The sequence below is a fragment of the Myxine glutinosa genome, chromosome 11 (assembly GCF_964187855.1).
Source record: "Myxine glutinosa chromosome 11, kmMyxGlut1.1, whole genome shotgun sequence".
In the NCBI taxonomy this organism is placed as follows: Eukaryota; Metazoa; Chordata; class Myxini; order Myxiniformes; family Myxinidae; genus Myxine; species Myxine glutinosa.
The window spans coordinates 22,124,003-22,564,002 of record NC_136271.1 but is presented as its reverse complement, the minus strand read 5'-3'; the positions used below and the strand labels follow the sequence as shown (position 1 = coordinate 22,564,002).

General features: G+C 45.5%; 3 protein-coding genes and 1 pseudogene across 3 annotated transcripts in view; 2 read left to right on the top strand and 2 right to left on the bottom strand.

Moving 5' to 3' along the window:
• USE1 (unconventional SNARE in the ER 1) overlaps positions 1 to 1,904 on the top strand; it is a 30,664-nt gene extending 28,760 nt beyond the window's left edge. Inside the window, exon 8 of the mRNA XM_068130313.2 lies at positions 1 to 1,904. This exon is cut by the window's left edge and continues 223 nt beyond it. The gene's annotated coding sequence lies outside the window, so the exon portion shown is untranslated.
• A 40,666-nt stretch (positions 1,905 to 42,570) lies between these two features.
• Positions 42,571 to 274,537, bottom strand: LOC137436096 (potassium/sodium hyperpolarization-activated cyclic nucleotide-gated channel 2-like). The gene is made up of 8 exons (XM_068129812.2): positions 273,819 to 274,537; positions 167,865 to 168,288; positions 113,794 to 113,955; positions 98,319 to 98,537; positions 95,686 to 95,832; positions 87,637 to 87,877; positions 72,602 to 72,766; positions 42,571 to 43,433 (listed from the first exon to the last, which is right to left on the bottom strand). The coding sequence occupies exons 1-8, from the start codon at positions 274,292 to 274,294 to the stop codon at positions 42,571 to 42,573; spliced, it is 2,697 nt and encodes an 898-aa protein (XP_067985913.1). The 5' UTR covers positions 274,295 to 274,537.
• LOC137437143 (U2 spliceosomal RNA) lies at positions 158,089 to 158,261 on the top strand (annotated as a pseudogene).
• An 86,079-nt stretch (positions 274,538 to 360,616) lies between the features above and the next one.
• Positions 360,617 to 440,000, bottom strand: part of LOC137436481 (neuroplastin) — a 105,283-nt gene continuing 25,899 nt past the window's right edge. Inside the window, exons 3-7 of the mRNA XM_068130311.2 lie at positions 408,421 to 408,503; positions 405,563 to 405,708; positions 385,042 to 385,306; positions 366,749 to 366,811; positions 360,617 to 360,785 (exon numbers count right to left, since the gene is read on the bottom strand). Of these exons, the coding sequence (XP_067986412.1) occupies positions 360,781 to 360,785; positions 366,749 to 366,811; positions 385,042 to 385,306; positions 405,563 to 405,708; positions 408,421 to 408,503 (562 nt within the window). The 3' untranslated portion in view covers positions 360,617 to 360,780. The remainder of the gene's footprint in view (positions 360,786 to 366,748; positions 366,812 to 385,041; positions 385,307 to 405,562; positions 405,709 to 408,420; positions 408,504 to 440,000) is intronic.

Genomic DNA, 440,000 nt, shown 5'->3' with positions numbered 1-440,000 from the left:
CTTCGTTCTTTATAAATGAACACCGAGGAATGTACCTTGGTCAAATAAGCTACATTCATAGGAGGATAAGGAAAATATTGTTCGGTTGTGGTGGGAAGGAGAGGGGAAGGAGAGGGGAAGTGAGGCGTGGTGAAGCTTTAAAAGCTTCATGTGTTTGAGAGATTTGAACTGCTACCTTATAAAACTGCTGCTGCCTGTCATTTGATGCTGTGTAGTATTTAAGTGTGGGGTGTATGCTAAATATGTCATTCCAGCCAACTAGGCCACAGAACTAGCTATCAGTTGAAACTTTTTTTAAATCACAATTATTACCTTATTCTATTTTTTGCTGAAAATATCATTTTCCTCAGTTATCGACCAAGATGGCATCACTTCGCACTCACCTGTCACATATGTAAAATGCATCAAACACTTCTCAATACCTTTATCTCTTGTTTTGTGGAAGTTTATTCATTTATACGAAGGCAAGGAATCATACAAACAACACAACAGGCATTTAAGGCCATTTTCTATGCAAGAGCGGGGGTTAGCCTTGCGGTCCCCATGACAATCTTCTCCAAATCATTTTGCCCTATTTTCTGCATCTCCCCTTGTTAACCCCCTTGCCCGCATTTCTTCTTCGACCATCTTTAGCCAAGTCTTTCTCGGTCTTCCCCGTCCTCTACTTCCTTCTACATTCATTTCCATCACTCTTCTCAACCAGTCACTTTCATCCTTCCTCAACACATGACCAAACCATCTCAACCTGTTCCTCTTCACAGCATCAATCACAGGCTCTATTCCCATCATCCTTCGCATTTCATCATTTGTCTTCCTCTCTCTCAACGATACGCTGCACATCCACTGAACCATTCGCATTTCCACCCTTTCCAACCTTCGTTGCTGCTCTACGTTCATTACCCATGTCTTGCTCCCATAAATCATAACACTTCTCACACATGCAGCATACACCTTTCCCTTCAGCTTCAACGACACTCCCCTCCTCATCAGCATGCCACTCACTTCCCGAAACTTCTTCCATGCACATCTCACTCGAGCAACCGTTGCCGAGTCTGATCCACCTTCTCCATTCAGCATGTCTCCTAGGTAACAAAATGTTTTCACACCTTCCAGCTTCACGCCATCTCCAAGATCCAACTCAACATTTCCTCCATCTGGAGCTCCCTCTGTGCACACCTTACACTTGAATGTAGCTGCCACACTGGTTAATGACCTTCTCAAACCACTACATTTTTGATGAACCCACTCAGCGCACATTGTAGAATGGAATTCACTCCGACACCCTTCCTGCACACAGCACATGGCCACTTCCCAGTTCTTTCCACCTCAACACATGCTTGCCTCTAGTCACACTCACCACACTGTCTACAAACTCCTCAGAAAACAGGACACCAACACCATTCACGCCTTCTGGGCACTCTTGCCACACAAACTTGTATTTCTGTCCCTGCCTACCCTTCACCATTCTGACACCACTTCCTTTCCATCTCGTCTCCTGCACACAACATATGTCCACTCTTCTTCTGACCAATACTTCCACCACTTCTCCTGATCTCCCTGTCATTGTCCCTACATTCCATGTCCCAAACCTCAGAAACTGATCTCCATGCCGGGCATCAGACGTTTCGTCGTCATAAATGGAGTGATTTCCACCCTTGCTTCGATCGGGTTCCCCACCTTGAGTTTTGACGAGAGGGAGTGGGGTCCCCCACGGGGTACTTCGGGCTGTACCCTGCCCATATGTAGTTGTAATTGTCATGGTTCTATTTTTGAAGCAGTTTTTATGGCCGGATGCCCTTCCTGACACCAACCATTTTCGTCGCCTCTTACAACACGCAGGGATACGGTGTACCTATTCTAAACCGGGGAACACACCGGGGTACACACTTAACATGACAATGTGCAAAAAAAATAATAACATAAGTGTCTGCATACTGTAGCGGATCTCTAACGTCGGCCTTCCCCTTACCAAGGGGGGAGTAATCCCCTTGTCCTTTTTACTAGCTGACGCGATCCGGAGCTATCACGTTCCTTCCGGTCTGTGTTAAATAGGGTTGTTGGTCGAATTTAGTCCTATTACCTAAGTACTAACACCGACCGTGAAGCAAGGAGATAACCCCACCCGAACCACGGCGTTAGTGGACACGCCGAGCGAAGCGAGCCGCGATCCGGGCCGTTAGCAGGAACTAACCCGATTGGAGCAGTTATAATCGTGCCACGCTTACCCAATTGAAGAAAAGACTGATACGGTCGAATTGAGAGGAAACCAGGAAGAACAAGGAATTTATTAACCCTTTGTGTAATTAGAAGAGGAAAAAAAAGAAGAAAGAATGTACAGGGAAGAGGAAGAAGCAGATACACAGGGCAGCCTTAATCACAGTCTTAACTTATTCCCTGGACACGGGCCCGTTCACTCTCCGGGTCACTCACACGGGGTTTGAAGATGGTCGGGTTGAGGGTCCAAGGGTCCACAGCTCGTCTGGTCCCCGACTCGTACCGTGCAGATGGTGGAGTACGGCAGGCAGCTCTCCCCGTGGCGTAGGCGCGATGCGGACAATTATATCTCAGGGGATAGGTTAGCTGGCGATCAGACGGCGTACGTAATATGTGTACCGGCGCCTTTACACGTGCTCCCGGTATTGTTACGATCGATGCGCCACTTCCCCAATTAGCCCAGCAGATATGTGAAAAAATTGTGCTTTTGGTGATACAAGCATGAAATTTTGAACACTGATAGAGCATACTACTAGGAAGATTTTTGGATATAGGGGCATTCAAATATTTTCCTAGGGACAAAATGGCGGCCATTTTAAAAATGGCCGTTTACGGATAATAAGATACACAGTACCGATGTCTATAAAACTAGATTTACTTATTGCTCAAGCACACCTATGATGTTTTTTTCACGTAAACAGGTTGTAAGATCATAATTAAATGTCAACAAACTCACATAACATTTATTTGGTCCTTATTCTTTACAAAAATAATTACTTTTTGAGCTATTTTGAGCAAACTCCAGAAACACAATGGAAATGAAGTGAAAATGCCACATTAACGCTGTGGAAGTGACTTTCACTATAAAACAGTCTACAAAACAGTCTTCCACATGTTTGTGTATATGTAACAGGTGTGTTATTCCTCCTGTATACTATCGTGTGCACTCCCCTGCACAGTGACACAGAGCTGAGCACTGGAGTGCGGCCTTAACACACTTGCACTGTTTCCTGCAACCCTTCTTGCATCCACATCTAATCAATTGTCGGCATGCCTCAGTTGCCTCTGTGAGGGTTGTCCAATATATCCCCCAGCCGTTATTACTCTGTTTCCAACCCCATTCACTTGGCGATGGGAGCTCAGGTGCGCAAATCATCATCTGGCCCCAACAAAAGCCGGCTTGGTAGGCAGCTCTCTTGATGTGTTGTCTGAGGGCTTCTTGCGTTGGTGGGATAGCCTCTATTGATCTACCAGTCTGGGTGAAGAGATGCTTGCGGGCATCGTTAACATGTTCCTGGCTGCTTGTTCGATCGTAGAGCAGAACAACAAAACGCTCCAGTGGATCCATGTTGTCATTTGCAGTTGAAATGGTTGGTGTGGCAGCCAGTGCGCAGAAAGCTGAGGTGACCTCATCATAGGCTTTCCATGTTTCCCATGCTGTTTTCTTCCCCCTTCCGCCGAAGCAGGACACGGTGTCACACCCAGTGAAGGCGTGGAAGAATGGCAACCCTCGGCACTTGTTTGGTCCCAGTGCCACAGCCATCTCGTGAGCTGCCAAGTGCCTGAAATTCTTCCCTGTGCCAAAAGCAACCCAGAGTTCATCGATGTCAAGATATCCAGTTGCTGCCACTGCAAGGATCAAAACATCTGTGTCCACTGTGCGGATTGACACCTTGGTATAGCCCTGTCTGACTGCATCTTGGACATGGAGTAGTATCCTTGTATCTGCCTCCTCGTGACTACACGGGGAAAGACCAGTAACATCTCGTGGCTGTGTACAAAAAACTTCTTTGTGGTTTGTGGTGACGATTTGCTTGTCAGTCTCAATGTTTGCTATCCTCGTTGCTAGAAAGTCAAACAACTCCACCTTGTTCTCGTCTATGCGAAGGAAGGCCTGCCAGTTTCGAGGGATGGAACTAGATGGCTCAACTCGTTTCCTGGTGCCTTTACCCCTCCTCTTCCTGGTGTCGGCTTTCAAACTGTCTGGGAAATATTCATCCCAGATAATATCAACCCTGCTCTTATTTTGTATCTGAGATGTGATGTATGGCAAGAATACTAGTGATGCATACTCAGAGAAGGTCTTCGCATTACGAGGTGCCAGCATGTTCAGGATGGCTGCTCCATCCAGGATCATGACTTCAACAGGGGGGCTTACATCATCATTTTCCCGTGAGGTGATCAGATCTTCTAAGCACCCAACCAGACCAGACTTGGTTCCAAGCCGGATTTTGCCCATTTGTGACAATGCAGGGGGACAAGCTTGGTTTTCATGTGCAAAGAATTCATCAAGATCTCCATTCCGTGTCTGGGATGCAATAAACAGCCTGGAGAACAGAACGCAGTCATTCTTCAGAGATACCACCTTCAACTCTGTTCTTGACTTCTCTCTGACTGGGGGTCGGCTGAAGAGAGGGAGATTGTTTCTTTTTATTGGGTCAGTGATAGGCGTTGTCTGATGTACAAGCCTCTCGTTCACATATGTGTCATACTGTTCTTTTCCCAGCTTCTCGATCTGGTAAAGGGTGTTGATGACTGCTGGGTCTGCCAGGTCTCTGCTGTCTAGCACCAAGAGATCTTTGCTGTCGTCACAGAATGGGTTCCCCATCTCTCCTATGACACGGGTGAGTGCTCTCACATCTCGAGCAAAGGCTACCTGCGTGTGCTTTGTCTGTTCATGGTGTTTTAGTTCAGTTTTCCTAATTCTTTTTTCTGTTGTGGCCTCGAACTTATAGATCAGTTTGGCCATCTCTGGACCAGACACCATCCATCGGCGCAAAGCTGCAGCATTCTCCGTAAGACCTACAGCCCCTCCATCACCTTTCACCAATGCATTATTTTGCTCGTGTGCCTGGTCTAAGGCTATGGCAGAGAATGCACGTGTAGTCTTCTTCATGGTGAAGTTTCCTGCCAGAAACTGTGCGTATACAGTTGGATGCTTTGTTGCAAGTGTCACCATGTCGCGCAAGTGAACTGGGATCCACCTGGCATAGTTTGTATGTCCCAAGGCGAAGAACCATGGTACAAGCTTGGTCAGAGCATCAGTGTACAGTTGGAAGTTTCCTTCACGGACGGATCTCACATAGATCAGGACTGCCAGTTCTAGCTGCATAATTAGGAACCAGAACTGAAACTGTGGACTTGCATTGGCTTGTTCACCGCACCAGTCATCTAGTGGTATCGTATCCTGTCCCTCATCTAGTCCACTGGTGTACTGGCTGTAGGCTTCCTTCAGGAGAAGATAGAGAGTACTGGCTGTGACTTGGTGTGCTCGTCGTGTGCGTGTCACATGGGTCACTTTCAGGAAGGAATCAGCAGTACCACTTGTAGCAACCCCTGCAAGCATCAGAACGCCTGTCCACCCACTGCTATCCAGAAGGTCACCGAGGGTTTTCCATGCTGCCATCTCAATATGGAGTCCACCAAAGACCATGACGAAGTGATCTTCTCCGTGTGTTTCTGGCCATCTCCATTGGATCTGTTTGGCAAGTGTGTACAGTGGCTGATCAAGTGTGATTACAGGGATCTGACCTGGATTCAGAATATCGATTGCTTTCTTGATGACATCCATGGAGTGACGAATCATTGCCACAGATTTTGCCTGGTCATAGAAGAGAGGCAGCAATGAAGTTAAGGCCACACTACACTCTGGTTCTTCTGGAATAGACTGCTTGCTGGCATGGTATCCAGCCCATGATACTGTCTCGTCTCCCTTAAGTGGTGTGTCAGATAGCACTGTCTTCTCCATCTGCTCCAGCCACCTGTCAAAATGCAAGATAATGAACACAATTAAGAACAAACAAGTCCACACAAGTTAACAAGTCTTGGTTATTTAGGTACACATATAACTGTCCACAGTTCAAACACAATAATCAGTTACCTGTACTCAATCTGCATTGCTTCAGGGATGAGTTGGCAGTTGCTTTTGTTGGGACCCGCTAGCTTGGGTACAGGTGGGTCACATTTACCCAGAACAACAGGAGGTACGATGGTGTATGACTGTGGCAGGTGTGCATCTGTTGTTGATGTGTCATCTGGGTTTACCCGTTGAACTCCACGGCTATCGCTATTTGGGTGCTGGAAAAGTGAAATGCCAGTGCCATGGAAGGAGTCGTGGGCACTTGTTGAACTGGGGTTATGATCAATGTTATCCACTGCCCCAGTTGTGAAGAGGTCACTTTTTAGCTCAGGGGGGCAAACTGTACCCTCATTTTGGAAGAAACGGCAGATTCTGTTCCCCAAGTCCGTGGAGATGCTAAGCACCCTGTCATAGGAGATCGAGAGACCCAGGTTGAACATAGTATCAACCAGGTCTCTTTTTCGAGTCTTTGTGTGGATAAGGGTGCCCAGGTACACAGGCAGGGGAGTCTCCCGATTGTGACTGTGCCTCGTGGACGTGGTAGTACTGCTACTCTCTCTGCGGCGTGAGTAACTGTTGAACATAAGGAGTTGTGAGATTGTGAGAGTAGGTGTTGATACCGACGAGTGGCTTGACTGCTCTTGGATGTTAGGACCATTCAAGATCATAGAAACTAGTGATACAAGCGAATTAGGTACCGAATGTTCTTGGCAGTGGGCTTCAAATGAACCACTAAATGTTGAGTTCATTTTCAACATGTCTCTACGAACTATATTTGCGGCTCTAGCAAGACAAACTCCATCACTGTCAGTGTCGTGATCACATGCCTTCTGAAGGGCTGAGCCAACATCCTGGTTGAAAGCAAGCAGAATATCTCGACCGGACATGTGCTCCTCTAGGTCTGGAAAATATGTCATGATTCGATCTTTGAGTTTGGTGGAGTGGACACGCCTGGTCAAGACTGTTCCAAGCTGTTCCAGCCTGGTGGTGTATAGTCTTGCTAGGTCTACCAGCTTGAACACTGGTGTCACAAGAGCATCTGTGCGGGCATCATCGATGTAGGACACTAGCTCTCCAAGTGCTATACCGTGATTGATATCATCTTGTTCATTCAGTGTTGTGCTTGTGGCCCTTGCTTTGTTATAAAGTGACACCAGACACTTCACGTGGTACTGTGCATCTTGTGCTATAAGGTCACCTGCACTCAGTTTAGCAAGAAGTGCCTGATCTCCTAGTTTCAGGGCAGCTGTCCTGACATGTTTATCGAGGTCGAAGGTGGAAGCTTTTCGCAGAGAATTAGTACCCGCTGGTTTGTCACAAAAGAAACACTTTTCAGGCTGTGGCTGTGTGTGGTCTACATGTACTCTGTGACGGGTGTACTTTCTTGAGACACTTGCGGTTTCTTCACTAGACGTTTCTCTTTTTTGTGCCCGATGCAGTTCAGTTTTGTTGTATTTCAGTCTGCATGAATCATGCCACTTAGCCTTGTGGCTCTGGAAGGTTGACTGGATACCTTCACCATCGTCCAGGCGGGACAGTTCTAGAGATTTTGGCAGGCAGCCCATCTGGCTGAAGGTGAGGAGATAATCTGCAAGAGTTTGGTATCCGGACCCTGTGGTTCGCTTGGAATCAGCTGGACAGGCAAGGGCCTCATCGGTGACCTCCTGACATAACACACACTTCTCCCAATCTGTCAGATAAGGCATGTTTGTTCCAGATGTACTAGGGCTTTGGGGGTCTAATAGCTTGAAATTTTTGTTGGCCATTGTCAATTAAGCATTATCCACCACCACCATCCAATCAATATACAAATTGGGAACCAAATCTAGGTAGCTACTACAGTCAATGAGCGAAGGTGCAGTGCAGTCGAGTTATCATCTGAAAAAGAAATACATACATTATTATCATAAATATAGTAATTCGCTTTCATAACTTTTCACTAGCCTTGCATTGTTCCTTATAGTCACCTAGTCTATGATAGGAAAGTTCATAAAGCTACATCAAAGTTGTTCATATAAAGGTATTGAACCAAAATTACACCCAGGAGAAATCAGATAGTCATGCAAAGTTAAATAATTAAACCGCTAGACCAGTCCTGTCTATTGCAATGGTAAACCATTTGTTCTGCCCCTTATAGGCCACCGTAGATTCCAATTTTGAACCCAGTATGAAGGTATTGCATAGCATGTACATGACAATTTATAATATGCTCATTACATTGTGTTTCAATAGCAGCACAAATGACAAGTCTGAAATAATAGGTAAATATGTCCTTCTTAGCCGCCATTTTGTAAAATGGCCGCCATTTTGGGCCAAGGAGAAATCTGGAATGCCCCTACATCCAAATTTCACTGTAAGGGTATGCCCTAACTGTGTGCCAAGTTTCATGCTTGTATCATCAAAGGCACAATTCTACCACAATTCTTCACATATCTGCCGGACTAAATGTCCTTCTGCACGCTGCAGTCTTTTGCCATGCGTGCCGCGCGCCCGCCCTCTGTAAAGCTTGTTGCCACAGCGCGTTTCTCCCTCTCGTGACTACTCAACTCCGATCAGGTCAAGACTCGAGCGCCTGTCTCATAGCTTTGATCACGCCCTCTCTCTCCTCATAACTGAGGTGGGGGCCTCGCGCAAGGGGTTATATTGCCACGCCCAGCGAACCCTCTCGAATCTCTAGCCACACCCTGTCAGGCGATCTCACTCGAGCCCTGGTTGGCTGGTGAGGGCTTACCGGCTCCGCCTTGATGGCTGCTTGACGTGGCCGCACCTCCACCCTTGCGCTCCGCCCCCTTTTCGGGCCTTACCTCGTGGCCTTTGGGCTGGTTTGAGCGGAAGCCCAACGAGGTCGCGACGGCTGCTGGCAACCTAAAGGGCGAGGGCGAAGTACAGACTGGCTAGCGCTTAATGGCGTCGATGGAAGGGAAGCTGTAAAATGGACGAATGGGGCCTACTCTTATTTGTTTTACACAACGCAGATGCAACTATTGGGAATGGCCTAAACACATACTATGAAATAACTAACGTCCTAAGGTGACCTACGTGTTGCTGTTGCTTGTGGCCTATCTATGGGGTGCACCCTTTAACCTTTAATGATGTTACCTGTGCTGGGTTCTCAAAATCGCAACAATACATTAATGTCGCAATTTGCACGCGTTAACAAAACAATGTGCGCACAAATGAGCATTTAGCGTTGTGTGCATGAATACAGGTGACCAAGACTACTCGTCGCGCTGTCCACAGCAGACGATTCGCCGTCGGACAGGACCTGAGATGTTGCTGTGTGGTCTCCAGTCGCCTCTGGGACAACTTTTGGAGAATCCTTGTTTTTCAACTTGTCTTGAGTCATGAAGTCGTCTAGGAATCAAAGTATTTCTGCTCCCCATTACGTATCGTATGTCGTAGGTTGACGAAGTATTCGTCCTCATCCCCATAATCGTCTTCAAGAGCATCACCTAGTTTGGGTTGTTTCATGGAAACCATTGCTTGTGACTTTGGGTGAACACTTGAGCGTTTCTGTGATGAGAAAATAGGAGCTTTATCGATATCATCTTCCATATGGTCATCCTCGATATCAGACATGGCCTCCAGACAATATTGCCCAGAAATGTAAATCGGACCAGAGCCAGCCTTGAGCTTTGAAGTCACTGGTGGTTTCACATTGAGGCCCAATAATGCTACCGATAGCTGAACGGAGGGTTTCAACGTGGTGATCGTAGCAACGACGTTTCTGCCTTGGCTGTCAAGGGATTGAACTTCAACAGAGTGCATCTCGTCAGAAGCATCTCCACCAAGACATACCGAATGGAGCACCAGCATGTGATCAGCGCCATCGACCTTCACTTCGAGCATAAACTCCTTTTTAGTCGACTTCAGCTCACAGCCGAAAAGAAAAGACTGCATCTTGCTCGTCTCTGCCATCATTGATCTCGTCTTTGTTTTGCGAGAGGAACGTAAGATCGACTGACTAACTGAGTAACTGATGAAGATTTCAAACACAACATGGAATCCAGAACAAACCGACGAGATTATGGCAAGGAATCATGAACTATTTAATTTGATTTTTACATTGGATAGCTCACAGCTGTGCCTGTTTTTAACAAGTGGTATCACTTAAGTATACAAGGAGTTAAAAAAAAAAAAACATTTTTGAGAAAATGTAAAAGGATGTATGGATGGTATGCCAGGAAGTATGTAAGCATGGTGGTCGTAATGGTCATAATAAATGATCTTTCTTTGAATAATGGTTGTTCCCTGTCCATACCTGCATTTTCTTGCAATGATAGAGTATGTTGATTGTGGGGGTCTGATCAGTGAAATATTAAACATTTTACACACACACACACACACACACACACACACACACACACACACACACACACACACACACACACACACTAACCAAATCGAGAGTTGTGTATGGTGTCGTTTGCAGGCACAAACCTTATTCAACGAAAGATGTAGGGATGGTTTCACATAATTTATTGTGACCATCCCTACCTTGTTTACATACTTTCTGGTGAACAATCCCAACATTCCTGTGCATTAAAGAAGGTGTTTTAAATTACTGGAGGGATATGATTTTTTTTTTGACAAAGTCAAGGCTCATGGAAGAGCTGGAACACTGAACGGATGAGGACACAACAGTACAAATGGAACAGGAGAAAGAGAAACACCAACAGCAGGGTTGAAAGACAAAATAGAGGGAGATTTGGATAAATAAGCAATGGGGGGTGGGAGAATTGGGGTGGGAAAGATGAATACAGAAGGAAACTCTCAGAAAGGAAGAACTGGAAACTTGGAATGAAGTAGTCGGAGTTAAAGGGTGGTGGAAAACATCATGGTTTTGGTTTGGGGATGATCTGAGATGGTGGTGCACAGCTGTTCTGAAGACCTGGAGAGAAGAATGAGGTTGAAGAAAACGTGGAAGTTGATTCCACAGGCAGAAAATTATTTTCTGCAGTTAAAAAGAAAAAGTATTTACATTTTTACTCGTCGACTTTATTTAATGTCTGTCGCACTTTAATGACGACAAGTCGTCAACAAACTGCATGGATGCGTGTGTGCTTGCAAGCTTTACGGATGGAAGAAGTTTCCTGCAATCTGCGCACGCTCCACAACACCTGGAATAATTATCGTATTTATATTGTTACAGACGCGGTTTTAGATGTTAGTTTACCGAGCGGTTTGGTATTACCGCGTCCGCACAGTTACTCCCCGATTAGAACCCTATCCCGCCCGATTCCACTCGAACGTTGGCCAAATCGCGCTATGCTAAATCAATGAAGGAAAGGACACAACGGCTGGGATTAATGCAACGACACAAGGGGTGCAGTTCTCAAGACCTCCGGAGGAGGATATAATTGGTGATGCAGAAACGGGTAGATTACACGGTAAGAGGTAAAGCACAGAAAAGATGGGCACTTAGACACAGTCTTATCTTATCCCTGACAGACCACAGACAAACGGGACAAGACTGACTTACACAGGGATTGATGGCGGGGAAGGACAGGCAGTCGATAGCACAAGGTGCACCTTGGCTCTGGGACAGGATACAGCTCGGTCCAGTCCAGAGATGCGGGGAGGTATCGCAGCGCTCGGTTGGTGGCGTCTCTCTTCCTTTAAGTCCAGCGCGCATCTGACGTCACCTCCCTCTCTCTGCGCATGCTCAGCGGGGAGTGACACGCCCTCGGCTCCTTGGCTCCGCCCCAGATGGAATCGGTCCGCCGCTTCCATTGGGTGCGGGGGGTTACCGGGCTCCGCCCTTGACGAGGAGCTGACAGCGAGCCCCTGCGTGGTAACCCCGTCGGAGCACATGTTCAATGGCGGCTAACCAAGCCGGAGTGAGGACGCACACTCCCCGCGCCGCCGCCGCTGTTGTTGTTGTTGTTGTTGTTTCATGAGGAAGAGCTGCGGGGAGGTATTGGGAGGTCCTAAACTTTCTAACGGTGCCATACAATCACATTCTGGTGCAACGAAGAGTCAGAATTAATGGAAACGAGTCCTTAACTGACATCGACTAAGAATAACTAGCAAGATGTCCTACAGTTGTCTACGTGAGATGCGGTGAACCTGGATGCGACATTTAATGGGGGAAATAGGGGAAGATCGGGTCTACAGAGTGTTGTTTACAGAAAATGGGACTAGGGAATGGGGGATTGGGGATAGTTGGGAAGTATTGGGGAAATAGGGGAATATTTACAAGCGGATATGGATGGATCCAAATCCCATATCCGCAACATTGCACCCTTCTCTACCTCGGGGCGTCCCGACCCGATAAATTTTTACCTACGTTAGTGTGGCACTCAGATGTAGTTCCCTCTACTATTAACTCAACCCTGAGTGCGACAGTTTTACAGATGTTCACAAATGAGTAAATATGTCCCCCTGCGACGTTGCACCCTTCTCCTCACAGAAACACACCCACAGGATAACCGAATTGCGAAAAGAATCCTCAAACTAAACATACAGCCGGTAGGGAGCATCATTTATACAAGACTACACTGATATTTACACTACGATACAGGACCTGTTTTTGGAGGAACACATGCAGATGTTATGCATAGAGAGAGCACGCATGCCAGCATCGATACACCAACCCACGAGTGCTCTGTGGCCCTACGGCCTTTAATAATGTGCAGAGCACCCCATCCAAGCACCAAAAGCACCACCCCATCATGTACAGTCAGCACCATCCGGTGCACCAATAAAGTGTTCAATAATCACCGGTGGTGTCGCAGCCGGCCGATGTTCTGCCCTGGTCTTGCCTTGGAGCCCACTTGGTGTTCTGGCTTACTTCAAAAATAAAGAAAGGCGCCAACCGCGTCCATTTCTAAATTGTGGCCGTCAGGGGGGCCAACTATAAGTGGTTCACCTGTATGGCATAGGTGCCACGTTGACCCATAGGTCCATCAACGGGTGGTGCTTGCCCGCAAAAGAACTGCGGTCCATGGTGGGCGGCCACAAAAATTGCGGTCCATATGGTGTATCGATCCAGGCAGCAAGCAGCGAAAGTGCAGGCCCACAACTGCAGAGCCAGCACCTCTCTCTCCTCTCTCTCTGCCCCAAAGCCAGATCCTCGGAGGTGGGAGACAAAAGAAAAGACAAGTGAGTAAGGTGGTAAGGGCGCAAAAGTGCACGCAATATTAGGTAATGCACACTAGGGGCACATGGGAACCAGGTGAGACAGGTACGTTCCTACCGTACGCCCCCCCCCCCCCCCCACCAGGTAACCTACATTGCCCCTCCCTTACCCCTTACTGTATCCACAAAACACAACACTACCCATAAACATCTACTTTACAAATCAACAACCGTCCCTACTGTCTTCCCCGTTCCTCCCATAAACCAAATTCGTCTTCTCTCCCTCCTAACCAATCAAATTTGCCATTTCCAACTCTCATCAAAATTTGCCATCTCCAACTCAACATCAAAATTTGCCATCACCAATTCATCATCAGTCCCTCCTAAGGAGGGAGAGATGGAATCACCCCAATGTCTCATCCACGTCGTGATGCGTCTCACAAATCCAACAGCAATTCTCATTTCCTGCAACACAGAACAAAGAGAACACAGGTGTGGAGTCATCATCACCACAGGTAAGTGGCTGCGTATGGTGCGACAGGTTCGTCAATCCTAACTATTTCCTAAATGACTTTAACAACTTTACATTACCCGGGGTCTTTCCCTGCCAATCCATTGGCCAACTTACACTATGGGTTCTAAAAACCAATTCCCATTGACCAAACTGTGGTGCTTCTCAATTTGGGGTCTCACTCCCCCGATTCATCTCCCGGTGCCCTCGCACAATTTCTGGGCTGTGACGTGTAGCTCTCCCAGCAGGTCTACCCACCTGCACACCTCCACCACTGTAGTTGCCACCCGAGCTTACCTGCTCCTCACCCTAACCTAACTAACTGGGGAAGGCCCTCTCGCACTCTCACCCCCTCAGTGCCCTCTCTGGCACGGGCTGCCCGATCCACACCCGGGATCCTCAGGCACCCACTGACACTAACGGCTCCCAGAGCCCACCTGCGGCCTCACCTGGCCGACATCCTCACAGTGGTGGAGTGCCCAAACCAACTACACACACTAACAGGCTACACGCCCAGCCATTTCCACAACACTAATGCACCCATCCACAATACCATTCTGCAACCGCACCACAAATGCCAATATCCAACCACAATTTACCTATACCCTCTACCTAACACTTACACTACCCGCCCCGGGTACTCGTGAAAGGGGTCCACTCTTCCCCCATCCACACCTTCGCACCATGCACACCACTCCGTACCACTTACTCCATGTATTCCACACACCTGTACTTGCACACCTGTGCTCTCACACCTGGTGCCACCTGCACCCTTCTCTCCCCAAAGCGCATTCGCGCTGATCCACAACACTCACTGCTCCACACACCTGTCCAGTTCTCACACAGCATCATCTCATCTACCTACTCCCCTCTGAAACTTGCGCTTCCCAGTCGTCCCTTTAAACTATTGCGCTCCCACGTCATTATCATCCACACTAAACTACCTGCGTCCCCACTACAGGTATCAGTCACTAACTAAACTTAACGTCACCTAATGTCAATCTCTTCTAGATCCCTACAATATAACCTAACCCACCCGGGCTAGTTTTCACTGCCATACACCCCATAATCTAGTGCGCATTTGCCCCACGTTTGTGAGGGATGACAGAGTTGCCATCTCACCACATCGGGCATCTCCCACTACCAATTTTGCACATCAAATTTCAACAAATCAAAAATTTGCCAATCACTACCCATCATCTGCCAATCATTACTGCCAATCCTTTGCCAATCATCAAATTTTGTTTTTCTAATTTCGGGGCCAAAACACTATCCTCGTCATTACAGTCTACTTACTAATGCCTCTCGGTGCGCCAATTTACTTCCAAAGCTCGGCTTCGTACAGCCAAGCCATGAATGCGGGTTGTTTGGTGCCAGCGGCTGGATACGTCCCGCATTCGGTGCAGGGACGGGGGCTTACCCGGCCCGAGACCCCACGCACCACCTTGGCGTGGAGCCATCCAATGTCCCGATCTCGACCTGCCGGCACGTCTCAATAGAAAGTGGTCGCCATTACGACCCTTCCTATCGGGCTGCCCGCTCCGCCTAGTGGAGCACGGACGCGGCCGTTCAAAGCGAGGCCCAGCGTGGATCGCGTACGGCGGTTCTTTCGAAACCGCCGTGGTTCGGATCCCTGCTGGTCCTCGCGGCACGCGAAGCTGCCCGACGCGCACCGAGGGCCCGATTCGGCTATAAGTCGTTCTAACCTCTAACCCGGTTACCGTCGATGCCTCACCTGCATGCTTATACGCATACGCTACCCCTTTCTTGCTCATACATGCAGCCGTTTCCATGCTCCTCGTCGTACCTTTTCTTACACACCTCGGTACACTCATTCCGCTCACCGACTTGGTCACACACCTGACCACCGAACACCTTGGCACACATTCGTCGCTCGCACACCTCACCAACACACCTCTTCGCGCCCCTTCCTCGGTCACCTCCTCTGTGACAACCACAGGTGTGCTCTCACCCGCACACCCAACCACGTGCCTCACGACCAACTCAAGTGTGCATTCCCACACACGCTCTACCATTCCAGGTGTGCATCCTCGCTCACCTGTCACAACCAACTCACGCTCCGTGCCACTCTCACTACTCTCACCTCCACTCTTGACAACGCACTCACCCTTACACCCGACAGCGCACTCTTTCCTCATGCACCTGTCCGTTACACACCTTTCTCGCGCACACTCTTGCGCACACTCTCCCGTCACACCCTCTGTAACACTCACCACAGGCGTGCATTCTTCCTTGCCTTTGACAGCGCACTCTTTCCCCATGCACCTGTCCGTCACACACCTTTCTCGTGCACACTCTTGCGCACACTCTCCCGTCACACCCTCTGTAACACTTACCACACCGCGCTTCCATGTGCTCCCTCGCACACGCGCTACGACCGACTCACTCTCGACAGCACCCTCACTCCTTGGCACGCACTTTTTCCTCACACACCCCAGAGTCGGACTTTCTCGCACACCTCCTTTTTCGCACACCAGACCTGTCGCACACTTCACCAACGGCCTCTCACGAACACCCGGGTCCATCTCGACCCCCAAGCTTCTTAAATCACCTGGCGCATCATACGCACGACCATATTGGTCACCACTTACACCGGGTCCTCTTTCTCTTCGCTTCTCCTCCATCACCTGCGAATCCCTCAACCGGTTAATGAGCACATCATCACGATCCGAACACAGACTTTGGACCAATTCTTTTACTTCCTCCTTTATCTCTTTCTTATCCTCTCTCCGTCGCTTCTTAATTTCGCTCACCCCTTCTTCCACTTCTTCTAATTTCTGCTTCACCTCTTTTATGTCCCGGTACGTCTCCTCAAGCTCGTCCTCTAAGGCTACCTTGACCGTTTCCATGTGCGTCCTCACCTGCCGGTCCTTCGTCTCCATTACCTCTGTCACCTCGTCCAACCTCGTTGTCAGTCCCTCACGTACCATCTGACATTCCCTCTTCGTCGCTATCAAGTCGTCTTTTAGTTCTTTCTGTGTCGCTTTTAACCCTCCTAATACCGCAGTGTTCCTTTGAACCTGCTCCGTTAGTCCTTTTTGTCCCTCCGTCAGCTGTTCCACCTCCTGCGTCAGGTCCTCTATGCCCCCTTGTAACTTTACAGTCCCCTTTCTCACCTCCTTCTCCATGTGCTCCTTACAGTGCCTCACCTCCTCGCGCACTCCTCCGACCTCCTCACTCACACCTCTTCTGATCTCTTCTCCCATCACTTGCATCTCCTGCCCAGATGCCACCCTCATCTGCTCCATTTCCTCCCTGTGAGCATCCAATTTAGTTTCTACCCCCATTCTGACCCCCTCTATTTGCTGCCCCATTTGTTTAACTTCCTTTTCCGCTTGGTCCCTCATGTCCCTCAATTTGCCTTCCATACTGTTTTCTAACCCCTCTAACCCCTCCTGTATTTCCCCTAATCTATTGTCTAATCCCTCTATTCTACTCCCTAACCCTCCGATCTGGGCCCCCATTTGGCCCTCCAATCGCTCACCCTGAGCATCCATCCGGTTCCCCATTACCCCCATTTGGCCCTCCAATCGCTCACCCTGAGCTTCTATACTGTTTTTCAAACCTCCAATTTGGTCTCCCATTTGTCCCATAAGGGCCCTCATTTGCAGGAAAAAAAGGTTCGAATCCACCAACGGCGCTGCTACGGTCGCGGGCGCGGTCGCCGTGGCCATGTGCGAGGCGCCATTTTGCGCGCCTGCCACCCTCACTGCTTCGCTCTCCTCATGTCCCTCAATTTGGTCCTGGATCGACCCTGCCTCACTCTCCTCTACCGGAACCCAGCCGTCTTGATCCGCCATAGCGCGACTTTCAAAATTCGGGTTTTTATTTTTGTAAAACAAAATCAAATTTCGCCGTTAATAATTTCGAGCGCGTGAAGCGCGCTTCGGGTCCGATCTCACTCCTCGACACCAATTGTTACTTAATAACACAATTGGTGTTCCAAAATTTGGGCCTAACAAATTTAGTCCCAGGTCCGAATCCAACTCCTGACAACCAATTGTTACAGACGCGGTTTTAGATGTTAGTTTACCGAGCGGTTTGGTATTACCGCGTCCGCACAGTTACTCCCCGATTAGAACCCTATCCCGCCCGATTCCACTCGAACGTTGGCCAAATCACGCTATGCTAAATCAATGAAGGAAAGGACACAACGGCTGGGATTAATGCAACGACACAAGGGGTGCAGTTCTCAAGACCTCCGGAGGAGGATATAATTGGTGATGCAGAAACGGGTAGATTACACGGTAAGAGGTAAAGCACAGAAAAGATGGGCACTTAGACACAGTCTTATCTTATCCCCGACAGACCACAGACAAACGGGACAAGACTGACTTACACAGGGATTGATGGCGGGGAAGGACAGGCAGTCGATAGCACAAGGTGCACCTTGGCTCCGGGACAGGATACAGCTCGGTCCAGTCCAGAGATGCGGGGAGGTATCGCAGCGCTCGGTTGGTGGCGTCTCTCTTCCTTTAAGTCCAGCGCGCATCTGACGTCACCTCCCTCTCTCTGCGCATGCTCAGCGGGGAGTGACACGCCCTCGGCTCCTTGGCTCCGCCCCAGATGGAATCGGTCCGCCGCTTCCATTGGGTGCGGGGGGTTACCGGGCTCCGCCCTTGACGAGGAGCTGACAGCGAGCCCCTGCGTGGTAACCCCGTCGGAGCACATGTTCAATGGCGGCTAACCAAGCCGGAGTGAGGACGCACACTCCCCGCGCCGCCGCCGCTGTTGTTGTTGTTGTTGTTTCATGAGGAAGAGCTGCGGGGAGGTATTGGGAGGTCCTAAACTTTCTAACGGTGCCATACAATCACATTCTGGTGCAACGAAGAGTCAGAATTAATGGAAACGAGTCCTTAACTGACATCGACTAAGAATAACTAGCAAGATGTCCTATAGTTGTCTACGTGAGATGCGGTGAACCTGGATGCGACATTTAATGGGGGAAATAGGGGAAGATCGGGTCTACAGAGTGTTGTTTACAGAAAATGGGACTAGGGAATGGGGGATTGGGGATAGTTGGGAAGTATTGGGGAAATAGGGGAATATTTACAAGCGGATATGGATGGATCCAAATCCCATATCCGCAACAATATGATTACTTTGGCGTCAGGAAGGGCATCCGGCCATAAAAACATCGCCTCAAACAGGGAACCATGATTGTCATGGGGCCCACAAGGCTAGCCCCCGCTCTAGCAGGGAAAATGGCCTTAAAATGCCTGTTGTTGTTGTTTTTGTTGAAAGGTCTGTAGATTTAATGATCGAAAGGTCTAGACGTCATCACGGTGCAATAATACATAATTCAAAAGTTAATAGAAGTACAATACTTGGATTCAAACAGTACGTAATTAATGGACATACTCACATGTGTCGAACGGGGCTTCACCTCGGTTTCGGATACATAGACGATAGGGCTGTGATCGGAGTTCGCTAATGGTTCCCGGTATGGCCAACTCGTAAAATTATCCTGTTGGTAGCACTTGAAATTCTGCCTCAATTAAAACAAACGTTTTTTTTTTCTTTTTCTTTTTCAAAAAAAGTGAGGCACCATGGATAGATACTAAGACTAAACACTTAATGCCTCCCTCTGAGAACCATAAAGAACCATAATAACTGGTAATCCCCGTCCCCTCTGAGAACACGGCCTGTATGCAACATTTTGGTTGAGATTGGCCGAGCAGTGTTCTTCTGTTTTTCTTCCTTTGATTTTTCAGACGTACACACATTACTCCTACCAGCTATCCTCTGAGGTCTGAATATTATGTCTGTCCAGCAAAAGTGATATTGAAGATTATGATGAAGTGGATGATGTTGATTAAAGAAGTCATATGTTGAGGATGTTGAGGTAGCGGCCATAGATGCGGGAGCCGCAGCTGCGCCCACAATGCTTCCAGTCAAATGATGTAGTTGACGCCGGATCTGTTGCCTGCACTATTCTTCGTCATGCTGCATTGTCTCACCTTCAAACTTCTTAACTCTCTGTGAACACATTGTCCTCCATCCATTATGATCAGCAGTGGTTTCTTCCCAGATGGTTACACTCATTCCACACTTCTTCATGTTGGTCTTCAAAACATCTTTAAACTATTTCCGTTGTCCACCAGCTTTTCTCTGCTTCAGTATTTGGGAGTACTGGACACATTTTGGAACTCTTTTGAGTCTGACATACAGCACAGATGGCCGGTCCATCGCAGCTGGGCTTTTGTTACCAATGACTTAACTCGACCGCTACTGTTCACCAAGGAGAAAGTGTTGATGGACACGTTCAAGTGACTTTTATATGCTTTCGGTAGTTAACGCAGGTGTCACAACCGTACAAGAGAGTTGGAATTATTATGGCTTTGTGAACTTGTATTTTGGTTGTCAATGTCAAGTCTATTATTGAAAGTGTGGGATTTCTAACAACCGTAATCTGCTTAGGCGGATTTTATACGAGCCTGGATTTCTTTACCGATGTTTGCATTTCTTGAGAGAATACCACCGAAGGTATGGAAAATGCTCAACTGACTCTAATGTTGCACCGTTTATTGTAATGGTTGGAGTGGGGGTGGCGATGGGGTTTGGATCTGGTTGGAAAAGCACCATAGTCTTCCTTCGCAACATTTACATTGAGACCAAAACAGTGATAAGTATCAGTAAAATTTGATTTAAAAAAAAACTGCATTTCTTCAGCAGATGGGGCAAAAATGGCAGTTGTTTGTGCGCCACAGATTGAATAATTCGCTATCTATTTAATGTCTTATTTCTATACTGATATGATTCCGAGGTGACTCGTAAAAAAACAAAAAAAACTATCCATTAAAATGAAAAACTTGGTTGTTGTTAAAACGCATCCCTGCCTTACGCTGGTCTTGATGGAAAAGGTTTCGGATTGCTTTCCACAATGGATGTATTAAGTTTTCCTCCGTATTCTCTTGCACATCTTTGAGGATGGATATATATTTTGAAGGGCAACCAAAACGTTGAAGTATCCTCCGTAAGACATGTCGGTTAATGGCATTGAAAGCTTTCGTCAAATCAATAAAAATGGTTTACAAATCTTCGTGGGTGTTCTCTGTTTTTCTGTTGTATTTGTCGGGGAATCAAAATGAAATCGCTTGTTCCATGATTTCGCCGGAAACTACACAGATTCCAGTAGGAATTCTTCCGCCAATGGGATGTCTATTGGCGAAAATTTGAGAAAGTAAGTTTACTGCTATCGACAGGAATGATACACCACGATAATGTTATACCACAGGGTCGCCCAGATAGCTCAGATGGGAGAGCACCGGTGTGGTTTACCAGAGAACCTGGGTTTGATTCCCGGTCCGGGTATGTAATTTTCCCACATGTATCAATTTAATCCTGTTCATCAATGTAATTGCTTCACTACACCCCCAGTGGTGTTTCTAATAGAGGACATGGATTTGTTCCACCCCCCCCCCCCCCCCCATTGGAGCAAGACCCTCCCGTGTTCAGGCCTTGGTGCTCCCATGATTGGCAGCGAGTGCCCCTGCAGCATTGACGGAAAGAGTGGCAATTATATGTGTGGGGAAAATTACATCCTCAATCAGGGTTACCCAGATAGCTCAGATGGCAGAGCACTGGTGTGGTTTTCCAGAGGACCTGGGTTCGATTCCTGGTCTGGGCATGTGATTTTCCTACATATACCAATTTAATTATTTAATCCTGTTCAACAACAACAACAACAGGCATTTTAAGGCCATTTTCCCTGCAAGACCGGGGGTTAGCCTTGCGGTCCCCATGACAATCTTCTCCATTTTGCCCTATTTTCTGCATCTCCCCTTGTTAACCCCCTTGCCCACATTTCTTCTTCCACCATCTTTAGCCAAGTCTTTCTCGGTCTTCCCCGTCCTCTACTTCCTTCTACATTCATTTCCATCACTCTTCTCAACCAGTCACTTTCATCCTTCCTCAACACATGACCAAACCATCTCAACCTGTTCCTCTTCACAGCATCAATCACAGGCTCGATTCCCATCATCTTTCGCATTTCATCATTTGTCTTCCTCTCTCTCAACGATACTCCGCACATACACCGAACCATTCACATTTCCACCCTTTCCAACCTTCGTTGCTGCTCTACGTTCATTGCCCATGTCTCGCTCCCATAAATCATAACACTTCTCACACATGCAGCATACACCTTTCCCTTCAGCTTCAACGACACTCCCCTCCTCGTCAGCACGCCACTCAGTTCCCGAAACTTCTTCCATGCACATCTCACTCTAGCAACCGTTGCCGAGTCTGATCCACCTTCTCCATTCAGCATGTCTCCGAGGTAGCAAAATGTTTTCACACCTTCCAGCTTCATGCCGTCTCCAAATTCCAAATCAACATTTCCTCCATCTGCAGCTCCCTCTGTGCACACCTTACACTTGAATGTAGCTGCCACACTGGTTAATGACCCTCTCAAACAACTACATTTTTGATGAACCCACTCAGCGCACATTGTACATTGAATGGAGTTCACTCCGACACCCTTCCCGCACATAGCACACGGCCACTTCCCAGTTCTTTCCACCTCACCACATGCTTTACCACTTGCCATCACCTTCGTTTTTCCGATATTCACCTTCAGACCTTTTGTCTCCATACATTCCTTCCACTTGTTCATCTTCTCCTTCAATCCATCCATACTTTCTGCAATCAACACCAGATCATCTGCATACAACTCCCATGGCAAACCCTCCTTTACGTTCCAAGCCAGCATCTCCTGTTCATTAATCTAATAATTTTTTTTAATTTGATTTATCTCCTTTCTTCTTGGAGATTATGATCATTTTTCAACTCATGTGAAACAGTCTTGTTCCAATGTGTTTCCAAAACAGTTTGTACAATGAATTGATGAGAAAACAGATATCCTTCGCATTTATAGACATCATGAGGAACTCCATTGGATCTGGGTAATTTTTTTTTTTGGAATTGTTGAATTGCCTTTAGCACCTCAACAAAGCTTGGTGTATCAACCTCTAATTTTGTAGCTTTTTTTTTTTTGGGGGGGATACAAGATCGAGGCTCGTGTAAGAGCTTGTGAGAGCTTAGTTAATCACAAAAAAACAAACTGACACATAAAACATATAATAAAGGGAGCGGGAGACAATATGGGGAGAGAGGAGAGGGAAGCACACAAGTACAACAGCAGAGAACAGGGACATCGGGAGATCTGTGGGAGGGAGAGGGCTTGGGGGGAGGAGGAATGGGAAGGGGGTGGAGGATGGGAGAGGTATAAAACATGGACACTGCTAGGTCTTCCAGGAAAGAAGTTGGTACTTCAAAAAAGTGGATCTGGGGTGAATTAACGGGGGTAGAAAAGATCAAGGTTTTGGATGGGGGAAGATAAGATATGGTGGTGAACAGCTGTTTTAACGACTTGGACGGAGGAGTTGGATTGAAGAGAGAGAGTGAGGGAGTTTGTTCCAGAGGCGGGAGAAAAGAGGAATGAAAGAGTGAAGGTGAGCAGAGAGTCTTGATTTTGGCAGTTTCACCAGAAGAGGGTTGCTGGCAGATCTTGTGCGACCTGCAGGAATAATTGCGAGACAGAGCTGGGGGAGCTAGGCCGGAGAGGAGTCGGTAGAAGACAGAAAGACCACCAACCTGCCTGCAGTGAGTGAGTGAAAGGCCCTCGGAGTCGGCTTCATCGACGGAGATTCCAATGATTCTGAACGCTTTGGTTTCAACAGCGTGAAGACGAGCTAGGTGTGAGGCAGGTGCACCAGCCCAGAGGGGAGAGCAGTATTCCATTGAGCTGCGGATGAAAACCTTGTAAGTGGTGAGAAGCTCAGGTGTGCCGAGGAAGGGCTTCGCACGACGGAGGATGCCCAGTCGGCGACTGGCTTTGGAGGCCAGCTTGGAAATGAGGTTTTCCCAGGAAAGATCATAGCAGAGAGTGAGACACAAAAGCTTGAGTGACAGAACTTCTTGGAGAGGATTGTTGAGAAAGTATATGGGGGGGTTGTCCAGTCGGTTTTTTTGGAGAGACATCGTAAGAGTGTGAGATTTGTCAGGATTGAAAGACATGTTCCACTTGTTTGACCAGTCTGTGATTTTGTCCAGGTCTGCAGAGAGTGAGGAGGCTGCAGACTGCCGATCTGAGGGATGAGGAATGGAGCGGCATAGAGTGGAGTCATCAGCAACGACATCGAGAGGATTTTCCAGAGAGTCGGAGAGATCATTAATGAAGACCAGAAAAAGCACAGGCCCCAGAACACTACCTTGGGGAACTCCAGCCTGAACAGGAAGGGGAGATGAGAGAAATCCATTCAGGGCCACACGTTGCCTACGACTAGTGAGGAAGTCCACAAGCTATGTGTGGAGATTTCCATGGATACCATAGGAGGAGGGTTTGTTGAGCAGAGTGGGGTGCCAGACCGTGTCGAAGGCACGTGATATGTCAAGGGAGACAGCTCTGATTTGCTGTTTGGCATTGAAGAGCTCCATCCATTGTTGAGACGGCAGAAGTAGCATATCCAGAGTAGAATGACCTGGTCTGAATCCAAATTGATGATCCGAGATCAAGCCATTGGAGAAGTGGAAGGATTCGATGTCAGATGCGATGATTGATTCCATGACCTTGCTGATAATTGGGAGCAGGCTGATTGGTCTGTAGTTGCTAGGATCTGTTTTTGCACCTTTTTTGTGTAAAGCGGTGATGTTTGCTGATTTCCAAGCAGATGGCAGATGACCTTGAGCAAAAGAGAGGGTGAAGAGAACAGAGAGAGGGTGTGATAGAGCGGCAGAGCAGGATTTTAGGACCCGCGGGCTGATGCCATCTGGTCCAGTTGCAGAATCAGATCGTGGTGTTTGTGTAAGATTGATTCAGAAAACACCATATTGTAGTGTTTCTGCAATTACTTTGTCATTGAGGAGCTCAGTGAAATGATCTTCCCTTCTATTGAGGATACTGTCTTGGTCTGTTGGAAGGAACCTTCCGTCAGTTGATCGAACTAGGATTAGCATGTTAGAAGTTGCTCAATCGATAGCTTTTATGGCATTGAAGAAATGAAACATGTCATGACCTTCTGCATACTGTTAAATCTCTCCGGCTTTCTTGGTGCACGATTTGTTACCTCCGCCACCAAAGGTGGATGGAGGTTATGTGTTTACCCCTGTCTGTCCGTTTGTCTGTTTGTTACTTGCAAAATCGAAGATTTTTCAACTATATTGGTCGGTTGCATTTGTTATTCTGTCTTTGGCTCTGTCTGTCTGTTTGTCACCAACCTGCAGGTCACAATTCTTAACCGATCGCCATGAAGCTTCACTAAGTTGTAGAGGTCGTCACAATTAAGAAGCCTGTTGATTTTGAGGTCAAAGGGCATCTGGAGGTCAAATTTCTAAAATCGCCATTTTTAATCCGATTGACTTGAAAATTGAACAGCATTTGCACAGTGCCTCATTGAATTGGGAAACCAACTATTTTTGAGGTCGAAAGATCAACGGTCAACTCAAGGTCAAACTTCCAAAATCAACAATTTTCATCTGAAAAATCATAAATTTTCATGCGATTGACTTGAGAATAAAACAGTATTTGCATCGTGCCTCATTCAATTGGGAAACCAACTATTTTTTGGTCAAAGGTTAACTCAAGGTCAAACTTCCCAAATTGTCGATTTTCATATGAAAAATCATAAATTTTCATCCGATTGACTTGTATATAGACAGCATTTGCATAGTGCCTCATTCAATTGGGGAACCAACTATTTTTTTGGTCAAAAGGTCAAAGGTCCTTTTGTCACCTTTCATCGTCACCTTTCAAAATCGTCACCTTTCATCCTATTGATCCGAGCTTTGATCAAGATCGTCCATTTTGATCTTGATGAAATGGACAATTTGCTGGATCAATTGGAGCCTTTTTTTCAGGGGGAGGGGGGATTTTGCAGGTATCGTTCTCTCCATAACGTCTTCTTGTTTGTTTGTTGGTGAACAGAATATCTCAAAAAGTTGTGGACGGATTCGGACAAAGTTTGGCAGAGATGTAGCGTATATGACAAGGACGAAATGATCAGATTTTGGTGAAGATCCGGATTCGGATCCGGCTAGTAGAATTTTTAAGTGATTTTTCACCACTGGGAGATAGTGCCCAAAACGATACATTGCAGGATATCTCAAAAAGTTGTGGACGGATTTGGACGACACTTGGTGTCCCGGTTGGGTGTCTGACAAGGACAAATTGATCCGATTTTGGTGAAGATCTGAATTTGGATTCGGATATGAGAATTATTTAATTTATTCAGTGATTCTTCACCATTGGGAGATGGGGCCAAAAACGATACATAGTGGGATATCTGAAAAAGTTATGGATGGATTTGGACGACACTTGGACAGGTTGTGTGCGTGACAAGGAAGAATCGATTCAATTTTGGTGAAGATCCGGATCCAGGTAGTAGAATTTTTTGAGTGATTCTTCAAGGTTTTGGCCAACCAGGCGGAGGTATATTCTCTACTGAATGCCGTTCGAGTTCTTAATGTCACAAAGTTGTTGTTGGATGTCCGAACGAATATCATAGTGTACTCTTCTTTTGGACTCGGAACTAATATTGTTTTGCCAGTCTGTGAATGCACCTCGTTTGTGGTCTGTTAGCTGCTTGATCGATTGATTCATGAAACCAATCGATTCTTCACAAGCCTCCAATATCGTGTTTTTTTTTGACACACGCCATTCTTCTTGCATCGATCTCGCTCTATTTGGGATCGTGCAAAGTTTGTCTCCAGTAGCAACTCTTAGAAGTAAAATATTTTCTTAAAAAATATATAAGTAATATAAAATCTCTCAAAGGTTTACATTACTTATTTTGTTTTTTGATGCCTTTTGTTTTCGTCGTTTAGTTGCAATCTGCATCTGGTATTTGGATTCATCCAATCGTCATCAGTGCCTCGCATGGCCCTGGCTATCTTGATGATTAGGAAGTCGATGAAATCCCAATGTTTTGTACGAGGGTGCTTTCAGGATGTGTTGTACTTATTACCAACACATTATTTAGACAAAATAATAAGTCCATGTTCCGCACATTTAATGAGAAGAAGCAAATCATTTTCATGTGATTTTTCCTCCTCTTTCTTTGCCAATTATAAATCTGCTCTGCATTTTCCAACCCTTGCATTGGAATCACTCAAAATAGTGGGAACATTTGTGGGAACTGAACTAAGAGATGCCTCGAAGGTTTTATTGACCTCATCTGGGGAATAAGCGCTAACGAGGAAAGCATAATGCGAATTTCTTAAGGGAAGATGTGAACTCATCAGTATTTTGCTGATGCCAACAGGAAGTTCACTTAATTTGCTTAACAAAGTTCCATATTGCAAAACTTCCTGCAAGTTAACCTTTTGCAAACGAAAGGATATCCTTGTCTGTACTCAGTAAAGTGGCCGGAGTCAGAATCTTGTTTCGCTTAAGACTGCGATGTCTGCCATACCTCATTACGTCTCTAGCTGCAGGTGCAGTTCTTCTCCGATCTCAAGGTGTTATTGGCCATCAGTGTACGTACATTCCACACATAAAAACAATTCGATTTTCCCGATTTCTTGGTTTTTTCGACCGCTTGGAAGGCGACCATATTGAGACCGGTTCCCCAATCGGGTTAAGCAAGGCAAACTATTTTCAGGGGTCCCTCTCCCCCATCCAATATGATTTTTCAGGGGGAAATTGTGGGTGGGATCAGGCCAGTTATCCAAACAATGGGTGGAAAGGAGTGTTACACACGGATGTACGAACAAGCGTATTATATAGACTAGCAAGCGTATTATATATACGAGCAACGGTACCCACCCTACGGGCGGGGCTTCAATTGGGAGGCCCAAATGAAAAGGCAAAATATCAGAAATTGAAGGCTTTTTTATTTAAAACGATTTATATGAACATCCGTTAAATCATATCACACGCAAATCATCAAAATCTAAACAGTATTTGTAGAATTTCAATAAAAGCCACCTCACTGTTCATATCGGTAAATATTATTCCATCGTGTTTGGAAAAAATGGAAAAACAATATAGCCTATTTTACTCCAGGGGGTCCCAGGATTACCCACCCAAAATTTCGTTGCGATCGGTTCAGCCGTTTCTGCGGTAACTGGGAACAGACAGACAGACAGACAGACATTTGGTGAATTGTAGTAAGATTACTTGTGATTAGATGTACTCTAGTCGAGGAAAATTTCCAGGAACCATGACAAGATTCTGGGGAACTCGGTTTGACACTTGTTTTGATATCGCATCTATTAGTAAAACAAAGTGGGCCGTGGGCAACCTCGTGAAAATGGGGGGACCCCGCCTCAGAGGTTCACATCCAAAATGGTGCATTTTGGTCCCAGGTCCAATTTCCCTTTAATATTTAATTTTTCAATTATGGTCATGTTATACCTTTTTGAAAAGGAAATTTAGTGCTGATTCACATTTTAATAGGAAATATGGTTTACCTTATTTCAGGCTAAGGAATTATTTTCGGTTTGAAGTGGATTATTTATCAATGATGTCTTCTCTTGTCATTGCATTTACATCTGCTAAGTGAAGAAAGGACAATGATTGCTGCACTGCACTGTGCATTCTGTGCCACAAACATGTGATGAAGGTGAGAGAAACTTTAACCAAATGCAAGGAGCATGAAAGTCAGATCATTCGACCTGTATACTGTAGAAGGAACCTGATGTACCACACAGCGCCACCACACTTAAACCGCATCTTTCTGTCACCACATTAACACTCCAGTACCCAACCTCCCCAGACTTAACTTTAACCCCACCCCTCCATCCCCGCTTATATTATTTGGCCCGACACAATCCCACCTGATTGTGTGAGGATCCGAACAATATGAACAAACTGCCACAAGTTCTCACAAGGCGTCGTTCCTATACTTCAGACTGGATCTTTCATTCTATCATTCTTTCTTCTTCTTTGCGGAGTGAATGGAGGTTGTGTGTGTGTGTGTGTGTGTGTGTGTGTGTGTGTGTGTGTGTGTGTGTGTGTGTGTGTGTGTGTGTGTGTGTGTGTGTGTGTGTGTGTGTGTGTGTGTGTGTGTGTGTGTGTGTGTGTGTGTGTGTGTGTGTGTGTGTGTGTGTGTGTGTGTGTGTGTGTGTGTGTGTGTAAAAAAGACTGCATACGAATACGTGCTAGGATAAGTCTGCTCTTTTTCCTTTGCTTTTTGCTGTAAATACATGCCCTTTTGCCTTTGATTTTGCTTGGTGAATACAACATACAACAACAACAACAGGCATTTTAAGGCCATTTCCCCTGCTAGAGTGGGGGTTAGCCTTGTGGGCCCCATGACAATCTTCTCCATTTTGCCCTATTTTCTGCATCTCCCCTTGTTATAACCCCCTTGCCCACATTTCTTCTTCCACCATCTTTAGCCAAGTCTTTCTCGGTCTTCCCCGTCCTCTACTTCCTTCTAGATTCATTTCCATCAATCTTCTCACCCAGTCACTTTCATCCTTCCTCAACACATGACCAAACCATCTCAACCTGTTCCTCTTCACAGCATCCATCATAGGCTCTATTCCCATCATCTTTCACAATTCAAAAGATGAATAAAGGCTTTTAAAGAATGTGCTTTATACCATTGCTTTGTAAATAAATAATAGTTGTGCATTTCATCTGCTTCGTTCTCATCCTTTCTTCCATTGATCTGACGATGTGTACGTAGTGGATAGATGGGAGTTCTGCCCCACTGTTTCATGCGGTGGTGGTTAGCCAACATTCACTCACGGTTTGCTCGGCCGCAGTAATAATAGTTGGAAGAGGGGTGAATGCTGAGGGCGTGGACCTCAACTGAGGTCATAAGATTACCAACGGGTAGCGTGACATAAGAGGTGAGAGGATCCTGTTAAATCTAATTTTCCCAACCAGAGCCCACAATTACTTAATGACCCATCGGGCTGCGGAGTTATCCGTGGCCCGATGGCCTCACGGTTGGTCGTGGTGATGGATCCGAGTACGCACCTCAAGGGCCCGGAGTGTGGACCGATACCATAACATTTGGTTCTCAGGATTGGGATCTTTCAAACCCACAGACACCATAACATTTGGCATCAGAAGTGGGATTGAACCTGAGGTGTGATTAAGGAGCCTCAAAATTGTAATTGAGTGCAGATTAGGGCAGAACGTTTATGTAAAATAAATTGTGCAGCCATTCAATTCAAAAAATTCTCAAATTCATTCATTCAAAATTTTTTCTAAATTTTCAAAAAGAAATTTCAAATTCAAAATAATTTTCAAATAAATTAAATAATAATAATAAAATTAATAATTAATTAATTATTTAATTTAATTTAATAATATTAATTTCAAAAAAATATATATCTAATTCATTCAAAAAATTGTGCAGTGTAAAGTCTCAGGATTGGGATCTTTCAAACCCACAGACACCGTAACATTTGGCATCAGGAGTGGGATTGAACCTGAGGTGTGATTAAGGAGCCTCAAAATTGTAATTGAGCGCAGGTTAGGGCGGAACGTTTATGTAAAAAAAAAAAAAAAGGCGAGCAGGTTACCCAGGTTGGTTTAATTCATGAGGAAACTTATTATAACCACCTTTAGAGGCCATTTTTCCCCGCAAAGCGGGGGTTGGCCTTTTTCGGGAACCGTGGTTGTTGTTTTTCGGTCCCCTTTTTTGAAGCAATGTTTTACGGCCGGATGCCCTTCCTGACGCCAACCCTTTTTGCCGCCTTTAACGACAAACAGGGAATTACCAGTGAGCTGGTACTCAATTAGCCGACCTCGGAAGGATGACAGGCTGAGTCAACCCCCCTGGCGTTAATTCAGCGATCGACCGGGATTCGAACCCAGGATCCTAGATGACAGGCTGAGTCAACCCCCCCTGGCGTTAATTCAGCGATCGACCGGGATTCGAACCCAGGATCCTAGGAATCCTAAGCCGGCACCCTAGCCGCTAGCCCAACACCAGGGCTTATTCAATAAGGAAACTTATTATGCAAACTACATTTTGGGAGAAGGGGCCACAATGGAAACACCCACAGATCTTGAGGATCCCCACCCCCTCCTTCCTTTATGGAAAGGTATGCCACAAGACAGAGGTTTGGCAACGCTAACGCAGTCGCCATGAACCTCTTAATAAACCAGATTGTGGCACAGATGCAGTTAGACCTGGATGCGATGGGCAACAAAATGGACACAGGACAGGAAGCGATGGGAAAAAAGATGGACAAGGGTTGGGCAGAGGCTAAGACTGGCACCAGGGTGATAGGCTGGCTGCGATGTTTGGTGTGAGGTGGCATTGAGGATCGAGGCTGCACGTGAGCAGGTGAATCGAGTAAGGGGTGTGTGGATTATGTCTGAAAAGAGATGGAGGCGGGTGAAGCCAGAATGACGGAGTTTAATGGACTTTCAGTGCCTTCAGAAAGTATTCACACCCATTGACTTTTTCATATTTTGTCGTGTTGCAGCCTGAATTTAAAATGGATTAGAAATTGAGATTTATTTGTCACTGATCTACACATAATACCCCATAATGTCAAAGTGGAATTTTATAATAGAAGTTTTTTGCAAAGTAAATAAAAATGAAAAGCTTAAATATCTTGAGTCAAAAAGTATTCAATTCCTTTGCTATGACACTCCAAATTGAGCTCAGGTGCTGCATCCAATTACCTTTAATCATCCTTGAGACGTCTCTACAACTTGATTAGAGTACACCTGTCACTAATTCAATAGAATGGACATGATATAGAATAAACTAAATATATACTGTTCCAGCAGGAGTACCTGGGGGGGGGAAGGGAAGGGGAGGAGAGGGAGAGTGAGGGGTGAGGAAGGGAGTGGGGGGAGTGGAAGGGGGTTCGTCACCTTTTCGTTGAATATATGCTGGTGAATGTGCCGTTCATCACGTTTCTGAGTTAAGTGTGATGCCGATCAGGAAGAAGAAGAAGCCTTACTACCAACTTCGTACACTTCTGGAATTGTTTGATTTTTTTTTGTGTTCAAATGTCTGGTGATTGTTTGTATTTATTTATGCGAATGTGTGCTTGTATATAACTGTCATTCATACTAAAATACGCCATTTGTGCCTGTCTGTCTGATGATTTTTTGATGCCAATACATTCTGTCGTTACTTATCCAATCTCAACCAAACTTGACAGGATGACGAAGGGTTACACAATGAAGGTTATAGCGCATTCATTTGACCCCCTCATCAAGGGGGCTTTCTCCCCCCGAGCGACTTTGCCCGCCATTGCCGTCAATGGGGTTGCACGTTGAGGTGTATATAAATGTTAAATTAGCTTTCTCGTGGTGTTTTTCCAAAGAAGCTTTTAATAACAAAATTAATGAAAAACACATATTACTATAATTCACCAAATGTCCGTCTGTCCGTCCGTTCGAAGGTACCGAAAAAACGGCTGAACCGATCGCAACGATATTTTGGGTGGGTAATCCTGGGACCCCTGGAGTAAAATAGGCTATATTGTTTTTCCAATTTCAACTTTGGTCTCCAGCATTTTCAGGTTTGGACTTCCGCATAACGTTATTTTCCCGGGTACCGCACAAACGGCTGCACCGATCGCAACCTGACGAATGAAAACACACAGTTAAAAATAATGACCTCAGACAAAGACCTTTTATAAGGACATGGGTTGAATCCCTGCTTGAGAGAATGCCAACCCCCTCCCCGCCATCACGGTCGTCTCTCCAACTCACAATCCCACGAGATATGCGGAAAGGACGACCCAAAAAACAATTATCTTTTTGATTCGCATATAAACATCATGAAAAGTAAATAATGACCTCGGCCAAAGTTCAAACGATGTGGGTTTAATCTCTACATGAGAGAATTCCACATAGCTATTTGGGTGGTGTATAAGCTAACAGATCGCTGTCTCCATCGATCTTGCCAAGGCCGTAACACCTATCGGCTCAAAATCCTTTTAACTGTTGACTTGGTAGTTATTACAATGAAGGAAACATTAACAATGTTGTTAAAAGTTTATTTTTTATATTAATGCTATTTAATTTGTGATTTGTAGTTATGCCGTTTGGAATGAAAAAAGAGATATCGAATTCAAGTGAATGACAATGTCATGACGGTTTCTACTTTTGCGGATCGCCATATGCAGATTCGCCACGGTCCCACAATCGATGTTTCTATACGTGAACGTACCCGTTTGTTTGCGTACGGGTACGTTTTTCATGGAAGTCCTTCACGAACTTGCTGTCCATGTCTGATGTGCAACTGAAGGTGCTACAGGAATGTGGAATTTATTGGTTTCATGCTTTAGCATTCGCCGTATCTGCATTGTATATTTGCTTCTGGCCTCCCACCCGTGCGTAGCACGGGTACCTCACTAGTATTGTTTATGTTATTACAAAACAATATTAATACTAATAATGTCCCACTTCCCCCAAGGTGTTTTTCCTGCAGTGATAATGTATATAAATAGCTTATCTTACTATAGTTCATGAAATGTCCATCCGTCCGTTCGAAGGTACCACAAAAACGGCTCAACCGATCGCAACGATACTTTGGGTGGGTATTCCTGGGACCCCTGGGAGTAAAATAGGCTATATTGTTTTTCCAAGTTTTCCAATTTTCCCAAACACGATGGAATAATATTTACCGATATGAACAGTGATGTGGCTTTAGTTGAAATTCTACAAATACTGTTTATTTTACGTACCAGGAGAGAGTAGATCGACTCCTGACGAACTCTTCCTATATAAATGTGCGGCTCTGAAGTAACATGGCAGCGTGTGCAAAGCGACTGAGAAACAGGTGTAGCGGCGCTTCCGTGTTACAGATTCGGCGCGCACTCTTCACACATAAACATGCGACTGAGAAAGACGTGCAGCGGCCGCTTCCGTTTTGCAGAATTTAATCTTTTTTCAAAATGGGCGCCATGTACTGTTTAGATTTTGATGATTTGCGTGTGATATGATTCAACGGATGTTTATATGAATCGTTTAAAATAAAAAAAGCCTACAATTTCTGATGTTTTGCGTTTTCATTTGGGCTTCCCAATTGAAGCCCTGCCCATAGGGCGGGTACCGTTGCTGGTAGTTATAATGGCGTTTCCGTGGGAGCGGCGGCTTCTACAGGAAGTAAAAATATTATAAACCACAAACACATATGCTTAGCTTTTTAAACAGTTACTAATGCTCTTTATAATACGAAGTGAAGAAATTTGGAGGAATCCCGACATCCGTGAAGTAAGATTTACTTACAGAACTGAGTGAAGATCTACTGTACTCTATATACCCCACAAGGGGTGGGTTAATAACATGACCCTTTCTGCCGCTACCGTGGCATTTTTCGTAGCGAACTTTTGAAACTTGCTACTGCTGTTTCATACGACATTGAAAGGGAGAAGCTCGGGTTGTGTTCATTTACCAAGCAGCTAGCTAGCGCTTGCCAAGCCAGCCGTTCCTTAACGGTTTTGAATTGAGTGCTTGCTTAAATGCTTAAACCACTTGGCGATCTCTTCACAAGAAACTTGGTAAATGAACACACACCCAATGTTCTTGAGAGCCGATCATAGATCGACTGTAATCTATGTACCCCAAAGAGGAATGACCCTGCCCCTCCCGGAGTCTGCGGGTGTACTCGTTAATAAAAAAAGGCTTAGGCACGATGAGTGATTTATTTATTTATAAATAAATAAAAAACGAACCTTTTTTTTTTCAAAAAGTTTTTTTTTTTTTTTTGGCCTAAAACACACTGATGTGTTTTACTGATGAACCTCTGAAAGTTTGACGAAGATCCGTTCAGTCAACTCTGAGAAAAATGGCAACACACAGACACACACAGACAGACCAACAGCTCTCTTATTTAGTAGATAAGGTTCCACAGTTGACAGTTCATGTCAGAGCAGAAACTCCACCATGAAGTCCAAGGAACTGTCCGTAGAACTCCAAGATAGAATTGTGAGGAGGTATACATCTGGGGAAGGGTATAAAATAATTTCTATTGTTGAAAGTTCCCAAGAGCACAGAGAGCTCGATCATTAGGAAATGGAAAGAATATGGAACTACCCAGACTTCCCATAGCTAAGTAAGCTGGCCTTCCAACCAAACTGAGCAATCGGGTAAGAAGGACCTCGTTTAGGGAGGTCACCAAGAACCCAATGACCACTCAGAACCAGAGTTCCTTGGCTGAGATGGGAGAACCTGCCAGAAGGGCAACAGTCTCTGCAGCACTTCACAAATCTAGGCTTTATGGGGGAGTGGCCAGACGGTAGCCACTCCTGAGAAAAATGCACATGGCAGCACACCTGGAGTTTGGAGAAAAGATACGAGAAAGACAGAGTATGAGGCAAAAGATTCTGTGGTTTGAGGAGATGAAAGTTGAAGTCTTTGGCATTAAAGAACTATAGTATCCCATCATGTCGGTGCGAAAAAAGAAAACTCGTGACGTGACACATTCATCAGTTTTATTCATAAAGTGCTTCGATTACAAATCCAGTAATTGTCTTTTTAAAATGTTATGATACATTTAGCACAAATGCTTAAAAAGCGAATGCCAGAGAAGCAAGAAATTTTGGTTACATGAAAAGCTTGGAGGTTAAACTTTTACCGTTTGCAAAATGACAAACTCAGACATGTCTCGTTCCAACTTGTGCAAGACACGAATGGCAATGTGTGGATTACAGGAATATGGAATTTGTGATTTGGGAATTCGTGTTCATTCGAAATGACAACTCGTGGTGTGACGTCACATAGTGCGCACTCCATTAGTAACGTTTGTGTCGCTGGATCGTTGGGCATGCGCATTGGAGAATGAGTTTACAAGTTCAAAATGAAGTTAAATACATAAGGAATGAATCATGAATGCTGCAATCGCAGAACCGCCTTTGCTGCTGAGATATTGACAGTCAGGTTCCATATGGTGGGAATTTAAGGTTTGTTCCGATTTTGTGGAGATTTGTAACCATTTACATTTTTGAAAAGTTTAAGAGATTCTGAATCCGAAAACCAACGTTTCCATTTGATTTGAAACGATTTATGCCTCCAACCCCGAAGGTCGCCGGAGCCATTTTGTTTTCGGCTTGTCTGTCCGTCCGTCCGTCCGTCCGTCCGGGCTAAACCTCGTTTTTCTCAGCAACCATATGTCCGATTGAGACAAAACTTCCAGGGTAGGACTTCCAGGACACTCATGTGGAATGTTTTTATAATAATCGTGACGTCATAGGTCACGTGGCATGGCAGCCATCTTGGATTAAACAAATAATTTTAAAAATATTTATCGGAAACCACCAAATGGAAAAATTTGAAACTCGGCACATTGTCAAGTACTCCCAATGGGGAACAAAAGCATAATAATGATGACATCGTTGCTGAAGTTGTATACCAGCCAAAAATGTTTTCATCGAATTCCTTATCCTAAAAATCTGAAATTGCATGCACATGATCTATGACCCATTCGTATTAAAATATTAAATTTATGACATCATAGGTCACATGGTTTGGCAGCCATATTGGATTGAACCTATAACCCTTACAAAAACATCTCCCAAACCACCAAAGCAATCGACTCGAAATTTTACGTGTCATCGACTGGGCACGGCGATTAAAAGTTGATCATGACAACGTTATTGGTCACATGGTGTGGCAGCCATATTGGATTGAAGGAAAATATTAAATAATTATATTTCAGAAACCGCTTACCCTATCGATGCGAAACTTTTAAAATGTCATCTTACCCCATTGCTGCATATAGTTTAAAAATTATATCGTTGTAGGTCACATGGTTTGGCAGCCATCTTGGATAGAAAAATGAACCTTGTCTGATCAACACGAAACTTCACAAACGTGATCCCCTACCCATACATTTGCAGTGTACATGTTTGATGTTATATGCCATGTGGTTTGGCAGCCATATTAGCTTGAAAGCCGGTATTAAAAAACCTCCTTCTCTGAAACCAATTCACCTATCGATGTGAAACCTGTCATTTCTGGTGAAAATGTGATACATGAGAACAGCTGAAGGGATTTAAATCAAACTTGTTTATTTTTAGGACAGTGAACATCGACCCGCTGTCACGGGCAGGGACTGCACGGAGACATGTTGGCGACGCAGTCGAATTGCCCTAATTAAAATTTTAAAAAATCAAATCAAATGGAAACTGATTTTCAGTCAGAGACTCTCAAGCTTTTCAAAAATTAAAATGGTTACAAATTTCCACAAAAAACAAAATTGCATGTGGAACCTGACTGTGAGCTGAAAGGCCAGTTTATTGTTACTTGGGATAAGTAATTCCTTGGACTGGAATGAAACATTAAAGATACATTTTTTAACCATTTAACTGAATGATCTGAAGTCTCATCTTTTTGCCCAAGATGATGTTGGGAACCGCATCCCTGATTTTATTTTTTCTGACGTGTATAACTTAAGGGCATACTATTATGTTGGTAACAAGCACGTAAAGTAAGGCATAAGAGGAAATATATGGAACTACTAATTTATTTATTTATTTATTTACTTATTTACAGTCCAGCATTCCCTTTTCCCTAATCCAATGGAGATTTTGACTCGAAGATGGTGTTTCCATCCATTAGAATAATGTGCGTAAGCAGGAAGATTCGTTTTCCTCGCGGAAAGTGTCCTCGTACTGTTATTGAACCCTTACAACAGGAAAGTGAAATTTGCAACAAAACCAAACTAAGCTTCACACACATTAGCACAATGTACATTGGAAGAGTAATGACTTCCAGGATCCGAGGATTGCTTTCATTCCCTATCCCAGAATAAGTTATGGGTACAAGGGGAGCATAGCGAGTTTGGCTTCACTTTAATAGTGCAATTACCTTGGGATAGACATCTATATTAGAGGATCATGGTATATATGAACTATCTAAGTGCTTTTAGAAATGCATGTAATTACCTCTTTGATCACATCACTATCGGTTCCTTATTTTTTATATATAATATCGGTTACAAAATATTACAGTCAAGGATTAACAGCTTAATGTATAAAACGATAATTTTATTGCATACAGTTAATTTCGAGGTGCATTAAAGTTTATTGATAAAGACCGAAAAGTCACTTTACTCATTTGAAGATCACCATGATTGACAATTGTGCGTAACATCCATGAGCAAATTGAAACGATGATTTCATCAACTTTTTCATTAATTAAATACAACGCACTGTAAATAGCCTTTGATAATTTTGCACCAATTCGTTGCTGCCATTTTATCGAAGCTGGAGTGTGATTTTTGTTTTCGAACCGACTCAAGTGCAACTGCACCTCCAGTAGGTTGCAGTCACATGACTGCATCAAAGCATCAATCCCACGCTGCACAAATACAAATTTGTATACAATACATTTGTATACATTTTTGTATACAAATTTGTATACATTTTTGTATACAAATTTGTATACAATACAATACAAATTTGTATACAAATACAAATACAAATTATCAATTGTGTACAAACCACCTACTTATCATTCATTGTGCGTTGTGGGATGAACGTACCCGGTCGGCTGCAGGTGTACATGCAGAGTACACCTGAAAACGGTACATACGAAGTTTGCCGGCATGTGAAGCTGATTTGCATAGCAAGAAAGTCGTGTGAAAGTCACATGTGCTACCCTGTATGGAAACCCCACAATGCATTGCATTGTGGGACTAGGACTGGGGGAACATAATACGGTAAAACGAGAAACATAAACTTGGGTTGGGCCTGTTGGTGTTCCCATCTGATTCCTGGATCATGATATTTTTGAATCCAGATTCCAATCCCATTGGTATTTCTCAATTGTCTACCAATGTCCTTGTTATTCACAATAAAATACATTTGTCAACTGTCTCTGTCCTGCATGTGGTATTGTAGAAGCTCCTCCATAAGCTTTAGATATAATAAATAAAATATTCCATTTGTTTTTGAACCAAAAAAAATAGCATGTAACAACCTGTTCCAGTACTTCCAGTCCAAAAGAGAGTAATTTGAGAAAACCTTTTTTTTTAAATTCAACTTAAAATTCTCTTTCACTGCCAGAGTTTGCAAAATATTTAATTAAAGCGAAAAGTGTGCAGTAAGTCGAAGTAATCTATAGATTGGGGTTGAGATCAGGATTTTAGGGTTAGAATTGTACGGTGAAGGCGAGGGTTGTAGAATAGGAGTTGGGATTTTATGGTCATGGTTGGAGTGCAAGACTTGATTATAGAGAATTATAATAAGGGTTAAGATTACAAAGAGTAAGGCTTGTAGTTGGGCGCACGGGGTAAAGTTTGGGTTGGGGTTGTTACCCAGCTAACACAACACCGTTGGGCCAACGTTGGAACAACGTCGAAAACTATAGCCGAGCCAACATCGCCCCGACGAAGTTAAGTCCCAGGTGACTATATCATTCGAGTCGATTGTACACTCGTGCCTTTCCCCCGACATATTGTGCTCATGCGAGACCAATTGTGCCCAGCTGGCGATAAAACAAAAATTCCTGGTTCGTATCCTGATTCCTCACATTCCCTGTCCCACTATGACTACATGTGACAAGCTGAGATACTTGTCATATCAGAGATAAATACAGTATCCCAAATCGTTTTTCTTTAACCCGGGATTGTTTCTCACTTATACCGTCTGCTGCACACATGTCATTCTCTTTCATGTTCTTCTTCAGTCATCACTTTATAGTGGCTTCATATAATAAGATTAAAAAGAACTTCATACAAACACACTAAAAACACACATAGCTTATTGAAATTCTCAACTTTTCATCGGAATTCCTAAAATGTAGATTTTCAATAAATAAAAAAAATGGCTCCAACTCAATGTGTTTAGTCCAGCAAAGGACACGATAGGCAAGAAACATCAAATCTTAGAATCTGGGTTTACAAAACCTTAAACAAGACTATTTTTCACAAGTAAAACTACTCGATACTGTCTTTCCACACTAGTGAAGGAAATAAAATAAAGATTTAATTGTATTATTATTGTTATTATTAGCTTGATTTATGCAGTGCGACGGATTTCAAAGCGGAGCCAGGTGAACCGCTTTAGCCGGCTCTTGCATGCGATGAAGAATCGACAGGGGGAAATGTCGAAGTATTGCATGCAAAATTGTTTTTAAACTTTTTTTTTTTAACTTTTCATGTACGAATTGAGCCGCGGCATTTTTTGAAGCATCCGGCTTGACCTCCAATAGTACTGTATGTACTGTATGCACAGGTCTCAGCATGAAGTATCTTACAACTGTCAAGGTGGTTCATCAAGTACACCTTGTTCAGCTTTGCGTAGTAGCTTTCATCATAAGGCATGCATTCCCGACAGTGTAGACAGCTGTACATGTGATTATCTTGATACCATTAGATAACCATACTGTGTACAGACACATCATGTTATTGAGTTGTTATTGAAAGAGCAAACCATTGCAGATAGTGAAGGCGCCAAGTGGCCAAAAGTACCTTTTCACCTTTCTTGACTTGTACGACATGATGCTCTTATGTGTCTTTCAGCCTGACTTTAAAGTAAAAAAAAAAAAAAAATGGAAGACATTAACGGGGAAAATATTACTAAAGTGTGGAAATGTGTACTACCAGGGTATGGCATGTAACAAGGAACATGTTCCAAGCCACTCATTGGTTTCTGGCTTCAGCAATGGTTGTTGAGTTAAGTAAACTCCGAGAAAAAAAAAATCACGAACAAATCCCCCAATTCACAAGAATAGTGCCTAAGTTGTGTCTCTTAACTATAGACTAGTCTTTCTCATCGTAAGCAAAGTATCAATAATAATCGTAACGGACCTCACAATTGATCTTTTCTTGAACTCTGATTAGTGACCGACCATCAATTTGAACTTTGCTCAGATCATTCCACCTTGAATATGCAGCTTCTTGTGTCGGCAATGTAAGGATGCCCTCAAACTCCAAACACATCCAAGGCAATCTCACTGGACATCTTGGGTGCATTTGTTTCTGTTTGGCACCCAACTCATTTTTACACACTTGATTGATGGTACCTAGACTTCCCTCCTGGACTGGCTGTTGGATTCCTGTGCTCGTAAGCAGTCGCTTCGCACATGATACTCTCCCATGCGGGATCTCTTGAGGTGGTGTTCTGGGCCAAATTTTGCTATTGGTATACTTTGATGACTTGCCTCAGGCACTGGAGAATCCATTGTATCATTTTGCAGATGACAACCACTCTGTGCAAGATAGATCCGCACCCCTTCGCTTGGCATGCTGCGGCAACATCGTTTTCTGCCGACCAGGAGTAAATAAGCAACTGGTCTTTTCGTGTTTAAAAAAGGGCCATATTTTCACTTTGTCCTTCCATAAGGACCCCCAGATTATTTCTGTCAGCCTCTAAGACAGGTACAGTCTCGAGCTCCTGGGCCTCACAATCAGTTGTGATGCGTCTTTGGGAGATCATATCTACAAGGTGGCCTCCAACTGCCACATGGATATTCCAAGCAGGATTAAATCCTTCCTGTGCCGTCCTCAGCTTTTAATCGTGTACAACTCTTTCATCCAGCATATCATGGAATATGGCTTTCCACTGTAGACTGGTGCTACTGCTTACCACCTGGACCCCTTTGAGGCTGTGGAAACTAAGGCCGTCCATGTGATTGGAACATCATCAGGAAGCTATTCCATCATGGTCTGCTTCTTGCTCACTATAGGCAGTAAAGATAGCCTTGCACTTGCTGTTGTTTTTCAACCTGTTCTCTTCTGTTCTTGCCCCTTCTGTCCTTTCACCTCTCAACCCAGTCCTTGCCCATCCAGGTTGTATGCATTCTGCTGGAAACCCTTTCCTTGTTGCCCTCCCATGTTAAAAGTTGATGCTCACCTCAATTGTTTTGTAACTTTCTCGCCTGTGGAATTGGCTTCCTGGGGCCATTGTGGCACGTTTGTCCCTACAGGATTGGGAATCTGTTGCCCAGCACCACCACCTATTGGTGTCTTCCATTTCCAATACTGTGCTTTTCTACACACATTGAGACCCGGTTCTCTCCCTTCTCTTGCAATTTCCTCTCTTTGTACTGTGGTGCATGTGTTTGTCATCGCCCCACTGTTTTTCCCTTTGCCCCATTTTCTTTCGATCCATCGCCTGCTGCCATTGCTCTTCAGCGACCCTTGCTTGTACATAGCATAAAAAACTGGTTATTTGGACATTGTTTAACTAAAATGTAAGTGCTGAAATTTGCCTCAACTGCCATAATTAATTTCATTTTTCTATTGATTGGTCAGTCTAAATGTAATGTAAATGTCTGTGACAATGTTGGGTTGGAGGGCTGGATGGCCGAGAGGTCTACCCATGGCCTAAACACTGACCTCAACTGTCTACCCTGGGTTTGAATCCAGGCCCAGCTATAAACTGTCATCCCAGTGTTTCATAGACAGGGTGATTCATCAATGTGTCTGCCGTCCCTCAGATAGACGTTAAGTGGGCGTCCCATCTGCCGGTATTAGTTGGTGGACATTTATGATACCACGGTGTCCTCTGTGAAGAGTAGACGAGTTATCGCCGGTACCTTGAACAAATTCCAAATTCCTGCCCTAACCTACAAGGGGCACCGCTTCAGCAGCAAGGCCACACTCGCAGCAATGATGCAAATCTGCAGCCACAGGCTGCACCAGCTGCACATTCAATGAATGGATGTTAACAGATATTTTTTATAGGTGTGGTGCTACATGTGAGCATAGATGAGAAAGTTCAACTGTGTTTTGATGTCATACTTAATTCACTTTCCATGGAACTAGTTGGCTGGCATTAGGACGCAGGGCTTTGTCCACATCTGCTGCAGATGATGTGACCATCATTGAAGGGTGGTTGGATGAGTTTGTATAATGAGAGACGTCCACTTGCAAGTTTCACACTTGTTTGCAGTTTCTGTAAAATGTCCATCCCAGACAAAATGTGAATAAATGAGCCAATAAAGGTAATTTGCTGGAAAGCTATAATTATGGAATGTTTCACCGAGGTAAAGCCCTGCTAGCAAGGTTCAGAGATTTGATGGCAGTCGTGCCTGAGTTGCTTCACTGTTTTCGGGAGGTGTTGGCCCACTGGGTTCACGCTGTAACAAACTAAATTCCCGAGAAAGACCTGGAGGTCGTTGCGCAGGTGGGATATTGTTGGAAGATGTCTGCCGAGAGGGAAGACTTGAGCATTCGGCACCACTTGTGCCAATGACGTGACCCGCTGTACCCTCAAAAACACCGGACTCGCAAGCCGAGCGCGGTGGACTGCGGATTGAGGGTGGGCTGGGTGTTGCTCCATGTGGAAGGGAAGGTTGAGAAGCTGAGAGCAGGCGTGCGTTTCGGGAAAGCCCTGTACTGTGGGTTGGAGCAAGTGGCGGTGGAGGTGGAGGTGGAATTGCGGGAACCCGGAATGGTGGCACGTGCTCCGAGAGGGGTGGGCTGCCGCGGCGTGGTGGCATTCGCAAAGACAGACGTGATGGTGAGGTCCCTCGACCGTGCACCCCAACCGGAGGACTCTGTGGTGAGGGGCTGGCTACAGGTGGGGAGCGAGCGACACCAAATGGGCGACGCCCGACTTGTGGAGACCACGTAGCAGTTGGTGTCATGGCGGAGGTGGGTGGGAGAGGCTTGTTCTCGTGTGTTAGTGCAATCGTCACAGACATGGCTGCCGATGTCTGTATTAAGGAATTTACGGCAGCCCGGCCTTCCGCATCTGTGACCGGTGGCAGACTGAACGCAGCATTCCGATGGAGGGCTTCTGCATCCTGATGAGTCATCTCACGGTCATAACGCACAATCTTCTCAATAATATCTTCCTCGCTAGTGTTAAACAGGCCTTGGTTGAGGTCTTCACGCATGCGATGAAGCAGGATCGAGTTCTTCTTTCCTGCTCACTCACACAAAGGTAAATATTATGGAATGTTGCAATCCTTGTTCAACATTGATCATTCTTATATTATACAACAAAAAAATCACAGTTAAAAAAATAATCCAAAGAGAGGAGAACAAATGATGAATTGCGAAGGATGATGGGAATAGAGCCTGTGATGGATGCTGTGAAGAGAAACAGGTTGAGATGGTTTGGTCATGTGTTGAGAAAGGATGAAAGTGACTGGTTGAGAAGAGTGATGGAAATGAATGTAGAAGGAAGTAGAAGACGGGAAACACCGAGAAAGACTTGGCTAAAGATGGTCGAAGAAGACATGTTCAAACCTGTCTCACTCTTCCAAATCCTGGTGGCGTCTGATTTCGTCTGGTCAAATCTGTTTCTGATGTTTGTTCCCCCTCCATCCCCTCCCTTACCTCAAACAGCTACACAGTTGACTCCGCACGTGAAAAAGCTGAATGCCTCAACCCTGTGTTTGCCTCAAAATCTTATGTCCCAAACCAGTCTCTCTCTGTACCCATCTTACCCAGTCGTACCCAGCTATCTCCTGGACTGTGTCCTCTCCTGACAAGGTGGAGAAGTTTCTGTCAACCCTCGACTCTGATTCTGCAACTGGACCAGACGGCATCAGCCCAAGGGTCATAAAATCCTGCTCTGCCGCTCTTTCACACCCTCTCTCTGTTCTCTTCACCCTCTCTTTTGCTCAAGCTCATCTGCCATCAGCTTGGAAATCAGCAAACATTACCGCTTTACACAAAAAGATGCAAAAACAGATCCTTGCATCTACAGACCAATCAGCCTGCTCCCAATTATCAGCAAAGTCATGGAATCCATCATTGCATCGGATATCAAATCCTTCCTCTTCTCCAATGGCTTGATCTCTGATCATCAACTTGGATTCAGACCAGGTCACTCGACTCTGGACATGCTGCTTCTGCTGTCTGAACAATGTATGGAGGTCCTCAATGTCAAATATCAAATAAGAGCTGTCTCCCTTGACATTTCACGTGCCTTCGATACGGTCTGGCAGCCCGCTCTGCTCACCAAACTCTCCTCCTATGGTATCCATGGAAATCTCCATGCATGGCTTGTGGACTTCCTCTCTGGTCGTAGTCAACGTGTGGCCCTGAATGGATTTCTCTCATCTCCCCTTCCTGTTCAGGCTGGAGTTCCCCAAGGCAGTGTTCTGGGCCCTGTGCTTTTTCTGGTCTTCATCAATGATCTCTCCGACTCTGGAAAATTCTCTCTATCTCTCTGCTGATGACTCTACTCTCTGCCGCTCCATTCTTCATCCCTCAGATCGGCAGTCTGCAGCCTTCTCACTCTCTGCAGACCTGGACAAAATCACAGACTGGTCAAACAAGTGGAACATGTCTTTCAAACCTGACAAATCTCACACTCTTACTATGTCTCTCCGAAAAGATCATCTGGAAAACCCTCCCATCTACTTTCTCAACTATCCTCTCCAAGAAGTTCTGTCACTCAAGCTCTTGGGTCTCACAATCTGCCATGATCTTTCCTGAGAAAACCACATTTCCAAGCTGGCCTCCAAAGCTAGTCGCCGACTGGGCAACCTCCGTCGTGTGAAGTCCTTCCTTGGCACACCTGAGCTCCCCACCACATACAAGGCTTTCATCCACAGCTCAATGGAATACTGCTCTCCCCTCTGGGCTGGTGCTCCTGCCTCACACCTAGCTCGGCTTCGCGCTGTTGAAACCAAAGCTTTTAGAATCAATGGAATCTCCCGCGATTAAGCTGACTCTGAGGGCCTTTCACTCACTCACCACAGGCATGTTGGTGGTCTTTCTGTCTTCTACCGACTCCTCTCTGGCCTAGCCTCCCCAGCCCTGTGTGTGCTCTGTCCCCCAAATGCTCCTACAGGTTGCACAAGATCTGCCAGCAACCCTCTTCTGATGAAACTGCCAAAATCAAGACTCTCTGCTCACCTTCACTATTTCATTCCTCTTTTCTCCCGCCTCTGGAACAAACTCCCTCACTCTCTTCAATCCCACTCCTCCCTCCAGGTCTTTAAAACAGCTGCTCACCACCATCTCTTATCTTCCTCCATCGAAAACCTTAATCTTTTCTACCTCCATTAATTCACCCCAGATGCACTTTTCTGAAATACCGACTTCTTTCCTGGAAGTCCCAGTGTCAATGTGTTTTTTTTTTTTTACCACTCCCCCCCCCCCCTCTTCCCCTGCCTCCTCCCCCCCCAAGCCCTCTCCCTCCCACAGATCTCCCGATGTCCCTGCTCTCAAATGTTGTACTTGTGTGCTTCCCTCTCTCTCCCACATCTTCTTTCCCGCTCCTTTTATTTTGTCGTATGTGTCCCTTTGTTTTTTTGTCATTAATGTTATCTCTTCCACGAGCCTCGATCTTGTATACAAAAAAAGAAAAAAGGGCAAGGTGTTGACAAGGAGAGATGTAGAAAATAGGGCAAAATTGAGAATATTGTCATGGGGCCGGCAAGGCTAACCCCCGCTCAAGCAGGGAAATTGGCCTTAAAATGCCTGTTGTTGTTTGTTGGTTGTTGCAATCCTTGTGAACAATTACGAGTATTTGGATGTCTACTTTCATAACTAACACTGGTCAACAGCCAAATTGGTTCTGACTTATTTTCTACTGTTTCTAAGTAATTTGGTACCCACGAATCCGAATCTGACCTTAAAATTTCGCTATCACGTAACCTTGACGTAGTAAATCATAAGTGTGGAAAAAATCTTTAGAGCATGCGAATTTCTTGATTAAGTCTCAATAAGTCTATTTATTGTCACAAAAAATAATATGAACTTAAAGTTTTTATTTACATCACATAAAAAAATGTAAATCTCCAAAAATAATATGAACTTTATAAAATATCACAAAAATAATATGAACTGTATAAAATATCACAAAAATAATATGAACTTTATAAAATATCACAAAAATAATATGAACTTTATAAAATATCACAAAAATAATATGAACTTTATAAAATATCACAAAAATAATATGAACTTTAAGTTTTTATTTACATCACATAAAAAAATGTAAATCTCCAAAAATAATATGAACTTTATAAAATATCACAAAAAATAATATGAACTTTAAGTTTTTATTTACATCACATAAAAAAATGTAAATCTCCAAAAATAATATGAACTTTATAAAATATCACAAAAATAATATGAACTGTATAAAATATCACAAAAATAATATGAACTTTATAAAATATCACAAAAATAATATGAACTTTATAAAATATCACAAAAATAATATGAACTTTAAGTTTTTATTTACATCACATAAAAAAATGTAAATCTCCAAAAATAATATGAACTTTATAAAATATCACAAAAATTAATATGAACTTTAAGTTTTTATTTACATCACATAAAAAAATGTAAATCTCCAAAAATAATATGAACTTTATAAAATTAATATGAACTTTAAGTTTTTATTTACATCACATAAAAAAATGTAAATCTCCAAAAATAATATGAACTTTATAAAATATCACAAAAATAATATGAACTTTAACTTTTTATTTACATCACATAAAAAAATGTAAATCTCCAAAAATAATATGAACTTTATAAAATATCACAAAAAATAATATGAACTTTAAGTTTTTATTTACATCACATTAAAAGTGCTTCTGAACTTTACTTTTGCATTTGTAGGAGCAATCACTTTCACGCTGTAAAGTCCAACAGTAGTCGCCCATCATGTTTGGATTGAATCGGCCTTGATATCGAGTCTCCATGATGGCAATTTCCTGGTGTAACCTTTCTCCATGTTCATCACTGACATCGCCAAGATTTTGTGGAAAGAAGTCCAGATGAGAATGGAAGAAATGTATCTTGAGTGACATCCGAGCACCGAGCGCCTGGTAAATCTTCAACATCTTGTCCGCAAGCTCTTCATAATTTGGTGCTCGAAAAATTTCAAGGTAATTGTTAGCAAGAGCCACAAAGCTATCCCAAGCAACGCTTTCCAGCTCAGACAGTCTCGTTACAAAGTCCTGATTAGTGAGTACAAGACGAATTTCGGCTGTGGCTGGTATTCTTATGGTATACTGGTTCTCAAAAATTGGATGTGCTTGTGAAAATTGGATATCATAATCGAAATCTACAGGTTCATGTTGGTTAGAATCACCTCAAAATATACTAGAACCATACAACTTTTAAAATTTTGTTGACCAGTGTTATAATCAACTGGTAAAAATAATCCAAAGCATTGAAAAATCTCAACTACAAAGTAACATCTGAACTTAGAATAAAATACAAATCCGACAATGTATAATCGAACTAACAACCTTAATTGAATGATGTAAGGACACTGTTGTAAGTGTTGTAGTGTACATTGAACTGGAAATTTTAATCACACATTTAAGTCATGTGCCTATACAATGAAGGTAATTAATGGTTCTCTATGTTAAAGAGATGGTGCTGCCAATTAAAATGCAAATTGTAAATCTATTGCTCGTTTCCGTTGTTATGATTTGGGGTTTCTTCTTCTTCTTCTTCCTCTTTCATATGCGGCACAAGGCTCCAGGGGAGCACCATTGGCTGAGAGTGCGGCTGTTCTGCTGATGCAACACCCCCTGTTACGGCAGGAATCTGGAATTTGTTCAGGGTGTCTGTGATTGCTCGTCTACTCTTAGTGAAGGACAGTGGGGACACAGTGGGATCTTTGACGTCCTCCAAACAGTGACGACTCCATCTACCTGTCTCTCTCTCTCTCTCTCTCACAGACGATATGGACCAAGTTTCAACAACTCACCCCAACTCTCTCCATCATATGTGGCGATTTCAATTGTCACCTTACAAATTGGCTAGGTGTTGGTACCTCTCTCACTAACCATGGCACTTCAGCAAAGGACTTCTGTGACTCATTGGGACTGATACCATCTGTAAACTTTCCAAACAAGATTTCTCCACTCCTTCCTTCTGGACTTTTTTTTTTTTTTTTTTTTGTTTTGTTTTGTTTTGTATACAAGATCGAGGCTGTTTCTGGAATATAAATTCTATATAAATATAAATATATTTATATAGAATTATATAAATAAATATAATAAATATATAAATATAAATATAAATATAAATAAATATAAATATAAATATAAAAATAAAATAAATATAAATATAAATATAAATTTATATTCTGGAATATAAATCCTTCCTTCTGGACTTGATGACTAACTTCCCCGCCAATGTCTATCTGCTTCAATTGATTCATCCGATCATGTGCTTGTGGAGGTCGACATCTCTCTGACTATTCTCAGGAGACCTGCCTCAACGCCGATGAGTCCAGCAGTTCACTCAGGCAAACTAGCAGGGACTGCAAACAGTCTTCGCACTTCGGAACTGGTCTCCGATATCTACCGCCCCTGATATTAACTCAGTTTGGGAATATTCTTCCGCAGAAACCTGCTCTCCCTTATACACAGATTAATCGCAGATCATCTTCAGTTATCATACCCATCGTCCTGCCCATGGTACACTGAATCCTGTGGTTCGGCAGTTCACTTCAAACACTTTGCCTTCTCTTCCTGTGATTCCGTTAATTCATTAATCATCAAGTATCCACTGGGGAAACAAGCTGAATGGTACAAATCAGTTGCATGTTGAACGCGGTAGTCAACATCAACTGTGGTCTTAGAGATATCGAGTGATTCCACATTCCGAGACCACATCTTCGGTTAAATACACCTTAACACGTGTGAAAAAACGATTGATTTTGATGGGAGGGAGAGGGTTTAGGGGGCAGTTGTGCCGCCCTCCTCCCCGCACCCTGGATCTGCTCTTGGTCTCTCTAGTCTAGACATATCTTTAACTTTCTATACAGTCTGGCATCATGCCTTTCTCTCCAAATTCTCTGCCTATGGCATCCAAAGCTAATTCCACACATGGCTTACTAACTTCCTCCGCTCTCATAGCCAACGTATGGATCCCAACAGAATCCTTTCATCTCCTCTCCCCATTCCAGGCAGGAGAGCCCCAATGCAGTATTCTAGGCCTCATCCTATTCCTAATCTTAATCGACAATCATTCTTACTCTCTGTAAAATCTTCTTATCTCTTTGCTGATGACTCCACCCTCTGCCATGACATCCCTCATCATTCAGATGGGAAGGCTGCAGCCTCTTCCATCTCTTCAGACCTTAACAAAATCACAAGCTTGGCAAACACTTGGAATATGTCTTTCAATCCTGAGAAATCCCACACACTTGCTCTCTCTCTCCCCGAAAGGCATACGACATTCAAAGATGGCCTCCAACGCCAGTCACCAACTGGGCATCCTACGTCGTTCAAAGTCCTTCCTTGGCACACCTGTAGTATCCACCTACAAGGCTTTCCTCTGCAACTTGATGGAATACTGCTCTCCCTTGGGGCTGGCAAGCCTGCCTCACACCTTGCTCTGCTTAATGCCATGGAAACCAAGGCCTTCAATGTCATTGGAACATCCTGTGATGAAGCTGAGTCTTTGCCCAATCCCCCCCCCCCCCCTCACCTTCCCCCTTCCCCTTCCCGAATATGTGTGGGTGCAAGTGGTCCACAGCAACCCTCTTCCAGTGAAACTCAAAAAATCCAGGATCACTGCTCACTTCCCCTCATTTGTTGAACAGTTTACGTTTTGTATCGCAACGATAGGCTGGATCTGGGCCGAGTCAGATCTTAACAAAGGTCTAATTGGCTTGTTCTTGTCACCTACACAACTCATCTACCAACTTTTGTCATAACTCTTCCGCAACTTTTTGAGATCTCGTGCGATGTATCGTTTTTGGCCCCATCTTTTAATGGTGAAGAATTATTTTTTTAAATTCTCGGATTCGGATCTTCACCAAAATCTAATCATTTTGGCCTTATCACACACCCAGTATATCCACCAAGTTCCATCCAAATCCGTTCATAACTTTTTGCGATATCCTACCATATATCGTTTTTGGCCGTATCTCTCAATGGTGAAGCTCTAACATCCAGTTCTAAAAAATTCTCCAATTCGGATCCGGATCCGGATCTTCACCAAAATCTAATCATTTTGTCCTCGTCACACATCCAACCTCTCCATCAAATTTCGTCCCAATCTGTCCACAACTCTTAGTCAGGTTCACTATGTTTTTTCGTTCAGAATCATGGTAGATTAGCAAACCTATACATTTTTGGAAACGTTATTACATGGAAAATCTGAAAATCAATGTTTACATTTACCAATTCCGACCAATTCGATTCGACCAATTCGACCAATCGACCAATTCCATTCGACCAATTCGACCATTCGACCAATCGCTTCGATCGACCATTCGACCAATTCGATCGATTCGATTCGATTCGATTCATCGAATTCGATTCGATCGACCATTCGACCAATTCGATTTGCCAATCAATTTGACCGACCTTTGCTTGTGTGGAACGGACTGTGAAAACGATGCGGACTATATTGTCGGATACGACACACAGGACAGTGATGACGAACTCTAAATGGCATATTCTGTAATCGTGTATGTTTGATGCCATTGACTGCCTGTGTAGATTTTGTCATTGACTGCCTGTGTAGATGTGAAGTTATACTGACTGCATGTGTATATATGATTTTGCTGACTGCCTGTGTATGTTTGGTGATATGAATTATTGTGACACATTTTGATGTTATTAACTGCCTGTACAAAATGATAACATGTATTTGATTATGCAACTTATCGCGAATATAAAGACAGTATTTTGCAATTCAAAACCTTTGATTCGTGTCTTACCATTCCCCATGGCACTAATTTGATACTTTCATTGGATTCCTTGTCCCTGAAAATATAGGTTTAGTATATATTTTAAAGTTTTTAGGGTAATTAGAGGCAGAAATAGAACAAAACATGTATTTCACAGTGGCCATTTTGAAAATCCAAAATGGCCGCCATACAGGTATCTCTCCAAATGTAAACATTGATTTTTAGTTTCCTAATGCTATAACCTTTCCAAAAATGTATAGGTTTGCTAATCTACCATGATTTTGAAGGAAATAAAATTTATTGACATAGTGAACCTGACTATCTTTGAGATATCCTGTTCACAGACAAACAGACAGCCAGACATGAAAACAACCTCCATCCACCTTCAGTGGCGGCGGTCAATATAATAGCATTTCTGCTCATCATATAATAACACAAGTAACATCAAAATAGAACACAAATATGTTTATAAACAAATATATTTAAACAAAAATTATGTGAAATAACATGTTTATGTTATATAGTTTATGTTATGTTTATTATTTTTATTATGTTTATTATTTTTATTATGTTTATTATTTTTATGTGTTTATTATGTTTATGTGTATTATGTTTATGTGTTTATTATATTTATGCATTTATTATGTTTATGTGTTTATTATGTTTATGTGTTTATTATGTTTATTATGTTTATGTGTTTATTATGTTTATGTGTTTATGTGTTTATTATGTTTATGTGTTTATTATGTTTATGTGTTTATTATGTTTATTATGTTTATGTATTTATTATGTTTATGTGTTTATGTGTTTATGTGTTTATTATGTTTATGTGTTTATTATGTTAAGTGTTTATTATGTTTATTATGTTTATGTGTTTATTATGTTTATGTGTTTATTATGTTTATGTGTTTATTATGTTTATGTGTTTATGATGTTTATGTGTTTATTATGTTTATGTGTTTATTATGTTTATGTGTTTATTATGTTTATGTGTTTATTATGTTTATGTGTTTATTATGTTTATTATGTTTATTATGTTTGTGTTTATTATGTTTATTATGTTTATTATGTTTATGTGTTTATTATGTTTATTATGTTTATGTGTTTTTGTTTATGTATTTATTATGTTTATGTGTTTATGTGTTTATGTGTTTATTATGTTTATGTGTTTATTATGTTAAGTGTTTATTATGTTTATTATGTTTATGTGTTTATTATGTTTATGTGTTTATTATGTTTATGTGTTTATTATGTTTATGTGTTTATGATGTTTATGTGTTTATTATGTTTATGTGTTTATTATGTTTATGTGTTTATTATGTTTATGTGTTTATTATGTTTATGTGTTTATTATGTTTATTATGTTTATTATGTTTGTGTTTATTATGTTTATTATGTTTATTATGTTTATGTGTTTATTATGTTTATTATGTTTATGTGTTTTTGTTTATGTGTTTATTATGTTTATGTGTTTATTATGTTTATGTGTTTATTATGTTTATGTGTTTATTATGTTTATTATGTTTATGTGTTTATTATGTTTATGTGTTTATTATGTTTATGTGTTTATTATGTTTATTATGTTTATGTGTTTATTATGTTTATGTGTTTATTATGTTTATGTGTTTATTATGTTTATTATGTTTATGTGTTTATTATGTTTATGTGTTTATTATGTTTATGTGTTTATTATGTTTATGTGTTTATGATGTTTATGTGTTTATTATGTTTATGTGTTTATTATGTTTATGTGTTTATTATGTTTATTATGTTTGTGTTTATTATGTTTATTATGTTTATTATGTTTATGTGTTTATTATGTTTATTATGTTTATGTGTTTTTGTTTATGTGTTTATTATGTTTATGTGTTTATTATGTTTATATGTTTATTATGTTTATTATGTTTATGTGTTTATTATGTTTATTATGTTTATGTGTTTATTATGTTTATGTGTTTATTATGTTTATGTGTTTATTATGTTTATTATGTTTATTATGTTTATGTGTTTATTATGTTTATGTGTTTATTATGTTTATGTGTTTATATATTATGTTTATGTGTTTATTATGTTTATGTGTTTATTATGTTTATGTGTTTATTATGTTTATGTGTTTATTATGTTTATGTGTTTATAATGTTTATGTGTTTATTATGTTTATTATGTTTATTATGTTTATGTGTTTATTATGTTTATAATAATAATAATAATAATGCATTTATTTTATATAGCGCTTTTCAGGAAGCCCAAAGACGCTTTGACAGAGTGCAAAACATAATGCATAGCAAAACATAAAAACAATTGCAAAAAAGAAGAATCAATAGGTAAATATTCAAAGCACAAAGGAGGGAGAAGGAGAGGAGATAGTCAGGGGTTAGATGCTGTGGGTTAAATGTTGAATGCAGTGTTGAACAGGTGGGTCTTGAGTGATGTTTTGAATGTGGTGAGTGAGGAGGAGTCTCTGATGGTGTGAGGTAGCGAGTTCCAGAGGGTGGGAGCAGCGATGGAGAAGGCCCTGTCCCCCCAGGATCTAAATTTGGTCCGGATGGGGGGAGTCAGGAGGTTGGTACCAGCAGAGTGGAGGTTGCGGGTGGGAGTGTGTCTGGAGAGGAGGTCAGCCAGGTAGGATGGGGCCAGACTATGGAGGGCTTTGTAGGTCAAGAGGAGGATTTTGTACTGGATTCTCTGGGAGATGGGGAGCCAGTGAAGCTTGTAAAGGACGGGGGTGATGTGGTCACGGGTCCGGGAATGGGTGAGTAGACGGGCAGCGGAGTTCTGAATGTATTGGAGTTTATTGGTGATTGTTGAGGGTGAACCATAAAGGAGGCTATTGCAGTCGTCCAGACGGGAAGTGATGAAGGCGTGGATGAGGGTTTCTGCAGCCACGGAGGAGAGGGATGGACGGAGACGGGCGATGTTTTTCAGGTGAAAGAAGGCTGTCTTTGTGATCTGTTTAGTGTATTTGTCGAAGGAGAGGGTTTGGTCAAAGATGATGCCAAGATTCCGGATGTGAGGGGAGGTGGATACTGGGAAACCGTCGATGTTGAGGGCAAAGTTATGGGTGGACTTGGTGAGCGTTTTTGGGCCAATGATGATTATTTCAGATTTATCACAGTTAAGTTTGAGGAAGTTGATTTGAAGCCAGGATTTTATTTCAGTGATGCAGTTTGTCAGGATAGAGTGGGTGGCGGTGGAGATGAACTTGGTGGAGATGAAAAGCTGGATGTCATCGGCGAAGCAGTGGAATTGGAGACCATGACGGCGGATTAAGTGACCGAGGGGGACAGGTAAAGGATGAAGAGGAGGGAGCCAAGAACTGAACCTTGGGGGACACCTTGGGGGAGGGGAGCAGTGGGGGATTTGCAGTTATTGATGGAGATGAACTGACGTCTGTCAGAGAGGTATGATTTAATCCAAGAGAGGGCAGTGCCGGTAATGTTAAAGGTGGTTTCAAGTCGGGTGAGGAGGATGGTGTGATCGATGGTGTCAAAGGCGGCGCTGAGGTCGAGGAGGATGAGAATGTTGAGGTTGCCAGCGTCAGAGGAGAGGAGAAGGTCGTTGGTGATTTTGAGGAGAGCAGTTTCAGTACTGTGGTAGGAGCGGAATCCGGATTGGAATGTTTCATACAGGTTATTGGCAGAGAGGTGATGTTTGAGTTGAGTGGCTACAGCGCGTTCCAAAACCTTTGACAGAAAGGGTAGGTTGGAGATGGGTCTGAAGTTATTTAGGGTGTCAGGGTTTAGTCCAGGTTTTTTCAAAATGGGGGTAACAGCAGCAATTTTGAGGGATGGTGGGACGATGCCTGTAGACAGGGAGGAGTTTATTGTTGCAATGATAAGTGGAGAGAGAGCAGGAAGGGAGGCCTTGACAAAGCTGGAGGGGATGGGGTCAAGAGTGCAGGTGGCAGTTTTCATTCCGATGAGGAGTTCAGAGAGGTCAGTAGGGGAGACTGGGGAAAATTGAGACAGGGGATGGCAGGATAAGGGGGGGCAGGTGGTTTGAGGGGGAGCAGGTGCGGCGGTGGTCAAGCTGTTGTAGATGTTTTCAATTTTGCGTTGGAAGAATGAAAGGAAGGAGATGCAGTTGTCTATTGTGAATGACTGGGTGATGGTGTTCAGGGGGCTGAGGAGTTTGTTTATTGTAGAGAAGAGTGCTTTTGGGTTTCCGGAGCCAGAGTGGATAATTTGAGAGTAGTAGGCGGAGCGGGCGCGGGAGAGGGCATCTTTATAGTGTTGTATGTGGTCCTTGTAGGCCTGGGTGTGAACTGTGAGACCTGTTTTATTGCGGAGTCTTTCAAGTTGGCGAGCACGAGTTTTCATCAGGTGGAGTTCAGGGGTAAACCAGGGAGCAGAATGGGTGAAAGAAACTGTTTTGGTTTTTATAGGTGCAAGTTGGTCAAGGCAGGAGGAGAGAGTGTGGTTGTAGTAGTCAGTGAGGTCAGAAGGGGTGTGGAGGTCAACGAAGGGAGAAGTGGACATTTTTTCAGAGAGGGTCGATGAGAATGAGGTAGGTGAAAGAGCGTTTAGCTTACGGAAGTTGATAGTGCGATAATGCCTTGGTGCTGGGGTGGGGATGTTGATGGTCAGAGTGATGGCTAGGTGGTCAGAGAGAGTGAGGTCGGAGCCAGAGAGATGGTGCAAAATTAGTCCAGTAGAGCAGACAAGGTCCAAAATGTGACCACGGTTATGGGTAGGAAAGTTGACATGTTGAGTGAGGTTAAAGCAGGTGAGTAAATCAGTGAAGTCAGTGGTTAGCGTGGAGTCAGTGGAGTCCATGTGGATATTGAAATCACCAAGGAGGAGGATTGAGGGGGAGAGGGAACATAGCTGGGTCAGAAAGTAGGAGAAGTCAGACAGGAATGATGGGTGTGGTTTGGGAGGGCGGTAGACAACAGCCATGACTGACTGTGTGTGACCAGAGAGTTTAAAAGCCAGGTGTTCAAATGATGGAGCAGATGAGATGGAGATGAGGTTGGTCTTGATGTCTTGTTGGTGAATAACGGCAATTCCACCACCTCGGCCCTCCGAGCGTGGTTTATTGATGTAAGAATATCCATTGGGTGTGGTGAGGTTGAGCGTGTAGTAGTAGGGCGGGCCATACTTTTTTTTTTTTGGAAATCAATCGAGAGGGGTGTTCATATTACGTATTTTGGTGTGTAGAACACAAATCTGAGATTTTTTAAAATTCTGATAACCCTAACCTACATCAATTTGCAGTTGATTATTATTAAATTTTTGATTATATTGCTATTCTTCTGGAAAAAAGAGAAGTTTTTTATTTTGAAGTTCGGGCTTTTATTTTGGTAACTTCCTGTTGGGACGGCAGTTGTAGCCATCTTGTTGCTGAAAGCTCGATGTTGAGGAGGTTGGCAATCCTTATCCGTCCGTCTTCTCTTCTCTTCTTATGGCATTGCCAGTAAGTACGTTTTTGATAAGGAACCTGAGGAACAAATAGATAATAATTTTAGTTGTAAATTACCTTGTTTTATATTATATTTGTTAATTGATTTGTGTACTTACCTATTGCCAGCCTGAGTTACATGTGAAGGAAAATAGTGACCTGTGAAGTGAATATTTTGATGGTTTTCTGTAATACCTGTGTAATACCTTAATATCTGTCTGTAGTGGATACTTACCTGTGTATTATTGTTTTTATTTCAGTGTGAACTACTAAAAATGGCTCAAGTCAGAACAAGGATGAAATCAAGTTCTCATTTAAGTAATCTTGTTGGCACTGGGCAGGAGCTGTTGGTGTCTGAACTGCCAACTGTGAGGGATATCCTGAGGTATGGCATCTACTTGAGGGAGCAAAGTGAAGATGACAGGAGGAACTACCCAGTGGACCAGCTCGTGTCTGACATCTACCCTGGTCTGATTTGTCAGTGGAGCAAAGCTAATGCTCTTTTCAAGCCTCCTGTTATCAATGAAAAGGTGACCATCATGTCCAAGCACAAGGAGGTCTGGAATCAGGCAGTGAAGTTTTCTCTTGGGAAGGGCAAACTTGATGCCAAAGAGAGGTTCATTGTCAAGTTAGACAAGTTATTTGATATTTTGACTTGCAAGTGTCAGATTACCAGTTGTGAGGGGGAAGGCTGTGAGGCCGGTGAGGGCTGTGTGATCCAAGCCCACATTAACTGTTCCTGCAGCAGAGAGAAAATGATTCCTGTGAAAGATCTTGCCTACATTAAGGGACAGCAAGAGAAGGTTGGAAGTAAAGGACCCCACCAAATGGGGAGCCCTGATCTGCCAGAGCACAAGAGACAGGTGAGGACATTGGAAAGGCAGGAAAATTAAAAAAATGCAGAGAAAAGGAGAAGGAGCAAGGAGGAAAATGCTGCAGCAGCAGAGAAGGCAGCCAGGAAGGATGTTGAGAGATTTTTGTCAGATGGTGATGAGGATCTGGAATTGGAGAGAAGTGGTGCTGAAGATGAGTTTGTCACTGAAGTTGAGCTCTTCCCTGAAACTGACACTGAGCCTGCAGCTTCAGCAAAGGTCCAGAAAAACTATGATGAGATTCCAAACATTGCCCTTGCTAGTGTAAGGTATGGCATAGGGCTGAGGCCAACTGCAGCGATAGCAACTGCAGCTCTGATTGATGCAGGAATCATCACAGAAGACAATACAAGTAAAGTGATTGATAAGAACAAGGTCAATAGAGCACAGGAGAAGTTGATGACAGAGCTGGGGGAAGAGTTTGATGAGAAGTGCAGGGAGTAGGGGGGGGATCTCCTGCATCCTCTTTGATGGGTGGATTGACCTGACCAATGTGATGATGGAAGCTGAGGGCAATGACCAATCTTTTCCTGCAAAGATCAAGCAAGAACACTATACTGTTGTTAGTGAGCCTGGTAGCTACTATCTGTTCCACTTTACCCCAGAGAAAGCAACTAAAGAGGAGTCACATGCAGAGCAGATTGCTAAGGTCCTGTTTGCCTGGCTGAAAGAGAGGGGTTTTGATAAGACCTTGTGGGCCATTGGAGGAGACTCAACAAATGTCAACACTGGTGTGAAAGCTGGAGTAATGCGGAAGCTGGAGCTGCACCTGGGGAGAAAGCTGGTCTGGTTCGTGTGCAACCTGCACACTGGTGAACTTCCCCTGCGCCATCTCATTGTTCACCTTGATGGCCCTACTCTGTCAGACAACACATTTTCCGGGCCAATAGGAAAGCTCCTTGGTTCTGCTACAGACTTGGATATCAATCCAAACTTCACCCGGATCTTTGTTGGCCCTCCACTGATGAAGCTGTCTGACAAGGCCATTGAAGATCTCTCAACTGATCAACACTATGGCTATAAAATTGTCTGTGCAATCAGGGATGGAGTGCTTCCTGCAAGGCTGGCTCTAGTGGAGATTGGACCAGTAAACCACAGCCGCTGGCTCACCACAGTGAACAGACTTCTCAGGCTCTGGGTGTCAAAGCATGGACTGACAGGAAAGAACCAGAAGAATCTGCAATTCATTGTGGAATTCATCATTGGAGTGTATTATCCATGTTGGTTCAACGTGAAAGTCAAGCACTCCTGGATCGAAGGGCCTAGGCACATCTTGTTTCAGCTGGACTGCCTCAAGTCCCAGAGGAAGGAGGTGCTGGACCTTGTGATGCCGACTGTGAGAAGATCTGCTTGGTATGCCCACAGTGAAGCCATCCTCCAAACACTGCTGTGCTCTGAGGATCAGAAGGAGAGGACTGAGGGGGTGGAGAGAATCCTGGCCATCAGGGGAGAGGGGGACCCAGACACTCAGCTGGGGGACTCCTCTGTCAGGACCAGAAAGACACCTGACATCAACTGTGATGCTTCAGCATTGGTAACTTGATCAGCTGGTCAGAAGGTGTGTCAGAGCCACCTCTCACCTGCTCCCTAAGCACCTCGGAGGTGAAGAACTTCATCAACACCCCCATGGAGGTGCTCAACTGGCTTTGCCACACACAAAGCATTGAGAGGGTTGTTAAAATGGTGACTGGGGCTTCTGCTAAGTACTTCTCACAGGAAAAGAGGGATGGAGGCATCAGGGCTCAGGAGACCAGCAGGAGGCTGATGTCCAAGAATGAGTCAAAGCAGGACTTGTGCAACCTGGTAAAGTTCAAGAAGTAAGGAGATTGATCTTTGTAATTGTAACCAGTGATATACATACAGTTCACCTGTTAATAAATATGTACATTTGATTTGGCTGTGTCAATATGAATGATTTCCCTTATATCTTTTAATATCTTATAAAGGGGTTCGAAAGGGTAAAATTGGCAATTTAGAAATACAAATTGATGTAGGTTAGAGTTATCCTATCCAAAAAATAAACTCATATTTGAATTCCCCATAAAAAAAGACATAATATAGACACCCCTGATGTTAGGATTTCCTTCAGATTGATTTTGGCACCTGAGTATGACCCGCCCTAGTGTAGTAGTCCAGTGGTTGTTGCCAGGTCTCAGTGAGACAGAGAAAGTCCAGTTTATTTTCCAGGATGTAGTCGTTCAGGATGAGGCATTTGTTGTTGAGGGACCGGGTATTGAACAGGGTGAGCTTGATGTTGTTTTGTACGGCGGGTATGAATCCAGGTGATTTGGCCAGGGTTCGCAGACAGGAGGTGCGATTTTGTGCGTTGTTGTGACCAGGTGTGTTGGGACGATGAGTGGGAGTGCGCTGAGCCGACCAGAGGATGGGGATGGAGTGACCTGATTGTAAATAAACAAACTTACGACCGGAGCCACGGTGAATGTACCTGGGTCGACGCAGGAGTCCATTCGATTTGATTGCAGAGATGCATGATGGGGTGGAGCGGGTTTTAAGCAGGAGAAGCCTTGCGGCAGAGTACCGCAGAGCCATGCCAGCAGGAGCGAAGGGACGAGCACGAGGCCAAGGGTGAGGAGGCGAAACAATCGTCACAACCCACGGGAGTGGGCCCGAGGAAACAGCGAAGGAGCCGAGCAGGTGAAGCCAGGAGCAGAGCCGGGACCATGCAGAGGGCAGACAGGAGCGAAGAGACGAGCACGAGGCCAAGGTTGAGGAGGCAAAGCGGCAAATGCAGCGGCAAACGACCGCCGCCGCTAATCAAGATCACGGTGGCAAACCGCCACCACCGCCGCTGCAAACAATGGGCACAACCCACGAGAGTGAGCCCGAGGAAACAGCGAAGGAGCCGAGCAGGTGAAGCCAGGAGCAGCAGAGCAGAGCCGGGACCGTGCAGAGGGCAGACTCAATGGCCAAAAATCCGCCACGACCACCAGGAAAGCAAGATACGGACAATGGTCCAGTCAGAGAAGCGGCGAGCAAGTGACGCCAGCGTCCTCTCACGACCGGACCGGAAACGGAAAAGATGTGTTTATGTGTTTATTATGTTTATGTGTTTATTATGTTTATGTGTTTATTATGTTTATTATGTTTATGTGTTTATTATGTTTATGTGTTTATTATGTTTATGTGTTTATTATGTTTATTATGTTTATATGTTTATTATGTTTATTATGTTCTCTTGGATATCTCTTGGATATCTCGCTCAGAGCGATCACGTGATGACGCTATGACGCTATGAACGATATGACGCTATGAATGCTATGACGCTATGACGCTAATATGAACCCTGGTGTTGGGCTAGCGGCTGGGGTGCCGGCTTAAGATCCCAGGATCCTGGGTTCGAATCCTGGTCGATCGCTGAATTAACGCCAGGGGGGTTGACTCAGCCTGTCATCCTTCCGAGGTCGGCTAATTGAGTACCAGTTCACTGGTAATTCCCTGTTTGTCGTTAAAGGCGGCAAAAAGGGTTGGCGGGGTTGGCGTCAGGAAGGGCATCTGGCCGTAAAACATTGCTTCAAAAAGGGGACCAAAAACCAACAACAACCACGGTTCCCGAAAAAGGCCAACCCCCGCTTTGCGGAGAAAAATGGCCTCTAAAGGTGGTTATATGTTTATTATGTTTATGTGTTTATTATGTTTATGTGTTTATTATGTTTATGTGTTTGTGTTTATGTGTTTATTATGTTTATGTGTTTGCGTGTTTATTATGTTTATATGTTTATGTGTTTATTATGTTTATGTGTTTATTATGTTTATGTGTTTATTATGTTTATTATGTTTATGTGTTTATTATGTTTATGTGTTTATTATGTTTATGTGTTTATTATGTTTATTATGTTTATGTGTTTATTATGTTTATGTGTTTATTATGTTTATGTGTTTATTATGTTTATGTGTTTATTATGTTTATTATGTTTATTATGTTTATGGGTTTATGTGTTTATTATGTTTATGTGTTTATTATGTTTATGTGTTTATTATGTTTATGTGTTTATTATGTTTATGTGTTTATTATGTTTATGTGTTTATTATGTTTATTATGTTTATGTGTTTATTATGTTTATGTGTTTATTATGTTTATGTGTTTATTATGTTTATGTGTTTATTATGTTTATGTGTTTATTATGTTTGTGTGTTTATGTGTTTATTATGTTAATGTGTTTATTATGTTTATGTGTTTATTATGTTAACATTATGTTTATGTTTATGTTATGTTATAATAACATTAGTGTTTATGAATTATGTCAAATATGTTAAATTATGTTTAAACACATATGTGTAATATGTTTCACACAATATCATCATATAATAACTTGTAATTATAATAACAAGGAACTTGGATGCAGGAGAAGGCCATCTGGTTAATCAAACCTGCATATTTATATTCAATCTCATGCTGGTATTTATGTTTTGTGTAAGTTGTACAATAATGTTTTGACACGCAAGTTATGCATTTATATATTTGTAAGTATTTTTGTTTCCTTTCTTCAATAATCCTTTCTTGGTGAGAGTAACAAAACTACAAAGAGCTAAACATCCTCCCAACAATATGCAGAGGAAATTTTACTCAAATGGCGTCAGTACTGTCTCGGACAAGGGATAAAAAAAAAAAAATGTCTGTCGCAATTTTGTCAGGGATTCGGTCAAAGCTTCCCATTAAAAGGAAACCAAACAATTTCATATCCCTCCAGTATAACAAAGTGCGTGCTGACCTTTAAATGGATCGTACCTGTAAACAATGATCAAGTGATGTGCAGGTGGCTACCAATAAATTTCTCATATAATGCTTTTCAAGCAGAAGGTAAAATCTTAAAGCTTCTCCTATCCAATAAAATATCAATCATCCCATTATTCCCCACTGAAAACACTGGACTTGAGCACCATAGATCACATTCCCAGATATGTGCACTGATAACATAAACATGGGAAAGTTTTGTTACATTCCATTCGCTTAAATATGGTGCACCTCCGCATGTGCTGTTGCACCCAGTGAGTAAGTCAGCCAAAATTAAACGCATTAATTCGAGGGTGCACCATTTGTAAATCCATCATGTGGAAAACTTGTGTATGGATTTGATAGGAAACGTCCATTCAAGGTAATGAACAGACTATGGGAAGTGACCTTGAGCATTATTTTATGGTCAATGCACAGGTGCTGCACTTCTAGATTTATACCAACACTGGTATAAAGGCCCGTCAAAAATGACGGTTTGGAACAGTTTATTCGACGGTGCAGCCTCGGCCAAGTGTCAGGTGTGCATATATCTTTTTATTACTTGCAAAATCGAAGATTTTTCAAGTATATTGGTCGGTTGCGTTTGTGGTTCTGTCTGTCTGTCTGTTTGTTTGTTTGTCACCGGCCTACAGGTCACAATTCTAAACCGATCGTCACGAAACTTCACCAAGCTGTATAAGTCGTCCCAATTAGAAGCCTATTGTTTTTGGGGTTAAAAGGTCAAAAGGTCAACATAGGCCAAAGGTCACCAACTTTGCCGAATTTCTAAAATCCTCAATTTTCATCCGATTGACTTGAGATTTGAAGAGGACTTGCATATCTGGTCAATGAATTCAACCACCAAGTATATTTGAGGTTAACATCGGCCAAAAGGTCAACATAGGCCAAATTTCTAAAATCCTCAATTTTCATCCGATTGACTTGAGATTTGAAGAGGACTTGCATATCTGGTCACTGAATTCAACCACCAAGTATATTTGAGGTTAACATAGGCCAAAAGGTCAACATAGTCCAAATTTCTAAAATCCTCAATTTTCATCCGATTGACTTGAAATTTGAAGAGGACTTGCATATCTGGTCACTGAATTCAACCACCAAGTATTTTTGAGGTCAATATCGGCCAAAAGGTCAACATAGGCCAAATTTCTAAAATCCTCAATTTTCATCCGATTGACTTGAAATTTGAAGAGGACTCGCATATCTGGTCACTGAATTCAACCACCAAGTATCGTTGAGGTCAACATCGGCCAAAAGGTCAACATAGGCCAAATTTCTAAAATCCTCAATTTTCATCCGATTGACTTGAAATTTGAAGAGAACTTGCAAAGCTGGTCACTGAATTCAACCACCAAGTATTTTTGAGGTCAACATAGGCCAAAAGGTCAACATAGGCCAAATTTCTAAAATCCTCAATTTTCATCCAATTGACTTGAAATTTGAAGATGACTTGCATATCTGGTCACTGAATTCAACCACAAATTATATTTTAGGTGAACATAGGCCAAAAGGTCAACATAGGCCAAATTTCTAAAATCACCAATTTTCATTTGATTGACTTGAAATTCTAAGAGGATTTATATATATGGTCACTGAATTCAACCACCAACTATTTTTGAGGTCAACATCGGCCAAGTTTTTAAAATCCTCAATTTTCATCCGATTGACTTGAAAATTGAATAGCATTTGCGCATTGAGTCACTAAATAGGGAAACTAACTATTTTTGAGGTCAAAAGGTCAAAGGTCAACTCAAGGTCAACCTTATAAAATCATCATTTTTCATCTGAAAAATCGTCACTTTTCTTCCTGTTGACCCGAGCTTTGATCAAGATTGTCAATTTGAATCTTGATGGAATGGACAATTTGCTGTATCAATGAATTTTTTTTCTTGGGGGTGGGGGGCGGATTTTGCAAGTATCGTGCTCCGCATGACGTCTTCTTGTTTATTTATTAGACATCCTACTGATGTAAATGAACACTCGTTTTATTCTGCACGCGTTGCTCATCACGTGCAGGGAATTTCACCTCCCCGCGCCTTGTATTTATTGTTATTTAAAAAAAAAAAGCTTCTGTACACCGCCCTTGAGGCTCGGATTGCAAGCCACCGTCTACAATTCCAATAGAAGAGTCATAATTACTCTTTTATGGAAAATGTTTTCGAGTTTGTTTCATCCTGAAAAATATACCGTAGTGAACCACATTCATGTTAAAAGATTGGCCTTTAAACCCCGACTCAAATTGTGCTTATGAAGGGGACAGACATCAGTACAACACACAAACTGACATTGTGTTTTAAATGGTAGATAATATTTCCAGAAGCATTGTAATGGGAACATTCTCCCCCAAAAGGTGACCCAAGACGTATCAGGGATAAACCCTGCAGAATTCCCGAGCAAGGAGGAGAAATCACATGCCTTGCTAGGTCCGAGCATGTAAGTAGACATTATTTAATTTGGTCCATGCACCACACGTTATTCCCAATCATTAATTTAACCATGCTGGAGGTATGGTCACGTCAAAAAACCACAGTAATGTGGGTAAAAAAATTGTATAGTTATAAAAGGGGAAGGGGATGCAATAAATAACAAATCAAAACGCAAAAGATGACAAACCAGATGGTACCTGTCACTTAATCCAAACGCACACACAACTCGACTCCTAATTTTAAACTAAACTTAGCACATGCATGGGCTCACTCACATAGGCACACAAGACAAACAGGGATGGTGTGTCATTGGTTATCTCCATATGCGGGTTTCAGAAAGTGTAACGGAGCCCTCCCAGATCTCGATGTATCCACCATCGTTTATGCGTCTATGTATGTATATATCTGAAGGAGCTGTGGCTCCCACGTCGATCGAAAGAATGGACGCGACAAAAAGCTTGAATTCATCTGAGCTGCTTTATTAGAATCAAACACTCAGGCACTCTGGGAAAAACGTTTTACGGTCGGCAATATATATCTATTCCGCCAGGGGGTTTGCCCAGGCCTGGCGCCAGGGGGCGTGGCCCCGCGGGCCGGCTGCGGCCTGGCAAGCCGAGGGCGAGCCTGCCCGGGCGTCCCGACCGAGGCCTGGCAAGTCGAGCGCGGGCCTGCCCGGGCGTCCTGGACGAGCCCGGCCTGGTGATCGCTCCGCGTCCTTGATAGGTGCAAGGCGATTGTGTAACCCCAGCGGCAGCCGCTACACACGTCCCCCCAGAATCGACTTGCACCGACAGGGTCAACTTGAGGGGGGTCCTGATGACCCGGCCGAAGCGACCCCTGGTGGGTCGTGGGAGGGGGTCCGGTGAGGTGGTGGGCGGTCGAGTGGGGGGCACCGTGGACGGGGGGCGGCCTCGCCGCGGCGGGAGGGCCACCCGTGGTGGGTGGTCGACGTCCACGTGCGCCGGCTTGAGGCGGTCCACTGCAATCCGGTCCGACCTGCCGCCGATGTCGATGACGAACGACTTGTCGTCCCGTCGCAGCACCCGGAAGGGCCCGTCGTACGGCGGCTGGAGTGGCCGCCGATGTGCGTCGTGACGCACAAAAACATACTCCGTGGTGCGGAGTGCTGGGGGGACGTAGGACTGGGGGTCACCGTGGTGGGATGTCGGCACGGGGGCAAACCGTCGGGCGGCCTCCTGGAGGTCCGAGCGCTGGCGAGCTGCGGACCAGGGGCTGGTAGCGTCGGGCACGAATTCGCCCGGGACGCGTAGCACCTGGCCATAGACCAGCTCGGCGGTGGATGCCTGGAGGTCCTCCTTGGGGGCCGTGCGAAGGCCCAAAAGGACCCACGGCAGCCGGTCGGCCCAACCGCCGTCTTGAAGGCCGGCCATGAGCGCGGCCTTCATGGAGCGGTGGAATCGCTCGCACAACCCGTTTGCTTGGGGGTGGTAGGCCGTAGTACGGTGGAGCTTGACCCCCAGGTTGCGGGCGACCGCGCCCCACAGCTCGGAGGTGAACTGTGGTCCGCGGTCTGACGAGATGTCCGCCGGTGCGCCGAAGCGGGCGACCCAGGTGGCGATGAAGGCCTGCGCCACGTCGGCGGTGGTGGTGGAGACGAGGGGAACGGCCTCCGGCCACCTGGTGGTCCTGTCCACCATGGTGAGCAGGTGTGTGAACCCTCGTGATGGGGGAAGGGGGCCCACCAGATCCACGTTGACGTGGTCGAAACGTCGTTCGGGCACGGTGAAAGGTGCCAGCGGGGCCTGGGTGTGTCGGTGGACCTTGGCCCGTTGGCAGGCGGTGCAGGCGCTGGTCCAATCGCGGACGTCCCGACGAAGGCCGTGCCAGACGAAACGCGCCGACACCAGCTTCTGGGAAGCTTTCCGGCCCGGGTGGGAAAGGCCGTGGAGGGAGGCGAAGATGCGGCGTTGCCAGGTGACGGGCACGATGGGGCGAGGCCGGCCTTGGGAGACGTCGCAGAGCAGGACAGTGTCCGCGCAGGGGATGTCGGCCAGGCGGAGGCCCGTGTCCGCCGCCCGGAGGGCTTGCACCGTGGTGTCGGTGGTTTGGTCCGCCGCCATGAGCGCAAAATCCACGCCCAGGTGGACCGCGTTCGCGCTGGCCCGGGAAAGACAGTCGGCCACGGCGTTGTTTTTGCCGGCGACGTGCCGGATGTCCGTGGTAAACTCCGACACGGCGGAGAGGTGGCGCTGTTGGCGGGCCGACCATGGCTCCGTGACCTTGGCCATGGCGTAAACCAACGGCTTGTGGTCGACGAACGCCGTGAAAGGTCGGCCCTCCAGGAGGTGGCGGAAATGGCGGACGGCCAGGTGTAGACCGAGGAGCTCCCGGTCAAACGTGCTGTATTTGAGCTCGTTCGGCCGGAGCTGCCGGCTGAAAAAAGCGAGTGGCTGCCAAACCCCGTTCACCCATTGCTCATGTACGGCGCCCACCGCGTAGTCGGAGGCATCCGTGGTGAGGGCGATGGGAGCGTTGAGCACCGGGTGAGCGAGCAGTGTTGCGTCGGCGAGGGCCCGCTTTGAGCTTTGGAAGGCCGCATCCATTGCTGCGGACCAGGCGATGTCGTGCTTGGCCGGCTTGCCCCGGAGGGCTTCGTAGAGGGGCCGCATGAGTTGAGCAGCGCGGGGCACGAAGCGGTGATAAAAATTCACCATTCCCAGGAATTCCTGCAGGGCCTTTATGGTGCGGGGACGCGGGAAAGTGGTGATGGCCTCGACCTTGGTTGGCAGCGGCACAGCCCCGTTCTTGGTGATGTGGTGGCCCAAAAAATCAACGGCCGTCGTGCCGAAGTGGCATTTGGCCGGGTTGACGATGAGGCCGTGCTCGCTGAGGCGCCCGAACAGTGTTCGGAGGTGGAGGAGGTGCTCGGCCCGGGACGTGCTGGCGACGAGGATGTCGTCCAGGTAAACGAAAAGGAACGGCAGGTCACGCAGCACGCCGTCCATCAAGCGCTGGAACGCCTGAGCCGCGTTCTTGAGACCAAACGGCATCCGCAAGAACTCGAATAAGCCGAACGGCGTGATGACTGCCGTTTTAGGGACGTCGGCCGCCCTGACAGGTACCTGGTGATATCCCCGTATGAGATCAATTTTTGAAAAAATGACCCGTCCCGCCAGACGGGCGGAGAAGTCTTGGATATGCGGGATCGGGTACCTGTCGGGTGTTGTAGCGTCATTAAGACGGCGGTAGTCGCCACACGGGCGCCATCCACCCCCCGGCTTTGGCACGATGTGCAGTGGCGAGGCCCACGCGCTATCGGAGCGCCGCACGATGCCGAGGTGCTCCAACGCGTCGAATTCGGCCTTCGCAACGGCAAGCTTGGCTGGGTCGAGGCGGCGGGCCCTGGCGTAGACCGGCGGGCCCGTGGTTGGTATGTGGTGCTCGATCCCATGCCGTACTGCGACGGCCGAAAACGTCGGCCGCGTGAGGGCCGGGAACTCCGCGAGCAGGCGAGCAAACTCGTTCGCCGCCGGGACGGTGCATGCCAGCTCGGTCGGCGCGGAGCTGCTCAATGTGCATACCAGGGAGCTGAAGGTTTCAGCGTTGATTAAACGACGCCGTTGGACGTCCACCAGCAGTCCGTGTGCGCAGAGGAAGTCGGCGCCGAGCAGAGCCATGGGCACGTTGGCGGTTACAAACGTCCAAGCGAAGCGTTGGCCGCCGAAGCAGAGGGTGACGTTGCGCGGGCCGAAGGTGCGGATAGTCGATCCGTTGGCCGCAACCAAGGAGGGGCCGCAAACCGCGGATTGCCTGTCCTGGTCAGAGGCGGGCATGACGCTCACTTGGGCGCCGGTGTCGCACAGGAAGCGCCGTCCGGACGCTTTATCCGTGATGAACAGTAAGTTGCCCGTGTGACTGTGGCCGGCGTTCATGGCAGGTAATGAACGCCGGCCTGGCCGTTTCCCGACCCGCCGAAGGTGCACGGGGGTCGGCATGTCCGGGCCTTCTGTCCGAACCTGGCATGATAGGAACACCACGCTTGGTCGGGTGGAGGCTTCGGACGTCGTGCTGAACGTGGTCGGCTCGGTATAGCGGCCGCCAATTGCGTCGGCAGTTCGGCCGTCGAACGCGCCGGGTGCTCGGGCGCCATGGATGGTGCATCAGGCGGCGGCGGGTCCCATGTCGCCGCTGCGATGCGCTGTCCCGCGGCGGAGATTTTGTCGGCTTCTCTGGCAAGGGCCCGGGGATCTGTGATCGTCGTGCTTGCCAGGGCGAGGCGTACCGGGTTAGGCAGCTGACGGAGGAACAGCTCCCGGAACAGGAATGCCGGAGAGTGCTCGCCGAGCAGCGAAAGCATGTAGTCCATTCGCTCGGAAGGGCGCGTGTCGCCGAGCTCCGGCAAATCGAGCAGGCGCCGTGCGCGTTCCGCCGCTGGGAGGGCGAAAGCATCGAGGAGAAGCTTCTTAATCGCGCCGTATTTGTCCGCGGCTGGCGGTCTCTCGAGGAGGCTCAGGGCGCGGGCTGCGGTGGCTGAACCGAGCGCAGCGACCACGTGGTGGAAGCGGGTGTCGTCCGCCGTGATGCCTCGCAGGGCGAACAGGGACTCCGCTTGTGCGAACCAAACCGCCGCGTGAGCCTCCCAGAAGGTAGGCAGTTTAAGGGCGACTGCCGTGTCCATGTCGATAGGTCACCAATGAAGGAGCTGTGGCTCCCACGTCGATCGAAAGAATGGACGCGACAAAAAGCTTGAATTCATCTGAGCTGCTTTATTAGAATCAAACACTCAGGCACTCTGGGAAAAACGTTTTACGGTCGGCAATATATATCTATTCCGCCAGGGGGTTTGCCCAGGCCTGGCGCCAGGGGGCGTGGCCCCGCGGGCCGGCTGCGGCCTGGCAAGCCGAGGGCGAGCCTGCCCGGGCGTCCCGACCGAGGCCTGGCAAGTCGAGCGCGGGCCTGCCCGGGCGTCCTGGACGAGCCCGGCCTGGTGATCGCTCCGCGTCCTTGATAGGTGCAAGGCGATTGTGTAACCCCAGCGGCAGCCGCTACATATCCACGTTATATATCCACGATGTATCCACGTTATGCGTCTATGTGTGTATATATGTATATATGTATATATGTATATATGTATATATGTGTGTGTGTGTGTGTGTGTGTGTGTGTGTGTGTGTGTGTGTGTGTGTGTGTGTGTGTGTGTGTGTGTGTGTGTGTGTGTGTGTGTAAGTTGCTGTTGTTGGCCGCTATCTCCATACGTGGGTGGGTTTCAGGATGGAATGGAGACCTACTAGGTCTCAAAGTATCCACCTCTGTGTGTGTGTGTCAGGTGTGTGTCCATCCATTGTTGGGAGAGTTGAAGCAGCATGTCCAAGGTCGAATAACATGGTCTGAATCCGAATTGATGGTGTGAGATCAGGCCATTGGAGAAAAGGAACGATTTGATGTCAACTGCGATGATGGATTCCAAGACATTGCTGATTATTGCAAGTATGCTAATAGATCTGTCGTTACGAGATGTACCAGTAACCTATACACCATCTAGTGAGGCTGTGCATTGGTAAATGCCCTCTGTTGTTACAGAAGATAAGTCAATAAAGTAATTGGCAAGGACCTGTGCCAGAAATCATTTTCAGTGCATTGCAAGAAATCGATGCACAAACATTTTATCGTAGAACTTGGTGGTCCTTCCAACTGTTTGTCCTTGTGTCTTTCCAGCCTTTACACAGTGATTAAATATTAGAGGCATTACACTTACTCCTCGGCCTCCTAATTTCAACCCTAAATAACGTAGTCATTGAACCGGAACGAAAAGGGATGTCCAGATCGCTTCTGCTTCGGGTTTCGAGAGCAGTAAAACTTTTTGATCACACTACTAATGCGCAATCATTATTAACATGGTTTCCACGAGTTTGTTCACTGTGAACCGACAATTATGTGGATAAGTGGTTTGAAAGCAAGATTCATGGATGAGATCACCTTTTATTATCGGACACTCGTGATCCTATTGGAAAGCTCAGAATGAATGAACTTCAGGATTGTTGTCAGGAAGGATCGCTGGATGGAATCAATGGATCTTCGGTCGATCAAAGCATGCTGACCCACTTCAGGCCGCCTTTTTTGCTCTGACGACCACGGGTTAGACACTGAAAAGTCACTTTCTGCATTGTTAGGGTTAGGGTTAGAGACTGAAAAGTCACCTTCTACATTGTTAGGGTTAGGGTTAGAGACTGCAAAGTCACTTTCTACATTGTTAGGGTTCGGGTTAGAGACTGAAATGTCACCTTCTGCATTGCCATGGTGGTTAGCATAGCTCGATCGACGTCTTGTTGATTTCATCCATTGAGCTCTACCTGCCTGCCAATGCAGATCCAACTAGTCTTCATTATTAAGACTTATTTCCATCCTCACTATCATTAACTTGATATAAAGGTATCTTGTAGTGAAGACAATTGCCCATTGGAGCCTTTTATGTGCCACATTAATGGCATTTGTAGCCAATTTTCCACCCTAGGGAACCTTATAGAGACTTATCGCTCAATAGAAACAGTAATGGGCCATATCGTTATTACCGGAGCCGGGTGCGGAGTGATGCGGGTGGTGTTATCCTCTCAACTTGTAAAAGTTTGTCTGTGTGTGCTAAATAAACCCAGAAACTGTCCAACATACAGACACGTCTAATACCCCAACGGAAGTGTGTTAGACCTGGTAATGTCATGGTGACAATATTTGTTTTCCTGGAGAGAGGGGGCAGCGGAGGGGTTATGGCCACCCAGTCTCCATTAAGAGGGAGGGTGGCTTTTAAAAAGTTTAAGCCATTTTCAGGATTTTATCAAACCATCACTCAACAATGCATTCGCATTGTACGCCGTCTCATATGAAAGGTATTTATAGGGGGCACATTTTTGCAAAATAAATCCTGGAGGGGAGGAGAGGATAACCCCTATTTTTGTCCCTTAAATATTAGCCCCTTAAATATTAAAATTGTCCCTTAAATACAAATATTTTTGTCCCTTAAATATTAAAAAATATCCCTTAAATACAAATATTTTTGTCCCTTAAATATTAAAAATATCCCTTAAATACAAATATTTTTGTCGCTTAAATATTAAAATTTGTTCTTAAATACAAATATTTTTGTGCAATAAATATTTTAAATGTCCCTTAAATACAAATATTTTTGTCCCTTAAATATTAAAAATGTCCCTTAAATACAAATATTTTTGTCCCTTAAATATTAAAAATGACCCTTAAATACAAATATTTTTGTCCCTTCAATATTAAAAATGTCCCTTAAATACAAATATTTCTGTCCCTTAAATATTAAAAATGTCCCTTAAATACAAATATTTTTGTCCCTTAAATATAAAAAATGTCCCTTAAATACAAATATTTTTGTCCCTTAAATATAAAAAATGTCCCTTAAATACAAATATTTTTGTCCCTTAAATATTAAAAATGTCCCTTAAATACAAATATTTTTGTCCCTTAAATATTAAAATTGTCCCTTAAATACAAATATTTTTGTCCCTTAAATATTAAAATTTTCCCTTAAATACAAATATTTTTGTGCCTTAAATATTAAAAATGTCCCTTTAATATTAAAAATTTCCCTTAAATACAAATATTTTTGTCCCTTAAATATTAAAAATGCCCCATTTTTGTCCCTATTTTTTTTAAGGAGACACTTATTTTGTCCCTTCCATTAAAGCATCTTAAGGTCTAGAAATGTGATCTGATAAAGGAAATTATGGGGGGTGCAGGGGAGGTAGGGAGTGCACCCTCTCTCCAGGGGTGGGGGGTTCGGAGTGGCACTTCATACTGCATCAGTGCATCAGTCTATTACTAGCATATCAAATCATGCTACATCATAAAATCGAACAAACTGATTATAAAAGGGAAAGAAACATGAATGGAAGGGGAAGGGAAGGAGGGGCAAATAAATAAGGAATCACAAAAAGGAAATAATGGGGAGACTGATGAACAGAGAAGAATGATGAGGGGATAGAATAGAAAATGAGAGGAAAAGAGGGGAAGAAAGAGAGTCACTTTTACCAATGCGGTCGAGCCGATCAACAGCAACGGTTTCGAAAGCACGGCGCATCATCGGGTACTCTTCCAGTACTTCGTTGAAGTTCTCCACAGACAGAGAGTACAGGCGGCAGTACGTGTCCGACCGCACGCTGGCTGTACGTCGTCCTCGCGTCAGCAAGCAGATCTCTGAAAGTAATCATGGTACATGTACAGCCTGCATGGACAAATACATGTGGCAAAAATATACATCGCATGCATATGTGGCAATCTCTGTGTACATATACATAGGTACGCATCGCATAGCTGCCACTGCCAAAACATGCAAAAATAATTAAAAAACGGATCGGATCATAATGATAAAACTTCTTGCTTACAGGAAACAGTCACAAGCATGTATGTAGTCCCACTTTGTAGTCAAGATGTCACATCTGTGCGACGTCACGTCACATCTAAACATCACACCTGACCAGAATACATCTGAGGGACGTCACATCGGAGCAACACTCTCGCTCTGCGGTGAAAACATCACATTCGAAAATGTGTTCTGCGACAAATTTATTGGATGGATGTGCCTCGTTTTATCACAGGAGAGAAGCACAAGCAGACAACGCCACCATTTTACTCGTCCACCTCCACAAAACCTGAGTTGTTAGGGTTAGGGTTAGTGAATGGGGATACATACATCAAGATGTAGGCATGGACGTGGTTGTATCAGCAAGTTTGCATCTGCAAGTTTGTTCGGTTTGTTTGAAACAATTGTTGTTTCAATTCGGAGTACAATGGAGGCCGAAATAATTCTCGAGATCTCTCTCATTCCTCGCAAACACCTTCTCCCACAGCATTTTCCCAACACCTCCCTCTATCCTCCCCACCCAGATCCCCCGACCAACTTCGATCTTCACTGCAATGTACTTACTCCCTGACTTGATTCCACCCAAACTACAAAGGAGATGAATAATAATCGTTGACTGGTCTGCATGGTGTATTTGCAGGCCCCCCGAGTACAGGTCGCCACAAAATCTTGACGAATAATTATTTGTATGAAAGAAACCTGTTTATCATCAGGCATGAGGGTGAGCAGGAGCTTCTTAAAGAACATTTCTAAAAAATCTTTCAAAAATCGTTTTCCAAGAGCATTTCACATTGAGTATCTCAAAGAAGAATACTACAAAGAAACGTGGTGAAATAAAAAAAATAAAAAACAGACATGTTACAAAATCATTCTTCAGAACATGTGTGATCTAGATGATCAACATCCTTTTACAACACTAGATCGAGATGTTTCTTTACTCTTTCCTGAACCCGACACAATCAATAAGGAAGCCTTCCGAGGTGTAAACAGCGGACAGTGCTTTCTCCACTGCATTAATCTCGCCATTATTAAAAACTTAAGGGTGGGAAATGTTTTTTAGAAATTACTCACATAATCATCAATTCAGTTCATAGTTGAGAATGAAGACATGGAATCGGAGTGCAGAGTGCGAGTGAGAAATGTAGATAAATATAACGTTCAAATGCAGACAAAATGTACAGCATTGTTGTGGTCCTCGGAGAACCTTAGATTGAGCGTACATTTTCAGAGCTGTGTTTGAAGAGCAGGTCTAATCGATTTTCAACGTCAAGCTTTTCCTCGAGGGGCAGACTTTGTTGGTGAAAGTGGTTGAAGTGAATCAAATCAATGGAATGTATTGTTACAGCTGTCAGGCCAGGCCAGTTACTTGGTCCAAATCCAGACAAATCACTGGTAAAGTGGCCCTGCCGGTACACACTGGTTCGGGCGCTCCAAGCAGGTTCATGGGCCTGTTTTCCATGCCACCATACTTCATTGAAACGTTTGAGCCGGTTAAGTTGCGTGCTGGTTCTTCTGTCATGAACGGCACCAAATGGTGGCATGAGCTGTTGTTGCGGTGCCTGATACGGCGTGCTTTTTGTGAGAGGAGCTAATCACCCCCAAATGGAATATGGCCTTTAAAAGGACAATTAATTACTAATGCAGCATGAGATCAGGGCAACTCAAATCACTCGAAGATGGTGACTTCATGTGCGTATTTATTAAATTAATGGCGAAAGAGAACGTGGGACACGTGAGCATTTATTTACTACATATACTCCCTGGCTATCATACATTTGGTAGATCCTTAAAAAGATAAACCGTTAAGGCTGAGACCCACCATACAAAGAAGGACGAAGGAGATTTGATGAGACCCAGAACAAATACCCTTGTGACCCAGATGTAGGTTGAATGACCGTTGTATAGTTGGACAGGGAATCATAGTGCCTCTGCGCAGCAGATCAGCTATGCAGTTCTCCTGAATATTGTCCGACCGACAGTGGGAACAACCTAGCCTGGACCGTGACAGGCATGAGCTCTCCTGGCTGGAACTGTCCTTTTCGCGTGAATTAATTCAGACTTCTTGATTCGGACATGATTAATTAATTTGGACGTGATTCGTGAATTAATTCCCTCAAATTGGCAATCTGCAGCCTCCTCACTCTCTGCAGACCTGAACAAAAACCTTGATATTTTCTACCCCCGTTAATTCACCCCAGATCCACTTTTCTGAAATACCGACATCTTTCCTGGAAGTCCTAGCTGTCTACATGTGGTTTTTTTTGTTTTACCTCTCCCACCCCCAGCCCCCTTCCCTCGCCTTCTCCCACCAAGCCCTCTCCCTCCCACAGATCTCCCGATGTCCTTGCTCTCAAATGTTGGACTTGTGTGCTTCCCCCTCTCTCTCCATCTTGTCTCCCGCTCGCTTTATTTTGTCTTATGTGTCCGTTTGTTTTTTTGTTATTAATGTTAGGTCTTACACGAGCCTCGATCTTGTATACAAAGAAAAAATAATAATAATAATAATTGGCACTTCTTGAATCGTCTTTCACACCGAGGTCCAAGGTGCCACTTTGTCCGCCCCGGGTTGTCCCCACCTTTATCCCCTCTGGCTCTGCTCCACCCCATGGCATTGCTGTTTTGTCCCCCCATGCTGATTGCCAATTCTACCATCAATCAAGGCACACCTCACCCTTAAACTTCATGCAAGCTATGCAAAGATGGCTGGTGAATGCCCCTTTTGCACCAAAACATGCCTTCGAGCCAAAACTTGTGGCCACGGCCTGGTAATTTCCCAAAAGGGACAAAAAAAAGACAGATTTTAAAGGAGTAAAACATTTAAAAAAAGGTTCCGGAGGGAAGCAGTTTTAGTCATGAACATGCAGGCAAGGGAGATGGCTACTTTCTATACAAATAACGACGCATTTCCTACTACGGTCATTTTACCACACACTAAGCGAACCATGCACTATGGAAATAGCTATTGCTATGCGATGCAATGTTAACCATTAGAAGGTATTGCCACAACAATATGTATGTATACAGTCATGTGAAAAAGTAAGTACACCCCATGTAAAATTTTGACCTTTTCAACATATTTCAACATACAGCTATTTGATCTTCATTTCAACAATATTGATAGATAAAGGTGACATAATACAACAAATATCATGAAACACTTACATTTTGTAGTCCATTGTATAATTTAAATAAACATAAATGCAAATTTCACATGTTGGAAAAGTAAGTACACCCCTACATTTATCACTACTTCAAATACCTAAAATTAGAATCAGGTGCACCAGCTCAGGTGCAAATGATTAGAACATCATTGTAGAGGATCTTGGAGGAACCTGTCTTATTTAAACCTCAGACATTTAGTTTGGTTTGCTCTTTGTTGTTGATGTGTGCGGTGTCACTATGCCGAGATCAAAAGAGCTCTCTGAGGCCTTCAGAAAGAAGGTTATAGATGCCTACGAGTCTGGGAAGGAATTTAAAAAGATCTCCAAACAATTTGAAATCAATCATTCGACTGTCTGGAAGATCATCGGCAAGTGGAGAAGATTCCAAACAACTGCCAACTTGCTCAGGCCAGGCCGCCCCAGCAAGTTCAGCCCGAGAGCAGACCGCAAGATGCTGAAAGAAGTCTCTAAGAACCCCAGAATGTCACCACGGGACCTACAGGTAGCTCTTGCCACTGTTGATGTCAAAGTGCACGAGTCTACCATTAGAAAGAGGCTGCACAAATTTGATCTACATGGGAGGTGTGCCAGGAGGAAACCTTTGCCGTTCAGAAAGAACATCAGGGCAAAACTAAAGTTTGCCAATGAACACCGAGGCAAAGACCAGCACTTCTGGAACAATGTGTTCTGGACAGATGAGTGAAAGGTAGAGTTATTTGGCCACAGTACCAGAAGACATGTTTGGCGAAAACCAAAGACAGCATTTGACCACGAGAACCTGATACCAACTGTAAAGCATGGTGGTGGAAATATTATGGTTTGGGGCAGCTTTGCTGCATCAGGGCCTGGGCAGCTCACCATCATAGAATCAACTATGAATTCTTTATTGTACCAGAGGGTGCTTGAGGATAATGCGAGGCCATCTGTCAGAAAGTTGAAGCTCAGCCGAAGGTGGACCTTGCAACATGACAATGACCCGAAACATACCAGTAAATCCACCAAGGAATGGCCGAAAAGAAAGAAATGGAGGGTTCTGGAATGGCCAAGTCAAAGCCCGGATCTAAATCCCATCGAGATGTTGTGGGGGGATTTGAAACGAGCTGTGCATGCAAGAAACCCCTCAAACATCGCACAGCTGAAAGAATTCTGCATGGAGGAGTGGGCAAAAATTTCTCCCAGTCGATGTCAGAGACTGACAGACAGTTATAAGAAATGCCGACTTGAGGTTGTTTCTGCCAAAGGGGGCAATACCACCTATTAGAGCCAAGGGTGTACTTACTTTTTCCACATGCGAAATTTGCATTTATGTTTATTTAAATTATACAATGGACTACAATATGTAAATGTTTCATGATATTTGTTATATTATATCACCTTTATCTATCAATATTGTTGAAATGAAGATCAAATAGCTGTATGTTGAAATATGTTGAAAAAGTCAAAACTTTACATGGGGTGTACTTACTTTTTCACGTGACTGTAGGTAATCAATAAATGGGAATTATATTGCAATCAACACTTTCCAGTTTGTATAATCAAATTCACCTCTAAGCTAGTTTAGGTTTGAATCCGGCCCAGCTATAAACATTATCCTCGAATTTCACAGGCAGGGTGATTCATCAATGTGTGTTCTGTCCCTTGGATGGACGTTAAGCTGGACGTCCAACCTGCTGGCATTAGTTGGTGGACGTTAAATATCCCATGGTGTTTTTGCAAAGATTATGTGGCGTTAAGCATATACATTGCATCTTTTAGAGAGAGCTTGGGAATGGGTCATGCCTAACATTCAGGAATGACCCACTCCCAAGCTCCCTCTAAAATATGCTAGCTGGGGGCCAAACTTCTGTTCGACTTCCAGTCCAACATGCGTCCAATAAAAATTAACAAATCCTCAAGATCAAACACTCGACTACATGTCGACCCCGCGAAAGATGCCTCTGCAAAAGTGGAGGGATGACCAATAATTAATCAATCGTTTCAGGAAATGGAAATCGTTTCAGGAATTCAGAATCATTGGAATCTCCTGTGATGAAGCTAACTCCGAGGGTCTTTCACCCACTCACCGAAGGCAGGTTGGTGGTCTTTCTGTCTTCTACCGACTCCTCTCTGGCCTTGCTCCCCCAGCTCTCTCAGTTCTCTGTCCCCCAAATATTCCTACTGGTCCACAAGATCTGCCAGCAACCCTCTTATGGTGAAATTGCCAAAATCAAGACTCTCTGCTCACCTTCACTCCTTCATTCCCCTTTTCTCCCGCCTCTGGAACAAACTCGCACACTCCCTTCAATCCCACTCCTCCCTCCAGGTGTTTAAAACAGCTGTTCACCACCATCTCTTATCTTCCCCCATCCAAAACCTTGATCTTTTCTACCCCTGTTAATTCACCCCAGAACCACTTTTCTGAAATAACGACTTCTTTCCTGGAAGTCCGAGCAGTGTCCATGTGTTTTTTTTACATCTCCCATCACCCCCCCCCTCCCCCTTTCCCATGCCTCCTCCCCCCAAGCCCTCTCCCTCCCACAGATCTCCCGATGTCCCTGCTCTCCATCTTGTCTCCCACTCCCTTTATCATGTTTTATGTGTCAGTTTGTCTTTTTGTGATCAATGTTAGCTCTTACACGAGCCTCGATCTTGTATACAAATAAAAAGGCATCTCACGGAGCTTTTCATGTCTCGCCTATGATCCGAAATTGAACATTAATTATTTTTAACAAAGTAACATCAATTACATTCGATATTTAAGGGATACACAATGAAACGAAAGTTTGCTTGAGCAACGACAGCTGAATGGATAAAATTATGGGACACTTTCACATGTGTTTGCGATAAAAAGCAATACCCAGAGCCCTGACGTCGCTTCGCAACGGAACAATAATGAGACATCTCTGGTCATAATCCCTGGAGAGGAAATGCATCAAAACAATGTATTCCAGGGGGAAGCAGGATAATCGACGAGAAATTGTACATTATGAAGATTTTTTTTGTTTTGTTACTCCAATCTTCTTTGATATGTAGCACAAGGCTGCGAGTAGGAATCATTGCTGAGAGCGTGGGCTGTGCTGCCCATGCAGTGCCCCCATATGGGTTAGGGCAAGAATTTTGTAATTTGTTCAGGGTGAACTATGTATATGGCTGTTATGTTACACAATTCAGCATTAACAGGATTAGTGACGTGATGACGTCGACAACTGATTGGCATAGTGATGACGTCGTCAGCTGATGGGCATCGTCCAGGATTCGTGAGCCTCGGGGTGAAAAGAAGGTTCAACGTTTGCAGTTCTGTTTTTTTTTTCAAAAAGTTTATTCTAATTCATATTTCAATGAAGCAAACGAGGAAGTTCCAATGCTTCAGAATGGAATTTTTTTTTTTGTATACTGAATCGAGGCTCGTGAAAGAGCTAACATTTATTTCACAAACAAATCAACCAGACAAACAAAATATATAACAAGAGGGAGCGGAAGACAAGATGGGGAGAGAAGGGGAAGCACACAAACACAACATTTGAGAGCAGGGAGATGTGTGGGAGGGAGAGGGCTTGGGGGGAGGAGGCGTGGGAAGGGCGGGGGGGAGGGGAGGTGGGAGAAGTATAAAACACAAGGACACCAAGGACTTCCAGGACAGAAGTTGGTATTTCAAAAAAGTAGATTTGGGGTGAAATTAGCGGGGGTAGAAAAGATCAAGGTTTTGGATGGGGGAAGATAAGAGATGGTGGTGAACAGCTGTTTTAAAGGCCTGGAGGGTGGAGTGGGATTGAAGAGAGTGAGGGAGTTTGTTCCAGAGGCGGGAGAAAAGAGGAATGAAGGAGTGAAGGTGAGCAGAGAGTCTCGATTTTGGCAGTTTAACCATAAGAGGGTTGCAGGCAGATCTTGTGCGACCTGTAGGAATATTTGGGGGACAGAGCCCAGAGAGAGCTGGGGGGGCAAGGCCAGAGAGGAGTCGGTAGAAGACGAAAAGACCACCAACCTGCCTGCGGCCCTTGGAGTTAGCTTCATCGCGGGAGATTCCAATGATTCTGAACATTGAATGTAACATAACAGCCATTTACATAGTTCACCCTGAACAAATTACAAAATTCTTGCCCTAACCCATATGTGGGCACTGCATGGGCAGCACAGCCCACGCTCTCAGCAATGATTCCCACTAGCATTTATTTATGGATTCAAAATAATTACTCCCACCGCATTCACTCGTGTCCGTGTGTGTGTGTGTTCGTGTGTTTGTGAACAAGATATCTGGAAAAGTTCTGAACGGATTTAGATGAATGTTGGTGGGATGATTGCCCTTGGGATAAGGAAGAATATATTCGTTTTTGGTGAAGCTCAGGATATTATTCCGGATCCAGGAATTTATTTTGGGAATTTTTTTGGGAAATATTTTTTCTGTTTTACTGCATTAAAGCTTTTATTCTTATTCTTAAATGATGTTTTTCTCCTCTAATTCCGAGATATATCAAAATAAATTCTCTGACAGTTAGGGCCTACTTTCTTTTTCATTTATTGTTTTGGGGAGAGGGGATGTTAAACAAAACGTATTATTCCAACTAAACTCACGGCGGGAGTATGCGCTCTACTGAGTGGCGTTCTAGTTGTTCATGGGATAGCTCGTCGACACTTCACGAAGGACACCATACTAGTAAAAGGCCTGGTGTTGGCTTAGCAGTTCAGGTGCCGGCTTGGGATCCCAGGATTCCTGGGTTTGAATCCCAGTCGATCGCTGAATTAACACCAGGGGGGTTGACGCAGCCTGTCACCCTTCAGAGGTCCGTAAATTGAGTACCAGTTCACTGGTAATTCCTTGTTTGTCGCAAGAGGCGACTAACAGGGTTGGCGGCAGGAAGAGCATCCGGCCATAAAACATTGCTTCAAAAAGGGGACCAGGATGCCCAAAAAAGGCAAAAAGGGGACCACGGTGCCCAAAAAAGGCCAACCTCCGCTCTGCGGGGAAAAATGGCTTCTAAAGGTGGTTCAACTAATACTAGTAGACCGGAGGCCAAGTTTACCGTCCATCCGAGGGACAGCACACACATTGATTAACCACCCTACCTGTGAAGCACCGGGATGGCTGATTATACCTGGACCAAGGTTCAAACCCAGGTGAGACAGCTTAGAGGTGAGTGTGCATGCCTCTAGGACAATAGGACATCCTCCCAGCACTTACTCCAATAAGGAGGAGGAAGACTGTGACCATGGAGCTTCAGACCCTAAGTTTCGCCATTTTCCCGCAATTCAAAGAGATGATGACACAAGCAGAATATAGTGTGTAGAATATGGCAAATGCGTGTAGGACCAAAATGACTCGTGATAGCAATTGCCGTTGTTCAAACGACACAATCAGGAAACAGTGTAGTAACATCTTAAATGTTTGTTATGACATCCTAATGCAGTGTGTGTCTTCCGTTTCTTAAATACCTGTGTACCTGAAGACAGTATCTGTTTGTCTTTCTCAAGACAATTTGATTGAACATAATTTAACAAAACACAAAACGTGGGCCACACCGATCACCGATACAAAGGCAAAGCGTATTTGATACGTGTGAGCAAAAATAAATTGGAAAAGCTGATGCTCGTCAGTTATGCCTTTAAAATGAGGTTCCTTTGAAAAGAAATCCACTTTCAAAAAAAAAAATCGACTTCCTAAATGTGTTTTTAAACGGATTTAAACACATTTCGAGTTTAAAGTGGGGGAAATATCGATTTGGATGCAATGAACACAACACGACTGCTGGATTCACGTTTTCGTTCCTTCCACTACATTTGATACTTTTTAATGAGCGGAAGTTGTGAAAAACATAAATTGGCATAAGACATTTCTATTCATTAACTTTCAAAATAACTTTCTTGTTTTGGACATATGTCTGTCTTTATCTGTATACTTATTGATTGCAGTAGAGACTACAATAACACTAGGTAAAGCGCATACCTCTGCCAGGCTGAACAGTTTACACTTTGTATCCCATTGATCGACACCATCTGGATTCGGACCCTGAACCAAAACCTATTCGGCTTGTTCTTGTCACCGAACCAACTCGTCCACTAAGTTTAGTCATAACTCGTCCATAAATTTTTAAGATATTGTGCTATATATCGTTTTGGCCATATGTCTCAATGGTGAAGATTCACTTATAAATTCTCAGATCTGGATCTAGATCTTCACCAAAATCGAACCAATTCTTCCTTGTCACAAATCCAACCAGTCCACCAGGTTTTGTCTGAATCCATCCACAACATTTTTGAGATATCCTGCTAGGTATCGTTTTTGGCCCGCTCTCCCAATGGTGAAGGAGCACTTAAATATTATAGTAAATGTATCCAAATCTGGATCTTCACCATAATGTAATCATTTTGTCCTCCTCACATACCGAACCTCTCCACCAAATCAGTGGCAGAGGTAACAACAAACAACAGCAACAACAAGAACGAGCATTAGACTTCCAAAGCATTAACACCTTAAGTTGGAAGAAGGATCTATCAGAGATTTTCAAATTTAACATTTTGCAAACCAGCAAAGCTACAAACCAATAAAAAGCTGTTTTTATTATCTAAATAGGCATTAGCCTCGATTGCTATGGGCACCATCTTGGTTCTCAAGGAAGTATTCACAGCATACAGTCGTGGCCAAAAACTATTGGCACCCTTGCATTCTTTTCAAATAACTCACAATTTCCACGAAAAATAAGTAGAAATTGAAAAAGGTATTTGATCTCCACAATTCTTTTTTTCACTGTTAATATTACAGAACGTTTGGTTTTGATTCAGAACTTAATATATCCTTTTAAATCAGAAATAAAAAGAAATGGCATTGACAAAATTATTGACACCCGAGACTTAATATTTGGTAGCACAGACTTTGGACAAAATAACTGTAGTCAGGCGTTTCCTATAGCCATGAATGAGCTTCCTACACCTCTCTACTGGCAGTTTGGCCCACTCTTATTGTGCAAACTGCTCCAGTTCTCCCAGATTTAAAGGGTGCCTTCTCCAAACTGCTGTTTTCAGATCTCCCTCCAGGTGTTCAATGGGATTTAGATCTGGACTCATTGCTGGCCACTTCAGAACAGTCCAGTGTTTTGTCTTGAACCATTCCTGGGTGCTTTTTGAAGGGTGTGGTCATTGTCCTGCTGCAAGACCCATGACCTTCGATGGAGACCCAGCTTTCTGACACTGGGTTGAACATTGCGCTCCAAAGTTCCTTGGCAATCTCCTCATTTCATGATGCCATGCACACATTCAAGGCACCCAGTGCCAGAGGCAGCACAGCAACCCCAAAACATCACTGAACCTCCTCCATGTTTGACTGTTGGGAAGGTGTTATTTTCTTTGAAGGCTTTATTTTGTTTTCTGTAAACATAGAGATGATGTGCTTTACCAAAAAGCTCTAATTTGGTCTCATCTCTCCACAGGACATTCTCACAGAACGATTTTTGCTTGTTCAGGTGTGTTTTGGCAAACTCCAGTCGGGCTTTCTTCTGTCTCTCTCTCAGCAGTGGGGTCCTCCTGGGTCTCCTACCATTGGACCCCCTTTAATTGAGTGGGCGACAGATGGTGCGAGTTGAAACTGTCGTACTTTGTCTGAAGGTCAGCTTGAATGTGTTTGACAGTTGATCGAGGTGCTTTCTCCACCATTCGAACAATCCTTCGCTACAACCGTCAACCAAGTTTTCTCTTGCGGCCTACGTCCAACGTCCAGGGAGGTTGGCTACAGCGCCATGGGCCTTAAACTTCCTGATAACATTGCATACGGTGGACAGAGGAACATCAAGGTTTGTGGAGATGAACTTGTAGCCTTGAGATTGTCCATGCTTGACTACATTCTTGTGTCTGACCTCCTTAGACAATTCTCTGGTTTTCTTTCTTTTCTCCATGCTCATTGTGGTACACACAGTGACACAAAACAGCAGAATGACTCCTTTTATCAATTCAAAATGGATGAATGAGTGATTTGTATATTGCAGGCACATGCAACTCATCACAGGTGAGTTTAGTTCCAAAGTAAAGGAGAATCACCTGCTTGAAATCTAATTATTTCTCACAAATTCTGAGAGGTGCCAATAATATTGTCCAGGCCATTTTAGGATTTCTGTGTGAAATAAGCTAAGATTTTGTAATTTTTTCAGCTTTTTTGTTTTGTTCCACTGCAAACCAAAGAAATACATCTGTGGATACTGTTACATATTTATGTGAATGTATGTGGATTACCATTCAGGTCTTTGCTTATCCGTGTGTAGTATATTAAGGGTTGTTGTGATTGGAGGGTGAGGAGCCCTTCTGAACAAGTGGCCGGAAACGGAAGTGACCGGAAACGGAAGAGGAAAAGACACGAGGAAAAAAGGACGAGGATTCTTCTTCCTCGCCCCGCACCGACGAAAGGTGGGATTGATTGAGCCGTGTGGACAAGCGGCGTTCCCGAGCCTGTCTGGCGAGAGGAGTTACCGGGACGGATATCTGCCCGGTGGACGGCAAACTGTCGTGTGGCCGTGCACCGACCCAGCGTTTGGCGCCGTGCGCGACACCGTCTAAAAAAGACGCGTACGGGTCGCCCGTTGGGGCCTAACACGCCTGGCAAGCGGCGTGGGGCTTTTGGCTTGCTTTCCCGTCCCCGCGTCGCGTGGCCGCGAGGGGCTGTAGCCGGGGTGCCGGGTACGATACCTGCCCGGTGGAAACACGTCCACCCGGGGTTCGTTCAACCGCCCGAGTGCGGCGACGCCGACTATCATCTTGGTCAGGAGGGGCCCAGAGACATTGTGCGGGACCGAGACCAAAAGGGTGTCGTGAGTACTCACCGGGACACACGTATATAAGATGGCCATCTTACTCATAGGGAATTGATTGTGGCGGGGGAATTGTTGATGGTAGTGTATTGTTGATTGCTCGGGGAAAATCTCCGTGGTTGTGTCATTGAAATATTGTTGATGGTTGTGTATTGTTGATTGCTCGGGGAAAATCTCCGTGGTGGTGTCATTGAAATTGTATGGTATTATTACCATTGAAAAATATCCTTGAACGTCAGTTGTCTCTTGGGTGAAATTCATATGGATTGCGTGGCGAAAGCGCATATATAATACAGCTTTCTGGCGAAGTTCCTCTCACGGTCCGGGGGTCACTGAGACCAGGTATTCACCGAGGGGACCACGTAACAATACCAAAATATATATTTAATTTCAACAATTTTCTGGAAGAAATTGTGCATTATTTGAAAAAAGTGCAAGGGTGCCAATATTTTTGGCCATGACTGTATGGTCATATGTTTATCATTATAGCCTATAATATATATTATATATATATATATATATATGTGTATATATATATATATATATATATATATATATATATATATATATATATATATATATATATATATGTTCTGTACCACCCAGTTTTTTCGGTCAAGATGATAAACAATCAGTTTGATTAGCCTATGCCAACTAATACCAGCTATTTTATTTTACCGAGACACAGTGCCTTCAGAAAGTATTCACACCCTTGACTTTTTCACATTTTGTTGTGTTACAGACTGAATTCAAAATGGATTAAATTGAGATTTTCTTTTGTCCCTGATCTACACACAATACCCCATAATGTCAAAGTGGAATGATTTTTTAAGAATTTTTTGAAGTTGAAGTCTTGAGGCAATAAGTAGTCAACCCCTTTGCTATGACACTGCAAATCGACCTCAGGTGCATCCAATTTTCTTTGATCATCCTTGAGACATCTCTACAACTTGATTCGAGTCTACCTGTGGCCATTTCAATTGATTGGACATGATTTAGAAAGAAACGCACCTTTATATGCAAGTTCCCACAATTGACAGTGCATGTCAGAGTAGAACATCTACCATGAAGTCCAACTAACTGTTCATATAACTCCAAGATAGAATAGTGAGGAGGTATAGATCGGAGGAAGGGTATAAAACAATTTCTAGAGTGTTGAAAGTTTCCAAGAGCACAGTGAGCTTCATCATTATGAAATGGAAAGAATATGGAACTATCCAGACTCTTCCTAGAGCTGGCTGTCCAACCACACCGAGCATCCAGGCAAGAAGGACCTTGTTTAAGGAAGTGACCAAGAACCCAATGACCACTCTGAAAGAACTACGGAGTTTCTTGGCTGACATGAGAGAACCTGTCTGAAGGACAACAGTCTCTGCAGCACTTCACAAATCTAAGCTTTATAGGCAAGAGGCCAGACGGAAGCCACTCCTGAGAAAAAGGCCCATGACAGCACACCTGGAGTTTGCAAAAAGGCACATGAAAGACTGAGTGCATGAGGCAAAATATTCTGTGGTCTGATGAGACAAAAATTGAACTCTTTGGCCTGAATGCCAAGCGCTATGTCTGGCAGAAACAGAGCACAGCTCATCACCCATCTAACACCATCCCTACCATGAAGCATTTTGGTGGCAGCATCATGCTATGGGGACACTTTTCAGTGGCAGGGACTTGGAGACTTGTAAGGGTAGAGGGAAAATTTGTGGAGCCAAATATCCTTGAGGAGAATCTGCTTCGAAGTGCAAAAGACCTTTAATTGAGGCGAAGGTTTATGTTCCAACAGGACAATGAACCCAAACATACAACCAAAGCAACACTGGAATGGCTTCAAAACAATAATGTGAAAGTCCTTGAGTGGCCCAGCCAAAGCCCAGACCTGAATCCCATTGAGAATCTGTGGAAAGACTTGAAGATTGTTGTTCACAGATGCTCCCCATCCAACTTGACAGAGCTTGAGCAAATCTGCAAGGAAGAATGGGGGAAACTCCCCAAATCCGGATGAGCAAAGCTGATACAGACATACCCAAGAAGACTCAAAGCTGTAATTACTGCCAAAGGCGCTAGGCGCTTCTACGAAGTATTAACTCAGGGGGCTGAATACTCATGTAAATTAGATATTTCTGTTACAATTTGTTTGTAAAAATTTCTAAAAACATGTTTTCACTTTGTCATTGGGGTGCATTTTGTGTAAATCGTTGACAAAAAAATAATCAATTTAGCCCATTTTAAATTCAGGCCGTAACACAACAAAATGTGAAAAAAGTCAAGTGGTATGAATTCCTTTGGAAGGCACTTGACTTGTTTCCACACTTGAAGTGCCCTGATCTATTGAATAAGGGTCTGAAATTTCGTATCGATCGGTTCACCGGTTCTGAAGAAGACCTTTGAAAAGTGTTTCCATCCAAGATGGCCACCAAGACAATGGACCAATCAGCTTTGTTGGATTTTCAAAAAATGTGGGGATAATAACTTTTATTATTATTTCATATGCAGCCTGTGGCTGCTGGTTGCATCATTTCTAGGGAGCTGGCTGTGCTGCTGATGGAGTGCCCACTGTTTCCAGTAGGCTGGTACTCATTTTGCCGAAGTATGACGGGCTGACTCAACCCACCTGGATTTAACGGAACAACAGAGGCTCAAACTCGAGATCTCAAGATCTTAAGTCAGCCACTGTTAAACCAACACCAATCTTTGGGGAAAATAATATTCTGGAAAAGATGATAAGTGGAAAAAATATATATATATTTGCACTATTATGCACACGTTGCGCATGTACCATACCTCCAAAGTAAGAGCCATCCGAGAGCTGTGTCGCTTTTGAACTTTTGGTGATGATGCTTACGACTCCATGTTGGATGAAATACATCTTCTTTCCAACAGTGCCTTCCCGCACAACGTAGTCGCCTGGCTGGTATACCTCAAACTGCAGCTTTGTCAACATGGAAGTGACGAAGTTGGGGTCAGCATTGGCAAAGAGTGGCATGGAGGCGACCAGCTTGCGACAGTTGTAGTTCACAATCTCCTGTTGTTCAAAATATTGGTCAGCTTTCAACATTGTGTGACATGCTTTTGTAAACAACAGTTAAGACATGTAGGACACAACTGCTAAAAGCATTATGTTAGCCCGTTCTAATTAGCCCGTTCCCTGCACAGCAGCAGAAGATGGGGTTTTGCAATCACTTCTGTGTGTGTGTCTGTCTGGGTCGTAACCATTTTTTACCATTTGAGTTTTGTCATCAAATTTTCACCAAAGCCTTATTATGATAATATGGAGAAGACAAATTAATAATTTTATCAAAAGGTCAATGGTCAGCGTCACATTAAATCGTCAATTTTCATCTGATTGATCTGAAATTTTAAGAATTTTCATATTAGATCATTAAATTGATTCATCAATCAAAAGCTACAAGCCAATTGTTTTTTAAGATAAAAAGGTCAAAGGTCAATGTTGCGTCAAATCACTAATTTTCACCCGATTGACCTGAAATTTAAAGAATTTGCATATCAGGTCACTGGATTGGTTCACTAATGAAAAGGTAGTGATCGATTGTTTTTTTGAGATCAAAAGGTCAAGGTTGCGTACGATCGCGAATTTTCACCCAATTGACCTGAAATTTAAAGAATTTGCATATCGGGTCACTGGATTGGTTCATTAATGAAAAGGTAGCCATCGATTGTTTTTTTGAGATCAAAAGGTCAAGGTTGCGTAAGATCGCGAATTTTCACCCAATTGACCTGAAATTTAAAGAATTTGCATATACAGTCACTGAATTTGTTCACTAATCAAAAGGTAGGAGTCGATTGGTTTTTTTTTAGATCAAAAGGTCAAAGGCATAAAAGAATCGACTTTCATTTTGTATTTTTTAAAACTGTTTTCGTTATTTTGAGCATACTGAAGAAGAAAGGAGTGTGAATACAAACAGACGTGGACGGGCGTTGCATTTTCAGATGCTTTCTAGTTTGTATTGTGAATTCACCCACTTGCCGACACGTCGTTTTTATCCATGTGTCAAGGTGTTCCCAATCAATGTCAACTGAGCCGTTCATTTTGTCTGAGAATGCTTTCGCGAAACGTTAAACAGTAAACACAGTGTATTATTCCAGCCACTGAACCATGTTTATTGAAGTGTTTATTTTACATTTTTCTTTGATAGCAGGGACCGAGTGAGGAGGATAAACATGGAACATGTGAGGGAGAGTGAGGGAAGGTCTGAAGCCCACAATTTAACTTAGTCCATTTACATCTTTATTAAAGACCGAGTGACACATTTTCATGTAGTCCCAAACAAGACTATACATATTTAATGAACCACACACTTAAAATACCGTGTCATTATAAAGAAAAGCAATAGGAATGTTATGATTCAGTGCAACACAATAGAGAAGAAGCAAAGTACAGGAAAGGAACAGAATGTAATTTAATGTTAAACATGTGAGTAAATAGCTAGTTATATGAAGCTGGTTGTGAATGGAAGGAAGAAGGCCAAAAAAGAAGGCCCCAAACTCATTATGGGCGATAAGTTTGGTTGCAATCATTCGAACTATTACAAAGATCCCCCATACCTGCTCCCCCCAAACCTGCACCCCCATAATTGCCACCTCGTCTATCCCTATGGCACTAGCAGTGAGGCCCCCATTATTTCTGCCAGGTTTGGTGGCCCTAAAATGCTCCGTTCACAGGATATGCAAGATATAAGGGAATGGGTCTTTGGAATAAAGATTTGGAATTTCAGACAACTTTCACTAAAATAAAACAAGATGAAACTATTCAATTGCAATATCAAAGCAGTGTCGTTATACGGCGGCGCAGAAACATGGAAAATGAGCATGAATACTGTGTTGGAAGTTGCAATAAAAACCTTTCAGAGTTGGCAAGTGAGCAGACATTGATAACATCCCATATAAAGCATGGTGGCTTTCTCCCCCACCACTCATCGTTACCTGCATTCCCTGGTTGTCCGTCTCCTTCAACTTTCTCCCTTTGTCCTGCTGTTGGCATTTCCCATTGTCCTGCTCATGCTGTTCCCTTTTCTATGTTTTGTCCTGATCTGTTCTGTGTCCTAGCTCTTCCACGAGCCGAGACCTTGTATAAAAATAAATAATCGCCATATGACCTTGACGTTCAGAATTTTAAATTGGATAGAGTGTGAATAAATAAAATGTGCCCCCATCTACAATCTATCCATAAAACTCGCATCATGAAAATCGGAGGAAAATTATTCAAGTTATGATCAAAGAGGTGTTTTTTGTTAATTTGGACACAATCCAAAAAAACGTACTGTAGTTCAAAGACACAAATGAAATATCAGATGCACAACTTCAATATAGATCCACTATTATGATGGACAAGAACATTTTGGAAGGCCATTCGGTATTTGAGATTCTGCATTGGCTAAATTGAGAGATTACAAAAAACGTGGTCTTTTTTCACACCGCCATTTGACCTTAACCACGTTATTTTTTCAGACCATCATTGGACCTTGACCTTAAACTCGGAGAGGTATGATGTGAGTTAAGTGTAAATGTGGCTTGCTCTAGCAAGGGCAAATTCGTTCTGACCAGCAGACCTTAGTCGAGTTATGATGAAAATGTTGAAATGTTTTTTATTGGGTAATGACCTTAAATTAGGTCAAGTTTAAAAACACATACTTTCTATTCACATTATTGATGCAAAATTTCATTCCGAAAGAATCCGAGATACAGAGATCTGGATCTGGATCCGAGATACAGCTTGGACATTGACAGAAAAAAGGGATAAAAACCTAAACTGTAGCTTAGTACTCCTCAGGGTGTAAGACCTATCTATACCTTTAACTTGGAGTATGATGTAAATTAAGTGTAAATGCGACTTACTCTGGGCTATCTAGAGAGGGCAATTTAATTCTTATCAGACAAAACGTCGTCAAGTTATGGTGAAAATGTCTATAAGTGGGTCATGACCTTAAACTTATGTCAAGGTCAAAAAAAATTATGTCACCCCCCACATTCTTTCTATTCCCATTATTGATAAAAAAATTCATTCTGAAAGTCCCATCCAGATCTGAGATACAACTCGGAAATATGGAGTGTTGAGAGTGCAGGAAGAAAAAAAAACGAAAAAAGTTTTGTTTCTTTCTAAATGGTGGTTTAGTACTCCCTGCAGTCTAATAAACTCTGAGGTATCATTAAACATAGGGGCATTACCCCTGACGCTCACCTGGTAGAATAAACAGTATACTACACTGCCGAAAAGTATTTTAAACCAATTTCAATGGTTGCTAGAAGACAGCACAGCATGTGGAATCACACAAACATAATCAAAAGACTTTAAACAAACAAAGAAGAAAATACATATTTTGGGGGGCAACCCATACTCCCTCCCCCAACCCCGTATACTTCCTCAGACACCAATTTTTCTAATGCCATGAACAAACATTGGTACATCATGGGTGATGAAGGTTGTGGTCAAGTTTCATCGAAATTACATGTGTAGTTTCTGAGAAGAAAGCAAATACCTATTTTGGGGGGCAATTCCCCCCCACCCCCTAGACCCATAAAGGGGCAGATTTTTTTGAATGCCGTGAACAAACTTTGGTCCATCATGGGTGATGAAGGTTGTGGTCAAGTTTCATCGAAATCGTGTCTGTAGTTTCTGAGAAAAAAGCAATTATATATTTTGGGGGGTCAAACCTGGACCCACTTTGACTCCCTGTAGATCCCCTTAGACGTAGATTTTCTTAGTGCCGTGAACAAACTTCGGTACATCATGGGTGATGAAGGTTGTGATCAAGTTTCATCGCAATTGTATGTGTAGTTTCTGAGAAAAAAGCAAATTCCTATTTTGGGGGGTCAAACCTGGATCCACTTTGACCCCTGGTAAAACCCCATAGGCCCTGATTTTTTTTATGCTGTGAAAAAACTTTAGTCACAACACAACAAATATCAACACAACATTTGTGCCAAGTTTGGTCACAATCCCTTCAGCGGTTTCGGATAAGAGGTTGCAAGTGTTTCGGACGGACGGACTGACGGACGGACAACGCGCCATCGCATAAGCTCCCCGGAACTTTGTTCCAGGTGAGCTAAAAATTAGGGGTATTAATTTTATAAACAAACCCGATTACAGGTATAAGCCTCTCACACTATGCGAAGGGGGGTGGTTTAATTACAAAGGGGAAAAATAGAAGGAGATTTAGACAAAGGAGGGAGACCTAACCCAGCCACCTCTTTAAATTCGGATTTGGACAAGATTTCCCAGTGGGGTAAATGTAATCAAGTTAAGTTTAATGTTTCTAAAACTCAATTTCTTCCCATCTCTCTCTAAAACTCCTTTCAACTCTCCAATCTCCTTTGAAAGCTCCACAATTACACCATGTGTTTCAATAAACCTACTAGGTTTTACCCTCACATCAAAGTTATCCTGGAATCAACACATTACACAAATAGTTAAGTCTGCCTCAAAGAAACTAGGAGTCCTGTTCAGATGTCGAAGATTCTTCTCCTCTCAACAGTTGCTTCAACTATATAAAGGATTGATTCGTCCTTGTATGGAGTACTGCTCTCACATCTGGAGAGGTGATAGCTCCACATACTTACTGGACAAAATTGAATCCAAAGCAATCCGACTTATCAACTCTCCCAATCAAATTATGCCATAAAGTTGGTTCTCTTTCTCTTTTCTACAGATATTACTTCGGTTTCTGCTCCCAATAACTTGCTGCTTGCGTACCTCCGCCATTAGTGAGAGCACAAAATACTCGACGGACCACTACATCGCATGATCATTGTGTGTCCATTGGCAACTCAAAGGTGGGCCATAGTGGTGTTTGTTTCTTCCCCTCCACTGTCAAACTCTGGAACTCCTTACCTTCTCATGTATTTCCAAACACTTTCGACCTTCCCCTTTTCAAAAAGCAGATTTTTTACTTCCTTAAAAACTCTTAGACTATTCTCTCTTTCTTCACTTTTCTATCAATGCAGCTCTATATTTAAGGCCAGGCCTCGATGAGGACTATATAGTCTATGACTGGAGACTTAAACATAAATAAATAAATAAATAAATAATGGATGCAGGGAAGAATGAGCAGTAGGGGAGAGTGCATGGGGTAAACAAGATGGAGACAGAAGCAAACTCTCAAGAAGGAAAAACTGGAAAATTGGAAAGGATGGGCTTGAGAGGGGAGGATGGGGTAAGGGTTAACTATGGTTACCATACGCCAATTTTTTCTCGGACATGTCCTCCTTTTCAGTTCTTAAATCTCCGTCTTGCCGTGTTTTTAAAATACCTGAAAATGTCCGGGTTTTAGAATATTTTTTCTTTTTCAAAGGGATAGGTTTTAAGATTTTGGATACTTTTTATTTAAATGGTTAAACCATTTTTGTACATTCTCTTATGGTGATAAAATCTGTGTAAAGATTACATTGATAATCTGTGCAAAGATGAAATACAATATTTCTTTTTTTTAAACCATGAAACTGTTTTTCCAGACAGAGTGGAATGTCAGGATTCCTTTTTCCTAAAATGCTTATCTTTATGGCTTATGCTGAAATGTAAACCAGATGCTTCACTGCGCCTGCTTGTCTGAATCCCTGACCTCTTGTTTGAACTCTCATCGCTCAGTCGGACGCCCCAAAGCACAGAATAATTTATTTTGTCTCCCCAAATACAAGACAAGATGCAAACCAAATTGGGCAAAAAAACTTGCTTGATATGTTGTATGGAGTCCCGTTTGAGTACGCCAGCATAGTACTGTTAAACTGTGTTGTAATCCTTATTATATTTGAGTGAGGCTTCTCCATTGAATTAAATCTTTGACATTGTTCTTGAGGTGTGGACATTCTATTTAGTGTACACCCCTCCATGACATGGTGAACAGCTTTCTTGAGGATCTGGAGGGAAGAATGAGATTGAAGAGAATGTAGAAGTCGGTTCCATAGGCGGGAAAAAGATGAAAGAATGAGGAATAAATCTAAAGCGTGCGAGACACAGACAGAGTTTGGGAGTTTTAGCAGTGAGTTGTTGGGCGCAATTTCTGCCCAACCGTTTATGATGAGATAGCGTGATGCACAGAGAGACAAACAGACAGACAGATGGAGCCGATTACAATATTCCCCATTTTTTGAAAAAGCATGGGGATAATGATATGCCTTCTTCTTGACGATAAAAAAACAATTGTATTGAAGGATTGGTGAAAAAATTATAAAATTATAAACAAAAAATAAAACAAGTACACCGCCCCCATGCCAAATAAATAACATCCTCTTGTACGCGGCACTGCTGGGACGCCTTAGGCGCCTGGCCATACCACCGTGCAGCACATAGAGATGGTATTGGGAGGGAGAGGTGTACAATAATTGATTGATTAATTTGCGTAAATCAATATATAATAATCGTAAAATATTTATTCATCAATTGGCTAATAAAATACCTCAACCACCAGTGTTTCATCTGAAGCGGTACCTTTTTGAAAAGTAATTAAATAAGTCATTAATAAAAAATAAAAAAGATTTTATGAATCAATAATTAATTAATTAATTAATCAATAAATCAACAATATCCTTTCTAGCCGCATAACTTGGTCGCCGTCGTGTCCGAATATCAGCTACCTAGCTCAAAAGGTGCCTGAGATATTGTCCAGATGAGAAAGAAAATAAATAAGTGATTAATAATGAAAATAAATAAATAATAATGGTAAAATAATTAAATTAGTAATCAATTGGCTAATATAATATCTAAACCACCACTGTTTCTGTAACTTGAATTTTTTTATGAAGTCATTAATTGAGTAATTGAATAATTACTCAATTAACGGATTAATCAATAAATCAAAAATAGCCTTTACAGTCAAATCACTTGGTCATTGTCCTGTCCAAATATCAGCTTCCTAACTCAAAAGGTGCCTGAGATAATGCCCAGAAGAGAAAGGAAATAAATAAGTACTTACAACAACACAACAACAACAACATGCATTTTAAGGCCATTTTCCTTGCTAGAGCGGGGGTTAGCCTTGAGGGCCCCATGACAATCTTCTCCATTTTGCCCTATTTTCTGCATCTCTCCTTGTTAACCCCCTTGCCCGCATTTCTTCTTCCACCACCTTTAGCCAAGTCTTTCTCGGTCTTCCCCGTCCTCTACTTCCTTCCCCGTCCTCTACATCCCCGTCCTACTACTTCCATTCAATTAATCGATAATAATTAAGTAACTATTTAATTAATTGATTAATCACAAAATAAGAAATGAAGTTGTTGCCAAAGCATTGCTCACTATTGTACCAAATTTCAGCTTCCTAGCTCAAAGGATGGCTGAGATATCGCCCGGACAAACAAACAAACAAGAAAACAAGAAAGAAAGAAAGCAAGAAACCAGAGTGAAAACCGAGTACTCCCTTTCAGCGTGCGTCATCGCCGGGCCCCCTTCGGCGCCTGGCAATGACGTCATGCAGCGCCTGGAAATGGAATACGAAAGGCGTCGTGTACAATTAAGACCATTTTTATAGAAGGCAAATTACTCTGTTAGCAGCAATATTTTGAGAACACGAAAATCCTTTGGTGTTGTCATCGTTTTAATATCTATGCTTAATTTCAAAACTAAAATTCATATCAAATGGTCTTTAAGAAAATCAGTTTCAATCTGATAATCCTTGAGCATATGGTTTGATTTTAAATGAGAATATGTAGTCCACCGTGAGACGTTAACCCTTTATCTGGTTGGCGTTTACACATCCGATTCCATCACAAGTTTTCTGTTTGAGTCGTGCGATATAAACTTGGCCTGCATTAAGAATAAAAGACAAATGGTTGGTTATAAAGGGGTACACTACACAGCAGGAGTTGCACAGCAAAGGTACTCACATGGCGTAGTGGTTCATTCAGCTCCCCAAGAATGCTGTCCTCATCAAACATTTTCCCCTGGTAGCGGTGCTCATAATATTCATGAATGCGTTGACGTACTCCAGCAGGTAGTTTGTGGAACGACATGTACTGTTCCACTTGCTTGTACTGTGGAAAGAAATGAGCCATGAGGCATAGCAAAAATATCCTTATCCTCGACAACTCCTGAACCTATATTTTTAAAATTTCTCATGCATTTCTCGAAATGTTTTCATTAAACTTAGTGCGAAAAGAGCATAGACATCAATCTAAAGCGTGTGAAACACAGACAGGGAGAAATGCAGTTCTTGATGCAAATAGCAAATCCACTGTTATGATGCTCTAAAAAAACATTAATTATTTTTTTTGATTTAGCTTCTTCTTCTTCTTCTTCTTCTTTCGTATGCAGCACAAGGCTGCACATGCAGTGCTCCCTGTAGGTTAGGGCAAGAATGTGTAATTTCTTACTGGTTCCGGAAATTACTCGCCCACTCTTCATGAAGGACACCATGGAATCTTTAACGTCCACCAACTAATGGCATCCGTTGGTGTGCCTGATATAACTGGAGGGACGGCACACTCACTGATGAATCACCCTGCATGTGAAACACCGGGATGACAGTTTATAGCCGGGTCGGGATTCGAACCCAGGCTAAACACGTTAGAGGCAAGTGCGCATACACCTAAGCCATCCTGCAAGCTCTGTCCTTGCTCTAATGATGTTGTTCAGCAGTCAGGCTGGCTCTGGACTGTTTGCTTTATATTTCTATCAACCAATTTTTGTTTTGCTGACAAGGAGGACATTAGGTTTACAAATGCCAGCTGTGTTACATTGGTTTTGATATAGATTCCCCCTGCCGTCTCCCTCCACCAACCCCCTCAATAAGCTGTGCGATATGAAATATGGAGTGCTAGCTCTCCTCTGGTCTTTTATCATCCGTATGTTTTCATGTATTAACCCGCTGTTTGTCTTCTTCCATATATCCCATTTGGCTGCTCACCAAATTTTCTTTTGACACCTTCCGCGTTCTCTTACAACTCCGCTCCTTCCCTCGAACTTTCATGATAACAACTCACCACCCGCCCATGATAAATCTGACACCAATTATTACAACTGAAAAACACTGCAGCTACAAATGGCTGCCTGTTCAACATGAGGTGAACTGTTCATTCCCTTCCATCCCTGACGGATTGTGACTTATGCAGTTTATTTTTCACAAGCTCTTCCATTATTTTCATCAGCTGAAAATAAACAAGCTCTTGTTATAATTTAAAAAATCTTTCAAAAGTTTTTCACATGTATCGTTAAGTGATGAGAATTCCATTGTTAAATGTAAATATGCATTGTGCAACATTCATAGTAAATTATGACGTCATGATTATGTAGAAAATCTAGCACAAATATTGTCACAATCAACATAATAATAATCATCATCAAAGACACTCCTGAGAAAAGGCACAAGACAACACGCCTGGAGATTGCAGAAAGGTACGTGAAAGACTGTGAGAGCACGAGGCAAAATATTCTGTGGTCTGACGAGATGAAAATTGAACTATTTGGCCTGAATTCAAAGCGCTACGTATAATGGAAACCAAGCACAGCTCATCACCCATCTAAGACCATCCCCACCGTGAAGCATGATGGTGGCAGCATCATGCTATGGGGATGCTTTTCACTGGCAAGGACTGAGGACTTCTAAGGATAGATGGAACAACGAATAGAGGCAAATACAGGCAAATCCTTGAGGAGAACCTGCTTCAGAGTGCAAAAACATTAGACTGGAGTGAAGATTTACATTCCAACAGGATAATAACCCCAACCATCCAGCCAAAGAAACACTGGAATGGCTTCAGAACAAGAATGTGAACGTCCTTGAGTGGCCCAGCCCAATCCCAGACTTGAATCCCATTGAGAATCTGTGGAAATACTTGAAGATTGCTGTTCACAGACGCTCCCCATCCAACTTGACAGAGCTTGAGAAAATGTGCAAGGAAGAATGGGAGAAACTTCCCAAATCCAGATGTACAAAGCTGATAAAGACATACACAAGAAGACTCGAAGCTGTAATCACTGCCAAAGGTGCTGCTATGAGGTACTGACTCCGGGGATTGAATACTTTTGTAAATTAGAAAATTTTGCATTTCATTTTTAATTATTATGTAAAAAAATTCCAAAGACAAAATTCCACTTTGACATTATGGGCTATTATGTGTAGATCAGTGGGGAAAAAAAATTAAATCCATTTTTAATTCAGGATGTAACACAACAAAATGTGAAAAAAGTCAAGGGATGTGAATACTTTCTGAAGACACTGTATGGACACTTTGGGTACACATTTGCCTTCACATATTAAGTATTAAATTCAACCTAAGTCTGGTTCGACTTACTGAGCTAATCCAGCAGATCAGATAGATACCTGACCATCACTAACCTGAGGATGGCAAGGATATGAAAGCAACGTTATTGTTGAAGTTGTCTTCCACACCCTTCACTGGGTAGCTGCCTAATACCATCATGGATGAAAGTGGAAGGCTACACTGGAAAAAGCAAGAAAATTGCTATTTCAACATGCATCAAATAGATCACGTATCATATATAAAAACGAGACACTGACCTTTTCCTGATACTGCCTGCGTGAAGAGTCGAGTGACTGTATGAGCGCAGTGGCATGGCCGATAAACATGGCATAGCACGTAGCCCCCACGATCATGCTCAGCATGGTAAGCCACACATCTGTCATGGCAAGGGGAGCCTGATGCCCGTAACCAATGCACAGCATGTGGCTCATGGCCATGAACAATGCGTAAGAGTACTGTGTCTCCCACGTCTGGTTCTTCGGATGGGAAGAGAAGGTAGGAAGAACATGAGGGGGAAAAAAAATCACTTTTACACAAAGAAAATCAAATAGAGATGAACATTCTTCACTAATCCAATCTCCCGGCTAATCACCTTGCACAAATATGAATGACTGTTTATGCTATCTTCCGATATGCTATTTATCTTTCTTGGGAAAACCACATTTCCAAGCTGGTCTCCAAAGCCAGTCGCCGACTGGGCATCCTCCGTCGTGCGAAGTCCTTCCTTGGCACACCTGAGCTCCTCACCACAAACGAGGCTTTCATCCGCAGCTCAATGGAATACTGCTCTCCCCTCTGGGCTGGTGCTCCTGCCTCACACCTAGCTCAGCTTCACGCTGTAGAAACCAAAGCTTTCAGAATCATTGGAATCTCCTGCGATGAAGCTATCTCCGAGGGCCTTTCACTCACTCACCGCAGGCAGGTTGGTGGTCTTTCTGTCTTCTACCGACTCCTCTCCGGCCTTGCTCCCCCAGCTCTCTCTGTGCTCTGTTCCCCAAATATTTCTACAGGTCGCACAAGATCTGCCTGCAACCCTCTTATGGTTAAACTGCCAAAATCTAATCTCTCTGCTCACCTTCACTCTTTCATTCCTCTTTTCTCCCGCCTCTGGAACAAACTCCCCCACTCCCTTCAATCCCACTCCTCCCTCCAGGTCTTTAAAACAGCTGTTCACCACCATCTCTTATCTTCCCCCATCCAAAACCTTGATCTTTTCTACCCCCACTAATTCACCCCAGATACACTTTTTTTTAAAATTCTAACTTCTTTCCTGGAAGTCCTTGCAGTGTCCCTATGTTTTATACCTCTCCCACCTCCCCCCAAGCCCTCTCCCTCCCACATTTCTCTCGATGTCCCTGCTCTCAAATGATGTGTTTGTGTCCTTCCCTTTCTCTCCCCATCTTGTCTACCGCTCCCCGTATTTTGTGTTTTATGTGTCGGTTTGACTTTTTGTGTGATTAATGTTAGCTCTTTCACGAACCTCGATTTTGTATACAAGAAAGAAAAAAAAACATCAAAAAGTCAGTTTTCCACTAAGTTAGTTTCCAAAAAAAAGAAAAAAGGAAAAAAAAAAGGTTTTCCCATGGTGTATTCGCTCAATTATCCATCTCTTTCTAACTCTTTTTTTTCTTCCAAGTTTACCATATTACACATCCTGCTGACCCCTGCTCCCTTTGGATTGCTAAAAATTATTTAGTTTTCCAAGTATTGGACTGACTCAATAATGAAACCTTTATCCATCTCATCATGCGAGTGCATATAATTCGATTTTGTTAACTTTCATTTCAGTCTTCTCGGCATATTGTTGAATTGCTGCTATTTATGAAATCCAATAACTTATCCCATAAAAATCCATAATGTGCATCTTAATTACCTCCGCCACCAAAGGTGGATGGAGGTTTTGTATTCACCCCTGTTTGATTGTCTGTCTGTTTGTGACCAGGATATCTCAAAAAGTTGTGGACACGTTCAGACGAAATTTGGTGGCGAGGTTGGGTTTGCGATGAGGACGAAATTATTAGATTTTGGTGAAGATCTGGGTTTGGATCCAGATGCTAGAATTTTATTTTAAGTGATTCTTCACCATTGAGAGATAGAGCCAAAAACGATATACAGCACGATGTTTCAAAAAGTTGTGGACGGATTATGACAAAAAATGGTGGATGATTTGGGTAGGTGACAATAACAAGCCGATTAGATTTTGGTTAAGGTGCGGATGCAGATCCAACCTATCAGTAGGATTTTTTAAAACGTAAACTGTTCAGGATGGCGGTGATATGCGCTCTACCATGTGCCATTTTAGTTTGAACTGAAAAGCCTAGAGAACATGTCCCATATTACACTTTATCATTATGATGGGTGAGGAGTATGGGGGCAGTCGTCTTTTTTTATTTTTTATTTTTTTGTATACAAGATCGAGACTCATGCAAGAGCTAACATTAATGACAAAAAAAAACAAAAACGGACACATAAGACGAAATAAATGGAGCAGGAGACAAGATGGGGAGAGAGGGGGAAGCACACAAGTACAACATTTGAGAGCAGGGACATCGGGAGATCTGTGGGAGGGAGAGGGCTTGGGGGAGGTGGGAGAGGTATAAAACAGATGGACACAGCTAGGACTTCCAGGAAAGAAGTTGGTATTTCAGAAAAGTGGATCTGGGGTGAATTAACGTGGGTAGAAAAGATCAAGGTTTTGGGTGGGGGAAGATAAGAGATGGTGGTGAACAGCTGTTTTAAAGACCTGCAGGGAGGAGTGCGATTGAAGAGAGTGAGGGAGTTTGTTCCAGAGGTGGGACAAAAGAGGATTGAAATAGTGAAGGTGAGCAGAGAGCCTAGATTTTGGCAATTTCACCAGAAGAGGGTTGCCGGCAGATCTTGTGCGACCTGTAGGAATATTTGGGGGACAGAGCACAGACAGAGAAGGGGAAGCAAGGCCGGAGAGGAGTCGCTAGAAGACAGAAAGACCACCAACCTGCCTGCGGTGAGTGAGTGAATGATTATTATTCCTTCCTTTCCTCCCTCGTTAAAGTTCGAGAAAGCTCACAAATTTATAGCAAATTGTGTCTCGCCAAGTTTCCAATTCTCACTTCCAATCGATGTTGTATTTAGGCTTCAATCCAATTGAAACAAATACTTTCATTTTTTTTAAACACTGTTCATCCAGAAAACAAATAAGCTTGACCCAGATGCAGTATCTTACAGAATGTGCTTGTCATGACGTCACAGTTCCATTGTTCAATAACTGTTATCAAATACCCACAACTTACATCTAGTCATTCACAACTACACTGCAAACTCTGTGCCTTGCATATGGCATGAAAAATATAGACTTGTTACTTGGCATTAGGAAGCGCATTGAGGAGTGATACATTAATTGTTAACTCAGCAACACAGTAAGCGAGGTGTAAGCAATTAAGGGAAGCACAGACACATGGCAAATGACTCTGCTAATGTGCCATGCACTGTAGAGAACCCTGCCTCAGCAATTGTTTTTTTCGGCAGACATAAACAAAAATTCAAATCTCAGCTGTATTAGCCTAATATCACAAAATTAAACGTCTTATCAGAAGCAACTTTGGTTAATGATGGAGAACATTGCTTCTTGGCCTAAATGAGGACAGCAGAATGTCACATGAACATTGGCCTGGACTGAGGGCCTGCCTTTTCACAGGCCTCTGAGAGAAGTCATCATGCAAGATGAGAACAAGGGGGTAGGGGGAGGGCGAGCGGCGAAAGAGGTGTGTGTGTGTATGTGTGTGTGTGCGTGTGTGCACACTATGGGGACGACAGGCTAGTGTAGTAGGTCCAGGCAGGACAGCCTGGACAGCGCTGCTGATTGATGACCTGAATGCCCCAAACTAATCAAGACGGTACTGGCGCTGCCAGGTGGGTAGTGGTTCAAAAGCGAGGTTTAGCTCGGTAGTTTGAATGTGGGATCATTGGAGGGGAGAGGAGTCAAGGTGATGGAGATGATGCAGAGAAGGAGCTTGGAAGTGTTGTGTGTGCAGGAGACCAAATGGAAAGGAAGTTGGTTAGGAGGGTACAAGCTGTTGCAGGCGGGTGCGGATGGAAGAAGTCATGGCGTTGGCATAAAATTATCGAAGAGATTAGCAAGCAGGTGGTCAGAGTGGAAAGATGGGAGGGATGGATAGTTATGGCATGGGTGATGATACAGAGGCAAATGGTGTGTGTTATGTTGGTACATGGGCCACAAATGGCAAGGACGGGAGCGGAGAAGCAGGAACTCAGGGATGCACTGGAGAGGATGATGGAAGTGCTTGAGCTAGAGGTGATGCTGTGCATTGCGGGGGACTTCAATGCACACATGGGAGTAGCGGGGCCAGGTGAAGAGGAATGTGTTGGTAAATGTGGTTGGTGAACGAGGAATAGAGATGGTTGAGAGCTAGTGGCGAGGAATCGGATGGCCATCGCTGGTTCATTCTTTCAAAAGTGGGAAACCCACAAGATTATCAATAGGAGTGGACAGCACAGAACTGGATTTGGTGGTGATAAGGAACGGACAGTTGTGGAGGGTTAAGGATTGTAAGGCAGTGTTGCAAGAGCATGTTACCACCCAGCACAAGCCTGTGGTGTTTGTGGTATGGATCAAAAAAAGGAGGGAAGTTAAGAACAGGGGTCAGAAGATTATTAGGTGGGAGAAGTGTAAGGGCAACGGCGTCATAGAGTACAATTAGAAGATGAGGGCCAGGTATGAGAACCTTAGCGAAGAAGCAGATGGTTTGGAGGAAGCTGGAAGAAGTATTGAGAGGTATTTAGGGGAATTGCAGAAGTGTTGCATGGAAGGATGTCAGGAAAGGGGGCATCGTAAAGTCATAGAAACCAGGTATGGTGGACAGAGGAAGTAGCGAAGGCAGTTGGTGAAAATAAGGTTTGGAAGAGGATAGAGAAGATCAAGGAGGCAGCCAGATGCGGGATTGTTGCACCTGTATGGGCAAATGACGAAAGCATCAAGGAGAGCTGTGGATAAGGCGAGGAATGGTATGGAAGATGAGGTGTACAACAAGTTGGAAGAGGATGGTGAGAAGAAGATTTATAAATTGGCTCATGACAGGGATGAAGATAGTCAGGACATGAGGAGGGGGGGGGGGGGGCGGCGGTGATTAAGGATGGTGGCGAGAGGATGGTGACAGAGAGGGTTGCAGTATTGAAGGTGTGGGAAGAATATTCCGCAGAGCTATTGAACCAGGGAAGGGGCAGCGGAGAGCTGGAGCTGTTATGTTATGTTGAGAGAATTGTGGAGTTCGTGAAGATCAGGAGGAGGCGGTGCGGATGGCATTGAAGACAATGAAGAAGGGAAGAGCATCAGGCATTAATGAGGTGTGTACAGAGATGATAATTACAGTGGGAGAAATCGGAGTCAACTGGACAAAGAGATTGTTGAATGTATGTATGAGAGAGGGTTCGGTTCTGCAAGATTGGAGGACAGGGTTAATTGTGCCGATATGGAAGAGGAAGGGCGATGTTCAAGATCCGGGGAAGTACAGGCGCATTACATTCCTAAGTCATGTTATGAAGGTGCTGGAGAGGATTCTGGACGGGAGGATAAGGAAGAGTGTAGAGATTGAGATCAGAGAAGAGCAGCAGTGGTTTACAGAGGGTAGAGGGACAACGGATGGGTTGTTCACCTTGAGACAGCTGGTGGAGAAGAGGTTGTTGGTGTAAGATGATATGGCATTGGAATTTGTGAATACTGAAGGCCTACGACACTGTCCCGAGAGAGATGGTGATGGTGACACTGCGATGGATGGAAGTGCCGGAAGAAGAAGTTAGATCGGTCGAATGGGTGTACAAGGGAACGAATAAAAGAGTTGTGGCTGATCCTGGAATGTCGGAGAAGTTCAGCTTGAACATTAGTTTGAGGCAGGGAAGCTCTCTCAGCCCACTCATGTTTATCATCGTGAGGGAGCTGGTAAACAGGAAGATGAACATGTGGGGTTGTATGGGGAGGATGTTGTAAGCGGACGATCTGGCTGTTATGGTGGAGAGTAGGTGGGAGATGCAAGAAATACTTGAGGAGTGGAATGGAAGGAGGCATTTGGGAAGCATGGGCTGAAGATGAGCATGGAGAAGATGGAGGTGATGTGGGAAATATGAATATCAGGTTAGAGGGAAAGGAGATCAGACACGCAAATGGGTTTGAGTATCTGGTGGGAACAGTGACCGGGGATGGTGTAAAGTATCTCGACAAACTGCGATCAATTGTCGTACGCGTTTATTCACTCTGCCGATCAAGGCCCGATTCACAGCAGCGCCATCCGAGAGTCTCGCGTAGGGATACAACCCGGTCCCGGTGTAGGGATACAACGGTGAATATTTGCACTGCATACATGACATCCTCCCCTTTAAGTCCAAAATTACCACGAGCAATACGTGCTAGATTTCCAGAATTGACATTTCAAAAGCAACATTTCCAAAACATGTGAAAATATGTGTGCAAACGGTTATGAGAATAATGAAAATACGTGAAAATATAACATGTGTCAACGTGAAAATAGAACATGTGTCACCGTGAAAAAAAACATCTTCAAAGATTCAACCGGTCGGGTGCTTTTCTCTCACGCATTGAGCATCGCGGTGTACCAGTGGATACAGAGTCCGAGGTGATTCCTTTGGGTCGCGGTGTACCAGTGGATACAGAGTCCGAGGTGATTCCTTTGGGTCGCGGTGTACCAGTGGATACAGAGTCCGAGGTGATTCCTTTGGTCTCCACGAAGGGTGGAGCGTTTGCAGAGGTTTTCGGGGCATCCGAGCCGGCTGGAGCGGCCACGACGATCTCCGGCAGTGGCGGGTCGAACTGTTGTCCTGACTGTGACGATGCTACAGGCTCCATCGACTCACAATGACGGTAGGTTATGTGGTCCTGAGGTCGACGAATTTCGCGGCCGTCCTGCAGGCGAATCACACAGGACAGTGGACCTGGCTTCTCGATGATGTCCCCCGGTAGCCACGTCGCACCTGCACCAAAATTTCGGGCAAACACTGGATCTCCAATGTTGATACATCGACTGTTGGACGTCTTATCGTGCGTGCACCAACTTTTGATTAAGCTGGCTCTGATAAACATTTGATGATATGTCTGGTTTGAGATTGTCAAGTGTCGATCTCAAGTGTCGTTTCATCAATAACTCAGACGGAGCTGCACCGGTTGTTGATTGTGCCGTGCTACGGTATTTGAACAGGAGACGAGACAGCTTTGTTTCCAGGGTTCCCTCCTGAAGTTTCTGCAATCCGGATTTGATGATTCCTACGGATCGTTCGGCCAAGCCATTTGAAGCCTGGTGATGTGGGCTGACAAACTTATGTTTGATGCCGTTCCGACGTGTGAACTTGGCAAACTCGGTACTGGAAAAACACGAACCGTTATCACTCACGATCATCCTGGGCAGACCATGAGTGGCGAAACAGCGTCTGAGTCTTTCGATGACAATGGCTGACGTAGTACCACGCGTCACATAGGCATCGATCCATTTTGTGTGCGCGTCCGTAATTATTAGAATCATGCTGCCGTTAATAGACCCGGCATAATCGAGATGTAGGCGATGCCACGGTTCGCTGGGCCATTCCCAGGGATGCAGTGGCGCTTTCGCAGGTGTATTCCGGGTGCTCTGGCAGGGGTAACAATGTCGAACATGATGTTCGATATCAGCATCAAGATTCGGCCACCACACATAGTTTCTGGCGAGTGACTTCATCTTCACAATCCCGGGGTGACAGTCATGGATTTCATCCATGACCCTGGAACGCAGATTTTTCGGGATCACGACACGACATCCCCAGAGTAGGCAACCATTTTCCACGCTGAGTTCGTTTTTACGTGCTTTAAAAGCCGCAAAATCTGGGTCACCCTCAGGTAGCAAATGCCATCCAAGCTGTACAGCCTGGACAGTTCTGGACAGAACGGGGTCTCGTCGAGTATGAGTGCGGATCTGGCCGGAATCGACAGCACAATCTTCCAGATGATCCATCAGTGCGATAATGGATCCTGGTGTAGGCGAATCATCAACGGATTCTGGAAGGGGTAACCGACTCATGGCATCTGCATTTGCGATAGATGAACCGGGCTTATAACATATGGTGTAGTCATAAGCAGCGAGAAACAGGGACCAGCGGATGATCCTGGGCGGTAGTGTGTCAGATGTCGCCTTAGTTGGACCAAACAGACTGATCAGCGGCTTGTGATCAGTGCGAATCGTGAAATGATGTCCAAGAAGGTACAGGCGAAATTTGCCGACGCCGAAAACGATTCCCAATCCTTCCTTGTCAAGTTGGGAATAGTTTTTCTCTGCCGGGGCAACGTTCTGGATGCAAATGCAACCGGTCTTTTCGTACCGTCAGGCATCACGTGTGATAATACACTCCCCACTCCATACCGACAGGCATCGCATGTCAGCACAAGATCCTTCTCTGGATCAAAATGAACGAGAACATTGGACGATTTGAGCAGATCCTTAGAGGTCTGGAATGCTGATTGTTCAGTAAACCCCCAGCTCCAGGAGACTCCTTTCCTCAAAAGCCGATAAAGGGGGCCCAAAACGTCGGTCACATTCGGGATGTAACGACCATAGAACTGAAGCAAACCGAGGTATGACTTCAATTCGGTCACGTCTCGTGGAGCAGGAGCATCCTTGATAGCTCGGACTTTCTCATCTGTCGGGTGTAGACCCTCGGCATCAATCGTATGACCCAGGTACGTGACTGATGGCACCATAAACTTGCACTTGTCTCAACGCAAACGTAGGCCGGAGTCCGAAATCTTCTTCAGAACTCTCTCCAGGTTCTGTAGATGTTCCGCATCCGTACGACCAGTAACCAGAATATCATCCTGGTAACAAACGACGATGCGTTCGGCGGCAAACAAACTGTCCATGACACGCTGATAAATTCCAGGTGCAGATTTCACTCCAAAACTAAGTCGGTGGTACCTGTACAATCCACGATGCGTGTTGATGGTAAGATACTGTTTCGAATTCTCGTCCAAGCAGAGCTGTAGATAGGCGGATTTGAGATCGAGTTTCGTAAAAGTCTTGCCTCCCGTGAGACGAGCATAGAGGTCTTCGATCCTCGGGATTGGATATTTATCCAATGAAGAACACCTGTTCACGGTCATTTTATAATCTCCACATATGTGGATGGACTGGTCCGATTTTATGACCGGAACGATGGGCGCCGCCCATTCGGCATACTGGATTTGCTCGATGATCCCCAGATTTTCAAGATGATCCAGTTCCTTGTCAATCCGCTCACGCAGGGCGAAAGGGACTGGGCGAGCCCTGCAAAATATAGGATTGGCATCCCGGTCAACCCTGAGTTTAGCCGTATGTCCTTTCAAGGTTCCAAGCTCATCCTTGAAGACATCCGGGTACGTATCCAGCACATTTTTGAGTGTGCATGCTGCGGTAGGAGAAATGTTGGCTGCCCGGAGTTGATGAATGCTTTCCCACTTCAGTCGAATTATGCTCAACCAGTTCCTGCCGAGTAAGGAAGGGCCCTTTCCAGGAATGACGATCAGGGGTAGGTGAAACTCATGGTTATCGTAGCCCACCGTGACATCACATGTACCGCAGGGAACAATCTTCTCACCTGTATAGGTGGAGAGTCCATAGGTAGTAGGTTTGAGATGGGGTCGGTCAGCATCACTCCACAGGTTTGTGAAAACAGCATGGCTGATGAGCGAGACGGCCGCACCAGTGTCGACCTCCATTTGCAATGGTCGATTGTTGACGACAACATTGGCAAGAAGAGGGTCCCGCCTATGGTGAGAATCAATATGAAGCAGGTCATACGATTCTGAGTTGTCGGAAACAGAGCTCACCTGGTCAAGCTCGGGTTCCTCCGAACCGATAAACTGATGAATCTTGTCAGCAGCTTTTCCTTTTCCCGATTTGCGAGTGATGCAAGCTGGAGCAATATGGCCAGTTTTCGAACAGAAATGGCAGGTGGCATCTTTGAACCGACACGTCTCCGGAGGGTGCTTTCCGTTGCACCGAAAACAGTTGTTGTGGGTTTGAGACTGCACTGGCTTCTGACGAGGAGCCTTGTTCCAACGTTTTGGCTGAACATGATCCAACCGATTCACAGCAGGGCTGGTACCAGACGAGCGAGTGGCACCGATGATGCTTGTAGCGTTGCGTTCAGCACTTTCCATGGAAATGGCGGTGTCTCTGGCATTTTGGAACGTCAGTCTTCTCTCAGCAAGCAGGCGTCTACGAGTGCGGTCATCGGACATGCCAACCACCAGCAAATCACGAAGCATGTCATCGATCGTGTCCCCAAACTCACACAGATGTGACAGTTTTTTGAGGTGTGCAATGAAGTCTGCGATCGACTGACCTTGCTGCTGTCTGCACATGTAAAAATTAAACCGACACAGGATGACTGAAGGAGATGGGTTGCAATGTTCCTTCAAAGCGGCCTTGAGCTCTGCATACGTGAGCTCCTGGATTGTCCGAGGCCGAATCAGGTTTTTAACAAGTGTGAACGTCTCACCTCCGCAAACGGACAGGAAGACGGCCTTCATCCGGCCTTCGGTCGCGATGCCGTTCGCCTCGAAGTAGAAAGACAACCGCTCAGAATACGTGTCAAAATCCCCCTCATGAGGGTCGAATTCATCGATATGGCCGAAAGAAGTCATGGTCTTGATGTTTATCCTCGTCGCCATGTAAAGTATCTCGACAAACTGCGATCAATTGTCGTACGCGTTTATTCACTCTGCCGATCAAGGCCCGATTCACAGCAGCGCCATCCGAGAGTCTCGCGTAGGGATACAACCCGGTCCCGGTGTAGGGATACAACGGTGAATATTTGCACTGCATACATGACAGATGGTAAGTTGGAGGCAAAGGTGCGGAGGAGGAAAAAGGTGGGTGTGAATGAGTGGAGGAGGGTGGAGGGTATAATGGCAGACAGAAAGATTTCAAGGACATTGAAAGGGAAGGTTGTGATGTCTTCTGTAATACTGGCCTACCTTTATGGTCTGGAGACGGTCGCACTGACAGCGAGAAAACAACAGAGGCTGCAGGTTTGTGAGAAAAATTGGGTCAGGCAGATTGCGAGAGTGAAGAGGGTGGAGAGAAGGAGGATGGGTGAACTGAGGTAGAAGATTGGTGTGCAGATGAGCTTGACGGGGAGATTGGTGTAATGGTGGCGGAGATGGGCTGGACACTTGGTGCGGATGGGGGAAGAGAGAATGGCAAAGAGAGCAGATAGGTTGAGAGAGCAAGGTAGGAGGAAAAGAGGTGGACCTCAGTTGAGATGTGAGGATTGTGTGATGAGGGATATCAGTAAGGTGGGGGTGGTTGGAGAGTGGAGAGAGTTGGTGGAGGACAGAGGGGAGTGGAGGAGTATCATGGTCAAGTCAGGGCAGAAGCTTGATGCCATTGGACTTCAACCCTTATAAAGGGAAGAGAAGGGGAAGAAGAATGTCTATCTTAAGCACAATAATATTATTTAAATGTAAATTAATGACTTTCCTAAGAATCTCCAAATTAAATAGTATGGCACCTCCGGCAAGTTTCAGGTTGCGGGTGGAAATCAGCTCGAGAAGTAGCCGAGCTAGCAGGAATTCGGTCCGAAAGAGTGACTGCAAAAGTGTTGAGAGAGGCGATACGAATAGGGGTACGGCTGAGAGTATGCTGGTCCCACGAGCTCGAACCATTGCACGATGAGTGGGTTTTTCCTGGGTTACTGGTGCACTTCAAGTTGGAAGACTTACCCCTGGTTAGCATGGGGTTAAGCCCCTTTCAAGAGACTAGCAGTAAAGAGCTATACAAGTCATGTGTCAAGTTACTGCTGGGGGTTACGCCGCTAAATGGAGTAATCCGGTGGAAGAGACTGTTGCCTGTGGGACCCCCCTCTGAACCTGTATGGAACTCCATGTATAGCAAGCTCATAAGTAAAAGATCTGGTGATCTCCAATGGAGACTGATCCACTGGATAGTCCCCTCCAATAAGTTAATCAACCATTTCTCTCCTACATCCACACGTTGCCCATTCTGCATATGTACGGAGGATGTGTTCCACGCCTTCATTAATTGTGTAGATTGGTTCCTTTGTTTCGGTGGTTTAATCTTGTGGCACACAGAATGAAGGTTGTTTTCTCGTTGCGTTCTTTTATTTTCGGCTTTAATGCCAAGTCAAGCAAGGAAAATATGTTAATGAGGTTTCTTGTCGCAACAGCCAAGCTGGCAATATATCTCTCAAGAAGGGAGAAATTGAACGGTAAACCTGCCGGGGAATGCAATGTAATGTTGTTTTTCAATGCCCTCGTGTCAGCAAGACTTAAACTAGAGTTTTGTTTCTATAAGGATGCAAACAATCTTGATGAATTCACCAATACTTGGTGTCATGAAGGGTTGTGTGAGGTTCGTGAGAACCAACTGGTAATATTTTTGTAGGTTGTATAAAGTTAATGTTTTATTTTGGCAAATTGTGTGCCGTGATACTTCTGTAACCTTTTCGTTTCATTGCTTTTTCATGTATTTATGATTGGTGTAAAGATATAAATACATTTTTTTGTATTATTTTGATAATAAAAGGACTTCAAAAGTCAAAAAGTCTTTCTCTTTCTCTTTCTCTTTCTCTTCTCTCTCTCTCTCTCTCTCTCTCTCTCTCTCTCTCTCTCTCTCTCTCTCTCTCTCTCTCTCTCTCTCTCTCTCTCTCTCTCTCTCTCTCTCTGTGAGGGTGGGTGTACACAATCCTAGATGTGGGGGATCTCTGGGTCGCTCCTTCGAGATCGATCGGCTGTCTCCATGCTGCGAGCTTGTTCGAAATAACTGTTTGGGGCTATACAAAAACAACAACAACAACAACAACAACCCCTATTGATCCCTCAGCCAATGACGCTGCCACGAAGCCTTGTGCTGCATACAAACAAAGAATTCTCTTGCTTATTGTGTCCAACTGTTACCCTGCTGTCCAATTGTCAATTCACACTCTCTGTCACCTCACTCATCCATGAGCCTCAATATTGCAAGTATAATTGCAAAAGGTGTGAAGGGAAAGATTCATCACAGAAAATATCACAATCAATATCCTAAAGTTTGTTTAGTTTTTCTTTAAGCAAAAGGCGACTACCACATATGACGTATTACCAAATAATATAAGCAAAAGCAGGTGGTGTTGTCGAACCTGCCAATAAACACATTCAGTAAAGCCAGGAAGTAAAGCCCTGTAATACAGTATTGGATTAAAAATAATCCTTGGGTGCATCCACAGTTATCCTCATGAGTGAATGGCTGTTGGACTGGATTTTGGAAATTGGAGAGAGTGCTGGAAACAATCATCTATTCTAAACGAAAGACTCCCTGGGGTCTTTAGCATGCACCAGCTGTTAGTATATGAATCCCCAGAGCATAACATACATACGATGATTCAGTGCAACAACCAATGATGCAATTCCACTGCCTGCGGAGCACAAATACGATAGTTCATAGTCGGTCAACAAGCTTGGTGTTGGCTTAGCGGTTAGGGTGCCGGCTTGGGATCCTAGGATCCTGGGTTTGAATCCCGGTCAATCGTTGAATTAACACCAGGGGGGTTGACTCAGCCTGTCATCCTTCAGAGGTCCGCAAATTGAGTACCAGTTCACTGGTAATTCCCTGTGTGTCGCAAGAGGCGACTAACAGGGTTGGCGGCAGGAAGGGCATCCGGACCATAAAACATTGCTTCAAACAAGCGTTACACCTAGGTCCCCCGTCGTTGAAGTGATGCGAGTTGACAAAGTGGAAGACGCAAGGCGGCCATCTTGGATTTTGATGTGGTGACCCAATTTTCAATAGCGTTATTCCTTATGCGTCGATACACCCACACACCAGATTATAGCCGGCGAAGCCGGTGTTGTTAATAAACGCGTACGTATTATGTCGAAAACCAGATTATGCCTTGGCTTGAGAATTCCGAAGCTCAATGGAGGCCGCCATCTTGCGGATGCGGAAGTATGCATAACAAATTGAAAAACGTTCAATAGGAGTTTCTTTCACCCGTCTTTGTTTGATTCACAATCTTATGCACCTCCAATTTATTATTAAAATATTTTAAGACCAACCTCGGCCCGCACGGGCCTGGTTATCTTCAACGAAAAGCATCACCAAACACCGGAACCAATGAGATTCGAGCATTTGAAAAAATATTTCTAAAACCAAATCACGCAATGGAGGCCGCCATCGACCGGATGCGGAAGTTTGTATAAAACAATTGCGAAAAAGTTCAATAGGAGTTTGTTTCACCCGTCTTTCTTTGATTCACAATCTAATGCACCTCTAATTTGTAATTAAAATACTTTAAGACCAACCTCGGCCCGCACGGGCCTGGTTATCTTCAACGAAAAGTCACCAAACACCGGAACCAATGAGATTCGAGCATTTGAAAAGTTTTTTTAAAAAGCTTATTATGCGTTTCGGACGCTGAAAACGGCGTCAAATATTCTAAAATTGACGAAGAATTATTTTTTAGAAATCTCGCAGCTGTAGGGGATAGTTTTTCACGGCCAGAAATACGGTATAAGCGGTTTACATAAAGAAAGAAAGCTCGGTTTGATTAACGACAGTCACTCATTGCCGTTGCAACGGCGCTATCGTCTGATCTGTCGGCACTGATCTTACTGCAAGCTAACTTCTTCTGGTGGAGGAAGCCGCAGTGCCCGGAGAGAACCAGTCCTGACAGCGACTGAAGTTAGAAGACGACACACATACTGTGAAAACGTATGTTAAGCCCAGTTAAAATTTCTTAAAATAGGCCTTAAGCTAGCACATCGTATAGTTACTTCCTTAAGCTTCTTGTGACATTTATTGTATGTAGGTATTGGGGAGGACTGTCTGCTCTTGTCTTTTACCAAGTCTTACCAGGTACGGTACCTACACCGACCTACTATCAACTACTTAACCTACTGATGCCATCGTGATGGGTAAAATAGTGGCAAGAGGCTTTGGCTTCGCCGGCTCATTGCGGTTTTGCAGTCGGGTACTAGTAGAAGTTAGTCGTTCGTTTATTTTTCAAGATATTTCGCTCACAAGGTTCAGACATATATATGGTGGCGGCCATCTTGGATTTTGACGTGGCGACCCAATTTTCAATAGCGTTCTTCCTTATGCCGAGATACACCCACCCACCAGATTAGAAGTTGGTACTTCGCTTATTTTTCAAGATGTTCCGCTCACAAGGTTCAAACATACATGGCAGCGGCCATCTTGGATTTTGACGTGGGTTGCACCCACACACCAAATTAGAATTCGGTCCTTCGCTTACGCACGCACGCACGGACGCACGCACGTTCGCACGCACGGACGCATGCACGCACACACGGACGCATGCACGCACACACGGACGGAGGGGAAAACCATCGTCCCCCTTTCGCTCCGCGGTGCGACGGGGGACAAAAAGGGGACCACGGTGCCCGAAAAAGGCGAACCCCCACTCTGCGGGGAAAAATGACCTCTAAAGATGGTAAAAATAGTCGGTCAACAATCCAACCCAGACTAGGCAGCCCAAAGTGCAAGTTGCACTCCTGCACCATCCCATGGGGAATATTTAATCCCAAGTAAAACAAACTCTTGCGAGTCACAATTATGTCCATCGATGTGGTTTTGGCATGCGATTACAGTGCCATTTGATTAAAATGAATTCATGGAAAACAATCCATCAAATGCACACAAACAATGTCGATTTTAATCAATGGACTAAATTTATCATCAAAGGCCTTTTCCTTTTATATACCTGCATCCCATTGATGGAGACCCAGCAATCTGCTGGATAATCTTGCAGCATGGGAACCAGGAACTGGAGGCAGCCATCCCAATGACAAAGTAACAGCATCATGCCAATGAGGTTGAATATACGCATGACGGCACTGGCGAGGTCATAAGTCATATGGAAAATCTGCAGGAATGAACACATGAGGGCAGCAAATCAAGAAGGCATCACGTGACAGAAAAGTCATGGAAGTTGAGGAAAATAGAAGGAAGTGGGAACATTGTGCGTATGATGACAAGGATACTTTGAAGGAAAAAAAACCGTAAAATCGCTCGTGACCTGAATGTGAAAAGTCCAGATATTATAACAAAGGGGTGTGTGTGTGTGTGTGTGTGTGTGTGTGTGTGTGTATGTGTGTGTATGTGTGTGTATGTGTGTGTATGTGTGTGTATGTCTGTGTGTATGTGTGTGTATGTGTGTGTGTGTGTGTATGTATGTATGTGTGTGTAGGTCTGTGTATGTGTGTGTATGTGTGTGTATGTGTGTGTGTATATGTGTGTATGTATGTGTATGTATGTGCGTGTAGGTCTGTGTGTATGTGTGTGTATGTGTGTGTATGTATGTATGTGTATGTGTGTGTATATGTATGTATGTGTGTGTGTGTGTGTGTATGTGTGTGTATATGTCTGTGTGTGTATGTGTGTGTATATGTCTGTGTGTGTATGTGTGTGTATGTGTGTGTGTATGTATGTGTGTGTGTGTGTATGTGTGTATGTGTATGTGTGTATGTATGTGTGTGTGTGTTTGTGTGCGTGTGTGTGTGTGTATGTGTGTGTGTGTGTGTGTGTGTATGTATGTGTGTGTATATGTCTGTGTGTGTATGTGTGTGTATGTGTGTGTGTGTATGTATGTGTGTGTTTGTGTGTGTGTGTTTGTGTGTGTGTGTGTGTGTATGTATGTGTATGTGTGTATGTGTGTATGTATGTGTGTGTGTGTGTGTGTGTGTGTTTGTGTGCGCGTGTGTGTATGTATGTGTGCGTGTGTGTATGTATGTGTGTGTGTGTATGTATGTATGTGTGTGTGTGTATGTGTATGTATGTGCATGTGTATGTGTGTGTGTGTGCGTATGTATGTGTGTGTGTGTGTGTGTTTGTGTATGTGCGTGTGTGTGTGTGTATGTATGTGTGTGTGTGTATGTGTGTGTGTATGTGTGTGTGTGTGTGTGTATGTATGTATGTATGTGTGATTGTGTGTGTGTATGTATGTATGTATGTGTGTGTGTGTGTGTGTGTGTGTGTGTGTGTGTTTGTATATGTGTGTGTGTGTGCATGTGTATGTGTGTGTCTGGAGTTATGGGGAATGCATGGAGTCTCCCATCAGAGGATTAGGGGAGGGCAGTGATACCAAAAATACAGCAAGAAATGTTGAGAACACCAGTGGAAATTCTATGCATTATAAAAAGAACTAGAATGTTTGTTAAAAAAAACCCCCAAAAAAACACCCTATATTTAAAACACGATATATTTCAATTTTCCAACGGAAATCGATGTTCATGCATTGCCCAATGGAAATGCTTACAATTACACGCAGCTTGGGGTTAGAAGTGTCCAGATTAAAGTCTGTAATAAACCCTCAAACCCAAGGAGTGCTTGCACTAATTAATGTCTGTCATAATTCACAATCGTATGAAGAAGCTTTTATTTTCTCTCTCCACTCACAACTGCAGACTAAGAATACTCGATTTACGCATCGTTTAAGAGCGAGTATAAAAAAATTGATGGTTACTGAATGAGGAAAGAGAAAGTGAAACTTGGATGAATTTGTGAAAATCTCTTAAAACAAAGATCTTGGTTACAATAGCATGCATTTGATTCATGACAATTCGTAACTGTATATAAACATGTACCGTGGGCCCCTTTAAACTCTGATACAAATGGGGGCCGTAGCCTAGATCCTACAGCTGCGGTAGTCAATAGGCGGACCGCGGTCTGAATCCGGACCACCAGACACTTTTCAATGGACCGAGATAATATTTAAAATTTTGTGTAAATAAAACGTCATTTGAGAGTAGGGCCTTGTTTTGCATGCATATAGTCTGTATTTTCCGATGGCAAATCATACAACTGATATATGTATACATTTTTCTGCATTCTGGACCTTGCATCCTGTTAAGTTAAAAATTTGGACGTTTCCAAAAATTGACTACCCCTGCCCTTCAGGTATGCACACTCATCTCTGAGGGCATGGCTAGCATGGATTTGAATCTCGACCCAGGGGTAAAACTGCCCTCCTGGTGTTTCACAAGCAGGGCGAGGCATCAATATATTGTGTACGTCCCTTGGTCGGACGTTAAACCGGGCATCCTGTCTGCTGACATTAGATGTTGGGGGTAAAGATCTCAGGTGTCCGTTGCGAAGAGGAGGCAAATTATCACCGGCACCCTGAATAAAATACAAATTCATACTCCACTCCATAGCTTCAAGCAAGCAGTGCTGGCCATTGATCCTCATGTCATCCCCCATACTGACCAATGATCTTTATTACCCCCAATTAACCCTTCCAAACCCAACACTTCCTTTCTGATTTCAGTTTCCTCCCCTGCTCTTCCTTCCTTTCCCGTTCAATTATTTCCTTGCTGGTTGTGACCAATTGCTGCCCTGCTAACCCACTGGCAATTTAACCTTGCTCTTTCATGAGCATCTCTCTTGTATAAAGAAATATACAAATAAACATGCACTTTAGATGATATGCAAGTCTAACAAGAAAGAGCAATCAGAGATTGCAGACCCTCGCCAGGAAATGTTTTCAGTGGTTTTTTTTAAGGCGTTTGTGTTAAAACAAATATGGCAGCCAAACCACGTGACCAATGACCGTTATTTCTTTTTCTCCACCAATTTATCCCTAGATGATGCTCAATAAATTTCATCTTGATAGGATGACGTTTTGTATTTGTTGAATTATGACGTCATAATGGAGCACCTACGACATCATCATTAACATGTGTTATTCCACATGGAGAGCTCTTTACCATGTGCCATGTCTCAATTTTTTCTATGCAGTGCTTTCAGAGATATAGAGGTGGAAATTTTTTGGGTTTTTCAAATATGGCGGCCGAACCACGTGACCTATGACGTCATAATTATCATAAAATAATTATACAGGTGGAGTTGCACCTATGGTGAAAATTTCCTGTCAATCGAACCAACGGTTGCAGAGAAAATCATATTTATTCTTTGCGGACAAACAAACACAGACAAACAGACAAACAGACAAACGGACTCAAATGCAATACCCTCTCCTCTGGCGAGGGTAACTAGGGAGTTCATAGAACACGTTACACCACGCAGTGTTGATTATACACCTCAATTTAAATAGAATAATGATTTGAAATATCATTTTTTAAATTCCAGAAGTGTAGCGCTATTGAGGCAGTCTTATACATCATCCCATTTAACATGTCCAAGTACTGCTAAATAAGAGTTTTGAAAGTGGAAAGAAGGCGAATTGTGTTCTACAGCGTTCAAGTGCATAATTCAATTACAAATAAAATAAAGATTGTAAAAGTCGCAGAAATGAATTCATTCTGGAATTTAGTGCGGTTTCACCGCCATTGACGCAGCATCTATTACACCACCCTATCTAACACGTTGCATTAATTATTCCTGCCTGTTGTTTGTGTCTTTTATGACGTTGCTAAAAAAAGTAAGTTTCCTGTTTGGAATGATTTTCAATTTTGTTTGACTGCCAGGCAGCCAGACTGAGTAAAAAAAATAATAATCTCGCATCTCTCCACATGTGGATCGGGATGAATTTCGAGCCAAATTACTGTCAAACTACAGCGATTCGATTAAATTAAGTTATTCCTCAATCATAAGCTGGCATTTGTAGACACACGGACAGATAGACAGAAGTAAACTAATTGCTTAACCCCATTTTTCGCTTCGTGTGCGTGGGAGTAATAGCACATTCCTGGTACCAGACAGATCTGCAAATACGAATACAATGGTCTTTGGTAATCAGACAAAGTTGAGTGGTTATTCGATTATGACTGTCAATCACGTTAGATGGTTTAGTTTGACAAACTCCATCTTTTAGTAACCCCAGCAGAAGAGTCAATTGATGAATAATCGGGTGATCCTGCTGGCCACTCCATTGCTCCCCGTCTGCCGATAAGACGTTAAAGACGTCGAAAGAACCTCTCGCCCATAGTGAGATTCGGCAGGTGCTCCATCCTGTTGCATGAGCATGATGTCCACAAAAGTGTATTATTTTCACTTAGCACCAATGAGGTCTGCAGAAGATCAAGATACAATTCCCCTTGGACGGTCTCAAAAAGGTCGAACAACCCCGTCGGATGTTAAACCGCGTGTTAGAGATGAAGGAACATTGGGAAAGAAAGCTGCTATTGGAGAACATTCTGACATATCTGTTTTTACGGCGTAGCCCATTGGGCAGAGCCGTCTAGAACAGTGTTTGTCCGTCTGTATGTATGTACGAGTTGCATGTATGTATGTATGTATGTATGTGTGTGTGTCCCCTCAAACGTATACCAATCAGAGCTGAGGATCTGGTCACAGGTCACATGACAGGGTGATGTGATTACATCTGATGTCATTACGGCGGTGATGCAGCTGACTCTCCATGCACCGCCATTTTGATTTATATGCCGTTCATGATGAACATATCGTCGAACCTGTCATATATCACAATCACCATGCTACCTTTACGCTTTTCATTCAGTGTGAAACACAAAAAAACCATTGTTAAAATGACCATCAAATATCGAAAGCATCGGCGTTATGGCTCTTCCAGTACGTATAGCCCTTCGGCGTTATGACTCACCGTCCGCTTCGGACAAATTAAACCCAGGTTTCTTAATACAGTGGTATCGTTTCAGTATTATCGTTTTTGTAATAATAATAAAATTAAATATAAAATATAACCATAACACTTTAATCCCAATGTCGTGAATGAAAAGTTGATGGATCGAAGCGGTGTAAAAGCGGAAGAAAGAAATTCACCTCGGTTTTTTTAAAATAATAGAATTTTCGTAATAATAACGTAACGTTATTATTATTATAGTAAATCTAATTGTAACACTAATCCCTTTGTTGTGACTGCAACATTACTAGAGGTTAAATATATATAGATATACCACCTTTAGAGGCCATTTTTCCCCGCAGACCAGGGGTTGGCCTTTTTTGGGCACCGTGGCCCCCTTTTTGAAGCAATGTTTTATGGCCGGATGCCCTTCCTGCCACCAACCCTGTTGGTCGCCTCTTGCGACACACATGGAATTACCAGTGAACTGGTACTCAATTTGTGGACCTCCGAAGGATGACAGGCTGAGTCATCCCCCCTGGTGTTAATTCAGTGAGCGACTGGGATTACAAACGCAGGATCCTAGGATTGCAAGCCAGCACCCTAACTGCTAAGCCAACACCAGGTTAGGTTACATATATATTGTTGTGGATATGAGGACTGTATATTTTTTTTGATTGTGTGCTGTATGATTATTATTATTGTTTATTCTGTGCCTCCTGCCTCCGGAGCTGTGTAAAGACCAAAAGGGCATCCCATAGTCCACAAGCATACACGTCAGCCAATCATAGAATATCCATGTTCGATAGTTATCTCTTATTCTGTGTTTTAGGATAAGGCTGTGTCTCCCATTAATTGAAAGTACTCCATTGCACCAGTGAAAGAGAATAGATCCCCTTTCCTTCCCATCCCCAAAATCTCCATCCCATATTACATCCCCTCTCGTCATTGCCGAGCCTCGATTGCCCATATTACCTCCCCTCCAATAACCGCCATTGACCACGAGGCTCGAGTCAGGGAAGAAAGGCGTGTCTCCACCTCGTCAGAGGGGAGGAGGGGCGTGCCCGCCCGTCGTCATCCAGGGCGGAGCCCGAGGGTCGCGCGACCAACCAGGGCCGAGGTGAGCACCCCGATGGGCGTGTCCTGAACGCCGGCGGCTTAACCGCCGGAGGCGCTATAAAAAGGCGCGCACGGAAGTAAAAAGGGAGGTGGTTGGACAGTTGGTTGGTTGCGCAGAGAGTTGGTTGCACAGAGTTGGTTGCGGTGAGGAGTCGGTGGTCAGAGTGAGGGACCAAGAAAGAGTGGAGGGTTTGGACCAGACGAGTGGGACAAGGCCTGGCAAGGCAAGTGGAGGCGGGAGCAGCAGCGACACCCGGCAGCCGCTTGGGGCCTGGGCGGCGGTTTGGAGCAGGGCCGAAAAGGAACGGCGGCTGCTAAACGCGCCGATCGTGCTGCATGACCCCCCTTGGACCTCCCTCTCCCTCCAGCCATCCACATCCTGCGATTCCTGCAATTCCCCGCGTGAGTCAGTGTCTTTTGTTTGTTCTGTCCTGGGATAAGTTAAGCCTGTAGATAAGCTAGTATTTGCACTGTGTCACCTGCGTCTTATGTGTTGTAAATAAACTTGATTGCTCCTTTTTGCTTGTGTGTGTAAATAATAAACCCCATTACTCTGTACGTCTTCTCGTTTTAATTCCTTTTCCTCTTGCATTGTGTCGTTTTTGTCTTTTCCCTCATTGAGCAGCTACGGTGCGATACGGCCAAAGTTCTGGGTGAATCGGGTGAGTTTTGTTAGGTCGCGGTCTTACACCACCGCTCGGTCTATAACATCTGTCCGCAACCTGTAACAATTGGTGTCTGGGAGTGGAATTCGGGTCCCGAACCAAATTTTTAAAACATCTAGAAAAAAAATTTTTGGTCAAAATTACGAGCTGCCGAAATTTGTTTTTTTAAAGCAAAACCCGAATTTTGAAATCGCGCCATGGCTGTTCAAGGCGACGGGATGCCGGTGGGAGAGATAGACGGGGTGGAATCGACCCAGGACCTCGGGGAAATGTATGTGGAGGAAAGGGAGGAGAAAAATGGCAATGTGGTTGAGGGGGTATCAGACGCGCAAAATGGCGCCTCGCACATGGCCACGGCGCCCACGCCCGCGACCGTAGCAGCGCCGCCGTTGGATTTGAACCTTTTGTTGCAACAAATCGTGACAGTACCCTTTGTACTACCAACGGTGGCCCAAATGCAAGCCTTCATGGCCGAAATGAATGCAAAAATGGATAGGATGGGGGCCGATTGGGAGGAAAGGGAGCAGAGGGACAGAGACCGCAGGTTGGGCGAGCAGGTCCCACGGGTGCACGAGGAGGTAAAGCGGGTCGAAAAGCGCTGGTTGAGCGAAGCGGAGGAAAGCACGGGTACAATGACGGGGGTAGAAATCGCGACACGGGGTTTGAAAAAGCCGGCGACCGATGAGGTAGAGGGAATTTTATTAAAGCCAACGGTCGTCGAGGTGAACAAAGAAATTATGGGTATAGTTGAAATTGGAGAGACCGGGGACTTAAAGTTAAAAGAGCAACAATCGGAGGAAGGAATGGAAATTGCTCAAAGTCTAAATGCACATCCTGATGCTGTACTCGCTAACCCGAATGGAAGTTTGCAGGTTCGCGTGGAGAAAAGGATCCCCCAGGTGAGTCGTGCTGTATATTGTGCGGGTAGATTTTGCAGGAGGATGTTTAGCGACAAAAGAATTTTCGCGCGCTTGGGATCGAGGAAGCACCCGGGCGTTGGTGAAGGGTCCCGTGTGAGTGGAAATGGCACGCGTGGGAGAAAAAAGTGTGCGTCGGCGAGTGGGTGTGTTATAAAGTGTGGGAGTGAAACCGAGTGCGAGCGAGAATGCACGTCGGTGTGTACGGGGTGTGACACAGGGAGTGAGAGCAATACGGAGTGCACGCCCATGGTGAGTGTTACGGAGGACGTAACGGAGGAGAGGTGTGGACCGAAGTGTGCGCAAGAGGTGTGGTGTGTAACAGAGAGAGCGTTGGTGGAATGTACGGACGGCGTTGGAAGTTGGAACGCCAGGTTTTGTGAGGGTGAAAGGGGTAGCGTATGCTTGTAAGCATGCAAGTAAAGCACCGACGGTGACCGGTTTAGTGGTTAGAGCGACGGATAGCCGATGCGAGCACTCGGTGCGAGCGGTGCTTGGTTGGGTGCGAGGCCCGGCGCGGATCGATGCTGCGTCGCTTCTCTTCGAAGCGTCGTTGCCGATTCGAGCTTGGCCCCGCCCCGCACGGTCGAGTCCGGGCTTTGTCGGGCGAGGCGACCGGTCCGGTTCAAGGGCGAGTGGGAGGAGGCGGAACGGTGCCCCCTCGTGGGGACGGGGTTCCGACCGGGGGAGATTGAGCCATCGGGCCCGGGACCGCAAGGTGCCACGCCGAGATGGTGCGTGGAGCCTCGGTCCAACCAAACCACCTCCCTTGAACCGAAAGCCGGACGGATTCAACCTGCAGGCAACCAAACCACCCAAATTCATTGCTCGGCTTTACGAAGCCGAGTTTAATGATGTCATGACGCACCGAGGCTAGGATATAGCGGACTGTGATGATGGTGATCGTGATAGTGATAGTGTTTTGATCAGAAATTTAGAAAAGTGAATAGAATTGGCAGTAAATGGAAAATTTTCGAATTGGTTGGAATTTGGACGAACAAAATTGATAGTGGAGAGACCCCCGATGTGGTGGGATGGCAAATCCACCATCCCTCACAGACGTGGGGGCAAATGCGCAATAGTTTATGGGGTGGCTATGACAACCGAGCCAGGGAGGGCTTGGATAATGATAGGGATCTAGAAGAGATTGACATTAGGTAACGTTAAGTTTAGTTAGTGACTGATACCTGTAGTGGGGACGCAGGTAGATTAGTGTGGATTATAATGACGTGGGAGCGCAATAGTTTAAAGGGACGACTGGGAACCGCAAGTTTCAGAGGGGAGAAGTTAGCTGAGATGATGCCGTGTGTGTGAGGATTGAACAGGTGAGAATGGAACAGGTGTGATTGCACAGGTGTGCAACTGAACAGGTGTGTGGAGCAGTGTATGAGGGAGTAGTGGTGATTGCGTGTGGTGTTGACCAAATGGTCCAGGAAGAAAGGAGGGTGCAGGTGGCACCAGGTGTGAGGGCACAGGTGTGCAACAACAGGTGTATGTGGCTGTGTGGAATAAATGGTAGTGTGGAATATCTGGAGTATTGGAATGGATGGTCGTGGAGTGAGAATGGTGGAAATTGTGGAGTGGAGTGGATGGTGCGAAGGTGTGAATGGGGGAAGAGTGGACCCCCATCACGGATACCCGGGGCGGGTAGTGTAAGTGTTAGGTAGAGGGTACAGGTAAATTGTGGTTGGAAATTGGCATCTGTGGTGCGGGTGACAGAATGGTATTTGGATGGGTGCATTAGTGTTGTGGAAATGGCTGGGCGTGTAGCCTGTTAGTATGTGTAGTTGGTTTGGGCACTCCACCACTGTGAGGATGTCGGCCAGGTGAGGCCGCAGGTGGGCTCTGGGAGCCGTTAGTGTCAGTGGGGCCCGAGGATCCGGAGGACGGACCCGGGTAGCCCAGTGCCAGAGAGGGCACCGAGTGGGGAGAGCGCCAGAGGGCCTTCCCCAGGTAGTTAGGTTAGGGCAGGGAGCAGGTAAGCTCGGAGGCAACTGCAGTGGTGGGGGTGTGCAGGTGGGTAGACCTGCTGGGAGAGTTACATGTCGCGGCCCAGAAATTGTGCGAGGGCACCGGGAGATGAATCGGGGGAGTGAGACCCAAATTGAAAAGCACCACAGTTTGATCAATGGGAATTGGTTATTAGAACCCATAGTGTAAGTTGGCCAATGGATTGGCAGGGAAAGACCCCGGGTAGTGTAAAGTGTGTTAATGTCATTTAGAAAGTAGTTAGGATGAAGTCTCCTCGCACCATCTGCATCCACTCACCTGAGGTGACAGGTACTCCACACCATGCCATGGTTTAATTATTTTTATGATGCAAATGTTTGGATTGTGAGACGCATCATGACGTGGGTGTGACATTGTGCTTTGATGTTCCATCTCTGCCTCCTTATGAGGATTGATGATGAATTTGGTGATGGCAAATTTTGAAGTAGAGGGATTGTGGAGACGAATTTGGTATAGGGGAAATATGGGGAAGACGTGACAGTAGTGACGAATTGGTAATGTGTAGGTTTTGTACATATGGGGTAAGGGCAAGGGTGGGCTAGGTAACAGGGGGGTGACGTACGGTAGGGACGAGCTTTCTCACTTCGCCCTCCGTACGCATTTCGCCTTGCATTGCCTTTTTGACGTGTACCCTTGTGACCTTACCCCTCGCTCAATTGTCTTTCTTTTGTCTCCCACATGACCTGTGCGCCGTTGGGCGCCGAGGGGAGCGTGCGTGGGTCGGCCATTGTGCGCCCGAAATTCCCAGAACCAGCTGTCTGCATCGATGCACCACATTATGGACCACATGCCTGTGGCCGAGCACCACTTATGGACCCCATGGGTTGGGGCATGGCCCCTCTGCTGGAACCGGCCATGAGGGCCCGAAATCTTGCTGGCGGACCTTGGCCACAGGGCACCGATGCCCCACAGGTGAACCACACTAGTCGGCCCTGTGGGCCATAAATAAAATAAATAAGAAGGACACATTGGGCACACTTTATTGCAAATAGGCCGCCAGTAAGCAAAGCAAAAGAGAATGACAACATCTGGAAGACAAATAATAATAACCAGCAGAGGGAGCCGAAGAAGCAAGAGATCACCTGCAGGGTTAGGGGTTGTTGGTTTATTTTTATGGAACACTGATGAACTATGGTGACTGCACCGATTGGTGCTTGGGTGCGTTTTTGGGTGCTTTTAATGGTGCGTCGATGCAGAGCAGACTGTCTCCCCCCAGAAAGAACAATTACAGGTCCTGGGTTAGTTTTGTAAATAAAAATAGCGTCAGTGTATAGTTTGAAGACCATTCCGCAATTCGGTTAACTGTGGGCGTAAGTCTGTTAGGCAGGGTGCAATGGAGCAGCGGGACACATTTATTTATGTTTAAAAACTGTCGCACTCAGGGTCAGGTTAAAAATAGAGGGAACTACACCTACGTGTCACACTAAATAAAAGGGACGTGCCTAAGAGGAGGAGGGTGCAGTGTTGTGGATATGAGGACTGTATATATTTTTTGATTGTGTGCTGTATGATTATTATTATTGTTTATTCTGTGCCTCCTGCCTCCGGAGCTGTGTAAAGACCAAAAGGGCGTCCCATAGTCCACAAGCATACACGTCAGCCAATCATAGAATATCCATGTTCGATAGTTATCTCTTATTCTGTGTTTTAGGATAAGGCTGTGTCTCCCATTAATTGAAAGTACTCCATTGCACCAGTGAAAGAGAATAGATCCCCTTTCCTTCCCATCCCCAAAATCTCCATCCCATATTACATCCCCTCTCGTCATTGCCGAGCCTCGATTGCCCATATTACCTCCCCTCCAATAACCGCCATTGACCACGAGGCTCGAGTCAGGGAAGAAAGGCGTGTCTCCACCTCGTCAGAGGGGAGGAGGGGCGTGCCCGCCCGTCGTCATCCAGGGCGGAGCCCGAGGGTCGCGCGACCAACCAGGGCCGAGGTGAGCACCCCGATGGGCGTGTCCTGAACGCCGGCGGCTTAACCGCCGGAGGCGCTATAAAAAGGCGCGCACGGAAGTAAAAAGGGAGGTGGTTGGACAGTTGGTTGGTTGCGCAGAGAGTTGGTTGCACAGAGTTGGTTGCGGTGAGGAGTCGGTGGTCAGAGTGAGGGACCAAGAAAGAGTGGAGGGTTTGGACCAGACGAGTGGGACAAGGCCTGGCAAGGCAAGTGGAGGCGGGAGCAGCAGCGACACCCGGCAGCCGCTTGGGGCCTGGGCGGCGGTTTGGAGCAGGGCCGAAAAGGAACGGCGGCTGCTAAACGCGCCGATCGTGCTGCATGACCCCCCTTGGACCTCCCTCTCCCTCCAGCCATCCACATCCTGCGATTCCTGCAATTCCCCGCGTGAGTCAGTGTCTTTTGTTTGTTCTGTCCTGGGATAAGTTAAGCCTGTAGATAAGCTAGTATTTGCACTGTGTCACCTGCGTCTTATGTGTTGTAAATAAACTTGATTGCTCCTTTTTGCTTGTGTGTGTAAATAATAAACCCCATTACTCGTCTGTACGTCTTCTCGTTTTAATTCCTTTTCCTCTTGCATTGCGTCGTTTTTGTCTTTTCCCTCATTGAGCAGCTACGGTGCGATACGGCCAAAGTTCTGGGTGAATCGGGTGAGTTTTGTTAGGTCGCGGTCTTACACCACCGCTCGGTCTATAACATCTGTCCGCGACCTGTAACAATATCATATGTATATATATATATATATATATTGTTACAGACACGACTTTGATGTTAAGGTGGGCCGAGCGGAATGGCCGTCGTGTCCGCACAAATTACCCGATTATACTCGACGTTGACGGAGCCGCGCTACGCTGGATCAATAAAGGAAAAGAAGACACCCGGCTGGATTATAATGACAGACACCAATGTTTCGATTCTCAATTATATTCGTACGGAAAAGGTTAGATTACAGGGGCTAGAGGTAAAGCACAGAAAAGATGGGCACTTAGACACAGGCTTATCTTAACCCCGGACAGACGACAGGTAAACGGGACAAGGCTGACTCACACGGGGGTTGATGGCAGGAAAGCGGGTATCGATGGCTCAAGGTGCACTCTTGGCTCAAAGCAGGGTACAGTCCGGTCCAAAGATACGGGGAGGTCACAGCGCTCGGAGGGGACGTTCTTTCTCAGGCGGGTCTTTCTCTCTCAGCGATCGCAGGCAACGTTCTTTCTCAGGCGGGGCGCATCTGACTCAGCGCTCGCAGGTACCTCTTTCTCCAGCTGGGGGCGCATCTCTCGTCACGTCCGCTAAGTCGCCACGTATATCCGGCGGGGAGTGACACGCCCTCGGCTCGTTAGCTCCGCCCCAGATGGAATCGGTCCGCCCTTCTGATTGGGTGCGGGGGGGTTACCAGGCTCCGCCCTTGACGAGGAGCTGACAGCCAGCCCCTCTGGTAACCCCGTGGAGCGCCGAGCCGGTGTGAGGACGCATCCTCCCCCGCGCCGCCGCCATCTCCTCTGTTGTTGTTGTAATTGTTGGGGAAGAAGATGGAAGGAGGTATGGGAAAGGTCCTAAACTCACTACTGATGCCATATAATCACATTCTGGTGCAACGAAGAGTCATAATTAATGGAAACGAGGCCTTAACTGACATAGACTAAGAATAACTAGCAAGATGTCCGAAAGTTGTCTACGTGTGGTGCGGTGGACCTGGGCACGACATTTAATGGGGGAATAAGGGGAAGGTCGGCTCTACTGAGTGTTATTTACATGCAATGGGACTAGGGAATGGGGGATTGGGGAAAGTTGGGGAGTATTGGAGAAATAGGGGAATATTTACAAGCGGATATGGAGGCCAAATTCCATATTCGCAACATTGCACCCTTCTCTACCCTCGGGGCATCCCGACCCGATAAATTTTTACCTACTTTAGTGTGGCACGCAATGTAGTTCCCTCTACTATTAACTCTACCCTGAGTGCGACAGTTTTACAGATATTCACAAATGAGTAAATATGTCCCCCTGCGACGTTGCACCCTTCTCCTCACAGAAACACACCCACAGGATAACCGAATCCGGAAAGAATTCTCAAACTACACATACAGCCGGTAGGGAGCATTATTTACAAGACTACGCTGCTATTTACACTACGATCCAGGACCTGTTTTTGGAGGAACACATGCAGATGTTATGCATAGAGAGAGCGCGCTTGCCAACATCGATACACCAACCCACGAGTGCTCTGTGGCCGACGGCCTTTAATAACGTGCAGAGCACCCTTCCCGAGCATCAAAAGCACCACCCCACCACCAATCGGTGCAGTCACCATTGTTCATTGGAATAAAAATAAATTCGACAACCCCTAACCCTGCAGGTGTCTCTTGCTCTTCTTGTGGTGCACTTGGTGTTAACTAAAAGTGGTTCACCTGTATGGCATAGGTGCCACGTTAACCCATAGGTCCATCCCCGGGTGGTGCTTGGCCGCAAACGAACTGCGGTCCATGGTGGGTGGCCACAAACATTGCGGTCCATATGGTGTATCGATCCCGGCAGCAAACAGCGAAAGTGCAGGCCCACAACTGCGCAGCCAGCACCTCTCTCTCCTCTCTCTCTACCCCAAAGCCAGATCCTCGGAGGTGGGAGACAAAAGAAGCAGACAAGTGAGTAAGGTGGTAAGGGCGCAAAAGTGCACGCAATGTAAGGTGATGCACACTGGGGGCACATGGGAACCAGGTGAGACAGGTACGTTCCTATCGTACGCCCCCCCCCCCCCCCCACCAGGTAACCTACATGGCCCCTCCCTTACCCCTTACTGTATCCACACAACACAACACTACCCATAAACATCTACTTTACAAATCAACAAACATCCCTACTGTCTTCCCCGTTCCTCCCATATACCAAATTCGTCTTCTCTCCCTCCTAACCAATCAAATTTGCCATTTTCAACTCTCATCAAAATTTGCCATCTCCAACTCAACATCATAATTTGCCATCACCAATTCATCATCAGTCCCTCCTAAGGAGGGAGAGATGGAATCACCCCAATGTCTCATCCACGTCGTGATGCGTCTCACAAATCCACAGCAATCTCATTTCCTGCTACAAACCAAGAAAACACAGGTGTGGAGTCATCATCATCACCTCAGGTAAGTGGCTGCGTATGGTGCGACAGGTTCATCAATCCTAACTATTTCCTAAATGACTTTAACAACTTTACACTACCCGGGGTCTTTCTCCGGCCAAACCATTGGCCCTCTTACACTATGGGTTCTAAAAAACCAATTCCCATTGACCAGACTGTGGTGCTTTTCAATTTGGGGTCTCACTCCCCCGATTCATCTCCCGGTGCCCTCGCACAATTTCTGGGCTGCGGCGTGTACCTCTCCCAGTGGGTCTACCCACCTGCACACCTCCACCACTGCAGTTGCCTCCGAGCTTACCTGCTCCTTGCCCTAACCTAACTACCTGGGGAAGGCCCTCTGGCACTCTCCCCACTCGGTGCCCTCTCTGGCACTGGGCTACCCGGGTCCGTCCTCCGGATCCTCGGGCCCCATCCACAACTCTACCGGCTCCCAGAGCCCACCTGCGGCCTCACCTGGCCGACATCCTCACAGTGGTGGAGTGCCCAACCAACTACACGCACTAACAGGCTACACGCCCAGCCATTTCCACAACACTAATGCACCCATTCACAACACCATTCTGCAACCGCACCACAAGTGCCAATATCCAACCACAATTTACCTGTACCCTCTACCTAACACTTACACTACCCGCCCCGGGTACTCGTGAAAGGGGGTCCACTCTTCCCCCATCCACACCTTCGCACCATGCACACCACTCCGTACCACTTACTCCAACTCTCTCCACACACCTGTACTTGCACACCTGTGCTCTCACACCTGGTGCCACCTGCACCCTTCTCTCCCCAAGCGCATTCGCGCTGATCCACACACTCACTACTCACACACTGCTCCACACACCTGTCCAGTTGCACACCTGTGCAATCACTCCTGTTCAATTCTCACACAGCATCATCTCATCTAACGACTCCCTTCTGAAACTTGCGCTTCCCAGTCGTCCCTTTAAACTATTGCGCTCCCTCGTCATTATCATCCATACTAATCTACCTGCGTCCCCACTACAGGTATCAGTCACTAACTAATCTTAACGTCACCTAATGTCATCTTCTAGGGCCCTATCAATATAACCTAACCCACCCGGGCTAGTTTTCACTGCCATACACCCCATAAACTATTGCTCCTTTGCCCCCCCCATGGGAAGGATGGTGGATTTGCCATCCCACCACATCGGGGGTCTCTCACTACCAATTTTGCACATCAAATTTCAACAAATCAAAAATTTGCCAATCACTGCCCATCATCTGCCAATCACTACTGCCAATCCCTTGCCAATCATCAAATTTTGTTTTTCTCTAATTTGGGGTCCAAAACACTAACCTCATCACCCAGTCTACTCACTACTGCCTCTTGGTGCGCCAATTCCCGTCCAAAGCCCGGCTTCGTAAAGCCAAGCCATGGATGCGGATTGTTTGGTGACAGTGGCTGGACACGTCCCGCATTCGGTGCAGGGACGGGGGCTTACCCGGGCCGAGATCCCACGCACCACCTCGGCGTGGAGCCATCCAATTGCCCGATCTCGACCTGCCGTTACGTCTCACCAAAAAGTGGTCGCCATGACGACCCTTTCTATCCAGCCGCCCGCTCCGCCTATTGGAGCACAGACGCGGCCGTTCAAAGCGAGGCCCAGCGTGGATCGCGCACGGCGGTCCTTTCGAACCCGCCGTGGCTCGGATCCCCGCTGGTTCTCGCGGCACGCGAAGCCCGGCACGCACCGAGGGCCCGATTCGGCTATAAGTCGTTCTACACTCTACCCCGTCTAACGTCGATGCTTCACCTGGACGCTTACACCCCGCAGCCCGTTCCTTGCTCACACATCCAGCCGTGCCCATGCTCCTCGTACCTTTCCTTACACACCCAGGTACCCTCATTCCACTCACAGCCTTGGTCACACACCTGACCACCGAACACTGTGGCACACATTCGTCACTCGCACACCTCACCAATACACCTCTTCGCGCCCCTTCCTCGGTCACCTCCTCTGTGACAATCACAGGTGTGCCCTCATTCGCACACCCAACCACGTGCCTCACCACCAACTCCAGCGTGCATTCCCACTCACGCTCTACCATTCCAGGTGTGCATCCTTCCATCCCAGGTGTACATCCTCGCTCACCTGTCACAACCAACTCACGCTCCATGTCACTCTCACTACTTTCACCTCCATTCCTGACAGCGCACTCACCCTTACTCTTGACAGCACACTCTTTCCCCATGCACCTGTCCGTCACACACCTTTCTCGCGCACACTCTCCCGTTACACCCTCTGTAACACTCACCACAGGTGGACACTCTTCCTTACTTCTGACAGCGCACTCTTTCCTCATGCACCTGTCCGTCACACACCTTTCTCGCGCACACTCTTGCGCACACTCTCCCGTCACACCCTTTGTAACACTCACCACCCCGCGCTTCCACGTGCTCCCTCGCACACGCGCTACGACCGACTCACTCTCGCCAGCACCCTCACTCCTTGGCACACACTTTTTCCTCACACACCCCAGAGTCGGACTTTCTCGCACACCTCCTTTTTCGCACACCAGACCGGTCGCACACTTCACCCACGGCCTCTCACGAACACCCGGGTCTATCTCGACCCCCAAGCTTATTAAATCACCTGGCGCATCATACGCACGACCATATTGGTCACCACTTACACCGGGTCCTCTTTCTCTTCGCTTCTCCTCCATCACCTGCGAATCCCTCATCCGGTTAATGAGCACATCATCACGATCCAAACACAGACTTTGGACCAATTCTTTTATCTCCTCTTTTATCTCTTTCTTATCCCCTCTCCGTCGCTTCTTAATTTCGCTCATCCCTTCTTCCACTTCTTCTAATTTGTGCTTCACCTCTTTTATTCCCCGGTACGTCTCCTCAAGCTCATCCTCTAAGGCTACCTTGACCGTTTCCAGGTGCGTCCTCACCTGCCGGTCCTTCGTCTCCATTACCTCTATCACCTCGTCCAACCTCGTTGTCAGTCCCTCACGTACCATCTGACATTCCCTCTTTGTCGCTATCAAGTCGTCTTTTAGTTCTTTCTGTGTCGCTTTTAAACCTCCTATTACCGCTGTGTTCTTTTGAACCTGCTCCACTAACTCCGTCTGTCCCACCGTCAGCTGCTCCACCTCCTGCGTCAGGTCCTCTATGCCCCCTTGTAACTTTACAGTCCCCTTTCTCACCTCCTTCTCCATGTGCTCCTTACAGTGCCTCACCTCCTCGCGCACTCCTCCGACCTCCTCACTCACTCCTCTTCTGATCTCCTCTCCCATCACTTGCATCTCCTGCCCAGATGCCACCCTCATCTGCTCCATTTCCTCCCTGTGAGCATCCAGTTTGGTTTCTACCCCCATTCTGACCCCCTCTATCTGCTGCCCCATTTGGTTAACTTCCCTTTCCGCTTGGTCCCTCATGTCCCTCAATTTGCCTTCCATGGTGTTTTCTAACCCCTCTAACCCATTTTTCACTCCCTCTATCTGATTCTCCTGGGCAGCCATTCTGTTTTCTACCCCCATTAACCCCTCCTGTATTTCCCCTAATCTATTGTCTAATCCCTCTATTCTACTCCCTAACCCTCCGATCTGGGCCCCCATGTCCTCCCTCAATTTCTCGCTATTGGACCCCATCCTTTGTTCTAACCGTTGGCTATTGGCCCCCATGTCCTCCCTCATTTGGCCCTCCAATCGCTCACCCTGAGCATCCATCCGGTTCCCCATTCTGTTTGCCATTTCTTCATTATTCTGGGCCATAAGGGCCTTCATTTGTATAAAAAACAAGTTCCAATCCACCGGGGGCGCTGCCACGGTCGCCGGCGCGGTGACCAGCGAGGCGCCATTTTGCGTGCTTGCTACCCTCGCTGTTTCGCTCTCCTCACGTGTCTCAATTTGGTCCTGGACCGACCCTGCTTCACTCTCCCCTACCGGACCCCAGCCGTCTTGATCCGCCATAGCGCGACTTTCCAAATTCGAGTTTCGTAACACAAATCCAAATTTTGCTGTTATAATTTCGTCGAGCGCAGTAACCGCGGGACCGCGCTCCGGATCGATTTTGTCGAGCGCAGTACGCGCTCCGAATCGATTTTCCCTCCCAAAATTTGGGCCTAACTAATTTAGTCCCGGGTCCGAATCTCACTCCTCGACACCAATTGTTACAGACACGACTTTGATGTTAAGGTGGGCCGAGCGGAATGGCCGTCGTGTCCGCACAAATTACCCGATTATACTCGACGTTGACGGAGCCGCGCTACGCTGGATCAATAAAGGAAAAGAAGACACCCGGCTGGATTATAATGACAGACACCAATGTTTCGATTCTCAATTATATTCGTACGGAAAAGGTTAGATTACAGGGGCTAGAGGTAAAGCACAGAAAAGATGGGCACTTAGACACAGGCTTATCTTAACCCCGGACAGACGACAGGTAAACGGGACAAGGCTGACTCACACGGGGGTTGATGGCAGGAAAGCGGGTATCGATGGCTCAAGGTGCACTCTTGGCTCAAAGCAGGGTACAGTCCGGTCCAAAGATACGGGGAGGTCACAGCGCTCGGAGGGGACGTTCTTTCTCAGGCGGGTCTTTCTCTCTCAGCGATCGCAGGCAACGTTCTTTCTCAGGCGGGGCGCATCTGACTCAGCGCTCGCAGGTACCTCTTTCTCCAGCTGGGGGCGCATCTCTCGTCACGCACGTCCGCTAAGTCGCCACGTATATCCGGCGGGGAGTGACACGCCCTCGGCTCGTTAGCTCCGCCCCAGATGGAATCGGTCCGCCCTTCTGATTGGGTGCGGGGGGGTTACCAGACTCCGCCCTTGACGAGGAGCTGACAGCCAGCCCCTCTGGTAACCCCGTGGAGCGCCGAGCCGGTGTGAGGACGCATCCTCCCCCGCGCCGCCGCCATCTCCTCTGTTGTTGTTGTAATTGTTGGGGAAGAAGATGGAAGGAGGTATGGGAAAGGTCCTAAACTCACTACTGATGCCATATAATCACATTCTGGTGCAACGAAGAGTCATAATTAATGGAAACGAGGCCTTAACTGACATAGACTAAGAATAACTAGCAAGATGTCCGAAAGTTGTCTACGTGTGGTGCGGTGGACCTGGGCACGACATTTAATGGGGGAATAAGGGGAAGGTCGGCTCTACTGAGTGTTATTTACATGCAATGGGACTAGGGAATGGGGGATTGGGGAAAGTTGGGGAGTATTGGAGAAATAGGGGAATATTTACAAGCGGATATGGAGGCCAAATTCCATATTCGCAACAATATATATATATATATATATATATATACACAAAGAATTAAGTTAAGCACCCCCCCCCCGTTTTTTTACAACCTCGCACATTACAAGTTTGTTGTCGTCAAAACAGTGTAATATACCCATGATATTGCTATATTTTCTGGAGAAGTGATATTATGGTCACATAAAAACATAACAATCATGCCGTTTTCAATATTTTATTCTGAATAATTTAAGGTGAAATTTTTTGGGAATTTTAGGCATATTTTCACCTCAATTTAAGTATGGAGCTATAGGTCCATCACGGACAGTGTGGATGACGTTTATGTTTTCTAATGTACAGTCATTGTTCTGAGAAGACCTCTAGCGATCTTTGCGTCAATAACGTGTGTAGGACCCACGTGATCGGATGGAGCAAGGTGCTGTGACAACCATCCCCTGGCCTGCGTACAGTCCTGACCTGAACCCCCTCGAGCACGTTTGGGACATGTTGGGACGACAAATTGCGAAGATGGTCCCTCCAATAGCCAATCTGGATGAATTGGAACGTGCATTACATCGGGAATGGAACAACCTGCCACAGCAACGCATACGACGGCTTACAGGGTCTATGAGACGTAGGGTTGAGTCAGTGATCCGATCACGTGGGTCCTACACACGTTATTGACGCAAAGATCGCTAGAGGTCTTCTCAGAACAATGACTGTACGTTAGAAAACATAAACGTCATCCACACTGTCCGTGATGGACCTATAGCTCCATACTTAAATTGAGGTGAAAATATGCCTAAAATTCCCAAAAAATTTCACCTTAAATTATTCAGAATAAAATATTGAAAACGGCATGATTGTTATGTTTTTATGTGACCATAATATCACTTCTCCAGAAAATATAGCAATATCATGGGTATATTACACTGTTTTGACGACAACAAACTTGTAATGTGCGAGGTTGTAAAAAAACGGGGGGGTGCTTAACTTAATTCTTTGTGTATATATATATATAATTATATATATATATATGAAATATATATATATATATATGAAAGTAGCGGCAGCTTTGTGTCCGGCCGTCATGCTACGTCATTACGTATATGATATCATTACGGCGTAAACACCCGCTCACTTCGGGAGCGGCAGGAAAGGTCATTCCTCTTTGGGGTTACAGTCTCTCTATTACAGTCTCTCTATGATCGGGTCTCAAGAACATTGGGTGTTTGTTCATTTACCAAATTTCTTGTGGAGAGATCGCCAAGTGGTTAAAGCATTCGAGCAAGCACTCCATTCAAAACCCTTAAGGAACGGCTGGCTTGGCAAGCACTAGCTAGCTGCTTGGTAAATGAGCACACCTCCAGCCCTTGTGGGGTATATAGATTACAGTAGATCTTCGCTCAGTTCTGGAAGTAAAACCTACCTCATGGTTGTCGGGATTCCTCCAAATTTTTTTGTTTAATGTTATAAGCAGCATTAACGACTGTTTAAAAAGCTAATCATATGTGTTTGTGGTTTATAATATTTTACAAGCCCAGCTGCGCCGCTGTTAGACTTCCGGTCTTGTTTTTTTGTGTACAAGGTCGAGCCTCATGAAGGAGCAAGAAAATAACGGATTAGGACGTTACAGAAAAAGGCGAGAAGAAAGACAGGGGGTGGGACACCAACAACAGGGTTGAGGGACAAAATAGAGGGAGACTTGGACAAAGGTGTAAGGCTTTTCCGGTCTAAGGAATAGGAGATTGGCTAATATATCAGTTTTACAAAAAGTGAGGGGTGGGTGGGGATTTAGCAGTTAGGGATTCAAACTATTCAAACTCTCAAACTTTTGAGAAATGTCAAAGCCACACAATTGCAGCATGGAGTTTCACATTTCGAGCAACTCTAAAAACGTGGGATTTCTATCAAACTATATTCCCAAAAGTATTGCTTTTAAAATCCAGCAAACCTTGCTCTTTAAAAGGCCGTTTTTCAAAAGTTTGAACTCGAGTTTCCAAAGTGCAGATTATAATGTCTGTAAAGGCTTCCAAAAGGTTGCTGAGGTTGAAAAATTATTTTGCTACATCAGAGTACATGTTCAATGTTAGCACCGAGAAGATGAAAAGCAGAATGTGAGTTCAAAAAATAAATGAAAAATACAAAGAGGGGAGGAGTTAAATACTAATGGACAGTAAATGAAAATTTAGAAACTTAAAGGGAGCACACTGGTACAAACAAAGAAAATTTCTCATTATTTAGGAAGCATGTCATACATTCATCTGTTGATATAACTAGCGTGACTCGGCGCGCTCCGCGCGCCTCACCACACGTCGTTTCAGAGGGATAGGCATCTTTGACCATTTTGGTGTCTTTTGTGTCTTCATGGTGTTTTGTGTCTTCAGAGCCATTTGGGTCTTCGGGGTCTTTTGGATCCTCTGGGCCTTTAAGGGTATTTTGGGTCTTCAGGGTCTTCAGGGTCTTTTGTTTCCTCTGGGTCTTTAAGAGTATTTGGGGTATTTTGGTTCTTCGGGGTATTTAAGGGTATTTTGGGGGTGTTTTGGATCTTCAGGGTATTTTGAGCCTCTGGGCCTTTAAGGGTATTTTGGGACTTTTAGGTATTTGGGGTCTTTGGGGTCTTCAAGGGTATTTTGGGTATTCAGAGGTCTTGGTGGTCTTAAGGGTCTTAAAGGGTCATCAAAGGTCTGAGGGGTCTCAGCAGTCTAAACATAATTAAGAGGGTTAATTAAGAGGCTGTTAATTTTATTTGAAGAAGAAGAGGACGTTTTCGTCGCATATAAACATAACGACATGCATAACGACATGCATAACGACATAACCATATACGTTTGCTCTATTATAATAAGAAGATGTTGTGCTCGTTATGTGTCGATTGCTATTTTCACTAAACACCAATATCCAGTCTCTGCATGTTATATTTTCATCGATTACATTTACACTACTCACAATAAGTTAGGGATATTGGCAGGTTCTTCGGTGTGGTTGATTTTGTGTATTAATTATGTTGCAAAAGGTTGTTGGTCCTAATTCTATGGTTATTAATGTGTGAAAAAGAAAAACAGCATTCTTGATTTCAATACCGTAACCCAAACCCCTATAAAAAAATTAACTCACTCCCACAATATCCCTAACTTGTGAGTAGTGTACTTTTCTGTATTTGTACAGATAATAGAATGTACAAACATTTGAGCAGATTTTCCTTGACTAATTGGGCCCGTCACATTTATAGAGCAGGTTTGCGAGCGTAGATTAGTGTTTAATATATATATATTTATATTCAAGTCATTTTACATTCACACAAAAATAATGTTCCGTAGTTAAAAACCTTTGAAATTGACCATTCATATGGAACCACCCTTAAATATCCACATATTATGTGCCGTGGTGTAGGAAGGAGGGGGAATACCTTTAATGAATAAATCAACAAATCAACATCTTTAACAGCCCCAATTATTTTCACTTTCTTGTGGTGTCAGCGTTTTTTCCCAAGTATTTCACGAATCGACTGTCAAGGCCAGGAATTTGACCGAAGGAGGCAGGAATTTGACCGAAGGAGGCAGGAATTTGACCGAAGGAGGCAGGAATTTGACCGAAGGAGGCAGGAATTTGACCGGAGGCAGGAATTTGACCGAAGGAGGCAAGAATTTGACCGAAGGAGGCAGGAATTTGACCAGAGGCAGGAATTTGACTGAAGGAGGCAGGAATTTGACCGAAGGAGGCAGGAATTTGACCAGAGGCAAGAATTTGACCGGAGGCAGGAATTTGACCGAAAGAGGCAATAATTTGACCGGAGGCAGGAATTTGACCGAAGGAGGCAAGAATTTGACCGGAGGCAGGAATTTGACCGAAGGAGGCAGGAATTTGACTGGAGGCAAGAATTTGACCGGAGGCAGGAATTTGACCGGAGGCAAGAATTTGACCGGAGGCAAAAATTTGACCGGAGGCAGGAATTTGACCGGAGGCAATAATTTGACCGGAGGCAGGAATTTGACCGAAGGAGGCAAGAATTTGACCGGAGGCAGGAATTTGACCGAAGGAGGCAAGAATTGGAGTTGGACATATGTCGTGTGCAAGAGACGAGATGGAAGGGAAGTGGTGTGAGAATGGTGAAGGGTAGGCAGGGACAGAAATACAAGTTTATGTGGCAAGGGTGCCTGGAGGGCGTGAATGGTGTTGGTGTCCTGTTTTCTGAGGAGTTTGTAGACGGTGTGGTGAGTGTGACTCGAGTGAGTGATAGGTTGATGATGGTGAAAATGATGATTGGAAAGCTCTTGGTGAACGTCATCTCGGGATATGCTCCGCAGGTTGGTCGGAACGATGAAGAGAAGGATAAGTTCTGGTGTGCGATAGAGAAGCTGATGGAAAACGTGAAAGATGAGGAAGTTGTTGTGGTCGGAGGAGACCTAAATGGACATGTGGGAATGAGAATGGATGGTTTTGAGGGAGTTCATGGGGGTTACGGATATGGTGTGAGAAATGGAGAAGGTGAAAGGATTTTGGAGTTTGCTGATGGAGCTGATTTGTTGATTTGTAATACTCAGTTCCAGAAAGAGGATAATAAGCTTGTTACATACACGTCAGGTGGGTCGACGACAACCGTTGACTACCTGATGGTGCGTAGGCGAGATAGGGGGCACCTCCGGGACACAAAGGTGATCCCGGGGGAGGAGGCTGTTTCACAGCACCACTTGGTTGTCTGCGACATAAGGGTGAAAGGTGCGAGGAGAGCTCGGCGGGTGAAGTACCAACCAAGAATGAAGGTGTGGAGGTTGAAAGAGGTGACAGTAAGGGAGGCATTAAAAGAGAGGCTGAGTAGGGTAGAGGATGATGTGGTTGAGCTTGAAAGTGGTTGGATGTCAATGAAAGCTAGTCTGTTGGGAGCCGTTGGTGAGGTATGTGGATGGACAAAAGGACCACCGAGGCACTCGGAAACATGGTGGTGGGATGATGAAGTTGGAAAGAGGATTGACGAGAAGAGGAAGAAGTTCAAGGAGTGGCAGAAGGCGAAGGGTACGGGAGCAGAAACAGCAGAGCTTGAAAGTTATAAGGCAGCCAAGAAGGCTGCAAAGAAAGAGGTAGCAAAGGCACAGGAGGCATGTAGGAAAATGTTCGGAGAACGTTTGGATTCGGAAGAGGGTCAGAGAGCAGTATTCAGGATTGCAAAGCAGATAGCGAAAGAGAGGTGTGATTTGATGGGGGTGAGTTGCTTGAAGGATGAAGTGGGACAAATCGTTGTCGACCCAGATGGAATTAAAGGAAGATCGAAAAGATATATGGAAATGCTGTTGAATACAGATAATGAATGGGATGGCAACATAGAGAGTAACCCAGTTTTAGGACCGGCAGAGAAGATAACTGAGAAGGAAGTTGAGGAAGCGATAAAAGCAATGAAGAGTAGAAAAGCGGGAGGGCCGACGGGAGTTGTGGGAGATATGTTGAAGGCAGCAGGAAGTTGGGGTGTGAAGAGAATGACAGAGATCTCTAATCTGGTGGTGAAAGAAGGCCGCATTCCAGTGATTTGGAAACTGAGTACCCTCGTCCTTCTATACAAGGGGAAAGGTGACCCTCTGGAGTGTGGCTCGTACCGAGCGATAAAGTTATTGGAGCATGGAATGAAGGTATTGGAAAGGGTGTTGGAGAGGAGGATAAAGAAGAAAGTGAAGATCGACGAAATGCAGTTTGGATTTATGCTAGGAAGAGGAACGACAGACACGCTTTTCATTGTGAGGCAGTTGCAGGAGAAGTACATGGAGAAGAGGAAGAAGTTGTTTCTTGGGTTTGTTGATCTGGAGAAAGCATTCGATAGGGTTCAACGCAAAGTATTGACATGGGCATTGAGGAAGTTAGGAGTGGAGGAATGGTTGATCAGAGTCGTGATGGCAATGTACAAAAGAGCGCGCACAGCTGTAAGGACGGAGGACGAGAACAGTGGTGAGTTTGAGGTGAAGGTGGGAGTGCATCAGGGGTCGGTACTAAGTCCTCTACTATTTGTAGCTGTGATGGAGGTGCTGGCTCAGAACGTAAAGGAGGGTTTACCGTGAGAGTTGTTGTGTGCAGATGATCTGGTGTTGATTGCGGAAAGTATGGATGGACTGAAGGAAAAGATGAACAAGTGGAAGGAATGTATGGAGACAAAAAGTCTGAAGGTGAATATCGGAAAGACGAAGGTGATGGCAAGTGGTAAAGCATGTGGTGAGGTGGAAAGAACTGGGAAGTGGCCCTGTGCTGTGTGTAGGAAGGGTGTCGGAGTGAACTCCATTCAATGTACAATGTGCGCTGAGTGGGTTCATCAAAAATGTAGTGGTCTGAGAGGGTCATTAACCAGTGTGGCAGCTACATTCAAATGTAAGGTGTGCACAGAGGGAGCTGCAGATGGAGGAAATGTTGAGTTGGATCTTGGAGATGGCGTGAAGCTGGAAGGTGTGAAAACATTTTGCTACCTCGGAGACATGCTGAATGGAGAAGGTGGATCAGACTCGGCAACGGTTGCTAGAGTGAGATGTGCATGGAAGAAGTTTCGGGAACTGAGTGGCGTGCTGACGAGGAGGGGAGTGTCGTTGAAGCTGAAGGGAAAGGTGTATGCTGCATGTGTGAGAAGTGTTATGATTTATGGGAGCGAGACATGGGTAATGAACGTAAAGCAGCAACGAAGGTTGGAAAGGGTGGACATGCGAATGGTTCGATGGATGTGTGGAGTATCGTTGAGAGAGGAAGACAAATGATGAATTGCGAAAGATGATGGGAATAGAGCCTGTGATTGAAGCTGTGAAGAGGAACAGGTTGAGATGGTTTGGTCATGTGTTGAGGAAGGATGAAAGTGACTGGTTGAGAAGAGTGATGGAAATTAATGTAGAAGGAAGTAGAGGACAGAGAAGACCGAGAAAGACTTGGCTAAAGATGGTGGAAGAAGAAATGCGGGCAAGGGGGTTAACAAGGAGAGATGCAGAAAATAGGCTAACCCCCACTAACCCCCGCTCTAGCAGGGAAAATGGCCTTTAAAATGCATGTTGTTTGTTGTTTGAGGCAAGAATTTGACCGGAGGCAGGAATTTGACCGAAGGAGGCAGGAATTTGACCAAAGGAGGCAGGAATTTGACCAAAGGAGGCATGAATTCGACCGAAGGAGGAAATAATTTGACCAGAGGCAGGAATTTGACCGAAGGAGGCAGGAATTTAACCGAAGGACGCAGGAATTTGAGCGAAGGAGGTAGGAATTTGACCGAAGGAGGAAATAATTTGACCAGAGGCAGGAATTTGACCGAAGGAGGCAGGAATTTGACCGAAGGAGGCAGGAATTTGACCGAAGGGGGCAGGAATTTGACATTCTTTCAAGGTCCCAGCAATAACTTGCCTACTCTACGCAAAAACACAATGGTATGTTCAACGTCCACCAAAGGCCAATGCTGGCAGCTGTATCCTCCAGCTTAACATCCATCCAAGGATGGCACGCACATTGATGCATCGCCCTGCATGAAAAACACCAGGCTTTGTTTTACTCTCATAATGATTAAGAATGTTAGGGTCATTGATTAAGACCTATGCTGGCAAGACATGTTTGTAATGGTGTTTTGTAAGTTTACCAGATACAGGTATTATTTTGAGTATGCCATGAGAGTGCTCATATTTACAGTAGGTTAAGCAATATCTCAAAGAGTTGGGGATGGGCCGAGCATCTGCCTGGGAGATTGCCGGATGGAGGCCATTGCAGTACCAATAGAAAGTCGACTTGGTGATGTGCTGCACTGCTCTGGCGCATGTTCCCATCCCTGCTTTGATACCTGTACAAGTCCAAGATTCCTTCATCCCACTTTTCTCTCACCTGTGGGACTGACTCCCTATGTCTGTTGTCTCATGCTCTTCCCCCTCCAGTCCTGCAAGACCTACTGCCCCTCACCACCTCATAGGTTTTTTGACGATGACAAATGTTCAAAATGTCCTCCTTTAGGTTATGCATACTAACGAATACATATGGAATAATTTCTGACTACCGACTAAAACCATTATCTTTTCTGCCCTTGTTAACCTCCACCCTCTCCCACCCCAATCCCTCCTCCTTCCAAATTTCCCTCCTGAGAGTTTCCTTCTGTTTCCATGTTGTCCACCCCATGCATCATCTCCTGCCCACCGTTCCTCCAGTTCCTCTATATTGGCCTTCAACTCTGCTGTTCATTTTGTCCTGTTGTGCCATGATCTGTTCAGTGTACTAATACCAGCTGCTCTTTCACGAGTCTCGACTATGTATACAAATAAATAAATAAGTGTTTCACATGAGACTGATAATAACTCCTGTTACAGCATCTTTGAGTTCAGGAATGTTCATTGGGCTCTCTTTGAAACCATTTTCCTTAACAAAGCCCCACAGAAAAAAAAAAAAATCTAAAAGGTGAGAGGCCAAGGAAATCCAGATCGGTGGGAAATTAATCTGCCAGGAAAGTAATTGTTGAGATATAATGCATGGACACACGAGCTCTATGTGCAGTTGCTCCGTCCTGTTGAAACTATATAAGCACCAGGAACTTTTTTCACATGACTCCAGAAATATGTGCTCAACATGTATACGTAACATTTTGTATTCACGGCCACCTCTTCCTCAGTATCCTGATCTTCAAAAAAGTATGGACCGTAAATCCGATGACCACCGAGACCACAGCATAATCAATGTTTTTGGGGAGTGGAGTGGGCTGGTAACTCAACAGAGTGGGCTGGTAACTCAACAGAGTGGGCTGGTAACAACAGAGTGGGCTGGTAACTCAACAGAGTGGGCTGATTTCTTCATGCCCCAAAACAGACCATATTGTTTGCCATACCATTCAAGTAGAAACGACATTTGTAGCTCATTACTGTACCATACGGAGTCGCACACAAAATTCATAACGTCGGCACTCATCATCTGAGGTTAACTGCTGCATCAATTGAATTTTGTAAGCCTTCAGACCACACTTTACTAATGACATTGCTTTGAGAGATTCCAATTTTACTTGAAATGTGCCTCGTTGATTTTCTAGGGCACAGAGCAATCACTTTGCTAATTTGAATATTATTAGAATATTTAAATACTAGTTGGGTCACCCGTGGGAATCTCAAGGGCATGGACTTGAGTGACATTTGGACATCTTCATTTAGATGCTGCATATTCAGTTTTACAAAATGGTTACTGGCAATTTATCAGGTCCACAAATTATGTAATCGACACAATTTATTTACTTCTGATAACATGTGAATGCATGTGTGTGCACATGGGAAATACAGTTTGAAATGTGTGATTACATCTCATGTAAAATGTGACTTCAAGAGTTCAAATCCTCTCCCTCCCCGCCCCCATCCCTCCCACATCACGCACACTGCACCAGGGAGCGGATCACTCACAGGGGAGTGGGTCACACACACACACACGGGGGTGTGGGTCACACACACTCAAGTGGGAGTGGGTCACACACACACATAGGGGATGGGGGGGGAGTGTGTGTATATGTATAATCGGTGTGTGAGTGTATAATCGGTGTGTGAGTGTATAATCGGTGCATATAATCGCTCCGAACAAAACAGGCATTACCTGCTTTCCTTTGCTTGAGTTGTAATCAAAATGTACCTTTGTTTCTTCAAAACGTAATTTATGATCGAAGACGTGTTGATTCAGTCTTAAAATGCGCATCAAAGGCCGATCGTAGGCCTATGGAGGCCATGACCCTTCTTCATTTTAAAACTCGAATGTATCAAAAACACGCATGGTGACGTCATCGGACTCGCGCCGCAATGATGATCTTCAACAATATTATCCGATGCTTCATCCGGGTTTCTTTTCAGCTGCTCTTGTATATATTAGCTGAGCACACATTACCTTCCATTGTCTTTGTTGCTCAGCATCCCGTGCAAGTCTGGGTTAACGTTCATTGGCGGTCTCGTTCTGTTCCTTCATTATTTTATTCATTTTGGAGATAGCATTTACAAACGCAAGTGGTGACACGTAAACGATGCTCCGCCCTTCTCCCCACACGCAGAGTACCTAATTGCAACTTTTTATTGTGACTACATCTGAAGAATGAAACATTCCGACTATATAAAGAATACGGCTCAAATGGAAAAGTCCCTGGGAAAAGTCTTTTGGGCGGTGTAAAAGAACATTACATTACACCTTTCTGTCCCGGGAAAACCAATGTTACTCTTTTCGTTACAGCATACAAAATGACATTTTTAAAAATTAAAGATTTCAAATAATCTTATTTAAAGTGTACGTGCACATAACTTATAAAATAAGAACGAAAAATATCTCTCGGCAATCTCACTCTCACGTCGGTGTTTATTTATTTATTTTGCACATGTGAAGTACATGTCCATGCACACGTGAAATGGAGTTTGTTTATTAATCCTGGATGTGAACACGATTCAGCCTTGAAAACTCGTGTGAAAAAACCCAAAAACATCGATGGAATGAATGGAGTGTTTAAACAGGTTTACCTTTTGATTAATGAAATTGGAACGAAGAAATATCTGTCGGCATTTTTCGAACGAAGCTCTGCCCCTCTCCCCACATTATTACCCTGCGTTCGCGAAGCGAAATGCAGGGTTAAGCATTCGGGTACGTACGTACGTGTGTGTCTGCATTATAAAAATTCATTTTCTTGGCAACCGTTCGTCCGATTGACATGAAATTTTCACCATAGGAGGGCCTCCTCCTCTAGAATATTTTAGTAAATATTATGACATCACATGTCACGTGGTACGGGCATCATCTTGGAAAAATCAACAAAAAATGCACCTCTATATCTCAAAAACCGCTGCACAGAAATAATTGAGACAGGTCTTATTGCAAAAAATTCTCCATGCCGAATAACATATGTGAAAGATGACGTCATAGCTGCCGCCGTTATGACATCATAATTCGACAAGTAAAAAAACTTTATCCAATCAGGATGAAATTTCTTGAGCATCCTCTCGGTATAAATTGATGCAGAAATAAAATTATAATGACGTCGTAGGTCACGTGGTTCGGCCGCCATATTGTTTTGAGTGAAAAGCGTGAAAAACCACTAAAATCCAATTTTCTCCAAAACGACTGAACAGATCGAGGCCAAACTTTGCAGGCAGAATCGCATACCCATGTCGAACAAAAAAGTCAGCGAACATGACGTCATGCGTAACATGGTTTCGGAATTATGACGTTGTTAGGCATAAACTTTTAAAACCTAGCTCCTTCCTCATTTTTGATCCTATCGAGAGGCAACTTCACAGATGTGTTCAGCATATCAGCCTACTAAAACGACCTTTTGGAATTTGCGATAGGTGACATGGTTTGGCAGATACAAATAATTAAACGAAAATATCAAAAAAATTATAACCCTTGAACCGCTTCATTGATCGACGTGAAACTTTATATTATAGTAGAGGTAATGAAGTGTAACAAGTTTGCAAAATTTCAAGATGATTGGATGTACGGTCTGGAAGCTAGAAGTTGTTAATGGGTGAAGAAGAAGAGTCTTCTGGAGTGGGCATGGAATTAATTATCGCACTGCACATGACGAGCAGGCAAAGTACGGAGCGACCTCACAGGGTCATTTTGACCTCAAATAAAATTCTGATTTCAGATTTGTCAATCGCTGAGGTATATTAACACACGACCAAAACAGATTTGGCGAAATTCCGACAATTTTTGACGAAAATATAACATTTGTGTCTGCATTTCAGTAAAGTAAAGTGTGTGCCGTGTCAGCATTTTAAAAATTGAAACATGGCTCATTGTAAAGAACTCTATATGGGGAATAGGTGTTGTTAACGATGACGTCATTGGTGCCATAATTTTGACGTCATAATTCGACAGGGACAACGCTTAGTCTGGTCAGTTTGAAATTTATTGAGCATGATCTATGCAACAATTATATTAGAGAATATAAATTTATGATGTCATTGCTCACGTGGTCTGGCAGCCATATTGGATCAAAAAAAAAGAAACGTTAAAAAATAGAAGAGTTGGCTCACACCAAGTTGACTGCGCAGGGTAAGTATTCCATGAATACCATCTAGTTAACTTTTTTGTGATGACTGTCAAACGGAAAAGTAATATATGTTAATGAAAAAGAAAAAGCGAATTTTTTATATATCTCGGCATTTTCCCGTCTGAGTTATTTGGGTGGTGTATGACATATCGTGCTGCAAATATTTAATATATCTGAGCAATTTCTTATCTGTGTTATTTGGGCGGTGTATGATAGGCTATATCGTGCCGCGAATTTGTAATATATTTCGGCATTTTCCCGTGTGTGCATGAATTTTCTCAATTATTGCTGAAACCGAGTCTAAAACCATCGATAAAAATGAAATCAGATGGTGAGTTAGAGTGGACATAAAGCCGTGAGAGAGTCTCAATGGCCTTTATATATTGTACTCTGTCAAAGCGTCTTTGGGCTTCTTGAAAAGCGCTATATAAAATAAATGTATTATTATTATTATTATTATTTATGTTATAGGCCTTTGAAAATGCATTTCGTTCTATAAACGGAAACTTTCATCGAATTTTATTCCCGTTTTTTTTTCAACCCAGTCTAAAACCATGTTAGCGACTGTGAAAAATGAAATGAGAAATCGAATCAGAGTTGAAATAAAACTGAGAGAGAGAAAAACACCACGGGCCTAACAAAAGAGGCCTCAAAGCTATGCGAGGAAACAAAATGGTGGATATTTGTTTTTGAAGTCCCTTCCAGACTGGGTGTAGCCACTCCCCCGGACAGACGTATCACAGACAGAATCACCTACGGAAAATATATATATATTCCTCCGATGTCCAGAGTGTCCTGAATTATCGTTCTTCATGGAGCGCATCCCTCTCCAGTTGAAACTGTATGACGTAAAGTCTTTCGGATTGGTGAATTACATCCAGGTTATGGTCCTCTGAACGCACGCTGCTCTCCTATGACCAATTTCACCTCTACCTTGTTCTCAACAATGAAGATTTACTCCTCTGTTGTTAGCGCACCTGGAATGAAGTTCAGGGGAGCTTATGCGATGGCACATTGTCCGTCCGTCAGTAAACACTTGAAACTTCTTCTCCGAAACCGCTGATGTGATTGCGACCAAATTTGGCACAAATGGTATTTTATGTGTTTGTTCTAAACTTTGTTCATGGCATTTAAAAACTCGAGGTCTCAGGGGGTTTACCAGGGTCAAAGTGGATCCAGGTTTGACCTCCCCAAAATAAGAATTTGATTTTTCCTCTGAAACTACACAAACTATTTCGATGAAAGTTGACCACAACCTTCATCACCCGTGATGTACCGAAGTTTGTTCACAGCACTAAGAAAATCAAAGTCTAAGGGGGTCTATGGGGCATCAAAGTGGGTCCAGGTTTGACCTCCCAAAATAGGTATTTGCTTTCTTTTCTGAAACTACACACACAATTTTGATGAAACTTGACCACAACCTTCACCACCCATGCTGTACCAAAGTTTGTTCACAGCATTAAAAAAAAATCTGCCCCTTTGGAGGTCTACGGGGGGGGGGGGGAGGGGGTTTCCCCCCAAAATAGGTATTTGCATTATTCTCAGAAACTACACAAACGATTTCGATGAAACTTGACCACAACCTTCACCACCCGTGATGTACCAAAGTTTGTTCACGGCATTAAAAAATCTGCCCCTTTGGGAGTCTATGGGGGGGGGGGGGGGAAGGGGAGTTGCCCCCCAAAATAGGTATTTGCTTTCTTCTCAGAAACTACAAACACGATTTCGGTGAAACTTCACCACAACCTTAATCACCCATGATGTATCAATGTTTGTTCACGGCATTAGAAAAATTGGGGTCTTAGGAGGTATATGGGGTTGGGGGAGGTGGAGTTGCCCCCCAAAATAGGTATTTTTTCCTTTGTTTGTTTAAAGTCTTATGATTATGTTAGTATGATTCTCCATGCTGCCCTGTCTTCTAGCAACCATTGAAATTGGTTTAAAATACCTTTAGTCGGTGCAGTATACTGTTTATTCTACCAGGTGAGCGCCAGGGGTATTGCCCCTATGTTTAGTTGTGCCATGGAATATGTTATTAGTTGTGCCATACTGATTCGTGTAATATTACTTACAAAATGTAAAAAAAATAATGCAAATGTCAAAACGCATTTGCTACAAAGAATTTGAATGCTTTCTCCCCCAATTTTTGACATTTATACCTACTAAGATTTTAAATCCGGTACACCCTGTACAATGATGTCTACCAATGAGTTTACCCTGTACCTGATTTATGTAAAACTCCTCTATGAGCCTTAGATCAATGTATGAGAGAGAGCACTTGTATAATCATCAGGGAATTGAAGAACAAGAATGAATAATTACTCTTACAAGTGCAAATACAACAATAACACTTCAACCAGAGTGTTGTAACGGTTAGAGTGTCCGCTCAGTCTGGCAGGTCAGCTGTTCGAACACTGGCCGAGTCATACTAAAGATCTTTACAACGGTACGTGCTGCTTCCTTACTTGACACACAGCATGTAAAAATGGATAGAGCAGACAAACGACCAGAGGGTGGTAACCAGTGTGCAGGCTTTATGGGCCTAGGTCTCCTGCATTGAGGTTCCTTGCAAGGAAACTCAAATTATAATGTAGGCTGATGGCCTATGAATGAAGCAATCCGTTACTGCCCAAGGACGCAAATCTGAGTTTTCTTGATTTTTTTTTTTTACACCCGTACATGACATGTGCATGGATAACTTCTGCTGTGCCAACGCAACAAGCCACAAGTACTTAAGGTGTAGCTGTACATAAAGTGACTGAGACCCCATTGGTGGGCGGAAGGTTTCTGCGTAGATCAAAACGTTTTCTTGATGTGGATATGGGAATGATACATCCAATACTAAGAAAGTGAGGATGTATTTCACAAGTATCCACAGTCCCTTACAATGACCCACCAAGCAAAAGGGATAGTGCACAATGGTTGTATTGATTTGAAAACATATATCGCATCAGCCCTGTACACAGTGATAGTTTTGACTTAATTCCCCAAATCACAAGACAAAAATGGACATGTGGTGTTGGGTGTGTGAGTTAAATTGAAGAAAATCATTTCGAAGATAATATCAGAAAAGGAAGTGTTGTGAGAAATAAGAAAACAATGAGTGTGGGTCAGAATAAGCGGAGAATTAAACATGCAAGTTTCCAGATATGTTTCTACAAATGCATATAAAACACTCGGTAGAGCGCTTACCTCCGTCATTATCCAGTAGATCATATTGGGCCGAATACATTTTTGAAATATCATGCTATATATCGCTTTGACCATATCTCTGAAAAATCACTGAAGAATCACTTAAAAATTAAATAATTGTCGTATTCATATTCATGTACTGATCTTCACCAAAATAGAATCGATTCGTCCTTGTCACACACCCAAACTCTCCACCAAGTTTCGTCCAAATCCGTCCATAACTGTTTGAGATATCTCCGACAGTATATGTTGGTTTTGGCCCAATCTCTCAATGGTGAAGAATCATTAAAAAAAATTAAATAATTCTCATATCCGAATCCATATTCAGATCTTCACCAAAATAGAATCGATTCGTCCTTGTCACACACCCAAACTCTCCACCAAGTTTCGTCCAAATCCGTCCATAACTGTTTGAGATATCCTGCGACAGTATATGTTGGTTTTGGCCCGATCTCTCAATGGTGAAGAATCATTAAAAAAATTAAATAATTCTCATATCCGAATCCATATTCAGATCTTCACCAAAATAGAATCGATTCGTTCTCGTCACACACCCAAACTCTCCACCAAGTTTCGTCCAAATCCGTCCATAACTGTTTGAGATATCCTGCGACAGTACATGTTGGTTTTGGCCCAATCTCTCAATGGTGAAGAATCATTAAAAAAATTAAATAATTCTCATATCCAAATCCATATTCAGATCTTCACCAAAATAGAATCGATTCGTTCTCGTCACAAACCCAAACTCTCCACCAGGTTTCGTCCAAATCCGTCCATAACTGTTTGAGATATCCTGCGACAGTACATGTTGGTTTTGGCCCAATCTCTCAATGGTGAAGAATCATTAAAAAAATTAAATAATTCTCATATCCAAATCCATATTCAGATCTTCACCAAAATAGAATCGATTCGTTCTTGTCACAAACCCAAACTCTCCACCAGGTTTCGTCCAAATCCGTCCATAACTGTTTGAGATATCCTGCGACAATACATGTTGGTTTTGGCCCAATCTCTCAATGGTGAAGAATCATTTAAAAAATTAAATAATTCTCATATCCGAATCCATATTCAGATCTTCACCAAAATAGAATCGATTCGTTCTTGTCAGACACCCAACCTCTCCACCAAGTTTGGTCCAAATCCATCTATAACTGTTTGAGATATCCTGTGACAGTATATGTTGGTTTTGGCCCAATCTCTCAATGGTGAAGAATCATTAAAAAAAATTAAATAATTCTCATATCCGAATCCATATTCAGATCTTCACTAAAATAGAATCGATTCGGTCTTGTCAGACACCCAACCTCTCCACCAAGTTTGGTCCAAATCCATCTATAACTGTTTGAGATATCCTGCGACAGTATATGTTGGTTTCGGCCCTATCTCTCAATGGTGAAGAATCATTAAAAAAATTAAATAATTCTCATATCCGAATCCATATTCAGATCTTCACTAAAATAGAATCGATTCGTTCTTGTCACAAACCCAAACTCTCCACCAGGTTTCGTCCAAATCCATCTATAACTGTTTGAGATATCCTGCGACAGTATATGTTGGTTTCAGCCCTATCTCTCAATGGTGAAGAATCATTAAAAAAATTAAATAATTCTCATATCCGAATCCATATTCAGATCTTCACCAAAATATAATCGATTCGTTCTCGTCACAAACCCAACCTCTCCACCAAGTTTGGTCCAAATCCATCTATAACTGTTTGAGATATCCTGCGACAGTATATGTTGGTTTCAGCCCTATCTCTCAATGGTGAAGAATCATTAAAAAAATTAAATAATTCTCATATCCGAATCCATATTCAGATCTTCACTAAAATAGAATCGATTCGGTCTTGTCATACACCCAACCTCTCCACCAAGTTTGGTCCAAATCCATCTATAACTTTTTGGGTTATCCTGCTACAGTATATGTTGGTTTTGGCCCTATCTCTCAATGGTGAAGAATCATTTAAAAAATTAAATAATTCTCATATCCGAATCCATATTCAGATCTTCACCAAAATATAATCGATTCGTTCTCGTCACAAACCTAACATCTCCACCAAGTTTGGTCCAAATCCATCTATAACTGTTTGAGATATCCTGCTACAGTATATGTTGGTTTTGGCCCAATCTCTCAATGGTGAAGAATCATTAAAAAAAATTAAATAATTCTCATATCCGAATCCATATTCAGATCTTCACTAAAATAGAATCGATTCGTTCTTGTCACACACCCAACCTCTCCACCAAGTTTGGTCCAAATCCATCTCTAACTTTTTGGGTTATCCTGCTACAGTATATGTTGGTTTTGGCCCTATCTCTCAATGGTGAAGAATCATTAAAAAAATTAAATAATTCTCATATCCGAATCCATATTCAGATCTTCACTAAAATAGAATCCATTCGTTCTTGTCACAAACCCAACCTCTCCACCAAGTTTGGTCCAAATCCATCTCTAACTTTTTGGGTTATCCTGCTACAGTATATGTTGGTTTTGGCCCTATCTCTCAATGGTGAAGAATCATGGAAATGTTTTTTTTAATCGTATCCGGATCCGGATCGGATCTTCACCAAAATCGAAGCAATTCCTCCTTGTCACCCACCCCAAATTTCATGCAAATCCGTCGACAACATATCCTGCACACAAATAAAAAGACAGTTGACAGACGCGGAGGTAGTAAACGGCTTACAAGCATCAAGTTGACAATTAATCCAATGAATATGGCTTGAAATCCAGGTGATTGGCAGGCATGGGGCCTGCATATGCGTTCTGCAATTACCGTCAACACCACATTCTAGTTTTTATCCCTTTGCAGAATAATTAGGCTCAAAATTAATGTGCCTTGCAGTATTCTCTCCCTCATTCTATCTTTAGCAACATCATGAACTTTACAGGACAAAGCACCTGCTGGATAATACCCAAGCATTATGCAAAGCAGGACAGCACTGGGTTACTGTATCATACACAAGCACAAACTGCTTACCATATTGATCGGGGACATATCTACGCAACTCCTTCGGAGTAAAAAAAAAATGTCAAGGTCAATATTCTATCGTATTGGAATACATTTGGCCATTATAATGAGTTGAATAAGAACAAGATGAATACCCATGGTGACCCTCTTCCTTTATTTTCTTTGGAACCGATCCCGGAGTTCCTAGGAAGTGTCAGGGGAACCATAGGCCATAAATATATTTCATTGCTGTGAGGTATTCAAAATATTCTACAAACTACATACGACAGTCCCAAGGCATGGTAAGGCTATTTTTATTTTTCAGTATACAAGTCTCCAGTCAGTCAGTCAGTAAGTTTCAGCAAACTCCACGTGGGTCTCACTCTCCCTCCTCCTGGCATTCCTGAATTTTTGCCGGTAAGCTTCAGGGACCAATTCATAGGCTTTGAGAATGGCTTTCTTCACTATCTCATAATCTGCACATTGGTCAATCGGTAAAGCCGAATAGATATCTTGAGCTTTACCCACCAGAACACTTTGCACTAACATAGTCCAGGACCCCACAGGCCATTTTAGCATTTGAGCCACTTTCTCAAAGTGTAAAAAAAACTTGGCTACCTCCTTTTCATTGAAGGGTGGAACCAGCCTCACGTGCCTACCAACATCCCAAGTGTTATGACTAGTTGTCGAACTAGCCGGCATGGATACTACTTCTCTCCGTTCCCCCAGTAATTCCAGCTCCTTGAGTTTAAGTTCCTTCTGATACTCCATGTCACGTTTGTGAACGTGTCACATAATTCTTTCTCCGTGTTCGTCACACGATAAATCCTGTATTTCTACCAAGATAAAGAAAAAATATATTATGTATCACATCAGGATTGTTTAATACCAGGATATGAAGGAAGATTCACAGCTGCAACGGAGGCACCGAACGGCGGCCATTTCCAGGGAATTTCGATTTTCAGTGGATCGGCGCCGCTCAATAATAAAGGTGATCCTCATGGAAAAGGCCATTTCAATTTTTTTTAAAGTTATCGCTTCTCGGCCTTTTGGTTAAGATCTAGTGTGGTAGATGGTCATTTTAACAATCGGTTTGTGTTTCACACCAAATGAAAAACGTAAAGGTAGAGTATGGTGACTGTGACATATGACAAGTTAGACGATATGTTTGGCCTGAACGAAATGGATTCAAAATGCCGGAGTGGGGAGAGTCAGCTGCCGTACCGCCGTAATAACATCAGACGTAATCACATCACCCTGTCATGTGACCATATCCTCAGCTCTCGGCCTTTTGGCCAAGATGATTTTTAATAAATCTGTTCTTATCATTATCAGTTTGAATGAATGAATGAATGATCGTTTTAAGGCCATTTTCCCCGCTAGAGGGGGGGGGTTAGCCTTGTGGGCCCCGTGACAATCATGGTTCTGTAGCAGTTCCCGCTGAATGTACACAATCGCCTTGCACCTGCCAGGACGCGGCCAGGGCGCGATCGCCATGCCGGGCTCGTCCGGACGGGCCCAGACGCGCCTCTCCTGGGCATGCCCGGACATCGATGTTCCCGGGCACGCCCGAACCTCCCGGTCTCGTCTTTCCCGGGCATGCCCGCTCTCGCCTTTCCAGGGCTCGCCCAGAGCGCCCGGGCACGCCCAGCCTCGACTTGCCAGGCCGCGTCCGGCACGCCCAGCCTCGACTTGCCAGGCCGCGTCCAGGACGCCCGGGCATGTCCAGACTCGCCTTTCCAGGACTCGCCCTTGACACCCGGGCATGCCCGGTCTCGGTTTTCCCGGGCAAACGCCCCGGCATAAATGTGTATATATATTGCTGCCCGATAAACGGGCTTGTCAGAATACCTGAGCTGTTTTGTTTCAATAAAGCAACTCGGACGAATTCCGTCTTTGGTCACGTCAATTCTTTCGACTCGCGTTGGAGCGCAGCTCCTTCACTGGTGACCTACCGACATGGACACGGCAGTGACTCTTAAACTGCCTACCTTCTGGGAGGCTCACACGGCTGTTTGGTTCACCCAGGCGGACTCCCGGTTCGCCCTGCGAGGCATCACCGCGGACGACACCCGCTTCCACCACGTCGTGGCAGCGCTCGGTTCCGCCACCGCGGCCCACGCCCTGAGCCTACTCGAGCACCCGCCGGCTGCTGACAAGTATGACGCGCTGAAGACGCTCCTCCTCGACGCTTTCGCCCTCTCACCGGCGGCACGCGCACGGCGCCTGCTCGACCTGCCCGAGCTCGGCGACACGCGCCCGTCCGAGCGCATGGACTATATGCTCTCGTTGCTCGGTGAGCACTCTCTGGATTTTCTGTTCCGCGAGCTGTTCCTTCGCCAGCTGCCTCACCCGGTACGCCTCGCCCTGGCTGGCACGTCGATCACCGATCCCCGCGCCCTCGCCAGGGAAGCCGATAAGATCTCCTCGGCAGGCCAACACATCGGCGCGGCTACCTGGAGCCTGCCGCCATCCGAGGCGACGCCCGAGCGCCCTGCGCGGTTGGAGGCCGAACTGCCGGTGCAACTGGCGGCCGCCACGCAGCGCCGACCGCTTCCGACACGACGGCCGGGGCCTCCACCTGACCAGGCGTGGTGTTATTACCACGCCAGGTTCGGACACAAGGCTCGGACGTGCCGACCCCCGTGCACTTTCGGCAAGTCGGGAAACGGCCGGGCCGGCGTTCATTCCTAGCCATGATCGCTGGCCACACGGGCAACTTGCTTTTTATTCGGGACAAAGCGTCCGGGCGGCGTTTCCTTTGTGACACTGGCGCCCAACTGAGCGTCATACCCGCCTCCGAGCAGGACATGCGGGACGCCGTTTGCGGCCCCTCTTTGGTCGTTGCTAATGGCTCGGCCATACGCACTTTCGGCCCGCGTGACGTCACCCTCTGCTTCGGCAGCCAGCGCTTTCAGTGGACCTTTGTGACCGCCTGCGTCCCCATGGCTTTGCTGGGCGCCGACTTCCTCTGCGCGCACGGGCTGCTGGTCGACGTCAAACGACGTCGCCTTGTCAACGCCGAGACCTTCAGCTCCCTGGCGTGCACAATGAGCAGCTCCGCGCCGACCGAACTGGCGTGCACCCTCCCGACGGCGAACGAGTTCGCTCGCCTGCTCGTGGAATTCCCGGCCCTCACGCGGCCGACGTTTTCGGCCGTCGCAGTGCGGCATGGGATCGAGCACCACATACCCACTACGGGCCCGCCGGTCTACGCCAGGGCCCGCCGCCTCGACCCGGCCAAGCTCGCCGTGGCAAAGGCCGAGTTCGACGCGTTGGAGCACCTCGGCATCGTGCGGCGCTCCAATAGTGCGTGGGCCTCACCACTGCACATCGTGCCAAAGCCGGGGGGCGGATGGCGCCCGTGTGGCGACTACCGCCGCCTCAACGACGCTACCACCCCCGACAGGTACCCGATCCCGCACATCCAGGACTTTTCCGCCCGTTTGGCGGGACGGGTCATATTTTCCAAAATTGACCTGATACGGGGATACCACCAGGTACCTGTCCGGGCGGCCGACGTCCCGAAGACGGCCGTCATCACGCCGTTCGGCCTGTTCGAATTTTTGAGGATGCCGTTTGGCCTCAAGAATGCGGCCCAGGCGTTCCAGTGCTTAATGGACGGCGTGCTGCGCGACCTGCCATTTCTTTTCGTCTATCTGGACGACATCCTCGTCGCTAGCACGTCCCGCGCCGAGCACCTCCTCCACCTCCGAACACTGTTCGGTCGCCTCAGCGAGCACGGCTTAATTGTCAACCCGGCCAAATGCCACTTCGGCACGACGACCATTGACTTTTTGGGCCACCCCATCACCAAGACCGGGGCCGTGCCGCTGCCGACCAAGGTCGAGGCCATCACCACGTTCCCGCGTCCCCGTTCCATCAAGGCCCTACAAGAGTTCCTCGGCATGGTGAATTTTTATCACCGATTCGTGCCCCGCGCTGCTCAGCTCATGCGGCCCCTTTACGAGGCCCTCCGGGGCAAGCCGGCCAAGCATGACATCGTTTGGTCCGCGGCCATGGACGCGGCCTTCGCGAGCGCAAAACGGGCCCTCGCATACGCAACGCTGCTGGCTCACCCGGTGCTCAACGCGCCCATCGCCCTCACTACGGACGCCTCCAACTACGCGGTGGGCGCCGTCCATGAACAATGGGTGGACAGGATTTGGCAGCCACTCGCTATTTTCAGCCGGCAACTCCGGCCGAACGAGTTAAAATACAGCACGTTCGACCGCGAGCTGCTCGGTCTATTCCTGGCCGTTCGCCATTTCCGACACCTCCTGGAGGGCCGCCCGTTCACGGCTTTCGTCGACCACAAGCCGTTGGTCTACGCAATGGCCAAAGTCACGGAGCCGTGGTCGGCCCGCCAGCAGCGCCACCTCTCCGCCGTGTCGGAATTCACCACGGACATCCGGCACGTCACCGGCAAAGACAACGCCGTGGCCGACTGTCTTTCTCGGGCCAGCGTGAATGCGGTCCACCTCGGCGTGGACTTCGCGCTCATGGCGGCCGACCAGACCACCGACACCTCGGTGCAGGCCCTCCGGGCGGCGGACACGGGCCTCCGCCTGGCCGACATCCCCTTCGCGGGCACCGTCCTGCTCTGCGACGTCTCCCAGGGCCAGCCTCGCCCCATCGTGCCCGTTTCCTGGCAGCACCGCATCTTCGCCTCCATCCACGGCCTTTCTCACCCGGGCCGGAAAGCTTCTCAGAAGCTGGTGTCGGCGCGTTTCGTCTGGCACGGCCTTCGACGGAACGTCCGCGACTGGGCCAACGCCTGCACGGCCTGCCAGCGGGCCAAGGTCCACCGCCACACCCAGGCCCCGCTAGCACCTTTCACCGTGCCTGCACAGCGTTTCGACCACGTCCACGTGGACCTGGTGGGTCCCCTGCCCCCATCGCGGGGGTTCACCCACCTGCTCACCATGGTGGACAGGACCACCAGGTGGCCGGAGACCGTGCCCCTCACCTCCACCACCACCGCCGACGTGGCGCAGGCGTTCATCGCCACCTGGGTCGCGCGCTTCGGCGCACCGGCGGACATCTCGTCCGACCGCGACCCACAGTTCACGTCCGAACTTTGGGGCGCGGTCGCCCGCTCGTTGGGGGTCACGCTGCACCGCACCACAGCCTACCACCCCCAAGCCAACGGGTTGTGCGAGCGGTTTCACCGCTCCATGAAGGCCGCACTCATGGCCGGCCTTCAGGACGACGGTTGGACCGCCCGGCTGCCGTGGGTCCTTTTTGGCCTCCGCACGGCCCCCAAGGAGGACCTCCGGGCATCCGCCGCCGAGCTAGTCTACGGCCAGCCGCTCCGCGTCCCGGGCGAGTTCGTGCCCGACGCTACCAGTCCCTGGTCCGCCGCACACCAGCGCTCGGACCTCCAGGAGGCCGCCAGACGATTTGCCCCCGTGCCAACGTCCCACCACGGTGGCCCCCAGTCCTACGTCCCCCCGGCGCTTCGCACAGCGGAGTACGTCTTTGTGCATCATGACGCGCACCGGGGGCCACTCCGGCCGCCGTACGACGGGCCCTTCCGGGTCCTGCGACGGGGCGACAACTCCTTCGTCGTCGACGTCGGCGGCCGGTCGGACCGGATCTCTGTGGACCGCCTCAAACCGGCGCACGTGGACGTCGACCGACCACCACGGTTGGCCCTTCCTCTGCGGCGAGGCAGCCCCCCGTCCACAGTTCCCCCCGCTCGACCACCCACCACCAGATCGGACCCCCCCCCCCCCCCCCCCCACGACCCTCCAGGGGTCGCTTCGGCCGGGTCATCCGGACCCCCCTTAAATTGACCCTGCCGGTGCAGGTCGATTCTGGAGGGGCGTGTGTAGCGGTTCCCGCTGAATGTACACAATCGCCTTGCACCTGCCAGGACGCGGCCAGGGCGCGATCGCCATGCCGGGCTCGTCCGGACGGTCCCAGACAAGCCTCTCCTGGGCATGCCCGGACTCGCTGTTCCCGGGCATGCCCGAACCTCCCGGGCACGCCCGGTCTCGTCTTTCCCGGGCATGCCCGCTCTCGCCTTTCCAGGGCTCGCCCAGAGCGCCTGGGCACGCCCAGCCTCGACTTGCCAGGCCGCGTCCGGCACGCCCAGCCTCGACTTGCCAGGCCGCGTCCAGGACGCCCGGGCATGTCCAGACTCGCCTTTCCAGGACTCGCCCTTGACACCCGGGCATGCCCGGTCTCGGTTTTCCCGGGCAAACGCCCCGGCATAAATGTGTATATATATTGCTGCCCGATAAACGGGCTTGTCAGAATACCTGAGCTGTTTTGTTTCAATAAAGCAACTCGGACGAATTCCGTCTTTGGTCACGTCAATTCTTTCGACTCGCGTTGGAGCGCAGCTCCTTCAGTTCCCTGTTTGAGGCAATGTTTTTTTAATCAGTTTAATAACTGATATGTCCCGCAATGCGGGACTCGTCTATTAAATGGTTTTTTGGATATTGGGAGTTGGATTAGGGGCTTGCTCCGTCCGCTCCACGCATCGGCCCGGTATTGCAGTACCTCCGGGAATGGGGCACCCTCCCCCCCCCCCCCTTTGGGAGAATCTTGAAAACAAAGAAAAGATTCTTAAATTAAAACTTAAGACTTTTTTGCCATCAGAGAAGTATTTAAAATTCAAAACTCCGTTGAGTGCAAAGGGAAGTTGTACACACTGGTTTGTGGGTTCCTTCTTTCTTCAATATTCTTCCCACTTAATTATTCTCCCCCCCCCCCCCCCCCCTCCTCCCTCTCCTCCTCCTCTATCTGCACGTTCAAACCTTACTTGCGATGGCTATTGTAAAAAGATTGATGGAATTAAAAATGAAAAAAAGGACAAATGCTAGAACGGCACTCAGTAGAGCGCAAACCTCCGCCTGGTTGAACAGTTTATGTTTTGTCTCCCACTGATAGGCCGGATCTGGATTCGTACCTGAACCAGAATCTAATCGGCTTGTTATTGTCACCGAACCAACTCGTCCACCAAGTTTATTCATAACCCGTCCATAACTTTTTAAAATATCGTGTTATACATCGTTTTTCGCCCATCTCTCAATGGTGAAGAATCACTTAAAAAATTAAATAATTCTCGTATCTGAATCCATATTCAGATCTTCACCAAAATCAAAACGATTAGTCCTCGTCACATGTGCTACCTCTCTGCCAAATTCCGTTTGAATCCGTCCACAACTTTTTGAGATATCTTGTTCACAGACAGACAGAGGGTGAAAACATAACGTGCATCCACCTTCGGTGGTGGAGGTAAGGACGATGTTCTTTTCTCCTCTTCTTTTGTGCAAGGCTTCTAGTCACCTCATTATCTACAGCCTTTACAAGGAAGAGAAAGCAACCAAACGTCGGGCTTTTCACAGGTTGGATGATGTCGTCCATTACTTGCAGGTGAGCAAACCCTACGTGTGCTCAGTAATGTTCTTCACAAAGGGTTTTGGAAGATGACCCATTCCATTTGCTAGGATTTCTGGACTATCAAGAAATTTCGTGGAAAAATCTTGGAAGATTAATTATTCCTTCCGCCACCAAAGGTGGATGGAGGATATGTTTTCACCACTGCCTGTTTGCAAACAGGATATCTCAAAAAAATTTGTATGGATTTGGATGAAATTTGGTGGAGACGTTGGGTGTTTGACAAAGACGAAATGATTCGATTTTGATGAAGATCCAGATTTTAAAGTGATTCTTCACCATTGAGATGGGGGGGGGGGGGGGGGAATTATATATTGTACGATATCTCAAAAGGTCGTGGATGGATTGAACCACGGAGTAATAGTTGTCTCCGACGCCATTAATGGCAGCTGTGATCTTCAATCATTCCTTCTCTGCACATTATTCGTTTGTGTGTTGGAAAACTTATTCCTAATGAGCTTTAAATGATCTTCTGCCGGCCGACACAACAAATATCCCGTTCGCTGCGCCAAAAGGTTGCCTTCCTCTTTCTTGTGTATTTGACTTCAGCCACCATGATAGCCTTGCAAGCGGACGAGACAGTGAAATGCATTGTGGGACATTGCCATCTACCAATCAAAAGTTTATCCGCACCTTATCTGGAGGATGGCTATCCAACCGGATTTTATCCTTCAGATAGTTATCCACAAGATAAGAATCTTAACCTCAGGATAGCTCTTTTCCAGACTTCTAGCAAATGGGCACAGGGTGACAGTTTATAGCTGGGTATGGATTCGAGCTCAGATTAGACATCCCAGAGTTGAGTGTACATAACTCGAGGCTATCCTACAAACTAATGATACACAAATTCTGGTCAACCTTCGATTCTATTGTACATCCCTCCTTTCCTATGCAATCTCCAGGTGCTGCATAACATCATTGCCGGGCACCGAAGGGGCTCGGCAATGACGCATGCTGAAAGGGAGTACTCAGTTTTCACTCCGGTCGTTTGTTTGTTTGTTTGTTTTCTTGTTTGTTTGTCTGGGCGATATCTCAGCCATCCTTTGAGCTAGGAAGCTGAAATTTGGGCACAATAGTGAGCAAGTACATTGTCAAAAACGCTGCTTTGTTTTTTGATTAATCAATTAATTGATTAGTTACTTAATTATTATCGATTAATTAAGTACTTATATATTGTGATGTCGGTGGGGTAGTGACCTATATAGATCCAGGTAGATCTGTGTATGTATCATGCTCCGGTTGTCATGATAGGGAATCTTGATGTAATAAGTTCTGTTTAGGCGGTTTGTTCGGATTAAGAGTATATTTGTGGTCAAACAAGGATGACTGATAAGTAGAATAAGGATTAAGCTAATTCCCCAGTGTGTCAAACCTGTGATCATCCATGTGTCCTGTATGGCAATGCACCATAGACATTAGTTAGGCCCATTAGTTACACCACACAAACACTACTTAAATCCCCCCTCCGCCACAATAACAATAAAACTTACCGGAAAAACAGTCAGGAAGCGGCCGCACATTATGCCGGCATGGCGATGAAACATCGAGTAAATCAGGCAAGAGACACCACCAAAAGGGAGACGAGGCAGGATGAAGCTTGTGATTGGTCAAGGCAGGGCCAAGAAGCTAGCCACTGATTGGTGGAAGGAAGGTGAAGGACGCGACAGACGGCATGAGAAGAAGGGCCCGAAGCACTCGGCCAATGGGAAGGGACGGACGCAAGAAGAACATTCGAGAGGGCAAGAAGCGACGCACTGATTGGCGGGGAGAGAGAGCTGATGTCACGAGACGGCCGATAAAACGACTCGCAAGCCAGCATTTTGCCCTTCTTGTTCTGGTTCATCTCGTTGTTGGACTGCCCTCTGGCTCTGGAGCCTGCCCACGAGTGTGTGTGGACGATCTGCGTTCTGGACTTCGGCAAGTGGTTGCGTGCCGGTCTCGTCTCCTCGTTCCCCTGTTCGTTTGGCATCTGGGATTGAAACAGCCGACGGGAGAGGCGGCGCGTGGACGAGAGTACGAGGACATCGAGGCCTGTTTCTCGCCAACGGCCGAGCAGTTCCCGCCAACACCAGCGCCACGTCCGGACTGCGTGCTCGAGTTGGTGACGTTGATGAGGACACACACCGCAGACAGAGATAAGCTCGCACCACACAAAACACAACGGTTCTTTTTGATATATCCTCCTTCGTCTGTTGGTTACGTCCGGTGTGTGAGCGCTCCGATTTAGGATCATATTTATTTACCGTCGCATTCTTTGTTCTCTGGGTCCGGCAATAAAGCCGTGTTATTCTTGTACATTCAAAATCCGTGTTCATGAGTTTAATTTCCTGCAGGTTTGAAGACTGCTCGGGGATCGCGTCAGGTAAAGCTCCCGCTTCTTCTTCTTCTCTTTTCTTCCCGCGCATATATAGCGAGTCCGTATTTGATAACGCCTCAAAGTAAGCTCAATTGGTCATCCGTGGGTGCTCCGTCTTAATAGAGCATCCACAGGACAATATTTCCTTTCTCTTCTGACCATTATCTCAGGCACCTTTTGAGTTAGGAAGCTGATATTTGGACATGACAATGACCAAGTGATTTGGCTGTAAAGGTTTTTGATTGGTTTTTGATGTTTTAAAAAAAAGAAGGTTTTAAAATGTTTTTTTGGTTTTAAAATGGTTTTTGATTTCTTGATTAATCAATTAATCGATTAATTATTTAATTATTCGATTAATGACAATTTTTTTTAAGTTACAGATTCGGATGAAATGGTGTTAGCTTATGTATTCTATCAGCCAATTGATTAATTATTTATGACTATTATTTATTATTAATCATTTATTTATTTCCTTTCTCTTCTGGGCATTATCTCAGGCACCTTTCGAACGAGGAAGCTGATATTTGGACATGACAATGACCATGTGATTTGGCTGTAAAGGCTATTTTTGATTGATCAATTCATCGATTAATTTTTATTTAATTACTCGGTTAATGACTTAATTAATTCATTTTTTTAAAGTTACAGATTCGGATGAAATGGTGGTGGTTTATTTATTATATTAGCCAATTGATTAACTATTTAATTTTTTTATGATTACTATTTATTTATTTTCGTTATTGATCACTTATTTATTTTCTTTCTCATCTGGGCAATACCTCGGGCACCTTTTGAGCTAGGAAGCTAATATTTGGACACGACAGTGACCAAGTGATGTGGCTATCAAGGATATTTTTAATTTATTGATTAATCGATGAATTATTTCTTGATTAATAAATTAATTATTTGATTTTTTCGATTGATGACTTATTCAATTACTTTTCTAAAAGTTATAGCTTCGAATGAAGCAATGGTAGTTAGGTATGCCATTAGCCAATTGATTAAGAAAATATTTTATGATCACTATTTGTTGATTTTAATTATGCAGTTAATCAATTATTGTACACCTCTCCCTCCCAATACAGTCTCTATGAGCCGCACGGCAGTGTTGCCGGGGCACTTTAGGCGCCCCAACAATGCTGCACTCGAGGATATTTCTTTATTTGCCATGGGGGCGGTGTACTTTTTTTTTTTCTTTTTTTTTTTTGTATACTGAATCGAGGCTCGTGAAAGAGCTAACATTAACTTCACAAACAAATCGACCAGACAAACAAAATACACAAAAAGAGGGAGCGGCAGACAAGATGGGGAGAAAAGGGGAAGCACACACACACAACATCCGAGAGCAGGGAGATGTGTGGAAGGGAGAGGGCCCGGGGGGAGGAGGCGTGGGAAGGGGGGGGGGGGGAAGGGGAGGGAGAAGTATAAAACACAAGGACACCAAGGACTTCCAGGACAAAAGTTGGTATTTCAAAAAGTGGAATTGGGGTGAAATTAGCGGGGGTAGAAAAGATCAAGGTTTTAGATGGGGGAAGATAAGAGATGGTGGTGAACAGCTGTTTTAAAGACTTGGAGGGTGGAGTGGGATTGAAGAGAGTGAGGGAGTTTGTTCCAGAGGCGGGAGAAAAGAGGAATGAAGGAGTGAAGGTGAGCAGAGAGTCTTGATTTTGGCAGTTTAACCAAAAGAGGGTTGCAGGCACATCTTGTGCGACCTGTAGGAATATTTGCCTTTAGGACCTGTAGGACCACCTACCTGCCTAGTGCGAGTGAGTGAAAGGCCCTCGGAGTTAGCTTCATCGCGGGAGATTCCAATGATTCTGAATGCTTTGGTTTCAACAGCGTGAAGACGAGCTAGGTGTGAGGCAGGAGCACCAGCCCAGAGGGGAGAGCAGTATTCCATTGAGCTGCAGATAAAAGCCTTGTATGTGGTGAGGAGCTCAGGTGTGCCAAGGAAGGACTTCGCACGACGGAGGCGGTTTGTATGTACCTGTACTTGTTACATTTATAACTCTCCACTTAAGAAATTCACTACTCAGTGGAAGAGTGTGGCTGAAGCAGCTCGTAACCCCCATGGAAAGAATTTGGAAGTTGGCCATCGCACCAGTATACAACGGCCACAACTCTTTTTAGCCGCGTCGCGGATGCTGCTCATAGAGTGCCCTCTGCTGTTGTTGTTGTTCTTCTTCTTGTTAGCCGCATCGCAGACGCTGCTAATAGAGTGCCCTCTGCTGTTGTTGTTGTTCTTCTTGTTCTTCTTCTTCTTGTTCTTCTTGTTCTTACAGAGAAGACAAAACCTCAAAGCTCCACCAATTCTGGGAACCATAGCTCCACCCATTTTGGGAGAGGCTTCATATAAACAAATATCCACCATTTTATTAACTCGCATAGCTTTGAGGCCTGTTTTGTAGGCCCGTGGTGTCTTCCTCTCTCACACAGTTTTATTTCAAATCAAATTCGATATATCATTTCATTTTTCACAGTCGCTAACATAGTTTTAGACTCGGTTGAAAAAAAACGGGAAGAAAATCCGATGAAAGTTGCCCTTTAAAGAACTAAATGAATTCTCAAAGGCCTGTAACTTCAAGTCCATTGAGATGTTTTTTTTTAAAATCGCGGCATGGTCAGTCATACACCGCCCGAAATAACAGACGGGAAAATGCTGAGATATATTAAAAATTCGTCCATTTGATGACAATCGTCACGATGAAATATTTAATTTATACGTCGTCACAATAATGTGGAGAGAGGAGCATAGCTTCGTTCACGTGTCACCACACACGGGAAAATGCCGAGATATATTAAAAATTCGTCGCCACACACGGGAAATTGCCGAGATATATTTTCACTTTGCACAAAAATAACATCAAGTAATCGAATCAATAGAAATGTCCTGTGCCTATAACATCGACGTTATAGGCACAGCTGCATCAAGGCATTGTGTAACATTGACGCGGCTTTTGTTTTAATTAAAACTTTTTGTACTTGTTCTTCTTGTTCTTGCAGAGAAGACAAAACCTCAAAGCTCCACCCATTCTGGGAACCATAGCTCCACCCATTCTGGGAGAGCCTTCATATAAACAAATATCCACCATTTTATTAACTCGCATAGCTTTGAGGCCTGTTTTGTAGGCCCGTGGTGTCTTCCTCTCTCACACAGTTTTATTTCAAATCAAATTCGATATATCATTTCATTTTTCACAGTCGCTAACATAGTTTTAGACTCGGTTGAAAAAAAACGGGAAGAAAATCCGATGAAAGTTGCCCTTTATAGAACGAAATGAATTCTCAAAGGCCTGTAACTTCAAGTCCATTGAGATATATTTTTTAAAAATCGCGGCATGGTCAGTCATACACTGCCCGAAATAACAGATGGGAAAATGCCGAGATATATTAAAAATTCGTCCATTTGATGACAATCGTCACGATGAAATATTTAATTTATACGTCGTCACAATAATGTGGAGAGAGGAGCGTAGCTTCGTTCACGTGTCGCCACACACGGGAAATTGCCGAGATATATATATTTTTAAATCGCGGCATGGTCAGTCATACACCGCCTGAAATAACAGATGGGAAAATGCCGAGATATATTAAAAATTCGTCGCCACACACGGGAAATTGCCGAGATATATTTTCACTTTGCACAAAAATAACATCAAGTAATCGAATCAATAGGAATGTCCTGTGCCTATAACATTGACGTTATAGGCACAGCTGCATCTCGGCATTGTGTAACATCGACGTGGCTTTTGTTTTAATTAAAACTTTTTGTACTTGTTGAAAGATTTAATGGAAGCATTAACATCAACAAGTGAGTTCCATCCAGGAAATGGGACAGGACGCAACACCCCCCCCCCCCCCCAAATAAACAGCATCTGCCTTGCAGAAATCCATCGCCCTGCCTGAGAAGAAATATAACTCAGACTGGATAACTCAGTGGTTAATGTATTTCACGTGATATACTGCCAGCTCCAAAAAACAAGTAGTCATCAAGATTAAACAAATGGGGAATCTAAAGTGTATATATTTTAACTATGACAATATGCAATTACGATGAATAAAGGTCATTGGAATGCAAAGCAAATGTACGTGTTTACCCTTCAACGTGATGGGCAAATGCAAGACTGTAGTGCCCATCACACCAGTGTTTCACTTTCATCTTCTTCTTTTTACTCCCGCCAGGGTTCGTGTGTGTGTGTGTGTGTGTGTGTGTGTGTGTGTGTGTGTGTTCGTGTGTTTGTGAACAAGATATCTGGAAAAGTTCTGAACGGATTTGGATGAAAGTTGGTGGGATGATTGCCCTTGGGATAAGGAAGAATTGATTAGTTTTTGGTGAAGCTCAGGATATTATTCCCGATCCAGGAATTTTTGAAGGATTGTTTACCATTGGAAGATAGGGCTCATTTTTTTTAACATTATCTTCTATATTTAACATTGTGATATGAAAATAGTTTTCATATTTGTTGTAAATGTAGTTTAAACTCGTGGTTATGCGTTAGAGCGGTGTATTTTTTTAGCAGCGTCGTCTTCAATGTTCTTTTTTTTTCTAATAAAGGCATATTCTGTCATTTGAAAACCACCAAAGTGTGTATTAGGTTTCCCCGTTTCATAAAATGTATCGTTTGATACGTATAATGCTTTAAAACGTTTTTTTTTTTTTTTTGTTACCTCAGAAGAGATATCAACATTTAGCTCAGCGAATGTCATTCGCGGTGTCAGTATTTGATGAACTTATAAAGACAGTTCCAGATTTGTGAATGGCTGAGGTATATTAACAAACGAATAAAACAGATTTGGCAAAATTCCAACTTTTTTTTAAAAGATCGCATAATCACCCAGGGTTGTGAGAGGCTGAGGAAGAAGAAACCCCGCATGGGCTTCCCAGACCAAATAAGTAATTCTGGTTCTGGCTCTGCGATTTTCAGGTTTATTACTCCCGCCAGGGAGTAACGCATTCGATCGTGTCCGTCCGTGTGTGTGTGTGTTCGTATGTTCGTGTGTTTGTGAACAAGATATCTGGAAATGTTCTGAACGGATTTGGATGAAAGTTGGTGGGATGATTGCCCTTGGGATAAGGAAGAATTGATTCGTTTTTGGTGAAGCTCAGGATATTATTCCTGAGGCTCAGGATATACTCAGAATTAACGGTTTTTCAGGGACGCAAAAAATAATAATTCACGAGCCGTGAGCTTTACATACGTTATTTATCAAACCCATTTTTCACCAGCCATGCATAAAGCAGCTAGACATACGCAAAAAAAACATCTGCGAGCTGCGAGCATGACCTGCTCCTGTGTTTGCTGCCGTGTGTTTCGCGTTTTCACGGCTTTCGCAGGATATCCTGTCATTCACACTGTCAATAACTTCACGTGATATTCCACCATTCACAGGTAAACAATACTTCGCGGGATATCCCACCAGCTGCATAACACGTCATCCCTGCGAGTTACTGCACAAAATGAAAACGCTCCACAGTATCTATTAGTGCAATGAGCTGTCTCCCTTTTACCCATTGAAGTAATGACACGGCATTCATTCGCGGATTTTCATCGACATTCGCGGGTTTTGTCTCGACATTTCCAGGACGTTCATCGAACTTCGCGGATTATCGTCGACATTCTCGGGATTTGCGTCACCATTTGCGGATTTTGCCTCGCCGTTCGCGGTTTGGTCCTCTATTCACGGATTTTCTCGACTTGGGACCTCATCCCCACCCTTTTTCCATTGAAGCAATGCCCGATATTTGCGGGTTTTGCTATTCACCGATTTTCCAGGAACGTATCCCCCGCGAATAGCGGGGTCCGACTGCATGCACCATACATTCACCACATTATAGTGATAGCACCACCTTTACTTTCTGATTGCCAGCATGACAACCAATCACAGTGTCATATCATCAACAAGTGACTGTACCAAGGATCATTTCATCTTTGCACGTTTTATTTCGACTTTATTCCCAGTTTTTCCTCTCTTTCCATAAACATTTTCAACATGAAAATACATACACAAACATTTACATTTTTGGGTCATCTACATATAACATGTGCAAAATGGACGATTTGAACATCCCTCTTTCTGCCCCCCTTAGCCAGATATGCTCTATCTTGCCTCCAATCTATATACGTTAGCCTCTCCTATTTTCTCTCCAACTTCGCTTTTCAGTTTTTTATTCAGTTTCCCTCCTCTACCTGACCCTATGACGTACATAAGATGCAGAGAGATCTAAATGCACGACTGGCTGGGACTGTGAGACTGCGACGGCGACAAATTGGCATGGTTGACGAAGGAAGCAATTGGAGTCTATAACATGATTAGATGCATGTTAATAAGCTGCTCGATTTTGTGTACTTGTGCGAATATGTTGCTCACCTCCTCCCACTGGTGCATATATCTGATGAGGCGTGAGAGCCTCAGAAGACGCAGGAGGCTGAGAATCTTCGCAAAGCGCACAATTCTGAGCGCACGAGCCGTCTTGTACATATCCGTGTCGATCCCACTCTCAACGATGAGGAAGATGTAATCGACAGGGATGGAGGAAACAAAATCAACGAGGAACCATGTGCGCAAGTATTTCCTCTTAATATGCCCAGGATCGAGAATAATCTCAGTGTTGTCTTCAACCACAATGCCAGTACGAAAGTTGAGTGCAAGGTCAAAAAGGAAGAATGTGTCTGAGACAACATTAAACAGTATCCATGGTGTTGTGGATTCCTCCTTGAAGAATGTGATTCCAACAGGGATGATGATCAGGTTTCCAACCATTATTAAAAGCATGGTGAGGTCCCAATAGAACCTGAAACACAAAAACCAGAAAGTTAAAATATCAGCAAATTAATCCAGAGCATTAAAGAATTTTACACACAGGCTTCAACTTCTGACATACAAGTATTAGATAATAAAATAACGATTTTTAAAGTCTCTAATGTGCATTTTCAAGTCGCATTAAGGGACTCATGTTGCACTTCTGGTGGACAAAGTAATAAAATTGGATTGCCTATCAAAGTGAAACATTTCTGATTTCTGGCATTGTGGCATTCCTGTGGCACAGTGAATTGTGGGTTGTGCATTGTGTGTGTGTGTGTGTGTGTGTGTGTGTGTGTGTGTGTGTGTGTGTGTGTGTGTGTGTGTGTGTGTGTGTGTGTGTGTGTGTGTGTGTGTGTGTGTGTGTGGCATTGAGGCATTGTGGCATTTCTGCTCAAGAAATCTTTTTCACAACAAATTTTTCTCAAGAAATTTCAAGAAAGCTGCTCAAGAAAAAAACAATTCTGCTCAAGTAACCTGCACCACGACATCTCCACCCGATCACAAGGACAACGTTCCTCTCTAGCCCAACATGAGAATTAGAGAAAAAGATGTGGATGAAAGGAGACTGGTAAGGGCAATGCCAAACACAAAGGGAAGACGTATACACACGATCCCAGCATAAGCATATTATACACGCCTGTAATTCAACCATTCTCACTGCCTCTAAAAAAACTAAATGGTATTCATAGAATACTTACCGTGCGCAGTCAACTTGGTGTGAGCCAACTCTTCTGTTTTTGAACGTTTCTTTTTTTAAATCCAATATGGCTGCCAGACCACGTGAGCAATGACATCATAAATTTATATTCTCTAATATAATTGTTGCATAGATCATGCTCAATAAATTTCAAACTGATCAGACTAAGCATTGTCGCTGTCGAATTATGACGTCATAATTTATGGCACCAATGACGTCATCGTTAACAACACCTATTCCCCATTTGGAGTTATTTACAATGAGCCACGTTTCAATTTTTTCCCATAGAGTGGTTTTGGAGATAGAGGTGCAACGTTTTTTGGTTTTTCCAAGATGGCGCCTGTAACACATGACCTATGACGTCATGATAATCATTAAAATATTCTCGAGGAGGTGCTCCTGTGGTGAAGATTTAGTGTCCATCAGACCAACAGTTGCTGAAATTTTTAAAATAATGATCGGATGGATAAGAGTTGTATTTGTCAAATTATGACGTCATAACGAAGGCACCATGACATCATTAACATATCTTATTCCCCATGGGGAGTAGTTGACAATGAGCCAGGTCTCAATTTTTTCCCTGGAGTGGTTTCAGAGATATAGAGGTGCGAAGTTTTTCCAATATGGCGCCTGTACCACGTGACCTATAACGTCATAATAATCATTAAAATATTCTACAGGAGGAGGCCCTCCTATGGTGAAAATTTCGTGTCAATTGGACCAAGAATTGCAGAGAAAAAAAAAATTCATACTGATCAAATCAAGCATTCTACTTGTCGAATTATGACGTCATAATTAAGGTGCCAATGACGTCATTGTTAACAACACCTATTCCCCATATGGAGTTCTTTACAATGAGCCATGTTTCAATTTTTTCCATGCAGCGGTTTTGGAGATAGAGGTGCAATATTTTTCGGTTTTTCCAAGATGGCGCCTTACCACATGACCTATGACGTCATGATTATCATTAAAATATTCGAGAGGAGGAGGCGTTTGTATGGTGAAAATTTCATATCAATCGGACCAACGGTTGTCGAGAAAAAGAATTTTTTTAATGCAGACGCGTACGGCACACGGCATGGAATGATTAACCCTGCTTTTCGCTTCGCGAGCGCAGGGTAATAACACATTATAAAATTATAAATTCCAAAACTCATTATCCAACGTGACACCAATTATTCCTGCTAAAATGATTCCATATACCTCCAATGAGGTAAAAAAAAAAAATTGCATCTCATCTGGATTTTAGTCCACTTTGTCTTTACCTTCAAGATATATCAAATAATTATTGTATCGCTCAACACCTCAAAAACAAAACCTACTTTCATCTACTCCATCAATGAAATGTCGAGATTATATCCTTGTTTAATAACCTCCTATCCGGTGTGAACCATCTTATTATTTCCTCAAAACAAATAACTGTTTTCTTTCACCTTTACTCATGTCATAACCAATCAAGTTGGCTGACGATGAATCACTCTAATATAGTTGTACCTTTTCTATAATGGGAAAGGTGACATTAAATCAAAAGTGAGCGACGACATGAAATGTACCATATTGTTTACAGAGCGTTGAGCAGTTTCTTTGCACTGGTTATGGTGGGTGGTTTGCCGTTGCCATCCCAGGAGTCAATCATGGCAGGAAATTGGAATTTGTTCATGGTGGCAGCGATAACTCGGCTACTAGTCGCGAAGTGGGATCTGCAGTGGGATCTTTTAACGTCCACCAACTAATGCCGGCAGATGGGACGCCCACTTTAACATCCATCCGAAAGAGGCACACACATTGATGAAGTACCCTGCCTGATGACAGCTTATAACTGGGAGAAGATTCAAACCCAGGCGAGACAGCTCAGAGGCAGTGCGTGTACCAGCCCGAGCATAACTGAACACAGTATGAAAGATTGGCCTTACGAAACTTCTTACATCATTTGGATAGTGGTTAACTAGAATAAGAGAATAAGGGGCACGACTTCCCATCTCCCTCCTACTGCTAATAAATAAGTAAATATATATATATAGGTACGGTGCTCGGACCAGAATCCCGCTCCTGAACACTGAATATGTTACGGCCCAGGGTTTCGGGTTTACTACGAGGGGGTTAACCTCTGGTCCCTCCCGAACTTACCGGACCTGTGGCTGCCGCGCACGAATAACTTCGTGCTTAGCAGGTTGCAAACCAGCAACTACGCACGCCAATTGGTCCGTTGTTGAAACACACGGTTGTTGAAAAAGTTGAAAGCACACAATCGTCTAGAATGTCATTGTGTGTTGCAGTGTTAAGATTTCCCTTCACTGGAACTAAGGGGCCTAGCCCAAACCATGAAAAACAGCCCCAGACTATTATTCCTCCTCCACCAAACTTTACAGTTGGCACTATGCATTCGGGCAAGTAGCATTCTCGTGGAATCCGCCAAACCCAGTTTCGTCCGTCGGACTGCCAGATGGTGAAACGCGATTCATTACTCCAGAGAACGCATTTCCACTACTCCAGAGTATAATGATGGCGAACTTTACACCACTTCAGCCGACACTTGGCATTGCACATGGTGATCTTAGGCTTCTGTGCGGCTGCTCGGCCATGGAAACCCATTTCATGAAACTCCTGACAAACAGTTGTGCTGACGTTGCTTCCAGAGGCAGTTTGGAACTCGGTAGTGAGTGTTGCAACCGAGGACAGACGATTTTTACGCGCTACGTGCTTCAGCACGCTGCAGTCCTATTCTGTGAGCTTGTGTGGCCTACAACATCACGACTGAGCTGTTGTTGCTCCTAGACGTTTCCACTTCACAATAACAGCACATACAGTTGACCAGGGCAGCTATAGCAGGGCAGACATTTGACGAACTGACTTGTTGGAAAGGTGGCATCCTATGACGGTGCCACGTTGAAAGTCACTGAGCTCTTCAATATGGCCCATTCTACTGCCAATGTTTGTCTATGGAGATTGCATAGCTGTGTGCTTGATTATATATACCTTTCAGCAATGGGTGTGGCTGAAACAGCCGAATCCACCAATTAGAAGGGGTGTCCGCATACTTTTGGTCATGTCATGTATGTATAGATATATAAATATACAAATATGTATAAATATATTATATATCAATATATATGTATAAATATATATGTACATATAAATATATATAAATATGTATAAATATTGTTATGTCGGTGGCGTCGAGATACTTTAGACCAGGTAGAGTTGTGTCGGTAACATGCTCCGACTGTCGTGAAGAAGAAGAAGAAGAACCACCACCATGTAATAAGTAGAGGACCTGTTTAGCCCAGATGTCGGATAAGTTGTATATCTGTCCCCGTTACGAGGCAGCAGGGCATGTTAACTAGCTTAGGGAATAAGGATAAATTATCCCTTGTAAGTCTTACCCTTGGTGGTTTATCCTTTGTCCCTTATGGCACCGCAATAGACACCAGCACAGGAAGTGCCCACTAAAAGCACATTACAATAAATAACAATAAAACCAACCAGAAGCTCGGCATCAAGCACTACCACTAACAACCCTGACTTGGTAGAGGACACAGGACACCACAGGCCGAGAGCCACGCCCAGAAGTACAGTGATTGGGTGGGAGTTGGCCAACAGGAAGGCCAGATCAAGAAGCTACCGGCTGATTGGTAGAGAAAAGGGTGAGCAAGAAGTGGCTCGATGATTGGCAAGGTACCACCGATGACGTCAGGGGCGGACTGCGCGCTGATAGGTGGAGAACTGAACGAGGTAGTGGTGGCCTGTGGGGATTGGTGGAGAATCCAATGACGTCACGAGACGGCCGTTAAAAGAATGCGCTGACCGGCATTTGCTCTCTATTTGGTTTTTTTTTTCTTCCTCTTCTACTTTTCCTGCTGGATGTGGAAAGAGATGCTTGGGCCCTGACGATTCTCACCCCTTGTCTTCATTCTGGACTTCGGTGCAAGTGGTTGCGTACCGGCATGGCCTCCTCATCCCTCCTGTATGTCTGGCGTCTGGGATTGAGAGCTGCAGTTGACGGGAGAGGCAGCATGTGGACGAGCAGACTGCGGCCTTCTTCCCATGCAGGAAAGAGGGCCTGAGATGGGTCCGGGACAGCCAATTGAGCTAAGTGCACAATTAAACCACACACCATTATTTTCCAGTTCTTTTATTTCCCATTTGTCCGTGTTATAAGTCTGGTGTGAAGGATCCAATAGGAATTTAGTTTTACCAACGCGTTTTCTTGTTATCGGCATTTCTTTTAATAAACCCTTTTGTTATTTTGTTACATTTCTAAATCCGTGTTTGTTTGAGTTATTTTCAGCAGGTTTGGGGATTGCCGGCGGGACCACAGGTAAGCTCTTCAGCTTCCTCTTCTTATCTTTCTTCCTCCTGCGTATACAGTCACGTGAAAAAGTAAGAACACCCCATGTAAAGTTTTGACTTTTTCAACATATTTCAACATACAGCTATTTGATCTTCATTTCAACAATATTGATAGATAAAGGTGATATAATATAACAAATATCATGAAACATTTACATTTTGTAGTCCATTGTATAATTTAAATAAACATAAATGCAAATTTCGCATGTGGAAAAAGTAAGTACACCCTTGGCTCTAATAGGTGGTATTGCCCCCTTTGGCAGAAACAACCTCAAGTAGGCGTTTCTTATAACTGTCCACCAGTCTCTGACATCGACTGGGAGAAATTTTTGCCCACTCCTCCATGCAGAATTATTTCAGCTGTGCGCTGTTTGAGGGGTTTCTTGCATGCACAGCTCGTTTCAAATCCCCCCACAACATCTCAATGGGATTTAGATCCGTACTTTGACTTGGCCATTCCAGAACCCTCCATTTCTTTCTTTTCAGCCATTCCTTGGTGGATTTCTTGTATGTTTAGGGTCATTGTCACGTTGCAAGGTCCACCTTTGGTTGAGCTTCAACTTTCCGACAGATGGCCTCACATTATCCTCAAGACACCCTCTGGTACAATGAAGAACTCATCGTGGATTCTATGATGGTGGGCTGCCCAGGCCCTGATGCAGCAAAGCTGCCCCAAACCATAATATTTCCACCACCATGCTTTACAGTTGGTATCAGGTTCTTGTGGTCAAATACTGTCTTTGGTTTTCGCCAAACATGTCTTCTGGTACTGTGGCCAAATAGCTCTACCTTTGACTCATCTGTCCAGAGCACATTGTTCCAGAAGTGCTGGTCTTTGCCCAGGTGTTCATTGGCAAGCTTTAGTCTTGCCCTGATGTTCTTTCTGGACAGCAAAGGTTTCCTCCTGGCACACCTCCCATGTCGATCAAATTTATGCAGCCTCTTTCTAATGGTAGACTCGTGCACTTTAACATCAACAGTGGCAAGAGCTACCTGTAGGTCCCGTGATGACATTCTGGGGTTCTTAGAGACTTCCTTCAGCATCTTGCGGTCTGCTCTCGGGCTGAACTTGCTGGGGCGGCCTGGCCTGAACAAGTTGGCAGTTGTTTGGAATCTTCTCCACTTGTAGATGATCTTCCAGACAGTCGAATGATTGATTTCAAATTGTTTGGAGATCTTTTTAAATCTCTTCCCAGACTCGTAGGCATCTATAACCTTCTTTCTGAAGGCCTCAGAGAGCTCTTTTGATCTAGGACTGGTGATGCCGCACACTTCAACAACAAAGAGCAAACCAAACTAAAAGTCTGAGGTTTAAATAAGACAGGTTCCTCCAAGATCCTCTCTAACGATGTTCTAATCATTTGCACCTGAGTTGGTGTACCTGATTCTAATTTTAGGTATTTGAAGTAGTGATAAATGTAGGGGTGTACTTACTTTTTCCACATGTGAAATTTGCATTTATGTTTATTTAAATTATACAATGGACTACCAAATGTAAATGTTTCATGATATTTGTTATATTATATCACATTTATCTATCAATATTGTTGAAATGAAGATCAAGTAGCTGTATGTTGAAATATGTTGAAAAAGTCAAAACTTTACATGGGGTGTACTTACTTTTTCACGTGACTGTATGTATAAAATCCGCTATTTGAACTGAACGCCCAGGAGTAATGCTCGATGGCCATCCGTGCTACCCTACGGTATTCACCAAGGGTCGTCACACGACAATATGTATAAATATTGATACGGTTTTGAGATTTGTATATATGACATCATTAAAGGTTAAAGGTTTGCCCCCCATAGTTAGTCCACAAGAAACACGTAGGCCCACTTAGAGTATTAATTATGTCATAGTATGTGTAAGAATAGGCCATTTCCCTAGTAACATCTGCGTTGTGTAAAGACATGAGCTTAGGTCCTTTCATTTTTGCACCACCTCCCAATTCCATCTATGGGCATAATCGATCCCGCGCCCCATTTGGCTGATCCCTCAATTCTGTTACGCTATGGGCTACCCGCAGCAGTTTGTTACGCTTTGGCTGCCAGCAGCGTTCGCTGCCCTTTGTTCACTCGAACTAGTCAAGTAACACGAGGTAGGCCTGAAAAGAGGGAGGAGCGCGGGGTCAGGGTGTGGCGGCGTCGAGGAGCACGTCAGAGGCGATGACGGTAAGGGCTACCAGCCAACCAGGGCTCTGAGGGCATGGCGTGATAGGGCGTGGTGAAGAATGTCTGGTGAGTTCCAGAGGGTTCTAAGGGCGTGGCAATAAAACCCTTTGCGCGAGGCCCCCACCAGAGTTATGAGAAGGGAGAGGACTCAACTTACAAGAAGGCTTTATGAGGACTGCAGTTAGGACTTGCACGAGGGAGAGCCCTTGATTGTAATGAACTATTACGTACGCAGCCACGCGAGTGAACGCAGCAATAGCCGCCAGTGTAACCGCCAGAGCCCAGCCCCTACCGTTCGCCCCGTGTTATCCCGTGCGCACCATCGACACGCGGAGAGCTCCTGCCGTCTCTACTATCCATCTTCGTGGTACGAGCTGGGGACCGGAGAGAGCTGCCCGGATGCCATCCCTGGACGTGCTGATTTTCATCTGCAATCCCCGTGTGAGTGTCTGTGTGTGAGACGGGCCCATTTGTCTGGGGTATTAAGTATAAGACTGCTTCAGGACTGCACTGTCTCTTCTTCTTCTGATCATTGTACATAGTGTGAATAAATCTTGTTATTCCTTTTCTTCCAATTCGACCACTTCTGTGATTTCCATCATTGGGTAAGCGTGGCACGAATAAGAACCGCTTGGATCTGAGTCTAGTCATTGCTAACGGCTCGGATCACGGGTTCACTACCGCTCGGCGTATCCACCAACACCCGTGATTCGTGCGGGGCTTATTTCCTCGTTTCTGGGCAGCACGAGTAATTAGGTATTAGTGATTCTAGGCCTACGACCCTATTTCGCGCTGTCCGGGAAGGACGTCATAGGTCCCGGGTCCCATCGCTCAGTCAAAGACAAGGGGACTAATCCCCCCTTCGTAAGGGGAGAAGGCCGGCGCTGAGATCCGCAACAATATATATATATATATGTAAATATGTATATAATGGTTTTCAGTATACTGAATTTGGAATCAGAGGGCTCCCTGGCTGATGGTATACTATGAAATGTAAAGTGACAAATGTTTAGTTTACTGATCAAAATAAACAAGAGGATGTATATCATATACGCAAGGGGTACCTTACCTCATCCCTTTAAAATGAATTCTCTTTTGATTATGGTAAATTATTTGCACTGTGAACTGCATCAGTGCTGCAGTATCTGCTTGTGTACTTCTCTTTTGTTAGCATCTCGTTGATTTTAACAAGTTTTCCCATACCAAAAGCTGAGATACAACCTCAAACGGTCACAGACCCTCCCCCGTATTTAACACTCGGCTGCATACATTGAAAGTCGCCAGGTTCTCCACGTCTTCAGCTTACGAACTGACGTTTCTTTGATCCAAAAAGGTCAGAATGCGATTCCTCATAGCAGAGTACTTGATTCCATTGTTCAGTCGCCCAATCTTGGTGTTGCCTTGCAAATTTCAATCTTTTCACCATATTCTGTGGTCTCCGCAATAGTTTCTTTGCTGCAACTCTGCCATGGAATACCTGCTGCAATTAGCCTTCTGCGCACAATGCTGGACGAGATGTTAATGTTCAGGCCGCTCTCATTTCATTTCTGCAGTGTCCCCGTTGGTTAGAGCAGGAATTTGGAATTTGGCAAGGGTGTTGGTGATAACTCACCTTCTATTTGTGAAAGGCACCATGTGATATCTCACGTGTACCTACCATCAAAGCTAGCAGGCGGGTCTTCCGGCTTGGCGTCCTTCCGATGGATGCACACATTCATGTATTGCCCTGCATACAAAACACTAGCTTATAACTGATTAGATAGAGATTTGAAACCAGGCTAGACAGCTCAAAGGCCTGAGCTATCTGGTCAGTCCACTACTCCATCCTGATGAGCGAATAAGGGTGGAGGTGGAGGGAGTGGGGAACCGAAAGGAACCACCTTTAGAGGCCATTTCCCCCCGCAGAGCAGGGGTAGGCCTTTTTCGGGCACCGTGGTCCCCTTTTTTGAAGCAATGTTTTTTTGGTCAGATGCCCTTCCTGCCGCCAACCCTGTTAGTCGCCTGTTGCGACACACAGGGAATTACCAGTGAACTGGTACTCAATTTGCCGACCTCGGAAGGATGGCAGGCTGAGTCAACCCCCCTGGTGTTAATTCAGCGATCGACCGGGATTCAAACCCAGGATCCTAGGATCCCAAGCCGGCACCCTAACCGCTAAGCCAACACCAACACCAACACCAAGAGGGAGTGTGGGAAGGGAAATAATCATGGTTTGCCATTTATGACTGTGATTGACCCATACACCCTCCTGATGCTGTACAGATTGATTTTATGATTGCTCAAAGGGGAATTGTGCATTGATCAAGAGAATTTGCAATCGTTTATATCAACACCAGGAACAACATCTTGCAAGTACGGTGGTATCGGCAGCAGGAAGTTTTGATTGTTATAGTAGCTGCAGAAGCTTTTCCTTCAGGGAAAGGCAATCCCAATTTTGCAATCTGTAAGATACAAATTGGGAAGCATTTGACACACTCAATTCTCCAGTCTCCTTAGTCATAGAGAATTTCCAGGAAATTTGTCTTGCTAGCACGCAACTGCATGGCTAATGCTCCAGGACTGAGTAATAGCAAGAAGTGATGACCTGTCTCTAAAAAACGCACATTGTCCACCATTCGGAAATAAGAAAATTTCCCAGCAATGAAACCAAATCGAATGGCACATCAACATCTGCCTGTATCGGAAAATGGAAACTGCAGAAAAAAAGAAGATTTAAACTACGCATAATCCAAAGGGAACACCTTATGGCAATACCAGATCCTTCGGGAGGCTGTGATATTGTGATTATTATTTTCCTGGACATGGACCACGGATATGCAGTGAAAATTAATCACAGAATAAAATATTTAATCCTCCAACAGGAAAGGAGAAAGGAGATTAAAAAGAAAAATATCAAGCAAAACGGATTACGTGGTTTCTAAGCAATAAACCAAGTACTATATTACATTTGCCTAACATTGGTAACACATATGCTCTTTATGTGAGCAAGCTGTTTGTACATCACACACCTTCCTCATCTACACTTCCAGCAAAAAAAATTTAAAATAATAATAATAACACCTTACAACCAACCCAAAGCTTAAATTTAAGCAATTCCCAATCATATTGGCCATTTGCAGTACATCCCTTTAATTGGTCATCTCGAGCATATTTTTTCTCTCATCCAATGCAAAATCCCTTTATTGATCCCGACCTCCAACTATCCCTCTTCGCTCCTCTTTCTCATGACCCTCTTATTACCCTGCGCTCGCGAAGCGAAAAGCGGGGTTAAGCATTCGGTTGCGTACGTGTGCCATGCGTGTCTGCATTTTAAAAATTCTTTTTCTCGGCAACCGTTGGTCCGATTGACATGAAATTTTCACCATAAGAGGGACTCGTCCTGTAGAATATTTTAACGATTATTATGACGTCATAGGTCACGTGGTACAGGCGCAATCCTGGAAAAACTTCGCACCTCTATATCTCTGAAACCACTCCATGGAAAAAATTGAGAACTGGCTCATTGTCAACTACTCCCTCATGGGGAATAAGATATGTTAATGATGACGTCATCGGTGCCTTCGTTATGACGTGATAATTCGACAAATACAACACTTATCCATCTGATCACCATAAGATCCTGGTGTTGGGCTAGCGGCTAGGGTGCCGGCTTAGTATCCTAGGATCCTGGGTTCGAATCCCGGTCGATCGCTGAATTAACGCCAGGGGGGTTGACTCAGCCTGTCATTCCTTCCGAGGTCGGCTAATTGAGTACCAGCTCACTGGTAATTCCCTGTTTGTCGTTAAAGGCGGCAAAAAGGGTTGGCGTCAGGAAGGGCATCCGGCCGTAAAACATTGCTTCAAAAGGGGGACCGAAAAACAACAACAACCACGGTTCCCTAAAAAGGCCAACCCCCGCTTTGCGGGGAAAAATGGCCTCTAAAGGTGGTTTTTTTTATCCATCCGATCATTATGAAATTTTTTTCAGCAACTGTTGGTCTGATGGACACGAAATTTTCACCATAGGAACGCCTCCTCCTTTAGAATATTTTAATGATAATCATGACGTCATAGGTCATGTGGTACAGGCACCATCTTGGAAAAACCAAAAAATGTTGCACCTCTATCTCTAAAACCGCTGCATGGAAAAAATTGAAACATGGCTCATTGTGAAGAACTCTATATGGGGAATAGGTGTTGTTAATGATGACGTCATTGGTGCCATAATTATGACGTCATAATTCGACAGGGACAACGCTTAGTCTGATCAGTTTGAAATGTATTGAGCGTGATCTATGCAACAATTATATTAGAGAATATACATTTATGATGTCATCACTCACGTGGTCTGGCAGCCACATTGGATCAAAAATTTTTTTTTCAAAAACAAAGAGTTGGCTCGCAACAAGTTGACTGCGCAGGGTAAGTATTCTATGAATACCATCTAGTTATCAATATGACAATATATATACGAGTGATTATATCATTATATATATGATGTCAACTTGATAATTTTTTACGAGAATAAATTAGTTATCAAAAGTATAAATATGATGTATTGTAATGAATGTCACCAGAAGTCAGCCACGACTTAACGGAACTGGATAATTTTAAGATTGTAACGAAATGTATTTTGGTCATGTCATATTACGACATTGTTTATTTCCTGTGATATAATAATTTTGCAAGAAGTTCATTGTGTAGAGCAATTGTGTGAATAGCTGTACAAAGAGAAAGAAAATGCCACAAATGTGCAATACAGTCCAATTTGAGCCCATCTATTTATTACATACATATAGGAGAAGAGGGTGGGAGCACAAAGTTGAGAAAATTTAAATTAGGAAAAGGAATATAAGGTAAGAAAAAGAGAGAGGATGCAGTTGCAAGACAAGATAAATGGGGTAAAGAATACATAGGGATAAAGGGTGGGGAAGAAGGGGACACAATGGATGATGCACTGTGTGTAGCAAATGTAAAGAGGGATGAGGGGAAATGTTATAAATTATACATTTTTGCGTACCAAAGAGATCGCCTCTCTTCAGATAAATACATCAGTGACTCATTAAACATTTCCAAATGGTTAAAACTATTAGCTTGTCCTGAAAGCGTGACATTTAATTATTATAATAGACAGACAGCAGCAAAACACCTATTCAAGAGCATTAAAATACAATCACTGGGTGTGTGCTAGTTGTGTAACAACATGTACAATGTTGGCAAATACAATATATATTTTTAAAACATGTACAAAACACTCCGATGATCCAAAACAAAACTACAAGGACACTCAGTAGAGCGCATACCTCCGCCAGGCTGATTCGATTACATTTGGTATCGCACTGATTGGCAGGGTCTGGATTCGGACCTGAATCAAAATGTAATCGGCTTCATCTTGTCACCTAATAGTGTGTGTAGTTTCAGAGGAAAAAGCAAATTCCTACTTTGGGCGGTCAACCTGGATCCACTATGCCCCCGGGAAATGTTGAATCATACTAACATAATCATGAGACTTTAAACAAACAAAAAAAACCTATTTTGGGGGGCAACCCCCCCCCCCCTCACCCCCTGTAGACCCCAAAGGGCCAGATGTTTTTTTTAATGCCGTGAACAAACTTCGGTACATCACGGATGATGAAGGTTCTGGTCAAGTTTCATCAAAAGCATGTGTGTAGTTTCAGAGAAGAAAGCAAATACCTATTGTGGGGTGGTCAAACCTGAATCCACTTTGACCCCCAGTAAACCCCCTTACACCCCGATTTTTTTTTATGCCATGAATAAACTTTAGTCACAACACCACATATATCATTTGTGCCAAGTTTGGTCACAATCCCTTCAGCGGTTTCAGAGAAGAAGTTGCAAGTGTTTACGGACGGACTGACGGACGGACGACGCACCATCGCATAAGCTTCCCTAACTTCGTTCCAGGTGAGCAAAAAACTTGTATCATTCAATAAAAAAGGCCTTCGTCTGACGAGTTCATTATGAATGACCTGGTAGCTTTCAGTGAGTGGGAGACTGATTTTAGCTTACTTAACCACTATTTTAGTTGTGGGTGGTGGGGGAGGGGAGGGCAGAGAGTTGGGAGCTTGAGGTTGAGGCTTTGGGAATGGGGTGGGGGTGGGGTTGAGAGCTTGAAGAAGAAAGGGGGAGGGGTGACAGAGTCGGGTGAGTGGGGGGTGGGGGGAGATAGTTGGAGAAGGGTGGTTGAGGCTTTGGGGGGAGGGGTGGTTGAGGACTTCTGTTCGGGATGGGATTGGAAGACGGAGTCGGTAGGGGGATTAAAGCCGTGGGGTCAGGTGTGGGGTTTAGGATTTGGGGTTGGGAGGGGGCGGAGATGGTTGAGGAACTGAAGTAACATTTCACATTACGCGGAATTTCCAAGAGTACCTGCTGGAACAAAAATCTTTAACTACATCATGAAGTAATGAAAACGCCGATTATGCAAAAATATAATTGGGAAGTTTGTAAATCACAAACTTGAAACCTTAGCAAAAGACTTCTGCTTACGAGGAGAATTTTTGCAGCACGACATAACGCAAAGGCATAATATTGAAATGTGACATCAACATCTTGAACCACATCAAAATTAAAATATTCTTGACACAAGAACCTGGACTGTCATCCACTCGTCAAAACATGACATCGAAAATCTCAAATTTAAAATTCCCATATCTTCACTATTTACAGTTTTCTCCTCTCTCCAAATGCATATTTTTACATTTCCATTTTCTTAACCCCGTTATTCTTTTTACCGATTGTATTTTTTTGCAAAGTGCTTTGAGATTTAGAAATGAAGAATGGTATATAAGAGATGAAATTGATCGATTAGAATGATGATTAGTTCAAGATTAACACAAATTACATGGATGATTGATTACAAGACATAGGAGATTGCAAGAGAATGGTGAAAAATACTCTGATGTATGAAGTCGTGAGAGCAACATAAGAAAGTTTGAATACATTGTTCATTTGCACTCAGAACTAAATAACTTAACAACCCCATGCTTCCCCCGCACTCTACCCACCCAAAGCCTCCCCCTCACCCTGCCCCCACAAAGCCCCCCCCCCCCTCCCTGTGCTGCACCCTCCCAATGCCTCCTACCCTGTCCTTAACTGTGTGGACTTACTGTACTTAAAACATTCGAGGTCTCCAAGCCAACCTGACATCTCTCAATCAAGGCCATTGCTGATAAACCAGACATCATCTGTTTAACAGACTCCTTTCTCCCACAGGACATCCCCGACTCCTTAGTGTTTCGACTCGGCTATTGTCTCCTCCAATCTGATAGCCATGAACCCCACCCCGGCAGCAGAGTTGCACGTTACATCAATAAATTGATTTCTCACCGTCCTTGTACTGATCTTACACCTCCCAACCCCTCAGGAGTATATTTATGGTGGTGACCTCCCCTCCGCTCCCACCTCTTGTTTGTCTGTGTTTCCTCCCGCTTCCCCTCCGCACCTGTAACTATCCTCCAAACTATCCACAAAGGTGATCCACAGCACCACTTGGAGGAGGCTGTTTAACAGCACCACTTGGTTGTCTGCGACATAAGGGTGAAAGGTGCGAGGAGAGCTCGGCGGGTGAAGTACCAACCGAGAATGAAGGTGTGGAGGTTGAAAGAGGTGACAGTAAGGGAGGCATTAAAAGAGAGGCTGAGTAGGGTCGAGGATGATGTGGTTGAGCTTGAAAGTGGTTGGATGTCAATGAAAGCTAGTCTGTTGGGAGCCGTTGGTGAGGTATGTGGATGGACAAAAGGACCACCGGGGCACTCGGAAACATGGTGGTGGGATGATGAAGTTGGAAAGAGGATTGACAAGAAGAGGAAGAAGTTCAAGGAGTGGCAGAAGGCGAAGGGTATGGTAGCAGAAACAGCAGAGCATGAAAGTTATAAGGCAGCCAAGAAGGCTGCAAAGAAAGAGGTAGCAAAGGCGCAGGAGGCATGTAGGAAAATGTTCAGAGAACGCTTGGATTCGAAAGAGGGTCAGAAAGCAGTATTCAGGATTGCAAAGCAGATAGCGAAAGAGGTGTGATGTGATGGGGGTGAGTTGCTTGAAGGATGAAGTGGGACAAATCGTTGTCGACCCAGATGGAATTAAAGGAAGATGGAAAAGATATATGGAAATGCTGTTGAATACAGAGAATGAATGGGATGGCAACATAGAGAGTAACCCAGTTTTAGGACCGGCAGAGAAGATAACTGAGAAGGAAGTTGAGGAAGCGATAAAAGCAATGAAGGGTAGAAAAGCGGGAGGGCCGACGGGAGTTGTGGGAGATATGTTGAAGGCAGCAGGAAGTTGGGGTGTGAAGAGAATGACAGAGATCTGTAATCTGGTGGTGAAAGAAGGCCGCATTCCAGTGGATTGGAAACTGAGTACCCTCGTCCCTCTATACAAGGGGAAAGGTGACCCTCTGGAGTGTGGCTCGTACCGAGCGATAAAGTTATTGGAGCATGGAATGAAGGTATTGGAAAGGGTGTTGGAGAGGAGGATAAGGAAGAAAGTGAAGATCGACGAAATGCAGTTTGGATTCATGCCAGGAAGAGGAACGACAGACGCGCTTTTCATTGTGAGGCAGTTGCAGGAGAAGTACATGGAGAAGAGGAAGAAGTTGTTTCTTGGGTTTGTTGATCTGGAGAAAGCATTCGATCGGGTTCCACGCAAAGTATTGACATGGGCATTGAGGAAGTTAGGAGTGGAGGAATGGTTGATCAGAGTAGTGATGGCAATGTACAAAAGAGCGCGCACAGCTGTAAGGACGAAGGACGGGAACAGTGGTGAGTTTGAGGTGAAGTTGGGAGTGCATCAGGGGTCGGTACTAAGTCCACTACTATTTGTAGCTGTGATGGAGGTGCTGGCTCAGAACGTAAAGGAGGGTTTACCGTGGGAGTTGTTGTATGCAGATGATCTGGTGTTGATTGCGGAAAGTATGGATGGACTGAAGGAAAAGATGAACACGTGGAAGGAATGTATGGAGACAAAAGGTCTGAAGGTGAATATCGGAAAGACGAAAGTGATGGCAAGTGGTAAAGCATGTGGTGAGGTGGAAAGAACTGGGAAGTGGCCCTGTGCTGTGTGTAGGAAGGGTGTCAGAGTGAACTCCATTCAGTGTACAATGTGCGCTGAGTGGGTTCATCAAAAATGTAGTGGTCTGAGAGGGTCATTAACCAGTGTGGCAGCGACATTCAAATGTAAGGTGTGCACAGAGGGAGCTGCAGATGGAGGAAATGTTGAGTTGGATCTTGGAGACGGCATGAAGCTGGAAGGTGTGAAAACATTTTGCTACCTCGGAGACATGCTGAATGGAGAAGGTGGATCAGACTCGGCAACGGTTGCTCGAGTGAGATGTGCATGGAAGAAGTTTTGGGAATTGAGTGGCGTGCTGATGATGAGGGGAGTGTCGTTGAAGCTGAAGGGAAAGGTGTATGCTGCATGTGTGAGAAGTGTTATGATTTATGGGAGCGAGACATGGGTAATGAACGTAGAGCAGCAACGAAGGTTGGAAAGGGTGGAAATTCGAATGGTTCGACGGATGTGCGGAGTATCGTTGAGAGAGAGGAAGACAAATGATGAATTGCGAAAGATGATGGGAATAGAGCCTGTGATTGATGCTGTGAAGAGTAACAGGTTGAGATGGTTTGGTCATGTGTTGAGGAAGGATGAAAGTGACTGGTTGAGAAGAGTGATGGAAATGAATGTAGAAGGAAGTAGAAGACGGGGAAGACCGAGAAAGACTTGGCTAAAGATGGTGGAAGAAGAAATGCGGGCAAGGGGGTTAACAAGGAGAGATGCAGAAATAGGGCAAAATGGAGAAGATTGTCATGGGGACCGCAAGGCTAACCCCCGCTCTAGCAGGGAAAATGGCCTTTAAAATGCATGTTGTTGTTTTTATTGTGCTGATCTTACACCTCCCAACCCCTCAGGAGTATATTTATGGTGGTGACTTCCCCTCCGCTCCCACCTCTTGTTTGTCTGTGTTTCCTCCCGCTTCCCCTCAGCACCTGTAACTATCCTCCAAACAGTGACAACTCCATCTACATCTCTCTCCCACTTTCCACAGCTGTTGCTCACTTTGGCATGCAATGAGAATCGAATTTCATACAAGAATCACTTTATTCCTCATTCATCCGCAAGCACGTGTTCCCCATGCAACATATAACAAGCGTCATTTATACTTACGTGTTCATTACATGTTCTTGCTTTCAGACGTATCTTCCTTTCTCTAACCTGATTTGTTGTCTGGCGTAGCATTGGCTCCTAAGAATTTTCTCAACCTCAAGGAAATCCTTAGCTGCAAATTTCCTAAGGGTTGTTTATGCAACAGCCCTTAAGGAAATCCATAGCTAAGGAATTACAGCGTACCTTAAGAGAAATCTTTCCATAAGGTTAAGGGAGTTTTATGCAACTGGGCCCATGTCCTTTAAATTACCCTTTCCTTTCATATAACTTGGCTGGGTGTTGATACCTCTCTCACCAGCCACGGCACTTAAGCAAAGGACTTCTGCGACTCACTGGGACTGATACAATCTGTGAACCTTCTCACCCGGGTTTTTTTCCAATGGCAAATCCTCCCTTCTGGACTTGGTGATGACAAACTTCCCTGCAAATGTCTCCTGCTCTTCATGTGCTGATTATATGCTTGTGAGAGTCATCGTCTCCCCAGCTATTCTCAGAGAGCTGCCTCAGATGCCAGCGAGTCTTGCAGTTCACCCAGGCAGACTGGCTGGGACTGCAAGCAGCCATCTCTCTACAGGACTGCTCTCCCATATCTGCTGCCCCTGATAATAACTCAGCCTGGGAATTCTTCTATGGAAGCCTGCTTGGGAATTCTTCCGTATAAACCTTTTGCACAGATCCATCCCATCTCGTTATCTTACCGTTATTCAGAAAACCCAACCGAAGACAATCTCAGCTCATTTCACAAAGCCCGCAACAAGTGTGTGTGTGTGTCCACTCCCAGAAAACAACATCTGTGCAACCTCTAAATTGAACTTTTAAACCAGTCTCCCTCCTCTAAAAACTGATGGCTCCTTAAGATGCCTCCAGAGTATTCTCCCCCTCCATCCCTTCCCACTCTACAAATGGCCCATCAACAGCTGACTCCGCTCGTGAGAAGGCCTTAATTCTGTGTTTGCTCACAAATTTTGTGTCACCAACCCCTCACCCTCTGTACAACCCTACTCAGTCATGCCAACTGCTCCTGGATTCTGTATCTTTTGTACTTGAGAAGGTGGGAAAGTTTCTGGCAACACTCAACTGTGATTCTGCAACGGGCCAGCAACCCTCAACTGTCAGACTCATGTGTCTGAAAAACCTGCTCTGCGCTGCTCTTGCACATCCTCTTTCTGCTCTTTCCGCCCTATCATTTGCCATAGGTCATCTTCCATCTGCTTGGAAATCAGCCAAAATCACTGCGTTACATAACGAGGTGCAAAAGCCCATTCATTCCCTTAACTACAGACCTATCAGCTTACTTCCAACCATCAGTAAGGTCGTGAAATCCATCTTCGCAGTTGATATGAAATCCTTCCATTTCTCCAACGATCTCATCTCAGATCATCAATTCAGATTCACACCAGGTCACTCCACCTTCCTCCTGCCGATCCTACTCAACAAACAATGGATGGAGGCCCTCAATATCAGACATGAGATCAGGGCCATCTCCCTGGACAGATGTGAAGCTTTTGATACAGTCTGGCATCCTACCTTGCTCTCCAAACTCACTGCCTATGGAATTCAATGTCAAATCCACTCTCGGATAACTGACTGCCTCTACTCTAATAGCTGTGTGGCTCTCAACAAGATCCTTTCATCTCCTCTTCCTGTTCGAAAGGACCATATGGCAAAACCTCTCATCTACTTTCTTAACAATCCTCTTGAGGAAGTTCAGTCACTAAAACTCCTGGTTTTCACTATCTTTGTTGGGGTGACCAAATTTCAAAAATGGAGTCCAAACACCAGGGCATCCTGCAACATACAAAGTCCTTCCTTGGCACACCTGAACTCCTATCTACATGCAAGGCCTTCATCCGCAGCTTGTTGGTTTTATTGCTGTCCCCTCTAGGATGGCGCCCCTGCCTCACATCTTGTTCAGCTTCTCACTGTTCAGTCACTGTGGAAACCAAGGCCTTCAAGATCATTGGAATATCCCACAATGAAGATGAATCTATGGGCCTATCACTTTCCAATCACAGACAGGTCGGTGGTCTCTGTCTTTTACCACCTCCTTTCTGATGTTGGCTTAGCGGTTAGGGTGCCAGCTTGGGATCCTAAGATCCTGGGTTTGAATCCCGGTCGATCGCTGAATTAACACCAGGGTGGTTGACTCAGCCTGTCATCCTTCCGAGGTCAGCAAATTGAGTACCAGTTGACTGGTAATTCCCTGTGTGTCGCAAGAGGCGACTAACAGGGTTGGCGGTAGGAAGGGCATCCGGCCATGAAACATTGCTTCAAAAAGGGGACCACGGTGCCCGAAAAAGGCCAACCCCTGCTCTGTGGGGGAAAATGGCCTCTAAAGGTTTTTTTTGTTTTTTTTCCCTTATTTTCTGGTCTTGCACCCTCTGCTCTTTCCTTGATTTTTCCCCCTCAATTTACAATTTTTTCCTTCCTGAGAGTTTGCTTTTGTATCCATCCTGTTCACCCCATACGTCCTCCCATACCCCTTATTCCTCCCCACACATTATTTGTCAAAGTCTCCCTAAATTTTATATTTCAACCCTGTTGGTAGTGTTTCCCCCCTCTCTAAACTGTTCCTATTGTTCTGTTTCATCCTGATGTGTTCAGTATTCGAGTTCTTCCATGAGCCTGTACTGTATACAAAAAACATGCTTCAAACAAGAAATTACCTCAAAGTACTAAAATCCTGTTGTTTTATGTGAATATTAAATCAATAGCAAAGTTAACACATCTTGAAGTCTCCTATACCACAGTCATTCCTCTTTGTCCCCACCTTACACTATGTCACCATCATAACTATTACTGCCCCACTTCTCCCCCCACCTCCCTCACCCCAACACTGACATATTATTTTTCTTTACAGGAACGAGGTTCATGAAAGAGCAAGGTAGATGTGATAGCAGGAACAAATCAAGGAAACGATGAACAAGATAAGAGGAAAGGGAGGAAGTGGGGAAACACAAACTGGTGGGTAAGACGTTTGGATTAGGAAAGGTTTATGGGGGTAAAAACATCATGAGTTAGAATTGGGGATGTCAAGAGATAGCGGTGCACTGCTTCCTTGAAACCCTGGAGGAAAGAGTTACACAGTCTCTGGAAGGCGGTTACATACATGGGAGAAAGAAGCAATTGCACTGGACATAGACAGTACACAAAGTCAAAAAGGTGATAGAGTCACAAGTCAAAGAGTCTGGGGAATTCTGTATTTTGTTTTCCTCGGAGAAAAGATGGCTACAAGGTGAGGAACGAAGAAACACAGACAGCAGGTATTCACTTTATGACGATTCTTTTTGCAGACGTCACAATCACTCGACATGTTATACAACCATTGATTTACATTGCCTTCACAAAGTATTCACACCGCTTGACTTTTTCACATTTTGTTGTGTTAGTGTGAATTTAAAATGGATAAATTGATATTTTTTGTCACTAATCTACGCACAATACCCCATTAATGTCAAGTAGAAATTTTTATTAGAATTTAAAAAACTAGGGCATGCCCGTACTATATATATATCTAAAATTATATCCCCCCCCCTCTATTTACATGGAATGGTTTGGTCCATTCGCAAAGCCAAAGGCAAAGCGAACGGCTTGCGAGTACGGTGACAATCCCCCCCCCTCTATTTACATCAAATGGTTTGGTCCATTCGCAACGACCACAGAACCCCCCCCCCTCTATTTACATGAAATGGTTTGGTCCATTCGCAACGCCAAAGCGAACGGCGAACGGCTAAATCGCCATAGCTCGGTAACTACTTGTCCGATTAATTTCAAACCTTGAAAAGGCACATCCTCGGGTCCCCAGCAATATACCTGGCAAGTTTAAAGTATACACAAAGAATTAAGTTAAGCACCCCTACACAACGAATTAAGGTAAGCACCCCCTAATATATATTCTTTGTGTATATGTATACATTGGCATATATTCTAAGGTATGTGAGATCAAATAATGATTGGTATGACATTAGCAATTATCCATTGATGAAATGCAGATGAGTGCACTCATCTGTGACGCCCATCGAGTCAGTGATCCGATCACGTGGGTCCTACACACGTTATTGACGCAAAGATCGCTAGAGGTCTTCTCAGAACAATGACTGTACGTTAGAAAACATAAACGTCATCCACACTGTCCGTGATGGACCTATAGCTCCATACTTAAATTGAGGTGAAAATATGCCTAAAATTCCCAAAAAATTTCACCTTAAATTATTCAGAATAAAATATTGAAAACGGCATGATTGTTATGTTTTTATGTGACCATAATATCACTTCTCCAGAAAATATAGCAATATCATGGGTATATTACACTGTTTTGACGACAACAAACTTGTAATGTGCGAGGTTGTAAAAAAACGGGGGGGGGTGCTTAACTTAATTCTTTGTGTATATATCGGACCCGTGGTTGTCGAGAAACAGCGGTCACAGACAAACATACAAACATACAAACAAACATACACACAGAGATTAGTGGAATTATAGATAGATAGTTAAAAATGAAACACAGAAATATCGAATTCACATAAGTATTCAACCTCCTGAGTCAATACTTCATAAAAGCACATTTACTTCGAGTCTTGGTGTTTGCTTCAATTACGGCTTCGAGTCTTCTTGGGTATGTCTGTCTCAGCTTTGCACATCTGGATTTGGGGAGTTTCTCCCATTCTTCCTTGCAGATTTGCTCAAGCTCTGTCAAGTTGGAAGGGGAGCCACCGCCTTCCCTCCTCCACCACCACCACTCACACTCGTCTTGGTCGGTACCCATCTTATCATGGTGGAGGGTAGTCGCAGTTCTACGCCTCTAAGCTCTCTGTGACCTTGGTGAACTACTATGGGCATCAAATGATGCCGTGGTATTGAACGCCTAGCATTTCAAATATTTTTGGCACGCACGTACTCCGCCTACCTCTTCCCCATCTCCACCACTCATGGCTGTGTTCCTCAGTGCTCATCTAGTCACGAAGGAGGATAGATGTGCATTTGCAGCTCTTTATCTCTCCATGTAGGCCAGATGGTGAGGTGACGTGGTGACAGTAGGGTACTGTTGTCTATCAATTGTATTAACTAGCAACGGTACCCGTCCTATGCGCGGGGCTTCAATTGGGAGGCCCAAATGAAAAGGCAAAATATAAGAAATTGAAGGCTTTTTTTTTTTGATTTTAAACGATTTATATAAACATCCGTTAAATCATAATCACACAGAAATCATCAAAATCTATACAGTATTTGTAGAATTTCAATAAAAGCCACATCACTGTTTATATCGGTAAATATTATTCCATCGTTTGGAAAAACTGGAAAATTGGAAAAAAAATTTGGCAAAACAATATCGTCTATTTTACTCCCAGGGGTCCCAGGATTACCCACCCAAAATTTCGTTGCGATCGGTTCAGCCGTTTTTGCGGTACCTGGGAACAGACGGACAGACAGACAGACATTTGGTGAATTATAGTAAGATTACCTCTGCCAACGAAGGTGGATGGAGGTTATGTTTTCACCCCTGTCTGTTTGTCTGTTTGTCTGCCTGTCTGTGAACAAGATATCTCAAAAAGTTGTGGACGGACTCAGACAAAATTTGGCAGAGAGGACGTATGTGACAAGGACTAAATGATTAGATTTTGGTGAAGATCTGAATATGGATTCGGATACGAAAATTATTTAATTTTTAAATAACTCCACCATTGGTTCAGGTCCGAATCCAGATCCAGCCTATCAGTGGGATACAAAAACAAACTGTTCAGCCTGGCAGAGGGAGGTATGCACTCTACCGAGTGCCATTCTAGTTTGTGAATGTAATACTCATGCTCAATGACACTAACTGCCTGAGATGAGAATATTACTTGTTTAAAATGTATTTGGTTGTGTGGCTCACGATGGAGTAACGAATTTGAGTTCGGGCCCACGATCAAAAATATTTGATGACCCATGGTTCATATGGTAGCCTCGCTACCATCTGAAATTTCCTCTTCTTAAATCCCAGGCTGTGGCTTCGGTAATGTAACTCTCCATTCTCCTAAAAATAAAAATAAAAACTGCATTAATCTTTTATACAAACTTCACAGTCTTAAAAATCTCCATCAGATTTCCTTGTAATCACCTCCTTTCTAATGCATAAAGACCTATCTCCTTCAGCCGCTGCTCATAGCTTAATCCAGCTTGGGCCAGAATAAATGTAGCGCACCAGTGCAAAACCTGGGGGTCGTTTGGGGTTTTCCGGGGGTCATGAAGGGGTCATAAATAACATATCAATTTGTTGAGCCCATTTTTAGGAACCTAACAAAGGTACATTGCCTCAAACAGGGAACCATGATTGTCATGGGGCCCGCAAGGCTAACCCCCACTCTAGCGGGGAAAAAATGGCCTTAAAACGATAATTCATTCATTCATTCATGCGCATACGTCACGACCCCCAGGTTAAGAACCGCTGATCTAGTAGCTCCATGTTGAATCCTCTCTATTGCAGCAATTTCCTTCCTCAGATATTGCAACCAAAACTACACACAAATTATTATTTTTTTGTATACAAGATCGAGGCTCGTGTAAGAGCTAACATTAATCACAAAAAAAAAACGGACACACAAAGCATACAATAAAGAGAGCGGGAGACAAAATGGGGAGAGAGAGGGAAGCACACAAGTACAACAGCAGATAACAGGGGCCGCATTACATTCTATATGAGGTTTTTATACGAGGTTTTTATACCTCATTAAATTCAAAAACAGTGTTAACACTACCTCTCGATTTACCTATCCTTCTGTCCTATGAATACAACCTATAAACCAATCAGCTTCACCTATAGCTACCTGGCACTGGTCTGTCTATTTGTATACTCCCAAACCCAGGTATCCAGTATCACACACTTCAAGACTATCCCTTGCATTCTTAGTCTAATGGAGGAGTTGACTCACAAAATGAGCGCACACACGAACAAATACCGGACTTGAGTTCAGATAAAAGCAGCCGCTGAGCTTGTGGGAAGTGAGGTCACTTCCTGGGGCGTTACGGGTACTGGCGACGCCATATTTAAAACATCCGTTTTCTCTCCGCAGTACAAACTTCATCTTCGTATTCTCCCCTTGTTTAAATATTTTCTCTGCTCCGCTACACACCCGACGCTTTCTTATTTCGTCCCAACACACAACACTGTTCCCAAGCTTAACATCTACATCTCATTACACCAGACAGGTTCGCAAATGCAACCAATCGATACTCTGCTCAAACATTCAAGCTGTGACATGCAAGCCTGAATGCAAACTCAAAGAAACATTTGTGCTGCACTCAGAGCATATATTTTCCATCACAACCTGTAGAACAACACAAAGATATCTATGAGGGTAGCGATCCACAAGCAATGGATGACATTGGTGAGGATTCTGATTTCCACCAGCATCATCACCATCACCAGCATGAGTCATCTCAAGCAAGTCGATAGTATTCGGAAGCTTATGTGCTACTACGTGAGATACCCGTGCTACGCACAGGTGGGAGGCCAGAAGCAAACAGGCAATGCAGATACGGCAAATGCTAAAGCATGAAACCAATAAATTCCACATTCCTGTAACACCTTCAGTCACACCATGGACAGCAAGTTCGTGAAGGACTTCCATGAAAAACGTACCCGTTCGCAAACAAATGGGTACGTTCACGTATACAAACATCGATCGTGGGTCCGTGGCGAATCTGCATATCCACGAAGTTCACGTTCAGAAAGTAAAAACCATCACGGCATGTCATCATTCACTTGAACTTGATATCTCTTTTTTCCATTCCAAACAACATATCTCCAATCACAAATTAATCACAAAATAAACTTTTAACAACATTGTTAATGTTTCCTTCATTGTAAAAACTACCAAGTCAACAGTTAAAAGGATTTTGAGCCGGTAGGTTTTAGGGCCTTGGCAAGATCGATGGAGACAGCGATCTGTTAGCGTATACACCGCCCAAACAGCTATGTGGAATTCTCTCATGTAGAGCTTCAACTCACGTCGTTTGAACTTTGGCCGAGGTCATTATTTACTTTTAATGATGTTTATATACGAATCAAAAAGAAGATAATTGGTTTTGGGTCGTCCCTTCCGCATATCTCGTGGGATTGTGAGTTGGAGAGACGACCGTGATGGCGGGGAGGGGGTTGGCATTCTCTCAAGCAGGGATTCAACCCTTGTCCTTATAAAAGGTCTTTGTCCAAGGTCACCAAGTCTGATTGGTGCAGCCGATCGGTGCAGCCGTGCAGCGATCGGTGCAGCCATGCAGCGATCGGTGCAGCCGTTTGTGCGGCACCCGGGAAAATAACGTTATGCGGGAGTCCAAACCTGAAAATGCTGGAGGCCAAAGCTGAAATTGGAAAAACAATATACCCTATTTTATTCCAGGAGATCCCAGGATTACCCACCCAAAATATTGTTGCGATCGGTTCTGCAGTTTTTGCGGTACCTTCAAACGGACGGACAGACGGACGGACATTTGGTGAATTATAGTGAGATAGTATTGTCGTGTGATTCCCCTCGGTGAAGACCGGGAAATCACGGATAGCAAATCGAGCGTTAATTTGAGGCGTTCAGTTCAATAGCGGATTTTATATCTACACGCGGGAGGAAGAAAGAAGAAGAAAAAGCTGGAAGCTTTTACCTGGACGGCCTCGCTGATGCACCCTGCGAAAAGTAACTCAAACGGGAATGAGTTAAAATGTACAGGGAAAAATAATACAAGGCTTTATTGCCACGGATGCTGATAATACAAAATAAAACACGCGATAACTAATGTCCTAAGTTAGGACGTCCCCACACCAGACTTAAACACAGACACAGGACAGATAAATAAAAATAACAGGGTGTGCGTGTGTGTGTGTGTGTGTGTGTGTGTGTGTGTGTGTGTGTGTGTGTGTGTGTGTGTGTGTGTGTGTGTGTGTGTTCACCAGCATGATTCCACCAGCATGCACTACCAGCATGAGTCATCTCAAACAATAGTATTCGGAAGCTTATTTGCTACTATAGTATAATCAAACTCTTCAGGTGAGTGTTGATCAATAATGTTCGGTGTTTTCTGTTGCTACACACATCATGCTATGCAAAAGTTTTTCGTTCAAGTATACAGTCACGTGAAAAAGTAAGTACACCCCATGTAATGTTTTGACTTTTTCAACATATTTCAACATACAGCTATTTGATCTTCATTTCAACAATATTGAAAGATAAAGGTGATATAATATAACAAATATCATGAAACATTTACATATTGTAGTCCATTGTATAATTTAAATAAACATAAATGCAAATTTCGCATGTGGAAAAAGTAAGTACACCCTCAGCTCTAATAGGTGGTATTGCCCCCTTTGGCAGAAACAACCTCAAGTCGGCGTTTCTTATAACTGTCTACCAGTCTCTGACATCGACTGGGAGAAATTTTTGCCCACTCCTCCATGCAGAATTATTTCAGCTGTGCGATGTTTGAGGGGTTTCTTGCATGCACAGCTCATTTCAAATCCCCAGACAACATCCCGATGGGATTTAGATCCGGGCTTTGACTTTGCCATTCCAGAACCCTCCATTTCTTTCTTTTCAGCCATTCCTTGGTGGATTTACTGGTATGTTTAGGGTCATTGTCATGTTGCAAGGTCCACCTTCGGTTGAGCTTCAACTTTCCGACAGATGGCCTCACATTATCTTCAAGCACCCTCTGGTACAATGAAGAATTCATAGTAGATTCTATGATGGTGAGCTGCCCAGGCCCTGATGCAGCAAAGCTGCCCCAAGCCATAATATTTCCACCCCCATGCTTTACAGTTGGTATCAGGTTCTTGTGGTCAAATGCTGTCACTGGTTTTCGCCAAACATGTCTTCTGGTACTGTGGCCAAATAGCTCTACCTTTGACTCATCTGTCCAGAGCACATTGTTCCAGAAGTGCTGGTCTTTGCCTCGGTGTTCATTGGCAAACTTTAGTCTTGCCCTGATGTTCTTGCTGGACAGCAAAGGTTTCCTCCTGGCACACCTCCCATGTAGATCAAATTTGTGCAGCCTCTTTCTAATGGTAGACTCGTGCACTTTGACATCAACAGTGGCAAGAGCTACCTGTCGGTCCCGTGATGACATTCTGCGGTTCTTAGAGACTTCCTTCAGCATCTTGTGGTCTGCTCTCGGGCTGAACTTACTGGGGCGGCCTGGCCTGAACAAGTTGGCAGTTGTTTGGAATCTTCTCCACTTGTAGATGATCTTCCGGACAGTCGAATGATTGATTTCAAATTGTTTGGGGATCTTTTTAAATCCCTTCCCAGACTCGTAGGCATCTATAACCTTCTTTCTGAAGGCCTCAGAGAGCTCTTTTGATCTAGGCATGGTGACGCCGCACACTTCAACAACAAAGAGCAAACCAAACTAAATGTCTGAGGTTTAAATAAGACAGGTTCCTCCAAGATCGTCTCTAACGATGTTCTAATCATTTGCACCTGAGCTGGTGCACCTGATTCTAATGTTAGGTGTTTGAAGTAGTGATAAATGTAGGGGTGTGCTTACTTTTTCCACATGCGAAATTTGCATTTATGTTTATTTAAATTATACAATGGACTACAAAATGTAAATGTTTCATGATATTTGTTATATTATATCACCTTTATCTATCAATATTGTTGAAATGAAGATCAAATAGCTGTATGTTGAAATATGTTGAAAAAGTTAAAACTTTACATGGGGTGTGCTTACTTTTTCACGTGACTGTAGTACTTGACAAGGAAACCTATGTCAAGGTCAAATGGCCCATGATGCCTGTACTGTGTCCACTCATTACTCTAGTAATTTACATTCTGTCTTTGAGCCTGATTTTCCCCCATTAAATTTCTCTAACTTAATATCCATATCCGATAATTAACTCGCATAACAAATTTCATATTTAGACAGGGATTTTAACCAAGGCACTGGCATACAATGACCCATGAGATCCCATGATCCCTTTCATGACATGAGACATGAGACATTTCATGACATGAGATCCCTTTCAGAGATCCCATGAGATATTCAATGTCCAACGCCTAAATGCAGATGGGACAGCTGGACTTACATCCCCATCCAAAGGACGCATGTTCTGGGGAGTACGAGGAAGAGATTGAGGAGGAGGAAGAAGCTAAGGCAGGTGATGGATCTGGACAGGAATAAATAGCCTACTGTTCTTCCTAAGCAGATAAAACCTGGTTACATTGGACAACTGAACAACAGAGAGGCGAATTCAACTCAGAATGTGATTTTTAGAAAGATTGCCAATAACAAAAGAAAAACTGAGTTAACACTATGGTGTCAAGGAAGCAAACTTTTCAGCAAGCAAAGCTCACACGGCAAGGAGAAAATACCGAACAATGTTCGGCATTGAAAGTCGAGCCTATCATTCTCTGCAGAACACAAGTTGCATTGTTCAAACTCGACAATGTCTCTTGCCAACAATGACGTTTTAATTTCAAGCCAAACTATGACTGACTGACTGACTGACTGACTGGTGCACACACGCACACCATAATCATCATACTGAAAATCTCACCGGGACCAAAAACTGTTGATCAACGATGCATGTATGAATGTGCTTTCCACACATCCTTTTTTACCTCTGACATACGAAGGTTATGTTTTCACCCTTGTCTGTTTGTCTGTGAGCAGGATTCTTTAAAACATTTATGGACGGGCACAGAAGAAAATTGGTGGTCAGTTTGGGAGTGTGACCAGCCCAAAACGATTTGATTTTGGTAAAGATCCGGATCTGGATACTTTAATATCTAAAGTCATTCTTCATCATTGAGTGTTAGGGCCAAAATGATATATACACTCGTGTCCAAAAATATTGGCACCCTTGCACTTTTTTAAAAAAACACAATTTTCACTAAAAAAAATACATTGAAATTGACAAAAGTATTTGGTCTCCACAATTCTTTATTTCACTGTTAATATTACAGAACCTTTGCTTTTCATTCAGAACTTAATATATCCATTTAAATCCGAAAATAAAAAGAAAAGGCATTGACAATATTATTGACACCCAAGACTTAATATTTGGTAGCACGGACTTTGGACAAAATAACTGCAGTCAAGTGCTTCCGATAGCCATGAATGAGCTTCCGACACCTCTCTACTGGCAGTTTGTCCCAATCTTCTTGTGCAAACTGCTCCAGTTCTCCCAGGTTTGAAGGGTGCCTTCTCCAAACTGCTGTTTTCAGATCTCCCCACAGGTGTTCAATGGGATTTAGATCTGGACTCATTGCTGGCCACTTCAGAACAGTCCAGCGTTTTGTCTTTAACCATTCCTGGGTGCTTTTTGAAGTGTGGTCATTGTCCTGCTGCAAGACCCATGACATTCGACGGAGACACAGCTTTCTGACACTGGGTTGAACATTGCGCTCCAAAATTCCTTGGTAATCTCCTGATTTAATGATGCCGTGCACACATTCAAGGCACCCAGTGCCAGAGGCAGCACATCAACCCCAAAACATCACTGAACCTCCTCCATCTTTGACTGTTGGGAAGGTGTTCTTTTATTTGAAGGCTTAATTTTGTTTTCTGTAAGCATGGAGGACATTCTCCCATATGCCTATAGGACATTCTCCCAGAAGGAGTTTGGCTTGTTCAGGTGTATTTTGGAAAACTCCAGTCGGGCTTTCTCAGCAATGAGGTCCTCCTGGGTCTCCTACCATACCAACCCTTTCATTGAGGTGGTGATGGATGGTGTGAGTTGACACTGTTGAAACTTGTGTCTGAAAGTCAGCTTGAATCTGTTTGGCAGTTGATCGAGGTGCTTTCTCCACCATTCAAACAATCCTTCTCTGCAATCTTCGATCAGGTTTTCTCTTGCGGCCACGTCCTAACTTATTTCTAACAACTTCTAAAAGGTGCCAATAATACTGTCCGGGCCATTTTAAGATTTCTGTGTGGAATAAGCTACGATTTTGTAGTTTTTTTCACCTTTTTTGGTTTTGTTCCAATGCAAACCAAAGAAATACATGTGGACATCAAAATATGTTTTTAATTTCAACAATTTTCTGGAAGAAATGGTGCATTCTTTGAAAGAAGTGCAAGGGTGGCAATATTTTTGGCCATCACAGATATATATATTGTTGCGGAACCCAACGTCGGCCTCTGTTCCCCTTAGAGGGGGGATTAATCCCCTCTTCTATAACTGACCGACGTGGTCCCTGACACTGCCCAGCTACCCCCGGAAAGGTAGGTGGCACAGCCCCGCTCATACCGCGGACAGATGTTAATTGCCGAGCGGTTTTTAGCAACCGCGGCACGAACTATTAACAATATTACTAGACCCGATTCCTGAACGTTGGCCAAATCGTGCCACAGGTATTCAATGTGGAAACCTCAAAGATGAAGGATGTGAAGAAGAAGAAGACAAAAGGTTGGAAATATAAATATAATTTATTACTACTATTATGTACAATCAAAAGAAACCAAAGGAGAAGGAAGAATAAGAAAATAAAGACAGAAAGAGGGACGGACCAGAAGGACACAGTGCAACTCTAGCTTACCTATTAACAGTCTTACTTAAACCCCAGGACAACACAGAAGACGGACGAACAATCAGACTTACACGGGGGATGATGGCAGGAACGAATGGCGGGAAGGATCCGGGTGGTTGGGATGATCGCGGCTCGAGTTGGGCAGCCGCCGGCTCTCCTCAACCGTCTCTCGTACGGCGACGTTGCTTCGAGGCTGCAACTTGGTTCACCGCTCAAAGCTGCCGTGGTCAAAACTGCGGTGGTTTCAAAGCTCCTTTTGTCCAAGCTATTGTGGTGTGCCGCATCTGACGTGGGGGCCTTGCGTGACGGGTTCTCTCTCTTTTTCAAAGGGCTTCCGCGCGCGCTTTTATTGCCCCTGGGGCAATCCAGCCGCCGGCCTCCACGACACGCCCATCGGTGAGCTCGCCTCGGCCTTGATTGGTCGCGAGGGCTCACCGATCCCGCCCCTAGAGGAGGAGTTTGCAAGGCCACGCCTTGTTCCTGGCGCTGGGCTGACTCCTCCCACCTTCTGCTCTGAGATGACCTCGTGCGTAATGGAGTCTTGCAGCGAAAAACCACAACTCCAAAGCAGCAGCGGTATGCAGAAAACCGCCCAATGCAGTTGGCATGACAAAAGAGGCTTGTGAAGGGAATCTACCTTGTTTGAATTCGGTGCAATGGAGTGTTAATTAATGCAAGACAAAGCCTTAATCTAATACACATAATAAGGAGATAACTACTGAACAAGGAGGAAATCTATGATTGGCTACGTGTGGTATATGGAATAACTACGGGAACGACCTTTGACCTTTATACACAACAAATGGAGGAAGGAGGGTGATAGTTTACAATTAAACACAATTCTCATATCCATAACAATATATATATATATATATATATATATATATATATATATATACATATATATATATATATATATATATATATATATATATCACAAAATATCTCAAAAAGTTACGGATGGATTAGGACGAGACAGGTTGGATGTGTGATAAAGATTAATTGGTTCGATTTTGATGAAGGTCCGGATTCGGATCTGCATACTATAATTTTTTTTAAACTTTTTCAAAGCAATTCTTCACCAGACCTTCGAGATGGGGCCAAAATGCAATATAGCATGATGTTTCAAAACGTTGTGAGTGGATTATGACAAAACGTGGTGGATGAGTTTGTTGTGTGACAAGAACAAACGATTATATTTTGGTTTAGGTTTGTTGTGTGACATCCGGATCCGGATGCAGATCCGGCCTATATGTGGGATACAAAACATAAAGGCAGAGGTTTGCGCTCAGCCTGGCGGAGGTTTGCGCCCCACTTATGGCAGCAGAGGTATGCAAGCAAATTTATGGAGGAAGGGAGAAGACCTCGAGAAATGTCGAGAAACCTCAAGAAACCATGTGCCAGAAATCGCATGTGCCCAATAGGGTCTCTAGATCTGCGAATGGCTCACCGAGATTTTCCCGACAATTGGATGGGTGGGTTTGCACAATTGCCCTTCCAGAAGCTTTTGAAACTTGAAAGAGTGGATTCCAGCAGCTTTTGGAGAGATTCCAGTCAGAATGCGACAGAAAATGGTCTTGGAGCATCACAAAAGGATGCACACACTGCTTGAAAATGATGAAAATGACATCGATCTTCATAACTTATTATTAAATTAATATATGTTGGAAAATTACTTGCCCAGCCAGACGAGAAATCGAACCCAGGTCCTCTGGAAAACCGTACCAGTGCTCTGCCATCTGAGCTATCTGGGCGACCCTGACTGGGCATGCAATTTTCCCAAACGTTTTTCCACATATATCAATTTAATTATTTAATCGTGTTCATTAATCTAATAACTAATTTTGTACACTTCTCAATTCAATAAAATTTTCACCACAAATACTTGAAATATGTACCTACACTCATGGTCAAAAATAATGACACCCTTGCACTTTTTTTCAAATAATGCACCATTTTTTCCATAAAATTGTTGAAATAAAAATATATTTTGGTATCCACATATGTATTTCTGTGGTTTGCAGTGGAACAAAACAAAAAAAGCTGAAAGAATGACTAAATCTTAGCATATGCCACACAGAAATCCTAAAATGGCCTGGACAATATTATTGGCACCTTTTAGAAGTTGTTAAAAATAATTAGATTTCAAGCAGGTGATTCTCCTTTACTTTGGAATTGAACTCACCTATGGTTAGTTGCAGGTGCCTGCAATATACAAATCACTCATTCAACCAGTTTGAATGGAGAAAACGAGTCATTCTGCTGCTTTGTGTCACTGTGTGTACTGCAATGAGCATGGAGAAAAAAAAGAAAACCAGAGAATTGTCCGAGGAGGTCAGACACAAGATTGCAGTCAAGCATGGACAATCTCAAGGCTACAAGTCCATCTCCAGAGACCTTGATGTTCCTGTGTCCACTGTACGCAATGTTATCAGGAAGTTTAAGGCTGGTGGCACTGTAGCCAACCTCCCTGGACATGGCCGCAAGAGAAAACTTGATCGAAGATTGCAGAGAAGGATTGTTTGAATGGTGAAGAACGCACCTCAATCAACTGCCAAACAGATTCAAGCTGACCTTCAGAAACTATGACAAAACCTTCAAAACCTTCAGAAACTTTTTTTTTTTTTTTTTTTTTTTCTTCCGGGTTCGGTTGCGAGAGGACGCTGGCGTTGCATATTCGCCGCTTCTCCGACTGGATGGATGTACAGGGTCCGCTTCTACCTTTCTGACCTGACATCTCACACCTGTCCTGCCTTTTCACACCCGCACGTGCCGCGTGTTCTCCGGCTGGATAACGGAATCTGCTTTTGATGGTACGGAATACGGAATTCGAAAGGCCCGCTCCCGTTGTTTGTGGCCGTGGCCTTGTTTGCCGGTGGCCTTGTGGCCTTGTTTGCCGCTGTGGTCTTGATTAGCGGCTGCAGTCGTTTGCCGCTGCGTTTGCCGCTGCGTTTGCCGCTGCGTTTGCCGCTTTGCCTCCTCGACCTTGGCCTCGTACTCGTCCCTTCGCTCCTGCCTGGCATGGCTCTGAAGTACTCCGCCGCAAGGCTTCTTCTGCTCAATACCCGCTCCACCCCATCATGCATCTCTGCCATCAAATCAAATGGACTCCTCCGACGACCCAGGTACATTCACCGTGGCTCCGGTCGCAAGTTTGTTTATTCGCAATCAGGTCACTCCATCCCCGTCCTCTGGTCGGCTCAGCGCACTCTCACTCTTCGTCCCAGCGCACCTGGTCACAGCAACCCACACGATCGCACCTCTTGCCTACGAACCCTGGCTAAATCACCTGAATTCATCCCTGCTGTTCAAAACAACATCAAGCTCACCCTGTTCAACACCCGGTCCCTCAACAATAAATGCCTCATCCTGAACGAATACATCCTGGATAACAAACTGGACTTTCTCTGTCTCACCGAAACCTGGCAACAACCTCTGGACTACTACACACTCAACCTCACCACACCCAGTGGATATTCCTACGTCAATAAACCACGCTCGGAGGGCCGAGGTGGTGGAATTGCCGTTATCCACCGTCAAGACATCAAGACCAACCTCATCTCCATCTCATCTGCTCCATCATTTGAACACCTGGCTTTAAAACTCTCTGGTCACACGCAGTCAGTCATGGCTGTCGTCTACCGCCCTCCCAAACCACACCCATCATTCCTGTCTGACTTCTCCTACTTTCTGACCCAGCTATGTTCCCTCTCCCCCTCAATCCTCCTCCTTGGTGATTTCAATATCCACATGGACTCCACTGACTCCACAATAACCACTGACTTCACTGATTTACTCACCTGCTTTAACCTCACTCAACATGTCGACTTTCCTACCCATATCCGTGTTCCTACCCATATCCGTGGTCACATTTTGGACCTTGTCTGCTCCACTGGATTAAATTTGCACCATCTCTATGGCTCCGACCTCACCCTCTCTGACCACTTAGCCATCACTCTGACCATCAACATCCCCGCCCCAACACCAAGGCATTATCGCACAATCAACTTCCGTAAGCTAAACGCTCTTTCACCTACCTCATTCTCATCCACCCTCTCTGAAAAAATGTCCACTTCTCCCTTCATTGACCTCCACACCCCTTCCGACCTCACTGACTACTACAACCACACTCTCTCCTCCTGCCTTGACCAGCTTGCGCCTGTAAAAACCAAAACAGTTTCTTTCACCCATTCTGCTCCCTGGTTTACCCCTGAACTCCACCTGATGAAAACTCGTGCTCGCCAACTTGAAAGACTCCGCAATAAAACGGGTCTCACAGTTCACTCCCAAGCCTACAAGGACCACATACAACACTACAAAGATGCCCTCTCCCGCGCCCGCTCTGCCTACTACTCTCAAATTATCCACTCTGGCTCCGGAAACCCAAAAGCACTCTTCTCGACAATAAACAAACTCCTCCGCCCCCTGAACACCACCACCCAGTCATTCACAGTAGACAACTGCATCTCCTTCCTCTCTTTCTTCCAACGCAAAATTGACAACATCTACAACAGCTTGACCACCGCCGCACCCGCTCCCCCTCCAACCACCTGCCCCCCCTTGTCCTGCCATCCCCTGTCTCGGTTCTCCCCAATCTCTCCTACTGACCTCTCTGAACTCCTCATAGGAATGAAAACTGCCACCTGCACTCTTGACCCCATCCCCTCCAGCTTTGTCAAAGCCTCCCTCCCTGCTCTCTCTCCACTTATCATTGCAACAATAAACTCCTCCCTGTCTACAGGCATCGTCCCACCTTCCCTCAAAATTGCTGCTGTTACCCCCATTCTAAAAAAACCTGGTCTAAACCCTGACACCCTAAACAACTTCAGACCCATCTCCAACCTACCCTTTCTGTCAAAAGTTTTGGAACGCGCTGTAGCCACTCAACTCAAACATCATCTCTCTGCCAATAACTTGTATGAAACATTCCAATCCGGATTCCGCTCCAACCACAGTACTGAAACTGCTCTCCTCAAAATCACCAACGACCTTCTCCTCTCCTCTGACGCTGGCAACCTCAACATTCTCGTCCTCCTCGACCTCAGCGCTGCCTTTGACACCATCGATCACACTATCCTCCTCACCCGACTTGAATCCACCTTTAACGTCACCGGCACTGCCCTCTCTTGGATTAAATCATACCTCTCTGACAGATGCCAGTTCATCTCCATCAATAACTGCAAATCCCCCACTGCTCCCCTCCCCCAAGGTGTCCCCCAAGGTTCAGTTCTTGGCCCCCTCCTCTTCATCCTTTACCTGTCCCCGCTCGGTCACTTAATCCGCCGTCATGGTCTCCAATTCCACTGCTTCGCTGATGACATCCAGCTTTTCATCTCCACCAAGTCCGTCTCCACCGACACCCACTCTATCCTGACAAACTGCATCACTGAAATAAAATCCTGGCTTCAAATCAACTTCCTCAAGCTTAACTGTGATAAATCTGAAATAATCATCATTGGCCCAAAAACGCTCACAAAATCCACCCATAACTTTGCCCTCAACATCGACGGTATCCCAGTATCCACCTCCCCTCACATCCGGAATCTTGGCGTCATCTTTGACCAAACCCTTTCCTTCGACAAATACACTAAACAGATCACAAAGTCAGCCTTCTTTCACCTGAAAAACATTGCCCGTCTCCGCTCATCCCTCTCCTCCACGGCTGCAGAAACCCTCATCCACGCCTTCATCACCTCCCGTCTGGACTACTGCAATAGCCTCCTCTATGGTTCACCCTCAAAAATCACCAATAAACTCCAATACATTCAGAACTCCGCTGCCCGTCTACTCACTCATTCCCGGACCCGTGACCACATCACCCCCGTCCTTTACAAGCTTCACTGGCTCCCCATCCCCCAGAGAATCCAGTACAAAATCCTCCTCTTGACATACAAAGCCCTCCATAACCTGGCCCCATCCTACCTGGCTGACCTCCTCTCCAGACACACTCCCACCCGCAACCTCCGCTCTGCTGGTACCAACCTCCTGACCCCCTCCATCCGGACCAAATTCAGATCCTGGGGGGACAGGGCCTTCTCCATCGCTGCTCCCACCCTCTGGAACTCACTACCTCACACCATCAGAGACTCCTCCTCACTCACCACATTCAAAACATCACTAAAGACCCACCTGTTCAACGCTGCATTCAACATTCAACCCACAGCATTTAACCCCTGACTATCTCTTCTCCTTCTCCCTCCTTTTGCTTTAAATATTTCCCTATTGATTCTTGTCTTGTCTTTTTGATTCTTGTCTTATATATATGCCGTATATCGCTGCTGTTTGTTTTCTTGATTCTTGTCTTTTTGCAATTGTTGTTTTCATGTATTGTTATGCATTATGTTTTCCACTCTGTCAAAGCGCCTTTGGGCTTCTGGAAAAGCGCTATACAAAATAAATGAATTATTATTATTATTATTATGACAGTTTCAACTTGCACCATCCATCACCACCTCAATGAAAGGGTTGGTATGGTAGGAGACCCAGGAGGATCCCTAGGGTGGTCCAAAAAACATCGATCTCTCCGATTTTGATGCTCTACTGGATTATTGTTAGAAATGGTCTGAAACATTCACCCACCAAATATTTTCGCTCAATTCCATCTAGAAACATGTTCATACATGTCTGACATGTTTCGACCATGAGGACTTCACAGGGGTATGTACCATCAATGACATTATTTAGGAAAAAAATATTTCTAAAGTCTTTGTAAGCCTCAACATGGACGATTTTCATTAAAATTGACCAAAATGACAAATTTATATGTTGAGTGTGTATGAGTTTATAGATGACTCAGATGCAAAAGATTTTTTGGGTGAATGATTTCGACCATTTCTAACAATAATCCAATAGAGCATCAAAATCCAGATAAAAAAGTGATTTTTTTGTGCATTTTTGGACCACCCTAAGGACCCCATTACTGAGAAAGCCCGACTGGAGTTCTCCAAAACACACCTGAACAAGCCAAACTCCTTCTGGGAGAATGTCCTGTAGGCATATGGGAGAATGTCCTCAATGCTTACAGAAAACAAAATGAAGCCTTCAAAGAAAAGAACACCTTCCCTACAGTCAAACATGGAGGAGGTTCAGTGCTGTTTTGGGGGGTTGCTGTGCTGCCTCTGGCTCTGGGTGCCTTGAATGTGTGCATGGCATCATTAAATCAGGTGATTACCAATGCATTTTGGAGCGCAATGTTCAACCCAGTGTCAGAAAGCTGGGTCTCCGTAGAAGGTCATGGGTCTTGCAGCAGGACAATGACCCCAAAAACACTTCAAAAAGCACCCAGGAATGGTTCAAGACAAAATGCTGGACTGTTCTGAAGTGGCCAGCAATGAGTCCAGATCTAAATCCCATTGAACACCATTGAACATCTGATAACATTAATTGGGACAAGGCACCTTTCAAATCTGGGAGAACTGCAGCAGTTTACACAAGAAGAGTGGGCCAAACTACCAGTAGAGAGGTGGTGGAAGCTCATTCATGGCTGCAGGAAGCGCTTGACTGCAGTTATTTTGTCAAAAGTCTGTGCTACCAAATATTAAGTCCAGGGTGTTAATAATTTTGTCAATGCCATTTCTTTTTATTTTCTGATTTAAAAGGATATATTAAGTTCTGAATAAAAAACAAAGGCTCTGTAATATTAACAGTGAAACAAAGAATTGTGGAGAAAAAGACTTTTGTCAATCAGTTATTTGAAAAAAAGTGCAAAGGTGCCAATATTTTTTGCCACGACTGTATATCCTGTAAATATTTTGTTCGATTTTGTTTCATAGCAACATAATTACAGGGGTTCAAAACCGGGAATAGATAAATGGGCCACCCTGTAGTTAATTTTTTTGAACAGGCATCAAAATTCCCTCAGTAAATAATATGTAAATTGCCTAAAGAGAGAAAAAAAAATTGACAATAGAAGTGTTACTTGGAAGTGATTGCGAGCTATGTGGTTGACGATTCTCCTGAAAATGTGAAATTAGTTAAAGATGGCAATGCATCTAATGATGCATCAGTCTTAAGTGTTGCGCTCGTGTGCCTTCTACAAATATGGAAGCTTTTACCAAAGCAATCTTGACAGTAATAATATTCATACTGGGAGAGCATAATTTCCGAGTTCCCTCAAGCTGGGCAAAGCTTCTGGCAGTTCTTCTTTTTGAATGCATTTCTCCAAACAACACACTTCGGTGATCCAATAATGATTCAAAACAAAATTTCTGGTGACCTCAGCTATGATTCTATTCGCCGTGGCACTGTTATTTGCAAGCTCGAATGGCTTGTGTACCAATGGATGGCTTTGCCCAAATGGAGTTGTGATATAGCAGCTAAGTCGAGCCATGCTGCCGGTTCTTAGCGTCAACGGGCAGCATGCGGTGGCTCGCCGCAGTTTTCCCTGTATTATATTTCTGACAAACAAAATTTGCTTCTATCTGAAATGAAAAGATCAAAACCACAAACCAAATTCAGCAGGTAAAAAGTTCTAAAAGGGGGTGAAAACTGGCATCGGTGACTATATATTGGATGTCAGGGGATCATAATTCCTTCGCTCAATTGCCCTTGCAGGTCTCATTTTGTGTCGGACATGGAGAAGAATACCCAGTTTCCTGTTCGACATTATATTGTCTGAGGAAACCAAAATATCATTTTCTTGACACTGTTCTCTTGGCTCACTAATCAAATTGTTATTCATTATATTCACCATAACGACCAAAAATATCATTTTATCATTCAAGGTAACCTTGATAGTTGCAGGGCATGAGGACAATAATCTCCCATTCAGGACTGCCAGGATAGCCTAGACTCTAGAGGTGCGCACACTCACCTCTAAGTGGTCTAGCCTAGGTTTGAATCCCGACACAGCTATAAACTGTCATCCTGGTGTGTCACAGACAAGGTGCGTGTGTGTATGTGTGTATGTCGATGTCTCAACATTATTATACAAAACTGCTATAAAAAATTTTTTAATGAAAATTATTTCATGTATTTGCAGCTCTGTTGTACCATGTACAAAATGCTTGGGCCTATTCAAATAAAAACAAACAAAATAGCAACAAATACATATTTTTCATTACAATTTGCCAGGTTGCAATCCCATTCGGACAGAATGGATGAAGAGTTTACTTGTTAAGAGTAGACACACATTTTTATCACAAATACATTCATTAATCACAATTATATAATACCAGCTGCAATGACTATGAATCGACCATTATCATATATGAAGCTTTGGGTTGACCGAGCTGGAGCTTCTCCATTGCAATCTGGTAATTGCCAATTCAATTCCTAATCCCACCGGGAAGGCCACACCAATCCACCCGGTACATTTAATTCCCAAGGAAGCCGAGCAGACATAATATTATACTCCTCGGAGGATGGCACGTGGACTTGCCATATGGCAAATAGCTGACGATGATTACGCTGCTACAACAGACAGACATTGTAATTATTTATTTTCTATATTTGAGTACTGGAACCATGCAATACAGTATTTGATGGGCTATCGAGAAAGCGGGCTGCATCGCGGCTGTAAAGTGGTAGGACCCATGACTCAACTGTAATCGAGTTAAGGTCAGTACAACAGAAAAGATCAACTGGAAAAAAAAGAAAAAGCAAATGACATTGCCCAATATTTTTTCCTTTTCTCTGTTTAATCAAACCACATCCACAAGTGATGCACATATGATTACAGCAAATAGGAGCATTCACTCAATTGCAATAAAATTATCGGAATGATAAGAATATTGAGCAAGGTGGGAGAAGATGGCTTCCGCATGAAAGGCCAAGCAAGATGACCCACTACTGCCCCCCTCCACCGCCACTCATATATGCCAACACTTTTACTTCTTATCCTTCCCCTTACCTTTACCATCATGACCACTTCTGTTCAGTTAATGCTACTCTCCCTTTATTGTATACTAGCAACGGTACCCACCCTACGGGCGGGGCTTCAATTGGGAGGCCCAAACGAAAAGGCAAAATATCAGAAATTGAAGGTTTTTTTTATTTTAAACGATTTATATGAACATCCGTTAAATCATATCACACGCAAATCGTCAAAATCTAAACAGTATTTGTAGAATTTCAATAAAAGCCACATCACTGTTGATATCGGTAAATATTATTCCATCGTGTTTGGAAAAACTGGAAATTGGAAAAAAAAATGGAAAAACAATATAGCCTATTTTACTCCAGGGGGTCCCAGGATTACCCACCCAAAATTTCGTTGCGATCGGTTCAGCAGTTTTTGCGGTACCTGGGAACAGACGGACAGACGGACATTTGGTGAATAAAAGTAAGATACAGCCGGAATTACTACACCCAGGTGCTAAAAACCCAAAACAGACACCATGCCCACGCATTTCTTCACTCATCTTTACCGAGACGTATTCTCCACCACCCCAACTACTCCTAACCCTCCTCTTCCTGTGACCAACAACAGACTTTTTGAACGGCTTCATGGTATGGGTTGTTGGTGTTTTAAAATTATTTCGTCAGAAATCACATTGCATAAATGAGTAAGTTTTATAAAAAGCAACACGAGGCTTAAGTATTGGCCTGATGAAGATCCAGTAAAACTTCAATGGATATTCATATTTTAAACTGGATTAAATAAGAAATAGGTAATGGTAAGAATAGCGAGTTTTAGAATGATGTTGAGCTCTTACAAAGTTTTGTGCATTCGGTGTTTCTGGCAACCCTCGATTGATTCTGCTACTGGACCGGACAGCATCGGCTCAGGTGTCCTTAAAAACCTGCTCTGCTGCTCTTGGACATCCTCTCTCTGACATTTTCACCACATCATTTGCCCTAGGTCAAGTTCCATCTGCTTGAAAGTCAGCCAACATCACCGTATTACATAAAAGGTGCAAAACCTGATCCCCTCAACTACAGGGCTATCAGGGTCCATCCAATCATCAGCAAGGTCATGGAATCCAACATGGCAGTTGATGTGAAATGTTCCAGTCTTGCACCCTCTGCACTTTCCGTGCTTTGTCTCCTCTTACTCCCTCCTTCCCTTTTCTCAAAATGATTTTCAATTTACTGCCACCACCCAATCCCATACCTGGGCTGACAGGATGGCCGAGACGTATGCACACTCACCGCTAAGCTGTCTAGCCTGGGTTTGAATGCCCACGTTATTTGAATGCCCACGTTTGAACGTTAAACATGACCAAATTGACCATGACCTAATTCCAAAATTCCTGCGCTAACCAGCAGAGGGCATTGCATCAGCAGCACAGCCGTACCCTCCACCAATGATGTGCAGCCCTCATGCTGGTGTTGCATACCCTCTTTGGTATTAGGCACGATATCAATGCTCTGAATGAAACCATTTATTTAAGTTTAATATTGCAACTGCTGCAACTATAAACCTGGTGTTGGCTTAATGGTTAAGGTGGCTGGCTTAAGATCTGATGGTCTTAGTTTGAGCCCTTGTCGTGCCGTTAAAGAACACCAGGTGGGTTTACTCAGCCTCTTCATCCTTATGACGTCAGCAAAATAGGTACCAGCTTCCTGGAAATGGAGCTCTGTATCAGCGGCACAGCCACGCTCCGAGCAATGATGCAACCAGCAGCCACATGCTGCATACAAAATGATGATAACTGCTGCAACTAGTACATCGACCATTTTTACCTTGAGGTGAACATCAACAAGGCATTAGATCGGTCCTTTCAAACCTTTTTACGCACCAATGTTGTAGTGGTAGCATTCGATAATCTAATAATGCCACCACGATTAAAAACGCAGTGACTTCTGACAAAATTCCAAAATTCACAAAAGCAAGTACTATGTAAGTGGACTATATATGCGAATGATTTTTACACCAGGGAAGGACGACTAATGCAACAAAGAGAAGCAAAAATGTTGCTTTCATAAATGAAGGGGAATCATCTTACATTTCCAAACTAAAAAGAGCAATCCGAGATTACAGACGCTTGCCAGAATATATTTTGTGGTGTATTTTGTGTGGTGTTTGTGTGGTTATACTTACACTGTGTGGTTATACATACATTGTACTTTATAGACATGCTCATATTGTAACAGCACATACTTCATCGAGGTAGTCAGTTGAAAAAAAGATAATGTGTAATCCTGACTACCAACAGGTGGCATTTGTGGCCTATGTTAGTTCGCACATTATGCGTGGACAGACAGACAGGCAGAAAGACAGACAGACAGACACACAAACAAATGAACAAACAGACACAGATGCAATCCCCTCTGACAAGATCCACTATATCCATTAACCTTGTGATTTTATAATAATTTTCGAACAATAATATAATAAAGGTGGAAATCTTGACAGAAAAAGAAGGAATAATGAATGAATGATCGTTTTAAGGCCATTTTCCCCGCCAGAGAGGGGGTTGGCCTTGCGGACCCAATGAGCTCATGGTTCCCTGTTTGAGGCAATGTTTTTATGGCCGGATGCCCTTCCTGCCGCCAACCCTTGGTCGCCTCTTCGATGCACAGGGATACGGTGTACCTATTCTAAGCCAGGGTACACACCGGGATCATTCATCCCAGCAAGCTGGTACTCAATTTGCCGACCTCGGAAGGATGACAGGCTGAGTCAACCCCCCTGGTGTTAATTCAACGATCGACCGGGATTCGAACTCAGGATCCTAGGATCCCAAGCCGGCACCCTAACCGCTACACCAACACCAGGCTAAAACAGAAAAGAAAAGAAGGGAAAGTTAAAAAAGACCCAATGACAAATCTGAGCTTGTCTTTCAATCACTAAATGATAATAAATAAAAAACAAGTTCAAATGACTGATGAACTCCAATTCTCATCTGAGCTTTGAGTTTCATCTTACTATAATTAACCAAATGTCTGTCCTTCTGTCTATCTGTCTGTTCCCAGGTACCGCAAAAACGGCTGAACTGATCGCAACGAAATTTTGGGTGGGTAATCTGGGGACCCCCTGGAGTAAAATAGGCGATATTGGTTTTCCAAATTTTTCCCAATTTTCCAATTTTTCCAAACACGATGGAATAATATTTACCGATATGAAGAGTAATGTGGCTTTTATTGCGTGTAATATGATTTAACGGATGTTTATATAAGTCGTTTAAAATATAATAAAGCCTTCAATTTCCGATATTTTGCCTTTTCATTTCAGTTTGCCTTCAGCATATATGACACGTAAGTTGATAGCAAACTGGCACCAAGTCTGTGCATTTCAAGGACATTTATGATGTGAAAAGATTTTCTGCCACAATTTTGTTGGCCTATCACTCCTCCCAAACAAAGAATAGCTTGCCTGAGCAGCTTTCACAGAGAGAAGTTCCATCTCAAAAGTGTCACAATCAATTTCCAAAACCTCCGCAAAATAAACTGGAATGGATCTCTCAGGAAATCAAAAAGCCACTTTTGGATTTTCAAAATGGCTGAACCCGGTGGCAAATTTCTATTTTCAATCAAAGAGAAAGCCCACATATACCAGTCATTCATTACCAACTCCATCTTTATTCATTAAAATGGTATGTCATATTATTCTGGGAGAAAATTTCACAAAGCCATGTTTTATTTTCCAATTTTTCCAGCAGATCCTTATTTCTGTTTTATTTCAAAAAGTCATGAATTTGTTGCAGCAGATCAATACAATTTCTCCAGAAATGCAACTTGGTTCAGACATTAGACATTGAAATAATGAGTATCAGCCGAGCTTGCTTTGATGTCTTCCAGCACAGCACAAAACTGCCAATGATACAAGGGCCTGGAATGAATCAAACTGACAACTTTCACCATGTGTGACAAGACTTACATTTCACCAGTGCTTTTTAACTTCAAATAAAGACTCTGTTGATGTATGATGCAGTAAAATGTGGGAATGGTCTGATCAAAGATTGTATACGATACAATATATAGATATAACCAAAGACACCTGCGTGTGCGCAAACTGGGCACCCTATAAGTTATAAAATGTTTTCCTGCATCTCCATTTGCCAAGAGGATTCCAATTGTATGCAATATGAGGCCAGGGGGTACTACCAGTCGGGCTGATTCTATCGATGGACAGACAGACAGAAAATACAACTTCTATAAAAAGAACTATATATATGTATATGGACAGGCACAAAATGCAATATATTGTTGCGAATATGGAATTTGGCCTCCATATCCGCTTGTAAATATTCCCCTATTTCCCCAATACTCCCCAACTATCCCCAATCCCCCATTCCCTAGTCCCATTGTCTGTAAACAACACTCTGTATAACCGACCTTCCCCTTTTTCCCCCATTAAATGTCGTGCCCAGGTCCACCGCATCTCACGTAGACAACTTTCGGACATCTTGCTAGTTATTCTTAGTCTATGTCAGTTAAGGACTCCTTTCCATTAATTCTGACTCTTCGTTGCACCAGAATGTGATTATATGGCACCAGTAGTGAGTTTAGGACCTTCCCATACCTCCTTCCATCTTCTTCCCCAAACAACAACAACAACAACAACAACTACAGCTACAACAACAATTACAACAACGGCGCGCGGGGGGGAGTGTGCGTCCTCCCACCAGCTCGGTTAGCCGCCATGACCATGCGCTCCACGGGGTTACCACGAAGGGGCTGGCTGTCAGCTCCTCGTCAAGGGCGGAGCCTGGTAAACCCCCCGCACCCAATAAGAAGGGCGGACCGATTCCATCTGGGCGGAGCTAACGAGCCGAGGGCGTGTCACTCCCCGCCGGATATACGCAGCGACTTACCGGACGTGACGTCAGATGCGCCCCCAGCTTGAAGAAGAGCAAGTCACTACCTCCGAGCGCTGCGACCTCCCTGCATCTCTGGACCGAACCGAGTCGATTCTGTCCCTGAGCCCAGGTGCACCTGGAGCCATCGATTCTGCCTTTCCTTGCCATCAATCCCCGTGTGAGTCAGCCTTTTGTCCCGTTTATCTGTCGTCTGTTGGGGGTTAATATAAGATTGTGTCTAAGTGCCTATCTTCCTTTGCTGTCCCTCTTGTAGTTGTAATCTAACCTTCCGAACGAATATAATCTCCTCCGGAGGTCTTGAGAACCGTATCCCTGGTGTCGTGTCATTTTAATCCCAGCCGGGTGTCTTTTCCTTCATTGATCTAGCGTAGCGCGATTAGTCAACGTTCGGGTATAATCGGGTAACTTGTGCAGACGTGGTCATACCAAACCGCTCGGTAAATAACATCTAAGCCGCGTCTGTAACAATTGGTGTCGAGGAGTGGAATTCGAACCCGGGACTAAATTTATTAGGCCCAAATTTGTAACAATTAGAATCGATTCGGAGCGCGTTTCCCACGCGAAATTATAACGGCGAAATTTGATTTTGTTATACGGAAATAAAAACCCGAATTTTGAAAGTCGCGCTATGGCAGACCAAGACAGCTGGGGTCCGGTAGGGGAGAGTGAGGCAGGGTCGGTCCAGGACCAAATTGAGGGACGCGAGGAGAGCGAAGCAGTGAGGGCGGCAGGGTCGCAAAATAGCGTTGTCGTGCACGTGGGTGTAGCGGCACCAAATTTAGCCGCGGCCGTGGTCGCGGTAGCCGAACCCGAGATGCCAATGAATTGGAACCTGTTTATGAAACAGATGATGGCCTTTATGGTAAAAACAGACGATAATTTCAAAGGGATGGAAAACAGGATGGGAAACCAAATGGAGATAATGGGAAACCAAATGGGGGTAATGAGGGACGAAGCGAGGGGTACCGGTGAGGAGTTAGACAAGAAATTTGGGAAGTTCGACAATAATTTTGAGGGGTTAGACAACGGGATAAAAGAGGTAAAAAATGGGTTAGAGGGGGTAGAAAATAGAATGGCTGCCCAGGAGAATCAGATAGAGGGAGTGAAAAATGGGTTAGAGGGGTTAGAAAACAGGATGGAAGGCAAATTGAGGGACATGAGGGACCAAGCGGAAAGGGAAGTTAACCAAATGGGGCAGCAGATAGAGGGGGTCAGAATGGGGGTAGAAACCAAACTGGATGCTCACAGGGAGGAAATGGAGCAGATGAGGGTGGCATCTGGGCAGGAGATGCAAGTGATGGGAGAGGAGATCAGAAGAGGAGTGAGTGAGGAGGTCGGAGGAGTGCGCGAGGAGGTGAGGCACTGTAAGGAGCGCATGGAGACGGAGGTGAGAAAGGGGACTGTAAAACTGCAAGGGGGTATAGAGGAGTTGACGCTGGGAGTAGAACAACTGACAGTGGGACAAAAGGAGTTGGGGGACCAGGTAAAGAAGAACACAGCGGTAATAGAGGGTTTAAAATCGACACAGAAGGAGATGAAAAAGGACGTAGGGGTAATTAAAAAAGAGTGTCAGACGGTACATGAGGACCTGACGAGGAAAATGGACAAGGTGGTAGAGGTGATGGAGGTTAAAGAACGGGAGGTGCGGGAGCACATAGAAAAAAATAAAGTGGAGTTAGAGGAAGAACTTAAAGGGGCGCACGAAGAGATGAAGGAGGTGAAGCAGAAATTAGAAGAAGTGGAAGAAGGGATGAGCGAAATTAAGAAGCGACGGAGAGAGGATAAGAAAGAGATAAAGGAGGAAGTAAAAGAATTGGTCCAAAGTCTGTGTTCGGATCGTGATGATGTGCTCATTAACCGGATGAGGGATTCGCAGGTGATGGAGGAGAAGCGAAGAGAAAGAGGACCCGGTGTAAGTGGTGACCAATATGGTCGTGCGTATGATGCGCCAGGTGATTTAATAAGCTTGGGGGTCGAGATAGACCCGGATGTTCGTGAGAGGCCACGAGTGAGGTGTATGGCTGGTCCGGAGGGTATGGAACGAGAGGTGCGAGGTGTGGGTGAGCAAGGTTGTGGTGGTATGGAATGGGTAGCGGGTTGCGGAGGTGTGACCCATGCATCGACACCAACAGGGGTAGTTGTTGGAGGGACCGGGGAGGCACGAGAGCCCCTTGGGGGTAATGTACTGTGGGGGCCCGGCCGGTTCGGCCCCGCGCTGACCCCGCAAGGGGCGACGCACGGGGTCCGGCCGGCGGGCAACGACTCGCATACGAGGTGGTCCCACAAGGTCCCACTCGCGCCGTATGACGGCAAGAGTGATCTACGCGCGTACCTGGCGCAGTTCGACTGTGTGTGTAAGGGTAACGGTTGGGGTGAGGACGAAGGTGGAGTACACCTGGTGGCCGCATTGCGCGGCGCGGCGGCGGAGGTGCTGACGGCATTACCAGCGGGTGCTCTCACACTGCCAGCCCTCCGCGACGCCCTAATTAATCGATTCGGAATAGAACAGCAGAGCGAGCTTGTTAAAGCTCAGCTCGCGCTGCGAAAGCGCAAGCCCCAGGAAGCCATCGGGGAACTTGCCCACGACATTCGCCGCGCAGTGGGGATCGCACATGCTAGCATGGCAGCGGATTCCCGGGAAAGCCTGGCGCTGGACCATTTTATCCAGGCCCTCCCGGACATTGAGCTCCGGCAACAGCTCGCCATGTGGCGCCCGCAGACTCTGAGCCAGGCGGCTGACGCTGCGGCCCGTTGGGAAGCAGCGAGGCCCCTGGCCCGGGGGGGCGAGCGTCTCGCAATGGCGGTCCGCCAGGTGGGACCCCCGATGGAGGGCGGGCCCCCCACGACGTGGGTCCTGACCTGGCGGGCATGGTCCGGAGGCTGGTGGACCAGCGCCTGGCAGGACCTGGACCATGGCAGGCGGCCCCGGAGGTGGCCCGCGGTGGACCACGAGCGGGTAATCCAATTCGGACCTACAGGGGGGGGAATTTGGAATTCCGGAGGCAAGCACCTTATCAGGTGAGGTGCTATACCTGCAACCGCCTGGGTCACCTGGCGCGGCACTGTCGAAACGCGCGCCGGGATGATCCCCGGCAGTTGAGGTCCTCAACTCCGCCCAGGGGGGAGCGGGTTAGCCGACCCCAGACACCCCCCCGCCAGACCCCGGGAAACTAGAAGGTGTCGGGCACGTAGGGCGGTGTTCGGCAGCAGAGGATGGAGGAGAGCCCTCATTGACGCGACAGGTCATTTATTGTGGCCAAATTGGAACCGGTAGCCTGACAATTAGATGCAAAATTGCCGGCGTGGGGGTAGACGCCGTAGTGGACACAGGAGCTAGCGCCACGATCATCAGCCCTGTGGTCCTTGATTCGAGCGCAGGTGGCTGGGATAAGATCCAGCGCCTGCAAAATTATAGTTTGCAGCTTGCTACCGGGGTAACGGCCCCGATCATAGGGCGTGGTTCTGTGACCCTCAAGTTAGGGTCGGTAAGGAGGGAGATAGATGTTTGGGTGGCGGAGGTGTGCGACCCATGTTTAATAGGGTTGGACCTGTTGACTGCCAGCGGTTGTAAAATCGACTTGTGCCGGGGGATCCTGCATGTGGGAGTAGAAGAGCTGCCGTTAGGGGGAGTGAGCACGGCCGAGAGAGCGGAGCTGGAGGCTTCCGAGGCCGTGACCATCCCCCCAAGGGCCGAGGCGATAGTGCCGGCCCGGTGGGCAGCTCGCCCAACATGGCAGGAGTCCTGCGGCCTGGTCGAACCGGTGGCAGCGCAGTCCATACCGGGTTTAATCGTGGGCCGCACCCTTGTAAAAACGGACGGACCGGTAGTGGCCGTCCGAGTAATAAATATGAGTACAGAACCACGCACTATAGTAAGGGGCACGAGGGTAGCTGGCTGCACCCCAGTTGAGGAAGTCGCGACAGTGAGGGGCGAGAACGTCCAGCCGAGCCGACCCCGGGGGGAGCCTTCAATAACAAGTAGGAATTGGCCCGATCCCATTTGCAAGATGGTAAATCGTAGCAGCGTAGAGTTGGGAGGTACCCAGAGGGAGGCCTTACACAAACTGGTTGGGTCCCATTTGGACCTCTTCTCCCTGTCCACCGAGGATATTGGACGTACGGGCCTGGTGAAACATCAGATCCACACCGGTGAGGCCCGGCCTATTCGTCAGGCCGCCCGACGGCTCCCTTGGAGCAAGAGGGCGGAAGCTGACGAGCAGGTTGAAAAAATGCTCGACGCAGGTGTGATCGAGCCCTCGGGAAGTCCTTGGATGTCACCTGTTGTGCTGGTCAAAAAGAAGGATGGGACCACGCGGTTCTGCGTGGACTATCGCCAGCTAAACAACGTGACACTCAAGGACTCATATCCCCTGCCAAGGATTGATGACACCCTCGATGCCGTTGCGGGCTCAAATTGGTTCACAACTTTGGACCTCAAGAGTGGGTATTGGCAGGTGGAGATGGATAGGGCAGGGAAGGAGAAAACGGCATTTTCCACAGGTAAGGGACTGTATCAGTTTACTGTGATGCCGTTTGGTTTGTGTAACGCCCCCGCCACCTTTGAAAGATTGATGGAGCATGTACTAGGCGGCATGCCATGGCAGTCATGCCTGGTGTACCTGGATGACGTCCTGGTACATGCCCAAACGTTCCCCCAGGCAGTAGCTAATTTGGACCAGGTGTTCGGGTGCCTCAGACAGGCAGGGTTGAAGCTGAACCCGAGTAAGTGCACTTTGTTTGCAAGAGAGGTGGCCTATCTAGGTCACGTGATTGGCCACGAGGGGGTAAAAACGGACCCAGACAAAATTAAAGCGGTAGAGGAGTGGCCCGCACCACGTACCATCAAAGAGGTGCGGGGATTTTTGGGACTCTGCTCCTACTACCGGCGCTTTGTGGCGAAATTTGCGGAGTTGGCCCGTCCCCTCCACCGGCTTACGGAGAAGGGGACGCGATTTAATTGGACACGGGAGTGCCACGAGGCCTTCCAAAAATTGAAGGGGTGTCTAACATCCGCACCCCTTCTAGCTTACCCCACTAGTGACGGGACATTTACCCTGGACACGGATGCGAGCCAGGAAGGATTGGGCGCAGTTTTGTCTCAGACACAGGAGGGCGTGGAGAGAGTGATTGGTTATTATAGTCGGGCCTTAAGTAGGCCCGAGAGAAATTATTGCGTCACTCGCAAAGAGTTATTGGCTATGCTGGCTGCCATGAACCATTTCCACCCGTACTTGTACGGGCGGAAATTTTTGGTTAGAACTGACCATTCCTCCTTGCAATGGCTCCTTCGGTTCAAGGAACCGGAGGGCCAAATTGCAAGGTGGTTGGAAAAGTTGCAGCAGTACGATTTTGATGTGGCCCATAGGGCCGGGAAGGCCCATGGTAATGCGGACGCACTCTCTCGGCGTCCTTGTCTGGGGGAAAACTGCAAATTTTGTGCGAGACACGAGGAGAGGGAACAATTGGGCGATTCGGACCCGACCCTCGTTGTCCGGGCAACCCGGGTGAGAGGGCCAATTTTGCCACTAACCGCAGATGAGGAATTCGGAACTTTGGCATGGAGCACGGCCCAGCAGGAGGATCCTGTCCTGGGGCCAGTGTTCAATTGGGTCAAATTGGGGCAAAGACCAAAGGGGGAAGAGGTCACCCCCCTCGGGGCACAAACAAAGGCATATTGGGCTCAGTGGCAGACCCTGGAATTGAAAGGCAACATCTTGTGTCGCAAGTGGGTGGAGGTTCCCTCTGATCGAACTTCCTGGCTGGTGATAGTCCCTGACAAATTCAAGAACGTCATATTGCAACAGGTGCATGGTACCCGCTCCGGCGGCCATTTGGGCAGGACAAAGACAATATCTCGGGTCCGCCGGAGGTTCTATTGGGTGAATATGGGGCGCGACATACAGGACTGGTGTCGGAGATGCGACGCCTGTTCTGCCAAAAAGGGACCAGCACGGAGGATGAGGGCCCCCCTTCAATTACATCAGGTGGGGGCCCCCCTTGAGCGGGTGGCTATGGATATTCTAGGACCGCTGCCCCGCACCCGCCAAGGTAATAAGTATATCCTCGTTGTAATGGACTATTTCACCAAGTGGCCGGAGGCCTACGCCCTCCCCAACCAAGAAGCAGGGGTGGTAGCGCAGGCCTTCGTGGAAGGATTTGTGTGCCGGCATGGGATTCCACAGGAGTTGCACACCGACCAGGGACGAAATTTTGAGAGCAAATTGCTAAAAGATATGTGCAGTCTCCTGTCAATTCGGAAAACCAGAACAACGCCTTTAAGACCTCAATCTGACGGGATGGTGGAAAGATTCAACCGAACTCTAATCCAACAACTGGCACTGTTCACCGCCACCCGTCAGGATGACTGGGACGAACATCTCCCTTATTTGCTCATGGCCTACCGAACCAGCCAGCACGGGGCCACCGCATGCAGTCCAGCGTTGCTTATGTATGGGCGGGAGTTACGGGCTCCCGCCGACTTGCTATGCGGTCCCGTGCCAGACACAGTGGTTAACCCGCCGAGGGAGGGGTACGCACGTCACCTAGAGGAAGGCATGGAGCTAGTCCATGCCTTCGCCCGCCGCCAACTCCATCTGGCGGGGGAAAAGATGAAGCGCAGGTACGACGACCGGAGCCAGGGGAGTCAATACGCTCCGGGGATGAAGATTTGGTTCTTTAATCCCCGGAGGCGGAAGGGAAGGTGCCCAAAACTCACCTCCCCCTGGCAAGGCCCAGGAGTCGTCCTGTCGCAAATCTGTGACGTGGTCATAAAGATCAAAATGGGGCCACGAGCCCTCCCTCGGATCGTCCACGCCGACCGGATAAGACCTTACACCGGCGAGCAGGCGCCCCCGTGGATTGCCTCGGCTTTAGATGCCGAGGCGGGACCCAGTACCTCTGAATAAGGGGGGCTTATTAGTGCCAGAGGACTGGGGGATTGAGGAGCGATAGGCCCGGTGGGTAAGGGTGGCATCCCTGCCACCCTTCCCAATGGGGGCAAAGGAGCTATAGTTTATGGGGTGTATGGCAGTGAAAACTAGCCCGGGTGGGTTAGGTTATATTGTAGGGATCTAGAAGAGATTGACATTAGGTGACGTTAAGTTTAGTTAGTGACTGATACCTGTAGTGGGGACGCAGGTAGTTTAGTGTGGATGATAATGACGAGGGAGCGCAATAGTTTAAAGGGACGACTGGGAAGCGCAAGTTTCAGAAGGGAGTAGTTAGCTGAGATTATGCCGTGTGTGTGAGAATTGAACAGGTGTGATTGCACAAGTGTGCAACTGGACAGGTGTGTGGAGCCGTGTATGAGTAGTGAGTGTTGTGGATCAGCGCGAATGCGCGTGGGGAGAGAAGGGTGCAGGTGGCACCAGGTGTGAGAGCACAGGTGTGCAAGTACAGGTGTGTGGAGAGAGTTGGAGTAAGTGGTACGGAGTGGTGTGCATGGTGCGAAGGTGTGGATGGGGGAAGAGTGGACCCCTTTCACGAGTACCCGGGGCGGGTAGTGTAAGTGTTAGGTAGAGGGTACAGGTAAATTGTGGTTGGAAATTGGCATTTGTGGTGCGGTTGCAGAATGGTGTTGTGAATGGGTGCATTAGTGTTGTGGAAATGGCTGGGCGTGTAACCTGTTAGTGTGTGTAGTTGGTTGGGCACTCCACCACTGTGAGGATGTCGGCCAGGTGAGGCCGCAGGTGGGCTCTGGGAGCCGGTAGTTGTGAGTGGGTGCCTGAGGATCCCGGGTGTGGATCGGGCAGCCCAGTGCCAGAGAGGGCACCGAGTGCGGAGAGCGCCAGAGGGCCTTCCCCAGGTAGTTAGGTTAGGGTAAGGAGCAGGTAAGCTCGGAGGCAACTGCAGTGGTGGAGGTGTGCAGGTGGGTAGACCCACTGGGAGAGGTACACGCCACAGCCCAGAAATTGTGCGAGGGCACCGGGAGATGAATCGGGGGAGTGAGACCCCAAATTGAAGAGCACCACAGTCTGGCCAATGGGAATTGGTTTTTAGAACCCATAGTGTAAGAGGGCCAATGGTTTGGCCGGAGAAAGACCCCGGGTAGTGTAAAGTTGTTAAAGTCACTTAGGAAATAGTTAGGATTGATGAACCTGTCGCACCATACGCAGCCACTTACCTGTGGTGATGATGATGACTCCACACCTGTGTTTTCTTTGTTTGTGTTGCAGAAATGAGAATTGCTGTTGGATTTGTGAGACGCATCACGACGTGGATGAGACATTGGGGTGATTCCATCTCTCCCTCCCTAGGAGGGACTGATGATGAATTGGTAATGGCAAATTTTGATGTTCAGTTGGAGATGGCAAATTTTGATGAGAGTTGAAAATGGCAAATTTGATTGGTTAGGAGGGAAAGAAGACGAATTTGGTATATGGGAGGAACGGGGAAGACAGTAGGGATGTTTGTTGATTTGTAAAGTAGATGTTTATGGGTAGTGTTGTGTTTTGTGGATACAGTAAGGGGTAAGGGAGGGGCCATGTAGGTTACCTGGTGGGGGGGGGGGCGTACGGTAGGAACGTACCTGTCTCACCTGGTTCCCATGTGCCCCCAGTGTGCATTACCTTGCATTGCGTGCACTTTTGCGCCCTTACCACCTTACTCACTTGTCTTTTCTTTTGTCTCCCACCTCCGAGGATCTGGCTTTGGGGTAGAGAGAGAGGAGAGAGAGGTGCTGGCTTCGCAGTTGTGGGCCTGCACTTTCGCTGTTTGCTGCCTGGATCGATACACCATATGGACCGCAATGTTTGTGGCCACCCACCATGGACCGCAGCTCTTTTGCGGCCAAGCACCACCCGTGGATGGACCTATGGGTCAACGTGGCACCTATGCCATGCAGGTGAACCACTTTTAGTTGACACCACTGAAGGCCACAATATAGAAATGGACGCGGTTGGCGCCTTTCTTTATTTTTTGAAAGAGGCAAGAAGGCCAAGTGCACCACACGAAGGCAAGACCAGCGGCAGAACATCGGCCGGCTGCGACACCACACAATGATTCATAAACACTTTATTGGTGCACCGGATGGTGCTCACTGTGTGATGGGGTGGTGCTTGATGCTTGGAAGGGGTGCTCTGCACATTATTAAAGGCCGTAGGCCACAGAGCACTCGTGGGTTGGTGTATCGATGCTGGCATGCGTGCTCTCTCTATGCATAACATCTGCATGTGTTCCTCCAAAAACAGGTCCTGGATCGTAGTGTAAATAGCAGCGTAGTCTTGTAAATAATGCTCCCTACCGGCTGTATGTTTAGTTTGCGAATTCTTTCCGGATTCGGTTATCCTGTGGGTGTGTTTCTGTGAGGAGAAGGGTGCAACGTCGCAGGGGGACATATTTACTCATTTGTGAATATCTGTAAAACTGTCGCACTCAGGGTAGAGTTAATAGTAGAGGGAACTACATTGCGTGCCACACTAAAGTAGGTAAAAATTTATCGGGTCGGGACGCCCCGAGGGTAGAGAAGGGTGCAATGTTGCGAATATGGAATTTGGCCTCCATATCCGCTTGTAAATATTCCCCTATTTCCCCAATACTCCCCAACTATCCCCAATCCCCCATTCCCTAGTCCCATTGTCTGTAAACAACACTCTGTAGAACCGACCTTCCCCTTTTTCCCCCATTAAATGTCGTGCCCAGGTCCACCGCATCTCACGTAGACAACTTTCGGACATCTTGCTAGTTATTCTTAGTCTATGTCAGTTAAGGACTCCTTTCCATTAATTCTGACTCTTCGTTGCACCAGAATGTGATTATATGGCACCAGTAGTGAGTTTAGGACCTTCCCATACCTCCTTCCATCTTCTTCCCCAAACAACAACAACAACAACAACTACAGCTACAACAACAATTACAACAACGGCGCGCGGGGGGGAGTGTGCGTCCTCCCACCAGCTCGGTTAGCCGCCATGACCATGCGCTCCACGGGGTTACCACGAAGGGGCTGGCTGTCAGCTCCTCGTCAAGGGCGGAGCCTGGTAAACCCCCCGCACCCAATAAGAAGGGCGGACCGATTCCATCTGGGCGGAGCTAACGAGCCGAGGGCGTGTCACTCCCCGCCGGATATACGCAGCGACTTACCGGACGTGACGTCAGATGCGCCCCCAGCTTGAAGAAGAGCAAGTCACTACCTCCGAGCGCTGCGACCTCCCTGCATCTCTGGACCGAACCGAGTCGATTCTGTCCCTGAGCCCAGGTGCACCTGGAGCCATCGATTCTGCCTTTCCTTGCCATCAATCCCCGTGTGAGTCAGCCTTTTGTCCCGTTTATCTGTCGTCTGTTGGGGGTTAATATAAGATTGTGTCTAAGTGCCTATCTTCCTTTGCTGTCCCTCTTGTAGTTGTAATCTAACCTTCCGAACGAATATAATCTCCTCCGGAGGTCTTGAGAACCGTATCCCTGGTGTCGTGTCATTTTAATCCCAGCCGGGTGTCTTTTCCTTCATTGATCTAGCGTAGCGCGATTAGTCAACGTTCGGGTATAATCGGGTAACTTGTGCAGACGTGGTCATACCAAACCGCTCGGTAAATAACATCTAAGCCGCGTCTGTAACAATATCTATCTACAGACTTGGCATTTAATATGGAATAATTTTTTTTTTCTTGACTTGGGTTTACTTTCTTAACTCAGTATATCAATCTGGTGAGTTTATTTTACACTTTGGTGATTTATTTGTTAAAAGAACCATGTCACTGATTGTCTGTCGCAGCAAGAAGTCAACAACAGGATTATATCACAGGTGGCGTGGCAAAATGTACGGACAGGTGCATTTGACGATTGGCTTCACAGTTGGGTATACAAGGGTTGCTGCGTTCTGTATTAGTGGAAAACAACTGCTGCACGTCTCCAAAAGTTCTTGCCGCTTCCTCTGGAGATGGTCCGTCAACTCAAAAATGCTGTTTGTCATGGGGTGGTGGCTTTACGAAATGACGGCATGAAACAGCGTGCTATTGCTCGGCAGTATGGCATCACTCAAGGTCAGGTGTCAAAGATCCTGAAACGAAATGCTCAGAGGGGTGTCCCTACTCCAATACCGAGGCCAGGATGTCGCCGCAGAACCACAAGGAGGGATGATTGCCAGCTGCACCGGTTAGTCCGCAATGGCCGTACCAAGTCAGCTAATCGGCTTAGGGCTGAGTGGCAGCAACTGACAAATGTGCCTGTATCCAGAAGGCTAGTCAACCAACGACTGGTTCAAGCAGGCTATCGTGCCAGGCGTCCCCTGAGAAAGCTACGCCTCACCAGACAACACCGCCAGCGCCGATTGCAGTGGGCCAGAGAGCACCGTCAATGGCAGCCAGGACACTAGAATCATGTGATCTTCAGTGACGAGTCGAGATTTCTGGTCTATCGTCAAGATGGCCGCGTCCGGGTGCAGAGACAAGTGCATGCAGCCGACAACAAAGATTGTATAGTGCCAAGAGTCCAAGCTGGAGGTGGTGGGGTGACCGTTTGGGCTGCTTTTCATGCAGGGGGCAAAACTGACCTGGTTGTTCTGAATGGAAACCTGAACCAGTTCAAGTACAGGGCCATTCTGGAAGAAACATTGCTTCCATTTGCTCGTGCAGCCTTTCGAGGAAACTTTGTCTTCCAAGATGATGTCAAATGATGAATTGCGAAAGATGATGGGAATAGAGCCTGTGATTGATGCTGTGAAGAGGAACATGTTGAGATGGTTTGGTCATGTGTTGAGGAAGGATGAAAGTGACTGGTTGAGAAGAGTGATGGAAATGAATGTAGAAGGAAGTAGAGGACGGGGAAGACCGAGAAAGACTTGGCTAAAGATGGTGGAAGAAGAAATGCGGGCAAGGGGGTTAACAAGGAGAGATGCAGAAAATAGGGCACAATGGAGAAGATTGTCATGGGGACCGCAAGGCTACCCCCCGCTCTAGCAGGGAAAATGGCCTTAAAATGCATGTTGTTGTTGTTGTTGTTGTACAGTATTGTACGAGTATCACCGTCGGGCCATATTCCTGAAAAAGGGTCATTTTATTTTATATTTTGTTTGATTTTTGAGTAAAAGTTTGAGTTGGCAAAGTTTGAGTTTTTGAGTAGAAGTTAAACTGCCAAAATCAAGACTCTCTGCTCACCTTCACTCCTTCATTCCTCTTTTCTCCCACCTCTGGAACAAACTCCCACACTTTCTTCAATCCCACTCCTCCATCCAGGTTTTTAAAACAGCTGTTCACCACCATCTCTTATCTTCCCTCAGCCAAAACGTTGATCTTTTCTTTTCTTCTCCCCGTTAAAACACCCAAAAAATCCGCCTCTTTCAATCCCCAACTTCTTTCCTGAAATTCCTAGAAGTGTTCATTTGCTTTATACCGTGTACCCCTCTCTCCTCCCGCAGATCTAACGACGTCCCTGTTCTCTTCTGTTGTTGTGCTTGAGTAATTCCCTCTCTCCCCGTCTTGTCTCCCTCTCCCTTCATTGCATGTTTTATGTGCCTGTGCATCTTTTCATGTTCAATGTGTCAGCTCTTACACGAGCCTCGATTCTGTATCCCCCAAAAAAAAAAAAAAAAAGTTGTTAACCTACGTTTCTCAGTTAATTTGTGTGAGCTGAATCTGAAAATTGGGGATACCAAGCCAAATTTTGAGGTTTTGAGGTTAAGTAGGTCAAATCATACAAACAAAATAGCCGTCGAAACAATACTGTACCTGAAACAGCCCATTTGAAGACCTCTTTTGCAGAGAAAGTTGGTAATGTATTCGTAGTCTAATTCAAAGGTGCTGATCCAAAATATGAGCTTACAAAGGTGATGGTTGGGGTCACGTAGATAAAGTTGTGAAAAAGAATGTTTTTGTTTTTTTTGTGCACAAGATCGAGGCTCGTGTAAGAGCGAACATCAATCACGCACAAACAAAAAAAAAAAAACAGACACATAAAACATACAAAAAAGGGAGCGGGAGACAAGATGGAGAGAGAGAGGGAAGCACACAAGTACAACAGCAGAGAACAGGGACAACGGAAGATCTGTGGGAAGGAGAGGGCTTGTGGGGAGGAGGCATGGGAAGGCGGGGGGGGGGGGGGGGAGGAGTATAAAACACATGGACACTGCTGGAACCTCCAGGAAAGAAAAAAGTCGGTATTTCAAAAAAAAAAGTGGATTTGGGGTGAATTAGCGGGGGTAGTAGAGATCAAGGTTTAGGATGGGGGAAGATAAGAGATGGTGGTGAACAGCTGTTTTAAAGACCTGGAGGGAGGAGTGGGATTGAAGAGAGTGAGGGAGTTTGTTCCAGAGGTGGGAGTAAAGAGGAGTGAAGGTGAGCAGAGGGTCTTGGTTTTGGCAGTTTCACCAGAAGAGGGTTACTGGCAGATCTTGTGCGACCTGTAGGAATATTTGGGGGCCAGAGCACAGATAGCGCTGGGGGAGCTAGGCCAGATAGGAGTCGGTAGAAGACAGAAAGACCAGCCTGTGGTGAGTGAGTGAAAGGCCCTCGGAGTTAGCTTCATCGCAGGAGATTCCAATGATTCTGAAAGTTTTGGTTTCAACAGCGTGAAGACAAGCTCGGTGTGAGGCAGGAGCACCAGCCCAGAGGGGAGAACAGTATTCCATTGAGCTGTGGATGAAAGCCTTGTATGTGGTGAGGGGCTTAGGTGTGCCAAGGAAGGATTTCGCACGACAGATGATGACCAGTCGGCGACTGGCTAAGGAGGCCAGCTTGGAAATGTGGTTTTCCCAAGAAAGATCATGGCAGATAGTGAGACCCAAAAGCTTGAGCGACAGAACTTCTTGGAGAGGATTGTTGAGAAAGTAGATGGGAGGATTTACCATTCGGTCTTTTCGGAGAGACAGAAGTAAGTGTGTGAGATTTGTCAGGATTGAAAGACATGTTCCACTTGTTTGACAAGTCTGTGATTTTGTCCAGGTCTGCAGAGGGTGAGGAGGCTGCAGACTGCCGATCTGAGGGATGAGGAATGGAGCAGCAGAGAGTGGTCATCAGCAAAGAGATAGAGGATTTTCCAGAGAGTAGGAGAGATCATTGATGAAGACCAGAAATAGCACAGGGCCCAGAACATGACCTTGGGGAACTCCAGCCAGAACAGGAAGGGGACATGAGAGAAATCCATTCAGGGCCACACATTGACTACGACCAGAGAGGAAGTCCGCCAGCCATGCGTGGAGATTTCCTTGGATACCAATAGGAGGAGAGTTTGGTGAGCAGAGTGGGGTGCCAGACCGTATCGAAGGCACGTGATATGTCAAGGGAGACAGCTCTAATATCCTGTTTGGCATTGAGGACCTCCATCCATTGTTGAGACAGCAGAAGCAGCATGTCCAGAGTAGAGTGACCTGGTCTGAAACCAAATTGATGATCAGAGATCAAGCCATTGGAGAAGAGGAAAGATTTGATGTCCGAAGCAATGATGGATTCCATGACTTTGCTGATAATTGGGAGAGGCTGATTGGTCTGTAGTTGCAAGGATCTGTTTTTGCACCTTTTTGTGTAAAGCGGTAATGTTTGCTGATTTCAATGATGATGGCAGATGACCTTGAGCAAAAGAGGGTGAAGAGAACAGAGAGAGTGAGATAGAGCGGCAGAGCAGGATTTTAGTACCCGTGGGCTGATGCCGGCTGGTCCAGTTGCAGAATCATCATCGAGGATTGACAGAAACTTCTCCCCCTTGTCAGGAGAGGCCACAGATTCCAGGAGCAGCTGGGTACGACTGGGTACGGTGGGACGTGTTTGCGACACAAGATTTTGAGGCAAACACAGAGTTGAGGCATTCAGATTTTTCACCGTTTCAGGCCGTTTGAGGTAAGGGAGGGGATGGAAGGGGAACAAACACAAGAAACAGATTTGACCAGACGCCACCAAGATTTGGAGGAGGGAGACAGGTTTGAGAGTTCAGTCTTGAGAGTGGAGAGATATTGTTTCCTGGCTCTCCTGAGGGTAGACAAACACTTGTTCCGAGCTTTGTGAAAGGAACTGAGATTTCCTTCAGTTGCATTAGCCTTCCATGAGGTGAAGGCAAGTTGCTTCAGTGTACCATGGATGGGAGGAAGGGTATGACAACTGAAGACGAGATGGGATAAATCTGTGCAGGAGAGAGAGCAGTTTACTTTGGAAGAATTCCCAGGAAGAGTTGAAGTCAGATGCAGTAGAGATGGGAGACCAGTCCAGATGATTGATGGCTGCTAGCAGACAGTGCCAGACAGCCTGAGTGAAATGCCAGACTCGTCGGCGCTGAGGAGGCTCTGAGAATGGCCAGAGAGATATCCACTTTAGCAAAAAAAAAAAGATCAGAAGAACCGATTGGAGCAGAAAAAGTGCAGTAGACATTTGCAGGGAAGTTAGTCATAACCAAGTCTTGAAGAGAAGATACTCCATTGACTGAGATCCATGTTGGGAAATTGACAGATTGTGTCAGTCCCAGTGGGTCACAGAAGTCCTTTGCTGAGGTGCCATGGCTGGTGTGAGAGGAACCCACACCCAGCCAGCTGGCATGATGACAGTTGAAGTTGCCACATATGAGGAAGAGAGAGTTGGGATGAGTGGATAAAAATTGGTCCATGTTGTCCAACAGCGAAATGTAAATGGAGTCATCACTGTTTGGAGGATGGTACAGAACACATATGACAAAAGGTGGGAGCAGAGAGGAAGCCATATCCAGAGGTACTCCTGGGGGTGAAGTGGAGAGAGGGCAGTGCAAGGAGAGTGAGGAAGAGAGTTTTTGATAAAGATAGCAACCCCACCACCAGGACGAGGCTCAGATCTATCATACCGGAGGAGGGAGTAACCAGGAAGAGATATTAAAGAATCAGAGACATCTTGAAGGAGGAAAGATTCTGTTAAGCAGATTACATCTGGTTTGTCAGAAACAACCTGTATGGAGAGATCAGTCAGGTTTGAGCGAAGGGCCCAGATGTTTGAGGTCCATACCGTTAAGGAAGAGGGAGGGGGAGCATCGGGTACATGACAGGGGAGGGGAGGGGTAGGATAAGATGAGGGGTGAGAGGGGGAGCTGTTGATAGTGTGTCGGAGATTGCAGAAGAGTTAGGAGAAAGGGAAGGATGAGGAGGGAGTTTAGGAGGGGAGAGGTGAGGGGGGAGTTTTGGAGTGGAGGGGTGAGGGGGGAGTTTAGAAAGTGGATGAAGAACAAGCATTTATTACAACCTGGGTTTATTGTGATTTTCAAGTCAGAGATCCGTTTGAGAATGATAGAGGAGGGGTGGAATGAAGGTGAGTTTCGAGAATTTTGGGAGGAATGACTAAGAATTTGATTTTTTTTTGAAGTGGAATGATTTGAAGAGGAAATTAAAAAAGCTTTTTAAATAGGAAGAAAAACAGCGTGTTGTCATAAACCATTGAATAAAATACTGCAGGGGAAAGTTTAAACATATTTAAACAAAACCGTGAAAACCAATCTGGGAAAAGTCCCTGAAGTAAGGATAAAGGGTTAAATGAGATGAAGGAAACTAGAATTGGAAGGGCGAGTTACGGCTAGAGATGAAAGGAAGAGGAGAAAGAGAAGGAGATAAAGGGGGGTGGGGCGAGGAGAGAAGGAAATAATAATAATAATTTTTTTATTTGTTTTATATAGAACGTTAAACAAAGGATAGATGTTCGGGGAAGTTAGGGGGAGAAAAGTAAATGTAAGAAATAAGCAATACAGCGAAGGCAAGAACTTAAATACACAAAACACCGCCTGGGTGAGGGAAGCCTCAAGTTACCAGGCCGCACACGCAGTGTGAGCAGAAAACGATTTAATAATACACAAGTTTGCGAATTGCAAACCAAGATTAACTCGAAAACACACAGTAACACACACACAATAAAATAACGAGCGGAAATTTTACAAAGACACAAATTGGAAAAATACTTAAAACTTTAATGCCGTTCAAACGTCGAAGTCGCAACCTTGCTCAAAGGACTGGAAGCGGAAGACCAATTTATTCTCTATATGCAAATGAACCAATTGACAAATAATGTACCAAAATTAAGTGACAAAGAATGAACCACCTTTAGAGGCCATTTTTCCCCGCAGAGCAGGGGTTGTCCTTTTTCGGGCACCGTGTTCCCCTTTTTGAAGCATGTTTTATGGCTGGATGCCCTTCCTGCCACCAACCCTGTTAGTCGCCTCTTGCAACACACAGGGAATTACCAGTGAACTGATACTCAATTTGCCAACTTTGGAAGGGTGACAGGCTGAGTCAACCCCCCTGGCGTTAATTCAGCGATCGACCAGGATTCAAACCCAGGATCCTAGGATCCCAAGCCGGCACCCTAACCGCTAAACCAACACCAGGATAAAGTGACAAAGAATAAAAAATAAAAAAAAGTGACAAAGAATATCCCAGAATAATATATTTATTAAAGAAAACCTAGTTTGGTTTAATGTAAAATGTCGCAAAGTATTTAATTATTGCACAACATTTGAAAGTCAACATAGAATCATCCTTGACTTGTGTACTTCGAGTGTCCAAGCAATCAACTTTTGAATTCATAGTGTTGAAGCAGTCATCAGCCTGGTGCCGACAATCACAGACAGAAGTACATGGCAGCTTTGTATTTCAGCATTTACAGCATCCAGTCTGGCATCCGGAACGACAAAACCAAGATACTATTTGGAGACAAGCATCTGTTGTGGAGGCAAGAGTCACCAGAATGGGCCGAAGACTTGGGTCATTCCATTTCCATCACAATCGCAGGCATCTGGAAGATGTGGTACTGACAGCGCGAGCTCCTTCCATCCCATGGATTGGTAATGCAAATGCTGTATGTGCAGCTAAAGAGAATCATTGGTTAGGGGTAATTTTTCTCGGTGGTCAGATTTTGTAAACATTATATTATGCAGGGTGTTGACTAAATCAACATTGTCCTTGCCATACATTACGCACACAAACTTATTGACCGACTTAAACTTTCTGGGTAACTGGTTTCCTTCTGCCAAATCACCGAGTAGCTTGTAGTGATGGAGAAATGCTTTCTGAGCTGACCGCTTGGTGTGACCACAGATGTACGATGGAATGGCAGAAGTGCACTGGTAGCCCTGGTGGGAGCTTGTGATAGACGGCATCAATGGGCGTGAATTTTTTCTCCTTTGTACTTCCGGTCATCATCCAGACGTGGCCACAATTCACACGGCTAAAATGTGATACCAACAGAAGGACATCTGTATCCCAGGCTGATGCAACCGCTGTATCAAAATGGACATTGATGGCATGTAGAACAAGCCCTGTATCACCTTCCTTGTGTGGTGCCATTAAGTGTGGTGAGGTTAGTAGCTCCTCAAGACGACTGGACTTCCTGTTCATCTGCAAATCCACCGGCGACGACATTTGTTTGTCACTTGGTGCATTTGCCAGTGGATCTTCTGACAGGTATCGGGCAAGGTCTGCCTTGTTTTCAGATAAGGAAATGAAGTTTGATCAGTAATTTGGAAGTGGAACATCTCCTCTTTCAATCCCACGTCATATTGGTCGTGTTCGCCATTGCTGCTTTGATAGATTCATATCTATAACCGGTTAAATACAAAATATATGCACCCATATGACGAGTCTGTCTGTAAGACAGACATTAAAACGTATGCTAAATGGCCAAATGTCTGAACCACTTGGTTTGCCAATGGAGACAAATCTTGCCTGTCCATCAATCACAAGACATGCAGATTTACCACGGAGGTCAAGTGTTGCAGGGCATTTGATGTCTGAAATCAGTACATGTCAACAAACACAGATTTGTTCCCGTTCTCAAGCTGACATTCATCTGCACAAGAGCAAGTGGTACAGACATTGCTCATGTTTTAGGATGCTGTTAAAATGTCAATGTTATGACCAGATTAACAATATATCACAAGGCATTGCAGAGCATTCCTGTCTGTTTTCCGGACAGTATTCCTGTTTATTTTCCTGCTGTGTTCTACCACTTCATACAGTGTCTCAAATGTGGGAGCATTGTTCCTCTTTATGGGATCATACATGATAGGCCTGTGCATATCCGTGTATTTTCGTTAACGTGTACACAGTCCGTTCTTTCATAGTGTACACGTGTAAAGGTTAAAATCTATCAAGTCAAAATAACCCCCCTTACACTCCCTCTCTCTTCCCACCACACTCCCCCACACCTCCTTCACACTTGGTATCCTCATTTTTTCGATTCAGCACCCCCAAATTTAGGCTAGAAACACGTTACCATGGTCTAATCAAAAATTCCCCTTCAAATGTCCTTTTTGAAATCTCGGCTGGTCTATCAGGACTCTAGTGCCCAGGGAAGAAATTGCAGCTTGTAGCGGCTGCCGCTGAGTTTTCACAATCGCCTTGCACCTATCAAGGACGCGGAGCGATCACCATGCCGGGCTCGTCCAGGACGCCCAGGCTCGCCCTCAACTTGCCAGGCCGCAGCCAGGACGCTGGGCCACGCCCCCTGGCGCCGGGCCTGGGCAAACCCCCTGGCGGAATAGATATATATTGCTGACTGATAAACGGTTTTTCAGAGTGCCTGAGTGTTTGATTTCATTAAAGCAACTCAGATGAATTCTAGCTTTTTGTCGCGTCCATTCTTCCGATCGACGTGGGAGCCCCGGCTCCTTCATTGGTGACCTATCGACATGGACACGGCAGTCGCCCTTAAACTGCCTACCTTCTGGGAGGCTCACGCGGCGGTTTGGTTCGCACAGGCGGAGTCCCTGTTCGCCCTGCGAGGCATCACGGCCGACGACACCCGCTTCCACCATGTGGTAGCTGCGCTCGGGTCGGTTACCGCGGCCCGCGCCCTGAGCCTCCTCGAAAGCCCGCCAGCCGCTGACAAATACGGCGCGATTAAGAAGCTGCTCCTCGATGCTTTCGCCCTCCCATCGGCGGAACGCGCACGGCGCCTGCTCGATCTGCCTGAGCTCGGCGACACGCGCCCTTCCGAGCGCATGGACTACATGCTTTCACTGCTCGGCGAGCACTCTCCGGCATTCCTGTTCCGGGAGCTGTTCTTCCGTCAGCTGCCTAACCCGGTACGCCTCGCCCTGGCAAGCACGACGATCACAGATCCCCGGGCCCTTGCCAGAGAAGCCGACAAGATCTCCGCCGCAGGACAGCGCATCGTAGCGGCGACATGGGACCCACCGCCGTCCGACGCAACACCCAGGGCGCCCGAGCACCCGGCACGGTCGACGGCCGAACTGCCGACGCCATTGGCGGCCGCTCTACCGAGCCGACCACCTCCGGCACGACGACCGAGGCCTCCACCTGACCAAGCGTGGTGTTACTATCATGCCAGGTTCGGACAGAAGGCCCGGACATGCCGACCCCCGTGCACCTTCGGCAGGCCGGGAAACGGCCGGGCCGGTGTTCATTACCAGCCATGAGCGCCGGCCACACGGGCAACTTACTGTTCATCACGGATAAAGCGTCCGGACGGCGCTTCCTGTGCGACACCGGCGCCCAACTGAGCGTCATACCCGCCTCTGACCAGGACAGGCAATCCGCGGTTTGCGGCCCCTCCTTAGTTGCGGCCAACGGATCGACTATCCGCACCTTCGGCCCGCGCAACGTCACCCTCTGCTTCGGCGGCCAACGCTTTGCTTGGACGTTTGTAACCGCCAACGTGCCCGTGGCTCTGCTAGGCGCCGACTTCCTCTGCGCACACGGACTGCTGGTGGACGTCCAACGGCGTCGTTTAATCAACGCTGAAACCTTCAGCTCCCTGGTATGCATATTGAGCAGCTCCGCGCCGACCGAGCTGGCATGCGCCGTCCCGGCGGCGAACGAGTTTGCTCGCCTGCTCACGGAGTTCCCGGCCCTCACGCGGCCGACGTTTTCGGCCGTCGCAGTACGGCATGGGATCGAGCACCACATACCAACCACGGGCCTGCCGGTCTACGCCAGGGCCCGCCGCCTCGACCCAGCCAAGCTCGCCGTAGCGAAGGCCGAATTCGACGCGTTGGAGCACCTCGGCATCGTGCGGCGCTCCGATAGCGCGTGGGCCTCGCCACTGCACATCGTGCCAAAGCCGGGGGGTGGATGGCGCCCGTGTGGCGACTACCGCCGTCTCAATGACGCTACCACCCCCGACAGGTACCCGATCCCGCATATCCAAGACTTCTCCGCCCGTCTGGCGGGACGGGTCATTTTTTCGAAAATTGACCTCATACGGGGATATCACCAGGTACCTGTCAGGGCGGCCGACGTCCCTAAAACGGCAGTCATCATGCCGTTCGGCTTATTCGAATTCTTGCGGATGCCGTTTGGTCTCAAGAACGCGGCTCAGGCGTTCCAGCGCTTGATGGACGGCGTGCTGCGTGACCTGCCGTTCCTTTTCGTTTACCTGGACGACATCCTCGTCGCCAGCACGTCCCGGGCCGAGCACCTCCTCCACCTCCGGACACTGTTCGAGCGCCTCAGCGAGCACGGCCTCATCGTCAACCCGGCCAAATGCCACTTCGGCACGACGGCCGTTGATTTTTTGGGCCATCACATCACCAAGAACGGGGCCGTGCCGCTGCCAACCAAGGTCGAGGCCATCACCACGTTCCCGCGTCCCCACACCATAAAGGCCCTGCAGGAATTCCTGGGAATGGTGAATTTTTATCACCGCTTCGTGCCCCGCGCTGCTCAGCTTATGCGGCCCCTCTACGAAGCCCTCCGGGGCATGCCGGCCAAGCACGACATCGCCTGGTCCGCAGCAATGGATGCGGCCTTCCAAGGCTCAAAGCGGGCCCTCGCCGACGCAACACTGCTCGCTCACCCGGTGCTCAACGCTCCCATCGCCCTCACCACGGATGCCTCCGACTACGCGGTGGGCGCCGTACATGAGCAATGGGTGAACGGGGTTTGGCAGCCACTCGCTTTTTTCAGCCGGCAGCTCCGGCCGAACGAGCTCAAATACAGCACGTTTGACCGGGAGCTCCTCGGTCTACACCTGGCCGTCCGCCATTTCCGCCACCTCCTGGAGGGCCGACCTTTCACGGCGTTCGTCGACCACAAGCCGTTGGTTTACGCCATGGCCAAGGTCACGGAGCCATGGTCGGCCCGCCAACAGCGCCACCTCTCCGCCGTGTCGGAGTTTACCACGGACATCCGGCACGTCGCCGGCAAAAACAACGCCGTGGCCGACTGTCTTTCCCGGGCCAGCGCGAACGCGGTCCACCTGGGCGTGGATTTTGCGCTTATGGCGGTGGACCAAACCACCGACACCACGGTGCAAGCCCTCCGGGCGGCGGACACGGGCCTCCGCCTGGCCGACATCCCCTGCGTGGACACTGTCCTGCTCTGCGACGTCTCCCAAGGCCAGCCTCGCCCCATCGTGCCCGTCGCCTGGCAACGCCGCATCTTCGCCTCCCTCCACGGTCTTTCCCACCCGGGCCGGAAAGCTTCCCAGAAGCTGGTGTCGGCGCGTTTCGTCTGGCACGGCCTTCGTCGGGACGTCCGCGATTGGACCAGCGCCTGCACGGCCTGCCAACGGGCCAAGGTCCACCGACACACCCAGGCCCCGCTGGCACCTTTCACCGTGCCCGAACGACGTTTCGACCACGTCAACGTGGATCTGGTGGGCCCCCTCCCCCCGTCACGGGGGTTCACACACCTGCTCACCATGGTGGACAGGACCACCAGGTGGCCGGAGGCCGTTCCCCTCGTCTCCACCACCACCGCCGACGTGGCGCAGGCTTTCATCGCCACCTGGGTCGCCCGCTTCGGCGCACCGGCGGACATCTCGTCAGACCGCGGTCCACAGTTCACCTCCGAGCTGTGGGGCGCGGTCGCCCGCAACCTGGGGATCAAGCTCCACCGTACTACGGCCTACCACCCCCAAGCAAACGGGTTGTGCGAGCGATTCCACCGCTCCATGAAGGCCGCGCTCATGGCCGGCCTTCAAGACGTCGGGTGGGCCGACCGGCTGCCGTGGGTCCTTTTGGGCCTTCGCACGGCCCCCAAGGAGGACCTCCAGGCATCCACCGCCGAGCTTGTCTATGGCCAGGTGCTACGCGTCCCGGGCGAATTTGTGCCCGACGCTACCAGTCCCTGGTCCGCAGCTCACCAGCGCTCGGACCTCCAGGAGGCCGCCCGACGGTTTGCCCCCGTGCCAACATCCCACCACGGTGACCCCCAGTCCTACGTCCCCCCAGCACTCCGCACAGCGGAGTATGTTTTTGTGCGTCACGACGCACATCGGTGGCCACTCCAGCCGCCGTACGACGGGCCCTTCCGGGTGCTGCGACGGGACGACAAGTCGTTCGTCATCGACATCGGCGGCAGGTCGGACCGGATTGCTGTGGACCGCCTCAAGCCGGCGCACGTGGACGTCGACCACCCACCACGGGTGGCCCTTCCGCCGCGGCGAGGCCGTCCCCCGTCCACGGTGCCCCCCACTCGACCGCCCACCACCTCACCGGACCCCCTCCCACGACCCGCCAGGGGTCGCTTCGGCCGGGTCATCAGGACCCCCCTCAAATTGACCCTGCCGGTGCAAGTCGATTCTGGGGGGACGTGTGTAGCGGCTGCCGCTGAGTTTTCACAATCGCCTTGCACCTATCAAGGACGCGGAGCGATCACCATGCCGGGCTCGTCCAGGACGCCCAGGCTCGCCCTCAACTTGCCAGGCCGCAGCCAGGACGCTGGGCCACGCCCCCTGGCGCCGGGCCTGGGCAAACCCCCTGGCGGAATAGATATATATTGCTGACTGATAAACGGTTTTTCAGAGTGCCTGAGTGTTTGATTTCATTAAAGCAACTCAGATGAATTCTAGCTTTTTGTCGCGTCCATTCTTCCGATCGACGTGGGAGCCCCGGCTCCTTCAAGCTCATTGAATCTCTTTGAGGCAGAGGTAGTTATAGATGTATGTCATGTAGCACAATCTTACTTTAGTACATGTTTTCCATATTGCAAAATGCCTTGCTGGTATAGTGGCAAGATTTATTGGATACCACTAAGGCATCAGGGATACTCAGGGATACTAGCCTGGTGTTGGCTTAGCGGTTAGGGTGCCGGCTTGGGATCCTAGGATCCTGGGTTCGAATCCCGGTCGATCGCTGAATTAATGCCAGGGGGGTTGACTCAGCCTGTCATCCTTCCGAGGTCGGCAAATTGAGTACCAGCTTGCTGGGATGAATGATCCCAGTGTGTACCCCGATTCAGGATAGGTACACCGTATCCCTGCGCATCGTAAGAGCGTGACCAAGGGTTGGCGTCAGGAAGGGCATCCGGCCATAAAAACATTGCCTCAAACAGGGAACCATGATTGTCATGGGGCCCGCAAGGCTAACCCCCGCTCTAGTGGGGAAAATGGCCTTAAAACGATCATTCATTCATCAGGGAGAATTGTAGGGGGTTGGGGGGGGGGGGGGTAATCTGCCAACTTCACAGAGTCCAATCCACATGTGATCCCCATCTACATTATGGTTTAATCTTAGTCTCCTCAGGTAACTTGGATGAGCAATAAAAAACAACTGAGGCAAAGGCAGCACCACCCTAATAATTCCAAGGACATTTGTTATAAAAAAAACAATGACATTATAAAATGGGATATATTTACGCAGCACATAGGATATTAACTTAGGATCCCATGACCCTGATAGTGGGGCTGCTTAACTGATGAATTGTGCCTTTTCCCTTAAAAGCATGAAACTTGGCACATGGCTAGAATACCCCAAAAGAAAGATTTTTAGTCCAGGGGGCATCTCCAATTTCACCCCATATGGCGGCCATCTTGAAATTCAGGATGGCCGTCATACAAGACCTGTTTTGATGAATATCTCCATAATTAGAACAGATATCAAAATGGTTGAAGTGCCTATACCTACATTTTTAGGGTCTAGGAATCCAATGGCAACATAAAATATTCAATAGTATATGGCAGCCATCTTGAAATCCAAGATGGCCGCCATAACAGACCTGTTTTGATGAATATCTCCATAATTAGAACAGCTATCTAAATGGTTGCAGTGCCTACACCTACATTTTTAGGGTCTAGGAATCCAATGGTAACATAAAATATTAAGCAGTCATATGAAAATATTAATTTTGCATAGTATCATGCATACTGGGAATGCATATAAATACTCTTAACAGGTTGGCATTCTTCAGTGAGTAAAAGTGTCTATGACATCGCAGACTGTAACTGTGCCATCTTGTGGTTTTCTAGTCTTTGCTGCATTCTCCATCACATGCGCAGAGAGAAGTACAGGGAAGTGCAGCTTTCTTACACCGGCAACGACCAGTACATCCTTTTTTGCACCCACACTTAACAAGTTCATTGCAGATCTTTGCGCCTCTGGAAGTGTTGTCCATATTGGTTTGAACTGGCCAGCAGACGTTTTTTGCCAACCCCATTCAGTGGGGCTTGGTAGATCAGGCTTACCATGCAATGCTTGTCCCCAGCATAGTGCGCCTTGGTATACTGCCCGCCTTACGTGCTGCACAAGGGCATCATGTGTTGGTGGAATTGATTCCACAGGTCTGCCCTTCTTTGCAAACAGTTTCTTTCGTACAATGTTAATGTCAGTAGCAGTACTTGTGCGATCATACAACAGAATAACAAATCTCTCAATGACGTTCATGCAGGTTTCAGTTATCTCTGTGCTCTGGTGGCAAATTTCTGCTAGTACCTCTGTGAGCTCAGGGAATGATTCCCACACATTCCATGCAGTTACCTTTCCACGCCCATTAAACGCTGAAGAAGTGTCACACCCTGTTAGTGCATGAAACATGGGGAGGGCTTTAGATTTCTCAGGGCCAAGAGCTGTGGCTATATCATGTGCAGAGATAAATCGCATGTTCTTGCCTGTCCCAAATTGTAACCATATTGTTGCGAATATGGAATTTGGCCTCCATATCCGCTTGTAAATATTCCCCTATTTTCTCCAATACTCCCCAACTTTCCCCGATCCCCCATTCCCTAGTCCCATTGCATGTAAATAACAATCAGTAGAGCCGACCTTCCCCTTATTCCCCCATTGAATGTCGTGCCCAGGTCCACCGCACCACACGTAGCCAACTTTCGGACATCTTCCTAGTTATTCTTATTCTATGTCAGTTAAGGCCTCGTCTCCATTAATTATGACTCTTCGTTGCACCAGAATGTGATTATATGGCATCAGTAGTGAGTTTAGGACCTGTCCCATACCTCCTCCCATCTTCTTCCCCAAACAACAACAATAACAACAACTACAACAACAATTACAACAACAACAGAGGAGATGGCGGCGGAGCGGGGGAGGATGCGTCCTCACACCGGCTCGATTAGCTCCAGACCATGCGCTCCACGGGGTTACCCCGAAGGGGCTGGCTGTCAGCTCCTCGTCAGGGGCGGAGCCAGTAACCCCCCCCGCACGCACCCAATGAGAAGCAACGTGCCGATTCCACGAGGCGGAGCTAACGAGCCGAGGGCGTGTCACTCCCCGCCGGATATACGCGGCCCCGCGCCGGATGTGACGTCAGATGCGCCCCCAGCTTGAGACGACAAGACGCCACCTCGAGCGCTGAGAGACCTCCTGCATCTGTTGGGCCGCGCCATCCTGTCCCTGAGCACAAGGTGCACCTTGTGCTGGCCATCGAATACCCGCTTTCCTAGCCATCAATCCCCGTGTGAGTCAGTTTTTGTCCTGTTTCTCTGTGGTCTGTCGGGAATAATATAAGGTTGTGTCTAAGTGCCCACCTTCCTATGTTTCCCTCTTGTCCCTGTAATCTAACCTTCCGCCTTAATATAACCTCCTCCGGAGGTCTTGAGAACTGAACCCCTGGTGTCGTATTGTGTCATTATAACCCAGCCGGGTGTCTTCTTTTTCCTTCATTGGTCTAGCATAGCGCGATTAGTCAACCCCGGGTGCAATCGGGGTAACTTGTACGGATACGGCGGCCATCCCGCTCGGCCCACCATACCATCAAAGTCGTATCTGTAACAATTGGTTGTCAGGAGATGGGATTCGAACCTGGGACTAAATTTATTTAGCCCAAATTTTGGACACCAATTGTGTTAGTACTGTAACAATTGGTGTCGGGAGTGAGATTCGAGGCCCGACCAAATTTTGGAAAAAAAAACGAATAGAGGAAAAAAAAAAAAAAAATTTGGTCAAAATTTGGAGCGGCCGAAATTTGTATTTGTTTTACGAAACTCGAAGTTTGCAAGTCGCGCTATGGCGGATCAAGACAGCTGGGGTCCGGTAGGGGAGAGTGAAGCAGGGTCGATCCAGGACCAAAATGAGGGACAGGAGGAGAGCGAAGCAGTGAGGGCGGCAGGTTCGCAAAATAGCGCCGTCACGCACGAAGAAGCGGGCGCGCAAAATGGCGCCTCGCTGATCACCGCGCCAGCGACCGTGGCAGCGCCCCCGGTGGATTGGAATTTGTTTTTTATGCAAATGAAGGCCCTTATGGACAAGAATAATGAAGAAATGGAAAGCAGAATAATGATGGGAATGAGGGCTGATAGTGAGCGGTTGGGAAACCAAATGGGGGTAATGAGGGACGAAGCGAGGGCTCAGAGTGAGCAAATGGGGGTAATGAGGGACGAAGCGAGGGGTACCAGTGAGGGGTTAGACAATAATTTTGAGGAGTTAGACAAGAAATTTGGGAAGATAGACAATAATTTTGAGGGGTTAGACAACGGGATAAAAGAAGTGAAAAATGGGTTAATGGGGGTAGAAAATAGAATGGCTGCCCAGGAGAATCAGATAGAGGGAGTGAAAAATGGGTTAGAGGGGTTAGAAAACAGTATGGAAGGCAAATTGAGGGACATGAGGGACCAAGCGGAAAGGGAAGTTAAACAAATGGAGCAGCAGATAGAGGGGGTCAGAATGGGGGTAGAAACCAAACTGGATGCTCACAGGGAGGAAATGGAGCAGATGAGGGTGGCATCTGGGCAGGAGATGCAAGTGATGGGAGAGGAGATCAGAAGAGGAGTGAGTGAGGAGGTCGGAGGAGTGCGCGAGGAGGTGAGGCACTGTAAGGAGCGCATGGAGAAAGAGGTGAGAAAGGGGACTGTAAAATTGCAAGGTGGTATAGAGGAGTTGACGCTGGGAGTAGAACAACTGACAGTGGGACAAAAGGAGTTGGGGGACCAGGTAAAGAAGAACACAGCGGTAATAGAGGGTTTAAAATCGACACAGAAGGAGATGAAAAAGGACGTAGGGGTAATTAAAAAAGAGTGTCAGACGGTACATGAGGACCTGACGAGGAAAATGGACAAGGTGGTAGAGGTAATGGAGGTTAAAGAGCGGGAGGTGCGGGAGCACATAGAAAAAAATAAAGTGGAGTTAGAGGAAGAACTTAAAGGGGCGCACGAAGAGATGAAGGAGATGAAGCAAAAATTAGAAGAAGTGGAAGAAGGGGTGAGCGAAATTAAAAAGCGACGGAGAGAGGATAAGAAAGAGATAAAAGAGGAGGTAAAAGAATTGGTCCAGAGTCTGTGTTCGGATCGTGATGATGTGCTCATTAACCGGATGAGGGATTCGCAGGTGATGGAGGAGAAGCGAAGAGAAAGAGGACCCGGTGTAAGTGGTGACCAATATGGTCGTGCGTATGATGCGCCAGGTGATTTAATAAGCTTGGGGGTCGAGATAGACCCGGATGTTCGTGAGAGGCCAAGAGTGAGGTGTATGGCTGGTCCGGAGGGTATGGAACGAGAGGTGCGAGGTGTGGGTGAGCAAGGTTGTGGTGGTGGTGGTATGGAATGGGTAGCGGGTTGCGGAGGTGTGACCCATGCATCGACACCAACAGGGGTAGTTGTTGGAGGGACCGGGGAGGCACGAGAGCCCCTTGGGGGTAGTGTACTGTGGGGGCCCGGCCGGTTCGGCCCCGCGCTGACCCCGCAAGGGGCGACGCACGGGGTCCGGCAGGCGGGCAACGACTCACATACGAGGTGGTCCCACAAGGTCCCACTCGCGCCGTATGACGGCAAGAGTGATCTACGCGCGTACCTGGCGCAGTTCGACTGTGTGTGTAAGGGCAACGGTTGGGGTGAGGACGAAGGTGGAGTACACCTGGTGGCCGCATTGCGCGGCGCGGCGGCGGAGGTGCTGACGGCATTACCAGCGGGTGCTCTCACCCTGCCAGCCCTCCGCGACGCCCTAATTAATCGATTCGGCATAGAACAGCAGAGCGAGCTTGTTAAAGCTCAGCTCGCGCTGCGAAAACGCAAGCCCCAGGAAGCCATCGGGGAACTTGCCCACGACATTCGCCGCGCAGTGGGGATCGCACATGCTAGCATGGCAGCGGATTCCCGGGAAAGCCTGGCGCTGGACCATTTTATCCAGGCCCTCCCGGATATTGAGCTCCGGCAACAGCTCGCCATGTGGCGCCCGCAGACTCTGAGCCAGGCGGCTGACGCTGCGGCCCGTTGGGAAGCAGCGAGGCCCCTGGCCCGAGGGGGCGAGCGTCTCGCAATGGCGGTCCGCCAGGTGGGACCCCCGATGGAGGGCGGACCCCTTAGGGGACCCGCCCCCGACGTGGGTCCTGACCTGGCGGGCATGGTCCGGAGGCTGGTGGACCAGCGCCTGGCGGGACCTGGACCATGGCAGGCGGCCACGGAGGTGGCCCGCGGTGGACCACGAGCGGGTAATCCAATTCGGACCTACAGGGGGGGGAATTTGGAATTCCGGAGGCAAGCACCTTATCAGGTGAGGTGCTATACCTGCAACCGCCTGGGTCACCTGGCGCGGCACTGTCGAAACGCGCGCCGGGATGATCCCCGGCAGTTGAGGTCCTCAACTCCGCCCAGGGGGGAGCGGGTTAGCCGACCCCAGACACCCCCCCGCCAGACCCCGGGAAACTAGAAGGTGTCGGGCACGTAGGGCGGTGTTCGGCAGCAGAGGATGGAGGAGAGCCCTCATTGACGCGACAGGTCATTTATTGTGGCCAAATTGGAACCGGTAGCCTGACAATTAGATGCAAAATTGCCGGCGTGGGGGTAGACGCCGTAGTGGACACAGGAGCTAGCGCCACGATCATCAGCCCTGTGGTCCTTGATTCGAGCGCAGGTGGCTGGGATAAGATCCAGCGCCTGCAAAATTATAGTTTGCAGCTTGCTACCGGGGTAACGGCCCCGATCATAGGGCGTGGTTCTGTGACCCTCAAGTTAGGGTCGGTAAGGAGGGAGATAGATGTTTGGGTGGCGGAGGTGTGCGACCCATGTTTAATAGGGTTGGACCTGTTGACTGCCAGCGGTTGTAAAATCGACTTGTGCCGGGGGATCCTGCAGGTGGGAGTAGAAGAGCTGCCGTTAGGGGGAGTGAGCACGGCCGAGAGAGCGGAGCTGGAGGCTTCCGAGGCCGTGACCATCCCCCCAAGGGCCGAGGCGATAGTGCCGGCCCGGTGGGCAGCTCGCCCAACATGGCAGGAGTCCTGCGGCCTGGTCGAACCGGTGGCAGCGCAGTCCATACCGGGTTTAATCGTGGGCCGCACCCTTGTAAAAACGGACGGACCGGTAGTGGCCGTCCGAGTAGTAAATGTGAGTACAGAACCACGCACTATAGTAAGGGGCACGAGGGTAGCTGGCTGCACCCCAGTTGAGGAAGTCGCGACAGTGAGGGGCGAGAACGTCCAGCCGAGCCGACCCCGGGGGGAGCCTTCAATAACAAGTAGGAATTGGCCCGATCCCATTTGCGAGATGGTAAATCGTAGTAGCGTAGAGTTGGGAGGTACCCAGAGGGAGGCCTTACACAAACTGGTTGGGTCCCATTTGGACCTCTTCTCCCTGTCCACCGAGGATATTGGACGTACGGGCCTGGTGAAACATCAGATCCACACCGGTGAGGCCCGGCCTATTCGTCAGGCCGCCCGACGGCTCCCTTGGAGCAAGAGGGCGGAAGCTGACGAGCAGGTTGCAAAAATGCTCGACGCAGGTGTGATCGAGCCCTCGGGAAGTCCTTGGATGTCACCTGTTGTGCTGGTCAAAAAGAAGGATGGGACCACGCGGTTCTGCGTGGACTATCGCCAGCTAAACAACGTGACACTCAAGGACTCATATCCCCTGCCAAGGATTGATGACACCCTCGATGCCGTTGCGGGCTCAAATTGGTTCACAACTTTGGACCTCAAGAGTGGGTATTGGCAGGTGGAGATGGATAGGGCAGGGAAGGAGAAAACGGCATTTTCCACAGGTAAGGGACTGTATCAGTTTACTGTGATGCCGTTTGGTTTGTGTAACGCCCCCGCCACCTTTGAGAGATTGATGGAGCATGTACTAGGCGGCATGCCATGGCAATCATGCCTGGTGTACCTGGATGACGTCCTGGTACATGCCCAAACGTTCCCCCAGGCACTAGCTAATTTGGACCAGGTGTTCGGGTGCCTCAGACAGGCAGGGTTGAAGCTGAACCCGAGTAAGTGCACTTTGTTTGCAAGAGAGGTGGCCTATCTAGGTCACGTGATTGGCCGCGAGGGGGTAAAAACAGACCCAGACAAAATTAAAGCGGTAGAGGAGTGGCCCGCACCACGTACCATCAAAGAGGTGCGGGGATTTTTGGGACTCTGCTCCTACTACCGGCGCTTTGTGGCGAAATTTGCGGAGTTGGCCCGTCCCCTCCACCGGCTTACGGAGAAGGGGACGCGATTTAATTGGACACGGGAGTGCCACGAGGCCTTCCAAAAATTGAAGGGGTGTCTAACATCCGCACCCCTTCTAGCTTACCCCACTAGTGACGGGACATTTACCCTGGACACGGATGCGAGCCAGGAAGGATTGGGCGCAGTTTTGTCTCAGACACAGGAGGGCGTGGAGAGAGTGATTGGTTATTATAGTCGGGCCTTAAGTAGGCCCGAGAGAAATTATTGCGTCACTCGCAAAGAGTTATTGGCTATGCTGGCTGCCATGAACCATTTCCACCCGTACTTGTACGGGCGGAAATTTTTGGTTAGAACTGACCATTCCTCCTTGCAATGGCTCCTTCGGTTCAAGGAACCGGAGGGCCAAATTGCAAGGTGGTTGGAAAAGTTGCAGCAGTACGATTTTGATGTGGCCCATAGGGCCGGGAAGGCCCATGGTAATGCGGACGCACTCTCTCGGCGTCCTTGTCTGGGGGAAAACTGTAAATTTTGTGCGAGACACGAGGAGAGGGAGCAATTGGGCGATTCCGCCCCGATTCTCGTCGTCCGGGCAACCCGGGTGAGAGGGCCAATTTTGCCACTAACCGCGGACGAGGAATTTGGAGAGTTGGCTTGGAGCACGGCCCAGCAGGAGGATCCTGTTCTGGGGCCGGTGTTCCAATGGGTCAAATTGGGGCAAAGACCAAAGGGGGAAGAGGTCACCCCCCTCGGGGCACAAACAAAGGCATATTGGGCTCAGTGGCAGACCCTGGAATTGAAAGGCAACATCTTGTATCGCAAGTGGGTGGAGGTTCCCTCTGATCGAACTTCCTGGCTGGTGATAGTCCCTGACAAATTCAAGAACGTCATATTGCAACAGGTGCATGGTACCCGCTCCGGCGGCCATTTGGGCAGGACAAAGACAATATCTCGGGTCCGCCGGAGGTTCTATTGGGTGAATATGGGGCGCGACATACAGGACTGGTGTCGGAGATGCGACGCCTGTTCTGCCAAAAAGGGACCAGCACGGAGGATGAGGGCCCCCCTTCAATTACATCAGGTGGGGGCCCCCCTTGAGCGGGTGGCTATGGATATTCTAGGACCGCTGCCCCGCACCCGCCAAGGTAATAAGTATATCCTCGTTGTGATGGACTACTTCACCAAGTGGCCGGAGGCCTACGCCCTCCCCAACCAAGAAGCAGGGGTGGTAGCGCAGGCCTTCGTGGAAGGATTTGTGTGCCGGCATGGGATTCCACAGGAGTTGCACACCGACCAGGGACGAAATTTTGAGAGCAAATTACTAAAAGATGTGTGCAGTCTCCTGTCAATTCGAAAAACCAGGACAACGCCTTTAAGACCTCAATCTGACGGGATGGTGGAAAGATTCAACCGAACTTTAATCCAACAACTGGCACTGTTCACCACCACCCGTCAGGATGACTGGGACGAACATCTCCCTTATTTGCTTATGGCCTACCGGACCAGCCAGCACGGGGCCACCGCATGCAGTCCAGCGTTGCTTATGTATGGGCGGGAGTTACGGGCTCCCGCCGACTTGCTATGCGGTCCCGTGCCAGACACAGTGGTTAACCCGCCGAGGGAGGGGTACGCACGTCACCTAGAGGAAGGCATGGAGCTAGTCCATGCCTTCGCCCGCCGCCAACTCCATCTGGCGGGGGAAAAGATGAAGCGCAGGTACGACGACCGGAGCCAGGGGAGTCAATACGCTCCGGGGACGAAGATTTGGTTCTTTAATCCCCGGAGGCGGAAGGGAAGGTGCCCAAAACTCACCTCCCCCTGGCAAGGCCCAGGAGTCGTCCTGTCGCAAATCTGTGACGTGGTCTTTAAGATCAAAATGGGGCCACGAGCCCTCCCTCGGATCGTCCACGCCGACCGGATAAGACCTTACACCGGCGAGCAGGCGCCCCCGTGGATTGCCTCGGCTTTAGATGCCGAGGCGGGACCCAGTACCTCTGAATAAGGGGGGCTTATTAGTGCCAGAGGACTGGGGGATTGAGGAGCGATAGGCCCGGTGGGAGAGGGTGGCATCCCTGCCACCTTTCCCATGGTGGGGCAAAGGAGCAATAGCTTATGGGGTGTATGGCAGTGAAAACTAGCCCGGGTGGGTTAGGATATGGTGTGTAGGGATCTAGCGAAGATTGACATTAGGTGACGTTAAGTTTAGTTAGTGACTGATACCTGTAGTGGGGACGCAGGTAGATTAGTATGGATGATAATGACGTGGGAGCGCAATAGTTTAAAGGGACGACTGGGAAGCGCAAGTTTCAGAAGGGAGTAGTTAGCTGAGATGATGCCGTGTGTGTGAGAATTGAACAGGTGTGATTGCACAGGTGTGCAACTGGACAGGTGTGTGGAGCAGTGTGTGAGTAATGAGTGTTGTGGATCAGCGCGAATGCGCTTGGGGAGAGAAGGGTGCAGGTGGCACCAGGTGTGAGAGCACAGGTGTGCAGGTACAGGTGTGTGGAGAGAGTTGGAGTAAGTGGTACGGAGTGGTGTGCATGGTGCGAAGGTGTGGATGGGGGAAGAGTGGACCCCTTTCACGAGTACCCGGGGCGGGTAGTGTAAGTGTTAGGTAGAGGGTACAGGTAAATTGTGGTTGGATATTGGCACTTGTGGTGCGGTTGCAGAATGGTGTTGTGAATGGGTGCATTAGTGTTGTGGAAATGGCTGGGCGTGTAGCCTGTTAGTGCGTGTAGTTGGTTGGGCACTCCACCACTGTGAGGATGTCGGCCAGGTGAGGCCGCAGGTGGGCTCTGGGAGCCGGTAGAGTTGTGGATGGGGCCCGAGGATCCGGAGGATGGACCCGGGTAGCCCAGTGCCAGAGAGGGCACCGAGTGGGGAGAGTGCCAGAGGGCCTTCCCCTGGTAGTTAGGTTAGGGTAAGGAGCAGGTAAGCTCGGAGGCAACTGCAGTGGTGGAGGTGTGCAGGTGGGTAGACCCACTGGGAGAGGTACACGCCGCAGCCCAGAAATTGTGCGAGGGCACCGGGAGATGAATCGGGGGAGTGAGACCCCAAATTGAAGAGCACCACAGTTTGGCCAATGGGAATTGGTTTTTAGAACCCATAGTGTAAGAGGGCCAATGGTTTGGCCGGAGAAAGACCCCGGGTAGTGTAAAGTTGTTAAAGTCATTTAGGAAATAGTTAGGATTGATGAACCTGTCGCACCATACGCAGCCACTTACCTGTGGTGATGATGATGACTCCACACCTGTGTTTTCTTTGTTTTGTGCAGGAAATGAGATTGCTGTGAGGATTTGTGAGACGCATCACGACGTGGATGAGACATTGGGGTGATTCCATCTCTCCCTCCCTAGGAGGGACTGATGATGAATTGGTAATGGCAAATTTTGATGTTGAGTTGAAAATGGCAAATTTTGATGAGAGTTGAAAATGGCAAATTTGATTGGTTAGGAGGGAGAGAAGACGAATTTGGTATATGGGAGGAACGGGGAAGACAGTAGGGATGTTTGTTGATTTGTAAAGTAGATGTTTATGAGTAGGGTTGTGTTTTGTGGATGCAGTAAGGGGTAAGGGAGGGGCCATGTAGGTTACCTGGTGGGGGGGGCGTACGATAGGGACGTACCTGTCTCACCTGGTTCCCATGTGCCCCCAGTGTGCATCACCTTATATTGCGTGCACTTTTGCGCCCTTACCACCTTACTCACTTGTTTCTTCTTTTGTCTCCCACCTCCGAGGATCTGGCTTTGGGGTAGAGAGAGAGGAGAGAGAGGTGCTGGCTACGCAGTTGTGGGCCTGCACTTTCGCTGTTTGCTGCCGGGATCGATACACCATATGGACCGCAATGTTTGTGGCCACCCACAATGGACCGCAGTTCGTTTGCGGCCAAGCACCACCCGGGGATGGACCTATGGGTCAACGTGGCACCTATGCCATACAGGTGAACCACTTTTAGTTACCACCAAGTGCACCACAAGAAGAGCAAGAGACACCTGCAGGGTTAGGGGTTGTCGAATTTATTTTTATACCAATGAACAATGGTGACTGCACCGATTGGTGGTGGGGTGGTGCTGTTGATGCTCGGGAAGGGTGCTCTGCACGTTATTAAAGGCCGTCGGCCACAGAGCACTCGTGGGTTGGTGTATCGATGTTGGCAAGCGCGCTCTCTCTATGCATAACATCTGCATGTGTTCCTCCAAAGACCGGTCCTGGATCGTAGTGTAGATATCAGCGTAATCTTGTAAATAATGCTCCCTACCGGCTGTATGTTTAGTTTGAGAATTCTTTCCGGATTCGGTTATCCTGTGGGTGTGTTTCTGTGAGGAGAAGGGTGCAACGTCGCAGGGGGACATATTTACTCATTTGTGAATATCTGTAAAACTGTCGCACTCAGGGTAGAGTTAATAGTAGAGGGAACTACATTGCGTGCCACACTAAAGTAGGTAAAAATTTATCGGGTCGGGACGCCCCGAGGGTAGAGAAGGGTGCAATGTTGCGAATATGGAATTTGGCCTCCATATCCGCTTGTAAATATTCCCCTATTTTCTCCAATACTCCCCAACTTTCCCCGATCCCCCATTCCCTAGTCCCATTGCATGTAAATAACAATCAGTAGAGCCGACCTTCCCCTTATTCCCCCATTGAATGTCGTGCCCAGGTCCACCGCACCACACGTAGCCAACTTTCGGACATCTTCCTAGTTATTCTTATTCTATGTCAGTTAAGGCCTCGTCTCCATTAATTATGACTCTTCGTTGCACCAGAATGTGATTATATGGCATCAGTAGTGAGTTTAGGACCTGTCCCATACCTCCTCCCATCTTCTTCCCCAAACAACAACAATAACAACAACTACAACAACAATTACAACAACAACAGAGGAGATGGCGGCGGAGCGGGGGAGGATGCGTCCTCACACCGGCTCGATTAGCTCCAGACCATGCGCTCCACGGGGTTACCCCGAAGGGGCTGGCTGTCAGCTCCTCGTCAGGGGCGGAGCCAGTAACCCCCCCCGCACGCACCCAATGAGAAGCAACGTGCCGATTCCACGAGGCGGAGCTAACGAGCCGAGGGCGTGTCACTCCCCGCCGGATATACGCGGCCCCGCGCCGGATGTGACGTCAGATGCGCCCCCAGCTTGAGACGACAAGACGCCACCTCGAGCGCTGAGAGACCTCCTGCATCTGTTGGGCCGCGCCATCCTGTCCCTGAGCACAAGGTGCACCTTGTGCTGGCCATCGAATACCCGCTTTCCTAGCCATCAATCCCCGTGTGAGTCAGTTTTTGTCCTGTTTCTCTGTGGTCTGTCGGGAATAATATAAGGTTGTGTCTAAGTGCCCACCTTCCTATGTTTCCCTCTTGTCCCTGTAATCTAACCTTCCGCCTTAATATAACCTCCTCCGGAGGTCTTGAGAACTGAACCCCTGGTGTCGTATTGTGTCATTATAACCCAGCCGGGTGTCTTCTTTTTCCTTCATTGGTCTAGCATAGCGCGATTAGTCAACCCCGGGTGCAATCGGGGTAACTTGTACGGATACGGCGGCCATCCCGCTCGGCCCACCATACCATCAAAGTCGTATCTGTAACAATATCATCACTGAAAGCTTCTGGGATGCTGTAACTGCAAGCACGACAACATCTGTGTCCACAGTTTGTATGAGGACCTTACTATGCCCTCTCTGTGTTGCATCAGCAGCATGTAGGAACATCCGACCATCTGCCTCTTCCTGAGTGCACGGGGAGAGTGATTCTAGATCAATGCGTGGTGGAGCAGTAAGAACCTCTGTATCAAGTGTGACAACTAGCTCCTTGCGCTGGTCTTCAAATGATTTAATTGTTTCATTGGAAAGGAAGCTGAAGAGTTCACGCTTGCTTTCATCAACTGGAAGAAAGTTCTGCCACTGTCCAGGAATTGCAACTGAGGTATCTACTCGTCGGCGAACCCCCTTGCCACGCTTTTCACGGGTCATGCTCTTAAGGCTGTCGGGTAGGTAACGGTCCCACACCAGATCAAGTCGGGTTGCAGATTTGTACTGTGAGAAAACAAATGGGATGAAGACCTTTTCTGCATATTCGCCAAATGTTTTGACTGTGCCAACATCGGGCTTTAGCTTTTGAACAATTACTGCCCCGTCAAGTATGACACATGTCACCTCTGGCATCTGTGTGCTTGATGGTGAAAGTTCCTCTAAGCAGTCCAAAAGGTCGCTCTTTGTACCAGGTCGAAGCTTCCCATCCTTGGACAGAGATGGAGGGAAAGATTGATTTTCATGACGGAAAAATTCATCCAGGTTTCCCTAGCGGGTTTGACAGGCAATGTAGAGGCGAGAAAACAGTTGAACATCACTCTTCAATGAGGCTCATCTTGTGATGCCACACATTAACCAATATTCTACGTTTTAATTTGATCATCGACCCAGAAAATTGGCATCAGCATTAAAAAAATAATTACTTTCATAGACGCTTTAAATCACAGAAGAATGCCAACCTGGTAAGAGTATTTATGTGCTTTCCCAGTTTGCATGATACTATGCAAAATTAATATTTTCATATGGCCGCCACATACTGCTTAATATTTTATGTTACCATTGGATTCCTAGACCCTAAAAATGTAGGTGTAGGCACTGCAACCATTTAGATAGCTGTTCTAATTATGGAGATATTCATCAAAACAGGTCTGTTATGGCGGCCATCTTGGATTTCAAGATGGCTGCCATATACTATTGAATATTTTATGTTGCCATTGGATTCCTAGACCCTAAAAATGTAGGTATAAGCACTTCAACCATTTTGATATCTGTTCTAATTATGGAGATATTCATCAAAATAGGTCTTGTATGACGGCCATCTTGGATTTCAAGATGGCCGCCATATGGGGTGAAATTGGGGATGCCCCCTGGACAAAAAATCTTTCTTTTCGGGTATTCTAGCCATGTGCCAAGTTTCATGCTTTTAAGGGAAAAGGCACAATCGATCCGAATTTTTTAGCTAAGCCGCCCAGCTATGAGCTATCTGCTCCAATGGAAGCAAAAAATAGGCTAGTCCTAAGCTTCAGTTATCTTGCTTTATTATCAATATGGCATTTGGGCTAACATGCTGGGCCTAGAGATACGCACACTCACCTCTAAGGTGCCCAGCCTGGGTTTGAATCCTGACACAGCTATAAACTGTCATGGGCCAGGGCCAGAATGCATGGTCATACAATTGGACCCCTCCTCCATAGGAGTGAGTCCCCACGACTTCAACACCATGCCGCCCCGACGACGGCGTATTTTCCTGTTTTTGGGCCACAGGGAAGCCCTGCCTTTTTTACTATGAAAAAAGGTAAAAAGTCAAACATTTGAACAGCCTTGGACGTGCACCTAGACCCCATGACCAAAGCACAACGTCAACAAGGCTGTCCCAATAACATTACACATGCGCCTCAACCCCAAGGGGGAAGCACATGGTCATTCAAACGCATGCATCATGCCCCCGAGGGGCCACAATGCATGGTCATACAATTGGGACCACTCCTCTTAATAGGAGTAAGACCCCTTAATCCACCGACAGGGCATTACTCCTGCCAGGTACGATTTTGCAGGTTTATTTACTGTTATGAGGCCACAGCAAAAGGCCTGCCTTTTTTACAATGAAAAAAGGTAAAAAGTCAAACATTTGAACAGCCTCGGACGTGCACCTTGACCCCATGGCCAAGGCACAACGTCAACAAGGCTGTCCCAATAACAATACACATGCGCCTCAACCCCATGGGAGAGGCACATGGTCATTCAAACGCATGCATCATGCCCCCGAAAGGCCACAATGCATGGTCATACAATTGGGACCACTCCTCTTAATAGGAGTAAGACCCCTTAATCCACCGGCAGGGCATTACTCCTGCCAGGTACGATTTTGCAGGCTTATTTACGGTTATGAGGCCACAGCAAAAGGCCTGCCTTTTTACAATGAAAAAAGGTAAAAAGTCAAACATTTGAACAGCCTCGGACGTGCACCTTGACCCCATGGCCAAGGCACAACGTCAACAAGGCTGTCCCAATAACAATACACATGCGACTCAACCCCAAAGGGGAGGCACATGGTCATTCAAACGCATGCATCATGCCCCCGAAAGGCCACAATGCATGGTCATACAATTGGGACCACTCCTCTTAATATGAGTAAGACCCCTTAATCCACCAGCAGGGCATTACTCCTGCCAGGTCCGATTTTGCAGGCTTGTTTACTGTTGTGAGGCCACAGCAAAAGGCCTGCCTTTTCTACAATGAAAAAAGGTAAAAAGTCAAACATTTGAACAGCCTCGGACGTGCACCTTGACCCCATGGCCAAGGCACAACGTCAACAAGGCTGTCCCAATAACAATACACATGCGCCTCAACCCCAAGGGGGAGGTACATGGTCATTCAAACGCATGCATCATGCCCCCGAGGGGCCACAATGCATGGTCATACAATTGGGACCACTCCTCTTAATAGGAGTAAGACCCCTTAATCCACCGACAGGGCATTACTCCTGCCAGGTACGATTTTCATGCAGATCTACCAGCGCTTTTAGGGCCTGCGCAAGGCCTGCCTTTTTTGCTTGTGAAAAAAGGTAAAAAGTCAAACATTTGAACAGCCTCGGACGTGCACCTTGACCCCATGGCCAAGGCACAACGTCAACAAGGCTGTCCCAATAACAATACACATGCGCCTCAACCCCAAGGGGGAAGCGCATGGTCATTCAAACACATGCATCATGCCCCCGAGGGGCCACAATGCATGGTCATTCAATTGGGACCACTCCTCTCAATAGGAGTAAGACCCCTTAATCCACTGACAGGGCATTACTCCAGTCAGGTACGATTTGCGCCATCGTCAGGACGGCATACTGCAAATTGTTTATTTGTGACCAATCTAAGCCGTTAATATACACAGGTTGAGCCCCCTAACTTGACTAGGAAGCAAGGCACAGATTGAGTCTCACCCCAGCAATTGCTGCACAACTTTTTGAGTTGATTGAGTCAGCTGCTCAATTCTCACAAGTCAGCAGCAATTGCTACTATGTATGTATATATATATATATATATATATATATATATATATATGTATGGCTGCCTTTATAAATATAACTAGAACGGCACTCGGTAGTGCGCATACCTCCGCCAGGCTGAACAGTTTACGTTTTGTATCAATATGGATTCAGACCTGAACCAAACTCTAATCGGCTTGTTATTGTCACCTTACAAACTCATCCACCAAGTTTTATCATAATCAGTCCACAACTTTTGGAAATATCATGCTATATATTGTTTTTGGCCCCAATTCTCAATTTATTTATTTATTTTATTTATTTTTTTTGTATACAAGATCGAGGCTCGTGAAAGAGCGAACATTAATCACACAGAAAGACAAACAGACACACAAAACAAATAACATCGGGAGCGGTAGACAAGATGGGGAGAGAGGGGGAAGGACACAAACACAACATTTGAGAGCAGGGACCGAGAGACATGGAGACATCGAGAGAACTGTGGGAGGGAGAGGGCTTTGGGGGGAAGGCATGGGAAGGGGGGGGGGGGTGGGAGAGGTATAAAACATATGGACACTGCCAAGACTTCCAGGAAAGAAGTTGGAATTTCAAACAAGGTGGATCTGGGGTGAATTAGTGGGGGTAGAAAAGATCAACGTTTTGGATGGGGGAAGATAAGAGATGGTGGTGAACAGCAGTTTTGAAGACCTGGAGGGAGGAGTGTGATTGAAGTGAGTGTGGGAGTTTGTTCCAGAGGCGGGAGAAAAGAGGAATAAAAGAGTGAAGGTGAGCAGAGAGCCGAGATTTCGGCAGTTTAACCATCAGAGGGTGGCTGGCAGATCTTGTGCGACCTGTAGGAATATTTGGGGGACAGAGCACAGAGAGAGCTGGGGGAGCAAGGCCGGAGAGGAGTCGGTAGAAGACAGAAAGACCACCTACCTGCCTGCGGTGAGTGAGTGAAAGGCCCTCAGAGATAGCTTCATCGCGGGAGATTCCAATGATTCTGAAAGCTTTGGATTCAACAGCGTGAAGCCGAGCCAGGTGTGAGGCAGGAGCACCAGCCCATAGGGGAGAACAGTATTCCATTGAGCTGCGGATGAAAGCCTTGTATGTGGTGAGGAGCTCAGGTGTGCCTAGGAAGGACTTCGCACGACGGAGGATGCCCAGTCGGCGACTGGCTTTGGAGGCCAGCTTGGAAATGTGGTTTTCCCAAGAAAGATCATGGCAGATGGTGAGACCCAAAAGCTTGAGCGACAGAACTTCTTGGAGAGGATTGTTGAGAAAGTAGATGGGAGGGTTGTCCAGTCGATCTTTTCGGAGAGACATAGTAAGAGTGTGAGATTTGTCAGGATTGAAAGACATGTTCCACATGTTTGACCAGTCTGTGATTTTGTCCAGGTCTTCAGAGAGTGAGGAGGCTGCAGACTGCCGATCTGAGGGAAGAGGAATGGAGCGGCAGAGAGTGGAGTCATCAGCAAAGAGATACAGAGGATTTTCCAGAGAGTCGGAGAGATCATTGATAAAGACCAGAAAAAGCACAGGGCCCAGCACACTGCCTTGGGGAACTCCAGCCTGAACGGGAAGGGGAGATGAGAGAAATCCATTCAGGGCCACACGTTGACTACGACCAGAGAGGAAGTCCGCAAGCCATGCATGGAGATTTCCATGGATACCATAGGAGGAGAGTTTGGTGAGCAGAGCTGGGTGCCAGACCGTATGGTGAAGAATCACTTTGAAAAAATTAATGGATTCTTGGATCCAGATTCGGATCTTCACCAAAATTGAATCGATTCTTCCTCGTCACACCCAACCTGTCCACCAAATTTCCTCCAGATCCATCCACAACTTTTTGAGCTATCTAGTTCACAGAAAGACAAACAGACATGGGTGAAAACATAACCTCTGTGCATAAGACATGGGTGAAAAAAGACAAACTAGGTAAATCTACCAATGCTACAATTTGCTCTTTAATGAAGCATCATTTTTCAATATAAATATTCAAAGGTGAAGTTTTGATTAGATATACGGCAATTCGCAAAACTTGAGATTATCTTTTGCTGCTGTTATGGTAACATTGCCACCCTTTTGATCAGATGGTTGAACTTCCTTTAATGGCATCTCCATCTCGAAGTGAGCTCAGATTGTTGGCCAAGAAGTTTGGAGCCTCTTTACCCATGACATTAAATAACGATGAGCTTCTCGTTGTGGCACAGCCAGCAGATCAGGTCAGCCTGTACTTGTTTGTCTCCCTTTTTATTTTTAGCTCATCGACGAGAGTCAAAATAACCTGTTATAGCCATAACAATGTCCTTCAGGCAGTCAGTCCGTCGTTCGTTTAGTCAGTGGGTCCATTAACATTTATTCGTTTTTGTCCTACTCCTCTGAGGCAGCTCAATGGGTCGTTTTGAAACTCTGCATGATGATGCATGACGTTGATGCTCAAAAACGAATGGAGCCCATTTTTAGAACTTCCATCTAGGTGGTGAGATAATTAGCTAATTAACTCAAAATGCAATCCATGTTTGTATGCCCATCACATATTGCGAGATTCCATCATCTCACGAGATGGCGAATTTCATTTTTTTTAAACGATGTTTTGTCTTAATTTAACCTATTAATTTAATTTGATGTTAATCATAATATAATTTAAACTCTTAGTGTAATTAATGCCCTCTTGCTTTGAAGAACAGAAAATAAAAGGGGGAGGGAGGAGAGAAAGGGGACGGCCCTTCAGTCCTTTTACGACCTTTAGAAGAACTAGGTGGACTGTACCCTTTGGACCTTTAGACCCCTTTAGAATGCCTAGATTCCTTGACACTTTAAAGACCCTTTTTAGACCTTTTAGGCATTTACATTCTTTACACCTGGTTGTGTTGTGCTGGAGAGCAAGCTGGAGAGCAGGAAGTACTGGGGGGAGTGGAAGAAGGCCTTTGAGAAACATGGGCTGAAGATGAGTATGGAGAAGTGATGTGGGTTGGGCAGCAGAGAAAAGAAATGAATATCAAGTTGGAGGGGAAGGAGACCAGACAAGGAAATGGGTTTGAGTATCTGGGTGGAACAGTGACGGGATGGTAAGTCAGAGGCAGATGTGCGGAGAAGGATTCAGGTGGTTGTGAATGCATGGAGGAGGGTGGAAGGAGTAATGTCAGACAGAAAGATATCAAGGAGATTGAAAGGGAAGGTTATGATGTCGTGTGTAAGTGAAGGAGTGAAGACTGAAGAGTGGATTTGTGCACAGGTGAGCTTGTCCGAGAGATTGGTGAAATGCCAGCTGAGATGTGCTGGACACGTGGTGCAGATAGGAGAAGAGAGAATGGCAAAGAGCGGATAGGTTGAAGGAGTAAGGTAGGAGGAAAAGAGGTAGATTGCAGTTGAGATGGGAGGATTGTGTTAAGAGGGATATCAGTAAGGTGCGGGTGGTTAGAGAGTGAAGAGAGTTGGCTGAGGACAGAGGGGAGTGGAGAAGTATTGTGGTAAAGGCAGGGCAGGAGCTATTGGTGCTGCTGGACCTCACCCCTTATAAAGGGAAGAGAAGAAGAGGAAAAAGAAGACCCTTTACACCCTAATTTGTTTTATAGACCACTTATGACCCTTTAAGCACCAAAACACCTCTTTTGACCTTTTAAGACAATTTCAACACTTTAGACCCATCCACCCTTTCAACCCTTTAGACCCTAAGTATTATTGGAATGTACCCTTGAGACCCCTTATGACTCTTTAAATCCTTTTTCGACCCGTTCAACACTTTATACACATACAGAGCATGGCATTGTTGAGACCCCTTTAGACTTCTTAGACCCTATATACCTTTTAAGGGCATATGGGTCCTTTCACTGAACAAAAAATAATGGAACTTTTTTCATCAATTCAGGACCCGCTAATCCTACATAGTCTTCACTGCGCGAATACAATCATATTATCAGGCCTTTCAGTTCCCACGGGCCCATAATTTCCCTTCAAATCAAATGGAAATTCAACGTTATCACCTAATGCACCCCAACTACAACTGCTCTCCATGGGGAGATGAGAGTCTGTCCCACTTTGGAATGTTCATTCTTTATAAGGAGTAACTAACTTGTAAATGCATGACAATTAAATGGCAAAAGTAACTTAAATGTACTCTAACTTGGTGTGCTCAATTATGTCAAACTTTTGTTTCTAAAGTATTCAAAGTTTGTTTTTTTAATTAATTTTGTTTTAACTTAAACTGCAGATTGAACACATATACCTACTTATTTATCGATGTACAGGAACTTTTCAAATGTGGAGAACCCTAAAATCATCATGCGAAAATAACAATCTGAAAGAGAGAAAAAAAAAAAATCCACGAGTTTTAGTTCCGATAACTCAAACACGCAGATTGCAATAGTGATCTGCATCATGGTTGTTCCAAGAAAATTATACAAGGGTCTAGGCTTATGGAGGAATTTAAATATCAGGGCAGCAGGTTTACAAACCAACAAAAGGTTTTGGTGGGGGAAGGGAAGGGAGTGGGTGGACATACAAAATAAGGGATTTTTTTCCTTTTCTCTCGCATGTAGAACCAACTTCCCCAGTCTGTTCAGTCACATTCTTCCCTCCATGGCTTCAAGACAACTGTTCACGACTACCGAAGGTCATCCACCATCCATACTCATGATCTCGACCCCAAATGAACCCATTCTCAAGCGCTCTCTTTTCCAGGTTATTGTGATCCCCCACCACCCTCTCTATCCCCCACCACAGCTCTTCATTTGTTTTGTTCCTTTTCTGTTTCATCACCGCTTTCCCCCTTCTTCCACTTCTTGCCGTGTTTCAATTAGATTATGTCCTTCTCCCGCTCCCCTTGATCTCACTGACATTTCTACTCTGCTGTTGGCATTTCCTTCTCTTCCATTCTGCTCTAGCTCTTCTGCAAGCCTCAATCATGCATACAAAAAAAAGAGGAAAAACAAAAACGAGTGGGCCAGAGTGGGAAAGAATCAGCAAGTGTAGAAAAGATTATGGTAGTGCGAGGGCTGATTAGGTAATGGCAGGAAGCACATTCGAAAGACTGAAGTAAGGAAGACGAGACAGGACACGGGGGAGACTATTCCACAATTTCATTCAGTTCAGGACAAATTAATTCAGGTGTGAAAGCACCCAGGATTCATTTCCTCTTTTGGTAATCTTTCCTTGTGGAAAATAAGCATGGGACCAAGGTGAAGTTTATGGGTGCCAGACCATAGGGTAGCACACAAGATATTTGAGAACAAAAACTATTTAACCCATAAAGCATGTAGGGCCAAGATCATGGCCAAATATGGTCATTATGTGGTCGTGTTCTAGCCACTATTTGTATACAAATGAGATTAAACTGAGGTCAACCCAAAGAACGAATCATGACCTTTCTTACAACGTATAATACCTGGGGTAACCTATGAAAGCTTGCTTCTAATTGGTGGAGAAAAGCAGATGACAAAAAAGCATTTCTGGGCTACTAACCAGTAAATCCAGCACTTTATGGGTTAATACCAGTGCTTGATCGTTCTTTTATTCCAAACTTGTGAATAAACCCGTCTCGGACTGGTGATAGGATGGCAGGGACAGAAAAACAACAAAAACAGCATCAACAATCCCGTGACGGAACACAGTCCTGGAAGCACCACCCACCAGAATGCCATGACATCATCCAGCATGGCGAACACTTGAGACTCCCACTTTTAACTGAACCGAATGGAATATTCGTCAAAGTCGCAAGTAAATTTAGACAGTATAAACAGAATTATACACTCTTACGTACAAATCTCACACTCTTACGATGTCTCTCCGAAAAGACCGACTGGACAACCCTCCCATCTACTTTCTGAATAATCCTCTCCAAGAAGTTCTGTCACTCAAGCTTTTGGGTCTCACTATCTGCCATGATCTTTCCTGGGAAAACCACATTTCCAAGCTGGTCTCCAAAGCCAGTCGCCAACTGGGCATCCTCCGTCGTGCGAAGTCCTTCCTTGGTACACCTGAGCTCCTCACCACATACAAGGCTTTCATCCACAGCTCAATGGAATACTGCTCTCCCCTCTGGGCTGGTGCTCCTGCCTCACACCTAGCTCGTCTTCACGCTGTTGAAAGCAAAGCATTCAGAATCATTGGAATCTCCCGCGATGAAGCTAACTCCGAGGGCCTCTCACTCACCGCAGGCAGGTTGGTGGTCTTTCCGTCTTCTACCGACTCCTCTCTGGCCTTGCCCCCCCAGCTCTCTCTGGGCTCTGTCCCGCAAATATTCCTACAGGTCGCACAAGATCTGCCTGCAACCCTCTTATGGTTAAACTGCCAAAATCAAGACTCTCTGCTCACCTTCACTCCTTCATTCCTCTTTTCTCCCGCCTCTGGAACAAACTCCCTCACGCTCTTCAATCCCACTCCACCCTCCAGGTCTTTAAAACAGCTGTTCACCACCATCTCTTATCTTCCCCCATCCAAAACCTTGATCTTTTCTATCCCCGATAATTTCACCCCAATTCCACTTTTTGAAATACCAACTTCTGTCCTGGAAGTCCTTGGTGTCATTGTGTTTTATACTTCTCCCACCCCCACTTCCCACGCCTCCTCCCCCCAAGCCCTCTCCCTCCCACACATCTCCCTGCTCTTAAATGTTGTGTGCTCTCAAGTGTTTGCGTGCTTCCCATTCTCTTGTCTTCCGCTCCCTCTTTTTATATATTTTGTTTGTCCGATTTGTTTGTGAAGTAAATGTCAGCTCTTTCACGAGCCTCGATTCAGTATACCAAAAAAAAAAAAAAAAAAAAAAAAAATTGCAAGAAATTGGTAATTATGCCGAGGAAGTTTGGTGACTATGCACGGAGCGGTGAAACGGGAGACAGGAGACGGGGAAAAAATAAAAACACAGACAGAGAGAAACAGACACAGACCTCTTATTCAGTGAATAAATGAGTGAATGATTGTTTTAAGGCCATTTTCCCCGTTACAGCGGGGGTTAGCCTTGCGGACCCCATGACAATCATGGTTCCCTGTTTGAGGCAATGTTTTTTATGGCCGGATGCCCTTCCTGACGCCAACCCTTGGTCACGCTCTTACGATGCGCAGGGATACGGTGTACCTATTCTCAACCGGGGTACACACCGAGATCATTCACCCCAGCAAGCTGGTACTCAATTTGCCGACCTCGGAAGGATGACAGGCTGAGTCAACCCCTCTGGTGTTAATTTAGCGATCGACCAGGATTCGAACTCAGGATCCTAGGATCCCAAGCCGGCACCCTAACCGCTAAGCCAACACCAGGCACTATTCAGTGATAAATCATTAATATTTTTTCCCCACAGTGACCAATGGTCGAAGAGTTTGTACATATATCCCATTCAGGACAAAGACATAATGAGATGTGTACTCAGATATATTACAGGATATTATGAGACAATGGACAAATCAACAGTACAGTATATGTGATTTCAATCTGGTGTCCAAGCATCATGTGCTCAGATGGAGATTCCAAGAAGGCCAAACTTTTGTCAAATTTTATTAAGTGTAGAAAACGATACAGGGGAATATTGCAAAGGGTTATGTAGAGTTAAATTTCAGCCTACACGGAAATTACTCGTACTGGATTAAGCAAATCAAATAATACAGGAATTCAAGAAGTGCATTAAAAGGAAACAACATAATTCACCTTCGAATAATTGGGGTTAATAACATCCAACTTCAAAGGTTAAAACACCAACTCCTTGCTGGCACATCGCCGCTTTGGTAACCGCACTCATCTTCCCAACCAACACCCACACCCCCCCCCCCCCCCCCTCTCCAAACAATTCAATCTCACAAGGATAAGAGATTCAACTAAATTGCTGCGCACACAACCAGGGTCTACTCAGCATGAGTGATGCAAAGCCATCACACAATGAAGGATTAACTGCTTACATATGAATGACTAAAATACTGCCAAACTCATCTTTAACATTAAACTACAGCAAGGTCTCTACATTCCAGGTGAACACAAAGTTTATGTTTCGTCTGCAAAAGCAAGCAGAAGTATATTTCAGTTTGGAAAACTAATGGTAAGTGAATCCTGCACATGGAGTTGCAAATCATAATGTCAACGGTAAGTGGATCACTAAAAGATGAGTTGAGATGTGTAAGGGTGCACAACAGAAAATGTAGGTACCAAGGAGTATAGATTGGAAATTGGACAGCAGGGGACACCTGGTAGACTGCAGAGCAAATAGGAAAATCGGGACCGTACAGTCGTGGCCAAAAATATTGACACCCTTGCACTTTTTCAAATAATGCACCATTTCTTCCCAAAAAATGTCGAAATAAAATAATATTTTGGTGTCCACATATGCATTTCTTTGGTTTGCAGTGGAACAAAACAAAAAAAAGCTGAAAAAATTACTAAATCTTAGCTTATTCAACACAGAAATCCTAAAATGGCCCAGACAATATTATTGGCACCTTTGAGAAGTTGTTAGAAATAATTAGATTTCAAGCAGGTGATTCTCCTTTACTTTGGAAATGAACTCACCTGTGGTGAGTTACAAGTGCCTGCAATATAAAAATCACTCATTCAACCAGTTTGAATGTAGAAAAGGAGTCATTCTGTTGTTTTGTGTCACTGTGTGTACCGCAATGAGCATGGAGGAAAAAAAGAAAACCAGAGAATGTCTGAGGAGGACAGACACAAGATTGTAGCCAAGCATGGACAATCTCAAGGCTACAAGTCCATCTCCAGAGACCTTGATGTTCCTGTGTCCACCATATGCAATCGTATCAGGAAGTTTAAGGCCCATGGCAATGCACCCAACCTCCCTGGACGATGGACATGGCCGCAAGAAGAAACTTGATCGAAGATTGCAGCGAAGGATTGTTCGAATGGTGGAGAAAGCACCTCTATCAACTGCCAAACAGATTCAAGCTGACCTTCAGACACAAGGTATGACAGTTTCAACTCGCACCATCCATCGCCAACTCAATGAAAGGAGGTTCTATGGTATGAGACCCAGGAGGACCCCACTGCTGAGACAGAGACATAAGAAAGCCTGACTGGAGTTTGCCAAAACACACCTGAACAAACCAAAATCCTTCTGGGAGAATGTGCTGCAGACAGATGAGACCAAATTAGAGCTTTTTGTTAAAGCACATCATCTCTATGTTTACAGAAAACAAAAAAGAAAAGCACACCTTCCCTACAGTCAAACACGGAGGAGGTTCAGTGATGTTTTGGGGTTGCTGTGCTGACTCTGGCCTCTGGCACTTGCTGCCCTAACAACCCCAAACATACTTCAAAAAGCACCTGGATTGGTTCAAGACAAAACGCTGGACTGTTCTGAAGTGGTCAGCAATGAGTCCAGATCGAACACCTGTGGGGAGATCTGAAAACAGCAGTTGGGAGAAGGCACCCTTCAAATCTGGGAGAACTGGAGGAGTCTGCACAAGAAGAGTGGGCCAAACTGCCAGTGGAGAGGTGTAGGAAGCTAATTCATGGCTATCGGAAGCGCTTGACTGCAGTTATTTTGTCCAAATTCTGTTCCACCAAATATTAAGTCTCGGGTGTCAATAATTTTGTCAATGCCATTTCTTTTTATTTTCTGGTTTAAAAGGATATATTAAGTTCTGAATCAAAACCAAACGTTCTGTAATATTAACAGTGAAATAAAGAATTGTGGAGACCAAATACTTGTCAATTTCAACTTATTTTTTCGAGAAAATTGTGAGTTATTTGAAAAAAGTGCATGGGTGCCAATATTTTTGGCCACGACTGTATGATGAAAGAAATAAAGTATGGAAGAAAGGACGAGTTAAATATTTGGGTCTTTCAGCCTACTGTTGTTTACTTTTGTAACTAGAACAGCACTCGGTAGAGCGCATACCTCCGCCAGGCTGAACATTTTGTTTTTGTATACGTTTTGTATACCATTGATAGGCCGGATCTGGATTCGGACCTGAACCAACAACTAATGGGCTAGTTCTCGTCACCTAGTTTTGTCATAACTCATCCACAACTTTTGGGCTTTTTAGGAGTATATATATATGTATATATATATATATATATATATATATGTATGTATAATTTTTTCCCCATCTCTCAATGGTGAAGAATCATTTAAAAATTATCAGATCTAGAGCCGGAACCAAGATCTTCACCAAAATCTAATTTCGTCCTTGTTACATACCCAACCTCTCCACCAAATTTCGTCCGAATACATCCACAACTTTTTGAGATATCCTGTTCAAAGACAAACAGGTGAAAACATAACCTCAAACCACCTTCGGTGGCAGAGGTAATAAACATCATCAACTTATCGCTAGAATGTGTATTGTCCCATTGCTAATTCCTTCAAACTTTCGACTTTACAAGAAGCGCAATCACGGTAAATTAAACTATATTTCCATAAAATAAAGAAAAAGGTGACAACCTTTTAAAGAATGTTCAATGGGTCAAAAAATAAATTTAAATCTCCATCTAAACACGGATTGGCTCGTTTAGAATTCCTTTCTGCACCTTATATGGCACGTCGTGCTGCGATCCAATTTCAAATCCTATACACAATATTGCTTTGTCTATAGTAACTATTACTACGAATTTATTAACAGTCACAATTATTCCCATCATCTGGGGTCAGTCGAGGAACGTTTTTGGCCCAAGTCTTTCACGAACCGACTGGATAGGACTGACGTTCGACAGAATGTGGCTTTTTGTTATTTGAATTTTTGTTATTTGCTCAGGGTGCCGGAGATGCCTCGCCCACTCTTCACAAAAGGCACTGGGAGATCTTTTACGGCCACAAACTCACGCCAGCAGATGGAACATCCAGCCTAGCTCCCATCCGAGAGAGGGAGGCCACTTTTTTGACCTCCTAGTGAAGCACTGCAATCAAACAGTGTGTGTATGTATGTATGTATGTATGTATGTATGTATATATGTATGTATATATATATATATATACACAGATATATATATATATATATACACAGATATATATATATATATATATATATATATATATATATATATACAGATATATACAGATACTGTATATATATATATATATATATATATATATATATATATATATATATATATATATATATATATATATATATATATATATATATTGTTGCGAATATGGAATTTGGCCTCCATATCCGCTTGTAAATATTCCCCTATTTTCTCCAATACTCCCCAACTTTCCCCAATCCCCCATTCCCTAGTCCCATTGCATGTAAATAACAATCAGTAGAGCCGACCTTCCCCTTATTCCCCCATTAAATGTCGTGCCCAGGTCCACCGCACCACACGTAGACAACTTTCGGACATCTTCCTAGTTATTCTTAGTCTATGTCAGTTAAGGCCTCGTTTCCATTAATTATGACTCTTCGTTGCACCAGAATGTGATTATATGGCACCAGTAGTGAGTTTAGGACCTTTCCCATACCTCCTCCCATCTTCTTCCCCGTCTACAACAACAGAGGGGCACGGCGCTGCGCGGGGGGGGGAGTGTGCGTCCTCCCACCGGCTCGGTTCGCCGCCATCGACAATGCGCTCCAGACGATGCGCTCCAGACCATGCGCTCCACGGGGTTACCACGAAGGGGCTCCTTGTCAGCTCCTCGTCAAGGGCGGAGCCTGGTAAACCCCCCCCGCACGCACCCAATGAGAAGCAACGTGCCGATTCCACGAGGCGGAGCTAACGAGCCGAGGGCGTGTCACTCCCCGCCGGATATACGCGGCCACGCGCCGGATGTGACGTAAGATGCGCCCCCAGCTTGAGACGAAAAGACGCCACTTCGAGCGCTGTGCAACCTTCCGCATCTCTGGACCGGACCGGGTCGATCCTGCCCTGAGCCCAGGAGGACCTGGAGCCATCGACAACCGCTTTCCTGCCATCAACCCCCGTGTGAGTCAGCCTTGTCCCGTTTGCCTGTCGTCTGTTGGGGAATAATATAAGATTGTGTCTAAGTGCTTGTCTTTCTATGTTGTACCTCTCGTCCCTGTAATCTGACCTTCCGCACGAATATAATCTCCTCCGGAGGTCTTGAGAACCGTATCCCTGGTGTCTGTCATTATAACCCAGCCGGGTGTCTTCTTTTTCCTTATTGAGCCAGCGTGGCGCGGCTTCGTCAACGTTCGGGTACAATCGGGTAATTTGTGCGGACACGACGGCCATTCCGCTCGGCCCACCTTAACATCAAAGTCGTGTCTGTAACAATTGGTAGTCAGGAGGTGGGATTCGAACCTGGGACTAAATTTATTTAGCCCAAATTTTGGACACCAATTGTGTTAGTACGGTAACAATTGGTGTCGAGGAGTTGGATTCGGACCCGGGACTAAATTAGTTAGGCCCAAATTTTGGGAGGGAAAATCGATTCGGAGCGCGTACTGCGCTCGACGAAATCGATCCGGAGCGCGGTTACTGCGCTCGCCGAAATTATAACGAAAAAAAAAAAAATTTGGATTTGTTTTACGAAACTCGAATTTTGCAAGTCGCGCTATGGCGGATCAAGACGGCTGGGGTCCGGTAGGGGAGAGTGAAGCAGGGTCGGTCCAGGACCAAATTGAGGGACATGAGGAGAGCGAAGCAGTGAGGGCGGCAGGTTCGCAAAATAGCGCCGTCACGCACGAAGTAGCGGGCGCGCAAAATGGCGCGCTCGCTCACGTGGTTGAAGGGTCCCAAAATAGCGGCGCCGCGGAGGGCGAGCCTGCGGTGGCGGCTGGGGACGCTGGGCAAACCGGGTTTGACCTCAGATTATTCTTGACCCAACTGAATGCAAAAATGGATAGGATGGAGGGCCAAATGAGGGTTGATAGTGGGCGATTAGAGGGCCAAATGAGGGGTACCGGTGAGGGATTAGAAAAGAAATTTGAGGGGTTAGACAACGGGATAAAAGAAGTAAAGAATGGGTTAACGGGGGTAGAAAACAGAATGGCCGCTCAAGAGAATCAGATAGAGGGAGTGAAACATGGGTTAACGGGGGTAGAAAACAGAATGGCCGCTCAAGAGAATCAAATAGAGGGAGTGAAAAATGGGTTAGAGGGGTTAGAAAACAGTATGGAAGGCAAATTGAGGGACATGAGGGACCAAGCGGAAAGGGAAGTTAAACAAATGGAGCAGCAGATAGAGGGGGTCAGAATGGGGGTAGAAACCAAACTGGATGCTCACAGGGAGGAAATGGAGCAGATGAGGGTGGCATCTGGGCAGGAGATGCAAGTGATGGGAGAAGAGATCAGAAGAGGTGTGAGTGAGGAGGTCGGAGGAGTGCGCGAGGAGGTGAGGCACTGTAAGGAGCACATGGAGAAGGAGGTGAGAAAGGGGACTGTAAAGTTACAAGGGGGCATAGAGGTCCTGACGCAGGAGGTGGAACAGCTGACGGAGGGACAAAAAGGACTAACGGAGCAGGTTCAAAGGAACACTGCGGTATTAGGAGGGTTGAAAGCGACACAAAACGACATAAAAAACGACTTGATAGCGACAAAGAGGGAATGTCAGATGGTACGTGAGGGACTGACAACGAGGTTGGACGAGGTGATAGAGGTAATGGAGACGAAGGACCGGCAGGTGAGGACGCACCTGGAAACGGTCAAGGTAGCCTTAGAGGATGAGCTTGAGGAGACGTACCGGGGAATAAAAGAGGTGAAGCACAAATTAGAAGAAGTGGAAGAAGGGATGAGCGAAATTAAGAAGCGACGGAGAGGGGATAAGAAAGAGATAAAAGAGGAGATAAAAGAATTGGTCCAAAGTCTGTGTTTGGATCGTGATGATGTGCTCATTAACCGGATGAGGGATTCGCAGGTGATGGAGGAGAAGCGAAGAGGAAGAGGACCCGGTGTAAGTGGTGACCAATATGGTCGTGCGTATGATGCGCCAGGGGATTTAAGAAGCTTGGGGGTCGAGATAGACCCGGGTGTTCGTGAAAGGCCGTTGGTGAGGTGTGTGACAGGTCTGGTGTGCGAAAGAGGAGGTGTGCGAGAAAGTCCGACTCTGGGGTGTGTGAGGAAAAAGTGCGTGCCAAGGAGTGAGTGTGCTGGCGAGAGTGAGTCGGTCGTAGCGCGTGTGCGAGGGAGCACGTGGAAGCGCGGTGTGGTGAGTGTTACAGAGGGTGTGACCGGAGAGTGTGCGCAAGAGTGTGCGCGAGAAAGGTGTGTGACGGACAGATGCATGAGGAAAGAGTGCGCTGTCAAGAGTAAGGGTGAGTGCGCTGTCAAGAATGGAGGTGAGAGTAGTGAGAGTGACAAGGAGAGTGAGCTGGTTGTGACAGGTGAGCGAGGATGTACACCTGGGATGGAAGGATGCACACCTGGAATGGTAGAGCGTGAGTGGGAATGCACGCTGGAGTTGGTGGTGAGGCACATGGTTGGGTGTGCGAATGAGGGCACACCTGTGATTGTCACAGAGGAGGTGACCGAGGAGGGGGCGCGAAGCGGTGTATTGGTGAGGTGTGCGAGCAACGAATGTGTGCCACAGTGTTCGGTGGTCAGGTGTGTGACCAAGGCTGTGAGTGGAATGAGTGTACCGAGGTGTGTAAGGAAAGGTACGAGGAGAATGGGAACGGCTGGATGTGTGAGCAAGGAACGGGCTGCGGGGTGTAAGCGTCCAGGTGAAGCATCGACGTTAGACGGGGTAGAGTGTAGAACGACTTATGGCCGAATCGGGCCCTCGGTGCGTGCCGGGCCTCGCTTTGAACGGCCGCGTCCGTGCTCCACTAGGCGGAGCTGGCAGCCCGATAGAAAGGGTCGTCATGGCGACCACTTTTTAGTGAGGCATTCCGGCAGGCCGAGATCGAGCCATGGGATGGCTCCGTGCCGAGATGGTGCGTGGGATCTCGGCCCGGGTAAACCTCCGTCCCTGCACCGAGTGCCGGACGCATCCAGCCGCTGGCACAAAACAACCAGCATCCATTGCTTGGCTTTACGAAGCCGGGCTTTGGACAGGGATTGGCGCACCGAGAGGTATTAGTGAGTCGACTGGGTGATGAGGTTAGTGTTTTGGACCCAAAATTAGAGAAAAACAAAATTTGATGATTGGCAAAGGATTGGCAGTAGTGATTGGCAGATGATGAGTAGGATTGGCAAATTTTTGATTTGTTGAAATTTGACGTGCAAAATTGATAGTGAGAGACCCCCGATGTGGTGGGATGGCAAATCCACCATCCCTCACAGGTGGGGGGCAAAGGAGCAATAGTTTATGGGGTGTATGGCAGTGAAAACTAGCCCGGGTGGGTTAGGTTATATTGTAGGGATCTAGAAAGATGACATTAGGTGACGTTAAGTTTAGTTAGTGACTGATACCTGTAGTGGGGACACAGGTAGATTAGTGTGGATGATAATGACGTGGGAGCGCAATAGTTTAAAGGGACGACTGGGAAGCGCAAGTTTCAGAGGGGAGTAGTTAGCTGAGATGATGCCGTGTGTGTGAGAATTGAACAGGTGTGATTGCACAGGTGTGCAACTGGACAGGTGTGTGGAGCAGTGTGTGAGTAGTGGGTGTTGTGGATCAGCGCGAATGCGCTTGGGGAGAGAAGGGTGCAGGTGGCACCAGGTGTGAGAGCACAGGTGTGCAAGTACAGGTGTGTGGAGAGAGTTGGAGTGAGTGGTACGGAGTGGTGTGCATGGTGCGAAGGTGTGGATGGGGGAAGAGTGGACCCCCTTTCACGAGTACCCGGGGCGGGTAGTGTAAGTGTTAGGTAGAGGGTACAGGTAAATTGTGATTGGATATTGGCATCTGTGGTGCGGTTGCAGAATGGTGTTGTGAATGGGTGCATTAGTGTTGTGGAAATGGCTGGGCGTGTAGCCTGTTAGTGTGTGTAGTTGGTTGAGCACTCCACCACTGTGAGGATGTCGGCCAGGTGAGGCCGCAGGTGGGCTCTGGGAGCCGGTAGAGTTGTGGATGGGGCCCGAGGATCCGGAGGACGGACCCGGGTAGCCCAGTGCCAGAGAGGGCACCGAGTGGGGAGAGTGCCAGAGGGCCTTCCCCAGGTAGTTAGGTTAGGGTAAGGAGCAGGTAAGCTCGGAGGCAACTGCAGTGGTGGAGGTGTGCAGGTGGGTAGACCCACTGGGAGAGGTACACGCCGCAGCCCAGAAATTGTGCGAGGGCACCGGGAGATGAATCGGGGGAGTGAGACCCCAAATTGAAGAGCACCACAGTTTGGCCAATGGGAATTGGTTTTTAGAACCCATAGTGTAAGAGGGCCAATGGTTTGGCCGGAGGAAGACCCCGGGTAGTGTAAAGTTGTTAAAGTCATTTAGGAAATAGTTAGGATTGATGAACCTGTCGCACCATACGCAGCCACTTACCTGTGGTGATGATGATGACTCCACACCTGTGTTTTCTTGGTTTTGTTGCAGAAATGAGAATTGCTGTGGATTTGTGAGACGCATCACGACGTGGATGAGACATTGGGGTGATTCCATCTCTCCCTCCCTAGGAGGGACTGATGATGAATTGGTAATGGCAAATTTTGATGAGAGTTGAAAATGGCAAATTTGATTGGTTAGGAGGGAGAGAAGACGAATTTGGTTTATGGGAGGAACGGGGAAGACAGTAGGGATGTTTGTTGATTTGTAAAGTAGATGTTTATGGGTAGTGTTGTGTTTTGTGGATACAGTAAGGGGTAAGGGAGGGGCCATGTAGGTTACCTGGTGGGGGGGGGGGGCGTACGATAGGAACGTACCTGTCTCACCTGGTTCCCATGTGCCCCCAGTGTGCATCACCTTACATTGCGTGCACTTTTGCGCCCTTACCACCTTACTCACTTGTCTGCTTCTTTTGTCTCCCGCCTCCGAGGATCTGGCTTTGGGGTAGAGAGAGAGGAGAGAGAGGTGCTGGCTACGCAGTTGTGGGCCTGCACTTTCGCTGTTGGCTGCCTGGATCGATACACCATATGGACCGCAATGTTTGTGGCCACCCACAATGGACCGCAGTTCGTTTGCGGCCAAGCACCACCCGGGGATGGACCTATGGGTCAACGTGGCACCTATGCCATACAGGTGAACCACTTTTAGTTAACACCAAGTGCACCACAAGAAGAGCAAGAGACACCTGCAGGGTTAGGGGTTGTCGAATTTATTTTTATTCCAATGAACAATGGTGACTGCACCGATTGGTGGTGGGGTGGTGCTTTTGATGCTCGGGAAGGGTGCTCTGCACGTTATTAAAGGCCGTCGGCCACAGAGCACTCGTGGGTTGGTGTATCGATGTTGGCAAGCGCGCTCTCTCTATGCATAACATCTGCATGTGTTCCTCCAAAAACAGGTCCTGGATCGTAGTGTAAATAGCAGCGTAGTCGTGTAAATAATGCTCCCTACCGGCTGTATGTTTAGTTTGAGAATTCTTTCCGGATTCGGTTATCCTGTGGGTGTGTTTCTGTGAGGAGAAGGGTGCAACGTCGCAGGGGGACATATTTACTCATTCGTGAATATCTGTAAAACTGTCGCACTCAGGGTAGAGTTAATAGTAGAGGGAACTACATTGCGTGCCACACTAAAGTAGGTAAAAATTTATCGGGTCGGGACGCCCCGAGGGTAGAGAAGGGTGCAATGTTGCGAATATGGAATTTGGCCTCCATATCCGCTTGTAAATATTCCCCTATTTTCTCCAATACTCCCCAACTTTCCCCAATCCCCCATTCCCTAGTCCCATTGCATGTAAATAACAATCAGTAGAGCCGACCTTCCCCTTATTCCCCCATTAAATGTCGTGCCCAGGTCCACCGCACCACACGTAGACAACTTTCGGACATCTTCCTAGTTATTCTTAGTCTATGTCAGTTAAGGCCTCGTTTCCATTAATTATGACTCTTCGTTGCACCAGAATGTGATTATATGGCACCAGTAGTGAGTTTAGGACCTTTCCCATACCTCCTCCCATCTTCTTCCCCGTCTACAACAACAGAGGGGCACGGCGCTGCGCGGGGGGGGGAGTGTGCGTCCTCCCACCGGCTCGGTTCGCCGCCATCGACAATGCGCTCCAGACGATGCGCTCCAGACCATGCGCTCCACGGGGTTACCACGAAGGGGCTCCTTGTCAGCTCCTCGTCAAGGGCGGAGCCTGGTAAAACCCCCCGCACGCACCCAATGAGAAGCAACGTGCCGATTCCACGAGGCGGAGCTAACGAGCCGAGGGCGTGTCACTCCCCGCCGGATATACGCGGCCACGCGCCGGATGTGACGTAAGATGCGCCCCCAGCTTGAGACGAAAAGACGCCACTTCGAGCGCTGTGCAACCTTCCGCATCTCTGGACCGGACCGGGTCGATCCTGCCCTGAGCCCAGGAGGACCTGGAGCCATCGACAACCGCTTTCCTGCCATCAACCCCCGTGTGAGTCAGCCTTGTCCCGTTTGCCTGTCGTCTGTTGGGGAATAATATAAGATTGTGTCTAAGTGCTTGTCTTTCTATGTTGTACCTCTCGTCCCTGTAATCTGACCTTCCGCACGAATATAATCTCCTCCGGAGGTCTTGAGAACCGTATCCCTGGTGTCTGTCATTATAACCCAGCCGGGTGTCTTCTTTTTCCTTATTGAGCCAGCGTGGCGCGGCTTCGTCAACGTTCGGGTACAATCGGGTAATTTGTGCGGACACGACGGCCATTCCGCTCGGCCCACCTTAACATCAAAGTCGTGTCTGTAACAATATATATAGATATATATATATATATAGATATATACATATATATATATAGATATATACAGATATATATATATATATATATACAGATATATATATATATATATACATATATATACAGATATATATATATATATACACATATATATACAGATATATATATATATATACAGATATATATATATATATACAGATATATATATATATATACAGATATATATATATATATATACAGATATATATATATATATACAGATATATATATATATATATATACAGATATATATATATATATACAGATATATATATATATACACAGATATATATATATATACAGATATATATATATATATATATACAGATATATACTGTATATATATATATACAGATATATATATATATAATTTCTGATGTACATAAAGGGGATTAGGGCTGAGAATGAGAACTGGAAGAGAATGGTGCCTGATAGTTTGGGGAAAGAAAGGAATGAAAGAGGAGCATGGTACACGCAGGGGGGTAGGTGGGGTTGTAGGTTAAGATGTTCTGCTACATTTTGCGTACGTAATAAATAGACAGCCCCTAAATGGATGAATAAAAGTATGGTGCTCATATTTGTATGGCAGCAGTACAAATTACACAAAGAATCCACTGGGGCTGGAAGCCAGCCCATTGCGAGTCATCAAATGTGAAACTAAAAGCGAAGTGCAAGGAGCACGTGGTGTAATCGGTAATACTAATAGGAATTCAATGGAGTTTTAATGGGTGTTTGGGGTTTCCTAAGACTTTGGGTTAAGCGAGCAGTCAAATGGAGGTGGAGATGAACATGGACATCATGTTAAGTGGAGAGGCGAGGCCAAAGTTGGTGTTTCACGTGTAACAGGTGTACGCGCATCACGAGCGGTGTTCGGCACCTGAAGTCGCTGTACGGGTGGATGATCCATAGACCGGCTGAGCGGACCCTTTCCTGCTCCCGCTCCACGGCTTTCTGGCTGCCAAACATCCGCAGCGAGAACTTATTGAGTCCGGGCTGGAGGAGCGTGCCCAGCTGCTTCTGCACGTACATTTCTCCCAGATCGTCAGCCGTCGAGTCCCCCGCTTCCCCCCTCATGGTCCTGGATCCATGCTCGGTTCCCTCGCCGCTCTCCAGCGTAGCTGCGCTTCCCCGGCACGTCCCGTTGGAGCTGCCGCCGCCGCCACGCACCGGCATCGCCTTGCCGCTCTTGTTTCCCGCCGTTTCTGCCGCCGGTGGTTCCGCAGGGGACTTTCCGCTCTCACCTCCTTCTGCCTCCTCTTCCCCATCGTCTTCCCCGATTAGGCTGCCCCTGGAGCGCAGCTGCTGCGGCAGGCTGGGCAGGCGGCGCCGCATGGAGAGCGAAAGCCGGTCCATGGCGACGCCGGGAGGTCGGACAGTGACGGCGGCACGGACAGCCTCGGGACCAGCACCTTAGACCCAGGATCACTTTGTTTCACTGCGAGTTCCGCCTTTTGGTGGGTAAGGGTAGTGAGAGGCGTGGGAAGGAGGTACGAGGTGACGCGTCTGGGAAAGGACGCCACGACCTTGTTCGACGAGATCACCAGGAACTGAACAGGTGATGTATCCACCTCTCCCTATGTCTACCTCTCCTTCGAGGATACCCAATGAGGCTCTACATACACCACAGCAGCATATGTGTCTATCGCGTTAATTAAAAACCCCGAACGCCCCCTTCGAATGACAAAGCACGTCCATGAGTCGATTTTTCCTCACTGTTTCAATCAGCGAGCTGCGAGCTCCCTTCTAGTCTCCGCCCACCAACACCTCTTAACGCCCAACCCACACTCCTTGCCCCGCCCCCTGATTTTTTGCTCATCGATGCGCGCAAAAGGTATCGAGAGCGGACGACGGAAAGAACCCGCGTAATGAAGCTCCAGTCAGCTGTCTGAGGGGTTGGCGCTGAGGTAATGGGCGTGGTCGGAATGACAGATTCGAATCCCACGTCTTTACAGTATCAGTATACGATAGTTCTGCTTGTATTACTGCTTTGTCTGTCGTATATTATTGTCCAAATTCGAGGGACATAAAATGTCTCAACGTGGAGGAGCAAAACGAAGGAAGGAAATGATTTGGACAAAAAAGGAAATGTTCTGCAGATGCTATAAAGCTTAATTATTAATATATAATAATTAATATCTTGTTTTGAAATGAGCAAAGTCGAGCCGGGAGCCGAATATGTGGCGGTCGATCACCTCATGTCGAGGTAAGCACTGTGGTACGGTTCGATTTGCTCACGGAAAGAGGTGTAAAGGTGTAAGGAATGAATGTGCGCGGTGAGGGAGTACCTAGCACAACAGGTGCAGATTTGACCGTCTGGTTGATATTGTGACTGGGTTCGAGGAAAAAGGAAAGAGCAAACATTTTGGAACCCTTTGTTCTGCCCCAAGGAAGGCAAGGAGAAAACAAGTAAATGAAAAAAACATGTTTTAGGGCTACACACTTATTTTTAAAAGTTTGAAACCTTTTTTTTTTTTTCGTTTTTTAAAATAAAATTTTGATAGATGAAAATGTGCCAGAAAAGAGGACCATGGGCCACATTTCAGCTCTCGAGGACGTAGAGAACCGAGAGAACGAACGGCTCAAAGATTTGAAACGGGACAAACCGTTCAGATGAAGTTAAATAAAAGTGTGTAAAAATAAGCACAAAATGTTCCACTTATCAGCCCTCCCTTGCGTACAAAATAAACAATCCAATCAATATGAACATCTAAAAAACTCCAATAATCCAATCAATACAAACATCTACAAAACTCCAACAATACAATCAATACAAACATCTAAAAAAAAAAACAACAATCCAATCAATATGAACATCGACAAAACTCCAACAATCCAATCAATATAAACATCTAAAAAAACTCCAACAATCCAATCAATATGAACATCTAAAAAAAACTCCAACAATCCAATCAATATGAACATCTACAAAACTCCAACAATCCAATCAATATGAACATCTACAAAACTCCAACAATCCAATCAATATGAACATCAACAAAACTCCAACAATACAATCAATATAAACATCGAAAAAAAACTCCAACAATCCAATCAATATGAACATCTACAAAACTCCAACAATACAATCAATACAAACATCTAAAAAAAACTCCAACAATCCAATCAATATGAACATCTACAAAACTCCAACAATCCACTCAATATGAACATCTACAAAACTCCAACAATCCAATCAAAACAAACATCTAAAAAAAAACTCCAACAATACAATCAATACAAACATCTAAAAAAAAAACAACAGTCCAATCAATATGAACATCTACAAAACTCCAACAATCCAATCAATACAAACATCCAAAAAAAACTCCAACAATCCAATCAATACAAACATCTAAAGAAAACTCCAACAATCCAATCAATATGAACATCTAAAAAAAACTCCACAATCCAATCAATATGAACATCTTTTAAAAATTCCAAAAATCCAATCAATATGAACATCTACAAAACTCCAACAATCCAATCAATATGAACATCTACAAAACTCCAACAATCCAATCAATACAAACATCTAAAAAAAAAACTCCAACCATCCAATCAATATGAACATCGACAAAACTCCAACAATTCAATCAATACAAACATCTAAAAAAAAACTCCAACAATCCAATCTATATAAACATCATAAAAAACTCCAACAATCCAATCAATATGAACATCTACAAAACTCCAACAATCCAATCAATATGAACATCTACAAAACTCCAACAATCCAATCAATATGCACATCTACAAAACTCCAACAATCCAATCAATATGCACATCTACAAAACTCCAACAATCCAATCAATATGAACATCTACAAAACTCCAACAATCCAATCAATATGAACATCAACAAAACTCCAACAACCCAATCAATATGAACATCTACAAAACTCCAACAATCCAATCAATATGAACGTCTACAAAACTCCAACAATCCAATCAATATGAACATCTGCAAAACTCCAACAATCCAATCAATATGAACATCTACAAAACTTCAACAATCCAATCAATATGAACATCTGCAAAACTCCAACAATCCAATCAATATAAACATCGACAAAACTCCAATAATCCAATCAATATAAACATCTAAAAAAACTCCAATAATCCAATCAATATGAACATTAACAAAACTCCAACAATCCAATCAATATAAACATCAACAAAACTCCAACAATACAATCAATATAAACATCGAAAAAAAAACTCCAACAATCCAATCAATATGAACATCTACAAAACTCCAACAATCCAATTAATATAGACATCTGCAAACCTCCAATAATCCAATCAATATGAACATCTACAAAACTCCAATTATCCAATCAATATATACATTTTAAAAAACTCCAATAATCCAATCAAAATAAACATCGAAAAAAACCACAATCCAATCGTTATAAACTTCTACAAAACTCCAACAATCCAATCAATATAATCTAAAAAAACTCCAATAATCCAATCAATGTAAACATTAAAAAAAACTCCAATAATCCAATCAATATAAACATCGACAAAACTCCAACAATTCAATTAACATTGACAAAACTCCAATAATCCAATAAATATGAACATCTACAAAACTCCAACAATCCAATCAATGTGAACATCTACAAAACTCTTTGTTCCAATCAAAACAATCCAATCAATATAAACATCGAAAAAAACTCCAATAATCCAATCAATATAAACATCGACAAAACTCCAACAATCCAATCAATATGAACATCTACAAAACTCCAACAATCCAATCAATATGAACATCTACAAAACTCCAACAATCCAATCAATATGCACATCTACAAAACTCCAACAATCCAATCAATATGCACATCTACAAAACTCCAACAATCCAATCAATATGAACATCTACAAAACTCCAACAATCCAATCAATATGAACATCAACAAAACTCCAACAACCCAATCAATATGAACATCTACAAAACTCCAACAATCCAATCAATATGAACGTCTACAAAACTCCAACAATCCAATCAATATGAACATCTGCAAAACTCCAACAATCCAATCAATATGAACATCTACAAAACTTCAACAATCCAATCAATATGAACATCTGCAAAACTCCAACAATCCAATCAATATAAACATCGACAAAACTCCAATAATCCAATCAATATAAACATCTAAAAAAACTCCAATAATCCAATCAATATGAACATTAACAAAACTCCAACAATCCAATCAATATAAACATCAACAAAACTCCAACAATACAATCAATATAAACATCGAAAAAAAACTCCAACAATCCAATCAATATGAACATCTACAAAACTCCAACAATCCAATTAATATAGACATCTGCAAACCTCCAATAATCCAATCAATATGAACATCTACAAAACTCCAATTAATCCAATCAATATATACATTTTTAAAAACTCCAATAATCCAATCAATATAAACATCGAAAAAAACCACAATCCAATCGTTATAAACTTCTACAAAACTCCAACAATCCAATCAATATAATCTAAAAAAACTCCAATAATCCAATCAATGTAAACATAAAAAAAAACTCCAATAATCCAATCAATATAAACATCGACAAAACTCCAACAATTCAATTAATATTGTTACGTTTGTGGGGGTAGGAGATGAAATACCTTAGTGAAGTCAGGAATGTATAGTTTAGAATGGAAAGTATGTCGCGAAGAAGAAGAATCTCAGTATTAAGTAGATTGACTGTGCGGGTAAGAGCGTTTGCATGTCACCATAAGGAGGGTGGATTTGTGCTAGTTAAATAGGGCTTATGGTTAATAAACCCCAGTGTGTAACACCTCCTGTAATTTTCCCATTGTTCTTGTAAAATGCACTCGGCCAGCCATGCAATCGGCACATTGCCACAACCACACCGACAAGCCCGACAGAAACCCAGCACATTTGCCAATCGGCAAGTAAACCCCGACATCATCCGAACATTCCTGAACAGAGATTAGACTCCACCCCCCGACGACTCGTGATGGGGAGGCCACCCCTCAACCTTCGTCATTGGGCGTCAAGCAAGGCTGTGAGGCCCCACCCCGAAGACGACGATTGGTCGTGGCCATGGACTGATGTAATGGTATGTCAGGATTGGTCGTATGACGTCAGAGTTGTTAGACATCCGATTGACTTGAAAATTGAACAGCATTTGCACATTGTCACTAACTAGGGAAACCAATTATTTTTGAGGTCAAAAGGTCACAGGTCAACTCAAAGTCAACCTTCCAAAATCATCATTTTCATCTGAAAAATCGTCACTTTTCATCCTTTTGACCCGAACTTTGATCAAGATCGTCAATCTTAATCTTGATGAAATGGACAATTTGCTGGATCAATGGCAACTTTTTTGGGGAAAGGGGTGAATTTTGCAAGTATCGTGCTCTGCATGATGTCTTCCTGTTTATTTATTGAAAAACTTCACGTAGGTGAATTCTGATGGATATAATTTCTCCATTAAGTGAAATCATATGATTATCTTGGTCGGTTATTCTAAAATTTACTCTGTATATGGTTTTCCTGATGTGGGTAGATCGACAAGATTTTTAGATTCCATATTGAATTTATAACCAATTCGGGTGAAGTATGCACTGAATGCAAATATTGTATTTGTTATCAGTGGTTCAAAGTGTAAAAACAAGATTCGGCCACATGCAACTTTTCCTGTCCTGGGAGATGCCATGTGCCAGTTATGACCCGTTCTTAAGTGTAAAAACGAGTTTTGGCCAAAGCCGAGTTTGCCCGTCCTCGGAGAATTGTGCCAGTTATCACTCATTCAAAATGTAAAAAGGTGTTTCGGCCACATGCAAGTTTGCCCATCCTGGGAGGCACCATGTGCCAGTTATGACTCGTTCTAAAGTGTAAAAACGAGTTTTGGCCACATACAAGTTTGCCCATCCTGCAAGATGCCATGTGCCAGTTATCACTCATTCGAAGTGGAAATTCAGGAGAAGACAATTGGTAGAAGACAACGGCAATTCCACATATTCAGGATGTTACCACTGCACTCGATGGTGCTACAATATTGACCAAGGTCGACCTCATTCATACATACTGTCCTGTGGATGGCTCTATTAAAATGGAGCACACCACGGATGACCAATTAAGCTTTAATGAAGGCGTTGATCAAGCACAGACTCACGATATATGCGTGGGAGGAACGGAGATGAAGAAGAAGCGGGAGCTCTTACCTGTCAGTCCCCGAGCAGTCTTCACTCCTGCAAATTAATTCACACGCAAACGTCTTTATGTGTAAAAATAAACGGCTTTATTGCCGGACCCCGAGAACAATGAACGTGCCGGTAACTAAAATCCCCTAATGAGCGCTCCTACACCAGACGTTTAACAACAGACAAGGGAGGATATAAATGAAAGGAACCGTTGTGCTTGTGTTCGTTTGTGCTGGGCTTATCTCTGTCTGCAGTGTGTCCTCGTCAACATCGCCAAACTCGAGCATGCAGTCCGGACACGGCTCTGGTGTTGGTGGGAACTGCCTGGTCGTTGGTGCGAAGTAGGCCTCGATGCACCCTTGCTCGCGTGCTGCTAGGCCAGGGAAGGAGGATCGTCAACGCTCCAACGTCTCTCCACCGTCCGTCGTCGCCCAAAAAGCAAGGGTCCAAGGTCAGAGAGCAAAGGTGGCGAAAGGAGCAAGAGATCGAGGGAGAGGAATCACGCGGCAGCAGAGGCAGCAGAGGGGGAAGGTCTGGGCATGAAGGGATCCAAAAACGAGAAGAACAAAGGGAGAGAGAGAATATCTCGGTCCACGACCATTCGCTATCGCATCCAAAACGAGAAGAAGAAAATGCCGGCTCGCGAGCCGTTTTGTCGCTCATCGTCTGATGTCAACTCTATGTCGTCTTCTTCTTCTTCTTTTTTTTTTTCTTTCTTTTTTTTCTCTCTCTCTCTCTTCTCTCTCTTTCTCTCTCTCTCTCTCTCTCTCTCTCTCTCTCTCTCTCTCTCTCTTCTCTTTCTCTTTCTCTTTCTCTCTCTCTCTCTCTCTCTCTCTCTCTCTCTCTCTCTCTCTCTCTCTCTCAACCTCACAGGCTCAATTCTCCACCAATGGCCACGTCGCTTCTATCTCATACCATTCGTCGGTGGCCAATCAGTTCGTTGCTTCCTAGCACCTTCCTTCCACCAATCAGTGGCCAGCTTCTTGCCCCTGCCTTGTCTCTCTATTGGTGGTGTATTGTCCAATCGCTGCTCCTCTGGGCGTGGCTCTCGGCATGCCTGACCGATGAGTGTTGCTATGCAAGTTTGTGATGTATCTGGCTGCAGTGAACTGGCTTCCGGTGAGTTTTATTGTTATTGTGGCGGAGGGGAATTTAAGTTGTGTGTGTGTGGTGTAACTAATGGGCCTAACTAATGCCTATGGTGTGTTGCCATACGGGACAAAGGAATGATCACAGAGGGAGCGACGTACAAGGGAATTAACATAATCCCTGAACTAAATAACATGCCCCGCCACCTCGTGGTGGGGACAAATATCCAACTTATCCGACATCCGGACTACACAGGTCCCTGACTTAGTGTACATCGAAGTGGTTCTTGCTACCCGCGATCATCGGAGCACCTACCTATGCAGATCTACCTAAATCTATATATATATATCACTACCCCAAAATTCATAACACGCGGGTAGCCAATTCCACATATTCAGGATGTTACCACTACACTCGATGGTGCTACAATATTGACCAAGGTCGACCTCATTCATACATACCATCAGATTCCCATGTATCTAGATGAAGACAGCATTCACCACACCATACGGACAGTTCAAATTTATGTGGATGCTGTTCAGCCTACACAATGCCGCACAAAACTTTCAACATTTTATTGATCAGGTGCTCTGGGGAGTACACTTCTGCTACATGTATAAATATGCTATTCTAATCACCAATGCAACCGCAGAAAAACAGGAACACCTACATCTCTTCTTCACCTGTTTGCAGGACTTCGGCATCATCATTAACCCTATAAAGTGCATATTCAGCATTCCAGAGTTGAATTCCCCCAGAAACTGTGTTAACTGCTCAGGCATCCGTCCACTCGAGGAGAAGGTTCAGATTATTTGGGATTAACTATTACCATCATCTCAACAGAAACTGCTAGAGTTTTTGGGCCTCGCCAACTTTTACCATCAATCTATTCCAAACACAGCCACAACACTGCAGCCATTGAATGAGTTCCTCTCAACTGGTAAGCACCCTGAAGTGGTCTGATGGTCAGAGCCAAACTTGCCAGCCTTCCAAACCATTAAAGATGCACTGGCCAATGCCTCACTCCTGATTCATCCAAAGCCAGATGTGCCAGCATGCCTGGGGGTAGACACGTCTTAGGTCGCAGTGGTTGCGGCCCTTCACCAGTTCATCAATGTTGACTGGTGTCCACTGGCCTTATTATCTAAAACGCTGAAACCAACAAAGCGCAAATACAGTTTCTTCTATCAGGAATTACTCACTGTATACCTCGCCATGAAGCACTTATGCCACTTCTTAGAGGCCAGGCCACAAACCTTTAACTTTCACTATATCCACCCATTCGGACTCTCATTATATATCCTCACACACTTCACCAACTCAGTTATATCTCGCAATTCACCACCGACATCCGGCACATCAACCAAAGGAATCGCGTACTCGACGGCCGAAGCTCTCTCACACATCTGGGTATTGGCGTTGTCTTCTACCAACACAATGGCCAACAATTTTAATGCACTTGTAGTAGCACAACAGGAGGACACGGCGCTCCACCGTCTACAGTCTGCAACTGGTTTGCTTACATTTTGCGAGGTACCGCTTCCAGGGACAGACACTACCCTCGTGTGTGATACATCAACGGAACAGTCACTCCCTTTCCTTCCTGCAGCATTCTGTCATGCAATCTTTGACACTTTTCATTCACTTGGCATCCTGGTATTCGAGCAACACAACAACTCATTACCACGTGTTATGTCTGGCCACGCATCATTGCTGATGTGCAGCATTGGGCCAAGCAATGTCTTCAATGTCAACACTCCAAGATCCAACATCATACTGTCGCACCACTCAGTAGATTTTCAACACTAGATAGGCGTTTCAACATGGTCCATGTGGATCCTGTCGGTCCCCTACCACCTTCAAACGGGCACCGCTATTTACTGACTTGTGTTGACCGCTTCACCCTTTGGCCAGAGGCTACACCAATTTGCTGAAATCACCACATCTGCCATTGCCAGGGCCTTGTTCCACACCTGGATTGTACGTTTCGGTGTTCCATCAACCATCACTACAGATCGTGTTAGCCAGCTCGAATCAACTCTATTTCGTGAGCTGACTCCACTCCCAGGTGCCGACTGTGTGTGAACGACTGCTTAACATCCAGCAGTGAATGGTATGATGGAGCTTTTCCACCACCAACTCAATCAAGTCTTCCCTGAAAGTGCATGGCAACTCCACACACTGGACAGATGTTGTAACTATGGTTCTGCTTGGTACACGAGCTGCTCTAAATGACGACCTGGGATGCACCATTGCAGAGCTATTGTAGAGTGCACTGCTTCGTCTCCGAGGAGAATTCTTCTCAGCATCCGATGACAACTTGCCCGATGCTACCAACTATGCCAACCAACTTCATTCAGCCATGCAGAGCCTCCAGGCGACACCAACACATATACCATTGTCACACCAGGTTTATATTCTCCAGGAATCTTCCACATGCACCCACATATTTGTATGGTATGGCAATGTCTGGAAACCCTTGCAGAAACCTTATGACAAACCTTCCAAAGTTCTAGAATGCTCCGATAAGACCTTCATACTAGACATTAATGGTGGTCGTGATAGTCTCCAGAGATCGCTTGAAGCCAGCTTTCCTTGACACAACTTAAAAGTATTCAACTGTGAATGTGTGTGGAGCATCAGGACAGTCATAACCACTTGGGAACATTTCTGTATCTAAGAACCAATCCTTGATTGGTCATTACCCCATCACTTGGTGTGGAAATTTCTGCCCGAAGAAGCAATAGGAATTAAACCAACACCAGTGAGAGCAATGCAACAAGGCATTACCGACTCAACCACCAAGCCACTGATTTGAAATGTGTGGCAAAAATGTAATTATCATTCACCTCACAAGGTTAATTATTTTACATTTCCTGCCTGTTTAGGCTGATTTCCACAAGGAGAATAAAAATAGTGGTCATCCGAGTGGACTGAGTTTAGATCTCTGCTTTTGGCGGAGCCCCCCCACCCCCTGATCCTCTGGGAGGCCCCGTGATCCAAAATCGAAAAATGTAAGACCGCACGATCCTGCAGACCATTGAGTAGAAGGGCTCTATCTGGTTTCAGAGCAATCTGTTGGTAAATAAGGGATGAGTAGGGATCCGAATTTTGGGGGGTGACAGCCACCAACCCCACCCCTCTGGGAGCCCCCATGATCCAAAATCAAAAAACCGAAGACCAAGCAATTGTGTGGGATATGGTCTTGTATCCATGTGTCAAGGTTCAGAACAATCAACTTGTGTGATAAGGGAGGAGTAGCAGGACTAGCATAAAGTTAACGAATGGACAACTAGAGGAACAGACATCCGCACATCCCGACCAATTTTATAAGTTAATCTCTTCGAGAATCAAGATGTGTTGACCTAAAAAAAATAGGGGCAATACCCCTGGACGCTCAAGTGGTAGAATAAAGCAGTATACCACACCGACTAAAGGTATTTTAAACAAACTCACAGTATTTTAAACCATTTTCAATGGTTGCTAGGAGACAGAGCAGCATGTATAACCATACTATCGTAAGCATAGGACTTTAAACAAACAAAAAATATTACCTATTTTGGGGAGGACAAAAAATAAATATATTACCCCTACCCCTACCACCTGTGGACAGCCTTAGACCTCGATTTTGTTAATGCTGTGAATAAAGTTTGGTACATCACGGGTGATGAAGGTTGTGATCTAGTTTCATCGGAATTGCGTGTGAAGTTTCTGAGAAGAAAGCAAATACCTATTGAGGGGAAATTTAAAAATTAGATGGGTGATTAAAAAGTACGGGGTCTAAGGGGGTCTACCGGGGGTCAAAGCTTCCTTCCCATCCCTCCCTCCCCCCACCTAAAAAAATACGTATTTGCTTTCTTCTCCGAAACTACACACACAATTTTGATGAAACGTGACCACAACCTTCATCACCCGTGATGTACCAAAAAATTTTCACAGCATTAGAGAAATCTGGGACTTAGGGGATCTACGACGGGGTTGCCCCCCCCCCAAAAAATATATATATATATAAAGTCATGATTATTTTAGTACGATTCTACATGCTGCCCTGTCTCCTATCAACCAGTGAAATTGGTTTAAAATACCGTGATACTGTTTAAAATACCTTTAGTCGGTGTACGATACTGCTTTATTCCACCAGGTTAGCCGCCAGGGCGATTGCCCCCTATTTTTGAACTATCGCCTGTTTCCATCAAATTAAAATACGCAATTTGGCGTCTGTCTGTCTGATTATTTTTTGACCGCGCTACATTCGGTCGTTACTTATACAATCTCAACCAAACTTGACAGGAGGACTAAGAGTCACACAATGAAGGTTGTACCGCATTCATTTGCCACCCTACCCAAGGGGGTTTTCTCCCCCGAGCGGGTTTTCACCACCAATAAGGTTGCGTGTTGAGCTGTATATCAATGTTAACTTGGCTTTATCGTTGACTTTTTCCAAGAACCCTTGTCTATCAAAATTTAGTAAAAATAATAGAGAAAGGCATGGTAAGGGCAGATATAATAATTAGCGTTTATTTTAGGTCATCTCATCTTGATTCTCGAAGAGATAAACTTCTAAAATGAGTCGTGATGTCCGGATGTCGGTCCATCCGTTTGTCCGTCAGTTAACTTTTTGCTCTTTTTGTTATTCCTCCCTTATCACGTGGCTGCTTGTTCTGAAAGCTGACACATGAATACAAGACAGTTGCCTGCACAATCGCTCGGGTTCTTTTTTTCGATTTCAGATCATGGAGGCTCCCAGAGTGGTGGGGAGAGGGGGGGGGGGGGGAGCAGGCAGTAGGCCCAAATTTCAGATCCCTACTCATCCCTTATTTACCAACCGAATGCTCTGAAACCCAATGCAGCCCTTCTACTCGATGGCCCACGCAATCGTTCAGGTTTCCATTTTTCGATTCAGGATCATGGGGGCTCCCAATGGGTGGGGGTTTTATCCCCCGAAACTTTGGATCCCTACTCATTCCTTATTTACCAAGCGATTGCTCTGAAACCCGTTACATACCTTCTACTCTATGGTCCACAGGTCTGCTAGATCTTAGATTTTTCGATTTCGTATCAGGGGGCCTCCCAAAAGATGAGGGTAGGGGGGGGGGGGTCCAAAAAAATCAGCAGTAGTTTTCACGACAACCTCAAGAGATAACCGTCAACCCACTCGGGGCTATTTATTTCTGCTTAAGGAAATTGATGGATATTTGTGTTATGAAATCATGTCCTTAATACAAATACTAAAGGAATAATCCATAATTTTTTTCATGCTTTATATATAGTTATATATTATAGAGCATTAAAATTATGGAATATTCCTTTGGTATTTGTGTTAAAGAGATGCTTTCATAACACAAATACCCATCAATTGCCTAAAGCAGAAAAAATATACGCAAATCATTCGATCTGCCCTGATCAGGCCTTTCCCTATTATTTTCACTAAATTATGATAGATGGAAACAGCAAGGCAATCGTTCAAATTGGGGGCTACCTTTTAGAATATTATGTTAGAATGTTACGTAGTCACGAAACATGGTGTTTCTGTTTAATATTATCCCATCCAATCAACCTTGAATTGGCCATTTCAAATAATATTATCCCATTCAAATTCACCCCCCCCCCCTTCCCATGCCTCCCCCCCAAAGCCCTCTCCCTCCCACAGTTCTCTCGATGTCTCCATGTCTCTCGGTCCCTGCTCTCAAATGTTGTGTTTGTGTCATTCCCCCTCTCTCCCCATCTTGTCTACCGCTCCCGATGTTATTTGTTTTGTGTGTCTGTTTGTCTTTCTGTGTGATTAATGTTCGCTCTTTCACGAGCCTCGATCTTGTATACAAAAAAAAAAAAAAAAAAAAAAAAAATAGATTGTACAGGGTGGCCACAATGTATTGTCACCCCTTGTAAAAATTGTCATTGCCTTTGTGTGCAGAGTGTTATTTCGTTTCCTTTTTTTCAGATTGAATGAACGTAACCATAGTGATACAAGCAATTACACAATTGGCAACTGATTGCTGGCATTGTCTGGGTTCACGAACGTCCACGAACAGGGTAACCAATGACAGTAATGGGAGTCGACTTCCAGCAACGATTCTGCCAAGAAGCTCCCTATAAAAAGACACTTCTGCGTTGGGAGCATAAACTCTTTGCAACAGGCAACATAAAAGATGTGCCAAAAACTGGAAGGCCATCAACCAGAGGTCAGCAGTGCGAAGATATAACAGGCAACGCTAATATAACAGGCAATGCCACAATTTTTACAAGGGGTGGCAAGACATTGTGGCCACGCTGTAGATATATGTATAAAAGATGGCCTGGTGCGATCACTATGTGCTGCGGGAGGAGTGGGATTGAACGGACTGCGGGATGGTGTTCCACAAGGTGAAGGAAAGCGGAATAAAGGAGTGGAGTTCTAGCGGTCTCCCTGGATTTTGGAAAGTGAACAAATTTAATAATTCCACAGTTAAGTGCTGTTAAATTGTAAACATTATGAAAAACGATTTTCCTCTAACTAGCTTCAAGCTGTTTGTTGATGGAGGTGGATAATCTGGAATATAATCCTTACTATAATTCATGATCGGTGTTTGTGTGGTTTTTGTCGTGAATAAGAACGATGAAGTTTCACGGGTGGTGTATAATCTCAGAGTCGCTGGTTCACACACCTACCATAAAAAAAAAAAAATTATAACCACAATTTATTCAGTCAATTCTGTAAAAATGAATAGAATTTCCTTTTCATCGATTTACTTCACCAATAAATCTTAGCAGTCTTAACAGTGAGTGACGATTATGCGGACTTGGAGTTGGGAAAGGGGTTTGAACTTGAAGAAAAAACGGGGAGATGCGGACCTGGAGTTGAGGACTTGAAGAAGAAAGGGGGAGTGGAGAACAGTGAGTATGGGGAGGCAGAGAAGGGACAGATTTTGGAAAGGAGTGTTGAGGTTTTAGGGGGTGGGGAGGTTGAGGACTTGGTGTTTGGAGGGAGGTTGAGAACTTAAAGAAGAAAGGGCGAGCCATGGGGTTGGGGGAGGAGGTTTAGGACTTGAAGAAGAAAGGTGGAGTGGAGGACAGAGATTTGGAGTGGAGAGGGGTAGAGAAAATAGGGGTTGGGAAAGGGGGTTGAAGCCTTGTGGGGAATGGGGAGGGTATTGAGAATTTATGGTTGGCAGGGGAGTTAAGGAGTTGAAAATTAGAGGAGCTGCAGACCTGGGTTGGGGAGGGGTGTGGGTTGAGAACTTGAAGAAAGGAGGAATGGAGGACAGAGAGTCGGAGTGAGAGGGGGCACAGAAAGAACAGAGTTTGGAAAGGGGGGTTGAGGCTTTTGGGGGGGGGGGGTTGATGACTTTGGGTTCGAAGAGAGATTGTGTCTGGGGGTTGGGTTGAGGACTTGAAGAAGAAAGGGGAAAGACTTGGTCACATTTTACATCACGCGGAATTTCCACGGGACCCTGCCATTATGCTGTCAAAGAACATTCCTGGCAGACTCCCTAAATATTCCACATTCTATTGGGAAATCATTCCCTTACAACAGCCCAGCAGAGCCTGGAATAATGCAATAAAATCACGTAGTTTGATTAAACAAATGAATTTCATCACAATTCAGTAAGAAAAGGTTAACAAAATGAGTACATAATGACTACAATACAATATACAATATACTGGTCGTTAAAATAATTAGAAGTAATTTTACAAATGAGGGCTTATCAATCAGTTGATGTATATTTTGCATCTTAAAAGGTCTGAGGTGTAAATTCGCACATAATTCGATCAAATTGAGGTAGTCTCCTTGTCAATGACCATGTCATTTTCTTCATAATAACCGTTTTCAGGTAGATGCTGTTGCACATTATTTAGACACAATAAACTTGTCGTAAAAAGGCAGTATTCAATATTTCCAAAATAAGTTATTAAAATAATAAACACATTGTTTCACTGTACACTGTCTGCATGATACTTGCTCCGTAAGGTTGACTTCCGCTTCCGGTTTCTCGATCGAGGTGGCGACTTTTGATCTGTCCAGGCATCAAAAGTTTAAGTATTTTTCGATTCGTGTGTTTGTCAAATTTCCACTCGTAATTTTATTGTCTATGCGTTATTGTGTGTTTCTAGTTAGTTTTGGTTTTAAATTTGCATAACTTGGAATTAATAAATCGTTTTACTTCTTTCCTGGAAGTCCTTGCAGTGTCCATATGTCTTATACCTCTCCCACCTCCCCCCAAGCCCTCTCCCTCCCACGGATCTCCCGATGTCCCTGCTCTCAAATGTTTTGTTTGTGTGCTTCCCCCTCTCTCCCCATCTTGTCTACCGCTCTCCCTATTATATGTTTTATGTGTCTGAGTTTTTGTGTGATTAATGTTGGCTCTTTCACGAGCCTCGATCTTGTATTAAAGAAAAAAAAGAAAAGAAAAAAAACCATCTTTTTTTGTAGCACTGTGGCCCATAGCACTGTGAATAGCTGGATCTGCCCCCACCCCTGCCCACCAAACCCCTCCTCTTCCTCACCTTAACCACGCCCCCAAGACGCTCTCCATTGGGTCCCCATTATGTCTACCAAGTTTGGTGGCACCAAAATGTTCCGTTCTCAACACATACACGATACAAGGGAACAGACAGACAGACAAACATAAAAATGGAGTGGAACAATAAGGAAAACTTTAACTGATGGAAGATGGTTAGGAAACACACCACACGTGGAACAAAAAATTACAATTATTTATTACCTGCCCCATCTAAGGTGGGCGGACCTTATGTTTTCACCCCGTCTGTATGTCTGTCTGTGTGTTTGTGAACAGGACATCTCAAAAAGTTGTGGACGGATTTGGACGAAACTTGGTGGACAGGTTGGTTGTGTGACAAGAACGAATCAATTAGATTTTGGTGAGAATTCGGATCCAGATACTGGAATTTTTTAAATTGCAAGTGATTCCTGCTCCTGCAACCCCAGAACACAATCTGCTCTCGCAATTGCAACCTGCTCTCGCCATCTTCACCATTGAGTAGTAGGGCCTAAAACCATACGGGGAATGATGCAGTATTTTAAAAAGTTGTGGCCAAATTATAACAAAACTTGGTGGATAAGTTGGGTAGGTGACGAGGACAAGCTGATTTATATTTTAGTTCAGGTCCAAATCCAGATCCGACCAATCAATGGGATATAAAACGTAAACTGTTCAGCCTGGTGGAGGTATGCACTCTAGCGAATGCTGTTCTTGTGTAGAATATAGCAATCCATGTAATGAGTAATGACAGTAACCTGACAGGCTGAAAATAGTAAGAAAACACAAATTCAGAAGGTTGAAGAAAAAAGCAAGGAATGGAGATTTTGGAAAAAAACCCCCACTTTACTGGGAAAATACTGGGTTTATTCAAGTGGAGGGGTTTTTTAACCTAGATGGGGAAAACTGGGCTGGGCCCAATAATGACAACCTTGAGTATAGGAGTAACAAAATGGTGGGCATCTGGGCCATTTTTACTTCCTTTTTTCACACGTGTCGATTCAGGGACTCGTCTTACTCAACGAACATTGTCGCTCGCTCTCGACATCAATGAGCCTGTTTCTGGCTTTAGTTTTGCTCACTACTAAGATTGAGAATACAAGTTCAAATGGGTTAAAGTCGTTGGGAACATCACTAGGACTTAAGTAACTACTTAGCGTCGACAGCTGCTAGAGTTAGGGTTGGGAACCCTACCAGAAACCCACTCATGGCCCCCTTGGGGGTCATGACCCACCATTTGATAAACACTGGGTTGGAGTATCCACTCTGAGTCTGGGAGGTCAGCGGTTCAAAAACCCAGCAGAGTCGCACCAAAGAGTTTTAAAATGGTGGGGTGCTGATTCCTTGCTCACCATTTTAAAAGATAACGCCTGGACAAACAACTGTACTCTTGGCAATACTATTGCAGGCCTTGATGGGCCTAATGGCCTTCCTCCTGCACTAAAGTTCCTTTTTAAGGAAACTCACATTAATAATGCAGGATTCGATTCTGGGGCTGACTCCGTAAATCTAAAATAAAACCACCTTGAAGCAACAGGACTTTGCAACTATATCTTCATCCAGTTTATTTCTTTGTCTTTGTCCATGTTCATTGTTTGTCAACCTGTAATTCTTCTTCCATCATTGGAGTTCACCATTTTCATGTTCTGCTCACCCGGAGCGGAGACGTCAGTGGCCAAACCCAAGGGCATTTGATATATGGTAATGGAGTCATCCACCGTCTAGCAGGAATGTCCAGGCCAGCCCTGCTCTAAAGATACGCACTCTCCCTGAGTTTGAATCTTGACCTAGCCATAAACTGTTGTCCTGGCCTTTCACATGCATCAATGAGTGTACCGTCACTCGGATGGATGTCAAACTTGGTGTTCTGGCTGCCGCCATTATTTTGTGAACACTAAAGATCCTCCGGTTTCCTTCATGAAAACTTCATTACCTTCCTAACCACAGCAAGGTGCTGCAAAAAGAAGTGTAACTAAATACAGTCCTGTACAAATTTCCATTCTTCCTTGTGAGCTAAAGTTGAACTATCCCAAACAATCACAATGTCAAGCTCTGTACTGTGGCGGACACGAAAGCCCACTGGCGTGGTGACATCATTCCGCGCACCAAGTGGGCGGCGGCCACGCCCGAGGGGTAGGCGTGGCCTCAGGCTATACACCGGGCGCGCAGCCCGGAGCGCGCCAGTACTACAGTGACCTCTTTGGAATAAAGAACTATAAACTTACCGCGTTGTCCGCTTCCTCCTTGGTAGCAAGTCACGCGCGTAGCACCGCGTGCTTCATTGGTGACCTCCGACATTCGAGTCAGCCGTCGCTGACTCCCCGAAACCGCCGCAACAATGGCTACCAACACGGTCTCCATCAAGCTCCCCGAATTCTGGGAGTCACAAGCCGAAGTTTGGTTCCTGCAGGCGGAAGCCCAGTTCCGACTTCGAGGCATCACGGTGGACGAGACCATGTACTGCCACGTGGTCCCCGCCCTCGGGCCTGGCACGGCCACCCGCGTCGTATCGGTCCTAAGGGATCCACCTGCCGACGGCAAGTACGAGGCGGTCAAGCGTCTCCTCCTCGCCACGTTCGGCCTTACGGTGGACGCACGGGCCGATCGCCTCTTGGACCTCCCCGAGATCGGGGACACGCGACCGTCGGTCCGTATGGACCATATGCTGGCGCTCATGGGCGACGAAACCCCGAATGCTCTATTCCGGGCGTTGTTTCGACACCAGCTGCCAGCACGAGTCCGCCTCGCTTTGGCTGGTTCCGTGTTAACGGAACCCCGTGCGCTCGCTGCTGAGGCCGACAAATACTACGCGGCTTTGGACACGCAGGCGAGTCTTGGCGCGGTTGCCGCTCCTGGGGCTCCCGAGGCTCCCGAAGCTTTCCCCGATGCACCGCACCTCGTGTCCGCCATCACGCCCCGCCCACCACCACCGCCGCCGCCGCGAAGAAAACCGCGGCCTCCGACGCCGCAGCTGCCCGCCTGGTGTTCCTTCCACACCAAGTTCGGCCATGAGGCTCGGCAGTGTCGCCCGCTGTGCTCATTCGGCAGGTCGGGAAACGGGCGAGCCGGCGCTCGGTGGCAACGGTGAGCGTCGGCAATTCCAACAGCCTGCTGTACATATCTAACACCTTGTCCGGGCGCCGTTACCTGTGCGATACGGGAGCGCAGGTGAGTGTCGTTCCTGCCGGTACGTCCGACAAGCACACCGCGGGCCGAGGTCCCGCGCTGCTTGCGGCCAATGGTACGTCTATACGCACGTACGGAAAACGCTGTCTCTCCCTGCGGTTCGGAGGTCAGGTTTTCCGTTGGTCGTTCGTTTTGGCCGACGTGCCCATGGCACTGCTCGGCGCAGACTTCTTATGTGCTAATGGATTACTGGTCGATGTAAAGCGCAGAAGGCTTGTCCAGGCTGAGACGTTCAGCTCGCTCGCGTGTGCGCTGCCCGGCTCATTGAGCAGCTCACAGAGCGGCTCATCGAGCGGCTCGCCGAGCGGCTTGCTGAGCGGTTCCGTTCCGGCCAGGTTCATCTGTACGCTTCCTGCAGCGGACGAATTCGCCCGCCTCCTCGCGGGTTTTCCGGCCCTCACGCGGCCGACCTTCTCGGCGGGGACCGTCAAGCACGGGGTGGAACACCACATCCCCACCGCCGGGCCACCGGTCTACGCCCGGGCACACCGCCTCGAGCCGACGAAGCTCGCCGTAGCTAAAGCGGAGTTCGCTACGCTGGAGCGGCTCGGCATCTTGCGGCGCTCCGAGAGCGCGTGGGTGTCCCCGCTCCACATCGTGCCCAAGCCCGGCGGGGGATGGCGACCGTGCGGGGACTACCGGCGCCTCAACGACGCCACCACCCCCGACCGCTACCCCATCCCCCACATTCAGGACTTTTCCGCCCGCTTGGCGAATATGTCCTTCTTTTCAAAGGTGGACCTCGTACGCGGCTACCATCAGGTCCCTGTCAGGCCGGAGGACATCCGGAAGACAGCTGTCATCACGCCATTCGGGCTTTTCGAATTTCTTCGGATGCCCTTCGGTTTGAAAAATGCGGCTCAGGCATTCCAGCGCCTCATGGACAGCGTCTTGCGCGGCTTGGATTTTTTGTACGTCTACCTGGACGACATCCTCGTCGCCAGCGCGTCCCGCGAAGAGCACCTTCACCATCTCCGCACGCTCTTCGAATGTCTGGGCCAGCACGGCCTGATCGTGAACCCCGCCAAGTGCCGGTTCGGTGTCGCTGAAATCGACTTTTTGGGGCACCGCGTCACCAGGCACGGGGCCGTCACCCTACCGGCCAAGGTGGAGGCGGTGAAGGGGTTTCCGCGCCCCCGCATGATCAAGGGGCGACAGGAATTCCTGGGCATGGTAAACTTTTACAATCGGTTCCTGCCCCGCATCGCCCAGCTCCTGCGCCCCTTACACGAGGCCCTTCGAGGGAAGCCGGGCAAAGGTGACGTTACCTGGACCGAGCAGATAGACGCGGCGTTCTTGGGCGCGAAGCTCGCCTTGGCCAACGCCACCATGCTCACGCACCCGGCGCTCGATGCACCGATCGCCCTCACCTCCGACGCCTCGGACTACGTGGTGTACGAGCAATGGGTGCATGGAGCTTGGCAACTGCTGGCGTTCGTCAGCCAGCAGCTTCGCCCGCCCGAACGCCATTACAGCACCTTCGACCGCGAGTTGCTTGGGCTTCACCTGGCGGTCAGGCACTTCCGCCATCTGCTCAAGGGCCGTGCGTTCATGGCCTTCGTCGACCACAAGCCGCTGGTTTTCGCGATGGGCAAGGTCGCCGAGCTGTGGTCGGCCCGGCAACAGCGTCACCTCGCGGCCGTGTCCGAGTACACGACGGACATCCGGCACGTCGCGGGAAAGGACAACCCGGTGGCCGATTGCCTTTCCCGGGCCGTCACCCACGCAGTCCACCTTGGCATCGACTATGCCCGGATGGCAGCGGACCAGGCCGCCGACCCTGGGGTCCAGGCCCTGCGGAACGCCGTCACGTGCCTCCGCGTCACTGAGGTGCCCTTCGACGGCGCGGGCACGGCCCTTGTTTGCGACGTCTCCCTCGGGCGGCCTCGCCCCATCGTGCCCGCAGGCTGGCAGCGCCAAGTTTTTGACGCCATCCACGGCCTGTCCCACCCGGGCACGAGGGCCTCGCAGCGGTTGGTCGCCGACAAGTTTGTCTGGCATGGCCTCTGGAAGGCCGTCCGCGGCTGGACCAGGACGTGCCTCGCGTGCCAGCGCGCAAAGGTGCACCGACACACCCAGGCCCGCTTGGCCCCGTTTACGGTGCCGGAACGTCGGTTCGACCACGTTCACGTGGACCTGGTGGGACCTCTGCCCCCCTCACGGGGTTTCACCCATGTCCTCACCATGGTGGACCGCACCACTCGGTGGCCGGAGGCCGTGCCTTTGGCGGCGACGATGGGCACCCTCCTACACACGTCGCCCCGGAGCTTCGCACCGCGGAGTACGTCTTCGTCCGGCACGACGCCCACCGGACACCACTGCGGCCCCCGTACGACGGGCCTTTCCGCGTGCTGGAGACCGGGGTGAAACATTTCACCCTGGACATCGGCGGCACTCCTGACCGGGTCTCCATAGACCGCCTCAAGCCGGCCCACCTCGACGTGGACCACCCACTGACGGTGGCTCGGCCCCCGCGTCGGGGCCGCCCCCCTGCGGGCGGACCCCCGGCACCGCCCAGCACCGCAGGCACGCTGCCCCCCGGTCCGGCACCCATCCCGGGTACAGCCGGGGGCATCCCACCTGGCATCCCTGCACCCCGGACGCCGCCGGTCGCCAGAGGGCGATTCGGCCGGGTCATCCGTTTGCCCCGCAAACTGGCCCTCCAGGTGCGCGGGAATTCTTGGGGGGCGCGTGTGGCGAACACGAAAGCCGACTGGCGTGGTGACATCATTCCGCGCACCAAGTGGGCGGCGGCCACGCCCGAGGGGTAGGCGTGGCCTCAGGATATACACCGGGCGCGCAGCCCGGAGCGCGCCAGTGCTACAGTGACCTCTTTGGAATAAAGAACTATAAACTTACCGCGTTGTCCGCTTCCTCCTTGGTAGCAAGTCACGCGCGTAGCACCGCGTGCTTCAGTACCAAATTTAGCGATTCTTGCTCTCCTCATTGTTCAGTTATTCTGTCGACAAATACACAGACGGGAATCATCACAATGTTCACGAGATTCCCCAATGGGTTCATCCCCACCAATCCTTTATTATGAATCCCGTGATACTTTTCTTGAATACTGCTTTCCATATTAATGATATTGTAGCATTCTTTCTTGTTGGTAATCCAACCTCAAATTCCTAACAACTGTCAAGTTGATGTGGTAATAAAGTATTGAATCTTGAACTTGTTATTCTGTCTGCTGCGCTAACTCATATAATATTTAGTATCTCCTATTTCCACTGAGCAGATTTCAGTGTAAAAGCCTATCTGAACTTTTGGATAATCTGGAGTGAAACAACTCTCAAAAATAAATAAATATCGAGAGCAATGCGAAAATGTCGCCAATATGCCTCCACATGTCATGGGAAGCTGCCCTCGTTCACTGTCCTAAAAATAAAGAATTTTGATTGAAATCCCTTCAGCTGTTTTCAAGTATCACATTTTCACCAGACAGGACAGGTTTCACAACGATCGGTGAAGCGGTTTCAGAGAACACGATCTCTCTACTCTCAAAACTGAACTCGCAAAACTGTCTCCCTCCTCCAAATCCTGGAAGCATCTGGTCAAATCTGTTTCTGGTGTTTGTTCCCCCTCCATCCCATCCCTTACCTCAAATGGCTACACAGCTGACTCCGCACGTGAAAAAGCCGAATGCCTCAACTCTGTGTTTGCCTCAAAATCTTGTGTCCCAAACCCATCTCTCTCTGTACTCACCTTTCCCAGTCGAACCCAGCTGCTCCAGGACTCTGTGTCCTTCTCTCCTGACAAGGCGGAGAAGTTTCTGTCAAACCTCGACTCTGATTCTGCGACGGGACCAGACGGCATCAGCCCACGGGTCCTAAAATCCTGCTCTTCCACTCTATCTCACCCTCTCTCAATTCTCTTCACTCACTCTTTTGCTCAAGATCATCTGCCATCTGCTTGGAAATCAGTCAACATTACCACTTTACACAAAAAGGTGCAAAAACAGATCCTTGCAACTACAGACCAACCAGCCTGCTCCCAATTATCAGCAAGGTCATGGAATCAATCATCGCATCTGACATCAAATCCTTCCTCTTCTCCAATGGCTTGATCTCTGATCAACAATTTGGATTCAAACCAGGTCATTCTATTCTGGACATGCTGCTTCTGCTGTCTCAACAATGGATGGAGGTCCTCAATGCCAAACAGGAAATTAGAGCTGTCTCCCTTGACATATCTCGTGCCTTCGATACGGTCTGGCACCTCGCTCTGCTCACCAAACTCTCCTCATATGGTATCCATGGAAACCTCCACGCATGGCTTGCAGACTTCCTTTCTGGTTGCAGTCAATGTGTGGCCCTGAATGGAATTCTCTCTTCTCCCCTTCCTGTTCAGGCTGGAGTTCCTCAAGGCAGTGTTCTGGGCCATGTGCTTTTTCTGGTCTTCATTAATGATCTCTCCGACTCTCTGTAAAATCCTCTCTTTTGCTTTGCTGATGACTCCACTCTCTGCCGTTCCATATCCCAACTCTCAGATCGGCAGGCAGCAGCCTCTTCACTCTCTGCAGACCTGGAAATATCACAAACGGGTCAAACAAGTGGAACATGTCTTTCAATCCTGACAAATCTCACACTCTCACTTTGTCTCTCCGAAAAGACCATCTGGACAACCCTCCCATCTACTTTCTCAACAATCCCCTTGAAGAAGTTCTGTCACTCAAGCGTTTGGGTCTCACTATCTGTTATGATCTTTCCTAGGAAAAGCACATTTCCAAGCTGGCCTCCAAAGCCAGTCGCCGACTGGGCATCCTCTGTCGTGCGAAGTACTTTCTGGGCACTTCTGAACTCCTCACCACATGCAAAGCTGTCATCCGCAGCTCAATGGAATACTGTTCTCCACTCTGGGCTGGTGCTCCTGCCTCACACCTAGCTCGGCTCCGCGCGGTTGAAACCAAAGCATTCAGAATCATTGGAATCTCGTGCGATGAAGCTGATTCTGAGGGCCTTTCTCTCTCACCACAGACAGGTAGGTGGTCTTTCTGTCTTCCACCGACTCCTCTCCAGCCTTGCTCCCCCTGTTCTGTCTGTGCTCTGACCCTAAATATTCCTGCAGGTCGCACAAGATCTGCCAGCAACCATTTTCTGGTGAAACTGCCAAAATCAAGACTCTCTGCTCACCTTCACTCTTTCATTCCTCTTTTCTCCCGCCTCTGGAACAAATTCCCTTACTCTCTTCAATCCCTCTCCTCCCTCCAGGTCTTTACAACAGCTGTTCACCACCATCTCTTATCTTCCCACATCCAAAACCTTGATCTTTTCTACCCCCGTTAAAATACCCCAAATCCACCTCTTTCAACCTCCAACTTCTTTCCTTAACTTCCTAGTTGTGTCAATTTGTGTCCCCATCCCTCCCTCCTCCATCTACCGACGTCCCTGTTTTCTTCTGTTGTTGTGCTTGTGTGCTTCCCTCTCCCTCCCCCTCTTGTCTCCCGCTCCCTTCATTGCATGTTTTATGCGTCTGTGCATGTTTTCATGGTCAATGCGTTAGCTCTTACACGAGCCTCGATTCTGTATCCCACCCCAAAAAAAACCGGACACAACCCAAAAACATAATGGGGGCGGAGGCTTTATATATACTGTATATATATATATATATACATATACACATATACTGACTGCTTGGTGATACACCTCTAACTGTGATTGGTGAAGACTCCAGATTGTATCTGCAACCCACAAGTGGCATCTGCCACATGGAAGCATTGTGTTTCGCACCACTAATCACAACCAGGAAGCACCACCATTGTATTAAGCAGTCGGAAGTTCTACAAATGCGATTATTGAAGTTCCCCAACCTGGACCTTTGCAGCTGCAGACATTCGCAAGTAGCACATACATGAGAATCCCAATGCTGCATGCCCCCTCAGTCGCCAGACTGGTTTCATCACTTGTTGGCGAATCATCAACGACATCGTAGACAGACACACGTACCACCGAGACTCCCCAGCATGTATCACATGCAATACCAATAGCAGTTAACATACAAATATAAAAATGAGTACCAGCTCTGGGAAATAAGCCTTTTGATTATCCTGCAACGGAGTGGTGACCCATCCAGGATTGTACCCTTTTGGGAATGAAACTGCCCTATGTGCTCCATGGAGTGAAAGGAATGGCTCGTTTTTTTAGTCACCATCTCAATATACCACACTCATTGTAGAGTGTTTGTGCTGCAAAAGCAGTACCAGTGCAGAGATTACATTTGGTGAGTTGCCACTGCCTTCCCAGCAGTCAATACGTGTCTTTCGAAATTATGTATTCCACCGCAGACTGCTCGGCGGGCATGTGCAGAAACCCCAGGAGACGCTGGCATTCAGGGCATCACAAAGTATGTTGTCTTTGGTAGATAACGGATTGTTACTTACAATGGCTCACAAAGCTTCTGAACTAAGCTGAAAATACTTGGAAAAGTACCTGAGAGAAAAGACGACCTGAGATAAAGTACCTCTGCACAACGAAGGACTTTCTCAGCTTGCCGAACGAGCAGCTGCTCGTACTGCAAATTCCCGACCACGTGGGTCGGTGCAAGGACCGAGTGGACGGGCGTTTGCTATACAAACCCCCAAACGGATCACTACCAGTAAATGGACTGTTTATCTGGATTAGCTGGGGTTTTTGAATGTGCGGGGTAAGTTTTAAATGACGATATTTAGTATGAATCATATCCGGAATAGGCGAGGTGGGATCTATGGGAGCTGAGAGAGCTGTTACTCATATATTTTCTGTTTGGTTCTGGAGCCACATGAGAAATTATACTAGATTTTTGCATCTATTGCTAAAAGTTGAAGCATCCGTGTGTGTGCTTTGTGCTTTTTTATATATATCGACTGCTGCTGCTAATTGTATGAACAGGAAATGATAGCAAATCAAGACCTCTCAGCCTTATCCACAAGTATTTCTCGTATTTCCTCTTTTTCCGCGAGTCCTATTTTCATTCAGGAACACAATTATGGTGAACCATTTTGAAATTGCCACACTTTTCTTTAAGTTTTTTTTTTTTTTTTTTTGTAAAGATTTTGCGCTAGTAACGACAGGTTAAACGTTCCCTATGATCCGTACCGAATTAGTGTTGATACACACAGCACATGCACAAAAGGCCTCATTTATCATTCATACGTTATTTCATAAGTCCAGTTCCGTATCGGGGCAGAAATTTGTAACCCTAACACTTCGTGAAAGACCCCGTGAGGTGTTTAACATCCACCAGCTAATGGCAGCAGATGGGACACCTGGTTTAACATCCATCTGAGGGGCGGTGCACTCATTGATGTATCTTATGAAACACCATGATGAAAGTTTCTAGTTGAACCGAGATAATGGTGAGTGTATACAAGTGTACCTCCAGGTAATCTTGCTAGCCCCAGTAAGCACTGTATATGCATTTTCCTTCTCCAAAAAATTTATATTATAGAACCACAAGTGGGTCATGTGGCAGATGTGAATGAAAGCAGTAACGCAGATGACTCAACACTGTATACTACCTATCCAGTCACATTGTCTCCTCCTACCCGTGACCATACGAGTACCACTCCCCAACAGGACCTAGAGAGTGTGATGAACTGGTGAAAAGACTGGCTTGGTACTTTCAACCAAAAAGACCACCTTGTTGTCTGTGTCTAGTTCAAGATCACCTTGTTTTCCGACCCTGTCTATGGGTTCACCTTTGCATGAACTCCCTGTTATCCATCCGCTTGGATTGGATATCAGCTCAAACCTCAGCTTGGAAAAGTGCATCTCTGATATAGCTAAAAGTGCCTCCCAGCACCTTGGCTGCTTATTTCGTGCTCAGCGATACCTTTCTCAAGCTACTATGCTCCATCTATACAAGGCCACTGTCCATCCTGTCATGGAGTATCATTGCCATATTTGGGCTGGTGCTCCGGCCTGTCACCTAACTCTTCTTGACAGAATCCAGCGGCCTGCTGCCATTCTGGTGGGACAGGAGTTGGCATCATCCCTGGAACCTCCCTCAGTCCGCCATTCTTTTGCTTCCTTGAGCCTTTTCTACAGATATTGCTGCAGAATGTGCTCTGAGGGTCCATCACAGGTTGTTCCACCTGAGCATACTTGAGGTTCCCCTACACATTTGGCAGTCTCTTCCCATCCATGCACTGTATCTGTCCCAAGGAGTAAGATTATGAGGTATTCTTTTCGTTTTCCCCCCGTACTGCATCACTCTGGAACAGTTCACCTGCATCCGCTTTTCCCTCTATCCAACCCACCTCAATTCAAGAGGAATGTCAATAGATTCTCCTTTCTGTCTCATATCTCTACTCTCCTTTGTGTAGCTCCCACCTCGAGTGCCCTAAAAGGCTTTAAGGCTAAATAAATATGTGTGGCATCATATAGCAAAGGTTACAGTTTAATTAGGGTGCCATATAGATACCAGTGGGGTCACCCGTGGGAATCCCACGGGCATGGACGTCTTCATTTAGATGTTGCACATTCAGTTTTACAAAATCGTTACTAGCAATTTATCAGATCCACAAATGATATACTCTACATAATATAGTTACTTCTGATAACATGTGAATGCATGTGCGTGCACATGGGAAATACAGTTTGAAATGTGTGATAAATGTGACTTCAAGAGCTCAAATCCTCTCCCTCCCCGCCCCCATCCCTCCCACATCCCTCCCACATCACACACACGGGGGAGTGGGTCACACACACACACACACACACACACACGGGGGGGGGGGGGAGTGGGTCACACACACACATGGGGGAGTGGCTCATTGTCAACTACTCCCCATGGGGAATAAGATATGTTAATGATGATGTCATCGGTGCCTTCGTTATGACGTTATAATTCGACAAGTACAACACATCCATCCGATCATTATTTTAAAATTTCAGCAACTGTTGGTCTGATGGACACGAAATTTTCACCATAGGAGCGTCTCCTCCTTTCGAATATTTTAATGATAATCATGACATCATTGGTCATGTGGTACAGATGCCATCTTGGAAAAAACAAAAAATGTTGCGCCTCCACATCTCCAAAACCGCTGCATGGAAAAAATTAAAACGTGGCTCATTGTAAAGAACTCCATATGGGGAATAGGTGTTAACGATGACGTCATTAGTGCCATAATTATGACGTCATAATTCGACAGGGACAATGCTTAATCTTATCATAATTGTTGCATAGATCACGATTGAGCATAGACATAGCATAGACATTGAAATGTATTGAGCGTGATCTATGCAACAATTATATTAGAGAATATCAATTTATGATGTCATCGCTCACGTGGTCTGGCAGCCATATTGGATCAAAGAAAAAAAATGTTCAAAAACAGAAGAGTTGGCTCGCAACAAGTTGACAAGCAACAAGTTGTGCAGGGTAAGTATTCTATGAATACCATCTTGTCTCTTGTAGGTGAGAGCTGGTCTGCTCCACGTCGGCCTTCCATGTTTAGGTGCCCAGAGTACAAGATTGGAAACAGTTTCGTTTTTGGGGCGTTAGCAGTGCTCAGCAATCCCGATTTTTTTTCAGACCAAAGGACAATGAAAGGTAAACAGAGAATCTATCAAGTCTCTTCTCGCCGTTCTCAGGGGTCGCAGTGAGGGTTCATGCTTCACTTCCATAAAGCGCAGGACAGACTCAACTGTTGCCCTGAACAGTCGTTCCTTGATATGATGAAAGAGTGGCGACATCCATGTTCTTGAAAGTTTGTTGCAAGCTCTCCATGCAGCAGCTTGCCTTTGTGTCATATTTTTTGCAGCATTATTTATTTATATTTGTTTCATATTTTTCATATTTTTCATATTCATATTTTCGTATTATGAATTCATATATTTGTTTATATTCATATTTCATTCAATTTATTCATTCAATTTATATATCATTCATAATGTTTATATTCAATTCATTCATATATCATATATTTGTTTATATTTGTTTCATATTTTTCATATTCATATTCATATTCATATTCATATATTCATATTTCACCTTTTTGTTTATATATTTGTTTCATATTTTCATACTTTCATGCAGCAGCTTTCATATATTTCATGGAGCAGTTGTATGAACCCAAAAACTAAGATACTTGAAGTGATTGACCGTCTCAAGTTTTATTCCATCGTTCAATTTGATTTAGACATCTCTCGGCTCTCTCGACTGGTTCATGGCATCTCTAGTTACCCATGCCAGAGGATATTGCATTTGGGTCGGTTTGTCTGTCTGTCTGTCTGTACAGAACGTGCATATGTCTGTTACAAACTATTGAAATGATAAAGATGAAAATAATGATAATAATAATGATAATGGTAAATAATGATAATGATGATAATTACATTGTAATCATGGCATGTGACTAAGTCTATTAATTACATAATATTGAAATGTGAGTACCGTATGTCCATTAATTACGTAATAATGCAGTGTGAGCACTCTACATCTATTCATTGCGTACCTTTGGAACGTGAATACGGCTACTAATTACAGACTTGGCATTTAATATGGAATATTTTTTTTTCTTGACTTGGGTTTACTTTCTGACCTCAGTATATCAATCTGGTGAGTTTCTTTTACCTTTCGGTGATGTCTTTGTTGAAAGAACCATGTCACTGATTGTCTTTCGCAGCAAGAAGTCAATAACAGGATTATATCACAGGTGGCGTGACAAAATGTAAGGACAGGTACATTTGACGATTGGCTTCACAATCGGGTATATAAGGGTTGTTGCGTTCTGTATTAGTGGAAAACAACTGCTGCACATCTACAAAAGTTATTGCCGCTTCCTCTGGACATGGTCCGTCAACTTGACAATGCTGTTTGTCATGGAGTGGTGGCTTTACGAAATTCTGGCATGAAACAGCGTGCTATTGCTCGGCAGTATGGCATCACTCAAGGTCAGGTGTCAAAGATCCTGAAACGAAATGCTCAGAGGGGTGTCCCTACTCCAATACCGAGGCCAGGACGTCCCCGCAGAACCACAAGGAGAGATGATCGCCAGCTGCACCGGTTAGTCTGCAATGGCCGTACCAAGTCAGCTAATCAGCTTAGGGCTGAGTGGCAGCAACTGACAAATGTGCGTGTATCCAGAAGGCTAGTCAACCAACGACTGGTTCAAGCAGGCTATCGTGCCAGGCGTCCCCTGAGAAAGCCACGCCTGACCAGACAACACAGCCAGCGCCGATTGCAGTGGGCCACAGAGCACCGTCAATGACAGCCAGGACACTGGAATCACGTGACCTTCAGGGACGAGTCTAGATTTCTGGCCGGTCGTCAAGATGGCCGCGTCTGAGTGCGCAGACAAGTGCATGAAGCCCACAACGAAGATTGTATAGTGCCAAGAGTCCAAGCTGGAGGTGGTGGGGTGACAGTTTGGGCTGCTTTTCATGCAGGGGGCAAAACTGATCTGGTTGTTCTGAATGGAAACCTGAACCAGTTCAAGTACAGTGTCATTCTGGAAGAAACATTGCTTCCATTTGCTCGTGCAGCCTTTCGAGGAAACTTTGTCTTCCAAGATGACAATGCACGGCCTCATCATGCTCACATGATCCAACACTTTCTTGCTGACCGTGGTGTAGAGCATATGGAGTGGCCTGCCATGTCCCCGGATATGAATCCGATAGAGAACTTGTGGGCAGAATTAACGCATCAAATCGACAACTTGGACCAGCAGCCCACCTTTGTGCGTGAATTGCACAGACTATTGTCACTGCATGGCAAGCGATTCCTGTCCAAACCTTGGCAAATCTCGTAAACAGCATGCCTCGACGTGTACGTGCTCTCCTGAATGCTCGTGGGGGTTACACGAAGTACTGAACTGTAATTTTACTGTCTGTAATCTCAGTCATAATTTAGCTTTTGTTTTTGTTAAAAATGTTTTTGGCTAATGTGCAAAATAAAGAGATACTTCTGGAAAACGTACAGAAGTTTAACACAATACTGTCCTTGAATTGAGTTCGATATCAGTTTACATCACTTTCAAGAATCAATTTATTTGCTTCGATATGTCAAATGTGGTTTTTGTTTCTTTTAAACGTCACATTCACAAAATCTAGAATAATTTCAACATAATTCCAATGAACTTTTGGTTCTAAGTCATCTTGAAAAGTAAATTCACCCCCACAAAAAAATATTCCATATTAAATGCCAAGTCTGTATGTACTATTGAAATATATTTGTCTATTAATTATGTGTCATCGGAACGTGAGTACCGTATGTCCATCAATTACGTACTAATGCAGTGTGAATACGTCTATTCATTGCGTACCAATGAAACGTGAATACGTCTACTAATTACGTATTAATGAAATATATTTGTCTATTAATTTTGTCTTCGGAACGTGAGTACCGTATGTCCATCAATTACGTACTAATGCAGTGTGAGTATGTCTATTCATTGCATACCATTGAAACGTGAATACTTCTACTAATTACATAATATTGAAATATGTTTATCGATTAATTACGTACTGTTGGAACGTAAGTATGTCTATCAAATACATACTATTGGAACATAAGTGTATATACTAAGTACGTACTAATTACGTATTGGAACGTGTTAATTACGTCTACTATTAATTACGTAAAACACCAGCACAAAAGCACACTAACCAAGTCCTTGCGAGGGTCTGCGATCTCTGATTGCTCTTTCTAGTTTTATTAGCATTAATTGTCAGTCCAAGGTTCTTGAGAAATTCCTGCCCTTGCTCAATTTCTCCTGACAATAAGGTTATGTCATGCCCGATGGGAAAATAGATTCTCATTATCATCAATGTGTCATATTCTTGACAGAGTATTGCTCCTGGCGAAGCAATCTCTTAGCAAGGGTTATACTGGGTGGTTTGCCATTGCCTTCGCAGCAGTCAGTCAAGGGAAGGAGAGCCCTCTGGGTTAACGTCCTTGTGCTGGATGACGCACACTCTGATGCATCGCTCGGCCTGCGAAACACCAGGACGGCAGTTTATAGCTAGGTCGGGATTCGAACCCAGGCTAGATGCTTAGAAGGGAGTGTGCACCTCTAGGCCATAGTGTCAACCTAAAAAGAGAATACGTGTTCGTTCTTTCAAACAATAAATGATGTCCTTCCCATGTTAATGGAATGCTTGTTTTCCTTGATGCTTTTCCTTACTTGGTATCTCCAATGAGTGCTAACTTGAGCCAGACTTTGAATCCATTTGGAGGCAGCTCCAGAGATTAACATTCCAGAGATTCCAATAGTCTATCTGCACTGGCATGTTGAAAAGACAAAGGTGAAGAACCCACTTTGGGGTATGTGTCACATGCACAGGATGATACTCCCTGCGCCTTCCAAATGTTACTAATTACATCACACCATAACACATGTTTATGCTTCACTGAGGTTGAGGTTTACACAAACGGATCTTAACTAGTTCTGAGCGCTTTGGAAGAAAATTGAAGGCATCACAATTACAATACGAGAAAGCATCTGAAAATGCAAAGCCAGTCTGCATCCGTTTGTATTCAGATGTCTTCTTCTTCTTCTTCCATAAGCTAAAAATAACGAAAACCGTTTTTAAAAATACTAAATGAAAATGTATGATTTCGTTCGTACAACTTTGACCTTTGAGTGTTGTTGCTCTTTGACGGCCATTATTATCCAACCTTGTGGAATCGGCCGGGGGAAGCTTGGCCCAAGTCTTTCACGAACCGGCCTGCCCAGACCTGACATTCACCTAGTCAGGGCAGGTATTTAGAGTTTGGTCATGGTGACGGCGATACTCGCGTACTCTTTGCGAAGGACACCATGGGATATTTAACGTTCACCAACCCATGCTGGCATACGGGCATACCTTTGAGCTTTAGATGTAAAAAAAAATTAAAAAAAATAAACTTCTAGCTTTTGATTGGTGAACCAATTTTGTGATCCAATATGCAAATTCTTCAAATTTCATGTCAATCGGGTGAATATTGGCGATTTTACGCAACCTTGACCTTTGACCTTTTGATCTAAAAAAACAACAACTATCGACTCCTCCCTTTTGATTGGTGAACCAATTATATGACCCAATATGCAAATTCTTAACATTTCAGGTCAATCGGATGAAAATTTATGATTTTATTTGACACTGACCTTTGACCTTTTGACAAAATTATTATTTGACAAACAAAATGATTTGACAAAATTTGATAATAGCTCAAATGGAAGAAAAAAAAGTTACGGCCCAGATAGACACACACACACACACACACACACACACACACACACACACACACACACACACACACACACACACACACACACAAGTCATTACAAAACACACACAGCTAACAACCATTTTACCTGTTGAAACTGCCAAAATCAAGACTCTGCTCACCTTCACTCTTTCATTCCTCTTTTCTCCCGCCTCTGGAACAAACTCCCTCACTCCCTTCAATCCCACTCCTCCCTACAGGTCTTTAAAACAGCTGTTCACCACCATCTCTTGTCTTCCCCCATCCAAAACCTTGATCTTTTCTACCCCCGTTAATTCACCCCAGATCCACTTTTTTGAAATACCGACTTCTTTTCTGGAAGTCCGAGCAATGTCCATGTGTTTGTTAACCTCTCCCACCCCCCCACCCCCCGACCTCCCTTCCCATGCCTCCTCTGCCCAAGCCCTCTCCCTCCCACAGATCTCCCGATGTCCTTGCTCTCCATCTTGTCTCCCACTCCCTTCATCATATGTTTTATGTTTTATGTGTCAGTTTGTCTTTTTTGTGATGAATGTTAGCTCTTACACGAGCCTCGATCTTGTATCCAAAAAAAAAAAATAATAATAATAATAATCATCATCATCATCATCATTTCACATCACGAGCAGACAAACGGTCTCCATTTTCTGCCGCTTACTCTCCAACATTGCTCCCTCAGTCTTCCAACCCTCCTCAGCAACTCGAGGATGCACATATGTTCTTCCAGTAACCATTTCCTGGCTAAACTTCCAAATTCAGGCTGACTGCTGTACCCCTCAAATCTTTTATTCCTCGACTCTCCCATCTATGGACTCAACTTCCGGCTTCCAGAGGCTGCTCTTTGTGACTCTTGCTTCCATTTGACTCGTGCCACGTTTTCACTGTGCAATTCAAGATGGCGGCCCCTCACCTCTGTGGTGCAACAGCTTCGTTTAACATGGAACGTGCTCCTCACTGGGCATGGCGGACAACGAAGGTGGTCACTCTGGGCTCCGATGCGCAAAATAGAAACCAACCTGATATTTATTACCTGCTGACCAAAGCATTTGAACCGTTGTATCAGCTCAGCCTTTATACCTGTAGTTCATTGGCCAAATGAGAAGGTAGTTTGTCACTGCGGTCACTGCACCGCAAACACCTCGTTACAAACACCTCGTTACAATCGAAGTTTTCCGAAAGCATATTTGGCTGTGAGATTTGTGGGGGTTTTTCTCCTCCAACGTCATGTGACCAATGTTTTTGCAAAGAAGGAAATAGGCTCAGGGGTGGATTTTTGGGCCGATGAAGTTGGATTATCTTGAAGAAGAAGAAGAAGAAGACCAGAAAATGAAGAAGAAGACCACTAATTTTGCATTTTTCGATGTACTGTATATGGCTGCCCCAGTAGTTTCTAGGATATTGTGCGCAATCCTGGATGGGTCGCCACTCCAACACAGGATACCCGTATGATTCATTCTTCCGAGCAAGCTGGCACTCATTTTGCCTACATCGGAAGGATGGCAGGCCGAGTCAACCCACGTGGTGTTAATTCAACGACATGACAGGGGCTTGAACTCAGGACCATATAAGGTCTCAATCCAGCACCCATCCCTAGGTTAATTGAATATATGTTACATTATTGGTGGTAACTGCCCTCCATCACCCACACAGTCCATCTCATGCTGGCACCTTCCCTCAGTTGGCCTATCCGTATCAAACTCTCTTTGTTTCCACATTCGTGAATTTATGTTTCCAGACACAGGACTCTTTTCTCCAATGTCGGCTGAATTGTTGTCACTGCAATGTATTTCATTCTCTTTTTATCTCCCATTCTGCTTGATGAAGTGATCCAATTATCCCAGATAAGCTACCTTTGGTTCCTTTTGCCTTTTTCTCTTGATTATGGTTTGCCTTGATTATGGTCAAGGCTGCAGGAGGCCATTTTGTACATGTTCATTTATGCTAACCTCACAAATTGCATGTATTTCCATGTTCACATTTTATTACTTGAAATCACGTTATATTACTTGAAAAGCTCTTTTGATAATAATAATAATAATAATAATGCATTTATTTTATATAGCGCTTTTCAGGAAGCCCAAAGACGCTTTGACAGAGTGCAAAACATAATGCATAGCAAAACATAAAAACAATTGCAAAAAAAGAAGAATCAATAGGGAAATATTCAAAGCACAAAGGAGGGAGAAGGAGAAGAGAGAGTCAGGGGTTAGATGCTGTGGGTTAAATGTTGAATGCAGTGTTGAACAGGTGGGTCTTGAGTGATGTTTTGAATGTGGTGAGTGAGGAGGAGTCTCTGATGGTGTGAGGTAGCGAGTTCCAGAGGGTGGGAGCAGCGATGGAGAAGGCCCTGTCCCCCCAGGATCTAAATTTGGTCCGGATGGGGGGGGGTCAGGATGTTGGTACCAGCAGAGCGGAGGTTGCGGGTGGGAGTATGTCTGGAGAGGAGGTCAGCCAGGTAGGATGGGGCCAGGTTATGGAGGGCTTTGTAGGTGATAAGTGTATTTAAAAAGAAGAAAGTACCATTTATGTTATTCAGTAGTTCCTATGTACAATATTCATTTTTCTTTGGCGATGTGGAAAGTGATTAAAATATTTTTTTTTAATATAATGTGCACGCTCCTGAACTGTTTAGCCTGGGCTCCAATCTCAGACCAGATATAAACTGGTACCATGGTTTTCAGACAGAGCGATGCATCCATGTATTCACCATCTATCAGAAAGATGCCACGATAGGGGACCCGTTTGCCAGCATTGGGCAGTGGTCGATGTTAAAGATACCAAAGTGTCTTTCATGAGGAATAGGCAAGTTATTGTCGGCATTCTGTTTACAGTGTCTTCATAAAGTATTCACACCCCTTGACTCATTCACATTTTATTGTGTTACAGACTTAATTGATTATATTGAGGGGTTTTTTGTCACTCATCTACACATAATAAATACCCCATAATGTCAAAGTGGATTTTTTTTTTTTAGAAATTTTTACAAAACAACGAAAAATGAAAAGCTGAAAGTCTTGAGTCAATAGGTATTCAACTGCTTTTCTATGAGACTCCAAATTGAGCTCAGGTGCAACCAATTTCCTTTGATCATCCTTGAGATGTCTCGACAACTTGAATGGAGTCCACCTGTGGCCAATTCAATTGATTGGACATTATTTAGAAAAAAACACAACTTTCTATATAAGGTCCCACAGTTGACGGTGCATATCAGATAAAAACCTCTACTTGAAAAGTCCAAGGAACTGTCCAAGGAACTGTCCATAAAACTCCGATATAGAATTGTGAGATGGCATAGATTTGGGGAAAGGTATAAAACAATTTCTCAAGTGTTGAAAGTTCCCAAGAGAACAGTAAGCTCCATCATCAGGAAGTGAAAGAATATGGAACCACCCAGACTTCCCATAGCTGGTCGTCGGACCAAACTGAACAACTGAGCAAGAAGGACCTTGTTTAGGGAGGTGACCAAGAACCCAATGACCACTCTGACAGAACTACAGAGTTCCTTTGGTTGAGATGGAAGAACCTGCCAGAAGGACAATCTCTGCAGCACTTTGCAAATCTGGGCATTATGGGAGAGTGGCCAGACGGAAGCCATTCCTGAGAAAAAGGCACATGACAGAACACCTGGAGTTTGCAAAAAGGCACAGGAAAAACTCTGAGAGCATGAAGCAAAATATTCTGTGGTCTGATGAGACGAAAATTGAACTCTGGGCTGAATGCAAAGGCTACGTCTGATGGAAACCGAGCACAACTCATTGCTCATCTAAGACCATCCTTATCGTGAAGCATGGTGGTGGCAGCATCATGCTATGGGGATGTTTTTCAATGGCAAGGACTGGGGACTTGTAAGGAAGGAGGGAACAATGAATGGAGCTAAATACAAGCAAATCCTTATGGAGAACCTGCTTCAGAGTCCCAAAAAATCTTAGACTGCGGGGAAGATTTATGTTCCATCAGGACAATGACCCAAAGCAACACTGGAAAAGCATACAGCCAAAGCAACACTGGAAAGGCTTCAGAACAAGAATGTGAAAGTCCATGAGCAGCCCAGCCAAAGCACAGACTTGAATCCCATTGAGAATCTGTGGAAAGATTTGAAGATTGATGGTCACAGACACTTCCCATCCAACTTGACAGAGCTTGAGCAAATCTGCAAGGAAGAATGGGAGAAACTCTCCAAATCCAGATGTGCAAAACTGATACAGACATACCCAAGAAGACGCGAAGCTGTAATCGCTACCAAAGGCGCTCTATGACGCATTGACTCAGGGAGTTGAATACTTATGTAAATTAGATATTTCTGTATTTAGTTTTAAATTATTTTGCAAAAATTCTAAAAAACAAAATTCCACTCTGATATAATGTGGTCATGTGTGTAGATCAGTGACAAAAAATATAAATCAAATCCATTTTAAATTCAGGCAGTAAAACAACAAAATGTGAAAAAAACCAAGGGGTGTGAATACTTTCTGAAGGCACTGTAAATTCCAAATTTTTGTCCTGGCTGACTGCAGGAAAGACAACCTCAAACCACCCAGCATAACTCTTGCCACGAAACGGTTTCTTGGCAAAACATTGTGTAAAGAGTACGGTAGTTGGTGAGTATGCGAGTCAAACTTGAGGTGCATTTTATAAGGCTCGAAACACAGGCTTAAGGCATGTCAAATCTCAACCTGAACCTTTACACTCAAGACCTAAAAGGTGCAAGTCGATAAGGTCACTGTTAATGTGTTCGGTTGGCATGTGGGAATTAAAAAATAACGACTTGAGGGTCAACACCAGGTCTGATAATTATCAGAATTCCTGCCTTTGACTCAGATCCCCAATATAATGTTATACTTTTTCCTTCCTCTACCCTCGTCTCTCTACATGATATTCTTACATGCAGAAGTTAAAATAGTCTTATACGCAAAATATTGCTTTCTTTTTACACACTTTCACAACAAAATAACTCTTGTTGCATAAAAACTATCTTCATCACATTTCTATTCTCTTTCTGCATCCTTTTAACTCCTCGTTCAATCTACCTCTCATATTCCAAATTCTCCTCCATCCTTTACCTCGTTATTTATGAATCTCTCTTTAAAAAGGCACCTGTAGCGCTTTGGTCTACTTCACACAGGATTGGCAGGTGGAATTCCTGCCAAGTGGATGTGACATGCTGTTTCAACAAGCAGAAGGATCACCTTTTGCACCATTAAATACTCGGAATTTATGATTTAGCAAAGGATCAAGAGCTATGTACATGCAAAATCAAAAGATGTAAACATAATTCAGCTGCCAATTAATCCTGTGGTTTGCTTTATCTCCAAGTATTGGCCTTTATTTGAAGATATGAGCACAAGCAAGAGAGATTTCATTGGGGGGGATATATCAGGAACATTGATTGCAATGCAAGCAAGATTTTTGAAAACTGTCTGCAGCATTAAATTTGACAACTGCTGCTATGGCAACTCATTGGCACGGTTTAAAAATTTAATGTGAACCCGAAATCACATAACAAATTCAACAAGAAATCAACAACAAGAAAGCCCGTCCACGTCCGCTTTGTATTCAGACTTCTTCCATACGCTAAACATGACAAAAACAGCTAAAAAAAACTAGAAAGAGCAATCAGAGATTGCAGACCCTCGCCAGGACATGTTTTCAGTGGTTTATAATGATTTTGTGTTAAAACAAATATGGCGGCCGAACCACATGACCGATGACGTCATCATTTTTTTTTCTCCAACAATTTATCCCGAGATGATGCTCAAGATATTTCATCTTGATCGGATGAAGTTTTGGACTTGTCGAATTATGACGTCATAATGGAGGCACCTATGATATCATCATTAACATGTTAATTCCACATGGAGAGTTCTTTACAATGAGCCTTGTCTCAATTTTTACGATGCAGCGCTTTCAGATATATAACGGTGCAAAGTTTTTCGTTTTTTCCAAGATGGCGCCTGTACCACGAGATATATGACATCATAATTATAATTTTAAAAATCTACAGGAGGAGGCACACCCATGGTGAAAATTTCCTCTCAATCGGACCAACAGTTTCAGAGAAAATCATATTTATTCTGTGCGGACAAATAAACAAACAAGAAGACGTCATGCGGAGCACGATACTTGCAAAATATGCCCCCAACCCCTCCCCAAGAAAAAAAAATTCCATTGATACAGCAAATTGTCCATTTCATCAAGATTAAAATTGACAATCTTGATCAAAGCTCGGATCAAGAGGAAGAAAAGTGACGATTTTTCAGATGAAAGCTTTTGATGAGCTCAGATGAGCTTTTGGCCAATGTTGACCTCAAAAATACTTGGTGGTTGAATTCAGTGACCAGATATGCAAGTCCTCTTCAAATTTCAAGTCAATTGGATGAAAATTGAGGATTTTAGAAATGTGGCCTATGTTGACCTTTTGGCCCATATTTACCTCAAATATACTTGGTGGTTGAATTCAGTGACCAGATATGCAAGTCCTCTTCAAATTTCAAGTCAATCGGATGACAATTGAGGATTTTAGAAATTTGGCCTATGTTGACCTTTTGGCCTATGATGACCTTTTGGCCTATGTTGATCTCAAGAATACTTGGTGGTTGAATTCAGTGATCAGATATACAAGTCCTCTTCAAATTTCAAGTCAATTGGATGAAAATTGAGGATTTTAGAAATTTGGCCTATGTTGACCTTTTGGCCTATGTTGACCTCAAAAATACTTAGTGGTTGAATTTAGTGACCAGATATGCAAGTCCTCTTCAAATTTCAAGTCAATCGGATGAAAATTGAGGATTCTAGAAATTTAGCAAAGTTGGTGACCTTTGGCCTATGTTGACCTCAAAAATACTTAGTGGTTGAATTTAGTGACCAGATATGCAAGTCCTCTTCAAATTTCAAGTCAATCGGATGAAAATTGAGGATTCTAGAAATTTAGCAAAGTTGGTGACCTTTGGCCTATGTTGACCTTTTAACCTATTGACCCCAAACACTATAGGCTTCTTGCTTTTGACCAACTCTACCATTTGGTGAAGTTTCGTGAAGATCGGTTGAAAATTGTGACCTGTAGGCTGGTGACAAACAAACAGACAAACGAAGAAACAGACAAACGAACAAACAGACAGACTTAACCAGAAACACAACCGTCCAATATATACTTCGATTTTGCAAGTAACAAGAAGATGTCATGCGGAGCACGATACTTGAAAAATTCCCCCCCCTCCCCCCCCAACCCCCCCCCCCTCCCCCCACCCCCTTCCCAAGAAAAAAATTCCATTGATACAGCAAATTGTCCATTTCATCCAGATTAAAATTGACAATCTTGATCAAAGCCCGGGTTAATAGGAAGAAAAGTGACGATTTTTGAAAAATGATGATTTTGGAAGGTTGACCTTGAGTTGACCTTTGACCTCAAAATAGTTGGTTTCCCTATTTAGTGACCCAACATGCAAATTCTTAAATTTCAGGTCAATCGGATGAAAATTGATGATTTTATGCAAACTTTATCTTTGACCTTTTATCTTTGAAAAATCAGCTTCTAACTTTTGATTGGTGATCCAATTCAGTGACCCAATATGCAAATATTTAAATTTCATGTCAATTGGATGAAAATTTATGATTTTATGCAACCTTGAACTTTGACCTTTTGAACCAAAATAACCCCAAAACAATCAGCCTCTATCTTTTGTCGGTGAACCAATTCAGTGACCCAATATGCAAATTCTTAAATTTCAGGTCAATCGGATGAAAATTGATGATTTGAAAATCATCAATCACAGATCAATCACAGATCACAGATACACACATCACAAAATCAATCACAGATACACAGAAGCAGGGGACGGATTATAAAATTGATGATTTTATGTGATCCTGACCTATGACCTTTTATCTTAAAAAAATCAGCTTGCTGCTTTTGATTGGTGATCCAATTCAGTGACCCAACATGCAAATATTTAAATTTCATGTCAATTGGATGAAAATTGATGATTTTATGCAACCTTGAACTTTGACCTTTTGAACCAAAATAACCCCAAAACAATCAGCTTCTAGCTTTTGTCAGTGACCCAATATGCAAATTCTTTAAATTTCAGGTCAATCGGATGAAAATTTATGATTTTATGTGATCCTGACCTTTGACTAATTTCAGGTCAATCGGATGAAAATTTATGATTTTATGTGATCCTGACCTTTGACTTTTTGACAAAATTATGAATTTGTCTTCTCCATATTCTCATAAAAAAGCTTTCTTGGAAATTTGATGACAAAACTCAAATGGGGGAAAAAAATTACGGCCCTGACAGGGGCAGAAGTGATTGCAATCACATAAAATGGGGGCAGAAATACACAGAAGTGATTGCAAACCCCCGTCTTCCGCGGCGCAAGGGACGGATTAATGAATCACACATATGTTGTAAGCACAAAAACCCAGCTCTACCCTGTTTAGGTCAGTTGTCGCGTTTGCTAACGACAACGAAAGGACCGGTTTTGTCTCGTCCTGAAGTCTCACTCAAGATTTGTGAAACGTGAAGTTCAAATCACAAAGTAGGGTCAAAACACCTTTAAGAAAAGGAAAATACAAATTATTGTGCATTTTTAGTTCACCTGGAATGTAGTTCCGGGGAGCTTATGCGATGTCGTGTTGTCAGTCCGTCAGTCCGTCAGTCCGTAAACACTTGCAACTTCTTCTCTGAAACTGCTGATGGGATCGTGACCAAACTTGGCACAAATGATATTTGGTATGTTGCAACTCAAGTTTGTTCACGGCATTAAAATAATCGGGGACTACAGAGTACGGGGGTCTACCAGGGGTCAAAGTGGATCCAGGTTTGACCACTCAAAATAGGTATTTGCTTTCTTCTCTGAAACTACACACACAATTTCAATGAGACTTGACCAGAACCTTCATCACCCGTGATGTACCAACGTTTGTTCACGGTATTAGAAAAATCGAGCCCTAAGGTGGTCTACGGGTGGGGGCGGGACGGGGGGGGGTGGATAGAGGGAGGGGTGAGGTGGTGGGGTTTGCCCCTCAAAATAGGTATTTATTTTTGTTTGTTTGTTTAAAGTCGTGGCCAAAAATATTGGCACCCTTGCACTTGTTTCAAATAATGCACCATTTCTTCCAGAAAATTGTTGAAATAAAAAAAATATTTTGGTGTCCACAGATGTATTTCTTTTGTTTGCAGTGGAACAAAACCAAAAAAAAGCTGAAAAAATTACTAAATCTTAGGTTATTCCGCACAGAAATCCTAAAATGGCCTGGACAATATTATTGGCACCTGATAGAAGTTGTTAGAAATAATTACATTTCAAGCAGGTGATTCTCCTTTACTTTGGAATTGAACTCACATGTGGTGAGTTGCAGGTACCTGCAATATAAAAATCACTCATTCAACCATTTTTAATGGAGAAAAGGAGTCATTCTGCTGGTTTGTGTCACTGTGTGTACCGCAATGAGTATGGAGAAAAGAAAGAAAACCAGAGAATTGTCTGAGGAGGTCAGACACAGGATTGTAGCCAATAATGGACAATCTCAAGGCTACAAGTCCATCTTTGGAGACCTTGATGTTCCTGTATCCACCGTGCACAATGTTATCAGGAAGGTGAAGGCCAATGGCGCTGTTGCCAGCTCCCTGGACGTGGCCGCAAGAGAAAACTTGATCGAAGATTGCAGTGTAGGATTGTTTGAATAGGAGAGAAAGCACCTCAATCAACTCCCAAACAGATTCAAGCTGACCTTCAGACACAAGGTACGACAGTTTCAACTCGCACCATCCGTCGCCAACTCAATGAAAGGGGTTTCTATGGTAGGAGGCCCAGGAGGACCCCGCTGCTGAGAAAGCCTGACTGGAGTTTGCCAAAACACACCTGAATAAGCCAAAATCCTTCTGTGAGAATGTCCTGTGGACAGATGAGACCAAATTCGACCTTTTTGGTAAAGCACATCATCTCTATGTTTCCAGAAAACAAAATGAAGCCTTCAAAGAAAAGAACACCTTCCCAACAGTCAAACATGGAGGAGGTTCAGTGATGTTTTGGGGTTGTTGTGCTGCCTCTGGCACTGGGTATCTTGAATGTGTACATGGCATCATGAAATCAGATTACCAAGGCATTTTGGAGTGCAATGTTCAACCCAGTGTCAGAAAGCTGGGTCTCCATCGATTTTCATGGATCTTGCAGCAGGACAATGACCCCAAACACACTTCAAAGAGCGCCTGGAATGGTTCAAGACAAAACGCTGGACTGTTCTGAAGTGGCCAGCAATGAGTCCAGATCTAAATCTCATTGAATACCTGTGGGGAGATTTGAAAACAGCAGTTGGATGAAGGCACTCTTCAAATCTGGGAGGACTGGAGCAGTTTGCGCAAGAAGAGTGGGCCAAACTGCCAGTAGGTGGAGGAAAGTCATTCATGGCTAAAGGAAGCGCTTGACTGCAGTTATTTTGTCCATAGGCTGCTTTGCTCAGAACAGTTTGTTCACCTGGCATGGGTACTCGTTAAGTTCTCCTTGTTCCCATACCTGCTGAACAAACTGTGCCTAGGTATCCATAGTTATGCAGTTATTTTGTCCATTGACTACCAAATATCAAGTCTCGGGTGTCAATAATTTTGTCAATGCCATTTCTTTTTATTTCTGATTTAAAAGGATAGATTAAGTTCTGAATCAAAAACAAACGTTCTGTAATATTAACAGTGAAATAAAGAATTGTGGAAATCAAATACTTTTTTCAATTTCAACTTATTTTTCGATAAAATTGTGAGTTATTTGAAAAAGGTGCAAGGGTGCCAATATTTTTGGCCACGACTGTATGATTACGTTCGTATGATTCTACATGCTGCCCTGTCTCCGAGCAACCATTGAAATTGGTTTAAAATACCTCTATTCGCTGTAGTATACGGCTTTATTCTACCAGGTGAATGCCCAGGTGCCATGGGTATTGCCCCTATTTTTCATTACCTTTTCATGCACTTTGGTACTGGGTTTGGTGTGGCCTCGTCCAAGTCTGCCTCGATTTTAGAAAACATTTCAAAAGAGCCCCCATTTTAGCAATGTGCAAAGCTCCAGGTTTAGCTGGATAAATATGAGGAATAGTCAGTCATATGACATAGGAAAATGGCATCTGTTGTGCTCTGCCTTATACACCTGATATTGGAGGAACAAAATTGAAGGTGAAATGGGATTGGCCAAATATCCTGCAAGGTATAAAAATTCACCATATGTCTGGTTGATTGTATGTCCAGAGTTTTAAAAAACGTTCATCAAAGATGAGAAACCGTACAAACATGATCAGTGACAACTTAGAATTCCAGGCAGGCACAGTTTGTTCAGCAGGTATGGGAACGAGAACTTGGCGAGTACCCATGGCAGCTGAACAAACTGTTCTGAGCAAAGCCGATCCAGGGTCAAACACTTGGAATACTTCATTCAATCCTGACAAACCAATCATCGTCTCTCGCAGAAAAGACCATCTGGAAAAACTTCCTATCTACTTTCTTAACAATCCTCTTGAAGAAGTCCAGTCTCTCATACGCTTGGGTCTCCGGCCAGCCATCATCTTTCTTGAGTAAACCATATTTCTAAGTTGGCCTCCAAAGTCAGCTCCAAAGTTGGGCATACTCTCATGTAAAGTCCATCCTTGGCATACCTGAACTCTCATCCACATACAAGACCTTCATCCACACTTTGATGGAGTACAGCTCTCCTCTCTGGGTTGATGCCACTGACTCACACCTTGCTTAGCTTAAAACCGTGGAAACCCAAACCTTCAAGATCATTGGATGTGACGGAACTGAGTCTATGGGCCTATCACGTTCACATTGCAGACAGGTCTGTGGTTTCTCAGTCCTCTACCTTCTACCGCCTCCTTTCCGGTCTTGCACCTTCGGCTCTTTCCGTGCTCCCTCCTTTGCCCAGGTTTCTATGTGGCGCACGCGGTCTACCAGCAACACCCTTCTGGTGAAACTCCCAAAAATCCAGAATCACTCCTCACCTCCACTCAATCATTCCTCTCTTTCCCATCCTGTGACACAAACTTCCTCAGTTTCTGTAATCTCATTATTCCCTCCAGGACTTCCAGACAGCTCTTCACCACAGTCAGATCATTCCACATCCAAAAGCATGATCTTTTATACTTCCATTATAGTCTAGTAGGAAGACTAGGTCCCCCTGCACCCCCCGGAGATATACTTCTAATCAGTGTTTCTAGATTGGAAAAAATGTGTAGAAAATGACTAGCTATGGCCCCAAGCTGAAAAAATGTCCCACATACCATTTTTATGCAAATTACTGCTGCAAATTTTATGCAAAATTATGCAAATTTTATGCAAATTTTTGATGAGGAGTAGAGTTGAGGGGTCTTTGAGGGCTTCATCGAGGTGCTCTCGGTTGCAAGACTGGGTCATTCTGAGAAGCACAGCAGGGTCAGAGATCATGATGTTCTCCTCCTCAGTGAATCTCTCCATCAACAGCCTCTCCATTGCCTCACACACTGTTTTGAGGCAAAAGAGGGACTTTGCGTAGGCCTTTCCACTGAGAACACCTTTGAGAGATCCACTTGTTACTAGTTGTGCCTCAAAGAGAATCTCTGCATATCCAGAACCACGCATCTTGTGTCCAGTGAGCATCCCGATGTAGTTCATGGATGTGTGGAAGGGTCCAATCGTTACTACATGACTAGCAAATTCATTTGGCCAGCGCCAGATGATGGGAAGGGCTTTCATGCAGACACCCAGATCAAATGTATTCAGGACCCATCTCTGACCCACCTCAGCAGTTGCTGCCTCGGAACGCTTCAGTAGCTCACGAACAACTGCGTTGTCTGTGATCGGTCTGTGCCTGGTGCCTGCATGGCATGGCAATGGCCTGCAGCCTGTGCCTGGGCTAGGGGGTTTCACCTCTGCAACTGGTTCTCCCCCACCCAGCAAATCAACAGTCGACTACTGCACGCCTATCCACCAACCGATCACAGACAACGCAGTTGTTCGTGAGCTACTGAAGCGTTCCGAGGCAGCAACTGCTGAGGTGGGTCAGAGATGGGTCCTGAATACATTTGATCTGGGTGTCTGCATGAAAGCCCTTCCCATCATCTGGCGCTGGCCAAATGAATTTGCTAGTCATGTAGTAACGATTGGACCCTTCCACACATCCATGAACTACATCGGGATGCTCACTGGACACAAGATGCGTGGTTCTGGATATGCAGAGATTCTCTTTGAGGCACAACTAGTAACAAGTGGATCTCTCAAAGGTGTTCTCAGTGGAAAGGCCTACGCAAAGTCCCTCTTTTGCCTCAAAACAGTGTGTGAGGCAATGGAGAGGCTGTTGATGGAGAGATTCACTGAGGAGGAGAACATCATGATCTCTGACCCTGCTGTGCTTCTCAGAATGACCCAGTCTTGCAACCGAGAGCACCTCGATGAAGCCCTCAAAGACCCCTCAACTCTACTCCTCATCAAAAATTTGCATAAAATTTGCATAATTTTGCATAAAATTTGCAGCAGTAATTTGCATAAAAATGGTATGTGGGACATTTTTTCAGCTTGGGGCCATAGCTAGTCATTTTCTACACATTTTTTCCAATCTAGAAACACTGATTAGAAGTATATCTCCGGGGGGTGCAGGGGGACCTAGTCTTCCTACTAGACTATTAACCCTCCCCCAAGCCCACCTCTTCCCAATTTTTAGCTTATTGAGAGTTTGCTTCTGTATCCATCTTGCCCCCCTCATGCATCTTCCCCCACTCCTCATTCTTCCCCACATCCATTATTCGTCCAAGTCTGTCTCTATTTCGTCCCCTCCTCTCTTTCTACTGTTCCTTTTGTTCTGTTAGGTCCCGATGCATTCGATATTTTAACTCTTCCATGAGCCTCGACATTGTATACTAAAGTAATGGGGTCTGTGGATTCCTCCAGGCACTGAAAACACAGGTATTGGCACCTCAACCGGATTCGACAAAACACCGGTGCATTTTTTTCATCTGATTAATGTCATCTTAATCCCATATCTTGCCAAAACTACAAATGGATTTCAATTCAATTTCACAAAAGGATTTCAAATCAATAAACTTGAATTCCGATGATAGTTTTCGAATAGACGTCAAGACAGGTAAGTAAGACCCCTCTCCCCTCCCTTTCCACATTGCTCCAGGGAAACCCTGATATTTGTCCCATCTGAAAGTTTCTCCATGAGCAAACAGCAGATATATTATATTTTAAGTGAAGCAATTATTTGCAGGAAAGAAAATGATCTTGCAGCTAAAGCCATTACATTGGGTTTTGATGGAAAGAAAAGGTGATGGATGGATGTGGCATTCATGGGTGTAAGGTAGATGGTCTGACTATCACATAATCCAGCTGGGATCGATGAAAACATAATCAATGGACCTGTTATTTCACAAGGGACCACTCGAGCTTGATCGAAATCATTTGATGCTATTTGTTTGATGACAATGAAACCTGTCATCATGAAAATGGTTGGAATTAAGAGTTGTCATCTGAAGGATTCTCGAGAATGACAAAAACAAGACCGATAGTCTAACAGCAGCAGAGCCGGGCTTGTTTGATACTTTAGTTGAAGAGGATAGTATGACCTGGGTGGGGATACCTGTTAGCACTTAGAAAAAAAAAAATTTTGGATACACCATCGAGGCTCGTGTAAGAGCTAACACATTGAACATGAAAACATGCACAGACACATAAAACATACAATGAAGGGAGCGAGAGACAAGAGGAGGAGAAAGAGGGAAGCACACAAGCATAACAACAGTAGAGAACAAGGACGTCGGTAGATCTGTGGAAGGGGGAGGGCTGTGGAGGAGGGTGGGGTACACAGTACAAAGCAAATGAACACTTCAAGGAATTTCAGGAAAGAAGTTGGGGATTGAAAATGGTTTTGGGGTGTTTTAACGGGGTAAAAAAAGATCAAGGTTTTGGATGGGGGAAGATAAGAGATGGTGGTGAACAGCTGTTTCAAAGACCTGGAGGTTGGAGTGGGATTGAAGAGAGTGAGGGAGTTTGTCCCAGAGGTGGGAGAAAAGAGGAATGAAAGAGTGAAGGTGAGCAGAGAGTCTTGATTTTGGCAGTTTCACCAGAAGACGGTTGCTGGCAGATCTTGTGCATCCTGTCGGGAATATTTGGGGGACAGAGCAGGGGGAGCAAGGCCGAAGTGGAGTCGGTAGAAGACAGAAAGACCACCAACCTGCCGGCGGTGAGTAAGTGAAAGGCCCTCGGAGTTAGCTCCATCGCGGGAGATTCCAATGATTCTGAAAGCTTTGGTTTCAACAGCGTGAAGCCGAGCTAGGTGTGAGGCAGGAGCACCGGCCCAGAGGGGAGAGCAGTATTCCATTGAGCTGCGGATGAAAGCCTTGTATGTGGTGAGGAGCTCAGATGTGGTGAGGAGCTCAGGTGTGCCTAGGAAGGACTTCGCACGACGGAGGATGCCCAGTCAGTGACTGGCTTTGGAGGCCAGCTTGCAAATGTGGTTTTCCCAAGAAAGATCATGGCAGAGAGTAAGACCCAAAAGCTTGAGCGACAGAACTTCTTGGAGAGGATTGTTCAGAAAGTAGATGGCAGGGTTTTCCAGAGGGTCTTTTCGGAGAGACAAAGTGAGAGTGTGAGATTTGTCAGGATTGAAAGACATGTTCCACTTGTTTGACCAGTTTGTGATGTTATCCAGGTTTGCAGAGAGTGAAGAGGCTGCTGCCTGCCGATCTGAGGGTTGAGATATGGATTGGCAGTGAGTGGAGTCATCAACAAAGAGATAGAGGGGATTTTCCAGAGATTCGGAGAGATCATTCATGAAGACCAGAAAAAGAACAGGGCTCAGAACACTGCCTTGGGGAACTCGAGCCTGAACAGGAAGGGGAAATGAGAGAATTCCATTCAGGGCCACACGTTGACTGCGACCAGAAAGGAAGTCCTCCCACACTTCTCCCTGCTCTCAAATGTTGTGGTTGTGTGCTTCCCCTTCTCTCCCCATCTTGTCTTCCGCTCCCTCTTTTTGTATATTTTGTTTGTCTGGTTGATTTGTTTGTGAAATAAATGTTATTTCACACGAGCCTTTCACGAGCCTCGATTCAGTATACAAAAAAAAAAAGAAAAAAAAAAGTCCGCAAGCCATGCGTGGAGATTTCCATGGATACCATAGGAGGAGAGTTTGGTGAGCAGAGCTGGGTGCCAGACCGTATCGAGGGCACGAGATATGTCAAGGGAGACAGCTCCAATTTCCTGTTTGGCATTGAGGACCTCCATCCATTGTTGAGATAGCAGAAGCAACATGTCCAGAGTAGAATGACCTGGTCTGAATCCAAATTGATGATCCGAGATCAAGCATTGGAGAAGAGGAAGGATTTGACGTCAGAAGCAATGATCAATTCCACGACTTTGCTGATTATTTGGAGCAAGCTGATTGGTCTGTTGTTGCAAGGATCTGTTTTTGCACGTTTCTTGTGTAAAGCGGTAATGTTGGTTGATTTCCAAGCTGATGGCAGATGACCTTGAGCAAAAGAGAGGGTGAAGTGAACAGAGAGAGGGTGAGATAGAGTAGCCGAGCAGGATTTTAGGACCCATGGGCTGATGCCGTCTGGTCCCGTCGCAGAATCAGAGTCGAGGTTTGACAGAAACTTCTCCACCTTGTCAGGAGAGAAGGACACAGAGTCCAGGAGCAGCCGGGTTCGACTGGGAAAGGTGAGTACAGAGAGAGATGGGTTCCGGACACTAGATTTTGAGGCAAACACAGAGTTGAGGCATTCAGCTTTTTCACGAGCGGAGTCAGCTATGTGGCTGTTTGAGGTACGGGAGGGGATGGAAGGGGAACAAACACCAGAAACGGATTTGACCAGACGCCACCAGGATTTGGAGGTGGAAGATAGGTTTGTCAGTTCAGTCTTGAGAGTAGAGAGATATTGATTCCTGGCTCTCCTGAGGGTAGACACACACTCATTCCCAACTTTGTGAAAGGAACTGAGATTGCCTTCAGTTGGATTAGCCTTCCAAGAGGCAAAGGCATGTAACATGTGTAACATGGACCGGAGGAAGGGTATGACAAGTGAAGACGAGATGGGATAAATCTGTGCATGAGAGAGAGAGAGCAATTTACTTTGGAATAATTCCCAGGAAGAGTTGATGTCAGAGGCAGTAGAGTTGGCAGACCAGTCCAGATGATTGATGGCTGCTTGAAGACCGTGCCAGTTGGCCTGAGTGAAATACCAGTCTCGTCGACGCTGAGGAGGCTCTCTGAGAATGGTCACAGAGATATCCACTTTAACATTAAATGATCAGAAGAACCGATTGGAGCAGAAGAAGAGCAGCAGACATTTGCAGGAAAGTTAGTCATAACCAAGTCCAGAAGAGAAGATGCTCCGTTGACTGAGATCCAGGTCGGGAAATTGACGGATTCTAAGTATTCAATGAAATGTATGTACAATTTAAGTACATCCATAAAATAATTTAAGTATTCAATTATTTTGACTTCAGGCATAGACAGCCGGTTCATGAATGACTTGAGCAAAAAAACAGCGAATGGCAAACGATGAACCAATAAATTCCACATTCCTGTGCCATCTTCAGTCGAACGGCAGGTATTGACAGCAGGTTTGTGAATGACGTAGACAAAAAAACGTACCCAGTCTGGATGTTGCTATATCCAGTTAATGGCGAAACTGCAAATGGGGAATCCACGAATGTTACGGTTGGAAACCCTTACGTCATTTCCTCATTCTGCTTTAAACTCAATATCTCTATATTTTCATTACAAACAGCATCATTCATTATTCCAATCACAAATTAATACAAGTACTATGGTATTATATATCAAAATATCATGTTAAATCACGATTGTATTATCAAACCAGTGAAGCATCATCATCTCTTCACTTCTGGATTCGGGAGCACGCTCCGTGCCGATCACATTTCAAAATCACAATTGTATTGAGGAATTTTAGAAACCTCCGACCTCCCTGATCATACCTACCATTAGGGCACCCACTGAGACCCCAAAACGTTCTGCAGAACCGTCCATTCGTGCATGCGTGTGTGCGTGCATCCATAACCATATCTCAGAGACGTATGGACCAATTTTGTTCATACTTGCCAGAAAGTCAATACATGACGGAATGCATATGCACATCATTTTGTTTCACGATGCGATCAAGATGGCCAACTGGCGGCCATTTTAGCTGTAAAAAAAACCGATGTTGAACACGTCCTCAACCTCGTCCTCATCCTCTCAGACATGCATTTACCGGTGTTGATCAAACTTGGCACACCGACAATGAATGATGGCTTCCATATGCACCTCATTTTTTTTTTCGAGATCAGACCCAAGATGGCCGACTGGCGGCCATTTTGTTACTTAAACATGTTCCCAACCATTTATTGAACATGCATGGTCCGATTTTATTCAAACTTGACACAACCACAGCACATGATGGGATGCATGTGCACTTTGCTTTATTTTGTGATCTGATCAAAGATGGCCGAAAAAGAGGTTGGATAAAGATGGCCGACTGGAAGACTGGTGGACATTTTAGTTGTAAAAAAAAGAAAACCCGATATGTACCACGTCCTCAACCATTTCCGGACATGCATTAATTGATGCTGTTCAAACTTGGCACACAGAAAATGAATTTTTTTTGTTTTGTTTTGTTTTGTTTTGCATACAGAGTCGAGGCTCGTGAAAGAGCTAACATTTATCAAGCAAACAAATCAAACAAACAAGCAAACAAAGTATATAAAAAGGGGAGCGGTCGACAAGATGGGGAGAGAAGGGGAGGAAGCACACAAACACAACATTTGAGAGCAGGGACATCGGGAGATGTGTGGGAGGGAGAGGGCCTGGGGGGAGGCAGGATAGGTATAAAACGCAAGGACACCAAGGACTTCCAGGAAAGAAGACAAAAGTCACCTCAAAAAAGTGGATTTGGGGTGAAATTAGCGGGGGTAGAAAAGATCAAGGTTTTGGATTGGGGAAGATAAGAGATGGTGGTGAACAGCCGTTTTAAAGACCTGGAGGGAGGAGTGGGATTGAAGAGAGTGAGGGAGTTTGTTCCAGAGGAGGGAGAAAAGAGGAATGGAGGAGTGAAGGTGAACAGAGAGTCTTGATTTTGGCAGTTTAACCATAAGAGGGTTGCAGGCAGATCTTGTGCGACCTGCAGGAATATTTGGGGGACAGAGCCCAGAGAGAGCTGGGGAAGCAAGGCCGGAGAGGAGTCGGTAGAAGACGGAAAGACCACCAACCTGCCTGCGGTGAGTAGGAGAAAGGCCCTCGGAGATAGCGTCATCGCGGGAGATTCCAATGATTCTGAACGCTTTGGTTTCAACAGCGTGAAGACGAGCTAGGTGTGAGTCAGGAGCACCAGCCCAGAGGGGAGAGCAGTATTCCATAGAGCTGCGGATGAAAGCCTTGTATGTGGTGAGGAGCTCAGGTGTGCCAAGGAAGGACTTCGCACGACGGAGGATGCCCAGTCGGCGACTGGCTTTGGAGGCCAGCTTTGAAATGTGGTTTTCCCAGGAAAGATCATGGCAGATAGTGAGACCCAAAAGCTTGAGTGACAGAACTTCTTGGAGAGGATTATTCAGAAAGTGGATGGGAGGGTTGTCCAGTCGGTCTTTTCGGAGAGACATCGTAAGAGTGTGAGATTTGTCAGGAATGAAAGACATGTTCCACTTGTTTGCCCAGTCTGTGATTTTGTCCAGGTCTGCAGAGAGTGATGAGGCTGCAGACTGCCGATCTGAGGGATGAGGAATGGAGCGGCAGAGAGTGGAGTCATCAGCAAAGAGATAGAGAGGATTTTCAAGAGAGTCAGAGAGATCATTGATGAAGATCAGAAAAAGCACAGGGCCCAGAACACTGCCTTGGGAAACTCCAGCCTGAACAGGAAGAGGAGATGAGAGAAACCCATTCAGGGCCACACATTGACTATGACGAGAGAGGAAGTCCGCCAGCCATGCGTGGAGATTTCCATGGATACCAAAGGAGGAGAGTTTGGTGAGCAGAGCGGGGTGCCAGACCGTATCGAAGGCACGCGATATGTCGAGGGAGCCAGCTCTAATTTCCTGTTTGGCATTGAGGACCTCCATCCATTATTGAGAGAGCAGAAGCAGCATGTCCAGAGTAGAGTGACCTGGTCTGAAACCAAATTGATGATCAGAGATCAAGCCATTGGAGAAGAGGAAAGATTTCATATCCGAAGCAATGATGGATTCCATGACTTTGCTGATAATTGGGAGAAGCCTGATTGGTCTGTAGTTGCTATGATCTGTTTTTGCACCTTTTTTGTGCAAAGCGGTGATGTTGGCTGATTTCCAAGCAGATGGCAGTTGACCTTGAGCAAAAGAGAGGGTGAAGAGAACAGAGAGAGGGAGTGAAAGAGCGGAAGAACAGGATTTTAGGACCCGTGGGCTGATGCCGTCAGGTCCAGTTGCAGAATCAGAGTCGAGGGTTGACAGAAACTTTTCCACCTTGTCAGGAAGAAAGGACACGGAGTCCAGGAGCAGCTGGGTATGACTGGGTATGGTGGGTACAGAGGGGGATGGGTTTGGGACACAAGAATTAGAGGCAAACACAGAGTTGAGGCATTCAGCTTTTTCACGTGCGGAGTCAGCTGTGTAGCCATTTGAGGTAAGGGAGGGGATGGAGGGGGAACAAACACCAGAAACAGATTTGACCAGACGCCACCAGGATTTGGAAGAGGGAGACAGATAAGAGAGTTCGGTCTTGAGAACGGAGAGATATTGTTTCCTGGCTCTCCTGAGGGTGGACACACACTTGTTTCGGGCTTTGTGAAAGGAAATGAGATTTCCTTCCGTTGGATTTGCTTTCCAGGAGACGAAGGCAAGTTGTTTCTGGGCAACAGCCTCACCACAAGATTCCGTGTACCATGGACGGGAGGAAGGGTATGACAACTGAAGACAAGATGGGATAAATCTGTGCATGAGAGAGAGCAATTTACTTTGGAAGAATTCCCAGGATGAGTTGATGTCAGAGGTGGTAGAGATGGGAGACCAGTCCAGATGATTGATGGCTGCTTGAAGACCATGCCAGTTGGCCTGAGTGAAATGCCAGACTCGTCGACGCTGAGGAGGCTCCCTGAAAATGGTCAGAGAGATGTCCACTTTAACAAGCACATGATCAGATGAGCCGATTGGAGCAGAAGAAGAGCAGCAGACATTTTCAGGGAAGTTAGTCATAACCAAGTCCAGAAGAGAAGATGCTCCGTTGACTGAGATCCAGGTCGGGAAATTGACAGATTGTGTCAGTCCCAGTGAGTCGCAGAAGTCCTTTGCTGAGGACCCATGGCTGGTGAGAGAGGGTACCCACACCCAGCCAACTGGCATGGTGACAATTGAAATCACCACATATGAGGAAGAGAGAGTTAGGATGAGTACACAGAAGTTGGTCCATATTATCAGACAGCGAGATGTAGATGGAGTCATCACTGTTTGGTGGACGGTACAACACACATATGAACAAGAGGTGGGAGCGAAGGGGAAGCCATAGCCAGAGGTATTCCTGGGGGTGAGGTGGAGAGAGGGCAGTGCAGGGCGAGTGAGGAAGAGAGTTTTTGATAAAGATAGCAACCCCACCTCCAGGACGAGGCTCAGGTCTATCATACCGGAGGAGAGAGTAACCGGGGAGAGATACTAAGGAATCAGAGACATCATGAAGGAGGAAAGTTTCTGTTAAGCAGATCACGTCTGGTTTGACAGAAGCAACCTGTATGGAGAGATCAGTTGAGTTTGAACGAAGGCCCCGGATGTTTGAGGTCCATACCGTTAATGAAGAGCAAGGGGGAGCATCGGATACAGAACAGGGGGGAGGAGGGGTAGGGTAAGATGTGGAAGAGGTGGAAGAGGTAGGGAGAGCTGTTGAAGGTGTGTCAGAGATTTCAGAATAGCTCGGAGAAAGGGAAGGATGGGGCGGACAAAAGGTTTGATGGTGATTGGGTGAGGCACAATGAGGTGTTATTTGAGGAGGGGGAAGAGCGAGGCAGAAGGTTGGGGGAGATGGAGGTGAGAGTTGGAAGGGGGAAGAAGCCGGGAGGACACTTTGAGGAGGAGAGGTGAGAGGGGGGAAATTGAGAAGAAATGAGGGTGGGGAGATTTGAAGGGGAGGGGTGAGGGGGGAGTTTAGGAGGGAAGGGACAAGGGGAGGGATTTGAAAGGGATGGGTGTGGGGGGAGTTTAGGAGAGAAGGGGCAAGGGGGGAGATTTGCAAGGGATGGGTGATGGGAAGGATTAGGAGGGGAGTGGCAAAGGGGAAGATTTGGAGGGGAGGGGTGATGGGGAAGATTTGGATGGGAGGGGTTATGGGGAAGATTTGTTGGCGAGGGGTGAGATTGGATTTTAGAAAGTGTACGATTAATGGGAAACGAACATTTATTGCAAAATGAGTTTCTTGTGACCTTCGAGTCAAAAATACGTTTAAGGACGCTGGAGGGAGGATGGATGGAGTGCAGGAGAGTTTAGCGAATGTAGAAAAGAGGCACTGAAAGAGATGGAATTTTTTTTGGGGATGAATAGATTTGGTGAGCAAGTCGAAAGCAGCCTTTTAAAGAAGAAGAAGAAAAAGGTGTTATAATATACGACGGAATACAGAACTTGAGGGGAAAGTGTAAACATTTTAAGGTTAATAACAGTGAACGTTAACAGTGAACAGTAATAACAGTAATAACTGTTATTACAGTAACAGTAATAACAGTGAACGTCATTCGAAGAACGAACGAACGAATAAGAAGGAATAAACGAATGAGAACAAAGAATAAGAACAGAGAAGGAAATGTTTTTTTTGTTTGTTTGTTTGTTTTTTGAGTTGAGATTTTAAACAAGGAAGTAGGCTATGGGGTGAAAAGACTGGGAAAAGCAGAGAACGAAAGTTATTGGAGCACAAACGACGGACCGCTGAGAGAAAAACAAAGCCTCAAGGTTGTACACTGTGCAAGGCCTCAAAAGACACGACACGAATTAACACTATTTTCTATACAGGTATGAAAGATTTGCACCGAAAATCTTACTCGGGGACACACGATACGTACAACACCATAAAATAAATACAGTTATAACGAAAATACAAATGGGAACAATTACTTAACTTCGATTTCGATGGAGAGCGTAGACAGCTGCGAATAAACGAAACCTCGCCGGCAAGACCGGAAGCGGAATGAAGGATAACATATGCACGTCAGTTTTTTGAGATAATATCCAAGATGGCCGACTGATGGCCTTTAACTACGTACAACAAAATTACTAAAACCACGAGAGCTGTGACATTTACGTCTTTTTCTTCTTATATTTGCTTTTAGGAAAATATGAACTGTAATGATTACTAAATGTGACCCTGTCATGTGACCAGATCCTCAGCTCTGATTGGTGTATCTCTAGATGGCATTTCCCAAAGGGCTACGCCGTAAAAAAATAACAACATAAATAAATTAAAAAAACAATTACCACCAATGAAATTCGTAAAAATAAATAAATATAATCATGGAGATCAGGTGTATGGTTCTGCATGAACTCATTGTAAATCCATTCTGCTGCTCTTGGATTTCAACTGCCGTCAGATCCTGCTCTGCTGCTCATGTCACCTGTAGCCATCACCGAGAGCTCTTTCCTGTCCAGAACATCCCACATTCCTCTCTGCAGGGAAAAGCTAAATAAAGGCCTCGTGTTGCTATTCTTGGCCTTGTGGGAGCGTGTCTTTGAAAAAGGAAGCACTTGATGTACTGTCTCTTGGTGAGACGAGGAGATCAACACATGGAGATCTATCATCACAATCACAGCTGAGCAATAGTGAATGTTTACAAATGCCCTGCAATGACATGGAGACATTTTTGTTGTACAATTTTAAAGCATTTTTTTTCACAATGACGTTTTATATGTTTATTTATATACACAATGTTCCTTTAATAAAAGCAAACAGTCACCAGAATCGTTTAACATTCAATCGCTCACCCCTTGGTGACTTCCTTCTTGGCGTGGTTCTCTGAACCGATTTGTTTTTGTTTTACATGTTAAGCACATGTGCATGCAACACCATGTTTGGGACGGTATGCTGAACTGATTGTAGGCCTATAATTTGTTTGCTACACAAATTATTCATGGCGGTGTTCTTTTCTGAGATTTCAGGTTTCTGGAATTTCATTCAACGAAAGTGAAGGTGATTGCCATATGCATCAAAATGCAGCCTCTTGCAGGCAAAAAAACAAGGGCCATGACAATTCAGGTTGCTATCTTCATGAATCATTTATAGAAAATGTCACCAAATGTAATATGGGAACAAGATGCATGGAGGAGGAAAGGTTGTTCCCAAACAGGGAACACAAGGGAGGTGGTGGCCACATGGTGAGGGGGGAGGGACGCGATGGGGTTGGGGAGACAATAATGCACACAGAAAAGGCGAAAATAATGAGGAAAAAAATCCATATTGGAAGAAGAGGCAGCGTTACAATTAGGAAAATTATCTCCCCTTCCTGTTCTGGCTGGAGTTCCCCAAGGTAGTGTTCTGGGCCCTGTGCCTTTTCTGGTCTTCATCAATGATCTCTCCGACTCTCTGGAAAATCCTCTCTATCTCTTTGCTGATGACTCCACTCTCTGCAGACCTGGACAAAATCACAGACTGGGCAAACAAGTGGAACATGTCTTTCAATCCTGACAAATCTCACACTCTTACGATGTCTCTCCGAAAAGACCGACTGGAAAACCCTCCCATCCACTTTCTGAATAATCCTCTCCAAGAAGTTCTGTCACTCAAGCTTTTGGGTCTCACTATCTGCCATGATCTTTCCTGGGAAAACCACATTTCCAAGCTTGAGGTTTGTGTATGATGGGAGGATGGGGGAGGAGGGGGTTCTTGAGGCTCTGAAGTCACATTTTACATTGCGTGGAGGTGCTGCGGGTACCTGCTAATTTATTTTAATGTAAGAAAAATCCATATTCTCACTTTGTCCCTCAATAAGGACTTGCTGGTAAATCCCTCAATGTATTTTTCTGGTCATCCTCTGGAAGATGTGCAGTCTCTAGTTACTGAACCTCATCATCACCTACAACTCTTCTTGCGAAGATCATGTCTCGAAGATGGCCTCCGGAGCCAGCTGTCATACCATCCTTGTCCTTCAGAATCCAGACCTTCATGCACCACCCTCTGCTTCCAAAGTTACAACAGTGCATAAGGTTTTATTGGGTGTCAAGTAATAAGCCTCCCCACTCTGGACTTGTGCTCTTCTCATCTTGTTGCCCTTGAGGCCTCAGAGTACAGCTTCCCTCACTGCAAGCAGGTACGCTGCCTCATATTTAATAATAATAATAATAATTCATTTATTTTGTATAGCGCTTTTCCAGAAGCCCAAAGGCGCTTTGACAGAGTGGAAAACATAATGCATAACAATACATGAAAACAACAATTGCAAAAAGACAAGAATCAATAGGGAGCAAATTTGTACATTTAAATTAAACTAGAGCTTCCAGGGAAGCAGAACTCAACTGAACTGACTGGACAACTTTAAAGTAGGTCAGTTGTCTGTACTAGATTTGACTTTAATGAAAAGCCAACAACCTTGTGTAATAATTTTAAGGTCCTTGTATCCTTGTGTGGTAAGAGTCTCACACACCAAGTTTGATCAAAATCCATAAATATTTGTGGACGTTAAAGTCTTAACGTCGTTTCGGAGCTGAAAACAATATGGCGGCCTATGGCGGCCATTTTGTGCCGGATCGGGTTGGAATGCAATAGCAACCTACCTTGTGTGGTAAGGGTTAAACATTCTAAGTTTGATCAAAATCTGTTAATATTTGTGGACGCTAGAGTGTTAACGTCGTTTTCATGACCAAAAACAAAATGGTCGCCTAAGTCCGCCATTTTTCAACGGATCGGGCTGAAATGTAATACTAACCTGGTCCTTGGGGTAAGGATGCTGCATGTCAAGTTTGATCAGAATCGGTTGATATTTGTGGACGCTGGAGTGTTAACGTCGAAAAGTTAACGGACGACAGACGACGGACGCCGGAGGGTTCAGTTCAGCCGGAGGGTTCAGTAGAAAAGGTTCAGCCGGAGGGTTCAGTTTGTGATGAACTCAACTGGACGTTAGTCCAGTTGAGTTAACAAGCTATATTCTAGTCTTGTTCCTCATAGCTTCTCAACTTGATCACAACCCAACTTCTGCTCCAGATCACACAAACACACATTCTTCCAGAAACCCTCCTAGTTGCACTCTGCCGAAACCTAACCTTTACTAGTCACCTGCATTCATTTAACAGCCTCCTCCCTTGCTTGTGAACCATCTTTCTAATCTCAAGCTCTTCCTTCCAGGATTTCAAGTGTGTTACCTGCCATCACCTGCTGTCTCCACCTTCCAGTTTACAACACTTACTGACATCCTGTTCTCAACCTTCACCTATAATTCCTACATTTGCTGCCATGTGTGGACCATTTCCCTGGTCACAGAAGCTTGGTGGAGTTTATGTTTTCATCCCTGTTTGTCTGTTTGGGAACAGGATATCTCAAAAAGTTGTGTAGGGATTCGGATGAAACTTGGTAACGAGAGACCGGTTGGTTGTGTGACGAGGAAGAATTGATTCGATTTTGGTGAAGATTGAAATTCGGATCTGGAAATTTGTTTCGTGATTCTTCACCATTGAGTGATCGGGCTAAAACCGATATATAACATGATATCTCAAAAGGTTATGGACAAGTTATGACAAAACTTGGTGGATGAGTTGTTTCGGTGACAAGAATAAGCGGATTCGATTTTGGTTCAGGTTCGAATCCAGATCCGGCCAATCAGTGTGAATAGAAAAGGTAAACATGTTCAGCCAGCCTGGCAAAGGTATGCGCTCTACCAAGTGCCCTTCTAGTTCAGCAGTTGTTCATGTTATTGGATAGATTTGCAATTTAAAAAATTTCAATTAAACCATAAATTTCAAATTTTGCAGTTAACAGAAACTTACAAAATTGAGAAAAACTAAACATACAAATAAACCCTGAGCAGATGATCAGAACTTCCAATACCCAAGTATACAAACAGAATCCTTCACAAACAAGTAGAAATTAAAACAAAATCCAATCACTGTAATCACTAGAAATTGGAAACTTTCTGTAAGTCGTTTGTTCAAGTTAATGTCTCATTTGCAATCGTAGAAACCGGATTCTACTGTTGTTATCTCCATAAAACTGCCCTGAAGCTAGCCTAGAATCAATTTGGTAAACAGATCACGGGACAGTTGATAAATGCTTCAAGTTACATTGTCCAATAGATCTGGTTTAACCGACAGATAAAGCACCTATACAGGTACTGCATTGCAGCAACATCGTGAGTAAATAGGAGAAACCTCCTCAATGTTTCCCACCCAGTGATCCTTCCTACCCGGTATGGCATGACGTAATGTTGAGAACATGCCTGCCCAATCTTGATTAGTCATCAACCACCAGGTAGTGTGTGTCCCTGTTAGCACCTGCCCAATCTCAAATCGAGTCATCATCATCATGGACCATGCTCCAGGCAGTCACTTGGCTACAATCCTGGATGGGTCGCCACTCCGACTCAGGAAGTCAGAGAAGGAAGTTGGAATTTGGCCAGATTGCCTACGATGGCTTGCCTACTCTTCGCCAAGGACACCTTCTTTAACATCCAGCAATCAATGCTGGCAAATGGGGTGCCCAATCCAACATGCACATGCAGTCACGTGAAAAAGTAAGTACACCCCATGTAAAGTTTTGACTTTTTCAAAATATTTCAACAAACAGCTATTTGATCTTCATTTCAACAATATTGATTGATAAAGGTGATAAAATATAACAAAAATCATGAAAAATTTACATTTTGTAGTCCATTGTATAATTTAAATAAATATAAATGCAAATTTTGCATGTGGAAAAAGTAAGTACACCCCTACATTTATCACTACTTCAAACACCTAAAATTAGAATCAGGTGCACCAGCTCAGGTGCAAATGATTAGAACATCGTCAGAGAGGATCTTGGAGGAACTTGTCTTATTTAAACCTCAGACATTTAGTTTGGTTTGCTCTTTGTTGTTGAAGTGTGCGGCGTCACCAGTCCTAGATCAAAAGAGCTCTCTGAGGCCTTCAGAAAGAAGGTTATAGATGCATACGAGTCTGGGAAGGGATTTAAAAAGATCTCCAAACAATTTGAAATCAATCATTCGACTGTCCGGAAGATCATCTACAAGTGGAGAAGATTCCAAACACCTGCCAACTTGTTCAGGCCAGGCCGCCCCAGCAAATTCAGCCCGAGAGCAGACCGCAAAATGCTGAAAGAAGTCTCTAAGAACCCCAGAATGTCATCCCGGGACCTACAGGTAGCTCTTGCCACTGTTGATGTCAAAGTGCACGAGTCGACCATTAGAAAGAGGCTGCACAAATTTGATCTACATGGGAGGTGTCCCAGGAGGAAACCTTTGCTGTCCAGAAAGATCAGGGCAAGACTAAAGTTTGCCAATGAACACCTCGGCAAAGACGAGCACTTCTGGAACAATGTGCTCTGGACAGATGAGTCAAAGGTAGAGCTATTTGGCCACAGTACCAGAAGACATGTTTGGCAAAAACCAAAGACAGCATTTGACCAAAAGAACCTGATACCAACTGTAAAGCATGGTGGTGGAAATATTAGGGTTTGGGGCAGCTTTGCTGCATCAGGGCCTGGGCAGCTCACCATCATAGAATCCACTCTGAATTCTTCATTGTACCAGAGGGTGCTTGAGGATAATGTGAGGCCATCTGTCGGAAAGTTGAAGCTCAACCGAAGGCGGACCTTGCAACATGACAATGACCCCTAAACATACCAGTAAATCCACCAAGGAATGGCTGAAAAGAAAGAAATGGAGGGTTCTGGAATGGCCATGTCAAAGCCCGGATCTAAATCCCTTCGAGATGTTGTGGGGGGATTTGAAACGAGCTGTGCATGCAAGAAACCCCTCAAACATCGCACAGCTGAAAGAATTCTGCATGGAGGAGTGGGCAAAAATTTCTCCCAGTTGATGTCAGAGACTGGTCGACAGTTATAAGAAACGCCTACTTGAGGTCGATTCTGCCAAAGGGGGCAATACCACCTATTAGAGCCAAGGGTGTACTTACTTTTTCCACATGCGAAATTTGCATTTATGTTTATTTAAATTATACAATGGACTACAAAATGTAAATGTTTCATGATATTTGTTATGTTATATCACCTTTATCTATCAATATGTTGAAATGAAGATCAAATAGCTGTATGTTGAAATATGTTGAAAAAGTCAAAACTTTACGTGGGGTGTACTTACTTTTTCACGTGACTGTAGATGACGATTTATAGCTGGGCCGACATTCATATGCAGGCTAGATAGCTTCATGGTGACTATGCGTAACTTAAGGCCACCTTGCCAGACCCACAAGGTAGTGCGTATCAAAAATACCAGGCAACTTAGTAAACAATTCCAGATAAACAAAGCCATTCGAGAACGCGACTTCAAATTGGTGCTCACTGCTCTCAACAAAGCAATACACGTTATCAACTGACTAACGTGAATGGGCCTATCCAACATCCATAGCCAAATTTAGTTAAGTGCATCAAAGTTATAAATTGGGTCACTGTACCTTTTATGATAACGATAGTTTATATAAAATGTTTCAGGCTGATGCTGATTTTTTTTAATGGTGTAGCCCGTCGGGCAAAGTAGTCCAGAACAGTGTTTGTCCATCCGTATGTATGTATGTATGTATGTATGTATGTATGTATGTATGTCCCCTCAAATGTATACCAATCAGAGCTGAGGATCTGGTCACATGACAGGGTGATGTGATTACGTCTGATGTCAATACGGCGTACAACTGTTGACTCCACATTCTGATATTTTGATTCCAATGTCATTCCAGCTGAACATATCGTCAAACCTGTCATATATCACAATCGCCATGCTCTACCTTAACGTTTTTCATTCAGTGTGAAACGCAAACAAACCGATTGTTAAAATGATCATCAAATATCGAAATCATAGACGTTATGGATCTTCCAACGTCACAGTGCGTATAGGCCTTAGGCTTCATGCCTTCATTTCTCACCTTCAGGCCGCTTCGGACAAATTAGCCCAGGTTTCTTAATACAGTATGGTTGTTTTCATAATAATAATAATAGAGTTAATACTAATAATATAGTAAATATAATCGTAACACTGCAATCCCTTTGTCGTTAATGCAAAGTTTCTAGATTGAAGCGGTGTATGGTTCATGAATCAATGATAAGCGGTGTACGGTACTAATAACGCGGAAGTCAGGAATTCACCTCAGTTTTTTATAGTAATATTTTCAAAATAATGATAACGTAACGTTAATATTATAGTAAATCTAATCGTAACACGAATCCCTTCGTAGTGACTGCAAAATTACTCGAGGTTAAAATATATCATCTAAATATTAAAGTTGCGGCAGTTTTGCGTCCGGCCGTCACGCTACGTCATTACGTCTATGATGTCATTACGACGGTCGACTTCACCGACCGACATTTTAATTTACTCGTTCACCCGCTCATTATGGGAGTGGCAGGAAGGGTCATTCCTCTTTGGGGTATATAGATTACAGTCGATCTATGGTCGGATCTCAAGAACATTGGGTGTGTGTTCCTTTACCAAGTTTCTTGTGGAGAGATCGCCAAGTGGTTTAAGCATTCGAGCAAGCACTCCATTCAAAACCCTTAAGGAATGGCTGGCTTGGCAAGGGATAGCTAGCTGCTTGGTAAATGAGCACACCCCGGTCTTCCTGCCTTTCAGTTTCGTGTTAAACAGCAGAAAAAGTGCGTTTCATTGGTCGTTTTCAAAACAAAACCTTAATTGGTGGGTTTCAAAAGGCCGCTACGAAAAACGCCACTTTAGCAGCAGAAAGGGCCATGTTATTAACCCAACGCTTGTGGGGTATATAGATTACAGTAGATCTTCACTCAGTTCTGCAAGTAAAACTCACCTCACGGATGTGGGGATTCCTCCAAATTTTTCGGTTTAGTGTTAAACAGCATTAGCGACTGTTTAAAAAGGTAATCATATTGTTTGTGGTTTTGATATCTTTAGTTTTGCTCTGGTAGGGAGTGCTCCCACGAAATGGCACGATAAGCTATTTATACACGTTGACACGGCATTAATAATATACCTTGGGTAGGGGGAGATATTATTAGTATTCATTTAGTTTTGTCATAACATCAATATTATGCTTTTGTTATTGGAAGCGTCCTTGGAAAAACGTCACGATAAAGCTATCTTAGCACGGATATACACCTCAACATGCAACCCCATTGGTGGGGAAAACCCCCTTGGGGAAACGGGCAAATTATTTCACCACAATCTTCATTGTGTGACCCATATTCCTCCTGTCAAATTTGTTTGAGATTAGATAACTAACGACCGAATGTATTGCGCTCAAAAATCCTCAGACAGACACTAAATTGCATATTTTAGTTTGATTATTTTAATTGGAAGCGTGCACTGAATGTTACTGCAGTGGCTGTGATGGAATTTGTGTACTCCGGCGGGGATGAGCAACTGGTATTTTTTTTTTGGCCTAAATTGGTCAAATATTTTTTATTACTTCTGCCACCATAGGTGGATGGAGGTTATGTTTTCACCCCTGTCTGTTTGTCTGTCTGACTGAGCAAGATATTTCAAAAAGTTATCGACTGATTCGGACGGAACTTGGTCGACAGGTTGGGTGTGTGCCAAGGATTATTTGATTCGATTTTTGGTGAAGATCCGGATCCGAATACTCGATATATATATATATATGTTTTTAAAGTAATTCTTCCTAATTGAGAGATGGAGCCAAAACGACACATATAGCACGATATCTCAAATAATTTTGGAAGGGTTATGACAAAACTTGGTGGAGAACCATCCGAATCCGGCCTATCTGTGGCATTCAAAACAAACTGTTCAGCCTGGCGTGGGTATGTGCTCTATTTGAGTGCTGTTCTACTTTTTGTATTGTTATCTTTACAAAGTAATGAATAAGTTGGCAAGCAAGGAGTTTTAGATAAGTGTACTCTTAGCATTTAATCAATCAAATTCACCAAACTTTACAGAGCGTCGGTGCTGCCATCGTGGTTTGTGCTACGTACAATGTACATGGTACAAATTCCTTGTGCTGTGTACATGGATTCAACCATAATGTGAAAACATACTATTCCACCTATCAAGATTGATCTGTTGAACATGTCATCCATACGTGTAACAATTTACGTTTTGTTATTTACAGCTGCTTGGACAGTTGGTCGGCCATGTTTACCATTCCCCATAGTTATTACCTTGCCCTCCATCCTACTCTCCCACAACCTTTGATACCCGTTTATAAATGAGTCTTTTTCTACAAAGTTTGTCCTGAATGGTGTACTGGAGACTCTAGAGGAGGTTTGATTAAATGAGCAAAGTTGTAATAATCACAAAACCGTCCATTCAAGTACACATTTAGACGCCATGGTATACTGTCCATAAAATAGTGATTGGTGATCATAAGAATGTCATTAATGGAAGGCTCAGTGCGCACCATGATGTAGTTTTATCGGTAAATGCAACAGTGTTGCCATGGTGCTAGCGAGTAATTTGGACACGACCGAACACAGAGCCGGGACCAACTCCAAGCCAGGACAGGTGTGAGAAGGTGCCTGTGTCTTGTCCCCTCCCTCCCCCACCTGTCTTAACTATCTGTGGTACGAATGAGATATCATAGGTGCATGGGTGGGTTTATGACTGGACAGAAACTGCAATACATGCCGCTGTCTTCTCCTCTTTGTTATTCCAGTCCTTCCTCATTTATTAAAACCTGTCCTAAAGTTGGTGCGTGTCGGCGGTTCGTTTTATTGGGATTGTAACCCCAGCGTGAGCAGGTCCACAGCCATTGAGAATTAGCCCCGAAACTCTTTCGGTCACAATATCCTGGTGTTGGTTTAGCGGTTAGGGTGCGGCTTGGGATCCTAGGATCCTGGGTTCGAATCCCGGTCGATCGCTGAATTAACGCCAGGGGGGTTGACTCAGCCTGTCATCCTTCCGAGGTCCGCAAATTGAGTACCAGTTCACTGGTGATTCCCTGGTGTGGCGCAAGAGGCGACTAACAGGGTTGGCGGTAGGAAGGGCATCCGGCCATAAAACTGCTACAAAAAGGGGATCACGGTGCCCGGAAAAGGCCAACCCCTGCTCTGCGAGGAAAAGTGGCCTCTAAAGGTGGTTCTCGTTCGGTCACATGAAACACGCGATAGCTTTCTTTATTCAGGGTTCACTTAACCCAAATATTAACAAACAAGGAACCAATCGTAGTGGCGGAATCGTGTTAATTTTCTGTTCGCCAAAAACTGAAGAAAATATCTGTTTGACTTTCCCAGTCGAGGGTCTTTTTGGTCTTTTTTGGGAGTCCGTCGCTAAACGGGGATCTGTGGGTGGTAGATTTCATAGCGTAACCACCTGGTGGTTCACCGCTACATTGGTTCACCAGGATTGGGATCAGAACACTTGTCCAAGACCAGCAACAGTTAGTTACATTGGTCTCAGAAGTGGGATTTCAATCAATGCCCCCAGGGCAGACTGCCAGACCTCCCGACGACTCGCATCAGAAAACTCGCATCAGAATCTGGCGACGACTGTTACATTGGTGTTCAGGAGACAGATTCAGAACTGAATTGGGTGAATCGTGTGCAGTCACCCAGCTGCTTGTTGCATCATTTTTCTGTGGGCGCCTCTGCCACTGATGCAATGCCTCTCGATAACCAGTTATCTGGTACTCATTTTGCTGACCTCGGAAGGGTGACAGGTTGAGTCAACCCCACCTGGCATTAATTCAACGGCATTCGAACTCAGGACCCTAGGATCCCAAGCCCACCACCCTAACCATTAGGCCAACACCAGGTGATATAAGAACTGAAATTTTAATTGTCAAGAAAATTAGCCCGCCATTGAGAATGAACCGAGCGAGGAGGCACAGCAAATGATTGTTGAGGTGGCACCACAGACCTGTTCTCCCAATCCAGTTGCTCCTCACCAGGACGTTTGAGGATTACCTCAATAATGCCCCACGACCCTCCGGCGTAGAGGTGTGAAGCTTAATGGCCATGATGACAAGCCTCATTTCTAAAGTGTAGGCGAGGTAGGAAAAACGAGTGAAAAACAGAAACCAGGCAGGCTGAATCAAAGGCTGCACAGGGGAAAGCAACGGTCCGCGAGAGTGTGTGAGTATGGCGCATACAAGTGATATAATGGGCAGAAGGAACGAAGACAGCAGAATGCCAGCAGGGTACCCGCCATTAGTGACAGAGTGCTTAGGGTTGGAACCAGTACAGCTCCCCACAAAAGTTACTGTGTAAAGAGAGGGTCATGGGGGAATGGAGGCCTTCAGGAACATTCGCCATACTTTTCTTATTACTTGCAAAATCGACGATTTGGTCGGTTCCGTTTGTGGTTCTGTCTGTCTGTTTGTCACCGGCCTACAGGTCACAATTCTAAACCGATCGTCACGAAACTTCACCACGTTGTATAAGTCGGCCCAGTTCAGAAGCCTATTGATTTTGAGGTCAAAGGTCATCTGGAGGTGAAATTTCTAAAATCGCCATTTTAAATCCGATTGACTTGAAAATTGAATATCATTTGTATATCAAGTCACTAAATTGGGAAATGAACTATTTTTGAGGTCAAAAGGTCAAAGGTCAACTTAAGGTCAAATTTTAAAAATCATCAATTTTCATCTAAAAAGCCATCAATTCTCAACCGATTGACTTGAAAATTGAACAGCATTTGCATATCGAGTCACTAAATTGGAAAACATACTATTTTTAGGTCAAAAGGTCAACTCAAGGTCAAACTTCCAAAATCACTTTTTATCTGAAAAAACCGTCAATTTTCATCCGATTGACTTGAAAATTGAACAGCATTTGTATATTGTGTCACTAAATTGGGAAACATACTATTTTAGGTCAAAATGTCAAAGGTCAACTCAAGGTCAAACTTCCAAAATCATCACTTTTTATCTGAAAAAAAACCCGTCAATTTTCATCCGATTGACTTGAAAATTGAACAGCATTTGCACATTGTCACTAACTAGGGAAACCAATTATTTTTGACGTCAAAAGGTCACAGGTCAACTCAAAGTCAACCTTCCAAAATCATCATTTTCATCTGAAAAATCGTCAATTTTCCTCCTATTGACCGAGCTTTGATCAAGATTGTCAATTTTAATCTTGATGAAATGGACAATTTGCTGTATCAATGGAATTTTTTGGGGGGGGGGGGGAGGGGGGGCGTATTTTGCAAGTATCGTGCTCCGCATGACGTCTTCTTGTTTAAATTATCCATTGCTTGGAGAATGTAAAACAAATTTTTCTTCCACTTCAGCATTGGATAAAAACTTCAACTACTTAACTGAAGTTGCTTATAAAAGCTTAGAATGTATACGGTAATTAAAATTTGAAGAGGTTCTTCAAATATAAGAAAATATTTCCAATCCAACACGCCAATAATAATAATAAAAATAATAACTAGAACGGCACTCAGTAGAGAGCATACCTCCACCTGGTTGCCCATATCACTCAATGGTGAAGAATCACTTAAAAAAATTAAACTAGCTGGACCCGGATCAGGATCTTCACCAAAATTGAATTGATTCTTCCTCGTCACACACACAACCTGTCCAACAAGTTTCGTCCAAATTCATCCATAACTTTTTGAGATATCCTGCTATGTATCGTTTTTGGCCTGATCTCCCAATGGTGTAAAATCAATTTAAAAATTAAATAATTCTCATATCACAATCCATATTCAGATCTTCACTAAAATCAAATCGAATCGTCCTTGTCAGACACTCAACCAGTCCACCAAGTTTCGTCCAAATCCGTCCACAACTTTGAGATATCCTGCTATGTACAGTTTTTGGCCCGATCTCCAAATTGTGAAGAATCACTTTAAAATTTCTAGTAGCCGGATCCGAATCAGGATCAGGATCTTCACCAAATTCTAATCATTTCGTCCTCGTCACATACGCTACATCTCTGCCAAATTTCGTCCGAATCCGTCCACAACTTTTTGAGATATTTTGTTCACAAACAGACAGACAGACAGACAGACAGGGGTGAAAACATAACCTCCATCCACCTTTGGTGGCGGAGGTAAATTGTGTTAAAGCCGTTTGTGCAAGCTCAAATTTAGGTACCCAAAATGAAAGGGATGTCAAAAAATAGGGAAAGAGGAGGGGAATCGACTTGTGGAAATGTCACACTTTGAATGAATTACGAGGATGTACAAAATTTTAATAGGAAAAAAGATGGCGTGTTCCCACATGAAACTTGCAAAAGACAAATAAACAATTGTTGCCATGGAAACAGCAATTTGGAAATTTCGAAAATTTCACCTTTCAAGTATTTTACATCGATTGTTATGCAATATAAATTCGGCTGGTAGCTCCTGGATATCCTGGATAATGCTCCTGGATATCACACTAATGCTCAATTTCCGAAGTGCGGCCTAACAGGTGTTTTACATGGTTCAGATGGCCTTGACGCTTCACTAGTTTTGACCAAAATTTACAGACATATACTGCACATACGTCATACGTACAGATAAGCTGTGTAAGTTTCAATTTGACATAATTTTGAAATCGAGGTATCCAAACACTTGATCTTTTATATCCCCTTTAATCCACTGCAAATCTACCTCCTTCAAATTCCGTTTTCCTTCCTGGAAGTCCTAGTAGTGTCCATCTTGTTTATCCCGTGTAAACCTGCCTCAACCCTCTCCCTTCCACAGATCTCCAGATGTCCCTGTTCCCTACTGTTGTTGTGCATCCCTCTCTTTCCCCATCTTGTCTCCCACTACCTTTATTATATGTCCTGTGTGTTAGCTCGCATACGAGCCTCGACTAAGTATACAAAACCTGGCAAACCACGTGCAAGATTTTCATCAAAATGGACTTTATTTCTCTGCTTGCGTACCTATTATATGCACAAAGTTTGGCATTGATGTGAAGAGCTGTTCTCTACAAAAGATTTAATTGTTTGCTTAAATCCAATATGGCAGCCATATCACGTGACCAATCAAAATTATTTTTGCATTAGGATAATCTTCACATATCCCTCTATCATGTCCTCAAATCTCATAGTTTTATCGAAACTGCTGGAACGAAGAGTGAGAAATAATAACAATAAAAACCAAACCGATTTGAATCGGTGTGCCAGCCTGGAAATTTTGAACCCCTAATATACATATTTATGTGTACACAATGTGGCTTCACAATAATTTGTACATTGAAACAGCAAATCGTTTTCACCAGCAACCTGGAGCCTTTAGGGAGGCACGGGATTCCATTTTGTGCAGGCACGGGATGAATCGAGAAAATTAAAATGACAAAAGGAAGATCAAGGTGGTGGCGACAGAGAGAGAGGGGGGGGGGGGGTGAGAAGACAAAGAAAGGAAGGTTGGGGGTGAGTAGAGAGAATGACATGTGGAATGGAGAGAGTGGAGAGAATGACATGGGGAAATGGAGAGAGTGGAGAGAATGACATGGGGAATGGAGAGAGTGGATAGAAAGCCATGGGGGAATGGAGAGAGTGGAGAGAAGGCCATGGGGGAATGGAGAGAATAGAGAGAAGGCCATGGGGGAATGGAGAGAATAGAGAGAAGGCCATGGGGGAATGGAGAGAGTGGAGAGAAGGCCATGGGGGAATGGAGAGAGTGGATAGAAGGCCATGCGGGAATGGAGAGAATAGAGAGAAGGCCATGGGGAATGGAGAGAGTGGATAGAAAGCCATGGGGGAATGGAGAGAGTGGAGAGAAGGCCATGGGGGAATGGAGAGAGTGGAGAGAATGACATGGGGAATGGAGAGAGTGGAGAGAATGACATGGGGAATGGAGAGAGTGGAGAGAATGACATGGGGAATGGAGAGAGTGGAGAGAATGACATGGGGAATGGAGAGAGTGGAGAGAATGACATGGGGAATGGAGAGAGTGGAGAGAATGACATGGGGAATGGAGAGAGTGGAGAGAATGACATGGGGAATGGAGAGAGTGGAGAGAAGGCCATGGGGGAATGGAGAGAATAGAGAGAATGACATGGGGAATGGAGAGAGTGGAGAGAAGGCCATGGGGGAATGGAGAGAGTGGATAAAAGGCCATGGGGGAATGGAGAGAATAGAGAGAATGACATGGGGAATGGAGAGAGTGGATAGAAAGCCATGGGGGAATGGAGAGAGTGGAGAGAATGACATGGGGAATGGAGAGAGTGGATAGAAAGCCATGGGGGAATGGAGAGAGTGGAGAGAAGGCCATGGGGGAATGGAGAGAATAGAGAGAAGGCCATGGGGGAATGGAGAGAGTGGAGAGAAGGCCATGGGGGAATGGAGAGAGTGGATAGAAGGCCATGCGGGAATGGAGAGAATAGAGAGAAGGCCATGGGGAATGGAGAGAGTGGATAGAAAGCCATGGGGGAATGGAGAGAGTGGAGAGAAGGCCATGGGGGAATGGAGAGAATAGAGAGAAGGCCATGGGGGAATGGAGAGAGTGGAGAGAAGGCCATGGGGGAATGGAGAGAGTGGATAGAAGGCCATGGGGGAATGGAGAGAATAGAGAGAAGGCCATGGGGGAATGGAGAGAGTGGATAAAAGGCCATGGGGGAATGGAGAGAATAGAGAGAATGACATTGGGAATGGAGAGAGTGGATAGAAAGCCATGGGGGAATGGAGAGAGTGGAGAGAAGGCCATGGGGGAATGGAGAGAATAGAGAGAAGGCCATGGGGGAATGGAGAGAGTGGAGAGAAGGCCATGGGGGAATGGAGAGAGTGGATAGAAGGCCATGGGGGAATGGAGAGAGTGGAGAGAAGGCCATGGGGGAATGGAGAGAGTGGATAGAAGGCCATGGGGGAATGGAGAGAGTGGAGAGAAGGCCATGGGGGAATGGAGAGAGTGGAGAGAAGGCCATGGGGGAATGGAGAGAGTGGATAGAAGGCCATGGGGGAATGGAGAGAGTGGAGAGAAGGCCATGGGGGAATGGAGAGAGTGGAGAGAAGGCCATGGGGGAATGGAGAGAGTGGATAGAAGGCCATGGGGGAATGGAGAGAATAGAGAGAAGGCCATGGGGGAATGGAGAGAGTGGAGAGAAGGCCATGGGGGAATGGAGAGAATAGAGAGAATGACATGGGGGAATGGAGAGAGTGGATAAAAGGCCATGGGGGAATGGAGAGAATAGAGAGAATGACATGGGGGAATGGAGAGAGTGGATAGAAAGCCATGGGGGAATGGAGAGAGTGGAGAGAAGGCCATGGGGGAATGGAGAGAATAGAGAGAATGACATGGGGGAATAGAGAGAGTGGATAAAAGGCCATGGGGGAATGGAGAGAATAGAGAGAATGACATGGGGGAATGGAGAGAGTGGAGAGAATGACATGGGGGAATGGAGAGAGTGGAGAGAATGACATGAGGGAATGGAGAGAGTGGAGAGAAGGCCATGGGGGAATGGAGAGAATAGAGAGAATGACATGGGGGAATGGAGAGAGTTCTTTCCAATCGAACCAATTCTTTCTTGTCAGACACCCGACCTGTCCACCAAGTTTTCTCCAAACCCATCCACAACTTTTTGAGATATCGTGCGAAATATCGTTTTGGCCCCATCTCCCAATGGTGAAGAATCAGTTAAAAATTAAATAATTCTCGCATCCATATTCATGTTCTGATCTTCACCAAAATCGAATCGATTCGTTCTTGTCACACACCCAACCTCTCCACCAAGTTTCGTCCAAATCCATCCATAACTTTTTGAGATATCCTGCTACATTATATGCTGGTTTTAGCCTTATCTCTCAATTGTGAAGAATCACTTTAAAAAAAAAAAAATTCTCATATCCGAATCCATATTCAGATCTTCACCGAAATCTAATCATTTCGTCCATGTCACACGCCCTACCTCTCTATCAAATTTCGTCTGAATCCATCCACAACCTTTTGAGATATCTTGTTCACAGAAAGACAAACAAACAAACAGATGAAAAATCGGTCAGAGACCGAGGACTTGCCGGAATGCACTTTTTATCGGCCATTTTGGACAAATATGGCGGCCGAACCACGTGACCGATGATGTAATCATTAGTGTTTTTCAACACCAGTTTATGCCGACATGGCGCTCAAGAAATTGCATCTTGATCGGATGAAGTTTTGTACTTGTCGAATTATGACGTCATAATGGAGGCACCAATGACATCATCATTAACACATTTTCTTCTCAATGGAGAGTTCTTTACAATAGGCCGTCTCAATTTTTTCTATTCAGCACTTTTGGAGATATGGAGGTGCAAAGTTTTTCGGTTTTTCCAATATGGCGCCCGAACGACGTGACCGATGACGTCATCATTATTTGTTTTCTAAACTAATTTATTCCTAGATTATGGCCAAGAAATTTCATCTTGATCGGATGAAGTTTTGTACTTGCCAAATTATGACATCATAATGGACGCACTTATGACATCATTAACATTTTATTCCCCATGGAGAGTTCTTTACAATGAGCGATGTCTCAGTTTTTTCTATTCAGCACTTTCGGAGATATAGAGGTGCAAAGTTTTTCGGTTTTTACAAGATGGCGGCCAAACCACGTGACCGATGACATCATTATTTGTTTTCTAAACTAATTTATTCCTAGATTATGCTCAAGAAATTTCATCTTGATCGGATGAAGTTTTGTACTTGTCGAATTATGACGTCATATTGGAGGCACCTATGACATCATTGACATATTTTATTCCCCATGGAGAGTTCTTTACAATGAGCCATGTCTCAATTTTTTCCTATTCAGCACTTTTGGAGATATGGAGGTGCAATTTTTTTCGGTTTTTCCAAGATGGCGGCCGAACCACGTGACCGATGACGTCATCATTTTTATTTCTCCACCAGTTTATGCCGTCATGTCACTCAAGAAATTGCATCTTGATTGGATGAAGTTTTGTACTTGTCGAATTATCGAATTATGACGTCATAATGGAGGCCTTGGGCCGAGAGTTAAAAATTGGGCACAGTCTATTCCAGGGCAAGACACATATGTGTGTAAAGTTTGGCGATTCTAGGTGCAACGATGTAGACGTAGTGCTGTGCACAAACAGACAAACAAACAAAGACAAACCAACCGATCAACATACTTGCCGGAACCTTTTCACTTTTTCTTTTCTTTTCCGGCAAGTAACAAGGATGAAAACAACCTCCATTCCACCTTCGTGCCGGAGGTAAACAGAGCTGCTAGTTATGAAAACACAGAAAGCCAAAAAAAATAGATAGGAAGTGAGCATGGCCAAAAAGAATAAACATAATAGCAAGGAGTAAATAACACGTTCAGAGAAGTTTTGACCAATTGAGGAATAGCACGGAGATGGGTTGAAGTTGAAAGTGAGATTTCAAGCTTACCCAAGTTATTTTCCTTCAATATTTACACAGGAATAGTCAGAGGAATTACCAATAGCTGAGGGTAGAGGACAGGGAGTAAAGGGCTTTTAGGAGACCCAAGGAAGAATGGAGTATGAAAAAGCAAAGCTCCAAAGCCAGATAATATGCGTCCAATATTATAACAGCTCATTGGAGTCAGGACACGTAGCGGAGGATCGGAGAGGAGCAAATGTAGCAGCATTATTTAACAAAGGACGAAAGGATCCAGTGAGGAATTACGGAAATATAGACCTGATATAGTTTGACTGGAGAAGACGGGGAGATGTTGAGGAACGGATAGGAAACGTCACACTAAAAACCCCCAATTTGGTGTCTGTCTGTCTGACCATTTGGTACATTTGGTTGTTACTCACCCAATCTCAACCAAGCTTGACAGAGGGGGCTAAGGGTCACATGATTGAGATTGGAGCAACTTCACTTGCCTCCCCCCACCTCCCCAAGGGGGTTTCCACCTCAGACGAACTCTGTGTTAAGGTGTGTAAATCAAATAGCTTATCGTGGCATTTCGTTGGCTCACCTACAGGAAGTAAAGATAATTAAAACCACAAACCAATCAATTCTACCCATCTTATGATTACTTTCCAAAAGAGTCACGATACTGTTGTTTAACACTAAACTGAAAGAAATTTGGAGGAAACCCGATGTACTTGGGGCATTCTATGCTTATCGTGTCCCCCACAGACCAACAGACCCAAGCCGCCTCAACTTTCTAGGCCTCTAGGTAGGCCACAATGATCTTTAGCAAATGGTATGATGTTTTTGCATGGAGAGTATAGATCCTGTTTGAAATATATCCCCCTGACCTTTGACCTTTGACATCTTCATGCCGAAATCTAATTAGTGCATCTTTGCATTCAATTTTACTTAGATCCCTTCAGCCGTTCTTAAGTTATCGCGGTAACAAAAACCTATCACAGGATGGATGGACGGACAGACAGCCAGACGGACGGACAACCCGAAAACATAATGCCTCCAGCGACCTCGTTAGCAGAGACATAAAAACCTAAACAGTGGAGCACGCCTAGGGGTGCAAGACCGTGACCTCCAACTTGGAATGGTGTGATGTAAATAAAGCATAAATGCACCTTGCTTTAAGCTATCTAGCGAGGAAAATTTTGTTCCGATCGGACATACTTCAGTCGAGTTATGATGAAAATGTTAAAATGTCTATAATATGTCATGACCTTAAAATTAGGTCAAGGTCAGAAAAATGTCATATTGAATACTTTGTAGTCACATTATTGTTGTAAATTTCATTCCGAAAGTCCCAGCCAGCTCCAAGATACAACTCGGAAATTTGGAGTGGAAGTGCAAGGAAGAAAAAATAAATAATTTTTCTAAATGACGGTTTAGTATTCCAAGAGGTCTCGGAAACACTGGGGCCAATAAAAATTGGGGCCAATTATAATAATTGTACAAACAAATCCTACAACAGCAATAAGCCTTCCTCTATAGTCTATACTATAGGGAGAGGCTTAATTACCACATGGGTTACTAACTAACTAGGCTTAATTACTTAATTACTAACTGGTTTGTTTGTAATAACTAACATTATTACAAATAAATATTAGTAATAATATTAGTGGATTACAACATGACCGAGTCTTCAGATTCATAGGCTAAGTGAATGTAAAAATGCACAATTAGTGCAACAAGGACTGAATACAAATATAACAACTACACAGACAGACACACCCAGACAGACACAGACACAGACACACCCAGGCAGACACAGACACAGACACACCCAGACAGACACAGACAGATTCAGACACAGACAGATACAGACACAGACACACCCAGACAGACAGACACACCCAGACAGACGCAGACACACCCAGACAGACGCACACACCCAGACAGACACAGACAGATACAGACACAGACACACCCAGACAGACACAGACACACCCAGACACACAGACAGACACACACACACCATGCCCTTTGCCCCATGGCAGCTCTCATATGGAGCTGGTTTTTCTACTTTGAATAAATTCAAGCTAATTAAAGGTAACCAGCACGGATTTACTAAATTGAGGTCGTTTACCAATTTTTTGTTCAAGTTCTCGGAAGTAGTTTGACTGGGTGGATGAGGGAATTACAGTGGATTTAATATATCTAGACTTCCAAAAAACACTTGATAAAGTAGTACATAGAAGGCTGTTGGCTAAAGTGAGGGCCTTGTGGAATCGTTGTTGGAATACCAAACTGTATTGGAAACTGGCTTGATGGCAAGAAGCAAAGAGTGGGAATGGGAGAAGATGCAAGTAGTGGGGTACCTCAGGGATCAGTTCTGGAATGTTATTATTCATAATTTACATCAATGATTTGGACAGTGGGGTTAAGGGTCAGCTTTCAAAATTTGAGGATGACAAAGTTTTGAGATTTGGTAAATAGTATCAGAGGGTGTTGAAGATTTGGTAAATAGTATCAGAGGGTGTTGAAGATTTGATAAATAGTATCAGAGGGTGTTGATCAGATTCAAGAAAATTTCGAAACTTTCATAGATAGGGCAAAAGATGGGCAGATGCAGTTTAACATAAAAGATTGGGATGAATGATGAAAATAACGATTATATAATGCAAGGAGCAATCCTAGAGCATGGCACATGGTGGTCTGGAAGTGGTAATTGGTACCGGAGGTAAGCATACCAGCAAGTGCCAGGCTGATATAAAGTTAATAGTGTTTCAGGTTGCATGAGTAAAGGGATAAATGATAAATTACAGGAATTTCGTTCTTCGTTGCCCAAGGGCACGGCTGTGCTGCTGATGCAATGCCCCCTGCTGGTGAGGGCAGGAATTTCGTTCTTTGTTGCCCAAGGGCACGGCTGTGCTGCTGATGCAATGCCCCCTGCTGGTGAGGGCAGGAATTTCGTTCTTCGTTGCCCAAGGGCACGGCTGTGCTGCTGATGCAATGCCCCCTGCTGGTGAGGGCAGGAATTTCGTTCTTCGTTGCCCAAGGGCACGGCTGTGCTGCTGATGCAATGCCCCCTGCTGGTGAGGGCAGGAATTTCGTTCTTCGTTGCCCAAGGGCACTGTTGCGCTGCTGATGCAATGCCCCCTGCTGGTGAGGGCAGGAATTTCGTTCTTCGTTGCCCAAGGGCACGGCTGTGCTGCTGATGCAATGCCCCCTGCTGGTGAGGGCAGGAATTTGTATTCATGGTGCCAGGGATATTACCCATGAACATTATTACCAAAAACACGGAATAACAGAACCAGACAAAGCAGTCAATGAGACTCCAGTGTAGCAATTTTTAACCAACCACAGAAGATGACACCTTGATCGACAACATCTTGAGCAAAAGTTTCAAGAAGCAGGAAAAGCAGCATCTTGAATCCATTTTTATCATTTTTTCTTAACACTCATCCCTCCCCTCCCACCACCCAGGTGCAAGGTATAACCTCCTGGCATGAGCTTTAGAGACAGATATAACTATTTAACTTACTGAGTCTATTCTATTTTACCTGCAGCCATGTGAAGAACCATTCTATCAAATAATAATTTCGTTGTCACTGCTGTGCTGATGTGACATGCTCAAAGAGGAAAATACATCATTTCTACAAACTAGTCTTCGTCCCCCAGCAAAGAACTAACAGTCTGTTGGTAGTACAAAGGTAGATATACACAGGTGCTGCATGGTTGGACGTTATCTGCCGCAAAGGATCACAACGCGCGACTTATCAGGATGTCAGAACAAATTAAGTTGTTCAGTCAGACCCAGATGGACGACCCAGGAAGATGCTTCCTAAACACCACAACATCTGCACCAATCACATGAACCAGGGAATTGGAAAGGGAAGATAACCGAAGTGACGCTTCTAGCCACAGAGGTCAAAGTGCAAACAAGTAATTAATCCACAGTGTGATGCTACATGCCGCACTCTCTGCAGGACAGTCTGTACTTCATAGACACCACTACGCGAGCAATACACAACTTTGGTGGAACGTTGTGAGACACTTTTTGGATGAACTGTTAATCTTAAGGCTGCTGCTTGCATCATTTTTCTGTCGCTGATGCAATGCCTCGATAAGCAGTTATGTGGTACTCATTTTGCCGACCTCGGAAGGAATGACAGGCCGAGTCAACCTCACCTGGCGTTAATTCAACGGGATTCAAACTCAGCACCTTAGGATCCCAAGCCCGCCGCCCCAACCATTAGGCCAACAGCAGATGATATACTAAGGCTAAAAAGACAACAAGACCGAAAGTCTAGCAGTGTAGCCGGGCTTGTAAAATATTATAAAACACATATGATTAGCTTTTTAAACAGTCGCTAATGCTGTTTATCTTCGTACTACAATTCACCAAATGTCCGTCCGTCTGTCCGTCCATCCATCCATCCGTTCCCAGGTACCTCAAAAACGGCTCAACCGATCGCAACGAAATTTTGGGTGGATAATCCTGGGACCCCCTGGAGTAAAATAGGCTATATTGTTTTTCCAATTTCAGCTTTGGTCTCCAGCATTTTCAGGTTTGGGCTCTCGCCTAACGTTATTGTCCCGGGTACTGCAAAAAAGGCTTGGCAAAAAAGGCAGCATTCCTTCCCAAATGCTGGTGCTCGCTTGTCTGTCTTACGGCATACACCAGAAAACTTGCACAAAATCGTTTTCTGGACAGGTTTTCCTCTATTTCCCTATGGTTGTGACTTTCTAATCTTCACCTTTTTCTGATGAGATGTGTAATTAAGGTGCACAACAATAACCTTATATCACAAGTCAAGTGCACAACAATCACCAAACAAGAAAAAGAGCAATCAGAGATTGCAAACCCTCGCCAGGATGTATTTAGAGGTTTTTAAGGCTGTGTTAAAACAAATATGGCGGCTGAACCACGTGACCGATGACGTCATTATATATTTTTTCTAAACCAATTTATTCCTAGATTATGCTCAAGAAATTTCATCTTGATCAGATGAAGTTTTGTGCTTGTCGAATTATGACGTCATAATGGAGTATGACTCGTCATAATGGAACGACTCCCTGCTATGACATCATCATCAACATATTTTATTCCCCGTGGAGTTCTTTACAGAGCCATGTCTCAATTTTTTTCTATTCAGCGCTTTGAGATAGAGGTGCAAAGTTTTTCGGTTTTTCCAATATGGCGGCCGAAAAACGTGACCTATGACGTCATAATTATCATTAGAAATTCTACAGGTGGAGTTGCACCTATGGTGAAAATTTCCTCTCAATCGGACCAACAGTTGCAGAGAAAATCATATTTATTCTGTGCAGGCAAATAAAGACAAACAGACAAACAAACCCAAATGCAATAACCTCTCCTCGGCGAGGGTAATAATAACCATTCAGAACCATGAAAAAAAAATTCCTTCAAATGGATAAACAAGAATCAAGTGGAAACAAAAATATCAAAAACAGACTTCCAAGATCAGATAATTTCTTCCTCCTGCCCCATCATGCCCGACACCCTCCCACACTTCAATCATTTCATAAAAGAATGAACTATTAAGCAGGAACTACATTTCCTCGTAATCGATGTGGAAACACCCAAGTATTGCATTTGTGAGTTATTTAACGGTAGCCAAACATGTTGCATGTTTTTCATGTCTAATCAGGGTAAAATTGCCTCCACTTAAACTATTGAGGAAAACACAAAAACAAATTTCAGCTTAATAGTGCCTTTCCCATGAAGGACGTGAAGAGCAAACGATGAATTCTTGTGCGGCGATTGAAAGGTGGAGGGTTCACTTTGTGTTGCATTCCCTGTAATGATCAATATTGTCCGGCTAGTTAAACACGACACATATTGGGTGTTCCATAAACATGGTCCTTCGGAATCCCATCAAAGCACAAATTCCTGACGTCATCACTCATCATTTCATATGCAGCATGTGGCTGCTGGTTGCATCATCGTCATTGCCGATTGTGCCACCTATTCCCAGTACGCTGGTACTCGTTTTGTTGACCTCGGAAGGATGACAGGCTGAGTCAACCCACCTGGTGTTATTTAACAGAAAGATAGGGGTCACACACCTCAAGCCTGGTGTTGGCTTAGCGGTTAGGGTGTCGGCTTGGGATCCTCGAATCTTGGGTTTGAATCCCGGTCGATCGCTGAATTAAGGTCCGAGGTCCGCAAATTGAGTACCAGTTCGCTGGTAATTCCCTGTGTCGCAAGAGGCGACTAACAGTGTTGGCGGTAGGAAGGGCATCCGGCTGTAAAACTGCTTCAAAAAAGGGGACCACGGTGCCTCTAAAGGCGGTTCATAGGGGCACACACTCAACACCCGAAGACCTTAAGCCAGCCATCTTAACCTTTAAACCAATACCAGGCTTATCCATAAAGTACTTGTTACTGTTCCAACAATAGCAATTATTTAAAAAATATTAACACAAAAAGGTCATGTGACCAAAGATACACCATTGGTATGAATTTCAATGGTCAAACTGCCAAAATCAAGACTCTCTGCTCACCTTCACTCCTTCATTCCTCTTTTCTCCCACCTCTGGAACAAACTCCCTCACTCTCTTCAATCCCACTCCACCCTCCAGGCCTTTAAATCAGCTGTTCACCACCATCTCTTATCTTCCCCCATCCAAAACCTTGATCTTTTCTACCCCCGCTAATTTCACCCCAATTCCACTTTTTTGAAATACCAACTTCTGTCCTGGAAGTCCTTGGTGTCCTTGTGTTTTATACTTCTCCCTCCCCCCCCCCCCCCCCCCCAAAGCCCTCTCCCTTCCACACATCTCTCTGCTCTCAAATGCTGTGTTTGTGTGCTTCCCCTTCTCTCCCCATCTTGTCTTCCGCTCCCTCTTTTTATATATTTTGTTTGTCTGGTTGATTTGTTTGTGAAGTCAATGTTAGCTCTTTCACGAGCCTCGATTCAGTATAAAAAAAAAAAAAAAAAAATTTGTACATGTTACATCAACAATCTATTTTCATGGAATGCGTCATTCTTTCCAAGCAAAAGCATCTATTGTCGGTGTCTCAGCATACATTATCGGTGTAAAACCGACCCAGCTGAGACAGCAGCACCATCGATCAATGCTGTTCATAAATAATGATCTGCAGCATCTTCTGAGGAGTCTTCTGAGATTTGCTTGAAATACGGGATCATGGGAGGGATTAAATTTCAACTTCAAGTTGCACTTGTTCCGAGAATCCTTCGAAGGGCATTATTGTAGGCCATTTATGAAAAACGCTTTAGATAACATTATGGGCAGATATTTGTAAATAAGTTTTCAACAGTCAAAAATGGTTTTGATCATGACTGAAAATATCCTGCAAATCTTTTAATTTCCTCAGAGCTATGAAAAGCATGGGATGTAAACTGGAACTTAATTTAATGCATCGTTGATTTTGCTTCGATGGAGAAAATTCGGTCTGGCTCAAAAAAGAAGTAGAGCAATTAGCAAAATCATGCATACAAATGGAAAACAAACAGTGGCATTTTTTTTTGTATACAGTCAAGAAGGCTTGTGGAAGAGCCTGAACGGATCAGGACGTAACAGGCTGGATTTGAAGAACGCAAGATCAGCAAGCTTCATTGGACAAAACAACAACATGCATTTTAAGGCCATTTTCCCTGCTAGAGCGGGGGTTAGCCTTGCGGTCCCCATGACAATCTTCTCCATTTTGCCCTATTTTCTGCATCTCCCCTTGTTAACCCCCTTGCCCGCATTTCTTCTTCGACCATCTTTAGCCAAGTCTTTCTCGGTCTTCCCCGTTCTCCACTTCATTCTACATTCATTTACATCACTCTTCTCAACCAGTCACTTTCATCCTTCCCCAACACATGACCAAACCATCTCAAACTGTTTCTCTTCACAGCATCCATCACAGGCTCTGTTCCCATCATCTTTCGCAATTCAATATTTGTCTTCCTCTCTCTCAACGATACTCCACACATCCACCGAACCATTCGCATTTCCACCCTTTCCAGCCTTCGTTGCTGCTCTATGTTCATTACCCATATCTCGCTCCCATAAATCATAACACTTCTCACACATGCAGCATACACCTTTCCCTTCAGCTTCAACGACACTCCCCTCCTCGTCAGCACGCCACTCAGTTCCCGAAACTTCTTCCATGCACATCTCACTCTCGCAACCGTTGCTGAGTCTGATCCACCTTCTCCCTTCAGCATGTCTCCTGGGAAAAAATATTTTCACACTTTCCAGCTTCACGCAATCTTCAAGATCCAACTCAACATTTCCTCCATCTGCAGCTCCCTCTGTGCACACCTCACACTCGAATGTAGCTGCCACACTGGTTAATGACCCTATCAAACCACGACATTTTTGATGAACCCACTCAGCGCACATTGTACATTGAATGGAATTCACTCCGACACCCTTCCTGCACACAGCACATGGCCACTTCCCAGTTCTTTCCACCTCACCACGTGCTTTACCACTTGCCATCACCTTCGTTTTTCCGATATTTACCTTCAAATCTTTTGTCTCCATACATGCCTTCCACTTATTCATCTTCTCCTTCAGTCCATCCATACTTTCTGCTATCAACACCAGATCATCTGCATACAACAACTCCCACGGTAAACTCTCCTTTACGTTCTGAGCCAGCACCTCCATCACAGCTACAAACAGTTGTGGACTTAGTACCGACCCCTGATGCACTCCCACCTTCACCTCAAACTCACCACTGTTCCCGTCCTTCGTCCTTACAGCTGTGCGCGCTCTTTTGTACATTGCCAGCACAACTCTGATCAACCATTCCTCCACTCCTAACTTCCTCAATGCCCATGTCACTACTTCACGTGGAACCCCATCGAATGCTTTCTCCAGATCAACAAACCCAAGAAACAACTTCTTTGTTCTCCATGTACTTCTCCTGCAACTGCCTCACAATAAAAAGCATGTCTGTCGTTCCTCTTCCTGGCATAAATCCAAACTGCATTTCGTCAATCTTCACTTTCTTCCTCATCCTCCTCTCCAACACCCTTTCCAATACCTTCATTCCATGCTCCAATAACTTTATCGCTCGATACGATCCACAGTCCAGAGGGTCACCTTTCCCCTTGTATAGAGGGACGAGGGGACTCAGTTCCAAATCCACTGGAATGCGGCCTTCTTTCACCACCAGATTGCAGATCTCTGTCATTCTCTTCACACCCCATTTTCCCGCTGCCTTCAACATATCTCCCACAACTCCCGTCGGCCCTCCCGCTTTTCTACTCTTCCTTGCTTTTATCGCTTCCTCAATTTCCTTCTCGGTTATCTTCTCTGCCGGTCCTAAAGCTGGGTTACTCTCTATGTTGCCATCCCATTCATTCTCTGCATTCAACAGTATTTCCATATATCTCTTGCATCTTCCTTTAATTCCATCTGGGTCCACAACGATTTGTCCCACTTCATCCTTCAAGCAACTCACCCCCATCACATCACACCTCTTTCGCTATCTGCTTTGCAATCCTGAATACCGCTCTCTGGCCCTCTTCCAAATCCAAGCGTTCTCCTAACATTTTCCTACATGCCTCCTGCACCTTTGCTACCTCTTTGCAGCCTTCTTGGCTGCCTTATAACTTTCATGCTCTGCCTTGTCTGCCCCCATACCCTTCGCCTTCTGCCACTCCTTGAACTCCTTCCTCTTCTCGTCAATCTTATTTCCAACTTCATCATCCCACCACCATGTTTACGAGTGCCTCGGTGGTCCTTTTGTCCATCCACATACCTCACCAACGGCTCCCAACAGACTATCTTTCATTGACATCCAACCACTTTCAAGCTCAACCACATCATCCTCTACCATGCTCAGCCTCTCTTTTAATGCCTCCCTCACTGTCACCTCTTTCAACCTCCACACCTTCATTCTCGTTTGGTACTTCACCCACCGAGCTCTCCTCGCACCTTCAACCCTTATGTCGCAGACAACCAAGTGGTGCTGTGAAACAGCCTCCTCCCCTGGGATCACCTTTGTGTCCCGGAGGTGCCCCCTATCTCACCTACGCACCAGCAGGTAATCAACGGTTGTCGTCGACCCACCTGACGTGTTTGTAACAAGCTTATTATCCTCTTTCTGGAACTGAGTATTACAAATCAACACATCAGCTCCATCAGCAAACTCCAAAATCCTTTCACCTTCTCCATGTCTCACACCATATCCGTAACCCCCATGAACTCCCTCAAAACCGTCCATACACCTCCACACATGTCCATTTAGGTCTCCTCTTATCACAACAACTTCCTCATCTTTCACGTTTTCCATCAGCTTCTCTATTGCACATCAGAACTTGTCCTTCTCTTCATCGCTCCGGCCAACCTGCGGAGCATATCCCGCGATGACGTTCACCAAGAGCTTTCCAATCATCATTTTCACCATCAACCTTTCACTCACTCTCGTCACACTCACCACACTGTCTACAAACTCCACAGAAAACAGGACACCAACACCATTCACGCCTTCTGGGCACCCTTGCCACACAAACTTGTATTTCTGTCCCAGCCTACCCTTCACCATTCTCACACCACTTCCCTTCCATCTCGTCGCCTGCACAGAACATATGTCCACTCTTCTTCTGACCAATACTTCCACCACTTCTCCTGATCTCCCTGCCATTGTCCCGACATTCCATGTCCCAAACCTCAGAAACCGATCTGCACGTCGGGCATCAGACGTTTCGTCGTCATAAATGGAGTGATTTCCACCCTTGCTTCGATCGGGTTCCCCACCTTGAGTTTTGACGAGAGGGAGTGGGGTCCCCCACGGGGTACTTCGGGCTGTACCCTGCCCATATGTAGTTGTTATTGTCATGGTTCTCTTTTTGAGGCAATGTTTTTATGGCCGGATGCCCTTCCTGACGCCAACCCTTTTAGTCGCCTCTTACGACATGCAGGGATACGGTGTACCTATTCTAAACCTGGGTACACACCGGGAAAGCTTCATTGGACGGATAAGATATTTTTGTATCCAGTGTCGAGAATATTGAGGAGCTAGAGCACAACAGAACAAAAATAATAGAAAAAAAAAAAAGAGCGAGCAGAGGAACACCAACAGCAGGACTGAGTGACAAATAGGGGGAGTTAAAAAAAATAAGGGACAGGGAAGAATGAGAGAAAGGGAGGACACAGGGGTTAAGAAAAGAGATAAAGTGGCAAACTCTTAATCACAGAAGTGGAAGGAAAAACTGGAAAGAGGTAGGCTTTGGGGTGGGTTAATGGGAGTTAAAACAAGAATGATCATGGTTGTGGGTGGGGGATCTCAGATTATGGGTACGAGTTTTCTTGAAGCCCTGGAAGGAGAAAAAGAGACCGAGCAAATTGATTCAACAAGTGTAGGGGAGGGGGGGAGATAAATGAATGAGTGTAGGTGAGCAGTGAGTTTAGATTTTGGGAGTTCATCCAGAAGGGGATTACTGGTTGTGCAGAAACCAGAGAGGGGGATATGGGGATGGGGGCAGTACAGAAAGGGCAGAGGGTCCAAGACCAGAACGGAAACGCAGGCATGTAAGACGGAGATCACGGATCTCTCTGTGATGGGAAAGTGAGGCCCATAAACTCAGGTTCATCATGGGAGATTCCATTAATCCTGAAGGTCTTGGTTTCCAGTGTCAGGCTGAGCAATATATGAGACAGGGGAGCCAGCACAGAGGGGAGAGCAGCACTCCATAAAGCTGCAGATGAAGGCCTTGTAGGTGTTCAGGTGTTCAGGTGTGCCAAGGAAGGACTTCACACGATGGAGAATGCCTAGTCGATGACTGGCTTTGGAAGCAAACTTAGATGTGTGGTTGGCCCAAGAAAGACCATGGCTGATTACAAAGTTCAAAAACTTTTTAGTGACGAAACTTCAATAAGATTGAGGATTGTTTGGTATGTAGATGAGAGGGTCCTCCAGATCATCTATTCAGATAGACAGAGTGAGAGAGATTTGTCAGGTTTGAAAGACATTTACTCCAAGTGTTTGACCAAGTGTTGCCTGCCTATCTGAACGATGAAGGATGTTACGACAAAGGGTGAAGTCAGTGATAAATAATTTTCCAGAGTCAGAAAGACCATTGAAGAGGAAGTGTCCAAATAATAGTTTAATTGGAAGAAAAGTGCTAAATGCAAAAAAGGTCCATTTTGTAACTGCGCAAGAAATACATCAAAATCAGCAGCTTGAGATAGAAAACCATAGGCCCATCAAGCACAACACGTCTCATCGACAGTCAAGCACAACACAAGAGACTGGATCAAATTCTTGTATTATTGGTAACACTTCAATACAACATTCATTAGTTCCACATCATTCATGAACGTACCAACATTTTTAGTTTCACCGTGGTCTTTAACACAAGAAATCAGCAGCAGCTATTCTGTTGGAAATGTTGGCCTGTACACCTACTCCTTTCCTATCCTGTTGAGGGTGGGGAGGGAAGGCATGAAAATACAACAATCACAATTTCATCTCGAACAAGCAGGCACCAGATCTTACTGATGTTATTGCTTAACGAGTGGAGACTGAAAAACAAAACGATAACGTGAACACAACACTTGCACACAACAGAGTTCAAATTGCTATTTCATTGCCCATTTATGTCCGACAACCAGCTGTTATACAGTGCATTCAGAGAGTATTCAGACCCCTTCACCTTTTTCACATTTTGTTATGTTGTAGCCTTGTGCTGAAATCGTTTAAATTCATTTTTTCCCTCATCAACCTACACTCAATACCCCATAATGACAAAGAGAAAACAGAATTTTAGAAAGTTTTGCAAATTTATTAAAAAGAAAAAACTGAAACATCACATTGACATAAGTATTCAGACCCTTTGCTATGACACTTGAAATTTAGCTCAGGTGCCTCCCATTTCTCTTGATCAACTTTGAGATGTTTCTACACCTTGATTGCAGTCCACCTGTGGTAAATTCAATTGATTGGACATGATTTGGAAAGGCACACACCTGTCTATATAAGGTCTCACAGCTGACAATGCATATCAGAGCAAAAACCAAGCCATGAGGTCGAAGGAACTGTCTGCAGAGCTCAGAGACAGGATTGTGTCCAGGGACAGGTCTGGGGAAGCCTACAAAAAAAAATGTCTGCTGCATTGAAGATTCCCAAGAGCACAGTGGCCTCCATAATTCTTAAATGGAAGAAGTTTGGAACAACCAGGACTCTTCCTAGAGCTGGCCGCCCGGCCAAACTGACCAATCGGGGGAGAAGGGCCTTGGTAAGAGAGGTGACCAAGAACCCGATGGTCACTGGCTGAGCTTCAGAGATCCTGTGTGGAGATGGGAGAAACTTCCAGAAGGACAACCATCACTGCAACACTCCACCGATCTGGGCTTTATGGCAGAGTGGCCAGATGGAAGCCTCTCCTCAGTGAAAGACACATGAAAGCCCACTTGGAGTTTGCAAAAAAGCACCTAAAGGACTCAGACTGAGAAACAAGATTCTGTGGGCTTTCATGTGTCTTTCACTGAGGAGAGGCTTCCATCTGGCCACTCTGCCATAAAGCCCAGATCGGTGGAGTGTTGGTGATGGTTGTCCTTCTGGAAGTTTCTCCCATCTCCACACAGGATCTCTGAAGCTCAGCCAGTGACCATCGGGTTCTTGGTCACCTCTATTACCAAGGCCCTTCTCCCCCGATTGCTCAGTTTGGCCGGGCGGCCAGCTCTAGGAAGAGTCCTGGTTGTTCCAAACTTCTTCCATTTAAGAGTTATGGAGGCCACTGTGCTCTTGGGAACCTTCAATGCAGCAGAGATTTTTTTGTAGGCTTCCCCAGATCTGTGCCTCGACACAATCCTGTCTCTGAGCTCTGCAGGCAGTTCCTTCGACCTCATGGCTTGGTTTTTGCTCTGATATGCATTGTCAGCTGTGAGACCATATATATACAGGTGTGCGCCTTTCCAAATCATGTGCAATCAATTGAATTTACCACAGGTGGACTCCAATCAAGGTGCAGAAACATCTCAAAGATGATCAAGAGAAATAAGAGGCACCTGAGCTAAATTTCAAGTGTCATAGCAAAGGGTATGAATACTTATGTCAGTGATATTTTTTTTTTTTTTTTTTTTTTTTTTTTTTTTAAATACTGAATCGAGGCTCGTGAAAGAGCTAACATTTACTTCACAAACAAATCGACCAGACAAACAAAATACACAAAAAGAGGGAGCGGAAGACAAGATGGGGAGAAAAGGGGAAGCACACAAACACAACATCCAAGAGCAGGGAGATGTGTGGAAGGGAGAGGGCCCGGGGGGAGGAGGCATGGGAAGGGGGGGGGGGGGGGGGGATTTTTCTTTTTAATAAATTTGCAAAACTTTCTAAAATCCTATTTTCTCTTTGTCATTTTGGGGTATTGAATGCAGTTTGATGAGGGAAAAAATGAATTTAAACGATTTCAGCAAAAGGCTGCAACATAACAAAATGTGAAAAAAGTGAAGGGGGTCTGAATACTTTCTGAATGCACTGTAGATGAAAACGTACAAAAAAAAGATTAATGTAAAAAAAAAAAATAATAATAATAATAATCATCCAGAAACCGTTCGATCAATTTGAAAGGAGTATGTTCCATATATCCAAAGAACTGCTGAATAATACATGGCTATCACTAGAAAGGGCTGGCAGGAGAGCCGAGAGGTGTGTGCTCACCTCTCACCTCTAAGCTCTAAGCTCTAAGCTGCCTAGACTGAAGTCGAATCCCATAAAAAAACCACCTTTAGAGGCCATTTTTCCCCGCAAAGCGGGGGTTGGCCTTTTTCGGGAACCGTGGTTGTTGTTTTTTGGTCCCCTTTTTGAAGCAATGTTTTACGGCCGGATGCCCTTCCTGACGCCAACCCTTTTTGCCGCCTTTAACGACAAACATCCCATCCCATCCCATCCCATCCCATCCAAACTCCCATCCCATCCAAATCCCATCCCATCCATGGATGAATGAATCCCATCCCATCCCATCCAAACTATAAATTGCCATCCTGGTTATTCAGAGGCAGGCCAAGACATCATTGCATATGCGGTACCGCGGATGGACGTTAAACTGGGTGTCCCATCTGCTGGCAGTTTGTGTACATTAAAGATCCCACATTGTCCTGTGTGAAGAGTGGGCACGTTATCGCCAGTACCCTGAACACTTTCCAAATTCCTGGCCCAACAGTTCAGCAGATTCACGATGACAAATGGGCCAGTGGCAAACTGGTGAGCTGGTGAGCTGACTTGCCCAGCCGTTCCTCAGTCAAAACAAGAATGAGGGCATTGTGGTCACAACCTGGGACAAAATCCAGTAACAAGCCGATTGGGAAATGCACATTTAATGCGCTATGAAAAGATTAACTCGACATGTCTCATCCATGTCACCCACCACCACGGCTATATCAGAACGAGCTGACTCGTCACACTGTCACGATATCACGCACACATCAGCAAGACAAATACATTGGAGAATACCAGACAAACAGCCGCTGAGCATGGGAGAAGTGATCACTTCCTGGGGCACTCCAGGTCCTGGCGACTCTATATTCATGGTTATCATTTTTCTCTCCTCATTTGGCAAGACCATTTAGATGCCAATATATGGAGTTTGTCTGTGCTCTACCCTTTAAATCAAGCAAGGAAGCAGCACATGGCATTCCTTTGACTCAGCCAGGGTCGGAAGCAAACTACTGACGGACAACTGCAGAGTCTCATTCCAACCTCAGAAAAGACCAAATGATCTGGCAAACCCTGTTTTCTGTGAAGATGGCCCTCACCTTGTGCCATACAGTACCCTATTCCACTGAAAGGCAGGCAGCAGCTGCAACACGGTTGACCAGAAATTAATAAATACTGCTTGACAAATGCAGCACGTCTTTGAACCATGGCAAACCTCAATCTAGCATGGCAAACCTCGGCAAAGTTTCAACACAAAACCAAGAGATCGTCTCTCAAATGTCTCAGGCTCTCCTTTCAATATGACCTCTCCTGGGCTGACCATTTAAAGCTGGTCTCCTAAGTCCATCACAGACTGGCCATCCTCTGTCATTTCTTGAAAAATTAGAGCTCAGACGAGACAGGCCTTTGTTTGTAGTCAAATGGGGAACTGGGTTGTGCTGTGGGCTGGCACCACAGCATACACTAACTTCTGGATTATGTGGCCTCCAAAGCTCTAAACTAATGGCATCTGCCACGAGGATGAAGAAGCATGCAGAACTCTTTGTATTTGGGTTACTGCATATTCATTTTGTCCCTCGCCCCATGTGCCCACTTGTTTCCTCCAATGTCAGTACATTGGGTTGCCTTTTGTACGTCAACATTGCGGACATGACAATATGTCAGAACATTAATTGTCACATCACTTTTCCATTACATTAGATTTTGTGCTAAATAAACAAAAAAAATATAAAAAATAAAAAATATTTTAAAGCGGTGTCAAAGGCAAAATTAATCACCATGTCTTTCATGAAACAACATATCAAACTGTAGTAATAAACATCGACTAGTAGACAGTAGCAATGACTCCAAAAAAAGACGTAAAGAAGATATACACATAACCTATATTATAAAAGGAGCAGTGTCTGTCTGTTGTGCTATAACTTGAGATTTAATTAACGGATTTCAATGAAACAAACGATTCAGGGAACTCCAAGGAAGGTTTGACCAAAACAAAAACAAGTACAGATACATTCAAAGTACACCGCCCCCATGCCAAATAATTAAATATCCGACAGCGCGGCATTGCCGGGGCGCCTCCGGGGCCGGCAATACCACCGTGCAGCTCAGAGACTGTATTGGGAGGGAGAGGTGTACAATAATTGATTAATTGCATAATCAAAATCAAGAAAAGATTATCATAAAATATTTTCTTAATCAATTGGCTAATAGCATAACTAAACCACGAGTGCTTCATCCGAAGATGTATCTTTTAGAAATTTAATTAAATAAGGCATTAATAAAAAATTAAATAATTAATTGATTAATCAATAAATAATGACTCGATTAAGTGATTAATCAATAAATCAAAAATATCCTTGATAGCCACATTACTTGGTCACTGCAATGTCCAAATATTAGCTTCCTAGCTCAAAAGGTGCCTGAGATATTGCCCAGATGAGAAAGAAAATAAATAAATTAATAATGAAAATAAATATGTAATAATCATAAAAAATGAAATAATTATTCAATTCGCTAATATAACACATAAACCACCACCATTTCATCAGAATCTAACTTTAAAAAAGTTTTATTCATTAATCAAATAATTAATCGATTAATTGATTAATCAATAAATCAAAAATTGTCTTTGCAGCCAAATCACGTGGTCATTGGCATGTCCAAATATCAGCTTCATAGCTCAAAAGGTGTCTGAGATAATGGTCAGAAGAGAAATGAAATGTATAAGTACTTAATTAATCGCTAATAATTAAATAACTCCTCAATTAATTGATTAATCAAAAAACAAAAAATAAAGTTTTTGAAAAAGGACTTGCTCACTATTGTGCCGAAATTTCAGCTTCCTAGCTCAAAGGATGGCTGAGATATCGCCCGGACAACCAAACAAGAAAACAAGAAAACAACCAAGAAAACAAACAAACAAACAACCAGAGTGAAAACTGAGTACTCTCTTTCAGCGTGCGTCACTGCCGAGCCCCCTTCGGTGCCCAGCAATGACGTTTTGCAATGCCTGAAGATGGCATAGGAAAGGTGCGGTGTACAAGAAACAGGAATGTTTGTGTGTGGGCACATGGGCACACGTGGCAAAACTGCAAATGGTGGCCATCCACGTATGCAGGAGCAGGACCTCCCAGGAATCATTTTTTGTTCTTGCTCCTGGCGAAGAATCGTCCCTCCATGCAAAATACCAGGGGGACGGTCTAGAGTCGAATCGATAACTTTTTGTCAACCCAAGCTTGACAGCTCAGAGGCGAGCACGCATACCTCTTACCAACCGTCGATAAAGCCACACGTTCCAGAAACAATATTGCTACATCACCATTTGACCCACTCAAAATGAGTGTTTGTGGATGGCTTGAACAAGCAGAATAATGAACACAAGGAAAGTTTCCTGCAAGTTCGTGAAAATCCCGGCTTTTTAGGAGATTGAAATGTTAAAATGGTGCCCATATCAGTCAAGGTTGATGATAACCATCTGAAACCAAGCTGCTCATCATGCTAATTAAATAATAGTTGCCTAAAGAAAATGGCCGAAAACGAAGCTTTATAACTTTTAATTCAGATCGAGAAGCCAAAACTAAACATACCTGAAGGAAAAAGTGAAAAAGACACCTCATTCTATTTCAAACAAAGCAGCAGACAACACAGCTTTAGTAAAAATGGAAATCAGGTGAATAAAACCAGAATGAAATACCAGTTCTAGCAATAACAGTCACAGGAAGGGTTACCTATTGTGCTTTGTTGCTTGTCAGGCTTGCTCGCATTTTGCTGTTCAGTTTCCATCAATTTTTCTGCAGTACAAATAAAAATAAAAACAAATAAACAGAAATTAGTTGATCAGTTACTTCTTCAAGTACTGCAGGGAACACTCAAATTTCAACTTTGATAGCACTTTGCACTATCAAAGTGCACTTTGATAGATAATCCAACTATAGCAATTTAATTACAACAGGGAAACTTTCTTTTTAGCCGCGTCGCAGACGCTGCTAATAGAGTGCCCTCTGCTGTTGTTGTTGTTGTTGTTGTTGTTGTTGTTGTTCTTGTTCTTGTTCTTGCAGAGAAGACAAAACCTCAAAGCTCCACCCATTCTGGGAACCATAGCTCCACCCATTGTGGGAGAGGCTTCATATAAACAAATATCCACCATTTTATTAACTCGCATAGCTTTGAGGCCTGTTTTGTAGGCCCGTGGTGTCTTCCTCTCTCTCACGGTTTTATTTCAAATCAAATTCGATATATCATTTCATTTTTCACAGTCGCTAACATCGTTTTAGACTCGGTTGAAAAAAAACGGGAAGAAAATCCGATGAAAGTTGCCCTTTATAGAACGAAATGAATTCTCAAAGGCCTGTAACTTCAAGTCCATTGAGATTTTTTTTTTTTTAAATCGCGGCATGGTCAGTCATACACCGCCCGAAATAACAGACGGGAAAATGCCGAGATATATATATTTTGTTTAAATCGCGGCATGGTCAGTCATACACTGCCCGAAATAACAGATGGGAAAATGCCGAGATATATTAAAAATTCGTCCATTTGATGACAATCGTCACGATGAAATATTTAATTTATACGTCACAATAATGTGGAGAGAGGAGCATAGCTTCGTTCACGTGTCGCCACACATGGGAAATTGCAGAGATATATTTTTTTTAAATCGCGGCATGGTCAGTCATACACCGCCTGAAATAACAGACGGGAAAATGCCGAGATATATTAAAAATTCGTCGCCACACACGGGAAATTGCCGAGATATATTTTCACTTTGCACAAAAATAACATCAAGTAATCGAATCAATAGGAATGTCCTGTGCCTATAACATCAACGTTATAGGCACAGCTGCATCTAGGCATTGTGTAACATCGACGCGGCTTTTGTTTTAATTAAAACTTTTTGTACTTGTTTTAATTAAAATCCATTGCTCCTATATGGAGCAATTTTATATATGGAGCAAATAGGAACTGCATGTTGAAATTTGGGAGACGGGGCAATAGCAAAGTGGTTACGGCAACCCCAAATTGTCGGGGCCATGCTCAGAAAAGTAAACTTGAGAGGACTCTTGATATGATGAATGTTGATAAATGTCCGGTCCACAAGAACGCATCTTAGTTTATACGAGATCAAAATTATCATGTTGAATGAGATCGTTACAGACAACCAGTCAAGTACACTTTGCCTTTCACCTCCATTTGCGAACATTATGTAGACTGCAGTGCAGCAATTTGATGTGATGAATGTTGATAAATGTTGATATGATGAATGTTGATAAATGTTGATATGATGAATGTTGATAAATGTTGATAAATGTTGATATGATGAATGTTGATAAATGTTGATATTGTAGCGGTTACCGCTGGATGCACACAATCGCCTTGCACCGGCCAGAACACGGCCAGACGCGCCTCTCCCGGGCATGCCCGGACTCACTGTTCCCGGGCACGCCCGAACCTCCCGGGCACGCCCGAACCTCCCGGGCACGCCAGGTCTCGTCTTTCCCGGGCATGCCCGCTCTTGCCTTTCCAGGGCTCGCCCAGAGCGTCCGGGCATGCCCGCTATCGCCTTTCCAGGGCTCGTCCAGAGTGCCCGGGCACGCCCAGCCTCGACTTGCCAGGCCGCAGCCAAACACGCCCGGGCAGGTCCAGACTCGCCTTTCCAAGGCTCGCCCTTGACACCCGGGCATGCCCGGTATAGCTTTTGCTGGGCAAACTTCCCGACATAAATGTGTATATATATTGCTGCCCGATAAACGGGCTTGTCAGAATACCTGAGCTGTTTTGTTTCAATAACCTCATTGTGGCTCACCCAATCACCATCAAACCTTTTGTCCGCCCCATCCTTCCCTTTCTCCGAGCTATTCTGAAATCTCTGACACACCTTCAACAGCTCTCCCTACCTCTTCCACCTCTTCCACATCTTACCCTACCCCTCCTCCCCCCTGTTCTGTATCTGATGCTCCCCCTTCCTCTTCATTAACGGTATGGACCTCAAACATCCGGGGCCTTCGTTCAAACTTAACTGATCTCTCCATACAGGTTGCTTCTGTCAAACCAGACGTGATCTGCTTAACAGAAACTTTCCTCCTTTATGATGTCTCTGATTCCATAGTATCTCTCCCGGGCTACTCGCTCCTCCGGTATGATAGACCTGAGCCTCATCCTGGAGGCGGGGTTGCTATCTTTATCAAAAACTCTCTTCCTCACTCGCCCTGCACTGCACTCTCTCCACCTCACCCCCAGGAATACCTCTGGCTACGGCTTCCCCTTCGCTCCCACCTCTTGTTCATATGTGTGTTGTACCGTCCACCAAACAGTGATGACTCCATCTACATCTCGCTGTCTGATGATATGGACCAACTTCTATCTACTCATCCCAACTCTCTCTTCCTCATATGTGGTGATTTCAACTGTCATCATGCCAGTTGGCTGGGTGTGGGTACCTCTCTCACCAGCCATGGCTCCTCAGCAAAGGACTTCTGTGACTCACTGGGACTGACACAATCTGTCAATTTCCCGACCCGGATCTCAGTCAACGGAACATCTTCTCTTCTGGACTTGGTTATGACTAACTTCCCTGAAAATGTCTGCTGCTCTTCTTCTGCTCCGATCGGATCATCTGATCATGTCCTTGTTAAAGTGGACATCTCTCTGACCATCCTCAGGGAGCCTGCTCAGCGTCGACGAGTCTGGCATTTCACTCAGGCCAACTGGCACGGTCTTCAAGCAGCCATCAATCATCTGGACTGGTCTCCCATTTCTACCACCTCTGACATCAACTCATCCTGGGAATTCTTCCAAAGTAAATTGCTCTCTCTCATGCACAGATTTATCCCATCTCGTCTTCAGTTGTCTTACCCTTCCTCCCGTCCATGGTACACGGAATCTTGTGGTGAGGCTGTTGCCCAGAAACAACTTGCCTTCGTCTCCTGGAAAGCAAATCCAACGGAAGGAAATCTCATTTCCTTTCACAAAGCCCGAAACAAGTGTGTGTCCACCCTCAGGAGAGCCAGGAAACAATATCTCTCCGTTCTCAAGACCGAACTCTCTTATCTGTCTCCCTCTTCCAAATCCTGGTGGCGTCTGGTCAAATCCGTTTCTGGTGTTTGTTCCCCCTCCATCCCCTCCCTTACCTCAAACGGCTACACAAGTGACTCCGCACGTGAAAAAGCTGAATGCCTCAACTCTGTGTTTGCCTCTAAATCTTGTGTCCCAAACCCATCCCTCTCTGTACCCACCATACCCAGTCGTACCCTGCTGCTCCTGGACTCCGTGTCCTTTCCTCCTGACAAGGTGGAAAAGTTTCTGTCAACCCTCGACTCTGATTCTGCAACTGGACCCGACGGCATCAGCCCACGGGTCCTAAAATCCTGCTCTGCTGCTCTATCTCACCCTCTCTCTGTTCTCTTCACCCTCTCTTTTGCTCAAGGTCAACTGCCATCTGCTTGGAAATCAGCCAACATCACCGCTTTGCACAAAAAAGGTGCAAAAACAGATCCTAGCAACTACAGACCAATCAGCCTTCTCCCAATTATCAGCAAAGTCATGGAATCCATCATTGCTTCGGATATGAAATCTTTCCTCTTCTCCAATGGCTTGATCTCTGATCATCAATTTGGTTTCAGACCAGGTCACTCTACTCTGGACATGCTGCTTCTGCTGTCTCAACAATGGATGGAGGTCCTCAATGCCAAACAGGAAATTAGAGCTGTCTCCCTCGACATATCACGTGCCTTCGACACGGTCTGGCACCCCGCTCTGCTCACCAAACTCTCCTCCTTTGGTATCCATGGAAATCTCCACGCATGGCTGGCGGACTTCCTCTCTAGTCGTCGTCAACGTGTGGCCCTGAATGGGTTTCTCTCATCTCCTCTTCCTGTTCAGGCTGGAGTTCCCCAAGGCAGTGTTCTGGGCCCCGTGCTTTTTCTGGTCTTCATCAATGATCTCTGACTCTCTCGAAAATCCTCTCTATCTCTTTGCTGATGACTCCACTCTCTGCCGCTCCATTCCTCTTCCCTCAGATCGGCAGTCTGCTGCCTCCTCACTCTCTGAAGACCTGGACAAAATCACAGACTGGTCAAACAAGTGGAACATGTCTTTCAATCCTGACAAATCTCACACTCTTACTATGTCTCTCCGAAAAGATCGACTGGACAACCCTCCCATCTACTTTCTCAACAATCCTCTCCAAGAAGTTCTGTCGCTCAAGATTTTGGGTCTCACTATCTGCCATGATCTTTCTTGGGAAAACCACATTTCTAAGCTGGCCTCCAAAGCCAGTCGCCGACTGGGCATCCTCCGTCGTGCGAAGTCCTTCCTCGGCACACCTGAGCTCCTCACCACATACAAGGCTTTCATCCGCAGCTCAATGGAATACTGTTCTCCCCTATGGGCCGGTGCTCCTGCCTCACACCTAGCTCGGCTTCACGCTGTTGAAACCAAAGCTTTCAGAATTATTGGAATCTCCCGCGATGAAGCTATCTCTGAGGGCCTTTCACTCACTCACCGCAGGCAGGTAGGTGGTCTTTCTGTCTTCTACCGACTCCTCTCCGGCCTTGCACCCCCAGCTCTCTCTGTGCTCTGTCCCCCAAATATTCCTACAGGTCGCACAAGATCTGCCAGCAACCCTCTGATGGTTAAACTGCCGAAATCTCGGCTCTCTGCTCACCTTCACTCTTTCATTCCTCTTTTCTCCCGCCTCTGGAACAAACTCCCTCACTCCCTTCAATCCCACTCCTCCCTCCAGGTCTTTAAAACAGCTGTTCACCACCATCTCTTATCTTCCCCCATCCAAAACCTTGATCTTTTCTACCCCCGCTAATCCACCCCAGATCCACCTTGTTTGAAATTCCAACTTCTTTCCTGGAAGTCCTGGCAGTGTCCATATGTTTTATACCTCTCCCACCGCCCCCTTCCCACGCCCCCCCCCCCCCAAAGCCCTCGCCCTCTCTCAGATCTCTCGATGTCTCCATGTCTCTCGGTCCCTGCTCTCAAATGTTGTGTTTGTGTCCTTCCCCCTCTCTCCCCATCTTGTCTACCGCTCCCTATGTTATATGTTTTATGTGTCGGTTTGTCTTTCTGTGTGATTAATGTTCGCTCTTTCACGAGCCTCGACCTTGTATACAAAAAAAATAAAAAAAATAAAAAAAAATAAAAAAAAATAAAAAAAATAAAATAAAGCAACTCGGACGAATTCCGTCTTTGGTCGCGTCAATTCTTTCGACTCGCGTTGGAGCGCAGTTCCTTCATTGGTGACCTACCGACATGGATACGGCAGTGACGCTTAAACTGCCTACCTTCTGGGAGGCTCACGCGGCTGTTTGGTTCGCTCAGGCGGACTCTCAGTTCGCCCTGCGAGGCATCACCGCGGACGACACCCGCTTCCACCATGTTGTGGCGGCGCTCGGTTCCGCCACCGCGGCCCGCGCCTTGAGCCTCCTCGAGCACCCGCCGGCTGCTGACAAATACGACGCGCTGAAGACACTCCTCCTCGACGCTTTCGCCCTCTCACCGGCAGCACGCGCACAGCGCCTGCTCGCTCTGCCCGAGCTCGGCGACACGCGCCCGTCCGAGCGCATGGACTATATGCTCTCGTTGCTCAGTGAGCACTCTCCGGATTTTCTGTTCCGCGAGCTGTTCTTCGCCAGCTGCCTCACCCAGTACGCCTCGCCCTGGCTGGCACGTTGATCACGGATTCCCGCGCCCTCGCCAGGGAAGCCGATAAGATCTCCTCGGCGGGCCAGCACATCGGCGCGGTTACCTGGAGCCCGCCGCCGTCCGAGGCGACGCCCACGACACCCGAGCGCCCTGCGCGGTTGGAGGCCGAACTGCCGGTGCAACTGGCGGCCGCCACGCCGCACCGCCCGCTTCCGACACGACGGCCGGGGCCTCCACCTGACCGGGCGTGGTGTTATTACCACGCCAGGTTCGGACACAAGGCTCGGACGTGCCGGCCCCCGTGCACTTTCGGCAGGTCGGGAAACGGCCGGGCCGGCGTTCATTCCCAGCCATGAGCGCCGGCCACTCGGGCAACTTGCTGTTTATTCGGGACAAAGCGTCTGGGCGGCGTTTCCTGTGTGACACCGGCGCCCAACTGAGCGTCATACCCGCCTCCGAGCAGGACAGGCGGGACGCCATTTGCGGCCCCTCTTTGGTCGCTGCTAATGGCTCGGCCATACGCACTTTCGGCCCACGCGTCGTCACACTCTGCTTCGGCAGCCAGCGTTTTGAATGGACTTTTGTGACCGCCTGCGTCCCCATGGCTTTGCTGGGCGCCGACTTCCTCTGCGTGCACGGGCTGCTGGTCGACGTCAAACGTCGTCGCCTTGTCAACGCCGAGACCTTCAGCTCCCTGGCGTGCACGATGAGCAGCTCCGCGCCGACCGAACTGGCGTGCGCCCTCCCGGCAGCGAACGAGTTCGCTCGCCTGCTCGCGGAATTCCCGGCCCTCACGCGGCCGACGTTTTCGGCCGTCGCAGTGCGGCACGGGATCGAGAACCACATACCCACTACGGGACCGCCGGTCTACGCCAGGGCCCACCGCCTCGACCCGGCCAAGCTCGCCATGGCGAAGGCCGAGTTAGACGCGTTGGAGCACCTCGGCATCGTGCGGCGCTCCGATAGCGCGTGGGCCTCGCCACTGCACATCGTGCCAAAGCCGGGGGGTGGATGGCGCCCGTGTGGCGACTACCGCCGTCTCAACGACGCTACCACCCCCGACAGGTACCCGATCCCGCATATTCAGGACTTTTCCGCCCGTTTGGCGGGACGGGTCATCTTTTCGAAAATTGACCTGATATGGGGCTACCACCAGGTACCTGTCCGGGCGGCCGACGTCCCGAAGACGGCCGTCATCACGCCGTTCGGCCTGTTCGAATTTTTGCGGATGCCGTTTGGCCTCAAGAACGCGGCCCAGGCGTTCCAGCGCTTGATGGACGGCGTGCTGCGCGACCTGCCGTTTCTTTTCGTCTATCTGGACGATATCCTCGTCGCCAGCACGTCCCGCGCCGAGCACCTCCTCCACCTCCGAACACTGTTCGGTCGCCTCAGCGAGCACGGCTTAATTGTCAACCCGGTCAAATGCCACTTCGGCGCGACGACCGTTGACTTTTTGGGCCACCGCATCACCAAGACCGGGGCCGTGCCGCTGCCGACCAAGGTCGAGGCCATCACCACGTTCCCGCGTCCCCGTTCCATCAAGGCCCTCCAAGAGTTCCTCGGCATGGTGAATTTTTATCACCGATTCGTGCCCCGCGCTGCTCAGCTCATGCGGCCCCTTTACGAGGCCCTCCGGGGCAAGCCGGCCAAGCATGACATTGTTTGGTCCGTGGCCATGCACGCGGCCTTCGCCAGCGCCAAACGGGCCCTCGCCGACGCAACGCTGCTGGCTCACCCGGTGCTCAACGCGCCCATCGCCCTCACTACGGACGCCTCCAACTACGCGGTGGGCGCCGTCCATGAGCAATGGGTGGACGGGGTTTGGCAGCCACTCGCTTTTTTCAGCCGGCAACTCCGGCCGAACGAGTTAGACTACAGCACGTTCGACCGCGAGCTGCTCGGGCTATTCCTGGCCGTTCGCCATTTCCGACACCTCCTGGAGGGCCGCCCGTTCACGGCTTTCGTCGACCACAAGCCGTTGGTCGACGCAATGGCTAAGGTCACGGAGCCGTGGTCGGCCCGCCAGCAGCGCCACCTCTCCGCCGTGTCGGAGTTCACCACGGACATCCGGCACGTCGCCGGCAAAGACAACGCCGTGGCCGACTGTCTTTCTCGGGCCAGCGCGAACGCGGTCCACCTCGGCGTGGACTTCGCGCTCATGGCGGCCGACCAGACCACCGACGCCTCGGTGCAGGCACTCCGTGCGGCGGACACGGGCCTCCGCCTGGCCGACATTCCATTCGCGGGCACCGTCCTGCTCTGCGACGTCTCCCAGGGCCAGCCTCGCCCCATCGTGCCCGTTTCCTGGCAGCGCCGCATCTTCGCCTCCATCCACGGCCTCTCACCCGGGCCGGAAAGCTTCTCAGAAGCTGGTGTCGGCGCGTTTCGTCTGGCACGGCCTTCAACGAAACATCCGCGATTGGGCCAACGCCTGCACGGCCTGCCAGCGGGTCAAGGTCCACCGCCACACCCAGGCCCCGCTGGCACCTTTCGCCGTGCCTGAACGGCGTTTCGACCACGTCCACGTGGACCTGGTGGGTCCCCTGCCCCCCTCGCGGGGGTTCAACCACCTGCTCACCATGGTGGATAGGACCACCAGGTGGCCGGAGGCCATGCCCCTCGCCTCCACCACCACCGCCGACGTGGCGCAGGCGTTCATCGCCACCTGGGTCGCGCGCTTCGGCGCATCAGCGGACATCTCGTCCGACCGCGGCCCACAGTTCACGTCTGAGCTTTGGGGCGCGGTCGCCCGTTCGTTGGGGGTCACGCTGCACCGCACCACGGCCTACCACCCCCAAGCCAACGGGTTGTGCGAGCGGTTTCACCGCTCCATGAAGGTCGCACTCAAGGCCGGCCTTCAGGACGACGGTTGGGCCGACCGGCTGCCGTGGGTCCTTTTGGGCCTTCGCACGGCCCCCAAGGAAGACCTCCAGGCGTCCGCCGCCGAGCTCGTCTACGGCCAGCCGCTCCACGTCCCGGGCGAATTCGTGCCCGACGCTACCAGTCCCTGGTCCGCCGCTCGCCAGCGCTCGGACCTCCAGGAGGCCGCCCGACGATTTGCCCCCGTGCCGACGTCCCGCCACGGTGGCCCCCAGTCCTACGTCCCCCCGGCGCTTCGCACAGCGGAGTACGTCTTTGTGCGTCATGACGCGCACCGGGGGCCACTCCGGCCGCCGTACGACGGGCCCTTCCGGGTCCTGCGACGGGGCGACAAGTCTTTCATCGTCGACTTCGGCGGCCGGCCGGACCGGATTTCTGTGGACCGCCTCAAACCGGCGCACATGGACGTCGACCGACCACCACGGTTGGCCCTTCCTCCGCGGCGAGGCCGCCCCCCGTCCACAGTTCCCCCCGCTCGACCACCCACCACCATGTCGGACCCCTCCCCATGACCCTCCAGGGGTCGCTTCGGCCGGGTCATCCGGACCCCCCTTAAATTGACCCTGCCGGTGCAGGTCGATTCTGGAGGGGCGTGTGTTATGTAGCGGTTACCGCTGGATGCACACAATCGCCTTGCACCGGCCAGAACACGGCCAGACGCGCCTCTCCCGGGCATGCCCGCTCTCGCCTTTCCAGGGCTCGCCCAGAGCGTCCGGGCATGCCCGCTATCGCCTTTCCAGGGCTCGCCCAGAGCGTCCGGGCATGCCCACTATCGCCTTTCCAGGGCTCGTCCAGAGCGCCCGGGCACGCCCAGCCTCGACTTGCCAGGCCGCAGCCAAACACGCCCGGGCAGGTCCAGACTCGCCTTTCCAAGGCTCGCCCTTGATACCCGGGCATGCCCGGTATAGCTTTTGCCGGGCAAACTTCCCGACATAAATGTGTATATATATTGCTGCCCGATAAACGGGCTTGTCAGAATACCTGAGATGTTTTGTTTCAATAAAGCAACTCGGACGAATTCCGTCTTTGGTCGCGTCAATTCTTTCGACTCGCGTTGGAGCGCAGTTCCTTCAATATGATGAATGTTGATAAATGTTGATAAATGTTGAAAAATAAATTTGGACAAATAAATGTTGATAAATGTTGTTGATAAATGTTGGTTGATAAATGTCATATATATTGATAAAATTGTTAAATTGTTGTTGTTAAATTGTTGTTGTTAAATGTTATATTTATTGATTATATATATTAAATGTTGATAAATGTTGTAAATGTTATATAATATATATATATATATATATATATATATATATATATACACACACAAAGAATTAAGTTAAGCACCCCCCCCCGTTTTTTTACAACCTCGCACATTACAAGTTTGTTGTCGTCAAAACAGTGTAATATACCCATGATATTGCTATATTTTCTGGAGAAGTGATATTATGGTCACATAAAAACATAACAATCATGCCGTTTTCAATATTTTATTCTGAATAATTTAAGGTGAAATTCTTTGGGAATTTTAGGCATATTTTCACCTCAATTTAAGTATGGAGCTATAGGTCCATCACGGACAGTGTGGATGACGTTTATGTTTTCTAACGTACAGTCATTGTTCTGAGAAGACCTCCAGCGATCTTTGCGTCAATAACGTGTGTAGGACCCACGTGATCGGATCACTGACTCAACCCTACGTCTCATAGACCCTGTAAGCCGTCGTATGCGTTGCTGTGGCAGGTTGAACCCCCTCGAGCACGTTTGGGACATGTTGGGACGACAAATTGCGAAGATGGTCCCTCCAATAGCCAATCTGGATGAATTGGAACGTGCATTACATCGGGAATGGAACAACCTGCCACAGCAACGCATACGACGGCTTACAGGGTCTATGAGACGTAGGGTTGAGTCAGTGATCCGATCACGTGGGTCCTACACACGTTATTGACGCAAAGATCGCTAGAGGTCTTCTCAGAACAATGACTCTACGTTAGAAAACATAAACGTCATCCACACTGTCCGTGATGGACCTATAGCTCCATACTTAAATTGAGGTGAAAATATGCCTAAAATTCCCAAAAAATTTCACCTTAAATTATTCAGAATAAAATATTGAAAACGGCATGATTGTTATGTTTTTATGTGACCATAATATCACTTCTCCAGAAAATATAGCAATATCATGGGTATATTACACTGTTTTGACGACAACAAACTTGTAATGTGCAAGGTTGTACAAAAACGGGGGGGGTGCTTAACTTAATTCTTTGTGTATATATAAATAAATAAAAATATATATAAATATATATATATATTGCTTTTGTCTTTCCCTCACGGTCCCCATGTGCTGTCTTTGTCTTTCCCTCGTGGTCCCCATGTACTGTCTTTGTCTTTCCCTCGCGGTCCCCATGTGCTGTTTTTGTCTTTCCCTCGCGGTCCCCATGTACTGTCTATTTCCTCGCGGTCCCCATGTACTGTCTTTCCCTCGCGGTCCCCATGTACTGTCTGTCTTTCCCTCGCGGTCCCCATGTGCTGTTTTTGTCTTTCCCTCGTGGTCCCCATGTACTGTCTTTCCCTCGCGGTCCCCATGTACTGTCTTTGTCTTTTCCTCGCGGTCCCCATGTACTGTCCTTGTCTTTCCCTCGCGGTCCCCATGTACTGTCTTTGTCTTTCCCTCGCGGTCCCCATGTGCTGTTTTTGTCTTTCCCTCGCGGTCCCCATGTACTGTTTTTGTCTTTCCCTCGCGGTCCCCATGTGCTGTTTTTGTCTTTCCCTCGCGGTCCCCATGTACTGTCTTTGTCTTTCCCTCGCGGTCCCCATGTACTGTCTTTGTCTTTCCCTCGCGGTCCCTATGTGCTGTCTTTGTCTTTCCCTCGCGGTCCCCATGTGCTGTTTTTGTCTTTCCCTCGCGGTCCCCATGTACTGTCTTTCCCTCGCGGTCCCCATGTACTGTCTTTGTCTTTCCCTCGCGGTTGTCAGCTCTTTCACGAGCCTCGATTCAGTATAGAAAAAAAAAAAAAAAAAAAAATATATATATATATGTATGTATATATATATATATATATATATATATATATATATATATATATATATATGTATATATATATATATATATATATATGTATATATATATATATATATATATATGTATATATATATATATATATTATCTATCTATAATTCCACTAATCTCTGTGTGTGTGTGTGTGTGTGTGTCTGTGTGTGTGTGTTTGTCTGTGACCGCTGTTTCTCGACAACCACGGGTCCGATATACTTGAAACTTGCCAGGTATATTGCTGGGGACCCGAGGATGTGCCTTTTCAAGGTTTCATATTAATCGGACAATTACTTACCGAGCTATGTCCAAAAAACGATTCAACCAATCAGAGAGCAGCGAGCTATCGCGTGTGCCGAACGTGGCGGACACACTCTGCCTCGGATGGCACATTTGAGAGCGTATTCATTTATTTCCCGTCGGCAAACTATGTTGCCGTTAAACTATGTTTTAAAACTAATTATAAAACTAATAAAAACTAATTTGCGATTCATCGTAACTGCGATATACGACCTTCCGGAGCTCCCGTGAGAGCGTGCGCCATTACGGATAGTAATTCAATTAAAAACATAAAAACATTGTCCCAATTCAGTCAGAGCGAAGGGCGTTGTTTTAAGCGAAGAGCGTTTTATTTTTCCCCTTAAATTCAGTCGCCGGACGGTGAAAGCTTTTTTTTGGGGGCAGCTACTGGCAGCCACGTACGGCCAATCACAGGACACGTTGTTGTGTCGACGTGCCGTGTTGTTTTCCCTCGCGGTTTGGAATGTTTTTCCTTTTCATTTTTTTTTCTCTTCTCTTTCTACTTGATGATGGTAGCAGTTCTGTACTCGCAAGCCGTTCGCCGTTCGCTTTGGCGTTGCGAATGGACCAAAACATTTCATGGACCAAACCATTTCATGTAAAGCGTTCGCCGTTCGCTTTGGCGTTGCGAATGGACCAAAACATTTCATAGACCAAACCATTTCATGTAAATAGAGGGGGGGGATATAATTTTAGATATATATATAGTACGGGCATGCCCTAGTCTATCTATAATTCCAGTAATCTCTGTGTGTCTGTGTCTGTGTGTGTGTCTGTGTGTTTGTCTGTGACCGCTGTTTCGCGACAACTACCGGTCCGATATACTTGCAACTTGCCAGGTATATTGCTGGGGACCCGAGGATGTGCCTTTTCAAGGTTTCATATTAATCGGACAAGTAGTTACTGAGCTATGGCGATTTCTTTACCAAACTCCGCAAGCCGTTCGCTTTGGACCAAACCATTGCATGTAAATAGAGGGGGGGGATTGTCACCGTACTCGCAAGCCGTTCGCTTTGGACCAAACCATTTCATGTAAATAGAGGGGGGGATTGTCACCGTACTCGCAAGCCGTTCGCTTTGGACCAAACCATTTCATGTAAATAGAGGGGGGGGATTGTCACCGTACTCGCAAGCCGTTCGCTTTGGACCAAACCATTTCATGTAAATAGAGGGGGGGGGATATAATTTTAGATATCTATCTATAATTCCAGTAATCTCTGTGTGTTTGTTTGTTTGTTTGTCTGTGACCGCTGTTTCTCGACAACCACGGGTCCGATATACTTTAAACTTGCCAGGTATATTGCTGGGGACCCGAGGATGTGCCTTTTCAAGGTTTCATATTAATCGGACAATTACTTACCGAGCTATGTCCAAAAAACGATTCAACCAATCAGAGAGCAGCGAGCTATCGCGTGTGCCGAACGTGGCGAACACACTCTGCCTCGGATGGCACATTTGAGAGCGTATTCATTTATTTCATGTTTGCAAACTATGTTGGCGCTATGTTGGCGTTAAACTATGTTTTAAAACTAATAAAAACCATTTCATGTAAATAGAGGGGGGGGGGGGGGGGGGGGGATTGTCACTGTACTCGCAAGCCGTTCGCCGTTCGCTTTGGCGTTGCGAATGGTCCAAAACATTTCATGAACCAAACCATTTCATGTAAAGCGTTCGCCGTTCGCTTTGGCGTTGCGAATGAACCAAAACATTTCATGAACCAAACCATTTCATGTAAATAGAGGGGGGGGATATAATTTTAGATATACTGTATATATAGTACGGGCATGCCCTAGTATATATAGTACGGGCATGCCCTAGTAATGATAAATGTTGATAAATGTTGATGAATGTTGATAAATGTTGATAAATAAATGTGGACAAATAAATGTTGATAAATGTTGTTGATAAATGTTGGTTGATAAATGTTGATAAATGTCATATATTGATAAAATTGTTAAATTGTTGTTGTTAAATTGTTGTTGTTAAATTGTTGTTGTTAATTTGTTAAATTGTTGTTGTTAAATGTTATATTTATTGATTATATATATTAAATGTGGACAAATAAATGTTGATAAATGTTGTTGATAAATGTTGGTTGATAAATGTTGATAAATGTCATATATTGATAAAATTGTTAAATTGTTGTTGTTAAATTGTTGTTGTTAAATTGTTGTTGTTAATTTGTTAAATTGTTGTTGTTAAATGTTATATTTATTGATTATATATATTAAATGTTGATAAATGTTGTAAATGTTATATATATATATATATATATATATATATATATATATATATATATATATATATATATATATATATATATATATGTTATGTTGATAAATGTTGATGTTGATAAATGTTGATATGATGAATGTTGATAAATGACCGGTCCACAAGAACGCATCTTAGTTTATACGAGATCAAAATTATCATGTTAAATGAGATTGTTACAGACAACCAGTCAAGTACACTTTGCCTTTCACCTCCATTTGCGAACATTATGTAGACTGCAGTGCTGCAATTTAAGACCTGAATGGTCAAGTGTTGCATCTATTAGATAAAAGTAGTACTGTACACGCATGAATGCCAATGAAACCTGCTTTTATGATTGGCTGAGCCAGAAAAATAAATAAATAAAAGGTAATGCATAGTGCGAGCAAAATCAGAGGCCATTTATGATCGATTCAAACACAATTCCCACCACTTTAGTGCATGATAAAGTTGAGGTGGCTTCACCTTGGCATGATGAGATAAACAGATCAGCTCTGCCTCTTCACCAATGGTCCATACGACCACAAAATGGTGGAGCGTGCAATGGTCATCCGCGTAGGTGGCCTGATAGTCCCCAGAAAGAATAAGCTCATCCAATATTTCCTTAAACTTTACTGTCAGATTAGTAGCGATTCTTACTGCTCCGCATTCCCAACTGATGCCCAAAGTGACCTTATTCTGAAACGTACAGGCAAAACCCCTAAAAGTATCTGGACAACAGTTTGCAAAGAACAGAATTATATTCTAAAACAGAAATCATCTCATCATAATGAAGAACAAGCACTTTTTACTGTATTGCAAAAAATAAATAAATGGATGAAATGAAGAACCACAGCACAGTTGAACGGAAACAGAAGATTTTAATTTCGCATAAGAACGTGCAGCCTTCATCCAATTAAAAAAACAAAACATCCCAATCATCGAAAGGCTGCTTAGGTCGAGATACTGCGGCGAGAGATAGGGATAGCGTAGAGATCTGATCATACTGCAGACTGAAATTAATTGGCAGTGGATCCAATGTCACGACAGGCTTTTGGCTGCAACGCTTAACATGGGTTTTTTTTTTTTTTAGCAGATTTGTTGCAAAATTATGCGATGCAATAATCTAATCTGAGTCGCTCGCTCCACCTCATCAATCAAGCTCCACCTCATCCATCTACGGCAGCATCAGAGACGACCAGGACATGACAAAAACAACCAACCAATTCCAAGCTGGCATTGCCTTGCAAAACCTAGGAGGTGTTCTCAGAGTTTAAAATCGTTCCTTCGATGTCTGGAGCACTTAAATGTACAAGGCATTCCCCCACAGTGCCATGAAGTACACCTAACCTCTGTGGGAAGAATCTTGCATCCATGGAAGGAATGGAATCAAAGGACCCGAGGCTAATTGGTCTCTCTTATTAGGAAGATAAAGCACAGGAACTCATTCAGCAGACCAGATAATGCAACATTTACGAACCACCTTTTGAGGCCATTTTTCCCTGCAGAGCAGGGGTTGGCCTTTTCCGGGCACCGTGGTCCCCTTTTTGAAGCAATGTTTTATGTCCGGATGCTCTTCCTGCTGCCAACCCTGTGTTGGTCGCCTCTTGCGACACACAGGGAATTACCAGTGAACTGGTACTCAATTTGCTGACCTTGGAAGGATGACAGGCTGAGTCAATCCCCCTGGCGTTAATTCAGCAATCGACCGGGATTCGAACTCAGGATCCTCGGATCCCAAGCCAGCACCCTAACCGCTAAGCCACCACGACGGTTACACCAATAAAGTTAAATACAATTTCTAATCACTAATATTATTGACCAAATGAGCTTTATGCAACATATCTAATTTAGAACCATGTCCGACAGGATGGTGGAGAAGCGATACCTTTTGAACACTTACCTTTTGAGCTGTCAAGTCAGTTCAATTTATCAGACTATAAACTGTCAGAATAATGCTTCAAAGTCTAGGTCAATTAATGGACATCAAATTAATGTTCAAAAATCAATGTTGAAAAATTAATGTTGAAAAATTAATGTTGAAAAATTAATGTTGAAAAATTAATGTTGAAAAATTAATGTTGAAAAATTAATGTTCAAAAGTTAATTCATGTAATTCATTAATATAATAAATAAATTAATTAAAATTAATGTTCAAAAAGTTGCATCAATTAATGTACAATCCCTCGAATGGGTGATAATCTGTGGACCCGTCTGGTGGAATTGGTTGGTGGACAAGGACCCGACGGTGTCTTTCAACAAAGAGCAGGTGTGATATCACCGGCACCATGATAAAATGATTGCCCTAAACCACAGGGAGCACTCACTGTACCAGCAGCACAACTGTACGAACCCCCATGCCACTCCTTCTAAAATTTGGTGCGCAACTCTTTATAAACTCCTAGTCTGCATCGACATGTTAACGAACTTTAGTACTTGCATTTTGACGAGCTTATTGTCATGGCTGGGGTTCATGGGGAGGACGAGTAGGGGGAGGCGGAGGGGGCACGGTCGTACATCTGGGACAAATTGCACACATACTACTGCCCAATCAAAGGAAAAGCATGCCAGAAAGGCCTCAATTATAACAGTTAATGTGAAAGATCAAGATAATGCATTAAAAAAATAGATCTCAATCACAAAATTAAGCTGTCCTCCGAACGCACGTTTCAGTTTAAAATTGAGCGACATCTGTCTTGTAGTCTCATCCATCAAACAACAACAACCCAAGAGCACCCACTTAACCACTTGGCCATAACGCTAAAGGGGTCAGCTGTAAGGACTGTCTGAAAGAAATTATGCAGTTAATGAGAGCACAGATGTGAAATGTACACCTACAGCAGTTATTGCATCGACAACGAAAACGTGCATTAAATTTGGCCAAATGCCAAGATACAGTCTTGGAGATTGGTTTTATATATATATATATATATATATATATATATATATATATATATATATATATATATATATATATTATATATATAGCTGAAACAGCATTGTTAAACAAGATGGAACCAACACTTACAAATAAAGCCACCAGTAAGGTAACATTGTCCTTTGGTACCAATAATCTTCATAGCTGTGGGAGCAGCGAAAGCGGAAGCCTGTGGTAATAGGGATCACTAAGGGGACAGGGAGAAGGGGTGCAGCAAGACTAAAGACAGCTTGGAGGGGGGGGGGCAACATTGTGAAAGATGAGGACAGGGGTATGGGTGGGGGAGGGGGTAATGTGGCAGTCATGCAACTCAAAGATGGCTGGGGGGGTGGGGAGGGGGGAGGTGGGGGTAATGCGATGCAAGATAGCCAGGTGGGGGGTAGAGGTGAGGGTGGTGCGGTGCAAAATGGCCAGGCAGATGAGGTGTGGGTCATACACTGCAAGATGGCTAGGGGGGGGGGGGGGTCAGTGCTGGGAGGAGTGCAGTCATGTGGCGAAAGGAGATGACTGAGGGCCAAATGGTGCAAAAGGAGATGGCCAAGGGCCACGTGGTAAAAGACAGCAGCAGGTGATCAGAAAAAGATGCAATTTACAGAAATTGGGCATTGAAACAGAGCCCAATATATACTCAGTACAACAATGGAGATGTGCATTCATCCCGAGTACATTTATACCTCAGTGCAATTACCCAATGCACAAGTCAGATCGAAGGATGTTATTGCGCTACAACTGGTTTGTGATAACCTATCAATATGCCATGTAGAACGTCTCGCCTAATATTCCTATTTTATCCTCAAATTACTGCATATCCCAATTTACCCATTTGTGTGGATCCTATTTGATCAACAGTTTTGATAAAGTTCATCAGAAAATGGATCTATCAAAGGCAGTCCTGCAAAAATACAATGTGCACGGACACTTTCAAACTTATCAGGTGAGACCCTTGCCTTGTTTTTCGCTCCTCGACTTGTGCAATTGCTCACATACACCTACGATGGAGCACAGCAACAGAACCTCGGCCACAATGGCCAGGAAGGGCCAGAGTGCTGCACGCATGCTGTGAACACGCAGCACTTGCGTAAAGTTTGCTGTGCCAGCTGAATTTCTCGCCTCACACCTGTACTCTCCTGCATCGGTGAGCTGTACGGAATGCAGCAGCAGCTCCGAGTGTCCGTCTGTGCTCGTCACAGTCACATGCGTGTGATTTTCTATCTGCAGGTAAAGATGACATTTTTGAGCTATATTCCCAGATTGCCAGCCACAAATAAAACAAATAAATAAGCTTTTCCCACACGCTAATGTAGGAGTTATGTCAGGAAAACGAGGTAGCCAAAAACTACCAGGGATTATGCAATCTTCAAAAACTGTACTGACAAGTATGCTTGCACCATCTTGCTAGAACCGTCCATCTCCATTTTTTTTTTTTTTTTTTTTTTTTGTATACTGAATCGAGGCTCGTGAAAGAGCTAACATTTACTTCACAAACAAATCAACCAGACAAACAAAATATATAAAAAGAGGGAGCGGAAGACAAGATGGGGAGAGAAGGGGAAGCACACAAACACAACATTTGAGAGCAGGGAGATGTGTGGAAGGGAGAGGGCTTGGGGGGAGGAGGCGTGGGAAGGGGGGGGGGGGGAGGGAGAAGTATAAAACACAAGGACACCAAGGACTTCCAGGACAGAAGTTGGTATTTCAAAAAAGTGGAATTGGGGTGAAATTAGCAGGGGTAGAAAAGATCAAGGTTTTGGATGGGGAAAGATAAGAGATGGTGGCGAACAGCCGTTTTAAAGACCTGGAGGGTGGAGTGGGATTGAAGAGAGTGAGGGAGTTTGTCCCAGAGGCGAGAGAAAAGAGGAATGAAGGAGTGAAGGTGAGCAGAGAGTCTTGATTTTGGCAGTTTAACCATAAGAGGGTTGCAGGCAGATCTTGTGAGAAGTGTAGGAATATTTGCGGGACAGAGCCCAGAGAGAGCTGGGGTGGGCAAGGCCAGAGGGGAGTCGGTAGAAGACGGAAAGACCACCAACCTGCCTGCGGTGGGTGAGTGAGAGGCCCTTGGAGTTAGCTTCAGCGTGGGAGATTCCAATGATTCTGAATGCTTTGGTTTCAACAGCGTGAAGACGAGCTAGGTGTGAGGCAGGAGCACCAGCCCAAAGGGGAGAGCAGTATTCCATTGAGCTGCGGATGAAAGCCTTGTATGTAGTGAGGAGCTCAGGTGTGCCAAGGAAGGACTTCGCACGACGGAGGATGCCCAGTCGGCGACTGGCTTTGGAGGCCAGATTTGAAATGTGGTTTTCCCAGGAAAGATCATGGCAGATAGTGAGATCCAAAAGCTTGAGTGACAGAACTTCTTGGAGAGGATTATTCAGAAAGTGGATGGGAGGGTTGTCCAGTCGGTCTTTTCGGAGAGACATCGTAAGAGTGTGAGATTTGTCAGGATTGAAAGACATGTTCCACTTGTTTGCCAAGTCTGCGATTTTGTCCAGGTCTGCAGAGAGTGAGGAGGCTGCAGACTGCCGATCTGAGGGATGAAGAATGTTGCGACAGAGTAGAGTCATCAGCAAAGAGATAGAGAGGATTTTCAAGAGAGTCAGAGAGATCATTGATGAAGACCAGAAAAAGCACAGGGCCCAGAACACTGCCTTGGGGAACTCCAGCCTGAACAGGAAGAGGAGATGAGAGAAACCTATTCAGGGCCACACGTTGACTACGACTAGAGAGGAAGTCCGCCAGCCATGCGTGGAGATTTCCATGGATACCAAAAGAGGAGTTTGGTGAGCAGAGCGGGGTGCCAGACCGTATCGAAGGCACGTGATATGTCAAGGGAGACTGCTCTAATTTCCTGTTTGGCATTGAGGACCTCCATCCATTGTTGTGAAAGCAGAAGCAGCATGTCCAGAGTAGAGTGTCCAGGTCTGAAACCAAATTGATGATCAGGGATAAAGCCATTGGAGAAGAGGAAAGATTTCATATCTGAAGCAATGATGGATTCCATGACTTTGCTGATAATTGGGAGAAGGCTGATTGGTCTCTAGTTGCTGGGATCTGTTTTTGCACCTTTTTGTGCAAAGCGGTGATGTTGGCAGATTTCCAAGCAGATGGAAGATGACCTTGAGCAAAAGAGAGGGTGAGTAGAACAGAGAGAGGGTGTGAAAGAGCGGCAGAACAGGATTTTAGGATCCGTGGGCTGATGCCGTCAGGTCCAGTTGCAGAATCCGAGTCGAGGGTTGACAGAAACCTTTCCACCTTGTCAGGAGGAAAGGACAGAGAGTCCAGGAGCAGCTGGGTATGACTGGGTACGGTGGGTACAGAGAGGGATGAGTTTGGGACACAAGATTTAGAGGCAAACACAGAGTTGAGGCATTCAGCTTTTTCATGTGCGGAGTCAGCCGTGTGGCCATTTGAGGTGAGGGAGGGGATGGAGGGGGAACAAACACCAGAACCATTCTCCATTCTCCAAACACCATTCTCCAGTTGGTTCATTTAAAAACTGCTGGAGAACACCATTATTTTACTTTTCTCAATTTACAGTACTAGTGAGGTACCCTGGTGAGGTTACAGTACTAGTGAGTGAGTGAGGAGTGAGGTGGGAGGCCAGAAGCAAACAGACAATGCAGAAACGGCAAATGCGAAATCATGAAACCAATAAATTCCACATTCCTGTAGCACCTTCAGTCGCACGTCAGACATGGACAGCAAGTTCTTGAAGGACTTCCATGAAAAACGTACCTGTTCGCAAACAAACAGGTACGTGTGTTCCATACCCAGTCAATGGCGAATCTGCATATGGCGATCCGCAAATTCACGTTTAGAACGTAAAACCGTCACTGCATTTCATCATTCACTTGAACTCGATATCTTTTTTCATTCGAAACAGCATAACTCCAATCACAAATGAAATAACATTAATATAAAAAATAAACTTTTAACAACATTCGTGACAAACAAATATTTAAATCCTGATGTGAAGTTCCATACCGGTGGGTGAATGCAATTACGAATTCAAAATCGTAATTGTATTCACTCAATTCCAATCAATTGATACTTTAACAAAACGATTAACACGATTAACGTTTAACGTTTAACATTACGATTGAATGACGGTTGTATTGGGATATTATCAAGCCCGCACATTGCGTAATCTGTCCACTTCGGCATTCGCGGCAGGTTCATAATTCTCATCAAAATCTAAACAGTATTTGTAGAATTTCAATAAAAGCCACATCACTGTTCATATCGGTAAATATTATTCCATCGTGTTTGGAAAAACTAGAAAATTGGAAAATTTGGGAAAAAATTGGAAAAACAATACAGCCGATATTACTCCTAGGGGTCCCAGGAATACCCACCCAAAATATCGTTGCGATCGGTTCAGCCGTTTTTGGTACCTTTGAACGGACAGACGGACATTTGGTGAATTATAGTAAGATTTAAAAAATATATTGGTCCAACATGCCTTCTGGAAAGGGCACACCAAACACCAATTTTTACCTCTGCCAAAGGTGGGCAGAGGTTATGTTTTCACCAGTCTGTTTGTCCGTCTGTCTGTGTGAACAGGATATCTCAAAAAGTTGTGGACGGATTCGGACAAAACGTGGTGGGGAGGTTTGGTATGTGACAGATGAATGTTTGATTTGGGTGACGATGCGAATACGGATACGAGCATTTTAGTGATTCTTCACCATTGAGTGATAAGGCAAAAACGATATATACGCACCATATTTTAAAAGGTTGTGTACGGATAATGACAAAACTTGGTGGAGGAGTTGGTTTGGCACCAAGAACAAGCGATTATAATTAGGTTCAGGTCCGAATCCAGATACAGCCTCGGTGGGATACAAAACGTAAACTGTTCAGCCTGGCGGAGGTATGTGCTCTACCGAGCATCGTTCTCGTTTGATCATGTAATGCTTTTTGAATATTGCAGAGGGATTTGTTGTGGCCAAAATCCCGGTGTTCTGGATTTGCACATAGCCAGACACGTGAACCATGTCTCATGCGTATTAGTTTAGCCTAAAACCTGATCCCCCTTTTTCTACTATGAATTTGGGAGCTATTGACCATAGTTCACACGATTTTGTGTCCGAGTGCAACTTCATGAACATGCACTTTATAGGGAACAAACTTAATACAAAAAAAATAATATACAGTGCCTTCAGAAAGTATTCACACCCCTTGACCTTTTTTCACATTGTGTTACAGCCTGAATTTAAAATTGAGATTTTAAAATTGAGAAAATTGATATATTTTTTTTGTTACTAATCTGCACATAATACCCCAAAATGTTTGACATAAAAAAAAAAAATTAAAACCAAGTAGAGAAACATTCAAAGTATCCCATGACAAATAAATAAACATATCCTCCAGTGTGCGACATTGCCGAGGCACCTCTGGCGCCCCGTGATGTCGCCATGCAGCACGTAGAGACAGAATTGGGAAGATGCTGGGCCACTGAAGGACTTTCACGTTATTGTTCTGAAGCCATTCCAGTGTAGCTCTGGCTGTATGCCTGGGGTCATTGTATGTCCTGTTGGAACGTAAATCTTCACCGCAGTCTAAGCTCTTTTGCACTCTGAAGTGGGTTCGCCTCCGGATTTGCCTGTATTTGGCTTCGTCTATTGTTCCCTCTATGCTCCCAATCTCCAAATCCCTGCCACTGAAAAGCATCCCTATAGCATGATGCTATCACCACCATGCTTCACATTAGGAATGGTGTTAAATGGGTGATGAGCTGTGCTTGGTTTCCACCAGACATAGCACTTCGCATTCAGGCCAAAGAGTTCAATTTTCGGCTCATCAGACTACATAAACTTTTGCCTCATGCTCTGAGTCTTTCATGTGCCTTTTTGCAAACTCCAGGTGTGCTAACATGTACCTTTTTCTGAGGACTGACTTCCGTCTGGCCACTCTCCCATAAAGCCGAGATTTGTGAAGCGCTGCAGAAACTGGTGACCTTCTACAGCAGGTTCCCCATATCAGTCAAGGAACTCTCTAATTCTGTCAAAGTGGTCATTGGGTTATTGGTCATCTCCTGACCAAGGTCCTTCTTGCCCGGTTGCTCAGTGGTCGAACGGCTAACTGTAGGAAGAGTCTGTGTGGTTCCATATCGTTTCCATTTCCTGATGATGGAACTCACTGTGCTCTTGGGCACTTTCAACACGAGAAATTGTTTCATAACATTCCACAAATATATGCCTCCTCACAATTCTATCTCAGAGTTCTAGACAGTTCTGTGGAATTCATGGTAGAGTTTCTGTTCTGACATGCACTGTAAACTGTGGGACCTTGTGTGTGTGTGTGTGTGTGTGTGTGTGTGTGTGTGTGTGTGTGTGTGTGTGTGTGTGTGTGTGTGTGTGTGTGTGGTGTGTGTGTGTGTGTGTGTGTGTGTGTGTGTGCAGTCACGTGAAAAAGTAAGTACACCCCATGTAAAGTTTTGACTTTTTCAACATATTTCAACATACAGCTATTTGATCTTTATTTCAACAATATTGAGAGATAAAGGTGATATAATATAACAAATATCATGAAACATTTACATTTTGTAGTCCATTGTATAAATTAAATAAACATAAATGCAAATTTCACATGTGGAAAAAAGTAGGTACACCCTTGGCTCTAACAGGTGGTATTGCCCCCTTTGGCAAAAACAACCTCAAGTAGGCGTTTTTTATAACTGTCTACCAGTCTCTGACATCGACGGAGAAATTTTTGCCCACTCCTCCATGCAGAATTCTTTCAGCTGTGCGATGTTTGAGGGGTTTCTTGCATGCACAGCTCGTTTCAAATCCCCCCCCCCAACCACCCCCCCCCCCCCCCCCCCACAAATCTCGATGGGATTTAGATCCGGGCTTTGACTTGGCCATTCCAGAACCCTCCATTTCTTTCTTTTCAGCCATTCCTGGCCACATCGCCCCCGTCCTTTGCAGGCTTCACTGGCTCCCCATCTCCCGGAGAGTCCAGTGCAGGATCCTCCTCTTGACCTGCGGAGCCCTCCATGGCCTGGCCCCATCCTGCCTGGCTGGCCTCCTCTCTGGACGCGCTCCCGCCCGCGGCCTCCGCTCTGCTGGTGCTGGCCTCCTGGCCCCCCCCAATCCGGACCGGGTTTGGATCCTGGGGGGACAGGGCCTTCTCCGTCGCTGCTCCCGCCCTCTGCGGCTCGCTGCCTCGCACCGTCGGAGGCTCCTCCTCACTCACCACGTTCGGGGCATCGCTCGGGACCCGCCTGTTCAACACTGCATTCGGCATTAGGCCCGCAGCGTCTGGCCCCTGGCTATCTCCTCTCCTTCTCCCTCCTTTGTGCTTTGAATGTTTCCCTATTGATTCTTCTTTTTTTGCAATTGTTTTTATGTTTTGCTATGCATTATGTTTTGCACTCTGTCAAAGCGTCTTTGGGCTTCCTGAAAAGCGCTATATAAAATAAATGCATTATTATTATTATAATTATTCCTTGGTGGATTTACTGGTACTTTTAGGGTCATTGTCATGTTGCAAGGTCCACCTTTGGTTGAGCTTCAACTTTCCGACAGATGGCCTCACATTATCCTCAAGCACCCTCTGGTACAATGAAGAATTCATAGTGGATTCTATGATGGTGAGCTGCCTAGGCCCTGATGCAGCAAAGCTGCCCCAAACCATAATATTTCCACCACCATGCTTTACAGTTGGTATCAGGTCTTGTGGTCAAATGCTGTCTTTGTTTTTCGCCAAACATGTCTTCTGGTACTGTGGCCAAATAGCTCTACCTTTGACTCATCTGTCCAGAGAAATTGTTCAGAAGTGCTGGTCTTTGCCTAGGTGTTCATTGGCAAACTTTCGTCTTGCCCTGATGCTCTTTCTGGACAGCAAAGGTTTCCTCCTGGCACACCTCCCATGTAGATCAAATTTGTGCACCCTCTTTCTAATGGTAGATTAGTGCACTATGACTTCAACAGTGGCAAGAGCTACCTGAAGGTCCATGATGACATTCTCGGGTTCTTAGAGACTTTTCAGCATTTGCGTCTGCTCTCGGGCTGAACTTGCTGGGGCGGCCTGGCCTGAACAAGTTGGCAGTTGTTTGAATCTTCTCCACTTGTGGACGATCTTCCAGACAGTGGAATGATTGATTTCAAATTGTTTGGAGATCTTTTTAAATCCCTTCCCAGACTCGTAGGCTTCTTTCTGAAGGCCTCAGATAGCTCTTTTGATCTAGGCATGGTGACGCCACACACTTCAACAACAAAGAGCAAACCAAACTAAATGTCTGAGGTTTAAATAAGACAGGTCCCTCCAAGATCCTCTCTAACGATGTTCTAATCATTTGCACCTGAGGTGGTGCACCTGATTCTACTTTTAGGTATTTGAAGTAGTGATAAATGTCGGGGTGTACTTACTTTTTCCACATGCGAAATTTGCATTTATGTTTATTTAAATTATACAATGGACTACAAAATGTAAATGTTTCATATATTTGTTATATTATATCACCTTTATCAATATTGTTGAAATGAGGATCAAATAGCTGTATGTTGAAAAAGTCGAAACTTTACACGGGGTGTATTTACTTTTTCACGTGACTGTATATACATGCAGTATATATACATGCAGTATATATACATGCAGTATATATACATGCAGTATATATACATGCTGTATGTATACTATATATATATATATATATATATATATATATATATATATATATATATATATATATATATATATATATATATATATATATATATATATATATATATATATATATATATATATATATATATACATATATACACACATATATATATATATATACATATATACACACATATATATATATATATATATATATATATATATATATATATATATATATATATATATATATATATATATATATATATATATATACATATATATATATATATACATATATACACACATATATATATATATAGTTACGGTTTTTAGAGCCTTCACTTTGTAAATTTAGTATTAAAATTCCTGTGTACATTTCCCCTTTTAATTGGCTGTTAATTGTAATGAGTGCACCGTAGCTAGTCCATGTACAAGCACGCAGGCCACCATAGAACCTCTATAGTTATTCCTTATTATGTGTATTAGTTTAAGGCTGTGTTTCCCATTAGTTGACTGCATTGCACCAGATGAAATAAGATAGATCCCCTTACAATTGCCCAAAACCTCCATTTCCAACTGCGTCATTGCCATTCGCATTGCCAACTACATTTGCCGCCATTATGGCGAGGTCATCTCGGAGAAGAAGGTGGGAGGAGTAAACCAAGCGCCAGGAACAAGGCGTGGCTTTGCCAATGCCTCATCAAGGGTGCGGGATCGGTTAGCCCTCTCGACCAATCCAGGCCGAGGCGAGCGGCACCGATGGGCGTTTCTAAAAGGCCGGCGGCTTGATCGCCACGCGCCTTATAAAAGGAAGTTGGGAGGGACTGCTTAAGGAGATGACCGAAGCAGATGACTGAGGAAGCCCCCACCAGCGGATGACCGAGGAAGCCCCACGAGCAGATGAGTAAGGAGTCCACTGCAGCGGAATCCACCGCAGCTTTGAGACCACCGCAGTTTTGACCACCGCAGCTGCGGCCGCGAAGCAACGCCGCCGTGCGAACACGCTTGAGGAGTGTCGGTGGCTGCTCACCTCGAGCCACGTCATCACACCAACCGGGCCCGCATCCTTCCCGGTGATCCCACCTTCTCGTCCGTCCAGCCATCCACCTCCTGCCATTCATTCCTGCTTCATTCCCCGTGTAAGTCCGATTGTCGTCTGTCCTTCGTGTTGTCCCTGGGAATAAGTAAGACTGTATAGGTAAGTTAATAATTGCACTGTGTCTTCTGCTCCTTCTGTCTTTATTTTCGTATTTTTCCTTGGTTTCTTTGGTCTTGTACATAATAGTTAGTAATAAATCCCTGTTCTTCCTACCTTGCCTTCTTTCCTTTACATCCGTTTCGTTTTTGTGATTTCCCCATTGAATACCTCTGGCACGATTTGACCAACGTTTAGGATCTAGTGTAGTATTGCTAATGGTTCGAGCCGCGGCTGCTAATCCGCTCGGCAAATAACATCTTGTCCGCGATCTCGAACGAGGTTGCTCACCTGCCTCTCTGGAGGGAGCTGGGCAGCTTCAGGACTCACGTCGGTCAGTCACAGACAAGGGGATCAATTCCCCCTTGGTAAGGGGAAAAGGGGCCGACAGTGAGATCCGCAATAATATATATATATATACAGTGAAACCTTAACTTACGAGTGCACCAACTTACGAGTTTTCCGAGATACGAGCCGTCGCTCGGGCGGTTTTTTGCTTTGAGATGCGAGCCGAGATCTGAGTTACGAGCTTACGCCACCCGCCACTTGGTGGCCCAACGAGCGTTCCGGTCACGTGGTTATCTTGCCGTGCAAGCATCTCTGCCGTATATCGCTGCGGCTTTGTTTTCGCATGTTGGTTATTTTGGAAAATTTCTTAGTTTTAACCATGGGTCCTAAGAAATTGAGTGCCAAGGGCAGTACTGAGAAGAAGAAGAGGATGATGTGCTTGGATATAAAACACGCAATCGTCGAAAAACATGAGCGAGGTGTGCGTGTTGTCGACTTGGCGAGGCAGTACGATCGTAGCAGTACGATCGAAACATTTTGAAAGGGAGGAAAAAAAACCTCGTTGGACAGGTTTTTATTGAACCGCCCTGCAAGTGAAAGCGAGGAAAGTGTGGCGAAAAAGGCAAAAGTCATCTCCTCCACCTCCGCCAGCATCTTCGTCTGATCTTCAACGTAAATACACTTAATAAAACCAGTTTATTTCTTTACATTGTGGCGGACACGGAGGCTCACTGGCGTGGTGACATCATTCCGCGCACCAAGTGGGCAGGGGCCACGCCGAGGGGTAGGCGTGGCCTCAGGATATACACCGGGCGCGCAGCCCGGAGCGCGCCAGTGTTACAGTGAGCTCTTGAATAAAGACTCTTACAAATTACCGCGTTGTCCGCTTCCTCCTTGTTTACAAGCAGCGCGCGTAACGCCGCTTATTATGTACAGTATATACGAGGTCGTGCTTGATTATACATTATTTGTTATTTATAAAGTACATTTTTCTTATTTAAAAACACGTAACAAAAAAAATTGGTGTGGTTTTTTGGGGGCTGGAACGGATTAATAGCATTTCAATGCATTTTAATGGGGAAATTTAATTTGAGAAACGAGCAAATTGAGTTACGAGCTCGGTCACAGAACGAATTAAACTCTTAAGTCAAGGTTTCACTGTATATATATATATTGTTGTGGATATGAATGGTTTTTTTTTTTTGTTGTAGTGTAAATTGTTGTAAAATATCGCCCTCCTTACTCCAGTGTTGTATAAAGGTCAAAGGGCGTTCCCGTAGTTAGTTCCATAAAGCATACATGAAGGACACCATAATATCCCTGTTCAGTAGTTTATTTCCTTATTATGTGTATTAGGGTAAGGCCTTGTCTTCCATTAAGATGACACTCCATTGCACCAGGTGAAATAAGAGTAGATTCCGTTCACATTCCCTTTTCGTCAATTGCCATTCGCATTGCCAACTACAATTGCTGCCATTAAGCATGTGCTCAGCTCGGGGAAGAAGGGCGTGCCCGCCCATCATCATCGTGGGTGGAGTCAGAGGGCCTGTGCCCACCAATCAGGGCCGAAGCGAGCTCACCGAGGGGCGTGTCCTGAAGGCCGGCGGCTTGATCGCCTGAGGCGCTATAAAAGTGCGCGCGCAAGAGCCGAGTGCGTGGTTGGACCAAGCGAGAGACGTGCAAAGAGACGTGCAGAGAGACGTGCAAAGAGAGGGGCGTCAGAGAGTTGGCAGTACACAAGCAGCGCAGAGCAGAGAGGAGGGAGAAGGAGTTCTGAGAGCAAGCATTGAGAGGAGGAGTTCTGAGAGCAAGCATTGAGAGAAGGAGTTCTGAGAGCAAGCATTGAGAGAGAGTCCTGAGAGCAAGCAAGAGGAGTACCACGAGCAGTACCAGCAGCTTTAAACTCCACCGAGCAGCGTTGGCTCCACCAGGCAGCTTTAACTCGACCGGCGGAGCTCGTCCCGCGGCAGCTCGCACGACCGCAGCTTGGGCGTTGACGGCGGTGCCGACCGTGGCTGCGGAGGAACGGAGCTGCCGCTCCCGGCCTGACCGTGACCCAGTTCTAGTGGACCTTCCTCTCCCTCCAGCCATCCACCTCCTGCCATTCCTATCATCATTCCCCGCGTGAGTCTGTCTTTGTTTGTTCTGTCCCTGGGTATTAATTAAGCCTGTATAGTTAAGCTAAGTTTCGCTGTGTCACCTTGCCTCTTCTGTAAATTATTTTATTATCCTTCCTTCTCCTTGGTTATTTTGGTCTTGTAAAAAGTAAATAAATTATATTTGTATTCCTTACCCGTTGTCTTTCTTCTTCTTCACATCCTTCGCTTTAGTCTTTTCCCCATTGAATATCTGTGGCGCGATTCGGCCAACGTTCAGGAATCGGGTTAGTCGGGGTAACTGTTAGGGCCACGGTGCCATCCGCTCGGCAAACCAACATCTTATCCGCGGTCCGTAACAATTGGTGTCGGGAGCGGGATCGGACCCGAAGCGCGCTTAACGCGCTCCAAATTACGAGCTGCCGAAATTTGTTTTGTTTTAAAAAACCCGAATTTTGAAATCGCGCCATGGCTATTCAAGGCGATCGGATGCCGGTGGGGGAACTAGAAGAGGGGTTAGGGGTAACCCAGCACCACAGGGAGGAAATGGAGAGCAATGAGGAGGTGGTTGAGGAGGTGTCAGGCGCGCAAAATGGCGTCCTTGCGCACGTGGGTGTAGCGGCGCCCGTGGTCGCAGCAGCCGAGCCCGAGATGCCAGAGTACATGCGAGTCTTTATGATTCAAATGATGGCAAAAATGGATGCCCAAAGTGATAAGTCCACCCGAGAGCGAAGAGAAATGGGTGGCCAATTGAGAGACGGGTTAAACAATATGGGAAATAAATTTGAGGGGTTAGACAATAAATTTGAGGGGTTAAACAACAGGATAAAAGAGGTGAAGAATGGGTTAACGGGGGTGGAAAATAGAATGGCTGCCCAGGAGAATCAGATAGAGGGGGTGAAAAATGGGTTAAGGGGGTTAGAACACACAATGGACGACAAATTGAGGGAAGTAGGGGAGCAATCCGCCCGGGAAATCAAACGGATGGGGAACCAGATAGAGGAGGTGAAAATCGGGTTAGAAGGTAAATTGGATGCTCAGAGGGATGAATTGGGACAGATGAGGGTGGCATCTACAAAAGAGATGGAGGAGATGAAGTAGGAGATACGACGAGGTGTAAGCGAGGAGGTCTCGGGAGTACGCGAGGAGGTAAAGCGAGGTGAGAAGCGTATGGAGAAAGAGGTGAGGAATAATACGACTAGGTTACAAGGGGGCATAGAGGACCTGACGCAGGAGGTGGAACAGCTGATGGTGGGACAGACGGAGTTAGTGGAGCAGGTACAAAGGAACACTGCGGTACTAGGAGGGTTAAAAGCGACACAAAGACATCAAGGACGACTTGATAGCGACGAAGAGGCAATGTCAGATGGTACGTGAGGGACTGACAACGAGGTTGGATGAGGTGACAGAAGCAATGGAGACAAAGGACCGGGAGATGAGGACGCACATCAAAACGGTCAAGGTGGCGTTAGAGGACGAAATTGAGGAGACGCACCGGGAAATAAAAGAGGTGAAGCAAAAGTTAGAGAAGGTGGAAGAGGGGGTGAGTGAAATTAAGAAGAGACGGAGGGAAACTAAGAGGGAGATAAAGGAGGAGGTGATGGAATATGTGCAAGGTCGGTGCTCAAATCATGATGATGTGCTCGCAAACCAAATAAAGAGTTTGCAGGTGGTGAAGGAGGTGCGGAGACGAGGTGCCAAGGTGAGTGGCGATATATTCGGAAATGTATATGATGTGAGGGGAGCTTCAGTCGGCTTGGGGGTTGTTTTGGATCCGGGTGTTCGTGAGAGGCCGCTGGTGAAGTGTGTGACGGGTACGGTGTGCGAAAGAGGAGGTGTGCGAGAATGTCCAATGCTGGGGTGTGTGAGGAAAAGGTGCGCGCCGAGGAGTGAGTGTGCTTTTTTTTTTTTTTTTTTGTATACTGAATCGAGGCTCGTGAAAGAGCTAACATTTACTTCACAAACAAATCAACCAGAGAAACAAAATATATAAAAAGAGGGAGCGGAAAACAAGATGGGGAGAGATCGTAGTAGCGTAGCGCGTGTGCGCGTGTGCGAGGAGGCACATGGAAGCGTGGGGTGGTGAGTGTTACGGAGGAAGTAACGAGAGAGTGTGCGCAAGAGGATGCGCGAGAAAGGTGTGTAACGGACGGGTGCATGGGAAAGAGTGCGCTGTCAAGAGTAAGGGAGAATGCACACCTGTGGTGAGTGTTACGGAGGAAGTAACGGGAGAGTGTGCGCAAGAGGATGCGCGAGAAAGGTGTGCAACGGATGGGTGCATGAGGAAAGAGTGCGCTGTCAAAAGTAAGGGTGAGTGCGCGACCGAGTGTGGAGGTGAGAGTAGTGAGTGACACTGAGCGTGAGTTGGTTGTGGCAGGTGAGAGAGGATGTACACCTGGAATGGAAGGATGCACACCTGGAATGGTAGAGTGTGTGGGAATGCACACTTGAGTTAGTAGTGAGGCACGTGGTTGGGTGTGCAAGTGAGAGCACACCTGTGGTTGTCACAGAGGAGGTGACCGAGGAGGGGGCGCGAAGGTGTGTTGGTGAGGTGTGCGAACGACGTGTGTGCAAAGGTGTGCGGTGGTCAAGTGTGTGACAAAATCTGTAAGCGGATTTGAGTGTACCTGGGTGTGTCAGGGAAGGTGCAATGACAAAGAGCATGGAGACAGCTGGATGTATGAGCAAGGAACGGGCTGCGGGGTGTAAGCATGCGAATGGAGCATCGACGCTAACCAGGTTAGCGGTTAGAACGACGTTTAGCCGAAATCGGGCCCTCGGTGCATGCCGGGCTTCGCGTGCCGCGAGGTCCAGTGGGGATCCGAACCACGGCGGTTTCGAAAGAACCGCCGTACGCGATCCACGCTGGGCCTCGCTCGGAACGGCCACGTCCGTGCTCCACTAGGCGGAGCGGGCAGCCCGATAGGAAGGGTCGTCATGGCGACCCCTTTTTGTTGAGGCGTTCCGACAGGTCGAGATCGGGCCATTGGACGGCTCCGTGCCGAGATGGTGCGTGGGATCTCGGCCCGGTTAAGCCCCCGTCCTTGCACCGAATGCCGGACGCATCCAGCCGCCGGCACCAAGCAACCCGCATTCATTGCTCAGCCGTGCGAAGCCGGGCTGTAGAAGTGAATTGGCGCACCGAGAGGCACTAGTGAGTAGACTGTGATGATGAGGATAGTGTTTTGGCCCCGAAATTAGAAAAAGCAAAATTTGATTGGCAAAGGATTGGCAGAGGATTGGTAGTGATTGGCAAATTTTTGAATTGGCTGGAATTTGGTGTGCAAAATTGGTAGTGGAAGATGCCCGATGTGGTGGGATGGCAACTCTGCCATCTCTCACAGCGGGGGCAAAGGAGCACTAGTGTTATGGGGTTTATGGCAGTGAAAACTAGCCCGGGAGGGTTAGGATATAATGTGTAGGGACCTAGGGAAGATGACAATAGGTAACGTTAAGATTAGGTAGTGACAATGATACCTGTAGTGGGGACGCAGGTAGGTTAGTGTGGATGATAATGACGAGGGAGCGCAATAGTTTAAAGGGACGACTGGGAAGCGCAAGTTCCAGAGGGGAGTAGTTAGATTAGATGATGCCGTGTGTGAGGAACAGGTGTGATTGCACAGGTGTGCAACTGAACAGGTGTGTGGAGCAGTGTATGAGTGAGAGAAGATGATTGTGTATTGTGCTGACCAAATGGTCCAGGAAGGAAGGAGGGTGCAGGTGGCACCAGGTGATTGCACAGGTGTGCAACTGTAGGTGTGTGGAGAATGGTTGTATGGATTACCTGGAGTGTGGAGTATATGGAGTATTGGAATGGATGGTCGTGGAGTGAGTATGATGGAAACTGTGGAGTGGGGTGGATGGTGCGGAGGTGTGAATGGGGGAAGAATTGACCCCCATCACGAATACCCGGGGAGGGTAGTTTAAGTGTTAGGTAGAGGGTACAGGTAAATTGTGGTTGGATATTGGCATCTGTGGTGCATGGTGGAAGAATGGTATTTGGATGGGTGCATTAGTGATGTGGAAATGGCTGGGCGTGTAGCCTGTTAGTGTGTGTAGTTGGTTTGGGCACTCCACCACTGTGAGGATGTCGGCCAGGTGAGGCTGCAGGTGGGCTCTGGGAGCCGGTAGAGTTGTTGTGGATGGGGCCCGAGGATCCGGAGGACGGACCCGGGTAGCACAGTGCCAGAGGGCACCAAGGGGTGACAGAGCCGGGAGGGGCCTTCCCCAGTTAGTTAGGTTAGGGTGAGGAGCTAGGTAAGCTCGGGTGGCAACTGCAGTAGTGGAAGTGTGCAGGTGGGTAGGCCTGCTGGGAGAGCTACACGCCCCAGTCCTGAAATTGTGCAAAGGCACAGGGAGTTGCATCGGGGGAGTGAGACCCCAAATTGAGAAGCACCACAGTTTGGTCAATGGGAATTGGTTTTTAGAACCCATAGTGTAAGTTGGCCAATGGATTGGCAGGGAAAGACCCCGGGTAGTGTAAAGTGTGTTAATGTCATTTAGAGGATAGTTAGGATAAGAATCTCCTCGCACCATCTACATCCACTCACCTGGGATGACGTACCTCCACACCATGCCATGTTTTATTATTTTTATGATGCAGATGTTTGGAATGTGAGACGCATCATGACGTGGGTGTGACATTGTGCTTTGTTGTTCCATCTCTCCCTCCTTATGAGGATTGATGATGAATTGGGTGATGGCAAATTTTGGTTAGAGGGATTGTGGAGACGAATTTGTTATAGGGGAAATATGGGGAAGACGTGACATTAGCGACGAATTTGTAAAGTTGTAGATTTTGTAAATATGGGGTAAGGGCAAGGTTAGAGTAGGTGACAGGGGGGGGGGGTGACGTACGGTAGGGACGAGCTTTCTCACTTCGCTCTCCGTACGCACTTCGCCTTGCATTGCTTGTTTGATGTGTACCTTTGTGACCTTACCCCTTGCTCATCTGTCTTTTCCCCCCTTTGTCTCCCACATGAGGACCTGTGCGCCACTGGGCGCCACCGAGGGGAGCGTGCGTGAGTCCGCCATTGTGCGCCCGGAACTCCCAGAACCAGCTGTCTGCATCGATGCACCACCTTATGGACCACATGTCTGTGGCTGAGCACCACTTATGGACCCCATGGGTTGGGGCATGGCCCCTCTGCTGGCACCGGCCATGAAGGCCCGAGATCTTGCTGGCGGACCTTGGCCACAGGGCACCGATGCCCCACAGGTGAACCACACTAGTCGGCCCTGTGGGCCATAAATAAAATTAAAATGGACACGCTTTGTGCAAGTTTTATTGCAAATAGGCCACCAGCAAAAAAAATGACAACATCTGGAAGAAAGCAAATAGCCAGCAGAGGGAGCCGAAGAGCAAGAGACCACCAGCAGGGTTAGGGGTTGTTGGTTTATTTTTATTTTCATGAACAGTGATGACTGAGCACCGATTGTTGCTTGAGGGTGTGTTGGTGCGTTTTGGGTGCTTTCATGGTGCGTCGATGCAGAGCAGACTGTCTCCCCCCCCAAAAAGAACAATCACAGGTCCTGGGTTAGTTTTGTAAATAAAAGCAGAGCCATTGTAAATAATGATCCCCACCGTCAATGTATAGTTTGAAGACCATTCCGCAATTCGGTTAGCTGTGGGCGTGAATCTGTTAGGCAGGGTGCAATGAAGCAGCGGGACATATTTATTTATGTTTTAAAACTGTCGCACTCAGGGTCAGGTTAAATGTAGAGGGAACTACACCTACCTGCCACACTAAAAGTTAAAGTTATAGGCCCGGGTCGTGCCTAAGAGGAGGAGGGTGCAGTGTTGTGGATATGAGAATGTTTTTTTTGTTGTTGTTGTTGTAGTGTAAATTGTTGTAAAATATCACCCTCCTTACTCCAGTGTTGTATAAAGGTCAAAGGGCGTTCCCGTAGTTAGTTCCATAAAGCATACATGAAGGACACCATAATATCCCTGTTCAGTAGTTTATTTCCTTATTATGTGTATTAGGGTAAGGCCTTGTCTTCCATTAAGATGACACTCCATTGCACCAGGTGAAATAAGAGTAGATTCCGTTCACATTCCCTTTTCGTCAATTGCCATTCGCATTGCCAACTACAATTGCCACCATTAAGCATGTGCTCAGCTCGGGGAAGAAGGGCGTGCCCGCCCATCGTCATCATGGGTGGAGTCAGAGGGCCTGTGCCCACCAATCAGGGCCGAAGCGAGCTCACCGAGGGGCGTGTCCTGAAGGTCGGCGGCTTGATCGCCTGAGGCGCTATAAAAGCGCGCGCGCAAGAGCCGAGTGCGTGGTTGGACCAAGCGAGAGACGTGCAAAGAGACGTGCAGAGAGACGTGCAAAGAGAGGGGCGTCAGAGAGTTGGCAGTACACAAGCAGCGCAGAGCAGAGAGGAGGGAGAAGGAGTTCTGAGAGCAAGCATTGAGAGAAGGAGTTCTGAGAGCAAGCATTGAGAGAAGGAGTTCTGAGAGCAAGCATTGAGAGAAGGAGTTCTGAGAGCAAGCATTGAGAGAGTCCTGAGAACAAGCAAGAGGAGTACCACGAGCAGTACCAGCAGCTTTAAACTCCACCAAGCAGCGTTGGCTCCACCAGGCAGCTTTAACTCGACCGGCGGAGCTCGTCCCGCGGCAGCTCGCACGACCGCAGCTTGGGCGTTGACGGCGGTGCCGACCGTGGCCGCGGAGGAACAGAGCTGCCGCTCCCGGCCCGACCGTGACGCAGTGGACCTTCCTCTCCCTCCAGCCATCCACCTCCTGCCATTCCTATCATCATTCCCCGCGTGAGTCTGTCTTTGTTTGTTCTGTCCCTGGGTATTAATTAAGCCTGTATAGTTAAGCTAAGTTTCGCTGTGTCGCCTTGCCTCTTCTGTAAATTATTTTATTATCCTTCCTTCTCCTTGGTTATTTTGGTCTTGTAAAAAGTAAATAAATTATATTTGTATTCCTTACCCGTTGTCTTTCTTCTTCTTCACATCCTTCGCTTTAGTCTTTTCCCCATTGAATATCTGTGGCGCGATTCGGCCAACGTTCAGGAATCGGGTTAGTCGAGGTAACTGTTAGGGCCGCAGTGCCATCTGCTCGGCAAACCAACATCTTATCCGCGGTCCGTAACAATATATATATATATATATATATATATATATATATATATATATATATATAGTTACGTTTGTAGGGGTAGGCAGTGATTAACTTAATCCATGTAGAATTGCATAGGTGGTATGCTCCGAATGTCATGTCGCCATCTTTATGTACATAAATTAGACCATATGTCGTGCAAGCTCGTATCTTCGTTCCCATCACGAGGGGTGGGGTTATGTTAATTAGGGATTATGGGTAGTTAATCGCCTGTATGTTCCTTATTCCTCTGTTCCTTATGACACACGCAGCACACACCTAGCCAGGAAATCTCGCATTTATAACCCTAAATAAAAACCGACCGCCGCAGCCGCTATCACCACCTCAATCAGGCAGGCCGTGGGGCCACGCCCCGAAGAGCAGTGATTGGTCCGGGATTGATTGGCGCAAAGACTGCCAAGATGGCACTGGCTGATAGGAACAGACACGGAGACGTCATAGGATGACGTCAGCCTCGAGTACAAAGGAGTGAGAGGGCAGACATTTTCTTTCTCTGCTTCTGGGTTTGACCGCGGGCAGTCAGCATTTTATACTCCTCTTGGCTTTCCCTCACTCAATCTTGATTTCCGCTCTTTTGCTTTATCTCTCGAGTCCTGGCTCTGTTCTTCTGGCTTTGGCGGTGAACGGACACGACTTGATATCTCGCTCTGCTTCGAGAGTTCACGGCGAGTGGTCGGAGTTCATAGCGCTCATGCGCTGGGAGACATGGGTGCTGGTGTGGAACAGATGGCGAGTGGACGAGCGCGGCCTGCTCGCTTTGGGCTCGGCGGCTGGAAGAGCAAGCTACGCACCTAGGTCGTTCCCACGCACAGACTTCGCACCAACGTGTGCATTTTCACGCGCAAGAACGCAGCAACCGGAACAATTCCTGACGAGGTTCAAGAGCCGATTATCTAAGTAATCATTGTAAATATTTGAATTTATATCTAAGTGCCAAATACATTTATTTTCAGTTATATTTCCCTTTGTCTGTATTTGGGTCTGTATGGGGGCGCTCCAATTAGGGATTTAGTCTTATCGTGCATGCTTTATTACCGGCATTTTCTTTAATAAACCCGGAATTTTTGTACATTTTAAATCCGTGTCGGTTTGAGTTAATTTATCCGGGTGTGAAGAAGTCGGGTGGAAGCCGTCCAGGTAAGATCTTCATCGTCTTTTTCCCTCGCGTATACATACCGTCATTTTTGGATTGAAGGCCTTGGAGTAAAGCTCGTTTGGTCATCTGTCACCCTGTGGTGTTCACGACAGGGTAGTCACACGACAATATATATACATGGTGACAGTCCAAGCTCTAACAAGCTACACACACACACACACACACACACACACACACACACACACACACACACACACACACACACACACACACACACACACACACACACACACACACACACACACACACACACACACACACACACACACACACACTTTTCTAAATCATGTCCAGCCAATTGAATTGTATACACGTGGACTCCAATCAAGTTGTAGAAACATCTCAAGGATGATCAGAGGAAATTGGATGCATCCGAGCTCAATTTGGAGAGTTATATGTAATAGGCTAATGCCGTTTGTCTCACCCTGAAATACAAACGCTCCTAGGAGAGAAAAACATTCAGCAAAAGTTGCTTCAAAATTATCTACACCTACGAGAAAATTATAATATTTTCAATTGGACCGGCAATTGAACCTGTGCAGTGTACAAGTCAGACTGCTACTTTGATTGCTGCCGAATTGAAGAAAAATAAAATTATTTGCCGTTTAGAAATATGTTGTGAAATATGAGTATTTGCCATTCAGAAATATGATTTTCGAATTGCACAATACTCTCTCTATACAGTATATTTAATAGGCAAACCTATACAGTATATTGTGTCAGCCACACAATAGGAATGATCGTAACATACTTGAACAATTTAATTAACCCGCCACGTTTGTCTCATTCTGTGGGAGACAAAAAAGGACCTTTTAAAAAACTAAAATTATTATAAATAAATAAAAGGTAAGTCTTTTTAAATTCTGCTATAGTACATCCTTCAGCAATCCCCTTCCATATGCACTGACAAGCCAAACTTACCTTAACACTAAAAATTACTAGCCCTTCCCCTTCATTTAAACTTCCTCAATCCAACCAATCTGAATCTCACCTTTTGAAAAACAGTGCCATTCAACCTCATCCAACTCCATGAGACCGGTGGGAAACCATGAAGACCAAGGATGCAGTGCAGCTGCACTTCCGAACCAACGTACACAGATGTGTGCATGAGTTTATGTTTTGAGAAGACAGGAGGACCTTGAGGGACACGTTTATTGCTGTGAGAACCATTTTTCATCTCATTGCATTCACCACAAATCAGAAATTTGTTCAACGTACCCAATCTTGTTGAACTCATTATCCATAAATTCCGCATCTTGCAGGAAAAAGTTAATTGGTCATATAACAACAACTTCAACATTCCTTTGCAAAATCAATTTATTTTTTTTAAGCAAAGTCAGCAAACTGGATGTAGTTTTCACACCTTCCGCTACTCTCCGTTTAAAGTTTCTTCTTTAAGGAAATATTTGAAGGTTCCAGAGTGTTCCTTAGGTGCTCTGGCCACACCTGCTGAGGGAAGTCTTTCTCGATTGCGAATTGAAACCCTGGGGGGCTCCAAACATTTACCACTTTGCTGCCTTTTGGTTTTCAAGCCTATGATTGTGCTCTTGCAAAAGATAATTGGCAAGCTCTGATTAAAATACAAAATGATTGCGGGTTTTGCATGGATGCTATTCTTGGAGGAGGAAGCAATGAAAATAGGTTGGCTGTGTCGAAGAATAAAAAGCAGTAATATTTTTCAGCACAATGAATCACGACAACAAGCTATATCCAGATAAAGAACACAACATGGGGAACGACAGCAGAACTAAACGTTTTCAGAGCAAGTGGCCATCTTCTTACATCCCACTCTTACAGGTATACTGTGGATTATTAACATCATCTAGGTTGTCAATACCAAACAGTTTCATTGTGTTCTTTATCTCGACATACCATTTTTGGAGTGATGCATTGTGCAGAGCAAGATTAATGCCTTTCTACCTCCACCACTGAAGGTGGACACAGGTTATGTTTTCTTTCACCCAGCTGTCTGTGCAGGATATCTCAAAATGTTATGGATGGATTCAGCCGAAACTTGTTGGGCAGGTTGGGTGGTGCGACAAGGACGAATCGATTCGATTTTGGTGAAGATCTGAATATGGACACCATTGAGTGAGGGCAAAAAACGATATTATAGCACGAGGTTTCAAAACGTTATGGACGGACCACGACAAAGCTTGGTGGATGAGTTGTTAGGTGACACGAACAAACGGATTCGATTTGGGTTCAGGTTCGAATGCAGATCCAGCCTTTCAGTGGGATACAAAACGTAAACCGTTCAGCCTGGCGGAGGTGTCTATGCACTCTACCAAACAAATAACGTTCTTGCACTTCAGTCCAGATCCGGATCTTTACCAAAAATTGAATCAGTGTCCTGGTCACACACTGAACATGTCCAAGTTTCGTCGAAATTCGTTCATAGGTTTTTGAGAAATCTTGCTCACAGTCAGACACGAACGACAAAGACAGGGATGAAAACAACCTCCATCCACCTAGTGGTGGAAGTAAATATATCAGGTTCCATGGATGGCTGCTAGTTTTTCCTCTTGCACACACTCGCACCTTGTTTGAATGCTCTTTAGTCGATTCGATTTCATGAAATTTCGATAAATCGATTTCATCAAAGACAAAATTATTTCCTGGGTGGATCAAAAGCCCAAATACTGCGTTCACTTTCAGATAAATTTCTCAATTGCTCTTCGAGACTTTTGGCCCTTGTTTTGAGCACACCCATTTTGTATGTCAGGCGATAATGTCCAGCAATTTTCAATCAGTCCCAAACCGAAGGCACTACCAATGTCTCAATATTTTGCTGCAGTTTGTAATGCCTGGATGGTGCCACAAAATATTTGCATTAGAAGCATGCAGTGCCAAGTTTGGCTCCTGTGTCATCTAGATTCTAGAGCAACAGCTTTTACAACTAGAACCTTGGATTCCTGCTCCTAAATTCACCACAGGCCTTTGCCATGCTCGATGCCTTTGCTCACATTCGTAATCCGAACCAGATTCTTTGCTCCCCAATTACTTACCACCTTTAGAGGCCATTTTTTCCCCACAGAGCAGGGGTTGGCCTTTTTCGGGCACTGTGGTCCCCTTTTTGAAGCAATGTTTTATGACCGGATGCCCTTCCTGCCACCAACCCTGTTAATCGCTTCTTGCGACACACAGGGAATTACCAGTGAACTGGTACTCAATTTGCAGACCTCGGAAGGATGACAGGCTGTCAACCCCCCTGGTGTTAATTCAGCGATCGACCGGGATTTCGAACCCAGGATCCTTGGATCCCAAGCCGGCACCCCAACCGCTAAGCCAACACCAGGATCACCAATACCACATCAAATTCATTACTTCCTTTAGATGATCTGAAATCTCCCTGCAATCCTTCCTAAAACATTTACCAAAATATAAGATGCATCGAAATGTAACCTTAGTTGAACACCTACTCACCAATAAAGTTTAAAAAGTCAATCAAATGTTTGGAAGGGGAAGTTTAATGTTTGCAAAAAAAATTCTCTGCCTTCCTGCCATTAGCGGCAATCCTCATTTTTCTTATGGTATTTACCATTTACAAGCATGCACCAAGGAGTACGCTTCCGAGGTGTTTCGCTCACGGTACGCTTTACAACTTGCAATGTTTTAGAAAAAAATATATAGCAAGAAGAAAAAATTCGCACACGACATCTAGAACACATGATGGTACTTGAGGAACAGGTGGCATGAACTCCAGAAGCAGAGAAAAGTTTACAAAGTGGCTGGGGTGTATTTAACCTCACGTGCAAGTCAAAGGGTTAAGATCAAGGTGCTCACACCTTTGGAGCTGGTTTTGCTTCACTGCAGAACTAAACTTGTCAATGCACATGTTAAACCCACCTTGAACAAGTATGGTTGTATTTGCTTCATCAGGCCCTTTGAAGACACAAGTGTACACACCAGCATCCATCAGGTTTGAAATCCTATGAGCAAAAAGATTGATAAAGGGAAAAACAAACTTACTGCACAGATATGGTTACACAGGTACGCACAATCCCACGACATACCAACAGGGTTTATGGAATCAATCATATATATATATATATATATATATATATATATATATATATATATATATATATATATATATATATATATATATATATATATATATATATATATATATTGTTGCGGATATGAGATTTACATCCATCCATATCCGCTTGTAAATATTCCCCTATTTCCTCCATACTTCCCAACTATCCCCAATCCCCCATTCCCTAGTCCCATTTTCTGTAAACAACACTCTGTAGACCCGACCTCCCCCTATTTCCCCCATTAAATGTCGCATCCAGGTCCACCGCATCTCACGTAGACAACTATAGGACATCTTGCTAGTTATTCTTAGTCTATGTCAGTTAAGGACTCGTTTCCATTAATTGTGACTCTTCGTTGCACCAGAATGTGATTGTATGGCACCGTTAGTAAGTTTAGGACCTCCCAATACCTCCCCGCAGCTCTTCCTCACGGTTCAGCAACAACAGCAACAGCAACAACAACAACAACAGCGGCGGCGGCGCGGGGAGTGTGCGTCCTCACTCCGGCTTGGTTGGTGGGGGGTGTTGGGAGGGCACCATGCCTTTCCAATGAGCCGCCACCGAGCATGTGCTCGACGGGGTTACCAAGTAGGGGCTCGCTGTCAGCTCCTCGTCAAGGGCGGAGCCCGGTAACCCCCCGCACCCAATAGAAGCGGCGGACCGATCCCATCTGGGGCGGAGCCAACGAGCCGAGGGCGTGTCACTCCCCGCTGAGCATGCGCAGGAAGAGGGAGGTGACGTCAGATGCGCCCTGAGCTGGGAGAGAGAAGGACGCCACCTCCGAGCGCTGCAATACCTCCCCGCATCTCTGGACCGGACCGTGTTTGATTCTGCCCCTGAGCCAAGGTGCACCTTGTGCTATCGACTGCCTGTCCTTCCCTGCCATCAATCCCTGTGTAAGTCAGTCTTGTTCCGTTTGTCTGTGGTCTGTCTGGGAAAGATAAGATTGTGTCTAAGTGCCTATCTCTTCTGTGTCTTTACCTCATTGCCTTGTAATCTACCCCTTTTCTCCCCCACCAATTATATCCTCCTCCGGAGGTCTTGAGAACTGTACCCCCTTGCGTCGTTTCATTTATCCCAGTCGTTGTGTCCTTTCCTTCATTGATTTAGCGTAGCGCGATTTGGCCAACGTTTGAGTGGAATCGGGTGAGTTGGGGGTAATCGGGTAAACTGTGCGAACACGGCGGCCATTCCGCTCGGCCCATCATAACATCTTAAGCCGTGTCCGTAACAATATATATATATATATATATATATATATATATATATATATATATATATATATATATATATAGGAACCCATCTGTGGATCGGTCCCATCGGCCGATGGGTCTGACCCATCTGTGGATGCACGAGAAATGACAATGCAGACCCATCGGCCGATGGGTCTGCGCCATCTGCGGATGTGTTGTTCACCTTGAAAGAATGTGTTGACAGAATGGTGCTCTTCAATCAGGTACACAGTCATTGGAATTACATGTGGTAGGAATTTAACAGAGATGATTTTTAACACAAACAATACGTTAAACAGAATTTACGGATACAATACGGATACAATTTACGGAATACGGATACAATACGTTAAACAGAATTTAACAGAGATGAATTATGATGCATACACATTCCTTCAAGGTGAAAAACACATCCGCAGATGGCGCAGACCCATCGGCTGATGGGTCTGCATTGTCATTTCTCGTGCATCCACAGATGGGTCAGACCCATCGGCCGATGGGACCGATCCACAGATGGGTTCCAACACATATATATATATATATATATATATGTATATATATATATATATATATATATATATATATATATATATATATATATATATATATATATATATATATATATAGATATATATATATATATAGATATATATATATATATATATATATATATATATATATATATATATATATATATATATATATATATATATATATATATATAGATATATATATATATATAGATATATATATAGATATATATATATATATATATATATATATATATATATATATATATATATATATAGTTGCAGATCTCCCCGTCGGCCCTTTTTCCACCTTACCAAGGGGGGATTAATCCCCTTGTCTGTGACTGACCGACGTGAGTCCCGAAGCTGTCTGGCTCCCTCCAGGGAGGCAGGTGAGCAACCTCGTTCGAGACCGCGGACAAGATGTTAATTGCCGAGCGGAATAGCAGCCACGGCTCGAACCATTAGCATTCACTAACCCGATTCTGAACGTTGGCCAAATCGTGCCACAGGTATTCAATGTGGAAAAGACAAGGACGAACGGATGAGGAAGAAGAAGAAGGCAAGGGTAGGAAATAACAGGATTTATTACTAACTATTATGTACAAGTCAAAAGAAACCAAGGAGGAGGAAAAATACGAAAATAATTTACAGAAGAAGAAGACAGTGCAATACTCGCTTACCTATACAAGCTTGCTTATATACCCCAGGACAAGACACACAAAACAGACGACAATCAGACTTACACGAATGGGGAATGAAGGCAGGAACGAATGGCTGGAAAGGGAGGAAGGTTCAGCTGGAGCTTGCTCCCACACGGGACGTCGGGCTCGACCTCAACGGCCACCGATGCCACCGCAATCTGGTTCCCGCGTAGCAGCGGGTCGAAGCTGCGTGTCACAGGGGGGCTGGACTACGGTGGTCTCAACTGCGGTGGTCTCAAAGCTGCGGTTTAGTCAGGTTCACTATGTTTTTTTGTTCAAACATTTTGGAGATGAGCAAAACTATACATTTTTGGAATATTCAGAGCATGAGGAGTTCAAAAATTAATGTTTACATTTGCGTGGACACCTTTGCGAAAATGACACTCAGGACAGTGATGAAGATCTGTAAAAGCATATACCTGAACGGTATATAGACCTCGTAGATCCTGTGTATAGGACTTATAGTTCAATCTGATACTACCTATAACTTCCTATCACAACCTATAACTTCAAAGGACTTGGAATATCATGTATTATGTAATACAGAGTTATATCACAAATATAAAGACAATGGTTTTCAATTACCTTTGTTTGTTGCTTTTCTATAATCCTGAGCACTATTTTGAGGCCGTTATTGGATTCCTTGACCCAGAAAACACAGGATTAGCATATTTAATTAAGTTTCTAGGTTGACTAGAAGCCGAGATATTACAAAATATGTATGTTATGGTGGCCATTTTGAAAATCCAAAATGGCGGCCTTGCAGGTGTCTGTGCAAATGTCAACATTGATTTTCGGATTCTCCATGCTCCGATTCCAAAAATGTACAGGTTTGCTAATCCCAAAATTTTGAACGAAATTATATTTGTTAACATAGTGAACCTGACTATCTTCATCACTGTCCTGAGTCATTTTCGCAAAGGTGTCTACGCAAATGTAAACATTAATTTTTGGATTCCTCATAGTCTGAATATTCCAAAAATGTACAGGTTTGCTAATCTCCCAAAATTTTGAACGAAATTATATTTGTTAACATAGTGAACCTGACTAGTTGGTTCAAACGCACATCCCAGCTCCTCCTCAACTTGACTCCGGTGGACTGCTCACTCATCTCTCGGTGGGGGGCATCGCGTGACGGGTTATATAGCGCCACACCCTGGAATGTTCGTGAAACTGCCCGATCGTTCTCTCCGCCCTCTCAAGCCAAACCCCTCATCCTTGGTTGGTTGATCGGGGCTGATTCACTCCTCCCTCTGATGACGAGGTGGAGACACGCCTTTCTTCTCCGAGCTGACCGCGTGCGTAATGGAGGACTGGTGTAGTTGGTAATGCGGTTGGCAATGGAGGTTTTGGGCAATTGAAAGGGGATCTATCTTATTTGATTCGGTGCAATGCAGAGTCAACTAGTGGGAGACAGAGCCTGATACTGACATGGAATAAAGAAATAACTATAGAAAGGTTCTATGGTGGCCTACGTGCTTGTATATGGACTAGCTACGGTGCACTCATTTCAATTACCAGCCAATTAAAGGGGAGATGTACATAGGAAATTTTAATACTAAATTTACAAAGTGAAGGTTCTAAAAACCGTAACTATATATATATATATATATATATATATATATATATATATATATATATATATATATATATATATATATATATATATATATATATATATATATATATATATATATATATATATATATATATATATATATATATATATATATATATATATTATTATATATATATTATTATTATTTATTTATTTATTTTTTTCATATATATAAAAGAAAGTTTTTGTTTGTTTGTTTGTCTGCACGCGCTAATCTCCTGAACGGTGAAAGATAGGAGGAAACCTCTGAAACCAAAAATGTCGGGCCGGGCCCCAGGAAGGATATAGCTGAGGTGGCAAGACCGGTCGAGGCCCATTTTGCAATTAAAAGCCGAGCTGAATTATAGTAGTCAATCTTCTCCGGCCACGAGTAAAAGCTGAATTGTAGTAGTCAATCTTCTACGGCCGCGAGTAAAAGCTGAATTATAGGTCAATCTTCTCCGGCCGCAAGTAAAAGCTGAATTGTAGTAGTCAATCTTCTCCGGCCGCGAGTAAAAGCTGAATTGTAGTAGTCAATCTTCTCCGGCCGCGAGTAAAAGCTGAATTATAGTAGTCAATCTTCTCCGGCCGCGAGTAAAAGCTGAATTGTAGTAGTCAATCTTCTCCGGCCGCGAGTAAAAGCTGAATTGTAGTAGTCAATCTTCTCCGGCCGCGGGTAAAAGCTGAATTATAGTAGTAAATTCATTCAAAAAGAACCCGGGCAATGCCGGGTGCTTTCGGCTAGTATATATATATATTGTTGCGGAAACGGAGTACGGCTCTTCCCCTTAGCAAGAGGGGAGTTAATCCCCCTTTTATTTTCACTGGCCGTCTCCGCTCCTGAAGCTGCCCAGCTCCCTCCACGAGGCAGGGGAGCAACCTCGTTCGAGACCGCGGACAAGATTTTATTTGCCGAGCGGATTAGCAGCCCGCGGCTCGAACCATTAACAAAAACTAGACCCGATTCTAAAAGTTGGCCAAATCGTGCCACAGGTATTCAATATGGAAATCACAGACGATCTGATGTGAAGGAAAGAAGGCAGAGTAAGGAAGAACAGGAATTTATTACTAACTATTGTACAATCAAAGGAACCAAGGAGGAGGAAAGAAACGAAAATAATGACAGAAGGAGAAGACAGTGCAATTCTACTTATCTATACAGGCTTACTTATACCCCAGGGACAAGACACACAAAACAAACTCACGTACACAAAAGGATGGAATGGCAGGAATGGGTGGAGGGATGAGAAGGTTCGGGTTCGTGCAAATGGCAGGGCTGGAGGTGACAGCTCCGACTCCTCGCACTCTGGTTCACAGAACGGGCGACAGGGAGATCCGAAGACCGCGGCACGTCGAGGTTCGCGTGCCCGCACTGGTTGTTCTTCAGAGTGCTGGTTGGTATCGCGAGCAGGGCGTGCCGATTCTCATTCGCTTTCCTCTCCAGAACTCACTCTCTCCTCCTCAACTGAACTCTCTCAACTGGGCTCCGGTGGACTGCGGGGGGAGGCTCCGGGCGACGGGTTATATAACCACGCCCATGGAACTTTCACGAACCTCCTCGAACGCTCTCTCTCCGCCCTCTCAGGCCAAACCCCTCATCCTTGGTTGGTTGATCGGGGGCTGGCTCACTCCTTCTCATGGCGAGGTGGAGACACGCCTTTCTTCTCCAAGCTGACCGCGTGAGTAATGGAGTTTGGGGTGCAGAAAACCGCCCAATGCACTGGCACTTCGAAGAGATGATTGGGGGAAACTTGAAAAGGGAACTATCTTATGTCATTTGGTGCAATGCAGTCAACTAGTGGGAAACAGCCTTAAACATAGAATAAGAAATAACTATTTAGAAGGGTATATGATTTTCTACGTGCATGCGATGGATTAACTAAGGGGACGACCTTTGACCTTTACACACAAAACGGAGGTATTTACAAGAATTACTACTAGAGGGTGATATTTACAAACAGGATTCTCAAATCCACAATATATATATATATATATATATATATATATATATATATATATATATACACAGTGCATTCAGAAAGTATTCAGACCCCTTCACTTTTTTCACATTTTGCTATGTTGCAGCCTTATGCTGAAATCGCTTAAATTCATTTTTTCCCTCATCAATCTACACTCAATACCCTATAATGACAAAGAGAAAACAGGATTTTAGAAAGTTTTGCAAATTTATTAAAAAGAAAAAACTGAAATATCACATTTACATGAGTATTCATACCCTTTGCTATGACACTTGAAATTTAGCTCAGGTGCATTCCATTTCTCTTAATCATCTTTGAGATGTTTCTACACCTTGATTAGAGTCCACCTGTGGTAAATTCAATTGATTGGACATGATTTGGAAAGGCACACACCTGTCTATATAAGGTTTCACAGCTGACAATGCATATCAGAGCAAAAACCAAGCCATGAGGTCGAAGGAACTGCCCGCAGAGCTCAGAGACAGGATTGTGTCGAGGCACAGATCTGGGGAAGCCTACAAAAAAAAATTCTGCTGCATTGAAGGTTCCCAAGAGCACAGTGGCCTCCATAATTCTTAAATGGAAGAAGTTTGGAACAACCAGGACTCTTCCTAGAGCTGGCCGTCCGGCCACACTGAGCAATCGGGGCAGAAGGGCCTTGGCAATAGAGGTGACCAAGAACCCGATGGTCACTCTGGCTGAGCTCCTGAGATCCTGTGTGGAGATGGGAGAAACTTGCAGAAGGACAACCATCACTGCAACACTCCACCGATCTGGGCTTTATGGCAGAGTGGCCAGACGGAAGCCTCTCATCAGTGAAAGACACATGAAAGCCTGCTTGGAGTTTGCCAAAAAGCACCTAAAGGACTCAGACTGAGAAACAAGATTCTGTGGACTGTACTAACAACTCAGGTAGATTGTTGGTTAGAGCTGCTTTGTGCTTTTGCATGGCTAGTGGTAGATTGTTGGTTAGAGTTGCTTTGTGTTTGTGTGGCTGGCGGAACACGATTTTAGAACTTGTGTGCACGGCTCGTGGGAGCTGGTTTTAGAAGTGTTGCGCACACGGCTGGTGGGAGATGGTTGGTTAGAGCTGCTTTGTGTTTATCTTTGTGCACAGAATATATATCCAAGCTGGACAAATACTTCAAAAGTAAAATTTAATGGCATCTGGCAGCCATTTTGGAGGATGGCCCCTCTGCTGATCCAGGGTGGGCCCCTCTGCTGATCCAGGGTGGGCCCCTCTGCTGATCCAGGGTGGGCCCCTCTGCTGATCCAGGGTGGGCCCCTCTGCTGATCCAGGGTGGGCCCCTCTGCTGATCTTTGGCTGCACCTTCCTCTCGCTATCACCTCACGGTTTACCTGTGTTGTGCAGTCCTCCTAACAGTGACTCCTCTACAGACCGACTTTTCACCTCCCATCCAAACTCTCCCTTCTTCATGTGTGATTTCAATTGGCCAGGAGCTGTTCCATACCTCTCACCAGCCATGGAACTTCAGCGACCCCATGGGCCTGACTCAATGCATGAACTTTCCGACCGAGATTTCTGGCAATGACAAATCCTCCTTTCTGGACTCGGTTCATCGACCATGTGCTTCCGAGTCCACATCTCTCTGGCTATTCTCAAAGAGTGGCCTCAGTGCCGGCGAGTCTAGTAGTTAACTCAGGCAGACTGGAAGGGCCTGATCTATCTCCACCACCCCCTAAATCAATGCGGCTCAATAATTCTTCCACAAAATCTTGCTCTCATATGCACTGATTAATCCCATTTCATCTAATTATCATACCTACAGTTTTGCCCATGCAATTACATACCTCAAAACACCCATTTATGTATCCTACCCTCCCCCAGCACAAGTGCTCCCTGCATGTCTGCCAGGAGCTACAAGGAATGAAAGGCACCAAAGATGAATTACTCGAATAAGGATCAAGAAAATCAGGCAACAGAAGTAAATCATGCCCACATATTTAAAAGCAAAGGCCACCGGGATAAACGGATTGCAGCTGTAACCCCAATCCCTATTAATCGCCTTATGGACCAATCATGAACTGAGAGCACAAGACATACTAAATCAAATGTTCAGATTTAAGATGTGCTTCGAGAGGTCTTTTCAAAAGGGACCCAACAGCCGGTGAAAATTGCATGTTTTGTTGAATAGTATTGTTACGTTTGTGGGGGTAGATGATGAAATACCATGGTACAGATAGGATTGCATTGTAATAGCATAGACCCTGGGCAAGTAGGAGACATCTCGATGTGTTAAGTAGGGAAACCGGAGCTTAAATTGTTTACATGTCTTCACACGAGGGGTGAAGCTATGGTAATTAGATAGGGGTTAAGATTAGTTTGCCCCCAGTATGCGATTGCCCTCGGTGGTTTTTCCCTATGTTTTTACAATTACCACAAGGCCGGCCATAAAACCATCCATTAACCATCCACAATAGACATGATTGCCGACAGAACCCCAAGCATTGCCAATCGGCAAGTAAGCCATGCCTTCATGACACTCACACCAAGCAAACAGGCTCCCAAACGAAACCCCACCTCCAGAAGATCGTAACCGGCAGGCCATGCCCCAGAAGTTCAGGATTGGTCGGGGTGACGTCGGAGCGAAAAGGTTCGAGGAGGAGAGAGAAAGAAGTGTCTCTCTCGGTCACTTTTGTCTCTGGCTTTCAGCTTCGGCTGGCTCGTGTGCACTTACGAGGACACTTTTCAGGGCTTTTTGTGAACTTTTGCAACGTTGGAGAAGGGGGTGTTATTGGTCGGTGGTGCTCTACGGGGGAGCTGAGGGCCGCCTTGTGCTCGCTGGCGAGGAATTGCGAGAAAGTCGTTTTGGCAGCCGATTGACATCTGTGTGCGTCACCGTCATTGGCCGGTGCCATTTTGGGCACTCCAGTGCGGGAGACGTTGGGACTGGACCATCGCAATCACCTTCATAAATGTCCTCGTTGAGACCAAACCTGAGTACCGGCCGACTTAAAACATTTTATTTTACTTTATCTTTCCCCTTGTTCATATTGGTGTCTGAGTGCAAGATCCTCAAAGTAGAAATTTCAATTATTTTACCTCAACCTTTATTTCGCATTATTATTTACTTTCATTAAATCATTATTGTGGCATTTTATATTTGTTGTGTCGTGTATCTTTGTTCATGGGTTCGGGATTAAACCCATGTGGCTTCCATTCAGGTAAGCACCTCGCTACCTCCATTCCCACGTTCTCCAAAAATAACCGCCAATAATTCGGCCGTTCACCTCGGAAATTAAAGACAGTCCAGCTATCCGTCCAAGGCTGGTGTTCATCAGCTACTGACAACAGTATTTTACATGTTATACTCAAATCCACACGTTCCTTTGCAGTAATGGTCGATTGAAAATGCATAACATTGGTTTCCAAGAAGAAATATTTCAAAAGCACATACACGATCACCCCCTGGTGGCTCAAAACGCAAGCAAGGTTATAAATGACAACCACTTGCCCAAAAAGCAAAAAAAGAAATATATGTACCAGAAATAAATATAAATATACACGGTAACTTAGAAACATACCTGTCAACCAATTTTATACGTCACCCTTCTTAAAAAGCTCTCAAACTCATATGCCTCTGTCAGTTGTGCTTAACGATTATATTACCGAGAATATAAAAATGCAAAAATAAATAAATATATAAATAAATTAAATAAAATAATAAATAAATAATGTAAAAATACACCAATAATATTACATAATGTCTATTTAAAAAATAATTTAATGAAATAATGTTTGAGTGTGTACTCTCACGTTCATAACTAGACTGAAGAAAAAAGAATAAATACACACCAACAATACAAGTTCCTTAGTGTAGAACATTTTCAGTCACCAAAGAAAACAACAAATGAAGAATGTAGAAAGATAAAAATTTAATCACATGCCAGAACAGGTTAAAAAAAACCCAACGACATGTGACATGTTGTATTCAATGGTGGCTGACTTTGTTTTCTAACATGTCAGGCATCGGTTTTACTTTGTAGCAAGTTCTGTCACAATTGATCTTGCACCGCAGAATAGCACCCAGTGCGTCTGTCTTCATGCTTTTTCTGAACTCCGTGTGGATCTTGTGAACCACATAGACAATGCCTGCTCACTGTGAGCATCACAGATGGGCAGGCAGAGCAAGAAAGCATACCTGGGATGAGCATTGAGCAGCGGTTACCTCAGTAAGCCCAAAAATGTCTAAAGCAAAAACTTCTGCCAATAATTGATGGATCCTTTTCCACTGGCCCTGGTCATCAGCCAGACACTAATCATCAAGAAGTTGGAAGTAATCCTCCTTTAATCTCCAGCATCAGGACGACATCTCTGGCAGCCTGAATATACGTGTGTAGTCCGTGTCTGCTTTCTTGGTGGGGTTCACAACAATCAGGTCTAGCAACATGGGATCATATTGAAGGTGAACTTCAGCATCACATTCAGTTCAGCTCCAGCATAGAATCCCCCTGACATCACTGAAGAATCTCCTTAACATTTCTGGAGAAATGAGGTCTTGATAAATAGATGTTCTGGCAATCATCCCCACAGAAGTTCTATCTATCATCATGCTGGAGCTCTGTCAAATAGTTTTTCTGCATGTCCATTCGGACAAATTTCACAATCAACTTTCGAAGGTGGCGATCCATTTCGAGCAAGAAACCCAATCGCCGTTTCATCCACTTGAGTGTTCAACACTTGCTGGATGTGCTGCAAGAAAAGTAGAGACAGCTTGGTGAGTGGATATTACGATCTTACTTAGATCCGTTTCACTTTCCTTGGTTTCTCAACATCAGGATTGCTGTCAAAGTAGCTTTTCAGTGTAGGATATGGACAGTTCTGTAACACATTTTTCAGTGACAACTGCCTAGTTGGACAATGCTTCAGAATTTCCTGTGGTTAAAACTTAGCAAACATCTGGAACTACTCCATTTTTCTTTTTGAGCAATATATATCCATCAATATATATATATATCAATATATACCCATCAACAAAGAAACAGGGATTGTCTTTGTGGCAGATCTCACACAGGTTTATGAGACGACTGATGCACACAATGCTGAACACCTTATGGTTTTCTCCTCCAAGTGGAAAAGGACAGAATGAGGCAGCTACAGTTGACAGTCAAACCCAATTAGGTTCTTCCATGGAATGCTGTGTTGGCTGAAAAAGAAAAATAGTTAAACAAGTTTTTCCACAAGAGAACATTGGACACATGGTATGCTCGGTCTTCACTCAGATTATTAACCGATTCAACAGAAATTTAGATTTAATTTTTTTTCAGTATCAGATAATCGGTTCCCATATTAATTCTGCAATACTGCTGTATTGCCTGAAAAGAGGAAAATCCATAACAAGTACAGATATGGACAAGACACCATTAGGCCCGTGTTGTATGCACATCCCATTAACTTGACCTCTTCATTTACTTGTCTTGTATAGCAAAAGTACCCATCCCTAGTGACGGGATAAATTAAAGTTAATCGATCAATTTCAATTACATGGACTTGGCAAAGGTCAATTATGTTGCACTCTTAGTTTCACTCAGAGCCAAAGCTCTGAGCAACTTGTACCACCCACCATGAAATGGTGGTGCAACATTGGGTGGCGGAAGTTCAATTTGCTAAAAAGAGTGGAAAATATAGTGATTTAAAAGTGTGTTACTCCTTGAAGATCTGCATTAAATGTACTTGATCCAAATTTCATGTTGATTTTAAAGATTACTGGAAGGGATAAAGTGAAACTGACTATATTACATCATGAAAAGTGAAATTTAAATGCAAGACAAAAACACAAAAGTAATGACCTGACCGACCGGAAAGATTGTGAATTATTGTTATAAATGTAAATAAATCCAAACGATGATCTGCCGGTTATCCTAGGAGATATGCCGTTTCCAAACATGGGCTGAAGGCTGGCCATGTTCCACTATGGGATTATGTCAGCATTTGGCTGCAACCCCAAGTAAAGCCAGAAGATAAATTTTGGAGGCATGGCATGTGGAGGAAACTGCTGCATCACTCACGGAGGGGGTAGTTGACTTTCCACGAGCGTTTGGCCCACTCATGCAGAAATGCACCAAGGACACTCCATTCCCCCGCATATAAATTAGTACCCCAATTTGATTTACATCGTTACCTTATCTGCATAGCTATACATAACCTCCTGCCCCCACCTCTCAACCCTTTTTGGACACCAATTCACAATCTTTCTGATGGTTCAGGCCATTACATTCAGTTTATTTGTAATATACCCATTTAGCTTAATTGTTTTGCATGACTACCATCACCTGAAGCATGGATTGCATTCATGTTTGCATCACATCGATTGAATTGAATAAAACTGTGGTGAGGGTGGTTTGTTTTAACATAGTGTCCTGTCCGTAGCTAGTGTGGAATAAATATTCTTATTGACAATATTGCTAAAATATATCTTAATGTGATCTTGTGTAAAATGGAATATGTTGAACTGTTAACTGAGTAAGAGTCTTGGGACTAGAGGCAATATAATTAAAGACAGCATCTGTGTCTGTCAAAATAGCCTTTGTTCCATTTATGAGGCCAGAACAGAAATGTGCTATCCCTGGAATAGCTTTTGTCATCTGACAACCCCAGGCCTGGGCAAATCCCCCCTCAGGCAGGTCATAAGAAAGTGACCTCTTGGAGGGAGTATGTAGTGTTTTTTAGTTCCCAATATAGACAGTTAACCCAAAAGAGCCAAATAAGGCTTTTGAATGAGAAGCAGAGACACTTGCAAGCTCTTGTCCCATGGGTATTCACCCCTGGGTTGACCCCTGCATGCTCGTAAGATCAAAGGAGTTTTTGCTTTATAACAGAGAGAGAGCAACTGGAAAGTGAGTGGAACTGGGAGAGCGACTGGAGAAGAGTGAAAGCTGAAGACCAGTTGAACTGATCAAGCAACTTGAGAGACTGGTCAACAACGAGAAGGAGCTCCAGCTACGACCGGCAGAAAGATGTCATTAAGATCTAGAATTAGTACGTTTATTTATACAGCAAAAACTCAAAAGTCAATAAAACATTGATTTTGTTGAAACGAGTTTCTTGAAGTTTCAGTGGTAGAATAAAGAAATTCGACTACACTAGTCAAGACCAGCCTTGGACAAATAGCAGAGACGACCAACCGAATATATAGCAGTTATATTTGGCGCGCAGGGGAGGGAAGAGATACGAGGAATTTATCTCACGAAACACGGGTTTATTCCGAAACAACAAGTAAACACGACAAGGAAATTCAACAAATAAGATTTAATGAAAAAATAAATAAATAAATAAAGGCTGAGGTAAAACTAAATCCTATTTTGAGGGACCCTCCACACAGTCTCAAAAACACACAAGGGAAAGATAAAATGAAACTAAAACCTTCAGCCTGCACTTAGCTTGGCATCCCAAGTACTTTTAGGAGCTTGGTGGATGTTAAAACTGCAACTGCAAAGAGAAGTCCACAATAGTTGTTGGATGCGTGGTTGTTTGTATTGTTGATCGAAACGTCAAGTAATTGTTTGCTCATTAAACATTGGGGGAACTTTTGAGATCAATTCATTTGAATTTACTCCCAACCACAAGTCTTTACCGAAAAAAATATATAAATAATCAGTTATGAGGTTAGTTAGCTACACAACAACAAACAACAGGCATTTTAAGGCCATTTTCCCTGCTAGAGCGGGGGTTTGCCTTGCGGTCCCCATGACAATCTTCTCCATTTTGCCCTATTTTCTGCATCTCTCCTTAACCCCCTTGTCCGCATTTCTTTTTCCACCATCTTTAGCCAAGTTTTTCTCGGTCTTCCCCATCCTCTACTTCCTTCTACATTAATTTCCATCACTCTTCTCAACCAGTCACTTTCATCCTTCCTCAACACATGACCGAACCATCTCAACCTGTTTCTTTTCGCAGCATCCATCACAGGCTCTATTCCCATAGGTTAGTTAGCTACACAACACCGAAAATTCGGTTCGATTCCGACAACTTTGAAACTTTGACCTTTGTGACCTTCAAAGGTCAAAGATTCTGAAATTTGTTGGAAAACTTGTATTTCATTATGTATGTGATAATATAAGATCATGTACGACATTTCACCCTATCAGGAAGCGAACAATGTAATAAAACCATCAAAAATCGACTATTCTAAATTTCGTGACCTTGTGACCTTGACGCGAAAATGAAAAATCGAGCTCCGTGGGGCTAGACACATGACATTGGCCGAACCAAATATCGAAACCCCTGACAGATTCCACCAAACCCCTCGGAGAAGATGTAGCTTGAAATTGATTACGCCCTAAAAAGACTTCTTCGGGCGTGGTTCCGCCCAGAATGGGCGCAATACGCCCACTCTAGGCAGGACACAACTAGATCATGATGTCAACCTCCCACCCAAGTTTCATCAAGATCAGATGATATCGGGTAGTTATGCTGCGGACAGACACACACACACGACGAATATAGTGGTCACTTGATAACTCGTGAACCAATATGTATATGTATAAACAGTGAAACCTCGAATTTATCAGAACAATAGGGGAGAGGGAGTGTCCGTTAATGGCGAAAGTCCATTAAATCAAATGGTTATTTTTGAATGGTAATAAAAATGCCCGACTGTGCATAACGGACATTATTAGAGGTATACAGTACATATATGAAATAAAAACATTCAAATAAGAAATAAACAGAAGAAATAAAGCATGAAATAGAAACAGGGCAGATACATACATACAACATGCATTTTAAGGCCATGTTAAGGCCATAAGGCAGATGCAGATATATATATATATATATATATATATATATATATATAAATATATATATATATATAAATATATATATAAATATATAAATATATATATATAGCTACGGTTTGGAGATTTGCACATATTGGTCATTAAAGGTTAAAGGTTTGCCCCCCATAGTTAGTCACGAGCAACACGTAGGCCACCTGTAGTATTAGTTATGTCATAGTATGTGTAAGTATAGGCCATTCCCCCTATTGATACCCGCGTTGTGTAAAGACATGACATTTTGCGTTCACCCTCCAATTCCACCCCAATGGGCGTAATTGATCCCACGCCCCATTTGGCTGCCCGCTCAGTGTTACGCTTTGGCTGCCCGCAGCATTTTGCTGCCCTTTGCTCGCTCACTAGTCGAGTAACACGAGGTAGGCCTGAGAAGGAGGAGGAGCGCGGGGTCGGGGTGGGGCGGCGTCAAGGCGGAGCATCAGAGGCGATGACGGTAAGAGCCACCAGCCAACCAGGGCTCTAACGGCATGCATGAGAGGGCATGGAGAGGCACGTCCGGTGAGTTCTATAAGGTTCGCGGGGCGTGCCTATATAAGTCATTGCACAAAGCCCTTGAAAGGACTTATGAGGAGGACTAGCGCTGGAGGACTCGCGTGCACACGGCATTGGTGAAAAGACTTGTGTGGAGAGAACTTGACACGCATCACTCGGTTTGGAGGCATTGAACTGTAACTCGCGCAGTATAACGTATGCGCCAGAGGAGAGGAAGAAGAGGCGTTGAGTACACGGCTGCAGCCAAATGCGCCGGTGGCGAATAGCGCCGACTTCAGCCACGCGAGTAAACGCGGTAATACCTGCCAGTGATTAACCGCCGAAGTCCGCTCCCTACCAAATCACCCCGTATTAACCCTTGTGCGCCAAACGACACGTGGAGAGCTCCTGCCTTCTCTACTTACCATCTGCACGGGACGAGCCGGAGACCGGAGGGAGCTGCACGGGAGCCATCCTTGGACGCGGACCATCATCCTGCAGCTGCAAGCCCCGTGTGAGTGTGTGTGTGCGACGGGCCCGTTTGTCCTGGGTATTAAGTTAAGACCGTTTTAAGGCTGCACTGTGTCCTTTTTCTCTGAACCATTATGAATAGTGCAAATAAAACCTGTTATTCCTTTTTCCAATTCGACCGCTTTTGTGATTTATCCATTGACTAAGCGTGGCACGAATGTGACCGCGAGAATCGGGTTCACCATATAAACGGCACGGATCGCGTGTACACACCGCTCGGCGTCTCAACACGCGTGGTTCATGCGGTGCTTATTTCCTCGTTTCAGGACAGCGCAAGTAATTAGGTAATAGCGAACTCTAGTCCTAATACCCTATTTCGCGCTGTCCGGGAACGACGTCATAGGTCCCGGGTCCCAGCAGGCCAGTCAAAGACAAGGGGACTAATCCCCCCTCGGTAAGGGGAGAAGGCCGGCATCGAGATCCACAACAATATATATATATATATATATATATATATATATATATATATATATATATATATATATATATATATATATATATATATATATTGTTGTCGGATATGGGATTTGCATCCATCCATATCCGCTTATAAATATTCCCCTATTTCCTCAATACTTCCCAACTATCCCCAATCCCCCATTCCCTAGTCCCATTTTCTGTAAACAACACTCTGTAGACCCGACCTCCCCCTATTTCCCCCATTAAATGTCGTGCCCAGGTTCACCGCATCTCATGTAAGACAACTATAGGACATCTTGCTAGTTATTCTTAGTCTATGTCAGTTAAGGACTCGTTTCCATTAATTCTGACCCTTCGTTGCACCAGAATGTGATTGTATGGCACCGTTAGGAAGTTTAGGACCTCCCGATACCTCCCCGCAGCTCTTCCTCACCGTTCAACAACAACAACAACAACAACAACAACGGCAGCGGCGGGCAGTGCGCGTCCTCACTCCGGCTTGGTTGGTAGGGGGGTGTCGGGAGGGCACCAGGCCTTCCCATCGAGCCGCCATCGAACATGTGCTCGACTGGGTTACCCAATAGGGGCTCCCTGTCAGCTCCTCGTCAAGGGCGGAGCCCGGTAACCCCCGCACCCAATGGAAGCGGCGGACCGGCCCCAGTGGGGCGGAGCACAACCAGCCGAGGGCGTGTCACTCCCCGCTGAGCATGCGCGGTGAGAGGGGGGTGACGTCAGATGCGCGCTGAGCTTGAAGCAAGAAAGACGTCCCTTCCGAGCGCTGTGAGGCCTCCCCGCATCTTCTGGACCGTGCTTTATCCTGTCCCCGAGCCAAGGTGCACCTTGTGCTATCGACCTATCTGTCCCTTCCTGCCATCAATCCCTGTGTAAGTCCGCCTTGTTCCGTTTGTCTGTGGTCTGTCTGGGCTAAGATAAGACGGTAATTAAGTGCCCATCTCTTCTGTGTCTTTACCTCACTGCCTTGTAATCTACCCCCTTTTCTCCACCACTGTAATTATACCCTCCTCCGGAGGTCTTGAGAACTGTACCCCTTGCGTCGTTTCCTCTTTCCCAGTCGTCGTGTCCTTTCTATCATTGATTTGGCATAGCGTGATTTGGTCAACGTCTGGGTGGAATCAGGGTCTAGTCGGGGAATAACTGTTCGGTCGCGGCAATACCACCGCTCGGTAAATAACATCTAAACCGCGTCCGTAACAATTGGTGTCAGGAGTGGGATACGGACCCGAAGCGCGCTTAACGCGCTCAAAATTACAAGTAACCGAAATTTGATTTTGTTTTACAAAAAACCCGAATTTTGAAAGTCGCGCTATGGGAGATCAAGACGGCTGGGTTCCGGTAGAGGAGAGTGAGGCAGGGTCGATCCAGGACCAAATTGAGGGACATGAGGAGAGCGAAGCAGTGAGGGCGGCAGGTTCGCAAAATGGCGTCCTCGCGCACGAGGTTACGGGCGCGCAAAATGGCGCCTCGCACATGGCTACGGCGACCGCGCCCGCGACCGTAGCAGCGCCGCTGGTGGATTCGAACCTTTTTTTCCTGCAAATGAGGGCCCTTATGGGACAAATGGGAGACCAAATTGGAGGTTTGAAAAACAGTATAGAGGCTCAGAGTGAGCAAATGGGGGTAATGGGGTCCAATAGCGAGAAATTGAGGGAGGACATGGGGTCCAATAGTGAGAAATTGAGGGAGGACATGGGGTCCAATAGCGAGAAATTGAGGGAGGACATGGGGGTCCAGATCGGAGGGTTAGGGAGTAGAATAGAGGGATTAGGAAACAAATTTGAGGGATTAGACAATAGATTAGGGGAAATACAGGAGGGGTTAACGGGGGTAGAAAACAGAATGGCCGCTCAAGAGAATCAAATGGAAGGGATGAAAAAGGGGTTAGAAAACAGTATGGAAGGCAAATTGAGGGACATGAGGGACCAAGCGGAAAGGGAAGTTAAACAAATGGGGCAGCAGATAGAGGGGGTCAGAATGGGGGTAGAAACTAAATTGGATGCTCACAGGGAGGAAATGGAGCAGATGAGGGTGGCATCTGGGCAGGAGATGCAAGTGATGGGAGAGGAAATCAGAAGAGGTGTGAGTGAGGAGGTCGGAGGAGTGCGCGAGGAGGTGAGGCACTGTAAGGAGCGCATGGAGAAGGAGGTGAGAAAGGGGACTATAAAATTGCAAGGTGGTATAGAGGAGTTGACGCTGGGAGTAGAACAACTGACAGTGGGACAAAAGGAGTTGGGGGACCAGGTAAAGAAGAACACAGCGGTAATAGAGGATTTAAAATCAACACAGAAGGAGATGAAAAAGGACGTAGGGGTAATTAAAAAAGAGTGTCAGACGGTACATGAGGACCTGACGAGGAAATTGAACAAGGTGGTAGAGGTGATGGAGGTTAAAGAGCGGGAGGTGCGGGAGCACATAGAAAAAAATAAGGTGGAGTTAGAGGAAGAACTTAAGGGGGCGCACGAGGGGATAAAGGAGGTGAAGCAGAAATTAGAAGAAGTGGAAGAAGGGGTGAGCGAAATTAAGAAGCGACGGAGAGAGGATAAGAAAGAGATAAAAGAGGAAGTAAAAGAATTGGTCCAAAGTCTGTGTTCGGATCGTGATGATGTGCTCATTAACCGGATGAGGGATTCGCAGGTGATGGAGAAGCGAAGAGAAAGAGGACCCGGTGTAAGTGGTGACCAATATGGTCGTGCGTATGATGCGCCAGGTGATTTCATGAGCTTGGGGGTCGAGATGGACCCGGGTGTTCGTGAGAGGCCGTTGGTGAAGTGTGCGACAGGTCTGGTGTGCGAAAAAGGAGGTGTGCGAGAAAGTCCGACTCTGGGGTGCATGGGGAAAGAGTGCGCTGTCAAAAGTAAGGAAGAGTGTACACCTGTGGTGAGTGTTACAGAGGGTGTAACGGGAGAGTGTGCGCGAGAAAGGTGTGTAACGGACGGGTGCATGAGGAAAGAGTGCGCTGTCGAGAGTAAGGGTGAGTGCGCTGTCAAGAGTGGAGGTGAAAGTAGTGAGAGTGACACGGAGCGTGAGTTGGTTGTGACAGGTGAGTGAGGATGTACACCTGGAATGGAAGTATGCACACCTGGAATGGTAGAGCGTGTGTGGGAATGCACGCTGGAATTGGTAGTGAGGCACGTGGTTGGGTGTGCGAGTGAGAGCACACCTGTGATTGTCACAGAGGAGGTGACCGAGGAGGGGGCGCGAAGAGGTGTGTTGGTGAGGCGTGCGAGCGACGAATGTGTGCCAAGGTGTTCGGTGGTCAGGTGTGTGACCAAGTCTGTGAGCGGAATGAGTGTACCTGGGTGTGTAAGAGAGGGTGCAATGACCAAGAGCAGGGAGACGGCTGGATGTGTGAGCAAGGAACGGGCTGCGGGGTGTAAGCATGCAGGTGAGGCATCGACGGTAACCGGGTTAGAGGTTAGAACGACTTATAGCCGAATCGGGCCCTCTGTGCGCGTCGGGCAGCTTCGCGTGCCGCGAGAACCAGCGGGGATCCGAGCCACGGCGGGTTCGAAAGGACCGCCGTACGCGATCCACGCTGGGCCTCGCTTTGAACGGCCGCGTCCGTGCTCCACTAGGCGGAGCGAGCAGCCCGATAGGAAGGGTCGTCATGGCGACCACTTTTTATTGAGACATTCCGGCAGGTCTAGATCGGGCAATTGGATGGCTCCGCGCCGAGGTGGTGCGTGGGATCTCGGCACGGGTAAGCCCCCGTCCCTGCACCGAGTGCCGGACGTATCCAGCCGCTGGCACCAAACAACCCGCATTCATGGCTTGGCTGTACGAAGCCGAGCTTTAGAAGTGAATTGGCGCACCGAGAGGCATTAGTAAGTAGACTGTAATGACGAGGATAGTGTTTTGGCCCCGAAATTAGAAAAACAAAATTTGATGATTGGCAAAGGATTAGCAGTAATGATTGGCAGATGATGGGTAGTGATTGGCAAATTTTTGATTTGTTGAAATTTGATGTGCAAAATTGGTAGTGGGAGATGCCCGATGTGGTGGGATGGCAACTCTGTCATCCCTCACAAACTGGGGGCAAATGCGCTATAGATTATGGGGTGTATGGCAGTGAAAACTAGCCCGGGTGGGTTAGGTTATATTGATAGGGACTAGAGGTGACTATGGGTGACAAGATTTAAGTAAGAGACTTGGTACCTGTAGTGGGGACGTAGTAGCTTAGTGTTTGATAATGACGTGGGAGCGCTGAGTGTAAGGGAAGACGGAGGAGCGCGAGTTTTAGAAGGGAGTAGACAGAGCAGATGATGCAGAATGAATGGAAGTGCTGGTGAGCAGCTTCAAATGAGGCATCGGTGAGGCAATGCTCCGAGGTGTGTGTGAGTGTACAAGTGATGAATGAGAGAGCATTGCAGATGAGTGTCATGGTGAGTAGTGAGTGTTGTGGATCAGCGCGAATGCGCTTGGGGGAGAGAAGGGTGAAGGCGGCACCAAGTATGAGAGCACAGGTGTGCAAGTACAGGTGTGTGGAATATATGGAGCAGAGAATGAGTGGTGTGGAGAGAGTTGGAGTAAGTGGTACAGAGTGGTGTGCATGGTGCGAAGGTGTGGATGGGGGAAGAGTGGACCCCCTTTTCACGAGTACCCGGGGAGGGTAGTTTAAAGAATAGTTAGAAGGTATAGGTAAATTGTGGTTGGATATTGGCATTTGTGGTGCGGTTGCAGAATGGTATTGTGGATGGGTGCATTGGTGTGGTGAAATTGGCTGGTCGTGTGGCCTGTTACTATGTGTGAATGGTTGGGCACTCCGCCACTGTTAGATGTCGGCCAGGTGAGGCCGCAGGTGGGCTCTGGGAGCCGTTAGTGTCAGTGGGTGCCTGAGGATCCCGGGTGTGGATCGGGCAGCCCGTGCCAGAGAGGGCACTGAGGGGGTGAGAGTGCGAGAGGGCCTTCCCCAGTTAGTTAGGTTAGGGTGAGGAGCAGGTGAGCTCGGTAGGCAACAACAGTGGTGGAGGTGTGCAGGTGGGCGGACCAGCTGGGAGCGTCACACGACCCAGCCACCAAAATTGTGCGGGGGCACCGAGTGTTGAATCGGGGAGTGAGACCCAAATTGATGGTGTGCACCACAGATGGTCAATGGGATTTTGGTTCTTCGAACCACATAGAGTAATGAGGGCCAATGGTTTGGCAGGAGAAAGACCCCGGGTAATGTAAAGTTGTAAGTCATTTAGGAAATAGTTAGGATTGATGAACCTGTCGCACCATACGCAGCCACTTACCTGAGGTGATGATGATGACTCCACACCTGTGTTTTCTTTGTTTTGTGTTGCAGGAAATGAGAATTGATGTTTGGATTCGTGAGACGCATCACGACGTGGATAAGACGTTGGGGTGATTCCATCTCTCCCTCCTTAGGAGGGACTGATGATGAATTGGTGATGGCAGATTTTGATGTTGAGTTGGAGATAGCAGATTTTGATGAGAGTTGGAAATGGCAAATTTGATTGGTTAGGAGGGAGAGAAGACGAATTTGGTTTATGGGAGGAACGGGGAAGACAGTAGGGACGTTTGTTGATGTGTAAAGTAGATGTTTATGGGTAGTGTTGTGTTTTGTGGATACAGTAAGGGGTAAGGGAGGGGCAATGTAGGTTACCTGGTGGGGGGGGGGGCGTACGGTAGGAACGTACCTGTCTCACCTGGTTCCCATGTGCCCCCAGTGTGCATTACCTTGTATTGCGTGCACTTTTGCGCCCTTACCACCTTACTCACTTGTCTTCTTTTGTCTCCCACCTCCGAGGATCTGGCTTTGGGGCAGAGAGAGAGGAGAGAGAGGAGAGAGAGGTGCTGGCTCCGCAGTTGTGGGCCTGTACTTCCGCTGCTTGCTGCCTGGATCGATACACCATATGGACCGCAATTTTTGTGGCCGCCCACAATGGACCGCAGTTCTTTTGCGGTCAAGCACCACCCGTGGATGGACCTCTGGGTCAACGTGGCACCTATGCCATACAGGTGAACCACTTTTAGTTGGCCCCCCCTGACGGCCACAATTCAGAAATGGACGCGGTTGGCACCTTTCTTTATTTCTAAAGAAGCCAGAAGGCCAAGTGCACTCCATGAAGGCAAGACCAGCGGCAGAACATCGGCCGGCTGCGACACCAGCGGTGACCATGGACACTTGATGGTGCATTGTTATTGAACACTTTATTGGTGCACCGGATGGTGCTGACTGTGCGTAATGGGGTGGTGCTCTGCACATTATTAAAGGCCGTAGGGCCACAGGGCACTCGTGGGTTGGTGTATCGATGCTGGCATGCGTGCTCTCCCTATGCATAACATCTGCATGTGTTCCTCAAAGAACAGGTCCTGGATCGTAGTGTAAATATCAGTGTAGTCTTGTATAAATGATGCTCCCTACCGGCTGTATGTTTAGTTTGAGGATGCTTTCCGCGATTCGGTTATCCTGTGGGTGTGTTTCTGTTAGGCGAAGGGTGCAACGTCGCAGGGGGACATATTTACTCATTTGTGAACATCTGTAAAACTGTCGCACTCAGGGTTGAGTTAATAGTAGAGGGAACTACATCTGAGTGCCACACTAAAGTAGGTAAAAATTTATCGGGTCGGGACGCCCCGAGGTAGAGAAGGGTGCAATGTTGCGGATATGGGATTTGCATCCATCCATATCCGCTTGTAAATATTCCCCTATTTCCTCAATACTTCCCAACTATCCCCAATCCCCCATTCCCTAGTCCCATTTTCTGTAAACAACACTCTGTAGACCCGACCTCCCCCTATTTCCCCCATTAAATGTCGTGCCCAGGTTCACCGCATCTCATGTAAGACAACTATAGGACATCTTGCTAGTTATTCTTAGTCTATGTCAGTTAAGGACTCGTTTCCATTAATTCTGACCCTTCGTTGCACCAGAATGTGATTGTATGGCACCGTTAGGAAGTTTAGGACCTCCCGATACCTCCCCGCAGCTCTTCCTCACGGTTCAACAACAACAACAACAACAGCAACGGCAGCGGCGGGCGCGGGAAGTGCGCGTCCTCACTCCGGCTTGGTTGGTAGGGGGTGTTGGGAGGGCACCAGGCCTTCCCAAAGAGCCGCAATCGAACATGTGCTCGACGGGGTTACCCAATAGGGGCTCCCTGTCAGCTCCTCGTCAAGGGCGGAGCCCGGTAACCCCCGCACCCAATGGAAGCGGCGGACCGGCCCCAGTGGGGCGGAGCCAATCAGCCGAGGGCGTGTCACTCTCCACTGAGCATGCGCGGTGAGAGGGGGGTGACGTCAGATGCGCGCTGAGCTTGAAGCAAGAAAGACGTCCCTTCCGAGCACTGTGAGGCCTCCCCGCATCTTCTGGACCGTGCTTTATCCTGTCCCCGAGCCAAGGTGCACCTTGTGCTATCGACCTACCTGTCCCTTCCTGCCATCAATCCCTGTGTAAGTCCGCCTTGTTCCGTTTGTCTGTGGTCTGTCTGGGCTAAGATAAGACGGTAATTAAGTGCCCATCTCTTCTGTGTCTTTACCTCACTGCCTTGTAATCTACCCCCTTTTCTCCACCACTAATTATACCCTCCTCCGGAGGTCTTGAGAACTGTACCCCTTGCGTCGTGTCCTTTCTATCATTGATTTGGCATAGCGCGATTTGGTCAACGTCTGGGTGGAATCGGGGTCTAGTCGGGGAATAACTGTTCGGTCGCGGCAATACCACCGCTCGGTAAATAACATCTAAACCGCGTCCGTAACAATATATATATATATATATATATATATATATATATATATATATATATATATATATATATATATATATATATATATATATATGCGCCCCATTTCTATTTCATGAAATAAATATTCAAATAATAAATAAACAGAAGAAAGCGTTTATCTAAAGTGTTTATCTTGTTATCTACTGTTTATTTATTATTTGAATGTTTATTTCATACATGTACTGTACAACTCTAATAATGTCCGTGTGTACATATATATATATATATATATATATATATATATATATATATATATATATATATATATATATTGTTTCGGTTCTCCGCCCCTCTTCCCCTTACCAAGGGGGGATTAATCCCCTTGTTCTTTCTGGGCGAATGCAGAACCGAGAGACTTGAAACGCCTCTCCCGGGCAAAACGCAAGGTAGGGTTTCGGGACCAAGTCTCGCTCGTACCTAAGTCCCTGCACCGCCACGGAAGCGAGGAAGCAAGCCTCGCACGAGCCACGTGTGACCTGGGTACACCGAGCAGATGGAGTACCACGTGGTCCGTGCAGTTTTAGGTAGTAGAACCCGATTCGAGCGGTTCTATTCGTACCACGCTTAGCCAATGAGGAAATCACAGGAACAATCGAATGGAAAAGAACAGGTTTAATTATGATTCCCACACGTATATACAGTGACCGGGACACAGACACAGAGCAGCACTTAAACAGTCTTATCTTATAACCCAGACTCGGGCCCATCACACTCACACAGGGAATTGCAGATGGGTTGATGTTCCAGTCAACCGCGTCGACGTGGTCGTCCAGGAACGGCCCCGTCCGGCTCTCCACAGTCCCAGCACGTCCCGCGAAGATGGCAAGCAGGCAGTTGAAGGAACCTCGTAGCGTGTCTCCCGAACAAAGGCAGCCGATGAGGTGGAATGGAAAATGCGCGTCTCAGCGCGGCTGGCGATTACACAGCCGTTATCACTCGCGTGACTTAATGCACTGTACGCGGCTCGGCCTCCAGCTCAACCGAGCGTCACTTTATAATAGCACGTATTCCGGTTCATGCGCATCTTTCCGCACCCGCGTATCTCTCGATTCCTTTGACACTCAACTCCTGCTCGTCAATGAGTCCTCCTGGTTGGTCAGTGCGCACGAGTCATTGTGAGTCCTCTCGCACTAGTCCTTGCGAGTCCTCAATTCCCCTCTCATCAGCGAGTCCTCAAGTCGCACGGGGGCTTTGCGCGATGGGTTATATAGATACGCCCCGAACCTTCTCGAACCCTCCAACCACGCCCTGTGATGCAGTGCTGCCGCCACACCCTCTGAGCCCTGGTTGGCGGCTCGTGCCTACCGTCAGCTCCTCTGCCGCCCTCATTCAGCTCTGCCCCGACCTTCCTAGGCCTGCCTCATGTTAATTCGCCCAAAATGAACCAAAGTCAGCGCAAAGGGGCATGAGGCTAGGGAGGCTGGAGAGTCAGTAGAAGTAGGACCTATTCTCCTTACTCGACAACGCAGAACTAACATAGGAAAAGGACTAAGCTCACAAATACTAAGAAATAACTACACTATCACGAGGCTACATGTTGCTTGTGTGACTAACTATGAGGGGGAAATTTTAACCTTTATTATACCGACTGTACAAAACTCAAAACCGCAACAATATATCTATATATATCTATCTATATCTATCTATATATATATATATATATATATATATATATATATATATATATATATCTATATCTATATCTATATCTATATCTATATCTATATCTATATATATATATATATCTATATTGTTACGGACCGCGGATAAGATGTTGGTTTGCCGAGCGGATGGCACCGTGGCCGAACAGTTACCCCGACTAGCCCGATTCCTGAACGTTGGCCGGATCGCGCCACAGATATTCAATGGGGAAAAGACTAAAGCGAAGGATGTGAAGAAGAAGAAAGACAAAGGGTAAGGAATACGAATATAATTTATTTACTATTTACAACCAAAAGTAACCAAGGAAGAAGGAAAAAAAAAAAAAAAACACCACCTTTTAGAGGCCATTTTTCCCCGCAAGCGGGGGGTTGGCCTTTTTCGGGAACTGTGGTTGTTGTTGTTTTTCGGTCCCCTTTTTGAAGCAATGTTTTATGGCCGGATGCCCTTCCTGACGCCAACCCTTTTTGCCGCCTTTAACGACAAGCAGGGAATTACCAGTGAACTGGTACTCAATTTGCCGACCTCGGAAGGATGACAGGCTGAGTCAACCCCCCTGGCGTTAATTCAGCGATTGACCGGGATTCGAACCCAGGATCCTAGGATCCTAAGCCGGCACCCTAGCCGCTAGCCCAACACCAGGGACTTAAGGAAGAAGGAAAGATAAGAAAATAATTTACAGAAGAATTCAGAGAGTGCAACGCTAGCTTACCTACAGTCTTAATTAACCCAGGGACAAGACACACAGAACAAACTCACGTACACAAAAGGATGGAAAGGCAGGAGGTGGATGGCTGGAGGGAGAGGAAGGTCCAACGGGTCCTGCAGCATGATCGGCGCGTTTCGCAGCCGCCGTTCCTTCGCGGCCCTGCTCAAAACTGCCATCCAGGCCCCAAGCGGCTGTTGTTGCTGCTGTGGCTGCTGCTGTGGCTGCGTGGACGTCGCGTGCTCTTTTTAGGACTCATCTCTCTCGTCTTGTCAAAGCTCATCTGGTCCAACCACTCAACTCAACAACGTCTGCTTGGTCCAACCACACAACTCAACAACTCAACAACGTCACGTCCTTGCTTCTTGCGCGCGCTTTTATAGCGCCTCAGGCGATCAAGCCGCCGGCCTTCAGGACACGCCCATCGGTCAGCTCGCCTCGGCCCTGATTGGTCGGCACGGCCCTCTGGCTCCGCCCTTGATGACGATGGGCGGGCACGCCCTTCTTCCCCGAGCTGAGCACATGCTTAATGGCGGCTTTGGGGCGAAATCAGCAACCCACCGCTGTAACAAACCTGGCAAACTGCCCAGTGCAGTTGGCAATGGAGACTTGGAGGGGATGTAGCTGGAAATGGAGATTTTGGGAATGGGAACTATCTTGTTTCACTTGGTGCAATGGAGTGTCATCTTAATGGAAGACAAGGCCTTACCCTAATACACATAAGATATAACTATCAACAAAGGGGGAAATCTATGATTGGCTGACGTGATTGTTTATGACCTAATTATGGGACGCCCTTTGACCTTTATACATAACTGGAGTAAGGAGGGTCAAGAATAAAGCACTAATAATAAAAAACAATAAAAAAACACAATCCTCATCCATAGCAATATATATATATATATACATATATATATATATATATATATATATATATATATATATATATATATATATATATTGTTACCGTCCGCGGATTAGATGTTATTTTTACCGAGCGGAGGTAACCGCAGCCGAACAGTTGTTCCCCGACTAAACCCGATTCACCCAAACGTTGGCCGTATCGCGCCACAGATACTCAATGTGGAAAAGACTAAGACGATGAATGTGAAGAAAAGGAATAAGAAGATGAGAAAAGGGTTGAAAATACTACGAAATTTATTTACTATTTACAGGCTCAAAATAACCAAGGAGAAGGAAAGATAATAAAATAATATACAGAAGCTTTTAGAGACACAGGGAAAATACTAGCTTATACTGACTTAGTTACTACCCAGGACAGCACGAACAAAACAAACTCATGTACGCAAATGGGGAACTTGCAGGCAGGAATGGCTGGAAAGGATGAGCAGGTGGGATCACAGGGCACAGCGAGCAGGTCCACTCCGGGCGGGAAGCGGGGAGCCGGCAGCTCCTTGTAATCCGCTTTACAGCGCACGCCGGCAGCTCCTGGTATTCGGCTTTACAGCGCACGCCGGCAGGGTCACTCGCTGCCCCGTCAGGGCTTCACGCGGCTGGTTGAAACGGGGCTGCACTCCTCTGCCGTATCTCTCGTGTAGCTTGTTTCGTAAAAGCTCCTCGGCTTTCTCTTGGACCCCTTCTTTTTTGTGTCCCTCTCCACGCAGCTCAGCCCGTATTCCCTTCCTCTCACTTCTCTCCAGCGCGGGACTGACACGCCCTCTCCCCCGTGCTCTGTTTCGTGACCTTGTATGGTAATCCCACGGGCTTGTCTCCTTATTTGGGCATCGTGCCGACGGCACGCCCCTTATGGCGAGCCACGGGCTTGTTTCCTTATTTGGGCATGGGGCTGCACAGCCCCGCCCTTCGTGGCACGCCCTGGGCTTGCCTCTCCCTGGCGACCCCGCCCCTCCTGTTCAAACAGAGCACGGAGCACATATTCACTATTGCAGCGAATTGAGAGGGCGTGCACCCCACGCTTGTGAACTGCTTTACCCACAGATGGAGAGTTTGGCTGGGAAATGGAATTATTTAAGGGGAGCTATTCTTAATTGATTCGGTGCAATGGAGTGTCCTTCTAATTGAAGACAAGGCCTTACTCTAAAACACATAATAAGATATAAGCTACTGAACAAGGGTTTTATCGGGTCCTGCAATGTGGTGTTTATGGAATTAACTACTGAGACGCCCTTTTTATCTTTACACAACTCCGGAGGCAGGAGGGGCCATATCCAAACAATGTTCATCAATTTACCACAATACAATACACACAATCAAAAAAATGCAATCCTCATATCCGCAACAATATATATATATCTATCTATATATATATCTATATATATCTATCTATCTATATATATCTATATATATATATAGATACATCTATCTATATATAGATACATCTATCTATCTATCTATATATAGATACATCTATCTATATATAAATATATCTATCTATATATAGATATATCTATCTATCTATATCTATATATCTATATCTATATCTATATCTACATATCTATATATCTATATATCTATATATCTATATATATATCTATATATCTATATATCTATATATCATATATATATATATATATATATATATATATATATATATATATATATATCTATATATCATATATATATATATATATATATATATATATATATATATATATATATATATATATATATATATATATATATATATATATATATATATATATATATATATATATATATATATATATATATATATATATATATTGTTGTGGATATGAGGAGTGTTTTTTTATTGTTGTAAAAATATCGCCCTCCTTCCTCCAGTTGTGTATAAAGGTCAAAAGGGCATCCCGTAATTAGGTCATAAACAATCACGTTAGCCAATCATAGATTCCCTGCTTGTTGGTAGTTTATTTCCTTATTCTATGTAGGTCAAGGCTGTGTCTTCCATTAATTGACACTCCATTGCACCGAATTCAAATAGATAGATCCCCTTTCATTCCCATTCCCAAAGCCTTTCCTGCCAACTGCATTCGCCGCAGCTGCAGGGCGGTTTTCACCGCGATCCATTAGCCACGAGGTGGGCTTGGAGAAGAAGGGGGAGGAGCCGCCGAATCCAGGGCGTGCCGCCCATCGTCATCAAGCGTGGAGCCAGAGAGCCCGTGCCGACCAATCAGGGCCGACGCGAGCTCACCGACGGGCGTGTTCTGGAGGCCGGCGGCTTGATAAAAAGCACGCGCGGAAGCCTTTGAGAGAAGTGCCAAGAAAGGTTGCGTTAAAGAGAGGTTGCGTTAAAGAGAGAAGTGCCAAGAAAGGTTGCGTTAAAGAGAGGTTGCGTTAAAGAGAGGTTGCGTTAAAGAGAGGTTGCGTTAAAGAGGGAAGTGCCAAGAAAGGTTGCGTTAAAGAGAGAAGTCCAAAAAGGTTCCAAGAAATAGGTTCCAAGAAAGAGAGGAGTCCAAGTCCAAGGTGGTTGCGTTTAAGAAGAGTCCTGAGAAAGCACCCGACGTCCCCACGGCAGCACGGAGAGCGAACCATTGCGTTCTAGGAATTCCACTGGAGGAACGTGAGAGAGACCGGAGCAGCTTTGGAGAGCGCCCTGTGCACCGGAGGAGCTTCGCCGCGCAGTTTGGAACCGCGGCGGTTTTGGCGATCGCAGCTCGAATATTGAAGGTGGCTGTCCGCTTCCAGCCTGACCGATCCCCGCTGAACCTTCCTCACCCGCCAAGCCATCCACCTCCAGCGATCCGTTCCTGCCTTCATTCCCCATTCGTGTGAGTTTGCTCGTAGTCTGTTTCATGTCTTGTCCTGGGTATTAATTAAGACTGCATAGATAAGCTAGAATTTTCACTGTGTCCTTCTGGTCCGTCCCTCTTTCTGCATTATTTTATTATCCTTCCTTCTTCCTTGGTTTCTTTTAATCCTGTAAATAGTAATAAATAATAGTCGTATTTCAAACTATTTTTGCCTTTGTCTTCCTCACATCCGTGTCGTCTTTGTCTTTTCCCTCATTGGACACCTGTGGCGTGATTTTGGCCAACGTTTCAGGATCGGGTTAGTCTGGTAAACGGTTCGGGCCGCGGACCGGCCTTTCCGGAGGCCGCGGTGCAGCTCAGGGACCACGTCGGTCAGCAATAATCGAGGGGACTAATCCCCCCTCAAAGGGGAACCATAGGCCGACGTTGGGTTCCGTAACAATATATATATCTATATATATATATCTATATATATATCTATATATCTATATATATCTATATATATATATCTATATATATATCTATATATCTATATATCTATATATCTATATATCAATCTATCTATATATCTATATATATATATCAATCTATCTATATATCTATATATATATATCAATCTATCTATCTATCTATCTATATATATATATATATATATATCTATATATCTATATATCTATCTATATATATATCTATATATATATATCTATATATATATATCTATATATATATATATCTATATATATCTATATATATATCTATATATATATATCTATATATATATATATATATATATCTATATATCTATATATATATATATATATATCTATATATCTATCTATCTATATATATCTATATATATCTATATATATCTATATATATATCTATATATATCTATATCTATATCTATATCTATATCTATATCTATATCTATATATATATGTCAAGTAGTAGATTTGTTATTGCCTAAAGTTCAGTTATAGACGTTGGTTGCTAATGTGTTATGATTTATATGATGTTTAAAAATGCTAATTTCATAAAGTTAATAAAGGGTTTTTGCTTCGTTTTAGTTTTGGATGAGGAAAGGCTTAAAATGAGGTCATGCTGGACAATTGTATACGTGTGCTTTTTTCGAGGCTGGTCGTAAAACCACGCCCACATGCGCGTGTTTTTGCGTAATGCTAGTAGAATGACATGAACCTATCGTTAACCATATATATTTTGTTTTAATCACAGCAACGCATGACTCTGTATAAACATGCTTTGGATTACTCATGTACAC

Excerpts from the sequence above, each read along its gene's own strand:
- LOC137436096 (XM_068129812.2), bottom strand. The coding sequence starts at position 274,294 with ATGGACCGGCTTTCGCTCTCCATGCGGCGCCGCCTGCCCAGCCTGCCG. Across the intron at positions 113,956-167,864 it reads ATATGCACCAGTGGGAGGAG|ATTTTCCATATGACTTATGA; the intron begins GTGAGCAACATA and ends TCATTCCTGCAG. Across the intron at positions 95,833-98,318 it reads GCAGGCAGTATCAGGAAAAG|TACAAGCAAGTGGAACAGTA; the intron begins GTCAGTGTCTCG and ends TTCTTTCCACAG.